Source organism: Ambystoma mexicanum, chromosome 2q (genome assembly GCF_040938575.1).
Source record: "Ambystoma mexicanum isolate Mex_15411 chromosome 2q, UKY_AmexF1_1, whole genome shotgun sequence".
NCBI classification, from domain to species: domain Eukaryota; kingdom Metazoa; phylum Chordata; class Amphibia; order Caudata; family Ambystomatidae; genus Ambystoma; species Ambystoma mexicanum.
Window position 1 is genome coordinate 535,778,112 of NC_090924.1, and position 423,640 is coordinate 536,201,751.

At 47.5% G+C, this 423,640-nt stretch overlaps 1 protein-coding gene across 1 annotated transcript; it reads right to left on the reverse strand.

Moving 5' to 3' along the window:
- Nucleotides 1–62,549: 62,549 nt before the first annotated feature.
- CRYM (crystallin mu) lies at nt 62,550–420,810 on the reverse strand. Its single transcript, XM_069647676.1, has 8 exons — nt 420,538–420,810; nt 308,884–309,034; nt 305,092–305,154; nt 295,430–295,531; nt 208,256–208,439; nt 134,837–134,958; nt 131,408–131,492; nt 62,550–62,987 (listed from the first exon to the last, which is right to left on the reverse strand). Exons 1-8 carry the CDS (start codon nt 420,702–420,704, stop codon nt 62,914–62,916), a joined length of 948 nt encoding a protein of 315 aa, XP_069503777.1. The 5' UTR covers nt 420,705–420,810; the 3' UTR covers nt 62,550–62,913.
- Nucleotides 420,811–423,640: the final 2,830 nt, after the last annotated feature.

A 423,640-nucleotide genomic window follows, 5' to 3' on the forward strand; every position in this document is an offset into this window, starting at 1 on the left:
ACACCTATGTCAGTGCCTCTTCCAAAGAGGTCTTCACTGATATCCTCTTCTCTGACCCTTTTTCAAATCTATGGACCCCTATCTCATCTCTACTCCCTCTCCTTCCACATCTTCTCCCATTAACGGTGGCACCAAGTGGGAAGTCCTCTTGGCCGGCTTCTCTTCCTCATGTTGCATTGTTAATGATTATCACACAGGCACTATCCTGTTTCAGGGTGTCCAACCCAACTTGCTTCTCTTTGACCGGATCCTGCCATCTCTCATTAATTTCCTTCCTTCTCCTGCCTCCCCCTCCTCCACTCTATCACTCCCTCTCTGACTGGTGTACCATGCCCCTATACACCACCTCAGAAAACCTTCAAATGCAGAGACCTCCACCTAGCGACTCTTAACGCCCACACAGCCAACAAACATTCTGCCGACATCTTCCTCCTTCTTTAAGCCATTGACATCGACATTCTCGCTCTTACTGAGACATGGTTCAATGCCAGCTCAGTCACTGCTTTTGACTCCCTCCTCCCTGACGGCTTCAAGATCATTTCCAAGCCTGGACCTCTCCGTACTGGCGGAGGGGTTGCCTAAATCTTCCCTGAGTGGGTCCCTTCTTCCATCCTACCCACCCAGCTCTACTCTTCCTTCGAGAGCCTGGTGTGCAAGTTGGTCATCTCTCCCTCCTCCACCCTGACCATTGCTACCATTTACAGGCCTCCAGGCGTTACCACTGTGTTCCACTCTGATTGGGCTGATTTCTGTTCTTCCTTACTTTCATCCACCTCCAATCTCCTCCTCTTGGGTGAATTCAACATCCGATTGACTCCCCTGTCACAGCTACCACTCTCTTCATTGACCTCTGCACCTCTCTATGCGTCTCCATTCTCCCTTCCAGCCCAACACACTTGGCTGGTAACACTATGGACGCCCTTATCCACTCTGACCTCTCTCTCTTCTCCCCTGGTCACCGCTGTCTCCTGGTCAGATCATTCTCTCCTTTCCTCCCACCTTGATCCCTGGGGCCCTCTGGCTGCCCCCAAAAAGCATGGCCACCCTTGTTCACTAACATCCGCCCAATGAAACGAGTGCCCGCTGCTGCTTTCACCTCCACCTTCATCCCTCTTTGCCCCATTACCTCAGATTCTACCAATCACTCTGCTCTCAGAAACCTCCAATTGGCCCTCACCAATACTCTCGACACTCTTGTTCCAGTCATGAGGATCTGCCTGAAACCTGCCTCTAAGCGTAACACTTGGTACGACTCCGATCTTGCGGCCCTGAAAGGAAAGTGCAGAGCGGCGGAACAGAAGTGATAGTAGTCAGGCTCATCCTCTGACAAATTGGCCTGCTGCCTGCTCCAAAGGCAATACAGACTCTCTATCCATGCCAAGATAAGATCCCACATTCAGGCACAGGTTTCCAGTTCATCCAACAACACAGCGGAACATTTCAAGATCTGAGGGACCTTGCCAACCCTTCTGCTGTCTCCTCCTCCCCTTCTCCCTCCTAGACCTCTGCAACGCACTGGCCACACATTTCACCACCAAAACTCAGGACATCCTGAACACCCTTGTTGTCCACCCTCCAAACCCATCCCACACCCCCTTGCCTCCCTTGTCCCCTGACCCTCCTCCTTCCGCCCTCTCTTCCTTCTCCCCTGTCACACCTGACAAAGTGACCAGAGTTGTCCACTCCATGAGGGTCTCTTCTAAACAGGTTTCCCCCTGCTCATCCAGAACCATCAAGGACAACATTGCCTCTCTTGCACCCTCACTCGCAGATTTCTGCAATCACTCTTTTGCCACTGGATCTTTCCCCTCCTCCCTCAAGCACTCTCTTGTGCGCCCATCCTGAAAAAATAGTCAGTCGATCCTACCTGTCCTGCCAACTACTGCCCTATTTCCATCACTGCCTTCCTGGGGAAACTGCTGGAGAAGCTGGCCTTGCCCCAACTCAACTCACATACTGAACTTGTTGGTGGTCTCCACAACCATCAATCTGTATTCTGAGCATCCAGAGGCACAGAAACTGCTCTTCTGAACACCAGCGAAGAACTGCTCGCAGCTCTGGACTCCCAACCCTCCAGCTGTCCTCATCCTACTCAATCTCTCTGCCTTTGACACATTCAACCATTCCATCCTCATACAAAAACTCCACGATACCCTTGGTATCTTGGAACGGGGTCTGGACTGGCAGACATCCTTCCTAACTGACCGCTCATCCCACTTCCTTCTCCACCTGTGGTGTCCCCCAGGGTTCTACCCTCTCCCCTTGGCTCTTTAATATCTACCTTGCTCTGCTGGCACGTCTCATCCCCTCCTTCTCTCCCAACTTCCATTGGTATGCAGACGACACGCAACTCTTTCTCAAACTTCCTTCTGACCCCCATGCACTCTCCATCATCCCAGTCCTGGTGCACCTCCAACAATCTTTGCCTCAACGCCTGTAAATCTGCGATCCTTCCCATCGGGACCCCTGCTCCCTCTTTCTTCCCTTCACTCTGGCCTACCTCTATGGGCTCTCCTCTGCTCCTTCTCCTCAAGCCAGAAACCTTGGCGTCATCCTTCATTCCTCTCTCTCCTTCCTCCCTCACACTCAGGACATTGCCAAGATGTCCCACTTTCAGCTTTTCCTTCTCAAAGGAATTCTACTCTTTCTCACTTTCCCCCAGAGGCTCAATGTTACCCAAGCCCTGGTTCTCTCTAGGCTTGACTATTGCAATAGCCTCCTCCTGAACCTACCTTCTTCCACTCTGTGACCCCTCCAGCTAATCAAGAATAAGGCAGGAAGGCTTATCCTTGGCCTTAAGCCCAGGGACCGCATCTCATTTTAGGGCAGCTAAAATGTCTACACTGGCTCCTGGTTGTTGCATGGATTAAATTCAAATCCCTCTGCATCATCCACAAGGCTGCCTGGGCCCGGGGACCACACTATCTTCAACTTTATCTCACTAAATACTCTCCATCTAGACCTATACGTTCCTCTGGCACCAACTCTTGGTGTGTAAATTGTTTTGCTAAACAGAGGGCAGGAGGTCGATCGCTTTCCTCAGCTGGCTCCCTCCTGTGGAACAGCCTCCCCCTCCCTCTGTGCCTTGAGCAGGACTTCCTTAAATTCCAGAAGCTTCTCAAGACTTTCCTCTTTACCTCCTCCTTCCCATCTTCTCTCCTCTGCTAATCTCACAGTTGCTGTGATTGGTGTCTTGAGCCCTTATGAATCTGCGGGCCCCTGACCTCCCACACCCAATCGCCCCGGCTTCTGTATGCCCTCAGCACTTGCCTTGGCACTCCCACCACCCTGGAGGCTCGCACTTACACCCAACCGTGTAGCACTCACCACACCAAGCACTTCATCTGTTGCTCACCTACGAGCACGGACTCTGCAGCACCTACCCCCTTTGCCCTCTTCCTTCCTGCACTTGCACGTTCTGAATACTCACAAGGCATAGTAGGCTCGTCCTTTTCCTTCCCCTCCACTGTTTTATTTTTGTGTGTTTATTTATTGTGTTTCACTCCCTTGTTCCCTCCTTTTGCCCTGTGGGCGCTTTGAAACAGTATGTACTTGCTGTATAAGCGCCTAACAAGCAAACAATAAATAAATATATAAATACATTGCTGTGCAAAACACCTTGTGATCAAGTGTGGAAGCAGGTATTAAAACCCAGACCTCTATGTACTGAAAAAGACCACATCTTCTCCCTTTCTATGTATTACCTTATCAATATTTTATCTTGCACTGTTTAAATCTACATTTGCTAACTGTGCCCTGTATTCTGTCTTGCTGTGGCATGAGAGGTCTCCGTCAATGACGGAATAATTAACCCAGAAAGATCTCTGTAATATAATCCGAACTCAAAGAATCCAACTTCAGTTTTTGTTCAAACTAACTTTCATATAATTTCCCAGTTCATAATTAACTTGGGAAAGAAAGCTAATGAGATTCTATTCACAGTGAAGCACTTTGGGTTTTAACACTGTCCATAAGGCCAAACACCTTATCCTACCTTCAGTTTAACCAAATCGCCTCTGTGATGGTCAGATCCATATTGACTACAATTCCACGGTCTGAGTCTCAGCCAACCCAATACCCAGTCGACCCAAGTGAAGCTTGAGGCAGGGCATTCGTTCCTCACACTGTTTAAGCAATACATGATAATAGGAGACTATCAATCAGTCCATTGGTGGTCACTTGATGATTTTCCTGGCGGCTTTTGTTCTTTAGTGCCTATTTATCTGTATTATAGAGAGTGCCCTGATGTGTGCACGGGTGAACCAGCATTGTCTTGTGCAATATCACAGCCTGTTAGGTCAGAGTCCAATAGCGGATGAGAGAAACAAATAGCATGAAGGCAATTGGATTTACTGATTGGTCCATTGGATCCTGTCTCTGTTTTCACTGGCCAAGACCTCTTGGTACTATGTCTTTTTCTGATGATCAAATGAAATGTGAGCATAGTACTAACTATTAAGGAAAAGAAGATGTCAATGAAGACTACTAAGATATGGGAGAAAGACTTGTTTTATTGTCATATGGAGACCTTGCACTAATTTGGCCTCACCCATGCAAAGGGATTTGTACGGGCATCATTAAAAAAGCTCATGAGGAAATTGGAACGAGACCGAAGTCTTGAGGCTGGATTCATTTGTAGAACAGACCAGATAGATTACATTACACCAGTGCTTGGGAATTTTGGCTGGTTGCCAATTGCAAGAAGGATCTACTTTAAATCTTCTTTCACAATATGCAGAGCATTTTAGATAAACCAATTAAAAGTATCTATATGTTTACATATCACTAATCTGCATAATATGACTAATGCAATGGAGTCACCTCTGAGGCAACCACTGGGGCCAGAGGCAGCCACCAGCAACATTATGAGACCCTCTGGAGGTGCTATATGGAGGATCCCCTACAGCTTCAATGGTCTTCCCTTGGGCATCCCACCACACACCTGCAGTCACCCCTTCCTGGAAAGATACAGAGTGTTGCCCACCAGGAAGTCTATTACATGCAAAGTGAATCAAAGTGTCCTGTAGTACTGCAATGAAAGGCCCATAGTGCTTGGGGGAAAACCCTGGGGTGCAATTAGGCACAGGAAACGTTTGTTCAGGATTCTATATACGCGAGAGATCATCAGTTTGCGATGGGCTCACACTGCAAGTCCGCTTGCACTGCAGGAATCTTTGTGGAGCGCATCTCAGCAGCACAAGTACCGAAGTGGATCGTGGAGAAAAGCCCTGAGCAGAATGAGGGTCCATGAGGAAGGGGAAACGGGCAGGACCTGCACGCACAGCATGAACATGATTGTAGCAATTGAGTTCAAGTAGTGAAGGCATCAGCAGCTAGAATGCCAGACAACCCATCAGCCATGATGCCCTACCTCACCCCCTAGATGAATGAAAACCAAGTCACCACCTGGGGCCATTGTGGCAGGAGCTGTAATCTATTATTAGTCAAAGGAAAACACCGGGTTACAAGGGGAGGTAAGGAGCATACACATGATGAGGAGGTGGAACCACTTAGCATACATCAATCACACGACTGTGAAACCGACACACCAACCGAGAGGCACACACTACTAGGAACCGAGGGCTTTAGGATGGCACTCGGAGACTTGGGGATGTAGATGTGAGAGGGGAAGCAGAGGTGACCAAGTAAATAAGCCACACTGTGGGAGGTTCGAGAAGCAGGAAGTGGCTAAGCCAAATAGGTAAGAACAAAGGAATAATGCTTGCAGGAGGGGTCAGAGCATGGAGACTGCAAGGAGCCCTGACCCAGAAGCTGTCAGGAGAGCAGAGGATACTGAAGGCAAGTAGGAAAATAGCCTTCTGAGGATCTAGTTGGTAGAAGAAAAAACCACAAGAGCTGAAAATAGGTTTTCAGTCAACCTTGACAACCTGCGAAGAGCCCATGGCTCAGATCCAGAAGGGTGACCCTGGGCTTGGTATTATTGCTGCAGCCTGGAAAAGACTCTGGTAGAGGTGGAAATCCTACCCAAGGAGACCCGAGGGCATGATGGTAAAACAGTAAGGTATTGCCCAGCTCGGAGCACAAAGAGACTCCTTGCGCAAGAGGGGTAAGCTGCAGGTCGTACTCCAGTAAGACCACAAGAAGAGCCCCCCCAGGACAAGAGGGGTCATCTGAAATCTTCCCCGGTAGGAGTGCACCACGCATCTATAAAGTTCTAGAGTATGGACCATCATCAGGGTCGTCCGCAAAGACCAAGTAAAGAAGTGTGCTACGGCACTTAAACCCTGGTTAGGGATGCTCAAGGACTGTGTGGACTAGAATAGGCGTTGGACATTGGACGAAGGACATCAGGTCCTCTTAGCACAGGCCATTTCACATTTGATTTATAGTAGAGTTTCAGTACAATTTACAAGAACAAGAGGGGACGTTTAAATTGTGCAGAATGTATGCTATTTACACTTGGTCCTTGCAAATAGCATAAATTATGCACAATTCACACGGACAAAGAGTGTATCTGGAGGAAGAGGTGGGGCATCTGGGTGTAGATCTGGAGGGAGGGATGGGGCATCTGCGTGTGGATCTGGAGGTAGGATGTGTGGCACCTCCGTGTGGATATTGAAAAGAGGGATTGGGCATCTGGGTGTGGCTCAGGAGGGAGGGATGGGAATCTGGTGGGAGGGATGAGGCACCTTGGTGTCGATCTGGAGGCAGGGATGGGGCGCTGGGTGTGGATCTGGAGGGAAGCATGAGGCATCCGGTATTGATCGGGAGGTAGGGATGGGACATCTGGGTGTAGATCATAAGGGAGGGATGGGCACTTAGCTTTGGATTTGGAAGGAGGGATGGGGCAACTAAGTGTCGATCTGGACGGCCAGAAGAGGGCACGTGGGTGTGGATCTGGAGGGAGGGGTGAGGCTCTGGGCGTGGATCTGAGGGAGAGATGGAGAACCTTGGTTTGGATCTGGAAGGAGTAATGGGGCATCTGGTGTGGATCTGGATGGAGGGTGTGGGGCATCTAGGTGTGGATCTGGAGGGAGGGATGGGGCATCTGTGTATGGATCTGGAGGGAAGGATAGAACTCTAGGTGTGGATCTGGAGGGAGTGATGGGGCATCTGCGTGTAGATCTGGAGGGAGGGGTGGAGGCATCTCGGTGTGGATCTGGAGGGAAGGATGGAACTCTAGGTGTGGATCTGGAGGCAGGGATGGGGCATCTAGGTGTGGATCGGGAGGGAGGGATGGGGCATCTGGAGGGAGGGATGTGGCTTGTGGGTATGAAGGGATGGATGGGGGCATGTTGGTCTGAATGAAGGGTGGGGGTTTCTGGGTGTGAATGGAGGGATTGGGGCATGTAGGGCTGGGGCATCTGCATGTAGAGGGAGGGCTGAGGGTATGTGGTTCTCATGGAAGGGCTGGAGCACCTGGGTGTGGGTCTAGAGGGAAGGATGGAGGCATCTGGGTGTGAATGGCGGGATGGGGCATGTAGGTCGGGGGGGCGGGATGGGGTGGTATGGGTAGAGGGAGGAATGGGGTATGTCGGTCTGGAGGGAGGGATGAGGACATGTGGGTCTGGAGTGAATTAGGTGGCATGTGGGATGGAGGCCTTGGGACCTCTCGATATGAATGGGGGACTGCGCCATGTATGTCTGGAGGGATGACTGCAGCACGTGGGTCTGAAAGGAGAGATGGGGGCATGTCGGTCTGGAGGGAGGGCTGGAGCACCTGGATGTGGGCCAGGAGTGAGGGATGGGGCATCTGGTTGTGAACAGATGGATGGGGCGTGTAGGTTTGAAGGGAGGGATGGAGGCATCTGGCTGTAAATGGAGGAATGTGATATATGATATGATAAGTCCTTTATAACGCATCTGTATAAAAGTGTTTCTAGGCGCGACAAGACAAGGGAGAGAAGACATGGGGAGGACAATACAACTATCTTCCTAGGCCATGTGACATTCAGATCGTGCAAGTGCGACTGTGCAAAGTGCAGGGGGAGAGGGAGAAGTGCCAGGAAGAGGGTGAGGGAGGGGAAGTGTGATCAGAGCAGCAATGCTCTGAGTAAGTGCATACAGGGCAGCATGGCTCTGGGTAAGTGCAAGGAGTCGGGACTGTAGAGGTAACAGCCCCTAAGTGCACAGTGGCCCGGAGGCAGAGCAGGGGAGACTAATCATGGAGGAGCCAGGAACCCATCATGCTCAGAGGGTATCCAGGCAACTAGTCGGTGCGGCAGACAAGTAGGTCAACGGGATGGAGAGAGGGAAAGCAGAGGAGAATAGGAAGGTTTTGAGCTGCTTCCTGGAACTTCAAATGGTCTAGCTCAAGTTTGAGAGGGGTAGGGAGGCCATTCCAGAGGGAGGCGCTGCATAAGAGATCTACACCCCACTCTCTGCCCTGTGAAGCATCTGCCACTCAGAGAGCTGGAGGTAGTTAAGCGAAGGGCTCAAGAAGGGAGGTATTTAGGAAGAGAGAATTGGATGCAGAGGGTCTTGAACTTGATCCTTGCAGCCACACAGAGCCAGTGGAGGGTTTTCAGTGCTGGGGAGATACTATCCCTGGGCTCGAGGCCAAGGATAAGTCTTGCAGTCCTTTTCTGTATTAGTTGCAGAGGGCAGAAAGTAGAGGAAGGCAGATTGAGAAAGAGGCTGTTGCAGTAGTCCAACATAGAGAGAACCAGGGTTCTGGAGACAGTGAGCATCTAGGGGAAAGTGAGAAAAGGAAGAATACCTCTGAGGAGTTGCAGCTGGTAGTGGGATTTCTTAGCAAGGTCAGAGATGTGAGGAGAGAGTGGAGTTGAATACGACACCAAGTTCTTTTGCCTCACAGGAAGGCGCAGGAAGAGGATCCAAGGAGGGCGGCCAGAGTGGGGTGGAAAGGGGGAACAGGGGACCCAATGAGAAGGATCTTAGTCTTAATGGCATTAAGGAAGAGATCATTGGAGGCACACAAATCCTGAACTGCGGAAAGACAGGAATGAACGAGAGAGAAGAGGGGGCTGAGGGAAGCCTGAAAGAGAGTTGCGTGTCATCTGCATAACACTGAAAGTTAAAGGAGAAAGTAGAGATCAGACGGGCCAAGTTAGAGCCCTGTGGGACACCACATGTGAAGAGGGAGGTGGTGGAGAGAAAGGATCCGAGTTGGGCCGGTCAGAGAGGAAGGAGTTCAACCACTCCAAGGCCTGATCCATGTTGCCCAGGTTCTCACAGAGTCGATTGATCAGGATGGCATGATTGGCCATACCAAAGGCAGAGGAAAGGTCAAGGAGGATGAGGACAGAAGAAAAGCTGGAGTCAAGATTAGAGAGCAGATCTTCAGGGGTGTGTATTCAGTAGAGCGGTTTCCATGCCTCTGGCTACTCTGAAGCCAGACTTATGGTCATGAAGACAACTGGCATATTTAGAATGGAGAGTAAGCTGGGAGACGACCAGCTTTCCCAAGAGTTTGCCCAGGAAGGGTGTGATAGAGATCGGGCGATGGTTTGCTGGGCAGGTAGGATCGGCACAAGGCATTTTAAGGAGGGGGTGCACAAGGTAGTGCTTGAGGAAAGAGGGTAAGGATCCAGTGGCGAAAGAGTGAAATCAGAAATTGGCCAAGGCTGGAGCGAGAGTATCAATGTTGTCCTTGATGGTTCTAGAGGAGCAGGGGAGCACCTGTTTGGAAGACACTTTCATAGATCGGACTTGTCTAGAAACCTTGTCATGTGTTGTCAGGGAGAAAGCGGAGAAAGGAAGATAAGAGAGGTGGCTTGAAAGGGGCAGTTGAGGTAGAAGGAGATGAAGAGGCGAGCGTGGACAGGATGTCCTGAGTTTTAGTAGTGAAGTGAGCAGCCAGTGCCATACAGAGGGCCTGGTAGAGAACAGGAGAGGTGGAGACTGCAGCAGGATTGGCCAGCTCCTTGAAGATTTTAAAGAGTTCAGACACAGGCTTGGATGTGGACTCTCGTTTTGGACAGGACAGAGAGTCTGTATTGCCCTGGGAGCAGGCGGCAGGCCATTTTGTCAGAGGATGTGCTTGAAGCCCTCCACTTGCTCTCAGCCACCCTGCACTTACGTTTCAGGGTGGCAAAGTCGTAGTCATATCAAGAGTTGCACTTGGAGATAGGCGTCAGGTGGATTCTCATGGCAAAGGCAAGGATGTCCACAAGATTGGAGATAGAAAGATGCAGGTTAGATAGGGCTGTGTCAGAGTGTGAGTCAGCCAGATGAGTAGGCGGCACAGAGAAATTAGAGAAAAAGGCATCAACTGACACATGCCTCATGGGCCGAATGACCAAGAAGGTAGGTGACAGTGCTGGGGTGGGCTTTGTCTGAGAGACAGAGAGTTTCAGGTGAAAGGAAAGCAAAAAAGTGGTCAGTCCAAGAGAGAAGAGTGGTGAGAGGGTTAGAGAGGGGGATGTCAGAGGAGATGAGAACACCCAAGGTGTGTCCAGCAGTGTGTGTGGGACCAGTAGAATGGAGAGAGAGTGTCGCAGAGATCGCAGAAGGGGGTTAGAAGCATCCAGGTGGATGTTGAGGTCTCAGAGGAGGAGAAGGTGAGAGGTAGAGGCAAGGAGAGAAGATAAGAGGTCAGCCCACTCTGAGAGGCATAGTAGATGCCTGTAGATGGTGGCCACAGTTAGAGAGAGGCCGGGAGAGATAGGGAGCCTGCAGACCAAGCATTAAAAGGAGGGATAGGCCTGCCTAGGAATGATATAAGCAGGAATCCACTCCGGAAAGATCAGAGCTACTCCACCTCCAGGTCGGTTTGTTCTGGGCTTGGAGAGGATCTTGTAGCCACCAGGGAGTAGTGTGCCAAAAATCCTCACCGAGCTGATCCTGATTTCTAAGGAGACCATTTACTTCTCCCAACTACTCCTGAAAAAATGGACTCGGTACAAATATGGTTTTACAAATATAAATATGATTTTATTTCATGGAAAAATACAAATCTGAAAAAAATGCAAAACACCCATATAACACTGTTCAGATACAAAATCCGGACAACACACATACATCAACATGAGATTTACACAATACTAAACTGTAAACATAACATCAAGATGCAAAGAGACAAAAACTAACATGATGTTTTAGTTATTGTGTATCCAGAAAACAACCCAACATGTGTCTGTCCTAGAATCCACTTCGGTGGGACATTCTTCAAGGGTATCCTCTTCCAATCTTGTTAGGTTTCTGAATTACCGAGTCTTGGGTGAGGTTTTTCATAAAAGCTAATTTTAAAAGAATTTATATGTAAATACGACACATCCAGCTAAAAAAGAGTGAGGGAGGGATTCAAGAAAAGAATAGAAAGTCACCAAACAAGGCCTAGTAAGATAATTATTTTGTCCTCCCTTTGTTTCCCCCTCCTTGTCTTGTCGCGCCTAGAAACACTTATGTGCAGGCACGTTATAAATGCCATATCATATCCCATCATAGGTCTGGTGAAGGAACGACAAAGAGGATGTCAGTGAGAGTCTGTCTAAAAGAAGCACTGGTGTAGGTATCATCGATAGGGAGACCTGGGTTGGAGACCAGGATATCCCTCTTGAACTTCTTCCTTCCAGACTTAGTGAGAGAGATAGGATAGGAGATAGAGTAGCAGTTAGAGAAGATGGGGGAAACGGAAAGTACCATGGGGGTGCTAGGAGGAAAGTATAAGGAGGAGGGGGGCAGAGAGAAGGAGAGACCACCGTCCAGTGCCGCACAACGCAGGATGCCCAGAGGGGATGGCAAGGGTTTTGCACAGGGAAACATGAGGAAATAGGTGACCCACAACTGTACAATGGAACCCCAAGCGGGGTGGGAACCTAGGGAGAGGGGGATAGAGCTAGTAGGAACAGACACAGAGGCAGCAGAAGGGTACACTCACAGCAGGTAAGTGCTGATGAGACACCATAATAATACCCAGTTACCACAGCAAAGTGGAATCCATTTTCCTAAACAGGGAACAAAATGCTACGTTTTTAACACAGCAGCAATGCAAGACACCCAGATTCCATTTTCCTGAAATGGGGAGAAAATGTCGAGTTTTTAACGCAGCAGCAATTCAAGGACAATTAATGTCCTGGGGAGAAGTTCAGGAGGCTAAGCAACAGATTACAAAGATGCATATATGTGGTTAGGGAGAAGAAGACAGAAGTGGAGGGTGGATCAGTTAAGAGGGGTGCAGTGAGTGCTGCACCCCCTGAACCTGTACCTGATTAGTTGCAGTAGGTTGCCAACTGTAGGCCCCTTGCTTCCCCAGCGGACACCGGCAGACACCAACTGGAGCTGCCTCAGGAGCCGCCCTTTGCCCTAGTGCCCTTAGCCACAAGGGGCTGCAAAGGGCAGAGCTGCCTTAATTCCCTGAAGGTAAAGAACCAGTCAGCCAATGGGGTCAGGGCGGGACAAAGGGGAAGCAATACAGAAACACGTACGGCACAGCAGAGGGACAGGCACACACACAGTGCTGAAGGAGGCCAGCAAAATGGATTTTCTTTTTTAAAAGCTCAGCAGGATGTTACGATGTCCTTACCTCAGCGCCCATGACGGAAATGGCACAGTGAGGTTAACAAGCGCAGGACAAGGTCCTCGCTCAAATTACAATCCAATCAGCCAATGGGGGTTGGGGTGGGACAGCGGGGAAGCAAAATGGAAATACTCAAGGCACAGCAGAGTAACAGGCACACACACGGGACTGAACGAGACAAGCAAAATGGATTTTCTTTTTTAAAAGCTCAGCAGGATGATACGATGTCCTTAGCTCAGTGGCCACAGTGGAAAAATTGGCGCATAAGGCTGGCTGGGGGCATTTGCTTGTTTATGAAAGCATGAAGGACTGGGGCTTGTGGGTCTGGAGGAAGGGATGGGGCATCTCTGTATGAATTGAGGGATGGGGCATGTGGGTCTGTAGAGAGGGTAAGGGGACATGTGGGTCTGGAGGGAAGTGGGTGGGCATGTGCCAGGGTTCGTTTTGGGACCGGAGGCGAGATGACCAAAGCCTTTGATGTAAATATCGGGGGTAGGCAAGGTTGTGTCCTGGCACCACTCCTATTTAATATCCATAGTCAAGAGATCATTGATGCTCTATTGGAGGGGTGCCAGGACTGCCCGAAGCAGGCTATAGATAAATATCCTGCTTTATTTTATGCGGACAATGCCGCTCTTTTAGCCACTACCCTTGGGGGGGGGGAGGCCTAAGAAAGGATGTGCATATTTTTTCAACCACATGTAACCATCTGGCTCTCAATCTGAACATTGCAAACTATAAAGTAATGGTATTTAAATCTTTGTTTGCAAAAAAGAAAGCCATTATTGTTAAATGTGTGATTGAGCAGGTTTCTAATTTCGGCTACCTTGGGGTGCGTTTTCAGGAATCTGGAGGGCGGGGGGGGGGGGGCACAGGTGGCAAAATCTATTATCACATTCGAGAAGCTTAGCGTTGGAATCTTGTCTTTTTATTGCCAGCATGGCAGTGGGGCCATCCCACCTGTTTTGGACTTGCTCCATAAACAAGCATTGCCTGCCTCATCCTTTGGTTCGGAGTTATGGGTTTGCGCTAACATTCGCATATTAAATTTATGTGAGAACATATTTTTAAAAAAATGCTGCTTCCTGCTAGCACCCCATCGGCTTTGCTTGGCCTGGAACTTGACTGTGTATCAATAGAGAGCCAGCTATCCGCTAAACCAGCCTCTTATTGGATTAGAGTCTGGAATACTGAGGGTTTAGAAAAACATTGCGATGACATTGCACACATTTTGAGCCTAGATGGAGGCAAGAGTTTATGTTGGTTTACACATGTAAAGTCCACGCTTGCCAATCTGGACAGGATCCACCTGTGGCATAAACCACAAGATCTACCGGCCCAAGGGAGACACTGTCTTAGACCTATTGTAAAAATTAGAGCTTTTGAGACCTTGGTTATTGATGAAGCTAAATTGAAGTCGGGTCCGGACTATCCGGTATTTAGGATGGAGCAAGGTTTCAAAGACTATTTGGACACAATCTTTCCCCCCTTTGAAAAGTCTTTATACCAGCTGTTTAGACTCGGCAATCTGCCTGTAGCCTTCTTTACGTCATCATGCAGGAACTTTGACTGCCATATGCCCTTTGTGTAAGATCACAAATGAAACTGTGCTGCACTTTTTGTGAATTTGTGGCAACACATCTTCCTTGAGGCGCATGTATTTAAGGTCCATTTTAAATGATGCCGGCATTCGTCATGTGGTACCTGCGATGGTATATTTAAATCAGTGTTTATGTCCCAATGTGATCTACGCCACCACAAGCTACACCCATAGGGTCCGGATGTTGCATAATAGGGCTCTGAAACAAGGCTTGAATACACAGGTGGCTATTGTCTAACAGGATGTGATTGTGATTTTATCTTTCATGGTTTTTATCCAGTTTTTTTTTTAAAGTTTTTTTTCCCTGATGCATTTATTATATCCTTTGTTTTTTCTATTATATGTATCTTTGCTATCTTATGCATTTTTATAGCTGCTTGAAGGTCTCAACTGAATAAAAGCTGTTTGACTGACTTGCATGTGGGAATTGAGGGAAGGGTAGGGCATGCATGCCAATGGAGGAATGGAGGAATGTGGGTCTTGGTGGAGGGTTGGGAGTATGTGGGTCTACAGGAGGGCTGGGGCATGTGGGTCTGAAGGGGGCACATGGTTGCCAAGGGATGGATTGGGGAATCTGGGTGTAGGTCTAGTGGGAGGGACTGGGAATCTGGGTGTACCTCTGGAGCGAGCGATGGGGCATCCATCTGGGTGTGGGTCTGGTGTCATGGTGGATGGGGACTCTGAGGCAGGGCAGGTGACGCCATCTGTGTGTGGGTCTGGAGGGAGTGATGTACCATTCATGGTAACCCCAGTGTAATGCAGGAGCCTTGGTCACAGAAAGGAGAGTGACTTTTAATGTCTGTCTAGGCGCTTGCAACTTGGGAATGTGTAGCCTTGCTATACCATACTAATCACAATTTACTAAACTCAAGCTATTTCTTACATCTTATCCATGTTATCCTGTGCTGTTAGTTGAGTGCTATCTTTCATCAGGTTAAGCACCACCTAATCTTTTCTATGACCGTTTACTTCTTTAACTAGGTGGCAAGTAGGATTTGCAAGCACATGAGACCCTCATGCCTATGGGTGCACCCATTATAGGTTTCTGTTATTCTTTGTGCACACATGGCTGTGTAGTGTGATAAGTCAGAATCAAGATCACGGACAAGGTGATATTTTGTCTAAAGTAGTTATTTATTTAACACTAAAAACCTAAGTTGTCCCTATGTTTCTCTGTCCTACTCTTAAAGAAAAGAAGAGTTTCAAAGAGCGCTTGTCAGATCAAAGTAGTCCACCATGCTGAAACCTATTCTAGCCTGATTCCTGTTCCCACCACTGTGATCTTAGAGGAACCTAACAAAAGATATGTTAAGGGCCTTTTCCGAAACAAAAGAATGTGGCTGGTTTCTGACCCCATCGTGATGTCTCTTTGCCAGAAAGAGGCTTCTTCAGACATACCCTCTGGTACAGCAAACACCCCTATCTCTCCTTTCAGTGTTGCACCACATAGAACACAGTTGAATCCCACAATAAATTCGGTCCGATTGTATACATAGCTCCTCCACCTTTTCCTCTCATGCCTTCCCGAGCATCTTATCTATCCCTTGCCCTCATCCCAACTTTGTACACACTTTTGCCTGTGAGAGTGCCCTCAGCGTAGCAACATTTTTAAAGAGTCCATGTTTCACTTGATGTCTGTGTTGCTGAGAACCGCTTGCCTTCCCACCGCGGGTGAATGTCCATTGTCTCGCTTGGCTGCATCACATGACTAAGGACTGCAAAATCTAGCTCTCTGGTCTGTAATTTATGAGGATATATTCTGCTCTTCTGCATATGGCCCTGTATCTCTGAGCTTCGTAATGTGCTGTTTGTAGGTGACCTTGGCTGCGAGCCCTGGCCTGCTGTCCTGTGCAGCCTTGTTCTGCTTTCCTTCGTCTCTCGTCATGTGGCTTGTGGCCTAATGTAACCTCATTATAGTTATGCTATGATTTCTATACATCTATACTGTGCTGTTTTCTATAGGTTAGTAGTATTCGGTTCTTGCAGGCTTTTTATACGATCCTGCAGTTCCATAGGGTTAGTTGCAATTAGCACCTACAAGCTTGCTCTGCATCTCTTCTTTTGCCTTGCATTCAGCGTTTCGGCACTTGGCTAATGAGAAAAATAATAAAAGCTTTTGACAGTAATCTGTCCTCTACAGAACTGTGTAAGCATGTTCTTCGTGTGAGCATGTGCGTGTCCGTGTAACTTTGTGTATGGCTGTGAGTTTGCTTCATGACTAACGTTGTGATGTCATGGTGTCACTAGTGACGTCAGTACAATGGTTTTTCATTGTTAGTCATCCTGATCCATCGAGGCATTTGGATCCATGATCAGGGTAGCGGCACCTGTATCCATGAAGGCATTGACTGGATAAGGTTTGAATGGCTGTCTAAGAGAATATCTGTTCGCATATGTGGATGTCACTAGCCCTCCTGGGGGCTGTCCAAACAGTGTAAGTGATTTCAATCTGGCATACACCCAAGTCACGGCCAGCGTGTAGTGCGCCAATGAAACCCTTATTTATTTGTATCTATAAGTTCAATATTCTGAATGATATACCACTCATATCACACTCTTCTCCTGGAACCCCCCCCCCCAGTCACACTGAACCAGGAATCATGCTAGTTTGCAACGGTAAATATTTATTTATGTATTTAAAATGTAATCACTATATATTTTAATAGGTAAACAACAATCCCCAATGGGGTGAAGGAAGACTGAATAATATCTTTAATACACCAGGAGTCAGCAATGAGCACAAAAACAAATGCAGCACAGAAAATAATGCTTTTGTGTTGGTTTAGAACAGATGGCACTATGGTTAGAGGTTCCCCCTGCAACACCCCTCAACCCCCCAAATAGGCAATGTAAAGAGATGGGAGGAGAGAGCAGGTATTCAGGAATAGCACAAATCAAACAGAATGTCACTCCCACCTTCCCCCTTCAAACACAAGGAAACACGGAATTGACTTTTCAGCTGTCAGCATGGCATTGAAATTGTCTTTGGAATTGACTGAGCAAAAACACCAAATGTGATCAAAAATACTTAAATTGTTATAAATTCTTATGGGAGCCGCTTGGAACAGTGGCACACAATCACAAGCAATGGTTTAGTCAAAAGAAAACAGTGGAAATCTCAAAGTCCAAATCGGAAACACTTTAAAGCTATTTCACACGTGTAAAGCCTTTCAGAATTTCAATTCGCGGCAAACTTTTCCTTGCGCAGTATTCGTGATAACGGGAGAATTGCACATTTTTGCGGTTTTGGGTTCTATGGATAGCTAAGGATGGTGGGTAAAGGTAGGAGTTGAAATTGCGTTTCTATCATATAAACTGAGGGAGTTATAGAGGTTTTAGTGAGTCTTTATTTGCAAAATAGACATGAGAATGGAAAACAGAAATGCACTTTGAAATTGAAAGATGGGTTTGCTTACACTATATTATGACTAAGAAAAAGAGGATGCCACACATGAATCTCCACAGTTACGTTGCCGGCGTAACCCTTCACGTGGTGGATGCTCAATTTCTTTTTTGAATTTATTTGAGTTACTCAAAATCACTAATGACCCCTGTGAGCTGGGATTGGATCAAAACTTCATCTCCGCCTTGCATTTGAGTGATTGGATCAAGGCCGGATGATGTCACATTTTATGGTTTGCTTCACAATGTGTGTTTAACATAGGGATGTGTTACATTTTCCAATTCTAGGATTAATACATTTCACATAAAATCACATATATTGCCATTCCTGTCCAGAACCTGTCAGACAGTACTGCCGCCTCTTAAAACGTGCAGCCAAAAATTAGATTAATAGATATGTCCTTGGTATATTTTTCACCACTTTGAATCACAAGTTTTGAGTCTTTAAAAATTGTTCTTTGTTCATTCTTAACAGCAAATGGTATGCCCCCTTTTCTCTCCCTGGAGTCCAGGAGCATCCCCCTCCTTGGGGAAGTTCCTTCCAGAAGCCATTTACGACCCTCTCACACCTCCGTTTCCTGGGCTGAAGGGCCTGCTATTGTTCATTCTCTTTCTGTAGACAAAGTCTGGGTTAACCCACAATTATCATCTCCCCGTGAGTTTTAGCTGAGAGAATCCCCCCTCCCACCCCGGAAGAAACCTGTTGGTCGACTTCCAAAGGGTTGCAGCTCAGCCAAGCTAATTTATTCTTAATTAAAGATCCAGGAAAAACCAAACTTGTTGCATCAAATATAAATACATTAGTTTCTTAGCTTTAACTCTGTGGGATAAAAAGCAACTGAGATCTGTATTCTTTTTAGCCACAATCCTTTTTATGTTTGCTAATCCGACAGACTTTTTAGTTTAGATCACTTTGAAGTTTCATCAGTAACTCATCTGACAGCTGTCATTCAGGTAGCCCAGGGTACTGCACCCAGATTTTGACAGGGGCTGTCAGTTTACAGACAATCCAGTTTGTCTGATGAATGTTTTTCTCTTCACGTTAGAACTTTGTATGTTCGCAATGCTTCATTAGATTACATGAATTTTAGCACCAAGCAAGATTTTGAAAGTTGTGAAGTGTTGTGTTATAGGCATTTTGGAGTTTTTAGAAACAAAGCAAATGTCATTTATAGGCACATTTTGGAGTTTCACTTGCAAAGTGCTACTTCTCTCTTTGCACTCTGTTTGTTGGTCATGGAGCCTACTGGCATCTTTTCTGCAGGGTGTGCCCTATTCCACCACACATGCACCATGGGTGGCAGGTTGTGCATCCATCTTTTTGTTGTGTTGCAGAATGCGGTTTTTGTAGGTTTTTGGCGCACACAAGTGTTTTGCTGCCATTGTTGCAGTTTCTTTCACCATAACTGGCAGGGTGATGCCGCATAGCACAGCAAAGTGGGTCAATACATCCCACAACAGTGAGTTGCTTTGTGCGTTCTTGACTCTTTGGGCTGTCATGTTCATGCGGGTGGGGAGGAGCATTCCAGGGACACTCTCTTCAACCCGGTGCATTTTGGGTGCACATGGATCCATCAGGCTCCTTCAATGGCCGATAAGCAGAGGATTCCAGGCTGGAGTCGTAATTGTTTGGCTGCAGGCCGGGTGACTATTGCTATTAGCACCCCTGTTTTACATCCTAGGATGCTGACAGCAGTTTTTTTGAAAGAATGAGTTGCATGCTCGACGTGACCCTTGCTTTGAAATACTCACACACATGGCTGCCATAGAACTAACAGGTAAGTGAATGGGGGGACGGTAGGTTGGAAAGGATGAAGGAAGTGGAGGGAGAAGAAGGGAAAATGGCGGATGGATGCAAGCAACTGTGAGCTTGCTCGGAACGCATGCATGGATCATGAGATTCAGCCTGCGGAACTATGCCCACCCTGTGTTCTAATTATTATACTATTCTGCCCAAAGCCTCAGAAAACCTGTTTTTCTGCATTTTCTGTGCTTCCTCTTTGTGACTTATGTGGTGTGCTATGTTAAATCCAGAAAGTTCGACACTGTCTGTGAAAGCTGAATGGGTTAATGTGTCTACTGCAGGGATGTGTATAAAACCTGTAATCCAGCAGTTTGAGTCTCATGTTACTCACTCAAGCTGTCAACGTTTCGAAGTTGATAAAGGTGGGTTGAGGTAGCTCGATAGTAGTATTAACACACGTAATTTAAAGTGCAAAAGGTCCCAAAATCTGAAACGAGGTTGTATACAAAAAATGGATTATTGGTATGTTCACAATAATGATTAAACACTCCAGCACTAAATCATCGCACCTCTAACTTGCATTCGTATAGAGAATGATTATTACCAATTTGATTGACTTGATCCCACCCAGAAAATATTTTTAATTCTCAGCATTTTCTTGAATTTGAGCAAGTTTAATTCCTCAATTTAGAATGGTCACATAACCCTGGGGTTATGACATAGTTTACGATATTTAAGTGAGCCTTGTGAGTCTTTTTTGTAATTGTACAGGTATTTTGAGTAATACTAGGTTTAATGCGAATAAACACCAGAATCACCATGAGCGACATCGGTTACCATGCATAAAAATAATGTAATGTTATGGCGATGTGGGATGTAAAACAGTGCTCTCACAGAAATGTAAATAAAGAAATAATTACGATTTACGACTCCTGTTTCTCAGTGCCTGTGATAAAAAGATTGTATATGGTTATAACGTTTTAAATCATATGGCTGGTTTAGCCGGCTTATATCTGCAATTAAACCATTACCTTTCAGAAGGCCGCTCAAAAGCAAAGATCTAGACTCAGAGATCCTGGGGAGCTGTGCTTTGAGCGTGTAGGGGCAGGTAGTGGGAGGGAATGGCCATATGGACGTGCATGGTCCCGGGTGCTGAATGGCTGGTTAACACCACATAGAGGATGTGAGTCCTTCCTCACAAATCAGCTCATTTGTCTCCTTCTGTCATTTCCCATGACAATAGTTTCAGCTCATAGGCAGAGCTTTCAGCTGCATCCAATAGCTAACACTAAAAGAAGACAAGCGATAGCAGAGTTGTTTTGAGTTCTGAATGTTTCTGAGACCTGGGAACAGCTGGTCACTGTGGGCACATTCATGTATAGCAGTGGGTCGGGCATGGGCTTTTGGCTTCCCTCGATTCAGAAACCGTGAGGACAATTTTTGCAGATTTCCATATCAGTGGTGGGAGGCTTGTGGGAGGAGAGGGAATGTGTCCACATTCCAACACTGCCTGCATGCAGGGCTGGTGCAAGAATTTTTGCCACCCTACTCAGCAGGTTATTTTGCTGCCCTCACCCACCCGCTGCCACGTCTATTTGTACTGACAATAGCATCCCCTCCCCAAAGAAATAATTACGATTTACGACTCCTGTTTCTCAGTGCCTCAGTGCCTCCCCAAATGTGTCTCCTGCCCACCACAATTACAAGATGCTGTTTAGCCAGCATGTTTAAATCTTCTTTTCAACGCAAGGTAAAATCAAAATACTGTTACACGCAACCTAACGATCAGGCATGTTTAGAAAAAACCTCTGATATCAGGTATGATTTAAAATAATGACCATCAGGCATCCACCCCCCACGCTGCTCCACGCTGTTCCCCATTGCCCAACCACACTTACCAACACACACAGCCCCTGTGTGAGCCATTTTACTGGGTCAATCTCTTTAATGCAAAACAAGGGGGGTCTTGGGAGTCTCTCTGCCAGACAGACCTGGTAGAGAGACGCCCAGGACCCCCCTTGCTTTTTGCATATTTAAGTAACTTTGGGTCTCACCCTAAGTTACTAGGGGAATCCAGACGTGGACCCCTTGCTCACTATTCTTAGAGAGGCACAGCTCCACCATACTTATGAGGTCCAACTAGACGGAAACATGTGTCTGGGGTTGCTGTTGGTACTCTTGTTCAGAGGAGAATTGCCTAGCATTTCGGTGCTGGACTGCCCCTGGGCAGGACAAAGACTGATATGTTTGGGATATTTCTCTTCTGTGAAAGATAGTTAGCTAAAGAATCTGGTTAAGGCTCTCGCAACCAGGACTATGGGCCTCATTATAAGTATGGCGGTAAGGCAACAACAGCGCCGGTATCGCTACCGGCACCGTTGCTACCATACCGCCATAATACGAGTTGTTTTCGCGGGTCTTGCTCTGCCCACAAGGTCCGACCTGGAGGGCAGTGCGGCACCCGGGAGCACAACTCGGGAACGCACTGGCACCGTTATGAACGGTGCTGGGTGCATCCAAGCTCCCCATTCCCATTCTGCCCTATGGGGCCGAATGGGGATGGGGAGTCCCTTATTGCAGGCACCCAGGCATGGGCAATTACCGGGTCCGCCGAACTCGGCATGACCCGGTAATTGCCCATTCGCAGGTGTTGGTAAATTCAGTGGCAGCCATGCCTTTGTCACAGGCATGGCTACCGCCAAACCCGTAATGATGTCCTATGTCTGGCAGAGAGACTCCCAGGCCCCCCCTTGTTCTTTGCATATTTAAGTAACTTTGGGTCTCACCCTCAGTTACTAGGGGAATCCGGATGTGGACCCCTTGCTCACTATTCTTAGAGAGGCACAGTTCCACTTTACTGATGAGGTCCAACCAGACGGAAACACGTGTCTGGGGTTGCTGTTGGTACTCTTGTTCAGAGGAGAATTGCCTAGCATTTCGGTGCTGGACTGCCCCTGGGCAGGACAAATAAGTTTGGGATATTTCTCCTCTGTGAAAGATAGTGAGCTAAAGAATCTGGGTAAGGCTCTCGCAACCAGGACTAATGTCTGGCAGAGAGATACCCAGGAAGCCCCTTGTTTTTTTCAATCCCTTTATTGCCCTACAGTTGGCGCTTTTAAAGGATGTTGGGTGGAGGCTTTCGCTTCCTTCCACCAACTGCAGTGAATCAGAAGAAGCAGTTGGACAAGATATAGACATGTTCAATGGGTATTATTTAAATAAAAACAAAAACGCCTAACTAGTCCTATCGCTACGAGGGAAGTTCCCCACTAAGCAAAACAAAAAAACTAAGGGTGCACATCAAGTCCAAAGAAAAAGTCTTGTGTCCAAAACCAAGTACTAACTGGCCGTACCACTTTTGAAAATATCTTACTAAAGGCTTCTGGCTGCCCCACGTGTAATAGATTTGCTCACAGTCTCAAAGTTCTTTAGTGTACAACAGTATATTTCTCACAATTTTCAGAGTTCTCACAATCTTTGGATAGTCTCTTAGTAGAAATTATAATTATCTTTTGCAATGGGTTTCATGTTCCCCCTCTATAAAGAAAACAGTTTCTTCTGATGTACTTCTCAGGCTTTATTTTCAAATATACACAGCCCTCCAGGATTACGTGGCAAGCCAACTCTCAGTCTCCCACATTTGAACATTGGGGTTGCCCTACACTATTCTATCCTTGGCATACAATTTTCAATCTCTTTCACTCTGTTTTCGAGGGGTCATGTGCCCAGTAAACTCTCTTAAATTCTCATACTCTTGGTGACTCATCCAGCCATGAAATGCAATGTTTGTAATGTTTTGCTTTGGTTTGCTGTGCCTGCAACAGTTTCGGTACTCTGTGAAACCAAACATTACAAGACTTCCTGGCGACCGTGGCTCTGTTCCAGACAGTGCTGTGTCCAGTGGAACACACGCCTGTCAGGCGGAGCTCGGCAATCCCAGCTCTTCTCCAGTCTCTGTTCTTAGCACCCATTGCAGGTCCCCTGGCCCATCACTGTTCGCCAGAGAAGATGGTTGTTTTCCCGTCAAGTCTCGTACCCTGACTGGAGCATCTCGCTCGGTCAAGGCACTCACCACCCAGCCTCCAGCTAGTGGTTTGCTCTCGACACACACCTCTGTGGCTCGACATGGCTACGCCCCTCTAGGAGGGCATAGCTACTGAAGATTGCCGCTGCTTAGTGGCTGTTCTCATCCCTTCGTGGAAGTCTCTCCTCCTTCATTCACAATTCGTTCTCTCTTTATACTCACCATTGTAACAAGAATTGTGTCCGTCGCTCTTTATTATGGTATTCAGGCAGAGTTCAGCATTACTTGAAGTCAATAGAGACAAAGAAGGATATGTGTTGAATATTGTCTTTATTGGAGAAGCCAAAGTCTTTCCAACATCCAAATAAGCGGACAAGGTGGTTTGGACTAGGAGTTCCATTGTGGAATAGGAGTCCTCGTCCCCAAGAGGGGAGTCACTCACAGTGAGGTCCCACTTGCCTAGACCCCTAGAGAGGGTCTTACTTAGAAGGTTCACCTCCCTAGCCTCAAAGGGAGTGACTCACCTCTGGGGAGACGGTGCAAATTGTCCAGATTCGTCACACAACCCTGCTCCTGATGCCTGGGGGGAGAATAAAAGTGGGACTGCCTCCATCTTCCCTGGGCAGGTGGCATGCTACCCAAAGCAGCATCCTGTGGAGCAGCTGCGTTTTTCGGTCTGATTACTGCCAATGGGGTGCAATTAGCATTGGCTGTGAAAATGGGGCAGTGGATCTGCGTCCCGACCTAGCCACCAGGAGGTGGAGTGGTGAGGTTGGACAAGATCTGATTCCATTATGGTTTCTTAATAGGGGCTTTAGTGCACTCTGCAGGCGGGAGTTTTACTCAATTTTACTTGCATGATGTTCTCTAAAATGTGCAATTTCCCAAGAAAGCCCCCTGGAGGTACTACGTTTGTTGTGTGAAGTTCTGAATTGTTTGTGATTGTGGGTGATGCTGAAGATTCCCTAACGTGCTATACAGGTACAGCACTAGAAGAAACAGCACAAATTGTATCCGCACTCTGAAAACACAGCATATACATCAAAAGTTCAAACTTCCCAGAAATCGAGGAGATGAACACTATGTGTATCATCAGAGCAAGTGACACCCACACAAATAATAGGTATGGCACATGAAGCAACATTGAAAGTTCCACTCACGCAATGGACAGGTACATTATACATTGCAGGATACTGTAACACAGCAAACAGGTAAACAATAGTAGCAGCAGTGCCAGCTTCCCTCACCAACGTATGAACGTTCCTCTGAAATACAGAGCATATTTACTACCTGAGCAGGACCAGCACAGGCTTCCCTCCCAAACAGAAGAGGCATTAAGTAGGCAGGGACAGTGCAAGCTACCCTCAACATTCATCAGGTATAGCCTGGGCAGGGACAATGGAGGTTTGCGTCACAAACTGGTGCAGCATGTGCAGGGTTAATGAAAGCTGCCCACACAAATAGGTACATAAATGGGTACATGTATAGCACAAATAGGACCAGTGCAAGGTCCCCTCGACACACTCATGATACAGATACTGCATGTGCAAGGCAAGGGCAAGCTTTCCTTACACATGATTACAGTTACAGCATGCTCAAGCCATTGCAAACAAGCTTAAAGATCAGTGCATGTACAGAATGGGCAGAGCCCGGGCATACTCCCCTCATCAGAACTGGCACAGCATGGACACAGCCAGCGCAAGCTTAATTGGCAAAACACTGTTTAGTTACAGCATGGGTGCAGGCTCTAGACAGCCACAAATCTTCCATTACATACAAAGCTTTCTGCATTCAGATGCCCCTCTCTGTCAATCGCCAGCTCTTATCAGAAGCTGTTTAGGAAGAGGGGCAAATGCAGGGAGCATACAATGCCAAGATGCCTGCTTTCTATGCTCTCTCTGTCTGCAATATCTCACGCTTCGTCTTACTTCTTGTGTGGGAGTGGAAGGGGGGGGTACAGACAATGAGGGGTAAGCGCAGCTGTTGATAGAGACACACACACACATGGTCCTTTGGAATGCAAGTGCACTGAACGTAAAGCACTATCAGCATCCCCTATGTAGATTGCCTACCCTAGAGTGGCCAATCACAAGTACCCTGCGTTGATGTGAGCCTACCTTAGATGTCAGAACATATTTCATCATCAAATTCCCTGTATTCTGTGATGACCTTCCAAAATGTTCTGTTAGTTTAATGCTTTTCACTGCAAGTTTACTTTAAAATGAGACAACCCTAATAAAACTTTGAAAGGTTCGGAGATGTTCATTTACTATCAACATGCATATATTCTCAGAAAGCATGCTTATCTCGGTCTTATAGCCTGCACTACATACACATTATCTGTTGTACATGAGCAAGCCCTGTCCATTACAGTGCAGCATTGTTTGTAAATGTAGTACAGCAAATTGCAGATACATTGGGCAGTTTTTGGTTGCTAACTTTCCAAGAAATGCGAGATATTGTTTGCTGCTATGAAAGGTCTACTCATGTAGTTATTTTAAATTTGCATGACTTAATATACTTCAGCTTGAGAGCAAACCCAGCAACAAATCAATCATGGAGTCAGTGCTTAGAGGCAGTCCTTCTAGCATTGCATAAACAGATAGGTGTATCAGATTGTTCGTCCGAATGAAAATGTTTAAGGGAAAATGTGCTGAAAGCACAGCTCACATTGTCCTATTCTGATATTGTGTGGAAGCATCTATTCAGCTTCTTGGTGTAGAACTTGCATGAGACGCCCACACCTCCTTCTCATATGCCATCTCCTGCCTGCTTCTACAAGTGGTGTCTGCTTCGGCTGACCCATGATCCAGAGGTTCCAGCAGGGATCTACCATGACTAGGATCTACCTGTGCTAAGTAACCAGTGGGGTTCTGATGTTCTTTTATCCAGACGACTTCCTGTAAGGCCTCCATGTTTTAACCTTTACACCAGAAAATATGGTGTGCAGCACAAAATCAAGTCTACATAAGACATAAGACTACTTCTACTGCCAATTTAGTGACTCCTAGACCTGTAAGCACTGTGGTTTTCATGAATGCATCATGCAGCCACTTTATTGGAGATTGGCTAATTACTCTCACTGTTTATCTCCCTTTATGAGCCAATACCCTAGGCAGCTGCCTAGTTTACCTAGTGTTTGAACCAGCCCTGTCTGTATAAGAACTGAATTTGTACTTGAACATGCTTCAAAGCTAAAAAGATAACATAATGAGCGCAGTTCACGCTTCTGTTGAACCTATGCAAATCTCCCCTTACAATTCATGGTTGATTTTTTTCAGAACCGACAGCGAGAGAACCGAGGCTTCCGGAGGTTACTTTAGTGCTGGTCATGTGTCCTCTCCTACTGCAGGAATGGGGACGCGAGCATGGTCTGGTTAAAAAGAGAGACACTCCATTTTGTTTTAGCAGTGCTTCTTGGGCACACACACCTCCACGAATCCCTCTCGATGGCTCTTTATAGTGGGCTACTCATAGCGGGACGGAGAATTACTCCACGAGACTGTGAACACAATGATATTTTATGCACACAGCAGAGGAATAATCCCAAAAGTTCATCAACGCATAAATCCTCATTATGAATTAAATTTGCTGAAATAAGCATGAAAAGTGACAAATACACTATAATAACAGACTTGATAGACAAAACATATCCAATCAAGAAAAAAGAAGTCAGAGGGTTCTGGCTAAAGCTTTGAAATGCTTCACACCATAGAGATTAAATACATACAGTTCTGTCATATTTTCTTGTTTGTCCTCCCAATTAATTACCAAAATATTAGAATTGATGAGATCACTAAATTTACTGCACAATTCATATAGGACCCACGATATTTAAAATGCAATGAGGAATCAATTATTGAGCAACGGTAATGTTACGTTTTTTCAGTGTCCAAGCGATCTTTTGTTCAAACATGGCATGTAACACGCAGGGTTCTTTCTAGCCAATATAGCGCCTTGGGTAAACCCATATATACCCCCCGCCCCAATGACACCAGCATGGCTTACTCCCAATACCGCAGACTCCATTCCTGCCATGAAGGCACCCCGATGTCATGCCTCATCTCTAAAAGCCCATTTTTCACTCGGCTCAATTAATTTCCTCATTTTATTCCCCATAACTCTCCCTCTTCATTGTATGTACTTCACCACTCTCCCCATCTCTCTGACTTTTTTCTACTTCTGTTTCTAAACAACTTGGACAGCACCATTCGAGTCAGCACCTCGTAACACAACATGTGGAGTCCCACAGGGCTCATCCCTACCGCCACTACTCTTCAGCATCTACATGGCCCCCCTGATTAACCTTATCAATAAACATGGCCTCACCTGCTACAACTACGCAGATGACACTTAAATCATCTACAAAATCAACAGCAGCAAATAACAAAACGCAATCCTTACCAACTGACTCACTGAATTAAACCAGTGGATGAGCACTAACAGGCTTAAACTCAATCCGGACAAACCAGAAATCATGATCACATCCAATGACCCATTAAACAATCACAACACTCCATGGCCTGCCAAATTGGGAAACCCAACAGAACCATCCAAAGTGGTCAACAATCACGGAATATTAATGCACAACGAACTATAACTAGAACCACAAGTAAACGCAGTAGTTAAGAAATGCTTCTTCCACTTACACCTAATCAAGAGAATACTCCCCTTCCCACACAGAACACTCATCGTCATCTCTCTCATCATGTCAAGAATAGACTACGCCAACAGAATCTATATCGGAATGCCAGAATACCTTATGAGAAAATTGCAACGAATATAGAAAGCAGCAGCAAGACTACTCCTCAGACTCACTAAGAGAGAGCACATCACACCAGAACTGAACACTACATTGGTTACCAGTCAAAAAACGAATCTTCTTAAAAAAACTCTGCATAACACACAGAACAATCCATGGACAAGGAGCGGAATTCATACAGGAAAAAACTCCATCTACAAACTAACACGAACACTATGGTCCAACAATGACATTCGCCTTGAACCGAAACAAAGTGCAAAACACAAATTTGGGAAATCAGCATTCTCCTGCATAGAAGTGAGACTTTGGAACTCACTCCCAAAGGAAATGCTAACAACAGAAGATTACCTAAAATTTTGTAAACTAGTAAAAACATGGCTCTTTAACTCACTAAACTAAAGAGGGAACACCAGCAAAGAAAAACCACAAATGCAACACAATAAGAAACTCCGAAACAGGATCACCAAGAGAAATAAAACACCCTCTAGACTAAGATTAACCCAATGGACCAATGCAATGCATAGAAAGACTCAGACGACCAACTGTACTAAAAACTCTCTAATACTATGCATACTCACCCGCCAATACTGAAAAAGCCAGACACAGACCTTCGCCACAAAAACAAAAACACAACAAACTACAAACACTCTACTTACTCTCCACAACACCCAAGATGCACATCAACCATCCATATACAAACAACCACCAAATAACACACAACGTCGATCAACTAAACCAAACCAGCCCACAGTGGCCAGTTTTTCCTAACTTAAGCTACCAACAGCACCTCAAAGGACTCTTGCGCTTTTCCCTCTCAATCCCATTAACTAACCCATCCTAGCCCCCTTGCTTTTCAGATCGCCCTGGGTGCGTGGAGACCATGAAAATTACAGAGGTTCACGGTAAAAATCACAATAACAATAACATATATAATCTGCCAACCCATCACTCACTACAGATGCCCCCTTGTTTTTGTCCACCTCTGTGCTCTTGTTGCTCTACATATTTAATTCCCTTCGTCTCTCTCCCCCTTTCTCTGCCTAATGTCCGCTCTATCCTAGTTGCCTCCTCGTCAGCTTCATTACCTTCTGCAAGTATTCCCCCCTTTTCTCTTCATTCTTTATGTATATTTCACTCTGCCTTTATTTTGTTTTTCATTCAGTGGACTGCTTTCCTTATCTTTTCCACCTTTTCTACCTTCTACGTAACTTGCTTCCATTTCTGTCTCTCTCTCATTGTCTTTTCTTTCTTGCTTTCTCTTTCTTCACACATCACCAGGTAAAGATCTGATTTTGCTAGTGAATTTGCAGCATTCAGACAGTGGGCCTCATTACAAGTAGACTGGTCCGGAAAAAGCGGTGCTGGTATATCTGTGCCAGCACCTTTTTCCGGACTGGCGTCCTCTGAGCCGTGATGCCAGTAACACCGGTATCGCAAGTGACCCACCGCATCCGGCAAAACTGTTGCCAGTATCTGCGAAGACACGCAGCAGCCAGGCCTGAGATACCGGCATGGCGTAAGTAAGTGCACATTCCGAGGTGCACGGACATGCAATCACAGGCATGTACATGCCGGTAACAATGTGAAAACGATTCCGGACACACTGGCATTGCGGACCGGGCGTTAAGTGGATTCTGGTGTGTAGAAACATGCCACAGGTGCTGACAATCAGCACAGGTGGGCCCAATGGGATGTGCCACAGCACAAAAGGACCACTCCCACACCCCTTCCAATACCACAATGCTTGCAGTAGCTGTAGCAGTACTGGAGCTGGAGGCAATGCCTGAAGAGCTACTAATTAAAGAGGCAGTGAGGCGGAGGATGCAGCAGAGGAGGGAGAAGGAGGGTTATCATGGCCCTGCAAATCCCCAATGTGCAGCAGGTTGCAGCCCGCAGGCAGCCACCCATCCCTCGCTTAAGGGTCACACCATTCAACCTCACCCAAGCACAAATCCACACCCTATCCGGTTAGACAAGGACACCATCACCACAATAGTGTACCTGATGCATGATTACCTGGTGAGCCTCATTAATATTTGCACAGCCACCCCCTCCCCCTTTGCTGAAGGTAGTGTCTGTGCTACACTTCCTAGCCACAGGCACATATCAGCACACAGTTGGGCAGATGCATGGTATCTCGCAACCCTGTTTCTCCCGTGTGCTCTTCCAGGTGCTTGATGCACTGCTCAGCCATGTACGAGACCACATCAGCCTACCCCGGACTGCTGATGGGGTGAATATGACAAAAATAGCATTCCACGCCCTTGCAGACATGCCTAATGTAATCAGTGCAGTGGACTGCACACATGATGAGCTTGTGGCTACGCATGCCATGGAGGCAGTGTACCGCAACAGGCCATTCACTGAACGTACAGATGGTGTTTGATGTCGGCCACCTCATCACCCATTGCTGTGCAAGATTTCCTGGCTTAACACATGACTCCAGGGTGCTGCGGAACTCCACGCTGCCTTGGTACATGGCACAACATGCTGGACAGCGTACCTGGCTGCTGGGTGAGTCCAACTACTACGCCCTGTGCAGTGCTGAATTGGGGTGGGGGGCAGTAGCCAGCATAGCTCACCTTGCTGCTGGGTAAGTCCAACTACTTGGCCCTGTGTAGTGTTGAATTGGGGGGGGGGCAGTAACCAGCATAGCACACCTGACTGCTGAGTGAGTCCAACTACTAGGCCCTGTGTAGTGTTGAAGCATTTCCCAGGATGACACTCATGACCAGTTGATCTGCACACGGCATGCATTAATCCACCATTACACCTGCAATCTTCTGAATCAATTACCAAACCACTGTGAAGGTGCACAGAGGCCACACAGGGCATTAAAAGAAGGAGGTAGATGAAGAATTATAGCAAGCTAAAATCTTACCCGCAATCCTCAAACCAGTAACGCGCAAATATAGAAGTGGACAGGACCCTATTCAGCGTTGTGGGTGCATGAAATGTGCAAGTGTGTAGGTCAAGTAAGGTCCAACACAGTAGTACCATGCCAGGCAGCAAGGCCTTGACAGCCGTGCCTCCATGCATGATAAATATACAGTGCATTCATAACTACTTCAATTCTGTACAGCGACATCCTCAAAACTACATGTAGCAGAATGCACCACATCATTGTGACTACAACAACACGCAATAAAACAGTGGAGAAAACCCACAACTCATGATGCACAGCCACTGAATGCATAGGATACCACCCTCAAAACATCTTTCTTGCTGCACACACATTTGATAGGGGCAGTTTGCCTATTAGTACTGGATACATGTCTCCATTACGGATACTTATCAATTCAATGCATTTATATAGAAACTATTATACTGTAAACTCACAGAAAAATATATCCTCTCCAATATATGAATCTTAGATGGGTTACCCCCAACCACTGTTTCCCACCCCCAAGTACCCTCCCGCACCCTTTTCTAGATACCATATCTCACCACACACATTACAGCAATATGTGTCATTGTCATGAGTCACGACATATAGGCATGTCCATATAGAGAATTTGTCTTGAAGTCAGCATACCGTTAGTACCACATAATCAAACCTGCACATCATGGACATGCTAAGAGTACCGTGGTACATGGCCATATATTAGAATTTCATTTGTGACACATAGTGGCATACATCCATTTCATGTGTGTCAGTTGTACGAGAAGTGATGTAGCTCATGTAGTGTATGAATGGTCCATGTGAATGCAACAGCATACTCCCCCCCACTCTCCATAAGCATACAGACCAAGTGCCCTTCTGGTACACTAAAATGAAAATATGCTTGATGAACTCATTTTCGCTTGTGCATGTCATTCTCCTGAAATGTACACCATATAGCCTGTGGAAACATGATATAAGCCGTAATTTGACATGTACACTTTCTTTTACTCCCGTGCAGGTGATGCAGGGTATCCCCTGATGCCATGGTTAATGACCACCGTCCATCAACCCCACAACATCCATGAACAGGCATACAACCGTGCCCATGTACGTACTCGCTGCACCATTGAGCAGAATTTCAGCCTGTAGAAGGCCAGGTTCCGCTGCCTCAGTAGTTCGCGGGGAGCACTAATTTACAGCCCAGAAAAGGTAGGAAAGATTGTGCTTGCATGTGCCATGTTGCACAACATGTGCATCAGGCGCAATGTCCCCCCGTCCCCTGACATGGACATGCTGCCACCAGAGGCTGAGGAGGACACTGATGATGAGGAGGCTATTGCACAGCGCTACGATAGCAGGGATGAACGTGCCACACGTGAGGACCTTATTGATCACTACTTTTGTGCACCTGTTACACACACAGCACAGAACATTGAGCACACTGGGCACTGTGCATGAATAAATGCACTCACACTGAAAGATCAATGTCCAGTCATGATTTCTTTGTAACAACCAAATATATTGTGAAATGAAATATTTACAATAGTGAAAGCCCTTTACTCCCTCTACTATCCCACGCAACTATCCCTCCTCACACCCCCTCTCCAACTATCCCTCCCCACACACACCCATTCTGTGTCATATTTACGCCCCCTTTTAGGCAGAGGGGTACGCCCTTCTGCTGGGCAAGACAGCCGCTCCGATCTATGCCTTGGGCTGCTTGCAAGGGAACTTCCAGTGGCTGAACTTGTCGGGGGTGCCAGTGCAATGGCCATGTGTCGTTGGTCTACGAGTGCTTAGACCAACACAGATATTGACTCCAACAGCGATAACATTACCCTGTTCCCCTCCCTCACACGCCATGCAAGATTATATATGACTCCTTTGGCTCTACCCTGCGCCCATGCGGCCCTCCTGGCGGTGGCCTGCATTGCCTCCCGCATGAACTGGGCCTCATGCAGGTGTTGTGGCACCATTATGGCAATGGATTCTTGTCGGTCCTCCATCCTGGCCAGGCACCGCTCAATATCCCTAACATGGCGTAAGGGTGGTGGTTGTGTGGGTTGGGGGCTCATTGGGTCCATGGGACTGAAGCCATCGGCCTCAGCATAGCTCAGGTCGCTATTTACAGTTTCGACTCCACCGCCATCCCATGTGTTGTCAGGTTAAACCCCTTGCGGAAGGGGTGCAGGTGCCTCCTGGTGTGGTGGGGGTGGGGGGCAGGTGCCTCCTGGCAAGGTGTGGGCTGGGGTGCAGGTGCCTCCTGGCATGGTGGGGGCAGGGTGGGAGATGCCTCCCGGCGTGGTGGGGGCTGGGCGGCAGGTGCCTCTTGACATGGTGGGGGCTGGGCGGCAGATGCCTCCTGGCGTGGTGGGGCTGGGCGGCAGGTGTCTCCTGGCATGCTGGGGGCTCGGTGGCAGGTGCCTCCTGGCATGCTGGGGGCTGGGGTGGAGGAGTTGTTGCCCGCTACCGTCTGCTGGTGGGTGCATTACAGTCCTGGGTGGAGGTGGTTGTGGTCCAGCGGTGGCGTGGCCTGGTGTTCCTGGATGTGGTAAGCTGCTCACCCTCATTGCCATATGATGTGCCTGTGTGGGTCAGAAAGGCAGGGCATCAGTGATGGGTGTGGATTCATCAGACAGACATAAATCCAATATAAGTGCGTTGTCATGGACACGGTGGTGGCCATGATATGGTGCACACATGCATGTGTCAGGGATGCTGTGTGGGTGCATGTGTGGTGTGCGGACATGGTGTGTGTAGTGGCTTCAGCTTGGGGTACTGGAGTTTCCCTGTTTGGGTGCTGTGGGTGTGCCACACAAGCTGTGTACCATGGTGTTGTGGCTGATTGTGACACGGATGTGTTACACATGTGACTGCGGCCTATGGAAAGTTGGTGCGTTGGTGATGAATTAGCGGGATGGGACATGGTGGATGGGACAAGTGGGCCACATGTATCACTGATGTGTGCATCTTGTCATTTGCCGGTGGTGCAGGTGCTTGACACTGACATGATTTTGGGCATGTGGTAGCACGGTGGTGCCAATAGCATTTGTGCAGTGTCAGGGGATGTGTGTCTGAGTGCCTGCATGTGCTTATTGTGAGAGCGAGACAAGGGGCCTGCGCGATGTGTGAGTGGTGTATGGATGTGGGTTACAAACAAGTTATGTGTGGATGTGTGCAACCAGGTTGGAGGTGGGTGGACCACCGGCAGGGCTGTACTGGCGTTGGGTACAACATACTGGACATGTTGGCCTACTCATTTGCATGCCGGGTACACGCTGTGTGATCTGACATTGGGCTTACAGGGACTCACCAGCCTCATCAGATGTTGCACCTCCAGCCTGCGCAGCTCCTACCTCCCTCGTTGGCTTCCAGGTGCATCACGCTGCTGCAGGTTTCTTCCAAGGGCTGGAGTTGGATAGGTGATGCCGGTCCGCCTCCTGTGGCCGTGCCTTGAGCGCGCTGTGTGGAACGGAGGTTCTGCACCCTGAGACGAAGATCGCCCCACATCTTGCGGCAGTCCCTGACTGTTCTGGGTGTTGTCCCAACCGCTGAGACCTTCCGGGCCATCTCCTCCCAAATGGCCTTTTTACGCAATTGTGTTTGCCGGCGGAGATCACTGCTGAAGACTTCTTCTGAGTTTTCCAGTAGCATGTCCGCCAGCATGTTGAGTTCAGCCTCGCTGAACCGCGGCTTGCGCCTCCGTGCAGCTGCTGGCCTTGAGGACATGTCTGTGGTACTTTGTCAGTGCTTTGGATGTGGCTCTAACTCCTGTGCACTGAGGATTTCAATGGATTGTGTTTTTTTAATGGTCGCCAGTACATTTCCTGTTCCGGCGATCACGTTATTTCCTTTCGTTATTTCCTTTCACGGAAATACCGGTACCGGTATGACCGAGGGGCATGGAGCCAGAATCAGAGTCAGCGGCAGCGAGGGTGCTTGTGTGTTTTTTTTGGGGGGCCTTTGGTGGTGTTACCGGCATGCCGGTTCAACCATTTCTGGCATGCCGGAATGCGAGTGCACGCTAGCACAGAATCAACCGTTGATTCTAGCAGTTGTGCCACAGGGACATGGTAACACTGGCATGCCGGTAATTACGATTTCATTCCAGCTAACTTGCAATGAGGCCCACTGACTCTCAATCCCTCCTACCGACCACAATCCCATGACTTTGCCCAAAATGTTTTTTTTAGCTTTTAAGTTTTTGTTGGATATTTCTTAATTCTCTTTCATTTCAATAATCCCCAAATGTCTTTCCAGTAGCTAAAGTGATAGATGTGGCATCAGACCTTAGTTTTCATTCTGGCTCACTCACTTCAAGAAATGTGATCTTGAGCAAATCACATTTTTTTACCTGAAAGGTTTGCACATTTTGTGGCTGTGCCATTATGTGCTGGTTGGATGAAGATTGTTGCAGAGACCTTCAGGTTGTGTGGGGTGATAGTAACATTTAGGTAGAAAGATGAACACTGTACACGCCCCATCCAGTGCAGAGTTTCTTACGCACTCCCTTTTTTTTCACTTGTCATGGCAATTTTCCATTTCCCATTCTCCTTTTGCCTCCTCTGCCCCTTGAGAGATTAAACCAGCTTCAGATCACACCAACGCACAGCCATATTAAAAACAAATGTGTGCTCCTGTTCTGTAGCGGAGTTAACGTCAAAAATGGTTGATCAAACCGGATCTAACAGAGATCTAACGAAACAGATCATTTTTTTTTAAAGATCATGAAAAGGGGGGGCTAACCCGGGTGAGATGGCGGCAAGATATACTTCCTTGACCTTTTGGCTGCTTTCTTTGGGGAAAGCTAATAAAGGATATTGACTCAGGCAGACATGTATTTTGGAAAGAGAACCATCCATGTCAGCAAATCTGCACAAGGATCATGCTCAGCTAACATGCTCAATTGCAGGTTTCTGCAATTTTTTGCCAGAGTTTCTTGGCAGGTCTATAATTATCCTTTGCACATTTCTTTATTCTCACATTCTCGTTCACTTGCTTTCTGTTTTTTCCTCATGCTTTTTTTTATTTCTTGTTTTCACTTTTGTTGCCTTTCCTTCTCTAATTACTTAAACGTGACTTTCCTTTCTGTCTTTCACCACCTTCTGTCCCTCACAACGTTGATCTTCCTCCCACCCTGTCTTCTGCTCTCTGTACATTTCTATTTAACCTTCTGTAACTTTTGTTGGAACTGTCTGCCCTTTAAGCTCGACTTCATTCCGACCCCTCAGCCACGCAGATCTTTCTCTCTCTAGGGGGTTTGGGGGTTCATTGTAATGCTTTTCCCAAGGAGGCCTGCAATGCTCCAACAAAGGTAAGGTATGCTGGCAAATAAAAAAGCCTTTACTGGCTTCATTGTTCCCTGATGCTGCGGTAAAGGGACAAACCGCGTGTTGCGCCCCACTCCCTGAGACCCTGTGCCCTGGGCAGCCACCTGCTTTGCCTGCACCTAGAAATGGCCTTGGTAACGCAATACGCGTGTTTTGCTTATTCCTGCTAATGAAATATTCTTCTTCATTAATTACATTGAGAAATTGCTGGCTTGGTATGTTGGTCTGGCTGATTACAAAGAGTACCAGAATGCCAGTACTGGGTGAAAGTATAATGTAAACAAGTAACTAACAAATGCCGTTTTTGCTGTATTATCAAAACCCAGTGCCCCGCCCCGCTTAACCGCTACACTATTGACACGCCAGTATATTGTCCACGGATAGAAGGCCAATGACCAGCTATTTTAACACTATGGGAAGTTCAGATCCTAACCGCCACGCCTTCAAAGGCTTTAAACAGGACAGAGGGCACACGAGAACTATGCAAAGACGTTGGTGCAAAGGTTGTGAGCTGTAAATGAACCACATGATATGCTTGGTAACCTGCCAAGCAACAAGACCCGATAACCTTTGTTTGGTCTGTCATAAGATCCCGGACATACAGGTGGGAGCCGCACGTTTAAGGCCTAGGAAGGAAGATGGCCTTATGTGCTGTGAGAATGAGAAATAAATGGCTCTGAAGGGCGATAGCTGGCAGTCAACATTGAAGACGGATGATCTGGGTGCTAATCCCAGCATTGCACTTGGCTAAATTGTGTGGCCCTAAACCAATCACTTTTCCCCAAAGGGCCTTACTCTCCTAACCAGCTTAAACTGGCATCATCTAGAAGGGTTTCAGCTCAGTTTGTGTTATGACCGTTTAGTCCTAAAACGCACATTTGTCACAGCCAATACTACCGCAAACTACACCCCCATCAAGTGGCCCCCTTCCACAACCCATTCATCTTGGACTCTTTTACACATTTGTGCCTTAAGGGGCATTTGTTTTTAATCTGCCACTGGTTGTCAGAAATGTAGCAGGAAGGGGGGCGAGGAGGTGAGGCACTACTCGCACATCAAGCTACACTTGGCATATTATGTCAGCACCTAGGCAGGTGACTTTATGCCTTGCATATGATGACTATACCAGCCTATAATGCTTAACCTGCATAAAAGGATTATCTCTGGGTATATGAGGCTGCACTTATGACAGGCCTTGGGCATGTGAAACTGCATTTATCATATTAGACTATACCTAGCATGTGAGGTGATAATTGAAATTAGATAGCAGAAATTGGCAATGTGGAGTCTGTGATCCGGGTCTACGATGGTACAGCAAAGTGCCCTTGACATTGGTAGGACTCCACCATGACATATCAAGAGAACACCCCGGTAACTATATGATTTACAAAGAAATAGTATTTGATCGGATCCAGTGCTAGTTGTTATTTTATTACTCTTATCCTCATCATGGTTTTCAGTTTTGGCTTTAAGGTGACGCTTAAGCACTACCTATAGTCCAAAACTACTGCTTTGGAGTAAAGCTAAGAGGGAGATGGCACGTGGAGAGGGACACGCAGTTTGTGGGTGTTTGGTTCTTTATCCACCCACTGACTGCCCATTGCCAGACGAATCCCTTTGGCCATTCCCACCCGTTACCTGCCCCTCCCCACCCAAATCACATCCCCCTGGGATCTCTTTAACCTAACTGCATCAAGCAGTAACATCAAATTGTGGTCTGCCAGTGTTACTTTTAAGCAATCTGCTGAGAGTTAATGGGTTAATTCCAGCTATAAATGTACCAATGGTGTAATAAACATTTCTTAATCAAGTGTGCCTTCAGTCACTTGATTTATATAGGTCCTGTTAAAAACAAGCATTAACAAAGCCTACAATTCTGGCTTGGTATAGGTATTAGAAAAGTATTTGCCAGACACTGCTATCATACGCCAAGGTAATCACACCATTCTCCAACTGTTGCCATTTTATGGCCAGGCAGTAACATTATGCCAGTGTCTGGCTAGTGCCTATCCAGAAGCTAAAACTGTCAGCTGTGCCAATGCTTATTTTATGTGTGACTGACGGCACGCCAAAGGACATGTGACACCACTTCCTGTGATTATATTGTTTCATTCGTCATGTGATGGCACTACATATGATGTCATCGGGTGTACTTCTACTACCCCTTGTATTTTGGTGAATTGGTATTCCTGCTGTGCAGCAGTTCGGGTAGGGAGAGCTGCTGGTCTGAGCACTCACAGACCATGTCTCGTTACCACATAGACCCCCAGTCTGGGAGGCCCTTCTTTTTCCTGTTGACTACCTCCTAATAAGAAAGCACACCAGAGAACAGACTCCGAATGAAAGAGGCCTGGTATGGGTCTTCCCTGTCCATTAAATCATATCAGAAAAACGATACTGCAAGCCTGCCTTTCTGCATTGCTACACTAAAGACTGAATAGGGGCCCACTGTTGTGGGCAGCAGCCATCTCTCATTGCAGCACAAACTGAAAGACCCACAAAAGTGAGTCCTGTCTGTTGCATTCCACACCTCATATCGCTCCACGATACCATTAGACTCTTTACAGCTTTAGCTAAAGCACCACCCAGGATCCAAAGTTAAAAATTGTGTCAATGACAGCGTGGGGTAGAGGAAGGTCGAGTAAATTCTGTTATTGTATTATATGTGTGCACTGTTTGATCAAAAGTAATTTGTGGATGTTCTACATCTAGTTGCTGCTGAATGGACGTTTGCTGTTTGGAAGACTATGAGTACCACTACCTTGAGCGGTGACTGTTTGGGCCTGTGTGCCATTTGAACTGCCCCTCCCCCTCATATAAATCTCTTCAGTAGCACTGAAGCAGTGCTTGTTCTACAGCTAACCGCTGCTTGTCATGTTGTGACTATGTGGGTTCAGTGCCCTCCCACATCGTTATGTTGGGTGGCCCACGTTCGGGCAAGGGCATGGGGAAGTGACATTGGGCAAGGGAGGGGGCGGGACAAGAAACAGGGTTGGGTTTAGGCAGTTCAAGTTGTAATGGTGTAGAATAAACGCGCACTTATTCTACTGGCCGTTATGTGTTTTTGATTTATTTGACAGAGCCCTCCAGTGACAGGCGGACCGCACGACTTTACACTGGCGACGAGGTCTAGGCCGGGACCCACGCCCTCCTTGCACACCACGCCGCATGGGCATTAGCGAACGCGCACACATGGTTCTGTGGTTCTGGCAAGCGAGCCGGAGTGCTCGCAGCTGCGCACCACCGGAGGGTGCCACTGGGCACAGGCCACGCGCATCGACGCGCTTCCAATTGCAGAAAGCCAAAGCCCACATCAAGGCTCCAAGGTATGGAGGGGGGAGAGATTGACAGCGTCCCTGCACAATATGCAGGAGTACACAGAGCACGCAAATCTCCAGGCCCCACACATGCGCTCCCCCGGCCAGCAAAGGATTACATCAAAGGAGCAGGAGGGTCTAAGAGGGCCAGAAGAAGCTCACATCACAGGAGCAAGAGCGGCACAGACCAGGGACCCAGGAAGGACCCACTGATATAAGACGGAGCTGCCACACCCCACACACAAGTAGCGCCCACGCCACAGACTGATAAAACAGGCAGAGGACAGGGCAGGAAGACCCTCCCCACCTTTGAATGATAACCAACGCTCTTAGACAGCCAACGAACGCAAACCATGCCAGATGATGATGTTCCATATCGATCTGGTGGAGGCGCCTCAAGACCCGTCCTCCCTTCGGGTGGAGGATCTCAAGTACTGTACCTACCCCACACATTCGACCTACATGACACCAGCAAACTGGGGCCACGATGGACAACTTGGCTATGAGATTTCAAATTCTATGTAGGAGCCATACGGCTCAACAACGACGAAAGACTCAAAAACACACTGCCCATGTCAGTAGAACCTGAGGTCAGAAATATTGCTGGTGAACTACTGAACCTTGAGACTGCAGCCTATCAGGACCTACACACAAAATTATCGGAATACTTCGGAACCCACACCAACGTCGATTATGAAAGACAAATCTTCCATACGACGCGCCAAGACAAAGGAGAATCCCTCGACAATTTTGTTATGAGACTAAGAAAAAGACTGAAGAAATGCGAATTCCATCGGTATTCAAACGAAGAAGCCATCAGACCCAGTTTATAGCTGGCTGCGACTCCCAAGCATTCCGCAAGAGACTCTTGCAGAAACAGAGGTCACTATAAGAGATCCTAGCCCTGGCTTGCTTGGAAGCGGCAGTAGAAACCCAGCTAGATAACCTGGGCAAAGTCACGATACAACCTAAAGCCCCTGAACCTGATGCCATCAACAAACTATATACCACACCCAACCAGCCGATTAGATGCTCGGAGGCCACGTGTTTCAGGAGCGGTTACAAATACCCTCACACAGGTGATTGTGCAGCCTTGGGCCAAAAATGCGCCGCATGTGTCAGCGACGATCACTTCAGGGCTGTCTGCAAAAATGCTGCCACCCACCACACCAGTCGGAGATCATTCAGGGAACGACAGAGGACGACACTGACAAGCCCACATGAGGGCGGAACCGACATCGAATCCAGATGGCTGCAGCGCAACAAGCATGAATACAGAAAATCCTACACTTGGGAAGAACACCAACCACCTGAAAGCTCCAGATGCAGTGGCCACAGACGCTATGTCCGGTACATCAAAATGAGATTGCCCTCAAGCAGTGACTCGCCCTCGTTGGGTGAAGACCAGCATAAAAAAGGTATGTGTGGGCTCTGAACACCAGCACGGTGACCGAACACAGTCAGTCCTCACGCTCCAAGTCAACAACACTCCCTTAGAATTCCTAATAGCCACGGGGGCAACAGTCAACATAATTAGCAAAGAGGCCTACAACGCACTCACCAGGGCACCAAATCTCAAGAAGTCCACCGTCGACATCTATCCGTCTAGATCCACTTTGCCACTACCATGCAAAGGAGTCATCACAGCCATGTGCACTCACAAGGCTCACGCGGCAAAAATCCTGCTGCATATCCTCAAAACAGAAGTGAATAGCAGATGCATACTCAGTTTCAGAACAGTGTTGGAAATGGGCCTTGTACATATCCTATACCAACTAATGGTGTACAACTACTTCGCGAGGCCTGAGTACATTGAGGCAGCATTCCAGAACCTATTCAAAGAACTCAGAAAGTTAAGGAACCGGAAAATCCAGCTACACATCAACCTAGAAGTTAAGCCTGTTGCTCAACACTACAGGGGTATACCCATCAATATACAACGACAAGTGGCAGAGGAGATCAGCAAACTTCTAAAACAAGTCATCAAGCCAGTGACAGGACCCACCCCATGGGTGTGACCCATAGTACCCGTCCTGAAGAAATTGCCGGATGGCTCCATCAGGCTGGTTCCATCAGGCTATGTGTGGACATGAGGAAGGCAAACTAAGCAATCGAGCGAGAAAGACACCAGGCGCCCAGGAAACTGACATGATACACCTATTACATGATTCTAAATTCTTCTCAAAATTGGACCTCACTAAAGGCTATCACCAGCTCGAGATCACCCCTGAGTCATGGTATATTACCACCTTTGTTACGCACATGGGTCTGTTAGAGTACAAGAGTCTTAGTTTCGGCATCTCATTGGCGGCAGAGATTTTTCAAGAGGAGATCCACAAGATCATCCGCCATGTCCCCAACTGCCTCAACTATCCCGATGATGTACTCGTCTTCGGCAAATAAAAAAAAGAGCACGATGCGGCCCTGCCCAAGGTCTGCACTGCACTCGAAGATGCAGGTCTGAGGTTGAACAGAAACAAATGTGAGTTCAGAAAGGGCTCGCTCAGGTCTTTTAGCCACATATTTTCAGAGAAAGGAATGCGCCCTGACCCAGACAAGATAGCAGCACTGAACACCGCTCTGCCACCCCAAAACGTGTCTGAACTTCGCTCATTCCTGGGACTCACAAGCTACTGCTCAAGGTATCTCCAGGATTACGCAACAGCCAGCAACCGCTTCCATCTGCTAACATGGAAGGATCAACCCTTTGAATGGTCAGCGGACTGTCAGGATGCCTTTGAAACTATTTGAAACAACATCTCCAAGGCAGAGGACATGGCGTACTTCAACGCAGGAAGGAAAACCAAAATCATAGTTGATGCCAGCCCTGTCAGTCTAGGAGCCATACTAATGCAACGAGACCACGCAGAGCGAAATTACCTATTTGTCGTAGCCTATGCCAACAGGAGCCTCACACCTACAGAACAAGCATACTCCCGGGCAGAGAAGGAAAGCCTGGCAGTAGTGTGGGCCTGCGAGTACTTCCACCTCTTCCTGTACAGAAAGGCCTTCACTGTTATTCGACCAGGCAAAGAAGACAATCCTGCTGACTACCTATCTAGACATCCCACAGGGCCAGCACAAGCAGGCCCTTCTATTGCAGATGCCTACATCAACTACATTATTCATCACCTGCAACCCCTACCAGTGGAGTGTACCTCCCTCAGAAAGGAATTAGAAAGACAGCCAGCCATCGCCCTTTCCCCACGCACTTTTCCCCTTCACTCCTCCCCTGCACTTGTGCAATCTCAATGTCACATGACCTAGTAAGATCATTGTCTCTGTCTTCCCTCTGTTCCCCCTCCCTTCCCTTGTCGTGCCTTGAAACACTTGTGTATAGACGCATTATAAATGCCATATCATATCATATCATATATCGCGATCCTGGAACACTGCATGAAAGCAGGAAAAACATCTGAACTGGAGACTTCCAGCCCTTTAAGATGAGTAGCAATACCCTGGAGATGGATGGGGATGCAGATTTTAATCAAACATCAATACTTCAGACGACAGCTTGGAAAAAGTTCATCTGTTTTAATGGAAGTAACTAAAACAGGGAGTACAACGAACATCAGCAATCGTTCAATACTTAACTCTCAATCATTTCATAAAAAAGCTGAGTTCTTAAACCCAAAATTGGTCATAGCTGACGTGCTGACCTGCATCATTACCAACGTCATCCTAGGTGGCAAACTTCTAAAACCTATCGGGATGCAGGATTGGTTCTAAGTGAATAACTAAGCATAGGTGTTATATCTGTATAGAGTAACGAAAAGAGGTAATTGGATAGTCAACATCCGGTGGGGCAACTAAGCCCTCTCTTCAAAATGGCCACTAGGAACATCACTAAATGTGCGACGTCCCATTGGCTACACAAACTATAGGACCCCCAACTACGTGGACCTCTACAATTGGTCGGCTACTAACCCCCGTCAGTAACTTTCCACCTACGTGAGCAGCACGCAGACCAAACAACCAGGTGTGGCAAGCTTGTCTTGATACCAGCTTCCCACCAATTAAAAGTACACTCCATCATCACCTCAATGGTTCACTGTCAATTAGTGTTTGACGTTGGCGTTCAGTTTGTACTGTTCTCTGGGACTTTTTAAGGAGTATGTGTACTGTCTGTCTTCCATGCTTAGGTGTGATCTTCTCATGCATCCAACTTTCTTCCATCACGTGACTGGACACCACGATTTGAGCCTTCTGTGTATTTGATTTTATTCACCAATATTCCTTTGATGTCTTTTGTTTTCACTTGACCTTCTTGAACAGGAGCTTCTGTTCTTTCACGTTAATTGTATCCAATGTCAGCTAATTTCTAGTTCTGATAAAACCTTGGCTTTCTTGGCTCAGCCAACTTCTTAGTTGAAATATATTCTGTTTAACTCAATTGCTTTTGTAACTGCGACACTGAATTGAGGCCTTCCTCGTTGCTCAAGACTTCTATATATGTAGTGGAAGCATTCATTCTTTATTCAATCCATATGTATCTATGAGGTATATATGTATATGTTGGCGCTTGCCGCTGCCTATTCACTATTAAAAATATGTGGCTAGCTTCATGATTACTTTGCTGCTTGCATTTCATTGCATCTGTACACATTTAAACTAACTAAGTTTCTTCATCAGGTTTGTGGCATAAGTCTCTTCATTTTGATCTCAAGATGTCACTTATCCTTGGTACTTCTTTGTTCTTCATAAATCGTCTGCCTCTCAGGTCTGGTTATCTTCCATATACAGTCGATTCAGTTTCATATGACGTCACCATTCATCCTGGACATTCAGTTTCTTTGTTTCATCCGAAATCACGTTCAGATGACAATCATATTGTCTTGGATGTAGGTATGGTTTCCTCAATGGGTACTTTACTTCCCATATTCTCTTAGGTAGAGGTATTCTTATGGGTACTGCACAGAGTCGTTGCTCTTTTTCTTGCTTTCTTATTGGTTTAGTATACGTCACATACTTTGGTTCATACTTTTCAGGTAATGTAGGCGGGTTTGGTGGAGTGGGGGTACTTGGCTCCTCCTCTACACTCCCCCCTCTAGGCGATTTATTGACCACTCTCACATCGTCTTCTATTCCTAGACATCCTGGTCTGAAGAAGTGCCTTTTAGGAACCCATATTTTTATGATTGCCTTCAGGCATCCAGCTGATTTCACATGCTCATCCTTGTTCCATGTTATGAGTGTGCACTGTCCACTTGCACTGCAGTAGATCTATCTACCCACATATTTCCTGTGGTCCTTTGGATACAGGAACTTCATTCCCTCTGGTGCATGGATACTAGACTTCACAAAATCTATGATTTCTTCATCAGTCAAGTCTTTAGGCTTCCACCCTGGTTCAACATCGATCATGATCTTCATTCATATGGCTTTCTTTGCTGTTTTCTTGCATTGCGGGATTATTATCTTTATCACACAAAATCCAAGCATCACTAATAGTGGCAAAGCTCCAAGAAATTTGAACATATCTGCCATCCATTGTGGAACCCATGAGAAGAGTAATCCAAACCAGCTGTCATCAGCAATATCTTCTACTTCTTCTATCATCTGGTCATGGAGTTTTGTAAGCATGTCTATGGCCTCTGTCAAAGTTCCATTCTTGTCATTGTGCAACATGATTCTCCAATTTTGGCACAAACACCTTCATCCATGGCTGTAATCATGTCCAGGACGTATCTGTTCTGGAGAGTCATTAGTCTTACAGCTATTAGTTCTTCTCTGATTGCATTGAATCCTTTTATAGTTGTGTTAATCATCTGCAGCAATTCCCATCTGGTGATTTGTAACCACTTGGTATTTGCTCCAACCTGGATTCTTGGCATAAAGATCATCGTGAACACTGATGAGGTCTGTCTGAACAGCCTCTGTTCATACGGGATAGCATAAAAGGCTTCTATTGATTTACCAGAGAAGTAATTCTCCCTCTTCATTCAATTTTTCAGTTCTACAGATCTCTTCTTCCTTAGGTGAGCATCTACTTTCTGAAAACTATCAATGTTCAGGCCACCTTTAGGAATCACCAATGGAGGAACATGGACATTCCCCAATGTGCAAATTCCTCCCCAATGTTTAGGCAGTCTGATGTAGGCTTTTGATCCACAAGCCCAATAGTGATCCATTATTACTGCTGCGCATCGAACATTCATCCACAGTTCTGGTTTTCCCCCATTTTTCTTGTACCATTGTTCCTGAAGCAAAACTTGGAACTTTCTAATGTGTCAGCAGTTTAGCAAGTCTTGGCCATAGTGGCTTGCATAACATTTGCGCATTCTCAATTGTTTCTTTGTGGTATTCAATGATCATCCATGCTCTGCAGATTACCACTCCTTTCTCCCATCCATCAGGTGATAGCACTGTTCCCCAAATTTGCATTTGATCTCTGTTCTTCCATCTGCAAGCTTCTTCTGCATATTTTACTTTGACATCAAGCTTTTTGTTCACTTCCCCTCTAATGCCAGCTCCTTTCACTCCTGGTGTCTCATATCTGATCACATGATTTCTCGTATGGGCTCTGTTTCTTGTATTTATATGTTGTATGTAGTCATCTTCATCTGGATCTGTCTTTTCAGGTGACCATTTGAGAGAAGCATCACTTCCCATAAACTGACCTCTTGTTTTGCAAAGTGCTATGTGCGAAAGGCAATGAGCTGTCTGGACATCAATTTCAATTGCTATGAAGATCTTTGATTTCCCCATGCTGTATGGCAGGGATCTGTGTGATTTTTCTGTCCCGGAAATATCAGCGACGGAAAGGTTTGCATGAGAAATGTACGAACCACAAAAGGTTTGTACAATTCGCATGCAAACATACAATACAAACCCACACCCCCACCCACAACACACGAAAAAACACACCCCCAACATACTCCCACCCTACTTACCTTTGAAGACGCGCTGTGTCCCTGCGGCGCCAGTTCCCTTTCACTTCCGTGATTGGGAACCGGCGCCGCAGGGTCCTTTTATTTTTATTTTTTGCGGGCAGCTGCAAGATTTCCCCCCGCAACCCTGCTGACTATACTATAAAGTATAGTGAGCGGGGTGATTAGGGGGACACCCCCGCAGCCCCATTTCTTTTCTCAGGTGTGCTGCGGGGTGTCCCCCGCAATCCCCGCTCACTATATGTCAGGGTTGCATTCCAAAAAACCCATCGTGGCCTCAGATCTTCTCCCTCACATCTTGGTCATTCTATATACAGAAGGAAGCAGCCCCGTGCTCCCAGCAACTGCGCTATTATCTCTGAATCTTTGGGAGTTAAACGCCATTTGCTAAGGCCTCAGGCTACACTTTCATCTAGGAGCGTTCGTTCTTTCAGAGAACGCTATGGGTTGCCTTGGAAACGCTGGCTACCATTGCACAGACGTATGCCTCCTGGATTATGGCAGCGCATTGTGCGTGCTGTCAGCTGTTCGTGATATAAACTCCACCCACTCTGGACAGCGCTGCTTCTGAATTTGTTCTGAAAGCTGCTTTACGTTTTGTTACCCTTGATTCCTGGTTTATTGACTCAATGGTCTGTACTTCAGATTTCCTGCTCTGTCTCCTGATTTGGCTCGACTTTGGTTTATCTGGCTGATTCAGAACGCTTAACGGACTGCTACGGTTCCCCTCTGTATACTTGCTCCACCTGTTGCTGACTCGGAACGCTTACTGGATTGTCACAGTTCTCTTTTGTGTTTCTGCCTTCAACTGTTGCTAACTGGGAACACTTACCGGATCATCACGCTTCTTCACGTCTCAATACTACAGTGCTTGGGGACTATACACTTCGGCTTTGGGATCTTCTAAGACACTCGGGGACATTGGCGCATCGGCACAAGGATCAAGTACTTTTGGTTTAGGTGTCCTTGTGCCGGCGGGAATAGAAGGATTTTGTTGTCCTGGAACTACTACTCTTGCTGCAACTATTCCTCGTGGGACACTTCAAGACATTCAACACTGTTCTATAGGTAAACAGACTGCACAGCAGCATTGTTGTTTCTTAGATTAGTTGTGCCTCCTCTATAATCAGTCTGTCCTATTTCCCAGGGTTACCCATCACACTTTTTCTGGAAACGTTAGCCAATCCACTCATTCTTTTTGTGAGTACTTCATTGTATCCTTGTTTAAGTCTTCGGTATTTTTCATTGACTTTATATTAATCCTTTGTTTTCTTTTTGCAGCCAGCTGTGTGTACCAGGGTGTACTCAATTTCTGGGCAATACTTACCTCAATCTGTCCTTTTGTACTCTTGAGGGGTATATTGTCAGAAAGACTCAATTGCTTCACGACGTGTCAAGCCACCACTTCTGATTTTAGTCCTTGGGCCTAACACTATACTAAACAGTCGGGTGTGCAGCGGGGGTGTCCCCCCAAGCCCTCCTCACTATACTGTATAGTATGGTGAGCAGGGTGTTTTTTTAACTAACCTAAAATGCATGCCACCAAAGGTTCGAACGTTTGGTGTTCGAACCTTTGGTGGTATTAATTTTTCAGACTTTTTGTAAAGTCTGACATTTTTTCTCAGTCATTTCGTACAGTTCCATATGGCAGGAGTGCACATACGAAGCAGTCTTCATCTGACATCCTTCTTCCAACTTCTTTCATGTGTTGGTACCATATGTTATTTCCCAATTGTGCTGTGCTGTCCAGATAATCATTCAGTTCATAATTGTCTTCTTGGGTGCTTCTTTTAATTCTCAAAGTCTTCATGTAATTTTCTATAACCACATCTCTGAATACATTGGTATAACTTCTTCTGGCTGGTCGATTTGCAGTAACATCCATCCGGGCTATCTGCGTATAAGAAAGTTCAGCAAGTCTTTCTTTATCCCTCTGTTTCTTTCTTGCAATAGCTAAAATAAGCCATAGAGATTCTGCTATCATCTCTGCACGTGATTTTACTTGGGCTTCTTGTCACTGGACCAGGTGTGTTTGCATGCATTATCTGTGTGGGCCCAACCTTCGTCAACCCCTCATTTTGCCTGTTCCACCGACCCTGTCTCTGGCATTCAACAGTAGTGTTTGAAACAAGTGCTGTATGTGATGTATTACTAATAACATCCATTTCAATCTCAGGTATCTGTCAATTTTTCTAGGGATGGGAATGACTATGAATGGCCTGGGTTGCTTTGTAGTTGCCACGTTTACCTATCCCTTCTGCTCAGACACACATACAGGAATCTTTGCATCATGTGCTCCTATATAAAAAGCAGTTCTAACTGTCAGTGAAAGCAATATGAGTATGAATAGAATACATTTGTATATAATACAATGATATGTAATGTGGCAGCATCTACTTCTGGGACAATTTCAACGTCTGTCCTCTTGGGGCAACACAAAGTTGCTACTTTGATTCCCCATCTCGATCATTTGATGCTAAGGAAGGAAAAACACTTTTAATGACACTGCATTGTTAGATTGCTTCTGGAAGCTTGTTGTCTTTTTCAGCATTCGTCCTCGATCAACTAGCTGCTTTCTGTGACCAATTTCTTCACCAGTCGCAGTGCAAATGTTCCTTTATCGTGAAAAATGATGATTTTACGAGCTTCTATAAATTCGCTTCATTAACCAGTTCCCAATTGATGCCTCAAATTTGCTTCAGTCCAGATGACATTGAAGCTTCCCTGTCAGCATAAACAAAGTTTTAGGTTTTAATCACTTCCTTGATCTGTCCCTTAGAGGAAAGTTTCTACACAGCTCTGTGATTTCTCTCAAAATAGATCGCTACCTGGATAATGATACCTTCCATGATCACATTCAAATTTGTAGTATTTCCTGGGTCTCTAAGAAATGTCACCACATCCGTGTGTCTTCCAATGAGATGCGGGTAGTCTTCAATTAAAGAAAAGAACACCACACTGACCAGTCTATGTGCTGTGTCGGGTGATTGGGGCATTTGTGTTTTCCTCCCTAAACTCAGGCAACTTCAAAAACTCTTCAGTGATGATTATGAGCAATCTTCTAACAATGTTTTCGTTGTCAGTATTACCAATAAAATCTGGAATGCGGCAAATTCTCCCCACCAGTGACGGATACGAACGTAATACCAACTCCAAATACGTATGTATATAACTAGAGAGGTAATCACTGGGTAACATCATGAGTAACACCGAACAAGAGCTCTGTATGGAAGGAATCAGGGTACTGTATCCTTTTCAAATTGCTGTGTCCACGATCAAAGTTTGGCATATCCTTATGCTTATCAAGGCTTTAAGTGTGCCTCAGTCCAAAGTTAATAAATCTTTCTCACTTTTCTTGTTATCAAGGCTTAAGCATGCCTCAGTCCAAAGTTAAAAACCTATTGTGGCTGCAAATCTTCTTTTACTCTGCAACTAGGATGCACAGAGTGTTTGAATGTGTCCTTTTACCCTTGTATTTATAGATGAAAAGGGATTATCCAAATTAAGCCACAGTCCAACTAACAGTTCTTCAAGCTTTCTGTTACGCTCACCTGGTCTCTGTGGGGACGTTAGGGGACCGGTTGCAGCCCTCCCAGAAAACCGGACCCCATCTGCTTTCTCCCGCTGCAAGTAGGCTGTGGGCTGCTGTGATGAATTAGAACCCTAGTCCTGTACAGACAAAAAAGGACGTAAGTTTACTGGCTTGCGAGTGAACTCCCTCTCAAACCCTTCGTCCCATAGCGTGGTGAGCATACATCATCCCATTAAGGCTCATCTGTAGATTACTAAGGGTGAACTCTCCATCCTGCTACTTCTGGCAGGGGTGCCTGTAGAATGAGTACCCAGTTCCTTCACTGGTCCTTTTTACGTGGTGTCCAGTCCTGCTGCGACAATGCCACGTCTTCCTGGTAAGTGTCTTTCGGTTTTCGGTTTGTCTTGAAGTATTGGTATTTTCTTGTTCTCAGCCTGTTGTGAACTCTGTAACAATGTCTATCTTTTTCCGCAAATAGGTGATTGCGGTCTGCATAGCAGCAGAGCACGAGGTGGCTCCAGATGAAGAGTGGAGGATCCCGCGGTGGTCCGGCAGCATGAAGAGTCTTGCAAGTGCTGCCTTAAACTGCAGGTTCGTATGTCTAACCTTGCCTTTTGTCTTTTTACAGGGTCCGCCTTCGTGGGAGAAGTTGATGTCGTGCTGCGGTGCCAGGGGCACCTTAGGATTGAGCTGGCTTTTATAGCTGAGCTCTTAAGGCCACACCCACTAGCTCAGTTAAATTGCCACACCCTGCCACGCCTTGAAGAGGCATGTGCAGATGAAGATGGAAAGCCATGCCCAGGCTAATTGCACATTAATGGAAAGCTCTTGAAAGCTGGAAAGTTATTTAAAGCATTCCTGTCCAGGAGGTTCCAAGCACTCCTGCCCATAATAAAAAGAGTCTTGTTTATGTTTATCCATGAGCCTGGCGCCAAAGGCGCCAGGACTGAGTCCAACTGGGCCCCCAATGTATAAACGTCCCAAAGGGACGTGTGTGAACCATGGTGCCCCTTGCTCCCTCCACTTGCTGATGTAGTTCTTGTGATCCTGGGCAAGTGGCCATGACACTTTCCACTTGTCAGGTCATGCGTCCTTCTTCCTCATCATGGATCTCGTCTGCACGTTCTGTGGCTCTTCCCCGATGTTTGCAGCTTCTTTGCGGTGGGGTGTAAGCAGAGGCATCTCTTCGGCATAGATTTTCATGTCGCCCAGAAACCTCCAAGCGGATGGCGTGACGTCCTCGACAATGAAAGGACCGTGAAAGCGGGGCTCATCCCACTTTTTCCTTGAGTGGTTGCAGATCATGATCTTATCTCCTGGGTAGATTCTTAAATGTAGAAATTCAGGAGTTTGGAATGTTGGAGCATCTCATTCTATGTTCTGTACTGCTTTACACCCTCGTCTCTGCAACTGTCCTGAAATCACAGAAAAACTAGATGTTAAACAGTTCAAGTAGTTTTGCAATTCAAGTCCTAACACTTCTGATGTTGGCTGAGCATCACTTCTAACTCAGGATGGAGGCATTAAAGGCATTCTCATTCGCCTGCCTGCCATGATCTCGTGCGGCGTAAGATGGTGGTCAGAACCTGGTTGGTTCATCAATGCATACAATGCCAATGGAAGGCAGTGCAACCACCCTTTTTTCAAAGTAAGCTTCAATTTAGCTATTCTTTCCTTTAACAGGCCGTTGCGCTTTTCACAGATACCGTTCCCTTGCAGATGATAAGCCGAAGAAAACGTGTGTTTTATACCAAGCAGCAAGGTAATCTGCTCGAAAACGGTATAAAGAAAGTGAGGTCCATTATCTGATCTCATTACTTCACACACTCCCCACCAGGAAACACTTCCCGCACCAAGAACTTGGCTGCATATGTAGAGTCTGAGTGTGTACATGGACCTGCCTCTATCCATCTGGAGAAAGGACATGGTACAACTAATAGTTATCTATATCCATTACAAACTTGTATCATGTCGACATAGTCGATATGCAAGTGCTGAAAAGGGCCATTGGGTCTTGAGATGAACCCACTCACTATCCGCAGTATATGCCCAGCCGTAGATTCTTGGCAAATAATACAATTTACCATAAAAAATGCAACATGCTCCATTAGGTTCGGTATGAACCAATCCTCAGCAATGGTTACAGCAAGATTCTCCCTAGTTGTATGCGCTGGGTAGTGTAACAGTTCTAGCCCTACCCTTAATAAGGCTACAGGCATCACTGGTTTACCTGTGCTGTCTTGTCACCACAGCGCTTCAGAGGGGTTTAAAGAACACCCTCTTTGTGTCCACAAATTATTTTCCTCTTGCAGTGCTTCCCCTTGAAGCTCCACTATCTGTGTTTTAGGCTTGTCATCACAGTCATTCTTTCATTTACATCAATGGTTTGAACATTCATCATTCCTATGTCTGTATTCGCTATGCGCTTGGCTTCAGCATCTGCTGCTTGATTACCACGTGAGATGAAATCTGTCTCTTTTGTGTGTACTGTGCATTTGACGACTGCTATGCCCACTGGGAGTTGTAGTGCCTTAATGAGCCTGTCCAATAAGGCTATGTGCTGCACTGGTGTGCCGTCTGCTCGGAGGTAGCCCCTCCTTTTCCAGCACGCCAATGCTGTGTGTATTGTCGACGTCACATAGGCAGAGTCGTCATTTTGATGGATTCTTGAAGAACCGTCAGTAAAGACAATCTCTCCCCCATGAGTGCATTTTCTTTTACTCTAGGGAGCTCATCACAACTCGCACAATCATGTATAGGTTCTCCTTCGGTAATAGGCTCAGCTATAAAGATAGCTGGATTCACTATTTTACATCGGACTATTTTAATCGCTGGAGTCAATATGATTACCTCCTAGGCAGAAGCCCTTTGGGTAGTCAACGTGCCTTTTGGTTTTTCTAAAATTGCAAATAATTCATGTTCAACAAATAACGTCATGGAACATCCCATCACTATGTTTGTAGCCTTCTCTATGGTGAACGCGGTGGCTGCTAAACTTTGTTCGCTTGGAAAGTGACCTCTCATTACTGGGTCCAAAATTCCACTGTAATATGCGAGGGGTTTGTAACCCAATGTGGTTCTCTGCTGTCATAAAAGTACCATCTGTGTGCAAAAATAAAAATAATTCCTCTGCATAATTGGGAATCCCTAAAACTGGAGCTGTACAAATGGCTTTTTTCAATTCGTCAAACCCTTCTTCCATTGCCTCAGTCCACACAATTTTCTCTTGCATTGCCTGTGCTTTCTTTAAGGCCTGTAAGAGTGGCCCAGTATACGAGCTGTAGTCAAAGACCCATGCTCTGACATAATTACATAGTCCTAGAAAACTCTGCATTTGTTTTATTGTGTGGAGCTAATTGCTCCATGGCTACCACCATACTCGGAATGACCCCCTATGTCATAGGGGCCAGTGGTCCATAATGAAATTGGCACTTTTGCCATATCTTCGTCAAAATATTAAGGAAGCTTCTTTGCTAACATCATTCTCTGTGGGACCTCTCTCTTAATCACTTTGACCCAATAAGTGATGCACATATCACAAAATCGTCAGATTTGTCATATCCAAACAAATCTTCATCAGTGACATCAGTCACTCTGCAGCCTTCCTCCATGTCAATTATTGTGCTCCATCATCTACCCTTGCCATCAGTTGCATCAAGCAAAGCCATATTTCCTCAGACTATAGCTGCTGCTAAGGGGAAAATGTACCCCTCTTCTTCGTCCATAGGTATCTGTGGTCTAAATAGAAACTCATCTGGTATTCTCATGGTTCTGCCTACTAGACCTGGCAGCCATGTTAACAGAACACTTCGGGCTCCAATGGGATTGCTCTAGGCGCTATTTGTCCTGCGTATGCCCCGATCATTTCGCACACGTTCAAATAATGCATTCCCGGTGTTGAGCAGACTATACCATTGTCTGTAAACAAAATGGTCATATTCATTTTTGTCATTAAATCTTGTCCTAATATGTTGACAGGTGTTTGCCTTGAATAAAGCAATGGCACCTTCATATCACATTCTCCTATGGAGACTGGTAATTCTTCTGTAAAAGGAACTCGACTCGTAGCTCCTGTAAATCCCTGAGTGTTCATCGCATCGGCAGACATTAGAAATGTGCCATCACGTATACATGAGCGTGTTGCACCCATGTCCACTAAGAAAGAATAAGCTTTGCCACCTATAGTTACGTCTATCCTTGGTTCCTCATGAGGATTTGGCGTAATTGATAGAACTGAACACATCAGGTCTCCCAGTGAGCTGTCCTATTGTAGATACAGTCTCATTCCATCACTCGTGAATGGATTTCCCCCATCAACAGTGATACCTCCTATTCTACGCCTCATAGGTTGCTCTGTGTTTGCGGTTTGCTGAAGCTGCATAGGTGATTGCTGCAAATGTCCTTGTGATTGATTACCTGTAACTTGCTGTGGTTGCAAACTTTGCTGCACTCTCTGTGTTTGCTGCTGCATTGTCTGATCTTGCGCAACTCCATTTCCGCTCTGCTGCGAAAATGCAGGTGGATTTGGCATTCCCTGTCTTGAAAACTGAGCATTCTGCACCATCCCTTGGCTCCTACACATACGCGCTATGTGCCCTGTCATTCCACATGTCCAACATACAAGTGGTTGTCTTCCCATCTGCCCATATTGCATGTTTTGATTACCATTTTGCATATTCAGAAACCCTTGTTGTCCATTCTGAAAACTTCCCTGATTATTCTGCCAATATCCTGGATTACCTTGCCAACCTCTCCCTTGATATCCCCTTCCTCTTGGAGCATATCCATTATTTGTCTGATTAAACTGTCTTTGGTTATTTACTTGCAGCATAGGTACTGCCTGCTGTGGGTTTGATCCGCCCACATTAGTTAACATTGCCCCTTCAATGGCATACTTGGATTACTTTTTCTGAACTAACTTTGCTTCTTCACCTTTACGTGTATCGTCTTTTTTGCGATTCTTTACCTGCAGGAGTCTGCAATAATGTGCAATGGTTAACTGAATTTCCGACCATGGTTTTGCTTCTTTCCCCACTAATTTCTTGGGCTGTTTCTGCACCTGGTCTGGCAGCCCTTGGCATAATATATGATAAATACAGGTATAGACTTCCCCAAAGCATCACGTGTTTCAAGCGCCCATGCGTCTTGAAAATCTTGAATATAAAGCAACGGATCCTCTCCCTCTTTCATTTTTCTTGTCATTACAACTCCAATATCGGAAGTATCCGGATATAGTACTCGAAGCGCTTTCCAAATCGCTACTCTACAATTATTAAACGGTGCTCCATCATGCGCGTTGTTGACTGTAGTCACACAAGGGTAACCTGCCCATGTCCATATGCCATTAGCTCTTTCACCAAGTATGGCGATTAGAAGACCTTTAATATCCCCTATAGCTAATGTATTCCCTCTCGTCATTTTTTTCTAACTCATGTATCCATTTTTCAACACCGGAAGTTAAATTCTGAAGTTAAAATGTTAAGTTTTCCCTGTCCATCCAGGGCCATGGTATATACTGTGGCCTTGCTCCTCCCTTTTCTAACAATGGGAAACTGTGATGCTCCAAACTCATTCTCATCTCTCATCATTTGTCTATCTACTGCTGGTGTAATATTCCCACATCGCTGTCTACCTGGCAATGATTTTAACCTGCTTAAATAGGGCAGGGAATCCCCCCTCTGACCATGGGGTTGCCCCTTATGTCGGTCTGACTGTGTCAGTGGTTTTGATGCCTTAGACATAGGTCATTTTAAATCCGACCATCTTATTTCTTTATCCATAGGCGGATGTTCTTCTAGATAACATATAAAACTCCTAACCTCCCTCGAGTAGGTTTCCCTTTCTTCATCTGAAACTTCCTGTGCCCAACTCGTCCAACTCCTCTCATCATCATCTCTATTTAAAGTTAATCTGTCTAAAGACAGCTTCTTCTGTCTCATACTACCTGAGGCTTCCTCCGTATCATACAACTGAGTACTTTCGAGACACTAATTATTTCCCTTCCTTTGTGCTTCTTTCTGGGCTTGCATTTCATGGTATACTTTATCGATTGTTTACCCAATGCTTTGCGAGTCAAATTCGTCTTCTAGATTTACTCTAGACGTGCCTGGAAATGGCTCAGACTTGGGAAAGAATTCCTCTATGTCTTTCCAGTCTACCCGTGTATTGGGATCTGTTACTTCCCTTTCCAGATACTTAAGATCGCGTGCTCTCTGTCTCCTTTTGCGTTCTATGTCATCATCAACTTCTCTGCGCTTTAGTCGCCTCTTCTCTTATTTTATCTACCTCTTTCTTTTTCATGTCTCTTCATTCATATGCCCTTTGCTTTTCCTCATCTCTTCGCCTTGGTATTCTTTTCTCTCTTATCCTTTCTTGTTCATCAGCTTCTATTCTTTTCTTCTTTAGCCTTTCTTTTTCATCAGCTGTTCTCCTTTTATTATCACGCTTTCTTTTCTCTTCTGCACCCTCTTGTTTTTTAGCTTGCTCATCTTGATATAACTGTACACGTCTTTGTCTATCTTTTCTTTTTGCTCCTTCATCTCTCAATCGTTCCTCCCTTTCTTTATCTTTTGTATCTTGTTCATCTTGGTCTCCCCTTTGTCTTACATCTTTGATGTCTTTACCATCGAGTTTAAGTAAAATCTGACCTCCCAACCACTCGTTCTGTACGAGCAATATCTCATCAGTTTTAATCCTTATCTCCCTTCCATCCGTTTATTTCTCTCCTTATGTCTAGAGATGTACTTGCTGTCATGACCCTTGCTCCTGGCCCTCACTGCCAAGTCAGCCTTCCATTTAGGGCCAGGTCAAAGGCGTTTGGCGCCAGGCTCACAACCATCATGAAGACCAACATTAGAATGGGACTATTTACTTGGGACTATTTAACTTGGGGGGGTTCAGCCAACATGGAGGCACACACATAGCTCAGTCACAATGAACTGAGCTATGCGGTCTAGTCTTTTGGGTGTGGTAGGCCTGGGACTACTTTACCTGGACTACTTTGGGTGTGGCAGGCCTGGGACTATTTTACCTGGACTACTTTACCTGAGACTATTTGAATCACAGCCAAACAGCAGAACATGCTTTGCGTTATTCTGCTGTGGGCAGCGTAATGCTCACCGTGTCCAGTTCTTTGATGCCAGCTTACCTGAAACCAAGGACCTGCAGAGAGAGAAAGAACACTATGAAACTTACCTGGAACAGTATCATGGAGCTGGTGAAGAACGAACTGACGGTCGTGGACGTCCACATCATCATGAAGGGCTGCAAGTAGATTATCCCAGTAACGCTAAAATAAAAGACAGTCATGCTGGCGCATGAAGGCCACTGAGGGGTAGTGCCCACAAAACACCTTCTACGTCAAAAAGTATAGTTCCGCAAATTGGACGCCATAGTAGAATAGGTCGTAGGCAGGTGCACCATCTGCTCCAAGGTGGCAGGGACTCCCCACCCCAACCCACTGCAGATGTCCCCACTCCCAGAAGGTGTCTGGGAAGAAGTGGCTGTAGATTTCTTTGGGCCACTATGCAACAGAACATATGTACTCGTAGTAATTAACAAACACTCACGCTTCCCTGAAGCCCAGCTGATAGACTCAACAGCAGCTACGTGTGTCATCCCTGCACTAGATCGCATGTTGTCAACCTACGGGATACCAAAGATAATAAAATCAGACAACTGCCTGCCATTTACCAGCCATGATTTTCAGAACTTTGCATGCTACATGGGGTTCCATCACAGAAAGATAACGCTGCACTGACCCTAAGCCAACGGCATCGTTGAAAGATTTATTGCTCAACATCAAGAGAACTCTACAGGTAGCCAACATAGTCAACAAGCCATTCGAGCAGGCTCTGTACCCACTCCTGCGTGAATATTGCCACACTCCACATAGCACCACATGAGTCTACCCATCGGACCTCATGTTTCACAGAATCATAAGAACAAGACTACCCGAGGGCCACCCTCAAGCGCAAATAGCACCCCTAGAACAACAGGCTAGGGCTCGGGACCAAGAAGAGAAAGAGAAAATGAAAGACAGAGCAGACTCCCGATGAGGAGCGAAAGAATGTGACATAGAACTGTGAGACCACGTGTTGGTAGGTCAACAAAAAGCAAGAATGGAGGACCCCACATTTGCACCAGAACTGCTGGTCACAACCAGCAAAAAGGGTACCATGATAACAGCAAGCAGAGAACAGCAGCAATCCATTACGAGGGACTCCCACTTCAAGAATCTCACGGGCACCATGCTCCCCATGTGGGGACACCCATGCAGCAGTCAAACTCCTATCACAGGGATGGTGAGCAGTATGAAGAGGAAGCCAGCAGTGGAGAAGAACGGTCACCTCCACAGACATCCCACCTCCCCATGAGACCTCAACGATGTTGTATGAAACCTCAGAGATTGATCGAAAAAATGGGATGAAATCGTGACCATGTAGATTAAAAAGGGGGAGATGTCATGTCGTGACTGTGAGCTCAGTGCCATCCCACGTCGTTATTTGGGATGGCCCACGTTTGGGCCAGGACATTGGGGTAGTAACGTTGGGCTAGGAAGGGGGCGGGACAAGAAACTGGGTTGGGTTTAAGCAGTTCAAGTTGTAACGGTGTAGAATAAACATGCACTTATTCCACTGGCTGTTATGTGTCTTTGCTTTATTTGACAGAGGCATCAGGTGACGGGCGGCCCCCTTCCTGAGTGCGAACCGCACGACTTCACACTGCTGATCGAATGTTTGCTGTTTGGAGGACTACGAGCACCACTGCCTTTAGCAGTGACTGTTTGGGCCAGTGTGCCCTTTGAGCAACCCTAACCCCTCATACAAATCTCCTTAGGAGAGTTGAAGCAGTGCTTGTTCTACCTCTACCTGCTGCTGATGGGAATTTTGTTGTTTAGAAGACTACGAGAACCACTGCCTTGAGCGGTGACTGTTAGGGCCGGCATGCCCTTTGAGCCAACCCTCCTCCTCATATTAATCTCCTCCGAATCTCCAAAGCAGCGCTTCGGTGGAAAAATGGGCACAAAGCATGTCACTGTCATGCTGTCGTCCAGCGGTTTGATGGATATGGAACCAACTACGAAGTTCTTGGAAGGAGAGCTACTCTACCAACATTATGACCTCCCTATGACTGATTCACAAACCGACATATTCTCTGGGGTAAGAGTTACAGTAGAGTCACTGAGGGATTCAAATAAATGCACCTGTCCAGCTAAAACCATCCATACCAGTAAATTCACTGCCTTATTACCTAAACTGATGCCACATAATCTAAAATTAGGAGCTTCGTTCCACAGAGAATGGATGAGATTTTTAATCTAGGAATAATGCTGGAGACAAAACTCTCCTCTTCCCCGTCTTGGCCCAAAAATGGTTAAAGAGATTACCCACTCCATTATGCAGAACAGGCCTAGAAGCACCACCATTGGTGTTCCGATTCATATGGCAGAACGTGAAGGGGATGATAATATTAAGGAGCATTTGTGCAAACAGGTTATTTTGCACGCAAATTCTAAATGAGTCCTCAATATTGAAGGCATAATTGATATACATAAAAATAGTCATGACCTAATAAACAAAAGTCTTCTGTGTACGCTGCAACTCCCAATACATAATTCAACTATAATTGAGGATGAGGCGGGGTCCTTGTCTGCTAATTCGCAGCCTTTGATTGATTCTCCCAGAGCTGATGCCACTACGCAAGTATTGGACTCTTCCTCTAGCCAGTTTGATGCATTAGTACACCTCTAAGAGACCTTTCTTGAGGAGTGTGCAACAATTAAAATCACCATTGAGTCGAATTCTGGAATACTAAATGCAATCAATCGACAGCTGAACTCCTATCGAGCTCACACTAATGTAGCTTGTGAGATCTCCAACGTAATTCAAGAGCTATCACCATCTAATGATAATAACCCAATTAAGGGTACGTTGATGGCAAAGGAGCGGTAAAACAACAACCCTCATCTCTGTGAAATGGTTAATGAAGACGATCACCAAGATAGTGTGACCACCTTATTAGTGGTAGAAGGCCCTGTCTAGGAATTTCTAAACAAGACCCATAAATGCAAGATAAAGAAGAAAAGATTGTTAACTTCCATTAACATTTACCCACGACAGAATATGTGGAAAAATAAAAAGGGTAAAAAGAAGAATAAATGAACTTACATCTAAACACCTCAAATTCTACCTTGACAATGAATGACAAAGGCCTATACGAAGTGACTATTCCCAGCTCAAAACACAAAAAGAAAGGTAGAAAACTTGGAGAAAAAAAAATATCTCCTAAGGTAGCAAATAATACTGGTGTGGATCTGCGGGAGTAGAAGGGTTCACATAATGATCTGTGACTACTTTCCCAAGGCTACTGACAATGGAATGAAAAATGTCATACAAAAGGGCTATCCTAATACGTCTTTGAGCAACTTTGACTTTTTGGAAGATATTCATCATCTCTTACTATTGGAACCCACTCATCCTGAGAAGAAGAAATTGTTCAATAAATCAACTTCAACTAATGATGGTTCCCTGACCAACCTCATTGGTAAAGGCGATAAAGAGTTGGAAATAAGCGGTCAGTTACGATCCTCTACCCATAGTACTTATGACTGTCATGCTCTAAAAATACAAAGCATGTTTTTCCTTAGCTCTGAATTTTATCTCAACCATCAAAGGATACTTGATCTTTTCCAAACCATTATTTTATTAAGGTTTATTACTCCGAGGATATCTCCATTATTGATATGTTGGAGGGTGTAACATTTGCTACATCTATTGTGTATTTTGGTACCAACCAGATTATTGATTATGTAAAACAATATGATGCAGAATTGGGTTGAATAGGATATGATTGTACTATCATCACTCTACCACAGGTAATCCTCTAGGTTATGGTCCTAATGCGAACAAGAGCAGGTTATTCTTTAATCCATCTTTTGCCTTATCTAGAAGTACTGGGGCGGCGGCCTTTTCGGGAAGGATGTATAGTAACCCTCTGCTAACAGGGAATGTTAATAAAATTGATGGTTTTACCATTTCTGCTTTGCATGATGGAAACAGAATAGTTACTGAGTTTGGATCTCCTGACAAACTACCAGTATCCAATGTAAATGACTGGGACTGGCTACCTCAGGCATTACAACCCTGCATTATTCCACAGCCCTAACAGTTTGTCTTATCTACTCTCTTGGAACACGAGGGGACATTTGCATTACTTGAACCATAAAGGATTTTTGGCTCAGATATCAAAATGTGGCTTTGTGCCCTTCAGAAAACATGGCTTACTTCACCCAAAGGTGGCCTCCTTATTAATGTACATTTGTGGATGTTTGACCATGGTAGCACATTAAATATTGTTCTTGGAGCAAAAAGCTTGGAATAGCTTTCCGCCATCATCTCAAAGGGGACTCATGCGGAGTGGGTGAGGGGATAAATCAGTCAGTGTCATGCATGCTGGACGCTACGCTCGTAGAACAGCTAGACCGTTCTACTCCAAATGGAGGCTATTCGATACGTTACCGGGAAAACGACGTTTACACTTTTCACGTCGCTAACTTCACGTGACTTTTGCTTCGTCACGTGAACTACGGTATCACGTATTTAAGCAGCGTAGAAACTTCACTCGCTGCTTCTGATCGTCTCTATTGGCGTCGTGTAGCTGAACCTCTGATCTACATCCTGGTATATTCCTACAGCTACTTTTGGGCCTTCGATAGCGTGTGTTCCGCCACACGCTGATTCCTGGAGCTATCCCTTCGCGTGATAATCCACACGCGCTCTTTGTCTTCATACGCGGCTGGTCAAGGCTGCGTGAATCCTGCCCGCGTGTAACATCCACACGCGCTCTTTGTCTTCATATGCGGCTGGTCAAGGCTGCGTGAATCCTGCCCGCGTGTAACATCCACACGCGCTCTTCGTCTTCAAGTGCGGCTGGCCAAGGCTGCGCGAACCCTGCCCGCGTGTAAATCCACACGCGCACGTTGTCTTCACACGCGGCTGGCCCAGGCTGCGCGATTCCTGCCCGCGTGTAAATCCACACGCTCACGTTGTCTTCAAACGCAATTTTCTTCTAACTCCTGCATCTGTGGAATTAACAGAAGGATTGATCCCTAAAGTGGGAAGGAAGCCTTTCAAGGATTATTGGAAGTGACTTTGAACTGAACTTTGGACGCTATCCTGTGGTGAATTCAACCCGTATCTAGCGTGAGCCTCGTTTCCGTTCGGGATAAGTCTCCCTTACTAATTTTCCCTTCCCTGTCGTTTTGTTCTTCATTTCAAATCCATCAAGAGACTTCTGGATTGTTCTACCCAGAGATACAGGTCAGTGTGATCATTCCTGTCATTATCTAACTCATCATACTCAGGTTGGAGCAGTTATTCATGATACTTTAATTTGTCCTAGGCTGGATTACTATACCTTACCCACGCCCTTTCCAGTGATCCATCGCTCTGCCTGTTTTATCAGCCAGAGGGTTGTATCATTTGGAAGGTCTTTGTTGACTTCACGACTATCAAGTCGGGTGAACAGGGATCCGGAAGACCCTACCTCCTGTATCCTTTTGAATATTGTATCCTTTTCAGTTGATACTTTGGTACATTCTGACAGTCAGCAGGGAATGGAATGGTTTAAAACAGAATGGATCTATTTATTATAGCAAATGTGTACAAATCAAGTGTATGGACCAATCGATAGGCTATTATTCTATGCAATTCTCATGAACAAAAGGATGCATAAGTGCAGTAAAAACATGATTTATAAAGGAAGACATAGCATACATCATTTTAGGATTAGAGCTTTCCCTCCTCTGGATACAAACTACACAAACATTCCATGAATTATGTTACATAGATTGGGAAACTCCCAAGTTAATCAATAAGGGATTTAGAATTAAAATTAATTTCTCAGAATCTAGAATTTAAACAAAAATGTGCACGAACATTATGAAAATGTTATTGCAATATGACCCATGCAGCTCTGGGTAAACACTATTCAGTCTCTTCACTCCTTGACCAGGAATCAAACACCAGTTTTGCTGAAACAGTATCTTCAATTGCCATGCCTAAAAAAAAAAAGATGTCACCAAATGAGTTTTCAACCAGCATTCACGTATTCCATCATTAACCGCTTCCTAGAAACTGGTTAGTAAGTTGAAAGTAAAAAAAAAGCATATAACATTTTTTAGTGCAGGCAGATATAGCTTTCCCTTTCGAAATAGCCTTTTTGACTCTGAGTTGCCTTTAATAAAAAAAAAAAGAATTACTCATCTCTGAGGTGCTTTTTGGGTATAAAATATGAACCCTCTTCCCGGAGAAGCTGCTTCAAGGGTCCGCACATCCAACTTATTCAGTACCAATTTAGCAAACATTTGGTGGAAAAAGGGAGTAATACGTGCAACAGTGAAACATCTTCCTGCTCCTGACTCACAGTTTGTCAGATTTCAAACATATAAAAAAATCCAAATTAAGAACAGACTAGAAAATGTGAAATTTCTCTCGGCCCTGGGATTGATGCATTGCAAAAGATCTGAGACGGCTTGATACAGTCATTGGCCAAACCTTAATATGTGCTCTTAATACAGTTCTGTGTGGTCCATATCGGAGAGAAGAAGGAGATAGACGCACGTCTCTGGAAGGAGCCATTACTTGACCAGTGGGTGTCAGGTAGCTGTGCAGAGGATCCCAAATCTCAATGTAGTGGCATGGATAAACGGAGGGCTTTCTTGTGTGTAAGTTGAGGGTGTACGTAGAAAGGCCCAACATCTCAGAAGTGTCTCTGCCTGGCTCGCACAGAGGCTTGGGAACTGAAGTGCTGCACGACCTCTACTTGCCATCCGCTGAAACAGGTTTTATCACCCAGACATTATTAGATGAGTCAGTCTTGTTCACCACTGTTGATCATTCCATCCTATTCCGCCACCACCTGGAGGCAGTCTCTGTGGGCATGGCACTGACCTGGTTCATGTTTTTCTCTATTTTTCTACAGTTGCAGAAAGTCTGTCTCCCTTTCTCTTCTCAAGATGCCTGCTGTCAAGACAAGAGACAGGCTTAAAAAGGCATAAGTGGCCCAGAAAACCGTTTGGGGAGACAGGAAGCCACAACTGTGCTTGAAATCCGGAGGTACCTGGGGTGAAGTAACATGAACCACTAGGTTCCTTGGGTCAGCAAGAAAGTGCCACTCCGAACTTCACTTACCTATTTAAAACTACAACCAAAGAGACCATCTTGCCTGCTTATGTAAAACCCCCTATTCACAGTCAGGGGGTCAATGTTGTGCAAGTGAAAAGTTATGATGCTGCAATATAAATGCAGATCTTGCTAAAATGATGGCAAGGACTTTTAGTCTCCATCTACAGCAGAGGATGACATACTTTGGACTTGATCACATGGTTTGACTACTATTTGGAATCAAATCAGGACTGAGAGAACCAATGGAGCGTCCTCAGCTGTTAAATGTTAAAAGGTATTTATATTGCGCATTGTCACCAACGGAATTGGTCCCCAGGCACTCAGGTGGATCTGTAAAACAAGAAGGCGGGCGGGTTAGGTTAGTCGGGTGAAGAGGGAGTAGGAGAGTGAGAGAAGTGGTGTGCTGTTGGCGGCTTCAGTTCGGTTTCCATAGTGCGCTGAGCTTTGGTGAGAGTATCAGACCGGGGCGAGACCTTGTGTGCTGTGGGTGCTGTTTATGTGTTGTTTGTTGTTGGTGTGGTGAAGTGCGTACAGTTTGCTGGGTGAGAGATGGTTGTGTGGATTTTCGGGTGAATTCGGTAGGCAGAGATTTGAAATTGGGTTAGTGGGTTGCATGTCCTGGTTCTAGCAGATCTTGTTCTATTTAACTAGCATTCCTGTGGGTAGGCTTAGTTGCTGCTTTCCTTTCTTGACCATCTAACTGTTGTGGGTGATGGCACAGCACGTTCCTGGCTGTATTGTAATGAACTTAATATAATGGGACTCAGTATGTCTAGTCCCCCCCCCTCTGGTGTTGGTGCTGTGGACTGGCCGCCCCCTATTCCCCTGCTATCTATTGTGACGTAGGTCTGTAGGAGCTTGGTGTAAATTCAGGGCACAGGTGCTATTGATGGATCGTTCTTGTAATTCCATCTTGGTCTGCTTATGTATTCAGTCTTTAGTGTCATCCTATCATAGCTATCTCTCAGTTTGAAGTTTGGTATGTTGTAGAATGTCTTCCTTAGATGTAGTTGATGCTTGGTTAGATCGGGGATCGGTATCTTCATTCATCATTGTTTTAGCTATGTGTGTGCTATTGTGGGCGGTCTTCTAGTTACGCAGTGAAGAGCCAGGATTTGAGAGGTTTCCTGAATAGTAGGTGATTTCTTGTGTTACGTATGTTCTTTGATAAGTCGTTCCAAGTTTTCGGTGCCTTGTTGTGTAGGGTTTTGGTTCCAAGTGGATGTCGTTGCTTGATCTGAGTGTTCTTGTTGGTTGATATAGGCGTAATTTGTCTCTCAGGAACTCTGGCATCCACAGCTATCCACAACCAAGGTGCAAACAGAGGAATCCAAGATGGAGGATTGAAACCTCAGGCTCCAGACCTGCTTTGCAGAGTGCACAACAATCACATCCAGTTGGGGATCTCGTAGACTTTATTTTAATTTTTATTGATTGGGTATCTATAATTTGCCTATAAACCAAGGTGTTTCAAGGCGCAATAAGACAAGGGGGGCAGTGATGAAGAAAAATAAAACAGTCCTACTAGCCCTTGTGTCATTCGGATCCTGCAAGTGCAGTAACAAGAAGTGCAGGGGAGAGTGCAGGCGGGAAGTGTCAGTCAGGGCAGAAAGGGCTCATGGGTTGTGCAGGTGCCAAGGGGAGGCCAGGGGAATGCAGAGAGGGCAGGGGAAAGAAGGTGCTCGTGCTAATTGCGAGGGACAGGGCAGGAAGGGCTCAATAGGGTGCAGGCCCAGCCAGGCCAGTGCAGGGGGAGGGAGCCCAGGAGGGCAATTGCAGGTATGAGGAGGAGGGTCAGGGGAGGCCGAGTGCAGGGGTAGTCTGGTCGAAGAGTGTTAGGTAGGATTTTCATAGTAATTATAAATCTTCCTGACCTGTGTCAAGCCCAGAACTGTTTGCTTTACTGGTGGATTATCTGTCCTTATATCTCTGTGAGTGGGAACCTTTTTCCACACTCACAGAATCTTTTACTATTTTTATGGGAATCCTTTTTTAGACTCTCCATAGTGTCTTTTAAAAGTTATCCTCTTTGACATCTTTTTGGCAAAAACTGTCTAGTGTTGCTGGGTTGCTCTAGGGGCTCCCCTTTTTAACTTTCTCGGGCTAGCCTTGAGAGAACTACAGTTCCCAAGGGTAGAAAGGATCTTTGGATCCCTTTTACAAATTATTAAGTGAAACCAGCACACCCCACCTTATGTCGAGTGCTGGGGAGATACAATGTATCCCCTTTCACATTAAAACTGTAACAATTATGTTACAGGGACAAGCTTACCTTCAATGTCTGATGGCAGTGATACCTTTTTATTAATTCGGTGCATCTTTACCGCAGGCTATTTGCACAGCCCCGGTAAAGTCACTCATGGGTGCTCATTTTACCAAAATGACCCCTGTCTTGTTTTTCCGCCATTTTAGTGTTCCTTCTCCTTCCATCTTCCTTCTCCTGACATCCAGGGTGGGAAATTCCTTTGTGTGGTTTTTGTCTTCGGCAGCAGTTCCATGGACTCCCCGCCCAGGCTCCAGTCTGTCTGTGAAGGCATGAAGCGAGGGAGGAGTCCAAAGCTTCACAGCCCTTTGTCGTCCTCCTTGCCTGAATGGGGACAAATCCCAGCGGGGAGGCTGGCTGTCCTAATTGGACAACCATACCATCCCTCGTTGTACAATGCAGGGAGAGAATGCAGAAGGTGTGCTGTAGTTCCTGTTAAAAACTCTGAACCTGGAAGCTGAAGACAAGTCGACCACTGGAACCAAAACCAAAGAGGATTACAAAGGAAAAGCGGCTGAGACAATTTCCAGCGAAGCCTGCTGTGTAACTTGAGCCTGCTGTATCCCTTCCTTCCAATCGACGTGGGGATCCCGAAATGGACGACCCCGACCCAGAATCTGGTGCGACCCACTAAACTCAAGAAGGCCTGCATTTTGAGCCATGCCACATCATGATGCGACCGTACAAGGCTGCAATACCCCAATACCCTGGGACCTCAAGCCATCTGGTGGTGCATGGTCTTCCGAATTTCAAATTGCGCTGAAACTTTGTGGGCATCCTGCTGGGGGTCCAGAGACACGATTCAAGTCCGAAAAGTCCTCTCACCAGAGTGCTGGACCTTTGTAATGACAGGAATCTGACCGGCAATATTCGTTCTTCATCAGTGCTGTTTGAAAGTCACTAAAACCACAAAGAGCCGCTGAATCTAAGAAAATCTGTAGCTGATGAAGCCCTCTCCCAAGTACTGCCGCAGGAGCCCACCTGAAGTCCTCCCTCTTGACCCCACGACTGAGACACACGAACAAGGAGGTTGTAGCAGGGAGGAATCCAGCTAGAACACTTTCTTCAAACCAACGGTACTGTGGAGGCTTGGGGCACTTACCTTTTTGCCATAAGTCATGCGTTCTCACTTGAGAAGTGCACTGGCTTACCTTTTTGAGTTGATCTCAACTCACCTTGCACAAGCTTAACAGCTTGTGTTCCGTCAGTGATTTTCATGACCTATCTTTTTCCAAGAAGAAGTGCATCAGAACTATTGATGTAGTCCAATTGACTTTGGCTGTCCTGGCTCCTTAAAGGCACCCTTCTACATCTATTGACTTTGGCATTGCTTGTCTCCTCATAGGTTGTAATTTATTGAACACTTTTACTGCTGGAAAAGGCTTACCTAGATTTCATTAGAGGATTCAAACTGTATTCACATTGCAAGAAAACATGCTGTAAACATTCTGGAAAGTATATACAAGGTTGGTTTACTTACCTTAGAAATGTTCTGCGATTCTGAAAAGTCGATATAAGGTTATTTCACTCACCTGTGAATTGGTTGTGCTTCTTCCCCAAAAGTAATGCTGTTGGCTTCACTTAACTATTTCTTTCAGAAAAATAATTAGTGTGTACGTTAGCCAACTGGGTCTTGCTTCCCCTGACTTGCAGTTAGCCTCTCCAGAATAAGGTTGCATTAGGTTTTACCTATCTAGAATAACCTTGAGTCATTTCTAAAACGTAACTCTGGGTTTTGCTTTCCCTGTTATGTTTTAGACAGACACAAACACAGTATTAGGTTTATACCTGCCCCAAGTTGTTGATAGCTCCTTCAAAAAGTATATGGGTTTTACATACCTTGAGTTAGCTGTGGGCCATCCTAAAATAAGTTACAAGAGTTATTGCTTATCTCAATCTGTTTCACTGATGTTAATGTTAATGTTCTCAAAAGCACCTGCAAATTAATATTACGTCCTTAGGTTTTACTCACTTAGTATAACTGTGTGTTATCACACAAATAGTTATAGGTTTTTACTGTACCCAGAATAAGTGTTTCACTATTCACAAAGGTATATTGTCCAGTTGACTTATTATGTGATTCCTTACTGAGCATCACAGTACAACTGTTCGGGTCTACTACCCTGATATTACTGAATGTAATCTGAAAGTAACCATTGGTTTTACTCCCCAAGAATAGGTGTGTCCTATACTGAATGTGTTTAAAAATGTTGAACCTCCCTAGAACTACTGTTAGGTGTTCCAAATAAGGTTATATGCTTTGGTCTGTGTACCCTTAAGCATTGTATTGTGTTTTTTTAAATAATGTGTTTATGTCTTTGACCAGTAGTTAACCCAAGACTTAACTTGGCCTAATTGCATTTAAAAATAAATCTTTATTTTGTAATAATATTCCTGGTTGTAGTTGTTTCTATTTATTCATTTGTGTGTCATAGATTCTTTGTACTGACCTACAGCCCTCTCTCCCTCCTAAGATAAGCCTGGCTGCTCTGTCTACGCTACCACGAACTCAGGTGGTACAGCCTTATATTAAGAGTGGAATATTGTACTGTCTCCGTTGAATGGTTTTGATGAAGGTGGGTAGAACTTCAGAAAAACTGCTCTAACAAGGAGGGCCTGGTGCCCTGTAAGAATCTGAAGGAACCAGGCAGCCAGTCAAAAGAGGCAGAGGAGGACATTGGGAGGGGGTAGGAGGAAGGAGGAAGAGAAAAGGAGGGCCTTGAGAAGCTTCCAGAACTTAAGGAGATCCAACACAAGGCTGAAAGCGGCAAGGAGGCCATTCCTGAGGGAGGCACCTGCGGAGGAGAGAGATCTATCCCCCGCCCCCCACTCTCTGCTTGGAAAGGTGTCTGATCTGCAGAGAGTTGGAGCCAGAAGACTGAACGGCTCTAGCAGGGAGGTATTTAGGGAGAGGCAGTTGGGTGTAGCAGGGTCCAGGCCCCAGAAAGCCTTGTGGATGATGCAGAGGGTCTTGAACTTGATCCTCGCAGCAACCAGGAGCCAGTGGAGAGATTTTAGGGCTGGAGAGATGCGGTCCCTGGGCTTGAGGCCAAGGATAAGTCTTGCTGTCCTACTATGGATTAGTTGAAGGGGCGAAGGGAGGAGTTAGGCAGATTGAGTTAGAGGTTGTTGCAGTAGTCCAGCCTCGAGAGGACAAGAGCTCCAGAGACATTGAGTTTCTGGGGTAAGGTGAAGGCAGAATGCCTCTGAGGAGGTGCAGCTGAAAGTGGGCCTTATTGGAACAGTCTGTGATGTGAGAAGAGAAGGAGAGAGAGAGGAGTCGAAGATTACACCAAGGTTTTTTGCCTCACAGGAGGGTGAGGGGAGTGGGCCCATGCAGAGCGGCAAGGGTGTAGGAGGGAAGGAGGGAGCTGGAGTCCCAATGAAAAGGATCTCAGTCTTTCTGGCATTAAAGCAGAAATCGTTAGCAGTGCACCATGCTTGAGTAGCAGGCGTACAGGCAAGAATAAGAGGAAGAGGAGGTGGCAGTAGAAGAAAAGCTTGAAAGAGAGCTGTGTGTCATCCGCATAAAACTGGAAGTTAAGAGAGAAGGCAGAGATGAAGTGGGCTAGAGGGGCAAGGTAGATGTTGAAAAGCCAAGGCAAGAGGATAGAGCCCTGAGGGACACAACAGGTGGAGAGTGAGATGGAAGAGAGAAAAAGGCCCAGTTGAACCCAGGGAGGTCAGTCAGCGAGGAAACAGGTCTACAAGTCTAGAGCCAGGTCCGTGATGCCAAGAATATCACAAAGCCGATTTATAAGGGTCCTTCAGAAAGTTACCGAACCACAGAGCTTGCATGAAATGAACCAAAAGCTAAAGTCACAATAATGATCTCAGCATGCAGACAGTATAAACAAGGCCACAGGTTTTCAAGAGATGTAGGAGTTAGGAATTGGTGATGTGGAGAGCAGGATAGTGTGTCGCAGTGCAGTGAGTCGGTAGATAGGAGGTGTCAGAGAGTGAGAGGGCCAGAGAAGGAGTGGGGACGAGTAAAGGGAGGTGGTGAGAGTGCGAAGGAGATAGAGCAAGGTAAAATAAGTTATACGTATGAGATGCAGTGGTCGAGAGTAAGAAGGGGTGGTGGTGAGTGAGGAAGGAGTAAAGGAAGGTAAAAGCAGCCATAAGACAGAGTCGGAGAGAACATCTAAGGAGACGAAAGCAGGGGAGATTGAAAGGAGGATGTAGAGAGGACAACAAAGAATAAACAAGTGGTAGCCACAGCTTTACAGAGCAAGAGGACAGGTGTTGCTTTCCTATCAATATCTCATCCACCACAGAGACAGCCCACGCAAACAAGGTGGTAGCATTGCCATCATTTACTAAGACACGCTCTCACTCGACAACCCCACACACCTCTGTATGCGTCCTTTCAAGCTCTCTCTCACTTGCTCCTGTGAGAAACCTGAAGGTGTCTCACCCGCGGGAGTCTCTGTCATCCAGGTGGCCAGGATACGGCCATCGCTTTTGGATCCAGTTCCTGGCGGTGGACCAGTGCCGGAGTATTACCTGGATGAGGGGTCTTTGGGGAGTGGGACACCACATGGTGAGATGCAGTATACACTTCCCTGTAACACCTTTTCCCCATTTTACCAGGTAGGATACTTAGGAACTCAACACCTCCCTCTTTCCCGACACAAACACTTTTTCACTGACAGCTCACTATGAGAGAAAACGGACTAAGAGCCGAGCCGTATACCTAACATGTCCCAATACAATGGTCAGGCAATTACTGATCATTACACACACCTGTCTTTCATCCCACTTCCCCACACGGATAAAAGGCGGAGCACGAAAGCACACTCTGAGTAAGGCAAAGCATCTGAGGAGGCAGCAGTTCCAAGATGGCATTTTAATACGAGGAGAAAGATGGCAAGACCAGAGAGGGTTGCAAGGAGGGAAGTGCCCTTGACCGTTTCAGAGGAAAACCGTTACTTTCATGAGAAACATAAGACCTGGAATTGAAGGTGAAGAAACCTGCATTGTGTGTCAGAGGTACCTGGGGCTAACCTGTGTTGATAGCCAAGGCGGGGAGGAGCATTTGCTGCCGTGGTACTGTCCTTGGCTCCTACAACAAAGCAACACCAGTAAAGTCAGCACAGCCGGAGAGTTGGGGAGACTGATACCAGACCAGTCTGTGTTAGAACCAAGGTTGCAAGCAGCAATATGTTATGGAGAAATCTGAAGAGAACAGTGTGGGAAGCATATGTGACGAGCGGCGTAAATATAATTAAACAGCAGAAGAGTGACTGAACTTTTGAAATCTAGATAGATACCGTATCTGTAGTGGTCCGGCACCATGTGTGTGCTCATTCGGAGGTCTCTGTTAGGTATCCAACTGAGAGGTGGCAAATGTAAAAAGGAATTGTGAAATCAAAGTGGTCCTGCAACAAGTCAAGCTAAACCCTGTGCACATTCGAAAATCTTCAATAGTTGAGTTGAACTGAAATTGGTCCGGGCCCGCCTAAGGGAGACTAATTGCGTAAGAGGAAGGATCTGAGGCCGTCTGAGGGGGATCCGGGGTGAACCGTGAGTCACCCGAGAAAGAATATTCTCTGAACATTGGAAAAACGGATCTGAGCCTAGCTGAGGAGGATCCAAAGTAACGACCATTGTATAAAAGGAATATGAGCCCACCTGAAGAGGATCCAGGATGAACAGTAAGTCACATGAATTGAGTACTTGTAAGAGGAAAAGAACTTTTTGTTTATTTTGGTACATCAGGCCCTATGAATCAAGAGACTTTGATAAGTAAAGAGACTTGGGGACAGAAGGCCCTGATGCTAGTAGTTGAACTGTATCCTTGTTCCGAAGAAGCCAGAGAGTATGCTATGCTCGAGTGAACCGCCTTGTCCTGTGCTGAAAACGTGGGCAAGGGAGGTCAACGGCCTGAACATCCTGACATATAATTTTTGTGAACACTTCTTTCTTTTTCATAAACACTAACCCACACTATTTGTATTTAGAGGTAAGGATTGGCAATAGTTTTTTTTTAGTATAGGCCCCTTTATTTTGACGAGACTCCACTAGGACTGCATTATTATAATTTGATGGTCGTAGCTTGCTCCCACCTATAGATTTAGGATTAGACCGGCGTTTATCATACCCTTGTAGAAGTTCAATAAACACGCCTGGACTGTGGTCTGTGTCTGTCTTACTCTCGATTCCATGCCTTCCTTACACTCCCCTCCATCACAACCAAACCCCACATCTATCCACCTCATGTACTGCCACCCAAAAACTTCCACACTAACTGGACTGACTTCACAACTAACAACCACAGTGCCCCAAGGACCAATATCTACCTTGATTTCTTCAACTTTGGTAGATCTTATCCAGGCAACAACCCCATTCTAAACGGTATCCTCACTCCACTCGCCCTCATGAGCTCACACAACTCGTTGCCTGCAGCACACACGTAACTGGCAACAGACTTGACCTTTTGATTTCACGCAAAAATCATGTCTGTGGAAAGTCAAATCTAAATTTCGCAGTCTGACCACTTTCTGATGTGCTCCTTGCTCACTCTACCATGCAAGATCTCCTTCACACTCACTGTACAGCACAAGATCCTCAACCTGCCACACATTCCTTGGCCCTCTAGCCAGACAAGCCAAACACATTACAGACACAGGCTTAGCATCACTCATACCACCCCCTGGTCCCCCCACACACACACATGCCTCCATTCTCCTCAACAATTATACCACCATTATCACACAAGCACTCAACAAAATAACCCCCAATAAATCACAAAAGCCCTGCAATCACCACCATAAACCATGGCTCAACAGTTTCCTTCTTCTATCAAGCCAGAAGCCAGGTGCATAGAAAGTGGCCACCTAAGAACCCAGGCCTGCTGCCAGGACACCCCCCAAATACTGCTGCAACCATACAAAACAGCCATATGCTATGACAAAGCCGCCCACTACCTCCAGGAACTCCAATCCACTATCTATTGAACACAGAAACTTTTCAACATCGTTAAGTCCCTCTCCAAACCACCATCCACACATTCCACACCCTCATCCACTTCAGTATGCAACTCCCTCATGGACTACTACACCTCTAAGAATGTACACCGGGCAAGCCCTCCCCTCTCCCAAACATTCCAAAATCATGGGACAAATTCCACCCCATGGACAGAGACGCCATATGCACACTCATTGCCAAATCAAAATCCACACTCTTCCTGGATGACGCATGCCCACCTCAAGCCACATCCAATGGCACCACCACCTCGCTCCACACTGGTTCAACATTATCAACTCCTGTCTCTCAGTTGGAACTATTCGCTCCACACTCAAAACTGGACAAATCCCCCTACTCAAAAAGCTTTTCTTGTCCCAACATTCCCTGAAAACTACCCCCCCTTACTATCCTGCTATACCTTACCAGAATCATGGAATGCTTCATCACAATCCAACTGCAACAACACATCGCCACAAGCAACCTCCTCAACTCCTTCCAATCTGGTTTTCTACCTGGACACAGAATAGACATTGCTACACTTCACATCCTTAATCACCCCCATAACATCACTAAAAAAGGACACACAGCCCTACTCATACTCCTCTGCCTTTCTGCCTCCTTCAACACCATTAACCGCACCATTCTCCTCAACATCCTATCCCACAGGATGGAACTCTCAGGCAACATCCTTGACTAGTTCACCTGCTTCCTCACTGACACAACCCATTTTGTCTCCATCCCTTGGAAAGGCTCTTCACAAACAACATCTATTTTCACCAATACGCAGATGACACTCAAACATATTTCCAAATCTCATCCTCTTCACAACTCCATGCCCTCAATAGTTGTCTCTCCACCATCACAACCTGGATGGTCACCCACTTCCTCAAACTCAACCCTTCCCAAACTAAATAACTCCCCATCTGCCATCCCAGGCACAAACCCCATATCAACCCTTGGATCAAAGAACTTGCCACAGACAACCCACACATATCCATCTCTACTCCTGTCTAATCCCTTGGCTTCACCATTAACTCCACCTTTCCTTCAGCCACCACATAGCTGCTGTCACCAAAACATGCAATTTACAACCACGCCTCCTATGCAAGGACAGATCCATCCTTCCTCCCAGCCCCCCTACACCTTCTGCATCATAGTCCAACCACTGGTTCTGTCCAAGCTTGTCACACTCACCTGTGTCTCTGCAGGAGCGATGGACGAGCCTCCCTTGACACTGAGTCTTCACTTGCCTTGTTTCACCTGGTAGAATACCTGTCAAATACAAGATGTACACTCAGACCTGAATTCACCCGATTCCCCTGGGCCCTTCCCTTCTCTTTACTGTTTGCTGTGATGTCCCCCTAGGGGCTTACCTTTATCTTTAGTAGGGTGTGCACTCCATCCTGCATTTGCAGGGGCGCGATTCACTCATGTGATTGGTGCCAATGTCTGTAGGCTGAGTTCAGATGCCAAACGCTGTTTTATGCCTTCACAGCGAGGCCGAGAGTTCAAGGCGCCAGTTTCTTCACTGGCTATAAAGTCCTTCCCACAAGTGAACGACGTTGCGTGGAGAATGTTGAGTGTCCAAAATTGGCCGTATTGTCTTTGTTTGCCGGTATTTTTGTGGGCGAGTAGCGCTGCGTGTAGAAGCTAGCTGCTGGTAGGTTTGCGCAGCGCCTTCAATTCGAGCGCGCCTGGTAATGTCTCTCCCTTTCCTTTGCAGGAGAAATTATGTGGTATTAGCGCCTCGAGTCCGGGTTCAGCGCTACTGGAGACTTGGTGGTTAGGTAAGTTTGCACGGAGGCTTTTGGTAAGTATGCACCACATAGAGAGAGAGAGCGCAGTGAAATAAGTGTCTGCGTTATTGGAGCGAGCAGCATTGAATAATGTCTCTTCTTTCTTACAGGGGTTTGTGCACTCGTGCAACTAACCTGGATTCCAGCGTCGCGGGAAGATTCAGTGAGTATGCGCAGCGTTACTGGTGTGCGCGTGTTAACGCTGTTCTTCTTTGTTCTTACAGGTGCTGGTGTAGAAGTCCCCTCTTGACTGAAGATAGCTACGGCGTGGAGTAAGAACCAGGTAAGCTGAAGCTGAATGATCCGGAGCGGGTAAGCAGAAGTAGGATGATCCGGAGCAGGTAAGCAGAAGTAGGATGATCCGGAGCAGGTAAGCAGAAACAGGATGGCCTGGAGCAGGTAAGCAGAAGCAGGATGATCCAGAGCAGGTAAGCAGGACCAGGATGATCCAGAGCACGGCATGTGTGTTGCTGATACAGCTCACAGTAAGCAACACGAAGCACTGGAAGAATCTTGGGTGTGGCTTATATAGCCAGCCACCCCCAAAAACTATAGAGCTCATGAGTTATCATGCACTTCCTGTTCGGCAACAGGAAGTGGTAACCAGGAAGTTACTACAAACACTAGGAAGGAATGAAAGGAGGGATTTTTTATGGGTTCTTTGTGCGCCTATGCCAGGCCTGCCAAGCCTCCACCCAGCTTGCCCCAACTACTTGCCTGATACCCATGAGAAAGCTGGACTACAGTAATGGTCTCCAAACTGGACTCCCCAACAGCACTCTTGCCCCCTTGCAAAGCCATACAAAATGCAGCAGTGATATCCATCTTCCACCAAAACACTCACTCATCACCTCAGCTCTCGCCAAGCTTGACTAGCTCTCCCTGCCCATAGAATTGCCTTCAAAGGACTCTACATTATATTCAAAACCATTCACCTCAAAACCCAATATTACCTTCACAACAAATTAAAACCCATCATCCATGCAAACACCAGGCAAGCTAGCGTGCATCTTCTACACATTCCACTTTGCAAACTAACATGCACACAAAAACAAGCATTTACCCATGGGCACCCAGATCATGGAAAGCCCTATCACTTTAAATCTGCACTGTACCCTCCATCACCACTTTCCAAAATAGCTTAAAAAAAGACCAGCTTTCCCAAACATAATCCAGACCCTGCATCTCCTCATGCTGCAGCTTGCCCATTGTAATCACTATATCCTGAAAACATTGTGTAACTCCTGTTTCACCTCCCACCTTTTGACCCTTGTAAGGCACTCCAAGACCTCCCGGGTAGGGCCAGAGCGGTACACAAATTAAAATAAAAGGAAATCAAATAAAAATAACCAGCAGAATGGGGAGAAGTTAAGAGGAAGAAAGCCAAAGGGGGAGAAAGAGAAGACAAGAGTGCAGTGAAGTGTTGAGGGGGAAAGGAGGAGAGAGGCATGTAAGAGAGGAGAAAAGGACGAGGTCTTATAGAAGGAATAGAAAGTAGATGAGGGGGAAGTGTTGACTAGGACCAGGGCCAATGAACTCCAGAGATTGTTGAGACCGAAGTGCTTGATTAGGCTGTAGCATGGTGTGTAATCAGCACCAACAACAGGGTTAAGCCTGATAAGTCCAGGATCCACTGCAGTTTGTGCCACGATATTAAAGAGTCTGGAATCTGACCCATGTTCTGGTCAACCAGGCCACCAAGGTGGTGGCCCCCGAATCCACAGCAAGAGTTGAATGACATCCTGACCACCCCTACAAAAGCCAAGCAGGTGGGGTCTCAGGGAGTGAAGGAAGGACTGCAAGTCTGTGGTACTCCAGAAATGGAAAGCCTGCCTTGCTTATGTGGTTTTGACTTCCCCACAATCTTCCTTAAGTTCAAACTCATCCCTTTGCATTTGGGTTGTTTGATAAAAAAATGCTTGAACTTTGAGAGGTTGGCTTTGAATTAAGCACTTGAGGACCATAAGTGTAGGCCAATGTGGAAGGATGTCATTCTGACCCTGCATTAACATCACCACCCCCTGAGCTGGTTGCCATGCTGAGTGAACGCAGAGTAGCCAGGGAGGAGTAGGCTGGCTGACCCTGTCTCCTGTACAGCTGTGCACGTATCCAGGGTGACTCACAAGACATGTTGGGACTCAGAGCTTGAGCTGCTAGTTGCGCAAAGCAAAAGAGAAGAAAAATATTGGCTTAGAAGTGAAGTAAAATACAATACCATAGATGGAGTGGTCCAGCACCACGTGGGTGCTCATTCAAAATTCTCTGGTATCCAATGAAAAGGTGACAAATGTTAAAACAAGAGGAATTGTGAAATCAAAGTGGTCCTGAAATGGGTCAAGCCAAACCCTGTGCACATTCGAAAGTCTTTGATACTTAAAGTAAATTGAAATTGGTCCGAGCCCGGCAGAGAGAGACTAATTGTGTTGAAAGGGATCTGAACCCGGCTGGGGGGGATCCGGAGTGAACCGTGAGTCAGCTGAGAAAAGAATATCATACAAACATTTTGTCAGAGGGATCTGAGCCCGAATGAGGGGGATCTAAGGTGATGAATATTGTGCTAAAGGGATCTTAGCCCGGCTGAAGGGGCTCCAGGGTGAAGAGTGAAGCACCCAAAGTGAATACTTGTGCAAATCTAAAGAGGAAAAGAACTTGTTGTTTATTTGGTTGCACTAGGCCCTCTGAGTGTAGAGACTTTTAAAAGCAAGGAGACTTGTACAGTTAAGAATCTGATGCCAACGATTGAACGGTATCCTGGTGCAAAAGAAGCCAGAGACTGTGCTATGCTTGAGTGACTAGCCTTGTCCCGTACTGAAAACGTGGGGAAGGGAGGTCAACGGCCTGAACAACCTGACATATAATTTTTGAACACTTCTTTCTTTTTCATAACATTGTTCCCCACACTATTTGTATTTAGAGGTAAGGATTGCTCATATTTTGTTTTTAGTTTAGGCCCTTTATTTTGACAAGACACCACTAGGAGTGCGTTACTATTATTTGATGGTCGTAGCTTTCTTCCATCTGTAGATTTAGGCTTAGATAGGCGTTTATCAAACCCTTTTTGAAGTTCAATAAACACCCTTAAACTGTGGTCTTACTGTTGATACCATGCCTTTCTTACAGAAATTAACAAATTAGGTCCTAAACAGCTGGCAACACTTGAAGAGGAATTCTGAGGGCCTGTTGTCTCTACACTGCCTGGCAGGGATCAGTCAGTAGCGCTGGGTTTCCACAGTGCTGCTCTGATAACGGCAGATTTTGGACATGGCATTACAAGCCCTGCTGGAAAAGAGGTACACCTTAGTAAATAAACTGGCATTCATTTGAAGGGGACAGTCAGCACTAACCCATATCTTCACTTGGATCTTCACTTGGATACCCTCCATAATTGAAAAAACGTACTTCAAGAAATAAGGGGCAAAATCGCATTTACACCTTTTTACACCTGCTCTGCAAAAATTATGAATATAACTTGGAATTAACACGTTGGAAGACATCATTAGTAATGGATTATTTTTTAAAAACTATTATTATTGTATTTATTGAGCACAGACCTAGCCTTGAGAAGCAACGGAGCACTTTACAGAGTTACACACCAATGCAGATACATAACAGAGTGCTTTACAGACATGTACAATATTACAGATGCATAACAGTGCGCTTTTTAGTGTTAACAATATTAGAACCGATATACAGCGGTGCGTAGGATACAGAGGGGCACAGAGGAGGGGTACAGCTGTACCGGGTGTCGGGGAGGAGAGAGGCGGGCTGTGTCTAACGAGTCAGGTGGCACGAAGGTCAAGGTGTTGAGGAGGAGAGACTCCTTGAAGAGGTGGGTCTTGAATTCTTTTCTGAATTGTAAAAGCATGGGGGTGAGTCTGATGCCAAGGGGGAAGAGGTTCCATACTCTTGGGGCGTAGGCAAAGAAGGCTCGTTTTTTGGTCCTTCCCTTTTTGCAGCGGCGGATTTCAAGTTTGCACATGTCCTGACTTCTGGTGGTGGGTTGTCTGCCAGAGATGTTGAGTTTCTCCACGAGTTAGCTGGGTGACTTGAGGGCGACTGCCTTATAGATGATGCAGCAAGAATTGAAGGTGATTTGTGCGTGCAGTGGGAGCCAGTGAAGGTCGACGAGGGCCAGGGTGATGTGGTCAAATCTGCATAGACCCTTGATGAGGAGTGCAGCCCGGTGTAGGACACTTCTCAGAGGCACAAGGGAGGATGACGGGATGCCTTCGAGGAGTGCATTGCCCCCATCGAGGTGGGATAGGACCAGTGCTTGAACGGTATTTTAAGCTGTCTGGAGGGAGGAAGGGCTTGACTTTTTTTCGCAGGAGGGGGAGCCGATACCAATCTGTCTGAATTTTCTTAGCTATGTGTGTCTTGAAGGAGAGGTGTTTGTCGATGTGTAACCTGAGGGACTTGGCACAGGAGGTGAGCTTGGGTGTGAAGCCCTCAGAGTTCATGGCTGATAGCCAGGTATGTCTGGGCGTTCAGTGTTGAGGAGTAGAAATTCAGTCTTGATGGGGTTGAGCTTCAAGTATGCACTGGACATCCAAGACTGGATCAGCTAGAGGCAGGTTTTGAGCCTACAGATGTTCTTGATGGAGTCGATCTTGAGGTATAGCTGTGTAGTCAGCATATTGGTGGATGAGGATGGATCACCTGCTTTTAAAAGGGACAAAAACAGGTGCATTCCACAGAAATCCATTGGTTGTATGGCAGCATAAAAATGTCATGTTGGTGACATCCACGTTCTAGTTGAAGGTGGAGTGGGAATGCATATCCGTTCCTTGTCCCATTCTGCATCGAAATAGATAAAAAATTACCCAGACTCCAAAAGCAGGGCATAATGCACTTATGCCTTAGTTTTGCACCTCCCTTCATGCTTCACTGACTTGTCAGTTGTTCCCCTCAATTTCTTTCTTGAATACTTAAATGGAATGATCTTTTCATGTCAGCTCGATCGACAGGGAGCACATTGTGAGGTGTAGGGTTTGGTTAATCCCTTGCACGATTGCTTCAAGGCACAAGCTTTCCAAATCAGTATTTCCCTCATTATATTGTGTGCCATTCTTGCATTAAGATGCATAGCTTGGTACAGGTTTGATATCCTAACAGCACAATAAGCAGAAACTCACAAACTACAGCACAATTTCAGTGTTTTTAGCAGAAATGCAGAAACATGATAACAAGCCACAGCAAGGGTGTCAGAAACAAACACCTGTTTTATTATGCCTGCTGTGCCAAGTTTTCCCAATAAAGAGGGCTGGATTGGGACAAAAACTAGCCGCATTATCAAATAACTATGGGTCATTTTTACAAGTGGTATGATAGAGTACTGTCACTAACCAACCCTACTAAAAACTCATCCTCTGCATACACCTCTCAAACGCTGAACTAAACACAGCCATACCTCTACAGCACACCAAACTGCACACACTTCACTACACCACAACAACTAAACAAGCCACACATAGCCTCGCACAACAGCACATGACGGCTATCAACCAAAAACACACCTATGCTCAGCGAACAGTGTAAACCGAACTGAAGCTGCCAACAGCACATCACAGCTATCTTGCTCTTTTCACTCGCTCAGTCCTACTAACTCACCCCCCCTTACCCTCTTGCTTTACAGATCTGCCACAGGAGCGTAAAGGGCATCACCACGCAGGAGGTGACAGTGTGTGGCATAAGAACCTTTAACATAACATAACAAATCGCTATTTGTGACTTTTTTAAACAAACTAGTTGACTAGGGGCCCCATTTTCAGTTTTATTTTTTTTAAAATTTTAAGTGCAAATTGGTTAATTAAAACCTTATACACTATATCAAATAATCATCAATACAGATAAGGAGAGATTACTTTATTTAGATTTAGATTATTCACAATATACAAAAACACAAAACCCAATAAAATCATGTAAGTTACTTACTTCACATTAAAATCAATACATATAAATACCTCCCCATTATACAAGGTGTCTCAAGAGGGAATATATATTAATCCTACAATTATCAGAGTCAGACACAACCAATGAGAATACCAATCCCTTATCTATTATCAAACATTAAAATTGCTCTCTTCCATATATAAAAAGCTACCCCAACATGTATCATAACTTCGGCCATATAAATATTTGACCAGAACTGGTCAGACATTTGTAGTTTTGGCTTTTAGGTGGTGCTAAAAGCACTACCTTTAAGCCAAAGCTATTGTCATTAAAAAAGAGCTTTAACAAAAGAGCTTCAAATAGGGGGTTTGAATGCTTTTCAATGTAGATCACATAGGAGGATGGATTTGTGTTGTTTAGCTATGTGTCCCACCCATTTAAAGCCCAACGGTAAGTTAAATGGCTATGATCTTACACCCATTCACACCCATCCCCAGTTAAAACCACCCGCCTTTTGCACTCTTTCAACACACGAGAACCGGAAAAACATAATCATCGCTATCATCTTGACAAATCACTGTTAATGTTCACTGCGCTCCTATGGGTTAAAGGAGCTCCCTTTGTGATAGCAAGGTAAAATGTCCAACGGAAAGACAGGCTTGTCAGTATTTTTGAAACATGTACTTTATATGATTTGTAGGTAATTAAAACCATATAATTTATATATTTTTTACAAATAGAACTACCGATATTTTTTACGTTTTATAATATGGTGCGCTTGTGTCATTATTATAGTATATTTCTAATTTGATTTCCAATTAGTATGATATTCCAGAATGTCTGTTCGTTATCCGCACCAGAGACCACTCGTAAGGCAGTTTCTTTAAGTGCTTGTCTTTCTTTCATTTCCACAGTGTGTGTCGTGATTGAGCTGCTGCAAATGGAAATGTGTGCGTCAGAGCGTGTAAGGCTGTGTTGGTAACCAGAGTGACGGTGCGGAAACAAGAGTGGTTACGGTACAGATTCGAGGGTGTGAGCTGCTCAGTTGAGGAGGCCGCTAGGCGTGGGTGTCTCAATAGCATATACGTCACAGGTAGGTACGGTACAGATGAGAGGGTGTGAGCTGCTCAGTTGAGGAGGCCGCTAGGCATGGGTGTCTCAATAGCATATACGTCACAGGTAGGTATGGTGCAGATGAGAGGGTGTGAACTGCTCAGTTGAGGAGGCCACTAGGCGTGGTTGTCTCAATAGCATATATGTCACAGGTAGGTATGGTACAGATGAGAGGGTTTGAGCTGCTCAGTTGAGGAGGCCGCTAGGCGTGGGTGTCTCAATAGCATATACATCACAGGTAGGTATGGTACAGATGAGAGGGTGTGAGCTGCTCAGTTGAGGAGGCCGCTAGGCGTGGGTGTCTCAATAGCATATACATCACAGGTAGGTATGGTACAGATGAGAGGGTGTGAGCTGCTCAGTTGAGGAGGCCGCTAGGCATGGGTGTCTCAATAGCATATACGTCACAGGTAGGTACGGTACAGATGAGAGGGTGTGAGCTGCTCAGTTGAGGAGGCCGCTAGGCATGGGTGTCTCAATAGCATATACGTCACAGGTAGGTAGTAGCCGCCTCCTGACAGGATTTCTCTCATCATTAATCCATGTTCCCCACAGTTGGGGGCGACAGCAACACCAGTGCATCAGTGTGAAGCATCATCTACACTGTCACTCAATCTGGGATAGTCTACTGTTGCACTAAGTGACTGAACAGAGAATTGTTTTCTGCAGGTTTATCTCACTTACTGGGAAAATGCATTTATCGCCACTTACGGATAAGTCATTGAATGTCTTTTGAAAAAGATGACGTGTCATGTTCATCTCCAGCAGCGGCTTGTTTCCTGAGTTGGTATTTCACTGACATGCCTCCCATAGGTACTACTCTGATGATTATTTAGCGAAGTATGCACACCCTTGAAATGAAAGAAAGTAAACCCTGCCCAAGGTATGAATCACATGGCCAATTTCTCACAATCCCGTTAAGTATAGCAAGCAGTACCTCAATGGGCAAAGACACACATCTCACAGATAAGGATGATGAGGATGTCCAAGACTCGGTATCATGGTGATTACTGGTAGGTAATCTGAGCAGTACCCACTCCATCCCTACACCTGTACACAGCCCTTAATCTATGAATGAATAGCAAGCAGTGCCCAGTCATGAAGTGACACACTTCGAACATCCCCCAATCAATGCTCACAAAGGCACCACAATTCCAAATAGTGCAAGCACGCCATCGTTCCCTGCAAAGGATCAGTGCCCTGTAGAGATGGCACAAAATGTAGGTATCCAACAAGCACAACAACTGAACAAAGATAAAGCATCCTACGAAGAGAAAGTCAGAATCCTGGTAAATGGCTAAGAAATGACTTTTAAATGAAAGCCCTCCAATGGCAACGCCAATAATGTGGACATGAATACACCTAATCATAATAGCCTCTTAGATGTCAAAAAGATAGCCCCTCTCACAAAACTAATGTAGATAAAAGTAACGTGGACAAGCTTGGAATGAGCAGATCTGCAACCTCAAACAATCCTAGGACAGACGAAGGTGCAGTGATCAGTTTTAAAAAGTGATCAGATAGAGATTCAAGGAGCCACAGCATATGCACAGTGACAGCCACCACGGGCATTAGGGGCTCCCCCTTCCACATGTGGTGACAGTGATTCATGTGCAGTCACCCAGGAACGCTTTCTATGTGCAGCTGTTGAAAACTCACAAACCCAGATGTGTGTAGTCAAGTAGTGCATGGATTCATAATGAGAATGCCATAGGATTGCAATATAGATAGACATCTCTCTCCTTGAGGAGGACTAATAAGGAATACAAGAATCAGTGTGTCCAATACCCTCCCAAAATCAGATGGGTGGCAGCCAGTAGATCTGTCTCTTCCCCCAAGTGAGGAGTGTGCACATGATCATAAAGCAAGTCCCATGCAGCACCACTGTCATTATTGCTGTGCTGGTGAAGGCTGCTGGCAAGGAATACTTTCATATTTTAAACTTAATAGAGGCCAGAACGAATGCAGCGTCAACCATGGGTTTAGGATTGTGTTTGTAGAAAATAGGGCGCGAGACTGCATTTCTGGCTAAATCAAGAGACTGGTTTTGTGGCAACACGTTTCTACTGAGATGCTCGTATAAATCGGAGCAAAACAGGAAATATTGTAATCTTTATGGTCCAGGCATGCCTAAGCAGACCTCTTCATAGCACACGATCAAATAAGCACGGAGAACAGAACGAAAAAGGTAGCGTTAGAGTGCAGCATCTCTCCTCAAGTTGGGATGCAGCAGACTCTGTATCAGGGAAAACAAACATGATTATCGAGGTTTGGTCAGGTGCCTGAAACTCATGGCGGGGAGTGGGCTTTTCTTTTTTCAACTAAGGCATAATCGCCGTTGCTTTTTCCCAAACATGTAATGATGTATGGGGGAAATAGCCTTGTATGCACACTGGTATATAGATAATCATAAATTAAAGTCGGAACTCATTCCAGGTCATTCAGTATCACAACGTTTGGATTAAACTGAGATGGCTGGAAGCAACTTTATAATGAACTCAGTATCAAAAAAAGACATATGCTTAACTTCATCCTAAAGCCTAGAGGTGTTTTTTCAGCCCAGGTAATGGGACCTTAAATTGAAATATTGCAAGAACAGTGACCTCCTTTGCGACTGAACCAGGGTTTGATCTGCAGAGCCCCTACAAACCTGTGGCCTTATGGTAATTGGAGTGCTGTGACCACACAGCAAGGACACTCAGAAGGCAAAGTTACAACCATGTAACCATACAAGTGTATGAGGGCTTTACCCACTCTCCAGTTCCAATACGCAAGTGGGTGTCGGTGATGCCAGCTCTTATGAAACTATAGACTTAAGCACGCTTTGGAAGACAGCAGATAGTGGCGAGCCTGGCTAAATGAAATATTGAAGTTAATGTGTAATGCTTCCTAATTTACAGTGCTCCGGATAACGTATTTAAAAAAAAACATTATCGATATCAAGCTTGAAAGTTAGCGCGAGGAAATAATGGGTGATAAATAAATATCATTTAAATATTTTAGTTTGACTGGAATTCATAGTCGTTGAAGCAGTGCTGGACACACATCACAGCAGCATAGCAACTACACTGCTGTGGTGTTTTGCTTTAAGAGCCTTGTGTCAAGTCACAAGGCCAAGTCAATAAATGGGGAGCATGAGGGGGCAGTGCAGACAGAGACCTGAACCAAGACAAGGCTGTCCGGGTGTTTCATTACCAAGGGTGGAGGGTCTCATCTAGACACGTCCTCCACCCCACAACATTGGCGATGAGGCAGCTTTCCACGTCGGGTCACCCAGTGACATCCATTTGCTACTGAGGATGTTGAGCATGACTGTTCCGGCCGCAGCACTGTTTTGCCTGCGTGCCGGTAGCAGCCGCTACCATCTGATCTCACCGCTGGGTGCCTGGGCCACCGACGGTTATCTAAGAAAGTAAGTCTCTGCGCTGCAGCGTCACCCGCCACACGCTGTGGCATGTGTGAATTTCTCTCGGGGACCGGGAGCTCAAGTAGAAGTTCATGCCTGGGGTGCCCAGGCTGGGATTTTGAAACACGCGAAGCATTTAGACCCCACAGCATCCACTGAGACTTTAACCAGTGCAGTGCCAGCTCCTGGCTGCATTACATCAAAGACCCTCTGCCAGGAGTCAGCAAAGTGACACTGAACTCTCTGCAGAGATTTGATGTCTCTGTGGCCCCTTCGGCCTTGGGTCCCAGGTGGTCTGCTGGGGTGAAGCTCCTGGAGCTATTTCTGGCAGCGTCAGGGGAGGATAATGACGACGCAAGATAGTCTGTGATGTTCTATTCGGCTGGCCCTGCCATCAGCAACATTTAGAAGACTCTACGGCCTCTAATGACGAATCTTGATTATGAGAGGTCTCTCATGAGGAATGCTCTGCAAAAAGAAGGGGAATCCCTTGACACCTATCATTGCAGGCTACGGCGGCTGGCCACGACTTGTGCATGGCCAAATGAAGAACCCGATATGTGTCAACAGATCAATCAGGGTTGTTCCTCCGTCAAGCTAAGACGACAGATACTGCGAGAGTCAGGTATTACGCTAGTGCGGATACTAGAACTTGTGCGCTCCCATGAACTGGCGGATGTGGGGGCAGCTAGGATGTGTGCTGCCATGAAGTCAGTCAAGCTGGAAGAAGCCTGCACATTGGGTCGGCAACAATTCTGGAAAGTAGAAAAATGCCCTCCATGGAACAAGAAGGATGGACGGGGCACAGAGATTACCCCATGTCCCAACTGTGGATATGACCTGCCTCACTCCAGCGACTGCCCGGCAAGAGGACACACGTGTGGGAGATGTGGTACGAGCAACCATTTTGCACAAGTATGACGTGTGCCAGCACCTTCCACCCACCTGTGGGGACAAGCAGGCTCAAAACAATACCACAGAGAGACGCTGGTCGAACAATTACCTCTGGAGAATTCCTTGAGGAAGTACAGACGGTAGAAGAGGAAACCAAAGGTTTCAGTGATGATCGATATCGGGGCATCCGTAAGTGTAATGGCTGACGACACTATCGAGGACTGACAGACGCTCCACCCCTAAGGGAGATAGATGCAAGTACGAATCTATACGTTCAGGGCAAAAATCCCACTACCACTGGAGGGTGATATCATTGCGCTGGTTCGTTTAGAGGACACCACCATTAGAGCAAGATTCTTTGTCACCAAGGTGAGCAAGGTTACCCTGTTAGGATGCGCCACAGCAGAAGCCCTGCACATTGTGAAGTTTGCGTTTGGAGTATACATTCAAGATGTTCAATCCTTATTGACTAAATATGCAGAAGTGTTCATAAGGATAGGGAAGTTTATAGGAGAGCCAGTCCATCTGCACATTGATCCGACGGTACAGCCGACAGCATTAAAACACAGGTGGGTGCCCTTTCACTTGAGGCCGATGGTTGAGAAGGAACGGGAAAACCTGGTATGAATGGAAATTAACCAAAAAGTCGAAGGGCCTACCCCTCAGGTTTCTCTGATAGTGATCGCCAACAAACCCAAACACCCAGACTCCATTCGAATCTGTTTAGACATGCGGCTCCCGAACAGAGCTATCAAAAGGGAAATACACATCACCCCGGCGCTTGACGACATCATAGCAGACATTCAAGGGGCCAAGTTCTTCTCAAAGCTGGACCTGAGATCAGGTTACCACCAATTGGTGCTGGACCACATACATCACAACGTTTACTACTGATCGGGGTTATATCAGTACAAGCATCTCAACTTAGGAATCACTTCAGCCGTGGAAGTGTTCCAGAACATGATCCGCAGTGCACTAGCTGGATTGAAGGGAGCTATCAACATCAGTGATGACATTTTGGTCTACTCCAGCTCAGAATGAGAACACTTGGACAGGCTAGGGCACGTCCTGGTGCGCATTCAACAGCTGGGACTCATGCTGCACGAAGACTATCATGCTAAGGACGATCGAATTCTTTGAATTGGTGTTCAAAGAAAAAAGGATTTTCCCAGACCCTGCAAAAGTAAGGGACATCCAGGTGGCAGGCCCCTCTCCCATTACCTCAGAAGTAAGTAGCTTTTTTGGTATGGTCACGTACTGCGGGAGCAAAAATGGGAATGGGGAAGGGCCATGGTGGCATGGGGAATTACCACCCCGCCAACCTTGGAATGGGTGGTAATTGCCCATTCCGCCATGGCGGGCTCCGGCATCGACCATGGTGCTAATAGCACAATGGTTTTCTGCCGGAGTCCTATTGAGGGCCACAGTGTTTTCTGGGAAAATATGTGTGGCATGTACTAAATGTGCAGCATTTGTTTGTTGCTTCATTGTGCCCATGGGGCCATGAGTCTAATGTGCTTCATCCCAGTTTGTGCCATCATGCTTTGTGTGCAAAAGTCTGCTTGCGCATATTATCTTCCATATGTTTGTGTCCATTATGTCTGAGTTTCTAATACTATGTGTAGTGTGTTTAAAAGTCATGTTATGAGTGCTTTCCTTATGAAAAAAATGCTAAAAGTATGAATATGCATTGGAATGGTTTTCCATAGGTTCCATTTTGGAGGTCAGGACAGGTCAGGTTTAGGAGTTATTTTCTAGATTAAGGGTATTTAGTTGGAAATAGGTATTTGTATACTTGCATGTTATGTTTTCCCCTTCTTCCCTTTGTCATTCCATCCCCTTTCCCTAACTCCGTCTTCCCCCCCATTGGCTGCCACGTGGCTCCCTGTGTTATTTAGTTCAGGCGCTCGTGCTAACCAAGGTGGGAGGGTCGAATCTATTCGGCTTCTGTGGTTCGGGAGAGGGGATCGAGACCCTTATCCCTTTGCTGGCATTGACAACGCTCGAAGACACAATGGCGTTCTTTGATCCCAACAAGAAGGCAGATATCATTGTGGACGCCAGCCCATTTGGCCTGGGGGCAATGTTGACACAACCTGATAGCCAGGGGAATGCCTGTCCAGTGGCATTTGCGAACTGACCCCTTTCGGCTATGGAGCAGAGGTATTCGCAGATAGAACGTGAAGCTCTAGCTGTACTCTGGAGCTGCAAACATGTTCACATGTAGGTTACGGCAAGTCAGTGATGGTGGTCACCAACTACAAGTCACTTCTCCCGATCATGGTTGGCTCGTCCTCCAAACCCCCTGCTCGGATCGAGAGGTGGTTGCTTGCCCTGAAAAAGTATGACCTTGAACTGGTGTATCACCCTAGAAACGCCAATGCTTCCGATTTCCTCTCCCAGCACCCAGTTGCGGCAAAGGAAGCAGGGAAGGACGATGAAGAAAGGGAGACAGAAAAGTTCCTGCTTACCTGCTACCGGTGACTACGCCCATATCGATGTCCCTCAATGAAATACAAGAGGCGTCAGCGAACGACGACTGCTTCCAACTGTTCAAGTCAGCGGCGCCACAGGGCATGTGGAAACGTGTCCTGGATAAGCTAAACCAGCGCACAAATGATGGAAGGAGAACCCTGGAGCAAATGTGGTGGGTGTGATACGAACTGACATTCATGGACAGTGGGATGATTCTCAGAGGATCAAAAATGGTAATACCCTCCAGTATGGTGCCACAGGTGCTGGAACTGGCACAAAGAACACCAGTGAGCAGCCAAGACCAAAGCCTGCCCTAGAATTAAGGTCTGGTTTCCAGATCTTGAGGAAAAGGTGGAAGAGTTTGTCCGAGCCGGTGTGTGGTGTCAAGCAGCGCTGCCATGCGAAAGGGTTCCCTACATCAAATCAATGGACCAGAGCAACATTCCCTTGGGAACACGGCACATGGACTTTGGATCCACCTGCCGGGACAATCATTTCATGGTGCTTGTAGATCAGTGGTCGTGGTATCCGAATGTGAGTTTGTAGAGTCCACCTCACTTGATGTGATACCGGGTCTTGAGAAGATCTTTGCTACCCATGGGCTCCCTGATGAAGTGTGCGCAGACAATGGAGTGCCCTTTCAGAGCAGCAGATTCTCTGAGTACCTCCAGCACCTAGGGATACGGCATCACAGGATCACCCCGGTGTGGCGAAGGGCAAACAGGGAGGCAGAGAGGATGATGAGGACCCTAAATAAAGTGTTTCTGCTTCGCCCTATACCAGTTCTTGTCGGAATACTGCTCCACTCTGCACTGCTTGACTGGGGTGCCACCAGCTGAGGCCCTTTTCCAGCGAGGCCCAGATCACTCAACCCGTAGCCCGGGAGTGATCGATGAAGACATGGTGCTTGAGCGAAAAAGATGGGCAAATGAAAGAGAAAATGTAAGGAGAGGATTACGAGAGCAGCACTTGGAAGTAGGTGACAAGGTGCTTATACCTTCCAGATCCCCATATGGGAAAATGTCTCTACCCCATGAACCCACACCCATGGACGTGGTGATGACCAAGGTACAATGGTTACTGCCTCGGATGGACAAACGGCAGAGACAAGGAACTCCAGTTTCTTCTTCAAGATTGCAGACCAAACTGGGATAGGTGGCAGAGAGCCCTAGCAGAGGGAGGCAAGCAAATCCCCCTCAGTGGCCAGGCCTCGAGAGTGATAAGGCCGACATGGGAGGACTGGAGTCCAGCGATGGAGATGGGGAACCCATAGATCAATGAGGGTGTAAGAAAGTCTGAAGAGAGACAGAAGGTACCCAGTGAGAGAACGTCGCCAGCAATGGCCTACTTCAAAGACTTTGAAGTCGATCTCCTGTGAGGTCAACCCCTGACCTGCCCGGCAGTATTGGCCATCGTGAAGAAAGCTGTCTTATAGACCCTGTGTTGTCACCTGTTGTGACTGTTGTGAACATGTAGTGCTTATTTTATTTGATTATGAAAAAGGAGGAGTGTGGTGTGTTCCTTTAAGAGCCTCATGATGCGTCAAGTCAAAAGGCCAAGTTAATAAATGGGGGATGCCCGGAGCACGAGCGGGCAGTGCAGACGGAGACCTGAACCAAGACAAGGTTGTCCGTGTGCTTCATTACCAGGGATGGAGGGCCTCATCTAAACACAGCCTCCACCCCACCACAACTCCACCATGACTTCTTGAAAAGATTAGGTGCCTGGTGTGTACATCCTAGGCCTGTGTGAAAATGCGACTTCACGTCTACGTGGAAAGATTTCAATTGCATTCCCAGTGCTATCAACTACCTGTGATAGCTCTGTGATAGGTCTAGGCGCTTCACCATTTTCACAATATAAAAGTTGTTAGAAGCAGTGACATAGAGGTGTGACGTGGATTTAATCTTCACATTTGATCAGGCTCCCACTCCCCCACACCCCGTGACTTACTCAAGTTCAAACAGCTGTTGGCTGTTCACTAACATTTCACAAATGTTTCACCCTGTTGCATTTTTGAGCGGTAGAGATGCATGAAAAGGTTGTTGTCTGTCATCATTGCTAATGCATTGGTGTTGGAAAAACAAATGTATCAGGGAACGCGATGTTGGTTATCTCGGTGGCAGAGAGCATGAGAACAGAGCAAAAATGATTCATCAGAAAGCGTCCTTGCCTTTTGCTCTGTTGATCTGCATTCTACTCTCTGTCCATATATTTAGCTGGTTTGTTAAATTGATTTGCACCCAGGTAGGAGTGCTCAGCCGATCACATGACTGGAGACACGGGCAAAAACTGCCAGTGTCCGCCTGCGCTCTCACAGTTACCCCCACTCCTTTACCTGGTGCCACCATGTTTAGCTTTGGCTTGTACGTCGTGTATGCACATACATTTTGCATATGCTTTCAGGTATTCCTACCTACTTGTCTCGGGAGGATAGCTCAGGGGCAATGTGCTCGTCTTGGAAGCAAGACGATGCAGAGCAGGACAGGCTCGATCCTTGGGTCCGTGCTTAGAAACCTCTGGATATTAAGGGCGTTAGAAATAACCAATTGCAAAGTGTACTTCTTGCCCCTCCTCGCCCAAAACACATCCTGTTGGGATCCGCAGTCTTCTGAGAGTCACGGTCTACTGCCGTGATGAAAATGTGTTAACCAGGTCTGTCTTCAGCCACTATATTTATGAGCACTATGTGGGTCGTTTTGGTTTGTGTCTATGTATTAGGCGTTTGCCAGGAACTATTATTAGATGGCCACGTACTTACACCATTTTACATCTGCTTTTATGAATAGCCAGTTAATATTATTAAAAAGATAGCAGGCTCTCCTCTCCAGGAGGAACGTGGCATGATAGCCTGTTCTGAGGTGAGAGTTTGCAGCACATGCCTTTTGCTCACTGTACCTTTCACAGATGGGAAATATCCATTTGCATATCAGTCTTTGTCCCGCCCACATGGGCAGTCCAGCACCAAAATGCTATGGCAATTCCTCTCTGAACAAGAGTACCAACAGCAACCCCATACCCGTGTTTCAGCCTTGTTGGGCCTCATCAGTGAGGTGAAGCTCTGCCTCTCTGTGCACAGTGAGCAAGGGGATCACGTCTGGTTGCCCCCAGGTAACTCAGGGTGACCAACCCCAAGTTCCTTTCAAATATTTCAAAAAAGGTAGCAGGCGCTCCTCTCCAGAGAGAACATGGCATGATAACCTGTTCTACATGCAAGCCATGTTCCTACTGGAGAGGAGCAACTGCTACCTTTTGTGAAGCCAGTTAATATTAGTATGGCAATGGTAGCAGGCAAGTCCCAATCCCATCACCAAGTGTTTGGAAAATACATTATTACATTTCCTTTTTATTAAACAAGGACAATTTTATTAAATTAATTTATGTTTGTAACATATATAAACAATTTAAGAAAATGCCAAAAAGCCCACACTATTGGCATTGCCAATGCTCTTCTATACCATTTCTGGCAAATGTTCGCACCCTAATGCACCTTGGGTCAGTGACATTGGTGATAACTACCAGCTGTATAGTGCACTAAGTCATCAAACTGGTCCACATTGTCCCGCAAAGCTGGTTTGCACTAGCCAACAGAACTGGCTCACACTGGCATTTTCAGTCCGATATTGCCTCTAGAGACAATCCGAGCCCAATAAGGGTGGAAAACGGGAACATTCCTAATGATTTAAGCCTCTATTAATCTTTAGTTGTGTAGACATGTCGACCAACATGGAATACAACGCTGCCTGAAAAAGAGTTCATCACTGCTACTGGTTTAACAATTATTTGGCAGGCAAGATATCTCGGCGAGTTAAGCAGTTGTCTGCCGTTTGTGCTTTGCCCGCAGGACACAGTTTTTATTCTCGACAGAGCTTTCAGCCCTTTATCCTTCAGAGGTTAATACTTTATGGTAATTATCTCAACAGTGCAATGGCCGATAAAATGAAGGGCTGGTATTGCGAATTGGCCCACTCTGTTTTCAACCACTCAGCACCATCCATGCAAACATTCCGGCGCACCTGGGAGGGAGGTTTCCTCCGAGAAATCGGGAGACAACAATTTGCCCATGGAAATGCACTTGGGAAAGAATTATTTTAGGCAGGACGTAAAAAAAAGAGCAATATTCGGTAGCGAATATAGAGGGAGAGCGAGAGAGAGAGGCAACGCAGAGAGAAAGGCAGCGCAGAGAGAGAGAGAGAGGCAGTGCAGAAAGAGACAGCAGAGAAAGACATCACAGAGCGAGCAGTGACCGCACAGAGATAGAAAGTTTTAGGTACTCGCGGGTGATCCGCGAGTCATGTCACACGCGCTCATGCACTCAAGCACAAACGCACCAAGGACACACGCCGGAGACGTGCGATGGCTCCGGTCTCCGGCTGCAACTGCCGGGCACCGCCTTTATTTTTCAACCGCGCATGCGCGAGCTCCATGAGCCTCGCGCATGCGCAACATGTGTACCCAGTACACAACACTCCTCCTCTTTCCCCAGAAACAAAACAGTTAAACACATGAACAAAACATTAACACCAAACTTGCTTGTCATCAGGAACAGGACATGTCCACGCCGTCCCGTCTAGGGAGCTGGGTCCATAATGAAGTCTCTGAACCTCAGTGGTAGCCTTCGCCCTGCCCTGCTCGGGTATCGTGGCGCCGTCTCCTCGGGTACTTCCGCCGGCTGCATGTCGGCTATTGGAGGGCCCTCTGCCTGTCCTGACCCACTCTCTAGTGCCGGAGCATGGTCCGCAGTCTCATCATCTTCTGCTGTCTGGATGCGCTTGAAGAAAGACACATTCCGTGTGATCGTGCCTCTGGCATTGGCTGCGGTGACCATGGTACCCTTCACATGAGTTACACCTAGCGGTTGAGTCTCATAGGTTGTTGATAACTTGCCCTCCGACCTTCGGTTTCGTACTAAGACAGTGTCCCCCACTGCTATTTGTTTCTCGGGTAGCCGTCTCCGTGTCGTTTCTCTCTCATTCCTGGCCACTCTCTCCAAATGCACCTGCTCGTTGTTTATCACGCCTGGTTCCCGCCCTTCGGTCTCGGGTATGAGCCCTCGCGGTATTCTTCTAAAGAGTGCTTCCGCCGGGGCAACTCCCGTGGATCGGTGTGGGGTTGTCCGATACTCCCGGAGAAATTCAAACAGGTTCCTCCGGAGGTCTTCCCCTCCATTTTCGGAAATGCGAAAGATCTTATTTAAGGTGCGCATGAAGCGCTCTACCTCGCCGTTGGCCCTTGGCCACAACGGGGTGACTTTCCTGTGTTTTATCCCCTTGTCTTCACAGTATCGGGCAAACACTTGCCCCTGGAAGGGCGACCCATTGTCCGAACACAATTCCACGGGAAAGCCATGGGTGGCGAAGATCTTGTCCAACGCTGTGATGGTATGATCGCTGGCCGTGGATTCGACTAGTTCTACTTCAGGATAACGGGACCACTGGTCGGTTACAACCAGGAAGTACAGTCCTCGACCGGTGGAGCCGAAGTCAGCATGGACCGTCCCCCAGGGTAGTTCACTTCTTGCCATGGATTGCACTGGCGGCCCTCTGTCCGCTGGGCTGGTGGCCTGGCATGGGATGCACGCCCTCACAAACTCTTCAACTCTTTTCTCTAAGTCCGGGAACCAGACCTTCAGTCGGAGACGTGCCTTCATCCTGGTCATCCCCTGGTGCCCATTGTGAGCCAACTGAAGGACCTTCGCCGTGAGGGATCTGGGTATCACGATCCTGTGTCCTCTCAACAGCAGTCCGTCAGTCGTTACGGACAGATCATGACGTGCACTCCACAAGGCCTGCAGGTCCTTCTGCACCTCTGCATTTCTCCTGGCATTGTTCAGGAGAAGGTCCTTCCATGCGCCTGATGTTACTGCTTCCTTCACCCTCAGAAATGCCTCGTCAGAGTTGGACTCGTTGGCAATTACATCCCTTGATAGTGCCATGGGCAGTGCCGATTCGACAACTAAATGAATGGAGTCCGCACAACTCGCAACTTCCGTGGTCTCCCCTGACCGCCCTGAACAGGGGTGGCGGGACAGGTAGTCAGCAGGGTTTTGGGTCCCTGGGCGGTATACCAGCTTCACTCCGTATTCCATGAGGGATAACATCCATCTCTCTATCCTCGGTGGTGGTTTGGATGACGCACCTGCCAGGATGGGCAGCAGTGGCTTGTGGTCCGTTACAACAACGACCGGCTTCCCCAGGATGTATATCCGGAAATGCTTGCAGCCCCATAATATTGCGAGAGCTTCACGTTCAATCTGGGAATACCTCCTCTCGGTGCTGGTTAGTGCCTTGCTGGCATACGCGATGGGCCTCATCGCTCCCTGTTGATCTGCCTGCAAAAGAACGGCTCCCAGCCCTACGGGACTGGCATCCACCACTATCTCCGATTCCCGGGTTGGGTTAAAGTATGCCATAGTGTCAAGTTCGGACAGGGCTTCTTTGATGGCCGTGAATGCCCTCTGCTCTTTTCCAGTCCATGCCCATGCCACGTCCTTCCTGGTGAGGGCTCGCAGCGGTTCAGAGATGGAGGCCAAGTCACGAATGAACCGTCCGCAATACGTCACCATGCCTAAAAAACTGCGAACTTCCGCCGGGGACGTGGGTGACGAAGCCTCCCTGATGTCCTTTACTTTCTTCGGATCGGGGGATATGCCCCCTGCGTGAAAAACGAATCCAAAGAACTCCAGACTGTCCCTCATGAACTCGCACTTCTCCTGGTGCAGCGTTAGCCCAAGGTCGTGTAGTCTGCGAAAGGTGTCCTCCAGGCGCTTGATGTGTTCCGCTTCCGACCTGGCGAATACAAGAATGTCATCCGACATGTTTATGACTCCTTTCAAGCCTGACAGAGCCCCTCTGATGGAATTTTGAAATACCTCCGCCGCGGAGGATATCCCGAAGCTGAGCCTCTTGTATTGATATAGTCCTTCATGGGTAGTGAAGGTCGTTATATATCTGGACTCCGGGTGGAGCTCCAGCTGGTGGTACCCGGCTCTTAAGTCCAACTTAGAGAAGACTCTAGCTCCTTGGAGCTCTCCCACGATGTCGTCCAGAGTTGGTGTGATGTGACGCTCCCTTTTTATGGCCAAATTGGGCAGTCGCATGTCAACACAAATGCGCACCGCCTCCGGTTGCTTGGGCTTTGGGGCGACAACAATCGGGGAAACCCAGGGCGTCGGCCCTTCGACCTTCTCGATAATGTCTCGTTCAATTAGGAGTTGAAGTTCCTTTTCCACCTGGGCCCTCAGGTGAAAAGGAATGCGGCGGTGTTTTAGCGCCGTCGGTCTGACCGACTTGTCGATGTGGAGCCGCACAGGATCAGCCTTTAGTTTCCCTATCCCTCTGAAGAGACCATTAAAACGTGCCAGTAGACCGTTCAGATCTGACAGGTATACAGCGAAAGTGAAGTGCACCAAGTTAAGCGCCTCCGAGGCTGCACAGCTCAGCAATGAATGCGGACTTACACTCGTGACGAAAAATCTCGCCTTGATGCTGCTCCCGCCGTGGGATACCGGGGCTATGAACACTCCTTGGATAGGTAGGGGGGCGTCCTCGCCAAATGCATATATTTGGGCTCTTGATTGAGAGAGTTTCGGCGGGCCCGCTAGGGCTTTATAGTGTCTGTCTGCGAGCACACACACCGATGCCCCCGTATCGATGAGAACTGGAGTGGGGACTTCTCCAATATTCACGGTGCATGTGGGTTTTCGTCGAGTTCCGGGGCCACTTGCTATGCTGGAGATACAGAAAATTTCACCTTCTTCTTCCTCTTCTTCTTCTTCGGCGATGTTCATGTCCTGTACCTCTTGTTCCAGAGAAGAAATGCCCTTCACATTGCGGGCACCATACCTTGTGATCCTCTCTGGTCCCCTGTTGGCTGCCACGGGCATAGTGGCCCTACACATCCTGGCATAGTGTCCGGGGGCCCCACATCTGCCACATGTCCTCGACTTGGCTGGGCACTCACCCCTGTGAGGGAGATCATACCCACAGTCTGAGCAAGATGGAGAAGAGCTCGATTTCGTGGTCTTTTCCTCCGCCCTCGGTGTCCATCTGGCCTTTCCCGGCGTGAAGCGCCTGACAGCGAGTGCCTCTTCCTCCCCTTTGGGGACGCTGGCTGCGTCCATCTTTGATCCTCTGGCCTCCGCCAGTTCATGCGCCCTTCCCATGTCTAGGATCTGCCGGAGGGTTAGTCCCGGTTCTCTGAGGACTTGCCTCCTGAGTTTGCCAGAGCAGCATCCCTGCAGTAGTTGGTTTCTGACCATTTCCTCCTCATCGGCCCACCTGCAGGAGCTCGCTAGGCGTCTCAGACGGGCACAGAACTGGTCTAGCGATTCTTCGCTGCGTTGTCTTTCAGCCCCCATGACAAATCTGTCAAAATCGACATTCGCTAGTGGTAGGAAGTGATCCCTTAACGCTTGCTTAACTGCGTCATATGTTGCCACTGGAATTTCAAGGGAGTCGTATATCTTCTGGACCTCCGTGCCTGCCGAGTACATCATGATGGCAATCTTTGCCTCATCCTCTGTTTCCCCTGAGGCCCTGAACATCATTTCCAGTCTTTTAACCCACGTGAGCCATTTGGGGCCGAGCTTTGATGGTGGGCCTGTGGTGTCAAACTCGGGCATGGGCGCTAGGGTGGTGCGTACTCTGCGTGTTCCTGGGGCGGCGGCACCCTCTTCTCCTGATTCATCACCCATCCTCCTGAGTACTCACAGTTAAGTCTTGACAAAAAAAAATGGGTAATCCGACTCCCGGCTATGACAAAGATCTTCTCTGTCCACCTTTGTCTCTTCTTTTCTCACAGCCCTGCTCCAGCTGGGCTGTGAAGTGTCCAAAAAATTTTTTTTCTTGGTTGCTGGTGACTCACAGATGGCGCACGAGCACCCAGAACGGGCCGCAACCACTGGATGACTTCACTCGAGCGCTCAAAATGGCCGCCGGCTATTTCAAGCGGTCCGCGACTGCTTCGCGCTTCGTTCCTGCGATGTTGTTGGAACGAGGTCGTGGTTCGTATCCCGCCTCGTCGCCAGTTTTAGGTACTCGCGGGTGATCCGCGAGTCATGTCACACGCGCTCATGCACTCAAGCACAAACGCACCAAGGACACACGCCGGAGACGTGCGATGGCTCCGGTCTCCGGCTGCAACTGCCGGGCACCGCCTTTATTTTTCAACCGCGCATGCGCGAGCTCCATGAGCCTCGCGCATGCGCAACATGTGTACCCAGTACACAACAGAAAGGCAGCACACAGAAAGAGTAGCAGTGCAGAGAGTGACAGCACAGAGAGCGAGAGAAAAAGATGGCACAGAGATTGACATGTATGGTAAATCTGCGTGTTGTAGGGTTGCTGCTAGTGTTCAGCAGTTGCAAAGAAGATAGCAAACTGGACGGAGCTCTAATGGGGCCCGCGCCGCAATCGCAATTCCAAAAATGGCTGAACAGCTTAGATCTGGCTCGGACTCCAGCTACCCGGCTCCTTTTCGAGAGTGGTGAAGGTGGGAAGGCTGATTTATTTTTGATACCCCTCCTTTGGATTACTAAAACAGCACCTTTTTTGATCTGTAGCTCTTCAACCTCGCACGAGTGCTGATGTGGAAACAGTTAACTTGAGTCTTTGCACAGGAGTGCGAGATGACACTTGTTGCTTAGAAAAAGGCGAAAGGAATTAAAATGAAGCAGAGGGCTGGATACATTGTTTGTGCGGTCAATTGTATACAGCTCTGCTTGCTGGCTAGTGAAACTGACACTGAACAGAAGCCGAAAAAAGTGAAAACAAAAGTAGGGGGGACCACATTGTAAATTGGCAGCACTGCGGCCAATCATTTGTATGCATCATACAATCGTGTAAACCAGTGAAATTGACATAGGGCCTCATTCCGAGTGTGGCGGTCCAGAAACAAGACTGTTCGTAAATTTACTGGAACCCTTATTTCCAGACCGCCACACTACGAGTCTGCCTGCAAAGGTAATTGCGCTCTGGAGGGTTAGACCTGCCGGTGCAATGGCCCCTGCAGGCAGACTTCACGGAAGCACCGGCACCGTTAGCCACAGTGCCGGTGCTTCCACCTCTCTACTCCACGGGAATGGCGAGTTACCGAACCTGCTGCCTGACATCCCGTGCTACCGGGACTGTCCCACTGGCACCGGGAAGTCAGGCGGCAAATTCGGTATTTCCGGGTTAGTGCAACCCGCCAGTGGCACCGGCAGGTTACTGCCAACCTCATAATGAGCGCCTATAGTCTGACGGCAGGAGAAAGAGCAGATTTGCCATACGTATTTTTGTCGAAGTGCGGTTAATTGCAGAACCGCAATTACCAATGACCTTCATCCGTCTCAGTGAAATGTACAACTAGTCAGCTATTGTTACAATGTTTCGGTCATTTAAACAAGCCCTGCGTTAGTGCACTTCTAATGTTATGTCAGCCACCGTCTGCTCGTTCAAAGCACTAGCAGACAGTTTTAACTAAGACATACAGAAGTTAGGCATATGTAGGTACTGTAAGAGTAGCTTTCGGATCCTCTTCCCGCCTGCGCGTCAGAGTCTCTCTCTCTCTCGCTCTCTCTCCCCCCTCTCCCCCCCCAGGAAGGGCATGTCATCGCGAGGCAGAGATATGATAACCTACACGGCCCTTCATGCAGGCTTGTTCTCCTCCCGAACAATAAGCCTGGGAAATGTTTACAGGACACCATGGGCCTCAATACAAGTCCGGCGGCAACTTTGCCGGTAAAACCAGCAGGTTGCCGCTGAACTTGCAATGATTTACCGGCGCCTGACTTGCCGAAAACACTGGGGCATTACAACCCCGGCAGTCCGGCAAATCAGGCGTCGGTAAAATGCTGATCCCCGTTGTGGGGAGTGGGAAGCGGGGAGCATGGAAGCACCGGCACCGTCAATAACGGTGCCGGAGCTTCCATGAAAGTCTGCTGGCGGGTGCCGTTCCGCCCGCCAGTGCAGACCTGACGGGCAGAAAGGCAACTCGCCCGCATACTCGTAGTTTGCCGAACAACACTGCCGGTCCGGAAACAACACTGCCGGTAAGCTTACCGCACCGTTGTTTCTGGACCAGCAAACTTGTAATGAGGGCCCATATCTCTGTGGCAGTGCAGCAACTTTACGTATCCTGTTTCTCAGTGTCTAACTGAACCCATCTCTAAACCACATGTCTGTTTAACACAAACGTGTTGCGCGCATGCCAACCAGGCGAACACTAAAACATTGGCCAGCTACCGGCACATCTTGCTCACGTTTCATGGAATGAACCTTTATCTCGTTGAATTTTCGGTACAATGGTTTCAGGCGTGCGGGGCACGTTCAGCAAAATGCTCGCAAAATCCCACCCAATTGCCCCCATATGGATTTAGCCCACGCCCATTGGTGCTGACATTCCACTTAATACATACATGGCGATATTCCCAGCAGTCCCCCGAAAGTGGGGGGTGGGACGTGTGTAACGCGGTCGCAAAGCAATGGGGAAACGATACACAGTGCATGCGCGCAATGCCGTGCACAACACATAGTGAAATGAGAGAAGTGGGGGCTGGCGGGGCAAGAAACAAAGCGGGAAACCGACAAACTGCTATCCTCCTTTTAAAGGTATCACAGACCCTGTTTCTGGACGCCCTAAACATTCTCTTATTATTTGTAAAATTGACAGTTGGAACAAGGCATCTCACCTGCAAAGCTATCCATTTAGTTGTCCGTCTCTCCCTAAAGAGTGCACGTGTGCCACGCTGCTCTATTTAACCTTCTAACTTTCTAAACCACTTGATGCTAAATTATAGTGAGGGCTGGTGTCCAGACGCTTGGCCCTTTCAACTCAAGCTGTCATAGCCTCATAGCCTCCTTCCTCACTCTGCATCTAAAGCCAGCGTCCTTCCTCCTTCATTCTCGCTTCACTTCGTCCGGAGCTGCTGAACGTCCGGACTTAGTTCGGAGGCTGCAAAAAACATTTCACACCACAGCGGACAATAAACATAGTCCGACAGAAGTCTCACTAACAAAAAGCATTGGTGCATACGAATATCACAATTTAACGGCTATGAAGTTAAGTGCAGTCATGTTGCTCCTACTTCAAAGCACGCACAGCTCCCTGGCAACAGCAGCAGGCCTGCAGATGTGAGCGAGAGGGTAAAGGCCTTGCTTGTGCCTTGGCCATTTCATCGCCAAGCGTTGGCAGGCTGCCACGCCAACGCCATACACTGCTCCTGAACTCCCCTTTACAGTTTTTCTTTTACTGTAGCAATGTTTTGGCAATATTTTGGTGGTTACTGAATAGAACTGATATTTTATTTCTGTCACGCTCGTACACAAGTGTTTCAGAGTGCGACAAGGGAGGGGAACAGGGGAGAACAAAACAACGATCTGACTCGGCCCAGTGACATTGGGAACACGCAAGTGCATGGGAGAGGGGAAAAGTGCATGGAAGGGGAGATGTGGAAAGTGCGGAGCAAAGAAGAAACAGATAAATAATAATAAATAAATAATAAAGGCAACAAACAGTGCTAGTGCAGCCAGCAAGTGGCAAGTGCTGGGTTTAAGGCAGCAGACAGGGTAGGTCTCATGAGTGCAGGAAGAAATCGGGGGATGTAAAGCTACAGATACAGACCCCAGTGCATGGGGCGGCCTGGAGGCAGTGCTAGCTGTGTAGAGAGAAACAGGTGCACATTTGTGGCCCCAGGAATTGAGTGGAATGGATAAAGGGCAGCTCAGATCTACTGAGAAGATGTAGATGACATGAGCAGGTTAGGCGCTGAATGTACCAGTTGAAAATACTGAAGGATTCTGAATTTGACTGTAGTAGATACCTGGAGCAGCTAAGGAACTAACTCGATATGATGCTCAGAGAAGCAGGTCTGGCAAGGTGACTGGAAGAGTCCAAGAGCTGGTGAGAAACTGAGGGGCTGAATGCAGCTGATGTCTAGAGGTCCTGAGGAGCTGAACAGGGCAGCAATGGTGCTGACGGAGCTCGGTAGCTGATTGGTGCTGCTTAGAAGCCAATAGCAGCAGTGATGGGGAGCTGAATCAAAGAGCCCGAGAGCTTACAGTAGCAGCTAAGCAAGTGGCAGTAGGACATGAATAAAAGACTGGAACACCGAGGTGCTGAATGGAGTTGCTGCAGGGCTGTGTGAATGAGCTGACAGGGGCATCTAAGCGCTGACTGGATATGAAGAGGAGAGGACTAGAGCTCACACGAGCGGCTGAAGAGCCAATCTCAAATAAGGGGCTAAATTCAGCTGGAAGACTGGCTGAGCAGCTCCCTGAAGCTGGGCTGACCACCCACGGCGTTCAATGCACTTGTGAAGATAAATGTCTCAGTGTTGGTAACCCTTACTGAAAACTGAGTAGCAAAAAAGGACGGAATCTATAGCACATTAAAGTGGAGGCAGAATTTTACACACAGTGGACATGAAAAATCCTGTTGTTCCAGTAGTGGGAATAACAGTAGTGGGTCCGACCTCTCATAAAAAAACCCACACTTGACCCCACCTCCCCTAATAACTACTGCCCCATCACCACAGTCCCTTTCCTCCTCAAGATTCTAGACAAAGCAGCCTACCTGCAGGTCCAGCACTTCCTTGTAGAGCAGAACCTCCTTGGACTGAGACAATCCGGCTTTCGCCCCAGGCACGGGACAGAGACCGCCCTACTCGGCCTCAAAAACCAAATGGATGACGCAAGGGACCAAGGCAATCCTGTCCTGGTCCTTCTCCTTGATCTCTCGGCAGCTTTTGATCTTGTAGATCACGCCATCCTCTGCCACCACCTCTCCTCCACAGTCAACTTCTCCCAAGAAGCCACCACATGGATCACCTCCTTCCTCCAAGGCAGATCCATGCAGGTCTTCTCTGACCTAGCCACTGCGTCACCCACCATCATGCTATGTGGGGTGCCCCAAGGCTCCTGCCTCTCCCCTACCCTTTATAACATCTTCACCTGCCTCCTCTTCCTCATCCTTGACGCCATGGGCATCTCTTACACCAACTACGCCGACGATACACAGATCCTTCTCACACTGACAGGCGACTATGACACGGACTGTGCTACTCTCAACAACATCTACAACACAATCCAAATTTGGATGGCAATCAACGGCCTCTGCCTTAACTCTGACAAAACTGAGCTCCTACTCGTAGGCTCCCCTGACACCCTCAAGAAACTTAACGCCCAGTTCAGTCACTTTACCATTGACTCAATCAGAATCCCAGTTCTAGACACGGTAAAAACACTAGGCGTCTACTTAGACTCCAACCTATCCATGACCAGACAAGTAAACGCCATTGCCTCCTCTGCTGCTTACCATGCAAAACTCCTCAACGCAATCAGACCTTATCTGTGAAAAGACACTTGCACTAACATAGCCCGGGCCATAACTGGCTCACAGCTGGATTACTGCAATGTTCTTTTCCTAGGGACCTCCGATAAAAACCTTGAGAAGCTTCAAGTAATACAGAACAGTGCCCTGCGTGCTGCACAAGGCATTGCTAAGAGAGAGCACATCACAGCTGCCAGAAAAGCATCCCACTGGCTCCCCATAAAGGAAAGGATCATGTTCAAAGCGCTAAGCATCACCCACAAATGCGTCCATCTCGCCGCCCCAGTGTACCTATCCCAGAGGATCCACCCTGTCTCCTCCACAAGACCCACTAGGTCACCCTATGCCAACATGCTCTCAGTACCCAGGGTAAAAAGAGCCAGAGCAGGGGGCTCCAGCTTCCCGTACCTCAATGCCTTACACTGGAACACCCTTCCTACCTCCAAGCGCTCTGAACCCTCACTGACTGCTTTTCGTAAAGCCATGAAAACTACCCTATTCACCTAACCAACACCATATGTCCAAGCCCTCATGAATATCATGTATGATGTATTAGGTTGTATGATACCACCGATAGCTGATCACAGGTCATTGCCTCACTGTAACCCAAGGCACAACCTGTACCCATTGTAACAAAGTCTCCTTACAAGTAACAGTGCCACAATGCCCCTGGACTGCCTGTGCGCTATATAAATGTAATAAATAAATAAATAAATAAATAAATAAATAAAACTCCATGAAGAGTGGGAATGTGACAAAAGAATGTATGCAAGAGTAAGATGGCATTTGTGGGTGTGCACGGCTGACCACCTGTTGTAGTCAGGTTGTAAGGATGCTGGAGCTTTAGGAACACTTCACGTTGCTTCAAACGTGGTTGTAGACCCTCCTGAGTAGAAGAAATTCCAAAGCACAGTAGAGGGGCTCCCATCCTACACTCTTGTCATTTTGGTTGCACCTAGGTGCATACTGAGAATTGTAGTTCTCAAAAAGACAAAAGAGAACTACTGGCAAAGGAAAGGCTGTCAGACATTGTGGGAGAGACAGTAGTACCAGCAGTCATATACAATGTACACTTCAGGGGAGCAGGGACAGGGGCCCCCAATTCCCTCAAACCGCCTCTGGGGTGGGACTGGCTCTGGTATACACCCTGGTAGTTGCCTACCACAGGGCAGGTGACATAACCCGGGCCCCGTCAATCTGAGCAGTAGGGATTAGACAAAGAAGATCAGGAGCTGGTTGTAAAATACAATTAACCTACACAAGAGTTGGTCAAGCAAACGTTGGCCACTTTGTAACAAACACTGTGCTACTGTGTAGTCTTTACAGTGAACTGTACATTTCTGTTGTATGTGGGTCATTGTTTGCAATACTGTAACCATGTATTTTCTGCAACTGCTAGACCTCCACCTCAACCAACTGGTTGAACTGGCGCCACAGAACTAGCCCAGGTGCACAACATGCACCTCCAGCACCTTTGATCAATGTGAAATATATGGGACTTGGACACAAGAGTCCACCAGTGTGAGACCAGCAGGCACCCATGTGTGTATTCGGTTCTCTGCAAGCGTAAGGTTGCCACAATCCTTTTGCACTTTCGCAATGCAAACACTCCTGTTTGACCAAATGTGCATGGGATCACGACATGTGGCCCACAAATATGTGGCTGACATACAGCACGCAGCTACAATTGTAGATTTTTGTCTACTCGTAAGGGGGGCTCCCGGAGCACACACAATTCACGTTCAACAGCCTCTGACTCGCTGTTCGCGGTGCCTGACTCCATGATGGCCGCCGCCATGCTGGAGTCATGCTCACGTGACCACGCGACCCAGGGCGCCATGGCAACAAAAACAGAGTGGGAGCGTGGGCCGCGGCGAAGAAACCTCTCGCGCACGGCTCGCAGGACCACCAGAGACGTTCGCTCCAGGTAAGCGGTCTCATTAGATGCTATCCGCGGCCAGTCACTCCCCCATACGTGGGGTCGAGAGGCAGGCACGCAGACCCTCAAGTGCATGGAGGGGTATCCTGAATGTAGGGCATTTGCTGAAATTGAAGCTGCAACGCGCTTCGCATGCAGCTCTACAGTGTAAATGACTCAATTTGGTTATAAATGGATAGTAATGCAATATGAGTATTGTCGCTTTCCTGACCAGATGCAAGAGTGCATCTAAACTGACAGTAATGACTGTTATTTGGCCCCCAGGTCCTGGGCCGTCTCACCCCCCGTGGAGAGCATCCCTACCACACGGAGAGGATAAGCCATTTCCCCCTCCGTTTGTTATATTGATAATGCAATGCAGTGTTTTGGAACATACCTACAGTTGAGGTTTGTAAAGTGGATACTTATCCCTGCTCCATCTCTCACCCCTCCCTCCTGTCATCCCTACAGAGAGAGGTACCGAAATTATGCAGACAACGCTGTTGTATGTGAATAACAGTGGGCACATACTATGACGCCACTAGTCTAGCCCTGATGAATGTGGCTCATCCACCTTGTTCCACAGAAACCGGTCGGCTATAGAATGACCAGACCTAGTGCACAGCGCTATCCGCACAGGTCTACCTCGTTCCGAAAAAGGACCCCCAGACTAAGTACCTAGGGGTCCACATTCTTAGGTGAAAAACCTCCAGAGAGAAATCTACTGAAGAAATGTCTTCCTTGTTTTTAGATAAAACCTGCACCTGCCAATACAGAGAAAACCCATTCAAATTAACTATACCCTTCATATGTATGGCAGCAGACGCATGCAAAAACAGAGGTGGTCTAGCATGTGTTTTTTAGCACAACACAGTGCACCAGAGACGAATTGGAAAGCGCAGTCAGATCAACTGGCTCTTTGAAACCCGTCCCATTCGACAAAACTGTGTTTCTCTAGTGTGACAACGATTTTGGGCAACACACAGTTGGAAATCCCACAAATAGTCCTTTTGTTTTGTCTAGTCCTTCTTACAGCCACGGGCTGTGGACTATAGCTTGAATCCGTCAAGCACCCCCACACAATTGTGCCTGTTTTTTCTTGCAAGTGCACTCATACCGAAATACTCCACATACTCCCAACTGGACAACGAAAATGGCCGAAGCAAGATGCCTGGCCTTTGCAGAGGATCTGGTAGATACCATCCTGTCAATTCTCTCAATCTTAGGAGACGAGATAACCATACCCATGGCAGGGACGATGAACAATGAATGGAATGAGTTGGAGGTCCTGAAAAAGCAACTAATAAGGACAGAACTGCATGGAGCCATTATGACGGAGTACCTGCGAGCCCATGCAGCCCCCCTGGGTCTCATTATACGGGTAGAACCCAGAATATTCCTAGAACATATAGAGTTTAGAAAAGACTGGAGTTATATATCCAATAAATGCACCAGGGATTGGCACAAATTAATCATCAGTACAGCTAAATCCGTATCAGAGAAATTGATGAAGGAGATAGAAGAAAAGCAAGAGAGCATTAAATCCTCCAATGTCCTTGCCCAATAAAAAAAAGTCTGGAAGACTTGGAGGCCGCAATGAAAGAATTTAGAGACTTCAATCTCAACAAAAAAGTCACTAAACTGAAGACAGATCTGGCGGCCTACACGCAAGAAAGAATCTATCCTTATATTACAGACGCATACTATGAATACCTTAGTGCGAACAACACATCTACGCCGGGCCAACAGGTAAACCAGCATAACAGAAAGAGGATCCAAAATAACCAAGCAAGACCCAATTATTGGACCTTCTCAAGTGGCAGCTCTGGCAGCGGATCAAACACATCAGGATCCAGTAACTCCATGAACAACGTGGCCCCAACCAACAGCAATGGTCCATCACAACCTTTTTTTCCAAGAGGTCAAGGAAAAGCAAAGAACAAAGGCAGAGTCAACTGGCAACCGCAAGTGCATTGGCAGAACCAATCAACCCGAGTCACCCGCAGCAAAGGCCGCGGACAAGGACAGACAGTCCCACTGGCCGAATGAACCCTCACAACCTAGGACCATCTGAGGGGACAAGACTCCGGACAGAGAGCCTAGTGATGAACCTCTCACAATACACTCTATCCCCAGAAGAAGGTGATCTACTTGAAAAGGGACTCTCATTTGTACCCTCGGCTGAGCACAATCCATTCCAAACTCGGATAGAAATAGCTCAGCTAATCAGAAAAATCAGACTAAAACAACATTTTGGGCAAGCCAGATGTACAGGAGAAAAGAGTGCCACCAATTTGAGAGGTAAATCTACATTCTACCCTCCACCAAATACTATCTCACCTGAGTCCATCACATTCGAGAAAGCCCTTCTGAAGAAACTCGAGGAACTAGAATCTGAGATAATTCCGAGATACAAGAACTTTTCCAAGAAAAACAGACAGGCACTTCAATCCCTAGCCAACAATGGAGCAATTACTATCAAGCCCGCTGACAAAGGGGGAGCAACCGTGATAATGGATACCCCGGCATACCATCAGATGGTCATGGAGCTCCTGCAAGACCATTCCAGCTACAGACAACTTGGCACAGACCCTACCGAATCCATCAGACAGTTGGTAGTACCGATTCTAGAAGAAGCCAGCGCCGATGAGTTAATCAGTAACAAGGAATATGAGTTCCTCAACCCTAAAACCCTGAAGAAGCCGGCTTTCTACGCACTCCCCAAAGTTCATAAAGGGAGAAACCCCCCTGCAGGCAGACCTATAGTGTCGGGAATAGGCTCTATCCTGGAACCACTGTCACAGTTTGTAGATTTCTTCCTGAAACCAGAAGTTGTGAAGATGCGATCCTATCTCAAAGACACAACAGCAGTCGTAGAACTCATCAAAGACCGTTCATTCAATTCCTCCCAGAACATCCTGGTGACACTAGATATTGAATCTCTATATACTAAGATCCCCCAAATGGCCACACTCAGAGTCATTGAGAAGATACTACGAGAAAGAGATCCACCCATGAAATTGCTTTGACCAAGAACTTTTTTCTCTATGACAATACCTTCTATAAGCAAGTGTCCGGGACGGCAATGGGAGCTATGTTTGCCCCGAGTCTCGCCAATCTGTACGTGGCCAACTTCGAAGAAGAGAAGATCTATAGTTCAGAAAACCCATGGCTACTCAAAATGGAATTGGGGTCAAGATACAATGACGACATGCTATTAATTTTCAGAGGCGATGAACCAGACCTCGTACTGTTCATGGAGTGGCTCACCTGTCAGAATCCCTTTTTGAAGTTCTCAGAAACCCACAGCACCAAGTCGGTCCATTTCCTAGATCTCACACTTGAGATACGAAATGAAACAGTTGTCAGTACAGTTTTCCACAAACCGACAGATAGAAACGCATTGCTGACCTATGAGAGCTTCCACCCCACAAGCCTGAGAAGAAACCTACCGTTCGGACAATTCCTCAGATACCGGAGAAACTGCACCACACTGCAAGACTATAACCTACAGTCGACATGTCTAGCCATGAAACTCACAAACGCATAGTCAAACAGGCACGAAAACGAGCCATGAACATCCCACGTGAAGTCACCCTGGAACATCATGTCAAACAGAACGAATCCCTTGACAAGATCACAGCAGTCCTGAGTTTCTCGCCCCTCACCAACAAGATTAAGAAAGAGGTTCTGAAGCTATGGCCCATCCTGAATGTCGGCCCACACATCTTAGACACCCCTAGGTTTGCTTTGAAAAGAAGGAAGAACCTACAAGACTCTCTTGTACACTCTTATAAAGAGAAAGAGCCTAAACTCAACACACTGTGGGGACAATATCAAGCAACTGGCCACACTCCAGTTGGCACATACAGCGCATGCTCAAGCACCAAGAGATCCACCTCCATCGACATAGGGTGGCATTTCCCGTGGACCCAAAAAACTCTAACGAACTGCCATAGTGGCAACGTGATTTACATCATCGCATGCCCTTGCAACAAGCGTTATGTAGGCATGACAACACGCCCGATCAAAACACGCCTTGCGGAGCACAGATCATGCATACGCACCAAGAAGATCACAGCACCCATGGTGGAACATTTTCTGGCACAGAAACACACCCGACAGACTTCACATGGACAATAATTGAGAAAATGGCCACCCCCACAAGGGGAGGGAACATACACAACCTGCTCTTCAGACGCGAACAACTTTGGATTTTTCCTCTACAGACAGACAAGTCTGGGCTCAATGAAGCCACCAGCTGGCAAACGTTGGCCACTTTGTAACAAACACTCACCCCGGGCTACTGTGTAGTCTTTACAGTGAACTGTACCGATCTGTTGTATGTGGGTCATTGTTTGCAATACTGTAACCATGTATTTTCTGCAACTGCTAGACCTCCACCTCAACCAACTGGTTGAACTGGCACCACAGAACTACCCCAGGTGCACAACATGCAACTCCAGCACCTTTGATCAATGTGAAATATATGGGACTTAGACACAAGAGTCCACCAGTGTGAGACCAGCAGGCACCCATGTGTGTATTCTGTTCTCTGCAAGCGTACAGTTGCCACAATCCTTTTGCACTTTCGCAATGCAAACACTCCTGTTTGACCAAATGTGCATGGAATCACGACATGTGGCCCACACATATGTGGCTGACATACAGCACACAGCTACAATTGTAGATCTTTGTCTACTTGTAAGGTGGGTTCCCGGAGCACACACAATTCACGTTCAACAGCCTCTGACTCAGTGTTCGAGGCGCCTGTCTCCATGATGGCCGCCGCCCCCCGTCAGGGGGGCGGCCATGCTGGAGTCAGGCTCACGTGACCACGCGACCCAGAGCGCCATGGCAACAAAAACAGAATGGGAGCGCGGGCCGCGGCGAAGAAACCTCTCGCGTGCGGCTCGCAGGACCACCCGAGACGTTCGCTCCAGGTAAGCGGCCTCGTTAGACGCTATCCGCGGCCAGTCACTCCCCCACACGTGGGGTCGAGAGGCAGGAACGCGCACCCTCGAGTGCATGGAGGGGTATCCTGAATGTAGTGCATTTGCTGAAATTGAAGCTGCAACACGCCTCGCGTGCAGCTCTACAGTGTAACTGACTCAATTTGGTTATAAATGGATAGTAATGCAATATGAGTAGTGTCGCTTTCCTGACCAGATGCAAGAGTGCATCTAAACTGACAGTAATGACTGTTATTTGGCCCCCAGGTCCCGGGCCGTTCCCCCCCCCGTGGAGAGCATCCCTACCATACGGAGAGGGTAAGCCATTTCCCCCTCTGTTTGTTATATTGATAATGCAATACAGTGTTTTGGAAAATACCTACAGTTGAGGTTTGTAAAGTGGATACTTATCCCTGCTCCATCTCTCACCCCTCCCTCCTGTCATCCCTACAGGGCGAGGTACCGAAGTTATGCAGACAACGCTGTTGTATGTGAATAACAGTGGACACATACTATGACGCCACTTGTCTAGCCCTGATGAATGTGGCTCATCCACCTTGTTCCACAGAAACCGGTCGGCTATAGAACGACTAGACCTAGTGCACAGCACTATCCGCACAGGTCTACCTCGTTCCGAAAAAGGACCCCTAGACTAAGTACCTAGGGGTCCACCTTTTTAGGTGAAAAATCTCCAGAGAGAAATCTACTGAAGACATTTCTTCCTTGTTTTTAGCTAAAACCTGCACCTGTGTCACGCCACTTACCTGGAGACCGGGGTCCTCAGCTCCTACTCGCTCTCCTCTCTCTTGGCGGATCTACCCGCGCTTCCGCCTGCGGGGATCCGCCATGGGGAGAGCTTCTGGGGTTCCTGTCGGGAGTCCTCTGCGCATGCGCGGGAGACCACGGTCTCGATTCCGCGCATGCGCAGTTGATTGGGCTCTCTCCACGGCGAGTGCTCACGTTTCGAGCCTCGCTTTGGATGTGCCGGCACCCAGTAACGAGGCGGGTTGCGTTTCAAGCCTCTCTCGGGTGCCGGCCATCCTATAAAGCGAGCCTCGATCAGGGGCAAGTCGTGTCTCAACGCGGTTTGCCCTGATCGTGTTTTCGCTCGTTTCGCTACCTACCAGTTCCAGCCTTGCTCTGTCTCCAGCTTCTGTCTGAACCCTTCCCTGGGTTCCTGCCCCTGCAGCTTCTCTGGTCATTCTCCCTTTGGGGTCTTGGGGATCCTTTTGGGTTCCTGAGTTCTTCCCTTGGGTACTGTTTCGTTTTCCCTGGGTTCCCCTTCTCAGTCCTTTCCAGTCCTGTTCCTGGGTTGGTTTCCCAGTCCTGTTCCTGGCTTGGTTTTCCAGTCCTGTTCCTGGGTTGGGTTCCCAGTTCTGTTCCTGGGTTGGGTTCCCAGTCTTGTTCTTGGGTCTGGTTCCCACACTCTGCCTGAGCCATCGCCTGTTTCCTTTGGGGCATTGAGTCTCCCAGCTGCTTCCAGTCGGATCTACCACCTGCCTGCCATCCTTGTTCCTCCAGTGGTTGCGGTTGTTCGGCTCTACCACCAACTTCGGACTACACAGTCTTTGGACATTCGACATCTGCCTCACCTGTCAGTGCTTGCACTGTCCTGACGCCACGCAAATCAGGAGAGTGCGTCCCGTGGCGTTGGGAGTCGGTTCATCTTCCACCTTGTTAAAACCTTGGGTGGCGGAGAGGCCGGTTCCTCGCGTCATACGCTCATCGTCAGTCTGGCTGCCACGTCAAGATCTTCTTCCAAGTCTTCAGGTATGCTTCACTCACGTGATACCTAGCTTACAGATTGAGACGCCTACCTTCGGATTTGGAGATGGAAGATGGTCAAGACATCAGAGATGAACTTCAAGCTCTTCGAGCAGAGATGACGGCTTTACGTCAGGAAAATCAGACTTTACGTCAAATGGTATCGCAGGGGGCTATGAGTGCATCGCAAGGAGAGAGTTCACTGGCACATACTACTCCGATCAAGTTCGATGGAGACCCCCGACGTGTAGCAGAATTCTGCAATCATTGCCGAGTCCATTTTCTCTTCAGACCATCTCATTTTACCAGTGACAAGGCCAAGATTGGATATATCCTGGGGAATCTATCTGGAAACGCTCTTGCTTGGGCCACTCCATTGGTGGCCACCAATAGTCCAATTTTGAATGACTTCATGGCCTTTGAAAAGGCTCTCTTGGAGGTGTTTCAATCACCAAACCTGGCTTCCGTAGCCCAGAACCAGTTGATGGACATGAGACAAGGAAGTGCTGACATTATAACTTACATAAGCCGTTTCCGTCAACTGGCGACCGACTCCCAGTGGCCAGAAGTAACACAAAGTACCTTGTTTCGTCGAGGATTGAGAGATGAATACAAGGACGAGTTACTCCATATTCCCGAGCCCGAGACCCTCCAACGTCTTATCGAACAAGTGCTCCGGATAGACCAGAGACTTACGGAGCAAAGGGCAGAGAGACGTCGGTCCGAGAAGTTTCATTCCAAGATGCCTAACGTACCAGTCGGATCTTTTGGTTCTCCGGAGTCTGGCTCTGAACCTATGCAATTAGGGGCCATGAGAGGACCTTTATCTGAAGAAGAAAGGAGAAGAAGAATAACCCTGCGCTTATGTCTTTATTGTGGAGCGGCTTGGCATTATCTGGGTTCATGCCCTCTACGCCCTCAGAAAAAGAAGGCGGAAAACTAGGAGACCTGTTGCGTAATGGAAGTGCAGCAACAGGTCCAGCTTCTCTCTCAGGCCTTTCCGCATCTTGTTTCTCTTCTCACCCCATGCAACCAACTGTCTTATTGACCCTGAAAATCATGATATCTTTGCCTGATAAGAATCTGGAAGTTTACGGATTACTGGATAGCGGAGCTTCTGGTAATTATATCGACGAATCATTTGCCAACAGCAACGGTATACCCCTGCTCTCCAAACAGACAGCCCTACCGGTTGAAGTCATCGATGGTTCACCTCTGTCCTCTGGACCCGTCCGTCTTCATACCGTGGGACTGGTACTGAAGATTGATGATCACTTGGAGACTTTGGCCTTGGATGTGATCAAGTCACCCATCTACAAGTTGGTTTTGGGATTACCATGGTTGCAATGCCACAATCCGGTTATTAACTGGAGAACTTGTACTTTGTCTTTCTCTTCCACCTTCTGTTCCCAGAATTGCAACCTGCCAACCCAGACTCTTGTCTCTTCAACACTTTTGGAATCAATTGGCAGAAGTCTGAGACTTTGTTCCATATCTCATGTTCCCCAGGAATATGCCGCTTTTGGACATGTGTTCTCAGAACCAGGAAATATACCATTGCCTCCACATCGCTCTTTTGATTGTTCAATTGATTTGTTGCCAGACGTTGAGATTCCTCATGGAAGGCTGTATGCGTTAACCCAGGAAGAGAGGCAAGTGCTACAAGACTATTTATCGGAATGTTTAAGTAAGGGATATATAGCCCCTTCGAAGTCACCTGCGGGCTTTCCATTATTTTTCGTAAAGAAAAAGGAAGGAGCTTTACGACCCTGTATAGACTATCGTCAATTGAACGATATAACTATAAAGGACCGCTATCCCTTACCCTTGATTCGTAAAATTCTGGAAACCCTCCACACAGCTCGGATCTTCACTAAGCTTGACTTACGCGGGGCTTACCATTTGGTTTGCATTAAAGATGGGGACGAATGGAAAACCGCATTTAAGACCCTCTTTGGACACTTTGAGTACAGGGTGATGCCTTTCGGTCTAAGTAATGCCCCAGCTGTCTTCCAGAGATTCATGGATAACATCTTCAGTGATTTAATAGGAATTTCGGTTTGGATCTACTTGGACGATATTTTGATTTTTTCAAAATCTCTTGAGGAACATGTGAGACAGGTTCGTGAAGTCCTTCTCCGTTTATCCTCTAACCAGCTGTTTGCCAAGGCGGAGAAATATTCTTTTCATCAACACAGCATGGAATTACTGGCATATGTGATCAATCATACCGGTATTGAAATGGATCCCAAGAAGGTCCAGGCCGTCCTAGATTGGAAGCAGCCACATGATGTAAAGTCTCTGCAGCGCTTCTTGGGTTTTGCCAATTTTTATAGGCGCTTTATTCCTCACTTTTCCCAAACTACAGCGCCACTCTCAAGGTTGACCAGCAGCAAGACTGTTTTCAAGTGGGATTCTCTAGCTTCACAAGCCTTTGCCACCTTGAAGACGGCTTTCACCACCGCCCCTATTCTGCGTCACCCTCAGGACGAATTACCCTATATTGTGGAGGCAGACGCTTCCGATTTCGCCATTAGAGCGGTCCTTCTGCAGTGTGATCCTAAGACCTCTGTTGAACATCCAGTAGCCTATTATTCACGTAAATTGAATTCCAGTGAAAGGAACTATGCGGTTATTGAGCGGGAATTACTTGCCATAAAGATGGCTTTTGAAGAATGGAGGCATCTCCTGCTTGGGGCACACTTTTCTGTAGAGATCCGTACAGATCACCGGAACTTGCAGTATTTACGTTCCTTACAGTGGCGTACGCCTTGCCAGGCTAGATGGGCTTTCTTTTTTTCTCCGTTTCAGTTCCATGTTACCTACATCCCTGGTAGCGCCAATCTGAAGGCGGATGCTTTATCTCGTTCTCTGGAGAGGGTGGAGAGAGAGGTTGGTGGGAGTTCCCCATTGATTTCCCCACACCATTTCTTGTTGGCACTGTCTCCTCACCTGCAAGCCATTTTTGATGCTACCCAAGCGGATCCAGAACGAGCGAACCTACTGCAGTAATCATTGGTGTCAGAACGAGACGGTTTGCTGTTTTTCCAGAAGAGGTTGTACATTCCGGTAGGGCCTATCCGTGATGGCATACTACATGGTTTTCATGACTCTTTGATTGGGGGACATCGAGGAATTAAAGCTACGCAAGAACTAGTGTCCCAACAATTCTGGTGGCCGGGGTGGGCCAGTTCCGTCAAGAAGTATGTGGAGAGCTGCCCCGTCTGTGCCCAGACGAAAGTACCGAGAAGAAAGCCTCTAGGACTGCTTCTTCCTACGGAATTGTCACCGTACCCGTGGCACACCATAGCCACAGACTTTATTGTAGACCTACCTCCCTCCGACGGATGTACCTGCATAATGGTGGTAATTGACTGCTTTACGAAATACGCTCATTTCATTCCCTTTAGCAAGATACCCACGGCTTCTCAGATGGCATCAACCTTCCTGCATGAAGTATACCGCTTACATGGCCTTCCAGAAAAGATTATTTCTGATCGGGGATCGCAGTTTGTGTCATCTTTCTGGAGTAGGGTATGCGGCCATCTTGGCATTCACAGGGCCATGAGCTCTGGTTATCATCCGCAGACCAATGGCCTCACCGAACGGACCAATCAGACCATAGAGGGGTATCTTCGCTGCTTTGCCAACGCTACTCAGTCCAACTGGAAGGCGTGTCTGGACTTTGCTGAAGTTTCGTACAATAATTCCATCCATTCCTCTACTGGAATCAGTCCATTCTACTGTTCTTCTGGCCAGCATCCGAAACTGATGCCCTTCCATCCTGTACCCGCTAGTACTGTTCCGTCTGCTGATGACCTGGTGTCTTCCATTCAGAGACAACATGAAGTGGCACGTAAGACTTTGGAGTTTACAAGGAGTCGTATGAAGGTTCAGGCTGACAGAAGGCGATGTGTCGAACCAGATCTCCAGGCGGGGGATAAGGTTTGGTTATCATCTAGGAATATGCCACTTAACAATTTGCCGGTTAAGCTGGCTCCACGTTATTTCGGCCCATTTAGGATAATCAAGCGCCTGTCCTCCGTAGCTTTTCGCCTTGAGCTCCCACGTTCTTGGCATATTGACCCAGTCTTTCATGTTTCCCTTCTGAAACCTCACGTCATGACACCTTTGGTCGTTCCCCTCTTCGCCCGGCCCCAGTTTTAGTTCAGGGTGTCCCCGAATTTGAGGTTCAGGAGATTTGTGATGCCCGCTATCGTAGAAGGGTACTACACTTTCTAGTGGATTGGAAGGGATACTCAGCTTGTGACCGCACTTGGGAACCACAACAGCATGTGCACGCACCTCGTCTAGTGCGTGCTTTTTACGAGAAGTTCCCTTGGAAGCCTGGGGCCCTGGGTCTTCCTGGGAGGGGTCATAGTGTCACGCCACTTACCTGGAGACCGGGGTCCTCAGCTCCTACTCGCTCTCCTCTCTCTTGGCGGATCTACCCGCGCTTCCGCCTGCGGGGATCCGCCATGGGGAGAGCTTCTGGGGTGCCCGTCGGGAGTCCTCTGCGCATGCGCGGGAGACCACGGTCCCGATTCCGCGCATGCGCAGTTGATTGGGCTCTCTCCACGGCGAGTGCTTGCGTTCCGAGCCTCGCTTTGGATGTGCCGGCACCCAGTAACGAGGCGGCTTGCGTTTCAAGCCTCTCTCGGGTGCCGGCCATCCTATAAAGCGAGCCTCGATCAGGGGCAAGTCGCGTCTCAACGTGGTTTGCCCTGATCGTGTTTTCGCTCGTTTCGCTACCTACCAGTTCCGGCATTGCTCTGTCTCCAGCTTCTGTCTGCACCCTTCCCTGGGTTCCTGCCCCTGCAGCTTCTCTGGTCCTTCTCCCTTTGGGGTCTTGGGGATCTTTTTGGGTTCCTGAGTTCTTCCCTTGGGTACTGTTTTGTTTTCCCTGGGTTCCCCTTCTCAGTCCTTTCCAGTCCTGTTCCTGGCTTGGTTTTCCAGTCCTGTTCCTGGGTTGGGTTCCCAGTCCTGTTCCTGGGTTGGTTTCCCAGTCTTGTTCTTGGGTCTGGTTCCCACACTCTGCCTGAGCCATCGCCTGTTTCCTTTGGGGCATTGAGTCTCCCAGCTGCTTCCAGTCGGATCTACCACCTGCCTGCCATCCTTGTTCCTCCAGTGGTTGCGGTTGTTCGGCTCTACCACCAACTTCGGACTACACAGTCTTTGGACATTCGACATCTGCCTCTCCTGTCAGTGCTTGCACTGTCCTGACGCCACGCAAATCAGGAGAGTGCGTCTTGTGGCGTTGGGAGTCGGTCCATCTTCCACCTTGTTAAAACCTTGGGTGGCGGAGAGGCCGGTTCCTCGCGTCATACGCTCATCGTCAGTCTGGCTGCCACGTCAAGATCTTCTTCCAAGTCTTCAGGTACGCTTCACTCACGTGATACCCAGCTTAACAACCTGCCAATATAGAGAAAACCCATTAAAATTAACTATACCCTTCATCTGTATGGCAGCAGACGCATGCAAAAACAGAGGTGGTGCACCAGAGACGAATTGGAAAGCGCAGTCAGATCAACTGGCTCTTTGAAACCCGTCCCATTCGAGAAAACTGTGTTTCTCTAGTGTGACAACGATTTTGGGCAACACACAGTTGGAAATCCCACAAATAATCCTTTTGTTTTGTCAAGCAATAGATTGTCCACACAGGTAAGCATTAAAATGCAAGTATTTAACAATACAGATGCATGGAGCTGCAGTACTACTAGCAACACTAGACACCTATATTCAATCACAGTTAAGATGTCCAATTAGGACAACTATTAAGTTGTATAGTGGTTTCGTCAACCACAGTTTGTGAGTGGATATTTAATTTGACTTGTTTGGGTAATGTGACCCAAAAACAGATTTATGTATATGTAGGAGGGAATGTGGGTTGGCAGAGTGAAAGAGAGGAGGTTATGGGGGGACGCCCCCACCTTAAAAAAAGGGGGGGGGGTTGAACAAACCACAACAGAGTAAACTGAATGTCCACTCAGGAACTGCGGTCGTTGAAACCACAGAGAACCACATATATCGCACTTCAATACAGTTCAATGGGGAGATTAGATCAGTTATCACAGGCTTTATAAAACTATGAGGCAATGCCATCACACTGCAAGTAAAATTAAGGAGTCCAACTCTAATCTAGACACAAGTGTTCAACAAAGTTGCAGGTAAGAAGCCAAGTTTTGGATAATTTGGTGGAGTTTTAAAAGTTAATCAAACTTCTCCTGCAGGAACACCGGGCTCATTTATTAGTCAGGTATGGCAGAGAGTTCAACAATTAGTAGTATGAAGAGTATAGGTTTCCTTGTAGAAAAGGGGCAGCTATCAATCCTGGATATCTACAGGGACCCCAGACACGACCCCTATACCCAAGGTCCACAACCAGCAAGGGTAGCTGCAGAGAAGCATTTATCCTATAGAACTGATTGGACCCCAGGGTGAGACAAAAAAACAAGCATGTTAACCAACCCCTCACCCCAAATCAGGACAGACAATATCCTAGGTAAGCCCAAGTCATTGGGTACAACGGCTCTCATCGTTGGTTGTGGGATTGGGGGTCCAGTGTTCGCGGGTGCAGATGTGTCTTCTTTTGACAACTTGACAGATGGTTTGACAGTTCTGATCTCTGTCAACAACCTTGCGGTTCTGAAGGCCAGAGGGCTGGACTCAGACTGAAGACTGAAGATGAAGGACTGCTGCTTCAGAACCCCATGACAATGAAGGACAACTAGTATTCTGCATTTAGGAGAGGCAATCATTATGACCCAGCAAAGGGTCTGCAGACACAAAGACAAAGGACACAGGACCCCTCTGGCTCCAGCAAGGCTTGTCTTCTTGGCAGAGGGAGCTGCAAGGCTGTTAGGTCCAGCTCCCATGAGGGGGTGGACTGCAAAAGTCGAAGCCCCAGAGCTGTGGGAGAGTCAGGAAAAGGATGAGCCTCAGAGCTCCAATCAGGGGAGCACAGTGACGCAAGACTTGTATCTCTCTGGTTAGGCCTACCCGTTCAAGTGATGGAAGTACAGTGGAAAGTCTCCCATGTCACCAAGAGAGCAGGGCTGGACCTTGTGGGAGTTGGGTTGGAAAATAGTTGTTCCGGCAGCATCCCTCTTCAGCCTCTCATGTTTCGGGTCCTTGGCTCTAGTGGTCGACTTACCAAATAGCTCCAGCTACTCTCCTGCTGTCAAAAGCCTGGGCTGGAGGCACCACAGCACGCCTTTCAGAGAACCAACAATGTTCAAACTCTGGGTGACTGTCCAATCATGGATGGGCAGCTGAAGCACAGTTTTGACATTACTCAACATTGATGAAATTGAAATCACTCATGTTTGGAATGTGTCCGCAGCCCAAACAAGTTCCAGACACATAAACGCTGCTTCCTAGCAGCTGCTTCCTAACCATATATGCCCAATTCCTACCCTTACCAGGGAGAAAGACGATCAACAAAGACAGTGAGACGATACGAAAAAGATAGGGCCATTTTGGCTAATATAGTGGTAAAACATAACAGGTTCACATAAGTGCAACTAAAAAGTGTAAAAATGAGTTACCACTGCCACTACACCCTGTCTGGGCTGCATAGAGTATGGGAAACATGCCCAGAAAATCAAATGAAAGGTTCCCCTGTACTACTGTCCATAAGACAGTCAATTGTGCCATGCCATAGACACTAAAGGGGTGCTGAGTCCCCCTGCACTGCTAGCTTTTTAAGGACTTTCCAGTGCCAGCAACACAAAATGAGTTAAGTAATCGAGCGAGGTTAAAAAGACCTCACTCACAAAAATGAGATCAGGATCACACAAAGTCAGCAGATAAACTGGGAGTCACATTGAACGGGAAGTGAATGCTACAGAAAGCAAATGCACCCTGATTTGTACTCCTTCCTCTGGTGCACCATGTTGAAACGTAGACATGCATCCTCTTGCAGTGGGTCAAGCAGCCATTTTGGATTGCTCTCCTGCAACGCACCAAGCAGCCATTTGACTATGTGTCTCTCTCTCACTCTCTTGCTGTGCATCACTCAGCCATTTATTCATGCTCGCCTGGTATTGCCTCAGGCTGCTAGGTAGTCACATCAATGTGCCTCTCTAATAGTCGATACGCAGTACATAGCATGCATACGTTCTATATCCTCACCCTAGCAAATACACATGTGCAGCCTACATTTTATTTGAACAATCTCCTGTTGACATCTGTGGATGGCTTTCAAAGTCTGGGAATAACGTTTGCCAAAAACTTGAAGTGAGCCGAGCAGGTTCAAAAGAGCAGCCTAACAGCCGCTAGACAAGCTGGTGCGGTAGCTGGCTTCTCAGCCTGTTTTGGAGGAAGGTCAATTTCCTCAGCTCTGATGGTATATAGGACCCAGGTAATTCTGGTAATAGTTTTTGGTGCAGAATTGTGGGGTCATGTGTCATGCGTTCCTTTTCAGACGACTGAACACACATTCCTGAAGTGTCTTCTCTGTCTCCCCTGTCTCCCCTGTATCGCCCCCTCTGCACCAGTAGCCCTCGTACCTGGTGCATATCGAAATTAAATACGAGGTTATGATTAATCCCTTGCTCTACTGGATTCAGAACGGCACCTCGGATGAACTTGCCCCCTATAGAGAGGGTCTTGTTGATGTCTTCTCACTGGATGGTGGGATAGCCTTACTGTGGCTGAAACATGTCAAGCAATTGCTTGCGACTCTTGATCTTGAGCCTTTGTGGTCTGACCCATCTAGCATTCGCTCGCGCTCCAAAGCAGCTCTTAAGGGGACATTTTATGATTTGGCTTTAGAAACGAGATTAGACACCTGTTACATAGGTCAACTGTCAGCAAGTTATTTAACAATTAAACCTAACTTGGCTCTGAAGCCCTGCTTAGACTACCCAGTAGGAAATGTAAAAAATCTGTTTACTACAGTCTGACTGGATATTGTCCCCCAAACATTGGGTGAAGGCAACGTCTGTATTTTTACCCAGCATGTATGACTTTAGTGGGAGATGATATGCCTTGAAGTTGTCTTGTCCCTTATTTGAAACTTGGAGACGCACGTGGCTTACACCATTGCTAAGCCTGGATGCAGTTGAAACCACGAGAGATGTTGTTATAATAATGAAATGATGCTCCTCAGCCAGGTTATTTAATGTGGTCTCAATGTTTTTGTTTAATGCTTTCAGAAAGAGGGAACGTTTTCCTAAAGAGCGGTAGACATCAGATGTCTCATCTGAGAAGGGTGTCGTAGTCTTTGATGCTGGTTTACTTTGTCTGTTTTCAGACACCTCCCTCGATCTATTATTTTGCTCAGAATTCCATGCATTGTGTTTTTCTATTAATTGTGAAAGTTGGTATTTGCAACGTGTGTGGGTTTAATGATGTGGAAACTGAGTGAACTGTTTATGTGATTTTATTGATACCGTTTTGCATTGATTTGTTTTGCTGTTATGGTGTGCAGCCAAATAAAGTTGATCTTGATTGATTGATATGAGGGTTTAGCAGTAGTACTGTAAGGGGTTCTATGTCCTTTCATCGACGCCCGTTTTTACGACAGGTGTTTTTCGACGGAAATTTTGACGAAAAATCTTTTCGAAATGTTCCCAGCCCCGTCCTTTACCTATTTTTTTTATTACCGCCCCCCAACCTTTTATATGCCATTTCCCACCACCCAAAAAAAATTGGCGGTAAAACAACCATCGTAAAAACGGGTGTCGATGAAAGGACGATGTACCCTGTAAACTGCTTACAACTCAATGAGAATGATAAGAAATGTAGAGTCCCAATAGCAGTAACACTTGCCACCCAATGGGTAAAGTAAATGCACTCACTGTGCAACCCTTGACTTTACACAAGGATAGCTCGTGGTTAACTTGATATTGATTAGCCCAGCCATTGTTAGCTCCAATTATGCCAAATGGCTTCCATATCATTGCAGATAACAACACTACTGTGATCATCTGTAGACACATCCACCCCACCCACAAGAGTGCTGTGCGAGGGTTGCTAGGTGAAGTCCCAAACAATATGGCACCTCATCACACACCTTGCTTATCACACAGCTAGATTTGAAGCAATCCTGGACCCAAAGCTCTACAGCAAACTCGTGGAAACCTAAAATCCCCTTTCACCAAGACCCGAACCCACAGTAATTAGCACAGTTCAGATAATTCACCCTGTGCAGTTCCCACTGAACCTTGTCATTGACATGCCATTGGCAGACAATAAACATGCAGTCACCGTATTCAATGTCCTCCTGATGTCCAAGAAGAGCATTGCAGCATGAACTCCAGTTCCTGTCAACTCTGCCTAGTCCTGTCGTATCAGGGAAGGAATTGGCGAAGAACTTGACTGAGCTGCGCTCCAGTATAATTCATCTTGAAAGAGTGTCGCTCCAGCCCAAAGCACCCCACGCCACTGCCCCATGTCTCCAAATTCTGTCACCCACAAGCAGCCCAAACAATTACTCCTGTATAGGTGTTCCTAGTTGGGAGGTGTGCCCCAGGATACTAGTAGAAGTCAAGGGGGCATTGAGTGATTCATTTATAAGCTCTGTGAAGCATTTAAGGAAAAGAGGAGTCATGAGCGGAGCAGCCCAAGCCTCACATCCATAAATAAGCACTGCCCAAATAAGTATGCATGGCTTGTCGTTCACAGACATTTTACAGCTTGGGTTTGTGTTGCGACAAATAACATGAGCAGAGAGCCCAGTTTTCACTTCTTGCCTAGAAGGCGTTCATGCTTGAATCAACATCACAGACATATTTCAAAAAAGGAAATCGTGGTCATTCGTATGTTCCCAAAATGCCCTTTGCTTTTATGCATTTATCATTTGCTCCTGCAGGTGACCCCCAATTGCACTTTATTTGGTTCCTTCAGTATATTGGGTGCTGCGTGACCTAGGCTGTGCCCTCAGCCCCACTCCCATTACTCCAACCACCACGGCTTCACGTGAAGGGGTGTTTCCCAGAGTAAAGTTTGTCCATATACAGCAGCGCTGGATTCGCCTGGATATATGGAACCGTAAAGAGCCCCAAGTCAACAGCTTCCAGTCTCTCTATGCCAACCTCCCACAATGCCACAACGCAGGCACGGACGACATCTTTACTATTTCTGAAGCTTGTGTCAGGGACCTTCCCAGATAAGCATGGGGCACTACCCACCTTTCAAAAAATACAGTAGCTCGAACCGGGACTCTGAGAGTCTGTGGGCTGTTTGAGTTGCAGAACCTAGAAGCGCTATAACACCCTCCCGTTGGACAGGGGCCAGAAAAAGCAGTGATCACTCACGCACACCGCAGAATGTTGAACCGGACAGCCTACCTCCTTCCAGGAAACAAGGGCGAAGTATCTTGTTCCTTCTTCTCTATCACAGACTTGAAGTGCTATAGCATAGCAAAGCACTAGAAGCAGACCAACAGGCCCCCGGACTTGTTTCCACAGAACATTCACTAAGGCTCACCTGGGGTTAATGAAGCCTGGCACCATCTTGGATTGCAGAAGGTCCATGGACAGGAATGGAGTCTCCCCCCCACTGGAAGTCCAGCGGTCCTTGCCTGCTTTAGTATGTGTCCCTCCACCCTCCCAGCATGTGAATCTGGAGTTAGGACATTCTCTGGTAGGCATGGAAAGTTGTCTGCTACATTTGAACCCCTTCATTGCAGGGAATGTGCAAGTTTGTAATCACTGCAAAGTTGAGAGTATGGGGTTCGTTCATTGTTCAATAACAGGTTTCTTATCATAGGCCTTCCACAGGGAGTGTGATTATGAGTCACAATCTGAAAATGTTTTTCTGACATCTGTGCTGAAGAAGAACGTATTTCCTTGTTCGCCGGGTTTTTTTGTTGGAATGCTGTTACCTTAAAGGGGATGTTTTTTCCTTTTGTACGCTAGATATTTGCATCTGGCTAGGGAGGTTGAATAGCTCTGTAATGTGTTCAACTTATTGGAAGGAGTCTCTCTAAAACCTTTGGGGATCTCCCTCTCTGTGTGTCAGCCACGAGTATGGTTAGGGGTGCTGTGGGTGTGAAGTGTGGGTGTGAGGGCCCCACAGCTACCCGCTTGGTAGTCTTGCATATTAGTAAAAGCAATTGGGTTATTAGGGCCCATCTGACTATCCCTTTGAGGGTTTTGTATATCATTAAGGATTGTACAGGGGTGAGCCTTGCTGTGAATGCCCCTTTTCTTAATGCAGAGACCCATTGAGGGTGGTCTAGGGATCCCACATATACCTCCTTCTGGCCCAGAATACATCAGCTTGGGGTTGCACCTGGCCTTATTGACCATCCCAATGTGGATTCCCAAGTTCACGTAGGGGACTTAATCACAAAATATAAAATAGATTTAATATTTTGTATCTTGGATTAATATTTCTAGCATGAATTTGGTCACCTTTTGCTGAACTCCAATGGATGCCTTCACTTGTTTTAACTTGATTTATTTGTAGTGATTCATGCTGAAGTCCATATTATATCATTTTATGAAATTATTTCTGAATAAATCTTATTTGAAAGATGCCTGCATCCTTAGTTTCTGTTTTAAATTAGTTGTATTCAAAAAGTATCAACTGGATTACAAAGCCTTCACCCATATATCCCTATATATTCATTCCATTACACCTCATATTACCCTCATATAACTATTAATACATACATCAATATATAATATCCATCTTAACACAAAACCAAATACTATCCTCAAAAATGCAATAGAATGTTTCCCCTTTATAGTTTCCTCAAATAATTTCCATAATTATATGATATGATATGATATGATATGATATGGCATTTGTAACGCGCCTATACACAAGTGTTTCAAGGCGCGACGAGGCAGGGAGGGGGGAACAAGGGGAGACAGACAAACGATCCTACTAGGCCAGGTATCATTCAGATCGCGCAAGTGCAGTACAAAGTGATTAGTAAAATACAAGATAAATAATGAGGGCCAGCTGGTGGCAAGTGCAGTATAAGTGCAGACAAGTGCTGGGAAGGGGGGCTGTAGGGATACAGAGACAGTCCCGCAGTGCAGGGGTTGCCAGGGAGGCAGTGCAGGGGAGAGTGGCTGGGCCAAGGACCGAGATTGGTGAGTGGCCCAGTTGCTGATTTAGTACAGTTTCAGTGATTTAGCAGGGGAGAGAGGGAGAGAAAGCAGAAGCAAAGAGGAAGGTTTTGAGGTGCTTCCGGAACCGGAGATGGTTCTCCTCAAGTTTCAGGGAGGCAGGAAGGCTGCTCCAGAGGGAGGCCCCTGCTGCGGAGAGAGATCTCCCCCCAACTCGTTGCTTGGAGAAGCGGCTGACCCTGAGGGAGTTGAAGGCGGATGAGCGAAGAGCTCGAGAAGGAAGATATTTAGGAAGAGAGAGTTGAAGGTATTTTGGCCCAAGGCCCCAGAAGGCCTTGTGGACAATGCAGAGGGCTTTGAAATTAATCCTCGCAGCCACAGGGAGCCAGTGTAGCGATTTCAGTCATGGAGAGATACGGTCCCTGGGCTTGAGGCCAAGGACAAGTCTCGCAGTCCTGTTCTGGATAAGTTGCAGCGGGCGGAGAGTAGAGGCAGGCAGATTTAGATAGAGGCTGTTACAGTAGTCCAGCTCCGAGAGAACCAGGGCTCTGGAGACAGTGAGCTTCTGGGGGAAGGAGAGGAAAGGAAGGATACCTCTGAGGAGGTGCAGCTGGTAGTGTGACTTCTTAGAAACGTCAGAAATGTGAGGAGAGAAGGAGAGTGTGGAGTCGAAGATGACCCCAAGGTTTTTTGCCTTGCAGGTAGGAGCAGGAAGAGGGCCAAGTGAGGCCGGCCAGTGAGCTGCAGGGAAGGAAGGAGTGGGTGTGTCGATGAGTAGAATCTCAGTCTTACTGGCATTAAGGCAGAGGTCGTTGGCGGCACACCATTCCTGGATAGCAGAAAAGACAGTCAGAGATGAGGGAAGGAGAAGAGGAGGCCGAGGGTAGCCTGAAAATGGGTATCATCCGCATAGCACTGAAAGTTGGGGCAGAGAGCAGAGATGCGGATTGCAAGAAGTGCCAGATACTAGTTGAACAGCCAGGGAGAGAGGTTAGAACCCTGGGGGACACCACAGGTAGAGAAAAAGATGTCAGAGAGGAAAGACCCCAGTTGTACCTGGGAGGGTTGATTTGAGAGGAAAGAGGTCAGCCAAGCCAGAGCCTGACCAGTGATACCCAGGTTATCACGGAGACGGTTGAGCAGGATAGTATGGTTGACAGTATCAAAGGCAGAAGAGAGATCAAGCAAAATGAGAACACATGGAATGTTAGAGTCAAGGTTCGAGAGTAGATCCTCACGGATGTTCAGGAGAGCAGTTTCTGTGCTTCTAGCGGCTCTGAAGCCAGACTGATGGTCATGAATGCTACCAACAGATTCAGCATGGAGATTAAGCTGGGAGATGGCCAGTTTCTCCAGGAGCTTGCCCAGGAAGGGAGCGATAGAGATTGGGCGATAGTTAGCTGGGCAGGAAGGGTCGGAAGAGGGTTTCTTAAGAAGGGGGTGCACAAGGGAGTGCTTGAGAGGGGATGGGAAGACTCCAGAGGCGAAGGAGTGGTTGCAGAAGTCAGCAAGGGCAGGAGCCAAGGAGTCGATGTGGTCCTTGATAGTTTTGGAGGAACAGGGGTGGACCTGTTTTGACGAGACTTTCACAGATCGGACTTGTCTCGAAACCTTGTCAGCAGGAAAAAGGGGAAAGGCAGAGAAGGGGAGAGGAGGGGTGGCTGCAGAAGGGCCAGAGGTCGGGCAGGGAATAGAGGGGGGGAGGTGATGGGAGGAGAGTGAGGACAGGATGTCCTGAGTTTTTGAAATGAAGTGGGAGGCCAGTGCCGTACAGAGGGCTTGGGAGGGGACAGGAGAGGTAGAAACTGCAGCACGGTTGGCCAGCTCCTTGCAGATTTTAAAGAGTTCGGCCGAATTGTTAGATGCCGCAGTGATGCGGGCTTGGATAAGGGCTCTCTTCTTGGTGAGAACGGAGAGCCGGTATTGCCTTTGGAGCAGACGACAGGCCAGTTGGTCAGAGGATGAACATGAAGAACGCCATTTCCTCTCTGCTACCCTGCACTTGCGTTTAAGGGTGACGAGATCTGAGTCATACCAGGAGTTGCATTTGGCTTTGGGCTTCAGGCGGATTCTCATGACAGGGGCAAGGATATCAAGAGTATCAGATATAGCAGAGTGGAGAGAGGAGAGGGCTGTGTCAGGATGGGAGTCAGCCGAGGGGGGAAGAGGGGGCGAGAAGGTGGCAGCGAAAGCCTCAACTGACACACGCTTCATGGGTCGGATGACCGAGAAGGAAGGTGGCAGTGATGAGGGTGGCTTTGCCTGTGGGGTAGGGAGGGTGAGGGGGGAAGAAAGGAGAAAGTGATCACTCCAGGAGAGAGGAGTGGAGAGAGGGACAGAGAGGGGAAGGTCAGAAGAGATCAGGGCATCTAGAGTGTGCCCTGCAGAGTGGGTCGGCCCAGATGGGAGAATAGAGAGTGAGAGGGAGTCGCAGAGGTCGCGAAAGAGTCCAGAGGGGGGACAGGAGGCATCCAGGTGGATGTTGAAGTCTCCAAGAATGAGGAGTTGAGTGGTTGAGGACAGGAGTCAGGAGGAGAGGTCCGCCCACTCGGAGAGGAAGGAGGAAATTTGACCAGGTGGCCGATAGATAGTAGCCATGGTAAGGGAATGGCTAGGAGAGAGAGAGAGTCGGCAGACAAGACATTCAAAAGAGGAGTAGGTCTGCGTGGGAATAGCAGTGGCAGGAATCCACTCAGGGAAGATAAGGGCCACACCCCCCCAGCACGGCAGAGCCTGGGAACGGAGAGGATCTTATAGCCGTCAGGTAGGAGTGTGTCAAAGCTGGTGACAGAGCTGGCCGTGAACCATGTCTCAGTGAGACTGAGTACGTCAAGGTCCAGTTCCTCAAGAAGGCGGCAGATATCAGAGGAATGTTTGACGGCAGAGCGAGAGTTAAGAGTGGCAATGTGGAGAAGGTTGCCATCTTTAAAGGACCTCCGGGGAGGGGTACAGATCAGAGGTACGCCCTGCGGAGGTGAAGAAGGAGCAAGGGAGGGGGTAGGGAGGGAGGGTAGAGGCAAGGTAGCCGAGGACAGAGGAGGGGGGACAGCAGGAGAGGAAAGGAAGTTGATGAGGCGCGGGAAGTGTCTATCAAAGAGGTGAAGGTTGGCCTGAGGGCCTTGGACCAAGACGGTCCCATTAGCGTAGATATTAATGATGGCCTTAGAGGAGTGGAAGGAGGCCAAGAGGACATCCCAACGGGTGCCGCCATTAATGGGAGAAGATGAGAAAGGAGAGAGCACAGAGACCATATGAGGGGTCCATAGGTCTTGTGAAGGCACGAAAAAGAGGATGTCAGTGAGAGTTTCCTTAGATGAGGCATTGGAGTAGGTGTCAGCGATAGGGAGGCCTGGGTTGGAGACCAGGATGTCCTTTTTTTAACTTTTTCCTACCAGATTTAGTGAGGAGAGCAGGATAGTCAATGGAGAAGAAGTTAGAAAAGATAGGAGAGATAGAGAGCACCATGGGATAGGAGGGAGGGGGGGGGGCAGGACAAGCAGAAGCAGACAGGAAGAGAGCGACAAGCCCTAGTTTACCACAAATGCAGAACACAGTGAATACATTAATGCATAACAGTTACCCAGTGGAGAGGCCACCTAAGTTTGAGAATCCTGCGAGGGGAGAGAAAGTTCCTAGTTTACCACTAATTGCAGGGCAAAGTGAATTCAGGGCACCATGCGACTGAAGTGAACAGGTGTAGGTGCGGCGGGCAGAGGGAACAGGTGGAGCTAACAAAGTGGACCAGCGCCAAGCGTCCCCTGCGGACACCTGCAGACACAGTGGGAGCCGCAGCTGTAGGAGCCGCTCTTTGCCTGAGGGGCCCTTAGCTGTGGGGGCTGCCGGGCAGTGGGGCTGCCCAGGAGGGTCGGTGGCTAAGGGGGGGGTGGGCGGACGGGTAGGGAGGCGGGCTGGAGGAGGGCACCAGGAAGAGGCTGCAAGGGGAGGGGGGAGGGAGAAACACAACCACGCGCTCAGAATGCGAACAAGGTAAAACAAATTAAACAAAACAAAATCTCACTTGTGGCCCAGATGGACCGGCAGGATTTCAATCCTGCAGCTGGTCTGCCAGGCGAGCTGCTCTCGACCCCAGGAGCTGCGCAAAGAGGCGAGCGGGGAGAGCAGCCGCCGGGTAGTCCAGAGGGACACGCGATGGAGCCAATCAGAGAGGGGGGCAGGCAGGGAGGCGGGCTGGAGGAGGGCACCAGGAAGAGGCTGCAAGGGGAGGGGGCAGGGAGAAACACAACCACGCGCTCGGAGCGCGAACAAGGTAAAACAAATTAAACAAAACAAAATCTCACTTGTGGACCAGATGGACCGGCAGGATTTCAATCCTGCAGCTGGTCTGCCCGGCGAGCTGCTCTCGACCCCAGGAGCTGCGCAAAGAGGCGAGCGGGGAGAGCAGCCGCCGGGTAGTCCAGAGGGATACGCGATGGAGCCAATCAGACGGGTGGGGGCGGGCAGGGAGGCGGGCTGGAGGAGGGCACCAGGAAGAGGCTGCAAGGGGAGGGGGCAGGGAGAAACACAACCACGCCCTCGGAGCGCAAACAAGGTTAAACAAATTCAAACAAAACAAAATCTCACTTGTGGCCCAGATGGACCGGCAGGATTTCAATCCTGCAGCTGGTCTGTCTGGCGAGCTGCTCTCGACCCCAGGAGCTGCGTAAAGAGGCAAGCGGGGAGAGCAGCCGTCGGGTTGTCCAGAGGGACACGCGATGGAGCCAATCAGAGGGGGGGGCTTTCAGGGAGGCGGGCTGGAGGAGGGCACCAGGAAGAGGCTGCAACGGAGGGGGGAGGGAGAAACACAACCACGCGCTCGGAGCGCGAACAAGGTAAAACAAATTAAAACAAAACAAAATCTCACTTGTGGCCCAGATGGGCCAGCAGGATTTCAATCCTGCAGCTGGTCTGCCCGGCGAGCTGCTCTCGACCCCAGGAGCTGCGCAAAAGATATACATATGTATACACAGGCAAACATATGTATATCGATTTTCCTTCCTTGAATAAGGACTAGAGATCCTCTCCAGATATTTTACTTTTAACACATTCAATTCCTCGAAGAAAACAGTGACCAATTAATAAAATGCAAATAAACAACCATTTACACAAACAAATCAAATAGTCAGAAGATTCAATTGTCCCAGCTTGGAGACAGACCATAATTCTGTTTCTCTCATGGAATTTTATTCTTTGCAGCTACAATCTTCCCAGTTGGTATTTGGTTTAAAGTCCACTTTATACATTATTTTCTCGAGTTGGGACATGGATACGATCTCCAGAATGGTTCTTTATTGTGTTGTTTACTAAACTCAGGTATCATTTTTCAGTTATTTAATTCATGAGCTTTTGTTCCTTAGGTTATTACAGTCAGTGTCACCATCTTTACAGAGCATTAACCTTCTAAATTCCAGCTTAAATTAATTATACCTTTTGAATCCTAAATTATTACAAAAAGCTCCAAGGCCACCTTCCATTCTTCTCAAACTAGCATCCTTCCTCACAGCTGTCTGAGAAAATCAGTTCTTTTCAAATTAGCATTAATTTGTTATCGTTCTCAGACCAAATTTTTCCCAAATATTAAAAGTACCTTGTATGTGCAATATTGGACAAGGAGGGTAATCCTAGTTCTATAGAACTTGCTGCTACTGGCGAATTACTCTGAAGCCCCAGAGCCTCATGTCATTTTGGACTATGAGCTGCCCAAACAATCTACTAGCTTCTACTTGACCTCTAATGAGAGATTTAAGCGACTATCCCCCATAATGTGTATCCAAATTCCTCATTGCTGCCATCTGTTTTTTATTTTTCAATATGTGACTATCCACCATGATATCAATTATTCATTAATAGTTAGAATTATGAAAAATGTCTAAATTATAGCTATTAAGCTGCCAGTGTGGTTTCTTATAAGCTTCTGCACAGATCATATTATTTTTGTTTTCATGTGATTTCGGTCTGACCCACTCCCCTTCTCACATTCCTCTATTGAATTCAGTATTCTTTATAGAGCAATACTAGTAGTATCTAATAACATAATGTCATCAGCATATTTTAACAATTAGATATGCGGATTATAGCCCAATTCTAGTGGTCTTTGTTTTGTTAATCCTAGCAGACGCTCTGCTAATTATAAATTACATAATAGATAGGATAATATGCATGCTTGTTTGACACCCTCCACTTTTAATTCCATGAGTCTAACCTCCAATAATAATGTAACTCTTGCAATAGTCATGAAATAAAGTGCCCAAACCACCTTAAGATGACCTTGTTTTTAAATATTTGAACAAATAAAAATGTCATTTAAAACATCCATTTGCATACAAAGTAAAAGCAAACAATTGTTTGCTCATGCTTGCACTTCCAATCCTAGCACCTTTCAATATGGCATGTGGTGTGATGGAAAAACGGCTGCCCGTCTTTACAGGGCACTAGCAGATCATCATATGAATGAAAGGCAGTCAATGTAAAAAAGCCAAACATATCGGGCCTACACACAGATGTGCGTCGCACTTACCCACAGACTTGAACACTGTTGTTTTCTCTGTGAGAGCAGGTTTGGTTCCCTTCACCACTTCACCCAGCTCTGCAAAAATCTCTACCTGTGAAAACAAAAGCACAGTTTCCAGTGTGAGTGTGGATAGGTTCAGAACTGCAGCTTTGAAGTGGGCAACGCAGTTATATGCATACAGAGCACACACTATCCCTGAAATGAGCGGAGGATATTATTGATACGCTCATCATTTAAAGTTTAAACTCTTCAGTCACTCCACCCCTAATTTCCCCCCGAAAAACGTAAAACTGTCAAATCTATGGAACTGTGGATTTCACAGCGAATAACTTGACTTTACTATTCTATCAAGACTGACCAACACCAAAATGGAAATTATTAGAGTAACACTGAGAACATGTCTAACAGGTCATTGATAAGATTTGTTAATTTAAAAAAGTCATAGATAAATCAGAAATAGGTAAGAAATTGGCAAAGCAATTGATGAGACAGGGTAAATTAAGTCCACTCTAGGAAAAGAGGAGACAGCTGAAGTGCCCCAAGGATCAGTACCAGGGAGCAGGCTTTTCAATGCCTTTGTCTATGTTCCTAGTAAATGATATGTGCACAGAGCATTAAGATCAGAAGCAGAGCTGATACGCCAGATGGAGTGAAATCCCAAGGAGAAATTTAGGAAAATTCCTAGAATGTCCTGCCAGGTACAAACTAGAATAACATGCAGCCACGTGCAACGTCAACATGTTTTGGCAGGGATATATATTTGGAAGCAGTTTTAGGTCAGGACGTGCACACCGGGCACCATCACATGCAAGCTAGGATTTGGAGGATATCTTTTAATGATCTCAACATTTCTAATCAATAGGGTAAGGCAGTGCAGAAAACAAAGATAATGCTGAGGCAGAGAAAGAGGTGGAGTAAGCAGAAATAAGGCTATGGGGTAAACACTATAAAATCAGATCAGTAGGTAAGCTATTGGCTGGAGTATTGAGTATGGGTGAGCACATTTTTCCCCGTGAAGCAAATAGTGCAGAATCTGGACAAATACGTTTCCATTGACACTGAAATTTCACCCGGTTTTGTGCAGTTTCGCACAGAGCGTGGTGTTTCGTTCTCAGGTTAGTTTGGTGTAGCGTGATAGGAAATTTAGCACAGGTATTATTTTTATCCGTGCTAGTTTTGTGCACCGACAAAAGACACTTTTTGTGGGTTTTCACGAAGCGTGCTAGTTTCACGCAGTGCCACGAGAAACTTTAAAAGGTTTTTTGATTCCTGATAGGTTCGCACAACAACATGAGAAACATTGCACAGGTCTTTTTCGATCCATGGTAGTTTTATGCAGTGGAACAAGAAACTTTATGAAGGACTTTCTAGATCCATAGTAGTTTCGTGCAGCGGCATAAGAAACTTAATGTTGTCTTATTTTAGATGCTTACTAGTTTCACATTGTGGCACGAGAAACTTCACACTGCATTTTGTTCAATTTGTGGTAGGTTCATGCAGCAACACGAGAAACTTTGTGCCACTCTTTTCGATTTGCACACACAGGGCCTGGAAAGCAAGATAAAGGGCTCCCCTTGGAGACGAGGATGAAAATCAGGAGAACAGAATTTACTGAAGGAGAAACCCAGAGACTATTGTTGGAAACTAGAGACTGTTCTTGGAACCCACCGCCTCTTTGCTTGAACCATAGACTTTACTGGAGTCTAGAGACTATTGCTTAGAGACTATTGCTTGAACCAAGAGACTATACCATTGAACTCAAGGAGAAAACATCATGCAGCATGCTGAGGAGGACCCTTACCAATCATCAAACATGCTGACAAAGAAATAAAACACTTGGAGCTATAACTATCGTATTGTGTCATATGTAGCATTTGAGATATCTCCCATCCTTACCACGTATTCTCCCATCCTATCTATGTACCTTTACTGTCCTTCCAACTACGGCCCCTTAATGTCTTTCTAAGCCTTCCCTTCCTACCCACCCCATCCTTCATTTTTATCTATCTTTTCACCCGGCCTTTCTATCCTTCCACCATCTCTTTATCCTTGCATAATTCCTAACTACCTTTCCTTCCCATCTATCTGTTCTTCAATTCTTTCTACCTATCCTACCTCATTTATCATTCTGTCCTTCCTATCTATCTTCCCAGCCCATCTCTTTTGTCACCTTTCCCATCCTACATCCTTCTGAACTATCCTTCCATCATCCCTTAGCCTCCCATAATTCCCATCCTTCCTCCCTTCCTTCTCATCTGTTTAGCCTTCTCTCATTACTTTCATGTATCATCCCTCTTTTCCTATCTTTTCATCCTATCATGCTATTTTTTGCCAACTTTCCTTCTATCTTCTATGTATGGCTTTTACCTGTCTTTGCATCCTTCCAATCTTCCGCCATTTCCTTTCCAACTGTACATCCTTCCTTTGAATCGTGTTAGACTTTCATACTTCATAACAATTTAATCAATTTTTGTCATCAAAAGGTAAGGGTTCTAATTATGACCTCCGCATCCTCGAAACCAACTGATCCTAGTCAAGTAATTAAACCATAAGCACACGTTCCACAGGCTGAAACGGATGGTAACAGCCCGGGCCATGTGGCGTCCCATTCATTCATACAAAAATCGGAATTAAGATGGCCACCATGAAGCTGGAAGATGGGGCTCCAAACTGAGATCCTTTTCCATTTCCATGGTGGCAAACTGGCAGTCAGAGGGGCTGCGGTGGCGGGGGCGTCACCACTGAACTGTAAACAAAGGGGACGAGAAGGGAGGGTGGGGGAAGATGGTGGGGTGGGGGAAGCAGCTGGCGGGTTGCTCGGAACGCAGGCTTGGATCGTGGAATTCAGCCCACGATCCGAGCAACCTGATTGGTTGCTCCCCCTTGCCCTGGGTGCTAATAGGATTTCATTCATTTGAGAAAGACAGGAGAAGGATGCTGATTATGATTCAGTGACGCTTAATGACGCAACAAAGCAATCATAAAAATGGCACAAAATATTCAATAACCTAATGAAGGTATTCTCTGGTAGCCTGTTTGCTTTTTAAAAATAAAATAAAACAAACTGCACTTTTCCTGTCTAAAATGGAAATCAGTTAAGCGCAATTTATTGGTTACTAAAACCTATTTATGTGCGCAACTGTCTATGTTAGGTGTGTCCCATCTTTTACTGTGGGCAGAGTCACCCGTGCCCCAATTTTAGGCACCTTGCACAGTACATCTGAATGACTATGCAGCGTTGTATAAGTAGCCTGTGGGGATTGCACTATACCTCGGGACAGTATGTCCATGGGAATGACTTATAGGGTTCACAGTTTTCTTCCACAATACATTATGCAGAGGCAAAGCTGAAAGGCTGTGGGTGGTTGTACTGGAGATAACGGTCCTAAGGTGCCTTTTATGTTCAACCAAATCAATACATGTATGAGACTTCACCCCTGAGAGCAGGACATCCCCCGACTCCAGAGAAGCAGCCTCCCTTGAATCCACATAGAGCACGCAGTTCTTCATCAGCTCGTCGTCGAGCTCCCGCCATTCGGGTCTGCAGGCTCCGACAGCTGCAATCAAGCACAATATGTGTAAAACATGGTTGGCTATCCAAAGACATCAAGTCTGCTTAACAAATAGATGTTACGTGTATTTTCATGGGTGAAATGGACCGATTTACTATTTATACACAATGAATTCGGCGGTAGCCGTTCCGGCAAATACCGGCACGTCTGCCGCCGGAGTAATTTTTTTCCGGTGCCCAGCAATGGGGACTTGCCGGGGTATTACAGCCCTGACGGTCCCGGTAATTCCTATCCCGGTATTTCCTCATTGCCAGGCGCCGGAAAATATTACTCCCCATTCCCATTGAGTCCCATTTTTTTTTTTATTTGTTTATGGTTTGGTTAAAAACCTTTACAAAGTTTTAACATGTATACACATTGAGTAGATCTAAAAACACTTCCAGTCAGTTTTCATATAAGACATAACAAGTAAAATTAACATATTTTTTATTTTTTTTTATTTGTCATAGTTGGTAAACCAACTTTTGAAATGTTTTATATACACTGTTATACATACATTATTCCTCATCTTGAGAAGAAACCAAAAAGTAAAAAAGAGAAAAATAGTTAAAACAATATTTACAACCCATCACAGTCAGGACAAATGTGAAACACATAAAGGAAAAAGCATGATAAAGTTAATTAACACATTTTTGAGCACTATAACTAATCAAAACAAAATACCACAAAGTAATTAAATTATCAACAGATAAGATCCTCCATATTCTCATTTGGGTCAACATTCACCGTTCACTTTAAATTAGTGTGAGCAGTGTTTGAAGTTGAATTCGGATCGGGGAAAATTATATTTAGAAATTGCACAATTGCAAGCTGTATAGTCAATCTTGGATTAGAAAACAAGCAATTCCATATTTGTGCAGAACTGGTGCCATTTTGTACCAACAATTTATCCCCGAAGCATTTCACTCTAATATCATTTAAAATTGGGCATTCAATTATAAGATGTTGTAGTGATTCACATTGTCCATCAATGTTACAATAACGGCAATGATTCTGCTCCTTTGATATTAACTTTCTTCTAAGCAAGATCTCGTTTGTTTCATATTGGTTGAATCTAAATTTTAGATATTTCCGTCTACATGCATGCGACGGGAATTTAAGCAAATATTCTGCTATTACCCCATACCTTTTGTGGCCAAAAGCCTCAGGATTGAAGTCTTTAAGATTGTTACAAACTTCCAGGTTTGAGATCCAATCTGCCTGATGAATTTTATTTTTGGCATGATCAGGGTTATTCAGCAGAAGCTCTATTGACACAGAGGCATCAGCAGCTGCATTCAATGTATGATTTTTCCACAGCCTTGACATACCCGCTTTAGCAGTTAATAGGTTTAGAGCTAATGCATTTATAAAGGTTGGTTTCCCTAAGCCATCTAGCATTTTCCGTAGAAGGGCACACTGCTTCCATACTACATGGGCATATAGGGAAACCAAACCTAGTTCAAATCTCAGCATCGCAAGCGGAGTTCCTGGGGAAAGTGATAGAACTTTTTTCCAAAACCTAGCTTCTATGCTATCCCAGAATTTGCGATTTTGTGGTGCCAAGGCCTCAACTCCATAGAGCAAAATTGGGATTACTTTGGTCTTATAGAATAGTACTATATGTTTGACTGTAAACTTCCCATACCTTCTTAACATAATTTTGGATTGAGATATCAGGGAGCTTAGTTTCACCCGAATTTCAGATGTCAGAGTACTCAAGGTTTTCTTATGTTCAATATAAACTCCAAGATATTTATATCCAGGAACTATGTTTAGTATGCAGTTTTGTAACGACCATTCCAAATGATATTTTTTGGTGATCTTATTGTGGCAAACCAAAATTTGAGATTTGGTCGTATTGATCACAAGGTTATTTGATGTTGCATATGACCCTAATTGAATTAACATGTTCTGTAAACCTATGGGAGTACGGGACAATAGTACCAAATCATCTGCGTATAATAAATAAGCAACCTTTTGCGATCCTATGCGAGGTGCATCTGTTACGCAGTTCATTAGTGTAGGGCCCAGATCGAAAATAAAGAAGTTAAATAGAAATGAGGCTAGAGCACAACCCTGCTTCACTCCTCTGTATGTGTGAATGGCTGGTGATAATTTGCCATTCATATTTAGTTTTACACGCATCGTGGTAGTGGAGTGTAGCAGTGTCACTAGATTTACAAGGGAGACTGGGCACTGATGTAATCTAAGCTTGGTTATCAGCATATGTCTATCAATGTAATCAAAAGCAGATTTAAAATCAATGAACCCCAAATATAAGGGGAATCCGCCATCAACCTGCTCTGATTGTATCATTGAGAGTGCTAAGATGTTTGGTATTGTGCCCATGCCCTTTACAAATCCTGACTGGAATCGGTCTCTTAGACTCTTTTGGTCTACCCACTCATTGAGCTCCTTTAATATAATTCTACAAAATATTTTCGCAGGAGCATCCAATAAAGAGATTGGGCGATAGCTCATTGGTGATTGACGATCACCCTTTTTGTAAATTGGAACTGTAATAGCTTCCGTCCATGTTTTAGGTAATCTTTGATGTTTGTTTATTGCAGAAAATATTTTGTAGAGAATTGAGCTCCAAACTTCAGGGTGTTTTTTCATTAAGGAGTTCGATATTCCATCCGGGCCCACTGCACATGAATTGCTTGAGGTCATAATCAGATGTTTTATTTCCTTGTGATCAATGTGTAGCCAAAACCTCAATGCCTCACGTGTCTTTAATATCGAAATCGCATTTGGCGGTAAAGCATATACAGATTGGAAGTAATCGACCCATTGATGAGCCTCAACTATCGATGTCTGCAGATCTAATTGTTGGGCATTATTGGTTTGATTAATTATCGCCCACATTTTTGTGATGTTTTTATTCGCTAAGGTTGACAGCATAATTACTCCGTCTTTTTGATAGAGATTGGCTCTGTAACTTTTAACCCAGTTATTATAATGTAGGCAAACTTTTTTAATAAGGGGCAGTCTAATGGACAGAGGAAGTTTTGCCAAATTTCGTACTTCTGCACGATAAATTCTCTTCCGAGTAAATACTGTGGTATCAAAGACATGGATATGCCTTTCTTTTTTGATATTCGCTGTGTTTTGTTGACTATACGATTGCATTGCATTACTATATGTAAGGCCTATATCTGAAGCTTGCCAATTGGATGAGGCATTGGAATCATATAAAATTTGATTAAAATGCCACAAGGCATTCTGCGACCATCATAGGCGGTTTTTACCACTATTTACCACAAGGCAACCACCTTCCAATGACCTATGTTTCACATCAATAGCATTTATCATGGTTTTCCAAGTGGCACACAACATATTATGATCACTTGTTACAGATGGAGCCACACAAAAGGAGCACAATGATGGCCATAAAGCACCATTCACATAGACGAAATCAATTATTGATTTAGAGTTTCCTCTTTTCCATGTTGGTGCAGGTGGAATGTCTTCTTTAAAGGCTCCATTCAACATATGCAAATTTCTATGAGAAATCATAGTGTTCCATTGTTGTAATTTTCTATTCTTTTGCGCCCCATCTGTTGCAAGACAATTCATATTCAGATCACCCGCCAAGATAAAATACGAAATCTTGCCATCTGCAGATACCATGTCAAATAGTTTGTTCAGATCATTAAAGAAAGACTCAGTTGTGACTGCTACTGGATTCCAGTAAATGTTAAGGATGGCATAGATGTCATCATTGATTACTGCCCTTACAAGCAGCATGTGAGTATTTGGCATGGCCCACAGCCTTGACGATGATCCCGGTTCATCTTTTAACGCCACCAATAGTCCGGCAGAAGGTCTGCCTATTATGGGCTTCCGTGCCGGATTCAGGTGTATTTGATAGCCTGCCCAGACAATGGGATTTAGTAGCCAGGTCTCTTGTAACAGAATGATGTGAAATTTACATATTCAGTATATCACAAGTAAATAATCAACAACATAATATGTTGGAATACATGGAAAACTATTATCCCTTATATTTTTTCTAAAAGGTACAAATGTACAATCACACAAAGCAAAAAGATAAACACCATGTAGATCATTACTCCATTTGTTCTTTCGATAAATAAAAGTTATACACTGTCAATATAAACAATACCACATAGTATATGCCAGTTACTACACTCACATAAACTATGTTTAACTTATATGACAACTACCGTAATTACACATGACAAACCAAAATTCAATAAAAGTACATAAGCTATTTACAATTATAAAAAGTCAACAGTCAGGTTTCAATAATTTCAATGCCCGAGAGATCAAATATAGTTAAGATTCAAGGCCTAGGACCAAATGCATGTTACATATAGACCCACATGTTACATATGGACACCTCAAGATGATGCTAATGAGCTAGTTATATATTTTTTTATATTGCTACATTCATCAATAATTCTGCTTCAATGACTTTCAGTAACTGGATCAGTGCAAATATCAGAGGTTTATAATTTCCCAGCATCATCCTGGTCCATAGGCATTCAAGAGAATCCTCGAATTCAATATTAGTAAATCTCAATACATTTGTTCTCACGACCCTAAACTGTGGGCATTCCAGCACTAAGTGCTTGAGTGTTTCGTTGGGTTCAGCACAAGTCGAGAAGCGACAGTTTGCTGCTTGTTCATAAACTTTTATACTTTCCCAATGCCTGATCCTTTCTTGATTGTATAATTAAGTTTAAAACGCATGTAGTACGTGGAAATAAAATTACACGGGAACATTATTAAGTAAATGCAACGCAGATCTCTTTTCCGAGTGTGCTTCGCATATTCACTGTAGGTGCTGTATCTACTGAGTTCCTCGATTGTGCAAATCCAGTCCTTTTCAAATAGCTTTTTATTTTACATATGCTGGTCTGGAACAAAAGTCACTGGTCGTGTTCATCAAGTAAACCTTGCATCCTCCTATGGTTTTGCTTGAAGGAGCCTACACTATTTCCCAGTAACATTTAGAAAAATTCCTGATATAGAGAATTCCTGGGAGGATCGAGAATTTTAGCATAATTAGATAAAGCTTGCCATTCCCCTCTACAAGACAGTGAGATTAGGCCAAGCTCATGTCTAATTACACAATTTGGAATACATAAGGAGAGGTGCAGTGCGGATTTCAATAAACACCCCTGCAGGATATCGAGATCCTTATTAAGATTAAACAAACATATATCAAGAGCATATAAGAGTCCAGCTTCTACCTTAAGATTAAAAAATTCCAGCAACGGGACCAAGGAGAATTTGCAGTACTTAGAAAAAATCACCTTTAGTTGGCTCAATAGTGGTCTTGCTTTCAGGTTAAGTCTATCGCACCAAAGTTTAATAGACGAGGCATTGCTCATATAATACCCAAGATAGATCATTTCAGAGGATTGGAAATTCAAAATACTGTCAATCTCCCATCGACACTGCTTCAGCTTTGTACCTGCATTGAAGACCATCATAGAGGTCTTGGACACAATGGGAGTGGGGTGGACAGATGCACCAGCACCAATCATGAATGGTCAAGGTCTGCAAGCGGGTGCCAGTAGCCCGCCAGGTCTGACCTGGTGGGCGAAAAGTCACCCGCTCGCAGAATTCGTAGTTTGCCAGTCCGGAAACAACATTACTGGAAAGCTTACCAGTACCATTGTTTCCGGACCGGCAACCTTATAATGAGGCCCAATGTATGGCATTAGGGACGCTTTTCCTTTGCGTTCCCAGTGGGTTTGCAAAGCTTACTCTACATGTATTTGAGATGTTGACATTTGTATAATACAACTGAACTTCAACTGGGCTCCTGACTGAAACAAGCTTTATGCATAAAGTTCAGTGTGTCGGAGCCACACCTTTGATATCAGTCATGTCACAGGGCAGAGAAATATCACATATCTTAAATCAGGCCAGAACATTCATTGACTCCTAACCATCACACTGTTAGATATATAACATTTAAGGTACTTCAGAGTGATCATAAAACCTCTCATATCTAGCACTCACAGCCTATGAAGACAAGACCAGACGTGGAATGGCATTCTATTGTGTTTAACATTATTATAAGAGATGAAAGATTTGTTTTGTTTAATCAAACTTTTATAACGCCAATATTTACCAAACATATCATTACACTTGTTGCGAGGAGAATATTCCCACCACTGACTGCGCTGTGTAGGGTGAAACGTCCAGACCCAGAAGAGTTGCAGGTTGGAAGCAGTGTACTGGACATGCAAAGGTTAAAGCTTAGTGATAGTCTTCTACAGCATGGCTGACCCAGGGAACGAGATTCACTTCCCTTCTAGCTTGCACAGAGAAACCCGACTAACACAGAGGGAATCCAGATTAGTACAAGCATTGGATTTTAAAAATATTCTAATAACATATAATTGAATATCAGTCTGGAGCCTGCATGCTCTTATATAAGAATTGTGATGAATCTCCAGATGTTGTCACTTCTACCCTAGGGAGAGCCCCTTCCCATGAGGCCAGGGTGGTGAGGCCACTACCCAAGAGTCCCACTGGGGGTGGTACTCGACGAGTGTATCTCATCGGGAGGGAAACCCCTGATGGGATTAGTTACGGCCTGGAGAGAACAATGTATCCACATCACTCACCTGACCCTAGCCCCCCTTTCTACATCCCTAACATCAACTCCTTTTCAAATACCTCAAAGTGTTATTGCCATCATTCTTCACCCAGTACTGAGACGATGAAGTATAGGGGTAACTATCATGAAAATGCAAAACAAGAAAGGACTGAGAAGAGGAAGAGGCGTAGATCTGCTGGGATCACTCAAAGGAACTTACCTGAATGGTTTATCTTCCAACTGCAGACCTTGATAGGAACAGACATCAAAACTGACAATGGACTTACCCGAATGTCAGATGCTCTGGAGAGGAACCGCGAGAGGGCCCAAGGCTCGCAGACAGGGGCAGCAGGAGTAAAATCAGGCACAGAGATGCTGAAGAGGCAGTGTGAGAAACCAGAAGGTGTCTCACCCCTTAATACCCAGGGATCTGTAATCCAGGTGGCCAGGACACAGCCATCGCTTTTGGATCCTGTTCCTGGGGGTGGATCAGTGTAGGAGGATCACCTGGGAGATTGGTCTTCGGCGAGTGGGAGTGGGACACCGGATAGTGAGACGCTGTATCCCCTTCCTTGTAACACCTTTACCCTATCCTACCAGGTAGGATATTTAGGAACTCTACCCCCCTTTTACCACACAAACCCTTTCTCACTGACAGCCCACTCTAAGAGAAAACAGACTAACACCTGAGTCGTATACCTGACATGTCCCAATACCATGGTCAGGTGAGGTCAGGCAATTATTGACAATAACTCACACCTGACTCCCATTACACTTACCCACACAGATAAAAGGCGGAGCACGAGAGCACACTCTGAGCTAGGCAAAACACACAAGGAAACAGCAGTTCCAAGATGGCAGTTTAACGAGAGAAGAAAGATGGCAAAGCAGAAGGGGATCGCAAGGAGGGAAGCTCCCTTGATCTTTTCAACAAGGCACTGTTACTTTCATGAGCCCTCAAGATTGGGAAGCCTAAGATCTGGAAAACAGACTGACAAATCCTATATTGTGTGTCAGAGGTACCCAGGGCCCTCCCGCGTCGATAATCAAGGTGGGGAGAATCACCAGCCACTGTGGTACTGTCCTTGGCTCCAAGAACAAAGTAGCGTCAGTGAAATCAACACACCCGGTGAGTTTGGGAAACCGATATAAGACCCTATCTGTGGTGAAGCCAAGGTTGCAAGAAGCAACATTGTATGGCGAGCGCTGGAATGAACATTGTTTGGAAAACATACGATAAAAGACACAAGTAAAGTTAAACTGCTGATGAGTGATTGAAACCAAGATACAATACCTTTGACAGAGTGGTTCGGCACCGCGTGTGTGCTCAATCGAAGGTCTCTGTAAGGTATCCAGTGGAAAGTGAAAGAGTTATAGAGAATCGGGAAGCGAAGTGGCCCTGCGACGGGTCAAGCTATATCGAGAGCACAGTCGAAAGTCTTTGATGTTGATACAGTAAAGAAAGTTTGTGACAAAGTAGGTAAAGTTGGTCTGAGCCCGGCAGAGGGAGATCAATTGAAAGCCTTGTGGTAAAGAGGGTCTGTGCCCGGCAGAGGGGTACCCGGGGTGAAGCGAAAATCAGCCGAGAAGGTTTTGTGTTAAAGAGGGTCTGAGCACCGGCGGGAGGGGGGCTCGGGATGAACAGAAAATCACCTGAGAATTGGTAAATGTGCAATGTTGACGTTTTGAACTGCACCCTCGTGCTAGGGAAGCCAGAGACTGTGCTAAGCTTGAGAGTGCCACCTTGCCCCGTGCTGAAAATGCCGAGAAAGGGAAGCCAATGGCTTGAATAACCTGACATATCATTTTTTGAACACTTTTCTTTTGCATAACATTGTTTCCCACGATATTTGTATTTAGAAGTAAGGACTGGCGAGGGCGCTAGAGGGCCGACCAAGATGGTGGCTTCCTAGAGAGCTCCATGCAGCTCCTAATAAATCCTGTCACATCTTCGTTTCTGTGGTGTGCAGACTGACTGATCTTGCTGCCGGGAGTTCGCGTGGGGCACTGCCACACATTTTGAACCCATTATTACTGACAGCCATGATTCTGGGCATCTACAATCCTGCCGACGAGCGCCCATCCACCGTGCTGCCTTGAGGCCTTCGCTGGCGGCGCGGTGAACAGCCGAAGGAGGAGGGGCCTGTAAGGGCTCAGACCGGTGTTGCGGGAAAGCGGCTGGCAGACACCAGGGACAGCTCGCCGGGGCTCAGGGCCGCATCGGCAAAGTGGAGGAGCATGTGCGGCCTGGGCGCCTGCGGCTGCAGCGGCCCGTCGGGGAGCGAGGAGGCGGCGCCGCTCCACCCGGGCGAGCCCCAGTCGAAAAAATAAGGTAGGAGCGTTCCGCAGCGTGCGCGGCACCTCAGGCACTCGCTCGCTCTGTTGGTGGGCTCCCGGACACCCCGGCCTGCCCGTGTGACATCCATAACCATTAGCAGGCGCGGGAGCGCTCTCTGCCCTGGCCAACGGAAACGCCCTCCCTGGTATGAAACCAGCCGCACCGGGGTCCTCTGTAAGGCTCCGTGGGATTAAGGCTGCAACACACAGACCGGCAGGCAGCTCAGCGTCACGCTCCTCATTTGTCCCCAATTAAAACCCACAGCTAACCGTGCACAATGGGGGTGTATGTGAGCAGCAGGATAATTCTACACAGCCCCCGATAACAAGCTGAGCCCCCGCACAGACCACAATGGTTGCTCCCAGTCCTAGATATCAACCACAACAAGCAAGAATAACGTGGCCATACCCTGACATTTTCCATGCCAAACAGTGCCACTGTGCAACAATCCAAGTGATAACAGAGAGTAACAATCTCAGTCAGAACAGACTCTCTTGCAGACCCCATTTCTGTTTGAGAACTGAAACTCACTCTTCACCAAATTCATTACAATCACCGAACAAGGAGAATTGGCCAACACAGCCAGCCAACAAGGCTGCAACCCGCCCCAAATCCAAGCGGCAGTGGCCTGGTGCGATCTCCAGACCTGAACTTAGTGCAAATCGACCAGCACCCGCAACAACCAGTGGCCAGTCCTCTAGAGTCACCTAGAGTGCGGGTACAAATCACCACACGCTACCGATCCCAACAGGGCATCACCATTAGCGTTTTAACTATCCAACACCTAACAGCAACTACTTTGTGGCTGACCATGGGGAAGACCGACAAGCCCCAATGGAAACTAAATTTCAAGGCCAGCTCCTCCAATAAATCGTCCAACGCCAATAGCAGACCAGAGTCGCCCACACAAGAGGTCTCCCAAGCAGAGGAGCAATCCCAAAACTTTGACATCAGAGAAATCCTGCTGGATCTGAAAGCTGGTATTTGAAGCCTGGGGAGCAAACTAGACACTCTGTCGTCGAAAGTCGATCAACTCCAACATCGCCTGGACAAACTTGCAGATAGGCTGGATGCAGTTGAACAGCGTGTGTCAGCCCTAGACAATGGTGCAACATCCTTGACCTCCAGAGTATCCTTGTTAGAGACTTAAAAGAAAGCAGTGTGCGCCAAAAACGAAGATTTAGAGGGGCGATCTCGCAGAAACAATATCAGAATTATTGGGGTCAGAGAGCAACAGCTTCAAATCAAAATGGAAGAATATGTTGAAAAGATCTGCGTAGAACTATTTTGAGCTAAGTCTCTCTCCCAGCTGTTCGGTATCGAAAGGGCACATAGAGTTCCCAACACCAGACCAATTCCAGGTGCAAATCCACGCCCGATTATAGCAAAGCTCCTAAATTACAAGGACCGCAACGCAATACTCAAGGCTGCCAGAGAAAAGGGAGACCTCCAATACAAAGGAGACCATATCCAATTCTTTCCAGACTTCTCCCCAGCCGTCCAGGCGCAAAGGAGGTCATTTACAGCCGTCAAACGCTAACTGCAGGACAATCAAATACTGTACTCCATGCTCTTCCCCGCAAAACCTCGCATTCAGCATGAGGGCAAAGCTCAATTTTTCACCACACCAGAGGAAGCCAATGACTACCTGGATCGAGCCGGCTGCAGACCCACCCCTAACAATGCAAGACCATTATGTGGAGACTGGATAAGGAGAGACCCACCATAAAACACCTCTCAAGCAGCAAGTAAAGGTGGTACCAGGTCACCACCACTACTTAAAGATAATCACCACAGAACCATTATCCTATAAATGAAGGGAGCCCGTCTCCCCCTTGGAAGGCTACTAGCGCCCCAAGCACAGCAATGTTAACTGTTTTGTTTATAAGGGAGGGTTCATCGTGGGCCAGTTGGGGGTTGCCCACACAGGGGAGGGACATGAGTAACTGGAAGACATCATTGACTGTTTACCTACGCTTCGTTACGGAGACATTACAAACTCCCACCACAACGACTACAAGCTCCAACAGACTCTCACACATACTCAGGCATCAGCTGAAATCTGCTGACCGCGTTAAGCCCGTCACCAACCATCCACCCATTCTCCTGTGGAACGGTTTAAAGTAGCCACCTGGAATATCCGGGGTGGCAATCAACCAGCAAAAACCAGGAGGATTCTTCAATACCTTAGGAGGCACAAAATCAGAGTAGCCATGCTGCAGGAGACCCAACTCCTGCCGACTTCTGAACAACACTGGGCCTGATCCTGGGGGTGCCATAGGTACTTTTCATCATACTCAGCATTCGCAAGAGGGGTTGCAATCCTGATTGACAAGAGGGCCAACTTCAGCTTAATCGAATCGAAGAAAGACACAGAGGGAAGAGCCCTGCTGGTGAGAGGGATCCTCGCAGGGAAAGAAATGGCCCTAGTGAACTCATATGCCCCCAATACGGACGGACCAAACAATTTCAACTGGGTTATGTCTCATCTGGGAGTGCTCAATCCGGCGACAATCATCTGGGGTGCGGATCTTAACACACCATTAGACCCCAAGACCGACAAATGACACAACACAGCAGGCAAGCCCCCCAAAGCAAGTCTTCAGGTCAAAGAAATCTGTTAAGCATTCGATCTGATCGATATTTGGAGATGCTCCAACCAAGATGCAAGAGAATACATGTTCCACTCGGCGGTCCATAACACCAGCTCATGCATAGACTATATTATGGTGTCAGCTTGCAGCCCATACTGCTGGAGGTCTGGTCAAATTCTCCCACAATCCTTTTCCGACCACTCAATGGTGACACTTGAGTTCACTCTATCTAGCGCTAGGACACCAGCACTCAACTGGAGATTTAAACCAGGAGCGCTATCTGACTCCGTGTTCGCAATAGAGCTACAACAGGAAATAACATCATTCCTTGAGGTAAATCGAGACTCTGTCAGTTCTGCCGGCACCTGTGGGAAACACTAAAATGCTATGTACGTGGAGTGTGCATGGCGGAAGAGAATGGTATCCTGAAACTCATAAAACGAGAACTAGTGAGCAGTTAACAACATCTGAAGGAGCTCGAACTGAAGTGCACCACCTCCAACGAACCACAGACCCAAGCTGACTTAAAAGAAGAACTACTAATATTTAAAGAAACAGCTGAACGTGAGATGAAGTTCCTGGGAGACAGACATCAGATCTGTCAATACGGTGAGAGCCAGTAACCAGTGGCGCTACTGGCCCACTTAATAAGGAACAAGTTACTTACCTGTAACTGTTGTTCTCCAGCATGGGTCTGGCATGGATTCACATGCTCATGGTCTGGCATGGATTCACATGCTCATGAATATTCCCCGTCGTCAGGCTGGGAATCATCTGTAAAGAAAAAATCAGTATCAGTTTCGTTTCTGATCTGTCTTTCTTAGTAGTAACCAATCACTGAACTCTGGGTCATACTGCCCCCGGCCAATGACTGCCCTCTCCCTAAGCCCCGCCTCTGGCAGCCATCCTCAGATTTGGTAGCACGCAAAGTGGCAGTATGACCAAGTGAAGAGCCGCAGAGGGGTAGGTGGGAGGGTTCGCATGTGAATCCATGCCAGACCCATGCTGGAGAACAACAGTTACAGGTAAGTAACTTGTTCCTTCTCCAGCATGGGGTCTGGCATGGATTCACATGCTCATGAATAAAAGAATACATAGCAGTATACACATGCACAACCACGGGAGGTGGCAAAGGCTCAACATTAAGCATTACATCCAAAACTCAACATTAAGCAATTCTTACCTCCTCACCAGGCTCACCTTAGGCGAACAGGTTGCGCAGCACTGCTTGGCTGACCCTGGACTCCTCCCTGGAGTCCCGATCGACGCGGTAGAATCTTGTGAAGGTGTGCGTCGACCTCCATGTAGCAGCCCTGCAGATGTCCAGCAGGGGCACACCAGACAGGAACGCCGTGGTAGCAGCGATCACTCTGGTCGAATGGGCTCTCGGACGGCCGGGCAGCGGTCGGTTTGCCAACCGGTGACAGTGCATGATGGAGCCAGAGAGCCATCTGGAAATGGAAGTTTTCGAGAGAGCCTTCCCTTGATTCACAGACCCAAAGTTCACAAACAGTTGTGACGTCTTCCGAAAACTCTTCGTGCGGTCCACGTAGAACTTCAGCGCTCCAGCTACATCCAGCGAGTGCAAAGTCCTCTCGGCCGGCGTCGACAGGAAGAAAACTGGTAACACCAAGGGCTCGTTGAGGTGGAAGTCTGATGGCACCTTGAGCATGAAGGAGGGGTGCGTCCTCAGCACCACCCTCGTGTCATGAAAAGTCAAGTATGGAGGCTTGCAAGATAGGGCCTGGATCTCTCCCACCTGTCGTGAGGAGGTGATGGCCACGAGGAACGCTGTGTTCCATGACAGGAACTCCAAAGGCGCCGAATGCATAGGCTCGAATGGGGCCCCCATGAGCCTGGTCAGCACCACATTAACCTCCCACGCCGGGGCAGGAGCCTTCACCGGCGGGAACAATCGGAATAGTCCCTTCATAAATTCCTTCACCAGGCGATGAGACCACAAGGACGCCCGTCCCGTAGTCCTGGTATATCGGGAGATGGCAGCCAGATGAATTTTGATGGAGGAGTGAGCCAGACCAGCTTTGGCCAGCGACAGTAGGTACAGCAGTACTTGAGGGGCCGTATTCCGCAGAGGGTTAATCTTCTGTGCACGGCACCAGACAGACAACCTCTTCCACTTATGACCGTAACACTTAAGAGTTGAGGACGCCCTGGCTTTTGCAAGAACCTCTCTGCAGTCAGCCGGGATATCGTACCCTGCAAACTCTAGTGCTGCAGGAGCCAGGCCTGCAATTTCAGCGACTGTGGGTCGTGATGGAGAATGGCCCCTCCTTCTCTGGAGAGAAGATCTGCGTCCGCCGGCAGCTTGACTGGTGGGGACGTTGACAAGTCCAGAAGGTCCGGGAACCAGATCTGCCTCGGCCACGCCGGAGCGACGAGGATCATTCTGCACCTGGACTTCTTGAGCTGGTTGATGAGGCGGAGCAGCAACGGCAACGGAGGGAACGCGTATAGAAACAGGCCGTCCCAGGGGAACGAGAAAGCATCGCCCATGCTCCCCGGCTGCGGGAACCTGCTGGTGAACCTCTGCCACTTGGAGTTCGTCGCCGTCGCGAAAAGGTCGAACCGGGGTTTTCCCCATCGTCGAAAGAGCCGATCCATCTGGTCCTGACGTAGTTCCCACTCGTGGCACGAGCGCAGCTCCCTGCTGAGTGAGTCGGCGATGGTGTTTTTTATTCCTGCCAAGTGGAAGGGAACCAGAAACATCCCCTGAGCGACAGCCCAGTGCCACAGATCCTGGGCCTCCTTGGATAGGGCTGGGGATCTGGTGCCCCCCTGCTTCCGTATGTAGAACATCATGGTGGTGTTGTCGGTGAAGATCCTCAGCACTTTGTCCTTGAGGGACGGAAGGAACGACTTGAGCGCCCAGAACACTGCTCGGAGCTCCAGAATGTTGATGTGCAGAGACCTCTCCTCCGGGAGCCAAAGGCCTCTTGCGTGGAGATCTCCGATGTCGTCACCGTCTCCTGAAACACCGGGGTTTGAAAGTCTGTGCCTGTAGTGAGGTGAGCAATAGGATTGCCCGACGGAACTCCTCGTCGAGAGGGATCCTGTCCTCGAAGCAGCCCGTCGCCTGAAACCAGCGGGCGTCGAGGAACTCCTGTAACAGACACATCCGAAGTCTGGAAAGGGGTACCAGATAGATGCATGAGGACATCATCCAGAGAAGGGACTTGATGGACCTCACCCTGGCCACGTCCGTGGCTAGCAGGCGCCGCACCTTGCCCAGGATGGTCTTCGTCCTCTCCTCTGACGGGGAGGCCAATTGCCCCACTGTATCGAGCTTTGCTCCCAGAAACAGTGCTACTTGCGACGGAACCAGGTGGGATTTGGGGTAGTTGATGGCGAACCCCAGTTCTGTGAGCAGCCGGATGGTCCTCGCTGTGTGTTCGACAGCGAGTTCTCTTGTCCTTGCCCGGATTAGCCAGTCGTCCAGGTAGGGGTAGACGTGGATCCCCTGCAGGCGCAGCCACGCCGCCACTGGTGCCAGGCACTTGGTGAATACCCTGGGTGCCGACTTTAATCCGAAGGGTAGGGCTCTGAATTGGTAGTGGCGTCCCTGAACCACGAACCTGAGAAACTTCCTATGCCCTTTTAGAATGGAGATGTGGAAGTAAGCATCCTCTAGGTCCAACGACGATAGGAAGTCGCCCTCCTCCAGCTGTCCCAGCACGTGCTGGAGGGTGACCATCCTGAATTTCTGCACCTTGATGTATTTGTTTAACTGACGTAGGTCCAGGATGGGGGGCCAACCGCCTGTCTTCTTTCTGACGAGGAAGTACCTTGAGTACACTCCGGAGCCCCGGAGCCTCCTGGGGACGAGCTCGATGGCACCTTTCTTGAGCATCGCCCTTACCTCCAACAGCAGTTGAGGGATGTGATTCTCCTTCCTGGCCACGGGAGGAATGCGAGGGCACTTCTTTTGGAATTCCAGCGAGTGCCCGTTGGCCAGGGTGTCCAGCACCCAACAGTCGGTGGAGATGGACTCCCACATGCTGACGAACTTCATCAGCTGGCCTCCCACCGGGGTGCTTCGGTGGGGGCCCGACGACACGGCCGGGTCAGTCTTGCTTGGAGGCGGCTTTGCCGCCTTGGCCTCCTTGGCGACGATGGCGGGATCCTCCTTGCTTGCCCCGACCTCTGTAGGCCTCCTGGGAAGAGGAGCGGGCCGTCTGGCGGTAAGTGGAAGAGCCACCGCTGGATCCTTTGGAGGCACCCTGTCTGCCTCCGGAGCTCTGAAAGGGCCGTCGTTGTTGAAGTAACCCTAGGGCCCGGGCCGTCTCCGAGTCGGTCTTGATGGCCTGGAGAGACTCGTCCACCGCCTTACCAAAAAGGTTGTTGCCGTTGAACGGCATATCCAACACTCTGGTCTGGACGTCCTGGCGAAAGTCTGTCGCCTTGAGCCATCCTCGTCGTCGGAGGCAAACTCTGTTGCCCAATTGGCGAAATCCGGTATCGGCATTGTTCGTTGACACCGTTATGGCATGATCCGACGCCACCTCGCCTTCCTGCAGAATTTGTAGGGCCTCCGCCCTCTTGTCGTCAGGTAGAAAGTCTAGCAGGGTAGCTATCTTGAACCAGAGCTCCCTGTCGTAGCGGGCCACGATCGCTAAGGCATTGGCCGCCTTAATCGTCGTCGCCGCCAACGAAGTGACTCGTCGTCCCATGGAGTCCAACTTCTTGCCCTCGCTGTCCGGCGGGGAAGTGGAAGTTGAAGCCACCACACCCGCTGCTTTCTTCTTAGCCGCTGCCGAGACGACAGATTCCGGCGTGGGCTGGGCCCTGAGGCACAAGGGGGCGGCATCGGGGACTCGGTACTTCTTCTCGTACCGGTCCCTCTTGGCGGGTGTCATGGAAGGGTTCTTGAGGACAGCAAGCCCCTCGTCCCAGATGTCGTCGAGCAAAGGCACCGCGAGGACCGTCTTCCTCTTGGCCTCTCGTCGTTGGTAAAGAAACCCTTCCTTTTTTTGTTCTTCAGGGCAGAGCTGGAAGAGCTCGGATGCCCTGGTTATCATGGCATGAAAGGAGCAAATTCCGTCGGCTGGAGAAGCCCGAGGGGGGGGTGATGACGGGTTGTCCGCTGTGTCATCGCCGCCGTCGTCGTCCGTCCCCGTAACTGTATCCATCGCCGTATCCTCTCTAGGGTCCGGCGAGGGGGATGAGGGGTCCACAGGCCTCGCGGGCACAAAGGGCGGAGAGGGGTGGACTCTCCTCCGCTTGTTCGGAGGGTTTCCTGACGGGCCCAGTTCTGGATCCTCCGTCGGGGTCCATGGTAATCTCGTCCTTATCTCGGTACCTAAGGATTGGATCGCCAACAAAATGGTCGCCGAGCTATCCTGGGGCTCGGGTAATGGCTGCGACGGACAGGATGGCCGCTCCACTGGGCCCTCTTCGTCGCCATCGTCGATATCTTCGATCACGTCAGCGGGGACCATCCCCTGGGATCGAACCTTCTCGAACCTCTCGTTGAGGCCTATGAACCTCTCGTTGAGGCCCTTCTCGGTTTCCACTGGGTCCTCCTCAGAGGCTGATTCCGAGTCTGTAATGGCCACCGCCCCCCCCTCTTTTTCCGCTGGGGACTTCACGGGGGTCGTAATGATGGGCTGGAAAGAGGATTCCCTCAGCGGTGGCAGGGATACTCTGGGCCCAGAGGCCGATTCCACTGGCGTAGTCTCAGCCGGCTTCGCCAGGGTCGCAGCGACCACTTCGATAGAGGCTTTTGCCAGCTGGATCAAAGCCCTCACCACCATAGGTGCGTCCTGGGCCTTCGCCTTGGGGGGAGGGTCAGCGCCTCGCTCCCCCTTCGAGATCGACCGGGGCGCTCCAGCAGCTTACCCGGTTTCTCGAACTTTCTCTTCCCCGAACCAGAGCGCTGGCTCGTGGTTGAACATGCCGGGGAAGTTGCACCCTGCCTGGCAGCCGAAGAGCCCGACCTTTTGGCACTCCCGGTTCCTGCGGACTCAACGGTGCTTGGCCTTCTGTTGGGGCCCCGTCGCCGGGGCGCCCTCACAGGACTTAGAAGCCCGCTCAGACTTTTTCTTCGCCTTCTCACCTGCTGTGCCCTTCTCCAGCCAGGCGGCGAGGCGGGAACGACAGTCTTGTTTGGTCCGTTCCAAAAGGTTCTTGCAGAACGCACAGTCCTTCTCCACATGCGTCTTGTCCTCATGAAGGCAGTAGAGATATCGCGAATGCTCGTCCTCCTTGAAAACGTTTTGTAATCCGCATCCAGGGCAGCACCTGAACAGCTTGGATCCGGGCGTCGAGCTTCCCTTGTCCTGGGCCATGTCCGTTGAGGTAGGCCGCAGATCTTCCGGAATCCTCCAAGAAGCGTAAACTCGACGAAAACTTCACCCTTGAGGGGTGTAGAAGAATTCCGAAACGGGTCCCCGTTATCGGAAGTAGAAACGGTGTAACTTGAGGCTCGATTAAACCGAAAAAATTTGAACATTTCCTGAAAAAGCGCAAAAATGCAGCAAAAGCTCGAGAGCTAAAGCACGAGGACTCCCAACACTTGAGCGTGCAGTAAAAATCTGAGGATGGCTGCCAGAGGCGGGGCTTAGGGAGAGGGCAGTCATTGGCTGGGGGCAGTATGACCCAGAGATCAGTGATTGGTTACTACTAAGAAAGACAGATCAGAAACGAAACTGATACTGATTTTTTCTTTACCGAGGATTCCCAGCCTGACGACGGGGAATATTCATGAGCATGTGAATCCATGCCGGACCATGAGCATGTGAATCCATGCCAGACCCCATGCTGGAGAAAAATGGACAAAAAACCTACCCGCGTAGAGCATATTCGTGACACAAAAGGAACCCTAGTTCACACGGAAGAAGAAATAGTCAACACGTTCTGTAACTTCTATCAAGACCTATATAGCTCCAAAAGCACTGTGTGCTCTGAGACGCTGCAAAACTTCCTTAACGACACTGAGCTATATTGGGTAGTCAGCGAACTTTGTGAACGTCTAAATGCACCTATTTCACTAGAAGAAACTCTAGAAGCAATTAAAAACCTCCCAAACACCAAAGCACCAGGCCCCGACGGCCTTACAGGGGAATTGTATAAAGCCCACGCAGCCAATATATCCCCACTGCTTCTCCAAGTTTATGAAGAAGCCCTAGAGCAGGGGATTCCCCCACCCACACTACACGAAGCCAATGCGATCCTACTACATAAGGCAGGTAAACCCCGGAAGACTGCGCCTCCTACAGGCCGATTTCTTTAATCAACCTCGAAAATAAGATCTGGCCAAAATCCTAGTGGCACGACTACTCCCCCTCATGTCCACACTGGTGTTAGGAGACCGGGTCGGTTTTATTCCTGGACGCAGCACACCCTATGGCATCAGGCGGCTATTCAGCGTCATAGAAGCACTCGATCCAACACAGCAAGCAACAGCTGTCCTACTTGACGCCGAAAAGGCCTTCGACTCTGTGGAATGGCCCTACCTTTTCGCGACGCTCAAACAGATGGGACTCGCGAACCGTTTTATTAAACTGATTTCACTGCTCTATAATGACCCGCGATCCTATATTACCCTAGGCAACACGAAATCCTCCAGTATTAGGTTAGAACGCGGTACCAGACAAGGCTGTCCCCTATCAGCCCTCATTTTTGCCCTAATAATGGAACCTTTAGCCTCAAGGCTAAGATCCCACCAACTTCACAGAGCCTCACTCTAGGACCCCATAAGCTAGTGGTCTCCCTGTACGCTGACAACGTTATCTTATTTGTCAACGATCCACAAACTAACCTTAACCCGATAATGCGGGAGGTAATTCAGTTCAGCAATATCTCAGGCCTTAAAACGAATCATTCTAAATCAGTGATATTCCCCCTGACGCCGAGCACCTCCAAGTTCCCTGACGACCATGGTTTTAAATGGGAAAGCTCCAGGGTGCGCTATCTAGGCATTTATATGTCCCTTAATCACAGCGATATTTATAAAGATAATTATGCGATAACATTGGGCTCTCTCCAGGAACGCGTCCACAGATGGAAGTCACTCCCACTAACACTGACCAAAATGGTGATTCTCCCCAAACTCCTTTATCTATTCACAAATATACCACTGCTCCTACCATGGTCCTTTTTCCGAAAAGTTAAAAGCCTCATTCTGGAACTACTGTGGGCAGGAAAACCAGCAAGAGTAGCTCACGCAACATTAACACTACCAACGTCACGCGGCGGCCTTGCACTCCCAGATATAGAAAAATACTACTGGGCGGCTCAGGCACAATTTTTAAGTCACTGGTACACAATACACTTTATCCGTCCACACTTACAGGTCGAACGCGGCTTTGCGTCCCGTAACCTGCAGAGAGCTGTCATTCTTAGCAATCTTCAAGTACCATACAACACGATGAACACCGTCCTCTCCACCTACGCCATCTGCAAGAAAATCGCAAAGAAATACGAGGTACACACGAGATTCTCCCCCCTGCTGCCAATCAAATTCATTCCAGGTATACCCTTGACAGCTGAAAAAGTATTTCATCTATGGCTTAACAAAGTCAACTTCCAATCTCTTGGAGACCTCTTCCCCGAGGGCACATACATAACTCCACAGGTGGCCAGAGAAAGAGGAGGTACTACATCACTCGACATATTCATCTATTTCAGGCTACACTACACCTTACAGTCCCCGTTTCCATCATTCCCTAAACAGCCAGCAACTTGGAACCTACTACATAATGTAATTCAGGCAAAAGGTGAGGGGAGACTAGTATCCATGATATATAGGTCCCTACTAATGGACACAGTAGCCATTGACTCCCGTGCAAAACTAAGATGGGAAACAGCCATCCAAGCTACAATACCCGAAGAGGACTGGACCTACATCCTCCGCCAAACCCAGAAAGTTGCCATTAACACCCGCTTCAAGCAAATTCATTTTAATTTCGTGCAACATGAACATCATCCAGAACTATCGGCACAATGTGAAAGATGTGGCGCCTTCGCCGCGGACTTTCTCCACCTTGCCTGGAGCTGCCCCGAGATATCTCAATTCTGGACTTCAGTCCTGCAAACGATTGCCGATATACTAGGGGAGGAGCTGTCCCCACTCCTTACGATAGCCCTCCTGACCAAATATCTGCAGCCCTCGTCGAGGAAACTCGCAGCCCTTCTCCTGGTGCTGGCGCGCAGGAGGATTGCTATGACATGGGGTCGAGGCCCTGTTCCCACGCTAACAGCATGGAAAAAAGACATTCTGTACTGCCAAGATATGGACACTGAATTTATACGGACATTACCCCTTCATGCACGACCTCCTGATATCTGGGGTCCATACATCGCATATCTGCTTTCCAACTCAGATTCTGCAGACTCGCAAACACGGACCCCGTGAATATGGAGCGCAAACAAGAACCTATTAGTGTAAACACACGTGGCGGACTGAGATAACATGGACAAGTCGTCAATAACATCTTTTTTGATTAACTTCACAGGTGAGGGGGCATTAGAACTGAGATTATTGTATGTCGTGGCGGTCATGATTGCACCCGATTGGTGCAAATGTGTGTGTTTATGTATGTGAACTTCAAAAATAAAGTTTATTAAAAAAAGAAAAAAAAAGAAGGATTGGCAATAGGTTTATTAGTATAGGCCCTATTTTGACAGGCACCCCAAGGACTGCGTTCTTATTATTAGATGGTCGTAGCTTGCTCCCATCTTTAGATTTAGGATTAGATAGGCGTTTTTCAAACCTGATTGGAGTTCAATAAACACCCTTGAACTGTAATCACATGTGTCTGTCTTCCCATCTTACTGTTTGATACCATGCCTTCCTTACAGCAATCTCCACCGGACCTGTTTAGGAGACCAGGAGGCTGGAGACCAGGAGGCATTGCAGGGGCACACATTCTAGAAAGAAGGAAACGCTGAAGTAGGTTTGAAGCCACAGGGCCACTGTGGCAAGCCAAGGAGAACCCCAGAGTGCTGCCAAAGCAAAGAAGGACACTGGGAGGCCTGCAACCAAATGCAGGGTTGTAGCCAAGACCCTAAAGTTACTTGGGTGGCTGAGCCTATGGTTGGGGGTCCCCATAGGGTGCAAGAAACCCTGAGAAGCACAGTGAATGAAACTCTACCAACGTATGGTAACAAGGGTAATAGGGTCTGGGACCCTAACAAGAAAAGGACACACCAAGCAGAAAGCTGTGGGAGAGAAACATATGAATGCATTACTTGGCAGGGGAGTAAACCAAGTCTGCATGTGGCATCAAGAGGCCATTAAGAGAACTTTGAGAATAATACAGAGAAACACAGAGCTTGACAGGCGAGTAAACCAAGTCTGTGTTTGGAACTAAAAGAGCAGTTAGAGAAGGAAACAAGGTCTGCCAACCAGGCTCAGGCACCCACCACAGCTTGGAGGAGCATTCAAGCCACTCTTCATCATCGCAGTGCCTGGTAGGAAGAAACCAGTCCTTCCAACCAGGGTGAGGGACCCACCACAGCTTGGAGGAGCTACCAAGCCACTCTCCTTCATCGCAGTGCCTGGTAGGAGAAAACCAGGTCTGCCAACCAGGGTCAAGGACCCATCAGACTTTGGAAATGCATCCAAACTCCTCTTCTTCATCGCAGTGCCTGGTAGCAGAAAACCAGGTCTGCCAACCAGGGTCAGGGACCCACCACAGCTTGGAGGAGCATTCAAGCCTCTCTTCTTCATTGCAGTGACTGGTAGGAAGAAACCAGTCCTTCCAATCAGGGTCAGGGACCCACCACAGCTTGCAGGAGCAACCAAGCCACTTTGGAAAAGCATCCAAACTCCTCTTCTGCATTGCAGTGCTTGGTACAATGAAACCAGGGTCTGCCAACCAGGGTCAGGGACCCACCACAGCTTGGAGTAGCATTCAAGCTACTCTTCTTCGTTGCAGTGCCTGGTAGGAAGAAACCAGTACTGCCAACCAGAGTCAGGGACCCACCACAGCTTGGAGGAGCATACAAGCCACTCTCCTTCATCGCAGCGTTTGGTAGGAGGAAGCCAGGTCTGCTAAGGAGGGTCAGGGACCCACTACAGTTTGGAGACGCATCCAAACTCCCCTTCTTTGCCACAGCACCTGGTGGAAAGGAACCAGGACTACCAATCCAGTTTGGAGGCTCAGAGACAGGGATGAAGCCTGAGAAGGGTCAATTGGGGAACAGAAATATTTCCACACCAATTGTGGAACTGTGTTAGAAGCCTGAAGAATGCCGGGACAGGGAAACATCCCCCCAAGCAGTTGATCAACTGTGCGAGAAGCTGGAGGAAGGCTAGGGAAGGGAGACATTACCCCAACACTTGAGGAACTGAAAATTCCAGAACTGTCTTTTTGTCCACGGGAAGTCCCTCCTTTGGGCTAGGAAGAGCTTTTTATTTAGTTTAACTTGGAGTGTGAGGGGCAGAGCTAGGATTCTGACATTGGACATTAGGAGTTTTGCTTTGACATCCTGACTGTGACACTAGTTATTTTGGTTTAGTCAGGGAAACCCCTCTTAGAGTTAGGTTTTTCTTTTCAGTTTTTCACTTGAATAAAGGATTATGCCAACCACCACAACCCCTCTGTGTCAAGAGTCTTACCTCTGCACTCAAACCAAAATAGTCAAAAATGTAAGACTAAACCATGTGACCATGCAGCTCAAAAGCTTATTCCATTGTTCAATGTGGCACTCATACCCTGTTCCAGGGGCTGGAACGGGGGATCAAGGCCATTAGCACTTCAGATTGCCAAAGCAGTAACCCGGGTTGCTAACAGAAAAGGGGTTTTCCTTCCTACAACGAGACATACGAGGCATCCATTTGCAGGAAGGAAAATCTTTTTCCAAGATGGCCGCCATGGAAAGGGAAGTTTGGCTCTGTACAGAGCCCCTCTTCCCTTTCCATGGCGGGCAGCGGGAGACGAGGGGAAGGGGTGCAGCCACCTAAAAAAGTAGTGAGGTGGGGTTAGGGAGAAAAGAAATAGAGTGACGGAGGGTAAGGGGAAGATGGTGGCGGGGGAGCTGGCCGTCAGGTGGTTTGGAACGTAGGCTTGTACCAGCGGTTCAAGCCTGAGTACCTAGTCATCTGATTGTCTGGCTCCTGCCACCCGGGTGCTAATGCAGCATATTGAAAATAACCATTTGGTATGTGGAATGTCATGTAATGTAAGTGGTCTTGTATAGCGCCTGCCTATCACTACTGGTGACCTTGCTGCGCTTGGCTCTGTAAGAAAAAAGGGGGTTGACGTTAATTAGTACGACAGTGGGAAAGGTAGATGCGAAACATGTGGTTTTGATGGGTGCACATCGGAAGTACCTTGTTCCTGAGTGGCAATCTGCTTTATCTGGGTTTGGTGGATAAACTTGGGAGTGTTTTATTCATAACGAAGAGCCGAAGATCTAATAGTCTACAGCACTTTGGGTCTGGTTGGCCGCTGATGTGGGGGAGTCCGCAGATGTGGGAGAGGGCTAGTGAGAAGAGCTTAGCCATGGCTCTGTTAATGTTGGTGTGCTAAGGGCTAGGCCACTGGCACACTCGGGGTCCATGCTGCTCCCGCGGTCCTGGGGTCCTCCACATCAGCTTGCATTTTTCACTCTTCACGAACAAATCCTTGAAACTCTTGTAGTCCCTCTTTTCCAACCCTAACCCAAGCCAGGGAGCACCCATTCCTGGCCAAGGTCAGGGACAGTCCCCATGGGAACCACCACCCCTATCCACCAGGGACGGAAAGGGTGCTGCACCTGCAAAATAAAATTACCGTTAACAGGAGATGGGCTACACCCCGACCTCTTAGATTGCTAACTGGACACAGACGCCAAGGTGCATTTTATAGTGACCGGCAACTAAATGATGATCTGCTACCTCAGCCCACCTTTCCTTGTTAACACCCACATTTGTATTTTTGTATTCTTTTGAATTTATATAGCCCTTTAATCCAAAGTGCTTTAAATGAGAAGAAGAAAACATACAAGCATAAGATGGCAATTAAATCACAATTCGAAAACAGTATATGGAACAATTTACAATATTGATGAGGTGATGAGGGAGTGGAGAGGGAAAGAGGTGTGAGAGGCAAAGAGAGGAGTTAGTGGAGGTAGAAGCGGAAGTTAGCGGGAAGGCGAGAAGGTGTGGGGAAGAAGAGAGGAAAGGGAGGAGTTAGTGGAGGTAGAAGGAAAGTAAGAGGGAAGGCTAGAAGGTGTGAGGAGGAAGAGAGGAAAGAATAAGACTAGATAAGAGCCGGAGGTGGGGTAGAAGGGAGAAGAGAGGATGGAGAGGGTAAGGAAGTACAGGAGTAAGAGGTAAGGCATGAGGTGGCGGGAGAGGTAGGAGAGGAAGCAATAGGTGTTGGGGGGAATGGAAAAGATAAGATTTTAGAGAAGAGCGAAAGGAAGGGTAGGAGGGAGAAGAGCGGATGGGAGGGGGAGGCGGTTCCAGTGGAAGGGAGTGAGGAGTTGGAAAGAGCAGAAGCGGGAGGGGGAAAAGGGTGGTGGAGGAGGAGAGAGTAGGAAAATATTTGCAGAGCGGAGAGAACGAGAAGGGGTATAGAAAGTAAAAAGGGAGGAAAGGTAGGGGGGGCAAGACCATAGAGGGATTTGAAGACAAGACAGAGGAACTTGACTTTGAGCTGGGAGTGAAAAGAGAGCCAACCTAGAGAGGTGAGAGAAGAGGAGATGGAGTCAAGAGGTGAGAGAAGGCAGAGGGAGCGGATGGCAGAGTGGTAGACAGATTTGAGTGGGTAGAGGTGAGAGGAGGGGGGTCCAAAGAAAAGGGAGGAACAGTAGAAAAGTCTGGAGAAGATGAGGGGGGTGATTAAGTGTTTAGTGGCGTGAAAGGTTAGGAGGGATCGAATTTTACGAATGTTGTAAAGGTGAAAGCAACAAGACTTGGCAGTGAGAGAAACGTGGTGGGATAGAGAGAGGTGATGGTCAATATGGAGACCAAGGATACGGCATGGGGAGAGAAGGAGAGCTGGGAGGGGGGAAAGAGAATGAAAGGGGGAGAGGAGGGAGGAGGAAGAGTATTGGCAGGGAAGAAAAGGAGTTCAGTTTTATCAGCATTAAGAATAAGGAAGCGAGAGGACATCCAGGATTTAATAGCAGAAAGGCAAGAAGAGAGTTTATCGTGAATGTCAGGCGTGAAGGAGAAGGAGAGGGACAGATGGGTATCATCAGCGTAGAAGTGGTGCGAGATACCAAAAGAGGAGATGATAGGAGCTAAGAAGGAAGTATAGAGTGAGAAAAGAAAGGGGCCAAGGACAGAACCTTGGGGGACTCCATGGTTGAGAGGATATGTGGGAGAGGTGGATCCACCCCAGGAAACAGAGAAGGTGCAGTTAGCGAGATACGAGGAGAGCCAGTTGAGGACATTGTCTTTGAGGCCAAATGAGGAGAGGGAGTTGAGGAGAAGAGGATGGTCAACAGAGTCAAAAGCAGCGGAGAGATCAAAGAGAATAAGGATGGAGGAGTGCTTAGAGTAGCAAGCAGAAAGGAGAGAGTTAAGAACAGAGATGAGGGCAGATTTAGTGGAGTGTAAAGGGCGGAAGCCGGATTTGGTAGGGGGAAGGACGCAGTGGTTAGAGAGGAAGGAAGAGAGTTGACAATAGACCATGCGTTCGAGAAGTTTGGAGCGGAAGGGTAGGAGAGAGATGGGGCGATAATTGGAAGCAAGATGGAGATTAGCAGAAGGTTTTTTGAGAATAGGGATGATAGTTGCATGCATAAAAGGAGTAGGAAAAGTGGAAGTCAAGAAGCAGATGTTGAAGAAGGAGGTGAGATAGGATACAAGGAGGGGGTAGATTTTAGGGATGAGGGGGGTTGGAATGGGGTCAGCGGGAGAAGCAGTAGGATGAGTATTGGTTAGAAGGAGGATAACTTCGGAATGAGTGACAGGAGAGAAAGAGGACATAGAAGAGGGGGGAGAAGGAGAGTAGGAGGGGCAGGAGAGGATAGATTTGCAGAGATTGAGGACTTTGTTAGAAAAGAAGGAGGCAAGGTCAGTAGCGGAGAGAGGAGAGGTGATGGAAGGATCAGGATGGAGTGTGAAGCCAGAGGATGGCCTCTGTGGGTGGTCCCAATACCCTAGACAGCCTCAGGCAGGTAGCCACATCCTCCCGCTACCTCACACCAGGGTACTTTCGCTCTACCTCCTTTTCTTATAACAATAACATCCTACATCTTTGCTCTTTTTATAGTTCTTGGGTGAGCCCATGTGTGTGTGGGGCTCCTGCGCTCCTACCGATGCTCCAGCTGCCTTTTTAAATTCTCTGGGCATCCCTGTTGGTATGTCGGCCGCCCAAACCACTGCCGCGGCCCGCAGATGCTATCTTCCCTTCAGGAGGCGTCCCCTGTGCCATGGGGACACCACCCAACTCACTGCCATGTTCATTTACCATATTAACTTCAGCTGGTGATTGGTGACAGCGTTCCCGTTACCATGAGGTTGCCGCTGTTGATTACCGCCATGCCCCCGTGGTCTAATGCTTTTCTTGGCCGATGGGCTTCACCCAGGCTGTTGCGTCATGGTAGGCCAGGACTTTTCTTCACTGCTCTGCCCTCGAGTGGTGGGGTTTGCGGGGGGAGCAGACACACTGCTCTTCACCTCCCAGGCTGGTGCCACAGCCCGCAAGGACTTTCTGAAGGGCCCACATTGCTGGCCACGAGGTGGTCCGGCTGGGGCATAGGTAGGCAGCCTGGTTCAGGCCGCCCCCTGATGCTGCATGAACTGAGCTGTTCTTTAGCCCAGACAGCCCCAGGCACACTGCCTGGGCCTTTTACACAGCTGGGCCCATCCGGTCTGGCCCCCCGGGCATGTTGATACCCACCATGGCTCAAGCAGATCGGCCCCTCGGTTCATTTTCTGCAGACTTGAACTCTTCTGGTGCAGGAAGAAAATAACCAGAAGACAGGCCGACTCTGTTTATGTCCCCAGACTCAAGAGCCTCCTCCCAGGCTCACCCCTTCCCTTCTACAATTCAGGAAGTAGCTCAAGTACCTCCTTATAAAGAAATTGCTCCTCCTGAACATCTAGATCCATACTTCCTTGCCCACCTAACCCGGGAGTGAACTATCTGCTCCCTGCCCTCAACCCCTCGTGCTGTTCTCTTTCTGCTCCCTTGTATTGATCCCTTGTGATCTGCTTCCCTCACTGTCTACTTTCTCAGGCATGGAAAGTGCTCTGCTGCTTCCCGAAGCTAGAACAATGATGAATAAATATCTTATTGATAAAAATAATAATAATAACATACATAATTAACCAACTCATCCTATGCATCTGACCACACAATTAAAACATAGGTTTATTGTAGCCATTATTTAATATGTTAACAGTACTGACTGTTCTTATTCTGTGCTTGAATTTGAATAGCCAGGGGCTGCACTGGACCAAGTTGCTGTTCTTTGCAATGGTTAAAAGTACCCTTACTCAAATTTGAAATAATTTTCATTAAGAATCAAATAAAGCAACTAAATCAAACATTCTTGGGGATTTGGTATATCAAAATTTGATGATGCTTCACATATTTGGCCTCTATGTCCAGGTCATGTGGTATACAAGTACACAGGCTGTGAATCTGCATCAGCACCACTACATCATCATCTATTCATGCACTGTTCATTTTCGTATAAAAGCAGTCGCATCCTGAGCAAACGAAGGAGCACATTTTAATACGGGGTTCAAGAGGATTACTTTTACTGTAGATATCTGCCCAAATTCTCTTTCTGCAACAACAAAAATAAACAACCAAAAGGAACCACCGAGTTGATCACCAACTCCAGAACTCATACGCCGATTCAAGGCAACAACGTATTAACTGGCTTCCGAAACACATTTATAGACGCTGGTAATTCTAGCAGGATAGCGGCAAACTGACCAACCGTTACCGGTGCCTGATATCCCAATATTTTTGGGATATTCCAGATGTCGGCAACAGCGATCTTTTCTCATTCCATGGAGTCCTGCAGGTCTCCATGGAGGGGAATGGCGGTATTACTGGCACTGGTATTACCAGTGTCGGTAATAATGTCAGTTTTTTACCAGTGGGGGCTTGATTTACCTCCAGCTATTCTTCCTTTGCTAATGGATTATCACACCTCCAGACTCCTGGCCTGTATGTGATCCATAAGTCCTAACCAGGTGTCCCTTCTACCTGCAATAAAGACCTTGATTGTCAACATCAACCCTTCTCCACTGACAGTGCCTTTTGCTGTGCTTATCTGTATGAGCTCCTCAGAAACACAGATAGTTTCACAAACTGTCCAATGTCACTTCTTTCCCAGAACTGCTCATAGGGGAAGATGATGCCGATTGACTGGCTGCTCGGTCTTGCTATTCCTTCCCTCATTATGCATTCAGTGACTCTCAATCAACCCCAAGAATGAGGCTGGACAACCGATCCTGGCAAACCCAGCATTAACCGCAGCTATAAGCCCCATCCACCATAATACTAACCATGTGTTCTCCAACCAAGAGGCCTCATCAACAAGCTGCTTAAACCTTTTTTTACAAGAGTATGTCCATGCTACCTTGCTATTCGTCACTTAATGCCGCCTCAAAAGACAACTCATTATCCTCCGAATCATCTGACTGAAATCCTTAACGTAAGAGACACAACTATCAAGAACTGAATAACCAGCCTTAATATATGGCATAATGAAGTCAAAAGAAGGATCATTCTGCTTTTCTTCCAAAAATTCCATATTTATCAGTTCAGTGCCAAATAAATGTGTCTTGACATTATGCTGCACTATGCAGGCCTCAGGGCACCCCTTCGTCCTGTCGGGATCACTATTGAAGTTTCAACTCCAAGGTCTTCATGCCTGCTACAGGGTGTGCCAAATAGCAGCCTTTAAGTGGGTATTTTCACCTTTCAGAAATGTAATCTATTACCGACTGTGGTCAGACACAGTAACTGACTGATTATAAGAATAACATGTGTGGCATATCACAACCAGTCAGGATTTAGGAACACTAAAGCCAAACCATGCGATAGGTAGAAGGTTAGGAATGAATCATGATCGCTGGCATTGCTATGGGTAACCTGCCAAACCAATGTTTTTTTTATCCCGTCTGTGCCATTGCAGAAGGGGTCCAGCTATATGCAAATCAGTCCTAGTAATGACACCAGTGGGAGCAGTCCATCCCGAACTGCTAGGCCAGGTCCCCTCTGAACAGAAACACAAGCATCCCCGACATATATTGGACTTGTTGGGATTGGTGCATTGAACAGCTCCTTTCTGCTTCTCTAATTCTTTTGCGCTTCTAATGGAATTTTCAGATTTAAGCACAGGGACCAAGGGGTGCGCTCGGACTGGCCTATAGGGTAATATGCCCATGGCTGAACCAAAGCAAAATGTTAGTGTGGGCCCGTTTTTTTGGTCAAATTGGCCCACTTTTTGGCCAATGTGGGCCAGTTTGATGAGTTGCTTCACTATGTGGCTAGTAGTTTTGACCATTGTTGCTAAATAAATATTATTTAAATTGCTTAATTGGCATAATATTTGATAAAAAAAATCTCCCACATGGGTACTATTCAAACTTTCATAAAAGGAATTAGTTGCCATTTGCAACTGTGGTCCACTTTTTCACTGGTGCCCGAGACAATTTTATGCCTCAGTCCGACCTTGGTGCAATTGCTTCCTAAAGGAAACAGCAGCACAAATCTCCAATACACATTTGTTGGACCGATTTTAATGTCCACTGAAGCAAAGACCAACTGAATGGCAAAACAACATCAACCATGGCAGTGAATAACAGGAGTCATTGGAATCCGTTTTCCTTTCTGCTGGTAGAGCCTCATCTGCCTCTCTTGGGTCACCTCCATGATGGCTTGAGAAGCTCCTAAGCAATCAATGTACAAATAGAAGAAGGTCCTGGCTACCTTGCAGCAAGAAGATTTTATTGAATCATGTGACTACAAAGATTTTCACACAGATTGCAGAGATTTCAAGGTGTGTTTCGTTAATATTCATAAAGTGGTCAGCAACTCTTTAGAATATGTGTCTACCGGGACCTTCTAATATTTTCCTTACAAGAGGTGTTGGGTTCATCTCTTCCCACCTATGACCTTGCACAGAACCATGAAGACCAGCAGATCAAATACCAAGCTCAACACAGGAGTGTTCTACCCTAGAGCCCACCTTTCTCCTACCAATATACAAATAGGCAATACCAAAATCCAAGTGGATATCTTGGATTGGTTAACAAACATCCTGTTAATTCAAGGGCCAGATCTACATTGTATACAAAGGCATTTGGTCCTCTCAAGTATCCCAATGCCATGTACCATCCCCAATGACCCTGTACAACAGTTTGTTCCTTCACCCCCAATCCCACACATCTACCGCAATCCATTGACAGATCACATATCCCTCTGCAGGCCACCATAATGATTGCAACATGGGAAAGGTTACGCTGTAGGTTGTGAATTAAATAATGGAAGCGATCACCAGAGCAAAAGCACTGAGAACATTTGAAAGTATAAAAAGTGAATGGTGGAAAAACAAGTATTGAGAAAACTCCAACAGGTTATGAACAGGTTATGAAATAAGAATAAGTCAAGTACCACTGAGAAATTAAAACAGTTGTAGTGTGCCTGTGAAGAAGAAACAGGTAGGGTGTGTCGGTTGCATGCCCTGTAATGGGAGTACCACGTGGTCCGACAACTGCGCCTAGACCGAGTACACCCATCTACGCAAAAGCCACTTAACTCATCCATAAACTTGTGATTGAACATAAAGTCAACTTGTGTGATCTGAAATTAAGGAACTGAACTTTATGACACTGGTGAAACTGGTGAAAGACAAGTAAGCCAGAAGAGCTGGGAAATATCCCATGGAATTGTGTTGTTTTGGAACATTGAGAGATTTGAAAACTTGGGGAAGGAAACCGCTCTTTTTGGTAATGTGAACTGTCCTGAATCTTGGGGAAGGGAAACCCCTTTCCCAACCAAGAGCTGGAAGAAGCTCTGAACTTTTATTTGACCCCTTTGCATTTTGATGCCGACATCCCTACACATTAGATACAATTAGATGTAAGGGCAAGCATAGGTTTTGGACACAGACAGACATTTGCTTTGGACTTCCTGACACAGACCATCATTAGTTTCAGTTAGGTAGGGAATCCCATTTTAGCATAGGGCAAGTTGGCCTTTTTCCAATCCTCTTTTTGTGTTAAATAAAAGTTCCCATCCTAAACTTTACTCAGTTGTCTGTGTCTACTTCATGATGCCTTCACACCTGCCGTTGCCACACGGCTAGCGTGCTGCTGTTTTGTCGTGCCCCACTGCCCCTGCCCCGGCCAAGCGACCTACGGTAAGTGTATGTTTGTATGTATGTATTGTAATGTATATATGTACTGTTTGTATGTATGTATTGTCATGTATGTATTATTGTAATGTATGCATGTGTGTATGTTTTTCCACTTCATGTCCTGCTCTCCTGAGCGTGCAGAAGCTGCTGGGGGAAGCACTCCATTTTGGAGTATAATTTAACTATTGTGGGCTCTTCCTAAGCCAGGCAAGGCCTCCACTGCCCCCACCACAATCCAGCCCTCTTCCACCCACCTAAAGTGGCCATGTGGAGCTCTCCACTTTGTGCCTCAGCAACAGCCAGCAAGTGCAGCCTTTTCTAGCCCCCGCATAGCCTGGTTTTAGTGGCATCAGGCACATTGTCAGCCATCACGCTCCTTTTCCCCTCCCTGCTCCTAACCTCCTTCGCAGCACCACCTCCCTATTTGCATCTTGTACTCATGGTGGCCCTGAATCATGCTGTTCCCATCTTCATCTTGTATCCTGGCTTGCAACATTATGTGTTACTACTGACTTCTGCAATTGTATTCACTCCCCCCTCTTGCCTCTCCACTCTTTTTGACTTCTAACTCTCTATTTTCCCCTCCTCTCCCTTCTCCCTTTTCCGATCTCCTCCCCTTACTTTCTTCTATGCACTTACTCTATCAGAATTGTCCCTGGACCTAGTATGATAGCAACCTCGTCTGTCTCCTCCTCCCTCCCCTTACTGGTTTTTTCCTCCCCACCCACCCCTCCAGCACTATCTGAAATGTCGTCAGGCCTAGTATGATAGTCGCTTGTTTTGTTCCTCCCCTACCTTTCTGCACCCCTCTCCCTCTCCTCTTGTTCTTTTTCCGGCTCTACCAGAAATGCCATCAGGCCTAGTGCGGTAGTCGCCAGTCTGTTTCCATTTCCTTCCCACTCTCCCCCTTGCTTCCTTATCTATGTCTTAGCTCTTGCACTATCTGAAATGTCGTCAGGCCGAATACGATAGTTATTTTCACATCCTTAATGTTCATGGCCTGTAAGAATGTCATTGTTTTTTCCCTTGTTCCCTCCCTTGCCTTGAAGCACTTTGAAACACATTGGGCCTCATTACGAGTTTGGAGGCAGCCATGGAGCCATTAGCTCCATGGCTGCCTCCAAACCAGGCTCCATTGCCGGGTTCCTGCAATGGGGACTTACCGGGTCATTCCGACATAGGAGGACCCGGTAAGTCCTCCTTGCAGGAACCATTCCCCATTCCCATTTGAGCCCCCATAGGGCTCAATGGGAATGGGGAGGGAGGTAACAACAGGCACATTACAAGTGTCCCGTTGTTACCTCCCTCTTCCCCTCGCGGGACCCGGAAAAGACGTCTGGTTTTACAAGACTGATCCGGGTCCCGCAAAGGGAACCTCGTCATCAGCCCTGACGGAATAAAGGGGGCCGGTCCCGTACCAGCCCCCTTCATTCCGTCAGCGCAAGCCTCGTAATGAGGCCCATTGTGTATAGGTGCTCTATAAATAAACTATCATATCATATCATTCCCCCAGCCGGCACATAGCCCCGTGATTGGTCCCTTAGCATTGATTAGGTGACCAGAAGGGCCCTACCTATCTAGCTACTATAGGGCAGGTTTAGGTCTACTTGGTCGAAAAATATTTGACCTTTTCCAATTTTACCTATTTTATTTTGGGTCTTTATTTTGGTCAGAAATGCAGGGGGTGGGGGATGGGAGCAACCACCCCGCACTTCCCCACACCTTAACCTATTCGCTTACCCCTCTCTATTTATTTCATATAATTTGACTGAAAAAACGATTTAAAAAAAAGACTCAATCAAATCGAACAGTTCCAATTTTTTTCAATCAAGTATGCTAATACCATAGGGCATCGTGCCCAGGCAGCCACCCGGCTAAGAGCCACAAGGCAAAAGGCAGCGCTGCACTCAACAGCTCCACTGTGCGTTTGCCCGTGTTTGCCTGGGAGCCTGACGCAGTTAACTCGGAGCGACTGATAAGTTAAGTGTGGTCAGAGCAGGGAGTACAGCCATTACTGTACTCCAGTAAAACCCCCACCGCTCTTACTAATATTGTATACCTACATGCTCGCATTTAGACCATATGTGTTAGTCAGCCATATCTCGCATTTAACCAAACTGGGTACAGTAGCAATATTAGCAATTGCAAGGTCACACTCACACTCAGACTTGTGAAGACTAACAGGCGTTACAGTTAGAACTGGGAACAATTGCCATGCGTCATATTTGGATAGAGCTGTGAAGATTAGCCACGAGTCACAGTCAGATAGTTTGCAAAATTAACCATGCGTATCACTAGATAGGATTGTGAAGATTAGTCATGCGCCACATCAGATAGAATTGTGTAGATTAGCCACCTAGAAGAACTTGGAGAGTAGCCAATGTACTAACCACCCCACTCCTGCGTCCCTCCAACACACAACCCAAAATACTATACACGCCCACTGGGCTAGCCAAATTATACACAAACACACACCCAACATAAGTAAAATTCACATACAACAAACAATCCCTGACACTGGATCTTACCCATACGGATACAACAAGCCAGTGCACTCAGCCACAACTTAAATACCATCCAATCTACAGATAAAAAACACAGACACCCGGCAATATAACAAATATTCACACAGAAAACAACCCAGACATTGGGCCTTGCTCGTATGGATATAACAAGCCAGTACATACAATCAACCATCTGAAAGCCAACGCATAGAGACACCAGTTTCTTCTGGTTCTGAACCTGTGCTATCACTCTACCGTCACTAACCAACCCTGTCCTCTTTCTTGCAGAGCCACGTGAGTGCCTGGAGACTGCTTTTTGGTAGTAGCAGTGCACGGTATTAATCGGCATAACAGAACATGTATTGTATATATGTATTTATTGTGATGAATTTATGTATTGTAATGTATGAATGTATGTATTGTAATGAATGTATGTATGTATGACTATGTATGTGTTTGTAATGCATTGTGTGTACGTAAAGGACTTGTTGAGTGAGTAGCTGTGCGTGTATGTATGTATGCATGCTTATATCATTATACGAGGGTGTGTGGGCATGTGTATGTGTGCATGTATAGAGTCTCTGCAAGGGATTTACAGTGACCAACCAAATGGTTGGTCACTGTAAATCCCCTGCAAAGACTTCTACAGTGACCATTACTGGCATAGATAGCCATCCTATCTATGCCAGTAATGGCCACTTTAAATCACATGCATGAAGCTGCAGCCACAACCTATCTATGCCAGTAATGGTCACTTTAAATCACATGCATGAAGTTGCTGCCACAACCTATCTATGCCAGTAATGGCCACTTTAATTCATATGTGTGTGATTTAAACAGGGGTGGCACGTCCATAATGGGTGAGGTGGTGTCAACCTCCCCGAACTCTCGCTCATCATGGAGGAGCGGTACTAGCCCATGAGCCCTCCCATCAGCAGTCTGTTGCAGCTGAGGGAACACTCCTGGGCTGTCTTAAACTGTCAAGGGGGAAACACGGTTTCTCTTTGACAGTTCATACCACTGCCACACATGCCCAATGGGCCATGTATGGGCAGGGGCATTTTGCTTGCCCAGCTTTGCATAGCCCATTGGGAATGCATGCTGGGGTACTGCACGTTTGTATGTGCAAGGGAGCGCATATGCGTCACCCCACACATACAAATATCTATGATCACCCAAGCATGAAATGCATTATTACTTGGCAAGATTAGCATTTTGGGGTAGGGTAGCCAGTTTAGTCCTTTCTTACTGTGGCATGACATTTTATATTGGGCATCTATGATAGACTAACCATGTTATGTGTTATTAGTTGGCTAGACAGTCTAGCTATTTCTTCATGTGGCATGGCATTTTATTCTGGGCATCTATGATAAAGTAAGAATATGTTTTATTACGTGGCCAGATTGGCATGTTGGTGCAGCCAGGGTAGCTATTTCCTACTGTGGCATGGAATGTGGTACTGGGCATAAAGAATAAACACCCCCAAACCCCAAGGTTGGTTAGGGTTCCCAAGCTTTGCTCGGTCGCTCTGGCACATTTTGGGGAAATAATTATGCCCCTCAAATTAAACAAATCACCAGCTGCCACTGTATTTAAAGTAACCATTGCTTTCATAGATAGGTTGTCGGTAATGGCCACTCTAAATCACATGTATGAAGGCTGAATCATGCTTCATGCATGTAATTTAAAGTGACCGGCCCTCAAATTCAGGAATACTGGCAACATTGCTGTGATAAACTGTCAGCGTCGCTAGGCTGCATCATCCCTTGAGACCCTAAAATGATGCTACTGGGTATTGAAGAAGAAAGGGATACGGCACGTTTCGAGAAACTGTTTCTTTCTACAACCACGGGGCTACTCAAGCGAAATATAGCAACGCTATAGGGGACCAATGTAGTCCCACAAGGCGCACAGTGGGTAACAGATGTGAATATTTGTATGTTGATGGAACAGCATATCTATACTGCCAGGGGGTGCCCTGGGAAGGCGAAGACAAATTTGGCAGAAGTGGGAAGATGCACAGTAACTAATCTAACCCTGTATACATAGTCAAAACTAGAATATATATACTGTGAATATAGCACACTGAGCTGTGCCGAATCAATGTGCTGGATCTGCATCTATTTTGTTTTGTTTTGCTTTGGTTTGTTTACCATGTAATGTCTACTGTGTAAACTTAACTAAGTATCTGTAAAAACCAATAAAATGTGTTATTAAAAAAATAAAGTGACCGTTACTGGCATAGATAGATTGTGGCAGCAGCCTCATGCATGAGATTTACACTGACCATTAATCGACTAGATAGGTTGCAGCTGCAGCCTTATGAAAAGGGTGCTCCTATGTAGCGTATTGTTGATGACATGCCATTTACTTGATTTTATTCATGTGTTACCCTAGAGAACCAACTGTAAATTGCATTGTTTTTCATCTCATTTTTTCCACAAATGGTGTTGCTAAATGCACCATTTCAGCACATTATTTAAAAATAATTCTCAGGGGTTAAATCCACCTGAACACCCCTGAAATTTTGGCAGCTCACTCATTATACTCGGTCACTTCGCTAATTTGAGGAAACATTCAGAACCCTCTACTAAAAGCATTCAACACCCATTGAGGGCTTGCTTACCCATGAATCATTTAAAAATCTTGGCGCCTCTTCAGGAGCTATCTGCCCCCCACTGGCACCAAAAGCTACCTCCGCTGTACGCATTTGAAGACGCACTGAAACGAGATGCGCCCTGGGGTGGTAGACCACTGGATAACCTGGGATGGTAACTGATATTTGGGCAGCTATGGTTCGTAACCCTTCTCCTGTTCCATGTATGCAGGCACTGTCAACATTAGTCCAAAAGAGGGTTACATCTGCTTAAAGTTAATTTGGAATTCAGGCACTTTTTATCACGATCGATAGGACAGTAAAGTGAACACAGCACCCGAAGTAATGGCTGCATGTTGAGCAACTAGCACTTTGCGGACACTTGAGAGCAGTGTTGTCTTTGCACTTAGCTCAGTCAAAGTAATGCAGCGATGAAGGCTATTGGAGACCTTATTAAGGAGAAGGCACTCAGTAAGGCAAATAGGGTATGGCCTGCTCAACATCCGGTGCCATGTCTAGTGGGGTAGGTGTGTACAGGTTGACTCTATCAAGCTACATATTAAGCTACCACGCAATTGTCAGTACCGCAGGTAATCCTCAAAAAAACAGGCAGCGGCAGACCATCATCTTTGACTGGCAAAAAGTGCCCGTATTTTGCATGGATTCTGTAGACAGACATGATAACACTCTTATTAATCTTTGACAATCAAAGAGGAGACGTGGAGGGGAGGTGAGAATTGGCATGCTGCAACATAATGGGACTTTCTGAATGCTCGATCCACCTGTCGCCTCATCCCGCACGGTGCAGTATGTTGCATCCAAGGGCTTGAAACATGGTTTTTAAGTTGTGTTCATAACGTTGAGACGGTTAGAATTACCTTTATCTGGTCCTTCTATGATGTTTTGTGCATTGTTGTGCAACTATTTTGGAAACTGTGCACCCCAGGGCCTTGAAATGTGGTTTTCAAGGTCCTATATGGATCTCGAAGTTCTGTTCCTTGCGTCCAGATGCTTGAAATGAGCTGTGTCCGGTGGTTCTACGACCACCTTGATGTTTTGAGACTTTCAGGCTATTCTGCCATGTGTGCAGGGGCTGAAATAGGGCGAAGGGGGTGGGGTGTCCACATATAATGTCACCAGTGACATCCAGAGGGTCCTAACGGGTAACTGTGCAACATTTGGTGCAGATTGGTGGAACGGTGTAGAATTGTATGGGAACAAACAAACAAACAGATTTTCTGTGTTATATATATATATATATATATATATATATATATATATATATATATATATATATATATATATATATATATATATATATATTCAGTGAAAAAACGTTGTCAAAGGGACGTTATGGTTCCAAGCAAAACCGAAAAACCCTTGAAATTCGCCAGTTATGGTAAGCTAAGCAACCATAACTCGTGCCACCACCGTGCACTGCTAAGACTAACACCCAGGACATCAAAGATGACATCACAAATGTCATTGATGACATCACTGATGATATCACATGTGTATGTACTTTTCATGAAATATGTGTACAAGGGATTCTTATTATAATGTTGCGAAAAAAGTGTCAAGGATCATTGCAATACATATCATACCCTAATTAGTGCATTGAACGATGCATTGATATAAATAGCATTCTATTATGGGGTTCTATCTAGTATACTAAACTACTCATACAGAAACATAACATTGTGTGCAGCGTACAAGATGAAGGTATAATATTCGTAATGTTAATATGTTGAATAATGAAATGATAATTGTTTTCTTAATAGATTTTTGTGTAATGTGAAATATGTAATAAGTAGCTAATAAAACACATTTACATAATTGCATTACTATAGACAAAACACAAAGACACAGGAACACATACCAATATGGGTATATACAGGGAAAGTGAAGTTAGCAAAAAAGCACAAGTAGTAGCAGAAACAATTCATAACTTAACTGATTATTTTCATGCAAATAAATGATTGCTCTGTTTCAAAGCTGTTATTTACCCTATGTATATGTATCACTTGATGTGATTGGACCCTAAGGAAGGTAGTGTGAGTACAATGTATACAAATAAGACCATATACAGGGAAAGTACAGCCATTAAAAAAAACAACAGAACTATCAGAAAGTGCTCATAAATCTATTGATTATCTTTATGCACAAAAAGGATTGCTGTCTTTCAAGCTTGTGTCTTCCCGTATGTATATGTTTCATATGATGTGACTGGACTCTAAGGGAATTACTGTAAGAACCTACTTGAAGGATACGTCTACAAATAAAATAACATTTTTAGTTTCTGACTGTTACTGAAGAAAACCATGTGGCTTAGATATGTCAGCAAAAGAAAAAAGAGTGAGCCAGACATGTGATGTCATCAGTGATGTCATCAATGACATTTGTGATGTCATCTTTGATGTCCTGGGTGTTAGTCTTAGCAGTGCACGGTGGTGGCGCGAGTAATGGTTGCTTAGCTTACCATAACTGGCGAATTTCAAGGGTTTTTCAGTTTGACTTGGATGAATTTCATAGGTTTTTAGTAGCGCAACTTAACCATAACGTCCCTTTAACAAAGTTTTTTCACTGAATTTCATAGGTTTTTAGTAGCGCAACTTAACCATAACGTCCCTGTAACACATTTTTTTTAACTGAATTTTATAGGTTTTTATTAGTGCAACGTCACCATAAGATCCTCTTCAATAGATGAAGACCACTAGCATCTTTGGTCCTGAAAATGGGAACCCCGGGTGGTAAAAAAAAAAAGATTTTCCTTCCTACTTCCCGGTCTACGAAGGAAAATCTTTTTACCAAGATGGCCACCATGGAAAGGGAAGGCGGGGTGTATAAAGAGAACACAACAGGGCATGAGCAGGGAGTGGGGGGGACAGGGGAGACACATGGGCATGAGCGGGGGGTGACAGAGAGGGAACAGGGCACAAACGGGGCATGAGCAGAGGGTAGGGGGGAAAGGAAGGAAACACGGGGCATGAGCGGGGGTGGGGGAACAGGGGAGACACGGGGCATGAGCGGGGGTGCGGAGGAACACGAGGGAGACACGGGGTATGAGTGGGGGGTGGAGAGGAACATGAGGGAGACACAGGGTATGAGTGGGGGGTGGAGAGGAACATGAGGGAGACACGGGGCATGAGCGGGGGGTGGGGTGGAACACGAGGGAGACAAGGGGTATGAGCGGGGGGTGGGGGGCAACAGCAGGGAGACACGGGGCATGAGCGTGGGGTGGGGGGAACAGGGGAGACACGGGGCATGAGCAGGGGGTGGGGGGAACACGAGGGAGACAAAGGGCATGAGCGGGGGGTGGGGGCAACAGGAGACACACGGGGCATGAGCATGGGTGAGGGGGTACATGAGGGAGACACAGGGCATGAGTGGGGGGTGGGGGGAACACAAGGGAGACACGGGGCATGAGCGGGGGGTGGGGGCAACAGGAGACACACGGGGCATGAGCGGGGGAGTGGGGGCAACAGGAGACACATGGGGCATGAGCGGGGGTGAGGGGGTACGCGAGGGAGACACGGGGCATGAGCGGGGGGTGGGGGGAACACAAGGGAGACACAGGGCATGAGTGGGGGTGGGGGGAACAGGGCACACGGAGCATGAGCGAGGGTGGGGGGAACAGGGCGCACACGGGGCATGAGCGGGGGTGGGGGAACAGGGCGCACATGGGGCATGAGTGGGGGTGGGGGGAACAGGGCGCACATGGGGCATGAGCGGGGTGGGGGAACAGGGCGCACACACGGGGCATGAGCGGGGGGAAAGGAGAGAGACACGGGGCATGAGCGGGTGGTGGGGGAACATGAGGGGGACACGGGGCATGAGCGGGAGGGGGTAGGGGGTAACACGAGGCATGAGCGGGGGTGGGGGGAACACGAGGGAGACATAGGGCATGAGCGGGGGTGGGGGGTAACACGAGGGAGATACAGGGCATGAGCGGGGGTGGGGGTAACACGGGGCATGAGCGGGGGGTGCAGGGAACACGAGGGAAACATGGGGCATGAGCAGGGGGTGGGGGGAACACGAGAGAGACACGGGGCATGAGCGGAGGCTGGGGGCAACAGGAGACACACGGGGCATGAGCATGGGTGAGGGGGTACATGAGGGAGACACAGGGCATGAGTGGGGGTGGGGGGAACACGAGGGAGACATGGGGCATGAGCAGGGGGTGGGGGCAACAGGAGACACACGGGGCATGAGCGGGGGTGGGGGCAACAGGAGACACACGGGGCATGAGCGGGGGTGAGGGGGTACGCGAGGGAGACACGGGGCATGAGAGGGGGTGGGGGGAACACGAGGGAGACACAGGGCATGAGTGGGGGTGGGCGGTACAGGGCACATGGAGCATGAGCGGGGGTGGGGGGAACGGGGCACTCACGGGGCATGAGCAGGGGTGGGGGAATAGGGCGCACATGGGGCATGAGCAGGGGTGGGGGGAACAGGGTGCACACGGGGCATGAGCGGGGTGGGGGGAACAGGGCGCACACACGGGGCATGAGCGGGGGGTGGGGGGAAAGGAGAGAGACACGGGGCATGAGCGGGGGTGGGGGGAAGGAGAGAGACAAGGGGCATGAGCGGGTGGTGGGGGGAACATGAGGGGGACACGGGGCATGAGCGGGAGGGGGTGGGGGGTAACACGAGGGAAACACGAGGCATGAGCGGGGGTGGGGGGAACACGAGGGAGACATAGGGCATGAGCGGGGGTGGGGGGTAACACGAGGGAGACACAGAGCATGAGCGGGGGGTGGGGGGTAACACGGGGCATGAGCGGGGGGGTGCGGGGAACACGAGGGAAACACGGGGCATGAGCGGGGGTGGGGGGTACACGAGGGAAACACGGGGCATGAGCGGGGGTGGGGGGGAACAGGGGAGACACAGGGCATGAGCGGGGGTGGGGGGACAGGGGAGACACAGGGCATGAGCGGGGGTGGGGGTAATAGGAGAGAGACATGGGGCATGAGCGGGGGTGGGGGGAACAGGGGAGACACGGGGCATGTGCGGGGGGGTGGGGGGTAACACAAGGGAGATACGGGGCATGAGCGGGGGGTGGGGGGAAAGGAGGGAGACACGAGGCATGAGCAGGGGGTGGGGGGAACAGGGGAGACACAGGGCATGAGCAGGGGGTGGGGGGTAACACAAGGGAGACACAGGGCATGAGCGGGGGGTGGGGGGTAACCGGGGAGACAGGGCATGATCGGGGGGTGGGGGGTAACACGAAGGAGACACGGGGCATGAGCGGGGTGGGGGTAACACAAGGGAGACACAGGCATGAGCGGGGGGTGGGGGAGTAACACAAGGGAGACACGAGGCATGAGCAGGGGTAACACAAGGGAGACACGGGGCATGAGCTGGGGGTGGGGGGTAACACAAGGGAGACATGGGGCATGAGCGGGGGTGGGGGGTAACAGGGGAGACAGGTAATGAGCAGGGGGTGGGGGGAAAGGGGAGAGAGACACGGGGCATGAGCAGGTGGTGGGGGAAGGGGAGAGAGACACGGGCATGAGCGGGGGGTGGGGGGAAGGGGAGAGAGACACGGGGCATGAGCGGGGGGTGGGGGGAAGGGGAGAGGGACACGGGCATGAGCGGGGGGTGGGGGTGGGGAGGAAGGGGAGAGACACGGAGGGCATGAGCGGGAGGTGGGGGGGAGGGGAGAGACACACAGGACATGAGCGGGGGGAGGAGGGGAAAGACACACGGGGCATGAGCAGGGGGTGGGGGGAAAAGAGGAAGACACGGGGCATGAGCAGGGGTTGGGGGGAAGGGGAGAGGCACGGGGCTTGAGCGGGGGGTGGGGGGTACCACAAGGGAAACCCAGGGCATGAGCGGGGGGTGGGGGGTAAGGGGAGAGACACGGGGCATGAGCGGGGGGTGGGGGTAACACAAGGGAGACATGGGGCATGAGCGGGGGTGGGGGGTAACAGGGGAGACAGGGCATGGGTGAGGTGGTAACACAAGGGAGATACGGGGCATGAGTGGGGGGTGGGGTTAACACAAGGGAGACACGGGGCATGAGCGGGGGGTAACACAAGGGAGACATGGGGCATGAGCTGGGGGTGGGGGTAACACAAGGGAGACACGGGGCATGAGCGGGGGGTGGGGGGTAACAGGGGAGACACGGGGCATGAGCGGGGGGTGGGGGAACAGTAGGGAGACACGGGACATGAGCGGGGGGTGGGGGGAAGGGGAGAGACACACGGGGCATGAGCAGGGGGTGGGGGGAAGGGGAGAGACACACGGGGCGTGAGCGGGGGGTGGGGGGAAGGGGAGAGACACACGGGGCATGAGCAGGGGGGTGGGGGGAAGGGGAGAGACACACGGGGCATGAGCGGGAGGTGGGGGGAAGGGGAGAGACACATGGGGCATGAGCTAGGGGAGAGAGACACGGGGCATGAGCGGGGGTGGGGGGAAGGGGAGCGAAACACAGGGCATGAGTGGGGGGTGGGGGGAAGGGGAGAGACACACGGGGCATGAGCGGGGGAAGGGGAGAGAGACACGGGGCATGAGCGGGGGGTGGGGGAAGGGGAGAGACACACGGGGCATGGGCGGGGGGTGGGGGGGAAGGGGTGAGACACACAGGGCGTGAGCGGGGGGTGGGGGGAAGGGGAGAGACACACGGGGCGTGAGCAGGGGGTGGGGGAAGGGGAGAGAGACACGGGGCATGAGCGGGGGGTGGGGGGAAGGGGAGAGACACACAGGGCATGAGCAGGGGGTGGGGGGAAGGGGATAGAGACACGGGGCATGAGCGGGGGTGGGGGGAAGGGGAGAGAGACACGGGGCATGAGCAGGGGGTGGGGGGGAAGGGGAGACACACGGGGCATTAGCGGGGGGTGGGGGGGAGGGGAGACACGGGGCATGAGCAGGAGGTGGGGGAGGGGAGAGACACACGGGGCATGAGCAGGGGGTGGGGGGAAAGGAGGGACACACAGGGCATGAGGGGGGTGGGGGGAAGGGGAGAGACACACGGGGCATGAGGGGGGTGGGGGGAAGGGGAAAGACACATGGGGCATGAGCGGGGGGTGGGGGGGAAGAGGAGAGAGACACGGGGCATGAGCGGGGGGTGGTGGGGAAGGGGAGAGAGACATGGGGCATGAGTGGGGGGTGGGGGAACAGTAGGGAGAAACGGGGTATGAGCGGGGGTGGGGGGGAAGGGGAGAGACACATGGGGCATGAGCAGGGGGTGGGGGGAAGGGGTGAGACACACAGGGCATGAGCGGGGGGTGGGGGGAAGGGGAGAGACACACGGGGCATGAGCGGGGGGTGGATGGGAAGGGGAGAGACACACGGGGCATGAGTGGGGGGTGTGGGGGAAGGGGAGAGACACACGGGGCATGAGCGGGGGTGGGGGGAAGGGGAGAGAGACACAGGGCATGAGCGGGGGGTGGGGGGAAGGGGAGAGACACACGGGGCATGAGTGGGGGTGGGGGGAAGGGGAGAGACACACGGGGCATGAGCGGGGAAGGGGAGAGAGACACCGGGCATTTGGGGGTTTGCATTTGCAAAAGCACGCTTTCGGGACCAAGCCGCTGCTCCTGGTCCAAATTTGGTGAAAATCCGTCCAGCGGTTTGAGCTGTAGGCGCAAGCAAAGTTTTTTTCCCATTCAGTCTATGGGAAAAAATACAATTTGGGACCCCCCCTATAACTTTGCCCCCCCTGGACCAAACCTCACCAAACTTTGCAAAACAATTCAGAGTGGGCCATATACTTATTTTTTGCAAAGTTTGGTGTGGATTCGTCCAGGGGGAGCGAAGTTATAGGCTGCCCAAAAAGTGCTCTTCCTATGGAAACAGCAATATATATATATATATAGATATATATATATATATATATATATATATATATATATATATATATAGATATATATATAGATATATATATATAGGATACATTACTCACCGTAATCGTATTTCTGATGCTTGTATCTGCTTAGATTCACATGCTGTGCATAGGCCAACATCTAGTGGAAGCTGCGGAGTATTACAGTTTGTTTTTCGAAACTCGAAAATGGGCGTCGACACAGGGCGTGCCAGTAATACTATCCCTAGTGTGACGTCCACTGTACCCAAGATCCCTCACTCGTCTAGGATCCTCAGATTGTATTTTTTCTGACATGAGGTAGCATGAGGAGTAGCGTGAGTACAGATAATCCAAGCAGATAGAAAGAAAGGTAAGACTACAAGCAACCATGCGCCTTCTCTCAGAGGGGAGGAAGGATGGGTCGCATGTGAATCTAAGCAGATACAAGCATCAGAAATACGATTATGGTGAGTAATGTATCCCTTCTGAGGCTTGTGGAATCTGCTTAGATCACATGCTGTGCATAGATTAGCGAGCAGTACCTGAAGAAGGAGGTGGGATGTGAGAAGGGTCATGAGCAAATAAGTGTCTTAGAACCGCTTGTCCCACTTGTGTATCTGCCTTGGAATGGGTGTCAATGCAGTAATGCTGAGTAAAAGTGTGAATAGAGCTCCAAGTAGCTGCTTTGCAAATGGTGTCAAGGGGTACATTTGCAATGAAAGCCAGAGTGGCCCCAATGCCTCTAGTAGAGTGGGCTCTTGGCGTGAAAGGCAGAGTTCTTTCAGAGAGTGAGTAACACAGCTGGATACAGTTAATAATCCACTTTGAGATGGCACCTTTAGAGACGCGATCCCCCTCTCTGCCTGTAGCTACGGAGACAAACAGTTGATCTGTTTTCCTTAGCGGTCTGGTTTTATTTACATAGTAGAGGACCGCCCTACGCACAATAGGGTGTGTAGTTTCACCTCAGCCAAGCTTTGAGGGTCCTGGAAGAAAGCCGGAAGCTCGATGGACTGGTTTACGTGGAATTTAGATATAAACTTAGGTGAGAACCTAGGGTGTGTGCGTAAAACCAGTTTGTCTTTATGGACAGTAAAGAAGGGATCCTGCACTGACAGAGCCTGAATTTCACTGACCCTTCTTATAGAAGTAATAGCTACTAAGAAGGCCGTTTTATAAGTCGGGTGTTTGAGACTGCTTTTATGCATGGGCTCGAAAGGGGGGCCCATGAGCTTAGATAGCATCACATTAAGGTCCCACCCTGTGGGTTTGAAATAAGAGGGTGAAGTATCATTACTCCTTCCATGAAGGCTTTAACTACTGGTACTTTCCACCACGAGACCTTGTAATGGGAAGTGGTCTATGCCGACAGGGCTGCCAGGTGTACTTTCAGTGAGTTAAAAACCAATCCTGCATCTAGCAGGTGGAGCATGTATGTAACAATAGTGGAAGGAGTGCAATCAACTGGGTTGATTTGTCTACTCTGGCACCAAATAACAAATCTCTTCCACTTGTCAAAGTAGCAGTGCCTTGTGTTTGGTTTCCTAGATTCCTTTAGGATGTCCATACACCTCTGTGGTAAATTGAGATGTCCAAACTCTATGACCTCAGGAGCCATGCTGCCAGGTTCATTGAGTTGGGTTGCTGATTCACTGTTTGACCTTGGTGCTGGGACAGTAGGTTGTACCAGCCCGGAAGTTTGATGGGCTCGCACACCGCCATCCTGCGTAGGTGTGGGAACCACGGTTGTCTTGCCCACATGGGAGCAACTAGGACGAGCGTCATCGACTCTCTGTTCATCTTGTTGACCACCTTCCTGATGAGAGCAGTTGGTGGAAAAGCGTACGCAAACATCCCTGACCAGGTCATCCACAGGGCGTTCCCCTGGGAGTCTGGTTGGGGGAACCTGGATGCAAATCCTGGGCATTGTCTGTTTTCACTTGTGGCGAATAAGTCTATAGTGGGGAAACCCCACTGAGAGAAGATATCTTCTACAACCTCTCTGTGTAGAACCCATTCTTGTTCCTCTGGGAGGGAGTCTCTGCTCAGAGCATCCGCTAGGGAATTGAGCTCCCCTGGAAGATGTTGTGATGACAGGAAGATGCCCATATCCAGATTTTCTGGGCAAGCTTGGACAGATTTGGCGAACGAGTCCCTCCTTGCTTGTTCAGGTAGAACATGGCTGTAGTGCTGTCCGTCCGGATTTGCACTGACAGGTTTAGTAGGTAGGGCTCGAATGCTTGAAGCGCTCTGAATACTGCCAGAAGCTCTAGCAGGTTGATGTGGTTCTTGGCCACTGTGGGAGACCAGAGACCCTGAGCTGTGTGGTGGAGATGGTGAGCTCCCCACCCCGTCAGACATGCATCGGTAGTGACCACTGCCTGTACTTCGGGATCGTAAAGGGTTTCCCCTGTGCAAGATTCTCTCTTGTCCACCAGTGAAGGCTTTGTACTAGTGTTGGCGAAACGACCACTAGATCGTCCCACTGACCACTTGCCTGAGACCACTGTTTCGCCAACCGTTCCTGCATGGGACGCATGCACAGGCGCACGTGGGGGACCAGGAAAGTACATGACGCCATCATGCCCAGCAAACGCATTGCTTTGCGTACCGTTATTTGGTGACCGGACTGATATTGCGGAATTTGCAGTAGTATATTCCGAATTCTTTCCTCTGAAGGAAATGTCAACCCCTCTTGAGTATCTAGGATTGCTCCTAGGAACTATTTGGAGGTGCATGGCACCAGGCTTGACTTTTTCTCGTTGATTGAGAAGCCTAATTCGTGGAGGAGGTTGATAGTCCTTTGAATGTTTGTTCTGCAAATTACTGGGGTTTCCCCCGTTATGAGCCAGTCGTCCAGATAACGGTACACCGGGATTGCCTCCCTGCGTAGGTGTGCAGCCGCCACCGCCAGTACCTTGGTGAATACCCTTGGTGCTGAAGCTATCCCGAAGGGCAGTACCTTGAACTGGTAGTGCCGACTGTCCACCTTGAAGCGCAAGTACCTTCTGTGCGCTGGGAACATGGAAATATGAAAATAGGCATCTTTCATATCCAAGGTTGCCATGTAATCCCCCTTTTTTAGGAGGGGAATTACCTCTTGTAGCGTAGTCAATCAAAACTTTTGGGGCTTGACATACTTGTTGGCAGGCCGTAAGTCCAATACTGGGCGCATTGTCAAATCTTTTTTTGGCACAAGGAAGTAAGTTGAATAAATACCCTTGTTTACCTGGTGTCCTGGGACGAGTTCTATCGCGTCCTTTGCTAGCAGATTGGCGATCTCCTCGAGGAGAATCTTCTGATGTTCTAAAGAGTGTACTCTTTGTCGTGGAAGATGGTTCCGGGGATGCTGCAGTAGTTCTATACAGTACCCTGCAGATACTGTTGACAGCACCCATCTGTCTGATGTGATCCCTTCCCAAGCCTGGGTAAAGTTGGAAATGCGTCCCCCTACTGGGGTTGCGTGAGAAGGGACCCTGAACTGAGCGCCACTGCTTTGGGGAAGGCGTGCCGCCTCCTCTACTGGGGCTGCCTCTGCCTTTACCACATCCTCTCCTATTACCCCTGCCGTAACCCTGGGTAGACTGTTGGCTGTTGTTGTTCCACTGTGTACCCTGCCCCTGGGAATAGTTTGATCCTCTCTGGGAATTTTGGCCCGCGTGGGCGACGAAAATTACCATTCCCTCTCTGGTTAGGGGGTTTATTGGTTAACTGGCCAAGGGACTTGAGTGGCTCATATTCGTCCTTGGCATTCTTCAGCGCGTCCTCGACCTCCTTACCAAACAACAGATCGGCTTCCACCAGTTTGTCCAACAATGATGCCTGGGTTTCTGCCTTAAAACCAGATTGCTGTAACCACGCATGTCTCTTGATAACAGTACCTTCTGCTATCAATCTGCCTGCGTTGTCCGCGGCGTCAAAAGTTGCTTTTAAAATGCAACCAGACACGGCTCTACCCTCTGCGGAAATTCGTGCTAACTGGCCCTTTAAGGGTTCTGTTGCAGAGGCTATGAGTGCTGCGACTTCTTCCCACTGATGGCAGTTGTAGCTGGCCAACAGGGTGGTGGAGTTTGCAATCCTTGCCTGATAGGCGGACGTTGAGGCTACTTTCCTGCCAAAACCATATAGTTTTTTGCTCTCCTTGTCTGGAGGAGCTTCAGACGATGACAAGGGTGTTCCAGCCCTCTTACGAGTGTTAGTGACAACCAGGGAGTCTGGCTTAAGATGTCCTCTTATATAGAGAGGGTCAGACTGTGCTGCCCTGAAAAGTTTTTCAACTCTGGGATTGACTGCTGTGGTGAGGTTCGGGTTCACCAGGGACGGGTCTATTCTTCGCTGAATAGACTTAAGGATAGGGATAGTCTGGGCAACAGGCCTCCTTTCTCCCACTAACTCCTCGGCGAAGTCCCTCTCTTCCTGGGCACCGTGGGTGTCAATATGGAAATGTTCTGCTGCTCGTGCGAGAACCTCGTTCAGGAGGGGTTGGTTATCGACAGGGGAGTCGGTAACCGGGGCTTCCTTCTCTACCGGGGAATCTACTCTGTAGGTTTCAGGGTCTTCCTCTTCCTCTTCTTGGTCCTCATCATCCCCATAGTAGCCCGTCCCGGTTTGCTCTTCTACCATGCCAAATTCTTGGTCCTCACAAAAGGAAGTCTCTCCTTGATACTGTGAGTATGGCCGTGAGTATGGTTGTACATCGAAGGGGTCCGCAGACCTCCTAGGTGTCTCAAACCGGGGCTTCTTACTCGAGGGGATAGGATCATTAGAGCCTGAGGGTATAGCCCCTTGTGGATTATATGAAAGGAAATGGTCTGGATTTTGGATTTTTATCATAAAAGTCTGCCAAAGAAGACATCCTTGACATGACCCTATCTATGTCATCACTCGACCATTCTTTGGAACTGGGAATGACTCTCTCAGAAAGTCTAGGAGACTTATCCTGAGTAGATTTGCTGGTTTTAGAAATAGCAGCAGACTTGGGCTTGTCTGTCTGTTTAGGAGGAGTGGAGTGTTTCACAGGTGTGGAAGAGTGCAGTGGCTGCTTCTTACGCTGTTTTCCCCCCTCCCCGTGAGTGGAAAAGTGTTTTCCCTGTCCCTTTGTGGCTCCGGAGGTTTTCGACGCCTGGCGTCGAGGATCGGGGGTAGAGTCCCTGTCCTTCGAACGTAGGGCCGTGCTGATCTTGTCTGCGGGCTCCGACTCCTGGAGAGCGGCCTGGAGGTGTAAGTCGTCTTCGTCCTCCGACGATCAAACTTCTGTTAGCTTAGGGAGAGAGGCACTCTTGGCAAGAGTGGATGATTGCCTGGAGTCATCTCGATCGAGACCGCCCAGAGGACACCGATTCGGACCGTTCTGTATGTGCCTCTTTCCGAGAACTCGACGTCGTCGAGTCTCGGTTGGACTTTGTGTGTTTTGTGTGAGTGGTGTGTGAAGCGCTTGTGTCGCCGGGGGTCTTCCCCATAGACGCCCTGTCGGACGACCTTCCGAGGTCGGGGACCTGCGCTCGGCTGTCTTTCGACGCCGTAATGCCCTCGCCGTCCGAAATACGGCGTCGCTGCCATCGCTGAAGGGGCCCTCCGCTGCCATGGCCGCCTGCCTGGCGTGGTGGGCCCAACGCTTCGTCGAACGGTCCTTAAGTGTCTTAGGTTTAAACCTACTACACGCTCTGCAGTTCGCCTCGGGGTGGTCCCTCGGCAAGCAGAGATTGCACGTGGCGTGCCTGTCGACCCAAGAGTATTTGCGATTGCACTTGGGGCAGAATTGAAAAGGGGTACCCTCCATACGCACCTTGAGGCAGCGGGCTGGTAAGTGTAGGAAACATATAACGTGTACCTATATACCAAGAGTGTAGAGTATGTCCAACCCCCCACTCTCCCTACTTGCAGGGCCGAGGCCAGAGGCCTTCCGAGGCCCAAATCCGTCGTGCAGCAGCCGACGATCAAATTCTTCTCCAAGCCGGCGTCGAGTGTCGAAGTTCGAGGTTGGGATGGGGAAAGGATGTAAATTAATCGATATTTTAGCAAAAGTATGGCTAAGGCCAGGGGACTCTGCAAAATGCTTCCGACCAGTATAGCGGAAAAAACCAATCTGAGGATCCTAAACGCGTGAGGGATCTTGGGTACAGTGGACGTCACACTAGGGATAGTATTACTGGCACGCCTGTGTCGACGCCCATTTTCGAGTTTCGAAAAACAAACTAATACTCTGCAGCTTCTACTAGATGTCGGCCTATGCACAGCATGTGATCTAAGCAGATTCCACAAGCCTCAGAAATATATATATATTATTTTCTTCAGGTTTTCAGACTACCAAATATTACAACATGCACCAATATTGACAGATTCGGATAAATCTGGAATCATGCCACCAGATCTGCAATGCTATTTTAAGGACATGAAATGTCAGTGTAGTTTTGAGCACACTGTACTGCTTTTTTATTTGATTTTCTCTAAGTACCTGTTTGCAAGAAAGAGGGGAAAAAAAATTATTGGGCTGAAATCTCAGATTTTATTAAATAAATATAGAGTCTAGGTATACGACACACTGTTATGCGGCTCACAGGCCTGTGCCTGTGAGCCCGCAATGACTGCACACACACCACTAGTATATGTTGCTGAGACTCCTGCTTATTAAGCCCTACGTCATCACCTGACAGTGGTGATGGCCTACACCAGAACATCCCATCCAACCATAATAACAGAAACATCAACCACAACAGCAACATTGACAACATTGGTGCATAGGAAGCTACTCGTTATTCCAGTACATAATCCCGGAGCCTCCTTGGGGCTCTCTGCTCGGATCTCTGTGGGGATCAGAGGCCCTTGTTGCCCCTGCTCGTCCATCATCTCATGACTCTGGTCATTGCTGGCCTTCACCTGCGAACATTCCTCTGGCCGCTGCTGAGGATACCCTCCCTGCTCCAGAGATGTGACTTCTTCAGCGACCGGTTGCTATTCACCTGGCACTCTTTTGAGGCATCTGAACCAGCTGCAGTTTCTGGTAAAGGATTCACAACCTCTTTCCACCATGATCATGGAGCCTTGTTATTTATCACTGTCCATGGGGACGTGTAATGCAGAAAACACAGCTTGTGTGTTAGATGTCGTGTCCCCACCAGCACCGTATCCCCCAGCTCGTTGGGGTTTTCCCTGGGTGTTCGGTCGGTTGTTTCCCTGTCATTGGCTCATCCTGTGCCTCCCTCAACCTTACAGAGTCTGCCACCATCATCCTCCTTATTCATGCTCGGGAATGAGGGACCTCACTTTGTGGCCTAGGAAGGCCTCTGCAGGTCTAACACCCGTGGTGGTGTGTGTCAATCGTTCAGAAAGCTATGAGGAAGAAGTGTAGTGATTGTTCCAGCAGCTGTTCCTTGTGCACGGCGATGCAGAATGCCTTGCTGAGCGTTCTCATAAACCGCTCCACCAGCCCGTTCACCAACGCCCATCAGGGCATGATAAGCCAGTAGGAGACGCCTTAGAACTGAAGGAACCGCACAAACTCCCCCCTTTGAAACAGTGACCCATTGTCAGATCAGACTGACTCTGGGATCGCGTGGGCCGCAAAGAACTCTTCGAGGAAGGGGATGAGCACACCTGCTGCTGTAGAGTCAATGGACTGCGCAATAGGGTATTGCGAGAACTCATCCAGGAAGACAACAAAGAGTGATGACCAGAGCACTGTCCCAAAGTCCAAACTAAGCGCCCTCCATGGTGCCGTGGCATGCTACAGGGATGTGATAAGGGGTTCTTTGACCACAGGTCTGGCTGCCTGGCACCATGCATACCATCCAAGCTGTTCATCCACTTTTGCGCCTCTATGTCTGGAAACCACTCTTTCTCCCGGAGACGCGCCTTTGTTTTGCTGGCTCCTTGGTGCCTGACATGGGCTAGACCCAGGACCTGTTCCTTTACCTCCAAGGGAATAAACAGTTGTGCGCCGCGTAGAAGCACTCCTTGCTGCCCTACTGAGAGCTCCCCTTTTACTTTCCACAATCCCTGAAGAAAAGACTGTGCCTTTGGCGTTCTGTGTTGTGTCCCAGACAGGAATGTCTTCCACTGACCGGCTTGCAGCTGAGATGTCATATCCTGGACGCCTGCATCACTGCGCGTTGCTGCAGCGATGTCAGCCAGGGACATTGATTTGGGTACGGCTGCTCTGGTTATCACGGCCACAAATTCCTCTGTGTCCAGGTCCTCCGTGATGATTTGATCCATGTGTTCATCAGGATGTCGTGACAGCTGGAACACCCATCTTTTGAGTCTAATTGGTGGTTGTGGTGCCAAGCCCACCATAATAGGCAAGAGCGATTTGTGGTCTGTGAACACAGTTACAGGATAGCCATAGATGTAAAGGTGAAAGTGTCTGCAATCCCAAAAAACTGCCAGGACAATTTGGGAGTACTGACGCTCAGTACTCGTTTGCAATATGCTATTGGCCTCCGGTTCCCTTGACAATCCACCTGATGAAGGGCTTCCACCAACCCAACCGTACTGGCATACATAACAAGCCCAGTGAAGTGTGTGGGATCAAAGTAGGCCATGGCAGTATTGGCCACCAATGTCTTCTTGACTGCATGAAACACATCATCCTCAACCTGACCCCACTGCCAGTCCTGGTCCTTCTTCGTGAGGATCCGTTAGTGTGGCTAGGTTTGGGACAAATCGGCCACAGAAGTTCACCATCCCCAGAAAACCTCTGACTCCGAAGGGCATTCCTGGAGGGGTGGCATCCCTGATGTCTCTCACTTTCTGAGGGTTTGGTGACAGGCCACCATCATGAAATACGAACCTGAAGAAGTCGACTCTGGACTGCATGAAACAGCACATCTTTCTGTTCAGTGTCAGCCCATGGTGAGTAATTCTGGCCAGCACAGCTTCCAGCCATGGCAGGTGGTGCTTGTGAGATTTTGCGAAAATTAGCACATCATCACTAACATGGAACACGCTGGGGAGGCCCGCCAGCACACCCCTGATTGTGTGCTGAAACACTTTGGATGCAGAGGACACCACGAAGCTCAATCGCGTGTAGTGAAATAACACCACATGTGATGAAAAAGTCATGATTGGGCGACAGCCAATGTGCGACCCCCTGATGATAGGCTGCCGTGAGGCACAACCTGGTGAACACTTTTGCTCCCTTTAGCTCGGCAAGGATGCCGTCTAGTGTGGGTTTGGGGTGACATTCCCGGTGAATGGCCCTGTTCAACAACCGCATGTCCACACATATCCGGACCTCTGCAGGGCACTTGGGCTTGGTGGCCATGACTATGGGGGACACCCTTGGCGTGGGACCAACAACTCGTTCAATAATATTAGCCCTATCCATCTTAGCCAGCTCTTCCTTGACCTTTCGATGCAGGTTGAACTGTCATGTGGATGTGCAGGCACACCTCTTGATTCTTGAGAGAGCCTACACCTTTGAACAAGTGCTGAAATGTATCTAACAGGCAGTCGATGTCTGTCTAATAGACCTGAAATGCAAACGGCACCAACCCCAGGTTCTCCTCTGTTGAACAGCTTAACAGGGTATCTTTGTAAACCGGAGTCATGTAAAATGTTGCATCGACCAATGCCTGGTCATGCTGGACTGTTCGGAATGCACCGTACAGCAATATCCTTGGTGTCATCAGATTTGGCATGGGGTGTAGTCGCTTGATGCAGGTGGCAGGCATGATGTTGATCGACGTCCTAGTGTCAATTAGGTTGGGCAAGTCAGTGGCCAATATGGATACCAAGCAACGCTGACCAAGGTCTCCCGGACATATCACTGATATGAAGAATGCCTCCTCATTGTCTGCTTCATCCTCCAACTCTGACAGTACCGATCTTTGATTGTCATCCACAGCTGCTACACGCCTCTGATGAGACTGAGTTGGGGTGAGCAGTGGTCATGACTGTTGTACAATTGGCCACAGTGCCCTGCACAGCCTTGCAAAGTGATTGGGTTTTCTGAAGCAGCTTAAGTGAGACCGGTCGCCGGGCACCCTTGCTCGTGTGGTGTCGTCCCTCCACATGCATCACAGTGTTTTGGTTATCGACCACCATGCTTTGCAACTGGTTGCTTCGCCGACCTGTTGATATGACCCTTAGGCTTTGGCAGGCATTTCACCGCCACCACACATGCTGTTTCTGTTCTCCCTGCTTTAGATGCTTCTTCCATCTGCGGAGCTCAGGAGGTCAAGAGTTCGACCCATTTCCAGAATTCTTTGCAGCGAGATGTCAGGCTTTTTAAGGATCTGCCTTCTCAGTGCCGTAGAAGCCCAATGCTGGATAATTTGCACCCCGGTTTCATCTGTCTCATCATGAAGATGACAGGACATGGTGAGGCATCATAGATGACCATGATACAACTCCAACCACACAGAGGGTTCCTGATGTACTTGTCGCAGTCTGAACCTCTCATAATCCCGGTTAACCAGGGGTCAAAGGTACATTTGCAGAGTGCCATTAACTTCCTCATAGGAGTTGTCTCTGGGCTGCACTGTCTTGAAAATCTATTGCACCACGCTCCCAGTGTAAAACGGTAGCATGGCATTCATCTCTCTATCATCAGTTTCCGTGGAGGTGTCAAATATCATTTAGAGCCTCTCGACCAACATGTCCCACCTGGGTACTTATGTCGCTGAGACACCTGTGACAACAAATCCTGGAACGGGACACCCCACAAAGTCATGATGAGGCCCTTGATGTTGGTTGGCTGTATGCCCTGGCGCTGTCCATGCCGGAGCTCGACAGAGGTGTCCTGAGTTACGAAGATGCCACATTTTCCTGAATGTCATCATCCATGGAGTTGACAAATTGTTCACACCCCAGGTGAATAGGCTTAGCTTGGGGTTATCAGTATGTGAAGTGTCTTAAGTGGGGTAGCAGCCACCTTCCTGGGCTGCTAGCTGGAATAACACTCATATCACCCTTCAAAAAGACCCCTGCTGGCCTTCCTGTGCTGCTAGCTGGAATAACTCCTCATATCACCCTTCAAAAGGAACCCTGCTGGGGACAGTCATGTGGATAGGGATGTGTTCCTTCCCTTCCTGATCACTCAACGTGATCGTACAAGTTCCTGTAGCTGGAGCACATGCCCAGAAGCGTAGCCAGGACAAGTGGGGCCTGAAGGTAATGTAGTTGGGCCCACCGCAGTGACATTAACATCTTTAAATGCCCACACAGCGCTGCTGAGCGGGCATTTACAGATTTTGGGTGGGCCTTGCCTGCTCAGGCCCTCCCCTGTCTATGCCTCTGTACATGCCTCAAACTGTGGGAATCCAGTCACACCATGTTCGTCTGCCTGATAATGTGCCCTCAGCCGCATATCAGGACACGCCTCCAGGGCTCGCTCCGCCATGTAGCGACACTGGCGATGCCATTCATGGGGCGCCTCCACCTGGTGGTGACGTCTGTTACAGAACAGAGCTCCACATTGGGACGATCACAGTGCCCCAGCATAGGCCGGACAGTGGGTGCACGCCCACCTCGTCGTCAGTTATGCTGCTCGGAGGCCTCTTCCTGTGAACCCACAATGATTGCACACACACCACCAGCATATGCTGCAGAGACTCCTGCCCGTGCCTGGGCGGGGTCTCACTTTTTTAAGCCTTGAGCGTAGGTCATCACCTGACAGTGGTGACGGCCCATGTCACAAACCCCCTGGAACTGTGATGCAGAACTAATCCGGGCTGCCCACTGGGCCCACTGCGCTTTGCTGCCGTCATAACACTACTTTCCACTTTCATGAGGCAAACACAACATCGTTGGAAGAACAATATTTATATATAAAACTGAATATATGTATGTGTGTGTGTATGTTTGTCCGGCTATACAAATCCACACCGTTGAACCCACTGCTACCAAATTTTGCATGGATTTCTAATTTGTCTGGGGCAAGATTGTAGTCTATGTTTAGATGCAAAAAATTAACTCGGTAGACACCCTCATTTACTGATGCTCATCCCGATTCACTACAGTAGGTACTAGAAGGAGGCAAAATTTGGAAAAGTGTCTAAAGCAAAATGTTCAATGTGTTGGTTATTCCTTTGAAATGTATTCCTACTGTATACATTTTGGAAGTGTTTATTAAAGCATTTTTAAACGTAATTAAAAAAATATATATATTCACATTTTATTTTTATCACGCCACAACAAATATGAGAAATGGCAAGATTACAGTTTACTTAAGTTCATTCACGAGAAGAGAGCGTAATCAATCAATCTTTCTTGGACATTTTCTCAAATGTACTGAAGCCATTGACTGAAACATGCCGCACAAAAAACAAACATCACTTGGAAAAGCTCCATCTGATGCAAAGCGAAAATCAATATCAAGAGCTTCTGAAACACAACAACAAACAGCAGCACGACTTGACGACCAGAGGACAAGAGCAACTTTCTCCAGGGCAAATTATATGCCAGAGCAAACTGAAGCAAGACTTGCTGACATGAGGACAAGAGCAACATCCTCCAGGACACATGAGACACCAGAGAAAACTGAAGCAAGACTTGCCGACAAGAGAAGAGCAACATCCTCCAGGGCACATGAGACACCACTCGATCAGGACACTGGTACCCCAGATAGTAGTGTCATAATGAGATCACTGCATGGCAATACTAGGCACCTATATTTTAGGAACCCATAAACGTACATCAACCTGAGGCTGATAGCAAATGGAGAATTCAGATTTCTGAACTTCTAACCAAGGGATTATGCACAAATCAACCCTCTACAACAATGTTTTGATAAGAAAATTAGTCTAACCTGCCTTGGGATTGCACCAAAGACGAAGCCAATGCAAAACTGGGGCAAGATGCCACACATCTTCTAAGTAACCTGCCCCAAGTTCGTTATGGACTGCGAAATTTGGCGCTTAACAGGGAAGGCCCAGTAACCCTTTCAAACAAATTGTTTATCAAATCTGCAGTTCCTTGGGACTAGAAAGTCCTCACAGTGATGTGCAATGAGTTGTAGCTGCCACTCTCTGGGCCCCAAATACTTTCATGATCATGTCCAAGATTTGGCTTTGGCACATGGCCATGAAACGGGCCAGGCCACCAAGTGCTTGGTTCATTCTAAATTTCTGTTTATGGATATGAGCAAGGCCAGTGGCTACAGAAAAAAACCGAATCCCGAGATAATCAAATTCCTCGACCCCCAAGATTATGGCCCCATTGCAAAGCATCAGATGCATTTTAACAACCTTTCTGCCATTTACATAAGCCATCACAGTTGACTTTGTGCTATTGATCTTAAGGTCTAAATCGGTCATGAAATCTGTATAGGCCTGGATACATTTGTGTAGAGCATTAGGTGTGTGGGCCATAAGAACCGTATCATCTGCATAAGCCAGGATGAGAAGTGCTCCACCCTCCACCCTAGGATAATCCACCCAGAAGTTTACCAAAGCCTTATGCAAACCATTAATGTACAATGTAAAAAGGACTGGGGCCACAACAACAGTCCTGCGAACCCCAAGTATCACCTAAAAGAAATCGGGACAATGGCCTCCTGGGCCATAACGGACACAGGCCTGGTTCTCCTTTTGGATACCTTTCAACATAGCCACTATCTCCCCTGGACAATTCACAGACTCAAGCACGTCCCACAGCTTGGCCCTGTTCACTTTATCGAAGGCCATGCTCGGGTCTATGAATGCCAGGAAGATTGCCTCTCCCTTAACAAAAACAGAATGCGCACAAACAGATATAAGTGCAGGGCCTGGTCAGCTGTCCCCACCCCTGGTCTAAACCCCAACTGCACCTCTGAGAGAACACACTTATCAGTAATCCAAGCATCTAATCGACCCAAAAGAACCCTATCAAAAATCTTAAAGGAGGTGTTCAACAAAAAAATGGGTCTGTCTGATATCAGGCTATCACAAACCCCCCTTTTGGAAAATGGAGAAAATAATTGCGTGCTTCCACGATGATGGAAAGCGGGCAGATTCCAAAATAGCATTAAAGGCAACCGTTAGCAGTGGTGCCTAAAGATGAGTTAGATTTTTGTATAGATCTTCCGGAATGGCATCTAGGCCTGGTGCTCAGGAGTTAACCTGTTTCCCAATAGCAGCAAACACCTCTTTAGCATAAAAATCAAGCTGGTTGGATAGACTATCATTTCAGAGACCTCCGCATCCCCATGATACAAAGTGGAAAAAGGATTAAGCTAGTCCTTTGCATTAAAATGGGCTTTCTGAGTTGTTAGCATTCTCTTATAAGAAGGTCCCTCTGCCACATACTCCCAAAACATACTTGAATCCTTCAAGGAGACTGCCTCTAAGAGACCGTCCCAAGCCGCATCTTCAAGCTCTGTTTTTCACCCTTCAAGGGTCGCATGATAAAAGGCTCTGGCCTTAATAATATCCCCTTTAGAACTCTCGAGGGATTTAAGCACTTCAAGGCTCAGTACAGGCTTCATTGAACCAGCTCTTATTAAAAGATGCATTCCCCTTGAAGTTGCGCTGGAAACATGCAGTAGAATCTCTAGTAATCTCCACATAGTTAGATACCACATCTTGAGCAAGTAGGTTACATTCCAAAGTGTTTAAAATCACGGTGCGCTGCTCAGCCATCACCCCATAATGCAATTGTGTTTCCTCATTTTTGGCCCATTTCAGTCTACTTTTACAAATAGGGTTAACAACAGCAAGGATGAGATGTTCATTCACCATCTCTCGAATAACACCAAATGGGCCTTTAAGCCTCAAAGATATGGGAAATGTATCACTACAGGGGTCTCTGATGACCTCTAACCCAAGGAACGCATCCCAATGTCTAATCGAGAGACAAAAATAATCAAGTGTGGATGAACCCATGTGAATTCTGAAGGTGGGACGGCCGGGAACATCCCCATTCCAGATACCATGATGACAATTGTAAACCCTTCCCTCACATCGTGCTGTCTTGCATCTGTGGCTCAGCTATTCCCCTGAATACATCTTTTTATATGTCAAAAAGGTCTTTCGAGAGACCGTTCCCTAGTTTTCGTTATAATCGCTGCCTAGCAAAATTATGACCTCAGATATAACCTAATCCTCTATAAAAGTTTTAAAGGAGGATAATCTGTCCAGGTCATCTTCATGAGGACTGTTATAAAGATTAAAGACTACCATGTATGTACCATTACTTGAGGTCAATGTTATCTGTAAGCAGTCCATTTTGGTGTCGCAAAGAACAGCTTCATACTCCATACAGACCTTTAATAATATTGATAATACTCCATAATATTTACCTCTATTTTTCTTGTTTGTAGGGAGCAGATAGGATGTATACCCATTCAAAATAGGATGCTCTACAAGATAGGTCTGATGCACAAAATAACCTCAAAATGTTGCACAAGAGAAAGTACAGAAGGGGTTAGAAATGTTGTTTTGACACCAACAATATGCCAAGATAAAACAGAATAGGTATCAGGACAGTGGGCCTCATTATTAGTCGGGCAGTGCAGTAAAAAAGTGCCGATATTCATGGATACCAGCACTTTACCGGACCGCCCAAGTACAGATTTGCTGGAGGTAAGCCAGGTGCCCTACTGGCAAAAAAGCCCTAATTAACGGCACCGGCACTGCCGGTGCCAGAAGCAAATCCCCTCCTGGACTCCTATTGGACTCCATGAATGGGGATTTAAACTGTCATTCCGGCACTCGGAATGCCGCCGGACAGAGTGCCAAAAAACGGTATCTGCATTTAACGGTATCCTGGTTCTACCACCAGGATACCGGCAATCTCGGAAAAAATGTTGTCTGCATTTGCCAGTATCCTGGTGGTAGAATCTCGTAATGAGGCTGAGTGTGTGGTAGTCTCTGCCATATCTAGAAAGAGTCCCTGCTTGTTGGGGAGGAAGAAGGGGAAGAAAAGTGGAAGTCAAATCGACTTTGCCGGAGGCCTGAACCTTCGATGAAATCACAGTTGGAACATCCCTCAGACCATCCGGTATATCCTGTATTTCCTGTGGGGCACGGCTCAGTTTGAAGATGGGCTGGTTGTTATTTACAGGTTCTCTGGGCACTGTAACTCCCCACTCCAGGCCCGGGTCCGGGTTGTAGATAAGCCCCACCCACCCCCGCAACTCCCCTGGGACTCGCCCAACACTGAGCAAAGTTCTCGTCCCAAGACTGCATTTTCTATCGCCTTTTCCGTAGCACAAATCCTCTGCTTAAATTTGCCTGCCATGTACAAATATTGATTCAAGACTGTTTGGGAGACAGTATTACATTTACCTGCTCCATTTCTGGACTTTTTTACTAGCCTTTTGCCAGGGGGATCAGCCGTTGCCTTTCACCTGGCCATTTTAGGAAGGCGCACATGAGCTAGGAACGCCTGATTGGCTTGGGGGGCAGCCAGAGTCCGTTTCCCCCTAGCAATTTGCACCTTGAACTTTAAACCTATCAGTGTGCATCCCGCAGCTTGGGACAGTACAGCTACAATCATTTATATTCTACTGTTTCACTAGATGTGCCGTTGTGCTTATGAGCTGAGCAAAAGCCAAATAAATGAATAAATATAGCTGACCCAATGCACAGGGGAAGCCTAGGGTGGAGGCAGTAATTGAAAGTTTGGAGAAAAAAGGACTTAAAAATAATTGGGAAATCAGTTAATTAGTTAATAAATGATCATACCACAGAAGCCTCCAGATCCTCGGGCAATGCCAATGGCCCGCGCAGTGATCATAGAGCTGGTGATCTGGTGATCTCACTGAAGGTCGAAGAGGAAAATAATAAAAGTGGGCAAGATGCAATCCAGAGCAACCCCAACGCTCCAGGACTCTGTGGCTTCAACATCGCAGGCCGGCATCACCAGCATCAGCCAGATGGTGAAAAACGATCACAAAAGGCTCCCAAAACTTGCGGGAAAACCCGTCCACTGCCTGGTCTTCTGTGAGCTCACAGGCTTCGTAGGCTAGCCGGGCAACAGCCTGCCCCGGCAAACCACTGCGCTCAGAGCAGATGGCAGTTTTTAAGTAATTAGGTGAAGGTGTGTGCCATCTACTCCCTCTCTTCCTCATATGTCACAGATCTCACCAGGACAACAGCCCAACCCTGCAACCCAGCTCCTGAAGAATCAGCCACCCCTCACTTATTTCTTCACAACCATGTTGTTGCACTTGCATGGTCATCCTCATCCTCAGAGTCTGGATTCAATCTGTCCTCCTCAGGGCCACAGGAACATTCCTGTGCGTGCAAACGTTGTGTAGCATTGCACAAACAAGAACAATTTCCCTGACTTATACAGGGCTATAAATGAGTGGTGGTGTCCTGCGGCCCACCCCATCCGGAAAGTCCCGTCAGCAGCATGAAATCCCTGACGCTGCTCAGATATGGGCTCGTAAGCCAACTCCTGTTGTGTCTGGGGATATAGATTGGTGTTATCAACAAGGGAAGATGCAAGTGGCCTGGCCCTCTTGTAATAGACCACATTTAGGAAGCTGTGAGTGTGATGACCACTTATTTCTACTGTGTTGTCTCTCATGCACCTGTGGCTACAACCTTTCAGGCAACAGTGCAATAACATATGTACCTTTTGAGAGTTCGTTGAAGGTGCTCTTAGTCCTGTAGTATGACATTTCTGTACACTTCCCTTTACAGCATCACGTTATAGCTACCACGTTACACATCGACATTGCCTATTTGCTGACCTGCGCAACGCAGTACGTCCTTCCTTAAGTTTAATGGTTTTTATGTTTTTGCATTTATTATATGTATTTTGCCTTCGGTACTTTCACACAGACCCAGTTACATTGCTCCCAATGAGGTTGGTGATCCCTGTGTTCATGAATAGGTGCCAATGGCATGATAAAAGGTCACATAGGGGCATGAAAAGGTCACTGAGAGCATGGGCTATTTCATTTTTAATACTTGGTTCTGTATCTATTCCACTGTTTATTGCTTCTGTAATGGCATTTGGGATGATGAGACAAAGTGCAACATGACACAAAGCAAGCATGTTGATCATGCACAGCACACACAGTAGGTATGCATGATTGACATGTAAGATGCAGAGTTGCCCATCCTTGGGTTCCCTTCCTTTGATTTAGTTGTCACAGACATTTCATTGTGACTTTCCCTGCATACCGAACATCCAGATACACTGCCCTCTGCCCTCCATAGGTTTCCATGTATCCAGGCAAGTACTGTTTCGTGTCACAAGGGCATCAAGTGCTGACCCTGGGAAGTGGTAACTGCAGGGGTCCCTAGGAGATCTGCATTACATGTCGCCTGAATGTTCATTGAAATGCGCTGCTTCCTGTTGAGGTACATCTGCTCCAGGGAGCTGTGGTGGTGCACATGTTTCAGTAGTGCAACAACCTCCTGCACTATCACTTTTGAGAATAATGTTGGTGTCATGGTGTGCAGAACGCCGATGTTGTGATGAAGGGTGTCCATGGCACAAACGTGCAGTACAGATACCAGATTGAGCAGTGGTGGCCTTTCTGTTCTGATGCTCATCCCACTTAGGATGTCGGTCAGGATCAGTGTGAGAGGTCTATGATGTTAACGCATACAGAGTCAGTAGCTGCCCATCTGTCAAGGCCAAGGGAGCCGACCTGGCTCTGAGGAAGCAGTCACCTCCTTACCTCAGGTCTCGTTCGCCTTCGGCTAGGGGAGTGTCTTTGGCGCTGGTGATGCAACTGCATAATACATAGGCTTTTAGGATTTAAGTACAATCCAATATAATCCGGTTTCTGCCCCTGGAAATAATCTTCCCTTTTAGGGGTTTATCTGAAGAGGTCAGAAATATCCACTATATGACAGCGCGGACCTTGTTAAACATGGTTTCCATTGTTAAATTTAAAGCAAAGTTCGAACTGCCATTTAGAGAACATCTTTGTATCTAAATGTGATCCAAACAGAAATAGGACATATGCTATGTTAATAATAATTTATTTTATGGGCCATATAGTTACAATAAATAGCAATTTGTAGTTAATTATTGGATTCCCGAAGCTGAAGGCCTGAAAAACTGCAGTTAGCCACTTGTCCAAGAATATCCGAATGGACTACTTGATCAAATGGCGCCTTGTATTCCAATGACCCTCCATTAAATACTAGTCCGGCATGCAGCTTTTAAAATGAATATACAGATAAACATGTCTCTCTCCCCATGCATCTCGCCCTTCCTCTCCTGTATTCCATGATGATTTTTAACTATGTGTAGTATATCTATTGAGGTTCAATGCATAATTAATTTGAGGTCTTATCTTACCTTACGTCAGGCAACTGGACCCCATTGACTCCCAACTTGAGTCTTTGCATTTCTGAATGTGTAGTTTTCCTTTTCAATAAATAATGCAGGGCTACAAGCCCAAGGATGCGAAGAGATAAAAAGGGCTGAATGTTTCTTGTTTTGCTTCAAAAGAATTATGTATAAAATACATGAAGCGGAAAAAAATATATATGTTTTTATCTACACTAGAAAAACAGTTTTCTGTGATTTGTTCTAGAGAAACGGGTAGTAACCACTGATAAACACACATTTTGAGAAATGTTAAAAAGCCTGGAAAAACCCCACTGAAAATGGGAAACCCTAAATATACAGCAGTAGATTCTGGATGTTGAAATTGGCCAATACTAGGTGCTGCGCGGTGTTGGTAATGTTTGGGGGAGCAATGCGAGGGGGGTCAGTGTGACCTTTGCATACCATTTTGTAGGCAATTGGGTTCATCTGGGGCTTAATTGTTTTATCACATGCAGCCTTCTACCTGCAGCTCTTTGTTGGAAGTAACTGGACTGTTTTTTGAGGAATTATAGCCAGTTTTTGGTGGTATTTCCTATTTATTATCTGTGGAGGTGCTGTGTGCCAATTTCTTCTTTAGCAATTCCTCTAAAGGAATCAGTGCCATTTATTTGGCGGTATTTCCGTCATCCAAATAAGCGACTGGGGAATTTGCCACTTTTTTATTCTCCCAATTTGACGGACCAGTAAACAGGGTGGCAATTCTGTTACTGCCTTTTCCCCCATCACAGCCATACTGATAATGGGGCCCATTGTACCACTACCAGTTGCAGAGATCATGTAATGAGGCTAGAACTACGGGCTACATGAAGCATGCTCTTCACTGTGTTGTAAGGCTCACCTGATTCCCGTAGAGGCGCCGGTCTTGACTGGGCGTATACCGTATCTTCAAAGGTGATGTGTAACACACGGCTGGCTCTTTGGGCTGGACCTCTGTGCACTGTATGTCTGACTGGAAGGGTAAGATGTCTGCAGATAGAAAATATGGGATTAAGGAACTGGGTTATTGAATGTCTCTCTCTTCTTCCCTTTCTCTTCTCCTGTAGAACCCCAAAGGTTAACGCTCTCACCTTAGGTAAGTGAACGCCATGCTCTCCATCTGCCTCGGGGCAGGGTGCTGTAACCAGTTTCTTCACTGGATAAGGGGAGCAGGCCTCTTGACTTCAGAGGACTGCTGTCCGTCGTTTACTGCACAAACGGTAAGTTTCGAGTAATTCTAATGTCTTTAAAGTCTTTAGTAATGATGTTTCTTGTTTTGCAGGGTTCCGGCGATGGCGGATGACGGGCTGAAGTGAGTTGAAGATGGAGCCCGTGTGATGAATAGAAGCGCCTGGAAGCACGTAAGTAAGCGCTTGTTGCCTGCTTCACAATGCGCTCTAACTGTCTTTTTATTTTGCAGGTACAAGTTCGGAGCGGCTGCAGGGTGCCGGAATACCCACTGGGTTAGATGTGGAAAGGAGTAATGGCACGTGAGTATTAAAGTTCCCCAATGTCTTTAAACGCACCTTGTTTTGTCTTTCAGATGCGGGATGCAGCGCCGAAGGCCTCCGGAGCGTGCGAAGAGTTGGTAAGCTTTTGTCTTTCAGATGCCGGAATGCAGCGCGAGGCGTTGGTGACAGCCGATGGACCAGGTAAGTGAAGAGCTGTCACTGAAGACTGTAATGCTAACCTGTTCTTTCTTGTCTTTATAGGTGTTGCTGAAGACTGGATTCAGGATGGTAAGCCTTTTTCCTTAGGCCCAGGATCAGATGCAGAAGACACGATGAGCGTTCTGCTGCAGAGGATGCAGAATAACGCAAAGCAAGATTCATCCATCGGGTGTGGTTTAAATAGCCTCCTGTAGTGCTTAGGTGTCTCCTTCCACAGCCACGCCTAGGTAAGAAAAGAGTTCCTGCTTTCCAGAAGAGTTCCAGTGTTCTGAATCTAGGGAGTGGCTCCTGCCCCACCCAACAGGAAAAGTAGTTCCAAACAGAAGAGGATCAGAGGCTCAACTGGCAGGCAAGTAAGCAGCATGGTCTGCTGCAGGTAAGTCCACCCAAGCATTATGAGCCCGGCGCTTCCAGCGCTGGGACTGGGCATATTTATGAGCCTGGTGCCACTGGCGCCAGGACTGGGTCCAAAAGGTCCCAATTGGGACTGGTTGGCACTCGGAACCTGGGTTATGGATCTGCTTCCAAGGGAGTTGGGAAAACCCTGACCTTTTGGAAGCAGAGATCATGACAGTACCCCCCCTCAAGGCCCCTCCCAAACCGGGCTTCTCCGGGGGGTTTGGCTTGTCAGGAAATGTTCGGTGAAATCTTTTGATTAGGCGAGGAGCGTGGACATATTCAGCAGGTTCCCAGGATCTCTCGTGGGGGCCGTAGCCTTTCCAGTCAATTAGGTAAAATAGTTTAGATTTGGAGATCTTGGAGTCCAGAATGCTTTTGACTTCAAACTCGAGTTCTCCATCAACTAGGATAGGTTTTGGAGATTTAGTTAGTCGGGTTTGAGATTGCACGGGTTTTAATAGAGAGACGTGGAAGACCGGATGTATCTTCATGTGCGGGGGCAAGTCCAACTTGACCGCTACTGGGTTTACTATGGTAGTGATGGAATAGGGACCAAGGTATCTTGGGTTGAATGTGTGTGGCCCTTTTAGAGGTAGATATTTGGTGGATAACCAGACTTGATCCCCTACTTGATATTGAGGGGCTTCCTTCCGATGTTGATCTGCTCCTTTCTTGTATTGTTCTTTAGCCCTTTGAAGGTGAGAAACAGCTTCCTTAAAGGCTTGGGTGATTGTAGAATGCAGGTAGTCTACTGCTGGTGTTTCAAGATCTTGGAGGGGATCCAACTCCGAGGTTCGAGGGTGACTGCCGTACAAAAGAAAAAACGGGGTTTTCCCAGTTCCCGAATGGACAGAGTTATTGTAGGCATATTCGGCTATCCAAAGGATGTCTTTCCAAGTTTTTTCAGTTTGTTGCAGCATGCAGCGTAAATACTGTTCCAGAGTTTGATTGGTCCTCTCGGTTTGTCCGTCGGTCTGAGGGTGGTGACTGGTCGATAGTCTCACATCAATTTGAGCCGACCGACAGCAACTTCGCCAAAAATGAGAAATAAATTGACTACCTCGATCCGAAATTAGAACCGAAGGAAAACCGTGCAGTCGGACGATGTTTTCGAGAAATTCTCGGGCCAGAGTTGCTGCTGTTGGCAAGCCTTTGAGCGGAATGAAATGCGCCATCTTGGAGAATAAGTCCACGATTACTAGAATCGTATTGTATCCGGAGCATGGAGTTAGATCGGTGATGAAGTCCATAGAAAGCGTATGCCAAGGGCGAGGTGGGATGTCAATAGGGCGTAAGAGGCCTGCTGGTCCTTCCTTTTGACTCTTGTTTTGGGCGCATACTCCACAGGACATTATAAAGTCTCTGATATCTTTTTTCCAAGATGGCCACCAGAAGTAGCGTTTGATCTTTTCTGAGGTCTTGGCCATACCGGGATGTCCTTCCATTAAAGAATCGTGATAACAAGAGATTACTTTTTTCTGTAAATCTGTGCTGGGTAGGTATAATCGTTCTTGGAAATACAATAAGTTGTCCTTTACTGCAAAGTCCTTTCCCTGCAGATGCCAATTCTGTATGTCTGCTGGAGTTACAAGTTGCCTGGCTTTATCCTTAACTTCCTCTATGGATTCTGTGGCGATTACACCCAGAATTCTTTGTTCGGGAATGATTGGTACAGGTTTAGGGTTGATCAAGTGTTCTTCCACTCCCATCCGAGAAAGGGCATCAGCTTTACCGTTCTTTGTACCAGGTCGATAGGTAATTATGAAGTCAAACTCGGCAAAGAATAATGCCCAACGGAGTTGTCTAGAGGATTGGGCTTTTGCGGTTTTCAAATATTGCAGGTTTCGGTGATCCGTAATCACAGTAACGGTGTGTCGGGCCCCCAGCAGATAATGCCGCCAAACCTTAAAGGCAGACTTGATAGCCAGAAGTTCCTTGTCAGTAATCGTGTAATTGATTTCAGGAGGCGAGAATTTGCGGGACCAAAATGCCACGGGATGCAACTGATTGGTTACCGGGTCCTTTTGTGATAGAACTGCCCCCATGGCAAGGCTTGAAGCATCAGTTTCCACGATGTAGGGGAGTTCGGGGCGAGGGTGTTTTAAGATTGGTGCAGAGATAAATTTAGTCTTCAAATCCTGGAAAGCTTGTTCCGCCTCGGTAGACCATTCCAAACGTTTGTTTTTCTTTAACAAGGCAGTGATGGGCTGGACTATTCGAGAGAATTCGGGGATAAACCTGTGGTAAAAGTTAGCGAAGCCTAACATGCTTTGCACCCCTTTTACGGAGGATGGTGATGGCCATTTGAGAACTGCATCGACCTTCTTTGAATCCATACGCACTCCGCCAGGTGATAATATGAATCCCAAGAATTCAACTTCAGTCACGTTGAAAACACATTTTTCCAATTTAGCGAAAAGTTTGTGTTGACGCAATCTTTTGAGGACCATTTCCACGTGTTTCCGATGTTCAGATTCCGATGAAGAATAAACGAGGATGTCGTCAATGTAAACAACAACACACACATCTATGAGCTCTCTGAGGACATCGTTCATAAAATATTGAAAGGCGGCCGGGGCATTGCAAAGTCCGAAGGGCATGACCTGATATTCAAATAGCCCATACTTGGTGCGGAAGGCCGTCTTCCATTCATCGCCCTCTTTTACTCGTACCAAGTGGTAAGGTCCTCTAAGATCCAGCTTTGTATATATGCATGCTTTTCTGACTTGGTCCAGGAGTTCAGGGATCAAAGGTAACGGATATCTATTCTTAACGGTGATCTGGTTCAGGGAGCGATAATCTATACAAATTCTAAGGTCTCCTTCCTTTTTTGGAACGAAGAACAAAGCTGAAGAAGCAGGGGACTTGGAAGGACGAATAAACCCATTTGCCAGGTATTGATCCAGGTATTGTCAAAGGTGAAGGTTCTCAGGCTCGGTGAGGGGATAAATTCTACTACAAGGAGGAGTAGATCCAGGTATCAGGTCTATCTGGCAGTCATAAGACCTATGAGGAGGTAGAGAGTTAGCCTGATCCTTCCGGAAAACATCTTGGTATTCTAGGTATTCGGGAGGTAACTGGGGAGTCTCTGAAGAAATTGCTGCCAGTGCAACACCAGGTGGAGGGTGACAAGTAGAGACACATTCTGGAAACTGGACCGTTCTTGCTCGCCAATCGATCAGAGGATTGTGTTTCTCTAACCAAGGTATTCCTAGAATAATCTGAAACTGAAGGGCCTTGATCACATCGAACACGATCTTCTCATGGTGTCCATCTTGACTTACTAGCGTCACTTCTTGAGTGGTATGCGTTACTGGCCCGGAGGCTATCTCCGTACCATCCACCGTAGTAATGACGTCCTTTACAGCCTTGGGACAAAGAGTTAGATTCATCCTCAAAACCATTTCATGATCCACATAATTGCCGATGGCACCGCTGTCGACGTAAGCTTCAATTGCATGTAATCGATCCGGATTATCAGGGCTAATGAGGACCATAGGTATCACGAAATGCGAGGTCACGGAACTGGTTTTCACGCTCGGCAAGAGGACCTCTATTCTTTTCGGGCGAGGTCGTTTCCCTGCTCAGAGTTTGTAACTTTGGTAACTGCAGCTCCTACTGCCTTCTTGGGAGGTTTCACCGGACAGTCTCGAAGAAAGTGCCCTGAGTTTCCGCAATAGAGGCATAATTGCAACTGTTTTCTCCTTTCCCGCTCCTTTTGTGTTAGAGGACCTTTCAGACCCCCTATTTGCATGGGTTCCCCGGAGTCTACTCCTTTGGAAGGAGTTGGCGGTTTGGAAAATACTCGAGCATCAAACTTGGAACGATCGGCCTTCCTGTTCTGCAGTCTGTGATCTATTTGAACGACTAAGTCTATATAGTCCGAACAATCTTGTGGGGGATTCACTACTTGGGCTAACACATCTTTGAGCTCTCCACGTAGACCTCTATAAAACAGCGTAATCCTTTTGTCCTCAGGCCATTGAGTTTCCACTATCATTCTGTTGAAAGACGCAATATAAGCCAAAAGGTCTTGATTACCTTGTCGCAACGAAAGAAGCTCATTGTCCAAGGCCTGCCCCTGTGAATGTCTTGCGAACAGTTTTTCCATACTGAGCTGAAAAGCTTGAAAACCATGGAGGACCGGATCATCTTGATTTACTAGAGGAATCGACCAGTCTGCCGCATTGCCACTAAGGTACGAAAGCACGAAAGCTACTTTAGCTTGATCAGTTGGAAAGGCTGCTGGCCGGCATAAGAAATGCAACCGGCACTGATTGATAAATACTGCAAACCTCTTTGGGTCACCAGAAAATCGTTCGGGCGGAGCCAGAGGTACATTCCCAGGTAGGTTGATCTGCACTGGATTCATAGAGGATGTAGAAGGAAGATTTCCCCCAGATGCGGGTAACCGGGTCTGTCCGGCTTGTGACTGTAGCAATTGTCTAGCGAGATCATCTGTTCGCTCCTTGGAAATAATCAGTTCCCTTCTTAGAGCGTTCGTTTCCTAACGGGCTGCATGCACTTCTGCCCTTAGTTCCCCAAGTAACTGGGCTAGCTGGTCGGTATCCGAGGTTTCCATAGCGTCTGGACGGGAGTTTTGTGGTAGGCTTTGCGTTCTGTAACGCTCACCTGATTCCCGTAGAGGCGCCGGTCTTGACTGGGCGTATACCGTATCTTCAAAGGTGATGTGTAACACACGGCTGGCTCTTTGGGCTGGACCTCTGTGCACTGTATGTCTGACTGGAAGGGTAAGATGTCTGCAGATAGAAAATATGGGATTAAGGAACTGGGTTATTGAATGTCTCTCTCTTCTTCCCTTTCTCTTCTCCTGTAGAACCCCAAAGGTTAACGCTCTCACCTTAGGTAAGTGAACGCCGTGCTCTCCATCTGCCTCGGGGCAGGGTGCTGTAACCAGTTTCTTCACTGGATAAGGCGAGCAGGCCTCTTGACTTCAGAGGACTGCTGTCCGTCGTTTACTGCACAAACGGTAAGTTTCGAGTAATTCTAATGTCTTTAAAGTCTTTAGTAATGATGTTTCTTGTTTTGCAGGGTTCCGGCGATGGCGGATGACGGGCTGAAGTGAGTTGAAGATGGAGCCCGTGTGATGAATAGAAGCGCCTGGAAGCACGTAAGTAAGCGCTTGTTGCCTGCTTCACGATGCGCTCTAACTGTCTTTTTATTTTGCAGGTACAAGTTCGGAGCGGCTGCAGGGTGCCGGAATACCCACTGGGTTAGATGTGGAAAGGAGTAATGGCACGTGAGTATTAAAGTTCCCCAATGTCTTTAAACGCACCTTGTTTTGTCTTTCAGATGCGGGATGCAGCGGCGAAGGCCTCCGGAGCGTGCGAAGAGTTGGTAAGCTTTTGTCTTTCAGATGCCGGAATGCAGCGCGAGGCGTTGGTGACAGCCGATGGACCAGGTAAGTGAAGAGCTGTCACTGAAGACCGTAATGCTAACCTGTTCTTTCTTGTCTTTATAGGTGTTGCTGAAGACTGGATTCAGGATGGTAAGCCTTTTTCCTTAGGCCCAGGATCAGATGCAGAAGACACGATGAGCGTTCTGCTGCAGAGGATGCAGAATAACGCAAAGCAAGATTCATCCATCGGGTGTGGTTTAAATAGCCTCCTGTAGTGCTTAGGTGTCTCCTTCCACAGCCACGCCTAGGTAAGAAAAGAGTTCCTGCTTTCCAGAAGAGTTCCAGTGTTCTGAATCTAGGGAGTGGCTCCTGCCCCACCCAACAGGAAAAGTAGTTCCAAACAGAAGAGGATCAGAGGCTCAACTGGCAGGCAAGTAAGCAGCATGGTCTGCTGCAGGTAAGTCCACCCAAGCATTATGAGCCCGGCGCTTCCAGCGCTGGGACTGGGCATATTTATGAGCCTGGTGCCACTGGCGCCAGGACTGGGTCCAAAAGGTCCCAATTGGGACTGGTTGGCACTCGGAACCTGGGTTATGGATCTGCTTCCAAGGGAGTTGGGAAAACCCTGACCTTTTGGAAGCAGAGATCATGACATGTGTGCCTGGGAGGCAGGAAAGAAATGATCAAAATAGTGGTTTGACCAGAGATGCTCTGCAGGTTTCGCAAGGTTTCAATCTACCTTTCCCAGGAATACACATTTTACAAACCTGAAAACTGTATCGCTGCAGATGGTCTGAGCTGATAAGATGACTTGCAAATCCTGGGACGTATTGCCAATACTATGTAAAGATTAAGACTTGCAGTCCTTATAAATTGAGGGCTACTATTCAACCGCCTAGGTACAGTTTATAAAAGACTGGCCGACATATTCAAGTCATGCCATATGACATGGCCAAGGAAACTGTCCTGCATCTAGTTGAATTATACTCTGCCATATTGAACATGAAGCTGACCGACCAGGTTAAATGTTAAATGTTAAAGGTATTTGTACCGCGCACCGTCACCAACGGAATTGGTCCCCAGGCGCTCTGGCGGATCTGTAAATGATAAGGTGGGGTGGGTTAGTAAGGTGAAGAGGGAGTAGGATAGTGAGAGGAGTTGTGTTCTGTTGGCAGCTTCAACTCGGTATACACCAGATGCTGAGCTTTGGTGCTGGTATCAGTTCTGTGATAGGCCGGCTGTGCTGTTGGTCCGGTTTATGTGTTGTTGCAGTGTTGTGAAGTGCGTGCGACTTGTTGTGCGAGAGATGGTTGTGTGAGTTTGAGAGAGGTAAGTATGCAGAGTTTGAGCTTATATTGGTTAGTGGGTTATCTGACCTTTGGCATGCTAGCATTGCAGTTCTGTCCTAGTGTGGCACCAGCTGGTCCCCACAGCTCTATCCGGATGCGGCGCGGGCCAATGTCCAGAAGTACACTAAGCTGGGTGAATTCCAAACTTCTGCCATTGGGAAATATTTGGGATGGTGGTCTTAGCCTTTTAAACTGGGCCAGGAGAGGCTGTTCCCATTCAAGAATTTTCTTTGGAAAGATGCAGATACAATGACGAGATATGACACTGGAGACAATGTGCGTGTGGGCGTTTTAAGACAAACGTCTATACTGTCCACCCTAGAGATCATATTGCATACGAGTAAATGAAGCATCCTCAACAATCCCTTGTGTACACAATACACATTTACAAATGCAAGTGTTGCCTTTACAAACACAGACTTCCACAATCATGGGGGATATGAACCAGTTAGCTATATCCATATTATGCGGAAACATGTCAATGATATTTCAGTTCAGCCACAAACAAAAGCAACCTGTGGTCAAATGTTTAAATATCAGGACACATACATTGAGTTTCACTGAAATGTCCTTACCAAATCAATGAATGCAGATTAAAAATTAATAAACTAATGCTCTTACCATTTATATGTGCTCCTGGCTTTACCCATTCTCCAAATAAAACCGGTTGAGTTGCCATAGTAACAGTGACAATCACATCTGCTCCTGTAACAGCCTCTTTAGCCGAGTCGCAGACCTTCACCACTCCTGTGACTGTGCGAGCGAACTGCTCAGCATTCTTCCTGGCGCGACTCCATACCCTAACCTGGAAGTCAGAGCAAAACACAGTTATCACCCACAAGGTCACATAGAGTTACGGCACTTGTGGTGATGGGCAGGTGTAGTTGATGGTAAACCATTGTCCTTGATGGATATACACTTCCCCAGCAACAGCCTTATAATTCGCCATTCGACTAGCATGCAAGGAGAACTGGGTCTGCAGGTTGTGAACACGAGTTTGGAGTTGAGCCCACACACTCCCTAATGAGTCAGGTGGGCCTGCTTGGTTATTTAAATCTAAGCGACACTTGCCACTGTCCATTGAACAAAGGCTAACAGTAAATCAATAATTATACTAATGTCACGTTTTTTGACGAAGTTAGAGCTTTGACAAAACACATAATGCAGGATTCCTTCGACTTCTAAGCACTCTAACAATGATTGCTATCACTACCCAATGTAAAGGTGCTCAGTTTATCGACTTTGTAAGGATGAGGGGCTGAGTTGGCCTGCCGGGATGTCATACAGTGTTCAGCCGTCAGGGCAGAGTCAGGCTCATTTTGAAAAAAGTGGTAATTGCATGCAGGGTACCACCGACGTATTGACTTAGTGGTGTTGGGCCCCCTGCTTGCAATTCTCCAAATTTACAAAACAAAGTGGAAAATGAAGATGTAAAAAAGGGCAAAATCACCCTTATTCTTCCATTTTACTCTCTCCCCCCACCCCCCAAACATCTTAAAAACAGGTAAATGCAGCCTGCAAACTACCCTTTGCAGATGGCATTTACCATGAATTTCTATGGCATCCACCTGCTTTTAGCAGGTGCTAATTGCAGGCATATTTCAGAGGAATCCATTCGTTTTACACCAGCATAAAAATCTCATGCTGATGTAAACCTGGAGAGGTTTTGCAGGCGTAGTGGGAAGTATTTCACCTCCTCTAAAGCAAGGTAAAAACGGCTTTACGCCTTGTTTTTACTCCTTACTATTCTGCTCCACCAGACATTATATATGGGAGGGACCCATATGAACGTCAAGTAACAACCTGTCGGAACTGTACGCCAAGACTGTTGGTAAGCAGTAATATTGATGACTTGTGTTGCTTGGGGTGCAGAGGGAGGAGGGGAAGTGTGATCAGCCTTGTGGTTAGTTGTTTTATGACGATTAAGTTGATGTTTATCAAAATAAAATCCAATACAAATTGGTTTATAAAAAGAAAAGAAAAAAATACAGGTGAAAGAAAGATCAGACACATTTTGTATGCAGTGTTGTAACTTGCATCAGCGTGACATCATTGTTCTGTGTGGAATCTCTGAGCATGGAGATTTGTGGAATGGCAGGGAGTGTGATGCAGGTGGTATGCTGAGGTTTGAAGGGGGTTATCAGTTGGTCTGGGCAAGGCTTGCCTGTGGTTGTATGTAGTGTACATCTTGTGACATGTACTGGATCTATGGAACATTAACTTGAACAGTATATGAAGCAATGGTACACATATATCTATGTCCCTAAATTCTTGCTTTCCACCTATTTATGTATAAAACATTTATAATGTGCCAAACGCAAGAACAGCCACTTCGCAAAGCCTCCAATTCAAATGGGGAGGGAACAAGACATCTTTTCGTCACAGGCTCTGGAGACTTTCACATCCGTTAAGCGCAAGGGAGGGTGAGGAGAAGAGAAATGGTAAGAACTAATCTGTGCTCACTCCAGTGCCATACATGAAGGAGAGCATAAGTGCAGAAAACAAACACAATAGGTGCTTAAAAGGTGGAATAAACCATAGACAACAGCCTGGTGAGTGATTATGGGTGAAGTCCTAACGATATCCTGAAGCGGAATGTTTTGAGTCTTCTACAGAACTGCAGATGACTCTCCACACCTGTGATGGTTACCAGGAGGTTCTATTGAAACACAAAGAAGTCCCTGCTCACCAGTTCATCAGCCTGCTCTCTGGATTATCGAAGCTCCTGGAGAAGGTCCTACTCGCTCGACTCAGCGACTTCGCCTGCGAAAGAAATCTACTAGCAAAGGATCAGTTTGGATTTCAAAAGGAGCATGCAACGACCCATCAGCTACTGAGAGTGATGGACACCATCAGCCATGGATTCAACATCAAGAAATCCACAGGAATCGTCTTCCTGGATGTCGCCAAAGCATTCGACCGAGTCTGGCACAAGGGACTGCTGCACAAGATGATTGGCCTGGGATTTCCAAACTACCTGGTGAAGACGATTGCAAGCTACCTGGGAGGCCGCACCTTCCATGTCACCATGCGGTCTGAGATGTCCTCATCACATCCCATCCGAGCAGGCGTGCCACACGGATCGAACCTCGGACCCTTCCTGTTCAACCTCTTCACCAACGACATCCCAACACATCTCCACAAGACCGACCTGGCGCTGTATGCAGACGATGTTGCAGTCATCTCCCAGTCATTCCGCGAAAAGGAACTGGCGAAGAACCTGAAAGCTTCATTGGATACCATAGTGAAGTGGTACAGCGACTGGCGGATAGAACTGAACACCAGCAAGACAACCGCAACGCTGTTCACCAGAAAGAAGATCAAGGAGCACCCACACATCAGCCTCAACAGGGAGACCATCAAATGGAAGAGCAGCAGCCACTACCTCGGTGTGACCCTGGACAGCAAACTCAACTGGGAAAGCCACATCAAGAATACTCAGCAGAAGGCAACATGAAAGATGGCAGCGCTGTACCCACTCCTGAAGACCAAGTCCATGCCCCTCCGGACAAATATGAACTTCTACAAGGCGATCATCAGACCAACCCTGACATATGCCTCCCCAGCATGGATGACCTGCCATGAGCGACACCGGAAGAGTCTTCAGATAGTCCAGAACAAGGCCCTGCAGATATCGCCTGGAGCTCCAATCTTCACAAGGATAGCAGACCTTCACAGAGACCTGGACATCGAGGTGGTGGACGAACATCTAGCGAAGCTGAGTAAGAACTTCTGCCAAGGGCTGGATACAAACCCGAACCTTCTGATCAGAAGACTCACTGCCACCACTGCAAACCCCTTCGACCGCTACCCGCGGCCCATCACTGCGAAGACCCTGTGAAACCAGCACTAAGTGACAAGAACACACAGACCAAGAAGAATACAAACCCACGACTACATACTCAACCCGAGAAGAAGGAGTAATGAGGTTCAAGCCTCGGTATCCCAAAATCACTGCCGATGGATACAAATCTATCAGCAAGAAGAAGAAGAAGTGCACCAGTTCATCAAAAAGGATATCTTCTAAATGCCTTTGAAAGACTCTTGTAATAGGTCGGGTGTAACGCAAGAAATTAGGTGCAAGGAAGTCAAGGACCCATAGAAACATGAAGAGAAATGCCACACATTGCATCGAGTGTGGCCATCTGCCGCATTTAACCATCTTATCCCAAGAAAAGGTTCCAAAAGATGACAATTTCCATTATTATTAATGTAAATTTTACTCAAATCTTCATATAAAACGATCCATATATAGCCACAATTCATATTATAGTAAATAAATTGGCCCTCATTACGGGTTCAGTGGTAGTTCGGTGGTAATTCCACTGAAGTACCACCAAATGTAATTAGTGTTACTGCCACTTGGTCCTGCGGATTTACAGTAGGATTACAAGTGGTGGTTGGCAGTGTAAATTCCCATTTTCTGGAGTCGATAGGACTCCATGGGGATTTCAGCAGAATTACCAAAAGCAGTAATTCCGGCGATACGGTGGAGGATTTACCTCCAGCATGCCGTTGGAGGTAAATCCTCCATTTCAAGGCCAAACTCAGGATTTGGTGTAGTGGTAAAAGTAGTGGTCCGTTACCATCACTTTTTTGAAACTATGCCAAACTGAGAATTAGGCCCATTGTTTGGCAACATATTTTTTTATCACTTGTAGGCAAAACCGAGCATCAGCGAAAACTGCTGGATGGATTTGTGCCAATGAAGAAACAAGTTTGTGCAGAGTGTATCTTTTGGTGGTTTGTTGTACATTTTCCTGCTGTTTTGTTTTTTTAAACTATTTGATGGAGAAGATTGCGCTTATGGTACAAAACAACTTTATGCATCTCCCATTGTGCATTGCAGCATTGAGATTTTTCAGAAATGAAAACCTGCCATTTTTTGTGCTCACAATAATCCCATAGGAACTTGAAAAAGGCAAGGCAAAGTACTGAAAGTTATATTTGGAGGAGGGAAAGAAGTTTCCATATCTGGGTAGGGGTTGGGGAGGAGACACTGATGAGTTTTACACTTTGCGGAGGGCTAGAAAAAACTATTTCAGTCTGGTCGTTTCAGTCTTTCCCGTGGAAATCACACAGCATTTTTTCAAGTATTATGCAACATTTTTGTGGGGAGGTAAATGCGTCAGAGGAAGAAGATATTAAGAGAGGGGCAGTTTGACTTTGGGGGGATTGTGAGAGGGCCAAAAAAGAGGGAAAGGTGCACATGTAGAGTTATAGGTGGACCAGAGACGTCGTTTGGGGTTTGCCAGGGGTCACAACTGCGATTCCTGGGGGGCACAGGTGCAACTGTGGGGACTCCCTTGCGTCCCCAACTTTAAAAAAAAAGAAAATGTGCTCCTGGTGTAGCATGCCCTCCCGCGGCACCCCGCCACACCAAGTCTGGTGGGTCCCCGGCACAGTCCTCACCCATATGGGTGAAGGCTGGACCGTGGAGGCACTCAGTAGGGGTTGGAGCTGACCGTGACAAGTGGCTGTCACATGCCACGTTCAGCTCCAACCCCTTCTCCCTCGGCTTCCTTGCAGCTCAGATACAGGAACCAGGAAGCTGGGCAAAAAGGCAAGAAGGCTTTTTTTTGTAATATGATGTGTGTTTTGCATGTGTGAAGTGCGTGTCAGGCGTATTTTTTTAAACACTTTTTATTTGCATTTTTCATAACAACAGACCAGAAAAAAATGGGTTCAACATTTCCCCCCACCCCGGCCCCATTGTTCTTGTTCTGGGTCTAGTCCCACAAGGTCTCCTGCCCTACACCCCTTTCCACCTCCTCCCACCTCTCCCCTCCCTTATAGTAGTCAGCATCTCATATCAGCTTACCCCCCGAAGATCACCCTTAGCTCTGTCATACCTCCCTTTTCCTTTCCCTACCCTCCACTCCGTACTACTTCCTTGTCTAGCGCCTCATGCTGGTTTCAGGTCATTGGATTTTGTCAGGTCATTCAGCAGTTGACCCCAGTCTATGTTACTTCTTGACCTCTAACTCTGGCATCTGCCTGCCACATTGTTATGGCCGGTCCCTGTGGGTGTTTCCACGCGATGGACATTCAGCGTTTGGCTAATATCAATAGGAATCGTATCATCCTGTTACGTATTTTGTGTCTCTTCCCCCCTGGGAGGGTCCCCCAAATACATATTCTCGGGATGCATTCCAATTTTGTCCCAGCAACTCGTTCACCCCTTTGATTACTTTTCCCCAGTATACCGCTATATTTTCACAGTCCCATATCATGTGCCAAAATTCTGCTGGGCTCCTACCGCATTCATCCGTCAGACTTTCATTCATCGCCCGTAGTCTGGTTGGAGTCGCATATGTTCTGTGTATAATGTTAAATTGGACCAGTTGAAATCGGGCATTCCGCAACACCTTCTGGACCAGTTCTCATATTCTTACCCACTCCTTCTCTGGTATCTGGTACCCCATATCCACCTCCCATGTCTCCTTCACCTTTAATTCCCCCTTCGGTTCTTCCTCCTGTAGGGCTTTATAAATGTGTGAGATCCTTGCTTTAACTCCTGTTTGTTCCAGTAGTACCCATAACAGTGGACTCGTTTCCGGTTCCTCTAGAATTCCGTCCCATATTTCCCCCAGTCTTCGAACCACTGCTCCGTACACCAAAAATAGGTCCCTTGGCAACTCAAACTGCATGCACCATTGTGCAAAGGTCAGTAGCTTCCCTCAACACCTCACATCCCTTCTCTTGGAGCCTCTGTATCCCTGCTCTTCCTATTGCTTGACGCAGTTTCTGGTCCACCCCCCACGGTAGATTCCCACCATAAAGCCCTGCAGGTCCTTTCTTCCGACTATACTTCTTCAATGTTTCCCTGACTGCCTCAAACACAATTGTAGTTCCCTTATTCCCCATTGGGTTCCATAACAATTCAACCCCCCTCCGATGTGGTGGAATCCTCCCCACCAGCCCCCTCAGGGTTTCCACCCCCTGGTTGTCCCCATTCCAGCACAGTCTGTTGCGGTGCTGCTATAAAGTATTTCTCGTAGTCGGGTAAGCCCAGCCCTCCTTCCACCCTAGGTCTTCGTAGTATCGCTAAGGACACCCTCCTTCTTCCAGTGTTCCATAATAGCACCCCCACTTTACTGTCCAGCATTTAAAGACATTTTATTTCACCACGATTGGTATATTGGTGAAGAAGTAAAGCAATCTCGGTAGGATCACCATTTTGCATAGTGCCACTCTACCCATCAGGGAAAGGGGTAGGCCCTTCCAGAATTGTACTGAGTCCCCTATCCTCAATCCCTCCCTACAGATATGTTCCCAAGCCCTAACACTCGAAATCGCCATTTCCACTCCAGCGAATCAAACGCCTTCATGGCATCAAATGAGGCAATCGCCATGTCCTGTTTCTGAGATTCTACGTGATCCATAACGTGGTGTAGGCAAGTGATGTTACTGGAAGTATTTCTTCCCCCGATAAACCCACATTGATCTGAGTGGACTAATATCAGAGCTACCCTTGCCATCCTGGCTGCCAGACTCTTCCCCAAGATTTTCCCATCGATATTCAATAAGGATATTGGTCGGTATGACGTACAATCCTACGGGTCCTTCTCCTCCTTCAGAATCACTATTATTATGGCTTCACTCATGAATTCTGGGAGGCTGCCTTTCTCAAAAGCCTCGTTGTGTACCTTCTTGAGCTTTGGGGCTAGGAGGTATATAAACTCTGAGTAAAATTCTATGGGAAACCCATCACTGCCAGGAGCCGTGCCTTTCTTCATGGAGCGTATTGCCCATCTAATGTCTCCCTCCTCTATTGGGGCCTCCAGTTCTTCCCTTACGTCACCCCCCAGTTTTGGTAGCCGAACCATGTCCAGCAGGTCTTCCATATCTTCTTCCCCTTAACCCTTTTCGCTTGTATACAGCTCCCCATAGAATTCCGCGAAGGCCTCATTAATCCGCTCCTGAGTGCCCACTATTTCTCCCAATTTGGTTCTGATTTGGGTTATAACTCGTCTTGGACTTTCCCTATTTATCAGCCAAGCTAATAACTTCCCCGCCTTGTCTCCCTCACCATGTAGTCGGGCATCCCTTTTACAATTGCAAAGTGGGTCAGATCTGTCAGGGTCTTGTGGTGAAGCTCTAGGTTCTGCGCCAATCTGTCCCCTACCTGGATTCCCCTCGCTGCTTCCCTATCCAATTCCGCCACCTGTCCTTCCACCCGCTGCAGCTTTTCCTGCAGTCTCTTTCTCATCCCCACCGTCGTGGACAGGCACACCCCCCCTTATATTTGGTTTGAAGGCCTCCCAGAGCACCTCCATCAACTTCACCGATCCCTCATTAACTCAAAATAACTTTCCATCCCCTTCCGTATCTCATTATTAAACGCCCCATCTTCTAAATCCCCTTTCTGCATACGCTACATATGCTGTGGTGGTCTCCTACCCCTCCCCAACAGCTTGACCACTAGGGGGGAATGATCAGAGAGAGTGCGTCCCAAATATTCTGGCCTCTCAAATTGCTGGTAGTGTTCCCTCCCCGTTAGGAGACAGTCCAGGCGCGAATACGATCCGTGTACTCCCAAAGAACCCCTTCTCCTCACCATGCCTTTCCCTCCATATTTCCACCAGTTCGAGTTCCTCCATTACCTTGTGAAGTGACTCTGTCATATGCTTTTTACTGGGTCCCCTTCCCCCAGTCCTGTCCAGGTGCGTGTCTAGGTGACTACTGAAATCCCCCCCTATGATAATTTCCCCTCAGTACGACCCAATCATATGTAGCACCAAGGGGAAGTATTCCTTGTCGTCAATATTTGGTGCATATTAGTTCACCAGACACATTGAACGATATTCCCATGTACCCACCAGCACCACCGTCCTCCTCATCTCATCTTTCTGCACTTTTTCCAGCTGTAGTGGTACCCCTCTTGCCACCCAGATCAGCATGCCCGTTGCCTGAGTCAAATAAGACGTACCAATCACCAGTCCTCACCGCATTCTCCCCTGATTCACCAGGTATCCCTTACCAATGTGTGTCTCCTGTATCAGGCCCACTTGTATCCCATGTTGCTTCAGAAATTCCTCTACTCACTGTTTCTTTTGTCTTGATCCTAGCCCTCGAACATGCCATGTTCCGATTTTCAGCCCTCTCATCTCTCCCATTTTAGCAGCTAAATTCGTATCCTGCCCCCCCCCCCTCCTCTGGGGCCTTCTCCTCTCGATTCTCCTCTTATCCCCCCCAGACCCTTCCCCGATTGTTCCAACTTCCATGTTGTGCTGCCGTTCCCCTCTCATGATCCTATTCCCGGCTTTGTACTTTCCAGTGTTTGGTCTCTCCTCAGGTGCCTTGCTTCCTCCCTGTCCCTTAACTGCACCCCAGATAATACCAATCCCCAACTTGGTATTATCTACCCCAACTCCCCATACATTTTAGATTCAAATCTCGGAGTCAGCTTCTCTGCGCGTTATATGTTCTCCTCTGCCATTGTACTTCCAATGTGAAGTCCGGGAAGATGCACAGTTTTGAGTTCCCAATTTCATAGAAGCCAATCTTGCAGGCTTCTTGTAGTATAGTGTCTCGGTCCCAGAAGTTCATAATCTTGGCCACCATTACTCTCGGTGGGGCACCTGGTGGTGGGGGTCTACCCGGCACCCTGTGAGCTCTCTCCACCGTGAAAAATGTATACAGTCCTTTGACCCACAACACCTTCAAGACCAGATTTTTCACGAATAACTCGACGCTGGGCCCTTCTTCTCTCTCCGGTACCCCGACCAGTTGAATATTGCACCACCTAGAGTGGCCCTCTGCATCCTACGCTCTTGTCTCCAAGGTTCTGGTTGCTCCCACCAGGCTTGCCACTTGGTTTTTGAGGAGTTGAATGTCATCTTTCACTGTACTGACCCGTTGTTCTACTTCTGTGACCTGTTTGCACACCTTGCGGAGGTCAGCTCTCACTAGGGATACATCCACCCCTACCTCCTTAATGCTTCCTTCAAGGGAGGCTCTGTATCGCCTCCATCAGTGTGATCAGGGTCACTCCTCCGCTGCCCCCTCCTGTTGCCCCCTCCTCCGTGGTCCGGTCACGCCTGTTTTTGCGACTTGTCTTTTGCTTCTGTAAACTTCTCCATCTTTTGTTGTCCCTTAACCATGTTGGCCGCAGACTTTTTCAGTGCTGCACTTAAAGTTATGCTACCGGGCTCCTCACATGCGCAAAGGTCGTTCCTCAGCCACGTATCTTCTGTTTCCATCTAGTGTCGCCTCCCTGGTGTAGTTCCTGGCTCTTCTGCCTGGTGTACCCGGAGCAGTCGCAATATGGCACTCTTCCGGCATACCAGCTACTTCAGGCCATCCTCCCAGCAGCCCCGGTGTTGGTCCTTTTGATCCTGTTGTGGGTTGGTGGCCCTTAGTACCTCTCCCTACTTGGGCTCCACTGTTTAAGCCCCCCTTTCCACTTTATCTTCCCCCTTTCCAACCCGATCCGGCCAATGTTCAGGGAGGGGGGTAGTTGTAGCCCGCGGGTGGACTTGGGGCTCCAGGAGCGTCTTCACTCCACTCCTTCCCTTCACTTCCTTGACTGTATGTGAGTTTGCCGCCTTATTCGTGATCCAACTCTCCCTAGTCTGGTGTGCCGTGTTGTGTCGCAGGGGCACCTCAAGTCCAGTGCGCTCGATCAGGCTAGGCTTCCAGACTAGTCTATCTGGCGCTATTTCCCTCGTTGTCTCCTAATCCCCCCCAATTGCTTATGCAGCGCCCGGTCGCCTACTCACTCGCTCCACTCTGATGAGGATGCAGCTGGTGACAGTTTATTAGGGGGGGAGGAGTTTGGGGCCCAAGAGTGAATGTCAGTGTTTGTGCCTCTCACCTCCTCCGTTGTCTCGACACGCTCGCTCTGCCGGCTCCGCTTCCCTTTCTCCTCTGATCGGGCTGCAGTGGGTGGCCCTCCAGACTCCTGGGCCGTGTGTGGCCGGTGCCGGAAGTCACCATATCCGTGACACCTGCCTCTGAGGCTATTAGGCTCTGTGTGTTCAGAGCACAGCCCTGTCAGGTCCGCTCGTTTGGGGTTCAGGTTCCCGCCCCACCGATTCTCCCTCCTCGCCGCTCGCTGTTGAGAGGTACTTCCGTGGCCCCTTGCTGGCCTAATGTCCGAGCTCCTGTAGCTGTGAGACGGTGTCCACACTGAGCACAGTGAGTGGGGGCGAGCCCCTAGTCAGCACAGCCCTCCTGCTGTTTCACGAGAGTCGCTCTTCGCCTTCTCCGTTCTCGTCGGGAGCGTTCCTGACTCACTTCTGTCCAGCAAGCTGTGGGACTTCTCTGCGTCCCGCTACGGTGCTCTGGAGGCCATCTTGAATCCCCTTCAGCGTCACTTTCGGTCTCCTCTCCACTTTGGTTCCCGGGGCATGCACACCCTGTACCTTTCAAGCCAGAGCGCTGTTCGTGGCACCCACCTCTTCTGTATCAGTCACGCTAACTTGGGCTCATTTCACAGGGTTCAAATGCCGGATTTCCTCCGGATTTAGGCCAGTGAACCTGGAGCTCTGTGAAACTATGTGCACATCGCACGCTGGCAACCCACGCCCATGTGATGTGTGTTTTGTAATGTAGGTGGGTGGTTGTGTGCCTGTGTGTAGAGAATGCAATGAGTGGATGTAAGAGAAAGTTTGAATGACTCGTGGGTGAATGAGAAGTAATGTGATGGTGTGTTTTTGAATGTTCTATGTGTGTCTGTGTAGAAAATGAAATGGGCGGAGGTAAGAAAAGGTGTTTGATTGGGTGCCTGGTGGGTGAATGAGTAAGAATGTGATGGTGTGTGTTTGAATGTTCTGGGTGGGGTTTGGTGAGCACCTGTGTGGTGAATCCAGTGTGAGTAAGTGTGACAGGATATATATGAGTGAGTGACCGGTGGGTAAAAGGGGATGCATGTGTGTATAAGGCCCTGGGAGACTGGGGATCACTGGAGCATTTGTGCCACATCCTTTATTGACTTTAAATGTTTTACTGGTATTTTTGGGCAAAGGCAAGTTCATGTGTGCCATTTCCTGGTGCAGTCACTCTAGCCATTGCTTGCTGTGCCATTACATTTATTACTTTGCATCTTTAAAAAAGCAAGCATGATAAGTAGTGTTACCTCGCTAGACTGATGTTTTGGTGTAGCGGTCTGTATATTCCTCACTGTAGCATTACCTTTTATTAACTGAGCATCTATGATGAATAAAGCAAGATAGGTGTTATTATGGGTCTAGACTGGCTTACATTGGAACCAGTTTGGACAGGTTTTCCTATTGTGACATGTCACTTTTAATGGCCAAACCAATGGGAGTATGTACTTAGATAGAAGTACTGGCATATATTGGCAGAGGCAGTTTTGTTCCCAGTGCCAGTAATGATACTATAGAAAAAGGTCTTAAAGCGAACATAAGTATGGTCTCATATGGGAATACTAGCATAGTTTGGTGGAGCCAGCATGGACATGTAGGATGAACCGGCAATGATAATTCATTGGGAAATGCCCTGTGCACTTTCAGTGACTTGCATCGACTGTACTTTTTTTTCATGATTTACCTTACACCCTACAAAACTGATTGTTGTCCTGTTACCCACATTTTCCCAGAAAGTGTGCTGTGTAATGCACCATTTTAACCCATTATTCAAAACATTTACTCTGTGGAGGGAGAAGAATCCCCAACCCATTTTCGTTAGTTCGGGCTCCCTCTCTATGCTCAGTCACAATCACTTGTGGCAAATATTTACACCCTCCAAAAAAACAACTCACCAGCCACCACTGGTGGCTGGTATATTTGGGGACCAGGCACCGCTCCCTTCTCTCTATGTTACGTTAAAGATTTAAGCTTTGATTGAAAATCATATTTACTTCTTTCACTTGTAGTAGTGCATGCCCCTGCAGCGGCATAACCATCATGGACATTGCACACATGTGGTGGTCCGGAACAGCCCGGAGTGGTGTGCGCTGTGCTTTGTTAAGGAGCTTGGGGGGGGTGGGGGGCCCTACAGCATGGCTCGCTGGGGAGCTGCCAGATTTTGTGGTATGCCATTGGGCACCACTGAGTCTGACAAAGGGGTAGAGTGCAGTGCGCGCCTTGAAGGTTGCCAGTGAGTCCCCGGGTGAGAAGCAACTCATGGGTGTTTTCAATTTTAAATAACTGTGTGGTGCTATGAATGTATGTGTGCAGCAATGATATTACATCAAATGGTATTTTCTTTTTTAAAGTCCTCTGGCACCCAGTATTACGCTTAGATAAAAACTATGGGGGGTCTTAGGTATATTGAAAGAATCTTTCCCAAGTATTATACTCCAGCAAAGATAACATTACCAGGTGCACTCCCGTCAGTGCACGCAGACCAGTCTAATAGGTTTCTTCTATCGTAGTGGTAGCTGAATCATATGTACATTTATAACCAGGGAATTTTGTTGATACAAAATCCTGGTCAATGATTTACTGGTTAAACAGCAGCGCACGCCTCCCAAGGTCAGTGCTATTTTGGCTTGTTTAACACAGCAACGCCACAGATAACACGTACTTCTGTGTCCACTGACCTATAGATGTTTCATACACTAGCTGTAGCCTTCATTACAGATTTCAGTTACCCTGTTACAAATACTGCATTATGTATGTTTTACATATAGACCCCATATCGAATCTGGAAAATGTCATTCCCCAAATGTGTAATCGTGGACAAATCATGCCTCCCTCTGTGCCTCGGTTCTTATATCTGGCTGAAATGAGAGCACCTGGAAACACGGGTGCTAGATGCATCTAAAAAATCTGAAGGTCGTTTGCCATCACTTCCTGTGATTTCACTTGGGGCGGAGTCAAATTACATCACTTTTTGTGATGTCACCAGGGGGTTAAGGGTTGTGTGATGTCACCTCTGCTACACCTGGCATTTTAGTGAAATGACGTCCCTGGGGGGGACTGCAACATATTTTGATTTTATGCTGTTTTTCATCTTTCCGCGATAATCCAAAGATGTTGCGTTCCTGTCAAATACATTCGGGAATGGCCTGCTGCACAATAGTTCTCGGGAGAAATTCTCTTCTGAAAATCTTGCGGGAATGAAAGAGCCATAAACAAAAATCAAATCACTGATCAGTTGCCAGTTTTGTATTCTAACAATGGCATATTGGACAGTGGGCCATGGTTAATTCCTACGGAAAAGAGATCATGACGCTGGCCAGTGGGCCATGGTTATTTACTACTTAAATGGCCATTGACCATGGCAGAAGTGGGCCACAGTCTTTTACTATAACTGTTGCCAAGTGGCAGTGGCGATGGCAAGTGGTGTCAGGTGTATCGACCCACGTTCAAGTTATTATGCTGCAACATTTGGTGCTGTGGGCTTAGAAAATCCAAGATGGCAGAAAAGCCCACATTTGCGCCAGAATCCAGGAAAACTGCGCAGTTTTTGTGCACACCAAAAGGGTCGCCTGACCTGCCACCCACCAGTGCGAGCGTGGTGGGCCAGAAGTGCCATGAGTGAAACGTGGTGCCAAAGGAAAAACAGCAGTGCCTGTTAGCTCAAAAAGCGCTTTGAAATCACCTTTGTTTCTCTGAATGCAAGCTCAAAATGCCTATTTCAAACATTGCAAGATATTCAAAAATCTTACTGAACACCAGCAGACGTCTGGTAGAATGAAGTCTTGTGTGCATACCAAATCTTGAAAGATGAAGAGCCTAAAATAATGTTCATAACAAAACTGGCTGAGCTGTGGATGTCAGCAGCTTAAGTGAAATTGGATTTAAAACCACTAAAATCTAAATGTTTAAAATAAATGAGTGACATACTTTTGAGTGTCACATAGGTTGCAACTGTTTAAATGTCATAGTTTTGAACTTAGAATCAGCGTTCTAGCTGCATGTGTAAAAATTGTAAGTTTGATTTGAATGAAGAAAACTGGAACAAAAGTGACATTTGGCTGAAGCCTGGCTTAAAGAGATTGAATTCTGCCCGGCAACTACCCCCGACAGGAGTTGAAACTTGCCCAGCAACTGCATTCACAGGCCTGGCTGCCTTCTGCTGTTCCCACCAAAAGGAGATCACACCTCTTTGATTGAATTAGGGGAGGATTAGTTGGGACTGCAGGAAACAGAACAATGAACTTTCCTTGGCTCAGGCAAATGCTAAATCATGGGGTCGTAAATGGCTTCCTCTTGGAAGGAAATGGGAGGGGTGCTGCCTCTGGGAGCCACCTGAGCTGGAGGCGGGGACAGACAGAAATTCCCCCATGTGCTTTGGAACCTAAACCACACCCATCTGGGCCAGAGCATAATTTTAAAAAGATGGATAATTCATAGTACGGAAGTGTCAAAATTATGTAAATAATATCAGTATTTCTGTGATTTTTCTGTGCACATTTTAAGAGGTGTTAGGACTCTGTGGTATGTTCTGGGGAGTAGTAGCGGAAAATAGGGTGTTACTCCAAATGTATGTATGTTAAAAATCTGACACTTCATCATCTGATGCCCATACTCCTTGCACACATTTGTGTAAATTCTGGAAAAGTTTAGAGGTTGTGTTCTGGATGAAAAGGGCAGAATTCTGTCAGAAGTGAACACAGCATCTTACAAACACAGGGATCAGATGGTTTGGTGCTACAGAAAATATGTTAACTGGACATATAATATCAGAATAATTGTATATAGATAAATATGCATTTGGATCAAAAATAGATTTGTGTGCAAAGTGACAAGGGGAGGATCCTCTGGCCCATAAACATACCTCATCACGATGACACTCCATTTCCTTCCCCCAATCAGGGGAGAGAGGAGAACTTGGCCAATGATAAGTTGTGAGGGGCAGGCTTAGTTATGCCCACGCACACACCCACTTTCAAAAGACATAAAAAGAGCCACTGAGACCCAGGTAGAGACACTCACTTCCCACTTCAAACTGATTTCCTGCGAAGCGCTTTGCCAGAAGACTCCAGAACCAGAACTTAGAATCCAGACTTCAAATCCAGAAGACTCCAGAACCAGAATTTAGAATCCAGACTTCAGAACTTGTAGCCGAGAGGCCTAGTCCACAAGCTGAATCCTTCAGAGGCCTCGGAATCCAGCAACCTAACCAAACTATTCAACAGCCGGGCGAGCTGTTTGATTCTGGCCTAGAACCCTGTGCCAGAACCCAGAAAGCAGAGCTGTATCCAGACCGCCGTGCAGTGCCGATAGAAGACCAGACCCAGACCAGACCGCTGTGCAGTGCCAGAACTTTTGCCAGAACCAGAGATCCAGACGAGCAGAGCAGAGAGAACTGCAGCTAAACCTGTTGACCAGATCTGTGACGAGGCCCATTCCTTCCAAAATTAGGAGTGAGTATCCAGCCAGAGCTGTGCAAACCAATCTCATAGTGTAAAATAATCTAATTCAAACCATTTCCACCTATTTAGAACTGCATAGAAATTGTGTGTCCATTCTGTGATTTCAAACCTGTGAAAGTGTCAATTGCCATTCTGAATCAATATTTCATTTTTGAAATCTACCTCCACAAATTGGTCCGTATCTTTTGAACCATACGTGCTGGGAACGAGATTCAACTTTCATTTTAAAGCTAAGATCCTCAGCTATCCAACAAGCCCTAAACCGAAAAAGTGCCGCGAATTGCAATTTGAATCAAATTTCTCCACCTGTCAAAAATCGCTGTCTTTTGCTTGCAACTGCTGAAATTCGTTTTCAACCTGATAATCCCTCATGAATCACTGATAGTGTTGACCTGAACCAATCTTAAGTAGCTATCACCTACCCTGAATCTCCTGCAGGGAATTAAAATAATTTTTAGCATATTTTTCACTTCATTACAAATCACACTTGAAGTATTTTTGCCTGTGTTTTAAAATCATCCCTGTTGCTCTAAGCTTGCTAGGGGGGAACTGAATTGGTATTGCATTTGATTGTATTCCTGAAAATTGTGCGCTCTCCTTCCATCTCCTTATATTGCATAGGGGGGAGTGAATTGTCAAAAGAAAAAGTGATCATATTATCTCTTGTGGAAACCATCTCAGTTATTTCTGTGCTGCATTCTTTTCCATCATTGCATTTCCTTGAACCCATAAAAGCATTCTCAGCTACCTTCTCCTCTCTATACCAACTCCTAAGTAATTAAGAAAGTGTGCTAATGTAATATTATCCATTGTTGATCACTGTCATATTCATAAGTGTGCTATCAAATATTAATTTATTTATAAAAGTGGGATATATATCTTGTTTAATTTTTCAATAAATCTTTTAATTTGCAAAACAAACCTACTTCTTGGCTCAGTGAGGTCAGGGGGATTCAAAGAGAGGGGCGTTATACAAGGGTTTATCATCCAGATCTATGAACTTGTCATAATAATATATAAATAAGGGCTTCCCTTGGGCATCCCAGACTAGGCACTGACTTAGTTGGAGTGCTGAATTGAAGTCGCTTAACAGAGTGGGGGCTCGAGCCGGGACGTCTGGATTAGATCTACCACTTGTGCAGCTTAATACAGTGTGCTAACTAACAGGATACATAAATCCTGTTGGATCACCATGCTGTGTTACACTGTAAAATCACCCCTCAAAAGAAGGACGCTCTAAGGAGACGGTCTGTTTTGCAAAATAAAATACAAACTTCTGTAAGTCAGGAAGGAAATCAATTTCCAGAATGACGACATTGGTAGATATGAAGATAGCTAGAGAGCACCTCTTACATAAACTGTTTGTGAGAGGTGAATGGTCTGAACAGGACCAGAATGTGTGGCTGCAGGCGATCACACAACAGGTCAATGTGACTGGGTTAGACAGCTGGAAAGATCAGGGTCCCTTACATGTGGCCCTGAGCGAACTATACATGACCCCTAAGGCCAAAGATGAGCACAACAAGATTGTTAGGATAGCGGCATGTTTGTATTTATATATGGGAGCCATACAGGACAAATGTGCTGAAGGCCAAGATCTGGCAAATAGGAACAGATGGCATTAGAGAAAGCCCAATCGGACCTGGTCTCTTCCAAGCAGAGGCTGCAGAGGAGCCAGGAGTCAGAAAATGATAGTAGGCAGTATATCATTAAAATAAAAGAGGAAATGGGTATCCTGCAACAGGAAAAGTCTGACCAGGATACCAGATTTCTGGCTTTGCAGAAGGAGTACCAAGAAGGTTTGGACGCCCTACTGCAGAGCCAGAAACAGTTGGAGCAACAACTGGACTTCAATAGGGCATGCGCAGAGCAGGTAGTCACCCTGCAAAGCAACCTAGATAGGGATAAGGCAGAGAGCAACAAACTGATTCTGAAAGACCTGGATACCCAGACAGAATTTGAGGAAGAGCACCAGAAAGCTGGTGCCCTTAAAAGGCAGAGGGATGACCTGGAGGCACAGATGCAGGCTCTTAGTCAGGAAAGGGACACCTTAGGCCAGGAAGTCTGCCACTTAAAAAGAAAAATCGAAGAAAATCACCTGGCCCTCCAGGGACTGGGTGACCTCCAAAAAGAGCATCAGAACTTGTTAGAGCACACCAGGAGGGTGGAAGATGCTCTGGCAAGAAAGGAACAGGCCAGTAGTGATGGGACTCAGGAGGTAACCCTCCTGCAGCAAAGACTGGCCCAGTACTCCAGGACCAACCAGGAAGCACAGAGAGAGAATGAGGCTCTCTGCCAGGACAATGATAGGCTCCAGCAACAGGTAGCCATGCAGGAGAGACTGAAAGAGTCTAGTAAGGCCTTGACTGAGGAACTGAAAGCACAGGGTCTTGCATTGCAACAGAGTGCAGGGGCTGGGAAACACCTGAGCATAACCTCAGGAGCCCTAGTACCAGAGGCCTTCATCTCTCCCAGTCCCTGGACTCTGCCACCCCCATGTCCCCTGGCGCACATGAGCACAGGGCCACAGGGATGGCAGATTACTATCCAATCAAAAGTATGGGACTCATAGGCCAGTGCCACCCAGGAATGGATGGGCGGGCATCCGGGTATGGGCACCTAAGTACAGTGCAATTTAGCGGGGAACCCCAAGAGAGTAGGCCCACTAAGGGCATCCCGAAAACCTCTGCCCAGTTAGGTCAGTGGGGGGGGGGTACCCATCAAATCCTGGCAGCCAGGAGGGATCTGAAGACTCCTCTGAGCGTCACAGGACACAGGGGACCAGGTCCCCACATTCTTGCAGCCATTCCCAGGCTCGAAGAACCCGGGAAAACCTGGAAGATCAGACGGGCACCTCTGGGAGCGGTGCTTCTGAGGCAGAGGATGAATGGACCAGGGTTACCCGAACCAAAAAGGCCAATAAGGCAAAAAAGGGCCTTGCTTAAGGACCCCTTAAAACAGATTAAGGCAATAAGGAGTGTCATCACCCCTTATCACAAGAACGCCAAGTATTCTGTTTGGGAACACTTGGAGCTTTATGAGCAAATGATGGAGACTTTCCATTTGAAGGACAGCAGTAGCTGCATTCAGTATGTCAAATGGACATTCTCCCCAGAATACTCCAGTTTCTTTGCGGGGCTAGAGGACCAAAACCATTCAAGATGGTCCACATATAGGGTGGCCATCTTGAAACATTTTTCTGTTCACAGAACTCCCCAAGAGGCTCGTGAGGCAGTCTAGAATTTGCAATGTGGGGAGGATCAGGCCCCACAAGAATTTGTGCAGGAATTGAAGCGTGCCTTTGCGCAGACTACCAAAAGGGTGCGCACGGACAGTAATGAGTTTGTAAATACGTTTTTCCATACCTTACCCAAATACATAATGACCCAGCTAGTGAGAGATTTTCAGGTCACTAGACTGGGTCATTGAACAGGCTACCCGGATCTATGAGGTGCAGAAGCCCATAGAAAATAAAAATAACGCCCAGAAAAGCCCCAAATCGACCAGCACCTCTGCTGCTGCCAAGGTGGCAGAGGTAAACGTTGCCCCCATTTTAGATTTGGAGATGGGGGGCCTAAAAACCTGCCTGCACCGAATAATTCTCAGCCCAGAAGGCTCTCGGGCCAGTCACAGACAGGGAGTCAAGGAGGTAGTCCCACAAATGGGGTCCCTCGCTCCCCTGACTATGTAAGTCCCTGCTACAAGGGAAACCGACCCATCCTGGGTTATGTGTGGACTCCTCCAGCCCAAGGGGGGGGATCCAACCAGGCACCCAACCCAGGGAACTTCCCTCCTAACTTCCCGCAGGAGGGCAGAAATTTACCAAACCCTGGGCAGAACTTTTTCCCCAGGTATCCACTCAACTTCCAGCCCCAAAATCATCCATCCTTCTTTCCCCAATTCCCTGAGCCCAGACAACCTAATCCGGGAGAGGGGAGGCCAGGGGTGGAGGGGTACCCAAATCTTCCCAACCCGGGGTACTACCAGAGAAGGGATAGCTACCCTTCCCGGGATCAGCCCAGGGGAGAAAACCGAACCCCGTATCAGCCTGAGCGGGTTTCACAGTTAGAGCGCCAGGTCCAAAATATGGCACGGGATCTGGGTCACATGCTGAGGGCTCAACAGAACCCTCAGATGAGCATGCCGGCGCAGAATGCCCCAAACTCTGGGCCTGGTGCTCCAGAACAATGACGGGGGCAGTACCCCGATAACCAACTGGCTCCCAGGGAGGAGGCACAAGGGGGAGGGGGTTGTAAAGCCTTGGAGGAAGCTTCCTTCCCCACTTGTAAACAGCCCCTGGAAACCCAGGAACAGGAAACAAAATCTCCTACCCCTGAAAGTCTGCCACCCAAGCAGCAGAGAGGAGGTAGGAGAAACAAAGGACCCAAACAGACCGAGTTTGTGGAGGAGGTACAGATCTTCCAATTTGAGGGAGAGGGATCCTCAGAGGATCCTGGGAAAAGGATCTTCTCCTTCAGAGATGGGGGAACTCCTCCCGAAGAAAAATGGGTCCCAAGGGATCCAAATCCAGACTGGGTAGATGTGGGGACTGAGCTAGCGCCGCCCATCATCTCATCCCAGAACCAACAGCATCAAAATCCCCTGGTTCAAACCCATCCTGGTGACTGCCTCCAAAAAGGGGGGGGGGCGGCCCAGAACCGGAACCAGGGGAACCCACAATGGCTCTGATTTCCAGTTGCCAACTTTTTCTTGCAGATTCCCATGACTCTCCACAGAATTCTGCCAAATCTCTTCTCTCGCAATGTCCAAAACTAAAAAATTATCCCACCAGTTGTCCAAAAATGTGCATTATCTGTGCCCCCTTGAGGAGAAGGAGGGAAGATACTATGCCCCGGTTCAAGTGCAGGGGCAGGGTACAATTTTGGCACTGGTGGACACTGGAACCCAAGCTACCCTTCTGTCCAGAAGGGCCTTTGATGAACTAAATGCAGGAAGGGGGGAGAATTACCGTATTCCTCTCACCTCTCTTCGTGGACAACTTCAGAACTTTGACGGGAAGGAAATTCCCATTGAGGGGACTGCGGATTTGGACATTAAAATTGGGCGACACAAGGTGAAACACCCAGTCATAGTAGTGACTCCAGAGGGCACCCCTTGTTTACTAGGGAATGACTTCCTGAGAAAGTTATCAGCCCTAATAGATTGCGTAAACAAGGTCCTCTGGACCCAGACTAGCCGACCAATAAAATTAAAACAGAGTGTCAACCATGTTAGTTTAAAAGGCACATGCAACATAGTTGAACAAAAATCGGACCAAGTAGAATTTCACTTCCAGAACAACCAAATTCCAGACATGACAGTAATAGCAGTAGGACAACAGACTGGTGATGGGGGGTCCTCCCTATTTATGAAAATCAACCTTCCTTCCAGTTTGTGGTGGTATTCCACACTGGAAGGAAACACTCTGAAATTCTTTACTAATCCACAATCAGATATTCCCACTCCAATAGTCCAGAAAGATGTGAAATCAGCTCAGAGCCTGGCTGATATTCAGCAAATTGGAGAGCAGTTATTCATCCCTGTTCAGTTAAATGATGGGAAGGGCTCTGTTCTCGCCCGAGTGTGTGTGAACAATGGTAAGAGCTTCATCAGCGAAAGCCATGTTCTGCCAACTCCCAAAAGATCCAGCCATTCCCACATTCAAACTGATAGACAAATGGGAAATGGATCCGGAAACACCCAATTCCAAACATCTCCTGCCAAGCAGGTGTATGTTCAAAATCTCCATTGGCAACAAGAGCATAGTCTATAATTGTTGGGTCGTTCGAGACGTCACTGCCGCCTTTTAGTTAGGCAGTGATATTCTCAATCGCTTTGCCATTAGTTTGGACCTAATAAACTTCAAAGCTTGGTCCCGAATAGCGGATAATCCCATGGGCTTTGATGATCCAGAAAAAGCATTTAGGTCAGCTCAATTGCTACCTTATGCAGTTGAAATTCAGATTAAAGAGGAAGTCACCATTCCAGAAAGGACCCGACAATTCTCCCTGGAAGTGAAAGTTAAAAGAGGACAACAATTGAAAAACCCTGATGATTATATTCATCTAAATGCTTTTCTCCAACAGCAAGGGTTAGGGGTAAACCCAACACCATTAGTCAACATAGAACATGACACCATTCCAATAGAGGTGGATAACAGCGACTTAAAGAGTATTACTCTAGCCGCAGGCACCATTATTGGAATGGCGGTTGATGACCGACATTTCTCCATTGATTTAGGAAATGAACTGTTAGGACCAATCCCCAAGGACTGTTTTGACAGTGACAGTGATGACAATACAACACCAGACAGGATCTTTACCCGGCATGGGGGGAACTTCCTGGTGTACACTTCCTGCCCCTATGGTAAGGAAGATGTGACTTGTGACTTCAGAAGGGATGAGGTGATTTTCCAGGCCCATGAGGGCTGCCTTTCCCACCCGATGCCTCCAGTCCAAATCAACACTCTGACCAGGGACGTCTCCACTCAGCTGGAGGAGGCTGCTGAGATAGCAAAACCAGAAGTCTTTCCAGGCTTCAGGCAGATGGTGGAAGAGAGAGTCAACTGAGCTGATGCCTGTGTGACTCTGGAACAGAAGCAAAAGCTGAAACAAGTTTTCTTGGATTTTCAAGATCTCTTTGCGGTAGACTCATATGACTGTGGTCGCACCGACATCCACACAACAACAATTCCCACTGACCCTTGCATGACTCCAGTGTTTGTGAAGCAATATCGCTTGCCTCTCGCATCCATGGAGTCCCTTACTGAAATAATTAAGAACCTTGAGTCCCGGGGAATAATCCGTCCAGTCCACAGCACCTTCAATAATCCGGTGCTGGGAATATTGAAGCAAAACGGCCAGTGGGGACTCTGCGCCGACCTTAGGGAGCTCAACAAACGGGTCCATACTTCCCGATGGCCTCTTCCCTACATTGACCAAGGGCTGGCCCAGATCCGGGTCACAGGTATTCACTGCAATAGACCTGACCAATGGATACTGGACCGTGCCTGTCAGTAGGGAGGACCAATACAAACTGGCTTTTACCTTTGGGGGCCAGCAGTACACATGGACCTGGACTCCCTTCGGATACCTCAACTCCGGCAATTAATTCAACATTTTCCTACACAAGGCCGTGCCCAACCTGGGTGCAAGGGGTAACCTGGCTTATGTAGATGATGTCCTCATCAAAAGTTCATCTGTGGAGGAACACATAGCAGTGATCCGTTATGTTCTGACACAGTTGAGGGCCGCCAGAGCGAAACTTTCCTTTCAGAAAGCACAGTGGTGTAGAACCCGTGTTGATTTCTTGGGGCATGAGATTACTCCTCAGGGTCTCTGTCCCCAGGAAAAGAAAGTGAAAGCACTTTAGAAACTAAAAGACCCCACAACTCTGCGGGAACTAAGGAGCCTCCTTGGACTGACTAATTACAGCAGAAAGGTCATTGAGGGCTATGCAGAGATCACCAGACCCCTGATTCATCTCTTGAAGGGGGGGTTAAGTGGGAATGGGGTCCAGAACAATCCGAGGCAGTAAGACAGCTCAAAAGAAGCCTCTCACAAGTGCCTTGCCTAGCTTACCCTGTCAGAAACAAGGAGTTTTTCTTGGAGACAGGGTTCTCTAATACATGCTTGACGGCAGTATCATATCAAAAGCATGTCAAGGTCAAAAAGTAATCTCCTATGCGAGCAAAACTTTATCCTCTGTGGAGGAAAAATTCAACGATTGTGAGAAAGCACTCCTGGCAACGGTGTGGGCATTGAAGAATTACCGCCCGTTTATCCAGGGGGAACACATCATAGTGGAGACTCCACACCAGCCTCTGCAATATCTCCAAAGTGACAGAATCTGGGCCGGAAATGTGAGTAATTCCCGAATTACTTCCTGGATTCTGTCAATGCAAGGCTTTCCTGTGGAGGTCAGATATGGCCAAAACAAGAAGAGTCCCCTCGCGCAATGTCTGGCTGACTTGCATGATTGTGCCAGAGAAAACTGTCTCAAGGACGAAAGTCTAAAAATCAAGGACAACATGGAGGCATCCCTTAATTCCCCCCACAAAGTCTTTGAAGAAGACAAGTGTGAGGGAATGCCCACTGTCTATGTGGATGGATGCTCTTACCATGTTGACAACAACAGGGAAAAAGAACTTGAGGCCGGCGTAGGGAATGCATGGGTGAATGAGTCCCCAGGACCCTCGCTGGGTACAAGATTGGTCCCCGAAGTAGTCAGGTGGCAGAGTTGATGGCTGTGCATCAAGCCATCCTCACTGCTGTCCAACACCAACTCCACAAACTGTTCATAATCACAGATTCGGATTATGTACGGAACGGGTTTGTGGAGCACCTGGTTAATTGGAAAACCAGAGGCATGTTATGTGCTAATAACAAACCCTTGAAACATGGGAAGTTAATCCAAAATATTGATGATCTGGTCACCGTGAATGGGATGACCATCTACTGGAAGAAGATCAAGGGTCATTCCAAAGTAGACGGACCAGACAAAACTGGAAATTACTTAGCTGATCAGCTGGCCAAAACCGGGGCCATCCAAGGGGATCTAATAGAGATCGAGTCCCTGTTGAGGGAAATCCAGGTCACTGCTATCACTAGGTCCCAGACAAATGCTCACAATGATCTTTCAACTGCACAATGGAGTAAGGAGACCCCAGATGCTGAGTTGATTACGGCTCAGAAGGGGGATCCAATAATTGGTACGTTTTACCAACACATTGAGGACCCTGAGAACTTTCCACTGATGGATACCGATTACATTGGGAAAGAGGACCTTAGAGTGTTGAAGAAATGTCCAAAAATGTTCCGAATCCAAGACGGTTTGTTGGTAAGGAAATCCCAAGCTGGCCATGATCAGTGGGTGGTCCCTACCTCATTCCGAAGCCTGATGTTAAGTCACGCCCATGATGCGGCCACTGCCGGTCATAGGGGGTTTCAAACAACACTTGAGATCTTAAGAGAGGTTGCTTACTGGCCACACATGGGGCAGGACCTCGACCAATACTTGAAGGCGTGTCTTGTGTGTGCACAATTTCAGCCAACATCCCTCACACACCGTGCGCCTCTCCAAAAGAGGGGGATGACACTGCCATGGTCAGATTTGCAAGTCGACTTCATAGAGCCCGTGATTCGCACCTCTAGGGGAAATAAGTACATGTTGACGGTGACATGCTTATTTACTAAATAGGTGGAATGTCTCCCGGCCCCAAACTGCAAGGCAGAGACAGCAGCTGCCCTGATGATCAACCACATCTTTTCACGTTTTGGTCTACCCCAAAGGATTGAGTCAGACAGAGGTAGCCATTTCACCAGCGAAGTAATGACAAAGATGTGGGAGATACTGGGTGTTCAAAGGAAGCTACACATTGCTTACCGGCCAGCCTCTTCTGGTGCAGTGGAGAGATACAACAGAACCATTGTGAGCATCTTAAAAAAGTTTGTGGCAGATTCTGGGCCAAGTTGGGATATCCGATTACCTCTTGTCCTAATGGCCATCAGATCTACCCCTTCATCTGCAACTAAAATGTCACCGATTGAGCTGATGACTGGACGCAAGATGGTGCTTCCCCAGCATTTGCTCTACAGGACCCAAGAGCAGACATTAATCAATGCCTCCACAACTCATGAATATGTTGAGAATTTAAGGAAACACCTTCAACATGCTTTTGCCTATGCTCAGCGGAATCTAGTAAGATCAGCCGAGAGTATGAAGACTCACTATGACCTGAAGACTACCAGGAAAGAATACAATGTAGGAGACGGGTCTATCTATACAAATTCCAAAGGAACCAGGCCAAACAGCGGAAATGTCTGCCTACATGGAAGGGACCTTTTCAAATTGTAGACAAGATCTCCCCTGTGGCCTACAAGATCTGCATCCCCAAGGGTAGTTTGGCGGAAGGGGAAGACAAGTGGGTCCATATAAATCAGCTAAAGTGTTGCCATCCCAGGCACACTCTGCATCAACTGGAGGAGTCCTCTGCAATCCCAGAGGGGGCCGCTCCAGAGTAATACAAGTCCAACCCTAAAATATTCCACATATAGCCTATAAAATCCTATGATTCTTGAATGCAAATGTCTCCTGATGTTTAAAATGTATAAGTTCACCCCACCATTAATAGTGGTGGGGAAATGTCTACAAGTATGTTTTTGCCGCTTTTGCTTTGTCATCCTAGGAGAGATGAAACCATGGAGACTGACCAAGGAGGATGACCCGGGGACCGGGAGCAAAGATCCGAGGGGCCCGAGGTACCGCCTGAAACTCCCATCAGGACCGGCGAGGAGAACCGATCGATCAACCCTGATGAAGGAAAAAAATGCTGAACTGTGCCATCTGCAGAATCGGAAAAGATGCTGAACTGTGCCATCTGCGGAATCGGAAGAAGGTGATGCAGACATCCCAGCGGACATCCCAGCGCGTGCACCCGACTCCCCCTCGACTCGAAATCAAAGTGCAGTCGGGTGGGGGGGCTTTTTAGGTGTATCGACCCATGTTCAAGTTATTATGCTGCAACATTTGGTGCTGTGGGCTTAGAAAATCCAAGATGGCTGAAAAGCCCACATTTGCGTCAGAATCCAGGAAAACCGCGCATTTTTTGCGCACACCAAAAGGGTCCCCTGACCTGCCACCCACCAGTGCGAGCGTGATGGGCCAGAAGCGCCATGAGTGAAACGTGGTGTCAAAGGAAAAACAGCAGTGCCTGTTAGCTCAAAAAGCGCTTTGAAATCACCTTTGTTTCTCTGAATGCAAGCTCAAAATGCCGATTTCAAACATTGCAAGATATTCAAAAATCTTACTGAACACCAGCAGACGTCTGGTAGAATGAAGTCTTGTGTGCATACCAAATCTGGAAAGATGAAGAGCCTAAAATAATGGTCATAACAAAACTGGCTGAGCTGTGGATGTCAGCAGCTCAAGTGAAATTGTATTTAAAACCACTAAAATCGAAATGTTTAAAATAAATGAGTGACCTACTTTTGAGTGTCACATAGGTTGCAACTGTTTAAATGTCATAGTTTTGAACTTGGAATCAGTGTTCTAGCTGCATGTGTAAAAATTGTAAGTTTGATTTGAATGAAGAAAACTGGAACAAAAGTGACATTTGGCTGAAGCCTGGCTTAAAGAGATTGAATTCTGGCCGGCAACTACCCCCGACAGGAGTTGAAACTTGCCCAGCAACTGCATTCACAGGCCTGGCTGCCTTCTGCTGTTCCCACCAAAAGGAGATCACGCCTCTTTGATTGAATTAGGGGAGGATTACCTGGGACTGCAGGAAACAGAACAATGAACTTTCCTTGGCTCAGGCAAATGCTAAATCAGGGGGTCGTAAATGGCTTCCTCTTGGAAGGAAATGGGAGGGGCGCTGCCTCTGGGAGCCACCTATGCTGGAGGCAGTGACAGACAGAAATTCCCCCATGTGCTTTGGAACCTAAACCACACCCATCTGGGCCAGAGCATAATTTAAAAAAAATGGATAATTCATAGTACGGAAGTGTCAAAATTATGTAAATAATATCAGTATTTCTGTGATTTTTCTGTGCACATTTTAAGAGGTGTTAGGACTCTGTGGTATGTTCTGGGGAGTAGTAGCGGAAAATAGGGTGTTACTCCAAATGTATGTATGTTAAAAATCAGACACTTCATCATCTGATGCCCATATTCCTTGCGCACATTTGTGTAAATTCTGGAAAAGTTTAGAGGTTGTGTTCTGGATGAAAAGGGCAGAATTCTGCCAGAAGTGAACACAGCATCTTACAAAGAGAGGGATCAGATGGTTTGGTGCTACAGAAAATATGTTAACTGGACATATAATATCAGAAAAATTGTATATAGATAAATATGCATTTGGATCAAAAATAGATTTGTGTGCAAAGTGACAAGGGGAGGATCCTCTGACCCATAAACATACCTCATCACGATGACACTCCATTTCCTTCCCCCAATCAAGGGAGAGAGGAGAACTTGGCCAATGATAAGTTGTGAGGGGCAGGCTTAGTTATGCCCACGCACACACCCACTTTCAACAGACATAAAAAGAGCCACTGAGACCCAGGTAGAAACACTCACTTCCCACTTCAAACTGATTTCCTGCGAAACGCTTTGCCGGAAGACTCCAGAACCAGAACTTAGAATCCAGACTTCAAATCCAGAAGACTCCAGAACCAGAACTTAGAATCCAGACTTCAGAACTTGTAGCCGAGAGGCCTAGTCCACAAGCTGAATCCTTCAGAGGCCTCAGAATCCAGCAACCTAACCAAACTATTCAACAGCCAGGCGAGCGGTTTGATTCTGGCCTAGAACCCTGTGCCAGAACCCAGAAAGCAGAGCTGTATCCAGACCGCCGTGCAGTGCCGATAGAAGACCAGACTCAGACCAGACCGCTGCGCTGTGCAGTGCCAGAACTTTTGCCAGAACCAGAGATCCAGACCAGCAGAGCAGAGAGAACCGCAGCTAAACCTGTTGACCAGATCTGTGACGAGGCCCATTCCTTCCAAAATTAGGAGTGAGTATCCAGCCAGAGATGTGCAAACCAATCTCTTAGTTTAAAATAATCTAATTCAAACCATTTCCACCTATTTAGAACTGCATAGAAATCGTGTGTCCATTCTGTGATTTCAAACCTGTGAAAGTGTCCATTGCCATTCTGAATCATTATTTAATTTCTGAAATCTACCTCCACAAAATCGTCCGTATCTTTTGAACCATACTTGCTAGGAACGAGATTTAACTTTCATTTTAAAGCTAAGATCCTTAGCTTTCCAACAAGCCCTAAACTTTCTACTCCTTATAGTTTTTCCATAATCGCGCTCAACGCACTCGGAAAAAGTGCCACGAATTGCAACTTGAATCACATTTCTCCACCTGTCAAAAATCGCTGTCTTTTGCTTGCAACTGCTGAAATTTGTTTTCAACCTGATAATCTCTCATGAATCACTGAGTGTTGACCTGAACCAATCTTAAGTAGCTATCACCTACCCTGAATCTCCTATAGGGAATTAAAATAATTTTTAGCATATTTTTCACTTCATTACAAATCACACTTAAAGTATTTTTGCCTGTGTTTTAAAATCATCCCTGTTGCTCTAAGCTTGCTAAGGGGGAACTGAATTGGTATTGCATTTAATTGTATTCCTGAAAATTGTGTGCTCTCCTTCCATCTCCTTATATTGCATAGGGGGGGAGTGAATTGTCAAAAGAAAAAGTGATCATATTATCTCTTGTGGAAACCATCTCAGTTATTTCTGTGCTGCATTCTTTTCCATCATTGCATTTCCTTGAACCCATAAAAGCATTCTCAGCTACATTATCCTCTGTATACAAACTCCTAAGTAATTAAAAAAGTGTTCTAGTGTAATATTATCCATTATTGATCACTGTCATATTCATAAGTGTGCTATCAAATATTTATTTATAAAAGTGGAATATATATCTTGTTTAATTTTTCAATAAATCTTTTAATTTGCAAAACAAACCTACTTCTTGGCTCAGTGGTTTATCATCCAGATCTATGAACTTGTCATAAAAATATATAAATAAGAGCTTCCCTTAGGCATCCCAGACTAGGCGCTGGCTTAGTTGGAGTGCTAAATTGAAGTCGCTTAACAGTGGTCCATAGTTATTTACTATTAAAAGGGACACTGGGTACATGTGCAGAAAAATATATTTGCTTTGCTAACAAAGGGCTAGAAGTGTATGTTGGACAGCAGCTGCAATGATTTTTTCTTTCATTTATTTGATGTTTTGTAATGTGACACATATTTATGAAATTTTTCATTGTGCTGATCTGCAGACAATGCAGAGAAGTGTCAGATGTTTAATCTACCCATAAAGTAGGCGAAGCGGATGCATAAGCCCATAGGAAAGTTTTACACTTGAGATATCTGTGCACCTTCAGTTACTTGAGCCCCTGAGACAGCGCCCCCACCCCAAGATAGTTCTGACCCTGAGACAATTTCCCACCCCTGGGATTAGCCTACTCCTAGGATTAGCCTGCCCCTGTGATAGGTTAATCCCTGGTATACGTTCACCCCTGGGATTTTGTCAAGTGGGGGCTAAATTATATGACTATTTTATGTACATACATTTTGACACTTTTAATAAAACAAGGGCGGATTTTCAGCAAATCCGTCTAAGGAGCATCGGCAAGGACCTAAAAGCATGGTTTGGAAATGTGTCCATGTTTTATTTTTTGAAAAGTGTCATAATGTAGGTAGAAAAAATAGGTATATACCTTTGGTGGCTGAGGTATAGCCTGTGGCCATGGGCAGTGGCCAGATTTCCAGGTCATGGCCATGACCACGAGGAACCAGCAATGGAGTTAAAGTGGGCATGGCCACCAGGGACCGGCTATGTGGTAAAGTTTTTGAAATTGGGATAGGCCTGAATGGGGGAAAACGATCTGCTTGTGGCTACAGGTTGAAGTCCTGGATGGGATTGCAGCAAATATGCACGAGGAGGGTCAGCAAGAACTTGAAAGCATGGTTTTGCAAATATGTCCTGTGTTTTATTTTTTGCAAGTATGGAAATATAAGCACACAACACAGTGATATAAAGTTGGTGTCTGGGCAATGGGCCTGGCCGTCAGCAAGGAGAAATGTGTACTGTAATTTGCTTATTGGGGCATGCAGCATGGATGAAGCAGTAGTTTTGAATGGTAAAAAATATTCCGCCTGCAGTTACAGCCTGAAGTGGTGGACTAGATTACAACAAACTTGCGTGACAAGCATTAGCAAGGACCTGAAAGCATGTTTTTGGAAATATGTTGTGTGTTTTATCTTTCCAACCTGTAAGAATGTAAGTAGAAAAACGAGTGATATACATTTGATGTCTGGGTAGTGGGCCTGGCCCTCAGCAAACGCAAATGTGTACTCTGATTTGATTATTGGGGAATGCGGCATGGGCGAAGCCCACACTCCATGGATTTGGAGAGTGGGCATGGCTGCAAGCCATGAGCACTGGCCATTGGTTACATTATTAGGGTATAGTGGACACTGAGCTAGGAGGCAAGGTAGGTGCAGTGAGAATAATAGGGGTGCTTTGGTTCGGGTGGGGTCATGGTGGAGCCTTATGCAGCAGGCAATTGAACACTGATTTGCATCCCCAGCATGCGCTGTTAATAACTACAGACATAAGGAACAAGTTACTTACCTGTAACTGTTGTTCTCCAGCATGGGTCTGGCATGGATTCACATGCTCATGAATATTCCCCGTCGTCAGGCTGGGAATCCTCGGTAAAGAAAAAACCAGTATCAGTCTCGTTTCTGATCTGTCTTTCGTAGTAATAACCAATCACTGGTCTCTGCGTCATACTGACCACAGCCAATGACTGCCCTCTACCTAAGCACCGCCTCTGGCAGCCATCTTCAGATTTGGAAGCACGTGAAGTGGCAGTATGACCAAGTGAAGAGCCGCAGAGGGGTAGGCGGGAGGGTTCGCATGTGAATCCATGCCAGACCCATGCTGGAGAACAACAGTTACAGGTAAGTAACTTGTTCCTTCTCCAGCATGGGGTCTGGCATGGATTCACATGCTCATGAATAAAGAATACATAGCAGTACACACATGCACAACCACGGGAGGTGGCAAAGGCTCAACATTAAGCATCACATAAACTCAACATTAAGCATCTTACCTCCTCACCAGGCTCACCTCAGGCGAACAGGTTGCGCAGCACTGCTTGGCCGACCCTGGACTCCTCCCTGGAATCCCGGTCGACGCAGTAGAATTTCGTGAAGGTGTGCGTCGACCTCCACGTAGCAGCCCTGCATATGTCCAGCAGGGGCACACCAGATAGGAACGCCGTGGTAGCTGCGATCGCTCTGGTGGAATGGGCTCTCGGACGGCCAGGCAGGGGGCGGTTTGCCAACCGATGACAGTACATGATACAGCCGGAGAGCCATCTGGAAATGGAAGCCTTCGAGAGAGCCTTCCCCTGATTGACAGGTCCAAAGTTCACAAAGAGTTGTGACGTCTTCCGAAAACACTTCGTGCGGTCTACGTAGAACTTCAGCGCTCTAGCCACATCCAGCGAGTGCAAAGTCCTCTCAGCCGGCGACGAAGGCGACGGGAAGAACACAGGCAACACCAAGGGTTCGTTGAGATGGAAGTCCGACGGCACCTTGGGCATGAAGGAGGGGTGCGTCCTGAGCACTACCCTCGTGTCGTGGAAAGTCAAGTACGGGGCCTTGCAGGAAAGGGCCTGGATCTCTCCCACTCGTCGTGCGGAGGTGATGGCCACAAGAAAAGCTGTTTTCCACGATAGAAACTTCAACGGGGCCGAGTGCAGAGGCTCGAACGGAGGTCCCATGAGCTTGGTCAGCACCACGTTGAGCTCCCACGCCGGGGCCGGAGCCTTCACCGGCGGGAACGATCTGAACAGTCCCTTCATGAACTCTTTCACCAGACGATGAGACCACAAGGACGTCCGCCCCGTGGTTCTGGTGTATCGGGAGATCGCAGCAAGATGAATCTTGATGGACGCGTGTGCCAGACCAGCTTTGGCCAGCGTCAGCAGGTACGGCAGTACTTGGTGAGCCGTAATCCGTAGAGGGTTAATCTTCTGTGCGTGGCACCAGACAGAGAACCTCTTCCATTTGTGTCCGTAGCATTTAAGAGTCGAGGACGCCCTGGCCTTTGCAAGAACCTCTCTGCAATCGGCCGGTATGTCGTATCCTCCAAACTCTAGCGCTGCAGGAGCCAGGCCTGCAAGTTCAGCGACTTCGGGTCGTGGTGGAGGATGGCGCCTCCTTCCCTGGAGAGTAGATCCGCGTCCGCCGGCAGCTTGATCGGCGGGGACGCTGACAAGTCCAGAAGGTCCGGGAACCATATCTGCCTCGGCCACGCAGGTGCGACGAGGATCATCCTGCACCGTGACCTCTTGAGCTGGTTGACGAGCCGGATTAGCAGAGGCAAGGGAGGGAACGCGTAGAGGAACAGGCCCTCCCAGGGGAACGAGAAAGCATCGCCCATGCTCCTCGTCTGGGGAAACCTGCTGGCGAACCTCCGGCACTTGGTGTTCGTCGCCGTCGCGAACAGGTCGATCTGGGGTGTGCCCCACCGTCGGAAGAGGCGATCCACCAGATCCTGCCGTAGCTCCCATTCGTGGCACGAGCGCAGCTCCCTGCTGAGTGAGTCGGCGATGGTGTTTTTTATCCCTGCCAGATGAAACGGCACCAGAAAAATCCCTTGGGCGACGGCCCAATGCCACAGGTCCTGCGCCTCCTTGGACAGCGCTGGGGACCTGGTTCCGCCCTGTTTCCTGATGTAAAACATGGTGGTGGTGTTGTCGGTGAAGATCCTCACCACCTTGCCCTTGAGGGACGGAAGGAAGGACCTGAGGGCCCAAAACACTGCACGGAGCTCCAGGACGTTGATATGCAGGGACTTCTCCGTCGGGAGCCAGAGTCCCCTTGCGTGCAGATTTTCGGTGTGCGCTCCCCACCCTTCCAGGGAGGCATCCGTGGTCACAGTCTCCTGGTGGGCTGGGGTCTGGAAGTCCATGCCCGCCGTCAGATGCGCGCGGGTGCCCCACCACCGTATCGCTCGTCGGAAACTGTCGTCGAGCTTGATCCTTTCCTCGAAGCTGCCCGTCGTCTGGATCCAGCGCACATCCAGGAATTCTTGCAACGGGCGCATCCGGAGCCTGCACATGGGAATGAGGTAGATGCAGGAAGACATCATCCCGAGGAGGGACTTGATGGACCTCACCTTGGCCGCGTCGGCCACCAACATCCGTTGCACCTTGCCCAAGATGGTCCTGGTCCTCTCCTCCGACGGGGAGGCCAGAAGGGACACTGTGTCGAGCCTCGCTCCCAGAAACAGTGCGACTTGCGCGGGCACCAGGTGGGATTTGGCGTAGTTCACGGAGAATCCCAGGTCCGTGAGGAGTTGGACGGTCCTTGCCGTGTGGACCACGGCGAGCTCCCTCGTCTTGGCGCGGATGAGCCAGTCGTCCAGGTAGGGGTAGACGTGAATCCCCTCGCGGCGCAGCTGCGCCGCCACCGGTGCGAGGCACTTGGTGAATACCCTGGGTGCCGACCGTAGTCCGAAGGGAAGGGCTTTGAACTGGTAATGACGCCCTTGGACCACGAATCTGAGGAATTTTCGGTGCCCCTTTAGGATGGGAATGTGGAAGTAGGCATCCTCCAAATCCAACGACGATAGGAAGTCTCCTTCCTCCAGCTGACCCAGGACGTGCTGGAGGGTGACCATCCGGAACTTCTGCGCCTTGATGAACTTGTTCAGACGTCGCAGGTCTAGGATGGGGCGCCATCCTCCCGTCTTCTTCTTCACGAGGAAGTATCGCGAGTAGACTCCGGAGCCCCGAAGCCTCTTTGGGACGAGTTCGATGGCGCCCTTTCTGAGCATCGCCTTTACCTCCAGGAGAAGTTGAGGGACGTGAAGTTCTTTCCTGGCCACGGGGGGGGACGCGCGGGCACCTTCTTTGAAACTCGAGCGCATGGCCCCGGGCCAGGGCGTCCAGCACCCAACGGTCGGTGGAGATGGACTCCCACACGCTGACGAAGCCCGCCAGCCGGCCTCCCACCGGGGTGCTTCGGTGGGGGCCCGACCCCATGGCCGGTTCAATCCTGCTTGGACGCGGCCTTGCCGCCTTGACCTCCTTGGCGACGACGACGGGGTCCGCTAGACTTGCCTCGTCCTCTGTAGGCCTCTTGCGACGACGAGCGGGCCGCTTGACGGTAGGAAGCGAAACCGCCGCCGGAACCTTTGGAGGCGCCCTTGCCTCCGCCGCTCCGAAAGGGCGTTCGTCGTTGCTGCAGGACTCCAAGGGCCCTGGCCGTCTCAGTATCCGCCTTGATGGCCTGAAGGGAATCGTCCACTGTCTTCCCAAACAGGTTGTTCCCGTCGAAGGGCATGTCCAGGACTCTGGTCTGGACGTCCTGCCGAAAGTCTGTAGCTTTGAGCCATCCACGACGTCGAAGGCAAACGCCGTTGCCCAGCTGGCGGAACCCAGTGTCGGCGATGTCCGCCGCCACGGTGATGGCGTGGTCCGACGCCACCTCACCTTCCTGCAGGATCTCCAGGGCCTCCGCCCTCTTGTCGTCCGGCAGAAAATCCAGCAGGGGAGCTATCTTGTACCAGAGCTCCCTGTCGTAGCGGGCCACGATAGCCAAGGCGTTGGCCGCTTTAATCGTCGTCGCTGCCGACGAGATGACTCTACGTCCCATAGCATCCAATTTCTTTCCCTCGCCGTCCGGCGGGGAAGTTGATGTGGAGGCCGCACCCCCCCCCGCTTTCTTCCTGGCTGCCGCGGAGACGACGGAGTCCGGGGTAGGCTGCGCCCGGAGGCATAGGGGGGCCGTGTCCGGGACCCGGTACTTTTTCTCGTACCGGTCTCTTCTAGCTGGCGTCGTGGAAGGGTTCTTGAGGAGGGAAAGGCCCTCATCCCAAATGTCGTCCAACAGAGGCACTGCGAGGACCGTCTTCCTCTTGGCCTCGCGCCGCTGATAAAGGAAGCCTTCCTTTTTCTTCTCCTCAGGGCAGAGTTGGAAAAGCTCGGAAGCCCTGGAGATCATGGAGTGGAAAGATCCGATCTCGTCGGGCGGAGAAGCCCTGGTGGGAGGCGACGACGGAAAATCCTCGTCGTATGCCTCGTCGTCCGTACCCGTCGCTGCCGTGTCAGTCCCCGTATCATCCCCTCGGGTGGACGGGGAGGAGGGCTGGACGGGGCGCGACGGTTGAAAAGGAGGTGGTGGATGGATCCTTCTTCTCTTGGTGGGGGGAACACCAGAAGGTCCCGGTTCTGGATCCCCCGACGGGAGAGGTTCCTCCGTCGGTAACGGTAGCCTCGTCCTTATCTCGGAGCATAAGGACTGTATGGCCAACAAAATGGCCGCCGAGTTGTCTTGCGGCGCTGGCAGAGGGGAATCCGACGGGCGAGCAGGGGCCCCGTCGGTATCCTCGACGATGTCGTCGTCGTCACCTGCGTCGGGGTCCATTCCGACGGGCAGGCCTTCTTCCACGCCTAGGCCGTGGCTTAAGACCTCGATCAGCTCCTCTTCTGAGGTTGAGGCCGAATCTACGACGACGCCCTGCCCCCCCTTCTTCTTCCCCACAGAGGGTTTCACGGGGGTCCTATCGATGGGCACAAAGAAAGACTCCCTCCGCGGAGGCAGGGAGATTCTGGGCCCTGAGGTCGCCACCACTGGTGTAGCCACCACAGGCTGAGCCAGGGCCGCCGCGACCGTTTCGATAGAGGGCTTGGTCGGATGGATCAAGGCCTTCACCACCTTCGGTGCGCTCACCGCCTTATCCTTGAGGGAGGGGGCACTGCCACGCTCCTCCTCTGCCTTAGAGCTCGACCGGGGCCTCTCCAGGAGCTTCGCCGGGTGCTCGGCCTTCCTCTTACCCGACCCAGAGCGTTGGCTCGTGGTTGATGGTGCCGGGGAGGGTGCGCCCTGCCTGGCGCCCGTAGAGCCCGACCGTTCGGCGCTCCCGGTGCCAGCGGACTCGCGGTGCTTGGCCTTATGTTGGGCCCCCGTCGCCGGGGCGCCCTCAAAGGTCTTAGAAGACCGCTCGGATTTCTTCTTCTTCTCGCCAGATGGGCTCTTACCCTCCAGCCAGTTGGCGAGACGTTGATGGCGGTCCTTCATGGTCCGTTCCGACATGTTGCCGCAAAACGCACAGTCCTTCTCCACGTGCGTCTTGTCCTCATGAAGGCAGTAAAGGCAGAAAGAGTGTTCGTCCTCCTTGAAGACGTTCTGCAGCTGGCATCCAGGGCAGACCCTGAACAGCTTTCCGGGCGTCGAGCTTCCCTTCTCCTGGGCCATCTCCGAGACCGGGCCTGAGAAGCTTCTGGAGTCCTCCGAAGTGTAGCTCGACGAAATCTTCCCCCTTGAGGGGCACAGATGAATCCGACACGGGTCCCCGTTGATCGGATGTAGGATCGGTGGAGCTTGAGGCTCTTTTGACCGAAAGAATCGAAGTTTTTTGTGAAAAAGCGCGAAAAAATAGCACTAACGCTCGAGAGCAATAGCACGAGGATCCCAACACATGAACGTGCGGTAAAAATCTGAAGATGGCTGCCAGAGGCGGTGCTTAGGTAGAGGGCAGTCATTGGCTGTGGTCAGTATGACGCAGAGACCAGTGATTGGTTATTACTACGAAAGACAGATCAGAAACGAGACTGATACTGTTTTTTTCTTTACCGAGGATTCCCAGCCTGACGACGGGGAATATTCATGAGCATGTGAATCCATGCCAGACCCCATGCTGGAGAAGTATGTGTTGCAAAAAGTATGTTTCTTAAAGGAGGTTTAAAGTTCTTTCATATATATGAAAAGAGGAATTATTAATAACTTATATACAGTGATGTAACACCATGAAACATTTTCACTTATAAAAACATATTCAATTGACCAAAATAAATGTTGTTATAGGGATGTTACGGTTAAGATGCATCCCACCCTTGGGACTCCTCTACTCCAGTAGTTAGCCAGTCACTTGACCATCCGTACTGCCCCTTCTATTTATGCACTTCTCTCAATGCACAATGCATGTGTGCTTTTATAGGAGCACTGTGTACAGTATGTTTTGTATAAGTAAGGGAAATGCAGATGCAAAAGATTTGTAGAACATTGTTAAGTGGCAGTTCGTGTGTGGAAGCTTAATAAGGTCATACGGTTATATGTACAGTTTTTGGAAGTGATTGGTGGATGGATGCCTGACTGTTTGGAAGCAGGACTTGAGGGAGTGTTACAAATATAAAAATTAAAAAGGGTAGAGGGGCTGCCCTGTGCGATGGTGTGCACCTGCCATCCGGGTCTTTTAATGATCCATGGCCTGAAAAGGGGACTGTGGAGACCGCGGATAGTTATAAAGGTCTATCGATTATGGTCCTTATTGAATGCTAGAGAAAAGTATTTGGGGCTGTTAGACAGAAACCTGTGCAGTTCCCTCGGGGACCACTGCAAAAGATTTAAGACTACAGGTGTTTGGCAGTAAACCAAATTGGTAGCAGTCTGCACCACCCAGATTTACCTGGTAGCTGTGGCTGAGCAGTCAGACTTCTCTCAAGAAGAGTTAGGGAGCATACAGAGCATACACAATAGGTCAAGAGAGCACAGTAGAACAAGCAAACACTGACCAGAGCTTGGTGTAAAAGAGATATAATTATTTATTTTAAAACACATCTAGTAAACACACTGGCACTAATATCAAGCAGTTCAAAAACACGGTCACTAAAAGATATACACTCCCTTAAACAGTTATTAGACAAGTCTTAAGTAAAGCAACACTTATTTTCAGACAGCGGTGTGCGCTTAACGAAGATGGCACTCTAATAACTTGGTTAAAAAGGGAGAGATAGGCAAAGCATAGATAGAACAGGTCCCAACACTTTAAAACGAACACAGTAAGATACTTTAAGAGGATCCGCGAGAACTGTGTCCAAGGTCACACGGTTAAAAGTGCACCGAAGTCTCAACAAAGGTTCAGAAAAATGTTGGACAACAGAAAGGGACCAGTTAGATGGTCAGGCGGCCAGCCCAGTCCAGAAGGTTAAGGATTTACTGTCACCTTGTAGCAATCTATAGAAAGGGAGGCCTGGCGGACACGGTACCTTAAAATGTTGAGAGCGCTCCAGCGGGGGCAGTTGTTCCTGGCAGCGGGTGCAAGTCGGTGCTTCATCCGGGGGAAGAGAGGATCTCGTCGTGGAGGACAGCAGAAGGTCGTTGCACTGCCAGGGAAGAAACCAGCCGCGGAGTTCTCAATTAAAAGGAGCAGTCCTTTTATTCACGGTGCAAGGGTAAGTGGCTATCCGGTTGCCGGGGTGCTTGGCACGGGCAATTCGACCACTTGGACGTCTTGGAAGCGAAAAAGAAGGTAAACTGGTTGTTCTCACCAGTCAAGGGAAGAAGACTCTCCAGCAGGGAGATCTCCTCTGTCGTTGGGAAGTGGTGAGTCGGTTCAGCAGGGCTCCACCGGTGGCGTCGTCGTAGCAGGTCGGCTCAGCTTCTCCCTCTTCGGATTTTCAGGTCCTGTGGCGACTTCTGAAGTTCCAGTGCCAAAAGCCCTGCTTTTATGCAAGAAACCCCCATTCATTCAGCCTAGCTGTCAATCAAACATGCTAAGTGGTGAGCGGGACGGGTCACCACTTGGGCCAATCACGCAAGAGTGCGACTTGGGTTGGCAAGGCAACTTAGTCCAAGGTGCCTAAACCCCCTCCCACACCCCCTGTAGTACCCAGAAAGACTGGCACCACTTTGGAGGCCTTCTGTGTAGAAGCCTGCCAAAAGTGGAACAAAGGGCTCGACCTTTGGTTTGGAGTTACAGAGGCGAACACAAACGCCATTTTAAAATCGAGTTCTGGCACAAAGACCCTACTGGTGAATTAATATTAAATAACTAAACCGGCGGTATCTTTAACATTGCACCAAAAAGTGGTGCGAGTAAAATACATGGGAAAATCCCATAGAGAATATTCTTAAGGAATATAACAAGTAGTATCCACTGCCACCAGCCAAAACTCGACGAGGGGGGACAGGACAGTGCCCCCTCGAACAACAGACCCAGGGGCAATCAAATTGCCCCTACCAGTACGGCCACAATACGATGATTTGTACTGGTTCTGTTAGTAATTTGGGACTAGTAAAGCCGATGGTGACTTTACATGCCCTGGGAGACAGTAGTCAGTCCCAGGGTATGGAGTCTATGGTGCGGGTCACCTAGGACACCCCTGTGTTACTGCCCCGAGGGTGCTGTGTAACACACATAGAAAAAACACATGAGACCTTATGGAGTAAAAGACCCCATAGCCCATAAAACACATAGATCAACAAAGGAATAGCCCAAATCATGTCCAAGAGTGCGAGGAAAAGAGTCTCACTCTTGGCAGGAGAAAAAAACAAACTCCAGAAATCCAGCAAAGCTGCTGGGGGACTCACTAGGTTAGGAAATTCAGCCTAAACAGAGAATTCTCCCTAACACTCGCCCCCCCCCCCCAGACTAAGGGACAGGAGGATTTAATCCACTCATGGATGAATCTCATACCTCTAGTCGATGACATACATCCTAGAGAGACCATCAGCATTTTGGTGGTGACACCCTGACCTGTGTTCTATGGTCAAATCAAAGGATTTCCTTTGTAAGCTATATGACCTACAAACCCTTTGAGGAACATCAGTCTTTTTAAAGTTATAGGGGATCTGGTTGACCAGTCCCTCAGAAGTTGTTACAACTTCTGAACCTGTGTTAGGCTTTTTTAAGGGGTCCTTATAAAGGATTCCCTTAGATCTAGAGGGGCCTCCAGGGGTCCTCACCACCTCTCTGTTGGGGGAAGGTTGAGTTTTAGGCCTCTTGGTTGGAGGGGATGGAGATAAGCAAGGTACATGCTTCTCCTTCCTCTTAGATCTACCTTTACCTACTTTAGGAATGTCCCCCTTAAGACTAGGAATTGGGTTGGAGTCTTCTGTGGAAGGTCCAACAGTCTGAAGGTTTTTGGCCTTAGACTTTTCTTTTCTGGTTTTCCACCAGCACTGAGAATTACCAGTTCTCTTAGACCTAGTTAGGGTTCCAGTATGTCTATCCACCTCTTCCTCAGAAGCAGGGGGATTCACAGACTCTATAACTAGGGGAACAATAATGGAGCTTGGTTGGGGCTCCCATTTCCCTGACATTTTAGCCTGAAATTTGCCTGGGTCAGAGGTCACCTTACTAACACCAGGGCTTGTAGTGGGGGTCTCAGTAGAGGTTCCCACAGGCTTAGAGTGGTTCCTTAAGGTGGCCTCTCTTGCCAATTTGGTTTGGTTCTGGGTCTCCATACTGGGAGGCCTGGGGTACTGGATACTACTCCTACAGTTCTTAGATCATTCCCCAACAGGACTTTCCCAGGCCCCTCAGTCTGAACACTGACAGGAATCAACACTGTCATGTCATTACACTGAATGAGGGCTGGTAGAATTGGAACCATTTGGACAGGGCCTCCAGACATCTTAGTGGGACCTTTGGGTGCCTTAGCAACATCCTCAGGCCTGAAAAAGCTTTCATCCACTACTGTTCTGCTGGCCCCAGAGTCTCGCCTGGCAGGAGTATCCTGGCCATTGACAAGAACACTGTCCATATAATAAACTTTAGAGTTTTCTGGTATGGAGTTGTACACACTCCTATTCTGATCACTAACCAGACCCATGGACTCTACTGTTACACTTGCTTGAAGACCCACAGGTTCTTCAGCAAAGACTTCAAAGTGAGCACTATCCATTTGGACTTCCTCCTCAGGAGTGAAGGCTAAGGAGACTGTGCTGATCCCTGCAGGTTTAGCCTTACATCTGGGATCTCCTTTGATGTGGTCAGTTGCCCCACAGAGATAGCATGTTCCAAATAATCTCTGGAAGGGTGGCTTGGCCTGACCTCCTTCTGGTTTGTGACCAGAAGGTACACTAGCCTATTGCGGTGTACCCTGAGACTTACCCTGGTTATTTTGTTGTTTGGGGCCCTCTTTGGGTTGGGAGGTATTAGAAATCTCTTGGTTCCCTTTTGGTGGCTGCTTTCCCTCATCCTTTTTCTGAGTGACCCCTGAATCCTTGTGAGTAGCCCTGTTGGCAACCCACAAGTCAGCAGCCTTAGCTAGCTTTCTAGGATCTAATTCCTTTGAATCAGCCAAGTGCTGTCTGAGCTCAGGAGAGCAGGCATCATAAATTGACTCCAACATTACAAGATTTCTCATCCCCTCATAAGTGTTCACCTTGTAACCCTTAATCCATCCCTCTAAGTTTTTCAAACACTCACTCACCCAGGTAGCCCAAGGGGTACCATCATGCTTTTTGAGGTTTCTAAACCTCTTAAGGTACTGGGAAGGGGTCTTCCCAAATCTAGCTTTCAAAGCTAGTTTTACACATTCATGATCCTTCTTATCCACCTCCCCCTACTCCATTACCACATCAGTCGCAACAGGGGGGAGCCTAGAGAGCAACCAAGGAAGGAACTCATTCCCTGTGATGTCCCAGAGCCCATGATTATATTCAAAGATTTTCAACCAATCCAACACATCCAATTTCGGTTCATGCATACCCACTAATTCCTTAGGCATCCGGGTCTTTTGGGACTGGAACTCCTAGAGGAACCAGAGTAGAGAGAAGCATTTTCCACAGACAACTTTTTCATTTCAAGGGCATGAATAAGCTCTATTTATCTGAGCTTCAACTCAGCTTGCTTCTGCTCAGCAAGGGCATTGATTCTTCTGAACTCTAACTCTTGATTTCGTTCAGATTGAGCAATAAAACGTTTGTACTCTAATTCAAGCTTCATTTTTTCAAGTTCAAAATATGCAGGATTACATGTGGGACCTCGTATAGGCCCAGTAGGTACAGTTGGGAAAGCAGACAGAGGCTCAGAGTGGCTAACTTCATTAGAATCACTTTCCTCTTCTGATTCATTATCAATACTTTGATTCAGATCAATACCATTACTGTTTTCTACATTTTCTGGGGGGGGGGGAGTAGATTCCTCTGTGCCACCCAGACTTTGGTTTTCTAACAATCTTTCTACAAGTTCTATTTTCTTGCCCTTCTCAGAGAGATTCTTATGTCTACACAACACTTTTAAGCAATCTGCAGTTTTGGTAGACAATGATTCTAGGGTATAACTCTCATAGCAGACATAGTTAGAAAATCAGCTCTTTAAGCTTTGTGGTTAGTTGTCCTAAAGTATTCTAAAGCACACTAAAGTGTATACTCAATACAAATCCCACCGCTGTACACCAGTGTTAGACAGAAACCTGTGCAGGTCCCTCGGGGACCACTGCAAAAGATTTAAGACTACAGGTGTTTGGCAGTAAACCCAATTGATAGCAGTCTGCACCACCCAGATTTACCTGGTAACTGTGGCTGAGCAATCAGACTTCTCTCAAGAAGAGTTAGGCAGTATACAGAGCATACACAATAGGTCAAGAGAGCACAGTAGAACAAGCAAACACCGACCAGAGCTTGGTGTAAAAGAGATAGAATTATTTATTTAAAAACACATCTAGTAAACACACTGGCACTAATATCAAGCAGTTCAAAAACATGGTCACTAAAAGATATACACTCCCTTAAACGGTTATTAGACAAGTCTTAAGTAAAGCAACACTTATTTTCAGACAGCGGTGAGCGCTTAACGAAGATGGCACTCTAATAACTTGGTTAAAAAGGGAGAGATAGGCAAAGCATAGATAGAACAGGTCCCAACACTTTAAAACGAACACAGTAAGAGAAGAAGGCAGGTTAAAACCGTGAAGTTAAAGTTCAGAAAGCCGGACCCACTTTAAGAGGATCCGTGAGAACTGTGTCCAAGGTCACACGGTTGAAAGTGCACCGAAGTCTCGACAAAGGTTCAGAAAAGTGTTGGACAACAGAAAGGGACCAGTTAGATGGTCAGGCGGCCAGCCCAGTCCAGAAGGTTAATGATTTACTGTCACCTTGTAGCAATCTATAGAAAGGGAGGCCTGGGGGACACGGTACCTTAAAATGGTGAGAGCGCTCCAGTGGGGGCAGTTGTTCCTGGCAGCGGGTGCAAGTCGGTGCTTCGTCCAGGGGAAGCGAGGATCTCGTTGTGGAGGACAGTAGAAGGTCGTTGCACTGCCAGGGAAGAAACCAGCCGCAGAGTTCTCAATTAAAAGGAGCGGTTCTTTTATTCCCGGTGCAGTTGCCGGGGTGCTTGGCACGGGCAATTCGACCACTTGGACGTCTTGGAAGCGAAAAAGAAGGTAAACTGGTTGTTCCCACCAGTCAAGGGAAGAAGACTCTCCAGCAGGGAGATCTCCTCTGTGGTTGGAAAGTGGTGAGTCGGTTCAGCAGGGCTCCACCGGTTGTGTTGTCGCAGCAGATCGGCTCTGCTTCTCCCTCTTCGGATTTTCAGGTCCTGTGGCGACTTCTGAAGTTCCAGTCCCAAAAACCCTGCTTTTATGCAAGAAACCCCCATTCTTTCAGCCTAGCTGTCAATCAAACATGCTAAGTGGTGAGCGGGACGGCTCACCACTTGGGCCAATCACACAAGAGTGCGACTTGGGTTGGCAAGGCAACTTAGTCCAAGGTGCCTAAACCCCCTCCGGCACCCCCTGTGGTACCCAGACAGAGTGGCACCACTTTGGAGGCCTTCTGTGTAGAAACCCGCCAAAAGTGGAACAAAGGGCTCGACCTTTGGTTTGGAGTTACAGAGGTGAACACAAACGCCATTTTAAAATCGAGTTCTGGCACAAAGACCCTACTGGTGAATTAATATTAAATAACTAAACCGGCGGTATCTTTAACATTGCACCAAAAAGTGGTGCGAGTAAAATACATGGGAAAATCCCATAGAGAATATTCTTAAGGAATATAACAAGTAGTATCCACTGCCACTAGCCAAAACTCGACGAGGGGGGACGGGACAGTGCCCCTCAAACAATAGACCCAGGGGCAATCGAATTGCCCCTACCAGTACGGTCACAATACGATGGTTTGTACAGGTTCTGTTAGTAATTTGGGACTAGTAAAGCCGATGGTGACTTTACATGCCCTGGGAGACAGTAGTCAGTCCCAGGGTATGGAGTCTATGGTGGGGGTCACCTAGGACACCCCTGTGTTACTGCACCAAGGGTGCTGTGTAACACACATAGAAAAAACACATGAGACCCTATGGAGTAAAAGACCCCATAGCCCATAAAACACATAGATCAACAAAGGAATACCCCAAATCATGTCCAAGAGTGCAAGGAAAAGAGTCTAACTCTTGGCAGGAGAAAAAAACAAACTCCAGAAATCCAGCAAAGCTGCTGGGGGACTCATTAGGTTAGGAAATTCAGCCTAAACAGAGAATTCTCCCTAACAGGGGCAGAAATATTTTTCTGTCCTTTCATATTTTTCTCTAGTATACAATTGTCCATTTTTCCCATTAGCATAACACAAAATGCTAATGGAAATGTTGGAGAATCTTATTGAGTCTATCTACTTTACTGAGAAATGTAAAGTAGATGGAGTCTATAAGATTCTTTTTTTAGTTCTATTTTTTAACTGTGAAAGCTGGTTCCTAAAGGAACTTTTTTTGGTGTTTTTTTCTTTTTCTTTTTTTTTTGCAGGAGAGGTCAGAAAGTAAGGTGAGGAAGGAAATGAGGGAAGATGCACCAACCACAAATATGGAGGGGCAGGTGGACAGGGGAAGATGTTGCGCTCGTGTTACATCTAAGGTAGGGGGCAGTGTTTCTCATGCTCCTTGATTACAACTTTAAAAGCACTTCGGAATTGCTCCCCCCTGCAGAGTGGTGTGTTGCAGTGTATACAAAGTACTGTTGTCTTCGAAAGATATGGCTCAACAGCCTCTTATCACTAGCAAGGTAGCTGATGGCATGTTGTGTCCCACAGAAGTAGGCTGTGTGGTTACAGTATCGGTTGAGTAAGATGAGGCGGAGGAAGACAGCCTACTACTTGAAGAAAGAAACAACCTTTCTGATAACATTGCAGTGGTTGGATTTGGTGTGGCAGCGTGTGAAGGTGGTCCTGTAAGAGTACTGTCCAGGTAGTCCGCGACTGAGTACACACTCAGTGCATTTCACTTTGGTAGCTTGAGCCTTTGGTACATTCCCAACAGCGGTAAAAAACTGCCACCCCATTCTCTCTGGGTGCTAGAGGTAGGCACTTCCTCTACCTCATCTTCTTGGTCCTCTTCATTGTCTTTTGAAGTACTGTGCTTTTTTTGTTGTGTATGTCCTCCAGCTGGTGGTGGTCGTGGTGGCTCTGGGGATGAGGGATGGCAATAGTTGATGCCATTTTCATGTCCTGGGTGTTAGTCTTAGCAGTGCACAGTGGTGGCGCGAGTTATGGTTGCTTAGCTTAACATAACTGGCGAATTTCTGGGTTTTTTTGGTTTTACTTGTAACCATAATGTCCCTTTAGCAAACTTTTTTCGGTGCATCACCATGGTCCTGTAAATCCTTCTTTAATGCTGTCTGTGTCCAAATATATGCCGGTATCACCACAGTAAATACTTTCATGATGGTTGTTTGGTGCACGCAGTATATAGATGCCACTTCACCAATGAGAATTTACAAAAATGTTCATTATGCATGTGCCCAACCCTTATGCCAGTATTGCCTGCTGTAAAACACTTTCATGATGGTGCACCGACAATATATGCTATGATTCCATTTTCTATGTAAAGTTCTGAAACATGTCCAAAATATATATATTTTTTTTTAACAGTTTTTATTATTTTTTAAAACAAACAAACAATACAAACCAAACTGGCAGCGTTATTTGCAACAAAACACATGAACATCAATTAGTCAAGACCACTGCTCCCCCAATCCCTCCCCCCTCAAGAGCTTGTTTGTCCTTCTCATTTCGTATCTGCTGCGTGTGGCAGGGTATCACCTTCTTCTGAGACTGCAGAATCCGTTATTGTTCCAAACAGTCCTGCTATTAATACTCTCCATGCTAGCAGGGTACTCACTTCTTCTTCCCCACATTTGCTACATGCCTCCTGCCATACCACCGTTTCAGCATCCGCCCATTTTTGCAAATCACGCCACCATACCTCCACCCGTGGCTTATGGCACTGCTTCCAGCCCATGGCAATCCTTCGTTTTGCGAGCACATATGCCAAATCCTTCAATTTTCCAACATGTTTAAGTTTCCGTGGTCTGGGAAACCCTCCCAACAGGCAGGCCCAGGCCGTATCTATAATGAGCGTGACCCCTTTGTCCGCTAGTTTTTGCGCCACTTCTCCCCAGAAACTCTCAATCACTGGGCAAGACCAAAACATGTGTGTCATATCAGCGTCTTCCTTATCGCATTTTGGGCACGCTTGTCGTCCCGCATTTACAAACTTCGATATTCTCATCGGGTCATGTAAGCTCTGTGCGTTATGTACAACTGTATTTGTTGTAATCTGGCATTTCTGGACACCTTCTTGTATCCCATAGCACGCTCCCACATCCCATCCTCCATCTGTGCTCCCACCTCTGTTTCCCAATCCAGCCTCAAATGCATCAATTCCTTCCCTACCCGGGTCATCACCATCTCATACAGTCTAGAGATCTCATGCCCTCCTTCTGATATGTCATATATTGTCCCCATAGTGGCGTCTGGCTCCTCCGCCAATACAGTCTCAGGCCACATTTTACGAATATTCTGCACCAGCCTTAAATACATGACATACTGGCCCCTATGCAAGCCCGACTCTTCCCCTAGTTCTTCAAAATCCTTAATGGCCCCCTCTTGCCAGACATCCCCCAATGTAACCAGCCCGACCGACTTTCAATAGGTCCTGATTATCATGCTTAGTTGTTTGTCTTCCCCTGCCAAGGCCACCAGCGGCACCTGCGGGGAACACGGGTACGGGTCATCCATCATTCGACATACTCTACGCCACATCTTCCACCCAAGCAACATCATACCCGGGCGCTCCTTCATTTCAGACCTAGGCAACCAAATAATTTCCTTCAGGTAAAACGGAGTGCAGTCCTGTCCAAACAGCCTAAATTCGGGAGTTACCCCATCAGAGAGCCATTTGACCACGTATTGCAGCTGGCCTGCTACATAGTAGGCCTCAAAATTAGGCAGCTTAATACCGCCTTTTTCATAGAAATTCTGCAACTTCCATAGCGCCACTCTATTTCGAGTGCCATGCCATAGGAAGTCTCTGCACATACTATTCAGCTTGGCAAAAAACTTCTTAGGTATCTTGTACGGAATATTGCTGAAAAAATGTAAGAGCCTAGGTAGGACCACCATTTTGAGCATCGTCCCCTGTCCCATCATCGCCAACGGCAACTTTTCCCAAAACTTCATACTTATATGGATTTTTCCCACAGCCACCTCGGTGTTATGCAAATGTTCCTCCTCTACCGTGTGATACACATCTATTCCGAGGTAGCGGAAGGAGCCAACCGCCCATGGTATCGACAACACTGGCAACCGCTCCGGAGGGGTTCCTCTGTAGCTACCCAATGGGAACATGCTCGATTTTTGGGGGTTCACCGCTATGCCAGACAGTTCTGCATACCTTTCCATTACCTCCAGAATATATTGAAGATTTTCCTCCGGATATTTCAGATATAATAGCAAATCGTCAGCATACAGGGATATTAGGTGTTTCTCTCCCCCTACCTCAATGCCTATCATGTCATATTGTTGTCGAAGATACACTGCCAGGGGCTCCAGGGCCATAATATATAACATCGGGGACCAGGGGCACCCTTGTCTGGTGCCTCTGCTAAGTTGCCACCTCTCGGATATCACCGCTCCTGTACGTACCCTAGCCAGCGGCTCACTGTACAGCAACTTCGCCCACCTGACATAGCCCGGCCCCATCCCGTATTCCCTTAGGGCCTCCAGCAACCACAGCCACCTCACTGAGTCGAAAGCTTTGACTGCATGTAGGGACACAACTGCCATTTCACCCTCGCTCTTGCTCCCCTCTTCAATCACCCGGTGGAGTCGCCTATGGTTGTGGGTTATATTTCTGTTAGGGACGTAACCTGTCTGGTCCGGATGTATCAATTTACTAATAACTCTATGCAACCTATTGGCCAGGACCGCCGTCAATATCTTGCTGTCCTGGTTCAACATTGACAAGGGCCTATAGGAGCCGCAGCTATGCCCTGGTTTGTTGGGCTTAGGGAGCAGTATTATTATTGCTTCTCTAAGCGATTCCGGCAGCCGGCCCACTTCAAACGATTCATTGAGCATTTCTAGCATGGGGGGGAGTACCTCATCTCTATATGCTTTATAAAATTTGCTAGGGAGTCCGTCCGCACCCGGGGTCTTACTGGTGGGCAGTTGCTTCACCACCTCCTCCAATTCCTCTAAAGTAATCGGTGCATCCAGCCCCTCCCTTTCTTCAGCACTAATCTTAGGTAATCCCATATCTCTTATAGTTTCTTTTATCTCCTCTCGGTTGCCGCCTCCTTTGTCCTCATATAGTGCCCTGTAATAGTCTAAGAATGCCTTATTGACTCCTTCTTGGGTGTCCGGTACCTCTCCATCCTCTCTGGTTATCGTCCTAATCGGGGGCCTATGGGTTTCGCTCTTGTATAACCACGCCAAGAGACGGCCCGTTTTGTCCCCACCTGCATGCTGTCTCTCAACATACTTCTTATAGTTAAGGTTGCAGAGCCTTTCCCAAAGTTCTGCACACCGCTGCTGTAGTTTGGTAGTTTGAGTACTAGCTCCGCATCCCCCCCTTCCCTATTGAGTTCCCGTTCCAGTTCATCCTCAGCTTCCCCTAACTCCATTAGGACCCCACCCTGCAGGCCCTTTGATTTAGCAATGGCAGCACCCCGCAATACCAATTTAAAGGCTTCCCAGAGCGTGCCCGCCGAATCCACACTGCCAGCGTTCTCCTCAAAATAATGTGTGATCTCATCCCTGATATCTTCTCTAAAGACCGGATCCTTGAGCGCCTCAGCCCGGAGGCGCCACGTCGGTATCCGCCCTCTGGGGCGGCAGTACTGCCAACCCAGGACCAGAGGCGAGTGGTCCGACAGGACCCTCGCTTTGTAGTCTATTTGGGTGGTCTCTATCACCATATCTGGCGTGGCAAAAAAATAATCAAGTCTCGTATGCAGTTGTTGCGGGGCTGAGTAATGCGAGTATTGTTCCTCATTAGGATGCTTCAGCCTCCAAACATCTGCCAGCCCGAAGTCGTTGAGCAGTGTCTGCAATGCCCTAGCCGCTGGGGTGGGCCTATCAATCTTATCATCAGATCTGTCTACCCTGGGGTTCAGCACGCAATTAAAATCCCCTCCCCAAATAACCGTCCCACCCACACACTCACCTAGGTTGGTACACAGAGTCCTAAAATATGCCGCCGTATTTTTATTGGGGGCATACGTATTTACAATGCACACCTCCCTATTCTCCACCAGTGCCTTCAATATGACCATCCTCCCCTCCGTATCCACCTCCTCTTGTGTAAGTAGGAGCGGAACGTGCAGTGCCACCCAGACCAAAACTCCCCTAGCGTAGGCAGAATACGGAGAGCCCACTACAGTACCTTTCCACTTCTTCCCCACCAGTTCCAACTTCTGCCGAGTCAGATGCGTCTCTTGCAAAAGTGCAATATCAATCTTCTGTCTTTTCAAATACATCATGACCTTGTTCCTCTTTAGGTAACTATTGAGTCCCCTGACATTCCACGTTACGATCTTAAGATCCCCCATAGCTCATAGGTATCCTCCCCCCTTCCGTGCAGCAAATCCCACCTGCCCACGCAATACAGATATGGCCCTCTGGCTTTTTCTTGTAGCTTCTTGTGCAAACTCGAACTCCCCATAACTATACACACCCCAAACTCCCCACTTCCCTCCCCACCCTCCACCCATCCCTTACCCCACACCACACACCCCAACTGCTGCCCAGCTCCATCCTCGGAACTCAGGCACCCCCACATCTAGCCCTGCAAGCACCAAACAATGCCCAGAGCTCAGTAGGGTGAAGTCGCCCTAATGGCCACTTAACTAAAGTTACTAAGTGGGGTAAAGAGATCCGCTCTGCAAGGCTCCCCTAAATACAGCAATAGTCACAGTGCTCATGATATCTTGTGCAACAGTCTGACCTTCTCTTCCTAAGGCCGCGCAAATGACTATAATCAAGTCCCAGAGATCTATTCCGCACCATCTTGTAGCACCCTCCTCGTGCACTACTTATCTCCTCCATCTTCTCTTCCTGTCCGAACGTCAGGCTCCTGGGGACATCCCTGCGCATCTAGCCATCCCATGGCGTCCTCCGGAGTCTCAAAAAACAAAGTTTTGTGTTTATGAAAAACTTTCAATTTCGCCGGATACAGCAACATGTATTTATGGCCCGCCTCTCTCAATCTCCGCTTTACCGTCCCAAAGTTCATGCGGCTATGCTGCACAGTCAGGGTATAGTCCGGGTAGGCCGTTATGTTTGCCGCTCCTCGTGTAATCGTTCCTCCCTTGCGGAAGTGTTCTAGTATCCTCTCCCGGTCCCGGTAATTAAGGATTTTGGCAATTACTGGCCTAGGTGGGTTTCCCGGCGGCGGCCTCCTTGTTACAGCTCTATGCGCACGTTCCACAGCGAATCCTTGAGATAAGGCTCCTCCGGGTATCTCCTGCAACAGCGTAGATTCGATGAACTCCGTAGGATCGTGGCCCTCCGATCCTTCTGGCAGGCCCATGATTCGAATGTTGTTCCGTCGGGCGCGTCCTTCTGCCTCCTCCGCCCTGTTTTCCAAGTTGCCCACTCTCTGCACCAGGGCATGCAATTCTGCCTTATGGGAGGCACAATCCACGGTGTTCGGGCTCACCTCTTTTTTGAGGGTCTCAGTGCGCTCCGCCAAGGACCTGACGTCCTGCCGGAGTAAATTCACCTCTTCCTGCACCGCACCGACCTTAAGGTCCAATGCCGTTTTCAGCTCAGTTACGGCCAGTTCAAGTTTAGCTTCCCAGGTCACCTTCAAGTCTGCAATCGCAGCGAGGACCTCTTGGTTAGTACCCGTCGCAGGCATGCCGCCTGTAGGTGACTTATCCTTACTCTTGGAATTTTCGGGACCAGGGGACGTCTTGGCGAAGTCGTCCAAGGTGGGCTGCTTCGCCTTCGGTCTCACTGTTCTATTAGACATGACCCAGAGGACCTGCGTTCTGCACAAGTTACAAATGCGCACACAGTACGCTTCTATCGTCCGACCACCGTGCGGCCTGCTCCTTCCTTTTTTCCGGTTGTTGATCGGCCATTTTGTTTTGTCTTTCGTCTTCGGCGTCCTTATCTTTTTCGCACAAAACTCCGCCACCGTTCCTCCCACGCCTTCCAAAAGTTCACCAAGCGCAGTCAGACCGTTCACACACCGGCATGTGTGTTTTCAGCAGTCATAGGCACGTTGTTATGGACTATTTCGCCAGGATCATTTCAGGATCTCGGGAGCTCCTCCAGATCGCGTCCTCCTACATGGCCCTCGTAGCCACGCCCCCCTTCACATGTTCAAAATATTTAAATCATCCAAGAGTATGTAATACAGTAGAAACCCAGAAGTTCTCAGATACAGGCACCTACCAGCCTACTTTTTCCTGAAAAAGAGTTCCACCTAGATCCCGTCCCATGCATTAGTAGAACAATGGCTGTTCAATTTCCTATGCACTGGCTCTCTGCATGGGACTCTCCAAGATGCATTGAAGTATGAATGCGCACAATCCCTGCAACTGAAAGTTGGATGGGCCATCACTTCCCTTAGAAATGGGCTGCTTTTGCCTCGAGTCATGCCCACCCCATAAGTGCTCAGCAAGATTCCTTATGCTATCTAGTGAGATCGCTTCCATGTACTCACCCCGACCAGAGAGGATATAAAGCCGAGGCACCAGGAGGGCCTCTGTGCATAGGTGCTGAGGCTGGGACAGGATCGCCATCGTCCTTGTCAACGTTCCAACTTCCACATCTTGCTGCTCATGTGACATTCATAAATAAAGGAATTGGTGAATGTACAGAGAAAGTGTATATACACATCAGATCTCTATTGGTCACTGCTACAGTTCTCAGACTGTATCCTTTTAACTCTTCAGTGATGGACATTTGATATTGAAAAGCTAATGCATAATGTGGCAAATCGGAGAAGGGAACTACCTATTATATGGATCAAATGAGGGCTGAACTCACAAAAAGGGTTCACTTGAGAGTTAAGGATCCAACCTGCTCTACTGCTCTTCAAACAATAAGGACCCTGCTCTTCTCACAATCTAATGAGAGCATGAGAGGGTACAGAAGCATGTATCCTCCCTATCCTTGATAGGGAGGATACCTACACAGCCAGAGCAGGCTATAACTGCTTTCTAAATATGAAACTAATTTCACTGAACACATGCATGCAATGTTTCAACACCTCGCCACAGTTCTGGGGCAAGCAAAGGCATACTGGGCAGGATTCTGTGACCAGAAAGTGGTAGGATTACCATAGTGAGGCACACTATACTGACTATTTTAGTCAACAACAATATATGAACCACATGCTTTCTTGATAGGCCATGCTAATGCATATCATTATATTACATGCAGTATATTGCCAGTCATATTGCATGTCATTATGCTGCATGTAATGTCATGCCATGATGTTCCAAGGGTGCATCCAGCAAACCAAGAAACGTCATGGGGACTGTTTGCACATACCAGGCCAGCTGCATGTTTCCTGTTGCTGTCCCCTTGACCCAGTTAAAGGGTAACACATCAGGTAGAGCTTCCAATGCTAAATACAGGCCCACATTTTCAGATGCTGCCATAATATGACAAGTGTAGTCTTTTGTATGTAGGCACTGCAATCTTATGCCTGCCTGTAATGTCTAGTCTGGATTCTGTGAGGAACCTGAGGGCGCCCTCACTTCCGTCTCCCCCACATCCTCTACTCAGGTGGCTAGCGAAGGGCCATTGCACTTGTATCCCGACGCTGGGGGTGGAGATGCAAGGGAGAATCACCTGCCTAGGGGAGACTTGGGGAGTGGTACAGGGATGCCTTAGGTGAGACACGGTATCCCCCTTTCCCATTCCATGATGTCCCCTCAATCCCAGCAGCCTTTGTGGGATATTGTGACCCTTTACCCTTTTCTTCCTTCCAGAACAACCCTAGATATCCCATCAATATAGGAAAGCTAGGAAGAGGGTGAAGAAGAGGAGGTCTGCAGGCGAGACATGGCATCCCCCTTTTCCATGTGAAACACAATCTTCCCAACTGCCATTATGGGCTGTTGCCAATTATTTCCCCTCATTCATGCCACTGTAGTACTGGGACAAGGAAGAGGTGACTAGGAGTGGTACACACTAACATGTCATTTCACCACTCTGGTAGGTACTGAGACGAGGAAGAGGCTTGAAGACTGCTGTTAGGGCCGGGTATATCCGCAGCATACCAATAACTATGGTCAGGCAACTAGAGTTGAGGACTCACACCTGCAACCTGTTAAATGGTTGGCGGTGTATAAAAGGAAAGGATAGCAGAGAGGCGAGGAGGAGAGAAGACGGGCTGAGCGTTTTGGGCCTGCCAGCAGAGAAATTCTGTTGAAGAGGAGGCTGCCAAGGCGGGTCCTGCCTGGAGGCCAGGACGCCAGCATATACCCGGAGAGACTGCAATGCCGAGGCCAGAGTGGGCCGTGAGAGGGTCATAGTAGTTGGGGCCACCCAATTCGAGTGCCCAAAGCAGGAGCTGTGTGATACGGAAGAGAGCCTGTTGTGCGAGAGAGGCAAGCGGAGCTGCCGGCAACCCACAGAGGGAATAGCAGAGTGCGAGCGCAGCTCGCAATACTATGGAGACCTGTAAGCGGAGCAGAAGCAGAGGAAGCAAGCCGTCCAGAGGAGCCGCCAAGGACCGTTGAGTGAGCAAAAGGGAACACTTGTACCGGGGCGCTCCTGAGGACTACAACATGGTAACAGTAATTGCCGAACTAACGTAATGAGATGTACAAGTTAAAGTGAACCCAAAGTGAAAGGTTGTTGTGAACAATACGAATAAGTTGAATTGCAAGTGAAAGATTATGAACTAAGAACTATTGAATACCGAAAAAAGGAAAGCTTTTGGAAAACCTATGACTGGAATGCAAGTTTGTGTGAAGCACCCGTGATATATACTGAAAGGCAAAGAACGAACCTTATGAAATACAATAAAAAACAAGTAATTAATATTACTGAAGAGTGAATAAGTAATGTGGTGAAGGAAAGAGAACACAATGGAGTGAGCTATATGAAAGAACACAGTGTGGCAAAGTCAAGAAACTGATAAAAAGCAAAACACATTGTGGGAAAGCCAAAAAGTAGGTGAAGAGAAAGCAAAGTGAATATGAACCAGAACACAGGTGCCGAGATAAAAGAACCTTTGTGGGCATGAAAACGTACCGTTACCGGTTGGGTGACCTGTAATGGGTGGACCATTTGGTCCGACAACTGTGCCTAGACCTAGGATACCTTATCTCTGAAAGTTAAACGCACAAATGAAAGAGATTGCTTAAGTGAAGCAGAAGAAAGCAGTCTGTATAAACTCAAGAAAACAGACAGGAGTGCAAAGTTAACTTGGTACTGGTTTTTGAATATTTAGAGTCTGGAACTAAGTGTGAGCTGGCAAGCTGAACAAGTTGATGTCTTGGGAAAGGGAAACCCAAGACCTTGTAAACTTTGTTGCCTTCTTGGGGAAAGGAAACCTGAAATCCTTTTAGAACTGTGTTGTCTTCTTGGGGAAGGGAACTTTGTGGAACTGTCTTGGACTTGGGGAAGGGGAGTTGGAAAAACAAGCTAAGAGCTGGAAGAAGCTCAGAACTTTATTTTGGAACACTACTTGATTTGTTGTTGATATCCCTACACATGGTTTAGCTTTAGTTGTGAGGGCAAGTATAGGTTTTGGATACAGACAGACTTGTAAGTGGAACTTATTAACTCAGGCTATCCTTAGCTTCTTTAGGTAGGGAAATCCATAGGGCAAGTTAGGCCTTCAACCATCCTGACATTTAAGTTAATAAAACTATTTAATTTGAACTTGTAATCTGTTGGCTGTGTCTTGCTTCATGATGCCTTCACCACAATTCTCCAGATGGGGGCTCAATATGCCCCTCTCTGATCAAGCATCAGCACGGTTTGACCACTACACTGATGATTGATGCAATATAACAAAAATAACATAATATGACCGATATAGTCTTACTATTTAAGGTGCATGACGACATGGCAGGCACTGCCATCATACATAAATGTAGCTTCACGTGTCCCAGTAATGCCATTTCATTCCAGTTTATGATTCAAATGCTGGTATAGTCACCACGTCTTAGGTACAGTATAAAGAAATCGAATCTATTTAATATTTATGATCAAGAAGGCATTGGCTGGCACATAATTATACTGTTGGTTTGAAGATTGCCACTGCTAAAAAATGTATATTTGCTCTTCATTCTTCATAGGAGTTGTTTTGATGCATGCATAATGGCTCACAGGCAGAGGGGGTCCTGGGAGCCAATGTGTATGCTGGGTACTGTATGTGACAGCATGACACAAGGGAGCGCCTGTATTGAAGCAGAGCATTTGAAAGCTTGTTTCCAAAAAGAGATGACTTTCAACGCACACTGTTTTTAGCACTGACAGGTATTGGCCCATTTTCCAGAGTCACATCATCAGCATTGTCAACCGTCAGTCAGCCGAGCCCACCCCTTGGTGTAGTCAGAGCTGTCGCAGGTGCACACTTTGTTGTGTTTTGGCTTTTAGTTGCAAACAGCCAAATTAATCTACTCAATGGCACTCTTGTTATTGACACTCCAGGATTTTAACATATGGCCTGCAGAACACACACAGCTTCTCAATACAGAGGAACCCACATGAGCTACCATGGCAGTTCTGCACTGTGCACTCATTTCAGAATTGTTGTCAAAAATGCTTAAGCAATCTCACTTGTCTAAATAAATAAAAGACCCCAACTGCACTGACTTTAAAAACTCATCTCAGATTGTTCTTGGGGTGTGTGACAAATCGTAGGAGCCTTTCTCTGTGAGACTAGGGAGGTGAGCCCGCTATTCGATTCCCTCTCTAGGGGCAGAGGCAAGCCGGACTTCACCAGTATAGACTCCGCTCTTGGGGACAAAGACTCCTGTTCCGATGATCCACCTACAAACCAGTTTTGATAAATCCTGCTGGTAGAGAACATGAAGGACAATCAGATATCTGCTATTGTCATATTGAAACCTTAAGTAAACATTAAAAGAAATATTTGTCTAATGCTGAGAAAAAGAAGATCATGCGAGTAATACACAGTACTCATCTAACAGAGAAGGACTTTGACGCCCCGGGAGAACAATCAAACTTGTCCCAGAGGGGACCTAATCTTAAAGTAACCATACATGAGTGGGAACCTATACGAGAGCACTCCTAATCGTTCCATTAAAGACGGAATAACAGAGCAAGTTAAGCATCATTAGTGGAATACTCATACTCGTTCCAGTAAGAGCAGGGTGGTGAAGAAGTATGTCAGTTATTACTGGAACACTCATACTCTTCCCAGTAAGAGCAAGGTAGTGAAGAAGAGTGAGAATTATTACTGGAACATTCATAGTCATCCCAGTAATACCAAAGTGGCGGAGAAGAGTGAGAATTAGTACTGGAAGGCCCATACTCCCAAACTCGTCCCAGTGCGAATAGAGTGGTGGGGAAGAATATAAATTATTATTGGAACAGTCTTAGTTGTCCCAGTAAGACCAAAGAGTTGGAGAAAATTAAATTGAGAATTACTACTGGAACATGCGTACTCGTCCCAGTAACACCAAAGAAGTGGAGACAAGTGAGAATCATTACTGCAACATTCATACTTGTGCCATTAAGTCCAAAGAGTTGGAGAGAAGTGAGAATCATTACTGGAACCCTCATACTCGTCCCAGTAACCATCAAGTGGTGGAGAAGAGTGAGAATCATTATGGGAACAGCCCTATCTGGGCCAGCCAGTGAAACAAGTGTTTGTTTGTTTGTTTGTTTTATTATTTATAATGCGCAGATGTACCCGGGGGTATCAAGGCGCAGCATTTACAAGAATATTCGAAGCTTGGTTACAAATTTAAAGTGTACATGTTAGCAATAAAAGTATATACAGAGCAATATGGGGAGAACAGGCAATATATACAATATAAACACGAGTACAAAGTGGGCGCATGGGTTACACAGTGTGCGGGTAGCAAGAGTGATAGCCTTGGCACCTAGCTATCTTGGTGGTCCCTCGTTTTCAGCCATGAAACTAGCATGGATCGGAATTTCAAATAGGGCATGTCTGCTCTAAGGTTGGGAGGCAAGGAGTTCCACAGTTTGGCTGCTTTTACTGGAAAACTGTTACCTCCTATGGTGGCAAGTTTGAAATTAGGGACAGAGAGGCAGTCATTGTATGCCGTTCTGAGGGGTCTCGAGGATGCTTGTCTTTGGAACCTGTTGATCAAATAGATCGGGGCGGCATTGTTAAGAGATTTGTGAGTTAGAGATGCCGTTTTTAGGAGGATTTTGTCTCTAGTGGATAGCCAGTTGTTCTGTTGGCTGAGTCCTGAGATGTGCTCTCTTCTGGGGATTCCTAGGGCTGCTCTCAGGGCGTTATTCTGTAAAGTTTGTAGCTTGTTGGTGGTAGCCTTGGAGGTTCCCAGGTAAAGGGCGTTGCAGTAATCAAGGCGGGAAAGTATAAGGGCTCTGGCGAGTGTGAGGCAGCTAGTGTCTGACAGAAATGGTTTAGCTGAGCGGATTAATTTGCATGTGTATGCAGTTGAGGATGCCAGGGAACTCAGTTGTCTTTTCAAGGAAAGGTTAGAGTCCAGGTAGAGACCCAATGTGTTGACCTCTTGTCCAACTTTGATATTGTTCCCATCTATCATGAAGGAATTGTAGGCAGGGCTGAGTTTCTTTAAACTGGACGTAGTACCCAGGATGATAAGCTCCGTTTTCTCATCATTCAGGCATAGTCCATGAGTGGCCATCCATGCCTGGATGATGATGTACACCCTATTTAGCAAGACCAAATTCTTTTCATAATCTCCAGAAAGCGGAAGGAGGATCTGGGTATCATCTGCGTAATTAGTGTAGGTGATACCAAGATGATCCAAATCATCGAAAAGGGGCTTGGTAAATACGTTGTACAGTGTGGGGGAGACGCAGGAGCCCTGTGGGACACCACAAGTGATGGGAATGGGGTCTGCTGCAGCTGTGGGAGAGAAGACCCTCATAGTTCTTCCGTTAAGGAATGAGGTGATCCATTTGATGGCCTCTGGAGAGAAGTGTGCTGCTGTATGGAGGTGTGAGCAAACGACAGAATGGTCGACCAAATCGAAAGCTGCCGATAAGTCAAGTAGGAGGAGCAAGGCAACTTGCCTTTTATCCCTGAGAGTATCAATCTGAGCTTTTAGGTCGATAAGTGCCTTTTCAGTCCCGTGTTGAGGACGGAACCCTGATTGTCTGGATCAAGCGAGGTAGATTTCTTTTTTTATAGAGTGTGGTAAGTTTGGAGAGTTTGAGTTTGTTTGCGGCTGAAGGGGATTTTTTCCAGGTAGCCTCACAATTTCTTTTTTGCTGCCTTTGGTTTTTGAGGAATGGGGTGTACCATTTGTTAAGGTGCGTTTTCAGTTTACTAGGTCTGAGTTTAAGTGGGACGATGAGGTCCAACGAGGAAGCCATAACCTTGTTGTATTCTTCAACCAGGATCTCTGGATCCAGGTCATCGGGGAGTGTGTTAAGTGTGGGGAGTAAATTCGGGATGAGTCTTTCTAGTGTAATGTTCTTCTTGTTTCTGGTGAGAGTTGGAGGGGCCATGGTGTTAGGCAGAGGTGGGGGTCTGTCAGTGGACAGCAAGAACGATACCAGGTGGTGATCGGTCCAGACTACTGGTGAGGTATTTGTGATGTTCGCTAAGCAGTTGTGGTCGGCCACCCAATCAAGTATTCTACCTTTTGAATGAGTGGGTGCCATACTTCTTTGCGCAAAGCCTAGTTCAGCAAGAGTGTTAGCTATGGTGCTGGCTGTTTGGTCTGCCGGGTCGTTATAGCCCATGTTAAAGTCCCCCAGGGTGAGAACTTGAGAGGAGCCTTTAAGATTGCTAGATAGAATGGCATTGAGGTCGTCATCAAAGGTGGCAATAGGGCCTGGTGGGCGATAAATCAAATGGATATGGAGGGTTTGGGTATTAGTGAGTGGGACTTTGACTGATAGTGTTTCACAAGATGGGACATTGGAGGAGGTTGCTAGTCTCATGGACAGGCTGCATTTATGTATGAAGGCGACACCCCCTCCTCTGGAGTTGGGGCGATCTTGCCTCAGGATAGAATAGTTATCTGGGACTGCTAACATGAGCATGGGGCCTGCTGCAGGGTGTAGCCAAGTCTCGGTGATGGCGAGGAAATCAAGATCTTCTTTAAGGATCAGGTCTGCGATTTCTGTGGCGTGCGCTACTAATGATCTAGCATTGATCAAAGCTCCCTTGATTTTGGGGCTGGCTGTGTTTTTAGTAGTAGTTATGTGACGTTTGTCTTGTGTTGATTCGAGAATGCCCTGACTGGGGAGGTTATGAGGGGGTCTAGTGGTGGGGTTGTAAGGTGGATTAGAAGTTTTAGTAGAAGAACTGGATCGAGGAGGCTGTTCTTTGGACTTCTGTAAAGTGGGCAATGAGCGGGCTAGAGGCTCATAAATTTTGGCTAGTCTAGCTCCAAGTCCTAGGTTCCTATCTAGGGTAGTACGAGGGAGATTGGTGGGGAGTAGCTGGAGGTTGTGTATGTCTAAGTGGGGTGCCTGGTTAATAAGAGTAGTTGGGAAAGGCATGTTGGGAAAATGCAGAGCCATCTTAAATTGAGTTACACTGACTAGGATAATAAGGACGCAGGCAAACAAGCTAGTAGTAGATGGGAACATGCTAAGTGGTGGTGAGAGTATTGGTAGGCTAGGGAATAGGCTTGGTAACGCTAGTTAGGCCAGTGTGCATTTATAGTATAGACCTTGGCCATAGGACACCAGCTAGATTCAAATATGGCAATGAGGCTAAAATGCATAGAACACCATCTAAGTTCAAATATAGCAATGAGGCTAAAATGCATAGAAACCATCAAGATTCAAATATGGCAATGAGGCTAAAATGCATAGAGCACCATCTAAATTCAGATATGGCAATGAGGCTAAAATGCATAGAGCACCATCTAAATTCAGATATGGCAATGAGGCTAAAATGCATAGAACACCATCTAAGTTCGAATATGGCAATGAGGCTAAAATGCATAGAGCACCATCAGAATATGGCAGTGTAGTTGGGATGCATAGAGCACCAACTAGGTTCAAATGTGGCAAGAGGGCTAGAATGCATAAAGCACCCTCTGAGTTTGAGATTTTAACAGCTAAAGTGGATTGCAACCCATCAGGCAGGGCCTAGACTAGGGGCACATGGGCAGGTATAATAGTCTAAGTTAATTGGTATGCAGAGGTTCACAAACAGTGTTTACAGTTACACATAGGGCTGACTTGGTGCACAGGTCGGTTAAAGGGAGAGCGGGTGTGCACACGTAGGCAGTGTCTTGGTGCTCATCCGAGTTTGTTAGGAGTCAATGACGGTACCAGGGGTGTCGGTATGGCGGTGAGGCATAGAGTTACATTGGTTGAGGTAGACATGGCCCAGAAAGTCTGGTAGATCGGACGGCAGAGGCTGCAAGAGCAGGAAATTGAGTAGAGAAAAAGTTGCAAGTTTAATGAACAAGAAAAGAGAGAAGAACAATATTGGAAGGGAGAAACAAAAGGACACAATAGAGAAATTGAAGAGTCCCATATCTGAACTATACAACCTGATCAAACCAGTTAACAAGAACTACCTACGAATACGTTACTAAAGTGAACTTGCTGAAAAGCAGACCACAGGCGAAGGGAGCCATTCTCCTGTGCCTTAGTTATAAAAGAACAACTATAATAATAATTATAATGCGCTTAATATCAGAAATTGGTTTCTAAGTGCGGGATTAGGATTTGAACCTGTGTTGTGCTGCATTGTCTTGCTTCTAAGACAAACGTGTTGCCCCAGAGCTATCCCCCTTCACCTATCCCCCCTCAACTATAGTTGGTTTTGATAGTAGTCGGGACAGATTAGATTCGTTTTGGACAAAGGACAGATCTTCCTTTGGACTCACCGACGACTGATGAGCAGCATAGTTAGTTTGTGTTAGGTAGAGAAAACCTGTAGTTTAGGGAAAGTTAGGAGTTTTCATTTTTCTTTTATTAATGAATATTCCAAAATGAAAGACACAAGTCCTTGTCCCTTTTCTGACCTGCCACATATGGCGTCAGGAGTGAGTTGTTAGTCTCTTGATACTGTAAGGAATGCATGGCATCAAACATTGAAGACAGACACAAGTGCACACAGTTCAAGGGTGGTTATTGAACTTCAAGGGGGTTGGAAAAACGCCTATCTAAACCTAAATCTAAGGATGGGAGAAAGCTATGACCATCAAAATAAAGATAACGCAGTCCTAGTAGTGTCTTTGTCAAAATAAAAGGCCCTATACTAAAAAACTATTGCCAATCCCTACTTCTAAACATTAAACAGTGAGGGAAATGATGCAGATAACAAAAAGTGTGTCATGAAACAAAATGTCAGGTTGACTGGAGAGTTGGTTCCCCTTCCCCACATTTTCATCACCAGACAAGGCAGCACACTTGGGTTTGGAACACACTTCAGTTCGGCTAAGCACAAGGGCACAGTTCCAGTTCATATGTCGGCTTTCGGCAACCAAAAGTCTCTTGCTTAATCAAGTAAGGCTTCTCCATCGCAAGACAAAAGTTCAACAAAAAGTGTTCAAAGTTCCTTTCCTCAGGAGTTTACTTTTCAAGGAACAAAAGTCTTTTACTTCCACTTTGAATCCCCCTCGACCAGGCTCAGACTCCCTTTTCACTTTACAATTTACCATAGGCCTCTCTCTGTCTGACTCAGGCCTCTGTATGGTTCTGTTCTCAATTCCCACCACTTTCACCTTTCACTTTGAGTCCCCTTTCGTCGGGCTCAGACTCCTATTTCTTTCACAGTGCACTACCAACCGAAGACTTTCGAGTGTGCAAAGGATTTGACTTAAACCCTCACAGGACCACTTCGATTCTCTTCCGCATAAAACATATTGACATTTCATGAGTTCTGTTAGCGGGATACATTCAGGCAGAGACCTTTCGATTGGGCACACACGTGGTGCCGGACCACTCTGCTAGTATCATGCGTTAACTTCTCAAAGTTCAGAAAACAATTATCGGCTTTGCCTTTTCATTCGCGTCTTTCATCAAACGCCTTTTCCATTGCACTTCATAGTACATTTTGTTCCCGCCGGTAACCTTCGTTCATACGCAGCCCGGTTTTACACAGTTGCCTTCAACTCGCCGGCTGTATACAAGGTTCGGCTCGCGGTTTTGATAATGGAGGATACCACGGCGGCTGCACTTCTTCCCCGACTCGACAAGTCAAGCAGCAGGGCCTCTGGTATCTCGGACACGCATTACAGGATTTCTGGCCTCACTCCTCCTCCTCACAAGTGCTGCTTCAGAGTTTTAAACAGCCCAGTAATTACTTGTCAAACAGCCCAAGGGCTTCTCCTTCCTTGGTTTTGTTTCCGCAACTTTCCGTCTGGCTTCCTCGAATCAGCTCGGTCTGGAATAGGTGCTCCTTCATGTGCTCTGTCTTGTTCCTTGCCTTGCTCGAAGTGTGTTCCCGTGCTCTGCCTTTTATCCAGGTGGGGAAGGTAAAGGGGATTCAGGTGTGAGTTGTTCCAGGCAACTGCCCGACTCTGCCCCAACACGGCACCAGGACTTGTTTGAGTCTGTCTTTCCCCAGTGTGTAAAGGAAACGCATATGTGTTCGTGCAGGGAAGGGGGGAGGGAGTTACAAAACCAATGTACTTGATCGGGAAAGAGAGAATAAAGGCTTTAAAGGGAGGGGGATTCCGCGTCTCACCATTAGGTGTCCCACACCCACCTGCCAAGGACCCCAATTCCAGGTGATCCTCCTGCACTGGTCCAGCCCCAGGGTCTGGATCGAATAGCGATGGCCATGGCCCGGCCACCTGGATGACAGATCCCTGAGGACTGGTAAGTGAGACACCTTCTGGTTTCTCACAATATAGAGAAAGCCCATTGCCTGGAAGTCCACTATTGCTTATTCCCTTAGTTTTCTTAAACCTCCTCTCTCCTGAAGAATTTTGTTTCATCCTTTCCTCCCCTTGATAAAATATGTGGCAAACCCCATAGCTAGCTTACCATCTATTAAGTTGAAGTTGTTTGGAATAACACCTCGCTTAAAAAGACCAACTCCACTAGTCCTAAACCCAACTCTGTGAACATTCTTGCTACCTGAAGATTCTGAAAATGGTGATAAGTCGGAAGAGACAAAAAGTGAAGGGGAACAAGGTCCTGTATTCACCGAACGAATACATCCCAAAATGAGCATGCTAGAAAATGTGTTGGGTTGACCACCAGATCTAGGCCGACCAAAGTTTCCAACAAGACTTGCACCAAATAAGAACACAACAGCATTGTATGGTAGCACACAAGGTATTGCAACCTTACCAAGAGGGTGAGCATCTGGCTGCTTTTTTCCTGAATTTTGAGAAGGCTTGCTACTCAGTTCAGAAGATCTTAAAACATGTTATTTAGTGACATTATTGAAATGGGAATTGCAGACCTCATACCAAACAATTAAACCCCTGGGAACCACTGTGATTGACAAAATAAAAAGAGCACTCCTAGAGAGGGCTGGTCAAACCGAAAGGTTTTATCAGCAAAAAATGTAGGGAGCTCCATTTTCTACCCAACAAAACATCATTAGAATTAGGAGCTAGGGTACAGAATTGTCATGATGCCTACCCCCGGGCATCCGGATCGAGTCCATCAGCCCCGGGAGCAGGCATCCAGATACTCATTAAAACCCCAACAGCCCCGGCTGGGGGCTGTTTGGATTCAGTCCTGGCACCTTAGGCGCCAGGCTCATCATAGAAATCAGTCCTGGCGCCATAGGCGCCAGGCTCATAGACTTTAATTACCTTATGCAGACCATGCTGCAAATGAGTCCAAGCCAACGTGAGGCCTGGATGGGACTATTTTATTACAGGGACTATTTTTTACTCGGGTGTGGTACTGGGGAACTTCTTACCTGGGACTACTTTGCAGGCTATTTAAACCACGCCCGAACAGCAGCTCATGCTTCGTGTTATTCTGCATCCAGCAGCGTAACGCTCACCGTGTCTGCAAGTCAGCATCCAGTCTTCTGCCACGCCCGCCTCGAATCCGGAGCTCCTAGACAAAAGGAAAAGAAAGGAGAAGAAGTTAGATCACGGACATTATTTGATTCCTTACCTGATTCCGGACCCAGCACATCTCCGAGCCTGGAAAGGACATTATTTCAGCACGCGTCGCTTCGCCAGCAGCAGCGCCGCGTTATACTCACCAGTCCACCGCATCTTTCAACTAGGCGCTGCCTCCATCATTTTCTTCGTCGAAACCCAGCACCTGGGGGGAAAACAAAAGGAATAACAAGGTGAGCCGAGAAAACCGACAAAGACAATCTCTTTGCCACCATAGGCTTACCTGCTTTACCACCGTAGGTATTATCCTTTAATTTGCCGCATCTTTCTATGCCACACCTATAAAGGGAGAGAAAACAGCAAGTTAAACTCATGCAACTTTTACCGGACAGTGTTTGGTAATACAGACTCTTACCTGAACGCCATCAGCTGCCTCCAGGCAATATTCTTTTGGACCCAGCAGCAACCTAACGAGGGAATGGAACAAGAGTGAACATCAACATATTGAACTCTTTGAACTTTATAGACACTGGAGTCAATATTCCTCCGGAACTCCTCCAGTACCTTCAAACCAGTGAAGTAACTGGTATCTACGCGCCCCTGCATGCCATGCAGGATGGAGAGCTCATCATTTAAAAACATAAGGTGAGGTTACCAAGAGGGGATATCGGAGGTGATTAGTGGGGAGAACGAGAACAGTTGGGGGGGCCATCACTAAAGTCCATGGGTGGCTAAATCCCTTTCTCCACTTGCAGGAGAATACTTCTACGAGTCCAGCAGACAAGATTAGGCGGGCCAGTCCAGACTGTCATCTCTTCACTACGCATCACGTTGGTGTAGACCGCAGCTGTCTGGGTCCGATCGACGCCCCTGTGGGAACCAGGTGAGCGTAACAGAACACGAAGCCTATCTACAAATCCCCACTCGGGCATATTGGAGACCTCAGAAACCGACCAACTAGCCCAATTGTTAGGACAAGTGCACTCCGCACGCCAAGAAACTAATGCCCTCAGGAGAGAACTGATTGTGTCAAAGGAGCGCACTGATGATCTTGCCAGACAACTGCTGCAAAACCAAGCCGGGAAAACACGACTACCTGGGCTTGGGGGGAATTCAACCCCCGTTTCATCGAGCAGCCCTGTGCAAGTGGTTCTACCAGGGAGCATTCCTTTAGCTCCACCCGAACGCTTTGCTGGGGACCCAAAAAGGTTTGCCGTGTTCATGAACCAATGCCGCTTCCACTTTTTATGCAGACCAGGAGCTTTTCCAAACGACCAAGCCAAAGTAGCCTTTGTACTGTCATACCTTAGTGGCAGCGCAGCGGACTGGTCAATTCCATTAGTCAACCAGGATGACCCTCTTCTTCTGGATTTTCAGGGTTTTCAATTGAGCATGGAAAGACTATTCGCCAGACATTCACAGGGGCAGGCCCTGGATAACAAACTTCTATCCCTACGACAAGGAAACCAGGACCTGCTAACTTATATCGCAACCTTCAATAGGTTGGTGGTGGAAACCGGATGGCCAGAGGTAAAGCGAATTACATTATTTCATCGTGGACTTCGGGGTGAACTCAAAGTTGTTTTGGCCCAAGTTGTGAACCCACCTCAGGATTGCGCAGAATATATAGACTTAGTGGTCCAGCTAGACCACCGACTTCAGAATAGAAAAGCTGATCGAGCTAAGTTCGAGAATCGGGTATTGGTTAAACCCAATGTTACTCCCAAAGGAACAGATGCATCAGAACAAATGCAGATCGGGGGGGCTAAGGGACCCTTAACTCAAAAAGAAAGAGAAAGGAGACGACAGATGCAGTTGTGTCTGTACTGTGGGGCCTCAGGACATTTTCTACGGGATTGCCCTATACAACCATCCAAGAAAGTAGTCGGAGTTGCTGATAGACATCAAACAGAGCCTGATTCGGGAAACGACAACGCCTGACAAACGTAGAGGTCCGCTTGCCGAGCTTAAAGAAGGACACTCAGACCTCGCACCTAATCATACCAATGGTCCTTATTGATCTAAGGCAGCCATCACGTATGCACGCAGTTAGGGCATACATTGATAGCGGGGCCGTAGGAAACTATGTGGACCACGAATTGGCTTCTAGGATGAATCTACCTCTCTGCAAAAAGACCACTTCGGATGTTATCACCACAGTCGATGGAACTGAAATTGCCTCTGGGCCTGTAACTCATTCCACCACAGAGATGACACTGTTGGGTCAAGATGGGCATCGAGAGACTATTGTGTTTGACTTAATCAAAGTCCTGCAGTTCTAAATAATACTGGGGAAACCTTGGTTGGAAACACATAATCCTTGTATTGATTGTCGAGAGAAGAGAGTAACCTTCCCGGAGTGTGCACACACCTGTTACCCGGAAAAAACCTTGAACAAAAGCCTGGCCACAGTCGCTAATCCAGTCATGCAGTTACGTCAGGAATATCAAGAATTCCAGGATGTTTTCCAAATAAAACAGGCAAACACCTTACCACCTCATAGATCATACGATTGTCAAATCGACCTCATACCCGATGCACAACCTCCATGCAGTAGGATCTACGCCCTTACGGAACCCGAAAACCGTCACCTACGACAATACTTGGACCAATACCTTGCTAATGGCTTCATTCGTCCATCTAAGTCCCCTGCATCTTCAGCTTTATTCTGCGTGCCCAAAAAGGAAGGTGACCTCAGAACGTGCATAGACTACCACGCATTAAACCAGATCCTGGTGAAGAACCGATATCCATAGCCTCTGATCCCCGAACTACTAGACCAAGTAAAGGATGCTTGCATCTACACTAAATTAGATCTCCGAGGGGCATGCCATCTGGTATGTGTAAAGAAGGACGACGAATGGAAGACCGCTTTTCGCACCAAGTACGGATTATTCGAATATCAGGTGATGCCCTTCCGGTTGTGCAATGCACCAGCAGCCTTCCAGTATTTTATGAACGGTGTCCTTCGTGAACTCATTGACGTCTGTGTTGTCGTATACATAGATGATATTCTAGTGTACTCCTCCTCAGAATCAGACCATGTTAAGCACGTTCGTGTAGCCCTTGAGAAACTACGCCAGCACAAGTTATATGAAAAATTGGAAAAATGTGTTTTTCATGCTACAGAAGTTGAATTCCTTGGATTTATCCTGACTCCAAAAGGAGTCCGAATGGACTCTCGAAAGGTGGACGCAATTCTCAAGTGGCCATCACCCAGTTCAGTTAAAGGGGTGCAAAGCATGCTTGGATTTGCTAATTTCTACCGCAGATTTATTCCTGACTTCTCATATGTTGTACACCCCATCACAGCACTTTTGCGAAAAAACAAACGCTTCTTGTGGACCGAAGAGGCTGAAAAAGCCTTCCAAGAACTGAGATTGAAATTCACGTTGGCACCTGTCTTAAAGCATCCACGCCGCGAGCTCCCATACATAGTTGAAACCGATGCATCCAGTTCAGCCATGGTGGCTGTCCTGTCCCAGAAGGATCCGGAAACCGGTCAACTTCATCCAGTATCATTTTGGTCCAGAAAATTCTCGGCCCCCAAATTAAACTATGCGGTTACCAATAAAGAGTTGTTAGCCATCAAATCCGCCTTCAAGGCTTGGCGGCATTATCTTCTCGGTGCCAGGCATACCATTACTGTAATCACCGATCACAGGAACTTGCAGTATTTAAAAACAGCCAAGGCCCAATAATCGCGTCAACTTCGGTGGGCCTTATTCCTTGCCGAATTCGATTTCGTGATCACTTATCGACCAGGTTGTAAGAATGGTAAGGCAGACGCTTTATCCCGAATTGGGATGGGAGAAGCATATTCGAACCCGGAACCGGTGCCTATAATTCCTGAACAAATAATTCTTGGGATAACTACTCTACAGACCTTAGAAGATATTCATTTAAAGATCCAACAACTTTTCGATTCAGCAGCCCTGCAGGACTGGGTTAAAAAGGGCCCAGATTATTCAGTTGTCAATGACTTACCCTACTATCAAGGGCGTCTATTTCTACCACACAAGGAACTACAAGAACAAGTCATCTCCAATTACCATGAAGCTCTGATGGAAGGGCACCCAGGTATTGCAAAAACTGAAGCTAAAATTAAAAGACAATTCTGGTGGCCCACCTGGCGAAAAGATGTAAAGTCATTTGTACTGTCTTGTGGCATCTGCGCCCAGAACAAAAGTCAAAAGAAGAAACCAGCTGGTCTTTTACAACCTTTAGATATTCCACCCACACCATGGCACACTTTGTCTTTAGACTTTATTACAGATCTACCGCCATGTAATGGATTCAACACCATTCTAGTTATTGTGGATCTTTTTTCCAAGATGGCCCACTTTATTCCTTTAAAAGGATTACCTTGTGCTTCAATCTTGGCCAAGGAATTTCTCGAAAATATTTTCGCAATTTTGGCAGAAGTGTTGTCAATTGGCACAAATCGACGTAAGGTTATCAACTAGTCACCATCCCCAAACCGATGGTCAGACGGAGAGAACCAACCAGACTCTTGAACAATACCTACGTTGTATGCTCCACCAAACCGAAAGTAATTGGAAGGACATTTTATGGATTTCTGAATACGCATACAATAACTCTGTACATTTAGGAACCGGACAAAGCCCCTTTTATACCATATATGGACATCATCCTCGAACCTCAGAACTTGATTCGCCCCAGCATTTAGAAATGCCGGAAGTAACTCATCTGCATTCTACTATTACACAAGCTTTTAAAGAGGCAACAAAACATTTGAAACAAGCAAAAGAGAAATACAAGAAAAATGCTGATCAACATAGAAGTGAGTCCCCACCATATCGAATCGGAGACCAAGTTTGGCTGGCTACAAGACATATACCTCTGAAAGGAACTCAGACTTTTAATCCTAGATATTTGGGAACTTACACCATTAAGGCCATTATCAACCCGGTGGCCGTCAAATTAGAATTACCCTCTAATATGCGGATTCATCCTGTCTTTCATGTTTCACTTCTAAAACCAGTTCAACACGGGACAAGATTAACCAAACCACCTGACCCCATCCTAATAGATGGAGAACCTGAATTCGAGGTAAAAAACATCCTGGACTCTAAAATGGTTAAATCAAGACTTTTTTATTTAATCGACTGGAAGGGTTACGGACCACAAGAAAGGTCATGGGAACCTAGTGACCACGTTCATGCTCCTCGATTGGTGAAAAAATTCCATCGGGACTTCCCAGACAAGCCAGGGCCAAGGGGAAGAACAACTTTAGGAGGGGCCTTGGGGGGGAGTGCTGTCATGATGCCTACCCCCAGGCATCCGGATCGAGTCCATCAGCCCCGGGAGCAGGCATCCAGATACTCATTAAAACCCCAACATCCCCGCCTTAGGCGCCAGGCTCATCATAGAAATCAGTCCTGGCGCCATAGGCGCCAGGCTCATAGACTTTACTTACCTTATGCAGACCATGCTTCAAATGAGTCCAAGCCAACGTGATGCCTGGATGGGACTATTTTATTACAGGGACTATTTTTTATTTGGGTGTGGTTCTGGGGAACTTCTTACCTGGGACTACTTTGCAGGCTATTTAAACCACACCTGAACAGCAGGTCATGCTTCGTGTTATTCTGCATCCAGCAGCGTAACGCTCACCGTGTCTGCAAGTCAGCATCCAGTCTTCTGCCACGCCCGCCTCGAATCCGAAGCTCCTCGACAAAAGGAAAAGAAAGGAGAAGAGGTTAGATCACAGACATTATTTGATTCCTTACCTGATTCCGGACCAGGCACATCTCTGAGCCTGGAAAGGACATTATTTCAGCACGCTTCGCTTCGCCAGCAGCAGCGCCACGTTATACTCACCAGTCCACCGCATCTTTCAACTAGGCGCTGCCTCCATCATTTACTTCGTCAAAACCCAGCACCTGGGGGGAAAACAAAAGGAATAACAAGGTGAGCCGAGAAAACCGACAAAGACAATCTCTTTGCCACCATAGGCTTACCTGCTTTACCACCGTAGGTATTATCCTTTAATTTGCCGCATCTTTCTATGCCGCACCTATAAAGGGAGAGAAAACAGCAAGTTAAACTCATGCAACTTTTACCGGACAGTGTTTGATAATACAGACTCTTACCTGAACGCCATCAGCTGCCTCCAGGCAATATTCTTTTGGACCCAGCTGCAACCTAACGAGGGAATGGAACAAGAGTGAACATCAGACATATTGAACTCTTTGAACTTTATAGACACTGGAGTCAATATTCCTCCGGAACTCCTCCAGTATGCAGGATGGAGAGCTCATCATTTAAAAACATAAGGTGAGGTTACCAAGAGGGGATATCGGAGGTGATTAGTGGGGAGAACGAGAACAGTTGGGGGGGCCATCACTAAAGTCCACGGGTGGCTAAATCCCTTTCTCCACTTGCAGGAGAATACTTCTATGAGTCCAGCAGACAAGATTAGGCGGGCCAGTCCAGACTGTCATCTCTTCACTACGCATCACGTTGGTGGAGACCGCAGCTGTCCGGGTCCGATCGACGCCCCTGTGGGAACCAGGTGAGCGTAACAAGAATACCCGTTCCCAGTGGTTAAGGAAAAGAACTCTCCCCGAGGTACAAGAAACTTTGGCATTAGAACAGTTTGTCAATGTACTACCACCATTTTTAAAACAAGGGGTAATACAACAGCACCAACCTACATTTAGCACCGCTACTCAAGTAGCTCAAGCTCACCCCGAAGTGGCTAAATAGTTGAGATCCCGGTATACATTAAGTGAAGGAAGAATAGATAACAAACCCCTAACCAAAATTAGTACTTCAGAAATACCTACCTTTTGGACTCACTGTCGACTGACGAGCACCCTAGATAGTTTGCGTTAGGTAGGGAAAACCCATAGTTTAGAGAAAGATTTCACTTTTCTTTTAATAAAGAATATTCAAAAATGGAAGGCACAAGTCCTTGTCCTTCTTCTGACCTGCTGCAGGTGCCTTGGTATTCCTCCATTCATTTTAAAGGGTCTGAAACAGTTCTGTGTAAGGATATCCCCTTGAACAGTTGTGATAAAGCAGAGATCAGTGATGGAGCCCCACAACAAAGATGTAATTGTCTCTCTGGAGGAGATAAACCCTGGGAAAAAATGTATCTTCTGAATCGGGTGACCTCCCTGGAAATAGGATCTTCACCTTGTAGTCTCTTGAGTCCATTAATTCACAAGTAGTCCAGGATACCATCTTGTAGCTTCTGACCGCTCCCGATAGTCAGTTTATCTGGGATTCCTTAACCTAAATGAGTCACCTGTAAAGTCCCTCCTCATTGTCCATGCCCTTCCAATAGACATGCAATGGCATAGTACATTTTCAGCAATTCTGGCACACCTGAGCTAACCAACACTGAAGTAACCATGACCGTAGCCTCCCAGCATCATATCATACCAATGGAAAGTGCTGGGAACCTGTGGTATATTTCAAAGTAAAACACTAAGTGGAAAAATTGTTCTCGCTGAACCTCTTTATTTAGCTTTGCTCTGAAGTTACTGGCACCCACTGTGATGACCGCCTGCACTGCTATTCACTGTCGGTTGCGACTGGAGGATTGTTTACACAAGCCCCTTTCAGAGGTGCCACAAAACATTGCTACTACACAATGGGCAATAGACTCACCTACTGTGAGGTCTGTACTGCAGACCATTTCTGCTTGTTCATTGTGAGGACATCTCTTGGTTGTTTGGTGAACTGCAATATAATTTCACAATTTTGATTTTAATGGGTGGGAGGATAGCTCAGGGGCAACACGTTTGTCTTGGAAGTGTGAAAAAGCCAAGGGTTTTTCCCTATCAACCCCCTTCATGGGGGTTGCTAGGGAAACTAGGCAGGGGTTATTGCTTTTGTGTCCGGACCCAGGGAGTGGACCAGAGAGGGAGGAGGAGTCCCAACCCAATGTGAGACATGGTGTCCCCCTTTCCTTAACACCTCCCTACCTGCCATTCCCTCTTCTACCAAACACCATTTTGTATCCTATACCTTTGCCCCCTCCCAAATTCCAACAGGTACCAACACAAAAGGGAGGCGTAGAAGAACCAGGAAAAGGAGAACACATATATCATCCCATATTTTACAGCACCAAGATTGTCCCCCTTCTCCTAACAGCATTTTTTATAATTTTCTTACCACCACTCGGAAACACTACAACTCCCATAATTCCTCCCCAATGTTGTTTCCCAAAACCACTGGGACGAAGAAGAGGCAAACTGAAACTATGAAGATTACCCATAGGAACCAATGTACCATATATTCCTATCGGCAGTCTCCATCTCGTCCCGTTAACCAGGTCAGGCAGGGTCAGGCAGAGTCAGGCAGAGCTGGACAACCACTCACACCTAACTCCTGTTAATTCTCCCAGCCAGTATAAAAGGTGGAGCACACAGGAACACTTTGAGCGAGCTGGGGCTGCTGGAGGAAGCACAGAGACCAAGAGACCAAGAGACCAAGAGGAAGAAACCTGAGCTGGTGAGATGGAGAGACCCTGGAACACCTGGATCAAGGAGGACTGCCAAATTACTGGTCCTGTGAGTACAGGGGAGGCTGCAGTATGGCAAGGGAGTGCTGATTCCAGGGAGCCAAACCGGGGGCAGCTGGGATTACCGGCCAGTGCACAAACCAGAGCTCCTCCCCTGGGTGAAACAGGAAAGCCCAGGCCTTTGAGGGGCAGGTGGCAAGACCCTGACCTCAACAATCATCCCCTTAAACTCCTGCAGCCCCCAAAAACCCTGGAATGCTGTTTAGGGGATTTGGTGAAGTGGGAGCAAAATAAAAAATTACATTATGGGACTTGAAGGCCAGAGACATGTTCTTGTGGTTAAACTCAGAGCACGGCGGTGCACAAGAAGGAGCAGTTCTTCCAGGGCAATGGTGAACCAGGTGGAGCAGAGCGACAGGCCGTGGAATGGAACTGAGGTACACAGAAACCTTAGACACCCCAGCGAGAGATTGTTACCGCCAAAGGGCCTTGAAAGTTGCGCAAGCAAGCCCAGCTAGAGAGAAGAGACACACCTCTTTTGTGTTTCAAAGATAACAGCCACCTTCCTGGGTGAACAGCAGAGTTGGGGAAGTGCAGCAGCAGTTGTGGTATCAGCCTTGATTTCAGGATCAAATCCGCAAATGCCAAAATGAATGAACACAGCCGGTGATTTGATGAAAGCAATGAAAGTTTGGCCTGTGTTAAATGAAACTTTATGGCGACAGTATCCAACAAATGAAGGTTGCCTCTGCTCCGATAAGACGCGAGAGAAAGCAAAGCATTGTAAAGAACTGTAAATTAAAGTTACAAAGTAACAGAGTGGTCTGGCGAAAGAAGATTGCCCAATCGAAAATCTCTGTGAAATGTCTGATGTAGAAGCGGTGGGAAGAAAAAGAAACTGAGATGCAAGATTTGAACTGTTAGGCTTCATCCCGGCAGAGGAAAACCTGGATGTGAGAGATATCTTTGAACTTTGAAATAAGTACTGTGCTCGAAACTACATTTACCAAGAGGCCATGGTGTAGGAGAGGAAAAGTGAAGTTTGAGGAAAGAAGGTCTAAGTGGTCATGCCTAGGTAAGAGCAAAAACCTTGGGGTTTCGGAAGTCTTCGACAGCGGAAGGAAAGTGAAAGGAGGCTTGAGCCCAACGGAGGGAAGCCTATGAAGGTGTGATTGAAGATTGGGGAAGGGAACCCCTCAAATTGTGATTGAAAGGTTTGAGTCTGGCAGAGGTAAACCGGTACTGAATTATGGTAACCAGAAGGAAACAAACTTTTTTGTTTTTTGTAAATCTTTTTATTAACATTTTTTTATAAATTGAAGTAAATTGGCATAGCATGGATCTGAGCAATTACATCATGTAACATAGATAACGATGTGCCCTTTTCATTTCTGTATCCCTCTCTGGGTCAAGCAGCCTGCATATAATTACAAGGTGAAGTTTCGAAAAAAGTCATAATTGGACGTTGACAGTCACCTAGCATTGTCGTAGGTTCAATGGTACACATGCCCAGCGAGGGCACAACTTTGCAGGTTCAGACTCCTGTTTCATTCACCGTCCAATGCATCCTATTTAACTACCCCGCGTCTCCTACCATGCTCCCCTCAGCCATTTCCCCTCTTCAGTAACCGTCCCCTCCCTCCCTCCTGGGGGCTTCAATTTACTTTTGTTGAGTTCCTTTAAGCCTCTGGTTATACTACCCGGGCCGTGGCGTTTGAGTGTTCACCTATAGCATGATTATTTCTTTGCTTGTTATTTTAACTTTTACTTTATTTCCTTGTACGCCGCTTGGCGGAGGGTGCCTGCCTCATTGACACGCTGCACGTTGCTTAGCAGCAGTGTCTTTTCTTACTTGCCTCCCCTATCGGACCCAGTCTTTCCTCGCAGCTCATACGCAGCTGCTGGGAACGCCCATTTCGAGGCTTATCTTCCTGCATTTTGCACAGCAGGTTGGATGATCAGGTAGGCTGCTGCTCCTGATTTTGTAAAGTTATTTTAATTTTATTGTGCACGTTAATTTACTTTTGTTGATTTTCTTTCAGGCTCCAGTTATACTACCCAGGCTGTGGCGGTTGACTGGTCGCCTATAGCACGATTGTTTCTTTGCTTGTTATTTTAACGTTTACTTTATTTCCTTGTATGCCGCTAGGCGGAGGGTGCCTGGCCTCATTGACATGCTGCACGTTGCCTAGCAGCAGTGTCTTTTCTTACTTGCCTCCCATAACGGACGCAGTCTTTGCTCGCTGCTCATACGCAGCTGCAGGGAACGCCCTCGGCAATACCATGTGCCATATTAGTGAGACCGCCACACGAAGGCGCAACAGGCACGCACTCAGCGTGCCGAAGTTTCACCTAAGTTAAGCCCCTCTGCTCGTCCATGCACACTCTGTGCTGTGGACTGATGGTAAGGAGACTAAGACATGTATGACATGGTCCAAGGAGAGGCTACTGCGCTAGCCCCTTCTAGCACAGTTCTGCCTTTTTTGGATGACTTGGTAATTCCTCCTCTAGACATTCCGTCTAATGTATTAACAGATTTACTTGTCAATGGCCGCTCTTTGGCTAATCATACAGCTGCCTGTTTCGATCTGCTGGCTGATTTGGTGCTGGATGTGTTGTGTCACGGAGACATGGCTGAATGACGCCTCCGGGCCCGTAGTGGTTCAGCTTCTCCCTGACTCCTATAATATTCTCCGACTGGATCGCCCTTCAGTGCAACCAGGTGGTGATATTGGAGTGATCTTTAAGTCTTGGCTGAATGCCATTTCTAATCCTTTGATTCACTCCATTAAAATGGAAGCGCTTTTAATAAAAACACCATCTCTGCCCACCTCAGTCTTCACATCTTGGTGATATACCGTCTCCCTGGAGCAGATAGTTTCTTCTGTGACCAATTCTTTGAATTTATCACAGTTTTGGAACTGAGGTGTCCACACCTGGTGATTATAGGTGATTTTAACCTTCATTTTAACACCCCTGCCACGAAAACTGATAATTCTTTTTTAAGCAATGAATGATCTGGGTCTGGCCCAATTGGTCACAGCTCCGACCCATTCAGCTGGCAACACAGTTTACCTTGTTTTTGCCAGAGCTCCCCTGGTCTCCACTTCCCCTCCTTTCCCCATCCTGTGGTCTGACCACATGGTTGTTCATTTTCTTGTCCAGTTTCAGGTTTCCCATGCCTCTACGGAAGTCAAATACCAGCTACACCGAAATTGGCTTAAAACCTCTAATGAGGACAATGCTTCAAATATTCAGGCACGTTGTCAGGCATCAGGTGTCATGAACTTTTCCACGCTGACAGAAATCTTTACCCTGTTAGGAGATAAGCTAGCTGCCCTCACTCTTCGTAAATTATGGGACCGCCCCTCCCAGCCCTGGTTTACGGACAAGCTTAAAGCCTTACGGGCTGAAAAACGGCAGGCTGAGCAGAAATGGCAGGTACCTATTCTGCCAGTGCTAAATCTGCCTTTACCCTGACCTGCGCAACTCGAATCATCTTGCAATCCAGGTGGCTAAGAGCAATTTCTATACTCGTAAAGTCGAAAGTGCTCTTAATCAGCCCAGAGAATTGTTCTCTGTTGTTCGGTCACTCTTCTCTCCCCCCTAAGAATGGTCCTCAGGTCACTCATTCTGAGACCCTTTGCGATAACCTGGTGGCTTTTTTTATTAGTAAAATTAAGCACATGCGCGAGCAGATTTGTCTATCTTGCTAACCTGTTCTTGAGCAGGGGGTCCCCCTCCACCCATCAGACCATAGTTGATCGGTATTTCCTATATTCTCAGTTCAGGAAGTTGAGCTCGCCATCGGTCACCTTAAGTCTGCTTCGTCTTCTGACACTATCCCTCTGAGAACTTTAAAAGAAAGCACTTCGCTAATCTCTACATGGTTCGACAGAAGCAGTTAATGACTCCTGCCAAACTGGATCAATCCCTTTAGAGCTCAAACAAGCGATTGTGATCCCCCTTTTGAAAAAACCTTCTCTGGATCCTAATTTTCGTCCCATCTTGCTTTTGCCCTTCTTCATGAAGTTGCTGGAATCTCTTGTTTTACCCCTTCTCACCTCTTTCTTGGAGCACTCATCTTTTTGGAATCCGTTCCAATCTGGTTTCCGGCCTGGTCGAGGGATGGAGAGCGTCCTGGTATCAGTGCATGATGATCTTTGTTTACTGGCTGACAGAGGCGTGGTGGGAGCCTTAATCTTGTTGGACTTATCTGCCGCATTCGAAACAGTCGACCATTAGGTATTACTGGATCGCCTAACGGTGGCTGGCCTTTCGGGTCAGGTTTTGGCTTGGTTCGCCTCATCTTGGCTGACCGTAGCCAACACTAACGCTCGCCTCCGTCTCTTCGGCCGCCTCTTTTTTGCTGTGTGGGATCCGCCTCGTCCCCAGCCCTTTTTAACATCGATATTCAGCCTCTTGTTTTGCTCATCCGCTCTCACGGCTTTAGGTGCTAGTCCTATGCTGATGATACTCAAATCATCATCCGGTTGGATTCTACCCAACTGGGCTCAGCGTCTCAGTTTAGGGGGGCCTACTGGCTGTGAGTAAGTGGATGGGCGACAATTGGCTGAAATTGAATGGGGACAAGATGGAGGTCCTGCTGGTATACCCACCACACGGCTCTCACTCGATCGGTTCTTCCCCTACTTCGACCTGGTCCCCGGCTTTTTGGCCGACTGAGTTTGGTTCTTGCCCTACCCCCATTTTGGAGGTAAACAATCTGGGAGTGATTTCTTTCAGCCTCTCTGTCTATGGACGCTCAAGTTGGGACTATCTGTAGGGCTGGGTTTTTTCAACTCTGAATTCTTCATAAAGTCTTACTGTTTCTTCCGATCCAGCTCAGGCCCACTGTAACGGCCTCCCTACTTCTAAGTCAGCTGGATTACTGTAACTCTCTTTTTCTGGCCCAACCCTTGCATCTTGTTCATCGCTTGCAACTCCTCCAGAATCATGCGGACCGCATTTGCACAGGTATGCCATATGGTGCCCATATTTCCCCCATTCTCCAGTCTTTACACTGGCTCCCTGTTATTCAGCGGGTTCACTTTAAATCGCTGGTGATCGTTCATCTGGCTTTTTATGGATCAAGCGTGGAATATTTGCAGCAGAAGTTGCGCCCTTATGTGCCATCCCACGAACTATGTTCTAAAGCTCTTGTCTTATTTCGATTCCTCAGCTATCAGTTTGAGCATGTGGCTGGCCGCTCTTTTTCTGTGGCGGCTGCTAAATTATGGAATTCTTTGCCTGTGTCACTTCGGGCCACCAAAAATCTCCTTACCTTTTGTCGGCTTCTAAAAACATACCTGTTTTGAAGTAGTCCTTTTCGTCAGCTAGTTTTTAAAACTTCCTGCATCATTCTTAGCGCCAAGGTGCTTCGGGCTGCATGCTCTTTATAAATATAACTAACATAACAAATCCGCTGAGTACAGTTCATTGAACAGCTGACTCCAATCCACCTCCACCCCATCTTCCAACACCAGGTCTCGGGTCTTCTTCAGTATTTCTAATTCCGCCATCCCCCACCTGCGGATATCTTCCATCCACTGCCTCAAGGTTGGCCCCTGGAGTTTCTTCCATACTATGGCCACTCTCCTTTTGGCCAGTAACGGCATAAATTGGGCCAGCCATCTCTGTGTTTTGTGGCGTTTCCCACTTGGCAATAATCCCCATAAGCACACTCTTGGAACACACTCAAAACTGGAACCCAGTAGCCCATTGACTCTTGCTACTACTGCTTGCCAGTAGTCCCTGATCACCGGGCATTCCTACAGCATGTGCCAAATCCCTGCCTTAGACAGTCTGCACTTAAGGTGTCGTTCATCGCGTGTAATTTCACGGGTGTTATATATACCCTATGCAGCACATTAAATTCTATCAACTGAAATCTAGCATTTCTCGCGTTCTTCCAGATCTGCTCCCACATCTTCTCCCAGTCTGCTTTGAGATCTGTTCCCCTGTATCTCTTTCCCACGTGGCCTTAACTGCAAGCTCCTCCTTAGGGAATAGCTCCCCTATTGATTAATAAATACGAGAAAGCCTTGCTCGCCATCTCTCCTTGCGTCAGCAGCACTTGCATTAATGGATTCGTAGCTGGTTCCTCCGGGATGTTAGCCCAGTTTTGCTAAGCGTGTAACTATTGTCTCATAGGCCAGGAATTGCCCCCTGGGAATCCCATATTGCAGCCTCCATTCCTCGAATGGCTTCACCTAACCTCCTTCAAATAAGGCCCCTATCGAGGCACGCCCCTTCTCCATCAATATCGAGAACCCCATTCTCTGTTCTGCCAACCAAAGCCCCTGATCAGCGATCCACAGTAAGTCTGCACTATAAAGTCCCAATACCTGCTTACTTGTCAAAGGTTTCTTCCAGAGCTCCCGCACCACCTAAAAAACATTAGTGGTCCCCTTCCCCCTGACCGCACCCCACAAAAATTCCACTCAACGTCGATGAGTTGGTAGACTCCCCAATAGCCGCTTTAATAACACCCCCTCAGGGTAGGCCTACAAAAACACCACCTGTAGCTGGGCTGCCATAGAATATCACTCATAATTTGGCAAATTGAGACCTCCCCTCTCGACGTGAACGTAATAGCATTGCTAGTGAGACCCTCCTCCTCCCCGAGTTCCACAGTAGTTCCCCCACTCGTTTGTCTAACATTTTAAGGAAGACCTTCTTGATTGGATATTAGTGAAATAGTAAATGAGCCTGGGGAGGATAACCATTTTGCACAAGGCTACTCTGCCCGTCAATGATAACTGCAACCTCTTCCAAAATTGGACTGAGTACCCTATCCCTGAGAGTACTCTGCCTGTGTTGTACATGAATGTTTCTTTGATATTGTGAAAAATCTGGAGGTCCAGATATCGAAACGAGTCCCCCTCCCACCTGAGTCCCCAGTGCGGCAGGGTCATCAGCTCAGACACCCCCCAGTGGAGATAACCATTTTGCACAAGGCTACTCTGCCCGTCAATGATAACTGCAACCTCTTCCAAAATTGGACTGAGTACCCTATCCCTGAGAGTGCTCTGCCTGTGTTGTACATGAATGTTTCTTTGATATTGTGAAAAATCTGGAGGTCCAGATATCGAAACGAGCCCCCCTCCCACCTGAGTCCCCAGTGCGGCAGGGTCATCAGCTCAGACACCCCCCAGTGGAAATAACATCTACCTTTCAATATTGATGCGATATCCCGATAGTTTCCGGAAGTTACCTAGCACCTCTAGTAGGATTGGGAGGTTGTCTATCGGGTTCCCCACATATAACAACAGGTCATCGGTGTATAGAGAGACTACATGCCATACCCCTCCCACCAGAATACCTGCGTCTCCCATTTCTTTCCCGAGATACCTCGCCAATGGTTCCACCACCATTTCAAATAATATTGGGGAGACCGGGCACCCTTGTCACATCCCTCTACTTAGCGTCCATCTCTGTGATACCCAGCTATTTGTTTTTACTCTAGCAATTGGCTTATTGGATAGGAGCCGCAACCACCGACATATGTTATCCCCGAACCCCTAAGCCCCCAACACTTGAAACAGCCATTCCCATTCCACAGAATCGAAGGCCTTCATGGCTTCGAAAGAGACCACCGCCATGTCCTTCCAGGAGTCCCTAACCTGGTCCATCTCATGGTGCAACTGATGGAGATTCATTGTGGTGCTCCGCCTCCCTACGAACCCACACTGATCCGGGAGTAGCAGACATGGGGCCACCCAAGACAATCTGGTAGCTAATACCTTTCCCACAATTTTCGCGTCAACATTTAATAACTAAATCGGGCGACAGGATGAGCATTCAAGGGGGTCCTTACGTTCCTTAAATAGGACCGTTATTATCGCTTCCTGCATTGATTCTGGTAGAATCCCTGTCTCAAAGGCCTCGTCATTTTAAATTGGGGAACCAATAGCTCCTCAAACCTACAGTAGAACTCCACCGGGAATCCATCCCCTCCCAGAAATGTACCCTTCCCCAATGCGCGCAATGCCTCACATATTTCGGATCCTTCAATTGGTCCATTTAACTTCTCGCTGATATCCCCTGCGAGGACCAGCAATTCCGCCATATTTAAGAGCTCCTGTGCGTCCTCATCTGAATATGACTCTTCCATCATACACAAGGATTGATAGAAGTTTTGAAAGGCTTCATTCATTCCTGCCTGGGTGGTGGTAAATTCCCCAGAGTTTTGCCTAATCTGGATTATGGTGTGCCGGCGATACTCCCAACGGATCAACCAAACCAGTAGGCGCCCACCTTATCTCCCTCCCCATAAATTCATACGTCCCTTTGTCGCATGTAAAATTTTGAAAGTGAGTCCTGTGTCTCCTGATGGGAAGCCAAGGTGACAGTCAATTCCATACCCCTGTATTGTCCTGCCCCTATTCCCAGTTCCAAGGTAGCTATCTCCCCTTCCAATTTCTATAGTTTCTCCTGCAGAGTTTTCCTGACCCCTATTGATTTAGCTATACAAATTCCCCTAACCATGACCTTAAACGCTTCCCATAACGATTCCCCCACCTTTCCACCAAACCATTGTTGAACTCAATGAAGGCTGTCATCTCTTCTCTCAGTGATTCTTTAAATGCCTCATCCTCCAGGGCTGCGGCTGAGAGTCTCCAGGAATACAGTGACGACCTTCACCATATCCCCCCCATGTTTGTTACCAAGGGTGAGTGATCCGAAAGGATCCTTCCCAGGTACTCCGTGCTGCTGAATTTACAGAAGTGTTCCGTCGCGACAAACAAGTAATCCAGCCGAGAGTACATTCCATGCATCCCGGAGAAATAAGAGTACCCCTGATCTTGGCCATGAGATGCCCTTCACAACTCCACCAAGTCCCAATCTCCTGTTATCTTCCGCAGTGACAACGCTGCCTGCTGTTTCAGTGAGCATGAGCTCCCTGTACTGTCCAGGTTCGGATCTAACAAGCAATTAAAATCCCCTCCGCATAAAAACACTCCCTCGCAGTACCCGCCCACCAGTTGCATCACAGAGGTGAACTATTCTTTGTCATCCACATTAGGAGCAAAAGAGTTAACCATGCAAATGTCTTTACCTTCCAACAAACCCTTAAGCACTACCGTTCTTCCAATCTCATCCGTTACAACCCTGCCCACCTGCACCGGCAACCCGGCCGCCACCCAAATCAACACTCCTCTCGCATATTTTGATTAAGATGTTCCCACTACTCCCCCCCTCCCATCTCCTAAGTAGATCTAAATCTTTACGTACCATATGGGTTTCTTGTATCAGAGCAAGCTGTATTGCATGTCGCTTTAAAAAGCCCCCTATCCGTCGACATTTCAACTTTTTAACCTAGACCTCGGACATTCCATGTCCCAATTATCAAACAATCACCCTTTGTTCCGGCTGCAGTTGTCTCATCCCTTACCCATCGCTGTGGTCCCCCCTAGCCTCGTCTGAGTCGCTCCCATCCAATCCATTAGCCTCGCTTCAAACTTCACCCAACTGGGCAAGCGTGCCCAACTTGTGTGCTCCCAACTCCCCTCCCCCTCCCACTGCCCCCCTCTTCACTCTCCTATTTAACCCCTTAATTTTCCCCAACTGGGCGCTCGGCACCTCCACTCTTCCCCCTGATCCATCAACTCCCACCCGTTCCCCCCCCCGGACCTCCTCCAACCATGGTCCGAATCCCCTTCTCCCCAACTCTTCACCTTGAACTGTTCCCCCACCCACTCCCTCCTCTAGTGGAGGAATGATCGTCAGTCCAGGGGATCCCCCTTTTGCCTTCGTTCTACCTGTCCTTTAAAACATATCTCGCTCTCCCACCTCCAATCTTTAAGCTGGTGCCTCACCTCCTTACAGACACTCTCTTGCCATTCTCAGTTTCCAGCTCCCCCCACCTCTTTTAGTCACCCGACCACTGTGCTGCGTATCTAGCCAGGCCCACACCTCCTGCGGTGATCCAAAAAAACATGATTTCCATCCTGCAATAACCTTCAATTTTGCCGGAAAAAACATGTATTTAATGTTTAACTCTCTGAGGCGGCGCCTCACTCCGTCATAAGTTTTACGTTGGCATTGTACTTCCAATGTGAAATACATAACTTTGTGTTCTCCACTTCATAGTAGCCCACCCTTCGGGACTCCTGTAGGATGGCATCCCCGTCTCTGAAGTTTAAGATTTTCACCACTATTACTCTCTGCAGTCCTCCAGGGGGCGGGGCTCTGCCCGGTACTTTGTGTGCGCACTCCACTGTGAAAGGTTTCGACAGACCCTTCACTACTAGGGCATCTAAGATGAGCTGCTCCATGAAAAGTTCTGTGCTAGGTCCCTCCTCTATTTCCAGGACACCCACCATTTGGATGTTGCATCGCCGTGATCGCCCTTTTGCATCCTCCACCCTAGATTCCAATGTCCTGGACGCTCCTACCAAACCTGCCAACTGATTCTTGAGCAGTTGTAGGTCATCGTCCACGTTGCTTACTCTCTGCTCCACCTCTGTGACCCTCTCACACACCTTCCTGAGGTCCGCCCTCACCGGGGACATATCCACCCCTACTTCCTTAATGCTCCCCTCAAGGGACGGGTGTCCGGTCAAAGGTTCGACACCAAAAGGATCGAATGCAATAGGGTCAAGGCAATAGGACCGAAAACCAAAGGGTCGAATTTTTTTTTTTTAAATATTGCTTTTTTTGGTTTTCGTATAGTAAAAAAAAGTGGGTTTTACACCAAAAACAGAGGTTTGGGAGTAACCCCCCAAACAAAAAAAAAAAACAAAAAATTCGACCCTTTGGTTTTCGGTCCTTTTGATTCGACCCTATTGCATTTCGGTCCTTTGGATTCGATCCTTTGACCTATAACCCAAGGGAGGTTGTTGTGGCTTGGATTTCTTCCATCAGGGCATCCAAGGTCACCCCTCCAACAGCACCTTCCACTTCCCGGCCCACCTCCTCATTCTTCTGATGTTTATTTTTCGGGTCTGTGTACTTGTCCATCTTTTGTTGAAACTTTACCATTGTCTCTGTTCTCGGTCAGCCCAGCCCTAATTTGTGTCTTTGCGTAGTCCGTGTTCCCTCTCTTTGGAGCTTGGCAGTCAGGGCTTAACACCCTCCAAATTATATTCTCTTCCTTCAGGGGAAGTGGTTGTGGAGGTCTCTCTGTTTCTCAAGTAGGATCTCGCATGGGAGGGGTCCAGGGTGCTCCTCCCCCTAGGAACCCGTTGCGTTCCTGTTACTGGGTTGTCGTGTCCCTGTTCCGCCTCCCGCGGTAGCCTCTTGTCCCCAAAATATTGGCAAGTGATTATCCGGGTCAGACACCATCTCCTTGGTGCCAATGCGTTGTGCAATATTCCCCCCCACACCTGGGATCAGAGTCTATTAGTTACTTGCGAGGGGGTGGGGGGCTCCTTACTGTTAACTATGTGGAGGAAAAAAAAAAAAGGGAGACAGAGCTAACCGTCCGTCCAGCACTCCGCTGCGCATCTGGGTTGATATTCCCTGTGCGGATCTTCTATGTTCTCCCCCATAACACTGCTCCTACCTATGGCCTGTTCCGCTTCGATGTTGATCCCGGTTCCCAGGGGGTGCAGAGACTCACATGGGTATTCCGGGTCCTCGCTCGTCCTTCTCTTGGTCCGGCAGCGCCTCTCCTCCACGGTCCTCATTAGCGCCTCCTTGCCTCCCCAGTGCTCCTCTGCTCATCGACCTTCGCTCCGTCGGGGCTCCACTCCTCTCATCCGGGGAGTTAGAGATATGCATTACCAAAGTGCTGCTCTGCCCGCAATACCACAGCTTTCCTTTCCTGCAACTTCAGGTCGGATGGCGCTTCACGTCCCCAACATTCAATGTTCTACGGGCTCTCATTGACACTCTTCCTCGTGATCAGGGCTCTCTGCTCCATTAATTCGCCCTGATTCTCCTGCCGGGGTCTGCCAACTTCAGGCCTGCTGCCCGCGATCGGCTACGGTGGCCATCTTGACTCCGAGTCCCCTCTGCCGTATTCCTGCCAAGTCGAGCTGTGCTTCGCCTCCAAACTTTCACTGATTCTACCTTCACCGTTCCCCCGGTCCAGACTGAGTCGGGGGACCATCTCAATAAGTCATTAGCAGGATTTCCACCAGGATCTTGATGGGCGGTCCGGGAGCCACAGAGAACTACGTGCTCATGCTCAGGCTGCTAGCCACGCCCCCACCAAAACAAACTTTTGTTGAACTGTATTACAAGCTAAAAGGTGACCTGGGCTGGATTGAGAGAAAGCCGAGAGGCCCAGCAGATATACTAGTGACTTTTTGTTGAATGCCAAGTGGGCACTGGTCCACGAAACAAACTGCATCCTTGTGTCCGAAGCCAGAGTGTGTCGCAAGGTCCAAGTGTGCCACCTTACCCCGTGCTACAAAATGTGGGGTAGGGAGTTTACTCTGCCATACTGACATTTCTTTTGAACACTGATTTTCCTTTTTGCATTGCACATTCCCTTTACACATGCATTGTATTAGAAAGAGGGCAGGTATTAGATTTGTTAGTATAGGCCATTTTATTTTCACTAATGACTGACTAGGACTGTATTTTCTTTTTGTTTGATGGTCGAGAATGCTCCCGTCATAGTTATAGGGCAAGATAGGAGTTTCCAACCCCTTTAAAACCATCAATAAAGGTTACGTGTGATACCATGCTTCCCTTACGGAAGCAAGACATTGCAGAGCAACACAGGTTGAATCCTGGCTCTGCGCTTAGAGACTGTTCTCCGGTATTAAGTGTGCTATAAAAGATTAATTAATGTTATCAGATGGCTCTATGCTATTCAATGGGAGGATATCTGTTGTCTGTTTGGTGAACTGCAGCCTTCAACATCAATTTAATTGTGTGTTCAGCTTCATCTTTTCCACACAAGTCAGCTGCTTTGGATGGATCTACTAGGCATGTGTAACCATTCCAAATTGGAGCAAATAAAAAATACTGCTTTAATTGAATGTTATGGATGGAAGCCTCACAATGGGTTAATACACAACATTAAAATGCAGCATAAAAGTGATAAACGTCATCAATGTACAAGCAGTATTCAACCAATTTCTCCCCAATATAGATGATTTCTCTCACAGCATAAAGTGAAAAACAAAATCAACGAACAAGCAATTGTGAAACAAATTAAGCACTATTCAGCAAATCTCTCCCCAGATTAAACAGCCCCACTGGCCCTTCAAAATGGCTGCTGATGTAACAGAACTTTTGGCAGGGGGCACTGGCCATGCCAGACGAAGCAGCTGACTGACACCAGAGCCCCTCCCTTTGCATATTTGCAATGCAATTTGCAATCCATCTATATGTACTCTCTGTCTCCTCGGTCCTTGCGATTCTATTTCCACCTCACTCTCTCACCTTGGCTGGCTTCCCTTTCTCTCCCAACTTAAATTTCAATTCCTCTGTCTGGTTTTCAAATATCTCCATGACCTCGCCCCCCGATCTCTCTTCTCTCCTTTCATTTTTCACTCCCTCCCGCTCTCTCTGCTCGGCTGCCCTCTTCTTACTCACTGTACCTTGTGCCTCCTCACGATTCCGTTCTTTTCAGCTCTTGGCCCTCCTACATTGGAACTCCTTACCTCCTTCTATCCGCTCCATCCCCACCTACTCATCCTTCCGCACCTCCTTGAAAGCCCTACTTCTCCACTGCCCCCTGACTTTCCTTCCCTACCTTCTCTCCTTTACAGCTCCCCTGTTCCCTTCCTATCCCCTTTCCCCCCTTCCCCTTCTTCTCGCACCCACTTGATCTCAAATCAGTTATTTGTAACCATCCTTACCTACCTCCTCTCCCTTCCCTCTGCCCCAAGTCAATTGTTCTACATATTGTCTCACTGGTTTGTTTCATGATTGTAAATATGCTTCTTTCATGATTGTACCTTGTTGTTATACTGTAAAGCGCTTTGGATTAAAGCGCTATATAAACCTAATATAAACATAAACATATTTTCAGTAGTCTCACAGCCTTTTTTGGCACCGGGCAAAGCTCATTCCAACCAGTTCTAAAACAAATATCCTCTTCTATGTCCAGCCTCGATGAGTGAAAGAAAGGGATTGAGGCCTGGTGTCAGCAAGTGCGAAAGTGGGCTGTGCCCAAAGATAGTATCCAGTTCAGGGCCCACAGATCACGTGATTCCAAGATATAGTGCTTTCTGGAAGTGTACTTGCATGTTTGGCATTACAGTGCCCATGTTGCTCAGGATAATTTAATTGTACTTTGTGTAATTAAGGTTGATATATAAAGACAGTAATTCTAGTACATTTCATGATTTGCTTTTCCTCAAAGAAACATACCTCTTTGAACGTAAACAGTTCTGTAAAGGCCTCGTAGTGACTGTGTGCTTGAGAACCACTTCCTAATATACACAGTACTCTTGATGAAGCTGACTGCAGAAGCTGCAATTCAATACAATTAAGATTATGTAAAAAAACTAGCAGGGGTGTTTACAGATATAAGTGGAAAATCACTTCATATACTTAAATGATCAACAAAAAATGCTCTTCTTGAAAACATCCTCTTATAGTTTTAACTCATTTGTGGTAAACTCTTCCACGACCAACATCATATACTTCTGCTAACTATCTCCCCTTCTGTATTTCCTTGCCTGCGGATACGTCTCTCCCTCTCTTTCCCGCTTGAAGTATGAAGCAAAGAGGTTTTACTTGTGTTTACAGGGATTTGTAAGCAAAAACCGAACAACAATGAGATAAGAACATAATGACATATTCACAATTGATACAGCAGAGTTGACATGGTTGAAAAAGGAAAAAGGGATAATTTTTCTAACTAAAAACACAAGAGGCACTGTTTAGTATGTTGCTAGTAGTCTGTTGCTAGTAGTCAAAACGAGGTATTTCAAATATCACCCAATTATATGTTGGTATAATATTAGATATTTATAGCATGGGGCACAGGGAAAGTATTGAATAGAATAAATAGGGGTTATTTCCCTCATGCAATACTTCCTAGGTCAGCCAATTCTGCTTACTCCCCGGGTTCTCACTGGAAATCACTTAATGGAAACAAACACACATCTCTCCACTGCTAGAAATTGGCCTAGACTCTGATTCTATGTTGGTGCAAATTAATTTGCGTTTCCATGGGTTTTAATGAAATTCTGCCTGGGTTTTTAAAGGGCATGTGAAGGTTTTTTAATTCCATCTACTGCCCACATTCCCATTTGTCTTCCTGTTGGCACAGTGTGTAGTCTGGGCGATGTTTTAAGAGCAAATGAATGTGACAGGTTTTCTTGGAATCCCACTTGTGTATTAAAAGCTTTTCCATGTGCATCAGCTGCCCAGATCACAATTTCTATTGTCTGTGGGTCCGTTTTGGAGCAAATCATTTTGTGCTTTAATCCAATTTTCTTCAATTTGGACCCGAAGACTACCCTGCTTCTCATCCATTTCCAGCCTACTTGGAAATCCTGCCACAAAGACAGCATTCACTTTCTTTAAATTCTTATAATGTGCAATTTTCACCATAAGGTATCTTGGCACGTACTACGACAAAAAGATCAGACAATCAGATTTAGAGAGATGTCACAAGGTTTAGACTGTGGATGGTAACAGACAGAGAATTTCAATGTTGCTGTCTCGAACTGAGTAGCCACAGCCACCTTTCCATGTGAGGAGAGCTTGGCAGGAACTATAAGTCTTTGTTCAATTACCTCAATGATCATGTTAGTATGTGTTTTGGGAATTTATAAAGGGTACAATTGGGGCCAGTAACATGGTAGGCATGGAATACTATAAATGTGGTCCCTTGATCAATCGTATGTCAATGAAGTGATCTAATTGCTGGTAAAAAGTGATAATTGCGTCGGAGGTCGAATGAGGCAGGCCGCCCCATTCTGAAATAGCTTGTGTCTGTGGATTAGGTGGCCCAGATAGATTTCATTTCAGTAATTGAGACACGATGAGATGAAAGTGTGAAGATGTTTGATTAGTTGGGAAGAGGTCAATGATATGACATAGTGATCTGAGGGAGAATAAACCATTTTTGACTATGGAACTGATTTAGGCATCAGAGGTGACCAGTGGTCGAAATGTACAAAAAGAAGTAGCGGAACTATGTTCCCTACTGGACTGCACCGCTCCCACAAACCCCATCGCCGCGCCACCTGCCATGCACAATAAAAACCCCAAAACACATGTGCCTGTTCTTTAAGGTAATGTCCTGTTCAGTGCACTGAAAGTGCAAGTTTTAACTTCTTCCTACACTTTTAATTTAAAACGAAACCGTTCTGGAACGGTTTCTTTTTAAAATAAAAGTATAGGAACGGTAAAACTTAATTAAAAGAAGTAGAAGAGCACCGCTCCCGACCGCTCCCATCCACTTCGACCACTGGAGGTGACCGCCGAGTTGGTGAGTATTCCCAGTTTGTGGACTTTTTGCACTGGAGTGTGGCAGGGTCTGAGAGATAGAGGCTATATTTCTGGGATCCTGAATGGGGATTGAGAATTGAAAGAACTGATTGGGCTTCTGGTACAATTGAAATTAAGCCTCTTTGTGATCACTGAATATGAGCATTTCATCATGCAATTGATAAAGTTGATGGGCAATACGTTGAGGTGGTCTCTGGGTCTATGATCTATGATCTATCTGGGTTTCGTCCACATAGGTGAAGAAGTGGTAGTACAAACTGATGAGGTCTGCCAGTGGTCTGAGATAAATGTCAAAGAAGAGCAGCGATAGAATGGATCCTGGAGGTATTCTGCAGGATAGGTCTGTTTCTTCTGATTCAAAAAGATGTAATGCTATTGATTGTGTGCAGTTAGATAGGATGGATAAGGTCCACGTTAGCGCCATATTTTGGATTCCTGCACATTGTAGTGTGGTGAACCAGAAGAAGGACCTAGACTACAGTGGGTCATGGTTCAAGAGTGTTTATTCGAAAAGAAAGAAAAATGCCTATTTGGCCCTACACCCATGAGGGAAGTTCCCTACCTTCTAAAACAAAACTAAGGGTGTTCATCGAAGTAAAAAAGAAATAGTCCCGAGTCCAAATCCTAGTTAACTAACTGGCCCTACCACTTTAGAAAATCCAACTAAAAGAAAAAGGAGGCAGGAGCAATAGCCTCTGACTATGCCTTCTGCCTGGCCCAAACACTTAGATGACTTATTTTCAGTCTCAAAGTTCCTTTAGAATATAATGACACAGTTCACGGTCTTCTTGTAGATTCTGTTGATTAAAAAGACAAATGTCTTCTGTACCGTTTTCGCTTCCCTCTAGGAAAAGAAGGATTCTCCTTTGATCACTCTTCTAAGATTTGGACAAGTGTTCAGATCCCACAAGGATCCCTTTTAATATAATTCTCTATGCCCAACCTTCATGGCACTTGAACTCCCCAAAGTCATGTGGTTCTTTGGTAGGCGTACTGGCTCTCAATCAACTTAACAGACGTAGGAAGTCTGCATGCTCAGGTGTTCCAGGTTTTCGTAACCTAGTTGGCTTTTAAAGCCTTTTCACAAAGTGTTCATACTCCTTTCAGTCTGTTTTACCTATGATATATGCCCATCTGCACTCAAACTTCTTTCACTCTGTTTAATATAGGCGTATGCCCTGTCAGCTCCCTCAGGCTCTTGTGCTTTGCTGGCTTTTCTAGCCTTGGTATAAAGTGTTAGTATCTCTTTCTCTCTGTTTTACATAGGCTGTGTGCCCATTCAGTTCTCTCAAGCTCTTACCTTTGTTGGCTTTCCCAGCCCTGGTATAAAGTGTTTGGATCTCTTTCACCTTGCTTTGCATAGGGCATGTTCCTGTTCAGTTCTCTCAAGCTCTCGTACCTTTTGTCAGCTTTCCCAGCTGTGGCATAAAGTGTTCGTATCACTTTCACTCTGTTTTACAAAGGGCGTGTACTCGTTCAGTTCTCTCAAACTCTCATACCTTTGTCAGCTTTCCAAGCCGTTTCTGTGTTCGTGATTATCCAGTCTCTGTAACCTCATTGTTTTCGACAATCTTGGAAGCCAAAGTTTATAGCCCTGGGCTTTTCGCTTCAGGAGCGTTTGTTTCCCGGTAGGTGCTCGTGTCAGCAACAAAGGCACTTGCCATGTGGAGCTTGGGGATCCGGGCTTCCTTCTTCCCTCTGATGTCGGCGTTGTTTGTCGGGCACCAGGCCCACCACTGCTCTCATATGGTCAGGCCACCAGTTGAGATGGTTGTGTTCCTGCCTCTGTCTTTCTCTTGACCGGAGCCTCTTGCTCAGTCAGAACGCCTGCCTTTCAGCCTGCAGCTAGTGGTTCTCTCTTCCTCCACGCCACTGCGAGTTCCACGGCCTTACATGCCTCCGTCCCTCCAGGACATCATTTCCACACAGGCTTGCAGTTCGATCTGCTCTTATCTACATCATCAGAAATAAGAGAAATGTGTCTGTCTTCTTTGATTATGGCCTTTAGATGAAGTTCAGCATTACCTGGCGCCAAAGGAGTGAAATAAGGGTCCTGGTTTGTTAAAGTCATAATGGGACATACCAAAGTCTTTCCAACATCCATGTAGACAGAAATTGTGTTTTGGACAGAGTTCCTTATCGGAATGGGAGTCCTTGTCCCCAAGAGGGGAGTAACTCCCAGTGAGGTCTCTGGCGAGTCAGAAGAAGGACGCAGACACTTCAAGGACATGGTGCGTTTTTATTAAAGAAAAGATATAAGACATAACTTTCCCTATTCCTAAGGGTGATCCCTGCCTAAGTTATTAACTAAGGTGCTTGTCAGTCCACTGTCCAAAACTACCCGAGCTGACCCTACCACTATGAAAACTAACTTATATTTGGAGAATGACTCCCTTCTCCTGAGGGTACTTGTAGTACCAGTCTGTAGGATGCTTTATCAACATATGATCCTCAAGTAGTCTCTCGTGATTTCTTGGATTGGTTCTATGTTCTTTCATCGTCAGGATTTCTAACACCTTCCTTTTAAACGTGGACACCCCTCCCCCCCAAGCACCCCCTCCTGCTCTTATTTTTATTATTCCTGACCCCCAACCCCTTATCTGCCCTTTGCCACCCCTCTAAAAAAATTAGATTAACTTTTTTGTTATTTTATGCACGTTTAAAAGGCAGGCGTTAGAAAGCCTGGCGATGAGAGCACCTCGTACCTTTGGATTAGTCTCTGTAACTCTTATAATGGGCTTTTGGGATTTACATTCTCCTTGAAAGTTCATTTTGGGAATCTCTTGTAAGTTATATATTCTTGGCTGCCGTTTCCTGTGTCTCCTTGGAAGATACTATTATTCTAATAGTCTTTCCCTCCTGGCCAATTATAGCTCAGCTTGCTTTGGCCTACTTGGTCTTGCACTAGTTTCTCTGAACAGGGACTCAGAACATTCTCTCATTTTGATGTTGTGTTCTTCTTGCAGACGATATGTACTTACTTTCCCCTTTTCGCAGGGAATTGTTATCCACTGTTCTTTTCTCTTAGTATTCAAATTCTGAGCACTTCTTTCTCTAGTATCACGACATATAAAGTTCATAGGTTTCAGAGGTGGCTTTGCCTTTTTCCCCCCTTTCCAGGGATATGGCTATCCACTGATATTTTCTCTCATTGTTACTTCTTTCTCTTGTATTCGAACAGTTTAATTTGCTTCAATGGTAACTTTATCTCATGACTTCCACTGAGACTATTTGTTTGCATGGTGTAATGATCCCTTCTCGGCCTCCTGTTATTCCTGTTCTCCGAGTTACCTTTTATGATTAAGGAGAATGTCTTTGGGAGCCTCGTTCCTCTGGACCTTTTCTCTGTTCTTGGACCGCTGGCGCCTTCTCTTCATCGGCACGTCCCTTCTTGTGGTCCCCTCTCCTCTCTATGGTGTCCCGGTTTTCCGACGAGGGACCAGGCACCCTGTGGCTCTCTATGTGCAGTGGTATCAGCAACATTATTGGGACTGGCTGTCCACCACAGGCTCTCTGTGGTCTCGCCACCACCTTCCTCTAGGCTACAATAAAACTGTACTTTTTAAATTAGTCGTTAGACTTTTTCTGGTCTGCCTTCTACTCTATAAAGCATATAATTAGTTTCTTACCTACTTTGCTTCCCCACTTTAAACTGCAACTGTAACATTGCATACTACTAAGTATAACATTGTGTTCAGTTTAAAGTGTCTTCTTCATGTCCCTTGTGTGTGTGTGTGTGTGTGTGTGTGTGTGTATATATATATATATATATATATATATATATATATATATATATAGTATCTTGACTTTATCCACATTAATATTGTTAAACAATATACATATATTATCTGTGTGGAAGTCTCTTCCCCCTCCTAAGAGTGAGGCATTACAGCTCAAGCACATTAACCAGTGAGAGTTTGGTCTAACTTGGTGGAATCCCTGCTGGTCCATTAGGCTAGTCTTTCTAAACTCCACAATAGTGGTGGCTTAGATAAGCCTCCTAAAGATCCTGTGGCCCTGCCACCCATCAGGAAAAAAAGGCATTTTAACATGGCGGGTTGGTTACCACTACGATGTACATGTCTATACCTGTTTTTAAAAAGGTACTCTCCGTGTGTAATAAAATATGATCAACGCGGACTTCCACTTAAAAGGTCACAAATGAATGGCTCTCAGTAAAAATGTGTTTTAATCAAGCATTACAATTTATATATAAAGGCCCTTTTTAATTAAGATTTGTTAACTTTTTCCGTAAAAGTGGATGTCAGTGTGAAATAAAGAATGATCAGCACCTATGACAGCTTTTTTTAAATGTAATATGAATAAACATGTACATTCTCAATACTCAAATACGTATTGCACCATGTGTAAAAGCCTTGTTTTGTATAAAAACAAAATGTATGGGCCTCATTACGAGTTCAGTGGGGGGGTTAAAAAGTGGTGGTAATTCTGTTACTGCCCAAAGGCCTTCTGTTTTTTCCTATAGTGGGGGATTTACCACCATGCTGGAAGTAAATCCTCCACTTTAAGGCCAAACATCGGCAGAATGAATATAGCAGAATTACAGGTTGTGGTAATTTCTGCTAAAATCCCCATCGAGTCCTATGGAATAGAAAAAAGGGGATTAACACCGCCTTGCCACGGTCCCTAATCCTGTTGTAAATCCACAGGAGTGAGTGGTGGTAACAGTAATCGATTTTGTCAGTAATTCGGTCGTTTTACCAAACTCGTGTTGAGGTCCTATATATTTCCATGCAAAAGTGTCTGTACATAATAAGGAGTGATCAACAACGGCGGCAACATCTAGTTTAAAATATGTATCATGCACCAGAGCCTGGATATAACAGAATGTGTATTTTAATAAATAGTCATATACCCTTTTACAAAGAAGAAACAAAACTCTTCACGCTGTTATTAAACTGCTGCTCTTTGTTAGGGAGACTTCTCATAAATGTGCGTATTCCCTTCACCTTAGGGACCCCCAGCAACTTTGCTGGATTTTGAGGACTTGATTTTTTTAACTGGAGAGAGTGTGAGCCTTTTTTCCCACTCTCATGTATTTTGATGTGTGTTTTACTCTTGTGTTCTTTGATTATGGAGTTTAAGATAACTCCATAGGCATCATATTTTCATTGTTGTGTCACACAGCACCTTTAGTGCAGTGGCACAGGGATGTCCTTTGGACTTCCCAAGGTTTAAATACCTTCTCTGGGATGAACTACTGTTCCCCAGAGAATGTAAAGTTAAATTGACTTTACTAGTCTTTTTAAATTCATAGACCCAGCAGACACTATCTTCCTATAGAGTGCTGGAGGGGTTACTTAGTATCCACTATGTCTAAACACTCTTGCAGCTGTCAAAAGCTACCCTTTCCTATTGAAATGGCTGGTGGCAGTGGTTTTATAACGAACTACCATGATTTTTCCCAACCGCGAACACCGGTAGCTAATAATAGGGTGCCAGTTTGTGTCTTGAAGCAACGGCTACTTGAACTGAAGTGACTCCATTTTGTTTGCTCCAACGACGATCCCTTGCCGTGCAGGAGTCCCCCAACGTCCTCCCTCTTGTCCCCACGACTGAGGCTCAGGAACAGCGAGATCTGCAGGAACTGCCAGGAACCAACGTCTTCAGCTGCATCTTTTTGCTTCACATTAAGGTACTGTGCCATCCGGTTGAGAGGTCCTAACTCTTGCGGTGAAAGTGCGTGCAACTTTCCCAATTTACAGGCCTAATCAGCTTGTGACCCAGCATATCATTATTTTTCGTCTAAACTACTTCTGAGAGCATTTACAAAGACGTCTCCATTTGTTACCATAACTGATCTGTCCTATCCAAGAACACTAGACTATTGACTTTGGCCTGGCCTATTGATTTGAACTGACCCTCCTGGTACACTGAACCTTTGTATTGCCTAACAGAAGTGTTTTCTAATCCATTGTACAAACCTACGTCTTTTTATTCCTATTGAAAGTAATTGAAGTGCCATTGGCTCCTTTTTCAGGGGAGCTCAAACTGTCCCTACAACTTAGAGTTTGTTAATGTAGCGTATTGGTGTTTACTATTAAGTTGATTTCTACTAGTGAATGTTTTCTAAATGACTGTGTAAATAAATGTGTTAAGTATTTTTTACCAAGAAACCTTGAGTGTGAGTGTCTACTTGAACCACTGTGATTGTGATACTTCTGTGTAACTTCATCTACTGCTCACATTACCTCTTGAGATAAGCCTGGCTGCTCAGCTCGCTACCAAAAGGTGTGTGGTACAGACTTACACCTGTAGTCCTAATTGTGTGTGGTGTTCCCAGAGGTTATTGCATGCAATTCTGCCTAACACTCTTATTTAACAAAGCCGCAATCTTTCGGACTGCCTTCGAATAAATAGAATGTTAAAAAATGTCTGAGACCACCCTCTGTTCTGATAGAAGCAAGATACCTTTTCCGAACTGCTAAACCCATCCCAAACGTGCTTGTGCATGATTCCCAGTGCGACAACTGCTTAGTCAGGCAGGGACCCGTCTCGCCTACCAGACATACCGTAGCCAGTGCTTGGAAGAAGACGAAATCAATATCTGAGTACAGCATGACTGATAGTGGAATTCTGTACTACCTAGATATCACGGTGTAGCATGGCTTTAATCACCCAGGTGTGCATTACCTTGTTGTGGGGTCCGGGCCAGCCTTGATCACAGGACAGGTCATCACATTGGTCAGGACGAGGCATGGCTTCAAAAGTACAGTCGGAAAGAACAAAAGATGACATTGAAAATCTTCACAAAGGGGGCAGAACTAAGGCAAGCCTCATTAGGTCGTCAGCGGTAACCCACGGGTGCCACCGGCGAGTTGCTGGTGTCCCCGAAACACTGAATCTGCCGACTGACTTACCGGTGCTACGGGACATTACAAGTCCCAGCGGCGCTGGAAGTCAGGCGGGGGATTTGGCAAGTCCCCATTCCCGTGGAGTCTCATATGACTCCACGGGAATGGGGACTTGGCAGCACCGGCACGGTTGGTAGCGGTGCTGGTGCTTCCATGAACTCTGCCTACCGGGGCCGCTGCGCCCAGCAGGGTCAGACCTGATGGGCTCAGCAGCCCCGGCAGGCAAACTTGTAGTGTGGCGGTCCGTAACACTTGTTTCTCACTCCGGCCCAAGGACTCCTGTCGCATTAGGCAAGCCATGCCTCCTTTTGAGTTTGACAAATTATGTCCATACCAACTACTTATATGGCATGGGAGTCAGTCTGCCACGTCATTTCTCAAAAAAACTTCAGTGCCTAACTTACTCACAGTTGATTCTTTCTTTAAAGAAACAACACAGAAAATGAAAACGTAATTAACCTCATGTGTTCCTTTGCCTGATAAGTAATGGATATTCACTAGATTTTGTTCAAGCTTCTGCCTTAAGGCGGCCAAATGTGTGTCAAAAGACCACTGAGCTGGGCTTTTGTCCTTCCAAGTTGTTATTCATTTAACACAGGCAGACCCTTCACACTCTCTGCAAGAGACAAAGATTAAGTACCAAGGAGCTAATAATCATTCCTATCATGTATTGGGTCATTGGGGAGACAGTACCTTGGTTGCTATGGCAGAAACAGCAGCAGTCCTTCTATCTGTAATGACTTTACCCTCTATAACCTGTGAAAAGGAATGCAAGATGAGGTTATTGTACAGGCAAGGATTCTGATCTCTGGAATACATTTCAAGATACCTTTTATTAATGTAAACATACGTATTTGACAGATAAACGGATGGTGTGAACGTGGGAATTGACTGCAGTGCCATTAGGGTCGCATTAGAGAATTACCCAAATCTGCAGGACCATTTATCAACAGAATTGGAGGTTTCCTGCCTGAGAGCGTATTCGACTGAAATGATGTTTGGGAATCGATTTGTTTTGCTGGTGCATACACGCCAACATACTCCATTCCATTATGGGAGATGGGTGTCCCATCCTACTTTTGATTTTGCATTCTGGGACTTGTCGTCCTTGGTTTATCATGGGGAAGTCTGGGAATACAACTTCCAGAATGCAAAGTCAAAACCAGGATTGGACAAGCATATCCTGAATGAAATGGGGCATGTTAGCATGTATGCAGGCGGGAAGCCTCTCTGGCAACTGGACAATGACCAGTGTGTGCTCCCTTTTTTTCGAGCCACTTACCCTTTCATTAGGATGTTTGTGCTCTCATGTAGAGCTTGAGCGTCTAGTTGATTGCACAGCATGTTTTTGTTTTATCGTGTTTACAGATGTTCTTCGGTCACGTTAAGATTGATGTATGGTGGTGGTATCAAATATTTACCTATATCTTCTGCTTTAACCAGAGCTCCAGGTTGTGAAGGATTAGTGTGAGAGTTTGAGATAGGTTGTATTTGCCCAATATAACCAGCTCATCTGGCCTTGGCGTTAATAGGTTTGGGCGGAGGGGAGAGGGGCTATGGTCCCCCACTGGCCAGTGTGGCGGGTCAGAAGAAGGACACAGACTCTGACTTTCCATCTCATTGATGATTTTTATTAATTAAACGGAATAAACGCCTATCTTTCTCTATCGTAAGGGTTTTCCCTACATAACATCCCTACATAACAAAACTAACTAAAGTGCTTGTTCCATCGTCATGGAGGGTCCCAAATCACAATGGGTCCACTGTCCCAACTAAACTATTCTAACCCTACTACTATTATAACAGCAACAAAAACAGGAGAATGGCTTGCTTCACCTGTAAGCTGGTTCTTCACCAAGTTCAGTAAACTATTTTGATACTTGGTTCTTCAAGTTTTTCAACTTTCTCTATCATATGTTTACTCTTTTGTTCCCTCTTATCTTGTTCTCTACTGGTCTTATTTTACTTGTATTTATTCTTCTCCTTTCCAGGGTAACTTTATCCAACACTTAAGACTGTTTTCCCTTGACTTCCTGGGTTCTCAACACTTATTTTACAGTCTGGTTTCAGTTTAGGCTTGGACCTTATTCTGTTTCAATCTGCTCTTCAGGTTTTCCCCTTTCACAATGTTTCTCATTTTGTAATATCTCAAGTTTTTATCCGTGACTACTTTGAGTATAGATCTTCGAGTAAGGTTTATCATTCCATGTCATTCTAGTGATGGTTCTCTTTTCTCTTCATTCAAAGTCAATATCTTATCTCTACTGGGATGAGTTTGAGTGCTCCAGTTATGATTCTCTTTCTCTTCTTTTAACACCAGTACTTTATTTGTACTCGGATGAATAGGAGCGTTCCAGTAATGATTCTCTTTCTCTTCTTTCACGGTCAATATCTTACTTCAACTGGGAAGAATATGAGCGTTCCAGTAATGATTCTCTTTCTCTTCATTCAATGTCAATACTTTATTTCTACTCGGACGAGGATGAGCATTCCAGTAATGGCCTTCAGTCCCCCTCCTGGGGCTCCTGCTTTTTCCCATTACCTTTTGTGGTCAGCGATAAGGTCACTGGTTGAGATATTCTCTTCTACTTGTCAGGTTGATTTCTCGGAATTCTTCCAGTATTCCTCTTCCTTGTTGCTTCACATATGATCTCCCCGGTAACTTCTTTGCTAGTATGTTCTGTGTTCAGTCAACGGAAGTGGTGTCAGTGTTGTTTCCGGACCCACTGGTCGACCACTGCTCGGGTTGTGGTCACGCCACCACTTAGCGTTCATCTGAGATAAAGACACCTCGCATCCGCCTCTGCTTCTCTCTTCTCTTCACCTTCCTGATGCCATGCATCTGAAGATTCACTCTGTTTCCTCCCAGGTACAGGAAGCTCTGCGGCCCGCTTTTCTTCAGCATACGCCTGTGAGCAAATTTGTAACTTGCAGGTCCTCTGTCTCTTCCCAGTCTCTGCTTCTTTCTTTTATTTCGTCGCCGTGGGCCTTCCTTGGTGCATTCCCGCAGTCCTTTCTCTCTGTTTGTTTTTTACTCTGTATCCCTTTAAAGACCCTTTTCCTCGTCTCAGTACAAGGTCGTTTTTCGTTTACAGGGATAATCAGAGTTCCTTGATGACAATGACATATTTTGGTATGTTCTTAATACCTTTCTTCACTGGATGTCTTAGGAAGTGCATTATTGGTATGTTTCTTAATAGGTTCCTCGTAAGAACAGGAGTCCTTGTCCCCAAAGGTGGAGTCTCTCCCAGTGAGGTCCTGCATGCCTCTACCCTAAGCAGGGTGTTGTGGAGCGGGCTCACCTCCCTAGCATCACTGGGGAAGACTTCCCCTTTGGGGAGAAGTGACAGATCCCTGTGATTTGTCACACCAGGCACATAAAAATATTAAAAAGGAGGATGAGGCATGGGTTCTTCGGTACAGTCCCTTATAGGTTTTTGCAATGATTTTATAATATGCAGTCACGTAGGCCAACTGGCGTCAGAAAGGACACCGAGACCACATACTCTTGGTTCAATATGTTTATTTGGGGTCTTTTTGAGGAAGGGACCAAATGAAATGCAACAGAGGGATCTTCCCAAAACAAATAATTATAACAATCATTATGGTTCTTCCTAGAGAAATGTGTCTCCCACTAGATGCAGGTCATGAGGCCGACATGCCACTGTTGGCATTGCCAGAGCCCTTAGAGTTAAGTGAGGGTTGCTTCACTGCCCCACTTCTGGTGCTGCAGGGTTTCAGGGTTCCCAACACTTTCCTTGTAGCGCCAGGTAGTTGTGAGCTTTCCAGAGTCCCTTACCCATGACTACTTCCAGAGCCAAGACGTTTGAGGAGACCGGTCAGGGGTCTTCACTGGCAGGGAAAAATAGAGAGGGGACTCTCATCTGCCTAAGCATTTCCCAAGTTGCCCTCTCTTTTCTGACCTTAACTTCACTGCCCCGTCTCATTCCTCCAACCACCATCTGGTTCTACCTATGGCCGATCTGGCCAGCTGTATCATTCCTGCTCCTGCCAACCTATTCCATCTCCACCCCTTATTATGGAAAGGCAGATGTGTCTACACTGTAGCTGGAGGTTTGTTTAAAGGGAGTTTAAAGCTCTCCCTATTGGGTAGGGGTGCCGAATTACCTCATAGGCTATTCCACAGCACAGTCAAAACCTCCCCACTTTGTAGCCAAGATTTAAATATGGCAAATGATGTGGGTTCCCTGGCATTTGATGGCAGTCCTGATCATTAAGGGACTACCTGGAAATCTGATGGCAAATATCTGGCAATGGTGTGATTATCTCTGGATTTGATGCCAACATCTGTTTTCTGGAAGTATTACTTGTCATGTGATGTGAGGACCAGAAAGCATGAGGATAGTACCTGGAAAAATGGGGAATGCCTTTACATAGAGACAAAACTGCAGCCTTTGACCATGCTTGATTACATTTAGATATACATCAAACACAGAAGCATCTATGCTGACGGGTAATACTCACCGCTTTCAGAATGCCATTACTTGGCTCAAATAAGAGTACAGTTGATTGGTGTAACGAACGGCTTGATGGCGTTTCACTTTCATAGAAAGTAACAACTTTTGTTGTGAGCGTGTCATCAGTTTCATTGTAAGCTGGCATTACCCCTAAAAATCTGAAGAAAGACATTTGCATCATCATGTATCGAATTGCTGAATTTATTTAGTTGCTTTCTTGGTTAAAAGAAACTGGCAAACACATTTTTGTTAATTAACTCTAATGTCAGACTCAAAATGCATAATCGTAGACCACAGTAAACACTGTCAAATCACCAACTGCCATAAGAGCGCCAAGCTAGTCCCCAAATAAGGTCAAAAGTGAAGTGGAAGAAATGGTCATACATAACATACTTCATAACAAATAAGAAACCTGAAGATACCCAGGGCCCCATTAATTATTTTGGCTAAACAAAAAATGGCAGGTTGTCCAGCTAGATACTTAAAATGGTTCTGTGTAATAACTTTCTGGCAATAGTAACCTCGACTGAAAATCAAGCAGTACAAATAATGAGGTAGAAACAACTAATTTTACATGAAAAGTAGGCGTTTGCCAAATTGCAGAATGTCGCTTTCGCCAATATCGCAAAAATGGCCAACGTGGGAGAAAATATGTAATCCGGTCATTTGCAGGAAATGAAATGTGCAGAGTATGCTTGGCAGCTTTCAAAATAAGCATATTCATTTTTGCTGGAACATTTCTCAATATATGCAACAAACTTAAGTGCTAAACTCAACATCGACGTTTCCACTTAATTTGCTGATAACAAAAACGATAATAAACTATTACTGGAAACCCACACCCACAATTTTATATATACTGAAATACAAATTCACAACTGAGCTTCTGCTGTTGCAAAACACTGCCAATGTACTTTTGCTGGAAAAATAAACACGAAAACATTTATTTTTGCTGGAAATTAGATGGCCAAATGAACTTTTGTGGGAAGATTTCTAAGGAGAGTGACAAAAGCACTCTTACTTGAGATAATTCAAATTTCCAGCCCACAGTAGTTTTATAAGAAATAAAGAAAATTAAGTTTTGCATGAGAATTTCTTAGCACAAATAAGTGAAATAAAGCTGACCCATTATTCTTTGTATCAAACATGTCATTCACTCCTTAGTGCAATACTAAACCTTAACTTGTTTTGCTCACAAATTGCTTAACTATTGCATTGCCCTATGGAACACTGTGGCGCTATCTGGGCCATATTTTCAGTCATTGGTTAGTCTCCCTCGTTACACTCTCTCCCCAGTTCCAAACAAAATTAAAAAAAAGTCAACAGACAGCCAGTCTCCTTCACAGAAAACCAGTTAACGCCTAAACTACTCTTACGCAGACACAGGAGTCAGGACTAACGAAATCGATGCAATTAAGTTATTTTGCGGAAAAAAAACACAAATTAGCTTTTGCTAAAAAACAAATGAACAAACTTCACCAGTTTGCATACTCAGAAAAAAGGGAAATTTCATAAAGGCAGAATTTAAATTTCATACACTGCTGTTAAAGAAATGTCAAATATGGAAAGTACAAATACGGTACCATTTATAAATTGTATATATATTATATGTTTTAATCGGATTTTTGGTTTCTCATTAATTTAGCAGTACAGAAGAAACCCCACATTTATATGCATTTACCTATTTTCACCCTTCAAGGTTTACTTTCAAAACAACTGAAACTTTCCCATGGCAACCCTCCTCATCTGCTATAAACCATGCCGCCCTCTGGCTATTAGCGTTTTGCTTTTGTTTTGATCTATTGTACTATTGTTTCTTATATTAAATATTAAGGATTGATTATTTTTTAATGTTTACCCTAGTTATTTTCAACAACATTTATTTTTACTTATTTATTTTCAGTAATCTACATTCTTGCAGAGTTATTTGTCCTTGAACGCACAGTCTTGAACGTGAAACACAAGCACTCTTTCTTCATCATTCAATGAATTATTTAACCTCTTGTACGGGAAAGCTTCCCCAGCCACCCCAAACAGGCTTTCCGTGATCCCCTATTGCAAATCAGATGCAGGCTAACCTCAAAGCTGACATCCCCTTCCTGTTAACCACAAGGTAGACCCCATCCATATGCACTTCTGCTTGCTTTCATTCCAAGATAAATGACTTTCTTTTTTGTTCTGGCAATTGTTGAGAACGATGAAATCGTAAGAAAGGTTGAACAATAGTTGAGAAATTCATAGTTTATTACCTCAGAAACATATACTGCATTCTAACTTACAATTTTCCAAATATGCCTTGGAAACTCAACCCAAGCACCACGACACTTTAGGACATATCTGCCCCTCTTTGTTTCAGAACTAATATCCAGAAGGGCTGGCATGAACCCCTCACTATCACAAAACATTCTTTCCCCACTGCATCGATTGATTCCGCGGGTTTGTGTTGTAAGGATATGCCTTCAAGGCATTTGGAGCGACGCGTGTCATGGCGTACAGTCAATAAAAGGGCCACACTTGGGGACGCATAGGCAGCACGAGCGGGCGACCCGTGACAAACAGAGCCCATCAGTGTGTCTTATTTCTGGTGTAGGCTGCCTCCAGCACCCCACTATACCCAGCACACAGAGCTGATAAGCCTGGAAGTGTTTTAGTGTGGGGGAGCCATGCAGGGCGTGACAGGTGACAGTAATGACAGTACCATAATGATGAGGCCTGACAAGGAACTGAGGTGGAAAAGCTTTGGCCACAAGCTTTCTTATATGATGAGCTATAGTGGAAAGAAAACCAACCAACAAAACATAATGATAATATAACACAAATATTTTGGGGAACAAGGGATCAGGTGAGCAGGGACCCTACTTCCACGTAGGGCCAACTTGAGGCTGGTCCCTGCCGACCTTCATACAAAAGCTTGTGACGTTTGGTGAACCCAGTGTGTGAGCTGTGCCTGGTGTATCTGGTCCACCCAGTGTGTGAGCTGTGTCTGGTCTATCTTGTGGACCCAGCGTGTGAGCTGTGTCTGGTCTATCTTGTGGACCCAGCATGTGAGCTGTGTCTGGTGTATCTTCTTTGACATTGCAGTTGACCTTCCTCTGCATTGTTCTTGTTTTTTCCATGCAAACTGGAGAGGTCTATGCCTTTCAACCACTGTTGTGCGCCTTACCACATTTCTAGGCATGTATAGACCTTCTTATCGCTCTTATGGCCCACTTGTGATGTGGCCCTTTGCAAGGCACTATTAATATTGTATCCTGAGAGGTGGATTCTGGAGGTTAGGCTTGCCTTCCACCTTTTTCCAGTTTTTGGGGATTGTCTTTTCCTTGTACCCTTTGGGGGAGGCGTTTTGCCTTTTCCCACTGTATGTAGGCATCCTTTTTGCTCACTGATCACTTGTGATATGGCCCCTTGTGAGGCGCTATTAATTTTCATCCTCGGGGGTGGGTTCTTGAGCTTCCACTTGCATCCAACATAATCCAGTTTTGGGGCATTGCCCTTCGCATGTCCTTTTGGGGAGGCATTCTGTCTTTCTCCCACTGCCAAGTGACCTTCCTTCGCTTCCAAGGCATGTGTCGGCATTCCATTTGTTCTATGATCCACTTGGGATGTGGCCCCTTGTGAGGTGTTAGTAATGTTTCCCCCGGTGATGGATTCATATTCATGGGCTTCTGCTTTCGTGAAACTTAATTCAAGTTTGGCGACCGACCGGTCCTAGGACTTTGGTTATTAACTTGAATTTTCACTTTGTAAGGCGCTCGCCTTATTGGTATTTTTTGCTTTTACCTCCTTACTGGTGGATAACTGGGCTTCAGTTTTCATCAAACTTACTTCAAGTGGGGCAACCTGCCACTGTGTTTTGGTTTTTGATTTAATTCCAGTGCGGCATTTCCTGAGCTTCAGCTTTCCTCAACTTCACCTAAAGTATGGCCACCTGCCCCTGTGGGTTGGTTATTTAATGCATTCTAGTGAGGCATTTACTGGACTTCAGCTTACATCAAACTTTACATAAAGTTTGGCAACCCGCCCCGTTGGTTTGGTTATTTAAATTAAAACCAGTGAGGCATTTACTGGGCTTCAGCATTCAGGAAACTTTACCTCAAGTTTGGAAAGCTGGCCATGTGGTTTGGTTATTAGATGGATTCCCTTGCTACATATGATGCCTTCTTTCTTTGCCTGTTCCTGTGAATCTATATCTTTTAACTCGGTCCCTGCCTAATCTTAATATTTTTCAGCTTTGCGAAGCGTTTGCCTTTTATGGTTATTTTCGGCTTTCCTCAATCTCACCTCAAGTTAGGCAACCTGCTCCTGTGGTTTTATCCTGCGAGGCATATGATACTTTCTTTGAAGTTGCCAAATGTAGCGCTAGCGCTAGTTGAAACTTACCACTCTCATTACAACCAGTAAGGAATGTGATAACTTATTTCTTTCAGCATTCTTGTGCACTATATACCTTTTAATTGTTGCCAGCTCTAATCCGTTAATTTTAAGTTTTTCCATTGGTGCCTGTCCTGTTTATCCACTATTCACAATTTGGTATTGTGTCTACCAGTGGGTGGGAGGGAGGTACTTTTGTAAATTAATATCGCCCATCTCTTCCAGTGCGGCGGCAATGGTACTGCTCCCGCACTTGCTGAAGACAGGGGAAATGAAGACAGGGGGCTGCCTGCCCTCCTCCAGATATAGACCAGAATTGGCCTGAGGGCAGGCTGCTCCCTTTTGAAGCATCAAAAGGCCCTTTGTCCCCCATCCGCCCGGATGGGAGCGGGGCCTTTGATGTGGGTGTCAGGGGCAGGGACTGCCTTTTGTCACCTGCCCCTGTCACCTCCTCGCAGTTTTGGGCGCCTTGAAGTCTGGTTCCCTAATGTGCTGGGGTCCGGTGGCCCACCCCAACACCCGCATGATAAATCGGCCAGCACCTTAAAGGTGCTGCCCACGTCCAGGCCCACGACAGAGCCCACCGCCCAGCTTATGCCCCTGGGCCTTCGACCTCCGGAGGGCCCATGTCTATTAGTGAGGTCACAGACCTCACAACAGCTTGTGGCATCCGTTTCCCACACTCTTATCTTCCAGTGGTGCCACCTTAATGAAGTGAGGAGAACCACTTCAAGGCATCTGTTTACTAAGACTGAGAAAGGGAAAAGTTTAAAACAAGTGCCCACAGTGTGAGCTTACAGTGAGAAAACAGTGAAAACCTCAATTTGTCGAAGTGAATATGAAATGATATGTTGAGTAGTAAAACATGTTCCCTGCGTGTTCATGATAATACAATATTGTTTGAGAATGCCAATGAGTTGTTCGTAACACAGATTTACGGCACTAGGACTGCAGGAGGTACACGAGAGTCCTCCATTTTAAGATGACCATCTACAATAGATATTTTCCCTTTCCAAAAACAAAAGTCTTGCACTGACATTCATTTTAAAAATGGAATTATTACAGCAATTAACTTTATTTTTAATTTCTTCATTATTACTGATTACATTAAATGTAAAAAAGGTTTTTTACCTCTTCATGTTTACCTCGTTTTTACTATGGAGCAAACATAAAAATGTATACATAAAGAGCACCAGTAGAAATATAAATGAGTGAACTAAAAAACATAACATTGCTATTAGAAACTATAATATGAAGTATAGTGTTTGCGGTAAATGTGCCCTTCCTAACCCTGAGAACCCTCAATAGGGGGGTCTCAATGGAGCCAGGGTCCACAGTGAGCTAGTGGATGTAGGACCCGGAGAAGGTTTATGGATCTCTACACCCCCCCTACTCCCCAGCTGGGTTCTCGCCTTAAAGCAGGGGGCAGTCACAGGAAGGTTTACCTACTCACTGCCCTACAGACGTGCAGATTTACCCAGGGGATACGAATAGGCACTCTTATAAGCCTCCTACCACTCATTCTATCAATGGTCAACTCCAGAAAAGGCAGAAAGCACTGATTCTCAGAGAGGCTCCTTTCCATAAATAAAGCATGCCCACAAAGCTATTCCAGCTCCTTGACCAGGCACAAAACCTCTAGCACGAGAATAGAACCTTGCCCTTGAAGGGAACAGAGTTACCAAATTTCAGTGCCCTTGACGAGCAAGAAAATACATTTGCCTCGTTGGCGGATATGCCAGATTAACCAATTCACACTATTCCTCCTATGCGCTTGGCCTTCAGTGGCCTGCTGTTGCAGTCATGCTAAAGCATAGAAGAGTTAACTTGCGCAGACTGACAATGAGAAAACAGTTTGCCCTCTTATGGCGCGGCCATTGCAGTGCCTGTCCTTTTGGCGCAGCACCTTGGGCGCAGGTCCCTATTAGGCGCCCCCTATTGGCCACAGCCAGCAGGGCAGAGGGACCTATCCATGCCTGAATATGTTTTCCTTAAACACTGCACTAGGAGAAAGATATAAATATGTGTTTTAATGAATCATCCAGCACAATTTCTGAGAAAAATTGGCTAAAAAGCCAGAGCATTGACATTTGTTTTGTAGGGTAACACCAATCCAAAAATTTAATACATGCAAGTCACCAACAGTCCACAGGAACATTAATGCTTTAATGTAATGTATTATTAAAAATGCCATGTCACAATGAAAACAAGTCCAACTGGCTGCACAATGTAGACCAGTCTAGACACGTAATAACATAACAGTAAAGCATGCCAGTCCGCATTTAGACATACCTAGACTGGTTGCACCAAAATGCCAGTCGAAGCATTAACATTTATCATGGTTATTTTATCACAGATACCCAGAAAAATATACAATGCCACAGTAAGAAACGGCCAGACTGGCAGCACCCAAATGCCAGTCTAGCCAGGTAATTACACTTAGCAGGAGTGCTTTATCAGAGATGCCCAGTTAAAAAAAAGTCAAGCCAAACTAGGAAATGACTAGACTGGCTGCACCAAAATGCCTCTCTAGCCACTAATACCACATATCATGCCTGCTTAGCCTGGACATGGATGACCATTACAATGTATCGCACAATCCCTGCCCCCACTCCACCGCCACCACACATTCTCTCTCCCTCCCACCCCCTGCCCCAGCTCCCAAAATCAGCTCCTCGGCCCATAATTACCTCCACATCCCTATGCCTTGTCCTAGTGCTTACGTATGAGGCACAGTGTCTCATAGTTGAGTGCTGGGACGAGGAAGAGTGAGACTAGGAGTAATGAATATTACAGGTAACAAAGCCAGGCATTACCTCCATGTCCCTCTACCTCATCTGAGTACGTGTGTATGAAACACAGCGCCTTGCACACAAGTACTGGGACGAGGAAGCATAGGGCTAGGAGTAATGAAGATTACCAATAAGTAATCAAGGCATTAAACACAAGTAGTGGCCCAACACCACTGAGCTGACTGGGCTTCAGTCCTGCGCCCCATCCCTGAAATTGTGGGCTATCTTAACTCGACATGGCTGACCTACAGAGCCGTTGTAAGACGGAAGAGGCCACAGATGTTAAACGGCGCCTGGGTTTAGCTGTTTACAAAAGCCCGGCAATTAATAACATAAAGCATTTCACTGTTAGTACCTGCATTCAAATGCTTAATTTTAAGGCAATTGAGATTGTGATGTGGGTTGAGTACTTGCATGCCAGAGGAGTGATTGGAAGAATAGAGACAGGACAGGAGACAGCTCTTTTTCACAGCAGTCCATAAGTGGGTGCTTTCAGACTTAAAGGACAGAGTTAACTGCTTGTAACATTGAAGCTGCACTAGAATAGTGTCATTAGAATGAGTAAAGAAGTTAGATGCCCCCACAAAAATAAGTGCCTCCCCCACCGTCAGTGAAGTTAGCGCCTCTGCCAACATTTGAAGGGTTACCCACCCCGAAATGTAGGATTTGTTGCACCCCTGAACACAAGCGCACACACCATTCATCTTACACACACACACACACACACACACACACCCAGCCACCCATGCATTTAGGTGCATACCCTTTCACCATACAGGCACAACCAGGCAGCCACCCTTACATCCACCCATTCATTGAAGTGTGCACCCTTTCACCATAAACTCACACACGCACACCCAGGCAGCTACCCATAAATCATGCACTCACTCATTCATGCACATTACATTATATACATACACGCACACTTAAATGCACGCACACATAAAGAAAATACATTTTCATACCTTTAATCCGTTGGTCCAGGGAATGAGGTCTTCAGCTTCCTGCAGCAACCAGGACAGCTTGTTCCCGTCATCTGCAGAGGATCTGGAGGCCTCCATTTCATGGGGTGGAGGGGAGCCCTATTACCTCGAAAAGTCACTCTGACTTCATAAAGAAATTATTTCCATTAAAGGACAAGAACGTAACAGAAATAATGTCTTTATGAAGGCAGAGTGACTTCAAAAATAAACTATTTCTTTTTGAAGTCATAGGGCTCCCCACACCCAATGACAAGGCTGCCATGTCATGGGGTGGGAGGAGCCCTCAGACTTCAAAAAGAAATAGTTTCTTTTTGTAGTCATTGTACCTCAAAAATGTTTATTTCTATCACAGAAATAATGTATTTATGACGGCAGAGTGGCTTCAAAACGAAACTATTTTTTTTTTAGTGTAATTTCTTTTTTACATCTGAGGTGGCCCCCTCCCAGGACATGTGGTGGTGGGGCTTACGCCACCCCATGTCCTGGGTGGTGGCTCCCTCAGACTTAAAAAACAAAAACAAAAAAACGAAATAGAACTGAACTGTATGCATTTTCATCCTCTTGATTTTCCTGAGGTCAAACAACATGCTGCTTTCTGAATCCACCTAAGCCAAAGAAATGTCTTTTAAGAAAGAAAAGTCAGCATTTGACAACTGGGAAAAATGTGAAGCCTTCTATATCACTGATTTCCACTAGCGATCACTCAATGAGGACTGTACAAAATCAGTGTTAGACCAATATGTGGACGACTTATTGATAGCCTCACCATACTATGAAACATGAAAGCAGGACACTCAGTTCTTGCTGACCGACACAAGGCATCCAGAATTACATTGCACTTATGTAGACAGAGGGCCTCATTACGACTTTGGAGGTAGCTATGGCGCTATTAGCGCCATGTCTGCCTCCAAAATCGTGTCCGGGTCCGGGATCCCTGAATGGGGAATTACCGGGCCATTCCGAGTGTGGAAGGCCCGGTAGTTCCTCCTTCAGGGAATCCGGGCCCGGTCCTTCCCCATTCCCATTCGAGCCCCCATAGGGCTCAATGGGAATGGGGAGGGAGCTAACAATGGGCCCGTCAATTACGGGCCCATTGTTAGCTCCCTGGTCCCCTCGCGGGATCCGCTATGGACGTCTGGAAAAACCAGACGTCCACAGCGGGTCCCGCGAGGGGACCTCGTAATAGTGCGGAGTGGGTCTAGCGGCGCCGGCACCATTTCCGGCACCGTTAAACCCATTCCGCACTACTCATAATGAGGCCCAGAGAGTCCATTATCTAGGTCACAATATCAAAGAGGGTCTCAGGCAAATAGTCCCATCCTTGAAAGAAAACAGTACACAGGATACCAAAACCACAAACTATTCAACAAATTAGAGCATTTTTAGGTACAGTTGGGTATTGCCAATAGTGGATCCTAGGGTATACTGAAATCATCAAACCCCTACACAAGTACAGCAAAGATAACACAACAGAGCCACTACAATGGACTCCAGGGGCTGAGGAACATTTGCTAAAATAAAGAACTGCCTAGCAAGCGCACCTGTATGAAGACTTCCTGATTATAAGAAGGGGTACACCCTCTACTGCCATGAGAGAAAATAATCAGCAAGAGTATCATTTCAGTTCGCTATTAAGTGTCAGTTGCTGCTCATTGTGGCAGGTTGAAATGTGATGCCAGAACTATTCTCCTAGCAGATCCCTTTACCGTGTACTAGGAGAACTGTAAACCTCCTAGCCAGCTGGTGTGCCAGCCTCATTCCAGGTTTGTCAAGAGTTGCAACATTCCTCATCATGCTGCTCAGAGAATCACTTTTATTGCTCAAGTCCATAAAAAACAAGCTTTGACAAAGCCAACAGTGTTAGGTTTCAGTAGGCATGGAATAGGCATTTGCCAGACACTGCCATAATGGTTCTGCATAGCCATAAGGAGGTACCAGCTGTAAAATGGTGTAAGTACCAGGGCATATGATAGCAGTGCCTGGCAGGTATCTACCTAATACCTAAGCCAAAAATTATGTTTTTTGCAATGCTTGTTTTTAATAGGACTTTGGTGCAAGGAACAGATGCAAGGATAAAAATTCTGTTATAAATCAAGTGGCTGAAGGTTCTCTTGTTCAGGACATGTGTATTTCAGGACATGTGTATTACAGCAGTAGTATATCTCCAATTAAGCCATTTGTTCTAAGAAGACTGCTTTGAAATAACACTGTCAGGCTATTTACAGAACAAAGTTTGATGTTACTTCGTGATAGTGTGATAGAGCTAGCTCAAAGATGAGTTTTTGGTAGGGAATGGCAGGTTGGTGGTGGGAGTTGCTAGAGAGATTAGCATGGCCATGGCTTATTAATTGGTGAGAAAATAAACAATGTCCACAAGCTGTGTATCCTTCCTCACGTCCCATCTCTCTCCTCTCATATTGAAATGCCATAATTTCGGATTATAGGTGGTGCATAAGCACCACCTAATAGCCAAAACTAATAAGTGGGGTGACAAATTAGTATAAGGACTGTACAATACCTTTGGAAGTGACATGGGGGGACACGAAAACATAGCAACATAATGCCAGTCTCTTTTAAGACATAGGTGTGTACTCAGCCAAAGCGATTAATTCACTTGATTGGCAGTAGAACATGTTTCTATTCTGCCACAGAGTAATAATCTACTTGTAGCGTTACGTTTCCTTTTATAGGAGTATAAGTATCAGAATGCAACGTGTTGTAAACTTCATAAACAAAACTAGCAGAACACCTTACACCTGAAATGCAGCACCTTGAGATCTCTGGAACCTGGCTACTACCTAAAAGATTTGAAGACACGCCAAAGAAGCCTGCAGGGTAGCCCCTGTTTTCAATCATTCTTAATCCTGAGGATGCCCCTCGCTGTTATTCCTAATGAGATTATCGGGGTAATTCATAGATTTCAGCGCACAGGCAGCGCACGCGAGCAGCGCAGAGAGGGAGTGTGCACCAGCGTGCGCCTAACGTGTGCGCTAAACAGCATTCTGGCGCACCGCGTATTCATGGCATTTCAGAGCCATTTTGAGCGCTGGCGCAGAGAACATCCCTCAGCGCCAGTTACGCCCCCAAGAACACCCTTGCGCAGGGAAAAGGCATTGAAATCCCCAATACAGCGCAAAGGGCCGCGCCAACTCTGCCCCAGTTTATTGGGCCGGCACAGTGTATTTCGAGGGTGCGCAGGAAGTATTACACGCGATAGGCCTTGTGTGAGCTGGGTACGTGTATTCTGGGGGTGCGTGGGAAGTATTACACGCGATAGGCCTTGTGCGAGCCGGGTATGTATATTTCGGAGGTGCGCAGGAAGTATCACACGCGATAGGCCTTGTGCGAGCGGGGTACGTGTATTTCGGGGGTGCGCGGGAAGTTTCACACGCGTTAGGACTTGTGTGAGTGGGGTACGTGTATTTCGGGGGGGTGCAAGAAGTTGTACATGCGATAGGCCTTGTGCGAGTGGGGTACGTGTATTTTGGGCGTGAACAGGAAGTATTACATGCGATAGGCCTTGTGCGAGTGGGGTACGTGTATTTCGGGGGTGCGCGGGAAGTATTACACGTGATAGGCCTTGTGCGAGCGGGATACGTATATTTTGGGGGTGCGCGGGAATTTTTACACGCGATAGGCCTTGTGCGAGCGGTGTACGTGTATTTCGGGGGTGTGCAGGAAGTTGTACACACGATAGGCCTTGTGCGAGCGGGGTACGTGTATTTCGGGGCTGCGCGGGAAGTATTACACACGATAGGCCTTGTGCAAGCGGGGTACGTGTATTTCGGGGGTGCGCGGGAAGTATCACACGCAATAGGCCTTGTGCGAACGGGGTACGTGTATTTCCGAGGTGCCCGGGAAGTTTCACACGCGATAGGCCTTGTGCGAGCAGGGTACGTGTATTCGGGGGGGTGCGCAGGGAGTTACACACGCGATTTGGCAGTGTGGTCCCTCCCTGGTGTGTCCCTACCCCACTCCCCATGCCCCGCAGGCAGCCCATCACCCCTGGGCATGCCCCGCAGGCAGGCCGCATGGCACCATGCACCTGGGAGACTTCACACATGTCCCCCACCCACCTAGCAGTGATGGGCACCTGCCAGCAGGCCCCGACTCATGTCCCTCCACCCACTCACCCACCCAGCAGTGACGGCCACCTGCCAGCAGGCCCCGACTCATGTCCCCCCGCCCACCCACCCACTCACTCACCTAGCAGTGACAGGCACCCGCCAGCAGGCCCCGACTCATGTCTCCCTGCACCCCCATCCACCCAGCAGTGACGGGCACCTGCCAGCAGGCCCTGACTCATGTCCCTCTGCACCCCCACCCACCCAGCAGTGACAGGCACCTGCCAGCAGGCCCCCGACTCATGTCCCCCTGGACCCCGACCCACCCAGCAGTGACGGGCACCTGCCAGCAGGCCCCGACTCATGTCCCCCACCCACTCACCCAGCCAGCAGTGACAGGCACCTGCCAGCAGGCCCCGACTCATGTCCCCGTCACCCAACACGTCATCACGATCCACACTCCTGGCCCTTATGGCCACCCAAATCCCACCCCACGCCACCCCAGTCCAAACACCCAATCAAGCATTACATGCACCCCACATTGAAATGCCCATTACATGACACAACCCAAATGGCAAGTATGTACATCAACACATGTCCGTCACACACACACACAATGGGTGGCAGTGAATGTGAAAACCCACATTGTGACATGCATGAAACCAATGAGAGAATATCACAAATTGAAGTACGAAACAAAAATGTATTGAACACAAAATGAAGGGAATTAAATGAAAACACACAATAATGGAAAAAAGAAAATGCAGCATGTCTCAAAATTAATAAAATATATGAAATCAGAATCCAAATAAATACAAATGAAGATGTGTCCAAAGTCTCCGTCCAACAAAGCAAATCCAAAGGGAAAGAAATAAGTAAAATCCATTGCTCCATGGTCAAATAAAAAAAGTAATGATGAAAAATCCACTGTTCTACTATATACAAATAACAAATCCAGGGTCCATGAGCCCAACTATTGAAATGAAACCTACAAAAAAGACTACCTAATAAAGAACTATCTACAAAAAGGTGGGGCATAGTCCAAGCGCCCCAAATGAAAGAAAAACATAAATGAAACCTAACACTAACTATATACAATGGCGGCGGGCAAGTCCTACGGCAAGTCCTACGGCTCATTTGTCAATTTCCCGGGCCAGGGCATCATCGAACTCCTGTTCCATGTCCTGGAGGTGGGCCTGTTCCATGGCCCCGAGGTTTCTCAGGGATAACGCCATGTCCACCTCCAACTCCCTGCGAATTGCCTCGAGGCACTCGGCCCGCCTCAGCGCCCTGCGCATGGAGTTCCCCGCCCTGACCATAGTGAGCCGTGTCTCTTCCGCCCGCCGCTGCTCCGCATATATGTGCTGGCCCAACCGCTGCCACACGGAAGACACTCCCAATCCAGGGTCCTCTAGCCCTCCGGCCGATGCCTGCCCCTCTGATGTTGATGGCCCCGAGCCATCATCGCTCCCACCTTGAGCCTGCTGCTGCTGTGCCTGTGCCCTGGCTCTTGATGCCTGCACGTCCTCCGCCTGCTGGGGTACAGTTGTTGGTGTGGCCACCCCTGCTGGACCTCCGACTCCCGACTGTGGCAGGGATGTGTCATCCTCCAGCCTCGCCGCTGGGTCAGAGGCAGCTCCACGGGGTACCCAGGTGATACATGGGCCGGAAGATGGCACGGAGGACGACTGGCGCATAGGGGGTTCAGGTGAGGAGGGGGTCGGAAGAAAGTCCAGCACATGGAGGAATCCAGTACTGGCGACCCGTCCCAGTAGGTTGACGCGGTCAAAGAGGCATCCGAGATGACGTGCAGGGTCTTCACGAAAACACTGCAGGTCATCTCGCATGCCCCGTTGACGCAACGCCACGAGATGACGGATGACGACACGAGCTGCACACACGGATGATGACGCGAGTTGCTAGCGCGGATGGTGACGCGAGTTGCACACACAGATGATGACGCGAGCTGCACACGCGGATGATGACGCGAGCCACTCACGCGGATAAAGTAACTGCGCATGCATGCAGGGCTGGTAATACGAGCGCACGCTGAGTTTAATCTTTCAACTAAACACTGTCATTTGCGCAAACAGTGCGAAATGTTGTGCTCACTTCACCTCTAATATGAAGACTAAGTTGTCTTCAAAATAGTTAACTTCAAAAACAAAATGCCTGCAGCATATGGATTTATCAAGTATTCACACATTCACTGGTTGCATAAAAAACAGAAGGCTTCACAGTTCAAACGTTACTGTAGATATACATGCTTTCCTGGTTTGAAGCGCAGAACTTAAAGTAACTCTAAAATAACTGGCAGTTCAAATAATGTTACTGTCTTTAAATTAGAAAAGATTAACTAGACTGTTTTTTTCAAATAAGGAGGAATGAATAACTGGAAACTTTGCCTAACTAAAGTTAATAAATATTTCTCAAGTCACTTAGCTTGCTTCTTTCTTTGGTAGATAGAAGATTACTTCTCTGGAATGACTTCCTGGTTCCTCTGACTCTCTCCTGATTCTCAGTTGCTCCTTCAAAGATTAGAGGCCTTACCAAAGTTTTCAAAATTACCAGAGCCTCTCATATATGACCTTCCTGCTGGACTGCTGGCAATGAAAGGCAGTTTAGAATGTTCTGACAATGCCTTTCTATTACTCCTGACCAATCACAGATCTTATTTGGAATCTCCATTTTGGCTTGGGACGCTCTCCATACTCTGAACTTCAAGGTTAAGGCCCAAACCATAAATCATGTTCATCACATACTCACTCACATAATTAAACCACAACTCCATGAAACCTAACAGTAGCCCCATGAAACCTGACAGTACCCCCCCTTTAACGCCCTGTCCCAGGGCCAACTTTAAAAGGATATTTTCTATGGAATCTTGCCACTAATCGTGGTGCATGCCCATTCAATTCATCCTCCCATGTACGCTCCTCAGGCCCAAAACCTTCCCAATCAATCAAATATTGTAATTTCCCTCTTAACCTCCTAGAATCTACAATTCTCTTTACAACAAACTCCTCAGATGAATTTTCAAACTGCACTGGGGAAGGTGGAGATAATATCCTGGTCCCATGAATCACAGGTTTCAAAAGACTAATGTGGAAGGTTGGATGTACTTTCAAAGAATTAGGAAGTTTCAACCGTACCGCCACTGTATTAATTACCCTCTCCACTTCGAACGGACCCGCGTAGCGTGGACTAAATGTATTTTTTCCTTTAATTCTCAAATGCCTAGTTGAAAGCCAAACCAGATCACCAACCTTGTATTCAGGACCAACCCTTCTTTTTCGATCTGCAAACTTTTTGTACTTCAACTTACTATCCAAAAGCACCTTTTTTGCTCTTTCTCGATTTTTTTCTCATAATTTGTAATCGAACTTCAACCCCAGGATTCTCTGACTCTTCTGAAATTTCAAAGCTCAAAAACCGTGGATGAAAACCCCTTCCAAGAAAAAATTGAGACATTGTAGTTGAATCTTTAACACAATTATTCTAAGCAAACTCTGCAAGCCAAATTAAGTCCACCCATTCATCACCTGCTTGTAAGTAACACCTCAGATATTTCTCCAGTTCTTGGTTTACTCTTTCTACCTGCCCATTAGTCTTGGGATGATAACCTGATGTTAAACTTATTTCCACTCCTAATCTCTTACAAAAAATCCTCCAAAATCTTGAAATAAATTGAGGACCCCTATCAGAGATAATTTGATTGGGAAGACCATGCAATCTAACTATTTCCCGCAGAAAAACTTTGACCAGACTGTCCGCGGTAACCTCTCCATCCATAGGAATAAAATGGGCCTCCTTTGACAAGAGATCCACCACCACTAAGATTGATGTATAACCTCTGTCACAAGGAAGATCTGTAATGAAGTCCAGGGAGATTGTGTGCCAGGGACAAGGTGGAATAGGCAACGGCTCCAATAAGCCAAACGGTTTTCCTGCTTGATTCTTCATCTGAGCACAAATCGCACAGGTCTTCACAAAATTCAAGATGTTCTGACGCATCTTCTCCCACCAGAAACTTCTTCTAACCAACTCAAGCGTTTTTTCGGAAACCCAGATGTCCAGACAGTTTAGATTCATGACAATCTCTTATCACCTTCTCTCTCAACTCCACATTTGGTAAGTATAGTTTATTTTCAAAATACGGTAATCCATTCTTAATTACTCGAACTGGGTCCTTCCGGACCCACTCCTCCATTTGGGATATTGACATGGACTTTCGAACTCCTTCCTCCACATCTTCGTATTTCTGTACTCCAGCTGTAACAAAGCGACCTTGATCAATCACTGGTAGAAATTATTTTTCTGATTCAATTTTACATCCAGGAAATTGGCGAGATAATGCATCTGCCTTTCCATTTAACTTTCCTGGCTTGAATGTCACCACAAAATCGTAATCAGCAAAAAAACAACGACCATCTAAGCTGCCTTGGCGTGAGAGTTTTTGCTGACTTTAAAAACAAAAGGTTTCTATGGTCAGTTAACACAGTAACTGTATGCCTTGCTCCTTTTTAAAAAATGTGGCCACTCTTCAAAAGCAAATTTTATTGCCAAAAGCTCACGATCTGAAATTGTATAATTTTGTTCAGCCAGAGAGAATTTCTTGGAATAATACGCCACTGGATGAAGTTGTCCCGTTTCTCGATATCTCTGAGAGAGAACAGCACCCATGGCCAAATTCGATGCATCTGCTTCAACATAAAAAGGCTGAGATGGTACTGGATGAATTAAAATTGGGCCCAAACAATATCTTTCCTTTAATTCTTGAAATGCCTCCTCTGCCTCTGCTAACCAAACAAACTCAGCTCCTTTTTTTAAACGTTTTGTAATGGGAGTAACTACTCGAGAGAATCCTTCAATAAATCTTCTGTAGAAGTTAGCAAAACCTAAGAAGCTCTGAATGTCCTTTACCTTCGTCGGTGTTGGCCAGTCCCTAACTGCTTGCACTTTGCTCGGATTCATCTCCAACCCCTTGGGTGAAATGATGTATCCCAAAAATTACACTGAGTTTGTATGAAACTGAGATTTCTCTAATTTAGCGAACAAGTGATTCTCTCGGAGTCTTTGTAAAACCTGGCTAACATGAATTTTATGAGATTCTAAATCCTGGGAATAAATCAAAATATCATCGATATAGACTACCACAAATATATCCAAAAAATCCCTCAAAACTTCATCCATAAAAAATTGGAATGCCTCTGGTGCATTGCATAGACCGAAAGGCATTACTTGGTACTGATAAAGACCAAATCGGGTTTTGAAAGCCGTCTTCCACTCATCGCCTTCCTGAACTCGTACCAGATGATAGGCACCACGTAAATCAAGCTTGGAAAAAATTGTTGCTCCCTGGACTTGATTCAAGATCTCTGAGATTAGAGGGAGAGGATATCTGTTCTTGACTGTAACCCTATTCACAGCTCTGTAATCAATACAGGTTCTTAAAGATCCATCAGGTTTTGCCACAAAAAATAGAGGAGAAGCAGCTGGGGATTGAGAATGTCGGATAAATCCTTTAGCCACATTTTCTGCGAGATATTCCTTAAGATAATCATTCTCCATTTCTGTAAGCGCATACACTCTACTGCTAGGTAACACAGCACCTGGCTCCAAATCAATCCGACAATAAAAACCTCTATGTGGAGGTAACTCCCCTGCCACCCTTTCATCAAATACATCCTCAAAGTTTTGATAACATTGTGGATGAATTCCAAGAATTGCTCCAATGTTATGACCAGTCATTTCCGCCTCAACCAAGAATGAGGACACCAATCCCTGTATCTGATCTTTCTCTTGACTACAATCCTTAAAACAATTTTCTCGACAAAAATCAGATTGCAATTCCACAGCACGTCCACTCCAGTCTATTTTAGGATTATGTAGAGTTAACCAGGGCATCCCCAGTATTATTTTCAAAAGCGGTGTATCTATTAAATCAAAAGATATTTCTTCTCTATGGCCACCAGTTAATTCCATAACTAGGATACATGTCTCATGCGTTATGGGACCTGAAGAAAGTGAAGTTCCATCCACCGCCCGAACCTGCTCCACAGCTTCCTTAGCCACCAAAGGAATTCCTAATGCCTTGGCCACCCCCCAATCCATAAAATTACCAGTGGCCCCTGAATCTACAACAACTGGACCAAAACCCTTCTTGTCCGATTTTAAAAATAAGGATACATTTACAGTTATATGTGGAACAGCTGACTGTACTGTATTTGCAATTTGTTGTCCTCTTCCCATTGCTACTGTAGATCTTTTTGGCGTAAATGGACAATTTCCTAAAAAATGACCACTCCTTCCACAGTATAAGCATAAATTATTCTCACGCCTTCTAGCTCTCTCTTCTTTTGTTAAAGGACCCCTTACTCTAGATTGTTGTTCATTTGCCTTCTTTCTAACCTCCTTACTCACAACCTCCACCCTCGGACGATCTCCTCTTATTGTGGTCCTCACTTCTACCTGATTACTACGGCGCCGCTCTGCTTTCCTCTCACTCAACCGAAAGTCCAATTGAACCACTAAATCAATCAGATCATCACAAGATGTAGGACGTTACAAACAAACACTGGACAATGCATCCTTCAATTCCTCTTTTAGACCACGCTAAAAAAGTGAAGATCTTTTCTCTTCTGGCCACCTACTCTCTAAAACTAGAGACCTAAATTGTGTGATATAAGCAATCAGGTCCCTATTTCCTTGGCGCAATTCTAACAATTCACCATCCACTTCCAAGAAACTTGTCTCTTATCGAACATTTTCTTAAAATTAGCCATAAAAAGAAGGACATTTCTCAAAGCAGCACTCTTCTGTCTAACCAATAACCCTGCCATGTAGAAGCCTCACCTGAAAGATAAGACATCATAAAAGTTACCCTTCAGGCGTCAGTGGGAAATAACTCTGGTCGACTAAGAAAGTGCAACTCACATTGGGTTAAAAATACTTGAAATTTACTAGGATCGCCATAAAAACGCTCTGGAGCTGCTAAGGGTACTGGCATAATCAAAGCCCTAAAACCTCCTTCAGCTCCCCCAACTCTCCCAGTCATTCTGTCCTCCCCTTCTCTAACCAATTCCGGGGGAGATCCTGTTTCCTCCTCTATACGAGTCTGTATAATTTTATTGCTCAAGTCACCGACCCATCTTCCTAAATCTTTATATTCTTGATGAGCCACCCTTAATTCCTCCTGTAACTCCCTAACTAAGGAACCAAACACCTCCATTGAGGACTCAGGGTTCATGACAGCTTAGGCAGACTTATTTTTGCTGGCCTTTCATACTGTCAGGCTTGATGTCCAATTAATTAATTGTTGGTCCACGGAAGCTGCTGAGCCCCCATGATCCTCCATGAATGCTTCCTTCTCAACTGATATTACAAACAGTTAAGTTGACAGCACCCTTAAGGGAAAAGGAGAAAATGGGATAAAATAATAAAAACACCAGGTCTGCGTCTGCTTGATATGTGTTTTGCCGTTTTACCTAAGAGGGAAAAGTTGGATAACATTTAATAATCACTAACCTTCAATTCAGGTGTTCTCCCATAAACTTTGTTAAAGAAATTATAATAAACACCATATCTGGTCCTTCTCTACTAGAGCCTAGAGAAGTATTTACATGCAGAACTCCTTAGAAGATGATGGCTGCAGGAACTGCCAGAAACAGATTCACAGGGTAATTCATAGAATTTCGCAGAAAAGTGTCGCAAGCGGCTGGCGCAGAGTGTCCGCGTGCGATTGTCTGCGCCAGGCACGTGCGCTAAAACCGATTTCCGCGCACAGCGTATTCATGGATTTTAGGCTCCCAAACCAGCCGTGGCGCAGAGTATCGCAGCGACCCTGCAGCAGCGCCAGTAACGCCCCCAAGAACGCCCTCGCGCAAGGAAAAGCCATCAAAATCGCTAAATCATCGCAAAGGGCTGCGCTAACCCTGGACCAGTTTACAGGGCTGCCAAACAAGGAACGCAAAGCGGGTAACGTGCATATCAGGGGTACGCGTGAAGTTATACACGCGATTAGCCAGGGTACGTGTATTACAGGGGTGCGCGGGAACTTTTACACGCGATTTCAGCAGGGTACGTGTATTTCAGGGGTGCGCGGGAAGTTCCACACGCGAATAGCCTGGGCGCGTGTATTTCAGGGGTGCGCGGGAAGTGCCACACGCGAATAGCCTGAGCGCATGTATTTCAGGGGTGCGCGGGAAGTTCCACACGCGAATAGCCTGGGCGCGTGTATTTCAGGGGTGCGCGGGAAGTTCCACACGCGAATAGCCTGGGCGCGTGTATTTCAGGGGTGCGCGGGAAGTTCCACACGCGAATAGCCTGGGCGCGTGTATTTCAGGGGTACGCAGGAATTATCACACGCGATTTGGCTGGGTACGTGTATTACAGGGGTACACGGGAAGTTTTACACGCGATTCGGCTGGGTACGTGTATTACAGGGGTGCGCGGGAATTCTCACATGCGATTTGGCCAGGTAGTGTATTACAGGGGTGCGCGGGAATTATCACACGCGATTTGGCTTGGTACGTGTATTACAGGGGTGCGTGGGAAGTTACACACGCGATTAGGCTGGGTGGGTCCTCACAGGTGTTCCCTGTACACCCTCAACGGCCCCTGCAGGCAGCCCACAAAACAGGGGACTACCCTGCACACCTGCTCATGTCCCCCTGCACCCCCACCCCCCAGCAGTGCAGGGGCAGCCTCCACCAGGCCCCCACCCATGTCTCCCACCACCCCCACCCCCCAGCAGTGCAGGGGCACCCTCCACCAGGCCCCCACTCATGTCTCCCACCACCCCCACCCCCCAGCATCCAGGGGCACTCTCCACCAGGCCCCCACTCATGTCTCCCACCACCCCCACCCCCCAGCAGTGCAGGGGCAGCCTCCACCAGGCCCCCACTCATGTCTCCCACCACCCCCACCCCCCCGCCACCAGGGGCAGCCTCCACCAGGCCCCCACCCATGTCTCCCATCACCCCCACCCCCCCGACACCAGGGGCAGCCTCCACCAGGCCCCCACCGATGTCTCCCACCACCCCCACCCCCCAGCCACCAGGGGCACCCTCCACCAGGCCCCCACCCATGTCTCCCACCACCCCCACCCCCCAGCAGTGCAGGGGCAGCCTCCACCAGGCCCCCACTCATGTCCCCTATCACCCCCACCCCCCGCCACCAGGGGCAGCCTCCACCAGGCCCCCACCCATGTCTCCCACCACCCCCACCCCCCAGCCACCAGGGGCACCCTCCACCAGGCTCCCACCCATGTCCCCTATCACCCCCACCCCCCCGCCACCAGGGGCAGCCTCCACCAGGCCCCCACCCATGTCTCCCACCACCCCCACCCCCCAGCCACCAGGGGCACCCTCCACCAGGCCCCCACCCATGTCTCCCACCACCCCCACCCCCCAGCCACCAGGGGCACCCTCCACCAGGCTCCCACCCATGTCTCCCACCACCCCCACCCCCCAGCCACCAGGGGCATCCTCCACCAGGCCCCCACCCATGTCTCCCACCACCCCCACCCCCCAGCCACCATGGGCACCCTCCACCAGGCCCCCACCCATGTCTCCCACCACCCCCACCCCCCAGCCACCATGGGCACCCTCCACCAGGCCCCCACCCATGTCTCCCACCATCCCCACCCGCCAGCAGTGCAGGGGCAGCCTCCACCAGGCCCCCACTCATGTCCCCTATCACCCCCACCCCCCCGCCACCAGGGGCAGCCTCCACCAGGCCCCCACCCATGTCTCCCACCACCCCCACCCCCCAGCCACCAGGGGCACCCTCCACCAGGCTCCCAGCCTTGTCTCCCACCACCCCCACCCCCCAGCCACCAGGGGCACCCTCCACCAGGCCCCCACCCATGTCTCCCACCACCCCCACCCCCCAGCCACCATGGGCACCCTCCACCAGGCCCCCACCCATGTCTCCCACCACCCCCACCCCCCAGCCACCATGGGCACCCTCCACCAGGCCCCCACCCATGTCTCCCACCACTCCCACCCCCCCAGCAGTGCAGGGGCAGCCTCCACCAGGCCCCCACTCATGTCCCCTATCACCCCCACCCCCCAGCCACCATGGCCACCCTCCACCAGGCCCCCACCCATGTCTCACACCACCCCCACCCCCCAGCAGTGCAGGGGCAGCCTCCACCAGGCCCCCACTCATGTCCCCTATCACCCCCACCCCCCAGCCACCATGGGCACCCTCCACCGGGCCCCCACCCATGTCTCCCACCACCCCCACCCCCCAGCAGTGCAGGGGCAGCCTCCACCAGGCCCCCACTCATGTCCCCTATCACCCCCACCCCCCCGCCACCAGGGGCAGCCTCCACCAGGCCCCCACCCATGTCTCCCACCACCCCCACCCCCCCGCCACCAGGGGCAGCCTCCACCAGGCCCCCACCCATGTCTCCCACCACCCCCACCCCCCAGCCACCATGGGCACCCTCCACCAGGCCCCCACCCATGTGTCCCACCACCCCCACCCCCCAGCAGTGCAGGGGCAGCCTCCACCAGGCCCCCACTCATGTCCCCTATCACCCCCACCCCCCCGCCACCAGGGGCAGCCTCCACCAGGCCCCCACCCATGTCTCCCACCACCCCCACCCCCCAGCCACCAGGGGCACCCTCCACCAGGCTCCCACCCATGTCTCCCACCACCCCCACCCCCCAGCCACCATGGGCACCCTCCACCAGGCCCCCACCCATGTCTCCCACCACCCCCACCCCCCAGCAGTGCAGGGGCAGCCTCCACCAGGCCCCCATTCATGTCTACCACCACCCCCACCCCCCAGCCACCAGGGGCAGCCTCCACCAGGCCCCCACCCATGTCTCCCATCACCCCCACCCCCCAGCAGTGCAGGGGCACCCTCCACCAGGCCCCCACTCATGTCTCCCACCACCCCCACCCCCAGCAGTGCAGGGGCAGCCTCCACCAGGCCCCCACTCATGTCTACCACCACCCCCACCCCCCCGCCACCAGGGGCAGCCTCCACCAGGCCCCCACCCATGTCTCCCACCACCCCCACCCCCCAGCCACCATGGGCACCCTCCACCAGGCCCCCACCCATGTCTCCCACCACCCCCACCCCCCAGCAGTGCAGGGGCAGCCTCCACCAGGCTCCCACTCATGTCCCCTATCACCCCCACCCCCCAGCAGTGCAGGGGCACCCTCCACCAGGCCCCCACTCATGTCTCCCACCACCCCCACCCCCCAGCAGTGCAGGGGCAGCCTCCACCAGGCCCCCACTCATGTCTCCCAGCGTGCTACGTGTATTTCAGGGGTGCGCGGGAAGTTCCACACGCGAATAGCCTAGGCGCGTGTATTTCAGGGGCGCGCGGGAAGTTCCACACGCGAATAGCCTGGGCGCGTGTATTTCAGGGGTGCGCGGGAAGTTCCACACGCGAATAGCCTGGGCGCGTGTATTTCAGGGGTGCGCGGGAAGTTCCACACGCGAATAGCCTGGGCGCGTGTATTTCAGGGGTGCGCTGGAAGTTCCACACGGGAATAGCCTGGGCGCGTGTATTTCAGGGGTGCGCGGGAAGTTTTACACGCGAATAGCCTGGGCGCGTGTATTTCAGGGGTACACGGGAAGTTTTACACGCGATTAGGCTGGGTGGGTCCTCACAGGTGTTCCCTGTACACCCTCGACGGCCCCTGCAGGCAGCCCACAAAACAGGGGACTACCCTGCACACCTGCTTATGTCCCCCTGCACCCCCACCCCCCAGCAGTGCAGGGGCAGCCTCCACCAGGCCCCAACCCATGTCTCCCACCACCCCCACCCCCCAGCCACCAGGGGCAGCCTCCACCAGGCCCCCACTCATGTCTACCACCACCCCCACCCCCCAGCAGTGCAGGGGCACCCTCCACCAGGCCCCCACTCATGTCTACCACCACCCCCACCCCCCAGCAGTGCAGGGGCAGCAGGCAGTCAGGCAGCAGCAGATGGCAGGTGGGAGCGTGCTCGGGGCTCTGGGGGGCAGTAGTTCGGCCCTCTGGGCAGGAGCGTGGTATTCCGTGTGCTTACGCGTGGCCAGCTTGGTACGGAGTGATTTGGCACGTGAAAATCCTGCACGTCAGCGTGAAAACCGAGGAAAGGCCCTTAGCGCGTAAGCGCGTCAGCACGCATACGCGATTCTATTGGACCAAAGGCCCTCAGCGCGTAAGCGCGTCTGTGACGTGACCCGCACGGGTGTTTCCCACACAGCACGTGATGACAGAGCACACGTGGAAAGACTGCACGTCAGAGTGTAATCGCGTGTGATTGGTGGAAATGGCCCTACACGCAGAAGTGACAAAGCGTGTAATTGGTGGAAATGGCCCTAGCGCGTAAGTGACGCTGGACGTGTGGGCCTGTATAAAAGGTACGTGTAGAACACCATTTCCTTGTACGTGCTTTCCGTGGAGAGCGAGTGGGTGAATTCTGTACTTCTTGTTGTTTCACACGCGATTTACTTCATGGCGTTTCAAGTTCGTATTCCCTGTTACCTCTGACAGCTTTTTCTCTTTTTTCTCTTTTACTGGTTTACCTGGGCCTGTTCCCTCAAACAGTGTTCCCTTCTACTGTTGTCCTTTCTCCTCAGACAGCGTACAAATCTTCTTTTGGCGGGGGTGTTGCCAACCAAACGTGCTCCTTTTTCACGCTCTTTTACCTGGCAGACGGTGAGTCACGCACGTATCTAACATCTGTGCTTGCCCCGTGTGTAGCCTACCCCTTCAGAGGTAATTCTAGGCTGCGTGTGACACGCATACGTTCATTCTTGTGTTGCTGGGTGCCACAGCGTAGTGCAGGTTTTTTTTTTCTGCACACGTGGTCTAGGAGGGGTTGCGTGCACGTCATCTCCCTTTTTTGGGGCTCCTGTGCGTAGCGTGACCCGTCATCTTTCCCCAGGGGTTACAATCAGCCTTGCAAGAGCACTAGGGTACAATTACCATCTGGTACCCAACCCCTTTGACCCCCAATTGCCCAGGACAATATTTTACAGCCACTCCCATACGCACATTAACATCAGTGTCATGGCTGGGAGGCGAGGATTCCGTAAGTGTGGCAAAGGTGGAAGAGCCACAAGTGGTGGCCGTGGTGGATCCGGTAGGGGACGTGGTCGTTACTTGCAGGGTGAGCCTGTCCCCCCATGTGTGGAGGACCAGTCAAGGGCACCCATAATCCCCACCCCCCCTCCCGTTGAGGCTGATGTGGCTGACACCATCCATGCTCAGCCCTTGTTGGACCAGCCCATTGTGGCACCAGACCTGGCTGACTCCATGGCTGACTTCCAGGTCAGCAGGCCTATGACACGTGCGCTGGTGCACGTTGATGTCACCATGCCACGTGCATCTGGGGCAGCAAGGTCATCTGCTGCACCAAGTAGGCAGGGCGGAGAGGCTGCAGGGGCAGCTGCGGCTCCATCCACCCCAGCCCTCACACACCCAGCCCGGACAGTTTCGGTCCTAGTCCATGCTGCTGACATTCCCCCTGACACCATCACACTAGAGCCAATGCCTGCACCAACTCCCATGCTGAGTGTGCAATCCCACACTCCTGATACAGAGTCCACCAGGGCTCCTGCCCCTAGTGTCCAGAGCGGCGCAGGACACTCAGGATCACCACCACCTTCCAAGCGGAAGAGGAAGAGTGCTCGTCCGGCACAGGCTGATGCCCCATACATGGCTACACAGTCCGGCCCATCCAGGAAGCCCAGCTTCACGGATGACGAACTGAATGCACTTGTCGAGTATGTGTCCGCACATGACAACGAGATGGTCATTGTTGCAGGATCCAAGACCACACCTGCACAACGCCAGGCACACTGGCAGACCGTTGCGGACATCGTAAGTGCCCTTGGAATCGTGAGGCGCACAGCCAATGATTGCTATAAGCGCTGGAATGACCTAAAGCGCAGGGCAAAGAGTAAGCTGGCCTCAAGTCATGCCGCAACTCTAGTGACTGGAGGTGGGTCTCCAGTAGTAGACATGGAACTCACTCCACATGAGTCAGTCGCTGGGACCTACGTCACGGAGGAACAGATCCAAGGCGTGGGAGATCTGGCTGATTACGAGGCATTGTCCGGTGAGTGCACATGCATGTGTGTGTCATCCATGTGCATGGTGTGTGTGAGGGCTTCTGTTTGTGTGACAGGTGAGAGTGTGTGCGCCTGAGTCATATGGGTCAGCCATGTGCTTCATGCAATACATCCTACGCATCTGCATTTGGCCATAGCAGTATCCCTTCTGCCAACAGTAGACATCTAGCCCAACTGCACGCCAGTTGCCCTTGAAGTGTCACCTTGCCACAACATTGTTGCTTGATTTTTCACTGTTCATTTAGTCAGATTGTTTGCATTCCACCACTTTTACTAGGCATGTCGCAGTCCTCTAGTCACATGTCTGACATGGCTATGGTAAAGTGGAGTGACTTTGTTACCTGGATATCATTTGTACAAACATGTCCCTGTGCAATTGCACCATTTCGGACTGGCAGCTCCAGGTGAAGAATCTGACCTGTTTGAATTAGAAAAGCTATTACATGCGGGAACTGGACTGAATGAATAGGTGCTGCCCTCCTCTCCATCTTTACTCAATAGCAATGGTACATGCCATCTGTGTGATGGCATGTGTGTTTCACCTGCCAATCACAGGCCAATGTGTGATGCCACTGGCAGGCAGCATGCAGAAAATGTGTTCATCTTCCATCTTGGTGTCATCAGTGTGTGCCATTTGCCTGCCCTTCATACGCAGTGAGGGTGCATGCATGGGAGGGTTTTAGTCATGTGGGACATGTGTCAAACAAGTACTGTTTCTCTTGCTTCTCAGCCCTCATTGTGTGCCATGGTGCTAATGCCTGTTTCCATTTCTTTGTTTTCATGTCTTTGCAGGGGAAGACGCACCTGATACTGCTGGGGTTGTGGAGATGGTGCAGACCCAGGAGGGGTCCGAGGGCCGACCATCCACCAGTGAGGGACGTGGTGTGGTGGTGGGTGAGAACCCACAACTGCTGCAGGTCATGCTCTCAAGGGGTGTCTCTGGCTGCACCTCCCCCGAGCTGTACTCAGGTGTTGATTCGGATGAGACCTACGTGCCGTCGCAGGTGAGTGTTCCAGGGAGAGATTCTGTTCTGTCTCACCCACCTGCACCAGGGTCAGAACCCTCAATGGGGATGTCAGTGTTGGCAGCTACGCCTTTGGTGGTTACGGATGCAGGGTCACACTCCGCGACATCTGATCCTGTTCCTGGGCCAGCAGATCAGAGGGGGAATGCAGTCCTGCAGCCTCAGGCAGTGCCGGCACAGCAAGGCGCAGTTCGCCTTGCCCCAGACAGGTGTGGTACCCGCCGACGTGGTGGCCGTACGCCACCTGGCAATACCGCATGGGAGCAATCCATTTACAGTATGGCAACCCAACAGGCAGCATCATCCGAGATGATGGCTCAGGCCATGGATAGGATGGCCACTTCCATTGTCCCCCCTGAAAGGCTGATGGAGCGACTAGAGCAGGCAACCGACTCCATCTGCCAGTCACACAGGGAGGACATGTTGGGGTCCAACAGGGACAGGCGGGCGGCACTGGCGACTCTGCAGGAGGCCATCTCCATTGAGTCCCAGGGCCACAGGGAAGCCCTGAGGCAGGAGCTCCTTCACCTCAGGACGACTCTGGTTGAGCTTGAGGCTTCAACACACCAAAGGACAGAACAGCAGCTGGAGCGTCTCACCCGTACGCTCTCAGCTGAGATGCAGGCAACGAGGGCGGAGGTCCGGGCATCCCGTGAGTTGTTGCATGGGGACCTCCGCACACTCATCCTCCAGAACCAGACCTACCACACCCGCATGCTTGCAGCCATGGAGGAGCAGACTAGGGCCTTGCGTGGGCTGCCTCCCATAGTGCAACCACCTCCGGATGCAGCTGCACAGGGTGATAATAGCGACAGCAGTGATACTCCCACAATAGGGTAGCCGTGTGGGCCATGAGCCCATGGAGGTGTTTTATTTTCCCAGGATCCACGCAGGTGGGTTCTGGTGTGCATCCTGTCCTCGGACCTCCTGGGTGGCCTCCCCAACCCCCCCGGGCCCTTCAATGGCCATTTTTTATTTTTTTTTATTTTTATTTTCATTTTTATTTATTTTATTCCCAATTTTTTTGGGATGATTTGTTGGCTTCCGTGGTTCCTGTGGGCATACGCTGCATTGTGGCTGGGCACATGCAGGCTTGTAATGTATTTGGTTCAGATGCTTGGGTTTGAGTCACACACACCCCTCCTGCTTCCCGTTTCCATGGGCTTGCAAAGGGTGTGCCCAAGTGACAGTGAATTACACAGTGACGTTGGACTCCCATGAGCTGTGTGGGCAGTCTGTAGTCAATACTGTGTATACATTCCTAGTGCATATTGCTGTTGTGTTGTACACTGCATGTTGCATTGATGTGTAACTCATCTTCTGTGTCTACCTCCCAATTTGCAGGTCCCTTCCTCATGTCTACACAAGGACCTCTAGTCTGGAGATGTGGTCCATGTTGGCAGCAGTGCACCTACAACTCTACATGGCGCCAACACTGCACAGTTGGTAGTGGTGGGAGTGCAGGCATTTCCAGGTGGTGAGACTACTAATATTTAACATTAGTGATGTCATGTTAATGGTAGTACGTGCTCAAGTTTGTTGTTGGTCCGGCATTACTGTGAGCATTTCAGGTGTTGCAAGTATCTAGGGACACTGTACATTGTGACACTAGTGTCATGTTGTGGGGATTACTTTGTTTACCTGCAAATAGCATGACATGGCAAGGTGTGTGGTGTGGCAGTGCTGGGGTTGGGTTGGCTGACATGGCACTGTCCTCTTGTTGCATTTTGCAAGTGGGTATTCATTTTAGCTGCTTGAATGTGTAACTTCACAAAACTGCATTGGTGGTGTCTGTGTGGGTAGGGATGCACACATTGTGACACTACCAGGTGAACAATCTCAGGCTGATATGGTTTTCACGGTTCTTTCTCCAGACATTCAGGGTCAGTGTCAGGTTGAGTCATCATTGATTGTCAGATGGAATGTGCCAGGGCAGTGTGCACTCCACAGGGGTGTGATATCTATGTGAAGTAATTAGCCACTAGCTGTGTACGGGCTGCCTCCCCCCGTGCCCTTTCCCCTCCCATGCGCAGCGGCTGTGCATGTGGTTGGGGATGGGGGGGCACCACCATGTCCACAGCCAGGCCCCGGCGTGTTGCAACGTTGTGCAGGACACATGCTGCCACTATGATCCTGCATACTACTGGGGGAGCGTACAACAGCTGCCCGCCAGAACGGTCAAGGGAGCGAAAGCGTGACTTCAGCACTCTGAATGTGCGCTCCACTATGCCCCGGGTTGTAATGTGGCCTGCGTTATATCTTACCTGGGGTGGCGTGGTGGGGTTCCGAATTGGCGTCATCATGTGGGGGCTGAGAGGGTAGGCACTGTCCCCTGTGGAGGTGGTGATTGGTATCATTGGTGGGGTTGTGACCTTGCTCAGTATCTGACATGCATGCATGTGCAGTGGCATTCATACTCACCAAGCAGCCATGTATCGCCATGCCGCCCAGCTTCTAGGTCCCGGCTTAGGGTGGACATTCGGTAAATGTAGCTGTCGTGGGTGGACCCGGGATAGTTGGCATATACTGAGGTGATGATTCCCTTGGCATTACATACTACCTGCACGTTGATGGAATGCCAGTGCTTGCGGTTCCTATAGATGTGCTCAGATGCCCTGGGGGGATGTAGAGCCACATGGGTGCAGTCGATGGCACCTAGCACTTTGGGGAATCGTGCCACAGCGTAAAAATCCAGGGCGGCAGCATGCCTTTCTGCAGGGGTTCTGGCCAGGTATATGTGCCTGCAGACTGATGGGCGTGCAGTGATGATGTTCAAGACCTGGTGTAGGCAGCGTGACTGGGTGGCCTGTGATACACCACCCACAATGGCACTTGTCCGCTGAAATGATCCAGTGGCTAAGAAGTGCAGTACATTGAGGACCTTCTCCAGGGGGCTGAGTGCTTGGGAGCACAGGGTGGGTGATGTGAGGTCATCCTCCCACTCACTCACCAGGTCCAGTATGATGTGTGGTGGAAACCTGTACCTCCCATGCACCTGGTCATCAGGCATCCCGAAAAGGCTGGTTCTGGGTGTGAATATTCTGGCCCTGACTATCCTCCTCCTCCTCCTCCTTTGGTAGGCCACGCCCACTGCTGCTAGGAACGGTATGTTCATCCTGGGTCTGAGCTATGTTATTTTTTTAGCGCGCAAATTAATGCGTCGCGCGTGTTGTAGGCGAGCGTGTGACCCGCGCACCCCTGAAATCCAGTCCCCAGTCCAATAGCGTGTGGAAATTCCCGCGCACACCGGGATACAGGTGCGCTGACGTACTTGCGTGTGTAAGTGTCCGCGCACACCTGATATACACGTACATAGGCCAATCGCGTGTACGCGCACTTTTGTCCAATTACACGCGATGACACCCTGACGTGCTGTCCAATTACACGCAATGAGACTCTGCCGTGCTGTCCAATTACACGCGATGACACTCTGACGTGCAGTCTTTCCACGTGTGCTCTGTCATCACGTGCTGTGTGGGAAACACCCGTGCGGGTCACGTCACAGACGCGCTTACGCGCTGAGGGCCTTTGGTCCAATAGATTTGCGTATGCGTGCTGACGCACTTACGCGCTAAGGGCCTTTCCTCGGTTTTCACGCTGACGTGCAGGATTTTCACGTGCCAAATCACTCCGTACCAAGCTGGCCACGCGTAAGCACACGGAAGACCACGCTCCTGCCCAGAAGGCCGAACTACTGCCCCCCAGAGCCCAGAGCACGCTCCCACCTGCCATCTGCTGCTGCCTGACTGCCTGCTGCCCACGTGCACTGCCATTTGCTGCCTGCACATCAGCCAGGGGTGCTGGTGCTGTGACCACCCCTGCTGGAACCGAAGACTCCCGACTGGAATTCCATCGCTCCACAGCCCAGCCCCAGGACCCAGTTGCCCACCCACTCCTGCCTCTGGGGTTGTCATGTCGGGGCAAACACCATCTGTGACCACTGACAACCCCCGGCCAGAGAGGCAGAGGGGCACCAGCTTCAGTGCCACCGAAGTTGGTGTCCTGGTGGAGCAAGTCCTGGGGCAGTATGATGCCCTCTTCGGAAGTTCCTGCGGCGACAAGGAAGGACGGACTCGGATCTGGACTGACATCGTGACTGCCATCAACGCGGAGGGGGTGGCAGTCCGGGACTTACAACATGTCAGGAAGCGCTGGGAGGACTTCAGGTCCAGGACCCTGAACAAGGCCCGGCGCCTCTTGAAGGCAGCGGATGCCAAGGGGCGCCGGGGCCACTTGTTGGAAGAACAGATGGGGGTCCTGGAACGCATATCCCCAGCACTCCAGGTCCAGGTCCTAGAGAAGCAGACCCGTCTGGAGTCGAGCAGTGAGTGTACATGCATCCTGATTGTGAGCAGTGCGTGTGGTGATTATTCGGCATTGTGCTGGTTGCACATCTGTTTGCATGGGGTCGAGTATGGGTGGGGGTGTAAAGGGCCGTGGGTCTGACACATGCAAGGGCTGTAATGTGTGAGACATGGATGGTGCTTGTGTGTGTGGGCTTGCATGGCAAATGCAGTTGTGCGTGCACACATGTTTGGATGAATGTGTATGTAAGTAGACATGTCCGTGATGTCAGGCATGTATGTTGTTTTCGGCTGCATGTATGAGCACTGTGTACATGTGCATGTGTGTGTATTTGTCAAGGGTGCAACAGTGATGCAACATGGATGCATGTGACAGCGGTATGTGGAAGCCTGATTGGCAGATGTGACATGGATGCCCGTCTGAACAGTGCAACACTTGGCAGAGGTGTAGACATGCATGCAAGTGTGGTGCTGTGTGTACATGTGTGGTGCACTTCCTGTGTTGCATGTGATGTCTGGCTCCCCTTTGGCTGCTGATGCTGTTGTATGTGTAGGGATGGTGGTGGCAGTTGCGATATGGCTGTGGTATGGCTCATGTGTGTGAGTTGCAATGACATGTGTGTTGGGGATTGTGATGACATGTCTGAGGTTTGCCAATGCCACTCATGTGCAACTGTCATGCGTGTATGTGTCCATTGTACAGTGCCCTGATGCCTGTGTTTTGTTTCTCCCTGTCTGCAGCATCAACTGATGAAGAGGGCGGAGAAGGTGCTGTGGAGCACAGCGGCGGGGATCCGACCGCCAGCCGGAGACGCAAGCCCCGGCTCCCCTCCCGTGTTGTCATCTCGTCGGGGAGTGAGGAGTCCGGTGCCGCGTCCCAGGCCGCAGCTGCCGGGAGGAGGTCCAAGAGGCGGAGGTTGCAGTTGGACTTCTCGGCAGCAGAAGGGGCAGCTGGGACCCCACAGGGCCCAACAGCGGAAGATGGCACGGAGTCATCCAGGTTGGTGGGGGGTTTGGTGGAGGAGGGGGCCGTGCAAGCACCAGAGACGGGGTCTGAAGGTGGGGATCCCACTGGTGCTAGTGGTGCAGTGCTTGACCAGGGACAGGAGGCAGCACAGGCAGCCGCGGAGGTACCTGTGTGCAATCCTGTCCCCGATCCTGTCCCTGCATCATCTTGCACCAGCAGGGATGCCTACGTCCAGACCCGTTTTCAGGCAGGGGATGAGCTGACGTCAACTGGCCTTCCTCTGCCTGCGGACGTGGCCATCCAGGTCCGGGTTGAGCCTGTCCTGGCTGGTGTGGCGTTGCGTCAATGGGCCATGCGAGGTGACCTGCAGTCTTTTCATGGAGAGACTGCACGTCATCTCGAATGGCTCGTTGACCACGTCAGCCTGCTGGGACAGGTCACCCAGGCCGGATTCCTCAATCTGATGGGGCTTGCTCCGACCCCCTCCTCAACTGGACCCCCTACGCGCCAGTCGTCCTCTGTGCCATCTTCCCACCCATCAGTCACCTGGGTGCCCTGTGGAGCTGCCTCTGACGGTGCGGCCAGGCTGGTGGAGGAGGCATCCCTGCCACAGTCGGGAGTCGGAGGTCCAGCAGGGGTGGCCACATCAACAACTGCATCCCAGCCGGCGGAGGATGTGCAGGCAGCAGGAGGCAGTGCACGGGCAGAGGCAGAGCAGCAGCAGCAACATGGTGGGAGACATGAAGGCTCGGGGCTTTCGACATCGGAGGGGCAGGCATCGGCCGGAGGGCAGGGGGACCCAGGACAGAGAGTGTCTTCCGTGTGGCAGCGGTTGGGCCACGCCTTAGGTCCGGAGCGGCGGCGGGCGGAAGAGGCGCGGCTCACAATGGTCAGGGCGGAGAACTCCATGCGGAGGTCCCTGAGGCGGGCCGAGTGCCTCGAGGCAATCCGCAGGGGGTTGGGGGAGGACACGGCGTCGTCCCTGCGGACCCTCGGGGCCATGGAACTGGACCGCCTCCGGGACATCGAGCAGGAGTTCGATGATGCCCTGGCCCGGGACACCACGGAGTGAGCCGCTGGACTTGCCCGCCGCCTTTGTATATAGTTCTTTAGTTTTATGTTTCCTTTCTTTCTTATTATGATTTGGAGTCGACGGACACTGCTCCACTTTTTGTATATAGTTGATTTTTAGGTAGGTTTTTTAGTAAGTTTCCTTTGTTCAGTTGGGCTCATGGACCCTTGTTAGTTTTGTACATATTTATTTTTTGCATGGAGATTTTTTTACATTTGACTTTGGACATAATTTATTTCTTTTTTCTGATTTGCAGTTTTGTGTTTTTATACGGACATGCAGCTCTTTTTTCTCACATTCACATTGTAGTTAGTTTTCTTTCTTTAGCATTCTTTAATTTTTTCAAATACAATTTTGTTTGCATACTTCACTGTGTGGTATCATCTCATTGGTTTCATGCATGTCATGTTGTGTGTTTTCCCATTCAATTGCAACCATTGTGTGTGACGGACATGGGTTCATTAGCTTGATGAACATTGGGGGTGTAACATGTGATTTCCATTTCCATGTGGGTGAATGGGTTACTTGGTAGGGCTTTTTGGCTGTGGAGGCTGACCATTACGCACATGATTGGGGATTGTGAGGACCTGGTGGGGGCTGCCCATGGTGGCAGGGGGGTGGGGGTGGTGGGAGACATGAGTGGGGGCCTGGTGGAGGGTGACCCTGGTGGCTGGGGGGTGGGGGTGGTGGTAGACATGAGTGGGGGCCTGGTGGAGGCTGCCCCTGCACTGCTGGGGGGTGGGGGTGGTGGGTGACATGAGTGGGGGCCTGCTGGAGTCTGCCCATGGTGGCAGGGGGGTGGGGGTGGTGGGTGACATGAGTGGGGGCCTGGTGGAGGGTGACCCTGGTGGCTGGGGGGTGGGGGTGGTGGGAGACATGAGTGGGGGCCTGCTGGAGTCTGCCCATGGTGGCAGGAGGGTGGGGGTGGTGGGGGACATGAGTTGGACATGGGTGGGGGCCTGCTGGCAGGTGCCCCACAGTGCTGGGGGGTGGGGGTGGTGGGGGACATGAGTTGGACATGGGTGGGGGCCTGCTGGCAGGTGCCCCACAGTGCTGGGGGGTGGGGGTGGTGGGGGACATGAGTTGGACATGGGTGGGGGCCTGCTGGCAGGTGCCCCACAGTGCTGGGGGGTGGGGGTGGTGGGGGACATGAGTTGGACATGGGTGGGGGCCTGCTGGCAGGTGCCCCACAGTGCTGGGGGGTGGGGGTGGTGGGGGACATGAGTTGGACATGGGTGGGGGCCTGCTGGCAGGTGCCCCACAGTGCTGGGGGGTGGGGGTGGTGGGGGACATGAGTTGGACATGGGTGGGGGCCTGCTGGCAGGTGCCCCACAGTGCTGGGGGGTGGGGGTGGTGGGGGACATGAGTTGGACATGGTTGGGGGCCTGCTGGCAGGTGCCCCACAGTGCTGGGGGGTAGTGGTGGTGGGGGAAATGAGTTGGTGTTCATTAGTTCAAGGAGACATGTGCCTTTGCTGGGGGGCATGCCCATGTTGGGTGGGCTGCCTGCGGGACATGACCAGGGATGCAGGGTAGTCCCCGGTGGTGTGGGCTGCCTGCAGGGGCCGTGGAGGGTGTACAGGGAACACCTGGGAGGACCCACACTGTCAAATCACATGTGGGACTCCCCGGCACCCCTGAAATACACGTACCGTGCTGAAATCGAGTGTACAACTTCCCGCGCACCCCTGAAATACACGCGCCCAGGCTATTCGCGTGTGGAACTTCCCGCGCACCCCTGAAATACACGCGCCCAGGCTATTCGCGTGTGGAACTTCCCGCGCACCCCTGAAATACACGCGCCCAGGCTATTCGCGTGTAAAACTTCCCGCGCACCCCTGAAATACACGCGCCCAGGCTATTCGCGTGTGGAACTTCCCGCGCACCCCTGAAATACACGCGCCCAGGCTATTCGCGTGTAAAACTTCCCGCGCACCCCTGAAATACACGCGCCCAGGCTATTCGCGTGTGGAACTTCCTGCGCACCCCTGAAATACACGCGCCCAGGCTATTCGCGTGTAAAACTTCCCGTGCACCCCTGAAATACACGCGCCCAGGCTATTCGCGTGTGGTACTTCCCGCGCACCCCTGAAATACACACGCCCAGGCTATTCGCGTGTGGAACTTCTCACGCACCCCTGGAATACACGTAGCCCGCTCCCCCAGGCCCGATCGCGTGAGAAACTTCATGCGAACCCCTGAAATACACGTAGCCCGCTCCCCCAGGCCCGATCGGGTGAGGAACTTCACGCGAACCCCTGAAATACACGTAGCCCCCTCCCCCAGGCCCGATCGCGTGAGAAACTTCACGCGAACCCCTGAAATACACGTAGCCCGCTCCCCCAGGCCCGATCGCGTGAGAAACTTCACGCGAACCCCTGAAATACACGTAGCCCGCTCCCCCAGGCCCGATCGCGTGAGAAACTTCACGCGAACCCCTGAAATACACGTAGCACGCTCCCCCAGGCCCGATCGCGTGAGAATCTTCACGCGAACCCCTGAAATACACGTAGCACGCTCCCCCAGGCCCGATCGCGTGAGAAACTTCACGCGAACCCCTGAAATACACGTAGCCCGCTCCCCCAGGCCCGATCGCGTGAAAAACTTCACGCGAACCCCTGAAATACACGTAGCCCGCTCCCCCAGGCCCGATCGCGTGAATAACTTCACGCGAACCCCTGTGATACACGTACCCTGCTGAAATCGCGTGTGAGACTTCCCGCGCACCCCGGTATACACGCACACGTATTTTTTGTCAGCGGGTGTCCGTGTTTGTGGGTACCCCTTTGCACGTCATTTTTCCTGGAGGGCCACAGTATAGCTAATGAAAATTAGACCATCCAGACCAGAGATGACTTTTTCAATTTGTAGTCATGAACTATTTATTTTTGTAACAACCTATATGTCAAATTACACAGTAACAAAATATATTTATATAAAATAAGGCTCTTTGAACTTAGAAAACAAACACATCCCTCCAAACAAACTTCATTCACAACTTCTTCATGCATTCATCACATTCACAAACAATAGAAAAAATGATATTTTGTTCATATCACAATAAAAATGGCAATTAAAGCATTTCTCGGTTTCACACTCGATTAATTTACAATGTGTCCATCTGTCAACATTCAGAGGATAGAAAAACTGTTTGTCGACATGTTTCGGTTGAGTTCTTGAAGTGGGCAATAACTTCCCTTTGTGTATTATGTTCAACCTTCTTCAGGACAAGAGACGGTCGGCAATTCCGCGTGGTCTCATAGACGAGTGGGGGTGTGTGTAAGGCAAAGAGGCCTAGGTCTAAAGAATAGAAAATAAGAAAGAATGTCATCTCTGTATTCATAAAAACCCATTACTTGAGTAACAGCTAACTACTAAGGCTGTGTGTGGACCGGCTCACCTCCTCTGATTTTTTCAGTGGCTGGCGTGTCGGTTCGATGGAATAAATCCCGGCGTGAGAGATCTCTTTTAATGAGTTCCACGTCGTGCGTCCTACAGAATGAAGGGCATATACTCTCGTAAGTTTTATGAGAGGGGTATAGCATGCTGTCAAACGGAACATTAATGAATCGGTACTCACTCAGTTCGCAAATTAGTCAAATAGTCCGAGCTGTGAGTTCGGTAAGACTGCAGGGGAGGAAACAAAATGTAAGAGCTTGCGGATAGTGCACCCTTGTGTCGCATGACTATTATCACAATATAAAACTTGCTTTAAGAATTCTATTGGGTGTCTGCTCTACGGAATAGAAACATTGTGAGGAGCCACACTCGGGAGCCCTGAGCCTGCATATCTAAACATCCCTGCGGAGAACTCTCAACCACTCGTGGAAAATGAAACAAAATGGAGCTTACTTCTTAGGTTCTCTGGAGTGAATCCCTTGGGAGAGTGTGCACATTGCTGGTCAATCGCAAGTCACGGAGTCACGAAACTGAAACAACAATACATGGTCTCAGAATATAGACGGAGGAGCACGGACTGGCATAGGCTATGTCTACTGCTATCTACTTACTCGGTGTGACCTCAGCTCTATCCGTCAGTGTATGCATCTGTTAACGCTCCTTCGCAACTGATCGCGGCGATCCGGCGTACGTTCCAAATAGCGCCAATGGACGCGCAGTCGCTTTGAATTCTGGATGCTATGCGGCTGCTCGGCATTCTGGACATAGTAGTTCCCGAACACCGGCGGAACCGAAAACTATCTCCACATGAATACAGCGTCTAGTTACCTTACAATTGTTGGTGTGCCTATACTGATTATGTAAAGGGTAAAAGCTAACGGATATGTCAACGGCCGCATGTATTGTTATTTCACTTAAATCATGGAACCTCTCTTCCCATGTCGCAGGATTATGAAGAAAAGTTACTGACGAATGTGAGAGTATGGTACTCGTCTTGGACCACCATAGTATCAAGTATTATTCAGGGCATTCCATTCCACCGAAATGTTTAACCCATGGCGGACCGTATCTAGAGAATAGATCCATTTCTGTTCCAGGCGGTGTAAGGCACTAGCCATATCCCCACCTCTTAATTTAGGGCATATGGTTTGTAATACAAACCACTTGATGTCTGTATCTTTGTGATGAAGTCTGTCAAAATGATCCACCAGAGGTTTGTCAGCTGTATGGTTCCTAATACACGAGCGGTGTTCCCCAATACGTATTTTGACCTCTAGTGTGGTTTTTCGCACTTATAATATATTGCACGGACATGAGATGATATAGATTGCATTTTTTGTGTGGCAGTTGGTATGATTCTTCATCGTCCATGTATTAGTCCCGTATTTGAAAGTATGTTTGGTCTCGGTAAGGGGACATACGCTGCAGTTCCCGCATTTGTAGTGTCCAATAATGGGGGGAAGTCCCCATTGATTCAGAATTGAGTTTTCTTTGGGTTTCTCATAATACGTGTGCACCAGCTTTTGTCGCAAGTTGCAATTTCGTTTGAATGCAAACATGGGTTTCTTACGGGTACATTATCTAAGAAACCCATGTTTGCATTCAAACGAAATTGCAACTTGCGACAAAGCCGGTGCACACGTATTATGAGAAACCCAAAGAAAACTCAATTCTGAATCAATGGGGACTTCCCCCCATTATTGGACACTACAAATGCGAGAACTGCAGCGTATGTCCCCTTACCGAGACCAAACATACTTTCAAATACGGGACTAATACATGGACGATGAAGAATCATACCAACTGCCACACAAAAAATGCAATCTATATCATCTCATGTCCGTGCAATCTATTATACGTGGGAAAAACCACACGAGAGGTCAAAATACGTATTGGGGAACACCGCTCGTGTATTAGGAACCATACAGCTGACAAACCTCTGGTGGATCATTTTGACAGACTTCATCACAAAGATACAGACATCAAGTGGTTTGTATTACAAACCATATGCCCTAAATTAAGAGGTGGGGATATGGCTAGTGCCTTACACCGCCTGGAACAGAAATGGATCTATTCTCTAGATACGGTCCGCCATGGGTTAAACATTTCGGTGGAATGGAATGCCCTGAATAGTACTTGATACTATGGTGGTCCAAGACGAGTACCATACTCTCACATTCGTCAGTAACTTTTCTTCATAATCCTGCGACATGGGAAGAGAGGTTCCATGATTTAAGTGAAATAACAACACATGCGGCCGTTGACATATCCGTTAGCTTTTACCCTTTACATAATCAGTATAGGCACACCAACAATTGTAAGGTAACTAGACGCTGTATTCATGTGGAGATAGTTTTCGGTTCCGCCGGTGTTCGGGAACTACTATGTCCAGAATGCCGAGCAGCAGCATAGCATCCAGAATTCAAAGCGACTGCGCGTCCATTGGCGCTATTTGGAACGTACGCCGGATCGCCGCGATCAGTTGCGAAGGAGCGTTAACAGATGCATACACTGACGGATAGAGCTGAGGTCACACTGAGTAAGTAGATAGCAGTAGACATAGCCTATGCCAGTCCGTGCTCCTCCGTCTATATTCTGAGACCATGTATTGTTGTTTCAGTTTCGTGACTCCGTGACTTGCGATTGACCAGCAATGTGCACACTCTCCCAAGGGATTCACTCCAGAGAACCTAAGAAGTAAGCTCCATTTTGTTTCATTTTCCACGAGTGGTTGAGAGTTCTCCGCAGGGATGTTTAGATATGCAGGCTCAGGGCTCCCGAGTGTGGGTCCTCACAATGTTTCTATTCCGTAGAGCAGACACCCAATAGAATTCTTAAAGCAAGTTTTATATTGTGATAATAGTCATGCGACACAAGGGTGCACTATCCGCAAGCTCTTACATTTTGTTTCCTCCCCTGCAGTCTTACCGAACTCACAGCTCGGACTATTTGACTAATTTGCGAACTGAGTGAGTACCGATTCATTAATGTTCCGTTTGACAGCATGCTATACCCCTCTCATAAAACTTACGAGAGTATATGCCCTTCATTCTGTAGGACGCACGACGTGGAACTCATTAAAAGAGATCTCTCACGCCGGGATTTATTCCATCGAACCGACACGCCAGCCACTGAAAAAATCAGAGGAGGTGAGCCGGTCCACACACAGCCTTAGTAGTTAGCTGTTACTCAAGTAATGGGTTTTTATGAATACAGAGATGACATTCTTTCTTATTTTCTATTCTTTAGACCTAGGCCTCTTTGCCTTACACACACCCCCACTCGTCTATGAGACCACGCGGAATTGCCGACCGTCTCTTGTCCTGAAGAAGGTTGAACATAATACACAAAGGGAAGTTATTGCCCACTTCAAGAACTCAACCGAAACATGTCGACAAACAGTTTTTCTATCCTCTGAATGTTGACAGATGGACACATTGTAAATTAATCGAGTGTGAAACCGAGAAATGCTTTAATTGCCATTTTTATTGTGATATGAACAAAATATCATTTTTTCTATTGTTTGTGAATGTGATGAATGCATGAAGAAGTTGTGAATGAAGTTTGTTTGGAGGGATGTGTTTGTTTTCTAAGTTCAAAGAGCCTTATTTTATATAAATATATTTTGTTACTGTGTAATTTGACATATAGGTTGTTACAAAAATAAATAGTTCATGATTACAAATTGAAAAAGTCATCTCTGGTCTGGATGGTCTAATTTTCATTAGCTTTATCGTTTTGCCTGATAGACCACAGACTTAAAAGCAGGCGTCCCTTATATATTTGTTCTGGGCCACAGTATAGGACATTCATCATGGCAGTATATAGGTGCTATTTGTTGGCGCACCTTTTGGCGCACATTTCTTACAGCCGCAGAGACGCTACCGCCTGCTTTCTTGTGGCGGTTGTGTTTGTGCCTGTGCGCTGGTTTGAGCGTGCGCTTTTTTCCCCTATTCTATTCCATGAATACGTGTTGTAGGCGAGCGTGTGGCCGTTCCGCGCACTTGTGCCCTGTACATCCCCCGTGACGCCCACGTTTTGGCAAGTTGTTCCCCATTCCGAGTGTTACGCCCGTGTTCCGCCTACTTTTGTTGCGTGCGCCGCGCTATGTGCGAATTTCGCTGTGGCCTGTGCGATTTTCGCTGTGACCTGGCGCACGCTGTTAGATGGCCTGTGCGCCAACGTGCGCCGCGCACTTTTTTATCGCACATCCGCTGGTTTTCTCGCGCACGGACTTCCATGAATCGACGTGTGCTGCTTTTCGTGCGATTTTCGCACTTGCACTGCGATTTTCGCTATTCCACTGCGATTCGCACGTTTTTGCCCACTTGCGCCGCGCTAATTATTCCATGAATCGGCCTGTCAGTTCCTTGGTTGCAGTCTATAAACTTTGCCATCAACAATTTGAGTTCCTTTTTAAAATTCGTTTTCACTATGTCTTCTTCACCATTGCTTTTTTATAACGTTAACTGTAAAGTTTCATGAAAACGAATCCACACGGATGATGACGCGAGTTGCTAGCGCGGATGGTGACGCGAGTCACACACACGGATGATGACGCGAGCTGCACACGCGGATGATGATGCGAGCCACTCACGCGGATAAAGTAACTGCGCATGCATGCACGGCCGGTAAAACAAGCGCGCGCTGAGTTTAATCTTTCAACTAAACACTGTCATTTGCACAGACAGTGCGAAATGTTCTGCTAACCGTGCCTCTAATATGAAGACTAAGTTGTCTTCAAAATATTTAACTTCAAAAACGAAATGCCTGCAGCATACGGATTTATCAAGTATTCACACATTCACATTCACCGGTTGCATAGAAAACAGAAGGCTTCACAGTTCGAACGTTGCTGTAGATATACATGCTTTCCTGGTTTGAAGCGCAGAACTTAAAGTAACTCTAAAATAACTGGCAGTTCAAATAATGTTACTGTCTTTAAATCAGAAAAGATTAACTAGACTGTTTTTTCAAATAAGGAGGAATGAATAACTGGAAACTTTACCTAACTAAAGTTAATAAATATTTCTCAAGTCACTTAGCTTGCTTCTTTCTTTGGTAGATAGAAGATTACTTCTCTGGAATGACTTCCTGGTTCCTCTGACTCTCTCCTGATTCGCAGTTCCTCCTTCAAAGATTAGAGGCCTTACCAAAGTTTTCAAAATTACCAGAGCCTCTTATATATGACCTTCCTGCTGGACTGCTGACAATGAAAGGCAGTTTAGAATGTTCTGACAATGCCTTTCTATTACTCCTGACCAATCACAGATCTTATTTGGAATCTCCATTTTGGCTTGGGAAGCTCTCCACACTCTGAACTTCAAGGTTAAGGCCCAAACCATAAATCATGTTCATCACATACTCACTCACATAATTAAACCACAACTCCATGAAACCTAACAGTAGCCCCATGAAACCTGACAGAGACCTTTGGTCATCATGCCTTTGGCTACTTCCAGTGCCCAGTCCACCTGCGCTTCTGCCCCTACCAACCAAAGCAGCGTAAACCACTCGGGGTGCGCACAACCTTCCAAGAGGAAGAAAGGGGCTCTTGCGGTACAGGCTGGGACCCCAGAAACGGCTACCCACTCCGGCACGTCAAGGAAGCATAGTTTCAATGATGCCGAACTAGATGCACTTGTGCGCTAGGTGTCGGCCCATGGCCATGAAATGGTGGTGACTGCAGGGTGCAAGACTACGACTGCTCAACGTAGGGCCCACTGGCAGACCATCGCGGACCACATTAGTTCCCTTGGATTTGTGAAGCGCACAGCTGATGATTGCTCTAAGCGGTGGAATGACCTGAAACGCAGAGCAAAGAACAAGCTGGCTTCAAATCATGCCTCTACTCTGGTGACTGGCGGTGGGTCTCCAACAGAGGAGGAACAACTCACTGAACATGAATCTGTCGCTGGAGCATTCATCACAGAGGATCAGATCCAAGGCGCGGGAGACCTACCAGATCTTGAAGCAATGTCCGGTGAGTGACCATGCATGTGTGTGCAATCCATGTGTATGTTGCTTGGGTGATGTGTTCTGATCGAGTGCCAGGTGAGGCTGTGTAGTCATGAGTGCTATGGGTCACCATGTGGTCCCTCAAAACCATTCCCCGGACTTGTGCTTCCGTTTCACAGTATCCCTTCTGACCACAGTTCACTTTTTGCACATGATTACTGCACTTGGCCTTCAGCTGTCCTCTTGCCACAACATTCTTCATACTGTTTTCCTGTTCATTATGCCTGATTTATTAGATTTTTAGCATTTGTACCACACATTTTTGTGGCCTACTGTCCCAAATGTGACATACTTCAGTCATAGATTACACCGCACAATGGGCCACATTTCTTGACTTATTATGGGAAAGATTTGAACAGTCGGGCTGATTGAGTAATGTGCACATACACATGGCCTGCACACAATCATTTTGGGGCCCAGTTTGAATGTTGAACGTGACAATTGTATCCTCTCATGTCGTAGTGACCAACCATTGATGTATCCATGTGCCTGCCATCAGTGCATCAGTGAACACTGGCTTTGTTGCAGCGTGTTTTGTCACACTATTTTGCATGTTTTATTTCATTATGTCCATCTCACATGGATGGGTGCCAGTACTGATTTGCTACCATCTGGGTGTCCTTGTCAAATCTGCCATGGCTATGCTACGTGCCATCTGTGTGTTGGAATGTGTCATGTATGTGGATTGTCCATGCCACTCACAGGCTAATGTGTGATGCCAGTGCTATCCAGCATGCAGCACATGTGTTGTTTTTTCATCTTGGGGTCCTCAGTGTCTCCTTTTTGCCTCCCCTTCCAACTCATTGGCAGTGCATGCATGCCAGAGTTATTGTCATGTGTGACATGTGTCATTTATCTACTGGATGTCTGCCTCATCATGCCTATGTGTGTGGGCTATGGTGCTCATGCCTGTTTTCATTACTCTTCTTTTATGTTTTTGCAGGTGATGAGGCACTTGATGCTGTTGAGGAGGAGGAGATGGAGCAAAGCCAGGAGGACTCACAGCCACAACCGGGCACCAGTGGAGGACGTAGGGTGGTGGTGGATGAAAACCCATTACTCCTACAGACCATACTGTCCACGGGTGTCCCTGTGTACACCTCTAGAGACCTCTATGAATCAGGTGCTGAATCGGACATTGAGACATATGTGCCGTCGCAGGTGAGTGTTTCTGGCAGGGATGCTGTTCGGTCCAACCCACCTGTAGACCCCTCTATGGGGCATTAAGTGTTGGAAAGTCCGCCTGTGGCGGTTACGGATGCAGGGTCACACTCCACAATATTTGCTCCTGTTCCTGGGCCAGCAGATCAAAGAATGAATGCAGTCCTGCAGCCTCAGGCAGTGCCAGCACAGCAAGGTGCACATCACCTTGCCCCAAACAGGTGTGGTGCCCGCCAACGCGGTGGCCGTGCGCCAACAGGCAATACTGTGTGGGAGAACTCCATGTACACTATAGCAGCACAACAGGGGGCATTGTGTGAAACGATGGCTCAGGCAATGGATAGGGTGGCCACTTCCATTCTCCCCCCTGAAAGGCAGATGGAGCTCCAGCAGCAGGCAACAGAGTCCATTTGCCACTCACACAGGGAGGACATGTTGGCGTCTGACAGGGAGCGATGGGCTGGACTGGAGACTCTGCGCACAGCCATATCTGTAGAGTCACAGGCTCACAGGGAAGCCCTCAGGTTAGAACACAGCTCCCTCAGAAATACTCTGGTTGAACTTGAGGTGTCCCGGAGTACAAGGTCCGAACAGCAGCTGGAGCAGCTGACACGCACACTCTCAGCTGAGCTCCAGGCAACCCGTCAGGAGATCCGGGCATTACACGAGGCCATGCAGGCAGAAATGCATGCTACCCATGAGGTGCTGCATGGGGATCTCCGTACCATCATCCTGCAGAACCAAACCTTTCAGACCTGCATGCTAGCTGCCATGGAGGAGCATGCCAGGGCTTTGCGTGGTCTGCCTCCCATATCACAGCCACCTTCTAATGTACCACCAGAGGGTGATGACAGCGACGGCAGTTCTCCCACTGTAACGTAGCCATGCAGGCCATGAGCCCATGGAGGTATTTTTGTTTTTTCTCAACATCCAGGCATGTTTTTAAACAGTGTGTTGCTTTGTGTGGCTCCCGTAGGCATCCACTGTGTATTCCAGCTGGGCACATGCAGGCTTGTCCTGTCTTTGGGTTAGATGCTTGGGTTCCTGACACACACACACCCCTCCTGCTTCCCCTTTCCATGGGCTTGCAAAGGGTGTGACCAAGTGGCAGTAACTTACACAGTGACATTGGGCTCCCATAAGTTGTGTGGACAGTCTGTAGTCAAAACTGTGTATACATTCCTAGTGGGTATTGTTGTACAAATCTCCACTGCATGGTGGATTTATGTAAGGTTCTACATCCATGACTTTTTCCTTATATACATGTACCTTCTTCATATCTTAACAAGCCCGTCTACTTTGCAGATGCAGTTCATGTTGTATGCAGTACACTGAAACATTTGCCTACCACCAACACTCTGCAGTTGGAAGGGGTCGATGTGCTGCCTTAGTGAGGTTGTGACACTTGCACTACTTTGATTTTTAATTCTCATATATTGCCACTGTTTGAACATGTACTGATGTTTTCTCTTGCTGGTAAGTATTTGGTCATGTGTGTTGTTTTTTTATTCATTATTGAGAGCAATTTGTCTGTGGCCTGTTTCCATTTAGGACAGTGCACTTTGTGACACTTGTGTCATGTGTTGTGCATTCATTTGGTTGCTTTCACATTGCATGCCATGCCATGGTGTGTTTGGCAGGTGTTGGGTGACATGCCAGTATTTTGATGTGGTATTTTGCAAGGGGGTAGTCATTCATGCTGCATGAATTTGTGCCTTTTTGTGACACAGCATTGGGTGTCTTTGAGTAACTAGGGATGCACACAATGTAGCACTTCCAGGTGAACAATCTTAGGCTGGTATGGTTGTGACCGTTGACTGTCCCTTTTGTCATCATCATTGATTGTGAGCTGGTATGTGCCATGCCTGTGTGCACTCTGCAGGGGTGGGATTTTAGGTGAAGTAATTTGCCACAAGCTGGGTCCGGGTGCCTCACCACGTGCCCTTTCACCTCCCATGCGCAGCGGCCGTGCAAGTGGTTGGGGATGTGGGGGCACCACCATGTCCACCGGCACGCCCCGCCGGGTTGCAATGTTGTGCAGGACATATGCTGCCACTATGATCCTGCACACTACTGGGGGCGCATATAGCAGCTGCCCACCAGAGCGGTCAAGGGAGCGAAAGCGTGACTTGAGCACTCCGAATGTGCGCTCCACTTTGCCCCGGGTTGCAATATGGGCTGTGTTGTATCTTACCTCGTGTGGTGGGATTCCGAATTGGCGTCATCATGTAGGTGCTCAGAGGGTAGGCACTGTCCCCTGGGGAGGTGATAATGGTTGTCATTAGTGGGGTTTTCCCATTTCTCAGTTTCTGACATGCACTCATGTGCAGAGGCATATATACTCACCAATTAGCCATGTGTTGCCATGCCGGCCAGCTTCCAGGTCCTGGTTTAGGGGTGACATTCTGAATATGAAACTATCATGGCTGGACCCTGGATAGTTGGCATATACTGAGGTGATGATTCCCTTGGCATCACATACAACCTGCACGTTGATGGAATGCCAGTGCTTGCGGTTCCGATAGATATGCTCAGTGGCCCTGGGTGGACGTAGAGCCACATGGGTGCAATCAATGGCACCTAGGACTTTGGGGAAGTGTGCCACCCCGTAAAATTGCTGGACAACAGCCTGCCTTTCTGCAGGTGTTCTGGGCATGTATATGTGCCTGCGGACTGAGGGGCGTGCAGTCATGATGGCCAACACCTGGTGTAGGCAGCGTGACTGCGTGGCCTGTGACACACCCCCGACTATGGCACTTGTCCGCTGAAATGAACCAGTAGCCAAGAAGTGCAGTACATCGAGCACCTTTTCCAAGGGGCTCAGTGCTTGCAAGCACAGAGTGGGTGATGTGAGGTCATCCTCCCACTCCCTCACCAGGTCTAGGATTATGTGTGGTGGAAACCTGTACCTCCCATACACCTGGTCATCAGGCATCCCAAAAAGGCTGGTCCTGGGTAAAAAAATGCGGGCCTGGCTATCCTCCTCCTCCTGCGGTGTCCCACGACCACTGATGCGAGGAACGGTATATTCATCGTAGCGTCTGAGCCTGTTTGTTGTTAGCGCGCACTTTTATGCTGCGCGGGGCCGCTTATGCCTGCTTCATGCTGGCGTACGTGTTTCCGGATTAGCGTGTCTTTTTTGGCGCACGCCTTTCCCCTGTTCGATTCCATGATTACGTATTGTTGGCGTGCGTGTGGGCGTTGCGAGCAATTACCTCCTGTACTTCCCCCGTAACGCCCACATTTTCACGTGTTGTTCCCCATTCCGCGTGTTACGCCTCATGTTCCGCCCACTTTTCTTGTGTGCGCTACACGATGTGCGCTTTCCCTGAGCGCGTAGCGCACGCCGTTTAGTGTCGTGTCCACCCGCGTGCGCCACCCACGGATTTGGCGCACATACCAGGTTTTACTAGCGCAGCGCATTCCATGAATCGGTGGACGGCTCCGTGCGCGGCTTTGGCACGCGTGCGCTGCGATTTTCACGCTTGCGCTCCCCTTTTCGGCGCACATTTATTCCATGATTTAGCCTGTAAATCTGCATTTCAACAGCAGCAGTCAAACAGAAAGTCATCATACGAAAGAAATATACCTATTTGAACCGTTCACTTATTTTATTTAGTTTTTATTTTCTTGAATTCAGGTAGATATTGAGAAGCCAGTTGTGGGCAGTGTGGGGTTTGCCTTTGTTATGCATATGTGCAGATGACAAATGCAGCGCAAAACAAACCGGAACCATATAATAACAAGAAAGGTGCAACCCAGCACAAGTCTGCCTTGGAGTGCTCAGCTCCATAGGCTCTCACTCCAGCCTTTCGTCCTAGGGAGACTCGTCTCCTCTTTAAAATAAAAATTAAACGTGCCCTGAATTTTCCCCCAGAGATGACATGTAAATGTCAAACGCTGCGCTATAGCAAGCTCCAGTAACATAACATAACCCTCCACGTTTCGGAAGTGACGGTTTAACATTCATCTGCATGTTGCCTCAGAACACCCATAGCTATAGGTGCAAGTAGCAGAAGTTACATAAACACCCTTGTAGAGGAGGAACCAAGTACTCCCCCTCCAACTGCTGCACCCATATTACCTATAGAATGGGAACCAAAGTATGTGACGTATGCGGAACAGTTGAACCAGCAAAGAGCAGATCATGGACTCTGTGCAGTACCCAAGAGAATATGGGAGGCAAGGTACCCATTGAGAAAACCGTACCTGCATGCAAGACAATATGATGGCCATCTGAATTAAATTATAGAGGACCGTGTAATCAAGGGTCCTATGGTTTGTGTAGCCAATGGAACGTTGTGTATTTAGTGACGTTCATAGTGCCCATGTTTTAGGGAGGGCTTAGTTTCCCCACCTGATGTTAAGCACCCTATCACTTTCCTTCACGGTTCTATACTGATATGGAACTTATACTTAGATTTTCAGTTAGGACCAATCACTCCCTCCAATAGGTTTTTGTAGTTTGCCACGTAGGTAGTGACGCAGGTCAACGTAAATGATGACGATTTTATGCAATATAACCTCAGTTTCTACTAAGATGCATTGAGTAAGAGGATCGAACGACTGCAGATGTTCGTTGTACTCCCTGTTTTATATACTTGTTAATCAAACGGACTCCCCTTTTGCCATACTACCCGAGTGGTTTTGATTATTGATGTATGAATAAAATCTGCATCCCCATCCATCTCCAGGGTATTGCTACTCATCTTAAAGGGTTGGGGAACCCAGTTCACCCTCTATTGTCTCAAGGTGCTAGTGCCAAGTAGCAGATTTCCAAGGTGTGCTACATAGCTTTACTCAAACACACCACATTTATGATATGCTGCCAGTTTCCCGCATGATATAAAGCAGTGCCTGGCAAAAAGCTTAAAATGTATGCACAAGCCGCAAATGTTGGCTTTGCCAATGCTTGTTTTTAACAGGATTTCAGTGAAGGACACGCAGAGTGCTTATCAATTTAGCAGCTGAAGGCAAGTCTGGTAAGAAAGTGGGCCTCATTACGAGTTTGGAGGTAGCCATGCCACTATTTGCGGCATGGCTGCCTCCAAACTCGGGTCCCGGTTCCTTGAATGAGGAATTACCGGGCCATTCCAACCTTGGAGGACCCGGTAATTCCTCATTCAATTTAGCCATCCCAATTACCATTTGAGCCCCCGTAGGGCTCAATGGGAATGGGGAGGGAGATAACAAAAGCTCCCTGGTCCCTTAGCGGCTCCCGCTAAGGGACCTCGTAATGCGGCAGTAAGGGGTTAACGGCACCGGCATCCTTACTGGCGCCGTTAACCCCTTACCGCCGACCTCGTAATGAGGCCCAATGAGTTTACAACTCCAATTATGTATTAACTCTCAGAAGACTGCCATGAACAAACACTGGTAGGCACTTTGAATGTAAAGTCTGGTGGAAGGGCTTCATTATAGCGAACTCAAAGAGTTCCCATGAGGAGGTTTTTTGTACGGGCAGAGGCAGGAATGGGTGGAAACATCCATAGGGATTAACGTAGCTATGGACAGGCAATAGGTGGGCACACTACCAAATAGCACCTACAGACGCTGTGTCCCTCCTCATATGTCATTCCTTGCAGGGCTTCTTTTGGTTCCCCAGTCCACCCCTGATCCTCCCCTTCTTTACTCCAATGCAATAGTTTTGGCTTATAGATGTCGCAAGCGACACCTAATACCCCATGCTAAAAATAGAAGTTATTTGAAGGTATTTGACGGGGCCTTTTCACCCTAGCTTGCCTTAAAGGGCCCTGGTGATTTGTAAGATCCCACTCTCTGCCTTTTTAAATGACATCTTCATTGAACATTGGCCTTGCTGCTGTATTGTGTGCCCCCCATCTTCAGTCCCAGTGTTCCTTTTAATTATATAGTCTGCATATTCTGTGTGCTCCCTTACAGGAGTGGGTTATAATGTTTTTTTGATTAGTGTGTTTGCATCTTTAGTTTAATTAAAAGTATCCTATTTTTAAAATACCTTTGTAGGACATTCTTTTCTTTTGGTACCAGAGTGCCATTGTTGTTTCATCTGCTTCTGTGCTTGGTCACATCCAACCTCAATAGTAGAGCCTGCCCTCGCCCAGGCTCGGACTATGCGCAATAGGGCAAGGCCCGAACCAAAAAAGCAAAATGTTAGTAGTGGGCCATTTTTTTTGCCAATGTGGGCCAGTTTGAGGAGTTACTTCACATGTGGCTAGTGGTTTTGACCAGTGCTGCTGAATACATATTCTTTAAAATGCACAATTTGCATCACATTTTATCCAAAAGAATCCCCCTAAATACTATTAATTCTGTCACAAAAGGAATTAATTGCCATTTGCAATTGTAGGCCACTTTTCCATTGGTGACCGAGGCCATTGTATGCCCTGGTCCGACCCTGCCCTTGCCCCAGAACACCTTTAAGAGGCGAAGGGGTCTACCCGTAGGACTATGTGTGTTTCACCTTCATGATTGGGATCACAGATGATTAAGTAGTACTGTGGGGCTCAGAAGGAGTTGTATTCACTAGGCACTCCTGTACTCTTGCAAAGTAGTAATCATTTCGTCACATAAGCTCTTCCTGCCGCTTGAGAGCCACCCCCTGGGGCTGGCACCAATCCACCACCATGAGTCCATGTTAAAGAGTGTGCCACATCATATAAAAACTGCGTCAATGCTCCTGTGTTGCTGTAGGTTTTACACACCGTCCTGTTCTTTTGTATTAGAGGAATTTGGAGTCCTCCCTCCTTTGTCCTACCGCCCTGCCCCCCTTCCTTCCGGCACCTACCCTGTACGTACCCTTCCACGCAAGGGAGCCCACTTTTGAATTTCCACGGGGTGCCAGAGGACAGGTTTTAGGGAAGTTCCATTCAAAATCTAGGGATCTTTAGCACAGATTGCTTTTCCCTAGGGGGTGCCTGGTCACCGGAGCACCAGCCTACTTGGCGCCCCTGCTACCACTCAACCCCTGGTCAATCTTTAGACTCAGGTGGACCAGCAGGGCTAGAGGGGGGGGGTTTAGTCAAGTAAAAGGTAGGGCAATGTTAGTAAAAACAAACGTCTGTTTCACTTTTACCCTGGAGTGCTTTTTTTACTGTTTAGCTTGCTCCGCTACACCAGTCTCTGCCACTCGCGTGTGGTTAGCCCCACCATCGCTACCCCACTATAAATCCACCTTTCGAACCAGACAACATATATTCTACTCCCGGCATGCCCACTTGAACAAAGTTGTCTGATGTTGGGCACATCACTTGATCTTCATGTGCCTTATTTAGAAGAAATTCAGCAGTGCTTCCGTGTATGTGTAACCTTGAAGTCATAATATAACAGGTGTCATCTATAAAAAAAAATTGCTTCCTGCTCATTTTGAGCAACAAAAAAAAAAACACTGCTTTTGGTCAGGTTAACATGGTCACTCCGAGAGCATTACCCAAATTGACCTTTTACAATTGACCTTTTGCACAATTGACCTAATTATAGTTGTCCTAATTGACCTTCTGCACAATTGACCTTTATATTATTTAGGTATTTTATAAATATATTGGGTTGGTTTGTGATTCTTAATAATATAAGGGGATTGTGTGGAGGTTGCAGGGGATTTTGGATTGGGTGGGAGGTTGCGGGGGGTATCCCCCGCATATATGTCCTACTTGACCTTCTAAATTAGGTCAATTCTCCCAAGGTCAATTCTCCCCAGGTAAATTGTGAAAAGGTCAATTAGTATACAACCACTTCGAGCAAATGCCTTCTGTCTGACGTCAGAGCAGTGCAACATAATGGTTAACTCAAACTGCTTTCCAAAAGAAGACAGCCAAGTGACTGAAACTTCACGCTGGCACAACGGAATTTGGACTATGCCCCCAGGCTAGTGCTCCATTGCTAAAATCTAATCCTGTGGATCCCAACACTGATTGTATGATTACAAGATCACAGTGCATTGCTAGGTCGTTTACCATTGCCTTGGAGGAAACTGGGTCGTAGGAGCGGTAATAATGAGGTCAAAGGCAGGGTGGCAGGAGAACGAGTGGGACGAAAGAATGGGGAGTGGGATTGAGTGGAGGTGTGAAGGGACCAGTGGTTAAGAGTGGAGGTGGGAATAGTATGTATGGAGAAGGAGGACGGGTGCGCGATGATTGCGCAATGGGTGCCCCCAACAGTTGGGGCTCATGCTTTTCTTGATGACCAAGTAAGTCTTAGCAACAAAGGTAAAAAACAACATTGAAGGGATTGCATAATGTCCCTTTGACAGTTGAGGAATTGCATAAAAGGTTTTGCATGCATTTGTCCATTAGGTCACAAGAGACATTGTTGAGCTACAGGAGACATCAAAGTTATTCTGTGGCATTTGATCCCTCTTAATTCACCAATTCATTGATTCTCATTAAAATAGTTGCATTGTTCTTTATCTCTGGTAGCTTAACAAATCATTTGTTTTGTATGAACGACAAGGAATCATGTTGTGCAATTGACATGTTCCGAAGAAATTGTATCAAATTAAACTGATACTATGTGTAGGATTTGCCTGTGATAAATGTTTTTGTATGTATGATTGTTGTTGTTGTGGCCTACTGGGAGGTCATGCCATGCATGGGCCAATGAAATAAGGAAACAACAAAGTTTCTTTGCACTAGTCAATAAGATTAGATATCCCCGTTTTATCTATTACAATTGAAGCTGTGGGGTCAGGAAGGATTTGGTGAAACCGTGCAAATTTCTTTATTCATTGTTGTTCCTTGCAAAAACATGTTTGATGACAATAAACTAGGTCTTATTGAGCTTAGCCAGACTTGGCTCAAAAACAGCTAAAAGACCTGCATGGAGACCATAATACCAGCATATCATAACATACATGAAAACAACACACTCGCCAAGCGTGCTAGGTGTTGGGGACTGAGTTGATCTACCCAGGGCACCTAATATGCACTAAAATGCCTACCTATATATCCCTCCTTCAAATAACTTAGTTAAATAAACTGTTGATCAGATCACATCCATCAACTGGATTCATCTTCACCTTTCTTGACGAATGCCTTGACCTAAAGTCCACTCTCCTGCCTTCCAACTCAAGTGAGACCCAACCCTATGGCCCTGCATTACTACTGCTGAAACAGACCAGGAATTCCTAGACAGCATGCTCAATCGTGTATTTACTCAATAGGTGAGATTCCTGATCCACAAAGATAGCCACACCCTGGGCATAATGTTCTCTACGAACATTTGTCAGAAGTTGAGCTGGCATTTACCTGGGCCTTCAATTTGGAGCTCTTATTGGGCGACTGCTCATCTTTCTTCTTCTGAGAACATGAGTCGTGGAGATGGGGGCGAGACTCTCCTGACGCCAGGCTGTTTGAATAGCGCGTGCCCAGGCAGGGTGACCCCGGAGGATAAAGCCAAAGACAAGTACAGGCGAAAAACCTGTGCCCCGAATGGTAGGGAATAACACGTGTCGAGCTCCTCTGAGAAGTGTAGTTACAGCAGAAGAGGTTGCCACACATGGGAGTCCAAGATGAAGGGTGGGAGCCACAGGAAGGTACAGAGAGCAAAATACCATGCAACAGAAGGTGCATTCAGCAGGGTTGAAGCAATGGGAGCCAAGGAAAGGCAAAGGCAAATAGTAGAGCAAGGGAATCGATAGTAAGGAAGAAACCAGGAACGAGAGTGGAGGGAAGATTAGTACCAAGAGTGCTGAGCAGGGATGAAAGCATTACCTGCATTGAGACGCGCTGATCCAAGCGCCTCTGCACTGATATGTAATGAAACTGTTGCTGAAAGTGGTCCAAACACTAGACTGCTAGAAGTGCAATTGCACATGGTCGCGGGCGCCATCTTAGGAAGGAAAATGGCGCCCGCAATGCGAGGGATGTGTTTCCTAGCCGACCACAGTGACCAGGAGTGGCGGTTTGTGACAACATTCAACCACAAACACCCACATTTACTCGATAGTTGGTGTCTGACCACAGACTAATGTCTAGGAAACTGACCTTACCACCCAATAAAAGCCAGAAGACTGTCCTACTGTGCCCTTCTGAAATATGAAATGCTTCAACCAAGATAGCTTCTCAAAAATGTTTGCTGACCCAGTAACACCACACAATTAGCTTGACTTCACTGATACCAGACTAAACGTAATCCATAATGCACCAGAAAGAGCTAGAGACTTCTTAGCTACATCAATCACCAAAAACCTAAAACCCACCCAAAATGGGACAATAAATGGTACAACTGGAGTGAATAGGGCAAAATCTACAACTCCACCAAAACACACTCACCGCCAGGCCTGATGCCTATATCAGACATGGAAATAAAGGGGTCATCACTATCTGCATCGCATCAGAAATAAACAATAATCTGAACTGTTTCAATTCTGTACTGGACCGTCCAACCCTGAACGAAAGCACCAGCCTGAAACAAGACCTACCGAACGGCAAAGTGGCCTGCTTTGATGACAAGATTTAAACCCTCAACATCGATGCCCAAACCATAGCGAATGTCTGCTCTTTTGAGGCCATATGAACTAACACCAGGCATGGGCAATGTGGGATATTTTGACCCACTCAGCTGTGCTGTGCTACATCACTTTACTGCATTGGTGCAAGAAACAGCACAAAATGGCCGCACTGACTCCTAGGCGCGCCAAGATCTCTAAACTGCGTTTTTGTAACAACCAAAAAATGACTGCACCACCCTGCCACACACATTTCTGGTGGGGTGGAACAGGATACTCACTGCAGGAATGTGCCAGTGTGCTCTGCAACCTTTAACATGGAGTGAAGTGAAAGAGGCCTCTTTAAAATGACACTTTCTCAACCTTAAAAGTGCTGCTTGGTGCTAAATTCATCAGTTCCTCATGAACCAATGTGATTAAAAAGGCCCTGCAATGCCCAGGAACATTCATTGTGTCTCAGAGGAACTGGGCCTCATTTGAATGACAGCTCCTGTCAAATGTATCCTTGAAAAATCAACCAGGGGCTTTGTTTTCATTTTACATGGGAAACGCGTCTATTTTCTTTGGAACAGTAACAAGAATCAGATGTCCAGAGCAAGACTCTAAATAGATGCCTGTAACTGTATCCATGCTGCAAAACAACTCCAGCACTCAAGAAAAGAACTATAGCTGTAGAAAGTGTATATTTGCTGGAGATGAAAACTGGATTTAAAGAAATAGTACTTTTTCCTGACTGAAGGGGGAAATCGCCTATTTTAAAGTAAATTGTTGTGTAAAGATCTGCTTACTTAGAAATGTAAAAGGATTTGTTGCTGGTAAAAATACACCTATAAACTGTTTTAATTCTATAGGTTTAAAGTCAATATTTAAAAGGAGAAAATCAAATCTAAAACCCAGGCTGAGTTGGCAAACTATATATATAAAAAATACTTGCTCTGCCAGTTGCTAGCCCTGAGAAAGGGTGACACCTCATAAACTTCTGGAACAGGAAAGTGGCTAATTGCTAGCTTGGAGGCTTTGAACACCAGGACAAAGGGACCTCCCAAGTCACATCAGACATGTGTCTTTGCTACAGGCTGGGACAATAGCAGGCTGAGATTCTCACCTGTCAAGTGTGAGGGGCAGTAAATTTCAATCAAGAGAGAGGCCCCTCATCCTGCTTCAAAGGAATTGACATTTACTTGCAGTTGGGGAAAAGAAAAAAAACTGATTAAGTGACAATAGGCTTCCTGTTGGTTTTAAAAAGCCTATTTTGTAACTGAACTTTAAAGACATTTAACTTTGCAGCAAGAAAGAGGAAAAATATGAAAAGTTTGTAGTTCTAAATCTTCTTTTATGCTTTTTCTTTGAAAACTTGGTAGAACTCATTACTGCATAAGGAACAGAAATTGTAAAGAATAACAGAGTGCAGGGAAAGTATTGACATTGCGAACATAACATTTTGTACACGCATCCCAGGAGTAAATGCGCATCTGTGTACAAAGCTAGGAAATTTTAGGCCAAATCTTTCATGGTTAAAATTGCCAAAATGTAGCCAGGTCCCACAGACTTGGGGTTTGGATTGAAATATGGCCCACAAAATATGTAACCCAAGTATCTGATTTTCTCAGAGGTTATAACTGTATAAATATGTATTTGTGGTCAAATGAGATTTCGGTTCCAGTAGCAATGGGAGGTTTCTAGTCATTGGGCCTCATTCCGACCCTGGCGTTAACCAAGGCGCTATTAGGGCCTTGGTTGACGCGGTTATCTTTCCGACTCCGCCATGGTGAATGGCGGAATTACCGCCCCATTCCAAGGTTGGCGGGGTCGGTAATTCCCCATTCACCAAGGGCCCTTCCCCATCCCATTTTTGCCCCATAGGGCTCAATGGGAATGGGGAAGGCGCTAATTACGGCACCGTAAAAAGCAGGCGTTAAGTACCAACCCGCAAAGGGAACTCGGAATAGGGCGGTAAGGGTTTAACGGCACCGGTCTCGTTAACGGTGACCGTTAACCCTTACTGCCCTACTCGGAATGACCCCCATTGTAAAAATCATACCATAAACATGACATCCTTTTCTGAGATCCAATCAGCAAAGAGCTAGGCGGGAACTATGCTCTTGCCCAATCGTAGCATTATGGGTGTGGGTAGTAAGTCTGCCCCTGCCATATACGTTAGTGATGTCATTTGGCATGATAAATAAGGGAACCTGACAGCACACAGACACAGACTGATTGCTGACTTTCTTCCTGATTTCCTGTGTGGTGTCCTGTTCCTGATTTCTTCATCCTGCTTGATCCCGATTCCAGATTTTCATTGCAAAGCCAAGGCCTATGCATTACTGAACCACTTTTCAGCTAGGCCTCAAATAAAAAAAAATCCCAAAAACCCAAGGGAAGCATCCTGATCCAACCTGGCTTGCTACTACTAGATGCATGCCTGCAAACTCGCCATCCCACGGATCTCCAGTCTCCAGTAACCAGAAGGGCCGGTCCAGTGCAGTCCAGTGCAGTCCAGTGCAGTTCGGTGACCAGAATGGCCCATATGATCCTGTCCCGACAGATTTGCCCAGCCGTCCTTGGTTAGACCCGATCCGTGTGATGACCAGAACCCTTGACGGTCCAAAATCCTAAATTAAAGTGGACTGTAAGTATTAATAGGAATCATAGAAAACCATAGAATACCCTGCCTCATCCCAATCTCTAAACCATCCTATCCTTACCTTAATAACAACTTGTAACATTGTCAGAATCCTTATTGCAATCCTGTCTTTGATTTATCTTGCTAAGCGCCATTCCTTTAGTCATTTATTCTTGTGTAAATCTTAAACTATCAATCATACTTCGAGTGATCTGACTGGGTCCGCCAGATTGGGCGCTGGACATCTGGTGCTGAAGCCATGAATCAACTCTAGAGCTTACTGTGTCCCTCCTTGGTATTCTGGCTGGAATGCTCTAGCATAGAGTAAAACTATAGTAAATATTTTCTTGTCCAAACTGAGTTTCTTTTTCTCTTTTCACCACCCATTTTTTTTAAAAACGCCTCTCATTCAAAATTGCATATCTCCCTCAGTTTAATAGCTAGAGACTTCATTTCAACTCTGGATTATACCTATAACCTATAGCTACATCCCAACCCGAATAGAATCAGTGTATTTCACCCGTATTTCTTAAATACTGTTTGGATAATTTTAGGCGGGAAACCACAATTTTGCAAAGTTTTACATGTGTGATTTTTATTCTTAATTATTTTCAACCTTCCATTTAGATTCAAAGTGTTTACTTTTGCTCAAACTATAGCTCATGATTGTTAGTATCTTTCCAATGTTGCTCCCATAGAGATTTGTACTGATTTAAGGATTTTTGCACACATTCGTTGTTTTACCCAGTCATTTCCGAATGTCATTTTAAAGTATAAGATTTCAAATCCGTTTTTCTCTCTTGTTTGGGGAGGGAAGGTTGGATTTGAATTCTGTTTTCCATTCCTTATTCCTGATTACCTGCTGCTTCCTTATATCTCTTTAGAAGAGTTTGTTTGTGGTTTGAGGAATATTGCAGGGGGAAATCCTAACTTAAGTGCCATCTTTCCAAACAAGCCAAACGTGTTCTTTTCTCTGGTGTTTTGTATTTCGTGTTGCTAAAGAGTGAATTTAAGTGCATCACATACCTTCCTATCTGTTATTGTCACCACATTGGTGATTGCTGCTCCCTATTAAAAGTATGTTTTATTTAAATTTTAAATAAATAAATAAATATTACCTTTACCAACCAGCCTGATTCCTGGTCCATTGTGACCCAGGGTATTTGCATAAGGGGTGTGAAATGAGTGGTGTAGCACTCAGAATATTGAATCTATATATATAATAAAATAAGCATTTCAGCTGTGCACTGCATACTAGGCTGAGATCAGGGTGTATCGCCTGATTGAAATACTTAACAGCAGCCTTTATGACCAATATAATTTGTATGGCCATTGACTGTGGGACCTTCCTATAAACCTGAGCTTCAACATTTTCTCCACTTCTTTTATGACTAGTCTCCTCGCTTCAGGTATTCAAATTGTGTCCTTTGCGTATTGGTTTCCAACAAGAGGTCCAGGTATGGGGATAAAATCCTTTTACCTTGCCCGGTTTTTCAGAGAAGGCATCACATAAGTGCTCCAGGAGATCTTATAAGTCTTTTGGGCTGATTGGGGGGCGTGGCTATAGAGCCATGAGCTAGTCGCAGTTCCTGTGGACTCCCGAGATCCGCCGATGATCCGTGAAAGAAAAGGGCTTTATATTCATACTACAGCAGGTGACATTGTGGTCGCTGCAGTGTGAGAGTATAGTGCATGTGCCGGACCGTCATTAGAAGATACCAAAGCCTGCTGTGGAAGACAGGACACCGGGCAAGTGCTACGGTCGTCACGACTAAAAACGAAGATGGCGCATGCCTGTGCAGAACAATGGAACTTGGTGCTGTGAGAGGGCTGTTCAAAACTAAGGCACAGCGCAGACCGAGGCGATGAAAGCAGAGCACCTGAGCAATGAAGATGAAACACCCGGCGTGCCTGCAGCAGTAATGCTGGGGTGTGACGCTGAGTTACACTGTATTATGGCTGGATACATTGTGACAACTGCAGACTGAGCGGCGAACGCAGACCACAGCAGAAAATGAAGCGCGTTACTGACAAGGAAATATAACGTGATACGCTGGAGGGGCTGTCGTGCGCTACAAGCCTACTGGAGTGATTACAAAGATTAAAGAACACACGTTAATCGGAACAGAAGCGCACCGGAATACAAGATGGCGCCGGCCATCTGATCAGACAAAGGCTTGGATTGAAATTGCAACGATAGAAGTGACGAACAGCCCAGATTTCTGTGTAGACACTGCTGAATGATGCCACAGATAGGATATGCTGGCATGTGGGCAGCAGCGAGCTGGATAAGAAAAGACATAAAGAGGCACAGAGCCTGACAGACTACATGGGGACACCCAGGAGGGGCTTGGCAGTAATCCAGTGAGCAACATCCGGATAGAACATAAACTGGGTCATAGGCGCTGCGCTAAAAGATAACAGAGCCACCACTTATAGTAGTGCCCCAACTCTCCTGGACAAGGCAGAAAGAATGTTTGGTGCACACTAGAGGCAGGGTCCTGAGTGGCTAAACAAGGGAAGGGTATGGATGCAGGGATCCTACCTTGATCACTAAGGCAGCTTGGGAGTGGGCAGTTGTGACTGCAAGAATGCCTGGCCCAACATTTGCAATCAATATGGAGTGGCGTGCTAATGAGGAGGTCACCACCACTCTGGGACAACAGGATAAGCCCTACTAAGATGGAACAGTTATGCATGCAATGAATAATTAACACCATAGAGGGAAATTAACACTACCAGACAGTGAGGAACGCAACCATTTGCAGAAGGGGCACAAGAAGGCCAGACAGGCACGCAAGACCCAGAGTCTTGCAGCGCAATGGTGCCAATACTAGTCAGTAACAAATACAGTGAAAAGAGAACTGGAAGAAATTAAGCGACAACTGGCAGTTAGGAAGGCATTCTAACACCCTTCCATACTGAACACAGGACATCCAGTGCAAGGTGTTGACTACTCAGTAGTGCTACAGGACTAGGAGAGCAGGAATAGATTGGGGTGGAAGGACTAGATCCTAAATACCACGAGCGGAGGTCCCACAACGCTAGGAGACAGAAAGTACTCAGTACTGAGAGTACAGAGTTGAGACACGGAGGGACCTGACATTGAAAACTGAGTCCATTGTGCCCCAGGAGTAGGCATGGCGACCAAGGGCGGCATGCCTAAAGTGAAACAACCTACAATGGAAGACTTCGTCAAGTCGTCTCCACCGGGGGAAGTGGTGAAACCCAAGAAATCTGAGATACAAGGAGATAGGTCCCACGGAGCTGAAGACATCGTGGGAAAGCAAGATTGACTCAGCCATAACCAAATTAGGACTTCACTGGAATTGAAAATAGACGCTGTGAGCATAGACATCAACCTGTTGCTGCAAGATGTTAGGAAGCTAGCAGAGCACACGGGTGCATTAGAAAATGACGTGAAAGCCAACACAAACACCTGCACTGCAAATGCAGAAGAGGTCGCAGTACTGCAGCAATAAGTGCGTAACCTGGAGAATAGAGCAGAAGAGGCGGTAGGGCGGGCACGCAGAAATAACATTCGCATTGTGGGGCTCCCATAGGGAGAAGAAGGCTCAGACCCAACCAATTACGTGGAGAACATGATGCTACAGGAGATCAGCTGAGGTGCACTCACCAAAGGATTTACTGTGGAAAGAGCACACAGGACTCTGACCAGGCAGCCGAGACCAGGAGCACCACCCTGGCCACTCATAGCAAAAATACTGAATTATAAAGACAGTAAGAAGATCCTGGAACATTTCCGCAAAGGGGGGACCATAAGCAGAGGAGCGCGACCGTAACGGCATACCCTGACTACACTTTTCTGGTGCAGAAGCAACGCTTGAACTACGTGTCAGTCAAGAGGAGACTACGTGAAGCCGGATACAAGTATATGGTACTATACCCGGCAAAGCTGAAAGTGATCCACAACTGTAAGGCCTTTTTTTTGACACTCCGGAAAACGCAACGATGTGGCTGGACGCGTGGAACTGTCCGGCAGGAGCAGAGGACCAGGCAAGGAGCAGGATGAAGGAGTGAAGATGAGTGATCCGCAGGGAAGTAAGGTGATACGGAAGAGGAGGTGGGCACCTGCTGTGATGATACAGACTTTGGACTAGATTATAGATTGTAGTATGGGTGAGCTTGAAGAGTACAAGTACAAGCCAGAGTTAACTGTTAGATTGTAACGGGAGATACCGGAGGAATGCATTAGCAAGCCCAGTCGTTAGTTTAGTTGGGATACCTGTAGGTTAGTAGGTTAGTATCCCCCCACAGAGCTCTGAGTATCGGCTAGGCCAGAGAAAGGGACTAGAAGTGGGATAGCCTGAGATCCAGAGATGGAGCTGGGCAACAGTTGGGGTGGAGTGGGGTGGGGGGGTGTTGGGTCGGTGGGGTGTTCAGGGGGGAAGTGGGGCAGGAATTGGGGGAGTTCAAGGGAAGAGAGCCTACAATCACAAACTAGTGTCTAAGAAAAAGAGGGCAGGAGTGGAGTTGGGCAGAGTGGGATATGGATGAAATGAGAGACCTAAAGATTGTATCCTGGAATGTGAGAATGTTAAATACCTATTTAAAGTGGAATAAGGTCATGATGTACTTAACAAGACAAAAAATAGATATTGCATTGTTACAGGAGACTCGTCTCACTAGAGACAAACAAAAGGTGGTGGGGAAGAAATGGAAGGGGACCACTGCAGGGGCAACGTACTCGTCGTACACCAGAGATGTTCATGGATAGCACCTCGCATCCCTTTTAAGCTATTACATTCTAACACAGAGGTGGACGGTAGGATGGTGTTCATAAGAGGGATGATAGAAAATAAAGAAGTTAGTATCATTAACATTTATGCCCCTAATCATGATACCACTGTGTACTTTAAGAACCTATATGCCAAGATTGGCCCATATATGGGAGGAGCAGTTATACTGGGGGCAATTTTAATTGCACACTGGACCCCAAGCTAGACAGATCAGATGGGAAGGTGGTCAGACCTACCCCGGTGGCCAAGACCCTTAAAGCACTATTAGGAGATTTTCAGTTAGCGGATGTGTGGAGATTGCAGCACCCACAAAACAGAGAATACTCTCAGTATTCCGCCCCACAAAAATTATACACCTGATTCGACTATATATTTGCTACAGCAGAGTTAATAGGAGAAATGAAGGGCGCAGAATACAAGGCGGGGATCCTCTCTGACCATGCTCCGTTGGTAATAACGTGGCAATGCCTGCTGCCTAGCTCAAGAATCCCAACATGGAGGCTTACAGCCGAGGCATTAAAGGACACAATGTTTAGAGAGGATATGAGGAAGGATATACAGGAGTATTTTCTAACACAATACTGGAAGCGTAGAATCAGCCGGCACATTGTGGGAGGCATTCAAGGTGGTGGTGAGAGGGACAGCTATAGCTAAATCGATGGGATTGCAAGAAGGCATTATAAAGGACTTGCAGGACACAGAACAGAAGATATAAGCTATAATGCAGAAAGGAGAGAGTGTCCCAGGGGAGGCTGAAACCATACGACAACTACGGGAAGACTGTATGGGTCATTGGGAGAGATTATGCAATTTGAATTATAGGAAATATGTAGAGAGGCAACATGCAGGAGGAGATAAACCGGGCAGATTTTTAGCCTGGTTATATAGGAGCGACCCCCGGACAAGCAATCAGGGAAATGCAAGGGATAGATGGGCAAACGCAGGACACCCAAGAGGGAGTGAACAATTGTTTCTTTGAGTATTATCAGAGGTTGTATGCAGATAGGTCCGAGGAGGGAGAAATCGATGTGCTGGAAGCATTGACGAAGATCACCTTGCCCTCGCTTGAGGCAGCAAAAAGGGAGTATTTGGACTCTCCACTTTATTTTATATGAGTTGGAATGAGTGATTCAGTCATTGCCCACCAATAAGGCCGCAGGGGCGGACGGACTCCCGAGGAAATTTTATAAGACATACAGGTCAGATCTGCTTCCCCCGATGTTGGCTATGCTTAACGAGGCCTTCGAAAAAGGCCAGTTGCCAGAGTCCCTAAGAGAAGCGGTTATTATCCCACTCCTCAAACCTAACAAACCAAACACAGAGTGTGGATCCTATAGACCACTATCAATGCTTAATCAAGACAGCAAGATATTTACAGCAGTGATGGCCAACAGGTTGAGACCGATCATAAAAAAGCGTATACACCTTAATCAGACGGGGTATGTCCTATGTAGTAATATATCTGATCATCTCAGAAGACTCCACCACGTTATAGACGAGAAGGGAGCTCCCAAGAGGTAGTGGCGGTCTCGCTATACGCAGTGAAAGCCTTCGACTCAGTCAAATGGCCTTGGCTGATGGCAGTGTTAAAGGAATATGGGTTTCGACCTGGGTTTTTGAAATGGGCACAACTGATATACAGCAGACCACTAGCTTGAATAAAAACCGGGGCGATCGTATCGGATCGGTGGGTACTGAGTAGAGGTACCAGACAGGGATGCCCATGATCCCTGATGCTGTTTATTTTAGCACTCGAACCCCTGGCAGCGTATTTGAGGCAACAACACGGAGAGGTCGGGATCAGTACCAATGGAGGACAACACCTGATATCACTGTATGCAGATGATATGTTGTTGTATTTGAAATATCCCGAGGAGAATTTACAATATATACTGGAGGTTATGGAGTGGTACGCAATGCTGTCTGGCATTACGGTTAACCCCAAGAAGTCCAGCATATTTCCCCTAGGCAGATATGTTGGCATATCACGAAATGAACTTCCAGTATTACAGATAGGGTGGGCAACTGAGACGTTTAGATATTTGGGTATAGATGTACACCACAATGTCGAAATGGAACACACACATAACACTGAAAAAGCGTTAACTAAAATCGAAAACAGCGTGCTATTCTGGGCTAGATTACCTCTGACCATGATGGGAAGAGTGGCATTATTGAAGATGGTAGTACTGCCCAGGCTATTACACTACTTGGCAAACATTCCGTATATGATACCTAAACGGTTCTTCGCCAGGGTGCATAGTATATGCAGGGGGTTCATCTGGCATAATACAAGGAACAGAATAGCTGTGTGGAAATTACAAAACCCATATGAACAAGGGGGCATCAGGTTGCCTAACTTTGAAATATATTACTTGGCTAGCCAACTCCAATATGTGGCAAGGTGGCTGTCAGAAGACCCTACACCGGAGCCCACATTGTTGAGAACTGAGTGCACTCCTTATTTTTTGAATGAATGGATGTGGTTGCGAAAAGTGCCAAAAGAAAAAGGAACCAGACTGCTCGATTTCGGGAGGGAAACTATGGCAGAGACCCTGTCGAGTAATAGGGAACCCACATCCGTGCTCCCCACAGATGCCACTAGTAGCATTAGATGGGATGGATGAACAGATGAGGAGGACTATTAGAGGGCAGTGGGAATTGGCGGGCATATCGACCCTGGGAGATTTGTTGCAAGATGGGAAAGTGATGGAGTTTGACACACTGAGAGAGGACATAGGGCTGCATCATGGGCAATATATTACATATGCCAGACTAATTAAAATGATAAAAACTGCATGGTCGGAGGCAGAGTTGGCCCGGTAGCCAGATGCAGCCATAGAAACATGTTATGATATGTCAGATGGAGGCCATGAGGTCTCCCGGATATATGAAATAGGGATGTCCAAAGTTGGGAAAGAGGTGATACAGACGAGACGAGATTGGGAAGAAGAGGCTGGAGAACTGATGGGTGATGGGCTATGGGTCAGGGTACAAGGTTATCATAAGAAAGTATTGAGGAATGTGAGGTTGCAACAGATCCAGCTATGCGTTACCCACAGGGCATACATGACCCCGAGGAAGATAGGCAAGTTTAAAGATGCTGGAATACAGACATGCCTGAGATGCGGGTATAGTGCATATGTTCTGGGCATGCCCTGAAGTAAGAAGATTCTGGAAGGAGGTAGCTCACTGCTTGGCAGAGAAAAGGATACGTTTGGATGTAGATTCCCTGTGGGCGTGTGTGGTAGGGGGGTTCTCCAGGCCGCATAAACTTAAACATGTAAGCAAACTCAAACATCTGGCATATATATTGGCTAAACGCAGGATAGCGATGGGCTGGAAAGCAAGTAACAGACTGAAGATGGAAGTATGGTGGTGGGATCTCCAGAGATGGACAGATGCCGAAACAGTGGTGTGGGGAGAAGCAGTGAACATGGGGGGCGGGGGGAGAAGATGAAGTGGAGACGCTAACAGCTTGGAAACATTTAGTTGCCACACTGTTTGGACCAGTACAGATGAGCTCTGAGAAAGACAGCCCCTCGGAAGGAGAGGGAGGCGGGAGGCCCGTAGTAGAGGCTGAGGTTAACTAAGGAGTGAATTAGGCTCAGGGTGAGGGGAGGGGGTTGTTGGGGGAGGGAGAAAATGACATGAAACCGCACATGTGAATTGAAATGTATCCTTGTTGTTACATTGTATGATATTCAAGTCGGAATCAATAAAAAATTGTTTAAAAGGAAAAAGAAAAAGTATTTTAGGCTGCTTCCAGCAACTCCGATGGAACATCCACAGCATACGGTTCTGTAGCAGAAGGGGTCAGGGTTGAAAGTTGGCCATCAAAGTTGGATTGGTGTTGTTCTTCCAAGAGTACAACCAGTTCAAATAATATACTTCACAATTTTTCTGATATACTCTATAGAGCAAGTCACCCAAAATCTTGGTCTCTTCTCAGGGTCTGTGCAATTGGGTCAGGAGTTTGTTTTCAGTAGTGGGTAGGAGGACCTCACATGGTATCCTACTTTAAAAATGTGCAACACAGTGTTCTTGCTGTAGCTGCCTTATTGTGTTGCCTGGTGCTCCAACAGATGTTTGTGGATCCGGTTATGAACTGTGCCATTTTTGTAGCAGGATCTCTCTTTCTCCCCACATCTCATTCAGCATGCCTATGACATACCTAGGATTTAGTCTATACAGCAGGTCAAAAGGGGAAAATCTGGAAAAGGTCAGTGGTATCTTTCTCATGGTGAATAATGACCCAGGGAATAGATCATCCAAGGTCTTTCCATCCTGATTAGGAAACCTTTGGAGATCATGTTTTAGGGTCTTACTGAACCATCCCAAAGGGTGCCAAATGGGGGTTTGTAGTGTCTTGATCTTCAAGAGAGTCTTCACCTGAACTATGAATTTAGACACAAAACTGGAATGCTGGTCAATCAACAACTCCTTTGGGAATCCCACTCCATAGGGTACCAATGATTTAAGCATGTTTTAGGTGGTAGAGGACCTCTAGGAAAAAGCTTCACTGTATTGGGTTGTATAATCCAGAATCAGCAAAATTTGCCTATTCTCACCGTTGAACTGCTCCAAAGGTCCCTCAATGTTCATAGAGATCTGGCTTAAGGTGGATCAATAAGCAATTGGGTCAGAAGAGGGCCTTCAGGGACATTCGAAACCGAGGTTATCTGACATATGGAAAAGCTTGCACACTATTCATTGAGAGGCGGTAGAATACCTGGCCAGAAGCATTGGGCTAGGACATGGGCCTGTGTTGTCCCCAACCAAGGATGGGCCAGGCCACCATGAGGAGAGTATGGGCCTCATTACGACCCTGGCACTAATGGTTTAACGGTGCTGTAAAGAGCGTTGGTGCTGTTAAACCATTAGCGCCTGATTACAAGGTCCCTTAGCGGGTTGGAGGCTTTAACGCCTGCTTTTTGCAGGCGTTAAAATCCAACCCGCTAAGGGACCTTGGAGCTAATTACGGCAACCGTAATTTACGGTGCCGTAATTGGCGCCTTCCCCATCCCCATTATGCCCTATGGGGCGAAATGGGGAAGGGCAAATGGTGAATGGGGAATTACGGCCCCTGCCAACCTTGTGATGGGGCGGTAATTCCGCCATCCACCATGCCGGAGACCGGCATGGACCATGGTGCTAATAGCACCATGGTCCGGCGCCTGGGTCGTAATGAGGCCCCATGTGTTCGGTCCATCAATGTCCATTGAAAGAGATGAGGCACCAGCAAAGCAATTGATTTACCTAACCGGCCCACTTTGGGTTTTACTCCAACAAGTAGATTAACAATTTATTTCACTGAAAAGGGGCCCATTGTGCTATTCCCTCAAAAGTAACCTGAAGATTCCAAATGTTTCTCTGAGTTACAACAAACTCTGGGGTGAGCACTGGGGTGTAATCATCCACCTTAGATCCAACATTGGCTTTCCCTCCATTGTGAATTGAACCAAATCCTTTCTCTCCCCTTGTGGTGTTCACCAACTATGATACCTCCATTATCGCAAGGGTCTCTCTGTGTCTTTTCACATATCAAATGGTCTATGTATTCTCCTACCTCAACCTAGTAGGTGCTGTACTGTAAGTTGAAGAGTAGTATCATGACGTTCACAGTGTAGTCCTCATCAACTGCTCCCGGCCCAAAGTTGATTGCATGCTTATAGGCCAGTCCCGATTTTGGAACTAGTTTGCCAAGATGTCCCTGAAGGAACAGTGATTTGGGTGTTGGTGGGAATTAGGGCCCGCTCACTAGATGGTACTGCACAACTCTTTGCACTATATAGATTGTCCCCAGCTGCTTTGGAGGTAACCTTTTAGGGTATGGTACCTCTCTCTGAAATTCCAACAGCCTCTAGCATCGGCCATCTATGGGCGTGGAGTTACCTGGGTTGATCCTTTTGGTCAGACTCTGACAATCCAATTTCTAAAACCATAATTTGGAGGATTGACAAAGCATGTGACACAAAGGTATGGTTTCAATGCATTTTTATTTGTTGCAAGGAAAGCGTTTGGATAAATGCCTAATGGGAACTAGGGGTTTATCAAAAATGAAAGCGAGTGTTCCTGTCTTGGAACAGTCTATGCAAAATATGTCAGGATGCACAAACTATAATGAATTAAGGCCAATGGATTTCATAGGGATTCCGATCTCCCTCAGGATCTTGGTACTTTCCCAGTCCTAGGATAAAGTGCCTGCATGCTCCTTTACTACAATCACAGGGGTATAGCAGGCAGAACATTTGTTGCAATCATAGTCGCAGGGTTTTCGAGTCCAGAATACTTCATAGCCCCAATCACAGTCACTTGTGTAAAATGTCCTATTCGCAACCTGTAATCCATCCAGAGTTAAAGTGCCTGGACCACTATTTCAAGAATATAGTGCCACACTCACTCTTCAGGGATATATCTACAGGCTCTTTTAACAGGGATATGGTAACCAGCTCACTAGGCAGCAGTCCCAGGTCCTAGATTGCGCAAAGGACGTGCAGCCTCTTGCACCTCTCAGCTCTGAACGATACAACTACAAGGTCATGCTTCTCAGACCTCTTAGGGCTATAAGCTTCTTTCCCCAAGCTAGAAGGCACAGTCTTTCCTCCCCAGTCAGTTCTTATCTCCTGATGCTGAGTGCTCAGACCGCAGATTTCACAGTGTGTTGGCTACCTGCTGCTGCCACTTGCTCAATTTTCTCTAGCCTCTACATGTCCTGGCCAGACTCTCTCTGTTTTCCTTTATTTCAAGTCTTCATATAGACTTGTTTTGTTAAGAGGTGTATTTGCTTCATCTGGTGGGGGTCAGTATCCCTCTGAGTCTTAATAAAGGTTGGCATACATCTTTGGGTCAGATGGAAGTCCTGCCTCTTTCTGCAGACTCTGTACTGACTATTCTTGGTGCCTCTAAAGCAGCCACTTCTCCCGCAGTCCTCGTGGCTTTCCTGCAGCAGTTCTCAACTTTACATGAGTAAGTGTTGGCAGAAATCCCCAAACAATCCCACAATAGTAAAGTGTATGTCATTCCACTTCCCGGCAGTGCCTTCAGTTGTTGGCTTCACTCAGGGTATTTCCGTGACAGTTCCTTCAGAGCTGTGGTACTTGGTAGCACAAAAGGCCTCTTCCCGTTACCAGGTATCTGAACCCCCCCCCAGAGTCTGGTTTAGCAAATCACCGCTGAGTTCCCTTCTTACATATGGAAATCTATGGCACTGGAAGGTGTTAAGTAAATGCTCCAGTTTGTACCCCATGTTCTGAATTAAGGAGTCTCTACAGTGACCTTGATCTTTTTGGGTCACCTGGAATTATAACCCAATTTCTCTTTTGAATAACAAAGTCTATGCAATTGACCTCATTTATAACTGGGGACTAAATTTAACAGACATGTGAGGAAATGTGAGTACAGCCCATGTCACATGGCTCAGAAAGGTGGCATCAACCAAGATGGAGACTCTGTGACTCACACCCTGTTCTGCCTTCACACAGCACTGGCACACATGTCCTAGTAGGCCATCTTTCCTGGTTGCAGAGTTCCCCCATCCCTTGGAACATGACAAGGTGGCAGATCAAGAGCCCCTGTGTTATAACCTCATCTTGTCATGTTTTGCCCTGTCATAACCAGTGACCATGGGTCAGTGATGTCGTTCCTATATTCTTCTGTGTAATAGACTTGGAATTCTGGCATTAGTCCGTTGGCTAGTCCTGGAAGGAAGAGGCATCCACCAAGAACTTACTTTGAACCTGTTTGACGAGACTTTCATAGATCGGACTTGTCGAGAAATCTCGTCTGCAGAGAAAAGGGGAAAGGCAGAGAAGGAGGAAGGGGGGTGGCTGCAGAAGCGCCAGAGGAAGAGCAGGGAGTAGAGGGAGGGAGGCGATAGGGGGAGAGTGAGGACATGATGTCCTGAGTTTTAGAAATGAAGTGAGAAGCCAGTGCCGTACAGAGGGCCTGGGAAGGGACAGGAGAGGTAGAGACTGCGGCAGGATTGGACAGTTCCTTGCAGATTTTAAAGAATTCAGCTGAGTTGTTAGATGCCACAGAGATGCAGGCTTGGATATGGGCTCTCTTCTTGGTGAGAGTGGAGAGACAGTATTGCCTTTGCAGCAGGTGGCAGGCCAGTTTGTCAGAGGATGAACATGAAGCACGCCATTTCCTCTCGGCCACCCTGCACTTGCGTTTTAGGGTGACGAGATCTGAGTCATACCAGGAGTTACACTTGGCTTTGGGCTTCAGGCGGATTCTCATGATAGGGGCAAGGATATCAAGAGTATCAGATATAGCAGAGTGGAGCATGGACAGGACTGTGTCAGGGTGAGAGTCAGCCAAAGGGGGAGGAGGGGATGAGAAGGTGGCAGCGAAATCCTCGACTGACACACTCTTCATGGGTCGGATGACCAAGAAGGTGGGTGGCAGTGATGAAGGTGGCTTGGCCTGAGGGGTAGGGAGGGTGAGGTGAGAGGATAGGAGAAAGTGATCACTCCAGAAGAGAGGAGTGAAGAGAGGGACAGAGAGGGCAAGGTCAGAGGAGATCAGAGCATCGAGAGTGAGTCGGGCCGGAGGGGAGAATGGTGAGTGAAAGAGAGTCACAATGATCTTCCCAACCTGTAATGATGCACATAGTCTCTTGATCCCTCTCTTTGCAAGACATCTTCCAGTTGTGTATATAGAATGCATATAGAAGCTAAACTGCACTTATAGACACGCCACAATGGCCATGCCCCGCTGCATTTTTCCCCTGGCATACAGTTAATTGAATGCGTTTTAACAGTTTCGGCTCATTTTCATTCATTTGTATGGTAGAGAGGAGGGGCGAATCGTAAGTTACGATTCCGTCTCCCCCTTCCTCCTCGCCATACAAATACCCCAGCATGACATATTTATGCTTGTGTAAAAGGACGTAGATTCCTATGGAATCCATCTGCATTTTACACGAGCAAAATGCACATGGATTCCATTGTAAACGCCATCTGCCAAGCATACAACATTTACTCCATTTGCACGTTGGAGTGACAAAGTGAGGTGTACAGGCAAATACGCCACCATTTTACACTTACCCTTTGATGGGCAAATGTTGAAAATTACGCAGGGGGACATGTGCACGTCAAAGTGGAAATGTAACAAGTCCCTCCCGTGAAAACTACCGGGAACACGCAAAGGAACCCGGCGTAGCTTGTGTTTCAATAACTATGTTCAGCAGTTTAATTAAAATAGATTTACAAGATGTCATTTTTTAAAACTAATTGTCAATGTGGAAATAGTTTGCTGATTTCTTGCACTAAACTACAGCAGAGCACGAAATGAACACGTAACTGCACAGTTAACCTATCAGCTAACGTCAATGTACATAGGTTTTTGCACTGTGCCAAATTAGGACTGCAGTCGCATGTGGAAGAAACAAAAGTACGGGAAGGAGGAGGGAAAAGCAAGAGCAGCTAAAAATTCACATCTCCCTATGAATTCTGGGAGAAAGTTCAAACAAAATAAAGAACCTGAAGCGCTGCTCTTCCCTTTAATAGGTTTAGAGGTGGCTTCCATTCTGTGCGGCGTGCTGCCTCTAACAATTAAAGACTTTCTCTGTCAGTAGGCATTGTGACATCACTACTCGGTTGTAATAACATCACAGTTGAGTAGTAGGTCAGGGCCAGATTTCCATTTCTTCTACTAGTTCACAAACCTGACCACGCTCAGGCACCACCCTATCTATCCTCCTCTATCCAACCAACTCTAAAAGCCTTCACGTAATCTCTGCTCTGCCTCTTCGACTTCCCTTGTGGCTCCTCGCCCTCCCTGTGCTTCCTCTCGCTTCTGCTCTTCTTGCTCTACTTGCATCGACTTCTCTTCCAGCGGACATCCGAGAAACAGTACACATAGATTTGTTCAAAACCAAACTAAAAGCTTACTCCACGCCTGCGAGTTACCGTCTTAACTGACCGCTCATTTGCCTTCTAGCTAACATTTTACCATCACCTCTAACCTGCCTCTGTCCCTCACTTTCTCTGCCTCCACTAAAGCACTTCATCAATCATGGTAACATCCCTAACACAGCTGGCCGTACCAACTACCTCCACTTAAAAATTTCGAATGTTGATTGTCCTTAATCTATGTATGTCCACCCATGTATTGTCCCTGGTGACTGTTCCATTTACTCCCCTCCACAACCTGCTCAGAATGTCACTCGAACTTATTCCATTGTAAGAAGCTCACCGCTTCCCGTCAAATCTGATTTCTCATTTATTGCATTTTTTTGTGTGATCAAAAGAGCATTGTTGCTCCCTGTATATAACTAAATAATGAAAATAAGTCCAAATTATTTGCACAGCCCAGACTTACAAAATAAAAGAAACAAAAAGTCTTACAGTAAAAGAAATAAAAACACACATTTAAAATCACAACAGGTATGCAGACACAATTCGTTATAGACATCCATAAACACGACTTAAGTCTTAAATCAATGTTAGATAAAATGCCTTAATCCTACGGTCCAGTGAAGGAGTATAGAACTATAAAATTCCAATTACTTGCCATCCCCTGTAATATTATCACCATTAGTAATATGCAAATATTTATACCTGGCCTTTCATGTGATGACCTTGCTATTGTCTATTGAACAGGGCTGCCTGTGATGTGCGGATACCAGATGGAACCAGAAGCGGGATAAGCCACTTCCTTCCCAGATGTGTGTATATTGGGCACAAACAATGGGTGGTAGATTTGTGTCTCTACTATACTAGAAGAAACCTTCTATACAAAAGCCTCATAATGTGATTATCCGTTTTGCCCGGATAGTCTCCTTTCAATTATTAATTAATTTTCAACTCCATCTCATGCCACCCACAGCCTAGCCTGTTTTTGCTAATAAGCCTCTTAACGCAATTTGGTATTCTTATAGCTATCCATTGAAAGCAATTCCAGGCTCTCCTAGGCATGCATCATGGTTATTCTAACAAGTCATTTCTCATAGCCTGTGCCCTTGTCCACTTACTAGATCATCGCCATATGTGGATGCCTCCATTTCTGTATCTCTGTAAAGGACTACATAAATATCAGAGACAGTTGTTTCTTTTGTTGCATAAACAGGCAGCAGGTTTATTATTCCAATCCACATCAATCATCTATTTCAAAACTGCTACATGATTGTCATCACAGCAAAACACACTTTGGCGAATTGTTCTTCTTATGCGGCGACCAGTCGATTGACTCATCACTTTCTTGCTTCCCCCTTATTTCCAACTAATGCCCCTTTATTTCTTAGGCCAAAACTCTCCCAACCGCAATCGTCCATGGGCCATCTGCCCTTGCAGGAGGTCCTGAGCTGGAAGAGTGCTGTTTTATGAGGGGGAAGCTGAGCTCTCTTACATTCCTCAAGTGCACGTGCCGCTGGTCCGCATAGGGTCGCTGATCCCGGAAGGAGTGAAAACCCCTCCTGATTCTTCTGAAGCTCTTTTTCTAATTCTTACAGTGCCACTGGTTGGTTACACACTGCCATGCCACAGATGGGTCCACGGCCTTCTGTGGCTCCCTCCGACTGTGATATCATAATACCAATAATTTTGTGCATATGTTCCAAAAGAACAGATCCATGCCCATCTCCTTGTAAAACACGGGTGACTTCAAATTGATCAACCCATTTCTGATCTGAGTGAAACCTCTGCCCCTCCAAAATTTAGACATCGATCTGTTCAACTTCCTTCGATACTTCTGTACTGCTCATTGTCATTCTGCTCCCCTCCATGTTTGTCCGGTATAATCTCTGACCACATGAATCTGTGTCTCCCAAGCGAGCTCCCAGGTTTTGCAGGGTGCCCCTGATTTCTCTCATCTATACTCCTCTGCCCATGCTTGTGAGATCGTTTCCACCAATATGTACCAACAAGATTCTGAAAAAGTCGACCTAAACATGGAGGTTTCAAAGCTGTCTCTACAAGTTGCCTCTAGTCCTCTAATTATACTTTGTAACTTTAAGCCGTCTATGGGGTGCCTAGCGTCCTCCTTCTTTTCTGTTTGTCTGGTCAATCACTTCATTGCCATCTTGACATAATGTTCCTTGGTTTGATCAGCTATCCCTCCTAACGTGTGGTAATGTGCTATTGCTGCCAAATGGTATGCAGTCAATGCTCTGATCTTGCTAGAGCACCAAGCCCACCCGATAAAAGCGTGCACCGCAGGCCACCAGGGGGCACGCAGGCAATGGCTGTCTGATCATACTGCTCCCGCTACAGCTGGGCAGACCAAGGGGATTGAGGCCCCCCCCGAGCCCCCGCAGGCGGACCCAGCACGACGGCGTTGTGTGGAGACACCTCCGGGCACCTAGTGAGCGAAAAAGCAACGCTCGAGGTCCCCGGGAAGCACGAGAACGGGACCTGCGACGTCTGCCCGGGACGAACCCGTGCAGGGCCTCAGCAGCTGCGGCGCGGGAGAGTGGAGAGGAGCCCCGCGGAAGCCGCGCAAACACGGTGAGGAATCCCCCTCCCCCCGCCTCACCCGATTGACCCCCGATCCTGCTGCACAGTCGGCCCCGAGAGCGGGGGTCACGGCGAGACGAGGGGGCTCCCCCGGGTTGTGGAACGGACCCTTGCCCCTCCCCCCAGCCTCTGCGGAGCAGCGGGCCGTGGGCCTAGCCCGGCGGGCGGAAAAGATGCGCAGAGGAGCCGGAGCCCAACGCTCCCCGGAGCTGGCCCCGAGACACATTGAGGATCGCCAGGCAGGAGGCCCCCCAACAAGGCAGCAGGACCCGCATCGCGGCAAGGGGGGCCCAGGCAAGGCAAGGAGCCAGACTTTGTCCATCACGGAGGCAGAGGGTTCCGGGTGGGGAAAACAAGTCGGGCCCGTGACCCTCTTCCCCCCCCATGAGGAAAGCACCAGCAGTTCTGTGCGGACCCCGGGTGTGAGGCCCCTGCTGGGTGTTGGTGGGGCGTGTGCCCGCCCGGGGACGGCCTTGGTCCCCCCCCCCAGGGGATCAGAGAGCAGCGGATTGGGGGGCAGGGACCACGGACCCAGTTGCCCACATAGATACAACTGAACAGACCAGCGACAACCTAAGCAGGCTGCGACGACTCTGGTCCGGGTGAGAGGCCCCCACTTGGAGACGGTGGGGTGTGTGCCAGCCCAATAAAGACCCCCCCTGCAACGGCATACTACAGCTAGTTGGGGGTGTGCCCTGTCCTGGGCCCCGCCCACATTTTCACGGCCCGCTCTGAGGGCCCCAGGAAGAAAACCACTGGCTGATCCAGAAGGGGGCGGCCAGATGAACTGGCGGAAAACCTTACAGGAATTTCGCTTTCAGGAGATGGCAAGCAGCAAGAGAACCCCAAGCCCCACTAAAGGAATGGCCCAGTCGGAGGTCCCGGTACCTTCCACGACGGCCATGGAAAGAGGTTTTGCCTCAATATTACAGGAAATCAGGGACATGCGGTCTGACATTGCCCAGAAATTTGAAAAAAATTGATCAAAGGGTGGACAAGGTCGAGGATAGACTGTTGCAGGTGGAGACCAATCAATCATCATCAGCGTTCCAAGAGATGGATGTAGGGCTGAGGCTAGCGGCCCTGGAGAAAAGGGATGAGGAGAGGTCCAGGCAGATGGACGACTTTGAAAACAGGGAAAGGAGGAACAACCTCAGAATTTTTGGGGTACCCGAAGTGGAAGGGGAAACGGAGAGAGACATTATCCGAACGGTGAGAGACATCATCACCCTCCTATTTGCTGAAGAAATGACTACGGAACTCACATTTGATAGGGTGCATAGAGCCGGGGGTAGGGCAGGGGGCCCCCAATCTATTCTGGTCCGGTTTCACTACTATTCGGAAAAAACAAAGGTGTTGGAGGAGGCCAGGAAGGCTCAGGAGATCACTTACAACAATGCCCAGATCGCAATCTACCAAGATCTCTCCGCCTACACTCTGGCAAAACGTAGGATGTGTCGCCCCCTAACGCTTCTGCTTAAGGAAAGGGGGGTCCGCTACCGTTGGGGCTATCCCTTTTCCCTGACTTTCGAGTATATGGGCCAGCGATCAACTCTGATCATGGAAGACGACATACGAGGAGCCATCCAGGACTACCTAGTAGACTCGAATCCCCGGAGGGGCCCGTCGGGGCCGGAGAGGGATACTCCGGGGGGCCCAGGCCCGTTGAAAGATAGAAGGAAAACGGGCACGAGGAAATATAGGAAAATGAATACTCCGTCGCCAGTTAAGGAGGGAGAGCGGAACGACACTGAGGACTGGGGAAACCCGCCGAGTCTTTCAATGTAAAGCGAGAAGACAGTGGATTTGCCATTATCAGCGTCCCTACGAACAGCAAGTATGGGGGAGTCATGAGGGGGATGACGCTGCAGGGAGGGAGGGGAGGCTCATAAGGACGAGCACTACATGGAGCGCCTGGTCGAAGCGGGCAGGCTGGTGGTTCGGCCAAAAGCCAGCGATGGCAGAACTACTTGGCTGGACGCCGGGGTGGGGGGAAGGGGGACACGAGACTGTTGGGGTTGTTCAGTTAGGGGTTGGGACTGGGGGGCAGTTGGAGAAATGTTTTAGGCCCACCAGGGGGGAGGGGTGGCGGGGAGGGGGAGCACAATATGACACTAAGGGAGCGCGCAAGGAGGGGTGAGGTGACGAGGTGGTCTGTGAAAAAAGAATACTTAGATAATGGCTGAAAGTCTGTCGTCCCTGGGAGTGGGCTCCCTAAACGTCCGGGGTCTGAACACTCCTACAAAGAGGTCCTTGGTTTGCAGGGAATTTAGAAGGGCTAACCTTGACCTTCTTTTCGTGCAAGAGACTCATTGGGCCCGGGGGAAGGAGCAACAAAATGCGGGGTGGAGGAGTTGGGGAGGTTTTCTGTGCATCCATAAGCGCAAGAAAAGAGGAGTGGCCATGTTAATATCAAGGAATGTGGGTTTCGAGAAAGAGGCCATATTGAAAGATCCAGAAGGCCGTTACCTGTTGGTTCGGGGGTCCCTGCAGGGTGCTCCACTAACCTTAGCTGTAGTATACGGGCCGAATGAAGGTCAAACTCAATTCTGGGAAGAGGTGAGGGATAAACTTAAGCTCTTTGTCTGGGGCCCGATGGTGGTAGGGGGGGATTTCAATATGGTTCTGGACCCGTCCAGAGATAGGAAACGTGTGGGCCCCCAGATTTCCAGGGTGGCAGACGAGACCATGGCAAGAAATTTCCAGAGAGTCAACTCAGAACTAGGCCTGGTGGACACGATCCCCCCCCCCGGGTCGGGCGCCCCCTTCTTCACGTACTACTCAGCCATCCATACTTCTTTTTCCAGAATAGACTACATCCTAGTGGATGAGACCCTATATCCATTTGTCACTGGCCATAGGGTGGACCCTGTCCCCTGGTCAGACCATGATCTGGTTCGAGTCACCGTAGCAAGGGGATGGTCCAACGACCGCAGGGGTAGATGGAAATGCAATGACTCCTTGCTGAAGGACGAGGTCCACGCGCAGGAGGTGCTAGACGCCATAACGGATTTCTTCGAGCTCAATGACAATGGGGAGGTTGGCCCGCACACCCTATGGGATGCTTTCAAGGCAACCCTAAGGGGAGTTCTCATTAAGAAGGGAGCCCAGAATAAAAGAGTGAGGGATGCCCAAGAAAGGTCCCTGAGGGAAAAAATATCCCACCTCCAGCCGGGGGGCTTCCCAACGGTGCCCTTAGACTGCGAACAAGAAATCGCCCTGGATGACTGCAGGCTCCAGTTGAAGGACCTCCTCCTCCACAAAACAGAAAGGAGTCTCCAGCTGGTTAAGCAGAAATACTATGAAAAGGGGGACAGGGCAGATAGGATCCTAGCCTGGAAACTGAGGGAGGTGCAGAGAAGTAGAATGGTGAAAGCCGTAAAGAACGATGAGGGGTCAATAGGGCATGAAGCGTCCCACATAGGAGAGGCCTTCCACCGATACTATGAACAATTATACTCATCAGAATATACTGGGGGCGTGACCGAGATAGAAAGGTTTTTGAATTCCATACAAGTCCCGGCCCTGACTAGGGAGATGGCTGACAGGTTGGAGGGTCCAGTGCAGGAAGACGAGGTTGAACAAGTGATTAGTGGGATGAGGGCGGGCACTTCCCCGGGTGAGGATGGCTTCTCAGTATACTTCTAAAAAAGGTTTCGCTCGACCCTGGCCCCGCATTTAGTAAAGGTTTTCAATGCAGTCCTGGAGGGAGGAACTCTTCCGGACTCTATGAAGGAAGCCATAATCGTAGCATTACCCAAGGAAGGCAAGGACCCCACGGAGTGCTCCTCCTACCGCCCAATATCCCTATTAAACATCGATGTTAAGATCCTAGCCAAGGTAATTGGGAGGCGCATGGAGGAGATACTGCCGAAACTGGTCCATGGAGACCAGGTAGGATTCATAAGAGGCAGACAGGGCTCAGATAACATCCGCAAAACCATAGATCTGTTCCACTATGCCCAGGGGTCGGATCTCGACGCGAGTGTCCTCTCTCTGGACTCGGAAAAGGCATTTGACAGGGTCGAGTGGAGATACATGCAACTCCTCCTCCAGAAAATGGGCTTTGGGGTACACATCAAGGAATGGGTGGCAGCACTGTACAGAGCCCCGCGGGCAAGAGTCCAAGTGAATGGCAGGCTGTCAGAATCATTCTCCCTCTCCCGGGGAACGAGACAGGGATGCCCGCTTTCTCCCCTGATATACGTCCTAACAATGGAGCCCCTGGCCATAGCAGTTAGAGCACACCCGGACATCAGGGGGATTAGGAGAGGAGGAGTAGAATTCAAACTGTCCCTGTTTGCTGACGATATTCTGGCCTATCTGGTGGACCCAGGCTCCTCGCTCCCCCCTCTCCTGTCTCTGATGTCCGCTTTTGGGCGCTTCTCGGGATTGAAGATCAATACTTCCAAATCAGTTCTACTCCCCATGAGGGTACGGGACCCGGGTTTGGACCCCTTGGACAGACTCAATGGGATAACAGTGCGGGAGGCCTCTATCCGATACCTGGGCGTCCTCCTTACCAAGGACCTATCCAACCTTGCCCCCGCCAATTATGATCCTGTTTTGGCAGGAATCACCGCTGACCTCAGGAGATGGGGCTCGATGGTTCTGTCCTGGTACGGCCGCATGACGGCGGTAAAAATGAACATAATACTGCGCTTACTTTATCTCTTCACTGCTCTCCCTACTATCGTCCCAGACCACACCTTTAGGACGTTGCAGAATGCAGTGAGAGAGTTTGTATGGCAGGGCAAGACCCCGAGGACCTTACCGAGAGAGGAGGGAGGGTTCGGGTTTCCAGACTTCCAATTGTATTTTTGTGCAGCCCAATTGCACGTCCTCCTGGAGCACATGAAAGAGGGGATGGGAACTTACTGGTCTTACTTGGAAGACATGGATGCTCACCCCCTGAAAGTTCGAGACCTCCTGTGGGCCCCACATAGGTCGATCCCGAGTAGACTTAAATCCCACCCTACACTGGCGGTCCTCTGGGCAATCTGGAAAGAGGGCCCCCAGACTGCACATTTGACATCATGGCCCCCAGACTGCACATTTGACATCATGGCCGTCCCCGATGTCCTCACTCTGGGGCCACCCCCTCAAACTGGGGAGCAGGGGGTTCCAAAAGGCTCAGACTTGGTCCGACATGGGAATGGAATGGGCGGGCCAACTATTCAAGGAAGGGGAATTCCTATCATATGAGGAGTTAAGGGACGCTCTTGGGCAGGGGTCTCTCTCCATATTTGAATATCTCCACCTGAAAGGTATCCTCTGTGATCAGTCATGGGGTCAGAACTTAAAAAGGCAGCTGACCCCTTTTGAGAAATGTCTTGATTCAGCGACCTCAAGGAAGGGGGCGGTATCTGGGATATACAAGATTCTTAACACCATTAATTTGGCAGAGAGGAGGGGGTTCCGTACATTCTGGAACAATCTGGCAGGGGAGGTGATCACAGAGGACGCCTGGTCGAGGATATTTAAAATTGCATTCCACGGAAACTTGTTCACGGCAGATATGGAACATAACTTTAAAATTTTACAGGGGTGGCACAGAGACCCAGTGAGGTTGTCAAAAATGTTTTCAGGAGTGTCCCCGAATGCCCAAGGGGCTGCGGTCAGGTCGGATCGAGGGGCCATATGTGGTGGCATTGCCCGAAGGTACAGGCTTACTGGGAGAGGGTAAGGGGTTGGATCGCGGAAGTCTCAGAGGAACTGCTCCCCCAGAACCCCCTGACGGTGCTGCTGGGTCTCCCCCCAGAAGACACGGACACATATAGATACCCTAGAATGTGGGAAACAATGCTAAGGCCGGGGAGGGTGGCCTTGGCCCAGAAATGGAAGAGCCCGGAGACCTCCTCAAAGGAGGACTGGCTAAAGAAGGTGAAGCAGATGTTCTTGATGGACAAATTGACGGCAATGGTAAACAATGACTCTGGCTCGTTCCAAGCGAACTGGTATGGGGTGCAGGAGTCCTGGGGATGGGATGTTCATTGACTGGGGTTGCAGGGCGTACCGAATGTTTATATTTCTGATCATGCTCTGAGCCTGTTTGTTATATTAAGAAAATGTTAATAAAACCAAAGTTTAAAAAACAAAAAGCGTGCACCGGCGCCTCTCCTTGGTCTTCCCTCAGAAACCCTCCCTTGAACCTATTAAATGTTTCCCAGCAGGATTAATATTTCCTTTCCGTAGTCGGGGCTGTACTGATGAGTGTGTTTAGATCTTCCCAATTGTATTCCATAGTTGCCGCTTGAATGCAGTCATCGCCCGCTTGCATCTGTCTTTTCCTCCTGAAGTTTCCCCAACTGCAAACAAGAGAGGGAGTCAGCTGCTATGTTCCTAACCCCAGTAATGTGTCTTGCTCACACATCTGTGTTTAATCTGAGCAGGCTTACTGTCAATTCCTTGAGAAGGCGTAGCACCCTCCCATTGCTTGTGGTTCCCTGGTTTAGTATCTGCACAACAGCCAAATTGTCTGACCATAATATCAACCTTTTATTCGCCAGTGAGCCCTCTCACAGGTGAAAAGCCACTATGATTGGGAAAATCTCCAAAAGCGTGATATGTAGTGTTATTCCTTCCCTATGCCATTCAGGCGGCGATCCCTGTGCACACCACTCATTTCCGAGCATTGCCCCAAAACCGTGCTTGCCTGATGTGCCAGTGAAGCGTCTTATGCTATTGCTGCTTGCCCATTGCTCCCTCCAGAGAAGTACCCCATTAAATCTGTCCAGGAACTTGTACCACATTGCTAGGTTTTGTTTTATGTCTGACCCCATGCGTGCGTGCTGTACTGTATGCTGGAGTCCCGCTGTTGTACTAGAAATGCTTCTTGCGAATACCCTACCTGCTAGAATGACCCTTTCAGCAAAGTTTACTTTCCCCGCCAATGACTGCAGTTCTCTCAATATGCCTTTGTTCCTCCCCAGTAACGCCCCAATTGTTTCCTTACAGTCTGCACCTTGTCCTTTGGTAGCCTGGTTTTACCCTCATCTGTATCGATTTCTATCACCAAAAATGTTAATCTGCTGATATTGTCATCCCCTCTGCCAAGGGTACTCCCAGCTCCTATGCCAAATCCCCAAACTGCTCAATTAATATATTGCATTCCTGATGAACAGAAAGTCATCAAGGTAGTGCATCACTTTTCCCACCTTTGTCCTTTGTTTCAGTGCCCATTCCAAGAAAATGCTAAACTTTTCAAGCAGAGCACATATTACAGAGCACCGCATTGGCAGGCACTTATAATAGTACTCTCCTTCAAATTTGAAACCCTAATAGGTAAGAGTCTGAAAGCTGACTCTATGTCTGCTTTTCCCAGCATTGCCCATTTGCCAGTGGCCCTAACTAGCTCCACAGCGTTGTCAAATGACATGTACGTCTGGTAGTTTTAATGCCTATTTAAGGTTCTCTGCCTCTCTGTGGTCCATTGCACCGGTGTAGAGAATAACAAAACCCCCAAAACCCTTCCCAGATTATTTTTGCATCCAAAGGGTTTTGATAACTATTTAATAGTGGCAATATTCTGATCGGTTTTATTGGAGAGGGCAACGTACTGTTGAGCACAGGCAAAATCAAATGAATTACTTTTGGGTGTCTCCTTTTGTTTTGTGCCAGAGATCTTTTTCCCTGTCCCACATGAGCCCATGCATGCGTGCTTGAATCTACATGACTGCCAAAGGGGCAGAAACCTTGTTCGAATTTCCAGCATGTAGCTTACTCTTCCTGCTGATAGCTGGACCTGTTGTTCTAGGAAGAGCACCCACGAAAGAGCCCCTCCTTTTATCCCCATATGACAATTTTTCTTTTTTATAATAAGGTTCATCTCCCTGTGTCCCATTTCCAAATCCCTTAGCGGCCACCATTTTTTCAATGAAAGCTGCGACATCCACTTCATCCCATGCCTTAGCGGGCCAAATCTGCATCTTCAAACTGAAACGCCTGTCATACTTCTACCATCATCTCCCCCACATGTTAAATAAGCATCCTGAATATACTGTTCTTAGGCCCATAATGCTCCTACATTGGCTGGGTGATGAATGCTAGCATCCTAATGTGTTACCTTTTGCCCGCATTGATGCAAAATGTTTTTGCACATTAAGTAGCTTTGGGTTTTCACCCTAAGTTACTAGCGTAATCCAGACGTGGAACTCTTGCTCACTGTTCTTAAAGAGGCACAGCTCCACCACACTGACGAGGTCCAAACGAGGACAAAACACGTGTATGGGGTTGCTGTTGGTACTCTTGTTCAGAAGAGAATTGCCAGGCATTTTGGTGCTGGACTGCCCTTGGGCACAACAAAGACTGATATGTAGCGGAAATTTCTCTTCTGTGAAAGGATGGTGAGCTAAAGACTCTGGTCGAGACTCTAACCCGGGATATAGGCCGGTAGTAGAGAAACTCCCAGAACCCCCTGGTTTTTGCAAACCCTGGCATGCCTCTCCATAGGTAGTACTGCTACTGGCGCTCTCTCCTTACCCCTGACTGCTGCCTGGCAATGGATGCACTTGGGGAACTTCTCCTTGTGCCAACGACCCCACCACATTTTCTATCTGACCTGAGGCCACGCTCCCAGGAACTCTGTTGACCACTCTCTGAGCCTCCCCTATTGGTTAACCAACACTGTATTACCTCCCACCTGATTAAATGCATTTGCATTACCACAGTTGCCCATTAACACGATTACCCCATGCTTGCAAGCACTGCATTACAATACCTTTTACTTGTTCCAAGGATGCAGGTTCCTCTGATGCCTCTGCTTGTGTGATGGCTGCACACGTGCCAGGTTCACTGCTGCTCTCCCTTGTTTCCTCTCTGACAGGCGCCGCCGGGGTGGCTCCTAGACCCTGTTTCTTCCCTCTGCTCTTCTGACCCCCTGTTGCGTTCCCGGCTTCTCTCTTCCTCTTTGCTGCCTCCATTTGTTGTCCAATCGCCATTGCCTTTGCTGTTAGTCATCCTCCCCTTTCCCCCTGGCTCCTCTTCTCCGAAGGAAATCAGTTCCTCCAAGGCCGGTTCCTCAGTTGATGCTGGGAACCCGCCTCTTGAAGGTCCCGCTGTGCCCACATCGAGCTCTGTTGCCATTTTCTGAAGCCAGTTGGATCCATGCCTGGAGACTGCCACCCTTGCCACGTGAAAGAAATGCTCCAGTTCTATTTCTGCGCTGCTTGTTCCAGTGGTTTCTTCAACCTGTGAATCCATCTTCTTGTGTATTTTGCAGAAGCCCTTGGGAAGCTAGAGTGGCTCCACACGGCACACGTACTACCCAGACCCTTAACGAAGGTCCTATTGCTGCTGGCTGTAGCACTGTTGTAATAGGGGGCCCTGAACCCTTTGCAGTCCGGGGTCCCCCACCAGCACATGTGCTGGAAAACAATTTTTTTTAGTCATTCTGCCTTCATAAAGAAATAATTTCTTTATGATGGCAGAGTAACTACAAAAATAAACTATTTCTTTTTGAGGTTGCTCCCCCAACCCCATGCCATTGAAGCCTCTAGGCTGGAGGCCTCATTGTCATGGGGTGGGTGGGCTCCATGACTTCAAAAAGAAAGTAATAGAGCTCCCCTCAACCCCATGACATGTGCGTGTGTATGGTGAAATGGTGCACACTTAAATGTATAGGTGGCTGACTCTGTGAGTGTATGGTGAAAGAGTGCACAATTCAATGTATGGGTGGCTGCCTGGGTGTTCCTGCATGGTGAAAGGGTACACACTTAAATGTATGGGTGGCTGGGTGTGCATGTGTGTGAATGGTGGGTGTGCTTGTGTTGAGGGACGCTACTAAACCTACATTTTGGGGGACGGGTTGCTAACCCTTCAAATGTTGGGAGAAGTGCTAACTTTACAAGTGGTGGGGGGCATCTAACTTCTTTATGCAGTCTAATGTGACTATTCTAGTACAGCTTCAATATTACAAGCAGTTAACTCTCTCCTTTAAATCTGAATGTACCCACTTATAGATTGCTGTGAGAATAATCGGTCTCCTGTCCCCTCTCTACCCTTCAAATCACTTCCCTGATATGCAAGTACTAAACCCACATCAAGATTTCAATTGCCTAAAGCATTATGCATTTGAATGCAGGTACTAACAGTGAAATGCTTTATGTTCGTAACTGCTGGGCCTTTGTTAATAGCAAAACCCACGGCTATGTAGGTCAGTCAGGTCAAGTCAACAAAGCCCTGAATTGGTGGGGGTAGGGCTGAAGCCCAGTCAGCTCAATGGTGTTGCGCCACTACTTGTGTTTAATCCCTTGGTTACTTATTGGTAATCTTCATTACTCATGGCTCTATTCTTCCTCGTCCCCGTACTTGTGTATGAGGCACTTTGACTCATACGCAAGTACTGGGATGAGGCAGTGGGACATGGAGGTAATGCCTGCCTTAGTTACCTGTAATTTTCATTACTCCTAGTCACACTCTTCCTCATCCCAGTACTTACCTATGAAGCAAGGAACATCATACCTAAGCATTGGCATAAAGAAGAGGGATGTGGAGGTAATTCTGGGCCGAGAAGCAGATTTTGGGGGTTGGGCCAGAGGGTGGGAGGGAGAGGGGATGTGTGGGGTGGGGTTGGGCCGGGGATTGTGCGTTAAATCGTAATGGTCATCCATGTCCTGGCTAAGCAGGCATGATATGTGGTATTAGTGGCTAGAGAGGCATTTTGGTGCAGCCAGTCTAGTAATTTCTTAGTTTGGCTTGACTTTTCTTTTTTTTTTAACTGGGCATCTCTGATAAAAAACAGTCCTGCTAAGTGTAATTTTCTGGCTAAACTGGCATTTGGGTGCTGCCAGTCTAGCCATTTCTTACGGTAGCATTGTATATTTTTCTGGACATCTGTGATAAAATAACCCTGATAAGTGTTATTGCTTCAACTGGTATTTTGGTGCAACCAGTCTAGGTATGTCTAAACGTGGCCTGGCATGCTTCACTGTAATATGTTATTACGTGTCTAGACTGGTCTACATTGTGCAGCCAGTTGGACATGTTTTCATTGTGGCATGGGATTTTTAATAGCAAAGCATTATATTAAAGAATTAATGTTCCTGAGCACTGTTGGTGACTTGCATGTATTGGATTTTTGGATTGGTGTTACCCTACAAAACAAATGCAAACACTCTGGCCTTTCAGCCAATTTTTCTCAGAAAGTGTTTTGCATTAAAACACATATTTATATCTTTCTCCTAGTGCAGTGTGCAGCGTACCCCTGCAGCAGCACATTTGCACGTATTGCGCAAGCGCGGTAATCTAGGACAGCCCATGATTTGTTGCCGAGTTGGGGGGAGGGCCTCCTCAGCATGACTCGCAGGTGTTCCCCCACATTTTGCGTTATGCCACTGCTCACTAGTGTAAGCGACTTCAATTCAACACTACAGCTAAGTCAATGCCTAGTCTGGGATGCTGAGGGAAACCCGTATTGATATATTTTTATGTCCAGTTCGTTTACTCTGGATGACAACCCTTATATAACACCCCTCTCTTAGAATCCCCCTGACCCCACTGAGCCAAGAAGTAGGTTTGTTTTGCAAATTAAAAGGTTTATTTGAAAATTAAACAATATATATATATATATCACACTTTTATAATAAATTAATGTTTGATAGCACACTTGTGAAGATGATAGTGATCAACAATGGATAATGTTACAGTGGTACACTCTTTTTGATGGTTTAGAAGTGATATAGAGAGGATAAAGTAGCTGAGAATGCTTTTATGGCTTCAAGGACAATGCAATGATGAATGAAAATGCTGTACAGAAAATAAACTTGATATGACTTCAACAAAAGACAATGTAATCACTTTTCTTTGACAATTCACCCCCCCCCCTTCTATGCGAGGTAAAGAGATGGAAGGAAAGCACACAGTTCTCAGGAATGCAATCAAATATAATTCAGTTCCCCCCTAGCAAGCTTAGAGGAAAACAGGTAGGAGTTTTAAACACAGGCCCAAAATGCTTTGAATGTGATGACAATGAAGTGAGAAATGTGCGAAAAATGCTTTTAATTCCCTATAGGGGGTTCAGGGTAGTTGATAGATACTTTGAATCAGTTCAGGATCACTTTAGCAATGCTCTATGAATGATTGTCAGGTTGCACACGAATTTCAGCAAGGAAAGCAAGAACACATATTTTTACACGTGGCTGAAATTAAGCAAAATGTCAAATCACAGCAATTTAGTTGTGTGCGTCGAGCGCAATTACGGAGGCACTATAAGGAGTAGGAAGTCGGTTCTAGGTTCGTTGGAAAGCCTAGAATCATAGCTTTACGATGAAATCTCGTTCCTAGCACAAACGGTTCCGGAGATACGGCCGATTTAGTAAAGGTAGTTTTTCAGATTTGAAATTTTAAAGCTCAGAATGACAGATGACAGTTTTCAGTTTTAAAGATGACAGAATGACACGATTCTAAGAGGCAGTTCTAATAGGCTAAAATAGTTTGGATTAGATTATTTTAAACTAAGAGATTGGTTTCGGCACAGTCCTAGCTGGGTACTCACACTAGATTTTGGACAGGAATGCGACTTCGTCACCGATCGGGTCAGGATTGGCTGGACTTCTGCTAGCGGTTCTTCACAGCGATCTGGTCTCTGGGTCTCCGGTTCTGTTATCGGTTCTGCTAGCGGTTCCGGATACAGCGGTCTCTGGTTCTGCGGGTCTGGATCAAGTGGATTCTTAGCAAGCAGCAAACCGCACAGCCCGAAGGTTGAATAGTTTGCAAATGATTTTTGAGGCCTGCTGAAGAGAACTCAGCTTGTGGGTTAGCCTCTCTGCTACAAGTTCTGAAGTAAAGTTCTGGATCCCTGGAGTTCTGGATTTGAAGTCTGGAGTCTCCCGGCAAGGCGTCCCGCAAGAAAGTGGAAAGTGAATGTCTCTACCTGAGTTTCAATGTTCCTTTTTATGTGTTTTGAAAATGGGTGTGTGCCTGGGCCTAGCTAAGCCTGCCCCTCTCACTTATCATTGGCCAAGCTTTCCTCTCTCCCTTGATTGGGGGAAGGAAATGGAGTGTCAGAGTGATGCTGTAGGTTTTATGGTCAGAGGAACCTCCCCTTGTCAAATTGCACACAAATCTATTCCTGACCCAAATACATATTTATCTATGTACCATTTTTCTAATATTATAGGTCCAGTTAACATATTTTCTGTAGCACCAAACCATCCGATCCCTGTCTTTGTATGATGTCGTGTCCACTTATGACAGAATTCTCCCCTTTTCATCCAGATAACGACCTCTAAACCTTTCCAGATTTTACACAAATGTGCACCAGGGATATGGGTTTCAGATGATAAAGTGTCAGATTTTTAACATGCATACATTTGGAGTAACAACCTTTTTTCCGTTACTATCCCCAAGAACATACCACAGGGTCCTAACACCTCTTAAAATGTGCACAGAAAAATCACAAGAATGATGATGCTATTTATATAATTTTTACAAGTCCGCACTATGAATTATCCATCTTTTTAAAATCATGCTCTGGCCCCAAAGGGGTGTGGTTTTCCAAAGCACATGGTGGAATTTCTGGTTTATCCACTTCCCCCAAGCTCAGCTTGCTCTCACAGGCACTGCCCCTCCCAGTTTCTCCCAAGAGGAAGCCATTTTACGACCCCCCCAATGTAACATTTGCCTGAGCCAGGGACAGTGCTTTGTTTAGTTTCCTGTAGTCCCCAGGTGCCACTCCCCTAATTCAATCAGAGAGGTGTCATCTCCTTTTGGCAGGGGCAGCAGGATGCAGCCAGGCCTGGGAACACAGTTGCTAAATTCCCTCTCCTGTCGGGGGTAGTTGTCAGGCAGAATCCAGTTTCATTAAGCCAGGCTTCAGCTAAATGTCACTTTTGTTCCCAGTTTTTTTTCATTCAAATCAAACTCCCAATTTTTGCACATACAGCTAGAATGCTGATTCTAAGTTCAAAACTATGACATTTAACAGTTGCAACCTATGTTACACTCAAAAGTAGGTCACTCATTTACTTTAAACATTTCGATTTTAGTGGCTTTCTGTCCATTTAACTTAAGCTGCTGACATCCACAGCTCAGCCAGTTTTGTTATAAACATTGTTTTGGGCTCTTCATCTTTCCAGATTTTGTATGCACACAAGAATACATTCTCCCAAATGTCTGCTGGTGTTCATTGAGATTTTTGAATATCTTGTGATGTTTAAAATAGGCATTTTGAGCTTGCATTCAGGGAAACAAAGGTGATTTTAAAGCGCTTTTTTTTAGCCAACTGGCCTGCTGTTTTTCCTTTGGCAGACATTTCACTCATGGCCCTCCTGGCCCATCATGCTTGCACTGGTGGGTGGCAGGTCAGGGGACCACTTTGCTGTGCGCAAAACTGCACGGTTCTCTAGGATTCTGGCGCAAATGTGGGCTTTTCCACCCTCTTGGATTTCCTAAGCCCACAGCACCAAATGTTGCAGCATAATAGTCCAAACGTGGGTCAGGACACCCAACAAACCCCCACGCCCGACTGCACTTTGATTTCGAGTCGAGATGGAGTCAGGTGCAAAGGATGTTTTGATCCACGCGCTGTGATGTCCGCATCATCTTCTTCCAATTCCGCAGATGGCACAGTTCAGCATCTTTTCCTTCATCCGGTTGGATCGATCGGTTCTCCTCGCCTGTCCTGATGGGAATATTGGGCGGTACCCCGGGCCCCTCGGATCTTTGCTCCCGGTCTCCGGGTCGTTCTCCTTGGTCAGTCTCCGTGGTTTCATCTCTCCTAGGATGATAAATCAAAAGCGGCAATACCTATTCGTAGACTTTTCTCCACCACTATTAATGGTGCCCTAGTACCAGAGGCCTTCATCTCTCCCAGTCCCTGGACTCTGCCACCCCCATGTCCCATGGCGCACATGAGCACAGGGCCATAGGGATGGCAGATTACTATCCAGCCAAAAGGATGACTTTTCTCCACCATGGAGAATGGATTGGCGGGCATCCGGGTATGGGCACCTAAGTACAGTGCAATTTAGTGGGGAACCCCAGGAGAGTAGGCCCACTAAGGGCATCCTGAAAACCTCTGCCCAGTTAGGTCAGTGGGGGGGGGGGGTACCCATCAAATCCTGGTAGCAAGGAGGGATCTGAAGACTCCTCTGAGCGTCAAAGGACACAGGAGACCAGGTCCCCACATTCTGCCAGCTATTCCCAGGCTCGCAGTATCTGGGAAAACCTGAAAGATCAGACAGGCACTTCTGGGAGCAGTGCTTCTGAATCAGAGGATGAATGGACCAGGGTTACCCGAACCAAAAAGGCCAATAAGGTGAAAAGGGCCTTGCTTAAGGACCCCTTAAAACAGATTAAAGCAATCAGGAGTGTCATTACGCCTTATCATAAGAACGCCAAGTATTCTGTTTGGGAACACTTGGAGCTCTATGAGCAAATGATAGAGACTTTCCGTTTGAAGGACAGCAGTAGCTGCATTCAGTACATCAAATGGACATTCTCCCTTGAATACTCCAGTTTCTTTGCGGGCTGGAGGACCAAAACCATTCAAGATGGTCCACATATAGGGCGGCCATCTTGAAACATTTTTCTGTACACAGAAATCCCCAAGAGGCTCGCAAGGCAGCCTACAATTTGCAATGTGAGAAGGATCAGGCCCCACAAGAATTTGTGCAAGAATTGAAGCGTGCCTTTGCGCAGACCATCAGAAGGGTGCGCACGGACAGCAAAGAATTCATCAACACATTTTTCCATGCTCTTCCCAAGTACATAATGACCCAGCTCGTGAGAGATTTTCACGAGAAAAGATCTTTAGACTGGGTCATTGAGCAAGCCACATGGATCTGTGAGGTGCAGAAGCCCATAGAAAATAAAGGTAATGCGCTGAAAAACCCCAAAACCAACAGCACCCCTGCTGCTGCCAAGGTGGCAGAGGTAAAGGTTGCCCCCGTTTTAGATTTGGAGATGGGGGGCCTAAAAACCTGCCTGCACCAAATAGTTCACAGCCCAGAAGGCCCTCGGGCCAGTCACAGACAGGGAGTCAAGGAGATAGTCCCACAAATGGGGTCCCTCGCTCCCCTGATTATGTAAGTCCCCGTTACAAGGGAAACCGACCCATCCTGGGTTATGTGTGGACTCCTCCAGCCCAAGGAGGGGGATCTAGCCAAGCGCCTAACCCGGGGAACTTCCTTCCTAACTTCCCACAGGAGGGCAGAAATTCACCAAACCCTGGGCCGAACTTTTTTCCAGGTATCCACAAGGTTTCCAGCCCCAAACTCATCCTTCTTTCCCCAATTGTCTGAGCCCAGACCACCTAATCTGGGAGAGGGGAGGCCAAGGGTGGAGGGGTACCCAAATCTTCCCAACCCGGGGTATTACCAGAGAAGGGATAGCTACCCTTCCCGGGATCAGCCGAGGGGAGAAAATAGAGCCCCGTATCAGCCTGAGCGGGTTTCCCAGTTAGAGCGCCAGGTTCAGAACATGACACAGGATTTGGGCCGCATGCTGAGGGCCCAACAGAACCCTCAGATGGGCATGCCGGCACAGAATGCCCCAAACTCCGGACCTAGTGCTCCAGAACAATGACGGGGGAAGCACCCCGATAACCCACCGGTTCCCAGGCAGGAGGCACAAGGGGAAGGGGGGTGTAAAGCCTTGGAGGAAGCTTCCTTCCCAACTTGTAAACAGCCCCTGGAAAACCAGGAACCGGAAACAAAATCTCCTACCCCTGAAAGTCTGCCACCCAAGGAACAGAGGGGAGGTAGGAAAAACAAAGTACCCAAACAGACCCATTTTGTGGAGGAGGTACAGGTCTTCCAATTTGAGGGAGAGGGATCCTCAGAGGATCCTGGGGAAAGGATCTTCTCCTTCAGAGATGGGGGAACTCCTCCCAAGGAAAAATGGGTCCCAAGGGATTTCAACCCAGACTGGGTAGATGTGGGGATTGAGCTGTCGCCGCCCATCATCCTATCCCAGAACCAACAAAACCAAAAACCCCTGGTTCAAACCCATCCTGGTGACTGCCTACCAAAAGGCAGGGGCGGCCCAGAACCGGAACCAGGGGAACCTAAAACCGAATCAACAGACTGGGTAGAGGTGGGGATTGAGCTGTCGCCGCCCATCATTCTATCCCAGAACCAACAATACCAAAATCCCATGGGTCAAACCTATCCTGATGACTTCCTCCAAAAAGGGGGGGGGGCAGCCCAGAACCCAAAACCATTTCCAGTTGCCAACTTTTTCTTTCAGATTCCCCAGGCTCTCCACAGAATTCTGCCCAAATCTCTTCTCTCGCCATGTCCAAAACCAGAAAATCAGCCCACCAGTTGTCCAAAAATGTGCATTATCTGTGCCCCCTTGAGGAGAAGGAGGGAAGATATTATGCCCCGGTACAAGTATAGGGGCATGGTACAATTTTGGCACTGGTGGACACTGGATCCCAAGCTACCCTTTTGTCCAAAAGGGCCTTTGATGAACTAAATGCAGGAAGGGGGGAGAATTACCGTATTCCTCTCACCTCTCTTCCTGGACAACTCCAGAACTTTGACGGGAAGGAAATTCCCATCAAGGGGACTGCAGATTTGGACATCAAAATTGGGCGACACAAGGTGAAACACCCGGTCATACTAGTGACTCCAGAGGGCACCCCTTGTTTACCAGGGAATGACCTCCTGAGAAGGTTGTCACCTCTAATAGATTGCGTAAACAAGGTCCTCTGGACCCAGACTAGCCGACCAATAAAATTAAAACAGAGTGTCAACCATGTTAGTTTAAATGGCACCTGCCACATGGTTGAACAAAAATCTGACCAAATAGAATTTCACTTCCAGAACAACCAAATTCCAGACGTGATAGAACTAGCAGTAGGACAACAGACTGGTGATGGGGGGTCCTCTCTATTTCTGAAAATCAACCTTCCTTCCAGTTTAAGGTGGTATTCCACACTGGAAGGAAATACTCTGAAATTCTTTAGTAATCCACAATCAGACACTCCCACTGCTATAGTCCAGAAAGATGGGAAATCAGCTCAGAGCCTGGCTGATATTCAGCAAATTGGAGAGCATTTGTTCATCCCTGTTCAGTTAAATGATGGGAAGGACTCTGTTCTCGCTCGAGTGTGTGTGAACAACGGTAAGAGCTTCATCAGTGAAGCCATGTTCCGCCAACTCCCAAAAGATCCAGCCATTCCCACATTCAAACTGATAGACAAATGGGAAATGGATCTGGAAACGCCCAATTCCAAACATCTCCTGCCAAGCAGGTGTATGCTCAATATCTCCATTGGCAACAAGAGCATAGTCCATAATTGTTGGGTCGTGCGAGACGTCACTGCCGCCTTTTACTTAGGCAGTGACATTCTCAATCGCTTCGCCATTAGTTTGGACCTAATCAACTTCAAAGCTTGGTCCCGATTAGCGGATAATCCCATGGTCTTTGATGATCCAGAAAACGCATTTAGGTCAGCTCAATTGCTACCTTATGCAGTTGAAATTCAGATTAAAGAGGAAGTCACCATCTCGGAAAGGACCCGACAATTCTCCCTGGAAGTGAAAGTTAAAAGAGGACAAAAATTGAAAAACCCTGATGCTTATATTCATCTAAATGCTTCTCTCCAACAGCAAGGGTTAGGGGTAAACCCAACACCATTAATCAACATAGAACATGACACCATTCCAATAGAGGAGGATAACAGCAACTTAAAGAGTAGTACTCTAGCCGCAGGCACCATTATTGGAATGGCGGTTGATGATCGACATTTCTCCATTGATTTAGGAAATGAACTGTTAGGACCAATCCCCAAGGACTGTTTTGACAGTGACAGTGAGGACAATACAACACCAGACAGGATTTTCACCCGGCATGGGGGGAACTCCTGGTGTACACGTCTTGCCCTGATGGTAAGGAAGATGTGACTTGTGACTTCAGGAGGGATGAGGTGATTTTCCAGGTCCATGAGGGCTGCCTTTCCCACCTGAAGCCTCCAGTCCAAATCAGCACTCTGACCAGGGACTTCTCCACCCAGCTGGAGGAGGCCGCTGAGATAGCTAAACCAGAAGTCTTTCCAGGCTTCAGGCAGATGGTGGAAGAGAGAGTCAACCTAGCTGATGCCTGTGTGACTCTGGAACAGAAGCAAAAGTTGAAACAAGTTTTCTTGGATTTCCAAGATCTCTTTGCGGTAGACTCATATGACTGTGGTCGCACTGACATCCACACAACAACAATTCCCACGGACCCTGGCATGACTCCAGTGTTTGTGAAGCAATATTGCTTGCCTCTCGCATCCATGGAGTCCCTTACTGAAATAATTAAGAACCTTGAGTCCCGGGGAATAATCCGTCCAGTCCACAGCACTTTCAATAATTCGGTGCTGGGAATATTGAAGCCATCGGCCAGTGGAGACTCTGCGCCGACCTTAGGGAGCTCAACAAACGGGTCTATACTTCCCGATGGCCTCTGCCCTACAATGACCAAGGGCTGGCCCAGATCCAGGGGTCACAGGTATTCACTGCAATAGACCTGACCAATGGATACTGGACCGTGCCTGTCAGTAGGGAGGACCAATACAAACTGGCTTTTACCTTTGGGGGCCAGCAGTACACATGGACCCGGACTCCCTTTGGATACCCCAACTCCGGCAATGAATTCAACATTGCCTTAAGAAATTAACATAAGGCCATGCCCGACCTGGGTGCGAGGGGTAACCTGGCTTATGTAGATGATGTCCTCATGAAAAGTTAATCTGTGGAAGAACACATAGCGGAGATCTGTTATGTTCTGACACAGTTGAGGGCCGCCAGCGCAAAACTTTCCTTTCAGAAAGCACCGTGGTGTAGAACCCGTGTTAATTTCTTGGGGCATGAGATTACTCCTCAGGGTCTCTGTCCCCAAGAAAAGAAAGTGGAAGCACTTCAGAAACTGAAGGATCCCACAACTCTGCGGGAACTAAGGAGCCTCCTTGGACTGACTAATTACAGCAGAAAGTTCATTGAGGGCTACGCAGAGATCACCAGACCCCTGATTCATCTGTTGAAGGGGGGGTCAAGTGGGAATGGGGTCCAGAACAATCCGAGGCAGTAAGACAACTCAAAAGAAGCCTCTCACAAGCGCCTTGCCTAGCTTACCCTGTCAGAAACAAGGAGTTCTTCCTGGAGACAGGGTTCTCTAATACGTGCTTGATGGCAGTATTATACCAAAAGCAAGACAAGGTCAATAAAGTAATCTCCTATGCAAGCAAAACTTTATCCTCTGTGGAGGACAAATTCAATGATTGTGAGAAGGCACTCCTGGCAACGGTGTGGGCATTAAAGAATTACCACCCGTTCATCCAGGGGGAACACATCATAGTGGAGACTCCACACCAGCCTCTGCAATACCTCCAAAGTGACAGAATCCGGGCCGGAAATGTGAGTAATTCCCGAATTACTTCCTGGATTCTGTCAATGCAAGGCTTTCCTGTGGAGGTCAGATATGGCCAAAACAAGAAGAGTCCCCTCGCGCAAGGTCTGGCTGACTTGCATGATTGTGCCAGAGAAAACTGTCTCGAGGACGAAAGTCTAAAAATCAAGGACAACATGGAGACATACCTTAATTCCCCACACAAAGTCTTTGAAGAAGACAAGTGTGAGGGAATGCCCACTGTCTATGTGGAAGGATGCTCTTACCATGTTGACAACAACGGGGAGAGAGAACTGGTGGCCGGCGTAGGGAACGCATAGGTGAATGAGTCCCCAGAACCCTCCGCTGGATACAAAATTGGTCCCCGAAGTAGTCAGGTGGCAGAATTGATGGCTGTGCATCAAGCCATCCTCACTGCTGTCCAACATCAACTCCACAAACTGGTCATAATCACAGATTCGGATTATGTACGGAACGGGTTCGTGGAGCACCTGGTTAACTGGAAAACCAGAGGCATGTTATGTGCTAATAACAAACCCTTGAAACATCGGAAGTTAATCCAAAACATTGATGATCTGGTCACATCGAATGGGATGACCATCTACTGGAAAAAGATCAAGGGTCATTCCAAAGTAGAGGGACCAGACAAAACTGGAAATGACTTAGCTGATCAGCTGGCCAAGACCGGGGCCATCCAAGGGGATCTAATCGAAATAGAGTCCCTGTTGGGGGAAATCCAGGTCACTGCTATCACTAGGTTCCAGACAAATGCTCACAATGATCTTTCAACTGCACAATGGAGTAAGGAGACCCCTGATGCTGATTTGATTACAGCTCAGAAGGGGTACCCAATAATTGGTAAGTTTTACCAACACATTGAGGACCCTGAGAACTTTCCCCTGACGGATACCGATTACATTGGGAAAGAGGACCTAAGAGTGTTGATGAAATGTCCAAAAAGGTTCCGAATCCAAGACGGTTTGTTGGTAAGGAAATCCCAAGCTGGCCATGATCAGTGGGTGGTTCCTACCTCATTCCGAAGCCTGATGTTAAGTCACGCCCATGATGCGGCCACCACCGGTCATAGGGGGTTTCATACAACACTTGAAATCTTAAGAGAGATTGCATACTGGCCACCTATGGGCCAGGACCTCAACCAATACTTGAAGGGGTGTCTGGTGTGTGCACAATTTCAGCCAACATCCCTCACACACTGGGTGCCTCTCCAAAAGTGGGGGATGACACTGCCATGGTCAGATTTGCAAATCGACTTCGTAGGCCCTGTAATTCGCTCATCTAGAGGAAACAAGTACATGTTGACCGTCACATGCTTGTTTACCAAGTGGGTGGAATGTCTCCCGGCCCCAAAATGCAAGGCAGAAACAGTAGCTGCCCTGATGATTAACCACATCTTTTCCCGTTTTGGTCTACCTCAAAGGATTGAGTCAGACAGAGGTAGCCATTTCACCAGCGAGGTAATGACAAAGATGTGGGAGATACTGGGGGTTAAAAGGAAGCTACACATTGCTTACAGGCCAGCTTCTTCTGGAGCAGTAGAGAAATACAACCAAACCATTGTGAGCATATAAAAAAAGTTTGTGGCAGATTCTGGGCCAAGTTGGGATATCTGATTACCTCTGGTCCTAATGGCCATCAGATCTACCCCTTCATCTGCAACTAAAATGTCACAGTTTGAGCTGATGACTGGACACAAGATGGTGCTTCCCCAGCATTTGCTATACAGGACCCAAGAGCAGACGTTGATAAACGCCTCCACAACTCATGAGTATGTGGAAAATTTAAGGAAACACCTCCAATATGCTTTTGCCTATGCTCAGCGGAATCTAGAAAGGTCAGCTGATAGCATGAAAACCCACTACGACCTGAAGACCACCAGGAAGTAATATACTGTGGGAGACCGGGTCTATCTATACAATTTCCAAAGAAACCAGGCCAAACAGCGAAAATGTTTGCCTACGTGGAAGGGACCGTTTGAAATTATAGACAAAATCTCCCCTGTAGCCTATAAGATCCGCATCCCCAAAGGTAGTCTGGCGGAAGGGGAAGACAAGTGGGTCCATATAAATCAGCTAAAGTGTTGCCATCCCTGGCACACTCTGCAACAACTGGAGGAATCCTCTGGAATCCCAGAGGGGGCCGCTCCAGAGTAATTCAGCTCCAACCCTAAAATATCCCAAATATAGTCGCTAAAATATGATGATTCTGGAAAGAAAATATTTCCTGTTATATCTTGTTTTTTAAAACAAGACTGAAAAATGTAACCGGATATATAAAATGTATCTGTTCGACACACCATTAATAGTGGTGGAGAAAAGTCATCCTTTTGGCTGGATAGTAATCTGCCATCCCTATGGCCCTGTGCTCATGTGCGCCATGGGACATGGGGGTGGCAGAGTCCAGGGACTGGGAGAGATGAAGGCCTCTGGTACTAGGGCTCCTGAGGTTATGCTCAGGCGTTTCCCTTTCCCAGCGAACCTCATCTCTATCAGCCCCTGCTCCCTGTTGCAATGCAAGAGCCTGCACTTTCAGTTCCTCAGTTAAGGCCTTACTAGACTCTATCAGTCTCTCCTGCATGGCTACCTGTTGCTGGAGCCTATCATTGTGCTGGCAGAGAGCCTCATTCTCTCTCTGTGCCTCCTGAGGAGTACTGGGCCAGTCTTTGCTGCAGGAGGGTTACCTCCTGAGCCCCATCCCTACTGGCCTGCTCCTTTCTTGCCAGAGCCTCTTCCACCCTCCTGGTGTGCTCTAGCAAGCCCTGATGCTCTTTTGGAGGTCACCCAGCCCCCGGAGGGCCAAATGATTTTCTTCAATTTTTCTTTTTAGATGGCAGACTTCCTGGCCTAAGGTATCCCTTTCCTGACCAAGAGCCTGCATTTGTGACACCAGGTCGTCCCTCTGCCTTTGAAAGGCACCAGCTTTCTGGCGTTCTTCATCAAACTCTGCCTGGGTATCCAGGTCTTTCAAAATCAATTTATTGCTTTCCTCTTTCTCTCTGTCTAGTTGGATTTGCAGGGTGACTACCTGCTCTGTGCATGCCCTGTTGAAATTTATCTGTTGCTCCAGCTTTTTCTGGCTCTGCAGTAAGGAGTCCAAACTGTCTTGGTGCTCCTTCTGCAAAGCCAGAATTCTGGTATCCTGGTCTGTCTTTTCCTGTTGCAGTATATCCATGTCCTCTTTTATTTTAATGATATACTGCCTACTATCATTTTCTGACTCCTGGCTCCTCTGAAGCCTCTGCTCAGAAGAGACCAGGTCAGATTGGGCCTTCTCTAATGCCGACAGTTGCCTAATTGCTATATCTTGGCCTTCGGCACATTTGTCCTGCATGGCTCCCATATATTGATACAAATATGCCGCTATCCTAACCATCTTGTCGTGTTCATCCTTAGCTTTAGGAGCCATGTTTAGTTTGCTCAGGGCCACATGTAAGGGACCCTGATCTCTCCAGATATCTAACGCAGTTGCAGTGACCTATTGTGTGATTGCCTGCAACCACGCATCCTGGCCCTGCTCAGTCCATTCACCTCTCACAAATAGCTTATGTAAGAAGTGCTCTCTGGCTATTTTGATGTCTACCAGTGTCGTCATTCTGGAATTTGAGTTCCTTCCTGACTTAGAGAAGTTTGTATTTTATTTTGCAAAACAGACCGTTTCCTTAGAGCGTTCCTTTGAGGAGTGCTTTCACAGTGTAAAACACCGTGGTGATCTAACCGGATATGTGTATCCGGTCAGTTGGCACACTGTATTAAGCTGCACAAGTGGTAAGTCTAATCCAGAATCTCCGCTACGAGCCCCCACTTTGTAAGCGACTTCAATTCAACACTACAGCTAAGTTGATGCCTAGTCTGGGATGCTGAGGGAAACCCTTATTGATATATTTTTATGTCCAGCTCGTTTACTCTGGATGACAACCAACCCTTATATAACACCCCTCTCTTAGAATCTCCCTGACCCCACTGAGCCAAGAAGTAGGTTTGTTTTGCAAATTAAAAGGTTTATTTGAAAATTAAACAATAATGTTTGATAGCACACTTGTGAAGATGATAGTGATCAACAATGGATAATGTTACAGTGGTACACTCTTTTTGATGGCTTAGAAGTGATATAGAGAGGATAAAGTAGCTGAGAATGCTTTTATGGCTTCAAGGACAATGCAATGATGAATGAAAATGCTGTACAGAAAATAAACTTGATATGACTTCAACAAAAGACAATGTAATCACTTTTCTTTGACAATTCACCCTCCCCCTCCATGCGAGGTAAAGAGATGGAAGGAAAGCACACAGTTCTCAGGAATGCAATCAAATATAATTCAGTTCCCCCCTAGCAAGCTTAGAGGAAAACAGGTAGGAGTTTTAAACACAGGCCCAAAATGCTTTGAATGTGATCACAATGAAGTGAGAAATGTGCGAAAAATGCTTTTAATTCCCTATAGGGGGTTCAGGGTAGTTGATAGATACTTTGAATCAGTTCAGGATCACTTTAGCAATGCTCTATGAATGATTGTCAGGTTGCACACGAATTTCAGCAAGGAAAGCAAGGACACATATTTTTACACATGGCTGAAATTAAGCAAAATGTCAAATCGTGGCAATTTAGTTGCGTGCGTCGAGCGCAATTACGGAGGCACTATAAGGAGTAGGAAGTCTTTCGGATTTTAAATTTTAAAGCTCAGAATGACAGATGACAGTTTTCAGTTTTAAATATGACAGAATGACACGATTCTAAGAGGCAGTTCTAATAGGTTAAAATAGTTTGGATTAGATTATTTTAAACTAAGAGATTGGTTTTGGCACAGTCCTAGCTGGGTACTCACACTAGATTTTGGACAGGAATGCGACTTCGTCACAGATCGGGTCAGGATTGGCTGGACTTCTGCTAGCGGTTCTTCACAGCGATCTGGTCTCTGGGTCTCCGGTTCTGTTATCGGTTCTGCTAGCGGTTCCGGATACAGCGGTCTCTGGTTCTGCGGGTCTGGATCAAGTGGATTCTTAGCAAGCAGCAAACCGCACAGCCCGGCGGTTGAATAGTTTGCAAATGATTTTTGAGGCCTGCTGAAGAGAACTCAGCTTGTGGGTTAGCCTCTCTGCTACAAGTTCTGAAGTAAAGTTCTGGATCCCTGGAGTTCTGGATTTGAAGTCTGGAGTCTCCCGGCAAAGCGTCCCGCAAGAAAGTGGAAAGTGAATGGCCCTCATTACAAGTCAGGCGTTAAGGGTTTAACGGCGCCGTCGGCGCCGTTAACCCTTAACGCCTGATTCACACTTTAACGCCTGCTTCTTGCAGGCGTTAAAGTCCAAGGCGCTAAGCGACCTTGGTGCTAATTACGGCACCGTGATTTACGGTGCCGTAATTAGCGCCTTCCCCTTCCCCATTATGCCCTATGGGGCAAAAATGGGAATTGGGAAGGGCAAATGGTGACTGGGGAATTACCGCCCCACTCACCTTGGAATGGGGTGGTAATTCCGCCATCCACCATGCCGGACTCCGGCATGGACCATGGTGCTAATAGCACCATGGTCCAGCGCCGGACTTGTAATGAGGGCAAATGTCTCTACCTGGGTTTCAATGTTCCTTTTATGTGTTTTGAAAATGGGTGTGTGCCTGGGCCTAGCTAAACCTGCCCCTCTCACTTATCATTGGCCAAGCTTTCCTCTCTCCCTTGATTGGGGGTAGGAAATGGAGTGTCAGAGTGATGCTGTAGGTTTTATGGTCAGAGGAACCTCCCCTTGTCAAATTGCACACACATCTGTTTCTGAACCAAATACATATTTATCTATGTACCATTTTTCTAATATTATAGGTCCAGTTAACATATTTTCTGTAGCACCAAACCATCCGATCCCTGTCTTTGTACGATGTCGTGTCCACTTATGACAGAATTCTCCCCTTTTCATCCAGATAATGACCTCTAAACCTTGCCAGATTTTACACAAATGTGCACCAGGGATATGGGTTTCAGATGATAAAGTGTCAGATTTTTAACATGCATACATTTGGAGTAACAACCTTTTTTTCCGCTACTATCCCCAAGAACATACCACAGGGTCCTAACACCTCTTAAAATGTGCAAAGAAAAATCACAAGAATGATGATGCTATTTATATAATTTTTACAAGTCCGCACTATGAATTATCCATCTTTTTAAAATCATGCTCTGGCCCCAAAGGGGTGTGGTTGTCCAAAGCACATGGTGGAATTTCTGGTTTATCCACTCCCCCCAAGCTCAGCTTGCTCTCACAGGCACTGCCCCTCCCAGTTTCTCCGAAGCGGAAGCAATTTTACGACCCCCCAATATATCATTTGCCTGAGCCAGGGACAGTGCTTTGTTTAGTTTCCTGTAGTCCCCAGGTGCCACTCCCCTAATTCAATCAGAGAGGTGTCATCTCCTTTTGGCAGGGGCAGCAGGATGCAGCCAGGCCTGGGAACACAGCTGCTAAATTCCCTCTCCTGTCGGGGGTAGTTGTCAGGCAGAATCCAGTTTCATTATGCCAGGCTTCAGCTAAATGTCACTTTTGTTCCCAGTTTTTCTTCATTCAAATCAAACTCCCAGTGTTTGCACATACAGCTAGAATGCTGATTCTAAGTTCAAAACTATGACATTTAACAGTTGCAACCTATGTTACACTCAAAAGTAGGTCACTCATTTATTTTAAACATTTTGATTTTAGTGGCTTTCTGTCCATTTACCTTAAGCTGCTGACATCCACAGCTCAGCCAGTTTTGTTATAAACATTGTTTTGGGCTCTTCATCGTTCCAGATTTTGTATGCACACAAGAATACATTCTGCCAAATGTCTGCTGGTGTTCATTGAGATTTTTGAATATCTTTTGATGTTTAAAAAAGGCATTTTGAGCTTGCATTCAGGTAAACAAAGGTGATTTTAAAGCGCTTTTTTTTTTAGCCAACCGGCACTGCTGTTTTTCCTTTGGCACACATTTCACTCATGGCCCTCCTGGCCCATCATGCTTGCACTGGTGGGTTGCAGTTCGGGGGACCACTTTGCTGTGCGCAAAACTGCACGGTTCTCTAGGATTCTGGCACAAATGTGGGCTTTTCCGCCCTCTTGGATTTCCTAAGCCCACAGCACCAAATGTTGCAGCATAATAGTCCAAACGTGGGTCAGGACACCCAACACTAGCTGTAACAGAATGTCATCTGTGAGGGTGAAACAGCCCTAGTTCTTTTTATTATTATTATTATTATTAATAAAAAGATGCAAGTAAATATTTTTTCTGAAAGTGACGTCTGCTAATCAGACTCCACTTCCACAGTGCTCCATGTTGAAAAGTATGGTGCAAACATGTAAATCTGCTGAGCCTGTCTACTGATGCTTATCAACAGCTGCCTTATAGATTGGCACAAAGGCAGTTACAAAGTTTCTAAGTGACATGTGCATTCCTGCCAGTCGCCTGATGGAACCCAAAGTTCCAGCAGCCAAAGCCTGCCTTTAAGTTGGGACTGTGCTGATCCAGAATTCTATACTTGTGTGCTCCCAGAGCCTGGTGGCAGATAAGACTCTAAATATATGCTTGTTTTGATGTGGGGGCCTCTGGGAATCTATACATATTTTGGCCAGAATCTATTAGTGTCATATTATTGTCAGCTAGGTTGCTAGTGACTCATTTCACTGACAGTGCATAATATGAATCAGTGTGTAGACCAACGTTTCACCCAAAACAAGCATTTGGGCCTAGCCCATGAAATTCCCATTTTGATCACTATGAGAGGGGTTGTCAAACTGGGCTGCTGTGCACTCTACAAATATGAATAAATAAACGTATCAAGAAGACATGAAATCTTCCAAAGGGGTTAGCTTAAAACCAGTGCTACAAAGGAGATCCATAGCAGGAATATGCAGAGCTCACACCAGGGTTGTAATTACCACAGACACTTTGATGTTGTGTAGACAGGAAAGAGGGAGGAGTTGTAGTAGGCAGGAGAGAAGCAGCAGTACACAGAGAGTCCCACCATCTTGGATTCTCCCAGGGTTCACACACTTCCTGCTGACAAAGCACTCTGGGACTGACATCACAAGGCAGAAAACTATGAGACAGCAGCCAGAATGGGGCTTCTTACAAGGCTGGAGGGGGACCAATCCATTGTGGCAGATTGCACAATGGAGGGCATAATACCACCCTTTGTATTGACTCATATTTGGACTACAGCAAAAGAGGATTTCAACTGGAATTCGTTGGGTGTATAGTCTGCCCCAAAGTCCTTTCCATAAGGGTAAAGACAAAGACTTCCAAGAAAGGAGCAAGTCCTTTCCCCTCAATCATCCCTGAGATACATTTGGGGTGATCTATTGACAGGACAATGTCTACTGCAAGTTGAGACCACTAGTACTGAGGGACCTGCTCACTGGAGGGGACATCCAATCCAAGTGAACTCTCTGAAAATCTTCCTGCTTGGCAAGTGTAGAACAAGAACCCACTCACTAACTTCTAAAGGCCTTCTCCACTGAAGTTGACTTCGCTGCTAAAATGATTGCCTGTACACTTCTAACTTCACACCTTGAGTACCCCTTTCATTACAACAAGTGTATATTTTGTGTATAAGGGGAGCACCCAGGAAAACATGGATGATTTGTGATGTAGCACTTAGCATAAAGCAGAAACCGAGTGCATGCCAGGTTGATCTATGAAGAGCTGGGTATTTACAAGACTTACAGGGCCAGGAATTGGCTGTAAGCAAAAAGGGACACAGAGAAACAGGAAAGACAAGCAAATATACTGGGTAACAAGTAATGAGCAGGCTAAGCAGTGTTCTGGAATTGGATAAGGGGTCTCCAGAGATAAGAAAACGCCCTTGAGATTGATACCAGCAGATTACTATGAACAACAATCATTCAGCAGTGTCATAGGTTGAACATGCTGAAAAGATGGATGTACTCAGTGTAAGGGTAAAGCTGAAGACTATATACACTGAGAGAGGTAAGACTCCAACTGTCACGCCTGTCAATTTCACAATGAGTGTAAATGGTAAATTTGGCACACAGAGGTACTAAGCCATCCGCTCACCTTGGCGATTGTAGACTCCAACCGGAAGACTCAAAGCAGATAGGAAGATTACCCTGAATAAATCCTGACACCTCCGCCCGAGGTAAAGTAACCCGGGTGAGGAAGCAGGATTCCCAGGGAAACCCTCTAATGGGAAGAAAACCCTGGACGACTTCCAAGCACGGTGGTCCAGTTGACGGCAGTGGATAGGACAGCTCCGGCAGGAACCCTCAATGGTAACCTCAGAAATCTGATCTGTCGATTTGAACAAGGGAAGAAGCAGAGGAAAGTTTAGAGGAGAGCGCCAGGTAAGAAAAGAAATAAAGAGGTAATGGAAAGCTTCTCACCATCCGAAGATGGATTAGGAGTGATATCCGGAGCTTAATGGAGTAGGAGAGCTTCGGGAGAATCTAGATCGGGATAAATGGGAATAAGACACTGCGGTAGAGGTACGAGAGCCCCTAAAGAGCGGGAGACTTACTCAGCTGGAAGGGAGGCAGAGACGGGAATCAAAGGAGAGTAATCCGTGGAACCGAAGGCGAGCGGGATGAACGGGGATGGAGAAACCGGGGAGAACACTCTACAGAGGATCGAAAAAGACAGGTAAATCAGAATTGTTAGTTTGAAGAGAAAACAAGTGAGTTAGGAGAGAGAGATTCAGTAGCGAACTCACGGAGCGCCAAAGGCAGAAGCGACGCAAATTGCCGGTCGCTTGGTTTCCGTATAAAGGGTCACATGATCTCCATGCCACACGTGATCGTCTGTTCGCACGGTATGGGAGCGTGCAACAACTAGACCGCTGCTAGTCGGATGAGGAGAAAGGGAAACCACCCGCCTAGCGGGATGAGTAATCAAGGCACCACACAGACGGGTTCGAGCCCATATAGACCACTTGCGATGAGGTGTAACACCAACTGACTAGACGAAGGCAACAAAAGTATTGGAGATGAACCCAGAGGTCACACGTATATGGATACTGAGCCGAGGCACAACAGTACAGCAATTTGCAATGATATCCGAAGCAGAGTGGATAGAATACCTACGTATAGGATAGGCAGAAAAAGGAAGCACCAAGCAGAGACTGTAGACAGAGGCTGAAGATGGAAGCTATACAAGTAATTACTTAGAAAGCACACTGGAATTTTGGTACAGAGGAAAACACGGGCCAAGAATAAGAAAAGGTATCGGGGACAAGCTGGGAAGCAGGCGAGGAAAGCGGCAACACAAAAACAGACAATTCTAGCATTCTAGGGAAATCGTGAAACACAAAGCACTTGTCAAAGACAAGGCAGGTTGCTGCCAACTCAGTGAATACTTGGAACAAGACAGAATGCAACTTTCTAAAGGGCATACAGCAAAGCTAGAAACTGGAACTGCAGAGAAACATAGAAAGAAACCAAATAAGGAAAGTCTGTTTAAGGGGGGGTCACTTGCAGACAACCAGGGCGTTTGCAGCAGGATAGGAAATGATCTATAAAGGGGAAGGATTATAGACAAAGAGGGTGTTTGCAAGAACCAAGAAGGCAGTACAATTACTGGCAGGGGTGTTAGTCGATGCAAGAGGACTGGATGCTGCCCCAGCAGCCAGTGCAGGGAGACAGGGTGCTGCACAAAACAACTAGGAGCAAGATACAGGGTGATGCACAGAAGCAACCTCACGCAAGATACAGGGTGATGCATAAAAGCAGCCACAAGCCAGATTCAGGGTGCTGCACAAAAGCGGCCTAATGCAATATTCAAATGCACAAACAGGATCTCAAATACATGCTCGAAAAACAGGATTCAAAAATGTTGTGCAAAGACAGCCATAACTGTTCAAGCAAGTTTCAAAAGCACAAACAGCATTTCAAGGACCTGTTCAAAAACAGGATTCAGAGGGAAAAAAGGTGTCTCAAGAAAAGGACCAAAAGCTCAAAGCAAGAACTACTAGAGAGAGCAGTTTGTAGATTTTAACCTGCCATAAACAGAGTATGGAATGTGCGCATGCAGCAGAGCTGGTGGCAAGTTGATTGAATTCTGACACTGTGTCTTCTCTGAATTCTGATACTGCGTCTTCTCTTACGAGGTGTGTTATATTGTTGTTGATTAGTGCGTGTGTATTTTTACTTTAGGTAAAGTATCCTGTTTGTTGTAGGACTTTGTTTTTGTAGTTTTGTACCACAGAACTATTGGTGTTTGGACTGCTTCTGTGCTAGCTCACATCCCTCTTGAAGTGTATGGCCTGCCCTTGGGCCAGGTTACCACAATAGGTGAAGAAGGTTTATACGTTGGGCTGTGCTTGTTTCACCTTTTTGTTTGAAATCACTGCTAGTTTAGTTGTAATGTGGGGCTGAGTAGGAACTTTATCCGTTACTCATCCCGGTACTCCTGCAGAGTAGTAGCCATTTTGTGTCACTATCATCCAAGGAAATCACAGCAGTCCAGGCCTGCCATCCAGTAGCAGCCAAGAAATTAAAATCAGCTCAGCTCCATACACCCACAAAAAAAATCAAAGCAGTCAGGCCCTGCCCTCCATTAGCAATTATGGAATTATACTGGGTGGCCACATCACCCACTAGCACCAATTAAAAACATTGTGGTATAGCCACTCAGTAGAACACTTGTAAATTGAAGCAATTTGACACGGCCACCCACTTGCGCCAAAGAATATATGCAGTAATGATTGGACAGACTTCAACACTCGTGAAATTCATATTAGCCAGATGCTGCCACCCACCAGCACCCCCAGGAACTAGAGGTAACATGGACCTGTCACAAACGTGCCCAATGGATTAACGCCCTATTCCTGCTAGCCATTAGCACTCAAGAAATACACAGTAGCCTGGCACACCCATCCACCAGCACTTAGGATCTCCCCAGCCTTGCCAGACAGTTACTACACAAGGCATCGTGTGATGACTGAGTCTTCCAACCACAAACATGGGCTATACATTACATAGTAGGATTATAAGAGACATATGATGGCATTATTGGGGCACTTCAGGGTGTACTTGGAGGCGTATAACAGCAGCACCTAAAAAAGCTATATAAGGCTTACATACTATGGTTTACTGGGTATATGAGGCCATTATGAAGGGCCAGTGGAGGCTGTATTTGGCATACAATAACAGCGATTAAAAGGGATATGCCTTACATAAGGTGACTATACCGACCATATGATGGCATTATTGGGGCATTTGAGGCAGCATTTGGTACACTATGCCAGCATCTGCACATGTGGGGCTTCAACATTCTTACCATGACTATACCAGGCGTATGATGGCAGAGCACTTGGACATATGGAGCTAGTGATCATACAAACAGATACTCGCATATTTTCCCCAAGTATCGTTATCATTCTCCCAGTAAATCACACCATTTAGAGTACAGAGGTGCTACTTCCTGACCTCTTGCATACAAAGCGTCCACATTGCATTGTCAGCCTGGAAAATGATGGGTTGACCAGGCCCTATGCTGGCAACAGCTGGCAAATGATGCAAGTATCTGGGCATAGGTTGACAGTCCCTGCCAAATGCCTCTCCAAGGCCCATAAAAAAGACAAAACTGTTGGCTCTGGACGTACACTTCACAAACTACCTAAAAGCACACATATATCCATCCATCCAATGCACAAACACCCTCGCTCGGCAAGCACGACTAAATACTGCACAGACACGCTCACGTTGACGGGTGCCTACATGGGAATTTGACCCAAAGAAAACAATATGGGGCCACACTGCACAACTCCCCTCAGCTTATCACAACACAGTCTATCCGCAGCGACGAACTTGAAGGCCCCGTTTCTCCGACACCATCTAGCACCTGCTAGTCACCACAAAGGCAATATGTACAAGACACCATTAATCGTTTGTAATCTTGTGTTTTCCGTAAATGCACTTTCAGGCAAAGTTACAACGCTGCCAAGTCATGGAAAATGACAGACGCGGGCTATACAAAACTCAGCTGACTGGAGATAAAAATCTTGGACTAAAGCAAACAGGCTGCTTGCCAATGCAGGCCACCTTCCATTGGGATTCAGTGACCTACAATCTGCATTAAGGGTTATACCGCCACCGAGTTTTCCTGTCTCCCAGAAAAGAAAGGTTCCGCCATCAATGCCACCGCTCTGAACTCCTCCTGTCTAGACCTTATAGACGGGCTTGCTTAGGACTGACAACCCGAGAGGCAATACAAAACCTGAGGTTGACTGGGTTAGGCACATAGAGGCAACCCTGGCTGTTATCTCCTCCACAATGGCACCAAGTACCGAAATTATCGGAGTGCGATGGGAATACTGTATGGAGCGGGATGGTATAGCCAAGACTGTTGGAACGTGTAAGTGCTCTAGAGCGCCTGGCCCTGATGGCACTTGTAATCAGCCTATCAAGAACGACCCGCAAGTATGGGTAGGTGCTCTCCATCGGCTCTTTACTCTGATAGGGATTACCCAGCAACTCCATGCGACATGGAAGGCTAGCACTATAGTCCCAATTTACAAAAAAGGTTTGAGACAAGATCTGTGTAAGTACTCACTACTGGCTATGCTCAATGCCCCTGCAAAATATGTGCTACAGTGATATTAAAAGAACTCAATATTTGGATCACGCAAAATAACATCATACCCTTTAACCAGACTGGGTTTAGATAGGGATTGAGCACTGAAGACAATGGACAGTCTTTAATTACTACCAGAGAACAAGCTTGGCTGATTCGGAAATTACCTGTATACGTAGCATTTGTGGACTATAGTGTTGCCTTTGATGCTGTATACAGGAGCAGGCTATGATCAAAGCTGAATAAATAGAGCAGGGATGTATCTTTGCACCCACACTTTTCAATTTATACTTGGTAGACTTGGGTGATGGTATTAAGAACTCTGTCTCAATCCCTCCAAAAATGGGTTGTGTCGGCATACAGTGGCTTTTGGGCATGCCAACAACTTGGCCTTGCTGGACGTAACATCTAGGGGCTTGCAAGCACTTTTGAATCATCTACACCAATACGCAGTGTATAACTTATTGAAGATCAATGCCAGCAAGCTCAAAATCATTGTGTTCAACCCAAAGAATAGAAATAAGATGGGGACTAGAAATTGGAGCTGGACACTCAATGGAGACTCCATTGAGGTGGTGAGCCCCTATAAATATTTGGAAGTGATCCTTGACCCAAAATGGATGGGAACCTGCACCTGCAACAGGTTCAGCTTGAGACTGCACAGTTGACAGGTGCTATCAAGTGCCTGACATATAAAGCAGGGGTTTCTCAGTTGGAACTATTTTGAAGTTGTATAAAACTAACATCTTGCTGATCCTAACATATGGGGTTGAACTCTGGGGGCTAAAAAAGATCTCCAATCTGGAATTGCTGGAAAGGTGCACACTGCGGAGGCTGCTGCGGTTGGTCAGGACTACTCTAGCAGAGTTCATCTACTTGGAATTCAATATAATGTGCGTTACCGCCAAAATTCAGCATTGTTGCGTACGCATGTATTGGAAAATAAATAATGCGACTCCCAGCTCACTGCAATGGCTAATGAGGGATGTACTACTGACTAAGATTACATTCATGAACATCAGCACTGTCTACAAAATATCTGACAGTGCTGGACTTTGGTCAAACAGGTTCTCCCTTGATGTACTGAAACTTTCCTATATAGGATTTAAGAACAGAATGAGGAAGATACTTTGCGAACACAGCAGAGAGCAAAAACGTGTGGACCTTGCAAGTAAATCCTCTGCTGCATTATACCTAAGGTACTCACTTGGGTGAGAAGGTGTCCCATTGTACATAGATAACTTCTCTGGCATTCATCTCGTCTGGATATATCTAAGATTCAAATTCAAGGCGGTATAGGCTTTTGAGCAGTTTGGAGCTTATTTGGGAACACCAAGGGAAGAAAGCAGAGGCGTAGACAGGGTAGGTCCTGAGCGGGCAAGTGTTACTCACCGCCTGTAGGACTGGCCGTGGCGTTGAGAGAAAGGAACACCAAATGGACCGTAATCTTCTGTCACTGCTGAGTATAGTCCAGAAAAGGACCCCTCAGACCGGACTGCCTCTCTTGAGGCCGCTCTTTAAGATAATGGACCCCATTGACTGTGTAATAATAGAAAAGGCAGGTTGGTGTATTACCCAAAAGAGCGGGGAGAACCACATCGCCATACCAAGCTGCAAAAAACACAAAATACAGATTAGCGGCAATAAATCAGAACATAAGGGATTGATGGAAATCAAGGATGTGAGCGAGTACCTGAAAGAGGATTGGCAGCTATTAGTTTTAGGAGGAATTCTAAAGAAAAGAAAGAAAAGGAAAAGGCTCAGATTGGAAGTTCTAGTTAGGTGGTTAATATTGATAGGAAAATAAGGAGAAGGTCTTACCCCCTTATGGATGAAAGGAGGTCCAAAGAGAACACAACGGAGGTATAAAATAATAAACAGGGAATGTTAGTAGAGGGTAGCTTCCTGAACGGCACAAGGGTTGCAACTAGATTCGGGATGGTGCAAGGAATCAGCAGAGTGTCCAGCTTGCACAATAAGGTATCCACAAAGTCTATTCACAGAATACTGCAGTATGTTAAGAAGACAAGTCACAATGGCTGAATATCTTACCGTAATGAGTAAGAACCGTAATCAGGAAACAGAGGAAGCGGTAATCCGGCCAATGCTTGAACTGTAAACAGAAGAACCGGATCAACAAGTGTCACGTAATACACAACCAGCGGGAAGGTGAGATGTAGTCAAATAAGGGCCAGACAACAGGCAGGTCAGAAAGCGTTCCGAGGTCGGGCTTCAGGTAAACTTGCAAAAAGGAGAAAAACTGGCCGTAAAGGATAACACAAGGCAGGTCCAGGGGCGTTCCGAAGTCGAGGCAACAGCCGGCAATTCCAAAGGCAGACAAGGGGCGCACGAGATGCAATTCCAAATAACAAGTCCGGGGTCAGGTACAGGGATAATCCAAGAGAGTACACACAAACGTTGGCGAGAATAACAACGCTAACTAGAAGCGCCGTGTCTTGCGCGACATGTGTTTTTATTTGGCCGAAGGAGCGTCAGAGTCAGCTGATTAGGAGACACCGCTTGCTCCTGCAGCGTGGTTTCCCTGACAACCGCCAGCGTCTCCAGAACGGGGAAGCAAGAAAGGACACCCGACCTCTTTGAAATCGGGAGCGCCATGAACGGAGCAAAGACGCTCGGTGCCCATGTGTAACAGCAAGGCCCACCCAGAATCTGTAAATTAGCACTCTGCAGCGCTACGTGGGCCTTTACAGATGCTAATGTCACTGCGGTGGGCCCAACTACATTAGCTTCAGGCCCCACTTGTTAGACAATCCTGGCTACGCCTCTGGAAGAAAGATTGTGCAGACTGTGGTGATAATCAAGTTGAGACTGCAAAACATCTATTGTTAAGCAGCTCTGCACTGATTATTGCCAGGAGAGGTTACCTCATGGCACAGGGTAAATGTGAATCTTATAACGGCCTTTGGGAAGTCCTCATGACTGGAGATGAGGAAACATGTATTCACTATTTGATGAAATTCTGGAAAACCATTGAGGCAATATTAAGGATCATCGACTATTGATGAATTGTAATTAATAAAACGATTTTAATAGTATTTTTTTTTTCATTGCATGTAGATGTAAATAACATTGTAGCATGGAAATATATTGAAAAGTTGATTTGTATATTAACTATAAAATACACAATATATCTATATTTTTTTAATGCAATGTTCATACTATACAGCAGCAGCGCTACAGCCCCGACTGAGCCTCACAGGTATACATAATGACCAAGGATACTTCCCGCCTTGAAGTCTTACCCTCTGTACTTTGACACTTCCAGCACGGTCCGCAATGGCTGCACAACTCCGCCTTCTCTGCCGCTGGAGAAATCTGCCAGCGCTTTCTCCAGATGCTGCACGAGCACGGGAAACTTCAAGAACTTCTCTACGACTTCCGAACCTATGAACACTGGGCGGGCGCTCATCGTGGAGACAGAGCAGCTTTACGGCACGCGGGGTGAGAGGACAGCTGCTGCTGAGTCGTCCAAGGTATCTGCGAGTGATCCGGGCTGCAGAGCAGGACAGCAGTGTAAGGGACTTGGCCACGCCTCCAGGGATCTGGAACAGACACACCCCCAAATTCGGAATGCCTTTCACATAGTGCAGGAGCGACTCCAGACAAACGACATGTCTTGCCGCTCACAACACCGCACATGACACCTTTCTTTGCACGATGAGCAAATAGTCTCAATTCTTCTCATTTTTTGATTTTGATTTTACTTGTAAATATTGTACACACATCTTACAGCATATTAAGGAAATTGGAAATAGAAAGAGGGATCGTAGACGTGAATTACGCGTTCTAGTTTATCTGATTTGCACCCGGTTGCAAACAGCTGCAAGGTGAAGGCTGCAAAAATGTATTTTTCTAAATGGTTGAGGAATCACAAGTATCTATCTGAATGCTCTTGCTGGCGAGACCTGGTTCAGGGGTCCCTCTCTAATAACGCCAAAGAATGTTGGCAGATCATTAATGGCAGGGATTCAGTTTCTAGAGATATTAATGCTATATCTGAAACGGCCTGGGTCTCACATATTCAGCAGATGTTTTAGGCTCCATTGTAGACATTACCTCTCAGAAATTGATGTTCGATAATTGGTGCTTCTTGCATAGTCCTGAGGACATCTGTAGGTTCATCAGAGTCAGTAAACCTTCTAGGGCTCCTGGAACCGACGGGATCTGGTGCACACTTATTAAATCTGACCCAGTAGTATGGTCCCATGCCCTAAATCAGCTCTTTTGATGTATTAAGGCCTTTCAAACTGTACCATCCTCTTGGCGTGACAGCATCTCAAGTGCTTCAAGTGTGGTGTTTGGGTGCGCGGGTGCGAGGTGGCCGAGGCGCAGCTCCCCATACATTTTGCCGTGAGTAAAAATACATTTTGCTAAAGAAGGAGCTTTCTAGGGGTACCCATTATAATGGACGTGTTACCAAATCCTTGAACGGGTTTCCCCAAGTAAATAAATGGCAAGCGGACTTGGGAGCGGCAAGGGTTTAGGGAACCCCCTTGTCCTTCCTGCATCCTTTAGCTTCCCATGTAATGGTGAGAACGGACAAATAACTAACACCACTACGATTGATGAAAATGTGGATAAACATACTGAGGGCAAAACAGTACATCAGACAGCAGTAGATTGCTATAATAAGTTCACAAACATTAGGATTAACAGTTCTTTGGACAAAGGTTTATGGGAACTATTACCAGCTAGTGTAAATGTTACTATTGCTACCCCCACAAATACACCTAGGAAAAATCTAGAGGCTACATGTTTTACATCTCCAATTATGGGCTCCCAAGTGAGTAGCAACAGTGAGTCCCCTATCCCGCCAGGAAAGTTTGGGGTAACAGAGATGGTCAACCTTAATGAGAAGATCCACCTCTCAATTGGAATGCTTACCCCGCTGATTCCCATGCGTAGTACTGATAGAGTTAATCATGATGAAAACTGCAGCTGGAGGTCCCTAGGAGTCCAAGATAATGCTCGGGAGGCCAACGGTTTTCCTAATTCAGAAAATTCGGATCCCTCCATGAATTATAAGAACAACACAGGCTACAAGGTGCAGATGCATTAATCCAATTCAAACAGGAAAGATGTAATTGCACTACATACCCCAGAATCCCTGAGTGAAAATACTTTTCCGGTTATTGTCCGTATCCTTGACTTGTTAGACAAGGGTCATGATATCTTTTTTTAATTTATTTTATTTGATTTAGTTGATACACAACTTTTCAAATATTTACAGGAATAAAATACCATAGGTACAAAAGATACACAGATTAAACAGAAACATCGGGTAAAAACAAAGTAGTTTACAATTCAAGTACCTTCCAGATAATTTTGAACAGAATATCAAGAGATAAAAATACCAAACCGACTTCACAATCCAGTAGGACCCTATACATAAAATTGTCACCGAAACGGCAATTTGAGTCACCTAATGATTGCCGGCTTAGGTATCCTAATTTGCGGGCGGCCACCACAGGCAGAACCATTCTTAAATATTGGACAACAGCGATCTGTACTTTTTCTCTTGAGGTCGAAAACATAATTTGCCATTTATAGTCACTCAAAGTGCGAGTGTGGAAGGTGATAATATTCTGAAAGCATCTTTCTCGCACCAACATTAGAGACGGACAATCTACTAGCAGATGTTGCAGAGCTTCTTTTTGCTGAACGTCAGTGCAATATCTACAATAGTTTTGTTCCTGAGGGATCCATTTCTGTCTAGATAATACATCTCTCGTACCCCATAGATTAAATCTAAACCTTTGGAATTCGGATCGTATAGCTGGAGAAGGGCATTTCAACAGGTACTGAGCAATGATACCATAAGGCTTGATACTAAACACCCAAACATTAAAGTCTTTATAGTGCGAGCACTTAGCTAAAGTCCCCGCCCAATCAGCGCAATAGGCCATGATATCACTCATCTCGAACTACGCAATATTAAATTTAACATTCAAGAAAACACAAACAAACTCAATAGATTAGAGGGATATATCATGGCAAAAAATAATTATATCAAGGGGAACATCATACCTGTGTTAGACAAACTAAAAATTACCCATGAACAGGGAGTCCAATGCGATACAAGCTCTGAAAATCAGAATGACAATGAACTATTAAGAAATGGTCCCGTGATTAAGGACATATTGGATTCCATGCCCAATGCAATTAGCACTACCTACTCAACTATAGTTGAAATAAAAAAGAGATCACTACACTACAAACGAAAGAAGTGACACAAGAAGGGCGAAACAGCATAGAGCTTTTCGGCAGCCCCACCGCACTGACTAATTTAATTGAATCACAGAATTGATTGAGGAAATTCTATCAGAAAAAATATGTTTTCTATCA

Bases quoted from the DNA above. Each gene is read 5' to 3' on its own strand.
- CRYM (XM_069647676.1), bottom strand. From the start codon at position 420,704: ATGAGCGCCCGCCCAGTGTTCATAGGTTCGGAAGTCGTAGAGAAGTTC. The intron at 305,155-308,883 runs GTGAGTATTACC...TCCTTTTCACAG, and splicing joins GTAATGGCATTCTGAAAGCG to GTTATAGAGGGTAAAGTCAT. The intron at 208,440-295,429 runs GTATGTTTCTTT...TCTGACTTCCAG, and splicing joins AACTGTTTACGTTCAAAGAG to GTTAGGGTATGGAGTCGCGC.